We start from the raw sequence: 576,716 nt of genomic DNA, 5'->3' as shown, positions 1-576,716 counted from the left end.
ATTCAGTTTATTAAGCAATGCTCATGTTGTTGTTGTTTTGTTTGTTTGCTTTTTTTCTATGTACACCAAAGGATACGAAGAAAACACAGTCTGAGAAACACTGCCATACTCTTAAAGTTGAACCTATATGTAGGTATTTGAAGGCTTTGTACCTTTCAGTAGAAAGCAATGGAAAATGCAAACAAATCAGAGATACTACATTTGTCAGCTGTTCTCCACAGATGCTAACAGACAATTTGTCCTTTACCCATTCTGAGAACTCCCTTGCCTATTCTTGTATTTTTGTGCAGTGACTTACAACTTCAGTGATTATAGTAATACCTCCAAATCTGATTACATGTATTCACCTAAGACAACAAACATCAGGAACTGGGCTGGAAGACTCTCCCTGTCATCGGGGCAAGCCTACACAGATCAAATAACAGACTTGAGAGTAGGGATGAGCAGCATGGTGCAATGCAGCACAGATCTTTAATCTCTTTGTCACACCAAGAGACTGAATCAAAATCTGGATGTACCTCTTTCTCTACAAGGAAGGAGCCTAATAAATCTGCACACTTAATTGTTAGATAGCTAATGTGAACCTTGTCAGCTATATATGTAATGCATACAAGATTTTCAGCATTTATTCTGCAGAGAGCTATTTGACTCTAAGATGATGGCCACTAAGATGATCAGAGGGCTGGAACACCTCTGCTATGAAGAAAGGTTGACGGAACTGAGCTTGTTTAGCTTGGAGAAGAGAAGGCTCCAGGGAGACTTCATTGTGGCCTTCCAGTACTTGAAGGGAGTGTATAAACAGGAGGGGGAATGGCTGTTTATGAGGGTGGATAGTGATAGGACAAAAGGGAATGGTTTTAAACTGAGACAGGGGAGGTTTAGATTAGATATTAGGAGGAAGTTTTTTCACTCAGAGGGTGGTGATCCAGTGGAACAGGTTACCAAGAGAGGCTGTGTATGCCCCATCCCTGGAGGCTGGATGTGGCTCTGGGCAGCCTAGTCCGGTGGCTGATGACCTTGTACATAGCAGGAGGGTTGAAACTAAATGATATTTGTGGTCCTTTTCAATCCAGGCCATTCTATGATTCTATGTCTCCTTTAGGAAAAGTATGGTTATGTTTAGCCAAAGACATCACTAGCACATTAAATTTCTCAGTACCAGAATTGACCAGAAAAATTTAGATTTCTCAGGAAAATCAGAATAATTCACATAAGCATTAGGAAGATTCTTGACATTATAAGGTTCAGTATGAGAGTGATTGAAGGGTGGTCTCTAGATGTGACTTCATGAAAGAAAATGAAAGAGAAATTTTCATCAGCGGAGCTGAATAAGAAAGGCAAATTTCAGTGAAGACTTCCTGACATTGATTGTCTGCTGCTCATCTCCTGTCATTCTCTTCTTTCCCCACATTTATCCAGGTTCCAGCTCTTTTTCTGTCTCAAAAATTCTTTCTCTCCAAAAACTTCCTTTAGAAAAAATTTGCCTCTTTTTTAAATCACCAGCTTAACCTGCTTTCTTCACAGACTATAGAGAAAAGAAAGACACAGACTCTTGCACAGACTAAGCCTGGAACCTTGGCTAAGAAGGAAAATAAAGGTCCTAGGTAGGTACATGTGTTACACATTTTGGGATGGGTGCATATCCCAGCTTTTTTTATTATTAGTTATCATTATTTAATAATTTGGTAAGAGCAGGGGAAAAAAATGGAGTTGAATGAGAAGGAGAGCTGCTGATAACTTGATATCTACATTTCCATCCTCTTCATCTAACACCGATCTGGCTTCTTTACAATCACCTATGGATATATCAAGTTCAGGTGTAATAGATGCATTTGCATTTCAGATCAACATAAGGGTTGCTGTTAATGTGCTGGTTCTGGACATTGCAACTTTTTTGTTCTTCTTCACATGAAAGATTCGCTTCTTTAGAGAAATGGGGTTTACGAGTGAGGAATTGGATTTATATGTCTTGTTAGTGATATGAATTGATTAAACTGGATCACACTTCAAACAACATTCTGAAATATATCATGGATATTTTTCAGAATTGTCCTCTTCCAGCTTATTTTCAGCTTGCCACTGCCATTTTTCCACTTGCTGTGCCAAGTTATCAGTGAGTTTCCCCTGTGCATAGTTACACAATAGTTACTGCAGGGAGAGTAATAGGACTCTGAATCACCTAAGCACTCAGGTTGCAACGTAAATGTATGCCTGTAAGGTGCACTTTGGTTAGGCATCTCATCATCACATGTCCCAGGAGAGGGATTTTGCTCTCAAGAGAATAGCTGAAACAGAGTTTCATTTAACCTACAAGGGAAACACACGGATCAGGTTCAGACATCATTATTACCACACCACAACAGGATATGAACAAAGCTGTAAATGGGAGAGTCTTGGCATTGCTCTGTGTCAAAGACAAGAGTTCTTCACATGGTTCTGTTTTTAAATCCAGGGCTTGTTAAGCAAGTGAATATAAAACCCAATCATTAATTATATAATTTTAAAGCATTTTATACTTAAATGTCATTTAGAAGATAAATTAAGTAATTTAGGAAATATTCCAAACATACCAAATATAACACATGCCAAGCTTTATTTAAAGACTTAGGGAAGGGGCTGTAGCTTGAAAACCATGCAGAGGTCTAACACAGCATAAAATATCAAGGCTGTGTATTTTAAAGTCTGCAAAATAATACAGTACATCGTAAAGATAAATTTTAAGGTAGTGTGAGCTATCACATTCCTCCTTTACTCCTCATAGTTTACTAAATATTGAGTTTACAATTACAATAGATGTAATTATAGTACAGTGTTTTAAAGCTCTCTGTGCTTATACAGAGGACAGGGAATAAAAGCTAGTGACTTAAAAACTTAGTACACATGTCCCTTGTTACCATAGGGTTAATTCACAGTGGATAGAGGAAGGAATTCTTCACTTATCTCTGTAGAGAACTCAGAGCACTGTACAATTTCATACATCCTGCATCTTCCCTATTTAACAGATGAGCCTACTGTAGTCCATAATATGAAAATATTATAGGTATTTAAATACATACCTATATAGTTTAATTTCAAACATAACTAAATAGTGTAAGGTTATGTTATTTGATTAGAATTATATTGTTTGGATTAATGTGATTCAAAACATAAACATTAGTAGTATAGCCAAGTGTATACATGTTAATAGGCAACTACTGCACAGTGATAATTTTCTTTGTAAAAATTTGTATTCAAAGACCATCTCTTGATGAGACACCAGCCCTGGGAGTACAATGCAAGTTTTCTAATTGTGAATCCTATGCAAAGCGATTGTGCTGCACTGGCTGTAAATTGCAAACCTTTCCCTGTGGAAGTCTTCCTTTAAACATACTGTTCCAGTGGCAGAGAACTGCCGTGCCCATCATATTAATAATATATTTTTTAAAACATACTTTCCCCAAGAAATGTTAAAACTATGTTGGACTGGGAAAGTTTCGGAGTAGCTCTAATTATTAGTTTTAATGTATAGATCTTATACAACCACAGCACAGGGAGAAAAGCAATAACTGGAACTTATTTCCAGGCATGCTGTTCATTAATAATTGAAAATCCTTACAATGTTCTCGAGTCAGATTGCTAGAAAAGGTTTTGAAAAATAGCATTTTGTGATACTTCCCTGCTAACTATCTCTGCACCCGTGGTGAAGTGCCTGACAGTGTCTGGCACTCATGCCATTCAGATGTTGCCCTGAAGTGCATGGTACTTACAGCCCCAAGTTCAGGGAAACGTAAAAGGGATATGCTATTTTATTTCTGTAAAGAAAATGTTTGTATCTTGGGAAACTAAAATAGCTTGATTTGAGGCACCACTCAACAAATATAGATTCCAGAACTTGGTTGGAATCATACAGCTTTGTATGAAAGAAATTTTAAAATATAGTGGAAGTTTGTCTACAGTCTGTTGTTGGTGCTCAGTCGAGTTAGAGAGCTCTTAGTTTCTTGTAGCATCAGAATCGTGTGTCTTCATTGTGTTTCACATATACCATTCACTTACAAGCAAGACATTCCTGTTCCTCAAACAGTTCCTCTAATCAGTTAATTGGTCCCAGCTTCTCTCAGACAACAGTGATAAAGGATGAAAGGTTACCAAATATTTATTTTTTCTTAAGCTGGGTAGAGCTGTTGATGATAATCATAGAAGATGCCATGTTGGATGGGACCTACAAGGATCACTGTGTCCAACTCCTGGCATATGATTGAAAAGATTAAATATTTTCAAAGCCCAATGAAAAGAGATGCTTTGAGGTTTAAGATTAGAACATTTTTGAAGAGAAAAAAAATATATATGGCTACTCTAATGGATTGTGGATGGCACAAACAAATGTCAAAAATCACTTTTATCACCAGCAACATTAAGGAAGACATATTTCCTACAGATTTCCCTCCAGCTCCCTGCTCATGTCAGCGCTGACTCTGCATCGGCACAAAAGTTTCCTGGAACAGGTTGCCCAGCCAAGGAGGTTGTGGATGCCCTGCCCCTGGATGCATTCAAGGCCAGGCTGGATGTGGCACTGAGCAGCCTGGTGGATTGAAACTAGATGATCTTTGAGGTCTTTTCCAGCCCAGACCATTCTACTATTCTATGATTCCTAAGCTGTGGGCTTTTCTGAGCTACCTGGACAACTGCATCAACAACTCCACACATATCTCTCTCTGAGATGTGTGTATCTTATCTTATTACTGTTAGGACATAGGAGAAGTAACAGAGGTACAGGTGCTTGCACTGGGAAAACAAGGACCTTATATTGGAGTGTGATTATGATTTTCAAAGGATCAGAAAAACAATGTTAGAATGGATCTGAGGCTCCTTTGGCACAGTTACAAGCCCAGAGTCTGGCAATAACCAAAAATACCCAGTAATAATAACCTGTTAGTCCAGACAATTGAACCACAGTGGTGATACTCCAACACAAATCAGCATTTCCACATGTACAGACAAACATGTATCCATGCAGGATACTTTCACTTTTACATAATGATTGACTTCCAATTGTTGAACTGCATAGTGTAACACTAAACTGTGTTAAATGTCGTTACAGGAGTTTGGGGAGCAGAAGAATTTTTAGTTTGAAGTCTTTACTTACTTGTGCTTCAACATCTGTTAATTTGCGGGTCTGCTCAGCTGTTTGATTTAGTAAGTTTGTGCCTATTTCAATCATTCAGTCTGGTTCTGCACTGCAGTTTGCTGGATCTCTACCATTTCTTTCTTCATACTGTCTTGGATGTAATTCTCAAGCTACATGGGAAAGGAAAAAAAGAAGATAGTTGCATTCTTTAAATGTTGGAAGGGGGGTTGTAGTACAGTAAGCCTGCTGTCTGCCTTGCTAAACAAATTTGTTTTTTGTCCTTGTCTGTTTTACATTTCTGTGAAGCTTCCCAACATTAAGCTCTGCCAGAGGAAGGGCAAAGATGACAAGGAATGTGTGACCATCTATTTTCTAAAGGCAGGAACACAGATTTGCTGAAGGTACCTGGAACTCAGCGGTGAGAATGCTTGCAGACACTGGGAACTTCTTTTATGGTAGTGCTCCCACCATTGTAACCACCAGAGTAGCTTCACCAGCTTTGGCAGCGATGGGAATTTTTTAGAAGACAGAAGCTTTGCAGTTTAGTCATCTTCCTGTATCCAGACTCAAATATTTTCAAGAGCATTTTTCATCACCCAACTTGATGTCAGAGAAGGGGTCGAATGTCATTTAACACTGATGTGCATATTTTTATCACAGAAACTTTCAAATAAAGACATGAAACAGTAGGAAAACCCATAAATACTTTAAATGCTTATTATTTTGGAATGTAAAAACTGTCTAAAATACTTGATTCCAAAGTTATTTCAATGACTAAACTAATGAGGTTTTTGGTAGTCACTTTATAGAGGAATATGTTGCTTTCAAAGAAAGCAAGGAGGAATTTCAGTTAGCATTTCATGAAATCTTTCTTCCCATATGTCTGGGTTATCCAAAACAATCTCATTTTTCTCCATGCTTCTTTAAAATCATGTTCTTGATAACTCTGCAAATATTTCATAATCCATTAATGAGTCATTTCCTTATCTTTAAACTCTGTTCAAAATACAGGCTATCTAATCTATTTATTTTTTTAATTGCTGTTGACAGGAAATTTCTAGAATTAAGCTTCTACCTGAAATATCAGTGATCCCATATTTCTGCTACTACACATATTCAGAGCTATGAGCCTAAATTACTTCTCTTTGTCAGGAGTTTCATTCAGAGGGGATGGTTTCAAGCTGCAGCAGGGGAGATTCAGGCTGGACATAAGGAAGTATTACTTCTCAGAAAGGGTGGTCAGGCACTGGAATGGACTGCCCAGGGACGTGGTGGAGTCACCAGCCCTGGATGTTGTGTTGAGGGACATGTTTTAGTGGGAGCTATTGGTAATAGGTTGGGCTGGATGATCTTTTAGGTCTTTTCCAAGCTTGGTGATTCTGTGATTCTGTGATTCTGTTTCTTAAGAATAACAGGATTAACAATGCATATCAATGGAACCTCCAGTCCACCCTTAGAAACAAACAGACACTGCTTGCTCTTGTCTCACACTCTGGTCTTCCAGGGTTTCACAGTGATAAGGTCTACCAAAGACTCTGATAAGCTCTTTTGGTGACTTGCTCACAGTTACATCTACCCCCACAGTCTGCCTGTAATCTAATGCTGGAAACTTTATAAAACAATTTTTAGTAAAGAGTATTCACAGTTTGGCTTTGTGATACTCTGAATACTTCCCGGGTGATTTCCTGTATGCTGTGAGACAGTACTCCAGAACTCTGGTTTTCTCTCTCTTGTTTAGTAATGATCATAGAGTCACAGAATACCAACATTGGAAAAGACCTCCAAGATCATCCAGTCCAACCGTCCACCTATCAGCAATATTTCCCACTAAACCATGTCCCTCAACACAGCATCTCCATGTTTCTTGAATACCTCCAGGGACAGTGAATCCATCACCTCCCTGGGTAGCCCATTCCACTGCCTGACTACTCCCTTGGAGAAGTATTTCCTAATATCCAACATAAATCTCCCCTGGCATCAGTACTTTTATCTTAGCAGTATAAATCTTTACTAAGACCCCATGCATAAGCTGAATGGTCTCTCCTGCTTTTATACTGGATGACCCCAGTCTTTATTTTTGTTAACCAAATTTAATAAGACACTTTGTATATGTGACTCAACTGTCTTCCTCAAAACATTGTGTATGTGGTTTGGAGAGTAAAATTGGAACACCACACGTTCCTACAATCTGTTCATCACTGACAGCCTTGTTTCTTTCTTCAGTGGCTGCTCTGGTGCTGATAGAGGTGTCAGAAGAAATTACCAATCATACTTATGGGTTTATAACTCATATGAATCAGTTTTATCACAGCTATAGAATCCCTACAGACTATACTCTTCTTCACTTTTTTAATTACAAAATCATTCTTTGTGTTTCTCAATATGGACAGCTGTTTAGCCATTCATAGAATCACCTTGTTCAAAATGCATGACGTCAAACTTATCTGCTTTTTCCTCTCAATTTAGCTATGAAGTTTTCCCAAGGGCATCAGTTACATTCATCCCAATGTTCCTAAGGTACTGTGTCTAACCCCAAGTCAGTCCATGTTTCACCAAGTCTTGTTACAAGTACCTTCTCTTACCTATGCCTGAAATAAAAAAACAACTGAAAGATTTAAAAAAAAAATTTGGATTAGTGTTAAGGACAGATATATTTTTCAATCTAATCTTAGTTGCATGTCAAATAGAAACAAATGTTAGTTATTTCCTTGGGAACACAAGGCAGTCAGAGAATCTGAACTCAAGCTCCAAAAAACAAACAAACAAGCAAACAAATAAAACCCACACTTTCTTTACATATTAAATGAAATATTCATGAAATTTTAGATTTTTGACATCCTCGGGTAGCCACTATGTGGCTTCTTCTAAACATTTTGGAGGTTAATATGGTGATTTAGTCAGATACTTCTTTCTTACACACCTGTTTATGTCCAAAGAAATTCTAACGTGATTTTGTTTTCTTTGATACAATTAAACAATAAAAGGCTATTTCCTTGCCAAAAGTTTTAACTTCCAGTCTGCACAGAATTCATCCTCTACCTGTCTAATAAAGCATTCTTGTCTCTCCTTGTTGTCTTTTCACTGTGTCTTCTCTGTTTTTGAAGTTTTTTTAGATGATTCTGAAACACATCTGCCAAACAATACCTGGTAAATTCTTAGCACTCATTTCACCCTTGGTCTTCTACTTGTTTTGGGTTGGGGATTCTACTGCTCGAGGTAAGAAAAAAGGCAAATTTTATCCCTCATCTTAAATCCAGTGTGAATACCTATCCCAGCATCCACTAAGTTTCATCTAAGTTTCATCATACATATATTATAAGCTCAATATTATTTGAAATGAAGTAATTGCAATCTTCTTGACACTAACCTGAGGCAACAATCAAAATAAAATTTTCATGCTCTGAATGTTCATTTCATTGTACATTTATGTTACGGGAAATGTATTTGTAGTAGCTGTGATATCTAGGTGGTATGGAATGGCATAGAATCATAGAACGGCTTCATTTGGAAGGTATCTTAAAGACCTTCTTGTTCTTACTCCGTGCCAAGGGCAGGACTGCCAACCACTAGATAATGATGCCCAGGGCCCCATCCAAACCGGCCTTGAATGTCTTCACAGATGGGACATTCACAACTTTTCTGGGAAACCTATTCTGGTAAAGAATTTCCTCCTAATATCAAACTAAATCTCCTCTCTTTTAATTTGAAACTATTTACCCTTGTCCTATCACTATACATCAAGGTTAAAAGTTGATCTCCCTCCTGTCATAAGTTCTCTGCAAGTACTGGAACACTGCAGCAAGGTCTCCTGGGGAGTCTTCTCTTCTCCAAGTTAAACTAGGACAGCTGCCTCACACTTTTTTTGTAAGAGAGGTGCTCTAGCCCTTCTATCTAGGACCACCTCTGGACCCACTCCAGCAGCTTTTCATCCTCTCTGTACTGGGAGCCCCAGGTGTGACCACAGTACCTCAGATGGGGTTTTACAACCACCTCCCTCACTTTGCTGATCACCCCCTCCACACTGCAGGTTCATGTCCAGATTTTTGTTCATTGGGACTCCACATTCTTCTCACCAGGGCTGCCCTCAATTAGTTCTTCTCCCAGTCTGTTTCACATATCTGAGACTGCCTTAACCCAGGTGCAACACATTGCACTTCACCTTGTTGGACCTTATTCATGAATTCATGCAGGGTCACCATTCCAGCCTGTCCAGGTTCCACTGGATGTCATCCCTTCCTTCTATTGTGCCAAATACACCACTCAGCTTGGTGTCACCAGCATACTTGGAGAGGGTATTCGACCACTGTCTGTATCACTAAAGAGTACCTGTCCCAAGAGAGACCCCTAGGACACACCAGTCATAATCAGCCTCCACCTCAACTGGACACAGATCTGTTGACCACAAACCTCTTGCTACAACCAGTTCTTAAACCAGTGAGTATTCCAGCCTTCAGATCATGCCTCTCCAGTTTAGGGAAGCCACTCTGCATAGGTTACACTACATCTAAGTTTGGAAACTAACTTTTTTCCAATTTTAGTGACTTTGTCAATGAGGTGTTCTTAAGTGGAAATCTAAAGTCTTCATTTAGAAGAATGCAGAATAAAGAGAAACTGGTAATTTTGAAGGTCTACAGACTAATGCCTAAAATCCAGGCACTTAAGTATAGGCCCAATGTAAATTTAGGTAACTTACATTTGATCCTATGGCTATGTATGCCCTCTTCATAGCCTGGAGTGGATCAAAAAGCAAAATGGGGCAATAAATATGTTTAAGGGTCATCCTTACTCTTAATTTGATTCATAACAGTACTGACAGTTTTTCTTAGTTGTGACAATGTACAAAACTTATTCCCAAATGACCACAATCTCAAGAATATTTTTAATATATTCCAATACACTCCCTCTAACTGGGGAATATTCTGTAATATTATTCCTTAGTTGCGCTAGCAGCAACTAGCATTAGCATGTGCATCATTCAAATGTAGTTCACACATTTTATAGAATCACAAAATGGCCTGGGTTGAAAAGGACCTCAAAGATCATCTAGTTCTAAACTCCCTGGCATGGGTATGGTCGCCAACCACCAGACCAGGCAGCTCAGGTATTTTCTATGTTTATATAAAACTTTCTTACATTGTATAATCTGATTTTTGTTTCTCTGTAATGTTTGAGCAGAAATACCATAAACACTGTGCATAATAGATAAGAAAAAAAGATATATATGCAAATCTTCGCAGGAATCTTTCATCCATGACTCCTAATATGGTAAACTTTTCTGCTTGTATTCTCTAGTGGTTCTTATTGTCAAGGACAGATACACATCCTCTCTAAAATTAGGCCCATAAATGAAACATATCCACTATAAAATAATCTGTAGGAGCAACACAACAACTACAATCAACCAATAGTCATGAACTGTTATTCTTGGCTAGCACCATTACACCCACATGGCTAATATTTAATGTCATCTATCTCATTCTTGCCCTTTTATTGTCCCCCACCTTTTAAACTCTAGCCAACAACTCCACTAATGTAGCAACAAATTTACTGGCAAGCTCTGGAGCAGCTGAGCCCATCCCAGTTGCTCTGTGCCAGTCAGCCAGCTGGTAAGCTGTGAATGATCTGAGAACTGGCTGTAAGGCAGTTTCACAGAGCAAAAAGAGACCCTGAGGTATTTGCCTCAAAGAGACTGTTTTTCTTTGCTATGGCATTATTTTCTGATCATTGTTGCTGGCATAGAAAAAGTAATATGGAGGACGGGAAAGACAATCATAAAGGCTGTAGTTAGGAAACTGCCCTGGGAAAGTAGGGAAGGATTTCTTGATAGTGTGTGAAGAATTCTGCAAAATACAAAATTAAGGATGAATGAAGGCAGTTGAAATATCCAACTTTCATAGTGATGAAAAAAAGAGGAGGTTATTCACTTTCAACAAATAGCATAAAAATAAATTGCTCAGTCAAGTCTTGCAGTTACTGTGTAGTCTTGCTTTTATTGTTTACATATTCTTTTTTTCTAGTCTCCCACTGCTTGACTTAAAGTCCCTGTTTTCTTATTATTGTGTTGTGTTTCTATGCTGCTACATTCATTATAGTATAGTTTTAGGAAGATGAGTACATAGCAACTTCATTCAGCTGAGGAGCTCTTGCTAGATCCTGAAGTATATCTCTCTCCTCAGGTCTGTTGTCATAGAGCTGGAATGGCATAAAAATGATGTTCTCAGAGTTTTAGTTAACCCAGTGCTTCACATTATATTGTCCTAATACACTGAGTGGTACCCACATCAATAAATTATGAAGTCATTTAAACCTGATCTCCCTCAGCAAGGTGAGTGCCCAGCCATTCAGCTAAAGGCATTCTACTTTAATAAAAGTTTAATTTTTTTCTATATAGACTATAATTGCTTTGTCTGCATTGCATTCTTTTATGATTATTCAGGAGAAATTTGAAGGCAAGCTTTTAAGTACAATACGTTTTTAATGACAAAACTAAATGCAGTGCTAAAGGGAACTCTTTCTGAGGGACAAGGAAAGAGAAGATTATACCTGATGCAAACTGTTAACACTGATCATTAAATGTGTAGTTCCATGTGTAATACTCCAGCATGTTCTCAGTTTCATTCTCAGCCTCTTTGTGGGGTTTTTATATTTACAAACAGAATGTACTGACAGAATATTGTGAAGACTGAGAACGATGTATGGCTTTCTCTGACAAAGAGGAAACACAAACAGGTTGGAGGTCTGAAGTTAACAACAAATCAAAGAAAAATTCTGTGTTTTAAATTCAACAGTGTCACCACTGTGAATATGCAGTTCCTGAGGAAGCTCGCAGTTCTATAAAAATGCCTTCTGATTCTCAATTTCTTTTTATATCCTGGTAGGAAACCTGAGAGTTTCTACAGGTACTTGGTAAAACATATTCAAACACAAAAAGAGAAGTGTTCCAGTATGTCCTGTATAAATATGACATAAGTCATGAAGCAATGCAATCTCCATTAAAACCACAGTGTCCAGCTCTTTGTCTTGCAAGCCATTAAATCACCATGGCAATTCTGAGCATACTCATCAGGCACAGACATAGCCCTGTGCCACAGGTACTACTGTTGTGTACTTACCCAGGGTATAATTAATGTTATAAAATACAAGTGCTCTACAGTCACTAATTGTCTCCAATAAATTAATGAAGTCACTTGAACCTACAATGTCCCCAGTATGATATGCACTGAACTGACTTTCACATAGGTAGTTTACTTGGTGCTTAAACATTTCCTAAGCCCCAGATGAGAAAAGAAAATCACTTTGACCATCAGTTTGCTACTGAAATCAGTATAAAAACATGAGATTCTCTCTAAAAGCAACAAAATCTGTTATCACTTTCTCTGTTTCAAAAGTATGAGAAAACTAGAGCATTTAGAAGGCAGGGATTGTTTAAAACACTGCAATTGCAGTGCAAGTGCCACCACTTTGTCCTGGGATTTCTGCCAAACCAGGAGGCTGTTCAGTTGTAATTAACATTTCTCATCCCAGCATAACTGTAGATGAGTTTCCATGCAGTTTCAAGTACAGCTGCCTGCTACAGCAGTTCATTATAAACACAGGGCCTCTTCTGACTCTCTTTCCTTCTGCTCTACTTACCATGGGCACTTTCCACTTCCTTCTAAAGTAGAAAGAAAAGAAACAGTGAGCAGCTGACATGGCTTGGGCATTGGCTGGGAACGGTGGGAGATTTAAATGGGCACAAATATGGAAGAAGCCCTTGATCGCCGAGGTTCGATGCTTTGGAGCTGCCAGGCCAGACCCGCAGTGATGGACTGTGAGCCTTTCAGTACCTGAAGGGAACTTATTCCCAGGAGGGGAGTAAACTCTTCGAAAGGGCTGATAATAGCAGGACTAGGGGAAATGGTTTTAAGTTGAAGGAGGGAAGATTTAGGTTGGATGTTAGGGGAAAGTTCTTTACTAGAAGGGTGGTTAGGTCCTGGAACAGGCTGCCCAATGAGGTTGTGGAAGCCCCGTCCTTGGAGGTGTTCAAGACCAGGTTGGACAGGGCCCTGGGCAACCTGATCTAGTAAATGTGTATGTTTGGTGGCCCTGCTAGACAGGGGGGTTGGAACTACATGATCCTTGAGGTCCCTTCCAACCCGGGTAATTCTGTGATTCTGTGATTCTGTGAGGTACAGAGGGATCCCGGGCAGATCCTTCGTGCAGGGAAAACAGAGATAACAAAGCAGCCCAGCAGCTCTCCCGAGAGCAGCTGAAGTGGGCATTGCCAGGTCAACGGCTCTGCTTCCACGCCCCCTGCCTTGAATAGGCCTCAGGGAAACTAGAGATAGAGAGGAGGAGTTTGGGTGTGTGAATCATGCTGGCTGTTCAAACATGAAGAAGCTGTAAGCCAACCATTCATGGGATTACACAGCAAGGAGGGTTGTTATCTCTGTGAAGAGAGTGGTAAGTGCGGGGCGAGGGTGGTGCCAGCACCACTGGCAGCAGTGCAGGGCTGATCAATCATACCCCGTTAAGGCTACCCGAATAGTGCTGGTGGGTCTGCTGGTTTGCCATGGCTGTGCCCCGGGGGAAGCTGCTGCCAGGAAAAATGTGGAGACCCAGACAGAGGTCCTGAAACAAAATGCTAGTGTACAGCAGGTGTGTCCTCCCAGAGATTCCCCTGCCTCCCCAGCTGCCTCTGTGGAACAGGTACAGTGCTCTGCAGGGACAACTGGACAATGGTGGTGATGATAGTTCACCCCGCTTGGTAGCATCACCAAAGTCTAAAACCAGGATGGACCCAGACAGCTGGGTGAAGTCTCAAGGTCTCTCCCCCTTGTTCTTGTAGGGGACTTCAACTTCCCAGACATCTGCTGGATTTATAATACAGCAGATAGGGAACAGTCCTAGAGGTTCCTAGGGTGTGTGGGAGACAACTTCTTGATACAGCTGCTGAGGGAGCCAACAAGGGGAAGCAAAATCCTGGACCTGCTGCTTGTTAACGGAGAAGGTCTTGTGGGGGATGTAGAGATTGGAGGCAGAGGGGAGTCAGCAGAACTGCCACCTTGGACTTCTGGAGGACAGACTTTAAGCTCTTCAGGATCATGCTTGAGAGGAACCTTGGGAGGGAGTTTTGGATAGTGTGTGAGCCCAGGAAGGTTGGGAATACTTTAAGGAAGTAATTTTAAAGGTGCAGAAGCTGACCATCCTCTGGTCATAGAAGATGACCTTTATCTTTTGTTTTCTAAAAACAGAGACTTAAGTTATTTTTCTGCATTTGTTAACAGAGAAGTGAAACAATATGCTCAATAAATACCTGTTCCTAAAGAAGTAGATTGCACTATGTTTTATCTGTAGTATATTTCTATAATCAGCAAGTATATAATTGACAAGTATACAGAATGGTGTGGTTAGGAAGGGATAATAACAGAAAGAAATGTAAAATGCTCACCTGCATAGGTTCACAGGGAAAACTCCAAGAGGAGCCATCTCCAGAAAGAGATGCTTCCCCTGGCAGTCAGCCCTTAGAAGGGGTGTAGGAGAGGTGCAGCCAGGCTTCACCCCTTCTGGTCACACAGCTGAGTTGCCGTCACCTGTTCTACAGCTGACTCATTGCTCGCCTCAGGTGGTCAGTCAGAGGTTCAGGCCATGATTCATCAGTTCCCATACATATATTCTTGTAATTTCTACTGGAGTTACTACTAAGTCATGGACCAGAAGCAACAGTGTTTTTTAACAGCTTATCGTTTAAGCATAAATGAAGAAAAACAGCAGAATACAAAATAAATTAAAGGAACCAAAGAAACTAATCAGCAGCTTTACCAATCACCTTCCTAACAAAATAACAGTCTAAGCACTGAGTGTTTAAGTTGTTTTTTGAAAAAGAACAAACAAATATGATTAAGTCCAACAAATCTGACTGACTAACTGAGATAAGTGATCTCAGTAGCAAAGAGAGAAGTGGCAAGATGGGCACAGCTCAATCATGTGTAATCTATCAAATTGAGGAAAATTATTTTATTTTTGATGCAGTAGAAAGCAGGGAGCCACTGAAGCCAGGAAAATGGAGGGATGCCTAATTAGTGACCTAGAAAAATGGTCTCTCCATGACTTTTTTGAATTGAATGGAAAAAGATGCATTATGCCAAAGGGGAGGTTCTGTCTGTCTGTCAATGCTCCTTCATTATCAGGAAACATTACACCCAACAGTAAAGAAAAAAGGAAAGATAGTGCAGAATTGGAAACATCTGAATATTAATCTAAGTTTCAAAGAGACATATTAATAAACATTGTTACTGTGAACAATCCTGAGAAACAGTGGTTTATTTCTTAAACATATGGGAGGTGTGGGGGAGGAACTCTGACTTTAAATAAAAGAAGAAAAATTAATAACGAAATTTTCTTAATATAAATGACAGAAATCCAGATTCTATCCTCAATTGACTTAAACAGACTTGCTCTAAATTAGCATGGGTATAATTAAAAGCAAAAGGCTGTCCAGTAAGGCCACACGCATTTTAAGCAGGCCCAGAGCTTTAGATGTGGGTATATGAATTATTGCCTTAAGCTATAATGGGTTCTACCACAGGATCAATAGCATTTGGAAAATAAAAATAAAAATAAATGTGCACTAATATGTATTAAATATTTATTTGTGGTTTAGAGAAGCATAGCTCTTAAAAAATAACTAAAAAATAACCAAACATGAAGGAAGAAAAAGAAGTATGGCCAAGATCTGGCAACAAAGAGAATTCAATAACTGATTTTATTTACATTGTGTGCTTTTTGAATTATAATTGAAGGGAAGCTCATAAATCTCAGTTATCAAGCATTTGTGATACGATGGCACGTTTTAGTGGTCTATGTTGGTGGTAGGCTGACAGACTAGGTGATCTTTGAGATCTTTTCCAACCTTGGTGGTTCTATGATCTGCTTCTGATGTTGTAAGCCAATAAAATAAAATAGGAAACATTACTTTCAGAGCAGCCTTCATACACATAAGATTTTGAAACAGAATAAGAGCTTTTTTTTACTGTTCCGCTGTGTTGTTCAGTTGTTAAAAGTTTTCAAGACTGAACGGAAATCTTAGAAGTTCTAAGACAAAACATACAAGATGGGATTAATGAGATTCACTTAATTGCAGGAGTAACACTGAATAAATAGATATTTTGTGATAGCATTGATAAACAATATTAACAGTACAAATAAAAAAGTGGAAAACTTATCATCATTGTTTGTCTGTCTGACATATAATGGAAGTACCTTCCAACATATCTTCAAAAGGCCAGAATTAATCCTTTCCCTACACCAAAATCCAGAAATTTCACTTAATATGAAAACTTAACTATATTCTGTTTTAAAGAACATATTGAAGGCCTCTGTTGATCATCCAGCAGTTAACAGCATGCTCATGAAGAACGGTGCTTGTGATACTTCTAATGACACCACACAGAATTCAAGAGTATGCCTTCCAATGGAACATTTCATTCAGTAAATGTCGCCCTGTCCCTGAAAGAATAATGGAGAAACAGGTGGGGCTCAAGGATGACACATTTAAACCAGATGGAAAATGGACTGTTTATAGCACATAATTTGACCAGGAAACTTTCCCCATTAAGAGATAACATGGCCAAAGCACATTGCTGTCATTAAAAGGATCAGATCTTCTATTGCTAATAAGAGCTCTATAATGCATGAAAATTTATAGAAAGGCAAGATTTTGAAAAGAATTAAAATTTCTAATTTTCTGGGCATAAATCAATCTCCACTTATAGCAAGCTCCATAATTTACAGCCATCTATCTTGTACCTTTCTCTGAGTCACGTGGCACAAAGTGCAAAGCATCTTACCTCGTCCTGCACGTCCTAGTTGCCAAATTGGAGAAAAACTGATTTGATGGACAGACCACTCACTGGACAAGGAATTGTCTGGATAGCCACATTCAGAGAGTTGCACTTAGCAGCTCAGTGTTCAAGTGGAGACTGGTGATGAGTGGCGTTCCTCAGGGACTGATGCTAGGACCAGTGCTATTTAACATCTTATTAGACAGCACGGACAGTGGGATCTAATCCATCCTTGGCAAGTTTGCAGATGACACCAAGCCGAGTGGGGCAGTCAAAACACTAGAGATATTAAACAGGATGGGACCCAGTACCAACGCCTGGGGGACACCACTTGTAACAGGTTGTCAGATGGACTTAACTCCATTAACCACATCATGCTGGGCACAGCCCTCTGGCCAGTTCCTTACCCAAAGTATGTTATACCTGTCCTGGCCACGAGCAGCCAGTTTCCCCAGGGGAATACTATGAGAGACCGTGTCAAAGGCTTTGCTGAAGTCTAGGTAGACTACATCAACAGCCTTACCCTCGTCTACCAGCCTCGTCACCCAGTCGTAGAAGGAGATGAGGTTGGTCAAGCATGACCTGCCTTTCATGAACCCATGCTGGCTGGGCCTGATCCCCTGGATGCCACATACGTGCCATTTGATCTTACCCAAAATGATTTGTTCCATAACTTTTCCCAATACCAAGGTCAGGCTGACAGGCCTGTAGTTCCCCTGATCCTCCTCATGGCCCTTCTTGTAGATAGGGGTCACATTGGCAAGCCTCCAATCCTCCAGGACCTCTGCAGTTAATCAGGCATGCTGAAAGATGGAAGAGAGCAGTTCAGCAGTCACTCCTGCCAGCTCCCTCAGCACCCGAGGGTGGAGTCCATCCAGTCAAATGGACTTGTGGCAGTCCAGGTGGAGGATGAGCTCTTTAACTGTCTCCACTTGAATCACTGGGGGTGTATTTTGCATTCCGTCCCAGACTTTCAGATCAGGTCATAAAATGCCCTGAGGATAACCAATCTGCCTATTAAAGGCAGATGTAAAGAAGGCATTGAGCCTTCTCTTTATCCCCAGTGGCCACATTCCCTGGTGCATCAAGTAAGGGGTGGACATTTTCCTTGGTTCTCCTCTTACCACTGATATATTTGTAAAAGGATTTTTTATTCTCTTCTACTGCAGTGGCCACTCTGAGTTCAAGTTGGGCTTTTGCCTTCCTAACTTCCTCCCTGCATACCATAGCAACTTCCCTGTAATCTCCCCAAGTAGCCTGTCCCTGCTTCCAGAGGACACAGTCTCTCTTTTTCTTCAGGAGTCTCAACAGTAGTTTCTGGTTCATTCACACTGGTTTTCTTCCCCTACGACTTGCCTTATGACATTCAGGGACAGCCTGTTCTTGTGTCTTTAAGATTTCCATCTTGAAGAGCATCCAGGCTTCCTGGACCCTTAAGGAACAACTCCCAAGGGACCCATGATACAAGTGTCCCAAACATGTCAAAGTCTGCCCTCTGGAAGTTCAAGATAATAGTTTTGCTAGTCACCCATCTGATATCTCCAAGAATATAGAATTCTACAATTTCACAGTCTCTCTGCCCAAGACAGTGGCCAGCCTTCAACTTTCAACTGTCGTAAGTGCGAGATTCAGGAAAGAAAGACTTTGTGTTGCTTGAGGAGGATCTAGTCAGAGATTTTCTAGGCAAATTCAATGCACAAAAATCCATGGACCCCAAAGGGAGGCATCCATAAGTGCTAAGGGACCTGGCAGAAGTCATCGCCAGGCTTTTCTCTATCATCACTGAATGGTTGTGAAAAACAGGAGAGGTGCCTGAGGACTTGAGGAAAGCAACATCACTCCAGTCTTCAAAAAGGGCAAGGAGGACCCAGGAAATAACAGGTTTGTCAGCCTCACCTCTGTCCATGGGAAGGTAATAGAACAAATTATTCTAGATGCTATTTCCAAGCAAATGAAAGAAAAGGTTATCAGGAGTAGTCAAGATGGTTTCACCAAGAAGCAATTATGCTTGATCAATCTGGTAGCTTTCTATGATTGTCAAGACCAGCTGGGTAGATAACGGGAAAGCAGAGGATGTTGTGCACCTTCACTTCAATATGGCTTTTGAGACTACTTCATAACATCCTTGTAGGCTAGCTTAGGAAGTGTGAGATAGATGAAGGGACAGTGAGATGGACTGAGAACAGGCTGACCTGTAGAGCTCAGAGAATTGTGTTCAACAGTGCAGTCTGGTTGGAGGCTTGTACCTAGTAGTGTTCCCTGGGGGTCAGTACTGTGTCTGATCTTGTTCAATGTCTTCATCAATGACCTGAATGGAGGGATAGAGTTCACCCTTAGCAAATTTACTGGTAATATAAAGCTGATTGGAGTGGCTGACACAACAAAATAAAATACTGTGCTGCCATTCAGTGAGACCTAAGCAGACTAGAGAGTAAGGCAGAGAGGAATCTTACAAGGTTCAACAAGAGCAAGTGTAGAGTCCTGCACTGGGGAGGAACAACTGCATACATCAGCACAGGTTAAAGGCTGGCTTGCTGGAAAGGAGCATTGTGGAGAAGGACCTGCATGTCCTGGTGGATAACAGGTTGGCCATGAGTCAGTAGTGTGCTCTTGTGTCCAAGAGGGCCAAAGATATCCTTGGGAGCAGTAAAAAGAGCTTGGCCAAAAGGTCAAGGGAGATAATCTTCCCTATCTACTCTGCCCTGATGAGGCCACATCACAAATTATGTGTCCAGTTCTGGGCTCCTCAACTCAGGAAAGATCAGGATTTCTAGAGAGAGTCCAGTGGAGGGCCACAAAGATGATGAGGGGCCTGAAGGCCTGGAGCATCTCTCTCATGAGGAAAGACTGAGAGAACTGGGGCTGTTTATCCTGGAGAAGACTGAGGGGGGATCTTATAATGCTTATAAATATCTAAAGGGCAGGTGCCAAAGTGGAATGGGGCAAGCTCTTTTCAGTGGTGCCCAGTGACAGAACAAGGGGCAATGGGAACAAGCTGGAACACAGGAAGTTTAGTGTGGACATGAGGAAAAACTTCATTACTTTGAGGGTGCCAGAGTACTAGAACAGGCTGCCCAGAGATGTTGCTATTCTGGAGATATTCAAAACCCACATGGATGCTTTCCTATGTAACCTGCAGCAGGGAACCTGCTTTAGCAGGAAGCTGGACTTAATGATCTACAGAGGTCCCTTCCAAACCCTGTGATTTTGTCAGGCATTGGAGTAGGCTCCCATCCCAGGAACTGGTCATGGCACCAGGCTTGACAGAGTACACTAAGCATCTGGAATGTGCTTTCTGACATATGTTTTGATTTTTGGGTGCTCCTGTGTAGAGTTAGGAGTTGGACTTGATCATTATGGGTCCCCTCCAACTCAGTATGTTCTATGATTCTATCGTTCTGTGATTACTGATCATTAGTAATTCTTCCATTTTAAAGGAACATGATAGGTTTTCATTGTTAAAAATAAATGCTATCACAGAAAACATTAAATAACATTGTGTTCTACCATATAATAATTTTAATCCCCTTTACTCTGAAATTCCTATCTCATCTTTGACCTGGTGAAGTGAGGTCTGTCTATAGGTAACAGTAAGTCTGGATATTTAGATAAAAGGACTTGAGTCTTGTGATTAAGGGAAAATATTATTTATAGTTTAAAAAACCCACAGCACAAAAAAAGTTTTCTTATTTTATCTGCTTAAATGCTATTTGGTAAAATAATCTAGTAAAGCCACTGGCATTACTTCGGTATTAAATTATACATCAGGCTCATATTACCTAAACTGTTTTTATTTATAATGGAACCGTGTGTCTCACACACACACATACACCCACACAAACACACGCACACACACAAAAGAACATTTATTGTGGATCATTTAACACACCATCTGTACATTTCTTAAGAATGAAACTTTCATCAGAGTGTGACTTTGTTTAGGATACCAGTCTGGGTTTCATGCCATGGTTTAATTCACTCACAATAAAATCACGCTTGCAGTTGGCAGATGAAATATGGAATAATGAGGTACTTACAGAAATTAGATTTCTACATTATAGTATAATCAGATTTTAATGAAACAAGTAACATATACCATTCATATAATTTTGGTTTATGAGAAACTTCATTTGATTAATGCCAGATTTGTTTTGGTTGCCAAAAAGAACTGGGATGATTTATTCTTTGAGGTATAGCATTGTTTTATCTGCTTAAAATCTATAATGACATTATATACAGTTTGTATTAATTCTTTCCTATTGGATAATTGTTGGTCCACAGCATTATTTAAAGTGATGAAGAAGCAACCTTAGCTCATTCTGCACTTTTTAATTTCATGCTTGTATTCTGTAAAATCTTTTCCATAAATTAATTTTCAACAGAATGTGGTTGCAACACAAAGCATAAAACTTAAATATGTATTGATTAAAATTGTTTCCAGAATCAATGAAGCTAGAATTTCTTGTGAATGTGTTATCAGTCAGTGTAAACTTTGCTAATAAGGCATGTATTCTTACAGTAGTGAACTTAGCAAGCCAAGTTAGAAATAGGAAAGTCAGCAATATTAAGATAAGTATCTGAATGTTTGCAACAGTTATTGTGATCTTAATTGCCAACTTCTATTCATCCATGATCAAATCTGTGATGTCTACAAAATATCCTTGGCCTACATCCTCATTTCTTTCATAGAAATACAACAAAGAAAACAAGTTGGTATAAATACTTATGTCTGAGTTTTTGCTGCAGAACTTTAGGAACCTCATTGGATTCTTCATTTAAAGACTAGCTGTTATAGTCTCTTACAAATATTACTCAGAAATACATCCTGAAAAGGGAAAATAAGATCTTATATATGTCTTAAAGGTGTCTTATCTCTTCAATGATATAATATGATGCCTAAGCCTTTAAATAAGGTATGAAAATGGTCCCAACTGTGTATGGTCCAAACATCTCCCCAATACACCTGTATACAAGAAAATAAAGATTAAAACTGTAGTAAACTTCTATGGAAACACACACTTGTCTAACCAAGATACAGTTATGAGGGAAAGTTCCCCATTTTAACCTTTTGTATTATAAGCATAAATTATTTCCTGAGTGATTTGGTTTTTCTTCCATACTTAGGCCTCAGAATCACTTACAGATTTAATTCCACAATATGAGGTTTTGTCATCCTGGTATCTACAGTCCAGTATTTTGTACAATACATAACAGGGTGGATGAACAATTGGGTGTCTTGTAGGCAACTTATGAAGCAATTTATGAACGAACTTGTGAGGATTATAAATAGTGAAGCTGTGCAGGGAGAAAATTAAAAAGGCCAAAGCCAAGCTAGAACTGAACTTGGTCATTAGGGTGAAAGACAACAATAAATATTTCTAGAGATATATCAACAGCATGAGGAGGGCTAGGGAGAATCTCCATCCGTTGCTGGATGCAGAGGGCAACACAGTTGAGTGGGTCCAAAGAAGGGAAACAAGGCTTGTGAAGGGCTTGGAGAATATGCCCTACAAGGAGAGACTGAAGGAACTGGGGTTGTTCAGTCTGGGGAAAAGGAGGCTGAAGGGAGACCTTATTGCTCTCTTCCAATATCCGAAAGGTGCTTACAGCAAGAACAGGGTTGGTCTCTTCTCACTGGTGACAGGACGAGGGGAAATGTCCTTACATTGCACCAGGGTAAGTTTCGATTGGATACGAGGTAAAACGTCTTTATAGAAAGGGTTTTTAAGCACTGGAATAGGCTCCCCAGGGAGGTGGTTGAGAAACAGTTGAGGTTTGTTCAGCCCAAACAGAGGAAGCTGAGGGAAGGCCTTGTGGCTGCTGCAGCTCCTCAGTGGGGGAGCAGAGGGGCAGTGCTGGGCCCTGCTCTCTGGTAACAGTGACAGGAGTGACAGACACTGAGCTGCATCAGGGATGGGTCAGGTTAGGTGTCAGGGAAAGGTTCTGCATCAGAAAGTGGTTGGGCTCTGAACAGGGTCCCCAGGGCAGTGGTCATGGCTCTGAGCTGCCAGAGTTCCAGGAAGCAGGCAGATAGAAGTACACTGTCAAGAATTAGGAAGATTCAAACAAAGATGTTTGAAAAGGACATGGAAAAGTCACAAATGAGAACAGAGATTCAGTAAAGTGCCTCAATAAGAGATAAGAGCTAGGACTGTGTACTTTATAACAAAAAAAACCCCAAAAAACAAAAAACAACACCCACCCTGACAGGTGACTTGTTTATGGCATATAAGAAGCATAAAAGTGAACCCTCATTCCACTAGGCCAAAACTGAGTTACTTTGCAGCACATTAATCTCTCAGAGAAAGAAATAACTGGAGACAAAACCTGGAAATCAAAGCCACTTAAGTGTACAGTGAAAACAGAATTTACTGTAAAAATAGTTAACTTGTGGAAATCTGAAAGGAAGAAATGTCTTCCACAGGTGACATCAGTGGTGATCAAGTGCATAAATGTCCATTACCGCCAGTCTGCTATATAAGTCTTGTCTTTACATAGTTTGGCCCTTTAACTTCCATATTTAAGCAAAACTATCAAATACATGCAAAGTTAAGCAAATATCTCACATTAAAAAAAAAATACATATTTTACACTGTGTTTGGCAGATTGTGGCATATATTAATTTATGCAAATCGATTATTCAGTTATTAGCAGGAAAAGTATATTATCCTTTCGTTTATCAGCTGTTTTAAAAGAATTCTCTGTCTTTACAGACTTACTGTTAGTAATCTTCATATTAAGATTTTACTTTGAAACATTCCTTCCAACATTTTTTATTCTATTAAGTGGAGTCTCCCTCTTGGAGATCTTCAAAAACCCAATGGAGGAATTCAGGGACACACTTTTGCTTCTTTTGCTCTTCAGTGTCAGATGCCATTCTGTCAGACTGCCCCACTGCTTCCATCTGTCACACTGCAACAAAATATGATGGAATAATAGTGGGAAGGTTCAGCCTCTACTACCAAACCACCAACATTCACCTCTGGCATTGTGGTTCATCACCATAAATCAGGAGGCATTGCTTTCAGAGCAGCTCTTGTGTAGCAGAGAATGTGTAGCACAAGAGAATATTTTATAAAGAAGGCATGAACACTTCTTCCATCAGATCACCACCAGAGAAGTAGGAAGAATAAAGTGAACACTGTATAATGTAGATCAAGATTATCTAGATCAAGAGAAATAAGTTACACTCAGGAACAATAACTTCATTTTCCTGTTACACATAGTGCCTGCTCTTGAAGTCAAAGGTGGTAAAGAACTGCATGAGCTAATGCAGATGAGAAATTCAGGAAAATATGTTCTCAGCACAATCTAGTACTCAAGAAACTTCATTAATGGTGACAAGAGAGATCAGCAGTGATCCTTGTAGCCCATGTACCAAATGCAACATTAGTGCGGTACACTATGCAAGTATTTACATTGGTTGGAATTTGGGAGACAGGCTACATTCTAAGACTGCCAGCAAAGGAGCATCTAAGAAGGTGAACAGCTTCATTCATCTCCCTTTGCTGCTTTTACCAGCAAGAACAAACCCTGCAGGTACAAAACAAGCTCTGATACTGGAAACAAACTGAACAGGTTGTGACAGCAACTGTACAAATTCAAGGTATTGCTGCCATGCATGAATGAGAAACTAAGTGCAAAAGCCAGCAGTCAGCATTACAAGGCAATGTACACAGTGCAGTTACATTTTGAAAAGTGAAACAAAGCTGCATCTAAAGCAACACAGCAACTGAAAGGTAATGATTAGGGATGACATGCATATTATCAGAATCTATATTGTTACAGCATCTTCCAAAGACTACCACAAGATCATCTTTTTTTTTTTTTTTTTAATCTTAGTCAAGTAGGACTGAATGATTAGGACAGGAAGTCCATGGTTTTGTTTTTGTTTTTGTTTCTCCTTGTGATTGTTCCAGTAGACATAAAATGAGGATTAGATTATCTGTGAAGGACCTGGCCATGGAACTGAACTAGCTGAGGCAGCAGCTTTTCAGTACAATGTGTTAAAGTTTGGCCTTTGACATGATTTTAAAAACATGTGATAGGGCAGAAGTATTGCATTTCTGACTGAGGTACTCCATAGAAATAATGTCTCCATGAGATATAAGAATGGCCTACGCCATGATCAACCTTATCAGGGATATGTTCCCTGCAAAGGAAATAACAAACTTCTGTGATAGTTACATGACATTGTAGCTGTTGGTCTTTTTAAAGCATATCAAAAATCTAAGCTACTTCAATGACAATTTTTAATATAACTATATTTAGTTCTCTCATAAGATAAATCACATCTTGTATTCTGTGCACTTCAGAATTGACATCCATAGAATATGCTCACAAAGTTAATGTTGTATTAAGAGCACTGGCCTGCAATTGGTCAATGTGTGCCCCGGTGGCGCAGTGGTAGGAATGTCGCTTGCAACACCGGAGGCCCGGGTTCGAATCCCCCCTGTGGTGCAAGTGGTAGAAGTGCCGCTCTGCTACACAGGAGGCTCAAATCCCGGGGGTTGGACTTGATCTCTAAGGTCCCTTCCAACCCGCACGAGACTGTGATACTGTGTGATAATATCAATGGTTTTCATTAAATATGGAGAAACATAAAGGACATGCACAAGAAGCCTGGATGCTCTTTAAGATGGAAATCTTAAATGCACAAGAACAGGCTGTCTGACATTAAAAGTGTCTTACGTTACAAAGGCACCCACATCATTAAGCAGTGAACCCACATTTTCCCTAATCATCCCTTTATTACTGTCATAATTAAAGAAATCTTTCTTGTTGTTCTTAACCTCTGTCACCACATTTAATTCCAAGAGGACCTTAGTCTTCCTTGTCACATCCCTGCACACCTTGACAATGTTCCTATATTCTTGCCAAGGGCCAGACTTCTTATCCACGTTGTTTAGACTTTCTTCTTCCATTTGTGTTTTTCAACTGGCTCATTGGTCATCTTTCTGGGTCTCCTGCCAACTTTGTGTGATTTCATACTCATAGGGATTTACTGATGTTGAGCTTGGAAGAAGTGCTTGAATGTCAACCAACTGTCTATAGACCACACTCTTTTTTCCTACCTCCCATGATGTAGTGGTGATACTGTTTCATAGCATAATTTGTGCAAAGCTGTGCCTCTGCAAAGTTCTGTACTTTGATTCCTAAGAGTCATTTTCAGAGGTAAATATTTTCACCTATGGATGATTAGCTCAGATTGCTCATTGTAATAATTTGTCTTAAGCTTATTTTTTTCACATTCTGTCAAGACTGACCATTTCAAAGAAGAAGAATTACTCATATGCACTGCTGAAACACATCTTTCACTCATATGGTCATTTCATGCAGCCAGGAGATATATTTGAAGGACAAAACCCCCTGGCTATTATATATTTTTACTTATGCATTGCACTCTGTCATACCATTAGACAAATTATATTGCAACACTGATTACTTGGACCAACAACCAGAAAACATCTGCTACAATAAATGTATTCCCATGTCAAATAATAAATGCTTTACTTTAAAACATCTCATGGATTTTGCAAATCCAAAGAAACAAATACAAAAATGACATTTTCAATATATTACTTTCAAAGCTAACTCACTTTGTTTACATTGTTTCCATAGAAAGCATGAGCTTCTTGCCAAATTAGAGGACCTTTAAGAGTACAATAAAACCGTTTGATCTTGTAAAATACTTAAAATGTTAATCAAGAACAAAGCTCTAGTAAAATACAGACAATGGGAAGGGAGTCGGGAGAATAAAGGAGATTAAAATCTTCAGCTGACACACATGGATACTGCTTCATGTACATGTCTTAAGAGGAAACTGACTCCAGCTGAGGTTCTTTCTTAATTTTGTTGTGAAATATAAAGTGATAAGTGAGGATGGACATACATAGTGCTTGTAAAAATTTAAAAGCACCAGAAGAGTCATTGGTTATAATTTTCTTGCTCTGCTGATCTATCTTCTCAGAACATCTGATTGTTATACACTCAGGGAATAGTCCTAGCTGCTTTTGATTAATTTTATGAATCTTTATGCTCATATCTTACTGGTTAAATCAAATTCTTTAGCTCTTACTATGAAATTTCTAACCTATAAAATGCTTCAGGCAGTAATATCAAAAATCCAGTTCAGTAAAACATTATAATACTGCAGCTATCTTTGGTCGTTTTTTACCTGGACTAAAATTCTAAAGTAAAAAAAAAAAGTCAGTGTATACATTCAGCATTTGTGTGTATTTTTTCAGATTTGCACAATATTAATACCAAATATGTGGATAACATACATACATTCTTTCTATACATTACATAATCACAGAATTATCAAGGTTGGAAAAGACCTAGGTCATCCAGTCCAACCATTACCAATACTTCCCGGCTAAATCATATCCCTCAACACAACATCTAAACGTTTCTTGAACACCCCCATGGTCGGTGACTCCACCACCTCCCTGGGCAGTGCATTCCAGTGCCTCACCACCCTTTCCGAAAAGTTATATTTCCTAATGTCCAGCCTGAATCTCCCCGGCGCAGCTTGAAATCATTGCCTCTAGTTCTATCACTGTCTACACGAGAGAAGAGGCCGACCCCCAGCTCACTACAACCTCCCTTCAGGAAGTTATATAGAGCAATAAGGTCTCCCCTGAACCTCCTCTTCTCTAGGCTGAACAATCCCAGCTCCCTCAGCCGCTCCTCATAAGGCCTGTGCTCCAGACCCCTCACCAGCTTCGTAGCCCTCCTCTGAACACGTTCCAGGGCCTCGATGTCTTTCTTGCAGTGAAGGGCCCAAAACTGAACACAGTACTTGAGGTGCGGCCGCACCAGTACTGAGTACAGGGGGACAATTACCTCCCTGTTCCTGCTAGTAACACTGTTTTTGATGCAAGCCAGGATGCTTTTGGCCTTCTTGGCCACCCGGGCACACTGTCAGCTCATGTTCAGATGAGCATCAATCAATGCCCCCAGGTTCATTTCCTCCACACAGTCCTCCAGCCACTCCGCCCCAAGCCTATAGCGCTGCCTGGGGTTGTTGTGGCCAAAGTGCAGGACCCAGTATTTGGTCTTGTTGAACCTCATTCCATTGGCTTCGGCCCAGCTCTCCAGCCTATCCAGATCCCTCTGCAGGGCCTCACTACCCTCAGGCAGATTGACACTCCCCGCCAATTTGGTGTCATTCGTGAACTTACTGAGGGTGCACTCAATGCCCTCATCCAGGTCATCAATAAAGATGTTGAAGAGGACAGGCCCCAGCACCGACCCCTGTGGAACACCACTCGTGACTCGTCTCCAACTGGATTTAACTCCATTTACCACCACTCTCTGGGCCCCGCCCTCCAGACAGCTCCTTACCCAGCCGAGACTGTACCCATCCAAGCCATGGGCTGCCAGCTTTTGCAGGAGAATAGCATGGGAGACAGTGTTGAAGGCTTTGCTGAAGTCTAAGTAGACCACATCAACAGCCTTTCCTTCATCCATCAGACCGGTCACAGGATCGTAGAAGGAGATCAGGTTGGTCAAGCAGGACCTTCCCTTCATGAACCCATGCTGGCTAGGTCTGATCTCTAGGTTATCCCACACCTGCCTCATGATCTCCCTCAAGACAATCCGTTCCATTACCTTCCCCGGCACCGAGGTCAGGCTAACAGGCCTGTAGTTCCCCGGATCCTCCTTACAACCATTCTTGTAAATGGGAGTCAGGTTGGCAAGCCTCCAGTCTTCTGGGACCTCACCCATTAACAAGGAACGCTCAAAGATAGCAGAAAGAGGCTCAGCGATCACCTCCACCAGTTCCTTCAGCACTCTCGGGTGAATCTCATCCGGACCCATGGACTTGTGACAGTCCAGTTGGAGTACTAATTCCCTGACCTCTTCTTCCAGAATCACAGGGGGTTCAGTCTGCTCCCCAGCTGAGACTACCAGGTCAGAGCATGGGGAGCCCTGGGAATAACTGTGATGACTTTTAAAGACAGACGTAAAGTAGGCATTCAGAACCACTGCCTTTTCCTTATCTTCTGTGTTCACATTCCCAGTCTCATCCGGCAAAGAGTGGATATTCTCCTTTGTCCTCCTCTTACTGTTAAGGGATTTGTAAAAGAGTTTCTTGTTTGTTTTTACCCCAGTGGCCAGCTTAGATTCAAGCTTGGCTTTTTCCTCTCTGATTTTCCCTCTACACATCTTAACCTCTTTGTAGTCCTTCCAAGTTGCTCTTCCCTCCTTCCACAGGCGGTAGATTCTCTTTTTTTTCCTGCAACCTTAAGAACAGCTCTGTATTCATCCATGCTGGTCTTCTTCCCTGACAGCTCATTTTGCAGCTCAGGGGGACCGCCCACTCCTGCGCCTTTAAGATTTCCCTCTTTAAGAGCAACCAGCCATCTTGGACCCCTTTCTTCGCTAAGACTGAACGCCAGGGGACTGCCCCTACTAGTCTTCTGAACAAGTCAAAGTCTGCTCTCCGGAAGTCTAAGGTGGCAGTTTTGCTATTCTCCCTCCAGGCTCCACCTAGAATCAAGAACTCTACCATTTCATGCTCACTCTGTCCAAGACAGCCCCCAACCTCCACATCTCCCACCAAGCCTTCACTGTTTGTGAACAGCAGGTCTAGCGGGGCAGCTCCTCTCTTGGGCTCTCTCTCCAGCTGCATTAGGAAGTTATCCTCTATGCATTCCAGGAACCTCCTAGACCGCTTCTTCTCTGCCATGCTGTATTCCCAGCATATGTCAGGGAAGTTAAAGTCACCCATGAGGACAAGGGCCGGTGACCGCGCCTCTCCTGACAGCTGCTTATAGAACAGCTCATCTGCCTCTTCATCCTGGTTTGGTGGTCTATAACAGATGCCCACCAAGATGTCTGCCTTGTTAGCCCTTCCTCTGATCTTTACCCATAAGGATTCAACCACATTGTCCCCAGTTGCAAACTTTGCAGCATGAAAGCATTCCCTGACATAGAGAGCCACGCCGCCACCCCTCCTTCCTCGCCTATCCTTTCTGAAGAGTTTGTAGCCATCCATTGCAGCACTCCAGTCATGGGAGCAATCCCACCATGTTTCCGTTATGGCAACTAGGTCATAGTTTGCCTGCCTCACAATGGCTTCCAACTCTTCTTTGTTGCCCATGCTGCGTGCATTGGTATAGGCACACCTCAGCCAAGCCCCTCTCCTCGCTCCTAATCCCAATGCCACTTACTCAGGCTTATCCCTAGAAGACCTGGTTTTACCCCTTTCCCCCTTCATAGAGTCATCCTCCTCCGTCACGAAGGCACAAGAACATGGGTTCTTACAAGCACGTCCCTCTCCTGCAAGCACTGGGTCGCTACGCACCGACTTTGTGTTAGCGACCCCAGTTACACACCCGTCCCCCTTCATACCTAGTTTAAAGCCCTCTGAATGAATCTGCCCAACTCTCGGCCTAAGATCCTTTTAAATGGTGGGAGAAGCCACTCCTATCAGTTTCTAGCTGGTCCAGTCTACTGCAGACAGAGCCAGTGTCAAAGAACCCATACCCCTGACGGGCACACCAAGCTCGGAGCCAGGTATTAATCTACTGGCCCATTATATTAAGTGCCTGGAAAGAGGAAAGCTGGAGGGAAAGAGGAAAACACAGCTTGTGCTCCCAAACCCTTTACTTGTCTCCCCAGGGCTCTGAAATCTTTTTTCAGAGTCCTAAGGGAAGTTCTGTGTAAATTATCATGACCAACCTGAAACAACAGCAGAGGATAGTAATCAGTGGGCCTGACTAGGGAAGGAAGTTTCTTCTTTACATCCTTTACTCGGGCACCCGGGAGGCAGCAGACCTCCCTGTGCAGAGGGTCTGGTCTACATATTGGCCCTTCTGCTCCCTTCAGCAGAGTCACCAATGACAATAACCTGTCGTGTTTTCCTATTTGATGATGTATTAATTTTAGGTGAAGACTGGTTAGACTTGGGAAGCATCAACTGAGGAGATCCATCATCACCACCATTATCCAGTTGTCCCTGCAGAGCACTGTACCTGTTCCGCAGTTGCAGCTGGGGGGGCCGGGGACTCACCGGGGTGGCACGCCTGCATTGACGAGCAGGGGCCTTATGCCACTGACCTACATCCTCCAATTCTTTGCCCTCGTTCCCAGGGGGGTGAGAGGACAGTGGGTTCACTATAGCAGGAACGCCATCTGCATGTAGGTTTCCCTCTGTTACCTGTTTGCAAGGCAGAAGGGGGTGACATTCTCCATGCAGAGCCTCATCCAGCTGCCAAGATCTAGGAGCTGAGAGGGCTTGGTGCCAGCAGTCAGTCTGCCTCTCAGAGTTCCTAATGCTTCTCAGCCTCTCCACCTCCTCCTTCAGGTCAACTACGAGGCTGAGCAAGTAGTTAACCTGGTCAGAGCATACACAACCACTGCGTCTCTCACCCAGCACTGCAAGGGCCAGGCTCTGGCACTCAGTACACCCAGAGACCTGCACACCAGCATCTCGGGTTGGGGGCTCAGTCTGAGTCTCCTCAGACTTTTTGGTAGCAGCCTTCCGATCAGGCATGTGCAGGACCTCAGTCTGGGTCTCCGCAGTCTTCTTGGTTGCTGCCTCCCTTTTCTGAGAGCATGGGACCCTTGTCTGGGCCTCCTCAGTATTTCTGAGTATTTCAGCCTTCCGCCGGGGCACAACCATGTCTAAGCAGAATAGTTACCAGCACTGAAACAGGAAGTCACGAGGTGCACGGACCCTGACCCCTCCTGTCCGTCTCTGGTGGCAGCGACGCGTCGCTGTCCTCCCTGTGCCTGTTTAAATCTCCCGCAATTGCCTTTTCAGCCCACACACTGCTGCTGATAGGTTGCCTATTTTACAGTGTAGATATTCATATTCTTCTATCATCTGTGTCAGTACCTTCTTCAGCTTTATCAATATAATTCTGATGCTTCTGCTATTGCTTTATTCTCTGGTACCCAAACCTGTATATTTTTTAGTTTCTTTCTCAGAGGTCGTATTATTTTTTGCTTCTCCTCTTGTGAATTTGTTTTGGGAAGAACTGTGAAAGGAACAAAGTTTTAAGGTGCCTACACTGCAAAAAACATGAGTTACCTAGCCACATCAATGGTAGAAACACTAAGGGATGGAACAGGGTGTAGCATCAGAGTATGCAGGAGAGTCATGCTGGGGCTGCTGTCCCTGGTGCCAGAGCCAGGCACACGCTACACGCTCCTAATATGCTCTATTTGATGCTCTGGGTACTTTCACCTGGTGTAAACACCAAAGCCAAGATGAACAACAGCTGCCTCCATAGCATCTTCGGATGTGGTGCTCAGAAATATGATTTAGCAGAGGGTTATTGAGATAGGGTATTATTGTTAGGCTGCGGTTGGACTTGATGATCTTTAAGTTCTTTTCCAAACAGAGTGATTCTATGATTCTATGTGATTATTGTTATATTACTTATACAGATACGTTGGGGAAATGGCCTCAGGTTGTGCCAGGGTAAGTTTAGGCTGGATATCAGGAAGCATTTCTTCACAAAAAGGGTTGTTAAGCACTGGGATAGGCTCCCCAGGTTGGTGGTTCAGTCACCATCTCCAGATGTGTTTAAAAACTGTTTGGATGTGGTGCTCAGGGACATGATTTAGCAGAGGGTTGTTAGAGTTAAGGTAGTATGGTTAGGTTGTGGTTGGACTTGATGATCTTTAAGGTCTTTTCCAACCTGAGCAATTCCATGATTCTATGATTCTAAGTTATATTTTAATCCACAACATTTCTATGTTAATAGTCCAAAATAATTCAATTTCATTTATAAATTTCAGAGAACATGAAATCTCCAACATTTCTGTTCTCAAAAAACAATGTAGGTGTTAAGATAAAATCTCAAAGAATCTGTCTACCTGGGTAGGGTGTTCTGTTTTGTTTTGTTTTTCTTTGGTTTGTTTATTTGTTTGTTTGTGACAAGCTACACATTTTCTTTATTTCGTTTCAATTTAGCCTATTTTATGATGGAGTAAAATAACTTCTAGGTAATAGACAAAAAAATAAAAAAATAAAAAAGTCATTAATTTGTGCCCTGGTGGCGCAGTGGTAGGAATGCCGCGTTGCAACACTGGAGGCCTGGGTTCAAATCCCCTGTGGTGCAAGTGGTAGAAGTGCCGCTCTGCTACACAGGAGAGGAGACTCGAATACCGGGGGTTGGACTTGATGATCTCTAAGGTCCTTTCCAACCCGCAGGAGACTATGATACTATGATAATACTTGTATCTCTCTGCACTATGAGAAAATTAACTTGAAAGTAGTCAGCCAGATCTTCAACTACTATAAAATCTCCCTGTAAAATCATACTGAAGATTTACATTTATTCACTCATGAGAGATTTTTTTTAAAAGAAACCTTTTAAGATGGCATGGCTCTGCTGCACTCGTGCTCTGTCATACCATTTGCAGTGTCCAAATGGTGTGTCCTAGACAATGGACTTTATTGTATTGAACCATTGCTGCTTCACTAATGAATGCCAAGCTCTAATAAAGTTTGTTTAAATATTTATCTCATGGCTTACACTTTGCTCTAGGTCACTAGCTATAGTTTAAATCCTGCTGTGGTCTTTCCTTTCTTCCCATGAGAATGTCCTTGCTTGAGTTGATTGATTGCAGATCTTACTTTACTGAAAGTAATTCTTTCTTATGAATGTCAAGAAACTAATTTCTTCAATTATTTCTTCATCAGTGTCATTCTTTTATTGTATAGCCATCACTAATCACAATAAAATCTATTACTACTACTTATTATTAACACCAAGTGTGGTGAACTTGTCTGTATAACTGAATGAAAATTACACTGGATTGAATTTGACTGACAATTTTTAGCTTTCCATTAAACATTACTTTGGATAGTATCATCTTCCTTTTTTTTTTTTTTTTTTTTTTTAATTTGTTTGTTTTTCCTAGATTTTACATGATAAGTAGATGTGCAATGAGATATATGAAACCCACCAATTTAGACTGTTTAAAATATATTTCTCAGTTTTCTTCTCTGTTTAAACAAAGTGTATTCTTCCTTCAGTTACCCAAGATGATCATATTTATTACAGAATCACAGAATCAAAGAATTATCAAGGTTGGGAAAGACCTAAAAGATCATCCAGTCCAACCATCACCAATACTTCCCAGCTAGATCATATCCCTCAACACAACATCCAAATGTTTCTTGAACACCTGCATGGCCAGCGACTCCACCACCTCCGTGGGCAGTGCATTCCAGTGCCTCACCACCCTTTCTGAGAAGTAAAATATTTATTCTTCATTCAAAATTTTCCTTTTGGGGAAATTAACTCCTTAGTTATGTTTTCATAAGTGCACACAAACTCCAATCTGGAATGATTTAGAAAAAGCTGAAAAAGTAGCATTGTGAGCTGTAGGCAGTCCATGTAGCTCCTGGAATGCATCAGAGATAAATTCTTGAGGGAAGCAGTAGATAGTTGCACAAGGAAGGGTGCAGTGCTAGGCCTATTGCTCACCAGCTCAAGTGAACTGATTCATGACATTAGGATTGGAGGCTGCCTGGTCTGTAGTGACCATGCAGTGGTGAAGTTCCCATTCCTGAGGGATATCAAACAAAGAGTACTTTACTGAGAACTGGGACTGCATTACCTATTTTTCTCAGTTTCTGCAGAAAATATGGTTTTGTCATTCTTTGCCAAGCTCTTTTGGAGCTTCGTAGGAATAACAGATGGGGCACTTTTCAACTTCTGTCTCCTACTTGCCCTGTTTCATTTGATCTGGTTTATTTAATGCCAAATCAAAGAACTCTTATGAAATGTAGGATTTTCTGATTATCTTATAACTACTGCTTCCAAACATCCCTTGCATGTATCAAGGACTTGTCACAAAAAAGGAGGCAGTATCTTACTGTTGTATGTTTCTATGTTGTTTTCATGCATACCTTCTGACAGTCTTACTCTAACTGAGTCTCATATGTGTGTGGGAAGTAATGAATTAACAGTCAGCTGTTCCATAGTAATCCCTTGAAACTGAAAGCAACTTTCCAGCTGCAATCAAAACTAACCAGGTCTTCTATTACAAATTTCATTCATTTTATACCTGCTTCTTTCCTTGATTACTTAATAGATCTCAAGTAATACTGTATTTTAAGGATGTCTTCATTATATGTAACTGCTCAACTAAGAGTTTCTGAAAAGACATTTTAGACAGTAATTTGTTTCTTCTTTCTTCAATATTCCTTGTATGTATGTAGTTTCCAGTCTTGTAATAAGTTCAACTGCTTGAGCTGATGACTGAATTTTTGAACTGGACTACACTGTAAAGCCTTTCTGATGTGACTTTTGAAGCAAATAATCACAACCTACTAAATTAATGAAACTTTGTGAATTTACAAACAGATCTGCAAACAGATATGTCAAGTAGATAGGTTCATGAATGTCTGCTCTGTGATGACAGAAAGTGGTAATATCTTTTATTAACAATTTCATCTAACATCATTATTTGCATCCCTGTGTTGAAAACAAAAAGCATTTATCTTAAATGCTATGTGAATTACAGTCCTTTCTGTCAGAAGATTTTAAAAATATTTTTTCTGTATTTTTCTTTGTACACTGTCTGTAGTCCTGAGGAAATCACTGCGAGTATCTGCAGAGCTTTGTTTTGAGACTCAAAGATCTAGCTTTTGTTGTTGATTTTATGACTTTCTGAAATATCACGTGCTTCAGGATTGCCTTCTTCTCTTTGAGCAACCTGGTCTTTTTGAGCGATGTGGTCTAGAGGGAGGTGGCCCTGCCTATAGCAGGGGGTTGGAACAAGATGATCTTAAAGGTTCCTTCCAACTCAAGCCATTCTATGATTCTATGATTCTCCTCTCCACCCATTCCTGTTCTTCACATCTTATCCAATCATTTATCTCATATAATTTTCCTGTAACCAGAGTTAGGTTTCCCTCTGTAGCAAGGATACTGCCACAAACCTAGATAGAGCAAAACATTTCCCTTGATTTTCTCATCTCCTGCCAAGTGCCTAGTGGAGGGCAAAACTTGCAGAACACTTGCAGATTACAGGAACTATCCTCTGAACAAAACTGTACAGAGAGGATTATACTCCAGAAAAGCCCAGAAAAACAAGAAATACTGAAAATTAATTTGTACTGAAGATATGCATTTTCAGTATCTAAGGTTGATATTTGAAAATGTTTGGTTTTCTTCAGAAACAGCTGATGACCAAGATTTGGTCCTAAGTGGGTGAGGCATTGTACTTTTGTCACTGATTTAAGAGGAAGCAAGGTGAAGTCATCAGCCCAGGGAGTCCTGAGGAGGATAAGAAAAAAATCTTCTCAAGATTGTTTTTGTAGGATTTGAACAAAAATACTGATAAAGAGGTGGAGAGTCTGTGTATTTGTCCATTTTTCCAGAAGGAGGTGGACTGCAACTTAAAATTGTCCATCATTGACATGTATTTCAATTACCAAAAGTTAGTTACACATGAAGAAACAATGAAGAAGGGACAATAAAAACTAATTGTTCTCTTTTCTAAAGAAACATTAATGGCAGCATTATTGGTTTTGCATTTAGTTTTAGTTGTCTAATTTTTTAGAATTCAATTTAGTTGAATTCCTGGTGATAAATAATTTAATCCTATAAAGCTATCATTAGAGTTACTGACACCATAAATCACTGCTTTTACAATGGACATCTAAGCAAGCAATTTTTACTCTCTCAGTATTTTGAATTAACTGAATAAAAGTTAAAAGCATTTCCCCTAGAGATTTACAATAGAATTGGGTTTGGCCTTTGTAAATAAAAACAGATATTGTCATTAAAAAAATGTACTTCCAGCTGCTTTATAGAAATTACCACACATATTAATCTCAGAGGATTTATCTTAAAATGTAAACTTGTGGCCTTAATACCAGAGAAAGAATGAGACAAAGAGAATCAGGGCTGTGGTGCCTTTCTTTTCCCAGGCATAAGAAAGAAAACCTTTGGTGGGGGAGCAGTAGAAAGACATATGAGTGACTAGCAAAGCAAAGATGTATGCTACTTTACTACCTGTACAACAGCTTCTCAACATTTCAAAGAACTAAAGAAGGGAACTGTATTAAATTATGCATATTTTAAGCATACTTACAGTTGTAAAAATAGAAATCGCTGAATTCACCATATACAGGGCCAGAATTTCACACCTAGAACTCTTTAATTATAAAAGCAAACATTTAAGTTCACTATACATTTAGAGCTGTACCTAAGCATGAGCCAAATATTCCTTACTACTCCTGAGAGGTAAGTGGGAGCTGAATTTTAACTTAAATCTCAATTTAAGGGGGAAAAAATCTGAGGTAGACAAGAAAGAACTCTTTTGCCAAAATGCAGTTATGCTTCTGGACTACTATGCTATTAGTGTGTAAGATAGCATCTATTCCAGACTACGAAAGAAGGAAGCAACTTTCAGGTTTTGTATTTGGAAATAAGCAATCCTGTGAAAATATAAGTCTGAAAGCCTCCTCACAGGGACAGACTATGACAGCAGGGTGGTGCATCATGAAGTACCCTTTGGCCTCAGGAAAAATCTAAATAGGAAACTTGGCAAGAGAGCGCATGTATTTTGTACTTCCTAAAGCCTTTTTTTTTTTTCCCTGTCAAAAGAGCTAAATTATTCACACTATGCTAATAAAGTTCATTTGAGTCATCTGAGCAGTCTCCTCAGTTTGTTAATAAATTATTTAATGAAAGAGTGAATTTGGTCAAGCTGTTTCTGAATTAAACTGGCCATCTATATGAGAATAATCAGATAAGAAATAAAGATGAATTACAAGAAAGGGAACAGAAATGGAGTTGTGCTGAGAAATGAGAGCATCAGTACTCCTGCCTGAAAGGCTTTGGGGGTATTCAGCTGGAGAAAACAGGTGTGCTCACCTAAAGGTGCAAAAAGTTGTTTGGACCAAATATGGCAGATAAAGAGCATTCTGACATTAACTTCACTGATGCTCTCAGACCTAAATCTCCCAGGGAATCTACAGACAAGCATTGCAGGGGGCACTGATCCACAACAAAAACAGAAGGAGCCCAATTTAAATTGATATTCTACAAATACATCCATTCTTTTCCCATTTTGAAGTAGATACTTGCTTCCTATTTATTAAAATATGGAGAAGATTGCATAAGCCTTCCATATGTTCAGCCCTCCTCTATCTGTATAATTCCATTAATTCCATCCAACTAATATTTTTAAACAAAATAAGGAAATACAACTTGTTTTCTCTTCAGCCCTTAATTTTTCCATCATTCAGTTGACACAGCTTTTTACAATATCTCAGATGAAGTTGCACTTTTTTCATAAATATTCAAGTGAAAAGTATGTCCAAGACATTTCATAGTTGTACCTAAGGACATATCTGTCCAAAAGGCTGAGTTGCTTGACAGATCATACTAGCATAGAAGCAAAACAGCGAAGCTCCTTGGTTTAAGAATGGTGTTCTCACTACGGAAAGTATTTCCATATTAACCTAGGTCGATGTTTTTGATGGGAGATGAAGGAGTAAGGAATGAAATCTCAGAAGTAACTGCTACATTCTCTGCAAAGGAATTTCATAGTCATTTTCTATTCCTCACGTTAGCAAGCTAACTTGTCCAGTTGTGCCTTCTGTGCCTGCAGAACTTGACTATGCAGGGATGGTATGATCTCTTCCAAAGGTATGAACTTCTAGAAAATTTGATTATGTGCCTGAAGATCACTATGTAGGAAAAAAAATGCACTGTTCTTTGGGGAAGCAGTGTAAGAAGTCTTGAAAAAATATCACTGAATTTGCCTTTAAGTAAGAAAGGCATCAGTCATTCTGCCAACATTTTCTTCTGTATCAAATAGAAGTGCAAGAAAATATTCTGTGTTCAGAGAAATCCTGTGTCTGTGCCAGATGAAGAGAAGGAAGTCCATGTCTTTTATATATGTTGAGAAGACATCTCTTACATATTGGAAAGTGATGCACTGATCCTACAGGTTCTTCAAAATGAGTCATACCATTGTTTATGGGCTGAAGAATAGATATCAAGTACTCAAGTGGACAGAAAACAAATGACTACTAAGACAGCCCTTTAAAAGTTTCTGAGTATTGAAACATAGGTTGGCCAATATTTTCTTGACATATCTATGATATTGATGAGTATTAAAACAAGTTCTTATTTTGCCTCTAACATACAGGCAGATAAAGGGACCTGACATACATATGATGAAATGTAACTTTTGGCAATTTTTGTAACACATCCCAGGGCATTGATTCTGAAGTGTGATATAGCATAAAGACAATGTTCAATCCACTTTTTGTTAGTACCTTTACTTAAATATATCCAAGATAACTGATGACTTTTGAAATTCTTATATTTCTGCAAAGTGCTTTCAATCACTAATGTAAAATATGCTAATAAATTAATTTTGCTGTTATTTCAACATTCCATACTGTAGACCTTGTGGACTGAATATTAAGATTCAAGTAACAAGGAACACAACAACTTGTGGTAATTTCAACTCTTCTTACTACTTATTTTCTATGTTAAAATAATTGCCTAATAGTGTTCCTCATAATTAATTTGTATTAAACTTAATGAACAGAGCAACATCAATTGATTCTTTTAATACTTAGCAAGTAATCTGAATTCTGACTGACAGCTTTCATTTCTCCTATTTTGCTCTTCATTGTGGATGACTGCTAGCATTCACTGCTATCTGTACATCACTATTTATGGTGTGGGATGAGACTTATACAATTTATCACTTCAAAGCTGTTTTACAATGAGGCATAAAAATCTCTTTGACAGAGCAAAAGGAAAATTCTCTAAGTGCAGATAGTTGTGCCAAGTAGAAAGCAGTAAGTGTAGCAGAACCACAGTCCTCATGCACAGCAGTGCTCTGCATCACTTAAGCAAGGAAAGTAACTCAGGAGACAGGAAAAGTACTATGTGGTGATTCTTCACTGTCATATTCTACAGTGCCTCAATTCACAGGCTCCAAATATATTATTTACAGAATCTTGAAAATATCAGATGGCTCCTCTCCAACAGCTCTCTAATCTTACCCAACCAAAGCTCTAAGAACTGGTGGCAACCTTGACTGCAGATTTAGCATTTTCTTCAACATGTATCTCAACATTAACTTACAGTGGGAGGTACCATTCTCAGGCATTGGTTCTCAAATTTGACCACTTTTATTGTTCAGACACATGAGAAGGAGCCTCTACCGTGAGTAGGGAAGCCATGAACTTACATCTTTAATGTGCTATACTCCTCTGTTGCTCCTGACTCTCCATTACCACAACCAGTTATTAAAATATACCTTTATTATATGCAGATACAACCTTCAAACCTCTACCAAGTGTTGAAATATCATACATGGAGAATCTAAAAATTTTCTGAATATTTTATGTGAAGTTTTATAGAAAACATAAACCTTTTCCTCAGTAAATATGCCAAAAATATTTATAGCTAATATTAATCCGACTAAAATATATTTAAATAAAATGCTTATCTTTCTTTCCCTGCTAATCTAGTAGACACATCCCTAGAATCACTCCTCTTAAGGGTTATTACATTATTTGTAGTAATTCACATTAAAAATGTATTATGTCCTCAGGTCTCTTTATTATGATGTATTTTTATACAGTCTAGGTTATCATTAGGATCACAGTATGAAAGTACTTTTGAAGTAGAATTTGTCTGTGGAATTCATAGACTGAAATATGTATATCAATTATACTTATTTAATCAAAGCAAATTGTAGAGATTTCAAACATGATTATTTAAAATCTGTGAAGGCAAACACACATCGTTTCTTCTGGATTTTGATTTTTCTTTGTGAAACTATATATGGTATCATTGACATATACATTTGAAATGAATGAGAGGTAGGAGACTGTTGAACATCCTCTGCCTTCCCTCTAACACACATAATGTCCCTTCTGATCCCCAGACCAAATTGCTTACATTTAATCGTGGTGGACAGTCGTGTCCTTGTTGACACACCACCTACGTGGCACTTAAGGAATAAGATGATAAAAACTAGGTAGTAATGCTGCACAGAGGGAGGCTATAATAGCTTTTATCCACTCACTATGAAGAGAGAACTGTAAAATGCTCTTCACAGCATCTTAAGCAAAAGCTTTTCTCCTCAATAAGCTTCTTTCAGAATTTTTTTCTAAGCTGAGCTCTGTCTGTGGTAACTGCAGAACTTGCTGAAGTCATGAAACCCAAATCAGCCTACTAAAACTTAAAATAAAAATCTATGCTATCTTTCCTCACTAGCTTCACATGCTTTCTTTTTTCTTTTTTTTTTTTTTCTTTTTTTCTTTTTTTCTTTTTGGCATCTTTTTCTACTATTATTTGAATTGGAAATTTGATGTTAAGTGGAATCTCAAATGTATTGGAAAAAGTAGTTATTTCAGGAGGTGTTTACATGAAAGTTTATCAAGGTACTTGAAACCAGATGGTACACAAGACAGTAAGTTTTAGGTGAAAGATATGACAGGGAAGGACTATGCCAAGGTCATACAGAACATCAGATACAGAGCTGAAGCTAGAACCTTTCTCTCCTGATACATACTCATGTATTTCTTGCTTGTAAAATTTGCTAGTAAGATACTGTATTAAAAAAAAAATTTAAAAAATCTGTTTATGTATGGTATCTCCATAGTGAGCAGGGGCAAATAAAAGATCAATTATTTAAGGGCTTGCTTAATAAGGAGAGTGTGTGTCAGTAATTACTGAGGCCAACAATTGGGTTGAAGGTCTTATAAACCGTATGATATTTTCTCATTGTACTGTCAAAGATGTTCTTGATTAGCCCTCTTGTGGTTTGTTTGCAGTGCTTCTCCTATAATGAGAACGGTGAATGCACATGGTACTGATTGACACGTGGTTCTTACATGTAGATCTTTAAGGTTGAATTTCTTTTCTTTTGCATCAAAAGCATTTTATTACTATTGTTTCTGTGAGTCTTAGAGGATGTTATTTTAGAGATTTGCTATTGAAGTGGTGTAAATTCAGCATTGTGAAAAGAAAATTGTGTTTATATTTCAATGACAGTAAAAACACACAAATAAAGGATAAATATTTATGATGATCTACTTTTCCTTCTTGCTTAATTTGGATTTCAGTATTTATAAGCATTATGTGTGCATGCAGCTATATCTTTTTAAAGATAATTTGTATAATTTACACGCAATGATTAAAATTTGAACATGGAAATTAATTGTTCCTCAAAAATACCTGAAGAAAATTTATAGTGTTATTAGCTGAAAGTTGGGGATTTTTTCTTTAAAACTTAATTTTCATATTTTCTAACAAGTCTCTTCCACAAAAAAAAAAGTATCTATCTCATTTTTATAACACCAAAATCAGGATACAAACTTGACCCAAAAGCACAAGTAAGACTTAGACAACATTATTCACCTGATAAGATCTATTTGTAACACTCATGTTCATTTGAGCTCATCTCTGCCATCTCTCCACCACAACCAAGAGCTAGTATCATGCTCAGACGAGATATGCAGACAGGATGTTAAAAAATCTATTTAAAATGTATACTCAGTGAAAAACAATGAAGTTAACTGCCTGAAAGTGGACAGCTCTGAACAATGAAAAGAGTTAGTTTCTAAAGCCATAAATGGTATTAGTAACCACAGATCCATGAAAGAGAAACTCTGATATCAGTGTTGCACTACTGGACAGGAAATCTTAGACACAGCTTGACTTAATCTACAGAACCTAGTGGAAGTGGAGGGAGAAATCCTTGTCCTAAATAAAATGTAATAGGTGAAAAGCAGAACAATGCAACTGCTTTAAGAATAAACCAAATTAAATAAAATAGAAGTTATAATAAAGGTTTAAGATGTCTAGGAGGACAACACGATGACAAGTTTTCAAAGATTCTGCTTTATTTAGTTAAGCTTCCTCATAACAGCAGAGAATGAAAATTTTATCTAAATTCAGCAGAATAATCCCAGCAAATCTCCTCAGATCTACTGTCCATGCAGAACAGATGCTTTCATGAAGGCGATTCATCCCATTTTAACTAAGTCAGCAGGGGCACTCTTTTGAAGATCTTTCTCCTTACTGTAGCAAACACATGGAAGATTTTATATTATATCTGTACAGTCAGTGAATTCTTCTCCAAAGAGAAGACTCCTGCAAAATGCAGAATCTCTGATGTCATCTGAACTTTTTTAGCATACTTTTTGCAGGAAAAGGCTTGCACTAGAAAAAAAGTAGGTAGCAATCTTAAATGTAGCTATTTGCAGTTTCCAAGGTACCTTAGTAAAATAAAGCAATCTCTTATTCTAGATAAATCTGATTTGAAAGTGGGAGATTTACAGCTATGTGAAGGTTGAAGTCTATTACTCAGTGTTAAACTTGGGTCAACTCTTCTACTCTGCCATGGGATTTGAAAAAAGTCTTGGTGGGCTTATTTCCAGTGTATTAAATTACACCACTTTTTTCTGTGTTTCAATTTCCCATACACAAGACACAATATCACATAGGAAATGTCAACAAGAGAAATGACAGAAGGGCACTGTAAGAGACCTGCATTAAATGGATGCAGTTCTTATAACCTGAGTATATCCCCTCTGTCTTTAAAAGAGAAGCCATTAAAATGCAGGGCATTTTCTGGGGATTAATGGTAAGAAGGAAGTGTTGCTGGGCTGCAGCATTGCCAAAGATTACTAGAGTACACTGGTTACCCATTCCTCAGGAAGAGCCCTTTGTAAAGGCAGCATGCATGAACATCAGTGATCGAGAATGACCATAGTTTATACATTTGCAAGGCATGGAAAATAGCATCTCATCTCTTTAAATTTTCTAAAAGACATTGGGAAGGGCTCTTTGCTTTTTTAATTTCAGATTCATATTTCCCACTTCCTTTCTCATTTTACAATGTAGCTTACTATAACCTGGAATTGTCAAACATTTCCACTATTTGAGGAATCAAGGCATCTTAGTATTTTCTTCTCATTGTCTTTTTTATACTTCCGACAACGTGTACCAAAAGCAACCTTCAAAAAATGTTAACATGCTGTTGGTAGCAAACTGCTGATTTTTCACGTGCTATTAGAGTATCACATAGTCTAACAAACTGAATAGTGTTTTGTCTCCCTGTTTTCACAAAAGTTTGTAGCAGCAGCAGCAGCAAATATTCTGATTAGCATTGACTGAATGTGTGGTAAGGCATTAAAGATTTTTAGGATAGTTTGATCTCTTAAATTTATTTTTATATTACTTACATGTATGAAGTCTGAAACTAGAAAAGAAAGAGGGGAGGGAAAGGGAAAGTAGAACAAGAAGGAAAAAGAAGAAAAAAGGTGCTGTTATCTCACATAACTACCTTGCCTAGCTGTCTGCAGTAGAATGCTTCTGAAGATACATACTCCGTTGCCTCAAGGCAGCTACATACTGATTTCTTGACCTGTATTTACTACTTTTTTTTTTCTTATTTTTTTCCAGAAAACTAAAGGAAAGTTGCTTGTCTTGCTGTCATGTGATTTAATTGTGCAACAATCAAAATATTTAAAAAAAAAAACAACATCATTTTTTTCTAAAATCAGTTGATCCAGTCTTTGTAAGACACAGAGATCTGTTGTATCCAAACAGATGTTTACTACAGAATTTGCTAGGTCTTTCTTGACTACTTTAAGTTCTCCTTACTGGTAATAAAGAGGAAAAAAGCATTTTTAGGTTGTCATTTATTTTGCCTTGAATCTACAACTGCTCGCAGTTTTCAATCTCATCTTTCCACTGACAATTAAGTAACTGAGAGTCAGTATTTCAGATGATTTTTGATGCCCATTCTGCAGAAATCCATATTCACTCAAACAAATTCATCTTAGGTAATGGATCAGATTTTGTCCAGCACTTGAGTAAGTCAAGTATTTCTCGAGAAATGAATGAGCTCATAATCCCAACATTTTTTAATGATCCATGTCATAGGCCGTGCCTTATACTCTTTGGCTGAGTCTTATACTCTCTGGCTGAGCCTGCCATAATATGAGCCATCAAGAAAGAAATAGCTTTGGAACATCTGGATTTTATCAACTAGATCTTCTGTTTTTCATAAGTATTAGATGCCCTTGACTCCACACATTACAGCAAGCTAAATTATGTTGTATTTCATACTCAGTTTATCCAGGAATACTCCAGTCTCTTCCTTCTCCTGTATTAGCCCCTCCTCCTGGCTGTCTCATGTACTTTCCAACAAAAGCAGAGAAAATTGACTTTGAAAGACCTTTACTCTGTTGGGTAATTTAATAACATATTTCTTAAACATTTTAATTAGGCTGTTGTTCTGAGACCTGCCTCTCTTATAAGACAAGATAAAGTATAAACTTTTAACTCAGATGCTTAAATCTAAGTCACAAGTGAACAATGTGAGAAAATGCAGTTTACCAAATATTGTTTCTGTTTCCTTGAACAAATTTTCCAAAGATTTCCTCAGCATACATTAACAGTGCCAGGGAAGATCTTAAAGAAACACTTAAAAATAATAAAAAATGGAGGAAAACTTGGAGGAAAGAGAATAGTTTGAGAGTGCTTAGGAGTTTCCTAGGAGAGGAATAGGAATGCAGCTGCAGATAGCTTGATGTCCCATAAGGATCCAAGTTGACCCTCCACAGAGTGTTGGCAGTAAGGAATCAAAGATTCCTCCATATTTCAGTCCTGCATGACAGGGAACAAAGAAAATATCCATATCAGAGTCATAGTTCTGTAGTCTCCAGTACTCAATAGGGTATTTTGACCATGACTCGCTACGTGATTTGCTGACAAAATAAAGCATGTATATTTAGAGGTCTTGATACAGAGGTAACAGTTTATACTGAAAATTGTTCTTCATCCTCTATTTTCAGATTTTGCCCCCCTAATAACTCTGCCTTCAACCTCAGCAGATCCTTAGGCTTCTTTTTTTTTTTTTTTTTTTTTTTTTACAAATACCGAGAATATGCACAGAAATAACAGCCCAAAAGTATGCAGGCTTTGCTATACTTACCAAAATTATTCTGAAAGATTTCTGAGGATTATAGGGGTTAAAGAATCTGGGACTGATTAGAATTCTTGACCCTGAACCGGTACAGGCAATTGTCTGACAGTCTATGTAGTCTTTGGTCATGGGCAGAAGAAGACTAGCAGGGTCTATAACCAGCCTGTGGAGCCTACCAGTGATCTTTTTCCTTTTGCCCTTTCATGGACAAGCTTAAATGAATTGAGAGTTTCATAGAATATTGGATTTTAGGTTTATGTGCCACTGACTAGGTGTCTCACTGGACATAATTTGCATTTCAGTATTTTTGTGTTTTCCTTGGCATTGCCCTAATTAATGCACAAGCTTGATGCACAAGCTCTACAGCCTGTATAAGTTTTCCTTGTTTACTGCTTCCTGTTTTATTCCTCTTTTTTCTTTGCTCACTGGTGCTAGCAGTTACCTAATAGCAATTTCAGAACAATCAATCAGCAGTCTGTGCAAGCAAATAACGTACCAAACACTTGAACCCTATAATTGTGTTCTGACCTTGGTTTTACTGGAGGTTAGAGTGACAGATTCTTTGTAGCAGTACCATACCCTGTTCTGAAACTGCAGTTTGCCTGCAAAGGGTGAACTTTACTGCAAAGAAAAGACTCAACTGTAGCCAAAGAAAGCCTAGCAATACATGATGGAGTAAGTAACAGTGTAGGGAATGTTGGCAGACAAAGCAGCATATATACAAACAAAGAAAACCTCTTTGTGGTATTGTCCTCTAATCTAATGCCCCAGATGTTTTCTTATGTCAGCGACTTGATTTAACATCATTTTTTTTTCCTAGATGAATATGAACTCATATATGATTGTGGGAGTTCAAAAAGCATCTGGACAGTGCTCTCAGATGGAGGGTTTGGATTTTGGGTGGCCCTGTGTGGAACCAGAGGTTGAGTTCAGTGATCTCTGTGGGCCCAACTCAGGATATTCTGTGATTCTGTGCAAAGCAAATGAAGCTGAAGGAGAAAACTGTCTAAGGCAACCAGGACAGGAGAACCCTCAGCCCTCATGCAGACACTGAAAGAACTCAAAACAGTTTAAAACATCTGATTTTCCTAACTCATAACATAAGAAGATTACTAAAAGATTTGCAGTGAGATAGTTTTGCACTCCAAAATCCTTCTTCCACCCAGAACCTATGAATAAATGCTGTTTTCTCTGTAATTAAGTAAATTAGAAGAGCTGTTGATAAAGCAGTATGTGAAGTGTGATTCCTACTAGGCAAACGACAGTCAAAATACACAGATTTCCCTCTACAGTGTTATTAATACCACCACTTACTATGCAGCTTCTTTAAGAAATATGCATATTTCCATGGATTCCAGGAAAAGTATTCTGAGACTGAAGACCAACTGGCTGAAGTACATGAAGGTTCTTCAGAAGTTTAAACAAACTAATTCCCCCTTACAAGAAAAGATGACAGGTTTGAGTTGTTGCCAAAAGCTGTTTTAACAGCCTTAGAAGGCTTTGAATGTGAAGGATGCTTCGGAGGGGAATATTGCAGGCATGGTATGCGTGCCTACATGTGTGTATATGAGCCTGACATGCTCAGAAGAGAAAGTTGATAGTGGGCAGAGAAGCAAATCAAAGCAACAGGACTTTGCACTCTTGTACTTTCCTGACAGAGAATCATAGAGTCATAGAATTGCTCCAAGATCATCAGGTCCAGCTGCAACCTAACCTATGATTACCTAATTCTAACAAACCTCCTCTAAATCACATCCCGGAGCACCACATCCAAATGGTTTTTAATCAGATCCAGGGATGGTGACTCAACCACCTCCCTAGGGAGCCTCTTCCAGTGCTTAACAACCCTTTCTGTAAATGTTTCCTGTATCCAACCTAAACTTACTCTGGCACAACTTAAGGCCATTTCCCCTCATCCTGTAACCTGTCACCAGTGAGAGGAGACCAGCCCCGCTCTCACTGTGAACGCCTTTCAGGTATTGGAAGAGAGCAATAAAATCTCCCCTCAGCCTCCTTTTCCCCAGACTAAACAGCCCCAGGTCCTTCAGTCACTCCTTGTAGGGCATATTCTCCAAGCCCTTCACAAGTCTCGTTGTCCTTCTTTGACTTCCCAAGCTATGCCCTGCCCAGACATAGAAAGACATTGTCTTGCAATGTATATGTCAAAACAGTGGTCACAAGTGAGCACAGGTAATTTTGGGGAGTAGAAGGGAACCACAAATGTAATACTGGTGTCTGTGACCAACAGCAATACTGGAAAAATTATGAATTTTAGTCAAGACATAAAAAGCAAAAGATAGTACTTTCTTGAAATTCATTTGGCATCAGAGGAAACATGACAGAAAGCATGAAGGTGCTTATTTAATAGTATTAGAAAAGAGCAATGAAGTTTGATCAGTGGCACGTCCAATACTGCAAAGCAGCAGCTGTTTGAGAAGATCTGTGAGGTAGAACAAAACTGTGAGGACTTTAAAAGTGAAGACAGAATTCATGTTGCTAAACAGAGGCTATTTCTCTAAATTTGCTGCTTAGAATCTTAAAACCTACTGTGCCTTCTTCATGACATGGTGCACTCCTTACTCACATCAGTACAGGCAGTAAAAACCTTAATTGTTATTCCCCTAAGAGGAGTCCACTCTAGGGTTCATAGTTCTCCAGATTATGGCTTGCTTAACACATGGAGGGTTCGAGTTACGGGATGCCTTCTGTATTTCATCCATCCTCCAGATGCCTTCTCCCTTAAGGCCAATATTGTATCAGCACTGTAAGAATCTCTATGCAGCCTACGAGATCTCTGGTAACCACAGTCATGGACAGTTTGGGAAGAAAACAGACATAGCACTGCAAAGTTGTGACAGCTGTGAGAGGAGCTCCGCAGGGTGATGATAAGAATAATGCACAGTGAAGTGAAAAAGGGTAAAGATGGTCTTTAATGGGTTGTGGAACAAATATATTAGTTAAATTTAAATCAACTGTAAAAGCATGTTCTAACTATGAACCACTAGTTACTGACAGAAAGCAAAGAGTGGGGAGGAAAGGTAGGAACTTCAATTACCAGAATAACAGCCTGATCAGAAAATATGGTTTTTAGCAAAGATGAAGCTCTCTCTCCACAACCCACCCAAAGATCTGGCTCTGAAGATGTAAAGCAGGGTCATAAACATGAAAAGTCAGAAAATGCACATGAATGGCAAAAGGAAAGGAATGGCAAAATAAAGCCATTACAAACATGTTGGGCTTTGATATCAAAATTTTACTTATTTGGAGATATTTTGTGTAGCTACAGACTTGCTAATGAACTGAAAATAAACAAAACATAATGTGAGACTCCATAGCACAAGTTCCCATATACATTCTTTAAGATTTTTTGTTTTTCAAGGGCTGAAGTGGAGGTGGTGATTTTCACCTGATGTGCTTCTTAATTGAGTTGAAAGACATGGACTACAAAATCGATGACAAACTCTTATTTCTCTGACAAAGCTCCACTTCAGACCTTCTCAATTCTAATTGTCAGTGGAGATTTTATTTAATAGAGTACAGCACCAAGTGAGATGAAGCATCTCATTTCCCAGTGCTGCATGCTAGCAAAAAACAGAAGCAAATGAGCACTAAGTTATGTCAGATAATTAGTGTGCGCTAATAGAAGTTAATAAAAATCAATAAGAAAAGTGTATGCAGCACAAATGATCAAATGCAAACAGTTGAATTTTCACAGTAATGTGGCTTAAAAATTATTAAATTCAATCATTAATTCAGCATAATCTGCAGTCATATTCCCCTCTCAGTGTAACATGGTAGATATTTGAGCAAGATTTGATTCACATCTGGGAGCCTTGTTGATGTGAAATATCATACAGTCTTGAAGCCAGATGTGAAATTACCCTTATTAGTTGTTTTTCTTTAACAGTTGGGTTTTACCATGGTGATTAGACCAGACAGAGCATAGATCTTTTCTTCCTTTTCCCATTTTTTTCCTTTTAAACCAGCATCCCTTCAAAATCCAGTTACCATAACAACTTGGTTTCACTGTTTTTTGTTAAATCATCTTCTTTTTATATCGCACCTAGAACTTCTGTCTGGCTGACAAATGAACACAGCTAATTTTTTAGTTAATTATTTGCTGTCAGAAGTCTGTCAACAACTTCCTTTCTTTTCTTTTCCTTTCTTTTCTCTTTTTTTTTCTTTTTTTCTTTTTTTAAACATTTTTCCGTGGGGGAAGGGAGAGAAGGGCTATTGTCTTTTGCTTTGTGTGTTTAGTATCAGCAGTGAGTAGACAGAGTGGCAATATAAAACTTCTACAAAACAATAGAAGAGAACTTCCAGCAGAAAGCTTGAGAATCTCAAACCATACTTACACAGACCTCTAATGATATTTTTCAAGGACATTTATTTCCATGAAAATTAAATACTCTTGGTAATTTCACAACATCAGGGCTTTGTGTATGTTTCCCTCTTTGTTTGAATGGGCCAATTCAACTCTTTTATGATAACAACATAAAACCATATTGCAGTAAAACAACTTCCCTTCTGCCTCCTTTTTTTTTTTTTTTTTTTTTTTTCCTCTCTTTTTTTTCTCTTGCTTAATATCTATTTGACTTTGTCAGAGAGAAAAGAGAAACAGTGGGAGGTGTGATAAGTTAATATCCAGGAATAAAAAGGTGCTACCTAGCAACATTTCTCTGGAAACTAAATCTCATTTGTCAAGCAACTCTAAAACAGGAGCTACATTGCCCATGGGATTGATAATGGCATACAGAGCTTTTCACTGCAAGTCACTAAAATATAAATTCAGCCTAGGTCAGTAGCAACTGAGTGCTGTTACCATCTGACAGCTGTTTAGTGGCCTGTATGAAACGCCTTCTTAGACTTCACTCTATTCCTAGTGGGAACTTGGCTGCATCCCAATTACTGCTAATTGGCTCCCTCGTTGTTAGATACAGCAAGGAACTAAGGATCATGTGGAATCACTGATCAGAGGGTTGGAAGGAGCATGCAGTGATCCACCAGGCTAGTGGTGTCTCTGGTTAAGCCAGCCAGCCACTTTAACTAAAACATTCCTAACAGTCAATAGTATAGCCTTTGTTTAGAAGCCTGGAGTGAAGGAACCTCAACAGAATTCCTTCAGTGTTTCAGATCTCTTGTCCTTACAGCTTTTTTCCCTACTCCTAAATCTTACCATAACCATCTTGTTCAAAAAATTCAGGGATTTCTTTTTGACATTGTAGAGGGAATCAACCCATCTAAGAAAGTTATTGGATTTCATGGCCTTTTATTCTTCTGCATTCTTTATTCTATACTCTTTCCATCTTGCCCTCACACTTTATGAAGTATAATAACCAAAATGAAGCATGATGCTCCTGTTGAGGACTTACCAGTGCTGACTATAGCACTATTATTATTTCCATTGCCATATGTTAGTACTTGTCCAGCATGGCTCAGATCAAGATGTGCTTTTCTGCAGCAGATTCTCATGTTGATTCATTCTTTCAGATCTGTACAACACAATGAGCTTGCACACAAGAGTTTCACGCTCACAGAATCACAGAATGGTTTGTGTTGAAAGAGATCTTAATGATCACCTAATTCCCTTGCGTGGGAGGGGTTACTTTCTACAAGATCAGGTTGCCCAAAGGGCCACCCAGCCTGTCCTTGAGCATTTCCAGAGATGGAGATATCCACAGCTTCTCTGGGCATCTTGGGCAAGATGTACAGAGATGCTTTTTAAAAAACAAGTTTTCTGGTGCTTCTGACTAAAAATTCTTTACTATGAGAGTGCTGAGGTGCTGAAACAGGCTGCCCAGAGAGGTTGTGAGTGCCCCATCCCTGGAGATGTTCAAGGCCAGTTTGGATAGGGCCAGGTGCAGTCTGGTCTAGTATAAAATTTGGAGACTGGTGGTTCTGCCTGTGGCAGGGGTGGGTTGGAGATTCATGATCCTTGAGGTCCCTTCCAATGTATGTCATTCTGTGATTCTATGATTATGTTCAATCATCTGACACTATTTTCCTTGCTCTACTATGTTCTCCTACCTCTCTATTAAAAGACATTTTATTAATTACTACATAACCCTTTTTTGGGGAGGGTATAAATAAGGCAAAAGAATGTTTCTGATTGTCCTGTAATACATTTTCCTCCACTGTTTTGCAACAGACCCTTTCCATGCCTTTATCCTTCTGCTGCATTTATAGAAGTGTTCTTGTGATTTTTTTTCGTGTTCCTACTTCACTTAAGAAATCTCATTCTGTTCACTGTATTTCTATCCACTTGCCTCTGCTATTTTGCTTCTATGTTCCATATCCTATTTCACTTTTCTAAAATTCCTTCTTGAATGTCTTTGAACAGCTTTTTATACAGTCAGGAGTAGGCTAATGGACTATTATTAAACTTCTCATGTCTTTTTTTTTTCCTCAGCAGGAAGATATCTTGCTGTTGCACACGTGATAAAACCCATTTAAATAGCCCCCACCTCTCCCATTCTTCTTTATCTCTTACATTAGAAATAATTAACTGAATATCTTCAATTTAGGTGAGCTAAATGAGGATTAGGATAGGAAAACCAATTCACTCATAAGAATATCTAGTCTACAACCATTTGAAATGCTCTAAGTAACTTCTCCAGTCTCCAGTCACTATTCCAGAAGGGCATTGGACGGCTGTAGATTTTGTGTGGTATCTTCCAGCCCCAAGCAGGTGTTTTTCGAATCCTAGGTAGTCTTGAATACTACAATAAATTTATGTTGAAGTGTCAGCCAAGATGACTTTCTTCCATGGGACTTTTTGCTTTATTCTAATGCACACATCTATAGTTAGCCTCACAGCACATTATCCGTTATTCATTGTTTTGAGCACAAAAGAACTCTTCATTCAGTTATCTGGGTGCTTGTTTCTGGTACTGCTTGAGATCCATAGGCCCTAGCTGTCCTTCAGGAGAGTCACAGATATTCTGCAGGGTCCTATATTGTACCTACCAGCTCTATGCAGGTACCTGAGAATATTTCAGTGATACCACATACCTATGTATGAACCACAGTGAAAAGATGGGCCATGCAGGATCAATCTGAGACCATCCAGTATTTGTTAGCTTCAATTCAATGTGGTCCTGCCAGGTTTGAAATGAAACAGTATTGTCTGAAGATGATAGGAGTCTTGAGAGTTGCATTATGGAAAGGGGAATCAGACACTGCATTTAAAATATATATATATATATATATAAACTTATTGCTTGTATTTCATCTCGTTACATCAGTGTAGCTTAAATTCACGTAATTTCTTTACAGTCTATCATTCTGCAAATTCAGACACAGCACTCCATTCACACTGGTTTCTTTCACTGAAGTGCATGACTAAGTTTTGAGTTGCTCACTGATCCAGCTGTGTTAGGTTGTGTGATAAACCACTCACAAGGGATCTCAGAGAGACCATGGCAGGAGGGACGGGACACATCATGGGATACAGAGGAAGAGCAGTCACATTTTGCACAGAACTTGCGGGAAGAACCAAAGTTGGGAACTGTAAGGGTTTAAAGTAGTTCCTTGAGAAACAAATATGAAAATGTGAAATGGTAAGAGGATAAAAAGGGTCAATTGCTCATAAATAATTGACTGCTTGATATATCTGTCTGGGTGTGCCCTGCACCTGATTGGTGTAGTCTGTTCCGTCTTCCTCTTAATTTCCTTTCTGATACCTCCCTGGGAGAAGCCTTTCTGTTCTGTGTGCGAATGTGTGTATTAGGCTGTGAGTACAGCAGCTGGAGTTGAACCATGAGTTAGGGGCTATATGTGTCTATGGTGCAGCAATTGGAGTAGGTGCAAGTGTGTGAGGGGGTGTGTAATTGTTGGTGAGGTTAAAGCTGGATGAATTCATGAGTAGGTGATGTGGCCTGGAAACTAGGGCATGAGTGGGTACTTAAAGTCCAGATCCTGTGCATTTCTAGGGGTGAAAGCATGGGACAGTCGCATGTGTGGCTATCTGTACCGAAAACTGGAAGAGCAGAGTTGCAGCTTGACAGTTTGTAGGTTCAGATGTCAGAAGCAGGAAGACTGAGATCCAATGGGAAGATACAAAGCAGGCATCTGAGCCCATCTTCTGCATTGACTCACCTTGTACATATATGTACATCACTGTAATCTCAGTGGTGGACTTCCAGCTTGTCCAGGGAGAGAAGGTAATAGGATGAGAATATTGGTGCTGCCTGTGTTCATGTGGATGCTCTGAGTGTCTGTCCAAGACCTGTGTGGCCAGCTATGTATTTGCAGATATATGTGTACTCTGTGTGTGTGCCTACTGGGAAAACATCTTCAACCTTCCTATTGCTTGGACCCAGGAAAACGGAGGAGCAATAACCTCTCTCAGGCAGCTGGATTTGTCATGATATATTTTCATGTAAGAAACAGGTCTTCCTGTGCTGTAATTTTAAGGCAATGGGAAGAATACCAGCATGACAAACTGGTAATCTCTGTTTGCACTCTTAGATGCTCTGTCTTCTTATGTGTTATTGAATGTCCTTAAATGAGAGCTTTAGATTAGCACCAGGTTTTCTGCTTTCCTCCTGTCAAGTGCATTAGAACTCCAGTCACTAATCACCTGATGTAAGGAGGGGCTCACAAAGTGACAGACACCAAAAAACTCATTAAAACAGACTTGTAATCAGAAGGTCTTGCCTGAGGATGAATTATATATAACTCTAAAAATGAGACAAATTTCTAGTTGGTAGTGTTACTGTTCTATCCTCAAAGACTTATTAAAAGCATTGTGTCTCTCTAGATGACAGCTGCAAAGAGCTGATGGAAAATCCAGGCTGTTAAGTGCATTTGTAGATGCTGAGGAAAATACCATACAGTTCAGTGCCAGAGCTTTTAGGGCTGTTATCCCATCAGCAGTGTCTTTTCTAAGACTGTTCTCTTCTAGGTTTGCAGCAAAGATCTGCACAGCTGTACACTACAGCCAATCATATATTTTATGGCCACTATGGATATGATGAAATATTCTTCAAACACAGCACATTTACCTGAAATGAGCTTTTAGCTTGGAAGAATGATACTCTGTCTTCTTACTCTGTGAGATTCTTAAAAGGTTCAGGAAGCTCAAGCAAAGTGGCTTCCAAATCATCAGTCTTCACTCAGCACATGAAGCAGAGATTCATGCTCTACCCTGGAAGCAATCTATTTACTGGACATGGAAAAACTCCAGCATATCCCCCTAGTTCCCAAAAGATTCTTTATAAATGTCGTATCATATTGGTCCAGCAACAAAAAAGTTGCACATGAAGCTGTGGATCTTCAGAGCTGTTCTCTTCATGCAAGCTTTGAGGCAGTTTGAGTGGACGTTTCCTATTGCAGTTTTAACAGAGCTGTCGTTATATTTTACTTCTCCCCAGTCGACATGGGAGCTGCTGTACCTTCCCTGCCATGCCACACAAACTGCAAGAAGGGCCCTCAGCAATGTGTTGAGCACAGGGCAAGTGATGAGCAAAGGCAAGTGCTGTAAGGTCACGGTCTTTGTAATTTTATGTGAGAACATAAGAATTACAGCTTGTTTTTATATGTGCTGATCTTCTTCAAGAAAGTCAAGATGACTGGGTAGTTTCATACTTCAGTTATTTGATTTTAGATAGGAAACAATTTTTCCTTTCTGCTTCTGTCATTGAACTTAAGCTTCTTCAGTATTACATCGGTCTTGGCAGATAAGCCGAGAACAGCATCGAGTTTGCTGTCACTTGTCTCTGGGCTGTGACTGTGGTGTAGCAGGAGTCTCTGTGTCCCCTGAAGACAAGGCTTGGCTCTGGAAAGTATAAATGATAACAGCTTTCTTGACTGTCTGACATTTTATTTCACTCTGTAATTGCATGAAAATTTCATGCTGCTTACTAGATATCACATTGGACAGGTTTCACAAATCCTCTGTATGTGCTAGCAGCACTGGCATTTTTCACAAGTAGAAAAGCTCTTGGCAATATATTCTCCATTGCCCAGTGCTAATGTGTGTGGCTGTCCTAGATGCTGCATACCCAGTGAAACTGGGAGGAAGCATGCACAATTTTTGCAAAACTTGGGTCTTGGAATAAGCCAGGTGCTTTATCTGAAATTAAAGATTCCCAAGCCCTTTGTTAGGAAAGCTGAAAAGCTGGTCTCAAGAAGCCATAAGTTCTCCAAAACCTCCACTTCTACCTTCTGGTCACTACTTCTCCTTTCATCCAACATTTCTCCTGTGACTGAGAGCTCAGTTGGGTCTGTGAGTTGATGCAGTTAGCTCTGGGTTGCTACTGAAGTGCTGGCCAAAGTCAGAGCTCTTCTGCTTATTATTATTACACTAGTAGATGTTTCCGTAGATGCCGTGTTGTTGGCCTTCCATTTCTTATGACAAGTGTTTTATTTCCTGACACAGAGGAAAGTGAAACATTTAGGCCTTGTCAGACATGTTGAAATAATGTATTAAACAATGAAGTAAAAATCATACTGCTAGTCACTAGCAGATATTGCTAGTTTTTACCTAGCAAATGCTCTCAGAAACAGAGACACAGTTATCAGTCACTCATGCAGACACACACTGTACAAAGTGGATTGCCTGCTGTGACTTGGGAGTTAGCCAGAGCACATCTGAGCCCACACTAGTACAGCATATCCAGTGTCACCACAGCCTTGGATGAGTAAATGATACGTTTCACATGCATAATCCCAAGAAAATGCCACTGCAGGGGTGTGGAGAGCTTAAATATCTGCCAAGGTAGTGACAAAAGACGTTTATCCTCCTCACTCTACTGAAACGATTACTTCTAAAATAACTCCATTTGACAGTAATAGATGATTTCCACTTTATTTAACTGGAAAGGTAGCAGTGGATAATTTTTACATGATTCCAACCCCATTCTGTTCCTCAGAATGACTTTAACACAGATATCATATCTTCACCAATTACAGAGAAACTTCCAGTTGTCAAATTTATGTTGGGGGAAGGAGAGCATCAGAAATGAGATGCCACAGTTGGCAAACTTGTGGAAGCATTATTTAATCTGAGGATGACGACCTCTTCTCCTTAAGCTCTCTTGTAGGGTTTTCTCTGGGGCACCCCTCACACTTTTTTTGTTATATTTGCTTTGGCTCTTCCCATTAACGACTGTGATAGAACACTATTTCTTTGCTTCCAGAGACTTCATCAAGAGACAGATTTTGAAGTGGACTATGGAAGATATTTCCAACTACACAGTCACATTCATCTGATTTCTCCCAACTTAGCTGTTTTTTTTGTTTTTTTTTTTTTACTTAATTACATTACCTGAACATCATAGGGAAGGATCTTGCCATGATAGAGACCTTTGCTTCAGGGCTTAGAAGAGCCATCTTCATTCCCCACCTGGTAAAAAACCAGAAAGGTTACCCTTTTTTTCTCCCCTTTCCATCTCCTGTGCTTCAGTAATGCTATTCTGACCATTTTTTTCTAGTATCAGATATAATTTAGACATACTAAACCTGACCTGTCACATCTTCTTAATGTTTTATCTACCTGCTACGCACTTGAACAAATTACTGAAAAGCCAGTCGAGTGACATTTGGAAAAAAAAAAAAAATGCCATTCAGTCATCAGCAGATTCAAATTAAGATGTAATACTTAGTACAGAGACAGCGTTTATTGTTTAAGATTTTGCACATCTTCCTAAGGCCATAAATCATGTCTTGCTTTTAGGGGAAAAAGTCATTTCAAGCACTTAATAAAAATCACATTTAGACATGCAGATCTGAATTACTAATGCCATTAATATTTCAAAAAGTGAATCCTTAGTGGGAAAGTTATCTTCAAAAACAGTTGGAGGAAAAAAAAGTTCCATGTTTGCATATAGACACTGGGATTGTATTAGAAAAATATATGTTTCTTTTACACACTTTCATTTATATTAGCTATTCATACATGTCTGTACCGTGCTGACATCGCAGCTTCCTGCTTCATGGCAGCCTGATATCCTTCTGTTTTGCAAATTTAAAAAATAAAAAAAAAAAAAAAGACTGTTTATTTTACAAAAGCAGGAAATTACTCAGTTATCACAGAATTGGAAGAAAGAAAACATTCAAGGTCAGCTCCCTTAGGAAGAATGTTCTAAAATCTACATGCTATAGCACTTACTAACTTGACATCTTCTGAAATACAACTACCTGAGTTTAAATTAAAACAGAAACTGTTTCATTACAACTGATTAAGGATGATGATGATTTTTGAGGGAGAGTTCACAAATGTGTCCGAGTAACGTTGCAAGATAAGGATGAAATGGTGGAAGTGGGTAAAGCAGACTAGGGACTCAATCTCATTACACTTAAGAATTCTTCTTAATTTTCTGAACTTTACCTTTGACCAAAACCTTCAGTGCAGATTAAATCTTCCATTTTATGGGCAAAAGCACTCAGTGCCAGAGACTGAACAAGACCATTAACATTTGAATAACCTTGTACTGCTAAAAGAGGAGAGACTATCAACAGTTAATAATGCTCTGCCAAAACTCTGTCGGAGGTTGGGGAGGAAAAAAAAATGGAGATGCTTGGAGTATTAGGATCCATTTTTTATTAAGATATGGCCCCTTATATTTTGTTTAATAGCAGAAAGATTTAGCAGGAGACAGAGCTGCAGGCAGTCTGTGCACCTGAAGGTCCTTTTTGTTTCATTAAGTTCAGAAAGGCTGTCAGGGACAGAATGGATATAGAATCAGCAGTGTCCAAATATCTGTAATTTCTAAGGTTTTGCATCCATTAAACATCTAAAGACATAAATTCCATGGGTTTTCCCAGTGCTTTTCCTTCTGTTTGATCCTTGGCTATAAACTAGTAAGTTCCAGAGGTATGCATGAGCTATCAGTGAAAATTTCTAGTGGTTGATTTTGGTCTTGTGACAAACCTCTTTGATACCAAGGACGAAGCCTGACTCCCAGAACCACTCTGAGGAGCTGGACATGGTGATGGTAGCCATTCTTTCCATGTTAGCAACCCATCAACACAGGTGCTAAGTTGCCCTTCAGATGCCTAAGTACCAAATGCAAGTATAACAGAGATCTTCAGATTCACCTCTCAAATACTGACTCATCTAGTAGATCACCATGTTATGCCAATAGACATTTTATAAAATCACATCACTGAGTATCCTTGGGACCCAAATTCCCACTTCAGCATATTACTTCAGCATTACTCTCAAATTCAGAGTCCTGGTTCCTCACTGAGGAAAATGGAAAGAATTCTTCATGCAGCTTGTGATGACTCTCACATGGATTGTAATCTTTATATTACACAAATATTTGTATAAAGAAAATGTTCAACAGAAGGAGCTATAGATAGTTTCACCAAATAGCATCCATAGACCAAATTTAGGACACCCATCTGAAAAACAGGAAAGAAATCTCTAAACACATGGTCTTAATACAGAAATCTAAAATAGAATTTGAAGTCAAGCCTCTAGGCTTCAAGGAGAAACCACTCCTAACCATGACTAAGTTATTACACATATGGAGATGGTACTTCCCTTTTTTCTTTTTTTCTTCTTTTTTCTCCCCCTTTTCCACTCTGTTGTTCAAATTTCACTAGTTTCACAGAAGGAGGGGATGTCCTGCAGCAAGAGGGACCTGGTTAGTCTTGAGCAGTGAGCCCATGACAACTTCATGTAAGGCCAAGCGTAATGTCCTGCGTCTGGGTCAAGGCAATCCCAAGTACATATACAGGTTGGGCAGAGAATGGTTTGAGAGCAGCTCTGAGGAGAAGGATTTGGGAGTGTCATTTGATGAAAGACTCAACATGAGCCTTCAGTGTGCACCTGCAGTCCTGAAGGCCAACCACATCCTGAGTTGCATCAAGAGCAACATGACCATCAGGGAGAGGGAGGTGATTCTGCCCCTCTACTCTGCTCCTGTGTGATCCCACCTGTAATACCATGTCCAGTTCTGTGACCCTCAACACAAGAAGGACATGAAGCTGTTTGAGCAGATCCAGGGCTGGAGCACCTCCTTTATAAAGACAGGATGACAGAGCTGGGTCTCTTCAGCCTGTAGAAGAGAAAGCGCCAGGGGGAGCTTATATTGGCCTTCCAGAACCTGAAGGGGGCCTACAGGAAAGCTGGGGAAGGACTTTTTATAAGCACATGTAGCAACAGGATGAGGCAAAATGACTTTAAACTTGAAGATGGTAGATTTAGAATAGACATCAGGAAGAAATTCTTTACTGTGAGGGTGGTGAGACACAGGAACAGGCTGTCCAGAGAGGTTGTGGATGACCCTTCTCCTCCCTGGAAGAGTTCAAGGCCAGGGTGAATGGGACTTTGAACAACCTGGTATAGTGGGAGGCGTCCCTACCTATAGCACGGGGGTTGGAATTAGATGATCTTAAAGGTCCCTTCCAACCCAAACCATTCCATGATTCAATGATTCTGTGAAGAAGATAAGAAAAAAACAGTGTACTGATTGAAAATATCCCAGGATATGTAGTATTCCTGTAAAAGTAAATAAATAAATAAAAATGAAAGCAGCTACTTCAGATCACAGCAGGAAGATACAGGGCAGTAATTGTTCTGAGAAGGAAACCAAAAAATCAAAATGTTCATTTTCTGGTGTGCAGGAGATTAAAACGTAACTATCAGTGAACATCTTAAATGACATCTTTGCTTCATTTTTAAACAGAAAGCAATAATTTATCATATTGAGTATGGAGTTGTGGTGGTTTTCTGTGTCATTTCTATTACATCTTCCAATGAAAACCTAATCTGAGTACCTGTAAATAACTAGTTTAGGAAATAAAATACACAAGGCAAGGAAGAAAACAAACTGACTTTAATATGAAGAGTTCTAAGTGTCATCTGGCTGTTCAGAGCACTTTTTCATCTTGAAAGTCTACCAGTCCAAGGTCACGATTCTGCAAGTTACAAAGTTTATAAGACTCAATCAGCTATTTCCATTTCTTTCCACCTTTTCATCCCTTCTTGTCTGTACCACCAACTCTTCATCAAGTTCTCTACTGAGTAGGAGAATAAGTAAAAATATGGAAAAGCCCAGGCATTGCTTTTGACCATGCACTACTCAGTACTCCACACAAAGCTCAACAGGGAAATGCAGTTCTTCAGATAATTACTGCCAAGGAAGCAGTGAATTTGAAACATTTTAATTGCTTGCCTGTGTGGATTCTATTAGCGATCAGTAAATGTGGTGTGCTTAACCCACTTTAAAGTACCGTAACTTAAAAAACAAACAAACAACAACAAACAAATAAAACAAAAACAAACAAACAAAAACAAAAAAAAACAAAAAAAAACCAAAAACAAACAAAAAAAAAACATGGGCTGAAATGGGATGGAATAGAAAAGCCTAGATTCAGTTTTGAAGTAGTGTAAGCCAACTGATATAAGATATCCACATGGAGATTAATTATGAAATGTCTAGTGAGCTGGAAACTCACATGCTATCTTACTTTGAGGAATTTCTCTACACAGATCATCCGTTAGGCAGATTCAGTCTCTCCCACATAGCAGGTCTGAACTGCAGCCATTTACAGTATTTACAATTCATATTAGGTAGGCCAGTGCAAATTGTGAAGTACTTCTTGTACAATCAAGCTGTAATCAGAATCCATTTCCACAGACAATCCAAGTATTTCTGATAAGAACACACTTTTTTGAGTGTTCTTAGTAGTAAATTCTAAGCAGCATATTACCATAGCAAGCTTCTATAAAATGATGTTGATTGTATTTGAATCCTAAGTCAATTAATATTCATAGGAAGTGTTTGTCACTATTTGCTCAGCTATGACATATAGTCAATTCACAATTACATACATTTTACAATTTATCTTATAACCTGGAAAGGCTAGTGTGATTAACTAGTCCAGCTAACATACATATAGGTGTTTCCTTTACTTCTCCGATAACATTAAGAAGTACCAATAAAACTGACAAAAACAACAACCACACAAACTTTTGAAGGTAAAACAATGTGAGAAACACTTTTAAAATGGTATAGTTCTGATACTACACTGAGAATAACATATTCTAATTTAGTAAATGACAAGATGCAACCATGCCCCACTGCAAGATCTCACATTGAAATGATTTGTAAACAAAATAAGATTATACACAACTAATTTAATGAATATATTCATTTCAAATATATTTTCTCAGAAAGAAAAAAAACAACAAACAAAACAGAGCGTAAACAACAATAGAACATCAAAATTATTCCTGTAGTAGTTTAGACTCAGTCATGCACTGAAAGTAATAATTTTGTGCCCTTGTAATAAATTGTCAGTCTAACACATTCACCGGGTTCTAACCAGCTTTATTGTGTACTGTAATGTTCAGCACAAGTCATAACAGTTTGATTTGATATTCAATGAGCAGCCACACTTTCCCATTGGGATTACAGTGTTGGTTAATATTAATGTTCCCTTAAAATTGAAATAATACCCAACAGTCTTCACATTTGTTCAATCTGAAAGCCTGGCCTTCCAAAAGATCATGTCAGTGTGATGCTACATATTTTTGTCCTTAGGGTTTGGAGGCTGAGCCTTAGAACTGCCAGATGGATTTGGGAAATTTGATCTTACTGCCTGAGCCTGTGAGCTGTGGGATGCTCACCATCTGAGTGGGCAGGAATTCACCTATACAGGTCAGCTGGTAGGAGACTGTGAGAATGAGAATGCTTATCAACAGCATCATCCCGCAGATGTGAGGGTCTTCCCTGTTGACAGATACAAATTCTAGTCACACCGAGAGCATACTTTATTGGAGGGAGAACTAATTTGTAGCATATTATGGGAGCAGTGGGTCAGGTTTAAAACAAATCCAGTGATGTCTGATTATCTGATAAAATAACTGCTGAAACAAAACACAGAACATTCATGCAATCTGATGATGAAATAAATTTCAAGAAAATCACACTGATTCATGGGTTGCACATACTTAAAATAAAATTTCTTTGTGTAGTTTTTACCTCAAATATCAATTTGTAAAAGTGATAGATGAATGTGTCAAGAGCAAAAGAGATTTTATATCAGATGATCCATTACTTGATTGTATCATGAATAAAGTTCAAAGAATATTTTTTACTGATTGCACCAGGTCATCTATTTACATATCAAAGAAATAGAAAGAGATTGAAATCAGAGGTGACACAAATATACACAACCTTTCTTCTGAAATAATTGTGGTTGTGTTTCCAGGTATGTACTAACACACCTAGAAGGAAAAAGAGATAATAGATTTTCTTTTCTGTTCTGAGATCCACAGTGACAAAAAATTCTCCTATTGGCTACTAGTAATAAATAACTTCAGGTTGACCGAGGACATCATATGACAGATAGATGTCAGCATGCTCTCAGGTAAACATCAGTTTAGCTGAAGAACCAGTACATAAAGCCACCAAGGTTTTGGTGGTACACATTCACAGCCTGAATACTTCTCACATCTTAGGTATCTCTTGGCTAAGAACACATGCACAATGTCATTTTGTACACAAAGAAGTTTATGCCGTTATTATTCCAAGTATTTTTCTAATATAAAAACAATGACTGCAACAAAGTTTAATTTCAGTTCTCCTACAGCTATCAACACAGAGGAATGCCAGTTGATTTCTTCTTAGACTGTTAGGCTTAGCTAAGAAGAACTAAGACTAAAACAAAGACTACACAAATGCAGATATTATAAACTTTGTATATTCCAGTGAGGCACATCCTAAGAGAAAATAAACATATATCAAAAGACTCTGTGAGGCTCACCATTTCAGCCAAACTTTGGCAGGAAGCACTTTGATGTGTCAGTGAACAAAGACATGGTAAACTCAAGTATAAGTAAGAACACAAATATTAAGGACTGCATTCTGCCTTTAACCAAACAAGACAAACATTTTGTCTGCTTTACATAATGTTGTCTCTACAGAATAAGAAAGAATTCCAAAACTTGAAATCTACTGCACCTCCCTCACACCCCCTCCCCCAAACAAGTAGCAATTTTAGTTGTAGATTAGAGATAAAGGCTAAGTTAACCCTTCTGAGATTTTGTGTTCAGAATTTACATCTGAGCGTTCAGTGCGGATCTGTACATTTAATAAAACCATCTTTTCTCACAGAGGTGAGATGCAAATAGAAAACATACAGGCATTAATCCTAAAGCTGGCTATCTTATTAAAAGACTGTTTGTTTGCCATGTGTGTAGAATATAGCTTTATTTAGAATTAACTTTATTCAGTAAGCAGTATCTTACACACCAAGCATCCTCAGTCACACTTTCAACTGAAGTTTCAGTAATAATCATTTTGAAATGGAAATACCTGGTAGCAACATGATTGGGAAAGCAGTTTTTGAAGATGTATGAACAACTTTAAACTACAACTGTTTAGAAAGCTCTAGGCTTTATTGGCCATTTACAGTACTATCTACCATTGTTGGGTATTTTATGGCATCATTTCTTTATCCAAAACTACTTAATCCAATTAAGTGTTGATGTTTGTTTTTAGTTTGTACTTTTTTTTTTTTTTCCCTGGACCTCACTGCTTCTACAATATTATTGTTTTCATAACAGTGGATATAAATTGCGCTGCAGGAATATAAATATAAAAATTGGCCAATAATGACTCTTAACCCAACAGTACGAATATATACAACTGTACCAGATCTTGTCATATTCCCTGTGTAGAAGCAAGGACAAAAAACCATTCATTCCATTTAACTTGTTTACTTGACTTGCCCTGGCTAAAACACCAGTATGAGGGTTTCAAGTTCACCAGCACTTTTACAGCAATCTTTCAAACTCTTTCAAAGCAGCAACATAGATTAATATTCATTATAGAGCAGTCTTACTTTTACTCCAGCATCTCAAAAAATGTTCTGTTCTAAGTTGCCTGGATGACCACACAAAATGGACTTCTTCATTTTTTGCTTCTATTCGGTGGTCTTAAGAGAATAAAATTCATCTCTGTTGCTGAAGGGACATGCACAAACTGTCTGCACTAGAATTTTCTGTGTACAGACAGTACTGAGCTACTAAGGAGTCACCGTGGGAGTTTCATTCAGACAGTAACAGGGTGTTGCTACTTGGAGCTGACAAAGTTTACGCGGTCTGGAGTGGTATTATTTCCTCTAGGAATAGAACAGAAAAACCTCAGCATCCCTATTTCTGGGCAATCTTACATTCACTGGAGCAAAAAAATAAATAAAAAATACTGGTGGATCTTTGTACAGCTATCAGACTGCTCAGACCCTAGAAGAGCACCTGCTTTTGTGCACACATCCAAGAGTGGCAGTCTCTTTTTTATGCCTTTTTGCTTTTTTTCCTGTGTGTGTCTACATATAGTGGCTCTGTCTCACAGATGTCAGCACTCTAAATCAGAGATGGCTTCTCAAAGTCAAGCTCCAGGCTGGTGGCCAGATGTGCCACCTAAATCATACTCAACAGGAATCACACATTGCCTGCTGTTTTCCAGTCACACAGGAAAATGGATGGTATGGCCCAGCCCTTTCCCTAGACTGCATTAAGAATCCCATTTACCTTTCTCATGTAAAGTTTTAACAACAAAAGCAGGGCTGCACAGGGGAAGGAAGTCATCTGAGTGGAGAATTCTTTATGGTTTGGTTAGGAAAGGACTGCAAAATCTAATTTATTTTAATGTGGTTGTGATATTATTGAAACAAAGCATCAGCTTCCCTTTTTCTCATCTTTGTCTTATTTAATGCTCATACAAAAGTAATGCAAAAAACCTCTAGTTATAACCTCTAATTGTCCATCGTTTAATACTGAGCTTGTAAAAAAGAGAACAACTCAGAAGCAATACTGATTTGAGGATTTGAATTAATAACCAAAAAAAAAGCATTTAAGCACTCTAAAAAAAAAGCATCAAGCACTCTACAAAAGTTGTTGCTGAAAGCATCAGCTGGTATAGCACAGCAGTGACCACTAGCTTTTATGCCTGCTTTGCCAAATGGACTTCCTGATTATATAGTTCCTTTCTGCATCATTACTGGAAAAAGAAATAAGTGCTGCCTTTTTGAGACTCAGTTTTCTGAATATTTTTCATAATACTAGCAGCACTCTCAGTATGAAAAATTGTATTTATATTTTGTAGGATGACTGCTTTAGCGTACAAAACTGATTTCTTATGTGAATATTAACCAAAAAAATCCTAAATACAGAAATTATCTCCAAGGCAGATTGCTTCAGGAACCTGAATTGAGTTTCTTCAATTCTCACTGCTGTTACTATGAGCAACACAGCAAACAATTTCAGTGGCATATCGGTATAATCAAAAACAGGCTAGAGGTGTAGGTGTATATTTATCTAGCCTGCTAAGTGCCCATCCAAATGAAAAGGAGAATACGGCTGATAAGCTTTTATTCAGTTTAGTTAAATGAAACACTCTTGTATGATATTTTTAGTATATCTTCCTTCCATTCTTCTCCTCAGCAAGAATATTTAACCTGTAATGAGCTGTATTTTTTTTTTTTTTTTTTTTTTTTTCAATATCCAGTTCATCTACCTCATAGCTCAAAGCATTATTTACAGCTAGGACAGCATTAATGGCACTCATACAATATCCACCCCATCTTGCTAACTATTACTGCTAAATAAAAGAGGATCAGATACCCCTGCTTGTCCACGAGACCTAATTACCAAGTTACTCTTCAGGTTGTTTTTCACTATTCTCCATACAGTGTGATTTTTTTACAGAAGAGGGTGGCATTCAGTGGCATGGTGCAGACTAGCCCATGGCACCTGCATGCTGAGCCTCTGATTAGCTCCTGGACTTCTCATCACTAAGCTACAGTGGCTCAGAATTACTTTCATTTATGTGAAAATGTATTTAACTCCAAAGGGCCTGGGCTTGTAGGGAAAACCAGTATTGCTAAAATAATGCCTGTGTTTTGCCAAAGTCCAAAAGGTAGGTGCTTTTAAGGACTTCCAGGTTTTCAGTAGGATCAGTGACCTCAAGAGATGAACGGAGAGATTACAAAGAGGAGTAGCTTTGCCAAAGTCCTAGGCTGGAAAAATTATCTTAGGAATTTCTTTCTGTATTCCTGCCAAAATAAAGTTTATATTTGAGAGCACTGAGGAAAGTGTCATTACACTGACAAGAGTCAGAGTAAATCTGGATTTTAATATTAACTATGTGAATGAAAGGAACAAGACATTTTACAGCAAGTTTAATCCATACCATAGTTTTGTGGATACAGAAGCAGGCAAGGCAGTGATGTGCACTTGCTATATCCTGCTGTTTCAGCAGTGACATCCTTTCAGTAATAGTCTGAATGCCTTTTTTCATTGTGTTGTGCTTAAGCTGACAGATAGACAAGCACAGGAAGATTCAAGAAAGACATGATAGAATTTGACTTGAAGCAGGGAAAAGAGACCTAAATAGGATAAGATTTGTGAATCACCTTGATCAAAAGAGTTGAATGTGAGTGGATTCTGCTGCTTGAAGAGAAGAGATAAAGGTGAGGAAGCCAGTGAGAAACCCTGAAAAATACCTGCCAGAAGCTGGGGGCAAGGATGTTCAAAAGAGCCAGCCAAAGAACAGAATTTCTTAAGAAACAGTTTGGACCCTGGAAGCCACCCAAGAGAACAAACAGAAGGTGGTTGATGACAACATTCTGAAGGAGCCTTTCCAATCTAGACTGAGATTTAGGGTGGGAATGGAGCATTGCTCCTGTAATTCAGTGGAAAAGCAAGTGTTATGAAAATAATAGTTGTCAGAGTCCTGAGTGCACTAATAAATCCTAATAGTCTTGACAATCTTCATCTGGTCCAAAGGCAATCTCTGGTGATGACCAAACTCTCCCCCAGCTACTGGACCACTTGTGCTACTTGGGCATGTAGACCTGCCCTGAGCTATGCTGTAGGTTTGCCGGATTTTCCAGACTTGTCTTCTACTTTTGTTGACAGTCCTGAGGTCTGATTGTTTATCTTGCCTTGACTAGTGGTCACTGACAGAACCTGCTATGACCACCAGACTGGCCCAGTGCAGGTCCATGGGAGTAAGCTATGATCACCGAGGTCATAGCCTGCCCTGCAGTCACCCTCTTCACTCAGATAACTCTCCTCATTGTCATCCCAACTCTCATTGCTTCCTGATAGTGCTTCCTTCTTAGAATCAAGCTACCAGAGCAAGACTGGAGGAAGAAGTCCTTGAAGAAAAGAAGGTTGATGGACAGGAAATGCATCAGCATGGCCAGCAAGCTTAGCTATGGAAAGAGAGGTAAGTAGGATGAGTGGAGAAAGACATGGACCAAGTCTGGGTATCATTGTGCTACCTCTGTGAGATACATCGCTTCCAAAAATTGTCTTTCAACTCCTACGTCACTTACACAATTCTGAATTGTGAAAAGCAGCCAGCAGATGATCAGATTTTCACCTTGACTCATATACCAGGCCATAGACAGTGACAAATACTTTTCAGAGGATTTGCTTTGCGGATGAAACATTTATACATATGCACACTTCTACATGTATTAAGAATGTGAAGAGAGATGAAGATTTGAGCTTTTCAGCCCAATCACAAAAAGATAGCAGCATTGGCATTTGTGTTCTAAGCTTCTGCTTTACTGGACTAAAGAAAACATACCAAGCACAAAGAATGAACAATGGAACCACTGTATCTCCAGTCTGCACAAAACCTTCTGACTGAAGTACAACTTTTTTTCTTGTTCTCATTTGACTTCTAAATACAGTTAACAAGGAAAGGATAATTCTACATCTCTGTTGCAGGCTGGCACAGGTATCCTGAATCTTCATTACTTCATGTGCAGATTGAACCAAAGTGCATCAGATTAAAGAACTAAATAAATAAATTGCCCCAAACTATTGAAATATTTAACAAACGGTAAATGCACAAAGCCACTGGTTTTTAATACATGTAATGTTCTGCTGGGCTATCAATACAACAGTTTTTGATGTTTCACTAAAAGTTTCTGAAACACTTGAGTTCACATTCATTTATTTTCTTGAAATCACTCTGGCTCTACCATCTTTTTTTTTCAGTAAGGAGTTGAGTACAGTTAACAAGGTTCTGTATAGATTTGAATAATCCCGCCTATGCTGACAAAATCTACTTTGACAGTGTATCATGGTGAAAAAAAAATCTTTACACATTTCAGCAAGTATGTATGCTTATCTCCATTGTTCAATTACTATAAAATAAATGAAGCCTGAAATACTGATAAATGTAAAGTGATCTTACAAAAAAGTCCACCAGAGATGTCACAGAATCATAGAATGACTTGGGTTGGAAGGGACTATAAGGACCATCAAGCTCCAACCACCCCACCACAGGCAGGGCCACTAACCACCACATTAATACTAGACCATAGATATGAAATTGCTGTTTATACATTTAAGATAGAAATAACTCATTTGTAAATTTGATTTTTACATTATAAAATTTAAAAAGCTAGAGAAATACTTTCTAACTATATTTATGGAGAAAAAATTACCAATGAATAAATGAGTGCTTTAAGACAGTGTCTGAGATCCCTAGAAGAGCAAATTTATGTGGCCCATTCTTCTAACATATTTATTACAACCTCGTCTGAATACATTCTGAATATATTATTTCATTCTTATCAGGAAAATCAAATATCACAACTAACATTTCACCTACATTTCACAATCAGTAAAGACTAAATACTTACCAAATGCAAGATTTGAATTTGTATTATTATTATAAAAACTGAATGTTACACCACTAATTTGCAGTTTAACATCAGTGGAACAATATTTTGGAAGCTGGAATGCAGGGTTAGATGCATAAATCTGTACTTGTGTGACTTTCTGGCGCGTTTTTCAAAAAAAAGTCATACCTACCAGACTGTGGCTCGTTATGCAACTACTCGAGGACTCAATCCAGAAGCTAGAAGTAAAATTAAGCTCTTTGTTAACATTTATGTTTCTTGAGGTAGTCATCCAAACTCCCTTTTTAAACATTAGAGACAGATTAATATCTTACACATTTGGGCTCTTACCTTTAGGGGAATGAACCACCTTCTGGCCAAGGCTGTGAGCTATAGAAAAAACATCTGTACAGCTACATCTAAACAATGTGAATCCTACATGTAAGGTTCTCAAGTAAAATAAGGTCATTTTTCTGAGCACAGCTTCTTGTGGGATCCAGTTTAAATTCAAATTTACAGTTTCATAGATCTAATAGAATGTTATAGTTTTACTTTCCAGGAAGTTTTTAGTACAAAAGTGTGTAATGCTGAAAGAGACTGACATCTAGAATTCAAATAGTAGATGCCCAGGCTACCAACTCCACTGAAAAGATTTACCAATGTCATCATCCATTCCAGTGAAACTCATAAAGAAGACATGAAGTATGATGTTACTTTAGTGGATCAAATACAATTACAAATCAAAACAAACAAAGCAAAATGAACAACAAAATTAAGCAACACACAAATGAAAAAACAAATCCACAGAGATCATAGCGTGAATTCTAGAAGAAATGAGTACTCAAAGATGATTATTTCTCAGCAGTGCTGATCTCATGAATGATCATAACCATACAAGTAGGGTAAAGAGAACCCACGAGCCTGCACTGCTGAATAAGAAGGAGCATGTATCTACACTTTGTTATTAAAACACAGGCAGGACACTGTAACAGTCCTTTCAGAGACAGACATAGCTGCGTTTAAGTTATGCTCCTAAAACAAATGCACAGATTTACAGCTCGAATGCGTACAGAAACTGAAGCTGGCTCAAACTCTGTGAAACTAACTGCAGTACTGATCGTCTCACCATAAATACTAACTCAGAGCACTGTACCAGTGAGCTTACAGGTAAAGGTTAAGTTGTTGGTTTTAATGAACAGATCCATAAATTAGTCTAGGACCTCATCGGCTATTTGTTCACCAGCCCAGACAAATAAACTGCCAGCAGACTCTTTGACAGGCATTCCTTTAAATTACCTTTATTTTCAAGCAATCCAAACAAAGAAACCATTAACCCTTGGCTGAGCCATCAAAGAGCTCAGCCTGCAGCTCCTGGTAGTCTTTGTAAGCCTTATTTCTTCACACTCTGGGAAAACCAGAGTACAGCTATTGGGTATGAGTATCTTCCATCTGGGAATAATTGTAGCTTATCCCCAGCACCTTAAAGATTTACGAACACAAGTCTCCCATCCTCTTCACCACTGTTCCCCTTTCCCTGAAACAAAGAACTCTTCTACAGCCACCAGTCTTTACTTCATGAGATAAGACAGAAATTGTGTAGTAAATACGGCACTGCAATCATTTTTAGCATGGCTGTACCACAGCAATTCCCAGCAGATGCTGCTTAAGAGTTTCAATTGTACAGGTAAAAATCTGTCTTTTTCTGGAATAAGTCAATCTCAGACAAGACTAATTTTCATCCTCAAACTCACCTCCTTTGAAAACAGCAGTATGAAAAATTCTTCAGAAAATTCTATGTTTTCAGGGATTAAAATATTAAAAAATACACTCTTACTCCCATCAAATGTATCAGTTTAGTGTTGCTTGCTTTGAAGTGCCTTGCCACAAAGAACTACACATAATATTGCTACGATTACTGCAGAAATTTTGGTCTTGGCATACTCAATTGGTTTTGTAACTGGGGCTTGAAAGAAATCCTCTGTTACAACAAATTTAAGGACAACTGCCAATACACAGATTTTCTTTGAGTTGAGGTGGCATGCTTTACAGTGTCAAGCTCTTTTCAATAGCTTACCTGAATCAAACCTGTTATACTGTGCTACAGATCCCCAAACCAGAATGACTGCAGTACTGAAGCAGTTCATAGTACAAGGAGGTGGTGTAGGCGCTAACACAAAGAAAAGGAGAAGGGAGCAGCAGTCTTGCAGCATGAGCTGAGAAGAAGAATTGTTCTTCAGGCTCAGAAAATATTTCAAGATCTTCCCTGGTTCGTTCCTACTTTAGAGAATTGACAGACCTCTAGGAGGCCCTAAGAGCTGACACCAGCCAACACAGGCCATAGAACAGGATGCTGTCAGCTTCTAGGTCTCCAGGACCAGGGTAATCTGCTTTGACACATCGAAGACAGTTGAATAATCTATTTTTCCCACCCTCCTTCATCATTTTTCAGTCCAACACATGAGCTTCTATGTCAAACTGCTGTCATACTTAGCCCTGTAAATCACTACTATTCAACAACAAGTGTTAATGAAGAAATTTACAGCAGCTTATTTACATACCTGTGTGAAAATAAAATGGAGAGTAAATTTCTGTAGACACTTCTCAGTAAATTCCTATATAGGCTGATAATACTAATTTTGAAATAGATATACATTTGTGTCAGTTAATAGACAAAAAGCCATTATGAATAAAGTCTCATATTTGAATAGTCTTAAACAATAATTTTAAGACTATCTAATTCTACAGCTTTCTTTATAATTCTTCAGCTTTCTTTATAATTCAGAGGGTATCCTGAACTATATCTGTTTAACGTTTCTGCATCTGGAGCAGAGGTTTCCTATTGAGAAAATGAACTGTTTAATGACCCTCTCATCCAGCATATCACGCAAATCTCAAACAAACACCGAAGAAGGCTTCTGGATCTCATCAGCCCAAGTTTTAGCAAAGGCTTCTTTTCTGCTAAGGGAGACCAATCTGCATGCCTGCAGCCCTGCACACCATCCATTAGAGCAAAAATTAGAATTAGCTACTGACAGCAAGCCACTGTGTATCAGCAACAAGCAATCAGCTGATAAAAGCCACAGATAAAAATCAGATCCTGCAAATTAAATGTTTAACATACTTAAATATAGATCATCAAATATAAGGAATAAATGGCATTACTCCAAAAAAAGGCAAGCTGCCAAATAACTGTCATAATTAGGTTAAAAAGCAGAAATGATAAAGAACCTCGTGGTGAAGACCCAAGTAGAAGGACAGATCAAAAGAAGGCAAGAACTACTTGCCTCTAATTCCCTGCATCTATGCAATCAGTTAATTTTGTTTTGATCCTAACATCCAAAGACGTGTTCTTCAGGGTCTGAAGTGTGTGAAGATCTCTTCCATCTCCCTGGGATATAAATCACCTTAACAGAAGTGAAGGAGTAGCAAGGCCTCTGAAGGACAAAAATGGTCATTACAATAGAACAGGCTTCTTAACATGAAGTCTCTGGGTTTCAAGTGAGAACCCATAAGGGACTGCACATTCCTGGCACAACAGACCTGGCATGTAATGCCAGAGAAAATCTCACAAAATAGATCACAAGAGAATTGTTATTGATGGCAGATTCCCTTAGACAACACATCCCAGACCACGTGCGTAGTAATTCAGAGAGCATCCTCAGAAAGACTGAGCTTCATAGAAATAATTCTGACAAACGGGTCATTTTTCAGCTGATTTAAATGAGGGCCTAGCAAGACCCCTACTTACTCCAGTATGGAGAACACACAAACCTCAATTCTGTTTCATATCAGCCAAATGATGGATTCTTCCCAAATGACGATTAACATGGTTTCTATAATTATTTCTGTGTCCCAATAAGATGTTTTCTAGAACACTTATGCATTGTGTTCTTACTCCTGTTCTTTAGTGTTCTTGATGGCTTTTGAACAATTGTTCTCTTTGTGAAAATAATAATAATTTGTCACAAGAGGTACTATGTACTGTGATTGAGAACACGCATCCCAAGAGAGAAAAAGAAAGAAAACAAAGCAACTGTACTGTGTGAAAAAGTCTTAGTTCACAGCACTACACAATGTAGTTTTTATCCCACCCCATAGTCAAGCAACAATGAATTACAAGATTTCTAAGATGTAACATCTGTTTTGTATATATAATCTATAAATGGTTTCCAAGTGCCCTTAAGTGAGTCTTCAGAGTTTTACAAATTTGAATCCTTGATAAATCCTCAATTTCTCAATATACATGCAATCTTCTTGTAATGGATTGAACTAAGAAAGAATTTCCATTCTTCTTAGGTATGAGTCAGGAGGATGAAAAAGAGGAGAGCTAAGAGGGGAATTCGCAGAATAAAAAGAGAGAAAATTAAATTGGGTTTCTATGTTCTGCATGTTATTAATTAAAGAAAGTTTTTTGGATGCATAATTATTTTTAACCCATTTATATGGCTTTCCCAAGAGATTCAAACATTGTCCTACTATTCTGTGCTATAATTTTCCTCCTCACTAGAAGGTACTAACCAAAATGGCAATCCATCCTGTTGGTTCAAAGCAACTAATGGTGGATCCTTATCACCGTTTCTCCTAGTTTTGCAGCCTTATTCTTGCATCACACCTGAATGAGTCATTTTATCCCATGAGAAGCAAATACCAACTAGTACCTCTTCTGGAAGGTGGCATTTCAAAGAAAAATTTAAAATAAAGGTAGAAAGATATAAGAAAATATTTTCTGATCAGAATCTATTTGTCTCCAAACCATGAATGCTTTCAAGCAGGTTATCTTTTCCTCACTGAATACAGCTAAATAATACACTATCATAAGAAACAATGGTGAAACACGTTGCAAAACTCTTGTTATTTGAATTGGACATAAATGAGTTTTCATCAGTTGATTTGTATTAATGATTCCATGGTTGTCCTCACAAGTATATTGCTTACTAAGGGGTTTTCAAATGCCAAACACTACTCAGGTTAGGGAGAAGAGTTCACTCACGCACAGGTCTGCTTTCTGTTTGTCACAAGAATTTGGATAATAAAGCATAGCATATATTTGGGGGAAAAAGTTAGACAGCAAAGAAGAATTAGAAATTTCAAAACTTTTTCAAGAGATAATATTTGATACTGAGAATAGGGTTTTTTTATTTATATGTTTATCCCAAACCTCTTTTTGCTTTTACTTACTGACCAAGTAAACTGCATTACAGGCAGGTATTTGGAGACCAATAGCAAGAACAAAAGCACCAAAAAAGCACTGGCTTGAATCTCAGATTTCATTTTCAACTTCATTTTCCATCATTTCGATGGGAAAAATGACTAATGGATACACGCTGTGGTGGATTCCTCAGTTCCGTCCATTCCAATACTTGATGCACAGCCCAGAAAAAAATCTGTAGATATTGGCACTGTACTGCAGAAAAAAGCTTTCCCTAAGAGGAAGAATTCATCTCTAATAGAAGTCCTCTCTAGGTAAGTTACTAGTGGGATAACAACATTTGCCTTTATGGAAGATGCCTGCAGTGAGAGGCAATTATATATTCCACAACAAGAAACACCATCTTCAAGACTTCGCACTGTCTTCGCAGTTTCAGATACCCATTCAGTACAAAAAGCCTACCTATGAAATAACTAAAACTATTTCTGCTAAAATAACCAGATGGAAAATTCTGAATTTGACCCCAACTCATCTACATTGTTTCACAGTACTAAGGTATAGTTATATGAAATTACAGCGTGGGTATTTCTTAGATTTTCTTTTCATCTTCTGCAATTACACAAACAGAGCCAACACTTTGGAAGGCTTTTTATTTCTTTCATGAGGACATGCTGGTTAGTTTTCTCTAAATGTGTATGTGAATTTCCAGATCTGCTTTTTTTAGCATTGCTTTTCCACACAAACTTTACTGTGATGACTGATTGTCCCTATTCAGAGGCTGCACAGCCAGAGTGTTACACATCTCGCATTCACCTTAGGTTTTTCACCAAATGGTGACCACATAAAAAAGAAATCCATGGGAAGTCCTCAGCATGAGTGTGAATTTTCTCTCCCATTACAGTTTCGCATCTTGATGGAAGACATATGAAGCAATCTTTATTTTCTCTAACATTTTTAGACTCTGTGTGGATTGAAGCCACAAAGTTTTTTGTGAATTTCCAAGTAAGCTTTGAAAAAATGGGTAAAGCTTGCATTTTGGCATCACACCCTACCCACTTCTTTTAGACACACCTTTTTCTCCAGCGTGTTTTTCTACTCCACCCAAACAGTCTACTATTGCTAAGATCATAGGAATTACAGTACAGAAACAGTATATTTCAAGTTGACTGCTCGGAAAATAGGAGCAAATTTTGTGGGTTTGGCAGAAAATGTTCCCTATGAATCTTGAAAGTGTATCCTTATGAAAGCTTGCACAGAAAATCATTCCGGAGTGGTTGAAATTTGCTGTTCACATCTTCTATTCAATAAATAAAAACTATTTCAAGACCAAAGCTTTCTGTGTAAAACCAAGCTAAATCAAAAGATTTTTATGAAGTTTTGTTTGCACTCTTACAGTAACAAAATGAAGTAGCCTAGCAATTTGAAGATAATATTTCTTCGTTAAGAAGTTAACTAGTTCAAATTCACATGCTTAAAACGCTGCAGAGAGTATTTGACTTCACAGTATCACAGTCTTGTGCGGGTTGGAAGGGACCTTAGAGATCATCGGGTCCAACCCCCGGGATTCGAGCCTCCTGTGTAGCAGAGTGGCACTTCTACCACTTGCATCACAGGGGGGATTCAAGCCCGGGCCTCCAGTGTTGCAAAGTGGTGTCCTTAACCATTGCGCCACTGGAGGCACACACTTGATTCTTTATAGTGGCTGCCATTGCTTTTAGGCTAAACGTATCTTATAAACCACTCTAATGTGAATGATAGAGGTCCAATAAACAAGACAGAAGTGAAACTCTGCAAAGTTTACTGACTCAAGACCAGCAGCAGCCTAACTAGTAAGTAGTCGGTGGCTTCCAGTTCAGAGGTGAATTTCCCTGCCTTCGTCTACAAAAATCCATTTTGAGGTGTACTCTATGGAAGTCCTAGTCTCTTAGAAAACATGGGGTGGTGATGAGGGAAATCTCAAATGGTAAAATGAAACCTAGAGAAATGGAAAACATTCTATTTAGCTCCTTTTGTATAGTGTCTCTCATATTAATGCCACCTCAGCCATCTAGTTCTTCCACACAGACCCTCGAGTAGTGTGACAGAGTGGCTGTCATTTATTCACCCACTTGTGTTTCAACATGACTTATTATTCTCCTCGTTATGTAATTTTTAATCTTGGAAAGCCCAATTCCTGTGAACTTGCTCTTCCCACATCAGAGCTCTGGGGCCTTGGGCAACCTGGCAGTCTGTTGTTCACGTGTCAGTGGCTGGGGCTGCCATGCACCAAGCAGCCTGTGAGTGCTCCTGGGATCTGCAGCTCCCTTTCAGACTATTTTCTTGCAGAAAGGGGTGCCAGAAAAAGCAGTTTAGCAAGCAAAAAAATGAAAAAAGGAAAAATTTTCAACTGAAAGATCTGCAAAATCTGAGAGCTTGAAGGCTACCTGATTTATTTTCTGTATCACCACAGATATTTCAGGGTGTTCAAACTGAATCATAGAATGGCCTGGGTTGAAAAGGACTACAACAATCATCTAGTTTCAACCTCCCTGCTATGTGCAGGGTTGCCAACCACCAGACCAGGCTGCCCAGAGCCACATCCAGCCTGGCCTTGAATGCCTCCAGGGACTGGAATCAGAAAAACTGATTGTTTTTCCCCAAAAGAAATCATAGCACATGTCAAGTCCAATAGCCTGGTGAACTTTTCAGTGACTTAATTTTATTTAACTCAGTATGTTAATCAACCTACTCAGCTTGAATCAAAACTCTTATAAAGCAGCCTGAAAGATGGAATAAACCTTGTGCTAATTCTCTGCAAATTTTGTGATTTCTAAAGCAAACCTCCTGCTGTTACTCTCTCTACTCTTGATAGGCAATCCTGCTAACAACTGTGATCTTTGGGCACAGATAGCTGCAAGGAATGCTGCAAAAGCAGACATATGACTTCATCTGGATTTCACCCCACTGGCCGGGAGACATAGGCAGGCTGCCAGAAAAGTGATTCCTTCTGAAAAAACAAGGGCTCCTTATGTCATCTCTTTTGATGTGACTCCATGTTAGACACAGCAAATTTAGGGTCATAATAATAGTAATGGTAGTAATGCTGGTATCTTTTAAAGGGAAAAAAAAAAAAAAAAAAAAAAGAATAAAAGCAATGTTTCATGTGCCCTTTTTTCCATATCTATCTGTATGCTAAAGCCAATTTTCACTAATTCCTGGAATACTGGGAAAGTTCCAGATGGCTGAAAGGAAAAATTATGCTGTGGCCATATCTTAAAAGGATTAATGAGTCCTGGGTTCACAATAAGGCTGTCAGCAGCACTGCAGTCCATGGTAGAATGAAACAGGAAAAGAGAGAGAACTTGATTAATACAGCATTAAAGGAGAATAATGCAATTAATGCCAATCACCCTGGATTTATGGAAAATAGACTTTGTCAGAGAACATTTCCTATCTTTTTTGATGAGGTTACTAAACTGATTGATAAAAGTAATCATGTTAATGTAATATACCTAGATCCCTGTAAGGCATTTGATTTGATACCAGACAATATTTTGATTAGGAAACTCAAATGATGTAAAATCAATATAGCAGACAACACTGAGTGAATTAAAAACTGGCTAACTGATAGGTTTAGAAATGTAATTGTAAACAGGGACTTAATACACTGTGAGAGTGTTGCTGATGGAAGCCTGCACAGATTGTGGCTTGTACTTTTCAAGAATCTGACAGTTAAAAAAAAATAAATTAATTAAAAAAAGAAGAAGAAGAAGAAGAAAAGAAGAAAAAAAACAAAAATCGTTGCTGATCAAATTAGCAGATGACACAAAGATTGGTGAACTGAAAAATAATGAAGAGGAAAGGTCAGAGGCATGGAGCAATCTGAATTTCCTAATAAAATGAATGAAAGCAAATGATATAAGCACTAGTAGAGTATAATCATATTGATCTAGAAACAAAGATAATAAGATTTATAGACAGGATATTTTCACAGGCATGTGTTGTGGAGGCAGCAGTGAACACTAATATTCTTTTCATGATTTAATGTTATTTTAACATAATTTGATCTTTATGTACACTCGTTTAATTTCTAACTGTATGGGGCAATGAAAAATGGAAGAGACAATATCTTTCCCATGTAGAGACCATGTTTGTCCAGAAGCCTTCCAATTAAATTTTGTGATGGAGCTGTCAACTCTGAAACTGTACAGTAAAAGAAAACAGTACCCAATGCAGTCCTTATCTAGCTATGGGTTTTGTTGGAAAATAAAAAAAGAAAGATCTTTTCAGCTAAAAGATTTCCACTAATCCTCCTTAGATTTGCACACCAGGGTAGAAATAACATGCTACTACTAAAACATTGAATAAATGTTCAGAAAACTGGTAGAAAAGGCTTAATCGAGCCAGTTAAGGTTCAACTCTAAGGAAAAAAAAAAAAAAAAAGAAAAAAAAAGGGGGAGGGGGGTCAAGATATACCAGTTAGTAGGAGCGTTAAATTGCTCTCTAGTCCTGTTGCACATGCAGCAAAGGCAGACCATTAACAGTAGTGAATGTCTTTATTTTTATTTTCTCAACTTTGACTGCTGCCAGATGTGCTGGACTAATTACTAGAGGTGATAAGAAAAATCCCTATGGAACTCCTCCTGAGAAGCATTCCCTTCATTCCATGGGTGCTGGCAGAACTGGGAAGGGCTCGATTAGACCTGCCAGACCCATCACATTACTATGGTTTGCAGCCCAGCATCCTGCATGTCCCACTGAGGGAGAGCCAATTGCTGGAAATATGGGCAACAACAGTGCTGAAATTCCTGAATATGTTAAAGCTCACTTGTAGAATATCATTTAGAAATTACCTGTACATTAGCTAGCCAAAGCCCCTTGCCTTTATTCATGTGACTTATCCCATCACCATCACATAGTAGGAGTAAATGCACTAATTACATTATAACTGAAACATTAGCAATCAAGGAGCGTAGAACTGCCTGAGTCGAGCTAGAGTCTTATATGAGCAAAGGGTTAAAACTGAAATGCAACAATCACATTCTTATTTTGTCCTATGCAAGCACAGGTAAGTTTTACAAAAAGAGCAGAATCCCACTTCACTCTGATAATAAATAAACATTTTCAGTTGTATTTTAAAAGTTGGATTTATTCAACTCTTTTAAAATCAGGTCCAGTGGGCTGCTACCAGAACCCATCTAGGTACTTTTTTTGGTAACTATTGGAGTACTTATTTTCAACTGTTATGAAGTTTACCATTTTCTGTGTTTGCAGAATGTGGGACAGGGTGGAGAACAGAATGATGAAGGTCTTGGCAGCTTAGTGCATTCAAGCTGAGATTTGCAGTCACCCAACAAGTCAGATACGTGTTTGTACTATAGGAGACATACAACAGCTATGTATTTCTTCAGGAGTCAGTGTAGTGGTATTTCAGTGGCATTTGGCGTTTCTCAGTCAAGAACTATCTTAACATACAAAACAACATTGTATGAATTTATATTCAGTTCATATTTTTAAAAACTATCCACAAGTGTCAGAAGCATATTATTTTTTAAAAAAGGAGGAAGAGGCTCTTGAATGCAGTTGGACAGTGCAGATTTAATTCTGCGAGTCAAGAATATATAGAGAATTGTTTCGGGTGGACCTGAAAGACAGACCTGCCACACTTTGGAAATATGCCTTTCTGAACATAAACACTGGTGAGTTCTGCATGTTTATCTTTTGAAAGAGTGTTCCATTCAGAATGATTAACAGTCAACACATTGCTGAAACACAAAGGTTCAAACAGGTCTGCTGATTTAATGTCCACTGGGCGTTTTTTGGCAAGTTTGGAAAAGTACTTTGCTTTGAGATCATCTCCGACTATTTCGATTAATAGATACTTCTACACATAACTCAGTACTAACCCCTCCTTGCTCTTAAAATGAATATACTCCTTGTAAATATGCAATTTAAATTGTTTATGAAATGTTCAGCAGCCTCATTACAGATGTTTTATTTGCCTGATGGCACAGTTCAAATTTGCTTTTCTCCTAAAGAAAATATGAATGTAACTATACCCTTGTAAACTACAGAATAATATTTTAAAGAACCTAGAAATACATGCATTTTTAAGCCAGATTCCAGAGGCTTTCAGAGACTCTGACTCAAGATAATTACAAGGAACTTCTCAGTTTCTCCTTTCCATATAAAAAGAAAACAGAAATCAAGCCCAAAAATAATTTAAATGTTGACTGTGTATGGAGTACGTGGAGGCTTTCAGTAGACCAAGCAACAAGACCTCATCATGTAATCAAGCTTCAATCACTTACTGAGAATCTTTGCATGTGTAGCTCTTGCAAGCCTATGGAACCTAAGCTTTGTCTAGAATTGCCTGAATCCCTGTGGCATAGTCCCACAGAGTACTTCCTCTTTCTTCTGAATCATCTGGGAACAAGAAGTCAGAATGTACTTGCACATTTCATGACAAATAACTTTTCAGACTGGGTAGGTCCCTTTGTTGTTTAAGCATCCTGCTGCCTACTGTAATGAATGTAACAGGAGTTAGCTTATTGCTTAGAGCAGTTATGCTTCAGTGATCCACAAATCACATCCATTTCTCTGTTGTCAGTACCACCATGATGTGAACAATCAGGCCAACATGGAAAGACAGTAGAAAGGATGAAAAGCCATCTAACCAAAACAGAGCTGGCAGCCTTCTAGTGACACAGGCATGACATTCAAAAGTTGTCCCCAAATCTCTACAGCCTAAAAAACCCTGAAAAAACAATTTCACAAGCACAATTCATTTGGATTTATCTAGACACATGGAAATCTTGCATTGCAGGTCTGCCTTCTGACTTCTTCTCCACACTCTGTAGATATTTTAAGATTAAAGGCTAATGGCGCTCTAATCCTCCCAAAGAACTCAGGTTCTAGCAGTGGCAGTGCTTCACTGAACTCCATCTCTGCTACCAGTATCCTTCTGGCAAAAGCAAGGGGTGACCAAGGGCCTTTAAAATAGTTCCCCGCAACTTTTTCAGATCTTCTGTTAACTCTTCTGAATGCATCTGGGAAGGTACAAATGAAGAGAGAAAACCTCCACAAGTCTACTGGTAAGACCAAGCTACTTGCTTCCATGACTGCATGTGAATAATTCAGCACTGACCTAACCAGTACATCTTTAATAACACTGTTCTTTACTCTAAAAGAGAAATCAAGTTACGGGGCTAAATATAAATATGTTATAAAAAAGCAGTGTAGTAAATGTACAAGTAAGATCTTATTGAGATACCACCACACTGGCAGGAAAGTCAGAGTACACAGAGAGGGTGACTGGAGTGTTGTTACATAAATGAGTGGTATTTATTCATTTACAAACACAGCCTACTATTTTTTAATTACACTTTTAGCACAATGTCTATGCAGAGGCTTTTGAACACAAAGCTCTTCCAAAGTTATTTTTATAGTCTAGAAATTTCTAAAAAAAGAACATTTCTAATACAAAACCACAGTCTCAATTTTAATAACTGCTGTAGTATGCCAGTATAATTTGACTAAATTACATACTGCTATTACTTAAAAGTGAAAAATAAGAAAGAGGAAAAACAAGAGCCTAGTAGAGTCAAGTGTGATGCAGGTAGGGGTCACAGTTTGACATTCCTCAGAACTGTTTATGTACACAGTGGAATGCTCCAAAGTTTTATTTATCACGACCTTCTGCAGTATCAGCTCTTTTCCTACACAATGCTAATCTGGGCCAGTTAGGGAAAAGTTTGGCTTTAGCTACTCCAATCATAACAAAATCCCTTGCTTTTGTTCACCACAGACAACCATTCAGGAATATAAATAACAGATTACCCTGCAGTCAGAAATAAGAATTCCTCTAACACCTAATGGATCAAAGCTGGGATTGTGCTGTTGTATCTGGTATCTTTCAGAAAAACTGGAAGCTTGATGAGCTGAATCAAATACCCTTTACAGGATTTCTCTTCAACATCAATATTTTTATTTAAAAAAAAAAAAAAGAGAGAGAGAGAGAGAGAGAAATGAGGGGACTGTTGTAATGAAATACACATTTCCCATTTACAGAGTAATAACTGAACATTTTATGACTTACACAGATTCCATCAGCATTTCTTATGGCAGCAGAAATATTTCTGGAGTAAGATAGGTTTCCCAAAGGATTTGCATCATTAGATGACTGACCTTTCCTAATAAAAAGAATTTATTATTTTTTTTTCAGGTTTATTTTTACCATTAGGAAAAATTTGAGGCCAACATTGGAAACTGTTCAATACTAGGTGAACTTCCAAGACCATGTTGCTAACATGAGCATAAATACTTACAAAGACCTTTGTGAAACATAAGGAACAAGTTCCTACAAAGGAACAAGACAAGGATTGCACGTGTGTGAGTTGCTTGTATTTGTTTCATCAAGACTGACATAAGAATTAGTAATGTACAAATAAAACCAGAAACCCAAAGCCTCAAAGATTATTAGAAGGATAAATAATGCTCTGCTTCTAATAAGCTGCTATCATTTTCTGCCTCAGACCACGAATCCAAATTACTTGACTGAAGACATGAAATTATCCCCTTGGTGCTATGGCCAAAACTAAAACACTCTCAGTTCTGTTTTAATTGCTTGTTAAACACTGGTCCTTTAGATGACATTGTCAAAGCTCCTACAAGTGATTATCTTATGAAGACTCCAAGATGTTCTAATCAGGTTTTCAAGTACTTAGTTTTCCATAAGACCAAATAACTTGAGGCAAGTCAGTGAGGATGGTTCTGGGACAGTACAGACACAACAGAACAAAAGAACACTACATCCATAAATTGTGGCATATTCAACAGAGAAAGAATAAAAAAAAATATGGATCTAAGCACATTTCTACTTGCATTAAAAGCAAACAAACAAAACAAAACAAAACAAAAAACCAGGCCATTACCTCAACAGGATAATAAATGAAACAAGTGATTATTTGTTTTTGAAAAGATATTCTACTCTCTTTTCCCCTAATACATTAAGCTTTGAGTTCTGCTTTATTATTCTTCCTTTTCTTTCTCTCCAGAGTTTGCAGAAAAAGGTTGCAAAGTCAAGGTCAGCCTTAGACATGTAAATATCAGAAAAGGAAGAAAACTGACAATAGTTTCACAACTATATAGTATAATACTGAAACTCATGTTCACAAGTAGGACTTAAACATTTTCAATGAGATCTCAAAAAAAGAGAGTAAAACACGGTGACAGAATTGACTGGATGCTACTCCAGTCTAGCACATGCTATAGATGGTGATATGCCCAGGCATGCTGTCAGATTTGACTTCTCATATTTTCCAGGGTGCTTTCTTTTTTGTAACCACATCCTGAGAAATTTAACTGCATAGCTGAAGGCCAAGCAAAATCCCACTCCAACTTTAACACCTTGGATCAGCTGAGGCTGGAGCAGCAAGAGACCAAAGGATGCCCTGCCAAATCGGAAGGAGCTCAGCAGGAGATAGAGTGAGAAAGGAAAGTGGAGGCAAGCCAGAGGAATACAAGAGGATAGACTGCTTGGATATTACACACACACATATTCACAGCCATGACTCCTCACGCACTCAGCAAAAAGGAGCTGATGGAACCAACACTAGCATTAAATCAGTTAAACACAGCAAAGGTGTCAATGGTTTATGGGGTGATTTGGCCCAGTTCTGAGACTAGCGGGGCACAGGAAGGTCCCTGTGGATCCACACCCCAGAATGGGATAAACAAAAAGGGTAGAGAGATGGGCCTAAAAACAAAACAGCAGAAATGATCTGAAGAGAAACAAACTAATTTACTAAATAAGGTATCGGAATGCAAGATAACACACTATAATACAATATAATCAGAATCAGATAATAAATCAAATAAAATGAGTGTGTCCAAAAACCAAAGGCCTTACTCTAATGCTGAGGCAAGGTGTGTGGTTGGAACAAGCAGAAGGGAGAAGAGCCATGTCCTATGACTTTGCCAGGGGCTTTATCTCATCTCTGAACACAAAGTCCTCTGGGGAATGTAGTTCTTCTCTTCTGGGACAGCTACCTGGACCTGAAGCATTAATTCTCTAACTCCCAGTGCACTACATGATGCTATGTTGAGGAATACCAGTAACCAAAAATTATAAAACCATGACAGAAGGGTTTCCACTGAGACTCCCCTTCTTGGTCCCCTGTTCTGAGGAATTCTAAGCAGCATCTGCAGCCTGTCTGCATCTTCCCTACCTTGAACACATCCAGCTTTGAAGAAGGTGAAATGAATTTTATCTTTACATCAGATTTTTTTATATTTGCCCAGAACAAAAAGTTCACTTTGAGAAAAAAGCTATAATCTGGAGTCTTTCTACTCTCTCTACTGCATCCTGTTCTCAATTCCAAACTTGACAGCATGTCTCTGATCACAGATATCATTTTAAAAACACTGTATTTCATGGTAAAACTGATCTAGGCAGGTCGACAATCAAGGTTTTCAGCAAACCAGGCAATGGTCTTACTGCTCTTGGAATTGTGGAGATTAAAGCTTCATATTTAGCATTTGCAAAGTTCTCCATAGTGCTGGATTTTGTTTGAACCTCTTTTGTCCATTCATGGACACTTGGTAATGCTTACTTTTACCTAACATTAAACTGAATGAATGCCTTTGATACTAGCCCAGCCTACAATGCTCAGGCTGTTCAAAGCAGTTTTCAACAGTCAGATCCTGTACTATCACTGACTTTGGAGGAATGAGTGTTTTTAAGATTTTCTCATCCCTTCAGAATTTTTCAGTAAATCTTCTTTTCAAGTTAGGTGTAATAGTAGATTCTTCAGTGAACTAGAACAAGCACTGTGATTTTTTCACAGATCTGCTCTTCCAAGAACAATACTAACCCGGCTGTAGAATCAAACACAGATCCACCCACTTAGTTCCACAGACATCCTTAAGAAAACAAGGCAATAAAGAACTCCTATGTAGGAAGCTTCTTCAAATGATTCAAAATTGTAAAAGATCCCCTTCAAAACAGCTGTTTTGTCATTACTGCTGTCATTTTCTGTTTGTTTTGACCTCAATTTGGATACCCCATGTGTGTGACAGATCTACCTCCACTTGAGCTCCTTGCTGCAGCAGCTGACATCTCCCTGCGCTATACTGAGGCAACAACCATTCACCTTACGGTAGAATCAGTAGAGCTGATTTTGGCTGAGTGAACTGTACTTTTTATGCTCCTTTTGGTGCCTATATTTTATAGCAACAAAATTTTTCCTGCACACCTTAGAATATCCAGAGACTTCCAAATACCCTATGATCATGGTATATCCTCACCAGCTCTTATTCCATCAGATAAGAGACATCCTTCCTCCAAGCAACCCTGCTTTTCTTTAATGTGAAACATATCAGCAATGGGTATTACAGCTTACCACTCCTTCCTCACTTCACTACAAAATACTTTTGCATAGAAGTTGAAAGCACAACAGCTCATCAGATTTAGCACCCCCACGTGAGTCAGATGTAACTGTCTTCCCTAAACCACAGCTATTAAAAAGTTGTAAATAAGCACTGCAAATTAAAAATTATCTTCAAAATTCAGTTATACGTCTCCCGACAAGTAGCCACTGTCAAACACAACAGGTGAATGTATGTAAAAAAAGCATACCTTCACTAAAATTACCGACGTGTTAAAGCAAGAATAATGTAGTAGCCCTAGGCATTTAGTTAAAGTGGTGTGTGTGTGTGTGTGTGTGTGTGTGTCCTTTTAGCTATAACTGAGTAAGGTTTATTGTCTCTAGGTAGGTATACACATCTTGTGGGAGAAGACTCTCATAAAATAGCGAATGGTAAGTTACCAGATCCTCTGTTCACTAGCTGCAGAACTGCCCACATAGTATCCCACACTTTTCTATCGTTCTCTCTTTGTAATTTATTTCCAGGCTTGACTTTTTGTTAATGGTCAAAGAAAGCTAAGAAACTCTAGGCAACTCAAAAAGGCACTCAGAGGAATAGGTGTTTCTAATAGTCTCATCTTTCAAAACTGGTGGAACAATTCTTCCATGGCCTACAGGGTACTGAAACAATTAGATAAATCCCAACAATGCTTTGCAGAAGGGCACTTGGTACAAACCCCAACTACTTCAGCTTCGCATGATATTTAGGTATATAGATTTTAAGTGCCACTCAGGAGGTAATAGAACAGTACACTCAAATGTAAAAGCTCAAGTGGTTTACTGTTGAAATACTGACTATGAACTAGGAGAAATTAACATCCCACTTCATTTCATTCCTTTCCCAGGAGACAAAGTTCTTTTGAATTTTTACCTAGAACATTAAAGAAATACATACACCAAAAAAACAAAAACAAAAACAACAACAACAACAACAAAAAACAACCACAAAACTTGCTTTATTAACTGCAAGTCCATCCACACACTGAAACTTCTGTAGAGCAGTTAAATCAAAGTATCAGATCGAAGTATGAGCCATTAATGTAAATCTTCGCCCATGCTTAGCAAAAAGATTTTATAACACTTCCAGAAGTACTATCTGCTTTTCAGACCAAGTCATTGCTGCAACACAAACAGCAATACTCAGCCAGAAATTAGACACCACTTTTGCTCCAATTCTGTTGTTTGCTTTATGTACTTCCACCTCCTGCCCTCCGAAGCACTTGTATCTTACCCTGTTTTTACCACTGCTTCATCAACAGAAGTAGCAGCTTACAGAAGATATGGATAAAGATGGCAAGAGCAGCAAAAACTTTGAGTTTCAAAGAAAAAATCATAGTCAAAAGAATTATAGAATGGCCTGGATTGAAAAGGACCTCAAAGATTGAGTTTTAACCCCCTGCTATGTGCAGGGTCACCAGCCACCAGACCAGGCTGCCCAGAGCCACATCCAGCCTGGACTTGAGTGCCTCCAGGGATGGGGCATCCACAGCCTCCTTGGGCAATCTGTTCCAGTGTGTCACCACCCTCTGTGTCAAAAACTTTCTCCTAATATCTAACCTAAGCCTCCCCTGTCTCAGTTTAAAACCATTCCCCCCTTGTCCTATCAATGTGTTGATAAAATCAATTCTCTTCTTTGTGAATAACAAAAGCAACCAGTGTGACATCTTCTGAAGGAAGAAGTAAAACTGAGAAGGATGCAATCTTCTGAAAACAGTGCTTTTGTGTATGCATTCATTACTAAGAGAAAATACGTTCCCTTTTTCTTATCATACCAGCAAGGACAAACTCTCCTCAGAAGTAGCTAGATGGTTTTTTTGTTTGTTTGTTTTGTTTGGTTTGGTTTGGTTTTTGTTATTTTCAGTCTTTGAAGGCAAGCTGAAGGAAACAAATACCTGTGGTAGTTCTCTAAAACTTTAAAATAAGTTAACATCTCGGCTTTTATTTTCTTATATCTTAGTTGTCTACAGCGATGTCCCATCCTCCTTGTAAGTAGAGGGAAACAGAAAAAAACAAGTGTTTTATTCAAATCTGCATTGTGACAATGTTAAAGGGATAATATGATGTGGAAGGATAAAGAGGTGCTATAATAATAATACAGATAAAAGGAAAAGTCTATAATTAATAAATAAATGGATAGGGATTTCTACACTTTCTCTTGGTTTTACTAGTAGTCATTAGCAGTGACTACTCACTATTAGTTCTCCTCAGCCCTCATCTTTGCACATAGTTAAACTCCTCACTGATATAAATATATCATTATTAAATTTAATTTTCAGGTTATTGTTTTCTAACAGAAAAAGAAGGACACTGCTGAGAGAAAGCAGCAAACCAAAGTCTTTATGTAAAACAGCTTTAAGACAAAAACTAAGCATTTTTCCAGTTCTTTGTCTTATATCAGGAAATTATGAATGTCTTGAAAAAAAAAGATTAGTAAAACCTAAATTTAATCTTTTTAATTGCCATAAAAAAAAAAAAATACTAGCAAGTTCTTTTTGACCAGTTTCAGCAATATCCTGCTCTTGCAAATGGAAAACTTTATTTCTAGTACCCTTTTATGATTAGGATATAATAGGCTCAAAGAGCAGCGCTGCAAGATAAGAAAGAATCTTAACTTCTGATAATTCACTAATTGTTAAACTCTGCTTAATTTTGTAGCCCTAGAGAGATTAGTGTCTTCAGTAATCAGTCTTACAAAGCATACTTACATATAGTGACCCCACGCTTGATCTCAAAATTGCAATGGTAAATGCAACTACCCCAGTAATTGGACCCTATAGGGACGGGTTCAAAATAAGAGATTTTTCACATGTGTCACACTGGCCCCTCATAATGATGCTCATACCTGGGCTTAGGAATATGTCTCCTCTTAAAGGGCGGCAAGTTGACAGTGTTTGCGTACTGCTGGAAATAACTCATATATATGCAAGCCTGCAATACAGAGTAAGAAAAGAAGCTCTACAATTGTAAGAGGAAGTATCTAGGATTTTTGCTCTTCTAAGAAGGGAAATGAAAAGGTAAAGGAACAAGAATAAAACTATGGGGAGGGGGGGTGGGGGGGGAGAAGAGGGGGGTGTAGAGGGTTAGGAAAATAAAAAAGGAAAAATGAAAAAAAATATTTTTTTAATGAAAGAATTTGAAAAGGGAAAAAAGGAGCAGTAAAAATTCTGGTATAGATGCAGACACGCTTACCCTACTTCAGTGACTAGAGAGATTTTATTTACTCATGACTAGTACAAGTAGAAATAGAAATTCTGGTAAAGCAGTGTTTTTGAAACAAAAGATAACCCAGCTTTTATGGTTCTAAATTTGAAATCTCATTCCCCTACTGGAATCACATCAGCTGACATATTCACATTTGTTTTTGTTAATTAATATAAGTGATTTTCTGTCACTCCCACTATGCATAATATTTAGATTCATAAAGAGAATGAAATAAAAGTGTAGACAAGGAATAGGGAGGGTAAGAGAGAAGATTCTCTCTGGCGTTTTTTTGGTAGCATGAGATGTGCAGCTTTTATAACAGGTCCGACTGTTTCCTGTCCATTCTCTTGGGATTTATGCACTGCTGGACAGAGTATAAGTTTCCCATTGTTACTTGACAGCAGCTGCCCCATACTGTGAGTTTAAAAATTCATGAACCTGTAATGCAAGAAAGGGACACCTTTTCCCTGCTGTATAACTTGAGCACTGCACAAAGGTCACGACACAGAAAGCCTCATGGAATTAAATGGATTTTTTATTTCATTTCAAAATGCGGAAGCTATGTTTTGAGAAACAATTAAAGAGATTATTTCTAACAATGCCAGCAGCACAGTCCACCTGAGATAGATTTGCTTATGAACAGCTCAGCTCACCTCAAGAGCTACACAGAGAGCATGAATCAGGCACGTTTCTGAAAGATTTTCTGCCCTTATGCCTCGAGTTTTAATCTCTCCATTACTCTTCCTTTGAAAAAAACAAAAAACAAACAAACAAACAAAAACAACAAACAAATAAAAACTTCATTATACTCTTTTCCCCCTGAATGTATGATAAATAAGCTTTTGGCCATATTAGATAGATAGTAATTTAATGCTATTTAAGAAGACAACAATGAGTATATACCAGAGCAATGCTGGTTCACAGCTGCCTGCTTCTTAATACTGAACCATGACTCCTTCTCACCACTGGACATTAGCTGAGCAACATGGAAGGCAAGAGACACATCCGGCCTTCCTCACATCCTTCTCTATGGCACTGCAGCCTGTCTTCCAGGAAAAGAAAGGAGAAAGCCAGACAATGGCTACAATTTATTGACCCTTACAATAGACACACTAAGCCAGGAGGCCGTTTATAGTGCTTTCCCTTTAGGGCTGTATGCATTCATTGATGAGAGGACAGTTACCTCCGGTGAACAATTTGGCATATTTAAGTCATAAAGAGTTCTGTATATGTTTTCTGTATTATCTAAAAGAAACAAGGGCAAACTTTCCTATGTTAGACACTTCCCTTCAATGCCAAAAATTAGAAATGACACTAGATTTTCAAGATCTTATTTGACTACCCACCCACACCATAGCAGAACAAAATCTGAACTTATATTTTTTTATTTTTTGCTTTTTTTTTTTTTTTTTTTTTGTCACAATGTTTTATATTTCCTACTTGTCAATGGGATGAGCAGGTGAACTGTGGATCTTGATTCTTAAACACGCAATTCAGTGTGTTTAAGCTGAAGCCTGTTCTGACATGAGGCCATACTGTTATGAGTCCTAGGCTGCAGGAGAAAGTGAATTTGAAAGGAAGCAAATTCAGACATTGGTAGGTCTTCCTAGTTGTAACTGTCCCCATAATCTTGAACTCTAATGATCTCTTGGTTGTCCAAGTGAGGAATACAGCCAGTGCAGTTCATGCTACATCTTTAATGCTAGCAAATAAAAACAGGAACCAAACTTGGCCTTGAGTGCAAGGGGTATCATATGCATCTCATAGAAGCCTGGTTGGGATAGCCTAAGAAAAAAATAGGCTAATAAAAGAAGCAATACAGACAACAAGAGAAACGGTGATGAAGATCACTCACTGCTCTGTTTTAAGCATACTAATCTACACCCAGAGCTTGGCTGCAGCTGGGGGTATGCCTAGATCCATTCAAGGAGTCAATTTTGGCACCCTCAGTTTCACGCCCTGTTCCTATGACCAAGATACACTGCAAGGGCCAAGTTTCCTCTCACCACTTTTCCGCCCCACTTCCTAAATTCCTCATTATTGGCTTTCTGAAGAAAGTATTGCTTGTTTTATGTTCAGGGGAATTCTGTGCAGTCAACAAACTTAGCCACTGTCAAAGCAGTATCAACATATCCTCCTCTGCTTACAAGTGAGACCTCCAGCTAATATGGTCTATTGTACCTCAGAGTGTAATTACTGCAGAGTTAACTCAGGTTATCCATGCTCAGCCCGTCTTAGTAAGAGTTGCCACACTGTGAAATAACATTTAAACTGAAAAGCAGTCATTATGTTACTGTATAGAAGGGTGGCACTAGGGATAATGAATTAGGCTAAGAATTTGACTCCCTGAAGAGCTTGGCAGGAAATGAAAGTTCAGAGTGGGTTCTCCATATTTTAAGTGACTAAATCATCTCATTAATGTAAATGTACATGTTCAAAAACTAGTGCAGCAGCTTAGCCATACAATAATTTAAGTACAGATCTACTTCAAGTGATGTAAGACACATGAGCTATATGCAGTGCTGTGCACACAAAGTCAGGTAAACAACCTACAGTGAGTGATACACACTCTGATTCTAGGTTTGGAATCAACCGCAGCATTCTTGGACATTTTACATTTTTTCCAATATTTTTAACTGAAAGAAAAGCAAAAAGAAATAGGTATTTTCTTTCCTATTTTTTCATTGTTAATCTTCTTTCAGTGAGCCAAAAGGCACAGGGAAAAGTGAGAGGATAATTGTGCCTGTGGCTGGGCAAAGGGCTTTACATTTTCCAAAGTTAGCACGTTCTCTTTCCATTCCTTTTTGTTATAAACTTGAAATATATTTTGAGGTAAATGAGAAATCAAACCAAGAAATTCATTAGGCTCATACTATAAGCAGGGTTCAAAATACCTGATTTGAGCTAGTAAATGAAGATATGATTGCCACTGTAACATGGGTAATGTTAACATACCTTGAGGAGAATTATGCTATAAAGAAAGTTTAACTCTCTTCATTTACTACACAGGAATACAACATACAGTTAGCATACAGTATACATTTAGTCAAATCCTACTGAATACCTCTTACTTGTAAAAAGAGCTTCAGAATCCTCCAGTGCTCCAGAAATCCTGTCCACCCACTTAGGTTTAGGCAACCCAAGTTATGTGGACAGGACTTTCCCCTGAAGGCATCAAAGACACTTGCCTTCCTTTAACTGCCTTCCACTTCAGCTGACTGCATAAGATTTTAGGAGTGCTGGTTAAACAAGTGCCTAAAGTGAAGGCATAACTTAAGGGGAAGTCTGGATCTTACCCTGGTAAGATGTTCAGCAGATGCAGAGCATTGGCTAATGTAGATGCAAGTTCATTCTGTGAAGGACATCAGCTAATTTAAATGCAAAACTATTTGGGTCTTCTTGGACGTTTTTTCTTTGAAAGAATGCATGGAAAAAAATAATCACTGATCTGCACAGCTGCATGAATAATTGAGCTAACAGGTAAATGGGACTGAAAGACAAGCAACTGTATCCAGGGAATATCGTGAGAATATATCACCCAGAGGCTTACTGGTGTCCTAGATCAGGTATGAAAAAAGCATAAACAAAATATGTATTGGAATAAGCACTGAGCATAATGCATACTGTTATAACACTGAAAAAGTAGGCTGCATTAAGCTTCTGAGGCTGGACAGATCACGCTATGTTTGACTTGCTGTGTAGAGGTTTCAGTACAGGTGCTGCTGTTCTTGATGGTCACCCTGTTCTGCTGCAGTACTATCTCACCATTCTCAAGCATCAAATGCCTGGCAGCATTAGCAAAGTGGGCAGTCTTCCGGGCCACCTTCATTTACTAACTTGCTCTGACCTGGCATCTGGACTGCAAGTCTCACCCCAGAAAGGCACATACAGGTTCTTTATAAAAATCTCCAAAGATCAGGAGGATGAAGAAAAAAAACAAAAAAGAAAAAAAAAAAAGGTCCTTCTTTTCCTAGAGCTCTCAGAAACCTCTGTCAGGTAGATCAGCTCTGCCTGTGGTCATACCGCATGATCCCAGTATTTCACAAAGTAACATCCACAGCTCCTAAAACAAAACACAAATGTAAAACCTCCAACATTCTCAAGATATTGAAAATTACACACAAAAGATGTTTTGTGTCATTGCCTTGCACCATCAAATTTCTCTTACAGCTGAGCGTTTCAGTCCCTTTGGCATTTGACACCCTGCATCTTCTGACGGAGAACATTTTTCTCCCCCCCAGGGTTCCCATCATATTTCTGAAGACATTCAGGGTCACTAAAGACACTGGCTGGATGATCTTTTTTTGAATTAGAACACAAGTACACAAACTAAACTTTTCAGGAAAGAGAACTTCTAACATATTATGCCTATACTATACACATTTTGTACTAATTTTATAACAGCCCATAGCCTTGCCACTCTTACACAGCACAGCAAACGTAAGGCATCGACATGAGTTTACTAGATAAATTATGTGGTTAAGAATTCTGTCCTGGGTTGTAGGCCAGGCAAGACGTTTTCTGTGTGAAGAGATATTTTACCCTTTGTGTCACTCTGACACAGACTACACAGTGGCTTTGGTTGTCTGTAGCAAACAAAAGACAGGACATATATTTAAACTATACTAACTCATTCAGCCTGGCTAGTCCTACCCTAGTGCACAAGACACCCAATTATAGACTTGGCAATGTCAGTGGCCTCTTCATCAACTGGAATCCCATGAACTTACACGCTGCTGGCATTTCCAGCAAGGGCTTCTGCTTTCAGTTGAACCATAAATTCCAGCAGACTTCCCTGAAAGTCAGGAGTGACTTTCCGTGGGTCATAACGCAAACTGTATATATGGCAGAGAAGGAAGCAACACTCTGCATTCCCTTCACAGCATATCTCCTAGCACTAATCAAGCAAATATTCAAGATGAGTGAAAGCCCTGTATTTCAGTGCTGTATCTGCTTGTTAACTAGACAACAAAGGAAAGTGGAAGTCCAAGGGCTCTCATGTGGAACATGTACATAAATATCCATAACTCAGTTGGGCTATGTCACTGTAACAGTCTCCTTTTCCATTTAATTCTTTGTGCTGTACAAAATCCTGTGCATGTGGTAGATTAAAAGGAAGAGCATATTTATCATAAAAGTTCATCTGTGATTTTAGAAAAAGCTTGGAATTATGACATAAATGAGGAAAAGAAGTGCTGACAGAAAGAAAAGATTGTAGACTCATAAAAGTAAACAAATATTCTTTATTAACACATTTAATTTCATTGCCCAATAAACTCTGATGAAAAAAAAAAAAAAAAAAACTCTGTCAAAAATTCAACACCTTTCCCCTTTGGGGAATCCCTCATTAAAAGCTTTGCAGTTCCTGAAAGAAAAAAGAGAGAAAGAAAGAGGACCTGCAAGATATATGATAACCTAAATTAACATATCAAGTAGGAAAATACTACAAAACCCCCTCCAGCCACAGAACACATCCCCCAAGATTCAAGATTTGTTATGAATCCTAAAGAAGGTGGGAAATCAAGATGGGTTTCATTGCATAAATACAGATGTCTATTATGTTTGTGAATACTATAAATGGTCCCACTCCTGAAGATCCTAGGTCATGTTAACTACCAACATAGGTGCCTCAGACTCCCTATGGTGACAGTAGCTGCCTATGCATCATCTAAAGATGATCTCTTTATTATCTCTCGTCATAGGGTCTAGAAGGCATAATTACAGAAAAGTAATAGGATGAGTACTACACCTGAAAACTGGTAAATATTTCAGGTACATTAACTTTGACATGTCATGTTATTTGAGATTCAAATACATTTGAGACATATTTGAGTACATTATGTAAGACATCACACTGAAATCCCAGAAGATCTGCATCCACATGGGTAGGCAGGATGTATTTTAATATCTTAAAGACTTACATCTGAAAGTAACTGAAACTCATCCTTCTAATCTGAAGGAAAGTTATTAGCATGTCCTTCACCTCTGTAAAGTTCTGGAGAGAAAGCTTAGCTTCAGGCACACAGATAAACCAGAGTTCTCTTTTTCTGAGCTTTGTTCCTTCCCATCCCCACCACCCCAAACCCTCCCTCCAGTGGTGTTGTGTGTGTGTGTTGTCGGGTTGTGGTTTTTTTTTATTAAATAAAACAAATTTGTCCATATTGGCAATGTCAGTCAATATGAAATAGATGTAGAAACACTTTTCTTATACATTTTTGTGCAAGATACAGAGAAGTGAAAAATAACACTAGAAAGTAGAATAACTTGTTCAAATTGCACCCCTTTGGGAATAAGAAAAAGCCTACTAATAAAATAATGAAAAATTATAATGGAGAAAAAAAAAGAAAAGAAAAAAAAAAGAATATGTGTCTATATATCATGGTCACTATTTGGTGTTTTAATTACCATGAAATAACAATACAAAAGGGGCTAACAAAACTAGTGTGTGCTCTTCAAACTCTACTGATGCTTAGACTTAAGTACCATAATATAGACAGAAAAATGAATTCCTAAGAGGGAAATAAAAATTAGAGGGGAAAAATCTTGCTTCAAACTTCAAACTTACTTAATATGGGATCCTTAACACAAGGCCTAGTAGGTCAAGGAATCTGTACTTCTATTTATATTTGTAGTAGAACCACTGAAATCATAATAGGTTTTTCTGAAAACTCTAGACTAGAATTTGTTATTATCTTTGTTACGTTTGGTCTCAAATACTGTCATGGATGCTTTAGGATAGTTCTGATGCAGAATGTGCCAACTTCTTGTTATTCCCATGGTCAGGAGGAAAGATGTATTTTGATAAGTGCATAAAATAGCTTTTCTCCCCTTTTGCTGATTCTTTCTCTTGGTTGACAGGAGAAACCTCTTCTTAACCAGCCAACAGGGAAAGGAGCAAAATACTATTTCTCAAACAACCAGATGTTCCACAAAGCACTCATAGTTAGGCAGATGTTTGCTACATTAAACAGAGCCTCTAAGAAAACAATGGGAGAATATTTTAAAATCCTTATGCAAATTTCACTCATTCAACTCTTTCTCAGAGGCCTGGGGACAATGAAAAAATAAAAAGGAAGATAATTCACATGCTCATCTCAATATGGTACTCATCAAAATACTTCTTACCTTTCTCCATAGGGATTTTGCAAGCCTGGTTCACACTTAGTTCTCAGTAAATCTCTCTAAGCCTGAAGAAGTTAAAGAAAGCATTAAATCCATGATACTTTAACAAGAGTGAGGTATCCTAACTATTCCAAATGGAAGCATACTTGAACAACATTTACAGAGCTACAATATCTCCTCTTTCCAGTATAACCAAATCAGAGTGTTTGAATTTAACATCGTCATTTTCCTCAGTTCCTAGATGTACTGTGATGGAAAACACAGCAATGACAGCAGAGAAGCAAGGTCCCAGGCTGCAGCAAGTGAAGATTTGCTTAAATACAACAGCTGTAGGCAAAAAGACAAAGAAAAGAAGCTGCTTACCTCTAGAATACACAAAGATCTCCAGCAAAATGCTCTTACCTTTACAGCCAACCCTTAAACAAGGGCTGGGAAGTGGCAGATCCTGGTACCACCTATTCCTGGTCACTCAAGTGCGCTGCATGCACCTGAGCTCCTCTGCATTGGTCCTGCCTTCCCACCAGACACAAAATCATTGCTTCAAGCTGTGACTTAGCATTTCTGCTGTATTAGCAACTTTCACAAAAATATTCCTTTTTCTGTTTCATTTCTCCCCCAAAAAATTCCTTCATGTGTCAGCTAGTCTCTAATTTACTGGTATCTGATGAAATTTTCCTTCCATGTTCAAGTTTTTCTTTTTTCTTCTTTTGTTTCTTTTTACTTGTTTGCTTTGTTTTTATGTTTTGGTTGGGTAGTTGGGTTTTTTGTTTGTTTTTTTTGTTTGTTTGTTTTTTTGTGATGATAACAAATTTTCTGAAAAATTTGCCCTTTCAGAACTGTCTTTCCTGTTATGGAAGATCCATCACATATTTCACTCAGACACACCACTTTCCTTGTACAAGATGCTCCAAGTGGCTCTGAGCCATCCCAGCTACCTTGGCTTCTTGGGAGAAAAATTGGACTTTGTTTCATGCATTAGCACTTGGATAGATGCACTTAAACATTTTGCCAGCTTTTGCAGCAGGATGACATGATTAGCAGAGAGCAAGCAGCATTTTTCATTCTCTTTCCTTAGAAAGCTGATGCCGCTAACAGAAACAAGAGATGGAAGGCAGAGTGCTTGCAAATTAAACATGAATAAGAGATACCTCATCATCAGAGGGCTTTGGGTATCAGTTTATCCTGTGTTGCAAGGCTTCACATTCTTGCAGTTCCTGTCTAGATGCAGAAATAATTTACCTCGTGTTTTACATGTGACCAAAGGAATTCTCCTTGACAACCTGGTGCTTACTTTAAAAGAGTCCACTAAGGTTTTTCATGGCCTGACTGGTCACTCCTACAGGCATCTTCTGGAGGAATCTCCTATTGGAGTAGTGATGGATCTAATGACAATCCCATTTTACTTTTCCCCAGCAGATATATGGAGTTTTTCCATGCTACTAGTCCTGCTTGACAAAAATGCTCAGAGCTTTTATTTTTATTTTTTTTTTTCTCTCCAGATAAAAAAATCAATTCCGTATCTCCAGATCAAGGCTCTGTAAGATCTGTATTGTAACAAGACACTTCACCCTCCCTGCACCCCAGTTACTGGGTCTTAAGAATCTCAAAGATAAACCCCAGAGTCAACTGTTATTTCCAAGTCCCTCATGCAAAATATCTGCCTTTATAACAACGACAACAACAACAACAAAAAAAGGAAAATATATTTGCGGCAGATTTGTTTTTCCAACAGGAGATGAAGAGGCTATTTGACATCTTGACAGAGGTTTGGACTATTAGAAGTAATTCTAGCATAGATTAGTTGGCAAAGTGTGACTAAAGAAGGTGCTCAAGGAGTAGCATGTATGTTTATACATGACTTATTTTATGGTTTCATATTTTGCAGAGTGAGAAAATACAAAGGTATAATGTACTGCTCTGTTTGCAAAGCTCCATCATCAATGAGAAAAAAGCTACTATTTTTTTTTTTAAGGAAACATTTTCCTCTGACATTTTTCCCCATTAAACAAGTTCTTTTCATCTAAGTAGTATTCACCAAATGGAAACTCTTATGCTGGCTTGAGCTACTTCAGTCCATTTGTTTTGCTAGTGCTGTGCTTCCAGAAAGAAGTGTGTGGAAGTTGCTCAGATCCATGTCTGAAGTGAAGGGGTGGGATTTTTTTTTTTTTTTTTTTTAAAGTTGTGTTTTGCAGCAACCCCATCTAGACTCAAACAATGACTTCGTTTTTAGAATAATAACAGCAGAAGGATATCTGTTGCCAGCTGGCTCCTTTCCTCTTCCTGGATTACCACAACTCACTTTAGCCCACATCTTTTCTTCAGCATTGAAATCAATGTTCCCATCTGTGCCTCCCAGTAAAATGGATGCGTGCTTTTAACAGAAGTTGGCACATCTGTCCTACCTTGTTTTCTCTAGAACAGATGAAAGTAACAAGATGCAGCATTGCAGACTTTTATGACTACACTAGAATACAAACTTGACAACATTGTCAATTGTTTTGGCTGTTACTGAAGCTACTGAAATTACATTAGCACAAATTGTCCAGCTTAGACTAAAATCCTACCTCAGTTCTGCTATGTAGATGCACTCTTATCCATACAATGATAGAACTGTGAGAGGTATTTAGATACTCATTCCCATGGCAGATCTCTTAATATCTGTCTATCTTTTAATAGCTTCTGCTAATAGACGGTTTCAGAATATGCACTGTGCTTTGGGGCATTGACCAGCTAATTCTTCTGAAGGATATAGCTGAGATATCCAAATTTTTTAATTAATGAATAGGGAGTTTAATATTGCAACAAGCTTAATTGCGCATCTGGCATGCAATCTAGGTGCCCAGTGATGGTGCCTTTCCCTTCAGCTTTGTCACGATTTCATAGGCAAGTTCTGAACAGGGATGCCAGATGTCTTCAGCAATTGCAACCTTGGAAATTGTCAAGTCCTCAATTGTGCTTTTACTGATAAAAGAGGAACAGAATTTAACCTTTAGCCTAGTCTATAAACATGGAATGAGGAGTTAGATGTTGAGCTCAGATGTACAAAATTACTTAATTCTTTTTTAACAATTATTAATTTACTTCAAGTTATATGTATGGTCTCTGTGTCCCAAATCCTAGCTCTGAAGCGAAATTTATACATCACCATATATAAGTAATTTAAACTTCAAGAAACTGTCTTATCCCTAAGCAAAATTCTGAATCCCACCAAAGTTTTGCAAATAAAAGTACTTAAATGAAACCAGTTAATATAGGTGACTAACTACTTCTGGTGGAAATCCTGTGTACCACTGGGTGCTTCTTAAGTCCACCCCAAGTTACTACAGTTAACTGATCCTATAACTTATTCTGCTTCTGGGCAAAAGGATGCATAGGGACTTTACAGACTCCCTCAGCATTATATTTCAGTGATTGTAAGAACTATTCTGTAGATGAAATAATCAGATTCCTCTTGTGTAGAGAAATCCAGTGCACGTATGAGATACTCTTTGCTGATTAGAGGTATTATTATTGAGCCATTGCCTTTCATCTGTTCATTACTAAAACCATCTCAACTGTGGAGCATTAGTAATTCTTACAGGTGTTAAATGCCATAGCTACAGTTGCCATGACTTCAAATGGAAAGCAGTCTATAGGCGGTATTCAGTGGAAAAGATGCAGCTCCCCAAAATAAGAAATTACATAAATGCAAAAACAAATGGGACATTCATGATTAAATACTACACAGAGCATTACTCTGGGCACAGAGCACATACTGTGGTTCTATCCTTTCTATTCTCCCCTCCTCTTTGACATTTTGTCTGCTCTATTTCATCTAATGGAGTCAATGATGAGACCATGGTGGAATGCAAGGAAATCTGTTAAATTACTGTTTTGTGGTTTTGGGATGTTTTGGGTTTTTTTTCAAACATTCATAAGACTGCTGTGTAGGAGAATCTCAAGATATAGTCTTAAACATCTCTGCAGAAATCACAGAGACTTTTGTCATGCTATTGCACAGGGACAAAGCTATCTGAGCAGATGTCCCACCAGAAGAGGAAAAGATGGCAGTGATTCCAGATGACCTGCAGCACTTCTGTCTTTTCAAATCCCAGTCATCCAGTGGGAAGACCCACTCTGCTGTTAGAAAAAATGCCAGCAGATGATGCTACCTACTTCTGTCCAGCTTCAAGTATGTACAACAGTAGAAAATCCTAAACAGACCCAGAGGAGTAGATAATATACTGTTTTGAGTAGGAGGGAAGGAAGAAATTTGAAATACTGCAGTTTCTATGCAATGTTTTTCTCCCCACTTTGGGCAACACTTCATCCAGAGAAATCTGATCTCATAGTGTCTTAAGCAAAGATTTACCAGCTGATAGCAGAATCTGTGGGTGTGTGAAAAGCCTGACAAAAACCTCAAGAATTTATGGCTACAAATATTACATCCATATGGGAGTCTTGAACTTTTTGCAGACAACGTAGAGACTGTTATTGATTTAAAAGTCTACTAGAATATAAAAAGAAGAGAAGAGAAGAGAAGAGAAGAGAAGAGAAGAGAAGAGAAGAGAAGAGAAGAGAAGAGAAGAGAAGAGAAGAGAAGAGAAGAGAAGAGAAGAGAAGAGAAGAGAAGAGAAGAGAAGAGAAGAGAAGAGAAGAGAATAATGAGAAAAGCTAATTATCATAACAGGAAAAAGACATGTATAATTCCATTTAAAAAATTAGTTACTTCTCTTCCTCTATCTTGATTTTTCCCTAACGACAGTTCTCTGTTCATTAGGAGATAATTACCTTCACAGTGAAACAGACTGTAAATGCACTGTTTACATCAAGAGGAGAAGATTTTAGAGTTACATATCTTGTAAAAACATTATTGCTATCAAGGTAATCATACTGCATTATATCAAATAAGCCACTGGACATACAAGAATGTCCGGGTACATTTGGTAATGGTTCAAAATTGTGTTATTTCTAATAGGCAGATATAACAAGGATGATTTTTCTGATTAGACTTTTCATCCCAGGCCATTTCTATCAACAAACTGAAAGCTACATCAGCAAAAACTCCCTTACTTCTTTCTTTATCCTCCTCTATCTCTTCCACTTTTCAGATTCAAGTAGCTTTTGAACAGTGTGCCTTAATTAAGGCGCAAAATCTACTAGAGTAAAACAGCACTAAGCTTCCTTGCATCTGAATAGTACATTCATTAATTACAAATCACACCACTTATGCAATGCCTCACATAGTTACAGAATCATAAGGGCTGGAAGGGACCATTGGAGATCATCAATTCCAACGTCCTGCTAAAGCAGGTTCCCCACAGCAGGTTACACAGGAAAGCATCTAGACAGGTTTTGAGTATCTCCAGAGAAGGAGACTACACAGACTCCCTGGAGAGCCTGTTCTGGTATTCTATCACCCCCACTGTAAAGAAGTTTTTTTCTCATGTTCATATTGAGCTTCCTGTGTTCCAGTTTGTGCCTGTTACCCCTTGTTCTGTCGCTGGAAACTGCCAAAATGACTCTGGCTCCATCCACTTGTCTCCACCCTCAGTCTTCCGCAGGCTGAACAGCCACAGGTCTCTCAGTCTTTCCTCATAAGGGAGATGCTCCAGGCCCCTCATCATCTTTGTGGCCCTCTGCTGCGCTCTCTTGAAGCTCCCTGTCTTTCTTGAACTGAAGAGCCCAGAACTGGACACATAATGTGATGTGGCCTTACCAGGGCAGAGTAGATAGGGAAGATCATCTCCCTTGACCTGTTGTCCAAGCTCTTTTTAATACACCCCAGGATACTTTTGGCCTTCTTGGCCACAAGAGCACACTGCTGGCTCATGGCCAACCCATTATCCACCAGGACATCCAGGTCCTTCTCCACAGCGTTCTTTCCAACTGGTCAGCCTCTAACCTGTACTGATGAATGCAGTTATTCCTCTCCACATGTAGCAATCTACGCTTGCCTTTGTTGAACTTTGTGAGATTCCTCTCTGCCTAACTCTGCAGACTATCTAGGCTGCATTGAATGGCAGTGAAGCCTTTTGCTGTGTCAGCCACTCCTACCAGCTTTGTATTATCAGTAAATTTTCTGAGGGTGGACTCTATCCCTCCATCCAGGTCATTGACAAAGAGCTGAATAAGATCAGAGCTAGTACTGATCCCTGGGGAACACCACTTGCTACAGGCCTCCAACTGGACTCTGCACCACTAATCAAAAACCCTGAGTTCTGCCAGTCAGCCAGTTCTCAATCCACTTCACTGTTCACTCATCTATCCCACATTTCCTATGCTTAACTACAAGGTGAGAAAGTGTCAAAAGCCTTGCTGAAGTCAAGGTAGATAACTAGTCAATTAGCTATTCAAAATACTCGATTAATTACCATCATCTTTTTAACAGATGAAGAAATGTGAAACATGAAAAGGTGAAGATATGAAGCAAAGCAGAGCTCCAGAATCCCTCTTGTTCACCTCTGCTATTATTCCTCTGCTTCCTGTTGTAATTCTATACCACAGTTATTTGTTGCCTGGTAGCCAGACATACTGCACACAAATGCACAGAAAACTTTGCCTCAGTCCCCCAGCTCCTGTATCCTAGTTCATTAATAAGAACCACCATGACAATAAGAAAGGTCCAAGATGTACAGCAAGGCATGCCTAGCCTTCTTCACTAATTATCTTCTTCCAATCAAGAATACAGATAACAGGCAATTGTCAATGTGATTTGTATTCCATCATCTAAGTATCCCAGTCAGTGCCAGAGTTATTCATTTCCCTCCCTTGAAAGTCAGCAAAAAGAGTTAGATGCATCCAGAAGAGGATTCATCTTGCCTGAGAACAAAGTTGCTATGTGTCAATACAAAAGAAAATTATGTACTCCTGCAGAAAGATCGTCTCCTAGTTAAAAAATAATTGACCCTCATTTCTCCTCTCCGACATATTCCTCCTGCTGCTTGCTGAATATGCTGATTTCACACTGGCATCTGAATTTGCACATAGTAATGCTCATTAAGCAATGGTAATGTGTAATAATCACTTTACTATAGGCTTCATTCCCACAAGTTCCTGGAAGCTCAGTGTTGTAAAGTTAGGACATGTTTCTTACTTGTAGGATTAAAGGATTTGAAACATTAAAAACCGATTCACAGCACACTGCAAAACAGCCTAAAAATGACTGCAAAACTATTTTATTCTGTCTTATACAATAAAACATGACAGAGTGAAGTTCCCAGAAAAAGGAAAAAAAATAAAATGGTATAATGGAGAAGTAATATAATTTGTAGGTTTTGTGCTTTTCATGGGTTATTTTTTAATGGATCAGACCACTTCTGATGAAATGACAGAAATGATTTTACAAAATCAGTGGAACTGTTATTAAACAAGGAAGATTCAGTCATCTACTCCTGTGAAGAAAAGTAGATGTAAAATATATGTCATTCATAAATGTCCACAGCTGTTTTTCTAAGACTGGTAACATTCACCCTGACTTTGGAGAGCAGGAAATGAGGGACAGTTTTCTGTTCTCTCTGTAGACTGTAGGAAGCAGAATAAGTGCCACAAGATTGACTTGTTTCACTCTTCATATTTGGTTTAGCATGTGAGATTAAAGTTAATGAAAGCAAAATGAGTAAAAAAAAAAAAGTCACAAAATTAACAACATAGTGTTTGGATTGAACATTTTCATTTAGTTGGAATTGAATTTTTTTTCCTTTTTATTTCCTGATACTGAAATGTTAAAAAAGAGAGAGAGAGAGAGAGAGAGAGAGAGAGAGGAAAAAGAAAAAGAAAAAAAAAAAAAAGAAAGAAAAGCTAGACCATGGAGCCATTCATGAAACCACAAAAAGGATGTGGCAGCATTTGTCGCCTCTCTCCAGAGTGTACTGATTAAGGGATTCATCTGGGCCCAACTTCCCCTTGCTCAGAAGAAAGAGCTGAGCTAAGTGTCCCTCCCCAAGACTCCCACCCTGTAGAGTTTCTCTCCTTCCCAGAGAATATTTGATTGGAACAATTCCATTTTGAAGTGGAACAAATACAGCAAAGGAAAAAAACAAAACAAAACGGAAGGTGGACTACTTGAGAAATGCCTCTTCAAAGAGGAAAGGAGATATCCAAACGCCCTTTCTGAAACAGATAGAAATGAGCTTGGGGGTTTTCAATACACTGGGCTAGTGCCCCAGTCACCAGTATTATGAGAAATGGAATTCCTTCAGCAGATGCTCTTTTTGAATCTAGCTCAAAAAATGGAAACACTGTGTTTTGGAGAACACTGAAACTAATCTTTTTGACATTGCCAACACTTTTCTTTGCTTGCTTTTCCTCAGTCAGAGCTTTTCTTTCAACTTGACCTGAATTTGCCACTGGTTTTAATTTGTATTTTGAATGCTTTCAAGTCATAAACTGCTAAAAACCACTAAAAACAGAAACTATCTAACTGCAGTCAGCACTGGTCTCAGAGAACCTTTGCCACTCACCCCTCCTAAAAAGTCCTGCTCATTTATGCTCCATGCCAACCTACTATTCTGCTAAATCCAGAGATTTCTATCTGCTTTCAGCGGCTGCCGCTATCAGAAAAATTATTTCAACTTACGGTGAGAGCTTAAGGAGAATTAATTTAGTCTAAACCTACTAATCTTTTGGCAGTTTCCCCATGAAGTTCCATAAAAGCTTGCACATGTATCTTTGAGCCTCTTTTGTACAAAACTCCTCAACCTTGACTTCTCCTGAGCATTGTTCTGATCAGTCTGAAGTCTGGTCCTCAGCACAAACTGACACAGTTGAATTTCATATTTAAGTAACAGTGGTCCATAGCAGCCCTCTGGACAGTGATCCCTGGGGTCCAGCAGAGCCTCATCTGCATCATGTTCCTTTGGCCTACTCCAAGCCAGGGTGGTCATTCTGCTGCCACAGCCCCTGTATGCTCTACAGTATCAGAAGTCTCCATGGGGCTGAGGGAATCCTCAGTTACTGTCCACGACCAGGGAAAGGAACAGCATAACAACCAATCCAACAGAGTAATGCTAAAGGAAAGACCTATCCCTTTAAAATGAAAATAGCGGGAGTAATTTCCGCCCAGCTCATCTTAGCGTTGCTCCCTGATACTTTCTACAATGCTTATTCCTTTGTCCTTTCTGTTTTCTTTCTGGTTTTTAACCTGTAGTAAGAATGTTTAAGTGCATTTCAATGTCAACATCATAGGCATGGATGTGGCCTAGATCTCTGTTTCTCCAGCTGATGGTGGGGCTGTATTTGTGCTGATTCCAAGTCTGCAGTGCTATCTGAGCAAAGCATTTAACCACCTGCAACAGTTTAAAGTCAAGTACAGTTAAAAGGCTTTGACTTCCTGTGGCTCTGGTATAGCTCAGTTCAGACAAATAAATAACAATATATGAGGAAGTGACTTATTTATTGCTATGGGAAGGGGTGGACCTCCTGGAAACTGATTGATGTAACAACCACCCTTCAATGGAGACAACTTAAGAAACTACTATGCTATTTTATGGAAACATTCTACTCAGACATCAGAGACATCCTCAGAAACAGCTCTGACAGGTTGTTAAGATATTTCTCTGTGGAAATAGGCTTTTGGACATGTTTTGGTGGAGGTATCTGTGTCTGAGAATCACTCTAACCATGAGAGATGGTGAGTGATTAATTGCTTTTGAATATTTTTTTGTTTTGACATTTCTTCCACTTCCCTCATTCCCCCTGTGATTTTTCTTGCTTTTACTTCTCCTTTCATCTTGACCCATCCCTCTAGGGTTGAGGTGGCGCATGAGCAATAGGCTGTGTTGCTCTTATTGCTGTCTACTAGAGTTAACTCGCAAGAAGACAAAAAGCAGAGAGGAAGACAAATGACCACACATGTACATCAGTATCAGAAAAAAAAAGGGGCTGTAAACATGGTTGTAGACTCTTGCTAAGAAGATCCATTGAGGCTGTCAGCCAAACCAGAGTACAGAGAGTTGTGCAGTCTATCAAAAGAAAAGGTACACAACCTAAGCCTCAGGCTGTAAGAGACCAGGGAAGGAACAATGAACATCTAATGATTGTTCTACGCTGGAGCAAGCAATACTGGGAAAACAAAACCCAATTAACACTGATGCTTTAGACCAACCTTTCTAAAGGAGCAGTATGCAATAAGATTGAAGAGATACAGAGTCTGATTGCAGTTAAGGGTCTGAAGACATAGGTTTGAGCATCACTTTTGGTCATGCAGGAGTGAATTAATTGATATAGGCAGCCTCACTACTTCCATATTCCCAGAGAAAGTGCTACGAAGGCAGGAGTAACACTAGTGATCCTGGGGGCTTTCAAAATCAATAGCAATGATTTTTCTAGTAGAGCACATTGCATGTGACATTTGTCTTCTTGGTAGCTGTGTAAATGTTCTCATATCTTAAACTTTGCTCACTCTGTACTCAATGGGGAAAAAATGTACCTACTAAGAATGAATTATCTCATGTGTCTCAAGTGCTCATTTCAGGATAGGATGAGTTGCCTTTTTGGAGAGACCAATTTATCAGCTATAGTAAGAACCAAATGGTTTAGATTTAGACAAAAGTTTGTAGTCTGCTAAGCAGAACTGACAAGGATCCTCACACATGGTGTCATCTTTGAGTAAAACTATCTCCAATCAGCAGCTGGGAAATAACTTACTCCAAAAAACATTCCTTTATGGCATGAGAGCTTATTTTCATAAAAAGGAGTTATTACTACTGAGATTATGAATAATTAGGCCAAATAATCTTATTTTCAATAACAGACTTAACATTCCTAGAAGAAAAACTTCATGATCTGCTTGTAATGTGACTTGGCCTGTAGAAATGTTACATGTAAATATTTTTATTTTTGGTGATTAAATTTGAAGGGAAAAAAGAGTCAGACAAACACACTGAAATGTTGAGGATTCGATGTTTGTTTGTTTGTTTTTTGTCATAAAATCTGATATTACACGTGCTAAAAACGTGAAATTTAGGGATTTTTTATGACTGCTACTGTGTATGCTTATGTGTCACATTTCAAGCTCTAGATACGAAAACATTCATAGAGAATGTTAAGGGTTCCACTATTTATTTCATACAAATTCTTGAAAGAAAGATAATTTATGTTGGAGTAATCTGTCATTCTGATGCTTACCATTTGGATATCTGAATCTGATGTACTTACGCTGTATTTCTTTTATGACTGCTAATGATGATCATCTTCCAAGGGCAATTCATTTTATGCTAAGACAAACATTCATACTCGGTCAAAAGAACAACATTCAACTTAATGAACAAAACTCCATTCAGTATCAGTCAAACCTAAGGTAACTGTTCAGACTGAGATGCCTAATTTTTCAATATCTGAAATTAAGGGAGAGAGCCTTACTCTAAATATCCCAGAAAGATCCAGATCTTCCACAGATGCTGTTTCCCTGTGCCATGAATTACCCTCATAGTCCTCTTGAACACAGATGGTACCTTCTGCCATTTTTTGTCCAACCTGCTTCCCATTCAAGGTTAGAAAATGAGGCTGGGGCACAGCTGCAAACTGAATTTGGGCTCTTGTTTCTGAGGCCAGCAAAACTCCTAGTATGCTGTGCTGCCTCCTGTTCCCATGCTTCTGTTTACAACCAACATCAAGATCAAGTCCAATTTATGTAGCTATTTGTATGCAAATTAGGAGATATTTTCAGATGTATTCAGCTTCATGTAGGAGGCAGGCAGCATTTAAAAATATGTTTTTTCCCAGGATGATAGTGGTTTCCAGTTTTCTATTTTGTATATCCTGCATTTTTTGTCAGACTGGTTCCTGACACTGATTTATACATATTTTAAAGTCTAACATGTCATACACTCCATTGCACCCAACAGCGAACTGTCTAAGATTCCTCTCTGTTTCCTCTGCAGTTGAGCCTACTTGCTACTCTCCCCTCTCTCCCTATTTTTTGCATGCTCTGCCTCAGCAGTTGCCTTCTTCTAACCCAACATGACCAGCTTTTGCATATGGTAAAGCTTTCATCAACATCTCTATTTCCCTCATGCTGCAGCTTTTCTGACACTCTTTTCTCTGGTGTAAAGGTTTCCTTCCATTTCCTTTTTGCTTCTAAGTACTCTGACTTCTGTTCTTTATCCAAGTACTGCATCTCAGTGTTTCCATTCTCCCTACTGGATCCAGATTTCTTCTCTTTGCTTCTCTATTCTCAAGAAGTAAATCCATAATTTAAACTCACTTCATTCACTAATTCAACAAGAGTCCCAACTTCTCCCATCACTGTTTCATAGTCTCAATTACCTTATCTCCATATCCACCTATGCTTTTCCATTTCTTCTTTTGGTTTTCTCATAGTAACCTTGAATAACTTCTCTGCTGTCTTTGCTTTCTTTCTGGCCAATCACAACTCATTCATGCATCAGTTATATGGGTCCCAGAGGATCGGGTGGTATTCCACAGTGCATGGAATCATAGAATTATAGAATCTCTAGTGTTGGAAGGGATCTTTAAAGGTCATCTAGTACAGCTCCCCTGAAATGAAGAGGGATATCCACATCTAAATCAGGTTGCCCAGGGACTTATCCAGCCTCACCTTGAAAGTGTCCAGTGACAGAGCATCAACCACATCACTGGGCAACCTGTTTCAGTTCCTCACTACTCTCACTGTAAAAGACTTCTTTATATCTAACCTAAACCTGCCCCCTTTGAGACTGAAGCCATTTCCCCTATTACCACAGACCCTGCTAAAAAGTCTGTCACCTTCTTTCCTGTAGCTCCCCTTTAATTACCAAAAGGCCTGATGTTCACCAAAAAGCCTTCTCTTCTTCAGGCTGAACAGCCCCAGCTCTCTTTGAGGTCCCTTCCAACCCAAACCATTCAATGATTCTGTGGTGGATTTCTACTATCAGTATCACTATTTCCTGTTCTGTATGCTTGTTCTGTTTCCTTTCTTTCCACACATATCTTCTTCACAAGATAGTTTATTCCCCTATTCCTTCTGACATTTACTCTCCAGTACTTATTTTTCACTGATTTCTACATTACGGTTAACAAACATTCTCTGTAACAAACCCATTTTGGGAAGTGTCCAAGCTATAGGTAATTTTCCTTTGTTGGGATTTGTATTACATTTAACAAGCTTACTAGCAAGCTCAGCTTTACCCATGCATGAAATTTTAGAAGACAGAGTTAGAAGCAGAAGAAAGTGAGCATTTCACTCACAAAATCATGTGAGAAAAAAATCCGATCTTGATCACTGGAAGGCCACAATGAGGTCTCCCTGAAGCCTTCTCTTCTCCAAGCTAAACAAGCTCAGTTCCCTCAACATTTCCTCACAGGAGAGGTGCTCCAGCCCTTTGATCATCTTAGTGGCCCTCCTCTGGACCCGCTTCAACAGCTCCACGTTATTCCTGTACTGGGGCCCCCAGGCATGGACTTAGTACTCCAGATCGGGCCTCACAAGAGCTGAGTAGAGGGGGACAATCACCTCCCTCTCCCTGATGGCCACCCCTTTTTAATGCACCCTAGAACACAGTTGGTCTTCCAGGCTGCAAGCACACACTGCTGGCTCATGTCCAGCTTCTCGTCCACCAGAACCCCCAAGTCCTTCTCCACAGGGCTGATCTCAAGGAGATCTTCCCCCAGTCTGTATAAATACCTGGGATTGCCCCAACCCAAGAGCAGCACCTTGCACTTGGCCTTACTGAATCTCATTAGATTTTTATAGGTCCAACATAACAGGACTGGGGAAGGAGTTCCTGTTGCTGAGTCTTGCGCTCTACTACCACTGAGAATTGTACCACCTACTTTGCCTTTTCCCACTCCGTGAGTTTTGAGAGAGGTGATACTTTTTCTGTTCCCTGAGTCACACCTCCCCTTGTCAACAAGGGATCACTACCATGATGGAGTCATCCAAGACTAATTTAATAATTTATATTTAATTATAATAAATTAAATATAGGAAATTAAATTAATTAGGAATAATTTATTGAAAGCTTTAATAACAACTAACAACAACTACTTGAAGGTACAATTGTCTAATTAACTAGGTACAATTAATAAGTGTTACATGTAAGACAATTTTAGGTAATGTCTACTAAAAAGAATAAAAGAATAAAAGAAGATTAAGAGAAAAGATAGAAAACAGGGAGAGAGACAGACATACAGATACACAAACACAGCAAAACAAAGAGGTTCACCACTCCTTGATCCAGTTATGTCTTCGTGTCAGGTGTTGATCTTCAGTACTGGCTTGTCCAAGCTTGTGTTGTTCATCTGATGACAGTACAAACTGTTTGAAGTGGTCAAGCCAGCTCTTTTGGAGTGACAGCTTCTAGCTTCGGAATCTCAGCAGGAACTCCTTTGTTCCCATCTTCCAGTCATTGCAAATTTAAGTCAGCAGATAAAAGGAAACAGATGCCAGCTTGTATCATGTCTTCACAAGATACAATGGTACCATCTTCTAATCTCGTATCAAGCTGATTTCATCTGCTCCCAGACCAAGCCTTCAGCCAATAAACACTCTTGAGCTCTCCCTTTTTAAGGCAAACAACTACGAAGAAATGCTTTCAAATGTAAAATTGTCCACAAAGCGATGCTGATTGCCTCATGCTGATTTGAGACACTCCTTACCAGTTTCAGACATCCTTTCATAAAGTTTTGAAGTTCTCAGCACCATCCTGTACTCTCCTGCAACATAGCTCCCACAACACAGTCAGAGAAGAAGTGCCTTACCAGGTCTCAGCTGTCTAGAGGTATCAACTCCCAGGAACTCAGCACATGAAAAATGTAATGACCCAAAGGCTTAATTTTTTACAACCTGTAAGTACTGACTCTTTTTTACTCATTGTAAACACTTTTATACACTTTTATATATGAGGGCTGTTCCTATTTTATTATGGCCCATGACATCAGAGGCTGGCCTCTGACACAGAAGTGCACATGAAGCAAAGGTGCCATTGAATTCTCCCATGCAGAAGAGTCACACACACTGAATGCATTAACACTTGCTGAACGCTGATGGAGACCAAACAGTGGATGAGCACAGTGATGTGGTGGATGGTACATTTCAGCAGTGGCAACAGTGACAGTGGGTCACCTCCACTTGGTGCAGATATTTATGAGTGTACCATGCAGGCCTTTCTTCATCTCTGGAAAAAACACAGCTAATGGTGGTGATTGTGTTGAAAAACAGTGTTTCGTAGCTTTGAATCCACTCCACCAAACAGTGTTACTTTGCTCTCTGTATCTGTTGTAATTTCAAGGCAAATAAATAGGAAGCATGACTTTCAAAGTGACCTACATAATAGAATGTTGTCTTATGTACCATAATGACCAAAAATGATCTAATTATGTATGTTTCTCTTGGTGCTACAAACTTTCTATTCCAGGTAGACAGAAGGACTTGAAGTTATCTTACACTGGTCGATAACTTACAGTTTCTTATTATATAAGCTAAACTGTACCCTTCTACATTACAATTCTATGTCCTATAACAACAAAAAAAAATATCTCCTACTCCGATAAACCTTTTTGTAGGGGTCAATAAAGCAATAATACTGTACGATGGAAACTGATCATTTACAATAATGACTGATTTATTACTCCATTCATTTACTATACAGAAGGGTGTGGTTTAGCTTATGTTTCTCTTTTTTATAATTTTTAATTTCACCTAGAACTTACAGTTCACAAAGTTGAAAAAGTGGGACCCACAATATGTTTGTGGAGTGGAAGCAGTGCAGTAGGTGTATAAAGGAATGAAGAGATAAGTCTGCAATGCAGTGCTGGGCAGTAAAAGGGGTATTTTGGACATCAAATAGTAACATAGTATTTCTACAAAATCATATATACAGACAGCTTTATATTTATAATATTTTATTGACCTTCATAATAGTCGGAATTCATCTCCACAGTAGTCTTAGCCATAACTGAAACCTATAACAATGTGCTCAACCTTGACATTAAATCATCCTTTTTGATAGCAAAATCTACCCAGCAACTGGAAAAAAAAAAAAAAAAAAAAAAAAAAAAAAAAAAAAAACCAGATGATTTAGCCTGCACTGAATCCCAAGTGTCTTCTACTTTGCTGATAACTTTATCCAAATGAGACATTTAGAGGAATGGCTACATGATCAGCAAGCACAGCAAGAAATGGAGTGAAATACAGTCCCACTCAGCTCCATGCAGAAGAGATTACCCTTTAAAAGACGACATCAGTTCTAACAGATGTTGTCTCTCCATGCACTTCACCTCTGGATTTTACTAATCTAAAGAATTCAGAGCTCCAGATCACAGCCAGGGCCAAAATATAGAAAGATTTCAAATCGTGTTATCACAGCAAGACTTTCAGCTTAATTAACAATTTATGGCAGACAGGAAGACAGATGTTGATTTGGTTAAGTAAGAAAACCAGGAAGACAGACTCCATCTTCTCTCTTTAGTAGTGTACAGTCCTTTAGCATTGCTTTACTACTTTTTTATCTAGTAGAGATTTCCCCTGATCAGAGGGATGAGGAACAAAATGGAAACCTTCCAGAGATTAGAAGACTGCAGTTAATTTTAAAAGAAGAATTATTTTTTGACAGATCTGCTCTTAGCGTTTCTCCTCTCTTCTCTCATTCATTCATCTGACTCAGGTTTTGTGTGGAGCAGAAAAGCTGTGACTATGTGACAACAGTGTAGTATTGTTCTCAGATCAACAGGTGCACCATCACATTATTTTGCTATCTAGTTCTACTAGGTTATGTATTAAATTATTCAAGTCATCTGTTTGGAACAGCTTCAGCTTAATCGATAAGATTTCTAAACCAGTACTAAAACTAGAGCTTATCAATCTGGAGGCACCTTTTGACCATGTCTTTTTACATTATTGTAGCTAAGGTCCTCTAGGAAGCTCTAAAGTGTGTCCATTATTTCCTAGAGCCAAGGAAACTAAAGATCTTTTTTTCTGAAACACTAGAGATGCAGATCTGACATGCAAAAACTATTAAACAGTGGCTGTTGTTCTCCCAGTGAAATTAGATTTACAAGTACATTTTCATTAAAACTCTTTTGGCCTGAATTAACTTTAAAAATACATGAAGAACAGCGACTAGCAGCATGGGGAGAGTTCACTTAGTATCAAGCAAAATGGTCTTAAACCCGTGCAGGAGTAACAGAGAAATCAGGAGAAATGCGGTGATCTCAAAAACTTCTCTAACGCCATCCAGGTGCATGGATAAATTCTGATCAGAAAACTAGACTAGCTGTTAAACTGCTATCATCTTGGTTTTCTGACAAGGCTGGGACTGGTCTCTTACTTCTGGATCCCAAAAATATGCATCCTGAGAGCCTGACATTTGCTTTAAACAAGAAGATCCCAGGATCCATCCATCTGAAACAGCTAAGTCATACACAGTCTCCAAGTTTTCATTCTTGTGACCACCACAATGTGTATTTTCAATCCCCGGTGGCATGGAAAAGGAAAGAACGTATTTCATGAATGTGAGCCTTGTAAGTCTGCAGGTATACACCGTATTATTCACAGGCATGAAGACTGTAACTCCCTGACTTATGGTCCTCACTCCAGCCTGCAGGCAGCAGTGTTCTGTGATGTTGCTCCCAGCAATGAACAACTTAAAAAGTAAAACACTAATGCCTCTGCCCAGACTGACATTCAGGGCAAAATCTAATGTCACTAGCAGTGTGGTTACTTGCTCATGAGCCCAATCAGAGCTAATTGCCTGTTAGCTATAAATGTTCATTATAAATCATTCATGTCACTTGAAAGTGTTCTGTGACATGCATATACGCTCAGGCTCACATGCCGTTAACTCTGCCTATGAAATTAAGGGTACAAAAACAAAAGAGAAAGGGTCTGGAAACTATACCTCATATGTATAGTCATATAAGTACCCTGGAATTGTCCATGAGAAAAACCACAGAGTCTTCTAACAAATGCAATTTATTATTCATATCTGACTACTTTTCTTGAATTCTGGTTGCTAATCCTTCTTCCCTCAGACTACCTCACAATATTTCAAACTCTATCCAGGTTTTAAAAAACGGTCTAACTTTAAATTTTCCATCCCTCTCTTTAAATGTGGGCTTTATTCCATAAAATTACACTTTTTGGACGTCTAGGTTGAGTAATATTTAGTTCTGGAACAGCTTCAGATATCAAATCCAGAGCAGTACAGCTCATCCAGGCTGCAAATACAAGATCTGTCCCATTAGAATATCAGGAAACACAACTGAAAAAGAGCTATGATTTTCTCTCTCTCTCAGTCTCTCTCTCTTTCTCTCTTTTCCTTATCTTTTTTTTTTCTTTCTTTCTTTCTTCCTTTCTTTCTTTCTTTCTTTCTTTCTTCCTTTCTTTCCTTCTTTCTTTCTTTCTTTCTTTCTTTCTTTCTTTCTTTCTTTCTTTCTTTCTTTCTTTCTTTCTTTCTTTCTTTCTTTCTTTCTTTCTTTCTTTCTTTCTTTCTCTTTCTTTCTTCCTTTCTTCCTTTCTTCCTTTCTTCCTTTCTTTCTTCCTTTCTTTCTTCCTTTCTTTCTTCCTTTCTTTCTTCCTTTCCTTCTTCCTTTCCTTCTTCCTTTCCTTCTTCCTTTCCTTCTTCCTTTCCTTCTTCCTTTCCTTCTTCCTTTCCTTCTTCCTTTCCTCCTTCCTTTCCTCCTTCCTTTCCTCCTTCCTTTCCTCCTTCCTTTCCTCCTTCCTTTCCTCCTTCCTTCCTCCCTCCCTTCCTCCCTCCCTTCCTCCCTCCCTTCCTCCCTCCCTTCCTCCCTCCCTTCCTCCCTCCCTTCCTCCCTCCCTTCCTCCCTCCCTTCCTCCTTCCCTTCCTCCCTCCCTCCCTTCCTCCCTCCCTTCCTTCCTCCCTCCCTTCCTCCCTCCCTTCCTTCCTCCCTCCCTTCCTCCCTCCCTTCCTCCCTTCCTTCCTTCCTCCCTTCCTTCCTCCCTTCCTTCCTCCCTTCCTTCCTCCCTTCCTTCCTTCCTCCCTTCCTTCCTTCCTCCCTTCCTTCCTTCCTCCCTTCCTTCCTTCCTCCCTTCCTTCCTTCCTCCTTCCTTCCTTCCTTCCTTCCTTCCTTCCTTCCTTCCTTCCTTCCTTCCTTCCTTCCTTCCTTCCTTCCTTCCTTCCTTCCTTCCTTCCTTCCTTCCTTCCTTCCTTCCTTCCTTCCTTCCTTCCTTCCTTCCTTCCTTCCTTCCTTCCTTCCTTCCTTCCTTCCTTCCTTCCTTCCTTTTTTTTTCTTTTTTTTTTTTTTTTTTTTCCACAGTTCTATATTTTAGGTACAAGCTAAAAAATAAAAAAAAAATCTGATTCTAATCGATTTGGAAAATTCATTATCTTTTAAATAATTACTAGAAAGCAGAACTCTCTGAAAAGTGTTTGTCTGGATACCCAATACAAGGCATGTCTGCTCAGATACACAGTCTGCATAGTAACATTCAGCAGTGGTCAGAAAGAGAAGGGTAGAGCAGAACATCTTTACACCACTGTGACTGCACAGCACAATCACACTCCAGAGACCTCCCGAAGCTCTTGTCATCTCATTTCTAGATATGTTTAAGAGAACCAGGAAAGGCAGTGAGCAGGGAAATAGGGATAAAGAAGATGATTTATCTCCAATATTAAGGATTAACCACATAGGTGACAATTATTTACCCTAGAGTGAAGCATCTGCCAGGATACAGGAGTCTGCAAAACCTACAGTACTGTGAATGAAATGATTTGTGATTCTTATTATTGCTCATAATATCAAAGCTGAAGATTTTCCAGTGAATTTACTGAGAGTGATTTTATAAGCAGGAGGAGGTATTTTATTTAATATTTGGCATAGAGTAATAAGGTATTCACTGAAAGCCTGAGATGAGAGCCATCCACAGGAAAAATAGTTTAGAAAATGTTGGACTGAACGAACAGGGGATAGGTGGCACCTCAGCATGATGGTCTGTATGCATCCTTCATCTCCAAAGGTCCAAAGCATCTGATTTCGAAAAGGGGAGTATGTCAAACTCATGGTCACTGTGTTCACTTCCTTTTTTCTGCCATCCTTTTCCCGAGTATCTCCACAGGTCATGAGTAGAAGCCACACAGTGGCCCGGAGGGATTACTAGATTGACCCAAGCAGTTGCTTTAAGATCCAGAATTCAGAGGCAGATTCAGCCTCAAAAAAAAAAAAAAAATATATATATATATATATATATATATATATTATCTACTTTATCTCCCTTTTCTATGAAAACATATAAATCAGGAAAGGTGTAGGAAGGAATGGAGAGGAAGGGGTAGGGTTTCACCCTGGGCTTAGAATCCAGACAGCCGCTTTCATGTGAACTCTTTAAAGGCAATGCTGCACAGGACCTTACTAGAAAGCTGCAGATTTGCAAATGGTTCTACTTGCTGGCTGAGCTGCCGAAAGAGCATCCACTTCTCCATCTTGAAAGACCCAGCTGTTCTACTCTTTGCCCTGCTCCTCCTTTCTGAAACAATCTAATGGGCCTTTGAGCATGATAAAGTCAGTAAATCCGGCAGGCTGCAAGGTAAGGTGAGCAGACAGAGGTACTGCACACAGACGGAACTGCTGATGGCTCACGTGTTCCTCATTTCCAGCAGTCTGTAGAGGCTGGTTAAAATAAAGCTGACACAATGGTCAAGTTTTGACTACCTTGTTTTCCACCAGCATTCCTGGAAACATAGCTCATAAAACACCTTGAATCATATAAAAGTCTCCAAGAATTCAACAATAGAAAGGAAAATTAATCTCTTCTTTATTGGCATGTTTTTTACTATAATGATGAAACCACACTCAGTTTTTCTCTAAGTTAAAGACTTTAATTCAGAGGACCTGACTCTGCAATCCAGTCATGTTAAATAAAGTTTTGATGCAATTTTGCTGTGACAGCTTGCACAAAAATACATTATTTCCTATAAGTCAGACCTGCAGAAGAGGTCTTTCAGCTTCTGCTGCTGCTTTTGTCATTTTCAAGCTGGCAATCAGAAGCAACATGAAGTGTCAAGCAAAATATTTTCTATCCCTTATACAATAGTCGTCTGTTATAAAATGCATGACATGCCTATTTAAGGGAACTCACTTAATACAGTAAGAAAAAGGTTGTAGTAATACACCCTACCTCCACTAATAATGATAATGACAATGATAATAATAAATACAGCTGCTATGCCATTGAGCAAGTAAAAGCTGAGAGGCTGAACAGCACAAACATGCTAAAATGGTTCTCTTCAAAATCAATCTTCTATTTGTAACATGCACACACATTACATTTTCTCCTCAAAACAAAATGAACCAAAAATAAACGTAATTGTATAAAGGACCCTTCTTTGCAGGTCAAGGGGAGGTTCAACTCAGTGTTCCCCAAGGCTCCATTTAAGAGCACTTTGTCATACATAAGAAATTCTTCTCCTTAGTTCTCTATATGAGAATAAACAGCACTGCACTCTAAAGCAGAAGAAATCCTTGCAATAATGCAGAGGTGTTCTAATTGTGGATTATTTCCCTTAAAAGCATCCCCATAAATTACATCTTCCTGTAGTGCTCCAAGGAAACATCTCAAGGGCCAACTCTGGTGGAAGGGAACCAGGAAAGTTTTGTCTTTAACAAGGTGGTGGCAGTGGCAGCAGGGGTACTGTGGGATGGATTGCAAGGGGGCAGACATAGGGTTCAGAGATAGAGATAGAAAGGGTCACAGCTGCTAATATGGTGCTGGGTGTAGGAGAGAGTGTTGTTTCTCTGCTCAGTCCTACGGGGAGTGCAAGAAGGAGGTCAAATTCATGTCTGCTCAGCTTGGCCCCAAGGGGGATAAGTCAAAAGTTCATAGCGCAGAACAGTAAGAGAGTTCTTCAGAGGATGTATTTCCTTATGCACTCTTGAGCATCTAGTTCTGTCTTCTTTAATGTCGGTAGTGTTTAAGATTATAAACCTCCTCATCATGAGCCCTTTAATGCACGATAGACTTTTCTACAATATCAGTAATAGTGACTCATAAGTACATGAAGCAGACAAAATTTTGTGGTGCCATCCATGCCTCATTGAGCATTAATGCATTCCTTGTAAACACATATTCTTTATTTGCATAGAACAATAACAGTACCACGTGCTAGACTTACCATTAAATCCCAGTTCTGATATTTGTAATGGAATATAACATAAGTTTTATCCTCGAGAAAAATTCCTCATTCCATTTTCTGTGCTAAACACACCCAGAATATGACATTATTGATCTTTACCAGTTTTCCCTCATTGCCTGTCAAATTACCACACAGAAAGCACTTTTGTTGCAGACACATGAGTAGTAGTTGGGGGGTGAGTGATTTATAAGCTGGCATGGAAATGACTGAGAATCACATCAATGATTTCAAATGTAGCTGTTGGAAGAGAAAAAGAAAAAAAAAAAAAAATCAGAAAAACCAATTTCATAAGTATGTCATCAAAAAGTTCCCCCAGACTACAAACACCTTGCACTTCAGCAGCTTGCACCAGGACTATGCTAGTGGGAGATAAAAAGGGCCAGTTCGGGACCATACGGCAGGGCCCCACGGGAATCACCTTGTGCTGTATTTCATCTGGGAACAGCAAAAGCTTTGGGGGAAAAAAAGAAAAAAGAAAAATAAAAGAAAGTGTTTAAGGAAGGGAACTAAGCTCTGAAACAAAATGTAAAAGCAGAGAAGGTGGGTCATGGTAGCAGGAGGAATCTATGCTTCACATGCTGGAACCATAAATAACAAACACATTAAAAAGGTCAACCACAACCTTTATCACAATTTGCTGACAAATTTTAACCAGAAACTGAGGACTGCAGAAAGCCAGAAGAAAAACAATTCAGGCATGGCTAGCCCCATCCTGTCCAGCACTTTCCAGAACCTGTCCAGAATCTTTCCAGAACGCTCTTGGGGTTCACAATTGTTTACGCTGTCTCTACAGCCCCAGCTCTGACTGCTGTTTGGGTTGGCACAGCCCCCACGCGCTCCTGCCAAGCCTAGGCTTAGAGAAGGCTGGGTCTGGGTATGGTTTTAATGGCCATACTTAGTGTCAGTGCCATATTTGCCATGGTTGAGCTTTGAGGATGCTTCAGGGAGACTGCTGGGCTTCAGGAAACTGCTCACCCATCAGCCACTTGGAAACACTTGACTGACAGCCAGAGTGGAGGTCATACCATGAGATGTCATAAGAATAAAAGAAACAAGTCAAGAATGTAAATTAATTGCAAGTTAGCTGTTTTTATTTCATTCCATTCTTTTAAGAATAACTGCATTGTATATTCCAGAAATGTCTGTATTTAGGTCAGTCAGGGGTCTAATAAATATATGTTCTCTTTCAATAGCATATGAATTAGAGGGACAAATCCACTAAAAATGTTAAATCTGGCACAATTTCCTAACCTGTTTGCATGAATACTTTATGTAGCCTGGCTTAGAGCGCAATTTACTTGCAATCTGATTTCTAGACAGCCGGTCACTGCCTGGAATTGAAACTGCAATATTATAAAACCTTGTCTCATACACATAAGCCACCAATCAATCCTAATACACCCCACTGTCTGTACCTGTGTACCTGTGCTACACATCACCATTTGGCTGAGACAAAACTATAATGTACTGCTAGGCAAAGAGAGGTCCTTTTCTGTGCTTCTGTCAGGCTTCATTGAATAAAGCTACAAGTACAGCTGAGAAGCTGGAATTCAAATAAAAATGACTACTATTACAAATCAAGCAAATAGGTATTTTCCCTCACAGTATTAGCAGGATTCCTTTCAGCAGAGCAATCCTGCATCAAAGATACAAAGAGAACACCTATTCATAAGCCACAGTGCCATTTTATTTGAAGCTTTCTTACAAAATTGTGGGTTTCTAACTTCAGAAGTCTGATTAAGGGGTGTATGCATTCACAAACACTACATTTCATGTCTAGACAGCTTTGTGAACATCAGGTGAGATGTTTCTCTTTCATGTGCTTTTATGATTCAGTAAAAACGTCTGATTTTACTCTGTTAGTGCTTTCAGCCAAGATGCTAATTGATTTTCAGTTGTTATTCATTTCATTTTCTGATTGGATGTACAGATCAAAACAACAATATTTGTTCTACTCTGCGTGATTTACAGATAACATTTTTATTGACCTCGTTTGTCAAGCCCATTTTCCTCTGAATATGTCATGCTGATTTTACAACTGAATCACATTAGATGAATTTACATTCAGCATAGAAACCATAGCCTTTTAACCAAATTTCCTTGTTTAGGTGAACTCTTCACTACGCAGGATAACAGCACCCTACATTATATGCAATATTCATATTCCAATATGTAATTACTTGTTGTGATATGAAACTCTTCAGTGAGGTGCTAAATACATAACATAGTGAGACAACTAAAAAAGCAAGTGTTATGGGATAAAATGTTCTCAGTTATAGGATGTGATGGAGGATCTGGAGTGTCATGCTGCAGTTTGATATTCCATATAGGTACAGTGTGCTTTGTTACGTGCTCCTGACTCCATGATGCAACCATCTTCCCTTCATGTTGCTCATCAACCTGTGCCCACCTTCCCTTTCATTATGTGCAAAAATGGCCACTTTTACTCTTCTCCAGAAATCTCATTTTTCTATATTCTCCCTCACTCCAACCATAAATTTCTGTCTTCACACTAACCACAGCATCTCCAGCGTGAGGTCTTCTTGGTAAAACAGCTGAAGATGCTTATGTCTGGTTTTCATAGAGGAAATCAAACCAGCAAAATCTACCACTGAGTTCTGATTTGGAACCAGGTGAGACTCAGCTTGTCCTGATTTGGTTTCAATTCAGGTTCAATGAGCTCAATAAACACTGAAGCTCAGGGTCAGTCTTGATGCCTTAGTCAGCTCACAAGGGTTTTTAGCTTAGTTTCAGCTAAGTTTCTTGATTCTAATCCACTTAGAAATACAGTTCTGTTCCATGATTTCGGGGGTATTAAATTTATTTTCATGATTATGAAATTTCAGGTGCTAATGTATTAAAAGCCTTTTGTACCTTAGTCCTGGTGATTTGAAATAGTATCAGTTTAAACAAATTTTTATTATCATACATCTTATTCTGGCAATCCCTTCAGTTCATTGTTTAACTTACCTAACAATGAAATTGATTATTATGGTGGAAAGTGAAGAAAAACCAGAAGAAGAAGCTACAGCATCTAGTGGGAAAGTTCAGCAATGACCCAAAGAAACAAGGATCAAATCACAGAATCACAGAATCACAGAATCACAAAATCACAGGGGTTGGAAGGGACCTCCAGAAATCATCGAGTCCAACTCCCCTGCCAAAGCAGCTTCCCTTCACCAGGTTGCATAAGTAGGCATCCAGGCAGGTCTTGAATATCTCCAGAGAAGGAGACTCCACAACCCCCCTGGGCAGCCTGTTCCAGTGCTCCATCACCCTCACCACAAAGAAGTTGTTGTGCACATTCATGCGGAACTTCCTATGTTCTAGTTTCCCCTTGTCCTGTCTCCACATACTGCTGAAAAGAGCCTGGCCTTGCCACTTTGCCCTCCACAACTCAGATATTTATGGACCTGGATCAGGTCCCATCTCACTCAGTGAATGAAATTCAGGAAATCAATTGTACCCAGCTGAACCCAATGTTAGGTACCAAACTTAGAGACCTGTTGAAGTCAGTGACTGTTGTGATGTTAACTTGAAGTGAGCTGGGATTTCATCTCCTCGGTGCTGCTGACAGTAATAGAGGAAGGATATAGAATAGATGAATGGTATGGAATAGAGGGAAAGGGTCGGAGGAACACCACTGCAGAAGGAGCTAAGCATAAGCAGAACTGCACCAAGTGATAATTCATAGACCTGATCTACACAGGTTCAGGCTCTGACAGCAGGCACACAAAAGGCATGGAATATAAAGCAAATTTTTGCTCTGAATTTTTCATTGCACCTCAAAAGCACCTAAGTATAGAAAACATCAGCAATGATTTCCTAACTAAAGATCAAACCCCCCTGACTTCCATTAAAATAGGAAAGAATGAGAATTTCACTATTCCCCATTTTTACTCTATTGAGGCTTACAGAAAGGATTACACTTTATGACACAGACCAGCAGTTGGTGCAGAATCATTTGTGTAAATGTGATGTTGGCTCTTATCCTTTTGTTCTTTCAGTGACTTACCAGGGAACCCATCCAAAAATGCTGAGATAAATACCATTATCTTTTACCCATCTGAATGCTGGAAGTTATAATAAATGTTAACAGGTCCTGTTAGGACAAAATATTTTTAGCAGTCATCATAGGCAGAGATAGGGAACACTAAACAACTCATGCCTCAAGTTCTGTGCTCCATGACCCCAAACCACATTTTCTAGTAAATACAAATGGTCTCCAACTACTGGCACATAAATCTCAGATTCATTCAGAAGTTCCTTATAGAAGAGATGTGGAAGAGAAGAGCTCAGTCTGGAAAAGAATCCCTGGAGAGCTCAGCACAACAGCAAAAGCAAAAAAAAACTGTCTGGTATGAGGGCATCTCAGTTACGTATCCAAGGAGCACAGAATGTGCAAAAATGGGAAAAGAAAAGGAAAAAAAAAAAAAAAAAAAAAAAGGAGAAAGAGAAAATGTATTGTTCTAATAGGTGTGGTTTTCCTTTAAATATTAATGCTTCTTAAAAGCAGCATTTCATAAAGTTTCCTCCAGTCGTGAGCGCTGGATGCCAGAAATGCAGATGAGTAGCTGCCCTTCCCAGCCCTTACTTTGGTTTTTACATAGTTGGGAGAATCTTTAGACCTTAGAGCATATTTATTCTTTGATTTCTTTGCTAAAACAGTCTGAAGCTTGAGTAAACATTGAGAATGGCATGCAGCCAAGTGGTTTGTCTACACAGGCAGCTTTTTGTTTCTCCGGTCTTCATTCACATTTACAGCTGAGTAGTCACAAGCAGTGGATGCTCCCTGGAGAATGGCTTTCGACACGCAGAAACAAAGCCAAAACCTGTGAATTTTCCTTCTCATGTACAGATTGGCCCAGTTCATTGTTCTGTATGTATCTCAGAGATGATCCAGGCAACTCACTCCCACAAGGTCCAGATCAGATCTCAGACCAGGTTATGTCAGTACGGATTTTTTAGCTTTAGCTAAGTTTGTGGTTTTTGGTTTTTTGTTTGTTTGCTTGTTTGTTTTTCTGATAATAGAATCATAGAATGCTTTGGGTTGGAAGGGATATTAAAGCCTATTTAGTTACAACACCATGCTGTGAGTAGGGCTGCCCCCCACCAGCTCAGGCTGCCAGGGCCTCATCCAACCTGGCCTTGAGCACCTCCAGGGGTGGCAAATCCACAGCTTCTCTGGGTAGCCTGTGCCCAGAGAACAAGTTGAAACAAGTTGAATCAGACTGATCCAGGCGAAAGTGATGGTACTCAGTCAAAAGCTACCACTTCTCTGCCTTATTGTTTAAATAACTCTCATCAAATTACTTTTAATTTGCCTTCCTGTTAAACATGTTGATTCTTCCCTGTGTAGGACTCAAAGAATATAGATGAATGGTTAATCTAATGGCTAGAACTCTTAATGGAGGATGATGAATCCTTGGTTCAGGGCCCATCTCAGTCTGGTAAATATTTTGTTATGCCATTCCTCACCTGTTACATTAGTTTGAGCTCCTACTGAATCTAAGCTTATTCTCACACTGCTTGGCTATGTGATATCACTTTGTCCCAACTCTGGAAAGAGCTCAGAGGACCCATACTTAAGTACACATAAGCATGTAACCATTATTATATGAATAACCTCCATGTGTGCTATATAATGGAGCATGAACAAACATAGATAAGATAATCTAGGTTTCCCAAAATTTCTGCTCTCAATTTTCGTAATTTTAATCATTTTGGTAAAATTGTATTATTTTTTTAATACATGAGAGTTCTGTACTACTGGAGGTTTCTATTATGCAGCTTTCTGTAGCTCCCTGAAGACCACAGGAGGGCTGAGTAATTACTCTTTCCAGTGGGATAAAGCTCCTGTTTTAGCATCATTGAGATTGCAAATGGAAATCAACTGCTGATCAAAAGCTAAATTTTACCTTGCCTGAACCCTGAGTCAATAGATCTCTATATTTAGATGGATAAATGAAATCTATTTGCAGTAGACCCATTAATTCTGTTTTAGTTGTAATGACAGATTACAGTCTGAAGCCACTCAGGAGAGCAGAGACAGAGCCAGTGGTGAGGAGTTCATGGTATATAGCTGAGATTGGAAAACCTGTAAGTATTTACTACCTCTGCCTGAGTGACACATAGTCTGTGAATTGTGGAAAAAGACATATTGGCACCTTCTATGACAAGATGAAGCAGGGAAGAGTAAAAAAGATTGGTAACTTCAGGTTCTTCATCTGTCTGTTGGTACACATGCCTAAACATATCCCTCTGTTCTTGCACTTTTGGGAAACTAGACTTACAATTATTACACAAAAAAATGTCCAGGCAACAGAGAATACAGGCAAGAGGATAAATTAATATATTCATAAATTCATATATATGTATCGGACATACCACACATACATTGTAAACATAAAAACAATATACTGATTCGTCTTTTAATCCAAATTATCTTAAAATAATAAGACATGAATTTTGAATGTTTTGCACAGAAAACGTTGTATGATGTTATTCAGTTCATTGACTTTGTACACAGGCATAGGTTTTTTGAGATTGACACAGTAAATCTTAAGTATGGTATAATAAAATTACCAAAAGGATGATGTTGGGAAAAAAATCTTACAAATGGGGGAGAACAGTAAGGAAAACTTATCTCAGATATTACTTTTATAGTACATTTTCAGCTGACGTAAACTAACTGAAAGCATCAGCATTATAGTGACTCTGCTTTCCGAAGGACTTTGTTTCTTTGAGTCTCAAAACAAAAGTCTACACCAGCAACATCTTCCTGCTGCCCTGAGTAATGTTAAAACCACAACTGATCTCAGAACCATACAGAACAAAATGGTTGTGTCACATCTTAAATCTGGAATTTGTCTCCATGAGATACATTGTGGAGGGATAACACTCTACATTCTACAGTGTAGCTGAGCTACAAATAAGGAAATATCCAGCGTTTACCATAGATTATAAGCTTCCAAAGTTTAAAAAAACTTTGTAGTAATATTTTTTACTGATTTTGCTCTGGGGAATTGGGTTTTGGTTAGCCTGATGTTGTCTCGGTGTATCTGCAGTGTATTTAAAGTAAGTCTTGGGGTCAGATTTCCCTTGTTTTTACAGTCTGAGTAAAAATTCCTGAGTTGACATGGGAAAACTCAGGCTATACTTTTCTTCTGGCCTCAGATAAGGAGCCACTTGGAGTGGTGTACTGGGTTTATGTGCCAGTGTCTTGGTAGCAGGTTATGCTACAGTTCCAGTGAGTTACAAAGGGACCATACAGATAGTATCTCCATGCACATCCATGGAGGAGCCCATGAGGCAGCAGTGGATGAGGCCTGAAGGAGGCACAGCCCATGGATACACCCAGAGGAGCAGCCCCAGGCCAAAGCAGAAACCTGTGGAGAGCAGCTCATGGTGAGGCAGAAGGACTGGGAGACCAACTGTCTGGGGGGACCCATGTGGAGCAGACCCTGGAGGGTGGGTCCCATGGTATGAAGCCATGTTGGAACAGTGCTTGGAGAGCTGCAGCTTGTGGGAAGCCCACATGGGATCAGTTTGGGAAGGACTGCATGCCATAAGAGGGACCCATGTGGGGCAGGGGCAGGGAATGACCATGGAGGAGCAGCAGAGATCAAGTGTTATGGAGTGACCTCATTCTCCTGCGCCATTCAGAGACAGGAGGTAGAGGAGAGTGGATAAGGAAGAAGGTATTTTTAGTTTGCTTTTAGTCCTCACTGCTCTAGTCTGTTATCATCAGGCAATAAAATATATTAATCTCCTGTGCTGACTCTGTTTTGCACATAACAGTAATTGGTGGCTGACCTCCCTGTCGTTATCTCACCCCTTGAGCTCTTTTCCATCATATTTGCACCCTTTCTTCCCTTAAGGAAAGGGAATATGAGAGCAGCTATGGCAGGGTTTAGCTGCCAATCAGGGTGAAACTACAGCTGGCAATGGGATGACCATAGCATATTTCACCAGACAGCCACATGCTGAATAGCAAGATCACATCCCAGTGAGTTTCTTCCCAGAAAGGCACTTACATCCCCTCCCACAAAGTCATCAGGAATGGCAGAGCATGTCAGAATACCTGATTTAGGCAATGGGATAGGTTTTGGCTCACCACCTGGCTGTGGCACTAAGGGAAATGCTGGGTTATGAGATTCACCTAGAGGTCAACTTTGGTTCAAGGCCTACTGTTCAGGTCTTAGTACTTCAGTACTATTGTAAAAAAAAAGACACAATATTAATAAATCTGCTGACTCCATTGAACCAAGCTTTATTCCTTCTAATAAAAGCTGACATTCTTTCCTTCTGTGCCAAACTCGCCAAAGTGAGAAAGAACTGAAACCAGCATAGATGAGAGAATACCAAGGTAGAATACTGCAAAGATGGTTTTGCCTGCCTCCTCTACTGGTCTGCTGCATGCCTGTGAAACAAATCTCATTGTCTCTTCATTCCTTAGCCTTCTGAGTAGCCTAATTTGTAAAGAGCTTGAAAAAACATTGATGAAATATCTACATTTTATCTTTATTGTGACAATCCAACACAGACAATCACGTTGGGCAAATATTAAAAATGGAAAAATTTCCCCTCTCCCCCACACTTAAAAAAAACACCATAAATCAGTGTTGATATGCAAATAATAATTTAAAAAAATGAGTACAAACTACAAATTGCAGGCTGAGACTGTAATTTAGGCAGCTGGGAAACCCAAGAAAAACACATTTTCCTTGATAACTAATGAAACAAAACCATTGATCAGTCATGTGCTGTTCATAGTACTGCTTCTCATAGCAAGAACATATTTTGAACTGTGAGTCATGATGGATTATCCCTACCTTGTGTTATAATATACAGAAAAAATAAAACATTTGAATAAACAGAATGGTACAAGATGCTATTACACATCTTAGGTCACTAAGCTAAAGAAAGTACTCTCATTCTCCACTGTGTCATTTGTTTCTGATTCTGATTTCTGTCTTCCACAAAGGTGAGAGAAAAATCACTTGAACTGAGGTGAACTGAGGTGCTCAGATATCTTTGTGCAACACTACTGAGTATTTCTAATCAAGGATTTATCTCTGGTGTTGTGTTTTTTCTTTTCCCCTTTGGAAATGTCAGATCATTGAGTGCTGGACTGTTCTCAATATTTTGAAGGCATGAGTTTTTAATTATTAATGTGTCAGTTTGATCTTATCTTTTATTGGACTTACAGTTTATTTCTGGAGATGAAAATAGCTGTTCCTAAAAGACTGTTCATATTAAAAAAACCTAAAAATCTGAACTAAAAATTTCCAAAAGGTGCAGTTTTTTTGTTTATGGTTTTGTTTGTTTGTTTGTTTTAATTTCTTTTAAGTTGTTTGTTGTTTCCCCTCTTCTCTATTCATCCTAATTGAAGCTAAAAGGCCTCACAGGTTCTCTTTCAGACCGAAAAGTTGATTCCTCTCCATCTGTGGCTCTGAAGCAGTGTTCGCATTAGCTAACTAATGTCTCTCTATCCTGCTGACCCACTCTACTGCAGTGTGCTGAAAGCAGTCCCTGCAGAAGCAGTGGAAGGACTGGAATCTACAGCTTGGATACACAGATCTCCTGCAAAATTGCCTTCAACCTTCACCACTTCTTGGGGAATACAAATATTCTGGGAGCTGAATTCCCAGACAAATTTTTCTACGGGCTAGGAGAAATACAAATAAAAGGAAAGTCCATGAGTGAGAAATTAAATAAATGTATTTATCCCTTTTTTTAAAAAGACCAAGTGCTTCAGGGAAGTGTTGGTCTCTAGTGGGTAATTCCAAACTGTGACAGGTTTTCTTCACAACTGAGTAGGTAGCAATGGATTATCTGCTGCTGTAATAATATTACTCTGAAGCACAATCCCTGATTCTGGCTTGGAGTTCATCCTTGTATCCTTGAAAATCCTTGCTTAGTTATTATTTCACTCTCCATATCTCTTAAGCATGAATGAGATCCACCTACCCAAAGAAGGGTCTTCCGCTAAGATGGCAATTCTTGCTTATTCCTTCTGGTCATGAAGATGTGACCTTTTTCATAAAAGCTGGTTGCTGGCAATAATGGTTAGAGTCTTTTTGGTATATTCAAGGCTGTTAGGTAAATCAGTGGGATTTTTAAAACTATTTGACAGTCCTACTGCATAGAAGTATGCAGACAGAAATTCACTGGAAAAATAAATAGATAATATGACAGACTAGATTAGGTAAGAGATACTTTTGTTATCTCTGTCATAAATAATCTTACAGTTCCTTATCCACACATCACCCCTGACAACAAGAATCTTACCACACACCATAAGAAATAACTTCCTTCAAGAGGATGGAGTTAGAGAAAATGCCCCTCTTTGTGGCAGCTGAAGATGAATGAATTACTGAACAAAAAAGATGTGCCAGAAAGCTTGTCAGAGGCACAAATATACACAGTGGAACAAAGTTTAACACATTATTATAGTAAGGAGAGAATGGCTATAAATACTAGGTAATCAGTTTTTTCACTTTTATAACTCTACACTTCTATCTATTCCTTGGACACAGGGCTGCATTATTTAAAGACAAATAGTAGACAATATCGTAAAAATCCAAGTGTTTTTCAATTGCCTCATATTCCCTGACTGATATTAAAAGGAGAAAGAAAAAAACCAACACACAACAAAACAAGCACACTGAAAAAAATGTTGCTGAACATGAAATGAGATCTTAGACAGGATGATCCTCATTGTTATTACTGGAACACCATCATAAATATTTATTTTAATAGGAAATATATGTATGATAAACTAGGCCTTTGTTTGAGAGTGCTAATAAATACCAACAGCCTACATTGTGCAGATGTGTGAGTGGATGTCTTTCCCAGTCAGACTCAAAACCACTCTGGAATACTATACAGAAGGAAATGATGAAATACTTCTGGACAGACAGCTTTCATGGTTTGTTCACTGAATATCAGCATCAGTGTGGCTCACTGTCAGCTCCTGATGTGCTGCATTTGTGACTAAAGAAGAGAATCAAGGATCCAGCAACATTTTGAACCATGAGGAAGCTGACATTAACCAACAGGAAGTGAATTTTCAAATAAGAGCAAACACCTGTACTGCTTTTTAACATCTTATTTGGAAACTAAAGTAAATCTTTACTTGCCTATTCCCACAGTCATCAAAGTAAGTAAAAACTTATGCTATGGTCAAAAATCTCCCCTAGTGTTCCTTGACAGTTTTCCCTGGAGGAAAACTCTCTTGCTGCCCATGTGGGGAATAGCTTCACCTGGGACAAGACACGTGCAGGCACTCAGCAGAAGGTAATCTTAAATCATTTGAAATGTGAAAAGTCTGAACAGGCTTGTTCCAGAAGGCAGCATGTCCCAGAGGGGAGCAAAATGGACCAGGTCAAAGCAGAGAACAGGCTGACTGAAGGTGGCCTGAGGAGCTTTGTGATATGGCCCTACTCTGCCAGGTTTCTGGAAATATGAAAGGCATTTCATATTTCAACATTGTTCAATATTCTGTATTTTTCAATATTGAGGACAATATTGGTGGTAGATTGGATTAGATGATCTTCATGATTCTATAATTCAGCATATCTCAGTAGTGTTATGGACTTCAAGACTGCATTCACATTTAGTGTAACAGTATACAACCACAGTTTGCACTGATATAGAAGGAAATGTGAGCAACTCCCCAACAAGAACAGTACAGAAACATAACTCTGAGTAACATCATATGAACTGGCTTTGGAGTTACTTCATGTGTCTGCATTAAGGATGTTCCACCCGTTCTCTGCAACATTCCTGCATTGGATAGTTTTTTCTCTGAGAAAAGGTACCGGCATAGCACAATGCACACACCCTACTTTCCTTTTGCAGACCTTGCCTTATTCAATAGAAGTATTCACTGTGAGTAGCTGCATTTTGAAGCAAATGCACATCTGATATGAGGATAAAGCCTAAAGACCAGAGAAGTATAGATTTGTTTCCTCAGGGACTCTCACTCATTCCTAATGGTACTGAACACTTCTCATAAAGAAGGATACCCTCCTTCTGAGAAGAGGGTGGTTTTGCCTTTGAAATGCACCATCTGCTGTTGTATGTACATCAGGCATTTACAGACCATTTTCCTTTGGTTATCAGGAGAGGCAGAAGCCCAGACCACCTCCCTCCTTCTCTCTCTTTCCCTCTTTCTTCTGCCACTTCAGTGGCACAAATAGTGCACTGAGCTGCATAATCTTTGCATTCAGCACATGGGTCTTCACCAGTCTTAAGGCTACCATGGGCTGTTTCTTCCAGGACCAAATATTGAAAATATTGAATAGTGTGTAGTAGTGATAGGAAGTTCTTAAAAGCTACCCCATAATGAACTGCAAGTTTGTCTTGTCGAACAGAGGGCTGCTTCACTGCTTATGACAAAGTATTCCCTAAAGTTGGATATATAATGGGTTCCCAGACCCTCCTTCTGCTTCAGTTTCTTAGTATATTCTCTGCAGTCTATAGTATTAAAGCAGTTATGATACAAAGAAAGATTCTTGTTTTGCTCTTTCTTCAGTGGGGGGTGTCAGAGCATACTGAGTGACTCAGCTAATGTAACTTTGAAAACATACTGCCACAGCAAAACACTCGAAGATACAGGCTTTCCTTCATTTCCTTCCCACCCCACCCACTTTCTCATTGTTTGCACTGCATTGTTTTCATCTCTGGCAGATGAGCTGAAAATCAAAATCTTGGTGCTGGAGGGAATGTATCATACATCTGTTTCCAAGTTCAGAAATTATTGAGATCATATTGTTTGTGGATCTACAAAGACATTCCCTTGTTCAAACAAAGACTAATGTCAGTTCTGGCTTGTTCCTGCTGCACATCGTTACATTATTGCTGCTCTATATTTCCCTTATTACTTTTTAAAATCATTACATTTCATCTTGATCATCAGATTGGTACGATACACAACATCACATAGCTGCTTAATTATGCATGTGAGTATTCAGTTTATCAAAGCAATACCTTTCATGTGCTAGTCTTGTAAGGCAGCAACTCCTCTGTAGTTGTCTTGTGATACACATCCCGACATGATTTTATAGCTACCTGCACCTGAGTGTCACAACATTCACAACAGTGTGTGATAGCATGCTGCAATGTAATGAAAGCCTTGAAAAACTAGGAAAAATGCTGCTGTTATACCATGCCGATATTGTTTACTCTGAAATGCCCAGCAGCCACACTTTTCTGGCAAAGAACAGGACTTACCTTCTCAAAACCATACTTGCTGTGGAGAATGGAACTGCCCCTTGATGCACTGGCAACATTTACACAACCCTTGCTGTTTGTTTGCAGTTTTGTTGCCTTTAGTATTACACCTATTCAGAGGCACTAGGATACAGGGAAAATTTTCACCCTTCCTAAGCTCAAGAGTAATTAAGCCTCTTATGCACACAACAGTCTCACCCCAAACCAAAGTGGTCTGGCCTCCATACTAAAAATCACTATTGGTGATACTCCTGGTGGTTTCAGTGAACAGCTAGTAATGAATGCTCCCTTCATGGCCAAAAATATGTTTATGGATATTGCAGGACAGTGCACAGGTACTAACACTGCCAGAGTCTGTTCTCTAAGTGCTCTGGCATCTTTCTTTATAAAGAGAAATGACTCAACCTTTCGTCTTTATCTGGTCAAAGGATATAGCAAGAAACACCTACTTGATTTCAGTGATATATGCTTTGTAAATTGTAGGATTACTTGTCAGCTCTCACTGTCTCCCTTGCTTTCTGTATTAGATAAGTCTGTTCTCTCAGACAAGGAATGTTATGCTTCTTAAACCATGCTTCTGCAATGAAGACCTAAATGATTTGGCTCTTTGCATCATTAGCTTGTCCTTGCTGTTGAGAAAGGACACTACTGCTCATGAGTCAAACATCCACTTCAGCTGATGAAGAATGCCAAAGATATTAGTGTAGCCTCTTCTCCCTTTTGTCCACACTTCATATTGGATCTCCTTGCAGATTAAAAATAATGTAAAATACTTCAATCATTGCAGAACTGTTCTGTGCATGCTAGCCCGTGGTTAATAAGATGTAATACTGCAAGCAGCAAATATGCAGAACAAAGAGCAGGAATATGGAAAAGATAGGCAGGATAGTGTCATAGTGATGAGTAAAACAGCAGAAGAGAAGGCTGTGAGCCAAATTGGACCAATTTGGGAACTATGGGGAGGGAAGTCCTACCACAGTCATGATGAATATGTCATTTTCCAACAGGCCATACAGTATCTAAGGAACTAGTTATGGACAGTTCCCAAAGTAATGATAAATATGTTCTAGTGAAATATAGTGTAAAATAATCAATTTTTCCATGTATGGTGACAGGTAGCGCAATAACATATAGGAGAATCCAGATATTAGTATGTTCCAGTGTTTGGTTGGTCTTAGCTGCAACCATTCCTTTCTTCTCAAAGACAGGATTCTTCTTACCCTGACGTGTTATATGGGGGTTCTTAAAAATGCCTTACTAATATATCTTACCCAGATATATTTCTAATATATAAGATATAATTTCTTACTTTCTAATAGGTGCAGCTATTTATCCCTTTCAAGTAGTGATCAGAATAGCTGTGTATTTATTCCCCTTTTGTCAGATTTTTCTTCAGTAGGGATGTTATTTTTAATAACTTAAACTGCATTCAGTTGAATCAATACAAATATATTAGGTTCCCAATATATATAGTTTCCCACTTTTAACATTCAGCTGAATCAGCTTGTAGCTACTTCTGGGTTTTAATTGTTTTAATTACAGCTTTGGTGTCTTTAGTTTTAGGACATTAGCATATTAGATAGATTATCTCCCTTTTTCTTGGCCTTTGTATGGAGCTCTTTCCTGTTAAATACAGAAAATCATAATTCAGTACTAACCTTATTACTTAGACATGAAGGCAGATTGGAAGCATGATTACTGCTTCCTTTCATTCCTATAAACAAAAAAAATTGTCCAGTTGTTAGAACAGATTTATCATGAATGATAATGGACTAATTGTTCACACAACCCTACCAATTAACAACATTACAGCAGGAATTAATTTGCCTTCTGACATTCAGGACACATGTTGCACTAACCAAGGGTATATGGGGGTACCCATTAATGTAACCTGACAATCATATCTGTGATTAGCTCAAAGTCTTTCACTGAAAATCCACTAGAACTGATAATCACTCCTATAGAAAACAATCATTAAAAATGTACTCTGGGCAGTTGCTTCCCTCAGTATTTTTAACATTAGCTGCAGTGTCATTTTATATCATAAAACATCCATAACCCTAAATTGTTGCCTTTCGCAAGTACTTCTATTCATTACAAACTGAATGTGTGAAGCATTTCTACAAGACTGCATCCTCTAAAGCCCTGATCCTGCAAATGCTTATCTTTGATGACACTTGAATGTGGCTATTACTCACATGCCTAAGGTTAAGCATATTCGTGTCCACTGGATCATGTCTTAGGTCCTAAGCATTCTGGAACAGGAACATTGCCTAGAGATGAGTGTACCTCTGGGAATAAATTTTCATTGACGTGTTTCCATGCACAGTGAATAAAGAGTCAATGATGCATGCATTCCTTTTTCTTTTAATGAAAATAAATCCATCCTATGTCCTCTGTGAGACTGGTTTATCACCAGTACATCATAACCAAATGAGTCACAAGTCACTTAAGGCCAGTCCTGCCTCCTCGGACCTCACCCCCATGTCTCATGCTGGTTTCTACTCATGAAAACACAGCCATTAGCGGTATCTCATCAGGATTTACACAGTGGACAATTTCAAACCTGTTTTCTGTATTTCAAGTCTGCCAGTCAGGTAAATTTCATCCTACATTTATACGGCCATACTGGGATGGAACTCAAATGGACAGGTTTGGGTTTGACTACTACAGCAGCAGATGGCCCAGTGAATACAGGACTTTAATGTTTTTTACAGCCTTGATCCTTTTGTCACAAGTATTCATTAAATATCATTGCAGAAGAGAGTACTTAGAGTTCATTACTGCTACTTCAGCAAAACAGGAGAATAATTGCAGTTTATGTTTCTTCACACAGGCATTCACTGTTTAAGGGAGACAGTAGATTGGAAGAGGATTGAGATCACAGCATGTGAGCAGCAGAGGAAGAAAGACACAAATACAGGTAAGCACAATGCCTTTACTTGTATGAGAATGAGTTGTATCTGTCCTAATGCACTCTGATGAAATCATAAGGAAGGGAATCAAGAACAAAGTTTTACAACAAGGTTCCTTATTAAAGAGAGAGAAATACACCCCAGAATTAGCAGCATGGCACTACACATGTGAATGCAGACTTGCTCTCTTGCCTTCCAATTTCATTGCAAATGTTACCTCTGTATCTGCCTCACAACTGGAGGGCAGATCCAGCAGCTTCAAAGCCCAACCTTGCCAAATTCTGCACTCAGACAGAAAAAAACTAGACATCTCAGTAATATCCTTTTGTACTCCCAGGGAACAGCTAATTCAGACCTAGGCTTGGTAACATGCCAGTCAATGCCACAGCCACAATGCCCACAGTCACAGCCACAAAAAGGATGCCCTGCTTTCAGGAAGGCCTCCTTCAAGTCCCCAAACTGTAACTGACTGCTGCTCTCTCCATTCACAGCATGTCTGCTTCATCCTGCACCCCAGAGAGCCACCGGCCAGCAGCAGCATTGCCCACGCCCCTCCATCAGTGATGGGAGGTGGGGATATCCATGGCAACCAGCCTCCAGCGCTGGGCTAAGAGCCCTCTGCTTCCTCCTGCCTCCACACTGTAAATTGGCAGCATTTCCCAGCTGCCTTATATGGGGATGTGAGCCTCTGTCTTTCTTTGTTCCTCATTTCCTGAGGATGCCCTTGCACTGCTCACTTAGCTCATATATTAAAAAATAAATAAATAAATGAAGATGCTTTCCTCCAGCGGTCCTCCTGCACCCTTCCCAAATCAGTGCTTGGTAGGTGAACCATAGAAATCACTGACAAACATATAAGCTCTAGCCATGCCAAGCCTTCATAAACCAGGCAGCCACATCATGAATGGATTTTTTATACTACAGGTAAACTGTGTAGTGAATACAGATATTTCATCCCAAAGCCAGTGATTATGCCACAGATACCCAGGCAGGTAACAAGTCACTTTGCTCATTGGTGGGGCTGGAGGAGCTGGCCTGTACACTGTGCTCCCATGGAAGGGCAGCTGGGACCGCTGTGGATTTGCAGCAAACCTATTAGCCATGGACCATGGTCCATGGATGATGAGCACACATGAATGTGAGCTTTCAGTTAATTTAGGATATCAGCAGCCCTGGGCCAAGCAGGGCTGCCAAAGATTCTTGAACTCTGTTCAGGGAGTGTTTCCATTCTTGTATGTGAGCTAATATTTTTTTGATATCTAGCTAAATATGACTTTCTGGATTTGTATTCCTTGAATGAAACACTTCTTTTTTCATTCCCTAATTCTTGCCAGATCCTTGGAAGAAAGGAAGCCAGCAGTCTGACAGGAGCATAGCACCAAAGCTGCAGCACATCCAGGGGCTGATGATAAACCTCTGACTGCACCCAGGGTGCCTCTGACTGCTGTATTACCCTAAAAGGAGACTGGAAACCAAGTATCTTACCTCACTTTTGTCCAGGGAGGGACCACTGTCAGATGCCTCTGGGTGTACATTTTCAGGAATCTGCCTTTCCTTTGGCCAAATCACACAAAAAACTACACAGTGCTGCTTTCTTGTAAAGGCCTAGTAGTATTAGTCACTGGATACATATGCTATTAGAATACCTATGATACAATACATCTGTAGTAAATCTAAGTTTTGATTTAAGAAAACTCACATTTGTAACTATTTTAAATAGTAGGGTGTGGTGGGTTGTTTTGCTTTTTTTTTTCCCCAAATACACAAAAAAATCAAAGCATTTGCAATCTGAAGAACCTCTTTATACCCTCTGCTTAAACCTAAATCCCAAATCCCTATAAGTTACTGTGAGGTGTGGGTCAGGGAGGTGCTGCAGGTGACTGATTGATGTAATGGGCTGAGATGGCATCAACATCTTCTTCAGATGTGTTGTGAAATCAGAAAAAAACAGAAACCTGTGTTTTCCCCACACACATGTGGTGGATGGGCCACATATGTAGCCTATTAATACAGAGAGATGATATATACAGGCTTTCTGCCTCATCCTTCTAAAAAGGTTATTAACTGTCTTACTTACATCTAAGGGGAGAGATTGGCCAGAGCTGTCATATGTTCCTGTCAGATTTTTCATACTAGCACGGCAAATTAGGGCTTTGGGGAGTTACTAAAAAATAAAGATAGGTGGTTTGGTGCTGAGAGAAAGGAAATGTCGAATATGATATTTGCATAGGGTTTAGCAAGAAGAGGATCAGAGCAAAATTCATCTCTGTGGGGGGAGGGAGGGCAAGCTTGAGTCTCATGAAACACCCCATTAAACCCTCACAGTTTGTGTTATGCACTCCACAACACCAGCAAGAGTAGATTCTTTGCACAGAAAAAAAATGCTTCCATTAAAAAGAGTAGTCTGGCTTGGCCATCCACAGTATTTCCCACAGGCTCCAAAAAGATTCAATGCTATGTTAGGGTACACTGATGCTATCTTCAAGTACAATGAAGCACATCAGATGCAGCTATCACTAGAACCTGGAAGGAGAGAGAGATAAATAGAGATATCATTGCAATTTTCTCCTACACCAAACAGCCAATACTGGCCAGGAATACAAGAGCCATAGATATAAGAAGTCCAGTTGTAGGAATCCTCCATTTTCATGTGATTTGTATTCTGGGAATGCTTTCTGTATGTTAGTATGTTTACAAAAAAATATGGTATTACTGTTGTCTCCCTGGGCAGACCATTCCAGTGCCTGACCGCTCTTTCAGAGAAGAAATTACTCAGAATATCCAACCTCAACCTTCCCTGGCAAACAGGGATTATATATATACAGCACATACCTTTTACTCCACATACATAGTAGGATGCTAATAATTGTAGCAGCAAAGGACATCTCTGAATAAACAGCAAATAAACCCTAAAAGACTTTCTGGGACTGGTGAATTTCACTATCCAGAATCTGTCTGTTTCTTCTGCTTGATCCTGCAGTGAAGTCATCATAATCATGTTTTATGATGCCACAGTCTGTTGCCATGAAAATAATTGCCATGTCATAAATTTAGCATTATAACTTTACAGTGGGATGAAGAAAGAGAAAACAGACTGAGGAGCTAAGAATACTTGGTGAAGCAATCAAATGCCTTTGAAAACTAACCACAAAGTGGTGGGGGAAAAAGCAGATAAAAACCTGAAAGGTAATCAGATGTAGGTGGTGGCACAAGACAAATTTGCCCCCAGTGTGAAAGCTCTCCAACATGAGACAAAGCAGAGCATTTAGGTCACAGAACAGTCATGCCTGCACGGAAAGAGGAACATATGGAATTTTTTTGCTGTTAATTAGGGTGTGCCTATGGCAAGGCCACTGCAGTTGGATTTGCTTCAATTCAGAAATGCTCAGCTCAGCATAATGTTCTGGTTGGAATTCTAAAGAGAAAATCAATTGGTTTGCGTTTTTTCCCCCATAAATGACAGAACTAACAATGCAGAAATGCAGAGAAATAACAGTGTGAAGAATGGAAGAATCCTCAGAGACTCAGCTGGGGCACTGACAGCCCACGTATAAGGCCCTAGTTTGGGACTGTTCCTTTGTATCAGGGTCAGCTTTTGCCCTCCAAAAATAAAGACAGTGATGTTTAGTGATCTGCATGAAGTTCACTGGGTTGGAATGAAGGAGGTCTGGATTCTGTTCCTGCTACTTCCATCACTGACTGAGTAATGTTGGGCCAGTTACTTTGCTATGCTTCATCTCCCTTGGCTTGAAAAGGACTAACAATATCGACCTCCTCAAGAAAGAGCTTCCTGGTCTGGAAAAATCTGGATGTTGTTATTCTGATTGGCATCACTAGGGTGGGATTAATTTGTTAATATTCAAATGCTTAAAGTATTTTTTAACTCTTTCATACCTAGCCGAGGATTATTTTAATAGTTAGTGGTAAAAGACGGGCACTTCCAGTGGCAATTCAACTCATTCTGGGTTGGAACTGAGTTTCTGAAGGATCCAGATACTTAGTGTTTAGATTAAGCTTTTATATTTGAAAGAAAATTACAGGTACTCTGAACCACACCTAGTCCTTCCCACCTTATTGCTCCCCCTTCCCATTTTAGTCACCTCCATCTTAGTTGCTTTTCTTTAGGAGTCAGTGTTCTCTGTGCACAATATCTGTGGGACTCAGTCAGATCACTGAATGTCAGCACAATCCACAGTGTGAACATTTAGAATCATCTCTTGAAGGAAATGTTGGAATTCTCAGAAACTGATATCCTAAGCTGCAAAGTAGAACACTCTGCTGCCATAAAAAAATAGGGAATGGAGTCAGCCTGTCCAGATTTATTTTCCACATACAAATGACTTAATAGTAATCTTACGTGCAACCCCTAACAAAGTAATGGCAATCATATAGATGTGACTGTAATGCTTATTTCTCCTGTGACATGTTTTGTGGGGATTCTCTGAATTGATCTTTGACAAAAATTCAAAGACCAGCAGTGAGGTGGCATACTGTAGACTTTGGATCAGATCTGTGGTGAACCACATTGCCACAGCCACACTGGACTTTGCACAAGTATGAATACGTCTTTCATATGACTGTCCTTGTCACAGTTACTCAGGGACCTAACAGAATAGGACAATGTGATGCCTGGGGAAAATTTTCCAATAAAGACCCTTGGTGCTCATAAAAAGCCTCAGAGCTCAAGAGGCTTGATGATATCACATCTCATGAAAGCAGCTGTAAACTGTACTTTCTCACCTGAGCATGAATGGGTCAAAATTAACATTTTAAGTAAGATAATTTGCTGCAGATAGAAGTAAGGAATGAATTACACTTTATCTATGTCTTTCTGGTGCAAGAGAGTGTGAATGAAACTGCAGTATTTAAAAGAAAGAACAAAGCACTGGCTATGCTATCTGTTAGCTCCAGAATGAAGAGGAGATTTTAGAGACACCTCACCAAAAGGAGATGCTACCTTTGCGAGCTTGTTTTATTTAATTTAAAACCAATAGCAACAAAAACTCATGGCTTTCATGTTTATAGTAAAATGTGAGATCTGGAGCAAGCAAAAGGTAGTTATGTTTGAGGCATCAATCTTGTGATCTGCTTTCTTTTGACATTTTCTGTTACACATTTGCTATTAACTCAGCGCATGTTTGGTAGTTCATTTAACAACCTATGTTACCCTACATGTAGACTTGCTTATCAGGTTCAGTGAGGTTCAAGAGCAACTCAACTGTGAAAGAGAATTCTCATTTGGTTGGAGAATGTATCTGTACTTTCCAGAAGGGCACACTGACTCCCAGACTACTGTGGGACACCATGATTTCCCATCAGCATTGCAGAGGTTGAGAGCCTGCAAGGTTTTTTTATGTTTTATTTTTTCTCTGCAATGATTTAACAATGGAAATTTACATCACATGAGGTCTTCCAAATATAACCCGCACTGATGAGAAGAGATATATTTATCTCCCTTTCTACTTCTCTAGGACCACCACACATACAAATAGTAGAGGGTTATTAGGAGTGACATCCCAGCTGTTTTAGTGTCTTTGTAGTGCAGATTAATTTATTCACTAGGTATATACTAATGAACAGAGGAACCCAGACAAAGATTCCTTCACTGGGCTGTGGAAAGGGACTGTAACAAGGCAACAGAGATTATGACTTTTATTCAATTTCTAATATTAATAAATAAATCTTTGAAAGTACAAAGAAGCAATAAGATATTTTCCACTGTATGTGTTTTTGCAGTCTAATCTATTAGAAGCTTGTAAAATTATTCATGGTCTTTTCTTTTGAGATAAGTAGAGAAAGAATATCTCTTCCCAACCACTTCCTCCTAGGCTTGGGATAGCTACTGATGATGACTAAGTTACTAAAAGTTCAGCATCATACCTATAAAGAAAGAAACAGAACAAATATTAGAGATGAGTAGGAGATAAAGATTGGATGCTTTATATAGGTAACTACCCGTATTTTTTCTTGTTTATCTGAAATATATAGAATAATATAAGAAAAAGAAATCTGAAACATGCATAAAAATCCCAATTTCAGGATTATTCTTGTTGTCTTCCTTTATATCTCTGGGTTTGCTCATGTCTGGGCAGACTTTCTGTGGTGAGAAGTCCTTACTCCTTATTTATGCCCATTACTACCATTACAGAGCAATTTATTTTTTTTTCAGCAGTCTCTCCAGTTCCAGCTCCAACTGTTAAGTTACTGTTAAGGCAACTAATTTCATATTTTCTGCTATTATCCCTTCAGGGTAGGTGGGGTTTGAATTAGTTGTTAGGATTCTTTTTCACTGATCGCCACATCCAAGAAAGGAAAATATGGATCATTTGAAAGCAATACTTGTTCAGTCAAGTAGTCTACAACTCTGTGTTTGGAGGTTCAGTTGTTTTGCACTTTGCTTAGATGCAAAGTCACTGCCTTTTAGTATGGCCAATAACTTTTCTTAGCCAAATTCCAGAGGGATTTCAATTACAAGTCTAGACAAGACACTTAAATGACTTACTTATTCTAGAGGGAAGATGATTTATTAAATAAAATATTACCTGATTTAATCATGTTGCAGAACTGACTTCTCTACTGATGACCTGGAAAATCCAGAAGGAAATGTAAACTCTCTCAAACTGCTATCAGTGTAAGCAGTAGCCATGCTACCACCTGAGTTATGCCTCCTGAATAGTTTGCCAGTAGATGAAGACTAGGAAGCATTTCTAAAGCTTCAGGTGGTCCTGCACTTTGAGGTGGAAGGATCTTTCTCAGAGATTCAGTGGCAAAGATTCCCAGCTCAATTAAATTCTCACAGACTCACAGAATTGTAGGGATTGGAAGGGACCTCTAGTGATCATTGAGTTCAACCTCTCTTCTAAAGCAGAGTTCCTACAGTATGCTGCACAGGTAGGCATCCAGACAGGTCCTGACTATCTCCAGAGAAGGAGTCTCCACAATCGGTTTAGGCAGTGTGTTCCAGTGCTCTGCCACTCTGCAGATGGGGGAAGAAATACAGACAAGTTTATCTGGAAATGTAGAACTGTTTATTATCTATTGCTATTACTATCTGCTCTGCACAGACATTACAAAAATTGTCAGTACTAATGTGCAGACTACTAAATAGTCCGTCCAGATTGGATTTTTACTCAGAAGCAGGCAGCTGTGGTAAAAAGGTGCTAGAACCAACACTTAGCTTTGAATGGGATTTAAACCAGAAGGTCCCACCACAGCCCCACAGGCATCTATGTACGGAATGTGTTTTTGAAAGAAGATATAAGGATCTGTGGTGATAGAACAAAGAGAAATGTCTTCAAGCTTAAGGAGGATAGATTTAGGTTAGATATAAGGAAAAGTCTTTTACAGTGAGGGCGGTGAGGCACTGGTACAGGTTGCCTGGTGTTGTGGTTGATGCCCCATTCCTGTAGACTTTCAAGGTGAGGCTGGATGAGGTCCTGGCAACCTGATTTAGCTGTGCATGTCCCTGTTCAGGGGAGTTGAACTAGATGTCCCTCAGAGGTCCCTCCCAGCTCTAAGGATTTTATGATTCTATGATATACCAGCATGGCTAGAAACAGAAGGCCTGGACAGTAGATGTGATCCAAACATGGATTACCTCTTCACCAGAAAAAAAGAAATGTACAGAGGCAACACGGTGGAAGCTCACATCCTCTTTCCACAGGCTGCCTACAAGTCTGATATATGTCCAATGCCCACAGATACTCGTTCCTGGGCTTGGAGTTGCCATATCCCTGATCCACATCAGGACTGAGAGGACTTTATCACAAAGGGGTTCTGTTCCAGACTTGCATCCATCCTCCAGACAGAGAAATTAACGTTGAGCTTGCAGGACTTAATCAGTTTGCTGCACTGAAACCAGAAAAGTGAAATACGCATGTTGGAGCCATGGCAGAGATCTCAGTGTGGTGACTAGAAGAGAAAAACATCGAAGTGTGTCAATGGTGAAGGATGAACAGAGGTACAGACAGTTCCCTATCATGTAGCATGGAAGCATGCAGCATGTTGGACAGTGCTCATAGAAGCACAGGAGGTTATTCTGACCTTACTCTATCTTCCAGTGAGTCTGTGTAGACTAATACTCTGTCACCAGCTCTGCCCAGTAAAAGCAGGAAAGCAAAAACCATCATTAAAGACTCCATATCTCATGTCAAAAAACAGCAATACCAGAAACATTATGCATCTACACTGATGCAGAGTAGGAGTGCATGTAGAAAGACAAACATATTTGAAAGACGAACATGGGAAGCCCTGCTAGGTTCTCTTCCCTTCAGAAGATAAGGTCACCCCTGCCCCAACACCAGCGCTGGCAACATCCAGCCAACAGAGTAAAACAGAGACATGCTTGCATGCTGTGCCAGTTTGATTAACTTTGCTAAAGTAATTTATTTAACTAATTTCTGAGATGAAGAACAACAACAACAATGTTCACTGCTCTCTGAAAGAATAAATGCATTAGGGTAGCAATTTTCCCCATGAAATACAAAAGTAATTGAAGAAGGGATCTTAGAGAAGAGACAGGACGAGATGGGTTTTACATAACATATAACGCTGAAGCTCCATGCTCCATGCAGCTCCAAATCCTCCCAAGGAAAGGTGAAATGTCAGATGTGCATTGGTTTATACATTCACAAGTGTCAAAGGTCCAGCACTGTGCCTGTACTTTTTCCCCTTTTGCTTCAATGAGTTCATAAATTCTGAGCATAAACAAACATGCTATTTTCTTAGACATAGACATCAGGCTTCAGTCTGGAGAGGGGGCTCAGGGGAGACCTTATTGCTCTCTATAACAACCTGAAGGGAGGTTGTTGTGAGCTGGGGGTCGGCCTCTTCTCTCACGTAACTGGCGATAGGACTAGAGGGAATGGCTTCAAGCTGCACCAGGGGAGATTCAGGTTAGGATGTTAGGAAATAGTACTTCTCTGAAAGAGTGGTCAGGCAGTGGAATAGGATGCCCAGGGAGGTGGTGGAGTCACCGACCCTGGAGGTGTTCAAGAAACATTTGGCCATTGTGTGGAGGGACATGGTCTAATGAGAACTATTGGTGATGGTGGATGGTTAGACTACGTGATCCTGTGGGTCTTTTCCAACCTTGGTGATTCTATGAAAAATGAGAGGGAAGCTGTGCTTTGCTAGGTCTGCGCTGCTCGCAGGATATGATGGGGGGAGGGGGGGGTGGGAAAAGGGGGGGGGGAAATCAAGACAATTCACTAGCCTCAGAATTATGTTCAAAAATGTAAAATCCCCAAACCTGATGCTTTCCAGTATCCTAACTGATAACTGATGAAACTGTGAGAAGACAAAGGTTACAAGGATACAGGTAGCAGTTCTCCCACACGGAACTAAGTGGCCACGATGCCGTCTTCCGTACAAGAGGTATTTTCCTCATTTTCTCTCTGGTACCAAGAATGAATTTACTGAGAAAGCGGAGCCCTTGTGGAAGGCATGAAATCTTCTGCTTAGTATTTACATCTTCACCGAGCTCGATATGGAAAACAGGTCTGGGGAATGGAGAAGCGAACTGCCTGGGGAATACTGGGCCGGGTTGAGCCTCTGCAGAGGCAGACAGCCACCTACTGCCAAAACGTGAATCAGGAACAGCCAGGAGCTGCACTACAGAAAGCCTCACGTGAAACAGCTTTCCTCAGCACACAGGGCCATCTATACTAGCCAGCATCAGCTGCAAACCTGTCTCAGAAAACAGTATGTTGTCCTCTCACTGACACCTCTGTGCCGCATCCAGGCAAAAAAAAATCAGAAGCAGATGACAGAGTGGAGGCCTTCCTCCTGTAGATATGCTGCAGGTTTTCAGTTTCCAACTGTGGAATATCCCTCTTCTCTCTTCATCCACCCCTCTCAAATACTCAGAGCTGAATACACAGCGAATTCCCACAGACGCAGAGCTCGGAGCTCTGACAAGGATGGGTGGCTAAAGGCAGCCAGCAGAGCAAATCTGAGCTCTGGGAGCTCACCACAGGTAGCTGAGCATCAGGTTATCCGGATGGGATGTGCTCAGCTTCCCCCACCTGGAAGGCTGGGAACAAAAGCCTCCTTGGCAGGCATTAAATGCAGCTCCCCTTGGTGGCAAACCAGGGCTGGGAGTGGGGGGCAGGCAGTGAACTGCAGGCTGTCCCCAGGGAATGGCCTATTTTAAGCCTGCTTGCAAACATCTCTGTATATGTGCTGCGTTTTCATGGAAGAATAATTTAATCTTCATTGCCATCATTAATTTTTGACAGAGAGCACCATACGACATCCTGTTTACAGCCCACTAAATCTCCATTATGAAGCTGTGCTTACAGAAAGAAGAACAATCTGAAGAGCTACGTTAACTTCAATGATTACATTCCAGCCCTGAAATACAGAAAGATGACTGAAGTTACAGAAAGTAAGAAAGTAAGAAAGTAAGAGAAAGAGAGAAAGATAGAAAGAGAGAGAGAAAGAGAGAGAGAAAGAAAAAGAGAGAAAGAAATAGAGAAATAGAGAAATAGAGAAATAGAGAAAGAGAGAGAGAAAGAGAGAAAGAAAGAAAGAAAGAAAGAAAGAAAGAAAGAAAGAAAGAAAGAAAGAAAGAAAGAAAGAAAGAAAGAAAGAAAGAAAGAAAGAAAGAAAGAAAGAAAGAAAGAAAGAAAGAAAGAAAGAAAGAAAGAAAGAAAGAAAGAAAGAAAGGGAGGAAGGGGAAGGGAGGGGAGGGGAGGGAAGGGGAAGGGAGGGGAGACGAGGGGAGGGGAGTCGAGGGAAGGGAAGGGAAGGGAAGGGAAGGGAAGGGAAGGGAAGGGAAGGGAAGGGAAGGGAAGGGAAGGGAAGGGAAGGGAAGGGAAGGGAAGGGAAGGGAAGGGAAGGGAAGGGAAGGGAAGGGAAGGGAAGGGAAGGGAAGGGAAGGGAAGGGAAGGGAAGGGAAGGGAAGGGAAGGGAAGGGAAGGGAAGGGAAGGGAAGGGAAGGGAAGGGAAGGGAAGGGAAGGGAAGGGAAGGGAAGGGAAGGGAAGGGAAGGGAAGGGAAGGGAAGGGAAGGGAAGGGAAGGGAAGGGAAGGGAAGGGAAGGGAAGGGAAGGGAAGGGAAGGGAAGGGAAGGGAAGGGAAGGGAAGGGAAGGGAAGGGAAGGGAAGGGAAGGGAAGGGAAGGGAAGGGAAGGGAAGGGAAGGGAAGGGAAGGGAAGGGAAGGGAAGGGAAGGGAAGGGAAGGGAAGGGAAGGGAAGGGAAGGGAAGGGAAGGGAAGGGAAGGGAAGGGAAGGGAAGGGAAGGGAAGGGAAGGGAAGGGAAGGGAGGGAAGGGAAGGGAAGGGAAGGGGAAGAAGGGAAGGGAAGGGAAGGGAAGGGAAGGGAAGGGAAGGGAAGGGAAGGGAAGGGAAGGGAAGGGAAGGGAAGGGAAGGGAAGGGAAGGGAAGGGAAGGGAAGGGAAGGGAAGGGAAGGGAAGGGGAAGGGAAGGGAAGGGAGAAGAAAAGAAAAGAAAAGAAAAGAAAAGAAAGAAAAGAAAAGAAAAGAAAAGAAAAGAAAAGAAAAGAAAAGAAAAGAAAAGAAAAGAAAAGAAAAGAAAAGAGAAAGAAATTAGCATTTTGCTGTGCTGTTTTTAGACCCTGAAAGTCTTATTTAAGTAATTTGTAGTAATAGAGCAGATACCTGTAAAAATGCATGTGGAACATATCATAATTCATCATTATTGCACTATTTACTCTGTTCTCTCTGGATCCATGCACAGAATGGTAAGTACCATTGTTTAGAACCGTGCAACAGAACAGAAATACCGAGACAGAGTATAAGTGAGAATAGTGAGGTTTCACTGATACTTTTTGCTTCTTCCACTCATGTCCTTTCATTTAGAAACCTAGGAGGTTTGGTGAGAGTTGCTGATTTCCCCTGGTGAAATGCTACATAAAACCAAAACACACTACCAGGAGGGAGAGCTAGCCTAGCATTTCAGAAGGCTATGAATAAGGAGGCAATACAAACAGCCTGGGCTACAAGAGGGACTGGTAAAGCCTCCATTAAATCTGACCCAATGGCATCCAAATGCAGACAGAAATCTTAGAATCATAGCATCCTTAGAGTTGGAAGGGTCCTCTGAAGGCCATCTAGTCCAACTCCCCTACAAGGAACAGGGATACCACAGCTAGATCAGGTTGCCCAAGGCCTGATTCAGCCTTGCCTTAAAAGTCTCCAGGGATAGGGCATCTTCTTCAAGGTAACCACCAGTAACTGGATACAATAGGGCAGATCTCTAGGCTGTCACAGCTGCTGGCACACAGCAAAGAACAAGTGTTTTTACTGCTATTTTCATATCACCAGTCTTAATCCTGGCTGTGCAGGCTTTCACATCTGCGGTACAACTTAACACCAGACCACCAGCAGTGCTCAGGCTGAGCTGGCTGCACCCTGGCCCTACACATCCAGCCATTTTAGTGACAGTACCTTCAACATTCAAGGAAGCTCATTATGCATCTGCTAAAGGAGCAAGAGGTCTCAGTCCTAAATTTTCAACAAAAACTTTGTTCTCCATCAATAGGCGCACATCGCTTGTAACCAGAAACGTCAGCCTTTGGGAAACTAGACACTAGATGCTTTCATTGGACAGGGCCCAGCATGCGCTGGTAGCACCATTTCAATGAAAGAAAAGTTCTGGTTTGATATTAGGAAAAAAAATATTTTCAGAAGAAGTGATGCCCAGAAGAAGAGGCTGCCCAGGGAGGTAGTGGAGTCCCTGGAGGTGTTCAAGAACAGGGTAGACGTGGCACTGATGGACACTGCCAGTAGGCACGGTGGGGATGGGTTGGGGTTGGTGATCTCAGTGGTCTTTTCCAACCTCAATGTTTCTATGAAAACCCCGTCATTTAGGCCCAGACTTGTCCAACTAAGTCAGGTGCACCTAATTAATTTAACATTTCCTCAGAAGTCAGTGAAACAAGAGATCCCCCAGAGAGCAATTCCAGTCTTAGACTAAATTACTTCAAAATTAGCATAAGATCTGGATTATCCTCTGGAGGTCTTTCACTCCTCCCCTCCTGCAGAGAATGCATAGAAACATACTAATTAGTGCTGCATGTTGTGGAATAAATCTGGACAATACCTCTCCTCCAACACATGGCCTTTCCTTAGCACTGAGATTGGATTTTCTCTGTTGTTGTGGTTTAAAGGACATCCAAGACTCAACGAAGGTGTCTAACCCTGCCCAACTCTTCCAGAATATATCTTAATAAATATAAATATATATTCTAAAAATTATTTCATTAGACATTGATGTATATATTTAATGCAGACGTATTAAAACATCTCTTTCATTTCTGCTTCTAACAGCAATCATTTTCATCATGCACCCAACCTCCCTTGTATTTTAAATAGTCTCATGGCTCAACACTGTAAAACAATCCTCAGTGATGTCAGCTCCCAGTCATCTGTTTCTAGTGGATAACTTCAGTAGTACTTCAGCAGTGACATCTCCTGCCTGTGCACAGCAAATTCAGATCTGCCTTAGTATCTTAATTCAGCAGGAATCTCTGGAAAGCATTTCTCTGAAATCAAGAGGAGAAGAATGAGATACAACAGCCAATGTGGTTAAAGGACGTAGCAGCACCTTCATAGAATTAAGAAAAAATAAAAAATCTATAAAATGTTATTGTTGTATATATTTTGTAAATTTACACTAAGCAAAGATTGTTATTATGATTATTATTTTCAGTCTCCAAAAACAGCACTGCAAGCACCCATAATTCTATTAGAGTGATAAAGAAAAGGTTGAATTTTTTTGTGCTATTTTCCTGTTGGGTGATAGAAACAAAATAGAAAATGACTAACAGCATCACTATTTTTACCAAGTTTGCTCAAGGTGAAGTTTTGCCAAAAGGAGAAGGAGATATTTTTATTACCACCTTCAAGTATTCTTATTCATAGTCTGGCACTACTGATGGCTATCAGAAAATGACCATCTTATTCTATAAATACCGATAGAAGAATATTTTTATATAATATATGTAGCAGCATGCTATACCTCAGTCTTGAGCCAGAGCACTGCATAGGCTTCATCTAGGAAGCTCTGACGTTGTCCTGTTTTATACCTCCTCTGCAAAAAACATGCACATTTCCCCAACTCTGCTTTTTGCCTCCTTACCCTTTTTCTTCCAGAGAAGTTGTTCTACTCCTTTCTTGCAGCTTAATTTACCAGCCTTCTCTCATCCTTCCTTGTGAGGTTACAAGGAGGTTGGTGAGAGAGCAGAGGAAGCCAGGAGTGCTCCTCAGCCCCCAAAGAGTCACCCTTGCCTTTGCTGTCCACACTTCTCTGTGGAGTTCTCTGCTTACAGTTTTCTCCACCATCACCCAAAAGTGACCCTTCACTTGAGGTTTCCGGGCAGAAATATAAGGAGCAGGAGTAGGAAACACTGCGAAGGTCTTGATTTCTCTAAAGAGTACATCATTTCTCAATTGGTCAAATCATCACCATCTCAGCTTGGCACCCTGCTTCTCTTTACCCTGCTACACCCACAGTGGTCTTTGCCTTCTTTGAGCTGCCTTGTTTCTCCTTCACCAAATCATAGAACTATTTGAATTGGAAGAGACCCTTGAAGTACACCTAGTCCAACTCCCTTGCAATGACCAGGGACACCTACAGCTAGATCACATTGCTCAGAACCCCATCCAGCCTGACTATGAATGTTGCCAGGGATGGTGCATCCATCGCCTCTCTGGGCAACCTGTTCCAGAGTCTCACCAGCCTTATCATAAAAATCTTCTTCCTTATACCTGGTCTCAATCTCCTGTGCTAGTTTGAAACCACCTCCCCTGTCCTTTCACCACAGACCCGGCTATAGAGTCTGTTCCCTCCCTTCTTACAGTCTCCCTTTAGATACCGAAAGGCTGCTCTCATTTCTCCCCAGAGTCTTCTCTTTTCCCAGCTGAACAACCTCAACTCAACTCAGTCTGTCCTCACAGAGGAGGTGTTCCATCCCTTGGATCATTTTTGTGGCCCTCTTCTGGATGCACTGCAACAGGTCTGTCTCTCCTGTACTGAGAACTCTGCATCTGGATGCAGCAATTTTTGCACTAACTTTCCTTTTCTTCCAGCATGCACAGCAGAGAGCAAATAACACAGACTGTAGAGCAGGCTGCGGTCAGAAAGTGAGCAAGTGAAACACTTGATTCTGCTGACATTTCTTTGTCTCCACAGCTATTAGGGACAAAACCAAAGAAGGAAATAGAATCTGAACCAGCTCTGCGCTGTGGTTAAAGAGTCACAAACTCTGCTGAGAAACTCTGATCATCTTTTTGCCTTTTTTTCTCCTTCTGCCTACATCTAATGGGCTCCTATTTAATTGCTCTGACAAAATTTGCCTTGTGGAGATCAGATAGAGGATTTGGAAGAGAGAGTAATTGTTAACGCCTGTAACAATGAGATTATGTAAATGAGAAGAGTGCTTCAGTACTTAGGTAGTAGACTTTGCAGAAAGCTCAACACCACAAACCTTTGCAAAATCAGTGTTACACTTGAAGTTAATCCTGCATGGTATAATAACCATGACTGTGCAGCTTTTCATGTGGAAGGAAGGACAGTATTAACAGCTTTTGTAAAAAGATGCCCAAAAGAAGCCATTCTCAGCACACAGGTCTTACTGCTCCTGCAAAATCACAGAAATATGCTATATGCTCTTTATGCTCAGCTTTTATGTATCACTTACACAGATGCAACATATCATTTGTCATTTGAAAAGAGAGAGAAGAAACAAACAAACCAGGCAGATGCTGTTGTATCTGTAGGGTTGCAACAAAGCCAGCCCTGAGGAGCTGTGTGCTCTAACAGCCTACCTTGGTATCTGGATTTCTAATGAAACAAAGAGCTGCTCTTCACCTACCGTTCAGAAGCCAAAGCCATGGATGAGGGCTTTCAGTACACCACATCTAAGTTTAAAAGCTCATCTCTTCCTTTCCAAGATTTCAGAAGTTTAAATAATGGTGAACTTGGTGTACTGGAAACAACGGAGTCGTATTCATAGCGCTAAGGGATTTTGTTGTAGGTGCTTCCTCCTCCCTCTTATGCTATAGAAATGGAAGGGGGCAGTTACACCTTGAAACATTTAGAGCTTATGAGAAAGTTGCTGGCAGAGCCCAGAAGTGAGACTGTGGACCTGACTTGTGACTCTGGACTTCATGACAACAGGGACCCAAAGCACACAAAAGAAAACTGGCATCTAGTTCTCTTTGTACGCCCAGTGAAACTCCAATCCTCTTGCAATTTGTGACCCTTCCTTCCTCTCTGTTTTTCCTCCTTCTGAGCATTTGTCCATCGCACTGTGTCTGGAGCTGGCTGCTGTTCCACATGAATCACAGACCAACAGAGTGCACATTTATTTCATGACAGATGTACTGAACTAGGCCCCAAACTCTAGCACCCTCTCTATAAGGCACCTGCAGCAGCTCATCCTTCTTCTGCACCAACCCTGGCACCCCCAGGCAAAGCTTCTCTGCTGTTCATCTTCCTAATACACACAGGATTTATTACAGTGCATTTCCATATCTGGGGGTTTGCACTGAGATGTACTTCAGATTCCAAGTCCCATGGGATGAGGGAAGAAAGGGAAAAGATGAGCAGCCTGACTGGACAAGAGCAGTAACTCAGGTGCCAGCATGGATACTGAGAACATCACTCTCCCCTCCTCCCCCTTTCCTGTCCCTCCCAGCTAGACATGGTGGCTGGAGAGCCCAACCTGGGACTCTAGAAGCTAGGAAGGGCAGAAGGTTCTGCCAGGATCCGGGTTCACTCAGAGAAGAGGGAAAGAGACTTATGCACACACCAAGAAGCAGAAAATCTGCTGTATCCCAGATAGCCTGAGGGTTCATGTTTTGTTTAATAGCGTGTTCATTATAATTTCACTCAAAGTATGCCATAGGAGAGGGAGTCAGTAATTGAGAGCCTTTGAGGGTCTAATCACACTCATTATTTGAATCTCCAAGTATAATAACAAACACACAGACTGTGTGGGCTGTCACTGTTGCATGTTTTCTCTTTACTTATGCTTTTTCTGGGATGCCTTTCCTAGAGAGAGAGGAGAGGAATATGTTAATATTAGGACACACCACAGCCAGAGAGAGGCAGATATCCAAATGAGATGAACTAGATTTCCTCTTTGGAGGTGTCTTTATAAAAGCCAGTGGTGAGCCTAAGGAAGACTGAATCAAGTCTCCCTACATCTGATAGTAAGCACTCACAGTGCAGTTGAGTGTCTCCCCAAGCTGATCCTAATCATCTTGGACCCACTCCGCTCTTCTTAGCAACTTACTCTCACCCTCCTTCTCACCTCATTGATTTAATGGTAAATCTCTTGGCGGGGCTGTATATCTTTTTCAGTCTTACCAGATTTGTGTTGCAGCATCTCTCTAGGCTTTGTTATACCACAAACACTAAGTATTGTTTCCAAAACATAGGTTCATCACTTAGCAAATTCACATCATTCCAGTCCTTTGGCTCTTTTTGTAGGTTTTATCTCGGATGCGATGATCATTTCAGGCAGTGCTAGAAAACAGGCACATTTCTTTTTTATAAAGAGTAAGTAGGAGAAATGTCAAGAAGCCAGAAATCTTCAAAAATTGGCACATTATCGCATGCTTTGGCATAAATAACCTACTAAAAGGAAGAAATGTCTGCCACATCCACTTTATTATTTCCTGTCACAATTCCATTTCTTCCTGCTCTCCCACACACAACCACTTTACACTCCCCCAGCCCTTAATGAAGAAAAGTTTAGTCCTGGTCTTTTTAACTGTGTTTGACAGATAAAAACAACACCTTTATTTACTAGGGGCTTTACAGCCACCCAAATCACAGAATCATAGAATAGCTTGGGTTGGAAGGGACCTCAAGGATCATTATATTCCAAACTCACTACCACAGACAGGGTTGACAACCACCAGATCAAGTACTAGATCATATTGCCCAGGGCCTCATCCAACCTGAGGCCCTGGACCTTTAGCAAGGAGGTAGCCATGTCAGGCACATAAAGCATCTTCTTGCACTGTGCAACCTCCACAGAAGCATGTGTCCTTACCCCAAGGAACTGGCATACAAGGCTCTGCCTTTTCACAAGGTCCATGGAAGTGCATCTTAAGAAACCACAAGGTTTTGACACTGGTTTTCTTCAGCCAGCAAAAGTGAGAAGCACACCATGCACAAACCAAGGAAATGGTCAACTGTCCCACCCTTGGTGAAGAATGCAAGCAGCAGGGGAAAGGCTGCATGCGTGGGAACCAGCTGGCCTGAAAGGACAGCAAGATACACAGCAGGATCCCAGCTTCCTGCAGAAGCAGCAGAATAAGAGAGCATTAAGAACAAATGCTGAGGAGAGGAGGAGTTGGTGGAAAGGCAGGGTGAATGGAAAAAAAGAAAATACAAAGCAACATGGATAAAGTAGGGACAGTTGGGAACAACCTACTGAGTGAAAAAGAAGTTGTGGTGGGGAACTGATGGTCAAGAAGGAAAAAAAAAATAGAAGGAGAAAAATGATCAGTAGAAATAACAATAAATAGATGAGGAAGTAGAGGAAAAAGGACCCCCCTTCTCCAAGCTTTAGTATTAGGTTTTGTGTTTTACTCTGAGGTGAAAATCAGTGCTGATCTGCAGTCAAAATCAGGATGTAAAAAGAGTTGGTACCAAATATCAGAGCTGGGCTACCCTCCGTCACACCATCATGTTTCGCAGAATCACAGAAGGGATGAGGTTTGCAGGGACTTCTGGAGGCCATCTGGTCCAACCCCTGCAGCTCCATCAGGGCTACTTGGAGCAGGGTGTGCAGGCCCAGGCAGGTTTTGAAAATCTCCAAGGAGGAGACTCCAGGCCCTCTCTAGGCAACCTCTGCCTATACACTGTCTCCTATAAAGGACAGAAATGTGTCTCCCATACAGGACAGAAATGCTTCATGATATTCAGAGGGAATCTCCTGTGTTCCAGTTTGTGCCCACTGCCTCTTGTCCTGGCACTGGCTCACTTTTCAGAACCCAGATTTGTCTTCTTTGCATCTTCCCTTTATATACTTCTACAAATTCATAGTGTCTCTTCTGAGCTTTCCTCTTCTCTAAGATGAACAGTCCCAGTTCTCTCAGACATCTTAGCAACAGGACCAGGATACTTTCTGACAGGCTGATTTCCAGCTGGACGGTGCACAGCACATACTGGTGTTTGAGGTTTCTTCTGGTGCAGTTCCTACCAATTCTCATTGAACATCCTGTCAGCCTCCATCTCTCATCTGTTGAAGTCCGTCTAGACAGTAGCATGACTCTGGCATATCTGCCCCACCATCTCTGGATGAATTAATGAATATATTTGTTATTGGTCTCCAATTTGACTTTATTCCATTGATCACCACCCTATAGACTCAGCTGGTAAACCAGTTTTCAATCCACCTCACTGTCTGCTCATCCTGCCCATACTTCATCAGCTTCTTTGCGGTTCTTAAGGAAGAAAGCACTGAATGAATGACTAAAGTCAAGGTGGGAAAAATCCACAGCTCCCTCCCAATACAAAGCTTGTCATTTACTCATAGCAGCTTATAAAGCTGGTTAAGTCTGACTTCCCCTGGAGAACCTGTCCTCCTGGGGATATTCTTGGCTTTTTTGTTCTTGTGCGACTAGGAACAGTTTTCAGATTTAGTTGCTCTATTAGTTTCCCCCAACCACTGACATAACTAAATAACACAACTCTCACCTGAGTGGATAAGTGCATTGTGTGCCTTGCAAAGAAAAAAGGGAACCAAAAATATTTGTGGACTGGATAAATTCTAAGGCAGAAGAAAGAGAGGAACAGGGAATAGAGCAAACCAGGGGCTGTTCTTCTGCAGCTTCCCAACTTCTCTTGCAATCACAAAAGTGTTTTTTCTCCCTCCACAAGAGTAATGAGAAGCTTCATACAAGTATGCTTAAAGCTTTGTATGAAAGCTGTAGGCATGTAGGCCACCTTATCTATTTTTATTTTTAAAACCAAGAAGAGACAAAAAAGATTTATTATTCTTTAATGTGCAAGATGTGTGCAAGAACTTCTTTACAGTGAGGGTGACGGAGCACTGGAACAGGCTGCCCAGGGAGGTGGTGGAGTCTCCTTCTCTGGAGATATTCAAGACCCGCCTGGACGCCTACCTGTGTGACGTGGTGTAGGGAACCTGCTTTGGCAGGGGGGTTGGACTCGATGATCTCTAGAGGTCCCTTCCAACTCCTATGATTCTGTGATTCTGTGATTTTGAGTCAAGAACTGTACTTAATGTTCTCTATTAGAAAACTGTTAGAAGTACCACCTCGTTGATTTATTATGCACAAGTGCATATTGTTACAAAAGCAGTAAAGTCACTGTGAGTGGTTCAGTGGTTCAGCATCCTTCTCTTCCCTTTGCTGTTCTATTTGGAAAGATTGACATTCTTCCAAAAAGACTGCTACCTTTGCTTCTTCCACAACAGGAATACTAAGAGCCAGCAATGAATACTTGTTCAAGCCCATTAAAGCTCTCTCTGGATTTTCAGATTACTGCGATGGCAGAAGACACAAATATCACAGATTTCAGTTGAGATTGTAAGTTGGCAGTGTATCCTGCACCAATGGCCCTGTGACTGCTCAGTGGCCAAAGGGCAGCACGAAGTTACTGCCAGCAGGGCTGCAGGCTGTACAGGAAGGAGATGCGTGTAGCCATCGAGGTCTCAAGACCTTCTCCTACTCTCCAAAACCTTAAGCACTGCTGAATACAATACCTTCTAATGGTTTCTTAAGTAAATATGTGACATCAAGAAATTACTCTGTAGATTCTCCACCATCTATATTTACCCAGGCATAATACCAGCTGCCTACGCAATTTCTGCCTTGTTAATGCACAGCAATAATCATAGATCCACCCACAACCCATCTATTTTGGTAGAACACAGGAATAGACATTAAACCTATAAATGTCAGAGCATGCCTTCATTTTAGATGTTGGTATTATTTAAATTAGCACTTGAATGATGTTTCCACAACGTGATAGCTTTTCAAATGATGGTATATTGCACGTGAAGTGCACCGGCCCTGCTTTAAGCACCTTCAACCCATTAGGCCCATCTATAATTTGGTGCTTTTAGAAATGCAAACACATTTGTAGAAGAGATGTGGTCTCTTTGTTTAAGCCCAGGGGTCCCCAGGGAAATGCTGATGCCATAATCACCTGCATATAGCTCAACATTAGGCTCTGCTCGGTAGGTAAATACACGGTGCATGTGTTGTCCAGACATATTTGGGAACAGCTGTGTCTTGGTGGCTGAATGCGTCCTCTGCATTTCAGAGTGTGACATCTCAAAGCGATACTCTTGGAGGGAAAAATTCAAAGTGTGAAATGGAGTTAGCAAGTAATGTTTTCTCTGCACCTCTGAGAAAAGATAATAGGAAGAAATCCTTCATTTATGTTCCAGTCACTGAAAATACAAGAAGATTAATTAGGGAAGCTTATTGCAAGGAAGTCTTGCTTAGGAAAAAAAATACAGAATCACACTGCAGGTGGAACAGCTCAGGGCTGGTTTCAAGAGACAACAAATAAATCCTGCTCAGCCAGAACAGTTGAAGGGAGACACCCACAATCAGATTTCTGGGGCACAGTGTGCCCACCGTAGGGTGTAAAGGTGGTTCCACAGTTCCACTGCACAACAAAAGAGGCTAAACATTGCAACTGAAGGCATCTGTTTCTGAGAACACTGTACCTGCCATTCAGAAAGCCCTCTTATTACAATATATTATTCAGCAAGGAACATCTCATTTTGTAGCATGCAAACAGAGAGCTTTAAGACAGGCAAATCATTTACTTCTGCTGCCAAAAATTAGAGCCATGGTGTGCTCCTTGCATATGTTGTGTGGCACTGAAGCATGAAACTGTCACACAGAGAGATGTGCATATAGAAGCAACAGTGACATCTCGTGGACAATGCTCAAGTACAAATTTAACAGCTCAGATTTCTCTTGAAGCACTCATTGGGAGCAGACTGATCACTGGAAGATTATGGGAAGCTTGTTTTGCCGCACTGGAAAACCACACTTGACTTGAGTGCTGGGACAAGGTTTGGGAACACGGTATCGACACACAGTCACATGGAGGCATGTGACAACAGGACTTTTGTTAGTACTGGGCCTCTGACGTCCCTACTTACTCTGATCTATTTTGCATCTGTGCTGTTTCAGCATGTAAAATCCAACTGGAAGATGCCTTTCAGGTAGGAGAACGCAGCCTGCAAGTGATAGGACAAGGGGGAATGGTTTTAAATTGAGACAGGGGAGGTTTAGGTTAGATATTAGGAGGAAGTTTTTCACTCAGAGGTTGGTGACGCACTGGAACAGGTTGCCCAAGGAGGCCGTGGATGCCCCATCCCTGAAGGCATTCAAGGATATTTCAAGCTGGATGTGGGGTAGTTGGTGGCCCTGCACATAGCAAGGTCTTGAAACCAGATGATCTTTGTGGTCTTTTTCAATCCAGGCCATTCTATGATTCTGTATGTATACCCAATTCACAGGAGTGGACATGGCCTCACCTGGAGCACGGAGCTCCCAGAAGCAACACAGCAATGTCCAGCCCTCCCAGAGCCACGCAAAGCCTCTGCTTCCTTCCTGGATGCTTAGTAAATTCACACAGCTGTGGAAGAGCTGCTTCCAGGTTCTGGCTAACCTGGATCCCGTCTTCACACTGTGCCTCTGACTATCTGTATTCTCCAGGACTGCCGTTATTTCAGGCAGCCCACTTGACTTCAGTTTTTGGAAAACGATGATAAATTTTGTTCGTTTACAGTCTCTAAAACAACTGAGGAAGGCAAAACATATATCAAATACACTGACTGTAAAAGCTGAACCATGGAAGTACAAAATCAAATGATGAACCTCCAAAGTGATAATGCAGCCTGACAAAATGCTTCACATTCTACAGCTCTAACACATCTGTCAATAACCACCTTTGACAACTGTGTAGATTGCACAGATATTCACTATGACTTGTGCCCTAGCTAAGTTAACTCGAAGCACAAAAGCTATTCACACTAATCTAAACCTAAAGCTACGTAGGTATTAAGTGTCCAAATGTAGACCCACTGGACCACACTAACAATATTAAATTCTTAGAATAAACTGTTCTAATTGCTCTAATTGCAAATTGCTCTGCTTACTTGCAGTAATGTTATTAAGGAAAGTGGTGTCATGCTGAATAGGAGATAATCATCCTACTTCAGATTAGCCGGGCATATCATGTTGTGCTTTCGAGCCAGGTCTTAAACTGGAATGTGGCACTTGTTAGAATAATTTTTCAGTAACGTTTGATCATCTTTCACAGAAAAGTTAATAAAATAGAACTTGAAGGCACCTTATGTAAGGATTGTGCCTCTTAGGAGTGGGGATAAGAATAGCTCTGTGGACAAGTTTTCAATCCTTAAAAGATGTGAATACCAGAGAGTTCCCTATGTTAGCCCATATTACCAGACTGACCTATTTCAACTGTATTCCAAGCAAGTCGTATTCCACATTTACAAGGCAGTTTGCTAGCTCCAGTGAGGGACCACTTCCTAGACCTTTTAAGATTCAAGAAAGCCCTCTGCCAGCAGAAATTCCTGAAAACAGCAGATACTTTTTCCTTTTTTTAAGTTAGTTCTCAGCACACTGACTACAAATACAAAGAGTTCTATTGTGTTTAGCTGAGGCAGAACAACAGCTCTGAAAACCTTTTTTTTTTTTTTTTTTTTTTCCCACAATGGAGAGAAAAAGGAAAATAAAACCAAAACCAAATGGATCAAGCCCATTAACCATGCCTTCTCCCAAGTATAAATGCTTGCTGCTCTGTCTATGACATATTGAACATTAGATTTCCCTCTGTACAGTAACACAGCTGCAACCAGAAAAGAAATAGCCCCTGTAAAACTACCTATACCATAGAAAAGGATAAAAGAATAGATGGAGAGTGACACACACCTTATTCACAGTCTCTGAAATAAATTTTTTAGCTCTTCATCTGAAGGAAGTCTGAAGCATATCTGCATGACTGCAGGTTTCAAGCTAGACATCCCAGAGATACTCTGTTACAAGCCACACTTTGGTCCAGCACACAAAGGATATTAGCAGATGCCTTAATGTCATGAGACACCTCATTGCATTCTCAGTTCTGTAGTTTATTCCTACTTGTTGCTATGGTGCATTTCTCCTCCCAGGTCAGATGTACAGTACAGAGTTCATCAAATCACTGTTCTCAACATATTTACACACCAAACATTCTACAGTGAAAAATACCTTGTAAACCATTAAGAACAATATTTTCCCAGGAAGAATTTATGTACTCCCCACATCCTTCTTTAAATCCTGTTTTGTCACAACCAGAAACTAAACAGCTTCTTTTCGCCTTTCACTTAAGCATCATTACTGACAACAAGATTGGTACCTGAAGTCTAACATAAAATAGAACTTTCCAGAGGCCATAGGAAATGCAGCAATGACATTTATTGGAATTTCTCCAGGCATCACATGAAAAATTTGATAAGTAAAACAGAGGATAAGCATATTCAGCCCATCTTAAAAAAAGATGCATCTGAATAACCTTGATTCTTCCTAATACACACTACTGCAGTTCCTGGGATTGGTTTTGTCTATGTACACCAGCTAAAACTTACTTAGAACAAAACAGCAAAAGAACTGCCTTTCCACTTGGCATTCCCCATCTGGTACAATACAACACACAAAGTGTGTAAATACTTAAGACAGATTCCACATAAATTTATACACAGTGTTAAGACCTCACACCCCAGCTGTGAAAAGATAGACCGTTGAGTAAATCAGTATTTTTAAATCAAGTAAAATAGCATGGAAGTAAAAAATAAAATAAAATAGAATAAAATAAAATAAAATAAAATAAAAACCAAGAGACCCCAAACCCTTCAGTTCCGCAGCAGTGTGCAGCAAATCAGCACTGTTGTTCCTCCCTTTTAATCATGTTAAAGATTACATGGAACTGTAACACTTTCTAAGTACTCGCTTTCTAAATGGGACAATCTGATGCATAAAGACACCGCTGGATTTGGCACTTTGCTTCATTGTTTTTGTTTAAAAAAAACCTGTTTCCTGAAATACAGTATAAATGGTAGGAGATAACGTGAGCCACAGTAACACCCCACTAACAGCTCAGACATGCACTCCAAAATACGTGTCTATACAAATTTATCTAAGATTTCTCCAAAATTCCACCTCAAAACATTTTCAAATCTAAACACATCTTTTTAAACTGTTACAAAGATATTTTCTTCCTTGAAACGACCAGAGCTTACCTCACCTTCTGCTCAGAACACAAATCTGTGACTTTTTTTTTCGCTGTTTTTCAAAGGAGACCATAAAGCAGGATTAAAACATGAAAAACCTGAAAAGCATTATTAAACCACACCTGTACCTTCAGAATCACCTTTGAAATGTATATTCACTGTATGAAAATTGAAAGCTGTATGTCATGTTCGAAACTTGCTCAGTCCTCTCTCAGTGCATATAACACTCTACTTCCTGCAATCCACCTCAATTTTCTCTTCAAATTAAATTTAGGAACAGTTTTCTGGCTCCCATTAAGCTAAGACAAGGCTTCTTGCAGTATTTCTTTGGTTAAACGAGAACCTTTTACATGCCTAGTAAGTATCCTGTGGAATTAACATCAGAATAAATACTGCTCCACAGCTTTACTTCCTTCCCCCCCATCATCACTGACCAGTCCCAGGTAGAAACAAGCAGGCTAGGAAGGAGGCACCACTGCTTTTGTGTACAGATTCTTAAGTCTAAGGCTTGATGATGATGCAATGCTTTTTTTTCAGGTCCAACATGCATGTGGAAGTACACTGCTGACCCATACAGCCCAGGCAGCAAATGGCACTAGAGCTCCTCCTGCATGAACCGGGCCATGATACTTATTCTGCATTACTGGTCTATGCGCGAAACATCAGCAGAATTAGAAGAGAGGCACGCATGAGTTCACACAGATTTTCCTCAGAAGATGTGAAACATGCTGCTCTTTGGAAGGATATTACATTCTTATTTTTTTCTTTTTTTTCTTTTTTCAAGTATTATTCAACATATATATATATACACATATATATAAAGAAATGCTATCTTCATTTCACTACAAGATAAGCACATCAAGAGTGAAATTGTAGTTCACCATTATTTTGGCTGCGAGTACTCAAATTTATCTTTTCCTTTAGGTCAACTTTAAATATACATCTATTCATCATAATTACATTTGAGAATCCTTTATTTCCCCCTTGTGATTTATTTACACAATCATAAAAAAAAAAAAAATAGCTTGAATTTGCATACTGAGATTTGAAGGCCCATCTGTAGCTCTAAGTGTCCCAGCACTAGTTTTGGATAATAACATTGCCTATTGCTATGTCCTTTGAAAGCAGCATACCCATCTTTTCATTCCCTTAATATCTGAAGAAACGCTGCCCTACAATACCCTGGTTTATGGCTTATTCCTTATTTTGTTTTATTATTTGGATTGTAGTTTACTTCTTTCAGGAGCAGTTCACAGTCAGACAATGCTTCTGTAGGCAAATACTTAATTATCTGCTCAAGAGTCTTTTGATATGTTATCTTCTCCTGTTCCAGGGACTGAATTGCAGTCTTCATTTTGTTCTCTCGAGTCAAAATAGTCTCCAGGCTGGATTCCAGACTCTGAATTCTAGCATGAGCAACCTGTAAACAATAACATTATCTTTTTAATAAATCAAGATGTTCTGAATAACATTTATTTTTCTAATGGCATGCTGTTTGGTAACAACATCACATAGCTATATAGATGTTTCTAAAAGACATCCATGTAGGCAGATGATTCATTCCTACTGCATACCATGCATTGAATCTCCTTAGAGATGCCCGATTAATCTGAAGGTCTTCTGAAAGCTTTAAACAGGAAAGAAGATACACAAGCTGCAGCAGGTAAGCAACACTTGGGAGAAACAAAGAACTGAAGTTACAGGGGGAGGAAAGGAAATTGGGAACATGCATGAGCAGCACTGGAGAAGTGCCTACTGACAGTGCGGGAGCAATGAAAACCCTATGAAATAAAATTAGCAGGACAGAGATGAGAGAGGAAGTGAACCTTAAATGGTTCACTGGAAAAGCAGACAGTGTTCCCTCCCCTCCAACAGAAGACCTATGGTTTCTCCTCACAATAGGACACTGAAAAGAAAACAGAAACCCTACACCTGAGCAGAAGCAAATGCCTCTCTTTAAGAAGTGAAGAAATTCTGACTATTCCCAGCTGGGGGACAAAGCAAAGAACAACAATGAAGAAGGTATGCAAACAAGAAGACAAAGAGTCTAAGGAACCTATGAAGACACATTATGATACAGTAGTCTGGAAGAAAAGAAGAACTTATGAGTTACTAATTTGAAAGGCTCCTTATAATTATTCTATGACCTTGCTGTGTTTTCCGAACAGAGACAAAAGGTCAGGCAGTAGACAAAAACAGCAGTAATATAGTAAAAATAATGATAATGAAAAAATAATCCTTAATTTCCACGACAACAGAAGAGCATAGCACAATAACTCAGCCCATAAGTAGAAAAATAACCATGTCCTGATCTCCACTGTTTTTTTTTTCCCCCTGCTTCTTTTCTCAGGTTTCCTGAAGTGAAGGTGCTGTATGAGAACTTCACAATGGTTGTTCAAGTAACAGTTATACCTATAAATGACGAGGTGATGCAAAGACCTTCTCTTTCAAGAAAATGCAGGACAATGCATATAAGGAAACCTGAAACAAGTTTTGGCCACGCTATTGGAGAAAGGCTGAAGGATGAAGGAGCGAAAGAAGCCTTCTTAAAGCATGACTGTATCAAGGGCACACAACTGTACTAAGGTCTGCTAAAAGAGGCCACCTTCCAAAACAAGACTATGCCTTGGAGTTTCATTAGACAGAAACAGAAAGATACTGCCTACAAAGATCCAAAGAGGTCTTTCTAAGCCTACTCAGCTATGGATTATTTCTTAAAACTTCTCAGTACAGAAGCAAGGCAGTGAAGAGACAGAACTGTTTTGACTTTTTTTCCATCAAGATGCATAAAATTTAACCAATAACTTTTACATGAAGTGTAGAAATATTTTGAGAAAAAAGAAGTCTAAAACATGCAGAAAGAATATAAAGAACAACAGACAAGTTAAAAATGCCTAACAGAAGCAAATCACAGTAACCAAGAAGCAAATCACTGTAATGCTTAGCTGTATAAGGTCTTACAATTAGAACGCTTTTTGAAGAGTTATAAAAGAAAAGACACTTTGCTATCGGCTGAGCCATAGGAATGTCTTCTCCACAAGTTTGTGATCTTTAGTAATTTACCTGTAGCTTCTCCAACAAATCCATGTTTTGCCTTTTCAGGTGGTTGTTTGCCCTCTCCAGCTTCTCCAGTGGCTCACCATCATCACAGAGGTTCACATTTTCCTGCAGTTCATCCTGCAGGACATGGTACTCTACTTCATAGGCATGCAGCTGTTTTGAAATATCCATCTCAAATACCTGCCATGAGATAAAAGAGTTTTTAGCTACATCAGAAAGACAGCATGTTTATTCCATTTGAAAGTTTGTCTAAGAGAAAACTTTGATTATTCTGTTTTCTTTCTTATACCTTTCAAAAATAAACTACTTTTAAAGCAAGAATATTTTAGCATATAGACTTCAGAATAAATCTAGTCACTACAGTGTTGCCAAATATCACGTCTTGCTATCAAATCTTATCATCTTTTGTGCAGGAGTGCTAAGTTGAAGACATACATAAATATATATATAATTAAAGACAAAAGGGTGATCCAAGACAACCATCAGGGTCATATTACCCCTTACTGTTTGTATACCTAATCACAGCATCTCAGCTTCTGAAAATTAACAGATACTTTATACTGGGAAGGATGACTACTGTGATATCAATTTTGTTCCTTATTACAGAAGCCACAAACATTTCACAAGCAGAAGAGACAAGAATCCCCCAGCATGTTGTGCTCTACATTCACTACTCTTCAGGTTATTTAAAATGAGACAGAACATAAAAGCATTCATTCTAGGTAAATGCCATTTTCCTCTGCCAACTACTCAGTCAACTCTATCAGTGCATTATAGACCTGCATAACTTTCATTATCCTGCATTTTTCTTTCATTATCTGCAATAACAACGGTCCTGAGAATGACTACATTAAGACAGACAAACGATGTCACCTGCAGCAGCCCAGTAAGAGTGATATGATGCGAGCAGTGGGCACATGAATGCAGATCCAGAAGGCTGACCAGCATGGGACCACACCACAGGCAGGCAAGTGACCTTCATCTCAGAGCTACGTTGACCCATGTATAAACACACCCATTTCCACTCAGGTAACACACACTGATATTTACTTGATCAGATATGGCTCTGCTCTGCACAAAGCCATTTCTACCATTCTCATCATAGCAAGGTTGCTCAGCAAATGCACACAGACAGCAGGACAGATTATTTATTTTCCACAGTATCAAAAAAGATTGAACTACCATCTCTGCCACTGGAAAAATTACTGAGGTGCGAAGATAAGACACTGAAGTGCCTGACATGGGTTCAGCGTTGCTATCACAGTCAATATAAAGAGGAAGTGAAGATTTAAATGGCATTAACAAGTGACTTAACTGACAGCACTTGAATCATTCCAGTGTTACCTGAGCCACAGGAATGTACCAGTATTAACTGAACTCCTGCATGGAGAGATGGTTTTCTAGAGCTCTTCTGTTATCTCTAGTTGCCACAAGAAGATGGAAAACTGCTCACTCATTCCCAGCTCAGGTAGTAGACCGAGATTCACGTTCAACTTCATCATAGTATCATAGTCTCATGCGGGTTGGAAGGGACCTTAGAGATCATCGAGTCCAACCGCCAGGATTCGAGCCTCCTGTGTAGCAGAGCGGCACTTCTACCACTTGCGCCACAGGGGGGATTCGAACCCAGGGCCTCCGGTGTTGCAACACGGCATTCCTACCACCTGCACCACTGGGGCACACAAATTTGCATCTTCATTGCAAAGAAAGAGGATATGGAGAGATGAAGATCCTAAGCACTGACAGTACTTCAAAATAAATTAGGCACTTTCCCCTACACCAGCACCAGTAATTCTTTGTTTATCTTCCATTCACAGCTTTTGCCACCATTTTGCAGTGACGTTGCTTTTGCACAGCTGATGATGAAATGTATAACCAAAGTCATATTTTCTCAATAGCTTGGATAGGAAAACATAAACCTCTTTTGTATTTTTAGTACTAACTATAATGTAGAAACTAAAGTCTTTCTAAAAATCACAGTTTAAAACCCACTGAAAACTACATCACACAATCATAGAAGGGCTGAGGTTAGAAGGTATCTCCTGAGGCTATCTAGCCCAAACCTTGCTTCATCAGGGCCACTTTGAGCAGGGTGCCCAAGTCCACATCCAGGCAGTTTTTGAAGACCTCCAAGGAGATTCCACAGTGTCTAGGGGGCAGTCTGAACCAGTGCTCCATCACACATGTGGTAAAGAATCACTTCCTGATGTCCTATTTCTACACGTTACTAGGAAAATGAATCCATTGCATTTCACACCAAAAGGGACATCCTGAGAATACTTCTACATACTCTGTAGGCCCTCCTTAGGCACAGACTTCTAGAAGGATACTAAATTGAAAAAGAAGTAGAGAGAAAAACAACTTTACCTGGGTAATAATCTTTTCCATTTGAGGTTGAGTCATGTCTGGAATAGTGGTTTTAAGAAAATCAACAATATTCTCAAAACTCTCACATCCCATTATAGCTGTCTCTTGACTGCTAAGTAGACTCAGTGCTACTTTAAATATGACTTCTGTTCCTTGAAGAAAAATAATGTCTAAAAAAGAAAATAATTGAAATACCATGAAAATGAGTGATTCTTTTTGTGATTTATTTTTTAAAGCAACCATTCTGCAGATTTATTCAGTTCAGAAGTGTAACCTGTCTTAATTCAGCATGAGCCTAAAACATACACAAGCATTTCCTATCATCTTGCAAATGACATGCTTTCTATGTCTACAATAGTTGTCTGCAATAAACATTTCATTACTGTCTACTCAGCTACAGGCTGTTAACTAACTGCTAACTGATTTTAAATGCATCTGTGACTGAAAAACAATTGTGAAGTGAATCACATCACAGCATATTGATGTTTTGCTGTTTTCTACATGTAGAAGCTAGTCACACAATTGCTCAAGTTGAAAGGAACCCTTTAAAGGTCATCTAGTCCATCTTCCCTGCAATGAACAGGGACACCTACAGCTACATCGGGTTGATCAGAATCCTGTCCAGCCTGACCTTGAATGCCTCCAGGGATGGGACATCCACCACCTCTCTGGGCAACCTATTCCAGTGCCTCACCACCCTTATAATAAAAAACTTTTTCCTTATATCCAGCCTAAACCTTCCCTGTTCTAGTTTGAAACCATTTCCCCTTGTTCTATTGCAACAGACACCCTCCTCTATAGAGACTGTCCCTTCTTATAGCCCCGCTTTAGAACACTGATAGGCCACTATCAGGTATCCCCAGAGGACCTGACAGTCCTCAAAAATGATCACGAGATTTCCACTACCAACCATAACTTTCTCAAAACCCCTCACAGCCATCACATTAGCTATAATTTATGCTTCAAACCTTTATTTTGAGGTAATTATATAATAATTGCATGGTAATTATATAATAATTGCATGGGTGCGAGGGGAACGTCCAGGCCCTGCACAAGTCAGTCGAGGCAGACTGCACAGAAATTAGAAATCTGATTATTAACTAAAAGCTCAGTATCAGAAGTGGAATAGAGTGTATTGAGATGAACACAACACATGAACAGTTCAGACAAGACTTCTGTGCTCTTGGGCTTCGTTATGCCAGCAAGAGTGGGGCTATGCTGCACATCTCAGCCTCCAACACTGATACAGTGAGGCCATACTTGACCCTAGTCAGACACCACAGGGTAGCATCAGGACACTGAGGCAGTCATCCTTTTCAGACTGAGTTTCTAAAACCTTCCCTTCTCAAGTCTAGGGTACACATTTAACCAGAACAAGCACATTCCATAAGCATATAACTTGTAATTGGTAGACATCAGCCATCTGTAACCAGTATGTGACAACTGCGTGTAAGACACTGAAGAGAATCATAGAATGGCCTGGGTTGAAAAGGACCACAAAGATCTTCTAGTTTCATCCCCCATGCTAAGTGCAGGGTCACTGGACCAGCTGCCCAGAGCCACATCCAGCCTGGCCTTGAATGCCTCCAGACACAAAGAGGCAGGAATCCAAAGCACTAGGAATTAAAACAGCATGTTGGCTTCTCAGTTTTGAAATAAAAACATGCCTTGCTCTGCTCATTTAACAGAGTAATAAACACTGACCTTTCACATCCCCTAAGGAATCAGGTTTCCACATTAGATGCCCACTGAAACTGGGGTTAAAAAAAAAACAACAAAACAATAACACAGCAATCAAAACTACCACAGTTTTGTCTTGAAAAATAGAATAAAAAAAGAAAACACACAAAAATGCTCGAGTGCCCAGGAATTTGATAATCCTACTGGAAAGGACACGAATCAGTAACATGAGTACTACTGAAAACAGATAGAGAAATCAGTTGTTCGCCCAAAGAGTAGTCAGGAACTTTTGCTGCAAAAAGGAAAAAACAAACAAACAAACAAAAACAAAACAAACAAACAAAAACCCAAAAAAAAACAAAAAAACACCACAACTTTGGAATACAGAAATTATCAAAACAAAGTAAGTAGACAAGAAAATCCTTGCAAAATAAGTTAAAAAAAAAAAAAAAAAAAAAAAAAGGGAACTTCTAATAATAAAACGTGAGACAAAAGGTATACATTCCTTAAGAAAATAGAACAATGAAAATCAAATGGAAAGGTGTTTTAAGAGGAAGTATATATTTGTTTCTCCTCAGATCGTTGCCACTGTTTTTAATTATTTTGGGTTCCCTGTTTCCCCTTTCAGGAGGCACAGATTTGTGAATCCCTCGACCCCACTAGTCATGGAACCAGGCCAAACCAGCCCACAAACTGTTAACAATAGGCTTGACTAAACACTTGATGCACAAAATGCATTCACCACAAACTTTCTTCTATTCATGCTTCAGAACTCAAATCCTTACTAATAACAGAAGGCATAGTTGTTCGTGTCTAATGTTTCAAAGAATACATTTGGTTTTCCTCTTTGAAAAGGAGCTGACATCCCAGTATGAGGAGTATTGCTACTCACCACCTACAACAGGTCACCCCAAACGTCACTAGTATTTAGAAGACAATTCCCTTCAAGTTTGAAAACACAACAGACAATGTCATTCTAATTATTTTTCCAAGAGAATAACTTTTCTTACCAAATACTCTGGCTACGAATCCCAAAGGAAACTGAGATGCAAACAGCGTAAGAAACCACGGCGCAGCATAAAGACTGGGGCTGATTTCATTTTCTTCAAGATGATTATAGAGGTCTCTGTGGTAATCGTGAAGAAGCCTTGACAGCTGATACATCTGAATCTACAGCGCATCAGGGGAGCAGGGTAAAGGGAAGTGGAGAAAGACAAGTTCAGCTTTACCATTCATATTTCACTCGAGAGATATTAACTTCAGTACAGATGGCACTGTAAATTGCAGCTTAATTGCTGCCAAGGGCCTCAGGTGATATCTACCCACATATAAACAACCCAGCCCTAATGAATTCAAACTAACGCAGTCATTAATAACAATGAACAGTTAGAACCACGTTATTAATTAAAGAAGTATCATTTCAGTTCAGTTTCAAAGGTTTCAGGTAAGAGGAGAATCATATAATCACAGAATGGCCAAGGTTGGAAAGAACCACAATGATCATTCAAACCCCCTGCTATATGCAGGGTCACCAACCACCAAACCAGGCTGCCCAGAGCCACATCCAGCCTGGAGACATACTGACCTAATTGGAAACATATTGATCTAATTAGATCAACACACCAAAACTTGCCATCTTGGATCAATGAAAGTAAAAGTAATGTAAAGTCAATGATGCACCAAAAGTCTTAGTGTTTTTTGTTGTTGTTGTTTTAAGTTACCTATTTCAGCTTCTATACTATGAACCTTGGCCATATTATTACTGCACTTAAGATTCGTATGCTACAGTCATCACAGTTTGGACAGCTTCCATACTCACACAATATGTTAGATGAGTCCATAGAGATATACCAGGTATAAGTTTCCCAGCACACCTCCCTCATGCCACCAGTACAGAGAAATTTAATATACTGATGCAAGAAAATGCTGCTATGTAACCTCTCAAAGCAAAGCAAAGTTATCAAAAGTTGCTGTTCCATGCTAAAAATAACACAAATTATTTCCTTGCAATTTTGATTTTAAATTATGCATTCAGCATAATGTTGAGGCCTCTCTACCTTTTGGACACTCTCTTCTCATTACATTTGATTTATTAGCTTCAATTCTAATTATGTTATATTATAGTGTGTTATCTTGCATTGCGATACCGTATTTAGTAAATTAAGTTTGTTTCTCCTCAGACTGTTGCCACTGTTCTTAATTATTTTGGGGTCCCCTGTTTCCCCTTTCTGGAGGCATGAATTTGTGAATCAGTAGTCACAGAACTGGGCCAAACCAGCCATTAAGGCACTGACGCTGCCCAGGGAAAAAACAGTTTAGGTAGATCTGAAAGATTTCCTGTTTCATTGCTAAGCAGTCTTAAGTATCTGTCGATAGCTAATAAAGGCTAATACTGAAAAGTCACCTATTTTCATTACTAAGCTACAGGATTCATAATTTGTCAGTTTTTTCTCTGTGCTGGGGTTTGCAGCAGGGAGATGACAATGAGAGAATGGTACCATGTAAGAATGGCCTGTGGCGTACATAGACGGGCCACTGGGTGTCGCTATTGACTTGATTGAGCCTTTTCATTAACTTTACAATTGAAGAAAAATAATATCAAATTTACCTTTAAACTCTGCCTGTAGATACGCGAGCAGAGAAATGCAGACTTTCCAAACAGGAGACCATGAGAACATGTGACAAGAAAAGTCTGCAAGTTCCAGACTTTTTTGTTTGCAAATTCAGAGCCACAAATGGGTTTAACGGTAACATTTTTATGCACCTAACTACCTCCAAAACAGAGTTAAGAGGTTTCATAAGCCCCTGGAGAACACGAGCAACCCACGACAGCTCTAAACTCATTTAAAACTCTGTTTGCTTTATGAGAGGGTCTGACTTACCTGTAGTGACATCATGTCTGGCCTGTACTGTTTACGGAAGCCAAGGTCATACATGAGGAACTTCAGCATTTCAAAAGCCTGTTCCTCACTCATATGTAGAAGCAGCACTCCAGCTACAAAGCTTATACCTTGACAGTAACCCACTTCCTTGTCCAGCAAAGAGTATGCTTTCAGGAGATTAAAGAGCGATAGCTGTCCTGCTCCCAGCTGGGTAGAAAAGTAAGGATGTGTAGGGAATGTCCGTCCTGAGGTAAAGAGAAAGGAATAGTTGATATTCAATTCTTCAGAAAACAAAACAAAACACAACACAACAAAACAAAACAACAAAAACCAAATCCATTAGTTAACAGCCTTCCTCTCTTCCCACAGGACTCTTCTCTCCACTTACATATGCAGGTTGATTTGAGTAAAAGCAATCCATATTTTACCACAGGCTTCAGATTGTATCCACTCAACTTATTTCATACTCTCTTTTCCTGCACATAACTTGCAGAAATGACTGCTCAATTTCTCTTTTCAGACATAGGAGAGTGTAAATAAGAAAAACATAACCGAAGAAATGAACCGCAACAAGGATACTACGTGGCACATGTAGAACATATCTTTACAGTACAGAAAATTGTGTTCATACAACAGCATCCATCTCCAGCAACAGCTTCCTTTAAGACTGGTGTATTTACTCTCAGACACATGGAAAACATCAGAAAAATCTCCCAGCCACCAACAGACATACCTAAATCTACAAGGATGGCATGCTGCTGAGCTGTCAATTGTTTCAGAAGTTCTTTGTAAGAGACATCAGGAGGCTGCTGCTTGTTTGGCAGTCTGTGTCTGACTCTATGTTGCACAGCCAAAAATTGCCAAATTTCTCCTCGACGACTTTTCGGTACACCTGTAGGTCAGAGAACACAAGAGGCTTAAGTCAGGGCATCACTTTTGTGCTGTAACGTGAAAGAATTTGCTTTATGAAGTCTTAGCTTAACCAGCCCAGAGGATCCCTTACACCTTCTGAAGTTGTTCACAACATGCTGCATTCTCTCAGCTCAGTCCCACTGACTAAACATTAACTACAAAGTTATGATAACTGAACTGAGCAACTTCATTAGGCAATCGAGGTACAGACATCCCTTTGTTTGCCACATCCAGGCTGTTAGCCTCCAGCAGGAAGAGATGCAGAACTCCATCCAGGACAAGATAAAGAGCTACTTTTAGGACTTTGACTACATATCCTAGAATCACAAAATAGCTTGGGTTGGAAGGAACCTCAAGGATTATGAAGTTCCTACCTCCCAGCCACAGGCAGAGCTACCAGCTGCTAGATCAAGTACTAGATCAGACTGCTCAGGGCCCCATCCACCTTGGCCTTAAACACTTCCAGGGATGGGGCACCCACAACTTCCCTGGGCAACCTGTTCCAGCAGCTCACCAATCTCTGTAAAAAACTTCCCTCTGACATTGAATCTAAATCTCCCCTCCTTTAGTTTAAAACTATTCCCCCTTGTCCTATCACTGTCTACCCATATGAAAAGTTGATTCCCCCTCCTGTTTATAAATTCCCTTTAAATATTGGAAAGCCACAACAAGGTCTCCATGCAAACTTCTCTTTTCCACACTGAACAAACCCAGTTCCTCCAGCCTATCTTTGTGGCCCCCCTCCAAAAGCTCCACATCGTTCAGACATAACAACACCTACTATCGAAGACTGTAGGATGTGGAGATATATGCAAAAAGAAGGCTGGTTTTTAACAATTTTCTGCTACTGAAACCAGGGTACTGCTGGCAGATTTCCTTTAGTATAAAAAGGTAACAACAAAAAAGATCCTCAGACTTGATAGCTAAAAGCGATCCTATGTAAATACCTTCTTTCAAAATGCCGTGAATATCTTCCATATCACATCGGATTTTGGCTCTGCAGTTAAGTAACTTCTTATCCCAAATGTTTATGGTATCTTTCTGACATGTACCAACTTCACCATAGTCCAGTTTGACTTTTCTTGATTGGAGCTCATCTCTGCTTGCTAGAGCACAGAGAATAAGAAAAGAAAAGAAAAAAAGTAACTTGGAAAAACTGTAATATAATTATACCAGACATCAAAAATCCAGCTGGATACGTCTATCTCACAATCTGACTAGAGATAAATACTCTTATTACAATCCATCAGTTAATTGCTGAGATGGAGCCAATGCTCTGACAAAGTGCTTGCAGGTAGCAATTCAGCTTCTATTACTGGGTCTTGAACATTAGTAATTCATGAAATACATGAAGACATTTTTTAAGGCTTGGGGCAAGAACAAAAACCTGCTCAACACACTGCACTGCAATAACAACTTTCATGATTTTTTCATTTATACCTCATGTCAAATAGGCATTAGTATGGCAAGTCCCAAACATATCAATGTTTATAATAGAGATTTAAGAAACAAATTAGGCACACCAGCCCCAGTTTTTACACATCCCTTAAGAGGGTCATGAAGGTTTCTCGCACTGCTGCCCAGCATCATCAGGCTAACTAGAAGTGAATAAAACAAAGAAAGAATCTAACAAGAACCATATGCAGAAAGATGCATCTGTACTTCGTGCACAGAACATACCTTACTGTAAACTTAACAATTTTACTGCAGAATGCTCCTGTGGGCAAGATATTTTATCCAGAGAATTCCCTATTTGTAATGTAAAACCATGGCATTACTTTGAAATTTCATGGAGGAACAGCTTCCATTTCTATTACTGAGAAATTAACTGTGGTTGTTTTATTATACATGACATGCACACAGTAAAACGCTGACTCCACATTCTACTAGCATCAAACTGAAATCAAGATCTGAATATGTCTTAATTTACAGAGGTAGACTTGATTATCATTCAGCTGAACTGTATATTTCACAATATCATCTCTGAAAGCTGAAATCCAGTTTATCCAAAATTTGCCTTTATCTGTGTGCAATATTCACTCCTTGCAGGAGACTCCCTCCTCTGTACCAACGAACTCCTGCTCCCAGCCATCATCTAAGTTAAAGCAAACTCTCATATCATTACACAACCGGTAAAGCAATGTAATCTGTTCCTTCACATAATCACCCTACTTTGCATACAACCAATGCTGATGATCCTGTAAGCTCACTGCATAGCTGATCAGAAGATTTAGATGATAAATTACTTCCAAAAGCTGTATGTGTCATGGTTTTATGATGTGTGGTATTCCACATCATACCACCATAGGTGTGCTGGGAGCTAATGAGTTAATGCTTCACATCCAGATACCTGTCCCAGAAGAGAACTACATCTCTCAGAGGACTGCTTGCTGTTCTGTTACAGTTTCTGATAAGAGGGAAAGATAAATCTGTTCTCTTATCAGGAGATGCTCTCTTTTCCCATCCACATGGCCCTGCTATATGTCTCACCTCAGCATTAGAGTAAGGCCTTTGGTTTTTCAGACACACTCTTTCATTTGATTTATTAGTTTCAATTCTAATTATATTGTATTATATAGTGTGCTACCTTGCATTTCAATACCTTATTTAGTAAACTAGTTTGTTCTTTCTCAGATCATTGCTACTGTTCTGCTTTTAGGCCCATCTCCCAACCCTCTTCCCTCTCCTGGGGTGTGGGTCCATGGGTTCCCCACCCTGCTAGTCATAGAACCAGGACAAACCAGCCCATAAACATTGACATTGTGTTACAACAATAAGATTCTATTTACTGAAGACTCCTGAGTGCGTGTAGAGACAACTATTCTGCAAGGTACAGTACTCTTCCTCCATAGGAATCAATAACATGGTCTCATTAAAAGAACTCGCAGCCTGACTGGGCCTATTTTAAACACTAACCTATCACTCTATGATTTCATTTGAGAATGCTCATTCTTCCAAGCAGTACACAAGTCTGTGACAGACTACCAGAAAAGTTGTTTTTACCTGCTCAGAAAAAATAAAATAAAACACAAAAACCAACCAAGCTTGTGCAATTTGTAGAACTTACCTTCTGCAAAACAAAGAGCTAATAGTATCCAAGTCTCCTCGACAGCAAAAATTAAAGGAAAAAAGGTTCTATTAACATTTTGTCAATAAAAATAAAAACAAACAAAATCCCCAGAACACTACTCAAAACCATTCTACATCAATTCTAGTTTAAAACCAGTCACATACAGCTGAATAAATTCGCAAGTATTTATTAGTATTATTTATTACTAGTGGCTGCTAGTAGAGAAATGGCTGCATTTTTGTTATCATCTTTTTCATTTCTGAGATCTACTCTTACCTGTAGGTTAAGTCACCAACCACTGCCTGAACCTGTGCACACATCGGTTCTGCATATGTATCACTGTATCACTGTATCAATGTTCTATGTTATAGCAGCCACGAAAAGGAAGCCTAGAAATAGGCATTAAAACAGTTTATTCTCACTCTCTGAAAGTGAGATAAGGAATTTGAGGGCTAGACTTGATCTCTAGAGGTCCCTTCCAACCCCTATAATTCTGCAATTCTGTGAATTCTAGATATGCAAAGCACATCATAAGAGGACCACATTCGCTACCAGTACTAATGATACTGCATACAAAAACAGACCTTGGAGTGCAAACCAAGATGTGGGATAAGTAGATGGGTCCCAGTTTGGAGTCCTCATTGCTGACAATGACAGCATGTACGGACAGGACAAAGGGTAACATTTAAACTAAAAGGGGTGAGATTTAAATTGAATCTAAGGAAGCAATTCTTCACAATGAGGATGGTGAGGCACTGTCACAGACTGTCCAGTGAAACTGTGGATTCCCCATCCCTTGACATGTTCAAGGCCAGATTGGATGGGGCCCTGGACAGCCTGATTTCATGGGTAGCAACCCTGCTCATGGCAGAAGAGTTGGAACTAGGTGATCTTTAAGGTCCCATCCAATCCACACCATTCTATGATTTTATGACATTCCTGTCTTCCCTATTAGCTACTAGGCAGGCATTATTATTAAACCATGACAACTTCTTTCCTGCAGAAGTTACAGAATATAAATAAATTACAGATGAATCTTTAGGGAATCTGACTTATTTTATCTGTTTTCAGCAACTCCAGCTTTGTGGGGAAGGTATGGAAAAGAACCAACCCCCTGAAGCTCATGTTACCAGAGGAATTAAGATGAAATCAGTCACTACATCCAAACTTCTGCACCCCATAACAGTAGAGTGACAATTTGCTAAAACAATGAATAATGAAATGGCTTAAGTTAAAAACAGATATCGCTCTAGATGATCCCTATGAATCTATGAGCTCCCACAGAAGTTTGTGCTAACACAGTGTAACAACAGTAAAGAGAACACACAGTAACAGGCTACTTGTGTAGAAAATACTTTCATATACATATCCTTCCCTGTCTTCTCAGTAAGGACCACTGAAAAAGGAAAAACAATTAACTGGACTTTAAAAGATCATGATGTCTGAAGAATCCAGCTTTCATATTGAGATCATACACCATACAAAAGATGAGGGAAGCAATTGCAGAGAGGACATTTGAAATTTTTAACTTGCATTGAAAGCTATTATTTTCAGGATTTTTTTTTATTCTAGGACAAACATTGAATCTGACTGTTTGCTTGTGCAAGTCTTAACCAATCATAATAAAATATCTTAGTCAGGAACTCTGATCATTAATAACAAGCATGGCCAACTTCAGATCTATTTTTGACATACCTTAAAAGCCAGCTGTTCAAAAATATTTGGGTACAAATACTAATAAATTGGTTAAAGGGGTGACAGAAAACCCGGTCAGAAACATCGCATGCTGCAAAGAACTGAAATGAGTTACAGAGGGCAAAGCTTACTATACTTAACATTCACATAACATCCCTTCTTCTGACTCCACATTAGAATTCCAGGAGAAGTCAGCCAGATTGTGGCAACTACTGTCTAATATGCACTAAAAGGGGAAAAAAAACATCATTTTCTTTGACAAAAGTGACTTGGACTGTTGGAAGGTGGACAGAGATCCCAATAAACTGACACATGACTGAGTCTAGCACTGTTAACCCAGAAGATACAGAAACACAATGTTTGAGGTACCTGACGCTAGTACAACTTCCAGTGCTAGGCAGCAGAATCTGTAATAGCTTTACAGGTATTTTCTAAATAGCTAACCTTCCAGCTTCTGGTTCTCTTTTTCCATTCGAAGCAACAGAATTTGCTGATGGATGGCTTTTCTCCACAGACTTTGTAGTTCTTCCGAGTTTTTCCTCTCTCCTGTTTTATCTGTACCATCCTCATTCTGGAGTACTAAAAGAAGAGGGTCTTCCTCCAAGGGTGGAGCAAGAGGGGATAGCGGTAACAATTCACTTCCATCAAGACTATCTGCAAAGAATCAGAAAACTATTAGAGGGAACTCAGATTGTTTGACCTAACATGAAAATTTATATCACAGCAGAACAAAAATAGCTGAGTTCCACATTCAGCAGTGAGACTGATTCTGAACACGGAAAAAATGCACTTCAGTAATACAGAATTGTTTTTAAATAAAGTGCTAGGGTCACACAGTATGTGAAAGCATAAGCACAACTTCTCCCCAGTGAGGTTTTAGCAACAACACTGCATCAAACTGACCCCCCTTTTCCTTTCATATCTTCACATACTGCAGCTCACTGTAGTACTAACTATCCAGTAACAACTGCTCGAAAGCACGCACAACAAACCTGGATGCTGCATCTTGGAAGCAGATTTGTTCATAGGTGAAGCTACCCGCAAGAATATTCTCTGCCGCCAGGAGATGCGGCGAGGTGTGAGTGTGGCCCCCGCTGCATTTAGAGATTCGTTGCTGCAGATGTTTGATGCTCTTTTCTTTCCCTCCCCATCACTGAAGGAAAAAGAAAGAAAAACAAACAGGTGGCGTGATCAAAGCAAGTCACCTTTGGATTAAAAGAAGAAAAAAGAAATTGAAACAAACAAAAATCTGCCTACTGTACAACAAAAACTACAGAAGCATGTGCTGGAAAGCTTTAGAAGGCAGAGTGCTGTGTGCGTGAGCTTCACCATAAACACAGAAGTATCCAACTTGTAGCAGTGCCGTTAAGTTTGCTCAACAATACCACTGGGAAGAATTCATAATAATCATACAGTGCTCAATTAGAAGAGAAGACTAAAAGCTAAGTTTGTTAAAAGCTAAGAAAACTTCAAGCAAGAGAAAAAAAAAAGTACTAATATTCAGCTGCTAAAACTTGCCTTGCCATACATCAGTCTTACACATTTGACTTGATGTAATACCTGCAAAAGCATAGATTTTCCTTGAACAGAGCACAATGCTCCATTTAGTGCCATTTTAAATGGCAAGATGAGTGCACAGTATTCTACTGGAGGCAATGTTGTGCCTTTCTCTTAACTGTGGATGCTCCACTTGCAGAAAGGGAGTCAAAAGTCCTCATGCTTTACTAACATCTCCAGCTAAAGGAACAACCTTTGCAAGGGGAGGCTCACAGTGAAAAAATATCCTCTCTAATCACCAGGTAGAAACAGACTTACACAGTAATTTCAGCAGTACATTATGCTGCTGGAAGAAGCAAGGAGAGACTACAGGGAAGCTTTGCAAGAAGTTTATTTTAATAGGGCACCAAGCACAACTCTCTGCTATTACCAGAGATAAGGATATTTAGCTTTAACTTTTAGAAGTACTTGAACCATTTTCAGAAATGTTTCACTATTTTGCACTTGCAGTAATGAAGTAGGTGCACAGGTCTAATACAGGAATGGGTACATCAATCCTCTGTCACATATCCTTCCATGCATTAACAATGTGACACACTGATAACTCAAACTCCTCTTACACACTCGTCAGCTGCTTTTTTTTCCCACTGAATATTCAATGAATACAGAAGTGACCCATAAGAGCAGCTTTGTGGGACAGATAGGACTTACCAACCTCTTACAAAATAATAACAAGCTGAGAAACAGAAGTACTTACCTACCACAGACTAAACACAGTAGAGAGAACAAACATATATTATATGGAATATTATTTCCTAAAGGTAAATCACTCTACATGAAGGTGCCTACATTTGACAGGTAAGTCCTACAGACCGCAGTTGCATTGATGAATAGGTATGGTATCTCAGGAAAATCCACCATCCCTGAAGGGAAAAACAGCTGTACCAACACACCAGCAGCTGTACCCAGACCTTCATCCTGTGAAGAACTAACATGTTACAAAACAACGTCCATAAAAATAATTAGATTAAAGGAAAGCCCAGCAAATTGGGTGTTTGCTATGCTTTTAGTGGTAAGTCAGTTGAAGACTACCACAGTTTCCCAGCTGCAGCCACGTTCTCCACGTTTGGCTTGCACAAAAAGACACCTGCAAGGGAGGCAAGACCACATCTTCTTGAAGTTTCAGTTATACCAGTCTACCACCTACACCATACTGAGTGGCGCATCTCATACTGAACACACTGCACTGAGTGATTATCCACACAACTAGATCAGACCCGTTAAGTGATCAGTGCCATCCCTATGCTAGTGATCTACAGCAGCTCCTTGACGTCCCTAAGCCTCAGCAAGCAAACTGCGCTCACTATTACACACAGGCATTGGACCCAGCTTTCACATCATCGGTGGAGAAATAACTGTATTTTCAAGTTCACTTGCTCATACTCAGTCAACTACCTCTGCTTTCCCCTAAAAACACCACTATGGGCAATCAGTCCTGGATAACAGATAGCCCAAATTATTTGCTATTTTTAATACTTTCTACAGCACTTCAGTTCCCTGTGTTTAACTCTGCTGATGGATTACTCTCTCTTGCTGGATTAATTCTTACATAACCTAGGAGGAACTATTCTTTGTGCTAGATAAATACAGACTACAAAATTAATTTTGAAACTGATGTCTTCAAAAGGTATCTCAACCCAATGACTCCTTGAAATATACTGAGTTTGGGTATATTAATCGTAAGAATTCATGTTTCTATAAATAACAAACAAAACTGCTACTCACCACTTCAAGTCTTACATATCACATATCAGAACACAAAAATTAAGTTATTCCAGGGCAGAAGGTGTATTCCTAAGCAGAAGCTATGCAAGAAGTAAAAGAAAACTCAATTTCTACTGTCATGTACAAAAACCTACATTTGACTGGTACACTCCTAGATGGGCAGTCTTGGGAACAGTGTTCAATTTACAGTAGTAAAATTTACAGGAAAGTCAGAATAAATCATTGCCTATTTTAGGCTATGGAACTAAGTTGTTCAAAGCTGTTTAAGACATTCAAATCCCAGAATTCACAGTAGGATGCATCACTTATATGTGCTACCTCATGAAATGTGTAAATCCCACAATTCTTAGGCCTTTCATTTCCTGTTAGATCATACCTACCAACATTCCTGGGGCATTTCAAGCAACTGCTACTGACCACTTCCTCCTTCTCTGATGAGTGATCAGAGAAACCACCTAGTATTCAATACAAGGCAAGGGCACCAGAGAAAAAGAAATTTAAGAGACAGGAGACAGAAAGCAAAATTTCCTTATTTCTATTTAGAAAGAAAGAAAAACAAAAGATCTGAAGGTGTGAACCAGTACAGAGTGAAAGCAGGAAGAAACTGGAACAATTTTGGTAATATAACCTATAGTGATCAAATGGTTCAGAAGGTTGGTGCAAGAAATTAACACGTTAACTCAATTACGTATTTCCCGCCTTGAAAACATGAGTTGTACAATGCTTATCCATAGATTTTCCTATCTCCCATGTCTAAATGTCATTGCCTGGCTTTGCTCTTGACCAAACTTGGAAGAAACAACATTACTTCTGGATTTTAAGATAAATGGAATTTAAGAGTCAGGCAGGCATGTAGATGCTCTGCTCAGACAGGCCAGCACACCTCTGAAAGTTCTTCTAAACAAGGGCGCTCTACTTGAGCATTCTTTATCTGCTCCCTGCTAAAAGCAGAGATTTATTCATGTCAGTGGGAAGACTAAAAGTAAGAGCAGCTGCAAAGCAATGACAACTGCAACAAGAACATAAATCCAGTTCAGCCACAGCTTTTCACTGCCTCCCAACACGGGGAAAAGAAAACTTTCACAACTTTCTTGTCAGGGCACGGATATCAAACATTGAACACTCAGAGGGTAAACTCTTAAGAAAAGACCATAAACACTCTGTTTTGACAACACACAGGCTTAAACATCAACATGGGACATGTTCTGTGAGGTTATCTAGCAGGAATAGTCAAGCATTAATTCCAGTTTTCAATGATATCTTCCAGTTTAAGAGAAATTGCTACCTAGAACTCAAGAAATCCCGTAACTGCTGCAAAACTATGGGTTATAGAGTCTAGACACTGTGGCAAGGCAGAAGATGGATATTTCTTAACAAAAACAATAAGAAAAAAACAAACAAATACACACATACCACACAATTCAACTGCATTCTGCACATTACTGTCCTAGTGCAACCTACACAGAAGATCAAGAAAAGCTGCCAGTGACAGCACGTGCAGTCTCAAAGCCATGATCAGACTATGATCAATACAGGAGATCAGACTGTCAAGATTTTTTCTCCAATGCAATATGGCTGGACACACTTCTGAACACGGAGTTACCGTAACTATACTTAGCAAGGAAAACACAGTTAGGTTTTAATTAGTGTTCCTAACAGCTGACCAGCTTGCCATTCTTTGTCTTGTAAAGTGCTGTCACACTTCACACTATTCCATCATTAACTTACATGCTCAGTAAAACACTAAAAAAAACCCTCAAGCTGGGCCTGGTACATGTTGAGGCTTGTTCTCTATCAGGATAGAGGCAGCTCTCTCAGCAGAACAGCATTGAAAAACCATAAAACATTTGAACTTTCTCTCACGCACAAACTTTCATTGACACATCTGCAAGCTAAATGAGGGAAAGTCTGATGAGTTTAATGATCATGGGTTGGAAAATACATTTCATTCTCCATTAGTCAAATAAAATGAGAGTTGGATTACCTCAGTCACTTACAAAATGGGGGTTACTTGTTAAGCATATATTTTTGACTATATTTCTAATATTCACTTCACTAAAATAAACCCTACTAGCTGACAACACTGAATTCACCCTCAACTTCTATAATTTCCGTATCACAGCAAGTTACGCATAGCTGTTCCCAGAAGAGCCATAACTAATGAGATGTCATTTTCACAAGAGGTTTTACACAAATTCAAACTTAAATGTCATCAGAAACCCACATACAATAAAACCTAAGCAGAAGGAGGGTTTTCTTATGGAGATTGCTCTTAATTTGAAGATCTCCTCAACTCACAATTCGAAACACCATTACTGTGAAACCCAGTACCTTTAGTTGCACGTACAGCCAAAATGAAAAGGAGTAGTGCCGCAGGTATTTCATCTTGGCATTACCTGGTATTGAGTATGGTTTTTATCAACAACTACATTCCACAAATTCAAAACACTGTTTTTAATATATCCGGCTGCCCACAAAAACTGATCCAGGAGTTGGTTCAGCTTGAACGAAGTCTGCTAACTGAAGGGAGCAGAGGAACAAAGCTGGACTGGAACTCAAAGAAAAGTAATGTCAAGGTAGTCTGTAAGAGGTTGTTTTTTTCACCATTTCTAGCACACCTCCATTAGCAGTCTTTATTTTCTGTTACTTCTACTAACCCACTTAGTCTAGTATTACTTCAGTCCAATAGGGACTGGAAAATCTAGGTATTTGGTTTGCTTATATATTGACTGTTATTGGACACAAGGTGTACAACAGGTGATATTAAAAGCCTACTTGTACAAGGATATGTTGACAATTTCTCCTCTAATTTCAAAAGCATACACTGCTTACCTATTCATTTGTGCTTGAATGGAAAGGTAGAGTCACTTAATAAGTTATTCCATATTCAAAGATGTGACACATTACTAAGACCGGTTTTGGAAAAACTTCCCAAGTAATGACTGGCTTATACCCCCATATGAAGATAAGGAATCTGGATAATTTACTGCTTCTTTTTTAAAAGCTGTGGACTTAAGTTGGTAAAGAGAATGGGCACTGGTTCTGCAATTGAGGCACCACAACCTTCCTGTCAAGACATCTCACCTTATTGTACTCACACACTAGTTTACTCTTCTGGGAAGACTTGTACTGTAGAATTCTCCTACTACATGTTTCACAATTGTCTCTATGTTATAAGTTTCTGGCTGTATGCTGTTCATGCAGTTACAGATAGGAGATGAAGAAGAGACATTATAAATGTCAGAAAAATAAGGCAGGATACAGTGTGCTTAAAGAAAAGATATTTTGTTATATATATATATATATATATATATATATATAAAAAGGCAGGATACAGTGTGCTTAAAGAAAAGATATATATATTGATATTATGACCTGTGAATTGTTAGAGACGATCAACTTAAACCATACCTTAAGCCCACATTTTGGTCAACTACCTCCTATTAACTAGTGTATTTAATTCCACTAAAGAACAAACAAAAGCTTATGTAGGGTATGCTTGGTGCTCCTCAAACACTTGCTGTGCAAGGCCACTGCCATGACAACCAGTCAGAAGCCATTATCAGCAAGGTACGAGATACCATGGTCTACCTTCTCTGCCAGAAAGTTTTGGCTACAAACTTATTTTTGATAAACTTGTTATTGCAAACTCAGTTGTTCATGACCTTGGGACGTTACACCAGGCATAAAAGGGATGCCTGAGAGGGGATCCAGGTCATCATTTCTGTTTGCTAGTTTGAGACTGTCACCCCTGGATAAACACATTCACCCTCCACCATCTTATCTCCAGCACTGTGAGCTACTACTGGAACTGCCTGATTCAGATCAGCGATCTCTTTTCTGTCCATCTCTCTGCCTCTCTTGCACTTTCTCCAATTCTCTCTTCGCTCCTATTCTGTCTTAAAAGTTGTTAAGTAATTGCAAGACCTATTTCAGTCTTCTAAATGCCATATCTTGTAAAGCTGTTAAGTTCTCAAGTTGATAACTGCAAGACGTTTTGGTTCCTTAAGGTTGCATAGTTCATCTACACAGCATAAGACTGATTTTAAGTGATGCCATCTTATAAAGTTGTTTCGTTTAGCCATAGAGCTAAGATAGATCTAATTGTTATAGTGCCAGTATTTTGGGAATAACTGCTTATCAATATTTTGTGATAACTGCAGTATATAGATTCTCATTGAAATTGATGATTGTGTGTGGATTGTGTGTATACAGTTTTACCTTAATCAGACCAGGGGTATTTGTGAATCTGGCAACACTTTCCCACCCCTAATGGGCACGGTTTTACAATTCCTTATAGCCTCTCCTAAAGTGGAGATGAAAAATTAACATGAGGAAGTTTAATGAAACTGCATTCCACAAAGTATAAAAAAAAATTCATTAGACACCCCTGAAAACTTCCATGCCCATCTCATAACTGAAACCCCCACATAACAGAGTCCTGATGCATCCAAAAATAAGGTCTCATCAACATTTGCTAATGTTAAAAGTGCAATCTACTGTTACTTTTTCAGGGAGAAACAGTCATGTGAACATATTCTACAACCCCAGAAGTCCATGCTGGAAATAGACAAGAGGACAAAAACATAGAGATGAGGAGTAGCAGAAACCTGCAAACAGTTCAGTGTACATAAATGAACAGTAGCTATCAGTGTACAGACTGAAGTAGTCACTGACAGAAGAGAAATACAAAGGACAGCTACTGTCAAAAAACCACAATGAAATATAAAACTACAGTTCCACCTTATTCACTGTGGGCATACTTCAGAAGAATAATCCACAAGCAGTTTCCTTAAGCACCATCCTGAAGGAGTGCCTATTCTTTATACTAAAAAGTTTGACTTCCATCCAGATTCACACCAATGTCTGAAAGTCCTTCTTGTATCTTGGCTTCTTCCCCACTCACCTTGAATTGGAAGTCACTTGGCAATTCTCCCTAGAAATATCACAGCTAGTATAACTCAGCTAACTTGACCTTACCCCTTCCCCATATACATCCCACATTAGTACTGTACTCATCTCCCTTTGCTCTCTTCTCATTTTCATATGCCAACAATTACAGCCACACATGCTGGTTTGCATTCAGCAGAGAAAGCATCGAATTGGCTAACACCCCTAAAAAACACTGCATTTTAAGCGACAAACCAATGCAGCTGATTTGCAACACAATAAAAGAAACAAGATGCATGTCCTAGATGTCAGAAGACAAGCTTCAATTCTTAACAGGCTTTTTTGGCCAAAAGTCATCGGTGCAAATCAGTGTTAAGTACTTAGGAAGTGTGTTAGAAACACAGGAGCGCAAGGCAGAGTAGGAGGGATCCCACAGGTTGCATTGCACTGGGAATCCTGTTGTTAAGCCATTGGCAGTGAGAAACTAGGCAGGAGACAATGCTCTCACCTCTTGGAGAGGTCACTTTCTGAGTGCTGGAGCAACCTTCCTGAGCCCTGGTAAAAGGTTTTCAGGAAAGAAGGGGCAGAGATAGAGGAAGGGAGACCAGGTGATGCTGATTCACTCTCACTGTGAAAGCGATGAATCCCAACAATAGGACTGTGCAGGCAATAAGAGAACATAGTAGACATGTCAGCACAGAATCAGATACAACAGAATATCCAAATTAAAAACACTGGGCAGGTACCTCCTTTTGACTTACTTTGTTTCCTGGAAAATGAAGCGTATCAGCTGTGCTACAGCAGCTTTCACACTGACACTGATTTTATTGTTACATTTGATTTATTTCAAGAAACATTTTTATAGCAACACACAGCAGGTAGAAAACCTTATTTTTTCAGTCTTATTATTCTCAAAGGGAAATTCAGTAAGATAGTCTCTGAAACACTCACAATAGCCTTAGAAAATTGCCTCCAATAACATGAATCACACTGTGGGTTCTGTCCTCCCCCATTTCCTGCTTTCAGAAGTAATTTTAGTGGACTGCTAGAACACACTACAAAGCAGATATTATTTAAATGCAATATTTTGGAATGATTGGATGACAGTCCTCCCATACAGTTAAACACTACTTAAAAAAGAGGAAAAACTTACTGGGGAGACATTAAAATCAATTCCGTTTCTCCTACTTAACATTTTGATTAAACCTGAATTGGAAAAGGGAGACCGAAAAACCCAACCTAGAGCAATGCTGTTACAAAGCAGTTTGGACTGAAAATCTGCTGACAGTTAAATTAATCAGCGACTTCTTGAAAGTTATTACAAAGAAGCAAAGTCAGCAAGTCCTTCGGGGTTTCCTGTTTGCATACAACATGGACAATGAAAAAAAACCCACCAAAGTTTATCTCAGTAAAACCAACAAACAAAAACCTTCTCATTAGAGACAAAGCATAACATGGCTATTTAAAGTCTTCTTTCAAGCCTTGCTTGAAAGTGTCTTACACTTCACCTCTTCCATTCTCTTAAAGGGAATAAAATTATTTGCTTTTCGCTACAAGCTGATGTGGCATTCTCACTGAAATTTTAATCTAGATAACAAGTAAGCAATAAGTGATTATTTAATGTCATTTTCATAAAGAGCCTTTGAAAAGCTTAAGTTGCAGCCGTGCACTGCAACAGATGAGCAGTCAGGAGAGAGTGCTTTTCCAGCATAGAAAATTCAGCCTGAATTGTAGAACGGCTTTGGTTGGAAGAGGTCATTACCACCTAGTTCCAACCCCCTGCTACAGGCAGGGCTGCCACCCACCAGATCGGACTGCCCAGCGCCGAATCCAGCCTGGCCTTGAACACCTCCAGAGATGGGACAGTCACAGCTTCTTGTAAAGAGTCTATATTAGAATGGTTTTAGAGTTTGCCTGCTGACTTACTGATGAAGGTAAGCACAATGTAGTCAGAGAAGGTTGAGCAAATCTGAGTTGGTCCACAGTGAACTATGGGGACCTCTCCTGACCAAGCAGAAGAATTCTGCCTGGCTCCTGAAGCAGAAGGATCCCACATGACATTAGCTGGAGAGCTTCCAAACAGGAAGGGGAAAGAAGTTACAGAGGGAAACTCCTGCAGAAGGCAAACAGCAAAACTGCATGCCTCACAGTTCAGAGGAGGCATTTAATCCTTAAGTCCTTTAGTGGGATTCTTCAGTAGTTTTAATTCTGGACATATTTTCCAGGAGTTTGGCTAATACAGCAACCAGCTGTCAAAGCTGCCAGCACTTATCCCAGCATAAATCCTCAAGCTACAGCCTCTGCAGTTAGAAGTGCTGAGGATCTCTTCTCTGTAAGGCTTGCCTGTGGCACAGCCAAAGGGCTCAAGCTCAGAACTGGCAATAAGCAAACACACAGACTGGCAGCCAGCTGGCTATCTATCCACTGGCTTGCTGCTTCTCCTGAGTCACTAATTTAGGGATCAGCCAGCTGCTGCACCAGGCTATTCTGAGGCAAAGAAGACAAGCTGAAAGTAAAGCAATAAACCCAGAGCAGCACAGAAGCAGCTCACATCAGAAGCTGGTGTGCTGACACTGCAGATGGGACTTACCTTGTTGGCTCAATGGTGCTCTGCCGCAGCAGCGGGGAGCGGGCGCTCAGGGAACGGCCATTCTGGAAGGTTATCCGCCGCCGAGAGCTGGAGGGAGGGTGGCTGAAGGTGTGCGCGCGTCTCCTGAACTGGGGGGAGTCTGAGTCCTCCTCGGGAAATGGCTGCCAGGCTGAGGACACCGGGGATGCCGGAGGAGTGGTCGGTGGAGAGTCGCCCGGAGAAGCGTCCTGGAAGGAAGTGCTGGAGGAGTGAGGCCTGCAGGAGCTTGCCTAGCTCCACCAGCCACGTGCAGCATTGGGGCACCGGAGCCTCTCCACCCTCTTGGTCATGGCCTATTGTATGCTAATTATCACCCAAAGCAGACATCCTTTGGTAAGTAACGCTGAGGCTTCAGCGTCCTTCTTGGCGGGGAAAAGAAAAAAAAACCAACAACAAAACAACCAACCAAAAATGGAAAGAGAAAGGAGGAATAACAATTCATATATTATGCAAAATCATACTGTTTATTCTAGACCTCTTCTTAGAGGATCAGCATCCCAGCTACTGGACTTGGAGCTCTTTCAGGAGAAAACAGGGACTGAAAAGACCGGGGAAACGGCTGTGAGCTATAGTTTCCTTGACATATCATGAGCATGTTTCCTGTACCGTCACAACGATATCCTGGAAGAGAGCCTGTTATTACACAGCCAGTTTGTGAGTAACTGTGGCAGGAAAACCATAACAGAATCTCCATCTCCTGGGAAAAACTGCAACCAATCCCCGCATGAGGTCAGAGGAAGAAGATTGAAAACAGGAAATAAAATGAAAGTGAACAGCGTTTCTCCCCAAGGCCCCTATAGAACATCCCCAACAGATGTTTTTAGGTCAGCATTTTAACCTCCCTAAAGCAACTGTTACTTACAGAAAGGAGTCCTCACCTTCAGAGCATTTCCTTACATTGAGCTACTTACAATTGGTTCAGCAAAGCTGACCAAAAATTCCACGCTTTTTGTAAAAGCAAAGGAAACATCAGAAAATAGCCCAAACACCACCAGTCTGCCAATCAAACAACAGATTAAAGCCAAAGCTCCAAAACAACATATATGCCAGCTTTCCTACAACCTCCACCCCACAGTGGAAACTCTTATTTGAGTTTAGTAAATTGATTTGCTTTGTGCTACTTTGTTCAAACTGAAGAAAAGAGGCATGCTCATGCTTCATTATCACCCATGCATGAAAGTGTGCCCATTTGAACTAAGCTCCTTACGCACTTTGTCAGAAGCAAGGCTGTTACAGCGCTCAAAGCTGTCCATGCTTCCCAAGCGGCCTCGCATTCTGTTGGCTCCCTGCAAGAAAAAAAAAAAAAAAAAGTGAATAATTTAGTCTAGGCTTTTTGCTTTTCCCAAAGATTAAGCAAAAATGGCAGCAGCTGCACAGGTGAGTACAGGACAGCCCTGGCATGTGATGTGTTTGATAGAAGACATCAGATAATGGGGCAAGTACTGGATTTTGCCAGCAGTTCTTTTCTTCCCTGAAGAGTTTTAACCAGATAGCTCTTGTCTGAAGCACTAAATATTCATTCATGTGAGATGGAACATCTGAGCTGGCTTGAACACCAGGCTGAGAAAACCTGCAGTCTTTTATACTGCACCCTGTATGGCAGCTATCAGATGCACTTGCTATGACCTCAGAGAACTTATTCCACATCTAGAGATCTCAGACAAATTAAGTCTACCTGGGAAAAAGGAGAGAATGTCCCACAGCTGAGTAAGTGCTCTTTGGCAGCAACTCCAACCAAACAAGGTTGGATATGAGCAAACCTTTTCAATGGCAGTGAGGTTAGCACTGAGGCAAAGTTGACAGAAATTGGCATTAACAGATTTTGGCTGAACCTGTTCAGAGTCATCTGGTTTCACAGAAAGACATTACAAATCAGCAGTGCTTTCTACTTCCTTCTGCCTGTCTTCAAGACCCACAAAATACAGGCAACATTTACAGTTGGACATTACTGACTGTGGAAATAAGTTGTTTTCACCACCTTAATGGGAAAAAGAAGTCTGAGCTTTAAGAAAAGCATAGACAGACACAGGACACAGTAGCTCTTCTTGATGTTTCTGCAACTTAGTGGGGAAGTTTTGTCAACATTAGCAATGTTTATTTAGCCAGCTTTTCCCTGGTATGGTTTATTTTCATTTTCAAGACTTACAGTGCCTCTTAAGTACATTATCCTATTGAAGCTCACTACCAATGAATGCTCTGTCCAAAGGGGATGTCTTCACTGACCCTCATAACATAGGAGCAAAGAATAACTTGGAAGCTTCTTACTTGATTTAAAAACATGCTTCTGGCACTCTAAGAAAGGCTTTTTGATTCAGAAGAAACAACAACAAAGGTTAGCACAGCATGGGCTAGTAGAAATGTGTTCAGAAGGTCAAGAAGAGGTTATATTTATTTTTTCCGAGATAACATGTTAGGAAACCACAGCCTGTTTTCAGTTCAAACTTGACAAAAACAAGATAATTCCAGCAAAACAAACAAGTGAAAAAGTGGAATTCCTATGGGAGAAAGAGATGCCAGAGCACAATACCCAGCATGTTTCTCTGCGGTGAGTGGTGAACAGCTACTCATTCAAGTAACTTAAAATGTCACTTGATGATATTTATCCTAGCTATAAAGCTATTCCCTTCAGAAGTCTGCTTAGGTATCTGGCAACCATATAATTATTTCTAATTTGCTAAGATAGAGGCTGCTTAAGTCTCACCTCTTATTTACTGACTTACATATATATACACATACACACATATAAATGTATACACACACACAAATATATTTAAATATGCAATAAGATGCTGAATGTCAGTTTTATAAGAACTGACTTTCTTTCCTACTCTTTTTGTTAATAATTACACTTTAAAATAAAGATGGTAAGTCATATACAATTAGGATTCCATAACATTAATACCATATTACTGGAAGCTGGCTTAAGGGAAAACAACCAACCAAAACAAAAATCCACTACACTAATGGGTATTTGGTACCTAAATACCTTTTGGAATTAACTGTGATCAATTAGACTTGTTATAATAGTCTGATGAAGAGTAAGAACTATAAAACAGCCATTATACAACATATGTACACATGTATCAGACACAGAATGCACACACATACTGTACAGAAACAATCATATAGACTCATCAAATGTCTCCAGTTGGAAGGGACTCACAAGGATCATCGAGTCCAACCCCTGGTTTCACACAGGACAACCCAAAAATCAGACCATAAGTCTAACAGCACTGTCCAAACACTCCTTGAACTCTGGCAGCTTGGGGCCATGACCACTGCCCTAGGGGCCTGTTCTAGTGCCTCACCACCCATTGATTTCTTGATTTAACCAAATTAATAGTGGCTGATCTGCACTGTAAATCATTTTTCTAGTTCTTGCACTGTGTGACCTTTAAATAGATGTGCAATGATGAACCCCTCCATGCACCACGATTCACTGCAACACAATGCTGCTCCTGACCTCTAGCAGTTACAAGCAAAAGATGAGACAACAATTCTCCTAACAGCAAGTCTTCTTCACAAATAAGCAAACTTAAAATGGCCCAACATGGATTTAGATGTCCACTGCTGTTAAACTAAATCACAGACTGAAAATGGATCCTTGAGCTATAGAGTACAGCATGGTACAGTGGCCCTGGTGAGAAAGGAACATAATGTATCAGAAACAGCAATTGATGAGTTCTAAGATATTTCAACTTCTAAGATATTTCAACTCAGCAGTGCATTTCTCATAGAAGATTTCTCCTTCACATAATACAAATACTGTGTCCGCACGTGGCCAAGCTGCTTTTCTGGGTTATTCCCAATGATGTACACCATTTCCACAACCACTGCAGAGTTCATATCCCACTGTCAGAGTCAGATCACATTCCAGTCACACATCCTTCAGACATGAGAAAGAAATCAGACTCAACACAGGCATGACTGTAGCTGTCATCAACTGATAGTATTTCATACTGATGAAATTATCCAGATCTTATGAACATCATCACTCTTTTGCTCTTTCTATATTCAGACCAAATTCCAAACATGTAAAATTTGCTATAAAACATAATCCAGATTTGACCAGGTGAGTATTAATCCTACAGTCAATCCAAGGTCAAATTCACTCTTCACCTAAGTAGAAGCCATACTAAAGCTTCACCATTGCAAATAACATTTTTATTTCTTAATACAGAATATCTGTGATATCACAGGTTTGCATGTTACTTTATGGCATGCTCATAAAGCTGCAGGACAACTGCAATTTAGGCCTTAGTGGCATAGTATTAAAACACTTTTTAAACTATTAGTAGATGGAGCTCATCTTCACTGCTTGAATTATATTTGGACCTCATCGTTTGTATCACAGCTCACTGCCCCTTCTGTCTAGTGACACACAAGACACATTCACATTGTTCTGTTACTTCTCTATACATTCCTCCTCTGCATGTAGACAAGGGGCAAAACCTGCAATTCAGACATTTTCTTTAAAAAGCTAATTAAAGCAAGAGATTTCTAGTAATTATCCACATTGTGCCTGATTAGCAACACTGATATGAGGAGCAATAATTTTTTCCCTCCACTTTTTTTTTTTCCATTTCTTAAACAAATTGATTTTATTTTTCCTATAAAAAGAACCCCTTAGCTACTACTTTCCAAGATGGTTAATGACCAACATGAGCTTTAGTTATGAGAAACAAGGTGTTAACTCTCAGTTTAAAGAACTCTAGTTTATTTAGGTGCATTTAATCACTTAAAAACAACAACAAACAAACCAATGTACCCCTTTGTAGGATAAAACCATTCAGCCCTTTCTTTCTGTTTCCGTGGCCTTACCATAAGCTTTCTAGCCTAGTTTAGACACCGTCAGCACAGCCAGAACCTTCAGATTTCAAAACGGTGATCTAACTTCATCACGTAAATTGAGGCCATAAAACGAACAAACAAACATCCGATAGGACTTTATTGTCAAGGATATCTGGGAGAACTGCTGACAACATTTTGTTAATCTTACCCTTGAGAAGATATTTTCCAGAGAGCTAGTCAAGGATTTCTTGGCCTTGTTTTTCAGAACGTCAAGTTTAAACCTGCCGCCACTGGTGGTGTTTTCTGGAATCACACTGTTAGACGCAGTCTGTTAATATAAGCAAGGACACAATTCAGCTTTGGCAATTGTTTTCACAACTGCAGACCTCCAAAGACTAGAACTAAACCAAGTTACATAATAGGCAATATATCCCTATTCTTCATTTTAAATATAAATTTAAAAACAAGTTAAAGAGCATTATATCCCTAAAGACTATTCTGTAAAAGCATATACATTGAGATCCATTTCCTTTGCCAGATAAAACAGTAGCTCAGACTGACATCAATGCCCTCTTCTTTCTTATTTTGTTCTCCCTAGAAATGACTTTTTGAGACTGGGGATCAGGAAGGACAAGAAGGACAGAAGTGGTATCCTTGCACTGGTAAGAAACAAACCTACAAATAATTGCTTGTCTTCCTCCCTCTCTTCCTAGGCATGTCACAGTAAATTAAATCAAATTACTTCTTTTTCCATCATCTTCTCTCAATTACAATACTCAGTTTCAGCTATCCTTGATGAACTTTAGCAGCAACCTTTCTGGTATTCAAGGTTACATTTGAATATGAAGGGGAGGAGGGAGAGAAACTGCATGAAGTCAAGCTTTACCGATGGAGCTTCACCAATGTGAACGTGCGTTTTCTGCTTAGCTTCACAGAGTTGGCGGAGATGTAGGATCACAAGCTCATTTTCTTCCTGGTCATTCTCAGGCTTCATTTTCTGTTAGTAACAGAACAAAGAAAAGAAAAAATTGGTCTTTCAAGTCATTATTTACTTATTTTCACTTCCATGAGTATACATTCTTTGAATGTAATACACTGACAATCCAGATGCCAAAGTGCACAATTAATGAGTCACATCACACCATCATTTGTCTGCCTTTCTACTCACAAGTAAAATAGACCAAAAAATTCCATATGGAGAATGTTGCAGGAGGAAAGAGGGACCTTAACACTACATTTTTTTCAAAGGTTGTCTGCTTTTGTCTAAGCTTATAAATGGGAAAAAAAGAACCCATATAAATCAAACAGGCATTCCCTTCTTGAGGCTGCTAGAAAGCAGAGTAGACTTTGAAAGCATGAATTACTATATAGGTCATTCACTCGAGTACATTTGCTTGCACCAGAATTTTGCCTCAGAATTTAGGTCAAAAGAGAACTTCTGAAAATGCCAACCAGTTGCCTGGTAGCCACATATCTCACCCACTTTCAATTCATTCTCACATCACTTTCGGGTAGAGAAAAATGTTTACAGATGAATAATTAATTTTAGACATAAAATATCCTCTGGGTGAGAACAGAAGAAGTTTAAGCAGACATGGGAACCAGAACTTCTCTGATAGCAGTGTATCATCATTTAACCTCATCATGAGGTGAAGTTAAAGCATACTATTTCAGAATGATGGTTGATGGAACAACAGTAAATTCTAATCTAATTCTACCAGTGACATAACAAAACAAAACAAAAATAACACATAATCAAAAGAAAAACACATTCAGTCCATTTTGGCATGGGCTTTTTCAAATCTGAGACAACGGCTTCTAGCTTATTACCTGAACACGTTCAAAAATGTCTGCTTGCTCATTATCAGTTAGTGATGACAGATGCCTCTGAATTACGAGCTTGGCTCTTGGTGGGTAAAGTCCTGACATGAGAAAAGAGTATTAAAGCTTCAGGATTCCCAAACAACCTTTTGAAACAGTTTTGATAAAAACAAACAAACAAACAAAAACATCACAATGGTACGAAACACATATAAACTTGTATTTAGTTCATAAAAGTTCAATGTGTGATATTTGTATATCCGCAGCATACTTGATAGGACATGCTTTAGGTCTTTCTGAACCACAAGGTTTTATCTCATTTTGATAGCAGTAAAAACACAACTAACAGCCGCTAAGCGGCTGGTTCCTCTTAGTACAAGGTTGTGATCCTCCACTGACATCTGCCTTCCTGGTATCAAGATCACTGAGATGGAAGCCTGATATCTGTACAGGAGGGGAGGAAGAGAGGAACAGACCATGGATAAGATCTGAAAGATACTCAATGCACAAGAGAAGCTACCAGAGGCTTTTCATTGAAAAGTTTAGATGAATTTCTGAACAAGGAAATGAAAGGGTAGAGGCCATACAGAGAACATCACCTTTAAAAACAAGAGCAACATAAAAGCTATAAGAAATTAAGAAAAATTTCTGATCTTCAGAAAGGCCCACATTTGCTCAGACCTTATTCTAGGAACCTACAAAAATCCATGGAGAAAAGAACTGCCCTAGATCAGATAAAAATACATTCTCTTCCACCCAAGACAGACTATCATCCTAACAGAACTGCAGTCAGAGCAGATAAAAAATTTCAAATGTCATGAAGTCCTGGGTTTGATTACGGTAGAATTCTAGATTCAAAAAGAATAAGAAAGCAAAACAGACACTCGAGTCTTTAAGTCACTAAGCAGAAGTCTAAAAAAATTCTACCACAGTATTTAATTTGTTGCCATAGGAAAGATTTAACCCAGTCTTGCAAGTATACACATTGAAGATAATTATGCTGCCTCAGATGGAAGCCTCTATAGTTTTCTATTCAGGGAAGACTTTCCCAGGTAAATCTGCACTTCTGAATATCTACTGCTGAATCCAGAAAATAAAATGTCAACAGAATGTCAGTCCTCTAAGATCTCATACTTCACTTTTCAACCACCAGAGGGAGATAACTAGCAATTATCATCACCAGACCGGGAGATAAAAGACTATTATAACATACTTCTTTTTTTGGCTAAGACACTTTGCAAAGAGATGTATCAGAGTGACAACAAAAATAGGATGCTGCTATCCATATTTTTAATTCAATCTTGCAAGATATTTTGCACGGGTTTTGTAATACCTCACTTCCACAGAAACCAGAAAGAGTTGTGCATTCATATTTGAAGTCAAGTAGTTGTCTTGACTTATTTTAATAGATGTTAATTTCCTATCATTTGTTTACTATGATAGAAAGGAAACCAGATTTCTGAGTATCTAAGTATCTAAGAGAACAAACACAAAACTTAAAATGAAAAAAATATGACTAAAAATGCCTCCCACAAGAATAAACACATGAGAAATTAAGATCCTTTCTTGATCACTAGTGTCTCTATGATTCATTTTGAAAGAGTGTATCTTCAGGAAAGGGAGAACTGTTGGCTTTTTTTGTCTCTCTTGACATAAGATAAACATGACAATAAAGGAGTGAGTATGTACTTATAACACAATCTATATTATACTCAGTTGCTCATTACTGCAGATACCTCCATTCAGCTGCACAGAGTGGAAAGCAACGGAAAGACCTGCTTACTGGGATACTTTTCTCTCCCTTCTCACATCAGTTAAACTGAAAGTGCAATGTTGACACAAATTTTACGTGTACAGTATGGTATTTCTAGAATAATTAGGCAAAAAAAATGTAATACAAATTCGGCTGTTACCTTCAATTCTTTCACAGAGTTTGTGCAATGAATGCATAGGACAGGCCTCACACAGCTTAACCTGTGTCTTGGCACTTTGAAGAGCTGCAGCAGTGCTAAAGGCTTGCTTCAAGGTAAGCATTACCTCATCAACCTGAAGGGGAAAGAGCGAAAAGACAACATGTAAACAACAGTGCATGCCATATACATCAAATAAGATTCACAGCTTATATCAGAGCTAAACCTGTCTGCTGTCTTCTAGAGTTCAAGGTTGTATCCCCTGCTTTTTGTCCATTCTTCAAAGACAAAAGGCAATGCGTTTGCTACCTGGACTTCAACACTCGTGTTTTCTGAAACCTCCAACCACCTTGCTGACACAGAGGATTTAGTGATGGTAAATGGACACGTAAGGGTGGAAGACAGAAGTCTGTATTTAGAATGGCCTCCACATCTAGATTGTGTTGTGTCTAGGACGTATCTGCATGCACGGGCACCTAAATACTTCCAGAGATTCACCTGCCAGTGCATTTAAAAAGAGCTTCGGAAACATATCCCTCTCAAAATACCAATATATGGTTGTTAAGAGCAAGCCAACAAAGATACCTCAAAAGAAAAATAAACAAAACAATGTTAAGCATACAGATTCTGACCACACCAAAATCATGAGAACTGTAACTAGGTTTAGAGCCAACGAACAAAAGCCTACTAACACAGCCTGCCTGACAGCACCTATCTGGAAAACACCAGGCTTTTACAGCCCTACACTCCCACAGTCAAACCTCTGTTGATGATCAAGGTGTCGCATTTGAAGGTAGATCAGTAACAAATGCTTTGTACTGCAATGTGGACATTCACATGCAAAACAGTACCTGACCACATAGAAGGATTCACAGATATTTTGTTTCTTCAGAGACCACAGTTTAAGTGCCTCTGAAGCAAATTATGAATGATCAGATTTATCAATAAGTCAGGTGCAGCATTTCATGTCAGTACAAAGATTACACTGAACTAGTAAGACTCACATCAAGCAGTTACCTCTGTCAGTTAAATCACTGGCACCAGGTACCTCAGCTGAAGCATACATACTTTATGAAACTTTTATTGGATTTTTTAGTTGCACACATATCACGTGTGAACTCAGGTTTTCTGAATCTTTGATCAGATGCTGTTATTTTCCTCTCCTGAGGAACAAAACAGATTACGGCAAAAACGAAGAAGCCTCCGGTGGCGCAGTGGTTAAGGACGCCACTTTGCAACACCAGAGGCCTGGGTTCAAATCCCCCCTGTGGCGCAAGTGGTAGAAGTGCCGCTCTGCTACACAGGAGGCTCGAATCCAGGGGGTTGGACTTGATGATCTCTAAGGTCCCTTCCAACCCGCACAGGACTGTGATACTGTGATACTGTGATGTGCAGGATCAGGCAGGTTGTAGGAATCCTATCTTGAAAAATCTGTTTGGGTTCTATCAGCAGCTTTGTTACTGATTAAATACAAGTAATTGCATGATTAATAGGGAACCAAGCACCTCAGCAATAAGAAATGAGAGTTACAATCAAATACAGAGTCCAAACATGCTTGCAGCTTGAATATATGAACCCATCCACCTGGACTTTTTCTATTTGTTATTGACATCCTCATCAGCAGAGCACTAGCATAAGTCTATAGAAGAACAGAACACGTGTGTTTCCTATATCTTCATTTCAAATTCACAACTGAGGTTCAGAGGTGTGAGACATGACCATTGAGACTCAGCTTATAGAGCAGAACAAATTCCCAGGGTGTTGGAAATGCTTTAGACACAATCCAATGGAAATGATGGGATCATTTATAAATACTCACCAGAGACTCACTTGCACACTGGAACACATAGCAAACATACTGGCTTAATGCAGGTTCAACAGATTCCCGGCAAATGAAGCCAAAGTGATCAACATGTTTTATACCCTAAAAAAGAGTTTTGTATTAAAAATAGAGAGTTTAAAGTAGTTTAAAAACCAGCATCATTGGGCTATTTTACAAACATGTTTCATTTCTGAAGTGAAACCAAAACTAGTCACCAGACTCCAACACTTCTCAACACGAAAATTTGAGAAACTATAAATACATGCTTCTAATAATCTATTATACAACCTCCGTAGTTAATTTTTAAATGCTTTTTGTTTGGTTGTTTTTTATTTGCACTAAGAAATTACATGAAGCTGTAGTTCCACAGCAATAGATCTGGACCTGAATGTCTTCCACGAGGAAAACAGATAATCAGGGCAGACGACAAAGCAGTTTGAAGCTGTAGACAGCAGCAGGTCAAGGGGAAACTGTTCTAAGCTGGGGTCGGGGGAGGCGGGAGGCGGGAAGATTTAGGTTGAATATCAGGGGGAAGTTCTTTACAGAAAAAATGGTTAAGTGCTGGAACAGAGAGGTTTTGGATGCCCTTTCCCTGGAGGTGTTCAAGGCCAGGTTGAATGGGGTCCTGGGCAGCCTGGTCTAGTATTAAATCTGGAGGTTGGTGGCCCTTCCTGCAGCAGGAGGGTTGGAGATTTGTGATCCTTGAGGTCCCTTCCAACCCAGGCCATTCTGTGATTTTGTGTGATTCTGTGTTTGAAACAGTCCTTGTAGGGAAGGCTGCATGCACTGAGCCCACACTAGAACATGGGACTGAAGTAACATCAAAGTAGCAACAGATCCTCTCTTTCCTGTAAATAAAGTCTGAAAAACACCAAAAGGAGCAGGGAATAAGCAAAGGCATTTAGAACTCCAACTGGATTCTTAAATAAATTCTGTTTTTAGACTGAGTTACATATGAGAAGTTTCATGAATTCCTACACATTACTACTGATGTTTTATTTCAAGATACTATTCTAACTGCTGGAGAGGGAACACTGCCTTGCTAAAAACAGCATGGAGGAGATCAAAGACAGCTGCTTCCCAAGAAGCACGATATTCCCAGTCTCAATTCAAGGAACATGACTCACTATTGTTAAAGCTCTTGCCAATGTTTTTATCATCTAAGTATGGTAATAGCAGATTCTCTCCAGAAGAAAGCCTAATCCCACAAGTTCAAATACATCAGGAAACAGAACTTGGTTGCTTGGATCCATCTCCAAAGAAAACACCTATATCATAGAAGAGGGGAGGAGGCCAAACAACTTGTCTGTGTCTACAGAGGACACTCCAGACAAAACTAGTAACACACTACGTGACACACTGAACATGTTGTCGCTACTCCCAGCAGATTTTAAAACTACAAACAAAATTCCAGAGGATAGATTTGTGCCACCTAAGGGAAATTTAAGTGCAGAGACATTCTAAGAGGTTACAGCTTCCATCATTTTAGCACAGTCCACACCAATTCTGACTTAAATGAATCCTTTTTCACGTAACATGCAAAGTCTTCAAAAGAACAGTAATAAAAACCAAACAAACAAACAGACGGATACACACATTTTAATCAATATTACTGTGAAAGATTGCCCTTGTTTTGCAAGGGAATTGTGTTTACTTAAGGTGGATCAGAGAGATGCCAGTTCCCTCATTGCTGACCATGCCTGGACAAGCCTACTGCTGTCAGATTTGTCAGTCTCCGCAGGAGAACATGCATAGGGGAGAAGGACGTGACACTTGCACCACCAAAGCGTAAGCAGTACGGTATGTTCCTCCACCACTTTTCTTCAAGAGCGGTCTGACTCAGAATGCCAAATCACACAAATCTTTCTCGTTTTTCTCAGTTCCCCAAGGTCAGCAAGGCTGAAACAAGGAAACTTCTTCAGCTGCCTGATGGTGCACGTACAGGGGTCTGCTGTCCATTGTATCTGCTGCTTTGACAATTACATAAAGCGTGGATAATAAACTAAACATAGCTAATCAACCACATTCACAGAATAAAAACACCTTTACTAGACCAGACTAAGAGAATCCAGAATGCAAGCTGAAAAGAACATATTTTTCATAGTTTTCAAAGCTCAGGAGAACAAACATTAATAAGCTGCAGTTTCACAACACACAGTAAATCACTTCCCTACAAATCCACAACAGAGAAGCCCTGTGACTAGCAGGGTTCTTGAAAGAAATACTGATGAGCTTTATGTAAGCAAACCCTTACTTGGGCAAATTACATATTTCATTTCTACTGAACATAGGGGGAAAAAAAAACCAAAACTGACTTCTCTAAAGCATTTTTATGCATTAAATAAGAAACCCATAGCATTATCAGTGTGTGAGTTATTCAGGCATGCAAAATGACCAAAACAAAACAAAAAAAACCAAAACTGCTCCAAATGACAGTAACGTCTCCCACTTCCAAAGCACAATGTGCAGCATCACCTGACATTATTGACCACATACAATTATTTTACTGAAGGAAAAGCAAAGTGTCAAAGGTCTGCAGTGGTCTTGCTGTTCTCCGTCATAGAACCATTAAGGTTGGAAAAGACCGCTAAGACCATCTAGTCCAACCATCAACCCATCACACTGCCATCCCCAGTAACCATGCCCCTCAGTGTGAAATATGATGCTATGAAGTCAGCAGAACAAAGGTTGTCTACATCTATGACAGTTTTGTTTGCCCATTTTAAGTATGTACAAACAACACCAGAATCCAGTAGGTAATAACCGTCACTTTTATTCAGCTCAGTACACCACTCAGTTCAGGGGGCAGATGGAAGGAAGAGTCAAACCATCTAGCAATTTTGCTTTCTGTAATGCTGCTTTAAGAATCTTTTTTATCTATAGTTCGTATACAGTTATTGATAAATAACTGCTTGATTATATTGTTCCACAACATATTTGCATATGCCTTTTTCCACTAGTAGCTGTAGACAGACTTCACCTAAGGGCCTGGACCTACAGCTGGGCTTTTTAAGGCCCCTTTGATTCTCAAGAAGTGAACAGTTCTTAATTCATATTAACACTAGTAGTACAGCCATATAAGAGCAGATTTCTAATTAGCATTAAAATGAGGGGTGAAATGCAGGTTTAGAGTATACCAGGAAGCATACTCCAAACTAGAATAATAACGCTTAAGGTGGCCTGAAATAACTCATGTGCATGGGCAATGGGAGAAGGTAATTTAAAAAAGACCTCAAAACACAAAGCGTCACAAGTAACAGCTGTTGAACAATAGCAAGATAGGACAACAAATCCCTCAGCCTTGACTTTTCATAAGGCACAGTTACAAGCTGGAGAAAGCTAGCTTTACCTATTACCATATTCTCTAGAAGAAATGATGCAGGTAAACTGTTTTAATGGAAGGCTGATCTGATGCGCTTCTCCCTTCACTCCAGAGGCTTCCAGGAGATCAGCTACTCAGAAGCAGCACTCTCAGAACATCCTGAATGGATGTTAAGCTGCTTCCAAAATTAAATCCAATGCTCTTCCAAAGAAGAACTGTTTCTACTTGGTTTTCTGACCAGCGATGAAAGCTATCACTACTGCAGCTCATGCTGATAATTTTGTGCTCATTTCTGTATTTAAGCTCTTTGGGAATAACACTTAGTGTTGCTTTTATTTTTTGCAGTATCTCCTCGTAACTGCTACCAGACGAGCGTAATCCCTGATCTGAATAACAGCTCTCACTATTGTAAAGTCAAATCACTACTTCGTCTGCTGCAACTTCTTATGAAGCAATCATAATTTAATATTCAACTATTTCAGCTGTACTCCCCAAAGAAGTCAATGACATTTTCCTCTCAAACTTTGTGCGGAGTTAATATACACATTTGTCACTCTCTCTCAAAATCTTCCCTATTTTTAAATAGGGGATCAAATGGGATAAAGCAGCAATCTACTATTTATCATAATTTAGACAGATAGGATAAACTGTTTAAAAGTGGCCTTTGAGACCGAACAGAGAAGAATAGCACTGAATGCTGGAAAAAAAACACCTTATTTTTTCAATTTTTTGTACACTAGTATGGCAACCAAGCTAAGAACAAATCTATTCATTTTTATAGAATGGCCTGGGTTGAAAAGGACCACAATGATCATGTAGTTTCAATCCCCTGGTATATGCAGGGTCACCGAACACCAGACCAGGCTGCCCAGAGCCACATCCTGCCTGGTCTGGGTAGATCAGCCCTCCAGGGATGGGGCATCCACAACCTCCTTTGGCAACCTGTTCCAGCGTATCACCACCCTCTGTGTGAAAAACTTCTTCCTAATATCTAACCTAAACCTCCCATCTCAGTTTAAAACCATTCCCCCTTTTCTTCTGGTAACCTATACATTGTTTCCCATTAACGCTTACCTGAGAACATGAAGAGATATCTTTAAAATTCTTTTCAAGCACGACTGATTTGGTGTCTGGACTGATGAGGTTAACTTCAAATCTTCCAACCTTGAGGAAAGAAAAAAAAAAAAAAAAAAAGAACAAGAAAGTCTAGTTTATGACTGCCTTGGAGGCACAGTGCTAATGGCAACAAAAATGTCAAAATCTACCTCTTTCCATTTCACACAGAGTACCTTCAGCATACTGGTTTACTCAGTAGGAGTAAGGGTGCCATAATTAAGCCAACACTGAGTAATAGTGTTCAGCAAGAACAATACATACCATTCAACAGGAAAAAGATTTGGAAAGAAGACAGCTGTGAGGGGTGAACCTTTTCATTTTGAGTTATTTTGGTCAAAGGATCACATATTTGGCACATTATTAAAATCATTGATACAATATGGCTAAACGATAAGATCCAGTAAAGAAAACAGCAGAACTACACAATCATTGGGTGGATTGACTTAAAAAGGAAAACGAAAGCAAAAAACAAAAGCTAAAACCTCAAAACCACCGGCACCACAAAAGTTCCACAGATCAACCAAGAAACTGTGCTAATCTTAAGGTGACTCTTTTAGCTTATACACCAATTATGAATGAAAAAGTAGAGGTTCTGCAGCAAGTTATCCTTCAGTTTTCCCAAACCACTTCTCAAGTGTACAGAACTTTCTCCACAGAGACTGGGGAGTTCTGCAGCTAAATCCTTTTCATTACTAGTGATAGTCATGGCCCAAAGGGCAATGCATTCTCACTTCAGTTAGCACTTCCCCAAGAAAATAAAAGGCAAGAATGATCTTAAATGCAAATGGAAAGACAAAAACTCAAGCATATAGCTCCTTATTATTTTAGGGTTCAAAACTCATTTACTTGTATTTTATGGGTTGCCTCCTTTAAATGTTTTCTCAATATAAGCTCTGAAGATATCAATGTGCTTCAGGCAAGAGAAGTAAGAACTGTAAGGCTGGAAACAAGAAGGCCTGAGCGCAAGCAGAGATACTACTTATCTGGGAAAGAGATGTTTAACATCAGCACAATTTATCATTAAGGAGCTGGCTCAAACATAAGGCTGCAAACACAGAAGCTTCTTTTAAATTGAACAACTAAAAAAGGATATATTCATAACAAAATTGTCATGGATTATCTTTCTGAATAAAATACTTTTTTTCAGCTGAGCCCCGGATCTCATCAGCATTTCACCAGATCTCAATCTCAACTCTTAGGACACACCTGAAACAACATCGTCCTGTTCTTCTCAGAATCGGAGGGCTGAACATGACTGGGTGCACTTGCATGTCTTCTACGTGGCTGTATTTTCAGGTTTGCATCATGAACCCTTCTTTGCATAACTGCAGTGACGCTGCTGCATCGGGAACGAAATTCCTGCTGCTCATCAAAGCCAGAGTCCTCCAAAATTCTCTCTGGAAAGAAGCTACGGGTGCTGGCCAGGTTGGTCAAGTTGTTCTGGCTGCCAATTGTAAACATCACAGCATGCCCTGTGGTGGTATTTGGACTTTCCAATTCCTCAAATGGACTATCCAATGGAGAAGTTGGTGCATTTCCTTCATTCAGAGGTAAGTCCAAACTTGACTCATTATTCCGCTGTTCATTGAGTAGTTTCAGGCGCTGACGCTCATGAAGGCTGAATTTCTCAATGCAATCATCAATTAATGATGAGGGAGCTTTCTTGTGAGCCACTGTAACCTTTCCACAGTACAAGACCTCAAATTTTTGAGAGTTATAGAAGGCATCTTCACTATCCTTACTTGGTTTGGTATCTTCTTTCAGTGCTGCTTTGGAGACTTGTCTTATGCTGCTGATGACGTCAGGAACCTAAGGGACAGTTTAAAAAGTCTCTTTAGAAGGCACAAATATGAGCACAGATGGAGAAAAAACAATTGTTACTGTAAATATTCCCACCAGTTATTCAGTAGAATACCACTACTTCTTGGCTGTCAAAATAAAAGCAAACTCTAAATTTAATATAATTTAATATTCTGTGCAGACTATTTCTGAAGTGACAGCAAAGCAAAACATTTCTGATATTTTTCACAGGAACTGTTGCAGAATATAACGTTTTAAACTACCAAATCAATGAGCTTAATATCTACTGACCGATATCTGCATCTACTTTTTTTTTTTTTTTTTTTTCCCCATTTACTGATAGTGCCTTCTCTTTTCTGCAGCCCTATGACAAAACATTAAGGTTTCATTTTCCTGCTTTCTCAGTCATCATAGAACACCTACATCTCTCTATTCTCCTCCACTGTTTTTGCCTACAGGTTCCTACTATACTCCTATAAGGTCAAACTGCACATCACTGGAGTCAATATTAGCCCTGTATCACTTGGTCTTTTAAGGCCACGTGGTCTACCTCCATTATCCCAATCACCCAGAGAATGTGTGCCTTCAGTATCAACACACTATGTATGCAAGATTCCCTCCCCCCCCCCTTTTTTTTTCCTTCTCTGAAAAACAAACAAACAAGCATCATGCAAGTCTACCAACAGTTGATCAGAGTGGTTTTACTTCTTTTAACACTATCCGTCTCTGAATAAACCCAGCCTCTTTGTCACCAGCTCTCATCTTTTCCAGTAGGATAACAAATAGCATCATGGCACATTCATTTGGAAGGATGCAAGCTACAATGAGATGCAGGGAAGCTATCCATGCTACTTTCCTTGCAAAAGATATCAGTTCTCTGTGCTCACCTATCCAATGCAATCAATCAGTAGTGAATGTTGTATTTCATATAGCGTCTCACCACTTGTATAACACTTTTTTTTTTCCAACCGAATATAAGAAAATTAAAAAGAGAAAAAGTAATTCTGAAACCACAACTTAGAAAATAAACTTTACTTACTACAGTGTTGCTTTATCCCAGTCATGATACCATCTGAAACATGCTAATAAGGCAGTGAACTTGTATGCCAACACTTTTGCAACTCATGGTGGAAAATTACTTGGTCTCAACCACCATCTCCCATTACACACCCCTCCTCCACTGGCATTCAATGTGAGTCTGCTTCCACTTCATTTGTTGCAAAATTAATCCACTTACTCCATGATCTACTGACCTTTGGCTTTTGTCCCTATAGACATCATCATCATCTTGATTTTCAACAAGGCCAAAAGTTAGTCTTGACACAGTGCAGCCTGTAGACTGTATTTAATCTTTATTTGTTTCCACTGGCAGGCTGCTTTACCATTGCTCATTCTGCACTTCCCCCCTAGTCTTTGACACCTCAGCTGGAGGCAGACATCTCTTAAAGTATCCATGCTGATTCATCAAGCAACCATTTTTCTCACTGACCAGTTTTCTTCTTACTCTTTCTATGACGTGTCCAAAATCTTTTAGTGTTTTAGCAAAGTTCACAAGCTAGCTCTCTTGTAATTGAATTTCCCTTTTGAAAATCCAGACCATGTTGCAGGTCAATTTACTTATATTTACACTCCAAGTATAGTTGATAATCATACTCAAAACATAGATATTCAACATGCAATCAATTGGATTAAGCAATGCCAGCTCTTTATCCAGCTGCACATATTTATTTATTTATTGTTAAAACATGCTGTAACTTCCACTCCAAGAACTGGGCTTTATCACTTGTTCCTAACTTCCACAATAGAAACCAAATAAGAAATTCTTAAGTCTTTCAAAAAAAGCCTAAGAGCCTCCTAACGCAACCTTCTGCCAACAAATGTCTGAACTGTGTGCATCATTTCAGTATCACTGTAAGGCCTATGGCTTTCAGATACTTTCTCATTGTATTTGATTTATCAGCTTTGATTCTAATTACTTTGTATTATAGTGTGTTATCTTGCATTCCAATACTATATTTAATAAATTAGTTTGTTTCTCCTCAGATCGTTGCCACTGCTTTTGATTATTTTGGGGTCTGTCGTTTCCCTTTTCCAGAGGTGCAGATTTTGCGAAATCCCTCTGGCCCAATGGTCATGGAACTGGGCCAAACCAGCCTGTAAACCACTGACATTTTTGGTGGAGAAGGCAGGCAATGGTTTGCATCTATGCTTTTCTGAAATGTAAGACACAGGAAAAGATATAAAAATGCTAATTGTGGCAACCACACCAACATGGTTTTTTACACATTTATTTAGCATAGATCATTGTGGGTTGTTTTCTTTCAATTATACTTCGCTCTTCTTTATATTAAGCCCTAGTCACCACTGAAGTTACACCATCCATGTTGTGTAACTTTCTTTGGATTTGAATATTAGCTTATTAGTTGTTAATGTTGAAATTGCAGGGCAAAGTTAGACAAAATGGTAAGCAGAATGGAGATTAACAATAGTGAATTAATAGGACAAATCTGCTTGAATATTTTTAGAAATCAGTTTAATAGCATTAAGAAGACAAGCTAGGGAAACATACAAAACTTATTAAAGTGTTTCAAAGTTCTAGTATTTTCCTACAGTAGCCTCAATAAACTAAGCAGCTAATGGGATGCTTATTCTTTAAACCCATATGTACACTTTGAATCTTCCTGGACCTAAACCACTGGCGGTCAGTTACAGTAAAGCAAAAAAGTTAAGCAATTTATATATATATATATTTATATATATATATATTTCCATTCACCTATACAGAAAGGAAATAAATGCCTAGAGTAAACAAGCCACTAATCTAGTGTATTCAGAATTTTTGTCTTGAAAATTGAAGGAGATTACTTCAAGCAAGGAGACTGGTAGAGGAAGATAGGCAGTGTATTTGCAGAGGCATACTTTCAGCCCTAACAAATGCAATGGAGAGAGTGCTGGAATTCTGCATGGAGAATTAATTCTCTCAGGTCTCATCACTCAATACTGCTAAGCAGAAAAGCAGAAGATGACTATGTTCCAAAGGGAGTCACAGAGGGCTTCTCAGGTGAAAAAGTATGAGCTGATAGTCTGGTGGCACTTTTCTGGGACAGCTGTTCTCAAACCAGGAGGAATGAGAAGTGTAATACAGAATACAGAACATGCCTATATTTATCACTTATTAAGTTTCCCTAGATTTTGAGGGGCAGCACGCTGTAACATGAATACCCACTGTAACACACATCTTTACAAAAGGTAGAAAGGACAAACCAGGGAACTACCAACCTGTCAGCCTCTCCTCATAGCCAGGGAAGATCATAGAACAGATCCTCCTGGAACCTATGCTAGATTTAGATTAGACATAAGGAAAAACTTTGTCTCTCGGAGAGTGGTCAGGCACTGGAATGGCTGCCCAGGGAGGTGATAGGGTTGCCCTCCCTAGCAGCATTCAAGAGGCATCAGGATGAGGAGCTACAAGATATGGGTTAGTGGTTTGTGGTAGCAATGGTGATGGAAGGACAGTCGGACTAGATGATTTTGTAGGTACTTTCCAACCTTACGATTCTATGATTCTACATGGGACATCCAACATTGTTTCACCAAGGGCAAGTCCTGCCTGACCAACGTAGTGGCTTTCTATGTTGATGTTAACTACATCAGTGGAGTAGGGAAAAGCCAGTGATGGGAGCTCTGGGTGTCCCTGTTCCTTTTTGGGGGGGGGGTTGGATCCAATGGCCTTTAAATGTCCCTTCCAATTCAAGCTATTCCATGATTCTGGACTTCAATAAGGCTTTTGACACAGTCCTCTATGACAAGCAATATCCCTGAGGGGTCACTGCTGAGATTAATACTCATTAGTGACATCAACAGTGGGATCGAGTGCACCCTCATCAAGCTGCATGGTGCAGTCAACATTCCCGAAGGACAGGATGCCATTCAGAGACACATACATAGGCTTGGGCAGTGTGCCCAGGAGAATCTCTTGAGGCTCAACAAAATCAAGTGCAAAGTCTTACACATGAGTTGTGTCAACTTCCACTACTAATACAAGGTGGGGGACAAAATGATTGAGCACAGCCATGCAAAAAGAATGTGTGGGCATCAGATGAGCTTTGCTCCCTTCCAGGATGCTGAGAGATATACCTATTTACTAGAGACAAAAACGGTACTTCAACTTGAACACTCTTCAAATAGTGTTCATAGCTACTCCTTCTAAATCTCAGTAAATTAGTGGAATTGCTGAGATGTTATCAAAGCACTGAGATGTTATCCAAGGCTAACAGATGAGAGCAATTGTTCAGCAATGTTTAAGAGCCAAGAGAACTCAAAAGAGCACAGGTCCTTCTTCAGGGCCCATACCAAAAATCCTCAGTGTGAAGAGAACTGCCTCCATAACTCGGTTTCACAAAAATAAAACGTCCAAAAGTGAGAGGCAAGTAAGAATAGCTTTATAGCAACATTAAGAAGGCAATATTTCACTCTAGGGAAACATGATATATCTGGTAAGTCCAATTAAGGAAAAAGCCACTTGGGGATCTAAATTAAATCAGTTATGCATATTTCAGTAGCCTAGCATTATATGAATCTCTCTTTACCTAGTTAAATCTGATTCAATATGTGTTGATTCAATAAGGGACATCAGCTATGCTCAAATCAGAATGGATATCACTAGTTGAGTTCTGCACCATCTACAGTAAGATTCAGCTCTGAGCACAAGAAATAAAATGTGATAGGCATTACACTCTTTCTGGTGGACTGTAGGGCTTCGGTAAGCTGAAACTAAAAAACGCAGCAATTTTAGCCTCATGGCCCTCCAAGCTATTCCATTTGCACTTGGCAACCCACAATTTTGGTCATACAGACATTATGAACTACTGTGGTACGTAAGCTATTTGTCCAGTTAGTTTAGATGAACACTGCAGCACTTAATGCTGGAAAAACAAAAGAAAGGAAAGTATACTAACAACCCTCCACTAAATCATGTCCCTGGATGTGGTGCTCAGAGACATGACTTAGAAGTGGATTGCTAGTTAGGGTAGCATGTTTAGGTCATGGTTACAATGGATGATCTTAAGGTCTTTTCCTACCTGAGTGATTCTATGATCCTATATTAATATATCCCAGATCTGCTAATTTCAGCTCTGCAGTTCAGAGTCTCCATCCAATCCTGTCCTTTGTGATTACATATCCTAGTTTCGGCTGAGATAGTTTACTTTCTTCCTAGTAGCTGATAACAGCACTGTTTATTCATTTTAAGATGAAAATAACATTGATAACACACCAGCATTTTTGATTGTTGCTAAGCAGTGATTACGCTAAGTCAAGAGCTTTTCAGGTCCTCAAAAGGAAATGGGGAAAAAGAACCAGGACAGCAGACCCAAACTGGCCAAAGGATTATCTTATACCATATACTGTGCTGAACAATAAAACTAGGAGAGCTGGCTCAGGGGGTTGCTACTGCTCAGAAAATGGCTGGGAATTGGTTGGCAGGTGACGAGCAATTGCACTGTGCATCATTTGGTTTGCATATTCTTTTATCATTACAATTTTATTGTCATCATTACTATTATTCTCCCTCCCTTTTCTGTCCAAAAACTGTCTTCATTATCAACCTATCAGTTTTATCTAATTCTCTCCCCTATCCCAATGGTCGGGAGTGAGCATACAGCTGCATGAAGATGAGCTGCTGCCAGGTTAAACCACACCAGACCTGCAAGAGGGTCACATAAGGAGAACAAACACCTTCCTCATGTATAAACTGTACAAAGTACATACAAATACAGTATGAGCGAGAACCACTGTACTATACATCAGGAAGCATAACTGTTCAATACAGAAGTGTACTTTCATTATGGGAACATCAGTTAAACTGACAGATCTAAGGCAAGTTCTTTCATCTAACTTAATTAAAACAAAGTCAGCAAGAGAAGACTACATGAAAATATTTAATATCAAACTGAAACATTCTCAGAAATTCTCATGTCATGCAACAAGATTTTTGCTATAACGACATCCGGTTTTGTCAGCCTTGCTTTAAAAAGAACAAGGAAGTTAACTATTAGGTGCTTGCCACTTATAGCTACAAGTTGTAAAGTAGAGAGTATATCAAGCCTACTAAGCTGTGCATGCTGCAGTTCTCCTCCATGCTTTTCTTTGTCATAACTCCAGGTGGAGTATCTCCATGGAGATACTGTATGCAGTGACAGAAATCAGAGTGCTAAAAAAAATAAACATTCTTTGAATTTACAGCAGCCTTCACCAAACGAAGGTGGAGCTCCCCTTTTTGCTGGAGAGTCAACATTCAAAGCTCCCAGCGGTAGTAAACACTTTCCATTTTAAGCAAAAAAAACCAACAACCCCAACATTTTGACGCTATGAATATTGAAAACAAGAGCAAAATTCACTTGCTGGGTAGTTTCACATCCAGAGCTACACAGGATTTCATTATGCTGCAAATTTCAGACTGCAATTCAGTAACAAAGCAGGGATCCTTTTCGTAGCATAAGGCTTAAAGCTATCAGCATGAAGGACTAATCCTACAAAGAAGCCTAATAACTCTGGCTGCCTAATGACAGCAGTTCTAGTAAGGAGATTACACGCAGAGCACCAGAGCCACTCTGCTCTTCTCTCTGCGCCACCCAGTTCCCATTAGCATCAGATCTTCACAGCACACAGTGAAAGGAGAGAGAAGCAAATGTCCCGCATGCAAGTCAGTACCTTACGGCACGGGCTCCAGCTCAGGAGCAGAGGCATGTTCAGGCAAAGCTGTCAGCAAACCTTGGTGCAGAGAGCACAAATGCTCGGCAGTAGACGCCTGCTATCAGTGAGAGTTGGGACGATCCCCTCTTGGGAGAGGCTGGCGGTATCTGTCAGTGCTGAGCACATCTACTGCTCAGCTCGCAGCCTGGCAGCATAGCAGACGTTACGCTTCGGGGGCCAAACATTTCCTGGCCTGGGACTGGGAGCTGCCTGTATTTGAATAGCTGCAGTCCCACTGGTGATCTAACCGCGTGTATTTGAAAACAAACAGAAAGCAGAGAGAGAACAAAGAGAAGCAAGATGCTGTCCCAGAATTCCATACTCCTTGTTTCGCTCATTATTGGAAGTTCAACATCTATTGACTAGAAACCACAAAAATGAGCAACTTTTGAACAGGAATCAAACCAACACGTCTCCCTTTTCAGCCAGAGTTAAGCTGCACAGCCATAAGATGGGAGAGGAGAAGCCAGCCGCTGCAGCAAAGCACAAGCAGAGACAAACCGCGTATCATATCCTGTTGCATATCAGGCATTCAACACTGAAGTAAGGTTCTTATCTCACATAAAAAACACATCCAGATGCCAGCTGAAGCCCATATATCAATAACTTTACTCAACCCAGAAAGACGGAAAACAAACCGCTGTAACTGCTAGATTCTATGATACAAATGCTTTTATACGCATCCAAGCAGTACAGCACTGATCACACACAGCCCTTCTGCGCGCCTACCTCTGCTGCATCACACACTCAGGACAAAGCTCCTCAGCTGCTGGGCATCTTTCTCATAAAGAGAGAAAAAGACCAACTCAGAGTGATTCACTGTAGGCAGTCACACAATTTATTTGTTGGCTTTGTTTATGTCTGATAATAACTGGAACAGAAGAATTTGCATCACTCAGCTGACTTAGTGCTGGAAGTATATCAATATCTTTAGTTTTACTGAAATAAGGATTTGCAGCCAACAGAAATGCTACTGCAAAGGAAAAGAATAACAGAACTACTCAGCACTTCTGCAACCCATCTGCATTTAGTGTGTGTACTTAAAAAAAAATACAACTTAAGAACACTGAGTCAGGCTCTCAGCAGGCAGTAATAAACTCCCATCAACTCTGAAGCATTCTGCTGCAAGTGTGTGCTAACATAAAACAAAGCCAGTAGCAAGGAGGACAGAACACAGGCTCTGGCAAGGAAGGATCCAGCAGAAGCAGCTTCTGAAGCTTCCAGCTGACAGTTTCTTCCAGCAGCTGGTGCTTCCATGCTTCTGCTGTTTGTGACTACAGCCAAAGCCTACAGCAAAATACAAAGAATTAGCCAAAAAATCTTTTCAGGATTGCGCTCAAAAAAGTTATGTTTACAAGAGACACAGCTCACCTCCTATTTGCTTGGCCTATTCTGTTTTCTAGGTCTCCGTTTAGAACCCAGTTAGGTTTGCTTCTATGCACTGGAACAGGTTGCCCAAGGAGGTTGTGGATGCCCCATCCCTGGAGGCATTTAAGGCCAGGCTGGATATGGCTCTGGGCAGCCTGGTCTGGTGGTTGGTGACCCTGCACGTAGCAGGGGGTTGAAACTGGATGATCATCATGGTCCTTTTCAACCCAGGCCATTCTATGATTCCATGATGCTAAAGGATTACTATAACTATAAAGCAATGCACTTGTTTTACTCTGCTATTTGAATTCACGACACATTTCTGGGACATCACACATCCTCGCTGAAGACAGATCTGAAGATCATTATATCAGCCTAAAAGGAGAGAGATTTTTAGATAGGCAAGATAATTATTAAATAGTTAAAAAAAAATAAAATCATTTGTAAAAATAAATCTTACTTGAGATCAACTCAATAATTACTTGCACTGTTTGGTCTCAATGTAGTCACCAGACAGAAAAGCCTACAAAAATTGCCCAACTTCCACTTGAAGAATATGCCATGCTACCTACTGTGCTGCTGGAAACTCGTGGATCACCTATCGCATTCTGTGCACCACATGCACACAAGATGCTCTGTGCCAAGTACCCAAATTTAAATAAGCAGCATAATGATAAAAGGTGGATCAAGTTACTTAACAGGAAAGAATGTGTAAGAGGTACAAGATTGTCTGGATGCCTGAGCAGACAATGGATGCCTTTTTTTATGCTTGCATGCTAGCACTCCTCCAGGGTATATCAAAGAACTGAATGAATGGCAGTGTAACAGAAACATTGTTTTCTGTGAGGAAGGCACATATGGTATTTGTTCCTATGTATAGACCAGCCAAACTTCAGCTTTTCCAGCTTTCAGAGACAGCTTGTACACACACTGCTCGAATACTCTGCAATCCACAGAAGTCTCAGTACAGATGAACACAACTGTCAGAAGATTTGTATGTTCTTCCTTAGAACATGTAGAATAGTAAACCTCAATTCATCTACCAGTTACATACTGTGAGCATATGCAAGTATTCTCAGGTTTGTTTCCAAGCTCAGGATGTAGTCATAGAATCACAGAATGGCCTGGGTTGAAAAGGACCACAAAGATCACCCAGTTTCAAGCTCCCTGCTATGTGCAGGGTCACCAAAAACCAGACCAGGCTGCCCAGAGCCACATCCAGCTTGGCCCTGAATGCTTCTTACCGCTTGCTTGCAACATCCATTCATTGTAAACTTTCCCACTGCTTCATCCCATGTGTTCCTCAAGTATGAAAGCACAAATTCAGAATGAAATATGAATTTACTCCTGAAAACTGTGTTGTGAACTTAGCTTGGCACTTCAAGTTTTAGAAGGATTTACTAAAGACAACGTCGCTCTTTGGATCTCCAAAATTTTTTAACACACACCCTATTTTTAAAGGAGCTTGCTGTATAAGATGGCCACATGGATTTCCCAAGCAATTAATGCATTCCCTACATTCATTTCCTTTAAAAATAGAAGAAAAAAAAGTGCTACCGTTGGACAGCTCACTAAAACATTTTGTCTATTTATGGCAAGTCCTCAAATGCAGATCAGAAGATAAGGAATTTCTTTCTAGCTTTAAGCTGTGAGTGCTAAAACAAGTGCTCTATATATGATGTTTTAGCAGAATAGTTTTTAATTCAGTAATTTTAGACAAAAATTCTCAAGATTTTAACTTAAAAATGATTAACTACCATACTGATAGACTGAAATTAGCATACCCTGATAAGGTTTCAGTGCTCCTCAACCACAGTGAGCCCACATTTCATTGAAGACCACACGCATCTGACTTCCATGGACCCAAAATGACATATACAACTCATTTGTTACAATAGCTGCTGCCTTCTGTCCCTGAAGAAGATGGTACGTGCTTATTAACTCACCATGAGCTCTGGGAGATGGGTGTAAGGGAAATGGTTGGTCACAACCATGAACCTTCAATTAACCATCTGAGGCAAGCGATAAGTCAGCTGCAGGAGCACAGGTGAAGGTAATTCAGCTGTGCTCCTGGAAGGGATGGAGCTTGACTCCACCTCTCCCAGATCCCATTGAAGGGCTGACCACCACTCTTTCTGGAGATTGCTCCTTTGTGGAGTTCTTGCAGTGAGCCTTGACATTGGTGAGCGCCTATCTTGAAGGCCTCAGAGCTGGTGAGCGCTTTTCCTTAGTTACCCTCTAGTTATTTGTTTCCATCTATATTTGTACTACTCCAACTGTACAAATACCATACTTGTATTATTTCCACTGTACAATGGGGGACATGAGACTCCATTCTGCCTAAGAGAACTGGCTCTCACCCAGGGCATGGTCAGATACTGCAGTAACTGGAACAAAACCCATTAACAATGTTGGAAATTCCTTAATGACATAAAATCATAGAATCATTAAGGCTGAAAAAGACTTTGAAGACCATCTAGCCCAACCGTAAAGAACCAAAGAGTTAGATCTTTCCCCACTTGATGTTATCCCAGAAAGTCTTAACTGCAATAATAAGAGTACAATAAGACTACAAATTTTAATAGGTTTTCTTGAAATTTCTCCTGAAGACTATTTTGCTAGAAAGGGCATACACTAAAAAACTGTGAAGACAGACCTGAATTTATCAGCCAGTGTGCATATGGGAGAAAAAACGTGGACTGCAACAGCTTTTCAGCAGTTTCTTTACTCTTGTCAAGTAACGTTCATTAGATTTCTAGTAGTTTAGAAGCATCCACTTGTGCAAGTTCCAGCCGGTATGAAAATCTCACACCTTACAAGAGGAACTGCTTTATCTTACAAGACTATAAAACACCCAAGCAAACATTTTCCAGAAATGGTTTCCAGAAACCAACAAATCATTTTCCCAGATAATGACCAGCAAATGACCCTACAATAAATACAAGGAATAAAAAAAGCCTCAGGAAGCCCTATTGACCCAGATGCTGAATTCTCAGCTGCCTGGAGCCCAAGATGTGTGGTGGACCAGGAAGCATTCACCTAACCTGGCTTCTTCCAGCACCACTCCTTGAATCCAGTTCTTGAATCACTGCTTTGCCTGACTGGTGGGGGCAGAAAAAGCACTAACACCATGCCCAAAGGCATAGCTAGCACGCCACAAAACACCAAGACCTGCTCTCGCTGGGAGTCATGAGTCTAATCTTGTCAATCTCTAGCTGTTATAATAGTACAATTTCATCAGCAGCTTATATTAGCTGTGAAAAGAATACAGCTAGATAAGGCATTCAAAATTAAATCCAGACAGCTGAATGTACGAGAGTATCTCAGACTTCATAGCTGGAAGCATTTGTTTTAATTTTTTATGCAAAGGAATTCCAAAATAGCTACAGAGTTGCCATCAATTGTAAAAATAAATAAATAAATTCTAAAAAGCACAGCTCATAGGACTCTGGGGTAAAGGAATGGAGATGATTTCCCAGAAAGCTCTGACACCAGTCAAAGAAGTACAAAAACAGTAAAGCAAGATTGCTGCACCAACACTGATATACAAGATAAGCAATCTAAGGGGAAAAAGACCCAGGAGACTATTTGCATTTACTTCCAAAACGCTTACAAGAAAGTTGTTTTGGTTTGGTTTTCATACTGAGCTCTGTAAAAACTGTAGGCAAAGGGCATGAAGGCAGGCAGTTACCATATAAGGCAGAGAACACAGTATGCAGTCAATACAGGGAACCAAGGCAGATGGAAGGGAGTTGACAGCATGCGGTAGGTCACGAGGCTTTGTTTTTAAGCAAATATTTTCCTTTACCTCAGGTAAAATAACGTTTGCAATGCATCACTAATTGCTAATGATAGACACCCCTTGTCTCAGTGCTCCCAACTGATCTTTGTTTTCTCACTTCAGTAGGCATGGTAGTTATTTCTAAGCTAGCAATTGCCTGACAGCATAAACTGTAAGGTAGTCCATCCGGCAGCTCCTGCTAAGTGAAGGATTCAGGGAACCAGCTGCTGGGGTTGGCTCCAGTCTGTGCAGGTCAAACAAGGAAGTCAGCTGGAACTAAACAATCTTAAATTAAAACAGTGAAAATTTAGCTTAGATGTTAGGAGTAAAATTTTGACTCAGAGGGTGGTAAGGTCCTGGCACAGCTGCCCAGAGAAGCTGTGGGTGCTCCATCCCTGGAAGTGCTCAAGGCCAGGTTGGATAGGGCCCTGGGCAGCCTGAGCTGGCAGGTGTCAGCCTGGCCCATGGCAGGGGTGTTGGAACTGTGTGGGTTTTGAGGTCCCTTCCAACTGCCCAAGCTACTCTATGATTCTGTGAACTTAAAGAGCTAATACTGCTAACAGTGTTCACAGCAAGAAGGGTGGCATAGGCTTTATCCCATTCATAAATACTCTTACGATTTCTAGAATCTGGAAGCCCACTCTGCTTCACCACTTTTGCCAGCATCTCCATCTTCCTAGTATTATTTGCACATCTTACTTACGTGCCTGTATATAAAGGTATATTCCTTGCATGTACTGGAGAAGGGCAGCAGGGACCCAGTGTCCAGGGTTTGGTGAAAATGCATTTAGACATAACAGCAATTTCTGTGACATGGCTGTTTCTAACCAATAATCTAAATGCTCACTTCAGGACTCACATAGGGATGAACGAGAAGGGAAAAGTGCTTTTGCCACTGACCAAACAGAATTCTTCTGACAACAAGTTATTTTAAAGGATAATGGAAATCCCATTTGCTTCAGAACACCACAGGAGTTCCTTAAATTATTTCAGCTAGGACATTACTTCTCATGCTCAGCTGTACTCAAGAGTGGGCTTTAAGTAACTTCAAGTTTAAGAAGTAGGTGCGAGAGTTACTCTTTCTTAAAAAGACAGTTTCCTCTTAGGACTGATGACTTTAAAACCCATTTTATCCAGTTACACCATTCTGCAGCTGAAACTAATTTATTGCTTGTTTTGTTTGTTTGACTGTTTTTTGGTTTGTTTGTTTGTTTAAACTTAAAGACAGTTCAGATTATGAAATACTTCCTTCTGCAACTGCAACTCAGTTTGCTGAGGAGAGTTAGCAGTAAACATGAATGAGGCTACCAATGGGATAGGAAAATAAGCTCCCTGAAGGAGTGAACTTCATTCCTCCCCCTTCTCCTCATCTACCCCCTTTCTCCCAAGGGAGTTTCCCCTATCTGGGAATTATCTACATTGGAATTTATTCTTGGTCGTGACTGGATGTCCTGTTCTCCCTGAAGTCAAGGCTGAAACTTGTTTTGCAAATCCAGCAAGGACACATGCCACTTGTCTCAACAAGAGTAAGCACATTTCATTATGTATCTGCTCATGATATCTAGGAAGGCAAGATAAACGTTACTCCCTGAGCTTCCATCTCTTGTGTGGGGGCATTAGCATGTAAACCTTCCTTCGCATTCTGTGTCACCTTGTAAGGGCTTCCAAAACAATTCCATACTTTCCTATACAGTAGACATTGATGAACTTTAGAGAGACACAATAACAATCTCCACTTTGAAGCTCATCCCAGACATGACAGAAAAATGCAACACTGGTCAGATTTACTCTGTCAGGACATTTTTCAGTCATACGTAGCACAGTCTCAGGTGCTTCAAAACTGAGTTTTACAATGAAGCAGGAGTAAAAGACTCAGAGGTTTATCAACTGAGCAGTATTAAAACTATGAATGTTCAGAAACTCATGAAGCCAGCTACTTAGCAAAATGTGAAAAATACCCAATTTATTTAAGAAACTCAAGTAACTAAGATGGAATTTAGTTTGTGTGGATTTGTAGCTGTTGCATGAACAGAAGTGAGTAAAACTCAATATATTAACACCTTGATATCTTTAGATAAAGAGGAGTCAAGCTGACACAAGTAGAATTACGATTTTTGTGTGCGTGAGGAGGCCACTATAAAAGGATTATGATGTTTGTTAATGCAATGACAAACTGTCAGTAAGAGCAATACAAAAACATAAACAAACACGTCTGTTCTTCCAAATAAGGCGCTTGGTATGTAAAACATTTTTAAGTGGTATACAAGAGCAGTCACAGTTGACGCTGGCCCGGCTGAGGCTGCCCTGCTCAGACAGTTTAATTCTTGTAACATGATTTTTACATCTTGTTCCCCTTCATGGGCACAACTAGCTTAGTCCTGGATGTTCAATTTTATATCACAGTAGAACTACTACAACCCTTTTGAAGAGTATATGAGGTGATGGAAAGTGAGCTTCTACTGACTCAACTACATGAGACAACTACATGCTGTGCAGAACTGAGATTTCATTTCTCTGTGTTTGATCTATAATCTCAAATTTTACACACACTTACTCTTCCCACGTCGTGAATAGGTAGGAAAAGACCTATTCTATGCCAAGATCCTTCTGTGTACCTCAGTCTTTGCTCAGCTGATGTGACTGCTTCACAGATGCATTACATATGATGAGCTATTAAAATCACTCACCAGCATGCAATAATTGAGACAGAATCACTTTCCATTAGTAGCAGCCTCATAGTGAGTCTAATTGAAATGATGCCTGAGGCTGACCATAGCAGATAGGGAATCCAGAACACAGACTTGCTGCAAGGAAATCATGAGTCTCTACAGCATTTTCACATGTATTTTAAAAAATACTAACCACCAGCAAATCCAAACCTGTACCCTTTTTTTTAATTAACTTCACAGAATCACAGAATTATCAAGGTTGGAAAAGACCTAGAAGATCATCCAGTCCAACCATTGCCAATAATTCCCAGCTAAATCATATCCCTCAGCACAGTATCCAAACGTTTCTTGAACACCCCCACGGTCGGCGACTCCACCACCTCCCTGGGCAGTGCATTCCAGTGCCTCAACACCCTTTCCGAAAAGTATTATTTCCTAACGTCCAGCCTGAATCTCCCCTAGCGCAGCTTGAAACTATTGCCTCTAGTTCTGTCACTGTCTACACGAGAGAAGAGGCCGACCCCCAGCTCATACAACCTCCCTTCAGGAAGTTACATAGAGCAATAAGGTCTCCCCTGAGCCTCGTCTTCTCCAGGCTGAACAATCCCAGCTCCTTCAGCCGCTCCTCATAAGGCCTGTGCTCCAGACCCCTCACCAGCTTCGTAGCCCTCCTCTGAACACGTTCCAGGGCCTCAATGTCTTTCTTGCAGTGAGGGGGCCAAAACTGAACACAGTACTCAAGATGCGGCATCACCAGTGACGAGTACAGGGGGACAATTACCTCCCTGTTCTTGCTAGTAACACTATTTTTGATGCAAGCAAGGATGCTTTTGGCCTTCTTGGCCACCCGGGCACACTGTCGGCTCATGTTCAGCCGAGCATCAATCAGTACCCCCAGGTTCATTTCCTCCACACAGTCCTCCAGCCACTCCGCCCCAAGCCTATAGCGCTGCCAGGCTGTTGTGGCCAAAGGACAGGACCCAGCATTTGGTCTTGTTGAACCTCATTCCATTGGCTTCGGCCCAGCTCTCCAGCCTATCCAGATCCCTCTGTAAGGCCTCACTACCCTCAGGCAGATTGACACTCCCCACCAATTTGGTGTCATCCACGAACTTACTGAGGGCGTAATCAATGCCCTCATCCAGGTCATCAATAAAGACGTTGAAGAGGAAAGCCCCAGCACTGACCCCTGGGGAACACCACTCGTGACTGGTCTCCAACTGGATTTAACTCCATTTACCACCACTCTCTGGGCCCAGCCCTCCAGCCAGCTCCTTACCCAGCCAAGAGTGTACTCATCCAACCCACGGGCTGCCAGCTTGTGTAGGAGAATAGCATGGGAGACAGTGTCGAAGGCTTTGCTGAAGTCTACGTAGACCACATCAACAGCCTTTCCTTCATCCATCAGATGGGTCATAGGATCGTAGAAGGAGATCAGGTTGGTCAAGCAGGACCTGCCCTTCACGAACCTATGCTGGCTAGGTCTGATCTCTTGGTCATCCCACATCTGCCATGTGATCTCCCTCAAGACAATCCGTTCCATAACCTTCCCTGGCACCGAGGTCAGGCTAACAGGCCTGTAGTTCCCCGGATCCTCCTTACAAACTTTCTTGTAAATGGGAGTCATGTTGGCAAGTCTCCAGTCTTCTGGGACCTCACCTGTTAACAAGGAGCACTGAAAGATAACAGAAAGCAGCTCAGTGATCACCACCACCACTTCCTCAGGCTTATCCCTAGAAGACCTGGCTTTACCCCGTTCTCCCTTCATAGAGTCATCCTCCTCCGTCATGAAGGCACAAGAACATGGGTTCTTACAAGCACGTCCCTCTCCTGCAAGCACTGGGTTGCTATGCATCGACTTTGTGTTAGCGACCCCAGTTACACACCCATCCCCCTTCATACCTACTTTAAAGCCCTCTGAATGAATCTGCCCAAATCTCGGCCTAAGATCCTTTTGAACGGTGCGAGAAACCACTCCTATCGGTCTCTAGCCAGTCCAGTCTCCAGCAGACAGAGCCAAGGTCAAAGAACCCAAACCGCTGACAAGCACACCAACCTTGGAGCCAGGTATTAATCTGCTGACCCATTATATTAAGTCCCTCATTATTCCCTATAGCTGGAGGGATAGAGGAGAACACAACTTGTGCTCCCAAACCCTTTACCTGTCTCCCCAGGGTTCTGAAATCCTTTTTCAGAGTCCTTAGGGAAGTTCTGTGTAAATTATCACTACCAACCTGAAACAACAACAGAGGATAGTCATCAGTGGGTCGGACTAGGGAAGGAAGTTTCTTCTTTACATCCTTTACTCAGGCACCCGGGAGGCAGCAGACCTCCCTATTCAGAGGGTCTGGTCTACATACTGGCCCTCCTACTCCCTTCAGCAGAGTCACCAATGACAATGACCCGTCGTGTTTTCCTATTTGATGATGTATTAATTTTAGGCGAAGACTGGTTAGACTTGGGAAGCACCAACTGAGGAGATCCATCATCACCACCATTATCCAGTTGTCTCTGCAGAGCACTGTACCTGTTCCGCAGGGGCAGCTGGGGGGCCAGGGACTCACCGGGGTGGCACGCCTGCATCGATGAGCAGGGGCCTTATGCCACTGACCTACATCCTCCAATTCTTTGCCCTTGTTCCCAGGGGGGTGAGAGGACAGTGGGTTCACTATAGCAGGAACGCCATCTGCATATAGGTTCCCCTCTGTTACCTGTTTGCTATGCAGCAGGGGCTGACATTCTCCATGCATAGCCTCATCCAGCTGCCAAGATCTAGGAGCTGATAGGGCTTGGTGCCAGCAGTCAATCTCCCCCTCAGAATCCCTAATGCTTCTCAGCCTCTCCACCTCCTCCTTCAGGTCAACTATGAGGCTGAGCAAGTAGTTAACCTGGTCACAGCGTACACAATCACTGCCTCCCTCACCCAGCACTGCAGGGGCCAGGCTCTGGCACTCAGTACAGCCAGAGACCTGCACACCAGCATCTCAGGTTGGGGGCTCCGTCTGGGTCTCCTCAGACTTTTTGGTAGCAGCCTCCCTTTTCTGAGAGCATGGGACCCTTGTTTGGGCCTCCTCAGTATTTCTGGCAGCAGCCTTTCACCGAGGCACGACCATGTCTAAGCAGAATACTTACCAGCACTGAAACAGGAAGTCACGAGGTGCATGGACCCTGACCCCTCCTGTCTGTCTCTGGTGGGCAGTGATGTGTGGCTGTCCTCCCTCTGCCCATTTAAATCTCCCGCTATTGCCAGGCAACGCCCATGCGCTGCGTCAGCGGCTCCTGCGAGAGCTGCCAGGCTGCTCCTTTAGCTTCTTCCTCTAACTTCACAAAAGGAAAGTACTTCAAGCACCCATTAGAAGTCAGTTCATGTTAAGAACATACTAAAAGAAGAGCTCACAAAAGAGTGTTACCTACAAGCTCAGCTAATTACAGGAACAGAACAAATTCTGCTATAACTTGTTAGGTTGTCAGGTCTGAAGTTTTAGGCACCAGCGCAGATCAAAGAACAACAGTCTTGCAAAGAGCTCCCTAAAGCATCAAGACTGAGCGCTCATCACTTCAGGAAATCAGTCATGCTCAGGTGGATAACCATGTAATCAGGAGGCTAATTTCAAGGCAGAATTTCCAAGAGACACATTAGACAATAACAAATGTGTCATATAATGACATCCTGGTGTAACACATGAAAGCACAATACAAAATTTAAGAGTTACAAGACTTATTTCCAATGAGAAATATTTGATGACTCTACAGTTCAGATACAAGTAAAGAACAATAGTAAAAGCATTTCGGTGTGTTGTTTTTCTGGACCTATCAATATAGGCAGGAAACAAAGATGAAAGGAAGGTAATGTTGCTGTAATATAAACTGACTGTAAAAATTATTTTACCAAAAATAGTAATCTTGTAGGCATTTCCCCCCTCCCAGGAGCCTTGTATTGTTAGCATACATATAGCTACACCAATAACCAGCTGTGGGTTCCCAAGCAGTTAAGAACTGCTCATAATACACATGCTTCACAAACAGCCACACCTCAATAAAACCTAAGGGATGTACACCTTCCTCTCAAAAATCAGGATTCTTCCCCCCCACAGTCTTTAAGTGACCACAGTTTGTAATCTGGAAACCTACAGTAATAAAGCTGTCAGTCTTCTAAGAAAGAAATAAATCCTTGCATAATTTTTACCCAGTTAATGGAATACTGTAGCGTTCAATCCAGCAAACAAAAAGCCATACAAATATTTAGAAGACTTATGTACTACACAAGGATTTAAAAAGAACACCCCTTATTTCACCATTATTAACACCCCCTGCTTCTATTTCATGTTCTTTGATTTCGTTTTCAGGGTTTAATTTACCATGGTTTTTATGGGAGAAAAGAGGACATGTGGCTATCAAAGCGGTCAAATCCCAAGACTTTTTAGTTTCACAAGAATGAAGTATGTGGTAGTTGAGCTTTTACAAATCCCTTATTATGTTAAAAACGTGGAAGAATACAACACTTTGTGCTTGGCAGTTCTCAGAAGGAACCTGACAGGAAGCTGACATGCAGCTAACAGCTCAGTAATACTGCTGTAAGAAGAAGCAGGTAATCACTGACACAGCACCAATCCTCTCAAAACAGGCAGAGTTCTGCCTTCAGAGCAAGACCTGGTATTTTAAGGGCTGAAATTAGTTCAGGGAGGAGATGAAAGAGCAAAAAGCAACTCCAGCTGCTAAAAGCACACACAGGTGCTTCAGGTATTTATCAAAATGTTAATGGACAAAAAGCAAAACTGGATGTCTCACCCTGACTGCAGTGAGCACAAGTGGAAAGCCTGAAATTGGCATAAAGATTTGTATGAGTAAGAGGAAAGGTGGAACCCCTGCCAGGTGGGAACCCTCCTAAACAGTTGGTGCTAAACACGCAGCCAACAAGGAAGAGACGCACCTGGAAGCTGTGATGCTGAAGATCTCCCCTGGTATTTTCTCAGGGTATCACACCAATAATGTTTGTTGCTATATTTGTCCTTCCTAGAATCACAGAATCGTTTGAGTTGGAAAAGACCCTTAGAGGTCATCTAGTCCAAGTCCCATGCAATGAACAGGGACACCTACAGCTCTATCAGGTTAATCAGAGCTCCATCCAGCCAGACCTTGGATATCTCCAGGGACAGGCCATCAAACACCTCTCTGGGCAACATGTTCCAGTGCTCCACCACCCTAATTATAAAAAAAACTTTTTCCTTATATCAACCCTAAATTGCCCATTTTACTTGTAAACTCTTTCACCATGTTCTGTCACAGAAGACCCTAACACAGGGTTTGTCCCCTTCTTTCTTATAGCCCCCCTTTAGATACTGAAAGGCTGCTATCAGGTCTCTCTTCAGCCTTACAGCTGTAAATAAATAAGATTGCAACATCACAGAGGGGTATTTTTTGTGTGAATGTTTTTTTTCCTTTTTTTTCCCCAGGGTCTACTTAGAAGTTCATGCCCATAAAAGGTGAAAGAATCCCAAATGCTCATTTACAAGTATCAAGAAATTTCCCACAATGACACTACCCAGCACCTTCACAGGCTCTGTGAGCAAGTTTTCTCCCAATACATGTAAAAACCTATGGCTATGAGACTCTTTCTAGCAGCTGCTGTTAAAACTGGCAAGAAAATGGAGCTTCAAAGCTCTGAAGTCCATACGTCATTTAAAATATCTACAAGATTAGGTAGGAGGAAGAGCTGCCCTTTCTAACAGAAGATGTCCCTTAATCACTTTAAGAACAAAGCTGTATTTATATTATTTCACTGTGTATCTGAACGCTGTTCTCCATTATCTAACAAAACATACATTGTCCTAAGATAAAATACTCTGCACTGAGGCACTCTTACATTTCCACAGGCCTGAAGCACATGTGCCCCAATACAGTCACTGCAGGTAGTGCAGTGATGGTCAAAGGAGGACAAAACAGATGTGATGACAGCGGAGATGGCCCTAAAACAAATGAGGTATCCAATGCTCGGTGTAATTTGATCTTTTCCTTTACAGAGTACAAATTAAGGGCATGGCTGAACCCAGCAACCACGGTGATGCCCCAGGGAATTTGTATGTAAAAGACAAAATATCACACAGGTAGTAATGTAAAAAGTTCAAGAAGCAACCCTGCAAACACCAAGGAAGCAGAGAAAAGAGGGGAGTTGGTCTATGCGCGACTCTTCACAGTGTCATTACTATCAACATATTGTAAAATAGACTTTCCTTCTAACAGCCTATTTTAACACCTGGACTTAATCACACTGTTCCATCACAATAGCAGTCCCTGAACTGAAAGGACAGCACAGGTCCTATTGCATGCCTTTGCTACTGGTGACCAACTGATAGATGCACTGATAGGGGAGACTTCTAACTTTAATGCAGAAAATGATCACATGGCAACCACTAACTGCTGCACTGGAGCAGAAGCTTAATTGTAGGGCTGTTCTCATGCCTCAATGCACCACCAGTGCTTTACTCTAACAGAAAGGAGCCTTTTACATTTCAACCTTCATGTTTTTACACAGTGGCCATTCAGCTGTGTGTTACTGGCTACCAGCTTTCCACACAGGCAGCCAAGAACTGGACAGCAGGCTTTCATTTTGAGGTCAGCAAGGAAGCGAGCAAGAAACACCCACTCACATGCAAAGGTGCAGTAAATAAACCTCGCAGCACGCACAGTGGGCTTCACAGCACTTGGCAAAGGAACAGAAGTGTGGCTGAGCAGTGGCAATGCCCGGCCTCACTCCTATTGTTCTGCCGCTTTCTCAGAGTTCATTGAGGGCCCTGTGCAAGTGTGTTTAATTTTCACAGAGGAAACTGAGAAAGTATTCCTCATCGTATTATGAAGGGCAAAAAGAGAACTTGTTTACTACTGTGTTCATTATGCTCACAAGCACAAGTTCTTTTATTTAGCAGATCTGCTTAGCAAGTTGGCCTACAGAAGGTGAAGGTTACACTATTGAACTAATTGGTCTATCTCCTTGGAGGAAAAATAACTCACTTTTCAGAGGCATTCAAGGAGATGAAAAATGGAAACCTCTGCTCATTCCGGCAGTAAACCACTACCCCCCTGTCCCAACAGTGTTTCTGTATTGTGAAGATGCAGGCTGTCTCCTTTCACATCCACATCCAGCAGAGTCCAGATCACCTGCTTTCTAGAATGGTTCATAATAAGCAGGTCTCTATGAAAAAGACCTTTCAAATTCAGCCACAAAATCAGCATTTTATACACCTTACATGCAATGCTTTTGGTCTGATACACATCAGTGTACAGCAGCAAGAAATCCATACAATAACTGCAAACCCCATGCAATAGGAAAAGAAAAAAAAAAAAAAAAAAGGTAAAAGAATTACTACAACTTGTGCTACAATCTTCCTCATCAAAGTTTTTAAGCAAAAGTAGCCCAGCTACGTAGTCCAAAGGCATTTGGGTGGGTGATGGATGATTTTTTGATGTTTTCTAGCTGAACCACCTTACCTAATCCCTAACAGTGGACACAGCTTTTTTGTTTTCTGGAAGAAAGAGGTCTCTCTGTTCTGCTGCTGCACTTGTTTGACCAGGAAGCTAGACAGGAATTGTTCTTCGTTGTATTTGCTAACAGTGGAGAGAAGGAGCAAACAAACTGTTTGCTCAAATGCTGCCCTTCCGCTACTTCATAATTTAAACAACAAAAAAAAAATGTTGCCATAATGTGAAACAAAAAAAGAATGTAAGTGCTTCTTAGTTTATTACAGTCTAAGTAAAAAGGATTCTCTACTTAGATCTGATTCCCCAACCCCCTTCTGTAAAGCCCAAGAATCATAGAATGGCTTGGGTTGGAAGGGACCACAAGGATCATTAAGCTCCATCCCCCCTACCGCATGCAAGGCTGCCAACCTCCAGATCTCATGCAGGGCCAGGCCGCCCAGGGCCTCATCCAACCTGGCCTTGAACACCTCCAGGGACGGAGCATCCGCAGATTACCTCTTTATTATCTTTTTAAAACACATAGAAGTGGATCAAAACAAGAAAGTCCATAACTCACAAAATGGCAGAAGTATTTGTTTCACACCAGGGCAGACTTTTCTTTTATCCAATGAAAAGCTGGGCAATGAGTTTCACATGAACACTGACACGGTAACTGACAGTCATCAGTTGGCTTCTCAAGTGCAAGCCTTCCCTTCCTACTCCTCCTTAGGCCAGTGGTAGCACCGCCATGTTTGGCTAGTAAGAGATCTTCAAATCCAAGGTAGCCACATAACATTTTAAAACTTGATCTGAGTCTCCGATGAAGTGAGCTAAAGCAATTCACAGATGCAACAGTTCTGAGACTGTCAATCAAAACATGACTTCTCATACTTTAGGCACGACTGTTTATTATGAGTAATACCCAGTAGTAATGAGACTGGATTAATAATTTAGTGGCTAGTAAATAAAAGATGGTGAGGAATATTATTATCGTAACTTATTCGTGTGCACTAATCATCTGATGAATAAAATGAAACTGGAATCTGCAGCTGATTCCACCCTGTCATGCCTTCCCTTCCCCCACATCTTTTTCCTGCAGCGAGTCTTTATGATTGAAGAATCTGAATTCCCAGTACAGGCAATCAAAATGCAGTTGAGATATCAGAACACCTTTCATCGTGCCAGAGTTTGGTCAGGGACAACCATTCCACAGACCTAATTTGCTAGGCTGCCACCAAAGTATATCGGCAAGTTGAATAAGCACAGTTTGGGGTACCTACAGGTAAGTAAATTCAGGACTGTGAAACATCTATACAGCAAAAATTCATATATAACCAACCCTAAGGTTAACGTCCTCAAGTGAAGCAAGAGTCCTTTTGAAGATAAAAGCATTAATCTCATCTTCTATTGCCTATGGTAGTCAGCTTATTAATAAAAAAAAAATTAAAAACCAACAATGTAGGTTCCACTGAGGTCACTGGAAAGAATTATTTTTAAATGAGTAGAGCACCACACCACAAGTTTACTGAATGCGATTTTTCATCTCAAGGGATGTCAAAAAGACAATAGCTTTTTGATCTTCATCTTGATAATTAAAATTCTTTCCTAGTTATTTTCTATTACCTTTGCCTCTCTGCCTCATGTAAGTTTGGAGTTGACTGCTATGTTTAAGAAACTCATTTCCTTTTAAAGCAAATTCTTCATAAAACCCATTAGTTATACCATTAAAACAAAAATGCCTTAAGGGAACAGGCATTTCCTACCATCCTCCTACTTAATTATGAGAATTCATTCACTTCCGTTTTGGTTTGTATCCTGAATTTAGCATTATGCTCCAGGAAAGATGAAAGTTAGCATGTATATACATACATATAATTTATTTATATTATTATATTATAATTTAATATATTTATATATATATATAATCATAATAAAATTTTATATGTGCATGTACATGTATATATAAAGGAAAAAATAAGAATAAAAGCCTTCACACCTTTCTCTTACATGGCACTACTATCCAGAAGGTGCTTAACCCTCTAGTGTAGCTAAATGATCAACTGCCATTTGAGCTGCTAACAAAGCAGCAGTAGTACTTGTTATCAGCCAGAGGCCAAGCATCAAAGAAGGCACAGCTCTTCCTGTTGCATTCCGCGCACCTGACAGCGGCATTTCAAAGGCTTCCAACTTCAGATTCTGATAATAAGCACACTCATAGAAAGAAGGTCATGCATCTATACGACAGCAGGTGTAACAACATTCTGCCCTACTAGTGCAACCATTCCCTCATGAAGTTATTGTCAGCTACTTCCCCCCTTCTTAACAAGGAAGCTGATTTAAAAGAAAAAAAGAAAAGTAGCCATTTCCAAAGGAGCAGTCCTCTTGCTGTCATCTCTGGCTCTCTCTCAATCAGAATTTATGTTTAGTAGAATAAATCCTAGGGAGGTTTGAGCTAAGCTGGGTCTACCAAACTTGGGATCCTCAGAGAATTGCACAATAAAGCTCTAGTGAGTTTCTCTAATTCATGGAATCATAAGGTTGGAAAGGACCTACAAGATCATCTCATCCAACTATTCTCCCATTACCATAGCTACAAGAAACAAACTAAACCGTATTTTGTAGCTCCTCATCCAGATGCCTCCTGAACACTGCCAGAGATGGCGACTCAACCACCTGGAGTTGCTACAGGATCACCTCATACACATTTATGGAACAACTCATCGTACTTGGACAGGTCTAGGAAAAATCCCTTCCCCTGCATCAGGGAGTGCATAGCTTCCAAGAAATCCTTGCTCAAGTTTTCAACATTAGGCAATGCATGTTTGATGACACTTGTTCACAGAAAGCAACTAAACTTGATCATAATCATATGCTCCATCTTGTGTGGAAGGGGGTCCCGCTATCAACCAAAGTTTACCATTTGGACATAATACTAATTATGAAAGAAAAATGAAAGACCATGCTAAAGAGTGTACATGACAGATATTTTTTAGCAGACCAGCTGTACCTTGCATTGATGGTTTTCAAGAATAGCACAGTATCTTCTGAAAGTTCATACAGGTTACTATACAAGTAACTGGGTTCAAAGTTGGGGAAGTGGAAAAAGAAAATAAAAACAAAACCAAGAAGAAAAAATTCCCCCTACACAAATGTCAGTTGTACAAGGAACTCCTTTCCTTTGTGACACCTTTAGCCTACATCTACCATCCTATGAATTTGAAGCAAGAACTAATTCACTTATTATGCCATTAACTATTCCGAAAGATGCCATGATTTGTTCCCATCCAATAGCTCTGCTAGATTAGCACTGCTGCTATTGGTACAGCAGCAGCTATGACACTACCTGGCAGCACAGAACTACGTACTTGGACTTTGTTCTTGAAAATAGCAACAAGTCAAGGAAATAACTATCTCACAGTGTTATAAAATATTACTGCTACATCAGCAATTTGGTCTTGTAGACTCTCCAAAACCATCAGTATAAACACAAGAGCTCTTCTACACCAAGTAGACATGGTGATAAAGGTATTCAACACAGCGTCTCCAATTATAAAACATTAATTAGTTGAGTGCACCCAAAAAAGGAAGGTTTTCAGATAGATTGAGAGAAGACAAGTTATTCTTGCAGGTGCAGCACCTATATTCATTGATAACACTAAATTTAACAGCTTGCCTAAATCTTAGTAGGTGGAACGATGAACTCAGAGTAATATGTCACCATTCAGTGGATCCTTTTAAAATCCTTTGGTACATCCTACAGATGAATCTAAGCACCTGAAGGGAAGCATGCAACCAATTTAATGGAAGGGAAATAACTTACGCAATAAATGACTAAGTTGAGGTTACTCACAAGATCATATTATTAAGTTTCCACGTATACTGGACATGAGGTTTCATCGTACATAAATTCCTAATAAAGAACTTCATATCTAATTCTGCCTCTTTGAGTCAAACTATATTACCAAAGAGGCTTAATGGAAGAGAGGCTTAAAATATTTAAGTGTCTTAATGATCAAACAGAAATCAGCCCACATATCTTCAATGCACAGTTTTCCTGCAACTGACATTTTGTAGCTGACGATAAGCCATGTTAGTCTATCTGAAGCAAAGCCCAGAAGATATTTCTCGGTAACTACAGAGCAGCCAGCACCTGAGCACTTTTCTCCGTACCTCTGTTGCAAAGCAGACAGGTTTGAACAAGAGATGGAATACGTCTTGTGCCCTGACCTATACCCATCTAAGGACTGAAGGCTTTCCAAATAGGTGGTGCTGTCTAATGGACAAGAGATTGGGTTTAAGAGGAGATGCACTCAACAGTGGTGTTGAACTAATCTGTTAGTTTAGTTAGTGTCTGAGGATCCTAGTCATCCACCTATGCACATCCAACAACAGGGCTGCCACCTGGCATGTCTCCTCCATATTAGAAAAGCTTCATGTGACCGTGAAGTAGAAATTAATCACACAAGGTGTCACTGCCAGTCATTCAAAGGGGGAATTCAAATGCAATGCATCAGGACTTATTAGTTATTTGTTCCCCACAAGTGATTACTCTTGGGGTGAAGAGAAGCAAAAATACAGCTTCTAAAGATCACATTCTACAATTGCAGTGCAACACAGTACCACACACAGAGTGAAAAGAACACCATGCACCATTCTGAAACCACAGCTAACGTTTACCAACAAAAAAATCCCTTCCGGGGCCAAAAGACTGCCAACATTTTGGGGTTTTGTTGCACAGCTCCAAGAGCTGTCTCAGCTCCCAGTGTTTGCAGATTTTCTCTGCTAACAATTATTCACGACTGTTTTTCCTGCTGCGCTGTAGAACAATGGGAATGATAAATGTACCCAAGAGCAATACTTGAATCAAAGATTATTGATATCAAGTGTTGGTATTTGGCAGGAGATGAACTAAGTTCTGCTCCATTATGAACCACTCCCCTCGACCAAAATCCACCCTCATTTTCCAGAGGAGGAAGAAAAACCTCAGCCTAAGTAAAAACAGTTAAGAAGGTTACCCACTTTAGAAGCTTCAGCTAGTCCCGCTATTTCTTAGGCAATGACAACAAAATCCATACAAGACAACCCAGGCATATTTGAACTGATGTTCATCACAGGGCACTGAGAAGACCTGGGCTTCGCAGTATACTCATCTCCTTCAGAACTGGGCAGTAACACCAACAGCCACTAGTGTGCTTTTGCCCACTTTGTTTTTAATCAGGGCTGTTTGTTTATTCAGCCATTATGATCTGGGAAAAAGTACAGTTTTGCTTTGGTAAACTTCGATCACTGTCAGCTTTCCCCTGGGAATCATTGTTCACAAGGGCAAAATTTGCTTATCTTAGTATTTCAGTATTTTCTCCTATTTGTATCAAACATCCTTTGTATCAAAAGGTACACATACCACTGTGTTATTTGAAGCACTTCAAAGCTTTGCTTTTTAAAAACAGCTACTAAGCAGATACTCAGCTGCAGCTTACATCTGTGAACAGCAGCTTGAGGGCCTCTTTTACACAGTGCTAGAAGCATTTTGCGTGCTACACAACTGCAAATGTGGACAGATTAGATGTATTGGATGCACTATACAGGAGCAGTGGCATGAGGACGCTGCAGCAGGGGAGGGTGCAGGATTGAAGGTTTGTTATCCTCAACAGAGAAGTGGGAGAGGGAAAAGGCGAGAATGAACTAATATTTCTCAACATAAGAGATGTATATCTACCTAACTGCTTGCTGCATTAACAATAAATGCAAGTACCTGAGGAGTGAATTACTAAATACAAGCAGCTTCTCAAAAGCCAATATAGACCATGAGATGAAGCACGAGTGAAAAGAGTGTTACAGCTAAGGTAACCAAGGGTTCATCATTTTTTGTAAATGAAGCAGCATAATCAGAGACTGAATCTCTTCACTTTAAGCCATTCGGTAAAACTTAAGTATTACAAGAGCCAAGTTACATTTCAAGCATTTATTTGTGACTACATACAGTTCCTCTTGGTTCTAAAGTTAAAAAAAAGAAGCACTGGAACATGTGGAAGTTTGGCACCATATGCACGTTGCTTAAGGCACTCTGAACAACACAAAGAAACAGACACAGAACTGTTTGAAATTGAAATACTACAACAAACAAACAAGAAAACCCCATCCCCTGCCTCACTAGAGATGCAATCCTTACAATCAATGGAAATATACAGTGAGTTTATACAAAACTATGAAAAAGGAGGGAATATGACTGACTCTTGGTAAATATATTAACTGACATAAAAGAATGCAAAGATCACCCTTCAAACACAATGATGCTGAGACATATAGAGCGGGGGTTTTTAATAGACTCTTTCAGCTCTTTCTGCAATAATAATCCTCCTCTCCCACTCATTACTTCCAGCATTTTTCTAGTGCACAAAGTACAAGTATCTTATCATGAATTTTGCTGCAGAACCAGTGAAACCTTAAGTCAATGAATACTTCTATTCATATTTCTTTAAGTGGAAATTGATGGAATAGTGAAGTTTGTTTATCAGTGCAGTCAATGGAGCAGACACAGACTAGTTTAAAATCCTCACTCTGCAAAAAGTTGGTGACTATAACTGTAATGTGTCCAATTGGGCATAGCTGAAGCACATGTCAAGCAATGTTGTCTGTGCAAATATTACATGGACTCTTAACCACTCGAGTGGCATGAACCACTTTTGCTGTCCAGTGAGATCAAGTGAAGAAACAAGCAATGGGAAAACTCATGTCATTTATAAGTGTTGATAAAGGAGACGAGTATTTTGTAAATGATATAAGTGCACATTTTGTTGGATTTTTCTCTTCCATCTCCATTCCCACCTAATTTTCCTAATACATCTGTAGTTCATAACCAAGTGTACTTCACACTAGTATTTCCATAGCAGACTCCCTAAGCCTCAGTGTGAATTCAATATTTGACCTTATAACTCCTGCAGCACACTGAGCCTCACTTCCACACATGTTCTGACAAACCAGGCAAATCATGACACCATGACACTGTAGCAGAAAAGTTCCAAAATTATTAGACAGCAATTTATTTTGAAAGATCTGAAAATCTCCTCAATATTTTGCGTTTGTTGTACCACCAGGATTAGCGATGCACGTATTTCCTCTCACAGGCTACGAAAAACAAGCATTGGGGAACCAACAATGAACAAGAGAACATCAGCACTCACAGCAGGCGTATCTCACAGCTGTACTCAAAGAAAGTTTGCAACTCCACTGTTGGAGGCTTATTTTTCACTCTGGCAGAAAAGTGATTTAATTACTAATATTAAACTGCAGTATGAAACCTCACACATAGTGGCAGAAAAATATTACTCTAAATAAAAAAAAAAAAAAAATAAAAAACATAACGCTTGAAATCAGTAGGCAGTTTGACAGCCCTATTGTGAAAATATTTCCTGACACTATTAGCAAAATACTTCTGGCTCTGAAATTCAGACTCTTGATTTTTCTCGTTAAATGAATGCAAAAGCTATGAAACCCAAGCCTCATACAGGCATTCAAGAGGAGGGCCACTAAGATGATCAGAGGTCTGGAGCACCTCACCTATGAAGAAAGGCTGAGGGAACTATGCTCGTTTAACTTGGCAAAGGCTCTGGGGAGACCTCATTGTGGCCTCCCAATACTTGAAGGGAGCATATAAACAGGAGGGGGAATGGCTGTTTACAAGGCTGGATAATAATATGACAAGGGGGAATGGTTTCAAACTGAGACAGGGGAGGTTTAGGTTAGATATTAGGAGGAAGTTTTTCACACAGAGGGTGGTGATGCACTTGAACCCAGAGAAGTTGTGGATGTTCCATCCCTGGAGGCATTCAAGGCCAGGCTGGATGTGGCTCTGGGCAGCCTGGTCTGGTGGTTGGTGACCCTGCACATAGCAGGGGGGCTGAAACCAGATGGTCTTTGTGGTCCTTCTCACCCCAGGCCATTCTATGATTATATGAAATAAGTTCTAACTAGTCAAAATGAGTACAAACACTAAGTAAAATGGATTGACTATTTCTAAATAAGTGTTTTGCTAGCCAAATACAGATTCACAAATGTTGTTCTATTTTGCATTAATAAAATGAGCAATTTCTTAACATCCTACTTCATGCATAAAATGAAAAAAGTGATCCACAGAAATGGATACCAAAACACATTTATCACATACTGAGGAAGATGGATCAGTATTGCCTATTTATTCCCTATAGGAGCTCTCCCTTCACTGAGAAAGTAGCTGCCTCTTCACCATTAAAACTATTTTGTTTACAGTGGTGTGGGGGACTCAATTACAGTTAAATGTTTTATTAGTTCCAACAGTCAGCTTCACCTAAAGCTCACTTCAAGCACCCAGAAACTTTTCTATCACTAATCCGATCCTGGATGGGTACAGCTGCATCTAGTTCATTCAGTAACCTGAACTGAGCCTCCGACGAGACGACCCTTGGGAGAAAAGTCTTGTATAGGAAAACCATAGGATATCCTGAGCTGGAAGGGATCCACAAGGATACCAGAGTCCAGCTCTTGGCTCAACATAGCACCACCCAAAATCCAAACCCTATGCCTGAGAGCACTGTCCAAATGCTCCTTCAGTTCCAGTAGCTTGGTGGCATGAACACTGCCCTGAGGAGCCTGTTCAGTGCCTGACCACCCTCTGGTGCAGACCCTGTTCCTCACCCCCAGCTGCCCCTCACCTGGCACAGCTCCATGCCGTTCCCTCGGGCCCTGTCGCTGTCACACAGAGCAGAGCTCAGTGCTGCCCCTCTTCTCCCTGTGAGGAGCTGCAGCCGCCATCAGGCCTCCCCTCAGCTCCTCTGCTCTGCATTGAGCAGACCTCAGCTGCTCCTCATAGATCTTGCCATTTGGAGCCTCACCATCTTCCCAGCCTTCCTTTATTTTCTCTCTAGTACTTTTAATACCCTTCTGTGTGCACCCAAGCCTGCACACAGTACTGGAGGTGAGGCCGCAACATTTCAGTGGCCTTCAAAATCTCTTGGAAATGCTGACTGATGCCTTTCCATTTGTCACTTGCTTCCAGTTCCAGTCTCAGTCTTCATCTTTGCTCAGCCATGCAGTGCATTCAAACTCACTCTCAGTATCTCTGTTGGCTCTCATAGCTGTACCAAGTTGTCTTTCTCAAATATAAGGCATTAAGGGAGCAATAATTTCCTGCTGCAGAGCCCCTTTACAAGAAGGGATAACAGTAAGACAAAAGAAGACTTTATATTTTTTCCTTAGTATCACAATACTAACCCTCAACTGCTACTCTTCACCCTTAACCACTCATTATCCTCCCTTCAGCCCATTTTCAGTACATGATATAATCCCTTCAGCACTATACCATCATAGCACTTATGCTTTCCAACCCAGAACACTTCACACCAGAAGCACTCTGAGCCTCACAGAGTACCTACCTACCCTAGGAGGCCCTGTGCCTACTCTACAAGAAACCCAAGCCAAACCACAAGCAGATGCATAGCAGTGTGGGCACTGTCCATACCCTCTCAAGGGAGCTAGCCAGGCAAGCTTGAATACAGGCCTCTGACCTGTTTAGTGCTGGACTCAAGAACAACTGTCCAGAATAGATGGCATCAGCAGGAAGTACATCAATTCAAAGATGCTGTCCGAGGACAATATCATGTCATTATTTATCCTTGCACATCACCCTCTGCAATGCAGCATTGACTCTATCTGTTCTGCTGTGCAAGAAAGTCCTCAACTGCTAATGCTATCAGCTTTGTTGTAATAAGATTAAATCTATCACTCAAGACTGTACTTCACACAAAACACCACCATATCTAACAAGGCACATGCTGTTCATAATAACACTATCCTCCCAGAATGTTAAAATGAGTGATAAATTCACATGCTTTTCAGTATCAATACAGAGGGGAGAACAAAAATGCATTACGTGTGACACACTGAGTTAAACAACACAACATGTCATAGTTCTGCACCTATGTGAACACCAGAACACCTGTCTGATGAACTGATGCACCCCAGGACACTGATGAAGTTGTTACTGTATAAAGGTAGCACTTGGTGAAATACAGTGCACAACAATAGGATTTTTAACTAATTTTTCTCCATATGCCTCAATGTGAGATACAAGCTAGAATAACTAAGAGTACCATCTTTTTGGATCCAAAAAGGTAACAGACTAATCAATAACTCAGGACATTAAAGCCTATGTCTGCATTACAGCTGATTTTTTTCTTGGCTTCAGCTTTTGTCCTCTCCCAGGACTACAAGAACATCCAAACTAAAGGACCCTAGTTTTATTCCCCAGACTGCTGACTGGGTTGGTGGTCAGCAGTAACCTTTAACAACTTAATTACACATACAGAGCATTACAGCATCAACAATTACTGCAACGTTAAGCCTTCTGGACAAGGTTCAACTTTTGTGAACCTCTGAATTGAGGGAAGGATTTCTACTTTTTATTTTTACTTTACAGCATGGGCAATCTTAAAATACAAACTCAGATGCCTCCTAAACACATTTGGGATACACACCACAGTACACAAAGTGACCCTATTTTTATTTCCCCCTATCTTCATAGGACTTTGAAGAACTAGTTCCACTGCATCAGTGTCTCAGCTCTGCCAGCTATATCCACACCACACTAAGTTACCTACCAACCTCCATATTTAGGTAACTTGTAAATATGTACAAATAAAGAAATACAACAACTTCTTTCTTCTTCATCATCCCATACAAGCTTTTATTCGATACAAAATCCATGCAGAAATAACCAGCATCCCAACAACATAGCTATTCTAATCAAAATTTCCTACTGAAGGCTGTTGTTTTAGGATTGCTTTCCAAAGAGTCTAATCTGGAACACGCTGCAAGTACAACCCATATGGCTGAAGAACCTGCTCTGTCATTATTATCCTAAATATTCTTGTTACGTGGGCAATATAATGGAAATTCAGCAACAGTATGAGCAGAAAAACAAAGGCAAATAGAGAAAAACAATGAATATTAATTTTATGACTAGAGAACAGAGTTCATGTGAGAAAATAAGAGCTCCAGCATAGCAGACCATCTGTTACAGACCACTTCTGTGACTTGCAGTTTTATTTTTGTTTGGTTTTTTTTTTGGTAGCTTCATCCATACTGTAACAATAATGATTTAGATAGAAAATCTTATGTATAACAGCAATAATTTTATGGGCTTCTTTTTCACAATGGCTTTTACAACTAGTAAAATGTAAAGAGCAGAATTTAGCTTTATACTCACAAGGGAAATAAATCAATTTACATAAAGAACAATAGTAAGAATTAAATTATCTGTTACACTGATGCACTGTTAGTGGTGAAGAACACAGAGTGGAAGGACAGGAGCAAAGAGTAAGATTTCCTACAAGTCAGCTCTGGGTACACTCTAATAGAAAGAAAGAAACTTTAAAATACAGAAACCAGAAGAGGACATTTATATAAATAACTACTAATTTACTAAACAACTTCATTACCTTTCACAGGTTTATAAAGCATACACTAAACTACAATAACAACAACAAGATTTACAAAATAAAGCATTTCACCTTTAGAAAAAACTGTTTTTTTCTATCTGCCAGCATCCCAAAGGGCATTGCATATTTCCATTTGAAACATATATAAGCAATTATCAGGTGAAAACCCTTTCCTAGACGTATACTTGCATTAAGTCTAACACATGTCCCAGATCTCCTCAGAGATGGTAGCAACTGAAGGCCATTCAGGTGGGGGGGGGGGCAGGATTTTACACAGAAAACACCTGATGCCACATTCAAAGGCTTACTTAAAGGATTTACCACAGGCGGTGTCTGCTTGAGATGGTACTTTGAAAACTGTACTATAGTTGCCAAGTGTGTCTTGCTAGTACAGTGACAATGAAAAAACTTTTGCACCTCAGTTGCTTGGAGCAATGCTAACGATCCTCAGTTTTTTTCCAAGTTGGTTAAGTTTGTTTAACTGATCTTATACTTTTAGATTATATTTTAAGGGTGTGTTTTACTTCATCTCCTTTACTTCATTTGGGCTTTTGAGCTTCTAAGTATGTCTAAACAATGTGATATACATTTCTGAAAAGAGCCTGAGGAATTTCTTCCTAGAAGTACTCTTAGTGTTTCTTCCCTAAATGCCTTACCACTATTTTTACAGCCCTTTTTGACATGCTGACACTCACTTAATGTACTACAAGAACTCATGAATTACAATGACCAAATTTCAATGCCTGCTAAAAATCTGCCCATCAAGCTAGAATGTTTCTATTTAATTATTCACCCAAGCTGCTGTACCACTTTTACTAGGCAGACTTGCTTAATTTCTCAACTCTCATAAACTCAATATGGGCAGTTAAAATTTTCTCTCTAAGTAATATACAGTTTCTTATTCCATCCTTTGTTTCTTGACTTAGCGACCTATACTACAGAATAGATATCGTATTATCCCAGTTTAGGTATGCCAGACCCACTTAAGGCTGAGTAACTACATATTTGATTGTAACTTCCCAGATACGCTGTGAAGTCCTGTAGCTCAGATAAAAAATCATTTATTTTAAAACACAACTAATATATTTCTATTTGCTGGATGATATACATGAACTAACAAATAGCAGTTTCTATTTCTGCAGGAAGAAAGACTAAGTATAAACCTCTAAAAAGCATAAACTATGGCAAAGTATGAGTTACAACTGAGAAGATGTATTGCTATACTAAGCCTTTGCAACTCCAGGCCTAAAAAATAAAATAATAATCTTTGCAATCATGGGATGCTTTGTCTTGAAAACCGTTTGAACAGCTGTCTCAAATATACTCTGGACTTGCAATGATTAAGTATGAATATTCAGCTTATAGTTACCTTCTTTGCAAGGATTTCATTGCTTTGCAGCTATGGCAGCAACCATGTGCAGGATTGCTATATATTTATTACAACTGTTCCTTCTTCATGTCAGTAGGAGTCTGTCTGTACAGACAGACTATACCTGAGGTCTCAGCTGATTTTCCTTAAAATGCACACTTTTCTGTTAGCAATAAGAAAATACCCTGATAATCCAAAAGCCTGGAGAAAAATTGCAGTTTCCTTTTGTGTACTTCATTGGCTGGCTGCCTTTTCAGATCAGATATCAGGAAGAATTTCTTCTCAGAAGGAGTGATGTAGCATTGGCAAAGGCTGCCCAGGGAGGCAGTGGAGTCACCGTCCCTGGAGGTGGTCAAGAAATATGAAGATGTACTGAGGAGCATGGTCAGTGGGCATGGTGGCAATGGGTTGGCGGTTGAACTAGATGATCTCAGTGGTCTTTTCAAACCTCTACAATTCTATGATTTAATCCAACTCACTGCAGAGATCCTCTATTAGCATTTTCTCAGCTTTTCAGATCATGGAGACTGAGAACGCAGTTGCAGGCACAGCAAAGGGAGAAGTTTTCAACTTGTCAATTTGCAAGTCCTAACACATGCAATAATCTGCAAATCCATATTCTTCAGCAAATGTGCACATCTGCTAGAGTTCTTTCTAGCTACACAGCTTTAAAACCTACGGTCAAAATTAATACCGCCTGTCAACTATGGCATATTTTATATGATATTATATTTTTTCCAGGAAAGCACAGCACCATGTTATTGCTTAAAAGCATCATATGTCAGCTTGTAACTGTATTCCAACTGGAACTTAAATAGCAGCATAATTAAATATAGAAGCAGATGAAGTATAAATAACTTCAACTCAATTACTATAGCAGAAGCATCTTCACAGTTTATCCCCATTTCATACGACTTTGGTTTTAAAAATGTCAAGTTACCTTCCAGTGTATTTACCTGATGTGCTGCCTTTGGCCAGTATGGGAAGCCACCTGACTGCCCTCAAGCAAATAAGTTAGACAACTGAGAGCAACAGTAAAATAAATATATCCAAAACAGCTACCTAAGGCTTTTGCCTAAATGCAAATATTTATCAGGGTAACTAATGTCACTGTTAAAGCAGTTTTGATTTCTGAAAAACTTCTGAGAAAGTCTTAAATAACTGTCATCCTTCCCCTTCAATCAAAATACGGGAGCTTGAATTGCACACAAACTGAAACAACACAGCTAGCAGCCTGCTGACTGTTAGAAATACTAGGAACTCGGCAGATAGTCTTGCAGATTGCCTTGCAGTAGAAGAGAGCCTGAAGGGAAGTGAGTCCAGTGATGTTCATCTGACCTTTTTCTTTTCTCATGGTGAAGACACCCCATGTCCAAAGGCATCTTCCTTGTCAAATCCTGACCAGTGCTTCCAGGTTTTCCAATGGAGAAGCAGCATATGGGCTGTGATAGGGAAATATTTAAACAAAGGTGGCAGCAAAAAGCAGCACAATACATGCTTTTCTCCTGCTGGACAGGGAAAATGCTCCAAGATCCACTACCTCCAAGTACCTCCTACTCTCACATGTTTTTTGTGTGCTGTCATACACGTAAGCGGTGAGTGACAAGGTTGCCCTGGAAAGTGTCCATATCCAGGATTAAAAAATCATCCAAACATGCCTTTCTGGATTTCAAGACTGTTGTATGTGAGAATAAGCAAATCTTACCATTCTGGGCTAACGCTAATATCCCCCTTTATGTGAATGAGATGGTTTACTTTCAACTGCTTCACAGAAACCTTGGGAGTACAACTGACCAGCTTCAATCACCCTACTGGAACAGGCTGCCCAGGGAGGTGGTGGAGTCTCCTTCTCTGGAGATATTCAAGACCCAACTGGATGCCTACCTGTGTGACGTGTTGTAGGGAACCTGCTTTGGCAGGGGGGTTGGACTTGATGATCTCTAGAGGTCCCTTCCAACTCCTACAATTCTGTAATTCTGTGATACTGAAAGCCAAAAGCTTATTTTGACTGTGAAAGAGCCTGCAAACTCTACTAGCTACTCATGAACAAAGATACTGAAAGCTTAAGTAAATTCAGGAACTTCTGTGTTGTCACATACTTGAACTGGACAAGGAAAAGTTCAGCAGACTTAAGCACTCCTACACCATACCTTTCCTAATTATATTTGATCTTTTCATTTTGGTTAAAAATTTATTGGAATCTTGGAGCACTGACACTTGCAAAAATATTAATAATCTTATGATCAGACTCTCAAGTTGTATTGAAAGAAAAACCTTCAGAATGACTCACTGGCGTTCTTACTCATGGCACTGCTTCCTGATAGGTTAACATTATAATACTGTTTTTCTATGCAAACTTTGGGAACCCTAATTCATGGGGATCTATGAAATGCAAACTAATATTACACAATGAAAAATAACTTTGTTTCTCAGGCTGCACCACGCTGCAGATGTCAAAGAAAATTCATCACAGTCAATTTGGATTTCAGGGTGTTTTTTCCCCCTTAAAAACTAGATGTCTGAATTCACTCATATGGATTTATTATTTCCTTCTTTCCTTGCTGTATTTTTTCCTGTTCAATATTTTTAATTTTTAAAAAACATTCTAAGCAGCAACATCATCCTTTTTGACACAGCATGGCTGGAGCAAACTTCATGGTGGTGGGTGTTGTTCTTTCCTTTATCCTAGACCACCATCACTACAGCTACTCCTACACTGTGAGTAATTTGTGTTTGTACTGAAATTCACTGACTAAACCTATGTTTGGCCTTAAAATAAATAGCCTAAAATGAAGTGTGCTACGTGCACTGAGAAACAGGAGTGCACAGTTCACACCTTAAGGCATCGACATCAAAACCAAAGCATAGCTAAGTATATTTTTCCTTCTAGTAGCTCTGGGGCAAACTTATGGTTTCTTCAACAAATACTTGCAGGTCCAATTATGCTAATATTTCTGACATTAATCAGTTCTTTCATCAGCCTGAATAATTAATCGTCTTTACCACTGAAAGTACAACAGAAAAGCAAATGAACAGATTTCCTTGATGAAAATTCGAAGGAAATGGACATGATTTAGAAAAGTATCATATTCTTCTCTGACTACTCCATGGGACAATGTCCAGCTAAATACCAAATTTTAGAGCTATTTGGGGAACACATAAAAATACAAGTGATTATTATTAAACGAAGATTTTTTTTACCTTAGCACCACAGGATGTTTATTCTGGATTACATGTGTATAGACATTAATCTTTAATACATTAGGAACAGTTCTCGCATAAAAAAACAACAAACTTGATCAGGATGCTTGGAGGTTATGTTCCACAGAAGTATTTTGTTGTTCTGAGGGCTTTCTTTTGATCAGTCACAACATATGAGTGATGGCCTAAGGTTATTCACGTGAGAAGTTCTACACTGACTCATTGCTCTGAAGATCAGACTGGAGCTTGGGAGATCAGCATCACATGGGATGTGGCTTGATCTTCCCACACTGGGAATCTGGAAGCAGCTGGTTGCCAAAAAGCTGCTTCCAAAAACAGGCAGCGTAGATGAAAAATACTCTGGATCAGAAAACAAGCCCAATTACTAAGGAAGAGGGATTTATCTTGGTATGCCTGGTTTCTGAAGGAAGGTTCTGATTATTTTCTGTAATACATGACACATCATGACAACACAGAAGTAATACACCTGCCACGCGGGTTCAACACGCAACACTCTCTGAATGCTCAGTGGACTTGGGCTTCAGGCCAGGCTGCACTGAGCAGCTAAAATAGACTGATAATGTAAGGCAATCTCATAGAATCATAGAACAGCCTGGGTTGAAAAGGACCACAAAGATCATCTAGTTTAAATCCCCCTGCTATGTCAGAGTCACCAACCACCAGACCAGGCTGCCCAAAGCCACATCCAGCCTGGCCTTGAATGCCTCCAGGGATGGTGCATCCACAACATCCTCCCATGAAAAAAAAAACAAAAACAAAAAAAAACCAAAACTGCTTCTTGTTGCATTCCTAATTGAAATGATGACTTGGTAGGTAACTACTGAACATTCAACTGCTCCTACCACATAGTCTGAACCAAAGATTTCTAAACTTCATTGGCTCATTAACTTAAAACAAACAAACAAAACAACTGTGAAGGAATCTTAATGGCCTCCTCTCTTCATACATCAGTCTGGGTGTATGTACACATATTTATTTTTTTCATATATATAAATACACATACAAAAATTCAGAAATCATAACTCATGAGAGTTTTTGTTCCTTGTCAATGGAAAGACTGTGAAGATATGGTGCTCTGCAGTGTAAACTGTTGGCTGGATATAAGGCTGTAACATCTTGATGTGTCCAGTAGCACAATCCAGACCCTCAAAAGTTTGGAAAAATAAAAAATGCCCTCCATTGTGCTTTTATTACATATATCCATACATGAAATGAATAGAGCAATCAATATCAATAAATATAGAAGGAATCTTCGAAGAGATATGAAGCTTGTGCAGACAGGTACCTCTATAATTACAGACATAATCTAGATGTGTTACAATCTAGATGTGAAAATCTCTGAAATAAATGATAGAAATCTGTCTCAAAAACTCAACAGCTGTCTCAAAAGAATATAGCTGGCAGTCCCTTTCTCTTAAAGAGAACTACATTTGCTGTTAATATACATTAGCAGATTTAAAAGTAGCTATCGTATATTTAGGCCAACTACTAAACTGCGCTATTAAAAGGTGTCCTTTATAGTTAAACTCAGTAAATTATGGATCATTTTTGAAATCATATTTGATAAACGTATATTTATTAGGAACCCTATTCTCAAAAATGAGACCGGTTACTTTCAGCTAGGCCTGTATCTCAAATCCAAATGCAGCTAAGAGAATTACAGACTATAATAGCTCTTTACTAACATAAGCATGACTGAAGTCATTTAAAATAGACATGAAAATAATTTCACAATGCCATCGGAATACTTTTTTCTTTAAAACAAAATTACATTTACTGGATTGAATAGGGATTCAACAACTCCAGTATCTCCCAGCACCTCTAATTTAGCAGTTTTGCTGTTTTGAAATATAATGGAAATAAATGGGATATTCTTCTTTTCCACAAATCAAGAGAATTTGTGCCATGCTCCAAATATGCAATTTGTATTCACCTCATGGCTAAAGCCATGCAGTTACCTCCTAGTTTTCCTCTGACCTAAAAAGCAGATCTTTAGAAGAACTCTAGTTTCAATCAGAGGCTCAGCTTCAGACTTCACATATACAGGCTTCACTAGCTCACCAGGCTGCATACAATATACAGTTCCAATACTGTCTTCCATGTCTAGTTCAAAAACAAGAGGGATGAGCTTACTTCTCTGTAGTCCTAACAGTGCCACACCAGGAAGATGCTCTACTACTTGGCACTAGTTCAGAAAAGAGTTTAGGAGACAGCCAGCGAAAGGATCAGCATCTGCATCACCATCTTCTGTCCCTCCTGAAGGTGATCTCACAGAGGAACATTTCTAGACCCTTATGTACCAACGAAAATTCTGGCTCCTTCCTAGACTTAGCTGGTCTGCTAGTCCAACTGAAGGGAACCTATGGCACTCCAGTGTTTAAAACACCACATGCAATTATTGCTCAGAACACATCAGAAGGCACAACGTTATTCTTGTAAAATATGAAGGGAGATGATACCTCTAAATCAGTAAATTTCTGCAGCACTAGAAATCTCAGCATTTGCTAAGCCAAGCACTAAGACCCACATAACAATGCCAATCATCCACCAGATCTGCGGGTGTTACATGATGGTGCAGAGCTCCGGTGAGCTCAAAGAACACCACTGTATTTAAGAATAACTTATGTTTTCAACCTGTTAGTTTCCAAACACTAATGGCATCTGTGGATTTCAGCACTGTCTTCTAAGTAAAAAAACAAGGTGCTTTTTTGGCATTTCACTCTCCCCATCTCTTTTCTTATTTTCACACTTAAGGAGCAACCCTGCCATATCTAACAATGGTCATTCAAGTGGGTACATACCTCCTCTCCACATCTGAGAAAATACATCTAACCCCTGTAAACTGCTACTCTCCTTTCCTCTGATGAGAAATCTGGACTCCCGACAAAGAGACCAGAGAGATAAGATGCTTATCTTCTGATTTATTCAACTCTTCATATAGACCCATTCAACCCCATCTCCAGAGGCGTTCAAGAAACATGTAGATATGACACTTATGGATATGGTTTAGTGAGCATGGTTGTGATGGGTTGATGGTTGGATTACATGACACAAGAAATCTTCTCCAACCTTTAAAATTCTATGACTCTAAGACACTTAGCATCCAGATGTTAGAATATGCTGAAATTCTAACTCTGTTTAACCTGTGTCCATAGGATGGAAAGTTTTTGTTAAAAGAGTAGAGCTTGTAATTGATTTTACTTGTCAGCAGGATTCCAAATACTGTCTTATCATTCTGTATTATGGACTTGTAAGCATCACTCAGGTAAAATTAAGGTCTTTTGGTAACGAGCATTTTGGTATTAGAGATGGAAATGTTTAGATAAACAGTAAAACTTCATTTCCTCCTAATCTCTTTTGTTACCTCAAGCACAAAATGGAAACATCCACTATATTAATACAAGTATGAGCATGCTTGCTCACTTCCACATACTCATGTCTGATATTAAATTAATTCATAACACATTTACCTTTAATATTCCCCCCCCCACACACACATGCATTTTTAGTAAAATTCTCATCACTTCTGAGATGAAAATATCTTAGAGGAAGAGACAGCGTCCACATCCCAGAGAATCCACATGAAGAACTAAATGACATCTTCAGCAAACTTAAAAAAAAAAAAAAAAAAAAAAAAAGGACATTTCTCTAAAAAAAATAAAAAAATTAAAAAAAAAAAAAAAATAGCACATCATTTTAGATTTATTTCATTTTTTTTCCCAATCCACAGTTTTAAAATCAGGATTGCGTACATCTCCAGGAATGAAAGGATGCTCAGGTGAGCCAACAGTACATCCTGCAAGGCATTGGATTTAGACCCACAGTTTTATCCAGCTTTCAGGACTGACATCTTCAAAATAGTTCAATCACTGCTTAGAAAGAATTACATTTTTCCTTTGGTTTGTGTTAATGTTAAAAACTCACTCCAAGTAATTCCTCCAAGGCATCTGGATACTCAGTCTCTTCAGTTTGGCAAGACGTTAGCTAACAGATGTTTGATAATAAATAAATATATGTAAGTGGGCAGATTCCCTGGATGCTCACCAGACCCTGAAAGTACTTTCAGCCAACTTTTAGCAGTGCTACTTCTGTAAGAATACATTTGATTTGAGTGCTGCAGAGATAGGATTTTAACCAAATATATAGAGATATGGGGGAAAAAAAAGACGTGGCTAAGAAGAGGAAAAAAGAAAACTTGCAAGAGAAGGATGAAGAGACAAGGGAGAGTGAAATTAACTACAGAGCAATACTTAAAGTCCACAGATTTGGGAGTGGGAAGGGAAAGAGGACTGAGAAAAAAAACTGAATTGCAGGTGAAGCTGAAAAATAGTAGAGGCTGGCTAAAGACCGCAGAAGGAATAAGAAAATAAGCCTGAGAGATTGATGAGGACCTGTGACAGACGAAGGACTGCCAATACAAAAACACAGAGGTCAGAAAAAGATCTAGGACATTTGAGTCATTCGGTGTGCAAACATGCTTAGCAGCAGCAGCCTGCAAACAGAGAAGGAGGCTTGATGACAAAGGAACAAAATTAGGCAAAGCTAAGCTGGAAGCAGAATGTATTACATGAGAACGAGGAGAACCCAGCGCACACTGAAATCCTCACTCCAGGATCTGAAATGCTACTTCTCATCAAACATCTGGAAAATATTAATGTCTCCTCCTCCACCCCCCATTAGTTCTGGAGGATGAGAGTCCTCTTCTACAATCAGTTATCCAATTACTTCAGAAGGGACATAGATGTGCAGTGAGGTTGTTGACAGTTCTTTGGGGCATCAGCTTTTTCTGTCATGAAGGTTTGTTGGTTTGATGGGTTTTAGTTTGCTTTTATTGAGTTGCTTTTTTTTTCTAACCAATTTCTTTTTCTGAAAGCTAGGTGAATAGATAATGGAAGTTGGCGGCCCTGCCTGCAACAGGGGAGTAGGAGCTTGATGATCCTTGAGGTCCCTTCCAACCCAAGCTGTTCTACAATTCTATGATCAAGCTAGAGGTTGCATAAGCTCTTGACTTCATGTGCAGTGACTGGTGGCTAAAAGAGCCACCACAAAAACCCTGGTTCAACCCTATCAACATCTGTGGCAGAACTCTGATAAAAGAACTTAGTCTGCAGACACCCCCAAAGTTATGAGAATGTCACCAGACTACAGTCTTAAAAATGAAAATAAATAATACAAACACACTATTTGGAAGAAAGAGCCAATAGCATGTCCAAGAGTACCCAACTTCGTGCTAAATCACATAATAGTGTCTTTTCGGAACATTTTTGTACTTTCTTTAAGTTAGTACTCCACAGGCCCTGGAATATGTCCAGAGAAGGGCAGCAAAACTGGTGAGGGGTCTGGTTCACAAGTCTTATGAGGAACAGCTGAGGGAGCTGGGATTGCTCAGCTTGGAGAAGAGGAGGCTCAGGGGAGACCTCATTGCACTCTACAACTTCCTGAAGGGAGGTTGCGATGAGGAGGGGTTTGGCCTCTTCTCCCAGGCAACAAACAGGACCTGAGGAAATGGCCACAAGTTGTGCCAGAGGAGATTTAGATTAGACGTAACGAAAAGCTTCTTCTCTCAGAGAGTGGTCAAGCACCAGAATGGCTGCCCAGGGAGGTGGTGGAGTGGCAGTGTTCAAGAGGCATCTGGATGAGGAGCTATGAGATATGGTTTAGTAGCTTGTGGTAGCAATGGTAACAGGAGGAGAGTTGGATGAGATGATCTTGTAGATCCTTTCCAACCTTGTGATTCTCTGATAGTAAAGTGAAGTATGTCTGCTGGACGAATTCTAGATACATTCTTATTAAAGCATATTTCAAAGCAGCTGAAGAATAAATCAGTGTTTAAAAGCCTCTGTAAAAATTTAATACAATCTTTTATAAACCTACTGGACTTGATTTAAAAAAGAGCCCATAACTACACAGTTCTTCAGATTAACCCTCCAAGTTGAATCTTAGGCTTCCAGCCAATTTCTGGAAAATTTATACCCATGAGCAAATTCCCTGAAGTCAAACAGACTTGCACAAAAACACCTGAAGGTCAGCACACTTAGAAATAAGCTTTGGAAGAATCATCACTTTTAAGTATTTAAATGTATTAAACATTGCCAAAATAGGAGAGCTCTACACAATAGCTGTATCTGTAGAGTCAGCCCAGCTGTAACACAGGGTAACTGCATATCACGTCAAAACAGGAACTGCAGCTCTGAACAAGGCAGCATGACTGCAAGGTCACGGAGAAGGTTGTTACTAAACTGGGAAATAACCTGAAGTAAAATACTTTATTAGAAACCACAAATACGATTCCTGCCGCATGTTCTAGACTTCTGGCTTACAGAAAAGGAATTATTTACATGACATACAGGGAGCTGGACATTTTAAGATCTGTTCTACAAGCAGGAGATCTACATTCATTCAAAGCAAGCATATGCACTGCGTTTTGCAGATTCTTTTATGTTAAACTACAGAACTAGGTCGAACAACCCTGTGCACTAAGTTATGCTTGACAGCATTCAAATTACTTTACAAAGTCTAGATGTTCCTGCGTATTTGTTTTTGCAAGGCGTGGACGTTTCTGTTTTACACTGTTCTGTCAGAGAGTGCATGGGAAGGTGCAGGTTCAGGTAAAGTTCTATGTTCAGAATCAGAAAGTTAAAATTATTTATGAAAACTTAAAAACATAAAGAACATATAAAAACATTTATGAAAACTGCTCTTCTTGAAGAGCAGTGAAAGAACAGAGGGCCCATGAAAAACTCTACCCGCTCTCCTGCTGCCACAGTGCTCTGGGGCAGAGGGTTATGAGATATTCTTCCCATTCAATTTTGAGCCCATCTGCTTGGGGAAAAAAACATGTTCAAAGACCATTAATTGAATATAAACTTTTGGAAGGATTAATTTTAACTCAGCTGCAAGGAAAGCATTTTCTGAGATTCACATTACAAACATTCAAACCTCATTAGCTATTCAAAACATGAGGACAGTGATCTACAATAGCAGTCCTGTATGACATTAAGATGCACAGAAGTAATTGTTAAGATACTTCCAAGGACTATACAAGTTGATACATGAACTGTAATCGCATTAACAGCAAAGAAAATAAAGAGTACTCTTACTACTACTTGTGGGTTCATACTGAAAAATAAATGAGAAATCCGTGATTATCTCAACGTCATGAATATTTGCACATTTTAAAAGCTCAGCCATTAGAGAATGTTGCTGAACCAATTAAATGCTCCAGAGATTAGACTCCACTTATCTGCAGTTTACTTTTTCCACAGCAGTTCCTACCATGCTCAAGTTTACTCTGCTCTCAGCCAGGCCACCTACCAGCTGCAGGGGCAGCCGAGCAGCAAGAAGCATCCTTCAGCAGCAATTTGTCTCAGTACCAGCAGCAAATGACTCAGCTGTTCATGTCATGCTCCAGGAGTTACTCTGCAAACACAACAGCTTTTTACCACACAGCGTATCATTCTCTTCCTCCAAAGCTGGCTGTTGTGTTTGTTTCCTATTTTTTTGTTTTTGTTACACATATCTTCTTTCTAAAACATTATATGACTGACATGGTCAAAAAAGAAGCAAACTTTTGATACTTATCGGCCATGTGGTATTGATGTAAAAAATAATCATATACCAGGTAGTGGGCTTTTTTCTTGTTGTTTTTTGTTTAAAGGGTGTGAAGGTGAAAATATAAACTTCTAACAAAAAGGAGCCTTAAGGCAGTAAAACATTAGAACTCCCCTATTCAAACTGAAATTGCCTTCATGCATGCAACATGAATTATATCTGAAAAGTTCAAGTCTCAGCAATATACAAAAGAATGAATAACTTTTTTTTCCTTTCAAGTTTTAATTTGAATCCTGAAGGGTTGTGGTCCTATGATTCTTGGTCAGAATCATATCACAGAATCATAGAATGGCCTAGGTTGAAAAGGACCATAATGATCATACGGTTTCAACCCCCCTGCTATGTGCAGGGTCAGCAACCACCAGACCTGGCTGCCCAGAGCCACATCCAGCCTGGCCTTGAATGCCTCCAGAGATGGGGCATCCACAACCTCTTTGGGCAACCTGTTCCAGTGCATCAACACCCTCTGTGTGAAAAACTTCCCTGTCTCAGTTTGAAACCATTCCCCCTTGTCCTATCACTATCCACCCATGTAAACAGCCATTCCCCCTACTGTTTATACACTCTCTTCAAGTACTGGAAAACTGCAATGCAGTCTCCCTGGAGCCTTCTCCAAGCAAAACAAGCCCAGTTCCCTCAACCTTTCCTCACAGGAGAGCTACTCCAGCCCTCTAATCATCTTTGTGGCCCTCCTCCGGACCAACCCCAAGAGCTCCACATCCTTACTGTACTGGGGGCCCCAGGCCTGGACAGAGCACTGCAGATGGGGCCTCAAAAGAGCTGTCTTGAATCACCTCTTTGTCTCATATGTGCCTTAACATAGCTTCTAGGAGGATCTTGTCCATGCTCTTCCCAGGCACAGAGGTGAGTGTTCATAGCTAACAGTACTATGTGGAGTACTGAAAACCCTTGCAACAAATAGACTACAATCTCGGATTGGGATAATTTCAAGGATTTGGGAAAACAGAAGAACATAACACAATAAAATACCTAACGGTAGCCTTGTATTCCCATATAGTAGCAAGACTGAAGACAACTACAAATTTGAAATGTTTCCACATGCAGCTCTTATTTCTGCAGCAGATTCCCCCATCTTTATGCTGAAGTTCCTACTCCTGACTTCACTGTAGCCATTCAAGTCTTTCAGCTAGAGAAAACAACCCTTCAGCAGGCACGTTCCTCTTGAGGAATGCTCCCGGTACCTGCAAACAAGGCCAGGTAATCCATGTGACAACTGAAATTTTCACGTTCCGCCCTGTCTTCACGGGGCTCCAAATGACACTAACACCACGCACTGAATCTGAGCTAGAAACATGTCACATTCACCTGCTTATCAAATAGAACTGAAAGGTATTTTGACATTTTAATAGCAACAGCACCAGAAGGAACAAGAAACTTCAAGACTATAATTTTTATGACAGAGTAGCATCAAGAGACTGCCGTATTTGAAAGCAGGGTAATATTTAAAGCAGTACAAAAGCCCTGAGACATGCTACAGACCTGTAAAACAATATCACCTTCCAGCAGCTGGTAACCTTTATTGGGAAACAGTGCACAGTTCTGGCAGAATGACTACTGGAAATGGTTCCTGACTTAAGAGAAGGGTCCTCAGGACAGAGGCACAAGCTGCTGACTGAGTGGTGTTGTGAAACCAATCTAATGTAACTGTTCCTGGGATAAAAGCATGAAGCAGATCCTGCACAGCTTAGTGCAGATTCTTGTTGCCACACAACAGCAGCCCTTGAGGAGCAAGGATGCATTGAATTTATGCAAGCTGCTCTCTGTAACACAGCTGGAGGGCCCACATGGCAACAGAATGCTCAAGTGCATTAAGATACTTCAGTAGCAGGACACTGTGGAGCTTGTCCTTAATTCCCACAGAACTGGCCAGCAGAGGGTTAAAACAAAGTAGCTTCATTAAAACAAAGCAGACTTGAATACCTTAAAAATGATGGAAAGAAGAACTTTCGGTCAAGTCGGATGACCCCAAGTTTAAACCTTACACTTGATATGCTTGCAGTCAGTAATTTAAGCCAAATGAGAGCCATTATATGGATGTGAGCACACTTCAAAACGTTACCTAAAAAGACTGAAATACGTGGCATAGCAATAAGCATTACACCGGTGCATTTTAACCTTATTAGGTATACGAGGCTGTGTGGGCACACACAAGCTGTCTTATGACTATCACTTTCAAATTCCCATACAGCAACATCAAAAATTAGCAAGGGTATGACATGAAATAAAACAACTGAAATGCGGAACAGTGGATGAACACACAGAAACAAAATACTTGGTTACATAGAGAAGCACCGTGTATTAATTCAGCACTTTGGGTTGGTCTCCACATTTCTCACACCCCAACTGTGTTAATGTGTATTTTAAGGACAACTGCAGATTAAGCAGAAGAGAAAAAGAAATATAAGCAACAAAATTCATATAGATGGACTGATATGCTCTTTGTTGTTGGATTTTTTTTCCCTACATCTTCTGTGGTGATTTTTAAGAGAGAAGGTCACTGTGGAGGAAATGTATTCATTTTGCAAACTTCATGCCACCACACTGAACTGCAGGTATTATTTTTAGTTCTTCCTTGCACTATACAGAGATGGAATCTGAGACGCGAGGAGGCATCATGCCAGGATGTAAACCCTCTCCTTCTGAGCTGGCTTTAGTCATGTTGCCTTGCACCCACTCGGCTCTCTGCCTCAGGTCAGCATATTTCCCTAGTGCTCACTCTCCTCAGTGCTAAATCTGAGCACATGCACACATTCGCCACGCACCAGCCGCGTGTGCTTCATAGAGTGATGATATGGTTTAGGTTGGAAGGGATATCAAAGATCATTGAGCTCCAACCCCCTGCCACGAACAGGGCTGCCAACCACTAAATCAGGCTGCTCACGGCCCCATCAAACCTGCAGATGGTTTACAAAAAAAGAAGATCCTATTTACAAACTGCTCGGCAGTCCTGCTGCACAGAAAATTAAGCGACTCCCATTGAGTATAAGCACAATGTTAGACCTGAAGTATTTTCTACAGAAGACACATTGTTAAGACATCTTCTCTACAAAACCCAAAATCCTGTACATGAGCCTAAATCAAATGCTACAGAAAGAGCAGCATATTTCCTGAAAGCTCAACTAAAGATCCTAAAGAATTTGCAAACTAAAGACAGCAACATCTGAAATTACTTTCTTCTGCTGCTTATTTCAGTTTTGTTTTTGCTTGTTTTTCTTAGTGCAACTCCAAAGGCTTGCAACCTGTGTCCCAAACTGCCTAAATTGCCACGGAAGTACCATAATATTGACTGCAGTCCGATAATTATTTCCACTGCCAAGTGCAGAAGCGCTCTGCACTCGCAGCACTATCTCTTTCTAATCTGTGTGCTATCAAGAATTAATTTCTCTATCTTACATTACCATGTCCATAATTTTTTATGCTATGACAGAGCAGAGCAAACAGGAATCACTGAGCTTTTGGGGCAATGCAGTCCCCCCAGTACACATCAACTTCATATACCAAACTTCAGCACAGAGCACAGCCAGAACTTGTGTGCTTCTTTGTTTCTACACTTCCAGAAGAGTGGTCCTAAAGAAAGCAACTTTTTTCTCTCTGGCAAACACAGCCCTATTAGTATGTGCTACTCTACTTCTATTTTTCTTTGCAAGTTCCAGCATAATTTGATTTCCAGTTTTAAGAATAATTCAGGCAAAGCAAGAAACAAGCCATGAGAAGGCATATCTAAATGTTTCAATGAGTTACAACATCATGCATCCCAGTCTTTCACTGCTCTGTGTCTGAATATTTACTCTGGTTTAGGAATACCCAAGAACCCACAGACCACTGGCTGCTCACAACATTCACCGGACACTGCTTTTCCTATTTAAAATGAATACAACAGGAAACCCATATAAAAGTCACAGAGTACACGAAGTATATTTAACATCAGCATCCTAAAAAAATAAATATTTATTAGTCTCGCTAGAGAAAACAAAACTGTGAGCAGTCTGGAAGCCAGTCATTGCTATGCCCCAGAGGATAATATTCTTACTTACCACAACATGTTTTTAGATACATCACAGATCTCTAAACAGCACTGAGCAGATCTACACGTTCTTGCCAAGAGTATTAATGAATTAAAACATAACCCTGGTCATTTTAACTGAGCAGATAAGCTGTTATGGCTTATCGGTGTGCAAAAATGAACTACGTGACTGATACTCACTGTAACTAAAAGGGGCAACAGCAGAGGGAAAACCATGATGACAAGAATGGGAGTAGGGAAAAATACAAGCTTGTATGGTACTAGACGATATATTTTGCCTGCCTTATTCAAGCTGGAGAGAACTGCAATGCATCCAGGTAACTGCTTATTAATGGGACACCTTTCAGGGGCTCTGAACAGAAAAACACAATTTAAGCTGAATTTTACATGTACTTACTATACATAATCTGCACTGTCTGAACAGTCTTCATGGTATGAAAGCTTTTGAAGCAAACCTCAGGTTTTTATTTGGTTGACTTAAGGAACTAAAGACAAGTATAAGAACAGAAGAGACATGTTATGTACTGCAGCTGAAGTCAACACACAATACCGCACTTCAGGAGGGACAGAAGACCCCAGAGCACTACTCTGCTGCATGATTCTTCTCTGTGCAGGGAGAACCCTCAGAGAACAGAGGAATCCCACCAGCACCACCATTCCAGAGAACAGAGCAGTTAACAGGAGCCTTAAATCCTTGCAGCCGTTTCACTCCTAAGAGAGATGGCTTTAAGTAGGCCTCACTTCAAACAGCAGGACATCAGCTTCACTTCAGGCAAAGCAGTAGAGGGGAGGGAGCACAGCTTCAGATGCCAGTAGATGGTAAAGCACAACTGTGCTCTAAAGGTAGACTAACAGGGTTTTTCAAGCCCTGAAAGCATGTGAAGACTAAAAAGCTTAGACTATGATTTGGGCTAAAACGAGCCCTTGGGGATGTCTGCAAGTGTTTTTGTTTGTTTGGTGCCTTGTTTGTTTGTTTAACATTGTTTTCTCTGTAGCCCTAAATATACTACTAGAACTAATCCCTGATGGTACAAACAGGCTTACCTCTGACAAATGCTGAGAGGAAGATTGAATTACCAGACTACTCTCAGACTGACAGGACAACCATGTATGTTTGTTTGCCCGCCTCACTGATCTACCAGTTGTCACCTAATTAAAACACCTGGAAAGGGGAAACAAGTTCACCAATTAACATTCATACGCAAAAGCAATGTACATTCCCTGGTAACCACAACAAGTCACATCCTTTGTGCAGCCTCTATGCAACCACCTCTGCATTTCAAACTTTCCTTCATAACACTCCTTACTGTCTTCCTACACTTCCAAGACTTCCTCAGAGCAGATACAGTTGTTTATTACCTGATCATATGGTTTCTTACTGACACTCTGATTTATTTGGAAGGCACATTATTATATTCAGTCTGGATGCATCCATTTGTGCCCCAAAAATAAAGCATGGTATTACAGCCTTTACAGAACAGAGTATCACAGAACCTGTTTAAGATTTATGTTACATCACTTTACTGCCTTCATTTTGTTGTCCAGCTGCTCACAATCACTGTATTATTTATGACTTCTACAAGAGATCCAACAGGTCTGGTCCTTGTACCCAGTGATCTCCTTGTGGTCTCTAAGAATGCCCCAGAACACTGCAGTGTTCTGCCAGTGGAGGTAGACAATGCCATAATTTATAGAAGAGACAGACGATACGAGTCATTAAACAGACAAACTCTTCTTTCTCCCCCCATCCCCTTCTCTGAATTTGAAAGAATATGGTAAAACCACAAAACCAGAACCAGGTGGCAAAGGACAGACAGCTGGCGCCATGAGGAGCCTAAACCAGCACTGCTGAAAGTCCTACGACCCAAAGCCTAGACAGCATAGACAGCAGCCTCCATGCCTGGCCTCTGAAATTCATCTGAGCTCACCTCACTGCCTCAGAGACACTCATGATGCTCAGAGAGATCTGAGTTAACTGGGAAAATGAGTGGAAGAGATGCAAAGTAGGGTAGACTGTACACATCAAAAGCAATACCAACCTCTAAGAAAAAGCAGAGATGGGAAGCACTCAGTCATGCTACCATTATGCAATGGCTGATGGAAATCAAGACTTTTTTTCTTCAGTATTCACTTTCATAAGCACTAACTTTGGTCTGAGAAACCAGCCTAGAAATCAGATTCTCCCTATTATCAACATACACATAATCTAGCCAAACTTTCTAGCAACTAGGTCCCTTCCAACCCGCATGAAACTATGAAACTATGAAACTATTTTTCTATTTAATTATTTTTGAAATTTGAGAAACAGAATTGAAAAACACGGAAGCGACCTGAGAAAAGAAAGTTTGATCTGGTGTACACAGAAGCTGCTTTCCTTAAAACAGCCTTGCTTTCTGATCAGTATGTTGCCTGCAGCCACTCTCAGTGAGCTTACATCATTTCATATATTTATCATTCTAGATTTTATTTTTTCCCCATCTGAAAATGCAGTCCCCGGTAATATTCCTTCTGTTCCCAAATAATTGGGTGGTTTTCAGGAAGTGCAAAAAGAAAAATAAATGAATTAGATATATGAATTCAGTAGGTAAAAGAGCTCTCAAAATCATTCCTTTTTGATAAACATTAATTGGAGATAAATGGCTACACAGCAACACACAGAAACAGTGAACAAATTCGGATTTATTATTCCTTCAATTTATGATTTGGCTGAAAATTATCACAGACGAGTTTTTTTTTCCCCCCCAGAACTGGAAATTACAGATAACTGTGTGAGCCTAAAATGAAACGTACTCATTAAGAAAAAAAAAAAAAAATGCAGATTCTGATGTTCAGGAAAACAAAAATGAAACCTTAAGCTCTCAACTTTCAGTTCCATTTCCTAAACCCTGTCAGATATTTTTAAACCAAAGCAATGACAGTAAGACTTTGCATCTGAGCCTTTGTAACCCATGTAGGCCAGAGATAATAAGGCTGCTAGTAGAACAATTCTGCATTCATTGCAAGTCTTCAGCATCCATTTTGTTTTGAGCCACAGCTTGTCAGTTTCTCCACTGATGGATGAAATTCTAACCCACACAATCTTAGAAAACATTTTGTTTTGATCTCTCCAAATCTTGTTTTCACGATAAGACTGGGAAATCAAGACTTAGCTCTTTCTTTTGCAGTCCAAATATGCTCAAGTCTATCTAACCAAGCCATGCATCTCTCTCATTTCCTTCAAAGCCCATTTTTTTCCTCACCATGTTTGTTATTCCTATTCTAAACAACTGATCCGATGACTTAACCTGTGCAACATTCATTAATATTAATTGAAACAATGCTCTACATATGTACTTGAATATTCCAAGAAGGAGCATGGGATGAATCCATGCAAACAAGTCACATGAAAATTAATGCACAGATCAAATCTGAATAGGAAGTTCACTAACTTTCTTAAAATGTTTCTAACTTACACTTTCTAATCACGAGCCTTACGGGCTGAGATTTTATTATAGCATAGAAGCCTCCTTCAGATGATGAAAACTAAAGGTTTTGTCCTGATGTCTTGTTTTTCACAACAAGCTGCCCTACGGCCTTGCGTTGCTGAAATGTATCTTACAGACAATTCATGCTCACTTGTGATAGACAAACCATTCTGACTGACCCCGTGCAGTGACTACACAGCATGGATCTGGGCTACAAGCAGACTGCCTTCTGCTCTTATCTCTAGCCCTCTGCCTCTCCAGCTCCTACCACAGCTTTACTTGGTCAGCAAAATGCTCCACTACTTCTGCTTTGGCTTGAGACAGCCTTGTCCCACTAACTCATGGCTACAGCAGAACACCACAGCCATGTTCAAGACTCTCAAAAGCCCAACTATACCGTGGTTCAAGCAATAGAGCAGTATTCTTTCAAGGCCAGCTCAGACAGGTCCTGAAACCCCACAGCAGTATACACAGATCACTGTTTATAAAGTTTCTACAAGAAACACAAAATGTACCAAAGAAGTTTTTGCTTAAATGGAGGAAGCACAGTTATGCATCCTCACCGATAAGGATCAGTTACAGTATTATTAAATATGAGATGCAAGTTGAAGTTAAAAAATAAAAGAACAACAGCTCATTAGAAGGGCTCATGTATTAAGAAGAAACGGTAACAACTGGAAAAGTAAAGGGAAAAAAGGGTAAAGGCAGATCAGTCCCTTGCCTCCTCCCAGAGATCGGGGAACTGAAGGCAACTGTCAAACCATATCAGTCTGTTTTATGTAAGAAATTTGGTGGTCCATGGTAAAAAATCATTGTGTGATTGGTAGAGAATGCTACTCAGAAAGGCTTTTCTTGGTGGCTGACAGTAGGGTCTGCCTGCTCTACTTAGAAACTAACTTCTGCTTTACAACAACAACCAAAAAAACCCAATCTGTTCCTGTGGTTGTGAAGAAAATCTGCCAGATTTAAAAAGAGACAATGCTGTCATCTAAGTCTACAGACAGACTCTGTACATCCTACGTAATTCTCAAATGACAGCAGCGCAGAACAAACATCTCTGGCTGCTGCTCAGAAGCTGCTTGCCAGCACTAAGCCAGACAGCCACCCTCATCCACTTCAGCTGGCTGCTACTTTCAGAAGTTATCAGGAGCAGCAAACACTGCAGTAATTCCAGAGGAAAAGAATAAAAAACTTTTGTTCCCACTCCAGCCAGTCAAAGAGCTCCAGGAGCTTTCCCTCCCCTTGGAGTCAAAGGATAAAAGAAAGGGACCCTCTACCAAAAGTATCACAGCATTTACCCCCCCCCCCCCTCTCCCCAGCAAAAGAATCTTAGCATTCACCTCCATACAGACAGCTGAGCTCTGGTCTGATGCCAAGGTACTGCTCCAAAACAGGAACCCATCTACTGACTCCTGCTTTTCTGCTCTACCCACAAGTTGCTGGTTTTCAAACAAGAACACAAGCATGTAACCACCTCATGGCAATATTTTCTGCAGTCAAGGCAAATAACATTAAAACATGCTGTCTTCCTACCTGATGTTATCAAAGCACATACTTCATTGGCTTTTGATTGATCATCTACTTTGGAAACGTGCAGGAATTGGAAAGATGTATTGGCTTCCTTTGTGAATAACAGCTCATTTCACAGTAACAGTGAATGCACACGCACCTTAGACATGGTGGAACATATCTGGTGGGCAAAGCAATGGGCTCAAAGCCAAAATTTCCACCACGCTGCATCCTGAATTACTTTACTAGCGTTATTATGTTGGAAGCCAGTTGTTACCATCTTACTTCGATGGCTTCATCCACCAATGAAAATGATGGGTAGCCATCTTCTAACTGAAGACCTCAGTGTGCTCCCAAACCACCACACCATGGTTCAAGGGATGTGTTCAGAAGCCAAACCAGCAAATCCCCTGTTTACTGTGCTGGCACAAGGACAAAGCCAGAAGGAAGGGATGAGCAGATGAGGGGAGGAGGGCAAGACCCCTTCTCTTGGCAGCAGTGCCAGCTTGTGCTGACTGAAAGAAACCATGGCACGAGATCGAAAACAAAGTCACCTTATAATAACAGATATGAAAAGTAATTTCTAAACTAATATGCACCATGAAGCTCATAACCACAATGGATCAGAAGCACGCACTTCTGAGAAAGTTCATACACATATAAAGATATTGAAAACATGCAAAAACAACACCAGTTTTATAATAAATGAGCTCCACAAGATCTTCGGAGCCAGCAACTTGCAACCTGGCTTCATCCACTCAGAACTGAGGATGTGCAGAAACCCAGAGCAGAGGACTGCACAGACTGAGCCAACCAAGCCTTTCCAGCTGGTAACATAACTTAGCAAGGAAATACATTTCTGTATTATTTCCTTTTTGGTACCTGAAAAAAAAAGTCTAATAGAAACCCATGACTTGCATTGCTGGCTGTGCACCTACTACCCTTGTTGGGGCTTGTCTATCTAGGAGCCTGTGCCAAGAAACCCTTGTGTGAGGGCCACCTATTCTTTATTAATGGTTAAAAGGTTAAAAAAAAAACATATTGCAGATAAGACTATGCAGTCAGAACAAGAGAGGAACTTACGAAAGGAAATGGATTCAGAATAATACCTTCCTTCAGTAGGAAGTTTTTACCTATAGTATCAATTTGCATTAATACTATGCACATAGGGACATTCTCCTCACGGAACAAAGACATACAGATAAATGGTTTAATCAAAAAGAGCATCTCAAGTGTAAACGCAACCGTGAGAAATACTACATGCAAGAGTAATTTACAGCCAGCACCTCACAGCACAAGGTTGTCCCACGTCACGGCACCAGACCAGAGCTATCCAGTAAATAACGCTCAATCCAACGCATCCTGCCAGCAGGTCTTGGTTTCTTCAGTCCGTATGGTCACCCTCATACAGTGACATCTTGGCTGCACACTTGCCAGCCATCATGCCTCTGTTCCACGCTCCTTCTGCGTGCTCCCTCCTGATCCCTTCTCCTGGCAGAGCTCAGCAGGGCTGCAGCTGCCAACAAGCCTCTGCTTGGGATGCCTTCTGTCCTGCCCCAGAGGACAGCTCAACCCACAGCTACATACACAATCTAAATCCCTCCAACGTAACAAGCTCTGGCAGTTGTCATTGCTCAAGTCAAAATTAATACAATAAAAACTTTTGGCAAGTCCTCTACGTGGTTTTGGTAAACTGCAGTATTTCTAATTGCATGTGTTTTTCATAGAATGGTTTGGATTGGAGAGGCCTTCATCTAGTTCCAACCCCTTCCATGGGCAGGGCTGCCACTCAGCAGGTGAGGCCGCAGGGCCCCATCCGATCTGACACAGGGCACCTCCAGAAATGGGGCACACACAGCTTCTCTGGGCAGCCTGTGCCACTGCCTCACCACCTTCATAACGAAGAACTTCTTCCTTACACCTAATCTAAATCTGCTCTCTGTTAGTTTAAGGTCATTACCATTGTCCTAGCTCTATACACCATCCATATCATCCTCGTTTTCCTCCACTTTTTAAGTTTGTTTTTTTTTTTTCTTGTCACATACTTCTTCGTCTCTGAAAAAACAGGGGAAGGTGTCTCGCCTTACTCAGACCAAATACTCTTGTCCTAAGGCCTTTGCTGTCACCATACTAAACCAATGGCTGAACCTGCCTGTCACACCTCCAGACGGAGCGGTGAGGAGCTGTTCCTGCACATGTGATGCGTGAGCCAAAGCCCGTTCAAGAGGCAGAAAAAGAGCCCTACTGTTCGTTTTTTTTTCCCAGCTGGCACTTTCCCAGCACTGCCTCCACCCATACCCAGGGCTGCCGGAGTGTGCCTGAGCACGGCCAGGTGTCCTTAGCATGACCCTCCGGGCCCCGAAAGAACAAGCTTCCGCACCACCGGAGCTCAGCACCAGCCGACTGCCCAGCTCCCGTGCCACGCTGCGGTGGGGAAAACACGAACTGCCCACCAAGGGTCGGGCTGAACCCCGTGCACGGGACGGGGGTCTCTCGTCACCCCGCGGCCCCAGGCACTGCCCCCGCCCCGCAGCCCCACTCGCCTGGTTGGGGTCGGTGGCCCGGAAGACGTGGCAGGCCATGGGGGAGTCGGGGTTGTCGGGCTGCGCCTTGATCAGGTAGGCGAAGTAGGTGAGGTCGTGGCTGTTGTGGATGAAGCGGGCGATGTGCTGCGCCTTGTGCTCGAAGATGAAGACGGCGGGCGCGGGGCTGGCGGGCCGCCCGGGGCCGGGGCTGGCGGGGCCGGCGGGCACGCAGCGCAGCGTGGGCGATCCGAGCAGCAGCAGCACCTCGCGGGCCGGCACGCCGCCGCCCAGCGCCCCGCCGGGCTCCTGCCGCTGTCCGCGCCGCCGGATCTCGGCCATCAGCCAGGGCAGCATGGGCAGCGTGGTGCGCCGGTCCAGGCACGCCGAGCCCACGTACCACAGCCTGAAGCGCTTCTCCCCAGGCGGCGGCGGCGCTTCGGGCTGCTGCTCCAGCGGATGGGAGAGCGGCTCTCCCTCCACCGGCTTCTCCATGGCGGACACCGCGGTGGAGGCGCGGCCACGGGGCCTGCGCTCAGCCGGGCGGCGGAGCCAGGACTGCCGCTAAGGGCGCATTCAGCAGCACTCCACTCCAGTTCAACCCCACTGCAGCTCTGCACCGCACCGCCTTCTCCAGCGGGGTCAGCCCGCGGGGCGGGGAAGGACGGCGGAGTCGCCCGCCCACTCCGAGCCGCCCCGGGGAGGAGCGCCGAAGCTACGCCCTGAGCGGGCAGCGGGGCACGGCAGGGGGCGAAGCGGGCGAATGCTCCCGGTCCAGCAGGTGCGGCCCGGTCTGAGCGTTCGCCTCGTCCGCAGCGCTGGAGAGGGGAGAAGGAACGCCTCGGGAGGAAGGGCACGGGGAGGGGGAAGAAGGTGGGGAGGCTGCAGGGGTTGTGTCCGGTGCCGCTTGCAAAAGCTCTGCACTTCTGTATAATTATATTTTATATTACATTTTCAAGGCCAGGTTGGATGAGATTCTGGGCAGCCTGATGCAGTGAGTGGCAGCTCTGTCTATGGCAACTCCTGAAGTGGGCTCTGGGGAATCAGAGCTTGTTGGGCCCTGGGTGCTAGGCAGGGGGGTTGGAACTACATGATCCTTGAGGTCCATTCCAACCCAGGTCATTCTGTGATTCTGTGTGTGATTCTGTGCCTTCTTTCTGCTTCTAAGAGGCCCTAGGGCATCTGGAGCTGCATCCCAGGGTCTCTGAGCTTCACTGGCTTCTAGAATCTGAATCGTAGTGTCAGGAGGGATCCTTAGCCGCCTTTCCCACACCTCTGTATGAAACACTGCTCATCACACCAGGGCTCTGTGTTCACTTCACTTACTGATGAGTTACAGGGATGTAGTTTAGGAGCATGGTGGCGATGGGTTGATGGTTGGACTAGATAATCTTAGAGATCCTTTCCAACTTAAGGGATCCTATGATTCTTTGTTGGCCCACAACGTCAGAGGTGGACGTTGATGGTATGTCAGTAGTGGCTGAGCCTAACCACCAATATTCTATTACATGTTGTTGCTATGCAATAGACGGCAGCAGAGGAGCAGTCTGACAGAATGGTTTCTGACATGGGAGTGCGTATGGAGCAAAGGTGCGTCACTGAATTCTTTCATGTGGAAAAAATGGCACCCACTGACATCCACTGATGCTTACTGAATGCTTATGGAGACCAGACAGTGGATGTGAGCACTGTGAGACAGTGGGTGGTGTGGGTCAGCTGTGGCAGCAGTGACAGTGGGTCACCTCCAGTGGTTCATATTTTTACAGGACTGGTGAAAATGGTAGTGACTTTTTGAAAAATAGTGTTTGTAGCTGGGAATTTGCTTTATCAAATAGTGTTATTGCGCTCATTGTATTTGTTGTAGTTTGCATGGAAATAAATAGGGGGCATTACTTTCAGAGTGGCCTAAATAGTAACTGGACTCCCACTGGGCAGAGCTTTTCCAGATGGACAGCATCCAAACCCAACATGTAGTCACCTGGTTTATTGCTTATCCTTGTGCTCACATGGGCAACAACAGCTGCAGTAGCTCCCAGCAGTGTGGTGCCATGGCAAGCCTTAAGTTTGTCTGGCTGCTCTCTGAAACAAGCCTGGAGCTGGGGCTCATGTGTGCAGTCAGAGCCTGCATGCTGGGCATGGGGGCAGAGGAGCTGGGATTGTTCAGTCTGGAGAAGGCTCAGGGGAGACCTTATTGCTTTCTACAACTACTTGAAGGGAGGTTGTTGTGAGATGGGGGTCAACCTCTTCTCTCATGTAACAGCGATAGGACTAGAGGGAATGGCTTCAAGCTGTGCCAGGGGAGATTCAGGCTGGACATTAGGAAACACTACTTCTCTGAAAGAGTGGTCAGGCACTGGAATGGGCTGCCCAGGGAGGTGGTGGAGTCACTGACCCTGGAGGTGTTCAAGGAACGTTTGGACGTTGTGTTGAGGGACATGGTTTAGTGAGACCTATTGGTGATGGGGTAATGGTTGGACTGGATGAACTTGTCTTTTCCAACTTTGGTGATTCTGTGATTCTGGGACACATCAATTCCAATTCCCCACCATGGGCAGGGCTGCCACCCACCAGCTCAGGCTGCCCAGGTCCCCATCCAACCTGGCCTTGAACATGTCCAGGGCTGGGGCACCCACAGCTTCTCTAGGCAGAAACATACGCTTGTTTTAGAACAGGGCAGCTAAAAGCAAATGAGGGTAGACTAAGCATCACCCGTAACATTTTCTTAGAAGGGTACAAAATAAAGTAATTGCTTTATTGTTATTTTCATGCACATTTTCTGTTTTGCAGTAGATACTATAACTGGGGTATTCAGAACAGATACCCCCTATTTTTTTGTATCACAGACCTACCTGTTTTTAAAATATGTTCTCCATCACACCTGTAATTATCATTCAGCCATTAATTTAGAATGTGCAGGAGGCTCTGTGCTTCCCATGAGGCAGTTGCAGAGCAGTTACTACAGCCCCAGCATTAAGGTGTTTAGGAGCACACACCATGCTCCAGTGGCACATCTGGAGAAGACCCATTTACTCACTGGTACATGTTTAATCCAGCAACAAACAGCTCGCTTCCTGCTTGCTCAGCTCCATGAGCTGCCCCAAATGCAAGTGACAGTGCTTGCACTGCCACCGCTGCCGGCACTAAAGAAACAGAGAGAGAAGCATGGGGTGAGGAGGGCAGTAGGACTGCTGCTCCTTTGGGGAGCAGTGGGTCAGTGAGTCAGCCCAAGCGTGAGCCTGCAATGCAGGCAGGTGCTTGAGCACAGTGACAAATCTAAACTACCAGAGATGTGAACCTAACACTGGATTTGCGCTAAAGCTGCAGAGAAACCCCCTCAGGCATTGTAGTGCAAGGATTTTACATGGCATTTCTATCTTTTGTAAAACACTGAAAGTATTTTATGATTTCTGTTTTAAGAAGGAAAACTGTGAGGAACCAAATGTGGCAAATAAAGTTCTTAAATTGTCACCAATATGCCAGTTATGTTGAGCTCTTTGGTTTCCCCTTCACTTGGGCGATTTGATATCTGGGTATTTTGATCTATCTAATTTACTTTCATTAACAAATCCTTTATACAAATTCCTTTGAAGACTAAAAGAATCCCTATAAACTCGATCTCTCATACTTTTAACTACCTTCAAAACACAATTCTCAGATGTTATTCCAAACAGTTGTCATACTTTCTTCTTGTTTCAATGTTTGTATCTTTTTCTGAACTAATTCTTCATAGTAATCCCATTAGCCATCCATTATCCACTTACTCTGTCGTTTCTTTCTTACCCTTCAGTCTGGCCATGTCTTTATCCTCCATCTTGCCAATAGTGTTTCATGGGAAACTCTGTCCTCTGGTTACATAACTTTGGTTCTTAAAGCTATTCCCTTTTTCTCACTTCAGTCATAAGATTTCATGCACCATGAAATAAAGCTCTGTAATTAATGTTATGTTTATCACAGCATTCCTTTGCATATCAGCAAGGCTTTTCACCTTTTATGCTCATCATGTAATTTCTCCCTTAGTGTTTAAAATCATAATGGTAACAAAAACACCATCCTCTAGTTCTTTGAACATTATCAGCTGAACTGCCTAATTCTGCTAGCTTAGTCAATGGGAACCAGAAACTTTGGGATTGAGAAGAAAGCAGCTTTCCATAGTTCTTATCAACACTTAAGAAAATGTATAGAATCACAGAACTCTGGGGGTTGGAAGGACCTCTGGAGATCATTGAGTCCATCCATCTGCTAAAGCAGGTTCCCTCTGGGCAGCCTGTTCCAATGCTCTGTTGCTCTCAAAGTAGAGTTCTTTCCTATATCCAGATGGAACTTCCTGTATTCATGTTTGTTCTTGTTGTCCCTTTTCCTGTCAGTGAGTATCACTGAAAAGAGCCTGGCATCATTCACTTGACATCTGCCCTTTAGATATTCATAAGCATTGGTAAGATCCCCAATTCAGCCTTCTCCACGCTGAACAGTCGCAGGTCTCTCAGCCTTCCCTCCTTAGGGAGATGATTCAGGCCCCTCATCATCTTTGTTGCCCCCTGCTGGACTCTCTCTAGAACTTCCCCGTCTTTTCTGAACTCGGGAGCCTGGAGCTGGACATAGAACTCCAGATGTGACCTCACCAGGGCAGAGTAGAGGGGGAGAATCACCTCCTTCGACCTGCTGGCCACTCTCTTTTTAATACACACAGGATACCATTGGCCTTCTTGGCCACAAGAACACACTGAAGGCTCACAGCCAACCTGTTATCCACCAGGACACCCAGGTCGTTCTCTGCAGAGCTCCCTTCCAGCAGATCAGCCCCTAACCTGCACTGATGCATGCAGTTATTCCCCCCTAGGTGCAGGACTCTACACATGCCATTGCTGAACCTCATAAGGTTCCTCCCCACCCAACTCTTCAGCCTGCCCAGTGCACATTTGTTCTTGACTAAAGAGCAGCTTCTCTCCATGCCATCCCAAAAAGAAGAAAGTGTAAATGCAGTACCTGTGCAGACACACAACATGTAAAGCTGCTGATGAGACACCATAAGGATTTTCATTTTCTGTTTGATTACTAGCCAAGCTTCTGGAACCTAATCATAAAATTCAAAGTAAAATTTCTGCTATAAGATCTAAAGTAGACAAATCACTATGCTCAACAGTTGCCAAACAGTGTGCTGTAAATACATGTTCTTCTGGTCAGATCACAGACTATATCACCGATCAGCTTTCTGAATTATTGATAATCTGCCATTGACTTTGGTGGCTTATTCAGTCAACATTATATATCTCAAAATATTGTACATTATTGAAGTGAACAAGTGTGGACACAGTTAACTGTGCTTGTGAGCATTCTGGAATTGCTGTGGAGCCCAGCTTCAGGGCAGGTAAGACTGCACTGGATAAGGGACCTAAAGCAAAAAAAGCTGACTAAAAAGCTCTTTTTAGGGTTTTTTTTTTGAAGCCAGCAAAAGCACTGTGCTGGTGCTAGGGGACTGGCAGCTTGTGGGTGTGCTGCTGAGCCAGCAGGGGATAAAGCTGGCACTGCCCACTCTTATCTCTCAAGCTTGACCTTTGTGGAGATGTTTTGGATGGAGCGGGGCCATGATCTGCTGCAGCTGGCGTTAAGCAACCCAGTATACCAAGAGGCTACTTGAACTGACTGATGGGAGTTAGTAAGGAAGTCTGGCAACAACCAATCCAAACCAGGACACAATGCTGAGGGGAGCCAATCAGGCTCAGTTGCATTTGTTTAGCACTATAAGAATGTTCACCTTGCTTTAGGGGTGTGAGGTTTACTTTTGTTCAGCATAATGAAACTGGAAGATGGATATCGCAATATTAGTGCCAGTCCGCTATTCTGTCTGCCTAGCCGTAGGTGCTTTGGGAGCTGTCTCCTCGTCCATTCACCCTAGTTGTCATCGCTGGTGGCAACAAGTGGCACCTGAACGTGGAGTGAGCAGACAGGGGGAGGAGGCAAACCTGGAAGAGTGTGCTGATTTCGACGTGTCAGGAGCTTAACGGCAAGCGGCAGTGGGGATTTCAAACTGAGGCACCATGTGTGACGGTAAGCTGGATCAAAGGCTGATCACCTTTGCAGTCAGGAGATAGACTAAACTAGTTAGAACATGGACACAGAAGCAGCATTGCAGTTGCTTTGTGGCATACTCTAAAAGAGAGGGGTCTCGCAGGTGACTTTGGAACAGTTATGAGACTTGTTTAAGTAGGCTAAGACCTGAGAGAATTTCCCAGAGACGTCGATGATTTTCAGTCCCAGTGAGTGGTGTGAGGTTGGTGACACCCTCTGGCAAGAGACTCTCAGCTCAGAGCTTCAAAGGAAAGTGGCGTGGGCTTTGGGGACCACATGGAGAGTTGTTAATACTTTGCATGATATGCAAACTGAGAGACAAGTAGCTGCAGCTGTGCAAGCTTTGTCCAGCGGTCTGTTTCCCTCATACTCGGGGTTTGCATTGCTGCTGGATACCCCAGTAACTGGGCAGTCAGCACCCATCGCTGTGCAGCCATTGGATGTAACCCTTCCAGCAACTGACAACAGCTGACAGTGGGAGCGAGCTGGAGCTGCCATGAGAGTCTGACAATGAAGTGCACTGTGAGCTTCAATGGGTGCAGCGGCAGTTAGAGGAGGCTCAGCACAAACTGGGATCTCTCTGGTTGGTTAGTCCTGGGCAGGCCCTGTCACCTCCAGAAAACCCCACAGTGCCAGAATGGGGGGCAATGCAGTGGCCTGGGTGGGACCATTGGAGAGGGATTGTTTGGGAGGTGTTGTTGGCAGGAGATTGGGATGCAGCAGCTGCGGTCACCTGCCCCGTGTTGGACCAGTAGAGTACTTGGGGGGCAGTTTTCCAGTTATCCAGGTTCAGGGTTTTCATGTTTTGGCCCTGCAGCAGCCCCAGCAGAGCACCTTCCAGCAGTATTGGGTGTTCCCACGGATATAGCCTTGTAGTAGTGTGCAAACCCAAATGGAGGTATTAGGACAGTGGGTATGTAAAGGCTGGACCAGAATGGTGGATGTTAGTGGCAGGGAGCCCAATTCCATTAGTATACCAGTAGCAGAAGGACTTTTGAGTGCTGCCTTCAAAATTCCATCCCTTTGCAGATGAGCTTATTAGGTTATTCAGGACAAGTGAACTCACAGCAGGTGAAGGGTGCACTGTGGCAGGTTTTCTCATGACTTATGTGGGCAGCCAGGCTGAAGGTCTGGTTGAAACCAGAAACAGGGATCACGGTGTTCACGGATGCAAGCAGACAGTCTCATAGGGCCTCTTGCAGCTGGCAGGAAGGAGGTTGCTGGCACTTGCATGTGAGTGGGGGGCAGCAGGGAGACTCACTGCAGGTACTGGAATTGGCTGCTGATCATTGAGCGTTGCTAACTTTGCTTGAATGCCCAGTCAGTATAGTCACACATTCACTGTATGTGGCTGGGATTGTACAACGAATCGAAAACACCCTCCTTAGGCAGGTGAAAAACATGTGGCTTCAAAAGTTGTTTTGTGCTGTTCACTCAGCGATTTACTGTCATACAATGGAGAGCTGCATTATACATTGTCAGATATGGGAGCTGCACCATCCCTGACTCCAGTACTGACTTAATTTCTCAGGATCCCACAGGTGTTCAAGAGTGAAATCCCATGACATTGCAGGCCCCCATGCTTCTAAGATTTTTCCTAAACTTCTCCATATTCCCTGCCAGTCAGCATTCTCTGGTTTTGGAGAAGACTTCTTCCACATAAAACAAATGGAGAAAAGTACATACAGGGAGACTGACATGAGTGTGATCACTAATTCAGCTTTTGAAAATCACACGGCAAACTGAGAAGAAAGCCTGGAAACTGGATTGAACATCGTGTTGTTTGTAAAATTGGCTATTCCAGCTGGGATATAATCGTTTGTAAAGTCAGTTATTTCTCAAATTATACAACAATGACAAATTTATTTATTTATTTTAAGATTTATGTCCCCTTCAAAATAACAGATCAGCTTGCTTATTTTGCTTTTTATGTAAGGATATGTTTACTTTCCTACTATTTTATGACCAACACTTACACATCTATATGTTTGCATAAAGAGGAAATACACCTAAAGAGGGGGAAAAAAGAGGATGAAGACAGCATTGCCACTGTTGGTGCAGCTGACGTTTCCTGACTAATCCCACCTCTTTTTGTTGGTTGGAAGTGATCCTCATTATTTTCAGCTCCCCAGAGATAGAAAGTAAGACTTACTGTTATTTTTTTGTCTTGAGATTATTCCACAAATATAATGAAGGATAACTCACAGGACAGAGAGGTTAACAAATCAGTGATGGAGTACAGAAACAATAAGGAAGAGATGCTCTGGAAGGCAAGAGCAATTCAACTTCATATGTCACAAATTTGATTTATTCAAGAGGAAAATGCAAACGCCCTTATTACTTCAACACTGTACCAGCACTAAAATACTAAAATCTTACTTCAAAACTCAACTGCATGTCTGCTGAGCTTACCAAGAAACAAAGGACTCCTGCAGTCTCAACACAATGCCAAGAATAGCGCCAATGTAGCTGCCAGAAGGAAAAAAAGGGGGTCGGGGAGGGAACAGATGGGAACCTCTTAAGCCTCTTTTTAGTCTTCCTTGACTCCCCTGTAGGTAAATTGACATCTGTTGTCCTGACTCTGTCAGCTGCTGAGCATCTCCCCTCTTCCCACATGCTCAAATGTGAGAACAGTACTGCACACCAGTGATGTACTGCACACCAGTGATCCAGGTGAGACAAACAATTCCACTCCTCATTCTAAATGTAAACTTTTAACACCTCTCTCAAGCTTCATGCATGGCTACAGCATGTTGTACTTGCCGGTTCACAAGGGAGCAGCTCACTTTGCTTTAATCTGGCCTAGCTCTCAAGAGAATTTTTTTCTTTAAAAACATAACCATAACCCACCTAAGATACCAGGAATGATGATATTTTGGGGAAAAAAAAAAAAAAAGGAAAGTATAATAGATGCCAGTAAAAATGTAACATGATGCTTTCTCAACAGCAAGGCATAATGTAGAAGTATAATGCAGAATTAAAAACTACTGTCCTGAGCTACTGAAAATACAGAATGTATGGTATGTAATTCTGTTATTATTATTAAGAAGATGAATTTTCTTTGCATTGCTGGAAATCTTTTGACTTTTGTTTCGTTAATTAACACAAAAGTTACAGTATTTCCATAAAATGTAAAAAGTAGCATGGAAGTTACAATGAAATGAGTATGCAATTAACACAAGCAGAGAACAAGAAATCCTTATCCCTTTGTCAATTTCACTCCCAAAGCATTACAGTCTAGCAAGACTGTATGTAGCAGTGCCACCTTGTGACCAATGCTATGACAAAGTCATCTTAAAAAACAATACTGTGTAACAGACAGGCATTACATCAAATAATAGAATTCTCCCTTTGTTTTACATACATATTAAGCTTACTGTTGCAAATCTAAGTATGTGAAGTACAAAACTGAAACAGAAATGCCCAACTTATAAACATATTTTGTAATGTAAATGCTAACAATATTTGGAAGCTGGCACTTACACACAATGGACAGATAAGTCAGATGAAATGTAATCTGTCACTGGAGAAAACTGGAGGCAAAGAAGAAGAAACATAATCAATCAGCCATCTTCGAGAAGATCAGCAGCCTCAGGTTTATTACTTTCTCAGTAACACAAGGTTGTAAGTAAAGACACGTCCCAGAAACTCAGTTCAAATGGCAGGTCACTTCTCCACCTTCCTCCAGGAAAGTCTCTACAACAGTCAAAAGTCTTTCCAAGAATCCAGAACTGGGTACACCAAAGCATCACCACACTAGTGCCATGGACAACTCCAGTGCTATGAGAAAAGGTGGATCAGTATGTATTGACAGTGCTGTGTAGTACAAATAAACGTCTGAACAGAAGTCCACAGAGACAAATAAATTCAGTCTTATATGAGGTGATTGAGCCTCCTATGGGCATTAGGAAGGGAGCAATGAAGCAATATACCATGAACACTAAACCCAGATCTAAGCACTTTGAACATCATGTGCATAGACCCAAATTTCTAAACCAAGTGAAGGCCCATTAAGCTAGCAGTCCCACCAAGAGCTATATGATTTTTGTGAAATTAGTGCCACTACAGAAGGAAAAGGGAAAAAGTCAAAAGATGGGGCATTTTTCCTCTAGGTAGATTAAATGACTCAAACAACTTTTTATGATGTCCTGGTACTCACAAAGGCTAAGCAGAATAAACCCATAGCAAAGGGCTAGAAACTGCCCTCTCGTTGTAGTCACAGTAAGTGGGTAATAAAGCACCTGTATGCTAAGGAAGAAAGCAAATAGAAAGAAGAAACAGTTCTTTCTCTCCACAGAGCATCTCTCTCTCTACTTTTATTTTTAGTAGGTCAAAGCTAGCATAACACCAAGAATACAAATACTGTGGGGAAAAAACTGAAAACAGAAAAGTAAAAAAATAAAAACCAAAATACTAGTAATAAGGGGCGGATGGGTAAGGTAAATAACCTTGATCACTATGAACCTACTTCTGAAACACGGTTAAAGAAAGGCAACACAATTCACTGGAAGCAAAAACCAAATAACTTAGACACAGTTTTTCCACTGGCCGTGACCTGCAGCTAAATATATACACCGGCAGTGCACAGAAATGACTGGAGTCATTTATATATTCTTTCTGGGAGCCTTTTTTCATTTGTATACAAAATACCAAGGGGGCTGGTATGTTTGGAAATAATGCACACACAAAAAAAGTGCCACACACTGAAGACACAGAGCTCTTGCCAGGAGATTCCTTCAGTAGTCCCTCCCTTGGTTTTGTTTACAGCATAATACCCTTTCTTCTCTTCATTTTCCTTCCTCTTACCCTATTCTGGGCAATCACTGAAAAGAAAAATTGCATGTTTGTGTCCTAAATACACATAAGGAAAGAAATGCACTTGCATGCAATCAATATAGCACTTGTCCAGCTGTAATTGATACAAATATTCCTTACAGCCTGCAGATATCCCTCAGCAACTTTACCACTTTCTGACAGAATGACTGCCATTGTCTGAACCTTATCCTAATTTAATAAGGAAAGAAACTTAGGCATAGTCCGGTCCTTAATTTTACCCACTGCAGTATCACAGAATGGCCTGGGTTGAAAAGGACCAAAATGATCATCTATATTCAACCCCCCTGCTATGTGCAGGGTCACCAAACAACAGACCAGGCTGCCCAGAGCCATATCCAGGCTTGCCTTGAATGCTTCCAGGGATGGGGCATCCAGAACCTCCTTGGGCAACCTGTTCCAGTGTGTCACCATCCTCTGGTGTGAAAAACTTCCTCCTAGCATTTAACTTAAACCTCCCCTGTTTTAGTTTGAAACTATTTCCCCCTTCTATCACTGTCCGCCCGTGTAAACAGCCACTCCCCTTCCTGTTTATACACTCCACTGAAGTACAGGGAAGGCCACGAGGTTCCCCCGAGCCTTCTCTTCTCCAAGCTAAACAAGCCTAGTTCCCTCAACCTTTCTTCATATATTCCGACTTTCTTCAGTATTTAAGAGACAGACTTCCGCACAGCAAGCTTCTAACAAAAAAACAGACCATCTTTGGTATTTGTTACTTCCATGTTTAATGAATGTTTTTGAACTTAAAAACATTTGTGTTACATAATTTTATATCAATCAACAAGTAGGATTAGGAATGCATCAGGAACATCCGATTCTCATTGAAAATGTCTGGCTCCTTCACGTATCAGCAAACAATTCAAGAGCTTGTTTGAACACATTCATATTGCTACCCTGCAGTGTTCTTTTTTTTTTTTTTTTTAAATAAAATACGTAATTCTTCCATTACTCAGTATAGGAATTGCTACTGATACTGATCAGGACAAACCTCAAAGTTTGAGTAGAGAGCCAGCTTTTTATCAAATCTCCTAGGTGTCCACAAAAACCTCAAAATTCTCAGACAGTTGTGCTGGTGTGCCACACATGCCTAGACAACCTCCACCCAGCTTGATAAGAGCGCAGCGATGCTTCAAAAACATTCATTAGTACTTCTGGAACAGATTACCTTTTCAGAATGTACTAAATTGCTGTTTCTAAAAGCTAAGACATTATTAACTAAATCTTCCATCCAGTTCTAAAGAAGGCACAAATATTCCTAGCTGCAGGAAGAACTTAAGTGCACTGAACAAATGGAAGTATTAGAAACGCTCCAGCTTTACAAAATAAACAAAACAACAAAAAGTTCTGGAACTCTTACAGTGATCAAAACCAATTAATTCACTAGGTCATGGCATAGTAACATTTTCTGCTTACAGAAGTCCTACATTTCAACTTCAAAAAAAGTAAACAATGAAAAACATTAGCTGTTCACATCACTTTTTCTTACACAGAGATGATTCTTTGCACCACATTCAAACCTTATTATAAGGGAAGATGTCTCAGGAAAAGACTTCCAGTTTGCCATCCTGTGGCACTCTACTGACAGGGTCAATAGAACAACACTCTGCTTTCCTCAGCTATGAGGCAAACAGTTTTGATTTCTGCAGCACAAAGGAAGGACTGATGGCCAAAATTTCTACTGCCTTTTGTTAAAGACAACAACAACTCATTTAATTGAGATCTAAGTAACTCCAAGCACTGTTGTTATGTACTATGCATAATGCTTGTACAGTGGGGGTGTATCTCTATAGGAAGGACTGTAGTCTGCTCTGTGTTGCAGTCTATATTCATGAGACACAGGCAAGCAAAACTTGCAACACCAATACTCAGCCAGCTTCTAAGAAAAGCTAATAAACTACGTGCATTAGAAAGGCAGACATTCTTACTTAAGGATCCGTCCCACCAACACTTCTTAGTCTGAAGCCACAGCATAAATTCCAGCAGCTTATCCATGTGAAGTGCCTCCCTTCAGATTTATCTGCCTTACTACATCACCAACCAGTCTTGAAATGCAACAGTAACGTTTTTTAAAGACCCTGCTATATTTCTAGTTTTAAAGGTTAAACACAAGATAAAATAAAATGCAAATGCACTACATTTATCACTCTCCCTTTGAAAACATCCCTATTCGCCTTCAGAATCAAAGCCAAAATTTTACTGGTTAGTACATTTTCTGAGAGTGAGAAAGCAACACAGTCTACCAGACTCCTGCCAAACACCACCACAAGCAAAGAGATCTTGCTGACTTTCAGCACAGCCACTTCTCTGATGTGTATGACTAATGCACTAGCTTGAACTTTTAAGCCTCTTCGCAGTTTTTCTGGTTCAGAGCACAGAGTGAGGCAGCCACATCAATATTTTAATTTAATCAGAAAGCAGACTGCTAAGAAAAACATCAAGCAGAATGCCACAGATTAGAGCTGGATTAAATACAAAGCAAAAACACATTAAAAATGCTCCGGAATTAAATTCAACTTTCTTCCTATATTTAAAACTAACCTCCAGGCTTCATTTCAGAGGAAAAAAAAAATAGGCTTCCAGGGAAATTTAATTTTCAGAAATCTTGGTGATGAGAAATAAGTATTCAAAACAACAAGGCCATTAGTACAAGTGTATGTTCCATTTAAAAGTAAACTGAAAGCCTGGTCTGCAAACGCCTGCAACTGACTACTTGACATTGCTGTTCTTCAAGAATAATCCTACACTTGCCATATGTAATTTCATATACTACATACAGTTAATATTACTGTTGGCTCCAATCACATCTCAGTTTTACAGACCAAACTGCTAAGGTGGGATTTACACTTCTCTTAGCATCTCCTCAGTCAAATTAACATTTTCACATCTTTCTGTATTCCAGAGCTAAATGTGTAGTTTCTTAAATATAGTTTTTCCACTCTCAGAGCGTATAAAGTCTACACTGACACTTTTCTGTGCAGAGCCTGATCTTTTGCTTATCAGGATGAACCAAGTTGACCACTTTCACAAACAGAATTGGCTTCAAATATTCAAAAGGAAAGAAATCTTTACAGCTATGTAAGAATGACCATGACAAATATCTGTCAACAGGCTAAGGATACATACCTTGCTGAACAATGGCACTATGTGCCCTCTTCAGAACAGCAAGTTTACCAGATACAAGTCTGTTAGAAATTTCAGTATAAATAACAATTCTGCTCAAACTGTTTCAAGAACAGCTGCCATTTCCTTGAACTGTCTGAAGAAGTTCTGAAAAGCAAGAGTTAATACAAATTTTAGTTGCACAACAAAAAGCCTGAATTTAAGTCCAAGCTATCACATTAGGCAAAAATCGCTTCATGTTTCTCACACACATTCTTTCTTCCAGTTACAATTTGCACGTTGAGCTGGAAGCCTGTACTTTTTCTGCATCTTCTTGTGAGATGGTTGCACTCTGAATGCATTAACTATTCAGTCGTATATATGATGAAATATTTGTATGGCTTTGCTTATTAATAGGAGAAGATGCTATGGGAAAACACTCAAAATGAAATGAAAACCTAAAAACTTCTCAAACACTTCTATTCCCAGTTGAAATAATCCTTATTTCTCACACAGAGCATGCATCCCTTCCTCATATTTGCTGAACAGCAAACTATGAAATAGGTTTCATACGGATGGAATATGAGATTTCAGAACACTCAAGAATTCATAATACCTACCTTAAATTCCCTTCTGTCCAACTGCCAGGACTTAGCTGAGGTTAGCAATATCACAGAATCAGAATGCTCACAGTTTTTGATAAAGCAGAGAGAAGGAATTGAGGACACAAGAACTTTTAGATCTGCCTTTTCTTCTAAGCCAAATTGTAAAAGAACAACTTGCTGCTAAATTAGCATTTTAGGCTAATTGGTGCAGAATTAAATGCTACAAAGCAGGTACTTATCTTCAGTATTTTAAGCACTTATTTAGAGTTTAGTCTTTTAATTACCGTATTAGGAAGCATCACAAATGTATGTAAAGTACACATTTGCTTTTCCCAATTATGTCACCAAAGAGACTGAATCAAATGGCAAGGGATAACATGGGATTACAGACCTTGAACTGTGGGACTGTCATTTCAAAGCATTTGTTGGTTATTTGTCCTGAGGGGTCTGCTACTTTTAGTGTCACCATAACATATGGATACTTCAGAGACCTGCAGGTGTCAGAGCTCATTGCAACTCCCAGTTTCCATTTAATATCTACAAACTGCAGAGAAAAAAAAATTATTGGAAAGAGTACTAAAGAAAGAAATCTAGCCTGCTGTTGCTAGAGTTCTGGACAGATGCTTTGATAGACAATACAGGACATTCAGAGCTCATATCCAAATAGGAAACAAGCATACACAGTCAAACATTATTCTGATCTGCTGTTCACTTTAGTAGTGAAAAGAAAAATGGTAATTTATTTCACTATATCTATTTCACTTTGTACAATACTAACAATATTCAAGAAGTTCTAGGAATAGGAGCTAAAGCCACAGAGTTCACATGGCTCGTATATATATATTTTTTATATGTTCTCTTTAGAAGCTTCTAAATCAAATGGAAATATGAGAAAAACCTCAGAGAACACAAAAATTTTACAGAAGAAATAACTGAAAAATAAAGAAACTATCAGCAACTGTTTTATATAAAGAACACTGTAAACACATTTCAGACTGAATCAGTTATCATTTTCATCCTTTCACGACAGGTAGAAATGTTTAACAAAGAAGTAAGGTGAGCATTCTGAAGCTTGCTATCCAGCTTCAAACAAAGACTTCTTTTTCCCCATTATTTCCTAATTCTGTACTACTGTTGGCATTAAGAAAAATGTCAAAATGCAGATGAACTCTTACTTGTTCAACTAATAAAAGAAATGCTGGAAATTGACAGAAGGTATCTTTAAAATAAAGCTTAAACTTAAGGGAGACAAAGAATAACAAATTCAAGTGCCGATACTACCAACTCTATAGAACAATACAAATAACAATGAAAACCTGTTTACATAAATAACTAATTCTATTGTCTGTCATATGAACTCCCACTCGTCTTCCCTAACAGCACTATGAAATGTTCAAAAAAACAACCCATGGAATGTTTATTTATCTTCCAAGCAAAAATACAAGAAAGGGTTTCAGTGTCCTTTACTGTATATACTGGTCTGTGTGGTCAGAAATCTGCCAAAAGACAGACAGCAAATCTCTGGGCAATCACGATACCCTTTCAGGCTGGACATTAGGAAGTATTACTTCTCGGAAAGGGTAGTCAGGCATTGGAATGCTCTGCCCAGGGAGGTGGTGGAGTCACCGACCGTGGGAGTGTTCAAGAAACGTTTGGATGTTGCGTTGAGGAATATGATTTAGCCGAGAAGTATTGGTAATGGTTGGACTAGATGATCTTCTAGGTCTTTTCCAACCTTGATAATTCTGTGATTCTGTGATCCTTTGTACTTGACAGTACAACAGGCACAATGAAGCACAGCCAACTCGGAAAAAACATCAGTTCATATGCACTGCATTGTATAGTTACCTGGCCCACCGTGGTCATATTTCCTTTATCTTCTGACACACTAACAGATTTGCCCTGCTCATTCCATACATGCCGAATAACCTGGATTGCATGCTTAGGCAGTGTGTTGACTGTGCTGCCCAAGGCAGTGATGAGCTCCTCTGTAGAGAGATTGTTCCTGGCTGCTGTGCTATAGGAGAAATCCAAACACCATACCTATTTAATTCTCCAAGAAATGAAGATCATTAAACAGTATTATTAACTATGAAATGTGGCAGCTTAATTAAACATTTAGGAGAAGTAATTTAAGAAACACCAAGAGGTATTTAAGGACCTCCAGGCAATGGTATAATTTGCACTAACAGGAGTCAAATGATGCAGTAAATTCCCAAATGAAAAGGCAGTGAGTCTAAAGGAAGAGCCGCAAAAAAGCACTACTCAATTTACGAAAACATCAAACAAAAAGAAAAAAGAAAAAAAAAAGCCCACTGATTCCAAAGCCTGAAGATAGGTACTAAGAACAATTTCCTCCCTATATTTTTAGTTACTGAATCTACATATGTAGGTATTATATTTTTTTAACCTTATGAATAGAAACTAAGCCCTTTTCCCCAAACCATTTTATTTCATACATGCTTTGGATGTTACTTTGTAATAATGCTATTACGTTAGTATGGAGGAAAAAAAAAAAGAAATAGAAAGAGATGAGGAAAATATAAATTATTGTGTGCTTACCTAAACAAAAAGGACACAGTGTTAGTTATTTTTGCCAGGTCACCAACATTAACCTCAATCCCAGATGTTCGCAGCCTCTAAAGATGGGATGATCAAATAATTAAGTGATAACAAGTTTTGAGTTTAAAGAGTTTCTTATAAATGCATACATATGCACACACAAATAATTTGACCTGCTGAATGTATACTTTACAATGCATACTGCTATTATGCTTGCTTTTAAGTGCTAATATCCAAACTTACCTGACACAGTTCAACTGTATTTACACCTGGGATCTTATGGTTCAGATGTTGCATTATCTGCTCACACTGCAAAGAAAATAAATTTGAAAATATTTTCAAAGCATGTTTTAATAAATTAGATGAGCAAGTTTGAATAGAATCATGGAATGGCCTGGGTTGAAAAGGACCACAAAGATCATCTGGTTTCAACCCCCCTGCTACACACAGGGTCACCAACTACCAGACCAGGCTGCCCAGAGCCACATCCAGCCTGGCCTTGAATGCCTCCAGGGATGGGGCATCCATAGCCAACTTGGGCAACCTGTTCCAGTGCATCACCACACTCTCGGTGAAAACCTTCCTTCTAATACCCAACCTAAATCTCCCCTTTCTCAGTTTAAAACCATTTTCCCTTGTCCTATCACTGTAAACAGCTGTTTTAATACTTTGAGATTACAACAGCACTGAAAACTAGTAGACATAAAAATGGACAACAGGATGAGGTTTTGAATGGAAAAGGAAGAATAAAATCAAATAAGCAAGTGAAATAAAAACCAAACGCAAGAAAAATCAACTACTTCAAAACTTTTCGGTATTTCCTCACATTTTGTTTCTTAACACACCATTTTCAAGCTGACGAACAGCCACCTTGTTCAAGTGCACAACGCTTTATGACACAGAGAACCTGACCTTTTCTTCAGGACTATCTCGCTTTAAATCTCAGTGACAACAAACAAAAACAAAACCTTAAAAGTCTTCAGTAATGAAAACAAACTTTAAGCCATCCCTCTGTTTCATTGCATGTAAACCTATGGCATATATATATATATATATATATATATAACTTCCACTCTGCAACACGCAGAAAGCATTGAGCAGAAAGAGGTTTGCTGGGATCTGTGTGCCTGTAGCCCTTCCATACCCCATTTACCGCTCTACTTACTAATTCTGCAAAGAAGTCTTGAGGTATCAAATTAATCTTATCTGCTGCACCACCAACATCTGAAAAACATAAACAGCAGTGATCAGAAGCAAGTTCATTAAGCTCTACTGGTAATAAACCATCTTTGTAGAAGTCACAGGCTAGCATGGTTTTATCTACCTCAAGAACAGAGCCTATGCAATTACCGTTTGTCAGTCCTACTGTCAAACATAAAGTCCACTTCTGCAAAACTTCCCAGAAAGCCGGGCAGGTGCAGAGCTGCCCTCCTACACTGAGGCCTAGCCAGAAGTGGCTGCTGCCCCCGAGCTCAGTTCGCCGCGGCCGAGAGAGGGACCCCCCCGTCAGCCGCTGGAGAAGCACCAAGCTCCCCTGGGCCCCTCGGGAACAGGCCGCACGGCTACGTGAGGAACAGGAGCAAGAGGCTCTCATCGGCGCAACCCACCGACAACTAGGAACCTCCAAGCCCTTCTTCCCGCTAACCCGCAGACCCGAATCTGAACTCTCTCTCGCTTCCCCTCAGCCCCCGTCCTCTCACCCAACGTCTCCAAGGCCCGCGCCAGCAACATCACAGAGCCAGCAGCCATTGCACCGCGATCCAGACAAGAACCCACTTCCGCCACACAGAGCTCGGCGCTCTGATTGGCTCCGGGCGAGAGGGGGGCGGAACAGGGCAGGCGGCTGAACAGGGCGCATGCGCTGTCGTCTAGGCTTCGGGCTCGGAGGCCGGTTCAGCCCTTCACCCCCTCCACTTGTCTTTCTGAGCAGGGCTATTCTCAATGTATTTTTCTCCCAGTCTGTATAAATAGCACGGATTGCCACAGCCGAAGTGCAAAACTTTGCACTTCGCTTTGTTGAACTTCATTAGGTTCACAGAGAATCATAGAATCATAGAATTACCCGGGTTGGAAAAAACCTTGAAGATCATCAAGTCCAACCACAGCCTAACCATAGTACCCTAACTGTAACAACCCTCTGCTAAATCATATATACCTGAGCACCACATCCAAATGGCTCTTAAACACATCCAGGGATGGCGATTCAACCACCACCTTGGGGAGCCTATTCCAGTACTTAACTACCCCTTCTGTAAAGAAGTGTTTCCTAACATCCAACCTAAACTTACCCTGGCACAATTTGAGGCCATTTCCCCTTGTCCTGTCACTTGTCACCAGGGAGAAGAGACCTGCCGCGCTCTCACTGTAAGAACCTTTCAGGTACTGGATGAGGGCGATAAGGTCTCCCCTCAGCCTCCTTTTCCCCAGACTAAACAGCCCCAGCTTCCTCAGCCTCTCCTTGTAGGGTTGATTCTCCAAGCCCTTCACAAGCCTTGTTGCCCTTCTCTGGACCTGCTCCAGTACCTCCATGTCTTTCCTGTGCTGAGGTGCCCAAAACTGAACACAGTACTCGAGGTGAGGCCTCACCAATGCTGAGTACAGGGGCAGGATGACTTCCCTTGTCCTGCTCACCACACCATTCTTGATACAAGCCAGGATGCCATTGACCCTCTTGGCCGCCTGGGCACACTGCTGGCTCACATTCAGCGGACTGTCCATCAGCACACCAAGGTTCCTTTCTGTCTGGGAGCTTTCCAGCCACAACCCCCCAAGCCTGTAGGGTTGCCTGGGGTTCTTGTGACCAAAATGCAGGACCCGACACTTGGCCCTATTGAAATTCATGCCGTTAACCCTGGCCCATTGATCAAGTCTATCCAGGTCCCTCTGTTGTGTCCTTCTCCCCTCAGGCAGATCAACACTCCCTCCCAACTTAGTGTCATCTGCGAACTTACTGAGGGTGCATTCAATGGGTCATTGAGTGGACCCTCAGTAAGTGGGTCAGTACATGGGTCCACTTTTCAAGCCAGTCGAAGTCCTTCTGGATGGCAGCCTTTCCTTTTGTTGGGTCAATTGCATCACACAGCTTGGTATCATCAGCAAACTTGCTGGACGACACGCACTCAATCTATCATCTGTGTCATTGATAAAGATCCCTAGGGGTCCCAAGACAGACCCCTGGGGGACATCACTCATCAACCAGCCTCTACCTGGACACAGAACAATTTGCCACAACCTCTGACTGCTACCTTCCAACCAATTTCTTATCCACTGAGTAGCCTACTCTTTGAATCTGTATCTTTCCACTTTAGAGATAAGAACATGGTGCAAAACCACTTCAAAAACCTTGCACAAATCCAGGTTAAATAGCATCAGTTGTCCTTCCACAGTCCACTGATCACTCATCACTTCATCATAGAAGATGACCAGATTGGTGATTGACCACCTGAGGTGAGCAATGAGTTAGCCGTGGGAGAACAGGTGAATGCAATTCAGCTGTGTGACTGGAAGGGGGTGGAGCCTGGCTCCACCTCTCCTAGACCCCATTTAAGGGCTGACTGCGAATGGGGAATGATCTCTTTCTGGAGATTGCTCTTTTTGGAGGTTTCTTTGGAGGCTTACACAGGTGAGTATGTTTTTTGTGTATTTTTGATTTCTCCTTTCTAGCCACGCACATTAGCAGTAGGCTGTTAATTCCATTTAGCTTGTTGTAAACCTGCACTGGGTGTTGTTGGTGTTCTCTGATGAATAACAGTATTGGGTATATTAATCATGTGCTATTAAGTTTGTATGCAGAACATATGGTGTATTGGGCTTGTTATGGATACACTGAGCAACTATGCTTTTATGCAGGTGGATCATTGGATGTGTTCATCTGTGAGTGAGCTGTAGTCCATGAGTGATTTGTGTAAGTCAACTGGGTTTTCAGTTCAGTGGTGAAGTAGATACTATGAAACTGCAGCTAGAACCATCTCTAGTGATGTTTCCCCACTGAATGCAGTAAGTTTAGAGTGTATCTGGAACCCTAAAACAATGCTAATTCTTCAACAGTGTCAGCTTTTAGCAATAGTAAATACACTTAGATTTTTTTCTTTTCCTAGTGATCAGTTCTGCTTTTTAGCTTGCTTTTCCTATGGTGTAATGCTATGTTTTTGTTAATCAATGTAAGTCTGTGATTGATGAGTAAAATGTAACTCGTTGCACAGTATTGCTGCCTAGTTCAAAGTTATCTATTACCAGTAAATTTAAACTAAATAATCAAGAATATATTCCAGGTAACAGGAAATTATTGTGCAACATGATATGTGTGTTTATGAACTGCATATGTTATGGCACATAGCCTCTCCCTTTTAAAGTATCTAATTTAAATGTCCAAATATTTTTGAGAAATGTGTTTTTATTACCTCATGACTGTTAAAACACTTGCAATGTACATGCAGGTAAGATCTGCCTGTGATAACAGGGGTGTGACTTTAACAGTCTTTTTGTTCTTAACTTAGATAACTATTAAATACTCTTCTATGTTATCTACTGAAGTTTATGCACTATTTACATTAGAATTTCATCAAGTCTCTCACTAGTGCCTTTAGCTATATGAGTAATACTTGTTATTTTTCATTCATTTTCCAAGATGCGGAGATAATATGAAGTTGAATGTGCTGGTGGTTTGTTAACTATAGAATCATTCTGAATCCTTATTTGGAAAGGACCCACAAGGATCACCAAGACCAACTCCTGGCTCTACAGAGGCTCACCTAAAATCCAAACCCTGTGTGAGAGCCTTGTCCAAACACTCCTTGAACTCTGGCAGCTAGGTGCCATGACCACTGCCCAAGGGAGCCTGTTTAGTGCCTGAGCACCCTCCGGTGCAGAACTTTTTCCTGATGCAGCTTCATGCCATTCTGTAGTCTGCCATGAGGTCTCCCCTCAGCCTCCTCTGCTTTGGCCTGAACAGACCTCAGTTGCTCCTCACACATCTTGCCGTTTGGACCCTTCACCATCTTTGTAACCTTCCTTTGGATGCTTTATAATAGCTTTATTTCCTTCTTATATTGTAAGGCGCAAACCTGAGCTTTACTACAGAGCCTCGCCTGTGAGGTGAGGCCACATCAGCACAGAGCAGAGTAGCACAACCCCTATCCTTGCTTAGTAGTAATGCTGCACCTGATGCATCCTGGAGTATGGCTGGCCCTTTTGCCTGCCAGGGCACATTGCTGATTTATATTCAAATTGCTGTCAACCAGCACCCCCTGGATCCCTTTCTGCGTGGCTGCTCTCTAGCTCCTTGTCCCCCAGCCTGTACGTATATTCTGGCACAAAATCCAGCACTTGGTGTTGCTGAACTACTTACACTTGGTGACTGCCCAGCCCTCCAATTTGCCAAGATCTCTGCAAGGCCTTTCTGCCCTTCAGGGAGTCAGCAGCTGCTCTAATTCAGTTTTGTCGGCAAACACGTATAGTTCTTTGAATCTGGAGAAGCAGGTGGTTAATAACTTGTGTTTGTATACTTCTCCTTTCTGTAAGTATAACTTCCGCCGCGCTCTCCACCTGCTGGCTCCCTGCTTTTATATTCTCTTAGTCCCTCTGATTGGCTGCCGTGTCAGAGCTCTGCGACTGCGCTCACCTGTTGCCAGGCGCCACCGCTCTCTATTGCTGGGTGCCATCGCTTCCTGCGCCGGGCGCCTCCGCTCCCCGCCCCGAACCCGCCCGATCTGGGTCGGGTGACGAAGCGCTCACACGTGCTCGCGTCCCCGCAGGGGTGCTTACAAAGCCTGGAAGCCCGCTCGACCCTGCTCCCGTACAGCCCTTTAGCAACATCCCCCTCCCCAATACAATGAACGCACATTCATAAACTTTTTACACACTGAAGAGGCATTGGTGTGGTTGCTTCTGTTTCTTACTGCCTCTTGCCTCTCACTGGCTGCGAGCACTCCATCTATCTGTATTATGCTTTGCTTGATCTTAGCCAAAAGGGGCAAGAAGTGACCGTATATCACAGAATCGTAGGGGTTGGAAGGGACCTCTAGAGATCAAAGAGTCCAACCTCCCTGCCAAAGCAGGTACCCTACACCACGTCGCACAGGTAATACACGCTTCTGAGGTAAGAAGATCTGAGGGGATTCAGAGTTTTAGAAGGGAAAACAGCTTGCTACTTAAGTGAAGCAACTCTGCCACTACTGTGAGTGCACCATAAAACTTTTTGAACCCTTTAGACCCATCATCCTCTGTAATTACCACAGTGTTTTCTTAAGCGCTGTTAATTTTAACTTCACATCCCTATTCTCGCGGCTTCACCCTGCTGATGAACACGGAACTGTGGAATCACAGAATTATCAAGGTTGGAAAAGACCTAGAAGATCATCTAGTCCAACCATTACCAATAATTCCCGGCTAAATCATATTCCTCAACACAACATCCAAACGTTTCTTGAACACCCCCATGGTCGGCGACTCCACCACCTCCCTGGGCAGTGCATTCCAATGCCCGACTACCCTTTCCGAGAAGTAATACTTCCTAATGTCCGGCCTGAATCTCCCCTGGCGCAGCTTAAAACCATTCCCTCTAGTTCTATCACTGATTACACGAGAGAAGAGGCCAACCCCCAGCTCACTACAACCTCCCTTCAGGAAGTAATAGAGAGCAATAAGGTCTCCCCCTGAGCCTCGTCTTCTCCAGGCTGAACAATCCCAGCTCCCTCAGCCGCTCCTCGTAAGGCCTGTGCTCCAGGCCCCTCACCAGCTTCGTAGCCCTCCCCTGAACACGTTCAGAGACCTTAAAGACTCATCCCTTTCCAACGGCAAGCGCTGCCACCGAGCGCCCTCGGGGCTGGGGGCGGTTGCGGGGCGGGACGTGACTGTGGGACGCCGCGCCGTTACGGGAGCCGTTACGGCGCCCCCCCGTGGCTGCCGCTGGCTGCGCAGGCTCCAGCAGGAGGGAGCGCGGGGCGGGTCGGGGCGGCTGAGGCACCACCCTGTGTTCCGCTGGGAGAATCCATTGCCGGGGGGAGCCGAGGGGCGGCTAAGGAGAAATGGAACGTTTGTCGTCGTGCGGGAGTATCCGCGGGGAAGGGCGTTCAGCGGGTTGCGGGACGCCTCGCTCCGTTGTTTATCAGGGAGGGTGAGCTGTGCGTGGTGGTGCGACAGGGTTGCTTTCCTTTGCGGCTCCCCCCGGTTTCTCTGGGCTCGGTGGCGCGGCCCCGGGTCAGCGGTGAGGCGAGGCGGTGCCGGGCGCTGTCAGCATCGTGCTGCCCTCCGCCATGGAGCCGCATCGCTGGCTGCCGCTGGAAGCCAACCCCGACGTGAGTGGTGCGGGGTGAAGGGCGCTGCCTGGGGGAGAGGGCACGGCGTGGGGGTGCTGGTGGCTGGGGGTGGGTGCCGGCTCTCAGGCTCCACCGTGCTCGTAACCCTTCTCCGTTTCTTTTATTTTCAGGTCACCAACCAGGTAAGCGCCTTCTGTCGGAGGTAGCGCGGTTCCCCTGCGGCTCAGGCACGTTGCCTTTCATTTTCTTGAGGCAGAGGCTCCTGCCTCTCCAGCGAGAGGAGGGCTGCCGCCTTCTGATGCCGGGCCTTCGGGAACCTCCTTGGGAAGCCCCCAAGCGTGTGAGGTGCGGTGTAAGGACCCTTGGTAAAGGAGCAGAGAACACATGTGTTGTGCAGCAGGGAGGTGGTCGGGATGTTAACGTAAGGTAATCCCTGATGGGTAGATGTGTTGAGGGTGGGTTTTGCCTTATTTTTTTCTTATTATAACTTTATGGATTTATATAGCAATTTGGGGTATGCACGTGATGGTTTTGTGGACTAGTATGGATCTGCTTATGTAGCCATGTTGAAGTCTTCTTTAACTGATAATAAGAAATGATATATATATACAATATTTACTCTTACTCATGACTATATTGGTGTAATTACACTTGGTTTTGCCGCACTTAAGAAAGGAAACCTGGTTTATCCAGCACTTACAGTCTTTTGTGAAGACTGAATCATAGAATCATGGAATCACAAGGTTGGAAAGGACCTATAAGATCATCTAGTCCAACCATCTTCCCTTTACCATGCCTACAGAAAACCCCTAAACCATATCTCCTAGCTCTCCTAATGTGTTCCTGCAATTGTGCTCAGCCATCATTCTGAATATCTTTATCAAGCACAGGAGGTCAGATGTTGATCCTGGCAGGCTTATTGATTTTGCTGTGGATGAGTTTGAGTCAAAAGATTATGAAGCTTCCAGCAGCAAGGTGACGTTCTTAGAACTGATTTTATGATTCTTATATTGTTACTGCTGTGGAACAACTCAAGAAGCTTTTAATCCCAGCCTTGAGTTAAAATTAGCAACCCTTGCTGTGATCTTTAATTTCTTTGCTTCAGATTTTAAAAAAAATATTGAAATTCAGAGGTTAAATTCCAGTTTGGAGGAAAATAATTATAAGAGCCAGAGAAATTGCCGTTCTGCTGTTCTTTTTTCTCACCTTCCAGATTCTGCGGTGAGTTAATCATGGTATGAATAAAGTCTTATCAGCTGTGTATTAGGAATCAAGGAGGAAGAGCGAGTAACTTCTGTCCAAATCCTGTATACTGTATAGTTGTCTTGTTGCTATATGGAACAAAATCCTACGAGAATATTATAGAGATTGTTCTTTTTCTCAAAGCCTCCTTTGCTCATAGGCTTTGCATCCATGACAGATGATATCAGTTCACTGTGGAGGATCATGAATATATGAAGTTCGCTTCACAAGGATTCTCTTGCTAGTATTTATCTTTAGATAAGTTAGATTTTCTCTCTTAATGTGTTTTTCCAGCCTTAATTGAACAGCAGTTGTAGTTTCTTAGAATTTTAGACTGAGGTGTATCTTTTACTGGGGAAAAAAGAAGAAAAAAGGTCTCTATTAAAGAGTATACACTAAGCACCATTAGCCATGGGTTTTCTTTTATTTAATCTTATTTTTATATTGGTAAACTGTATAACAACAGGACTGTTAGTCACCAGTTATTCACTTCCTGCCTGTGTTTAAAACAATAATAGTAATAACTTGCTTAAATGAGGTTACGAACATGACTTGAAATAATCCTGTTAATTGCAAGGACAGATTCTGTCTGTTTGGGTTTTTTGGATGTGTGTCACTTTGCAATGTATTATAGAATTCTGAAGGATGAAAATAATATGGTATATTTCTTACGGCTGTTGTTTGTGTCTCGAGAAATAAGTTAATACACACATCTTCTGTACACCTTCAGCCATCTGCTTCTTTGTGGGTTTTTTTTCCTGCTTGTGTTTACTTGCGTGTTTTGGGTTTTTAATGTCATTTTATTTATTTTACTTGAGTATTAGATTGTTCTTAGAACATACTGCTCATGATACAGTTGTTAGGTGTGTTAATGAACTTTTAAACAAAATTCCACAACTTTTAACGTGCGTAGATTCTTAACTGTTGCATCGTGATCAGAACTTCTTCATTTGTAAGCCCTTCTTTACGCAAATACATTGGAATTATGTAAAGATCTGGAAACTGGCTCGTAAAGATAAATATAAATAATCTTTCTTAGCTTTAAAAATTTCCAACAGCAGTGACTAATTCATAGTATACTGCCATCTATCTTACAGAATTGCTTGGTATAGTAGAGACCTTAAAGAATACTCTGCTTTCGACCTCCTTGCCATGGGCAGGGCTGTCACTCACCAGCTCAGGCTGACCAGGGCCCCAGCCAACCTGGCCTTGAGCACCTCCAGGGGTTGGGCATCCACAGCTTCTCTGGGCAGCTGTGCCAGTACCTCACTACCCTCTGAGTAAGAGTTTCTGCCCAATATTGAGCCCAAATCTTCTTCATTTAGTTTGGAACCTTTCCCCCTTGTCTTACTGCTATCAGAACTTGAAAGAAGTTGAACCCCCTCCTGTGTTGGGGGCCCTAGACTTGGATGCAGTAATCTAGATGGGGTCTCGCAAGATCAGAGTAGAGGAGGACAATCCTGTCTCACTCTGCTGGCCACCAAAAACCCTACGTTCTTTTCCTTGGGGTTGCTTTCAATAAGTTCTTCTCCCAGTCTGTGCACGTATCTGGGACTATTGCTTCTTGGCCATCTGGGTAAGGTTGAGTGTGTTGTAGTAAATACATACTGCAGTGCTGATTTGTCACAATATTCTCTTTTTCCTCCACTTCAGCAGTCTGATGGAATAGATTACAAAATCAGTCCAACTTCAATGTAGAAAGAGTTGATCATTCAGCGTTTGCAAAGCTCCAGTTTGTGAACAGCGACGTTAGGAAAACTCAGGGCTGCAAGTGACTTGTGCTGCCTTTGTTCACCGAAACTTCTGCTGAAGGGAATGAAAGAAAGTGGCTTTGTTTGCCCACTAGTTATTAAACAGTATCTGTATGTCTCTGTCATATCATCTTTTCAGTTTCTTCTACCACCAAAACCAAGCTAGACTGCTTATAAACATTGGGAGTGAAAAGATCAGATGTAAGCTCATTTCTCCAATTCAGTCAGGCCTGCAGTGCACGATCACTTTCATAAGTGTAGATAAACAGATAAGTAATATTGGTTGATTAATTTGTCTTTCTTGTTCTCCCATGTTCTGAGAAGCATTCTTGCTTCCTAGGCAAGGTACAGTGCCACCAACTCATGCCTTTGTTACAGGTAGATACTGCTGATTGACTGCAGCTGATCATGAAGCTCAAGCAGCAGCTTCAGGTAGTGCAATTAAGGTATGCAAGTTTGACTACAGAGCAAATAGGGCTTATTTTCCATGTTTTAATTACCTTTCAGTGTAGTTGTCAGGCCTTTGGTCCTATTTTTAATCCTTTAATGCAGTGAGAGTAAGCTACAAGAAGAAATCTAGCCTGTGGACTTTCTTGATGCCTGTGACTTCTTGTGGGAGTTAAAGATCACAAAACACAGAATGAGTGACAGAAACTGGATGCAGCTCTGTCCAGTCAGGGACAACGTTTCTCAAGGGCACAAATACACAAAGGCACAAACACAGAGATTAGTTAATTATCTTAGGAAATGAGCTTTACTTTTCCTACAGGGTCTTCTCTTTTATGAAGTGTGTTTGTAACTCTATCATGCAAGCTTTTCCAAATGAAAACCATGCTGACTGAAATCTCTGGAAGAGCAGCACCTGCAGTTCCTGAAGTGCATTGATGGTGGAGGTCCTCACAAGTGAGCTACAGTGTTGGAATGAAGGTGCTTGTGATGTGCAGAAACTTTCTATGTGTTTTTCCCAGCAAAATGTGATTCTTGTGATTCACTGACCTGATAGCTCCGCCTCAGGACTCAGCCTCAGAGCCTTCTGAAGCTTTTGGTCGCTAAGAATGGTTTCAGAAGAAAACCCAGTCAGCTACCTAGTTCGGATTACTGTGTTACACGTTGAATTGCTGTCTATATGTTGATCTGGTCCTGGTTCAAAGGCACAGCGATGCCTGGTCATAATGAGTACAAAGATTCAAAACTGCTTGGTGGATTGCATTGGAAATAGGTAACTTTTATTGTGAAGACAAGGAGCTCTAACTGTGAGCACAGCTTTTTTAAAACATACTGAAGAAACAGAACTGTGAGAAGAGTTTTCTGGGTATATCAGATTTTAAATCAAATTGATCTTTTTTCATGACAAGATTCAAATAATAAAATTTTAAAATGTTATTATAATTGAGCCATATTCCTTGAGTTTAATTGTGAAGTCCTGAAATAATGTTTGAGGATAGTAAAGAACTTGCAGTAGATGGTGAACTTCCCAAGTAAGCATATTATAGTGGGCATCTGTTGTTTCAGTAAGACTGTATTGTGGCAGCTCTAAATGGGGAGTTGTTGGTTAAAGAAGAATAAAGCACTTCAGAGGTTGATTGGGCACTCAGAGGGTGGTGACACACTGGAACAGGTTGCCCAAGGAGGTTGTGAATGCCCCAGCCATGTAGGCATTCAAAGCCAGGGTGGATGTGGCTCTGGGCAGCCTGGTCTGGTGGCTGGTGACCCTGCACATAGCAGGGGGTTGAAACTGAATGATCATTGTGGTCCTTTTCAACCCAGGCCATTGTATGGTTGTATGACTTGGATTTGCTCCTCTCAGGCTTCTTAAACATCTTCTCTACAGGTGTGTTGACAAACAGATTTCCTCAAGTAGTGTTTGGTGGGAAGTACGATTAAGTTTTTAAAGGAATCGTTCCCTTCATGAGCTGGAGCATGAGGGTTTCCTTTTGAACACCTGGAAGTACTTCCATGCTGTGTGGGTGATGGAGCACTGGCTCGGGCTGCCCAGAGCAGCTATGGGGTCTCTACCTTTGAAGTTCTTCAAAAGCTGCAAGAATGTGGTGCAGAGCAACCTGCTTTCCCTGTCCCTGCTGAAACAGGGGAGTTGGACCAGATGGCCTCCTGAACATTTGTGGTTCTACACAAAGCTTTCCTTAATAAATAGAGAATATCTGTTAAAAAATTCAAGCGCTTGGGTTTTAGGTTATAGTTGTCCAAGTTTAATAGATGTTATAGTTGTTCTTTCCTTCTTCAGTAGCAGTGTGTTAGGTAACAGATCCAGAATCACTTCTTGTGTTTTGGTACCTAGCTGTAGCATAGGAGAGATGACAGAAAAGCTTTTGACTTAAACTCCTTTCAGAAGTTCTAAAGAAGCAACAGAGAATTACTTGAAGAGCTGTGATTATTACTTTATATATTTTGAAGTATTACCGTATCACAGTCTCGTGCAATTTGGACGGGACCTTAGAGGTCATCGAGTCCAACCCCCAGGATTCGAGCCTCCTGTGAAGCAGAGCGGCACTTCTACCACTTGCGCCACAGGGGGGATTCAAACCCGGAATGAAAAAAGGTGTTTGGAAATGTACACCTAGGAAAAAGTGTGTACTTTTCTCTGTTCATAAGACCATCAACAATCCCAATTTCAAATTACTGAAGCCCAACACCTTCAATATAGGGAACTGGCATCAGATATTCTGAAGTATTCATGGTGTGAAGTAACATCATGAGTTTCTTTGTTTATGCTCTGACCTATGGTTTCCAGTTAAAGTGAATAAAGTGACCAAAAAAAAATCCCAAAACCAAAAAACAACTTTCAGAATGGGTTTAATGCCTTAGTAAAATAGTACTTGCTGCTTCCGTTTCATAAAGCTTTTTAAGCTTTATAAATGACATGTAAAACATGGGGATTTTGTGTGTCTTTATCAGCACTATTCAGCCTGATTTAGCATGATTTAATTTTTTTTTTAATTCTAAGATTTTGGAAAGTTCATGGTGATGCATTGTATTTTGCATTGTAAATGCTTAATTATGCTTATGTATGTTCGACTAGTCACTTAGTATTACTCTGTGTCTTCTTTTCCAGTTTCTCAAACAGTTAGGTATACATCCTGACTGGCAATTTGTAGATGTCTATGGTATGGAACCAGAACTGCTTAGCATGGTGCCAAGACCTGTATGTGCAGTGCTTCTTCTCTTTCCAATAACAGAGAAGGTAAATGTTTATTTAATAATGAGATGATCACTTTTGTTGTAAGCGAAATGGGAATGATCTGTTGGATTGGGGTTTGAGCAACCTGATTTAGCGGAGGATAGCCCTGGCCATGGCAGGGAGGCTGGATCTAGAAGATTTTTAAGTTTCCTTCTAGCCCAGACTGTTATGTGAACCGTGTGCCTTGGTGTCAGAATCAAAATGAGCCTGAAACGTTATTCAGAGACTTCTTGATTAGAAACAAACAACAGGATGCTTCTTTCATAACTTTCTTTTGATAGCCTTATGTGCATGTTTCTAGTTTATTTTCAAGTGTTTTATATGAAGTGGGGAAAGAGAGAAACTTTATGTAGTTTTCTCTCGCAGAAAATTCAGAATTTGAAAGTACACTCTGAAAAGGCACAGTTCTGCTACTTTTAGCAGAAAGACTCAATAGAAGGAGCAAAGTAAGAGGTGACGTGTGGAACATTATCGGTTGCAAGTATTCCTTGAGTTTTTGTTTTCTTCACTGACATAACTTCAGTCATCTTCAGTTCAGTCATCAGTTCCAGTATGGCTTTTATTTCTTGGACAGTTGGGGTCTATTTTAAGGTCGAAGAGTATAGATATATTTGCTGCTTACTCCCACCCATCCTTTTCCCCTCAGTATATATCAGTTTGCTTTTAGGGCTGGATACCATTGTCAGCATACAGATAATCTTAGGGTTATTGTCTAGGTTAAAGATTAACATCTTGCTTAGTCTGCATTGTAGGTTGTAGACAGTGTGAATTAGTGTGAGCGTTGGGCATTTAGAGCCTGTTCCAGTGAATGTGTATCAAGGGATAGCCCATGCTGGAAGCAAACTCTTGAGACGATCTGGGTCAATCCTTGCTTAAAACTTTTGTATTTTTAGTATTCCCAGCATATTCTGAATGCACTTTCTATTACTTAGAGCATTCAGAACATTGAGATAAGCTGCAGTGTGCAATCCTAATGCTGGAAAAATTTGTCTGTTACTGACTGAGAAAATTTTCATACGTTCCTCACTCTGTTCAACATTCAAACTTCACAGACATCGTAATTACATAAAAAGTCCATCGATGATGAGCTTTACAGTAGTATTTGAGATTGTCGAATCAAACTAAATTGTCTTTATTACTACAGAAAAATAAATGTTTACCTTATGATCATGGCTTTTAAAGAGCCGTTTTAAAGTTCTGAGCATTATATGAATCTTACTTAACATTCCTGGAAAAAAAAAATGCAATATATAAAGATGGAATTTATAAGAATGCATCATACTGGTTAAACATCTGAAGTATTACAGTTTGCTTGATGATGCTTTTGAGACCTCTATCCTTAAGAACATGTTGTTGGTATAAAAGAGATGATGGCAGGTGCTCGGATCAGGAAAATACTTTGAACATTCTTGAAATGCTGTTAGACAACACGCATTTCAAAGTGGTCATTTAACTGTTACTTCTTTATTTCTTTTCCTGATATAGATGTGATGCTGAGCTTTTCAGTTGAGCAAGTCTATGTAAGCTGGTTTTACCACCTCTGTTAAGAGTTGCAAGATGGGTTTTGGTTTTATGAGGCATCTGTTACTTATGCAAAGTCGTTTTGCTTGGATAATATAACCAGTATCTATATGGTTTGTGAAAATTCTAAAACTTTCATCCTAGTATGAGACCTTCAGAACAGAAGAAGAAGAGAGGATAAAAGCTAAGGGGCAAGATGTCAAATCATCAGTGTATTTCATGAAGCAAACCATCAGCAATGCTTGTGGGACAATTGGGCTAATTCATGCTATTGCCAACAACAGAGAGAAAATGAACTTTGGTAAGCATTACTTGGTTACTTGCTTGTTTTTGTAATATTACTGTTTGTTTTTTCTTTCTTTTACTACTGGCGAAGGTATTGAGGGACTGATGGGTTGTGTACTATTTTCTCTGTGCATCTCTGCTGAAAGGGCGCTTTTGCCTATAATTATAAAACCAGTTTTTCACGCTAATTCAAGTGTAGAGCACTCAAAACATTTCAATCTGCAGCAGGTAGCAATTCCTCTTGCAGTAGGCGTTTGTGTTGTAAGTGTAATTGTATCTTTAAATCTTTTGTTGCATTTAAGCAATATGTAAGATTTGATGATGTAGGAGCTAAAGCATGATACAAAGTATGTTAATGTACGTCTTTTTTTATATTTAAGAAACCAATTCATCACTGAAGAAGTTCCTAGAAGATTCTTTATCTATGACTCCTGAAGAAAGGGCCAAATATCTAGAAACTTACGAAGTTAGTATCTTTCTTTTTTTTTTTTTTTTCTTTTTAAGCAATTTAAGAATTATTTGCATGTGCAAGTACTGTCCCTGGTGCTTGATCCAGTGAATTGCTTAAACAGTCAGAGTTTGTGTGAGCTTGTGATCAGATAGTTGCTGCAAAAATACCTGCTTTGGTAGTTTGAAGTATTTCTACCTGCCAGCGGAGTAGACTGAAAGGACAGTCCTGCCTCCTACTTCCTTTTATGCCTTTAGCTGTTGCACCCAAGGAACCAGTTCAACTGAAATGTAATCTCTCTTCCCTCATCATTCCTGACAATTAGATGAGTGAGCTGATAGTGTGGTTAGTTTGATCATTATTAGTGCTGATTCAGAGGATGTGATGGAAGATCTGTCTGCTGATGGAAAGTCAGAACAGTGCTGTTGCTCGTGATGGTAATGATTGTCTGTCAAAATGAATAACCTAACGATTTCCAAATCATGAGTTCAATTCAACCTTATTGAGATGCTCTTGGGAACAAGGATGTTAAATATGACTGAGGGAAGTACTAACAAGCAGGAATGGTAGAGATTTGATGGAATGTTCCGCAGAAGTGCTGGACACAAGATGTCCAATTTCAGCTTCTACCTGAGCCATGTGCTTACTTAAGCCAGGAACTGATTCTTAACCACTCTTTTCTGTGTGTTAAAGGGTAATTACAAACTGTCAGGTATTTGAGTTGAATTGAATCTGATGAAATTTCTCCTTGGAAGTGGAGATCGTCTGTTGTCCAATTTCTTTACCTGCCTGTTATAAGCACTGAACAAACGAACTTAAAGCTGTGGCATTTGATTAAAAAGAAGAGTATACATTGATTCTTGAAGTAATTTAAGCACTTTATTTAAAATCTGATTGAAATGTACTTTAATTTTAGGCAATTCGTGTCACTCATGAATCCAGTGCCCATGAAGGTCAGACTGAGGTATTCATTTCATCTTGTTTTCTTTTTTTAACGCATTTGTTAATAACTACTTTGAGTGGAATATGATAGAGTTTAAAACAAGATTTATTGGGAAACTGAGATTATTGCTTAGTTTGCAGAATTGCATCAGTCAACAATTAGGGCATGAAATGAAATACTGTTGTGGAGAAAACAAATGCACATGAAGCTTTACAGGCTTTGTAAGGCCTTTCTATAATACAGATGATGTCTTCAATGTTTATTTCACTGTAAAAGAAAAAAGAAATTGTGCTTTAATGAAAGCTGGGATTAGGACATTGTGATGTATAATCCACAGTAGCCATACAAATTAAATGAACGTTGTGTAAGAGTTTGAAATGTTTTAGTTCAGTAAAAGAAATACTACAGAACTCACATTGTTTGTGAACAGATATTACTTCAGATGAATTTTCACTAATAGATACATATACTGATTTTCACCAATAGATACATACACTAATAGATTCATAAACTTTTTATTCCAAAAGATCGAGCCATAAAATAAACCAACAAAGAAATAACAATCTGTGTTTTGGAACAAAGATATTTACTTTGCTGCTTGATCAGTTCTGATCAATGCTCCTTTATGTATGATTAAAACCATTCTGATTTTAGCTGTCAGGGAGCTGTATATGCTCCATGTTATACTTTGCCGTACTTCATCAAATATAGGAACAGAGCCTCAAAAATTAAGTCAGTTTTGGAAGGATCTGTGTAACACATTTATTTTCACTGAGCTGTGAGATTGATACTGAGTAAAAAAACTGACCTTGATGAAGTTTTGTGAAGGAGTGTATGTGGTGTTTTCTGTTTGGCTTTTTGTTTGTTTTTGATTCTTTTTTGGGGAGAGAGGGAAGAGTTTATTGAAGTTCTCGCAGCAGTTGGTTTGTTTTCAGGCTCAAAAGCAGAACATCTCTGTCAGACAGAGAAGGCATATGCTGGTTTAACATTCAGCATTCTCTGTCTGTTCATACTAAGGCAGTTCTCCATCTTTCTAATTCAGATTTCAGTATCTGTTATACAGCAGAAAAATTGATTAGGTTGTTGGTAGCACTGCTTTGTATGTTTGTGGCTTCAGTGGCTCATCTGCTTCCTTTTTTCATTTCTTGAAGTGCAGTGGGTGAAGCTTTGTTTCTTCTTATGGCTTGTGGTCTATCTCCTACACACTGCAGTAAAAAGCAAAGCAGACCTTTCTGCTTCCCCTCATCATCTTTTTTTTTTTTTTTTTAAACTCTTCTGAACTTTCTCTACATTAGTCAGGGAGGGTTCTGCAATACAATAAGATGTTTGTACAACTTCAGATTTCTCTTCGTCTTCTAAATGAGAGACTTTGAATAATCTGGTCTCTTCAAGTAGTCCTTTTGCAGGTATTCTTGGTGGTCTCAGTAAGGGGGGGAGTTACGGAGGTTATTCTACACATTGCTAAAGACTGATTTTTTTACTTAGACACTTGTGAAACTAAATCATATTTAGTTGCTTTGGTGTATTGTAATATTGATCCAGGGAATACTTTGTGTACTTTTACAGAAACTATGGAGTGAGTGGAAAAGAGGATGAAAGGGCTATATAATTCCTGAGTGTCTTTATAAGGATTCAAGAAGCTTCTAAGTAATAATAGAATCCACTAATAAGGGACAGTTAATTTCTTAGCCTTCCACAAATTAATTGGTTTCCTGGTTGAAGTCACACAAGTGAAGGAATTGCTTTGCTTTCAAGTACAGTTCTTTGTAAGCAAAGCAAAATATGTGAAATGTGAATATACTGACAGATGTAATGTAAGGTTGAGCATGAGTTAATCTTATAGTCTGTTCCCTTCAATGGAATGCTTTAACTGTTGCTGTTTCGTGTAATGATGTAGGGATTGATGAACAGCATGTGATGTATCCGCCAATTAACCTGACTTGTCCCGGGACCTCGACTGTCCGGGGGAGAGACACAAGCATGGATGCCATGATGTCTTCTCTCAGTTTTATTGCTATGTCACACTCCTTATATACCATCCTAAATCCCATGCAGATGCGTACACCCGCTATGCAAAACCCGATGCACGCGAGAGAACCTGTACGCACACCTACCTAAACCCCCTGCCCACTAACTCGTTACCTACAGGCCTAACTCAGCTATTCTAGAACACTCCATCTATTCAGAACTACTGTATGCACTCATAAATCCTTGCAAAGACAACTTTGAACCCCAACACAGCATGCTATTGTAGATACTGAGGTTAACGTCTGCAGGTCATGAAAGTATGTTGACCTGTCATGCAGGGTAAGTTTCTCACACTCTTGGATGAAGAAAGAAGAGAATCTCATTCCTCCTTCGTATCTGTTATTACTAGGATTATTTTCCTGGGAATTTAAACCTCCTTACAGAGCACTGGAAAAGAATATGTTTTCCTTCCTAAATATCTTGGGTTCTGTTCCACACTTCCCACTACTTAATAGCAAAGATGTTTTTCATGCAAATCTCTCCTTGAATAAAATGGCTTATGTAGTTGCTTAACAGTCATTGCACACAAAAAGTCCTTTCCAGGTGTCATAAAGAATTAAGAGAGTGAGATGGCTTACTATTTCAACATGAATAACTTAATCGAATAACTTGGCTTGTGTAGTTCTTAAGAGCAACCTGCTCTGCAAGTAGTTCTGTGCTTCAGATAGGTGTTGCATTCTGCTGTCAACTCAAATTCTTCTGTGGACCTTGCTTAAACTCAGCAGTGAATAGAATCACTTCCCAAAATGTGAAGTACGGCAGTCAGATTTGCTGATTTGGTTAAAAGACTGCTACTGCTTTCAAGGTGCTGTTCTTCTCTCTCCTGCAAAACAGACTGCCACACCACTGGTCATTATCTTGAGGAGAAAAAAAAAAAAAAAGAAAACAGGAAATTTTCTGTAATCTTCAGTTGTAGAAGAGACAAAAATAGCATATTGTTGGGTTCTCCTGTGATGATATTCTTTTCTGATTTCTGAGGTGTTTGGAATTCTGCCTTTAATGCTGCGCAATGAAGTCTCTAATTGTTGATTTCTCTTGACAGTCTTGCTAAATAAGGAATGAGTTTGTTGCTTTTTTTTCTTAATCTCAGTGACTTTTTATTTTTTACACTTTGCTATCAAATATTCTGCTCTTGTTTCAGTTCCATGTATGTGGGTATTTCATACCTGCAAAGAAGGCAGGTCAACTTAGAAATAAAAGAAGTAGTATGAGCAAAGCAATTCTACCTTTCCAGTGTCTACATATTTCATTTGTTCATTTTTCTTGTCTGTAGGTTGTAGGATTTATTTCTGGTCTCGAACAGCTGGCAATCAGACTTACATTATAGTTTCTGTGTTTTAAAGAAAAGTTCTGTGTGAGGGAAATGAAAGAGGAGAGAAGAAAAATAGGTATTTGATAGGGTAATAACTGTGTAATTTTGATGTTAGTGAACTGCTGGGTTCAACAAGTGGTTGCTGTAAGACAGAGAAGAGATGTTCCTTTCACTTCTGGCATTTGTCACTAGCGTGTGATCTATTTAGATGAATTATTGCTAAGCAAATGGCCATGTTTGGACCAGATTTGATTCAAGTTTTGTGTTAATGCTATTGGATTTTTTGACTCCATAATTTTACTTCTTTTCTACGCTGGAAGAAATGAATAGATAAAACAGTGATACAGATATTTCTCTGATTAAATTAGATAGGGCTGTTTAAAATGATTTGAGAGTTGCAAACAGGAAAATCTGTGAATAATTCTGCTGGAGAAGCATGGTGTTGATCCTAGGGATTTTAAGGGTGATTTGATTCTTGTCATGTGTTCCATTGATGATCTGAAATAGGTCAATTAATGTAAAACTGTTATAACGTTCTTTCTCTTGGCATTTCTGCTGCTGGAACTTAGTCCTTCTCAAGTGTCTGCTGTTTCATATCTGAAGGTGCCTAAAAAGGGTCTAAATGCTTTGGATAAAGCTGGACAGATCCAGTGGCCTATGGCGGGTTTCCAGGTTCAGCTTTAAGCAGAAGTTGTAGGTGTTTTTTTATCTGTTTCTTTTGTTGATTCTTTTGCCAGAGATGACAACCGTGCTCTTGGGAACAAAAAAGAAAACTTTCATTATTTTCCAGTTTGCTATTTTTTATAAATCCTTTGCCTCTCTCTCTCTCTCTCCTAAAAGGCAGCTGTTGATGACACCAATACAGCTGTCAACTATTCAAGACCTTTTTGTTGATGTGTAGTCTTTGCTTATTCTTAACGTTTTGGTTTGGGCACATACTTCTGTTTACAGTACCTCGAATGTCTGAAGATGATGGAAAAGATCATAGAATCATAGAATGGTTTGGGTTGAAAATTACCACAGTGATCATTTGCTCTTGCAGTGCCCTCTTCAGCAGTTCAGAAACTGCTGACATGCTGAGCTACCACAAATCTTAACACTTCCAATACCCTCTTATAACAGTTTTTCAAAAACAATAGAAAGAATACAACCCGTGGATGCCAGGGCATCCATGTGAGCCATCTGATCGACAGTGATCATTAATGAAGAAGTTACAGCATAATCTAAGGGAAAAAGTAACAATATACACAGATCAGGATCATTTGCTATGATAACTTTTGTAAAGCTGTTCTAGCTAGAAAATAATGTCTGTAGTGATACTTTAAATAAATTACCTTCTTAATATTTGTCTGTAATACTGTGGGTAAAAGAACAAAACGTTCTACTTGTGTTACTGACATCTATATCAACTACTTTGCAATCAACTGTGGTGCAGTTCTACAGTGCAGAAAAAGGCAAGCTATAGTATATGAAATACTTTTAAAGGAAGTCTGACTGGCCTCTGGCCAATGAATAAAATTTAGAGTGTGGTCTGTATTTATCTTCTGCTTTTCTGAATGTTTTGACATGCTTAAGTCTTGTTCAAATCCCAAATAGGTAATAGTATATGAAGTTTTGGCCAGCTGTGTGTCCTTGGCAGTTTGAAATCATTCTGGATTATCAGGTTACCTTCAGAAAACAAAAACAAAATGCAACTGTCTTCCGTCAGCTTCATGAAACGGCTTGTTCTATGGTCTTGTAGGAGCTAATGGTGTCAGAGAAGTGCTAGAAGCAAACTCATGGGGCCTAGCAAGCTGGACTTGCATCAGCTTTTGCTGACATAGGCAGCAAATACTGAAATAGCTGTAGTGTTACGTAACTGATGACCTGTCTGAGCAAAATCAAGGTATTGCTGAATGCTCACATGTGGCTTCCCTTATCCCTTTTTGTTTTAAAATTCAAATGATAGAGCAAACATCTTTGTGTGTACTATGCTATTTGTGGCATATAGAAACACTTCCTGTGTTTAAGAATGAATGTTTTTTTGGACAGGGAAGATTTTAGCATGGTCAGTGCATTAGTACTTAGCAGCATGTGATTTGTAGCCTTTAGAAAGTTTACTTCTTTAAATGTTATTCCAGCGTAGCCTAGAATAATATTTTGAGCAAACAAATAAATGCAAGTTGATATGTTTAATGGCCACTTGAAATGCCGATGTATTTGATACTGGTTGGAGAATAAGCCTCTGGTTTCAGTGGTCTAAATTCTTAGGAGAAAATTAGGAGCCCCTAGGACTGCTGTTGTTTTTTCTTCTTCGTTAGAGGATATTGAAGCTGTCCAAGTAAATGAAGTTTTATGTATGGTGTTTCAGTTACTAGTTATTATGTAAGAGAGAAGAAAACAGAATTGGAACCAACTATCCCTAGGAGCAGAGAACACACTGCCTTTGATTCTGTAACGTCTCCTGTTTGTTATTTTTCATATGCTGTGTACATATATTTATCAACTGACAGCTATGGCTACCAGAACTGTCTATGTGGCTACATGAGGCTCTGAAATGAGAAGGCTGAGGTGGTGCGTGTGAGCTGCCACCTCCAATGAAAGCAGCATTTTCGTACCTCATTGGACTGCTATGAAAAAAGCCCTTAACTTTTGAAAAACAATATTGGTGTCTGGCTGTCAGAATTAAGAACTGGACTCAGATGTTCACCAAGAACTGAAATAGTTCTGCCCACCAGCATTCATAAGTATGATCAAGAATGTTTTTCACATGAATTGAAACTGGCAGCCTCTCAAAAAGCTACCCCAGCTTGACTTCTTCCTTAACTTGAACCATAACTGCCAACTGTAGTCTGTAAACTTGTTTAGTGTGTCCTGAAAACTATAATCTTGCTTGGAATGCTCTAAGTTAGACTTTGATCACAGTTAACAGTCGTTAATGTTGGCAAGAGCTAAGTGGAGTCAAGGCACTCTGTTCTCAACTGCTGTAAAACTTGAACTTTCAGAGATCCCTGGCTCCCTGTGGGATTAGAATTTATTGATAGAGCAGAAATGTAAAGGAGCTTCCTTTTCACTGCTGCCAAGAACATGTGGGACTGATTTTTTTTATTATTATTATTTTTATTTTTAAATAGTCCATATTCCTCAGTGTTTCTTCTGAATCATCCATAAAGTCTTGTAAAGAAACACTTGCATCTCTGGAGAATGTAAAAACAATTATACAGCTACTTCTAAGATGACTTTTTGTCTATCCTAGCATTTCAGAACAAGGACGTAATCCTTCTGTAAAGGCAATGATGCTGCCTGCAGCTTTTTCTGTTTTCAGCTTACACAGCAAGAAGTGTAAAAATAAGCATCCTAAAGTGGAGTGATAAGATTTTGGCAATTATATTTGGTTAGTCTTTGACTCATGGCATTACTCTGTATGACTTGTGTGTCTGTGTTGGAGACTTGCATCAATCTGATTCCTGTACTCTTCTGAGCAAATAGCTAATAAGTTATTAATACGGTATTGTTCTGAAATGTTATTCAGAGTCTTATGCTTAACTGTGAAATTTGCACAGAGGAACTCTGCTTCTTAGGATTAAGTAAAACTATAGAGGATATTCGCACCCATAAATTAGCTTGTGGATTCAAATAGCAAGTATATGAGAAACAAGTGAAAGTAACAGAGTGTTTCTACTGTTTTACATCTCACATCTCTCCAATCCATAACATTCTGGTGCTGTTCCTGCACTATGTGTGTCAGAGGGAGTAAGTAGCAAGTTCTTGGCTTGCTTGCTCACTAGCACTTTGCAAGCTCCTTATGACAGGTGGTGGTTGAGTTCACACTTGAGCTTTTTTCTCAGGCAGCAGAGAAACTGCTTTGGCTCTCTTTATCCAATCACTAAACCAGGGGGAAAAAAAAGCAGAATGAACTTACCATCTTTCAGACAGTTACCACTTCACTCATACATCTGGAGTTAGTTGGTAGGCTAAAATTACTCAGGCAAATTATGTGGCATCAAGCTCCTTTCCTCAAGGAAGGACACTAAAAATACTTACTTGTGTGTAACAGCGCCATTCAGTTGATTTAAAAAAAAAAAATCTTCAGAGTAAAAGCTGTTTAAAAAAGGTAGTTAATCAGGATTTTGCAGAGCTCCCCAAAATTTGGATTTTTTTTAAACTAATTTTTGATCACAGAAGTCACCATTGTGATAATCTAGCTTGACTTTTGCCTAACATAGGCCATAGAATTTAAACGTAGATATTGAGACTCAGATAAATTATAACTAATTTTGGAAAGGCTTTTTGGGTGCTCTGATCTCAGCATTTTTGCTTGTATTTAAGCTATGTCATTATCCGTATGTATAGATAAGTAGTACTCTTGGAATACTGTCCGTCTTAAACCCTTATTGAATTGACATAAAGGATACTGTGAAGATTTTCTCCTTGTTAGTTGCAGAAACACTCATTAAACGTACTGGTGCAGAAGCTGTTGAGCTGGCAAGTATAGTCCAATTTAGTTTGAAAACTAGTCACACTTTGAATACATAAAAATGCCGATAATAGATCCATGAACGTTGAGCATCATCAACCTTGATTTCCAGGCAGTTTGTATGTTGTGCAGGACTGTGTTGTATATAATGAAGTTTCAGTTAGGAAAAAAGGCTTTTCCTGCTTTTGAGGTTTTCAAAATGTCTCCTGCTTGTGTGAATTCTGCTGGTGTGCTGTTGGACATGAGCTCACGATCCACTCAGGGGTAGATGAGCGCCTACCTCTGGAATACTTTTGACTGGCTTGTTTTCAGTGTTCTGGATGTGGTTTTTAAAAAAGCTGGAAGGAAATCAATCACCTTCAGGAGTACAACCAAAACAGGCTTAATGAAGCTGTAAAGAAGTGAAGGAAGAAAGAGAAGGAGGATTTTTTCAGATTGTGTAATGTGTAGATTTAATTTGGATATGAAAAAATAGAGACCCATGACTTCTAAAGAAGAAAAATGTGCATCGCACATCGTTCTGCAATACAGACTCTTTCATATATCGTGTTTAATCAAATCGTGAGTAATTACTTTAGCAAAGCAAAGAAGGCCTCTAAAGATGGTGGAAAAGTGATAGATATGAAATATAATTTCTGAATATAATCTTAAAGCTAAGATAACTCTTATATTGCCCTTTTGGCTGGGAAAGTTGCTTTTTTTTTTTTTTTTTAGTGTCTTCTCAACATTCCTCCATCTCTACTACAGGACTTACTGTGCGTGTACCATGTAATATGGCTACAAGCAGTTGGGCAGAATTGTTGTGTGCTTATAGATCAACACAACTGAGCGTATGCAGAACATGTAACAGGGCTTCTGATCCCAGGGCTGTGCATATGACTAATTCTGGAAACAAAGACCAGAACTAACAGTATTTTATCTCCTCCTATTTCCAAAGTTTCCAGTGATGATTATATATGGTCAGACCTCCTTTGATCTCTGTCCCAGCTCAACTAGCATTTTCTTCCACACAGTGGTGGTACCTCAGAATGAAGGAAAGAAGAAAACCCTGGTCCCAGCATAGTTTATCAGTTGACAGACAAGGATCCCTCCTTAGAGGCTGAGAGAGGAAGGGGCATAGGCTAAAGGACTAAGTGTACACTAAAGGAGTACACTTAACTTGAACTTCTAGATGGACAAATTTTTGCATCTGAAATTCATCAGTAATAAATATTTCTGCTTGGAAAGAAATGGTTGCAATGGCAAATGCCACTCAGTCCTGTCAGACCTTCAGTGCATTACACATGAACTGAGATACTTGTCTGCACTGAGCAGACAGATCTTGTCTTTCTAAAGCCTGATAGATCTGGCCATGAGCTGGGACCTGAGCTACTCAGCATTATTAAACATATGCACTTTTAAACCTGCACAGTTCTTGGGACCCGTGGAAACTTTACAGAGTGTTTTTTTCCTTAAGATCTTAGATTTAAGTGGCTCTAGGCTTTATTATCAGCTACACATAGAAATAGGTCTTGAAGTGGAACAGAAATGGATTTCCTGAACCTTCTTTTTGGATCTATTCCTTGAAAACTTTTAATTTCCTAGTAATGTATTTTTGCATTATGGACTATTAATATGCTTACTGGTTTATCTGACAATAACGCTGAATTCTATTTCAGGCTTTTTCTTTTACCACTTCAAATATCTGAAATGTTATAATTTTTAGCACTAAAGCATGCTCCTGTGATTTTTATTTATTTTTTTTTTCATCTTGTGAAGTTAGTTTCTTTTCCCTGCAGTTTTCTAGCTGTTAATGAGTCTTGTCTGAATAGAATGTTCAAGGTTCTCATTTGTCTTCCACATTTTAAATTAAATGTGACATATACTGCTGCGTGTCCTTTATTTGATGATGTATGTTAGCCTTAATTTCATACTAATACTGACATGATGTTCTGTTCTAATATAGTTATTTTTAATATTCAGTTGCAGACAACTTCAGCTGACTACAGCTTAATTTATGCTTATTATTAAATCAGTGAATGGAATTTTATGGCCATTACAGCCTTGTTAATTAGATGGAATCCAGTATTAACTTTGCTTTGGCAGAATTCCTATTTGCTGTCTGTTGAAATTTCAGTCTTGCAATGCAGAAGTACATTTTCAGTGGAGACAGTGTTTCTCTTTGTCTGATTGATCTCACAAGGGTATTAACCACTTCAGTAAGTAAAAGTTAAAAAGGTTCCATGAATGTAATGTTAAAATGAGGAAGAATACTTGATGTATCTGCCAATTAACCCGACTTATCCTGGGATCTCGAATGTCCGGGGGAGAGACACAAACATGGATGCCATGATGTCTTCTCTCAGTTTATTGCTACATCACACTCTTTATATACCATCCTAAATCCCACACAGATGCATACACCCACTACATAAAACCCGATGCATGCGAGAGAGCCTGTACACACACCTACCTAAACCCCCCGCCCACTAACTCTTAACCTACAGGCCTAACTCAGCTATTCTAGAACACTCCATCTATTCAGAACTACTGTATGCACTCATAAATCCTTACAAAGACAGCTTAGTACCCCAACAGTGCTCATCTGGAGATGAAAAGCCATTGGTAATAGTTGTCTTATATTATAATGTAAATTATATTTTATGTAATTTGTATAATGTATATGCTGATTTGGTTTTTGTTGTTGTTGTTGTTTTTAAGTACCTCAACTCTTTTTGGGTCTGTTTAGGCAAGGGATGTTTTAATATGTTCTCATTATTTTAACATTATTAACTACAGGAGAAAAATTAAGCATTATCATTGAGAATAATAGAAATGTGGAATTACAGTAAATTTGTTGACAAGATCAAAAAGCTCTATTAAAAAGTATTTTATAATTTTGGTCATCTCTGGGCTATTAAATATAAAGATTTGGTGGTGTTCAAACTGTTCCTGATGGTTTCTAAGCAATTAAACTAAGAGTACTAAAATTTTTTCATAGGAAAAAAAAAAATTAGCGTCAGTGGAATGCATCAAAGCCATGGTAAATTCCTTCTCTCAACAGTTCTGCAATTTTATTTCTTTCACTGCTTCCAAGTAAGCAGTTGTTATATTGCAGTTCCCATGAAGTCTGACAACCTTGTCTATTCTGATAGGAGAAGACAGTCCAGATGGAGGAGGAGCTCTCTAAATGTCTCCACCTGAATCACTGGGGGTGTATTCTGCATAGCATCCCTGACTTCCAGATCAGGGCATGAATTACCCTGAGGATAACTGATCTGCCTATTACAGGCAGGTGTAAAGAAGGTGTTGAGGACCTCAGCCTTCTTCTTATCCTTAGTGGTCACATTCCTCGCTGCATCAAGTAAAGGATGGAAATTCTCCTTGGTTCTTCTCTTACCACTGATAAATTTCACAGAATCACAGGGGTTGGAAGGGACCTCCAGAGATCACCAAGTCCAACCCCCCTGCCAAAGCAGGTTCCCTACACCAGGTCTCACAGGTAGACGTCCAGGCGGGTCTTGATATCTCTAGAGAAGGAGACTCCACAAACCCCCTGAGCAGCCTGTTCCAGTGCTCCATCGCTCTCACTGTGAAGAAAGTTCTTGTGCACATTAGTGCAGAACTTCCTGTGCTCCATTTTCTGCCTGTTTTCCCTTTTCCTGTCTCCACACACTGCTGAAAAGAGTCTGGCCTTGCCACTTTGCCCTCCACACCTCAGATATTTATAGACCTGGATCAGGTCCCCTCTGTCTTTTCTCAAGGCTAAACAGACCCAATTCACTTAGCCAAAAGGATTTCTTATTCTCTTTTACTGTGGTGGCCAATCTGAGTTCAAGTTGGGCTTTTGCCTTCCTGTCTTCCTTCCCACTTAATTCCTTGTAATCTCCCCAAGTAGCCTGTCCCTGCTTCCAGAGGACATAGACTATCTTTTTCTTCTGGAGTCTCAACAGTAGTTCCTGGTTCATTCACACCAGTCTTCTTCCCTTATGACTCGCCTTACGGCATTCAGGAACACCCTGTTCTTGTGTCTTTAAGATTTCCATCTTGAGGAGTATCCAGGCTTCCTGGACCCCTTTACCCTTAGGGAGTGATTCTCAAGGGACCCCTGCAACAGGCATCCTGAACAGGTCAGAGTCTGCCTTCTGGAAGTTCAAGATATCATTTTTGCTGGTCACCCTTCCACAGTCTCCAAGAATAGAGAATTCTACAATTTCACGGTTACTCTGCCCAAGACAGTCCCCAACCTTCACATCTCCCACCAGTCCTCTGTTAGTGAAGAGCAGGTCTAGCAGGGCACCACCCCTGCTAGGCTCTTGTAGCACCTGTGTAAGGAAGCAATCTTCCATGCATTCTAGAAACCTCCTGGACTGCTTCCTCTGTGCCGTATTATATTTCCAACACATACCAGGGAAGTTGAAGTCTCCCATTAGGATGAATGCTGGCTATTGTGCAACTTCCTCAAGCTGCTCATAGAGTGCCTCATCCATCTCTTCATCCTGATTAGGCAGTCTTTAACAGACCCCCCACCAAGATGTTGCCCCTACAGGCCTTCCCCCCCAGTCCTTACGCATAGGCACTCAACTTCATAATTCCCAACCCTAAGCTCTTCAACATCAAAACAGTCTATAATTTAAAGGGCCACACCACCACCCTTCCTTCCTTGTCTATCCCTTCTGAAGAGTTTGTAGCCATCCATCACAGCACTTCAGTCATGAGAGCGGTCCCACCATGCTTTGGTAATAGCAACTAGGTCATAGTACACCTGATGCACAGTCGCTTCCAACTCCTGCTTGTTGCCCATGCTACATACCTTGGTGTAGACACACTTCAGCTGAGTCATCTGCCTCACCCCAGCTCAAGCACTGTTCCCCTAGGCTCTTCACAGGTGAGTCCTGTTTTGTCCCCTTCTCCTGTAATAGCCAGTTTAAAGCTCTTTCGCTAAGCCCTGCTAGGTCCTGCTCTAGGATTTGTTGCCCCCTTTGAGATAGGTGGGTTCCATTCATAGACAGCAGGCCAGGGGCTGAGTTCCATGATCAAAAAACCTGCCAATTATTCATTACCTGTGCTTTCCAAGCCTGTGTCCCTCACTGCCACTGAAGGTACAGAACAAAATATCACTTGCGCTTCCACTCCTTGAACTAAGCTCCTTAAACCCCTGAAATCTCTTTTCATAGTTTGTGGGCTTCCCTGAGAAATTTCATCACTACCCACCTGAACTGTGAGTAATGGAAAGTAATCAGTGGACCTAACCAGCTTTGGGAGTTTCCTGATTATGTCCCTGACCCAGGCCCCAGGAAGGCAACACACTTCCCAATGGCTTGGGTCCTGTCTGTATATGGGGCCTTCCTTCAGTTCCTCTGAGAAGGGAGTCACGCACCTCAACCACCCTTCTTTCTTTCCTGACATAGGCAGACTCAAGGTGTGGGGATGACCACCTTGCCCTAGGCTCCCTTCTAGGCAGATCCTCCATCACCTCACCACTCACCTTCCCTTCAATTTCCAGCATCTCAAACCTGTTGCTTGGTGAGAGCTGGTGAAGCAGGGTAGGCAGGTTGGGGACTCCTGTGATGCCGAGTCAGGATTCTCTTCCAACCCTCCTAATCTGTCAGGTTTGTGACAGGACAGGGGATCAACTGCTTTTCTGGGGCTATCTCCCTGGCACCCTTCTATCTGGCACGCCAGCAAGTCACTCCACCAGTCAGTCTCCCACTCACTCTTCTTTATGGTCCTTAGTTTCCCCACCCCTCCTTGAGCTCCACCACCAGGCTGAGCAGCTCACCCACCTGCTCACACCTAATGCAGATGGAATCCCTACCACCCTCCCTGGCAGCAGCAGGCTCAGGCACTCCCTGGAGCCAGAGACCTGAATAGCCATATTTCTGGGCAGGGCCTCTATCTGGGTTGCCATAGTCCATTTGGAATAAGCCCTCTGTCTGATGGAGGCCATGTTTAGGTCTGCAAACTCAGAGACTGCCAAGAGGAAAGCTGGTCTCCTGAGCAAGGAGGAACAGTGCTTACACTCCTCAGCACTTGACCCACCTCCCATACCCACAGCTGCAGCACCGTATGGGCAGTGTAGGCTTTGCTCACTCACTGAACCTCCCCATTCTTCATGGGTAGCAACAACAGTTACTCACCTACTGTGCTTCCCAAGACTTTTAAAAGCTTATCAACAGGTGCCAAGGGCAGGTGATGATGTGTTCATAGGCTTTTATAACTATGCCACTAATGTGCCAGCTCCACCCCTGCTCACTCAGCAGCCCACCCCCAAGCTGCTAGCCCCCAGCACAAGTGCAGCACTGTTGCTTGCTTCAAAAAAAAAGCTTTAAAAAGAGCTTTTTTGTTGGCCTTTTTCACTCCAGATCCCTTGGCCAGTGCAGTCTTACTTGCTCTGAAGCTAGTCTCCACAGCAAAATGAAGATGGAGAGGTTTTTTTCTTATGAGTGGAGAGGATGAAGCAGTGTTGAGTGATAAGCTAGAGGTTTATCATCAGCTAGATGTAAGCCCTTGATTTGACATCACAACCAGCAGGACTAACTTAATCCACTGTTCAATGTTCACAGCATCATTAAGCAGGAGTAGAAAAGAAGCCTTTATCATTTAAGATGAACGTATTTACTAAATCATATGAAAACATTAATGTTTCTCTAGCTGTGTAGGCCTGATTGTTTGAAATTTTGACTTTCTCAGATTTATTTTGGTAGTCAATAAATTAAGTTTGAATGTATGAATTTGTTTGGTGAACATGTTCTAATCCAAACAAAACTTCGTTGGTTCTTTGGCCTGTGTGGGACAGAAGATCAAAACTAAATCATCACAATGGTCCTTTCTGATCTTAATATAATTTCTGTAACTTTGTCAGTTGCAGCTGAGAGTCATTTTTTAATACTTCTGTGGTCTTTCTTCTAATAGTAACAATTTGAATGGTTTAACATAGTCCTACTGCTTCCACGGATACTAAAGGGATCCTGAGTGTTAATGGCAATACTGCCACTGGCCTGCTATTTTAGAAGAATAGGTGAAAAACTTAGGAAGTTGCATACCTCACTACGGTAAGATTCCCTTTTTCTTTGCTTTCCTTTTATGTTAGACATGGAACAGTAAAGAAACTCTGGGCTCTATCCACACGAGTTACACAATTCATTTTAAATCTCTGAGTAGCGCAGCATAGCTTTCCCAAATTACTAAAGAATTGTTAATTTTTTGAAACTATAGAAAAGATTGCTAACTCCTGCTGCTCTGCGCTATTCCTTCCATGATAAGTTACTTTGGTCCCCTCTCTCCTAACTTTCCAACAGTCTGTCTTAAGAATGAGTCAGTTAACTTATGTTCTTATTACAAAGTTCATTGGGTGTGAATAACCTCTATCTTATTAGGTGATAGACTTCAGTTTTGGACCGAGTCCTTGCTTAGTTTCAATGTTCTTTTGTCATCTCAAATAAATGCAACATAGTCTTGATTATTATCTATGTAGAATTGTTCAACTAAAGGACAGTATAAAAAATAGTGGACATCTTTGCGGTTGCCTTTTTAGATGTGTTACTTCAAGTTTAAGTGAGCTAAGTATGTTCTTTTCTAATGTTTATGTAGTCGTCATCGTCTTCGCTGTCTTCACCACCATCCTCATCGCAGCCTCAGGTTAGCCACAGCAGAACGAAGGCTTCGCAATTGTGTCAGTCTGCATCCCTCTCCTGGGCTAAACGTAATCATGTAGGTCCTGCAAAAGCTACCAGTCCGTCAATCCGTCTTCGTCGTTGGCGGCCCTTGATACGCCTTCCATCTGTTGGGCTTCATTCTGTTGTAAGTGTAGTCCATCTTCAGTCTTTTCTTACTCTGACACAGATGGCGTTCTGCCAAATACTTCAGTCTTCAAGGCATCATATTATAATTTTTGTTGGGATCCTTTCTCAGCCATTCTTAGGATTTTGTTCTTCCTTATTTTTTTTTCTTTCCTCCATGTTGGACAGCAAGAGTACATCACTCCATGCTTTGCTGTCCAAGTATTTTTGATTCAGGACATGTGCCAAATCATTTTCAAAGAGTAGATGAAGCTTGCCCTTCATGAAGTGGCTTTCCTTTTTTGTTGTTGTTGTCCACAGGCTCCAAATCTAGCCTCTTCTTTTTACATCATCTTCATGATCTTTCATTTGGATTTGCTAAACCAAGGGGCTTCTCATTTCTTGTTGAATGACATTATTTCTTCTGTGTTTGAGATCTGCCTTATGTTCTCATATCCCAAACCTGGTCTCCTTTTCTTTTATTCTAAGTCTTGCTTAATGGTCTTTGGGTATTTCAATATGATGAAGTGTTTCTTATAATTCCAAGGGGCTCGTGCACTTTCTCACTTGACATCTGTTTCTTTATCCAGTTTCTAGGCAGACCCTTCTAGTTGAAGGTCAAAATATTCTAATAAATAAAAACTTGTTATCGAATGTGCTAAAGCATTTTTTCTTTAAAAAGAGACAGCATTTCTATACTGTGCTATGACCACAGTTCATTTCCATGCTAAATTAACTATGGTTTAACCAAAGATGGAGGTTATAGCATATTGTGATTATGCTAGAAAACCACTGCTGAGTACTGCAGTCTTAGTTTGCTTGTGGAGATTTCTGAAAGCAACTCCTCATCCATTAGCAGTGAGCATTTGTTCTGATAATTTACAAACTGTAATTTCATTCTAAAAGTAGGTGCCCTTCAAAAGAACTGTATCTGGCAAATCAGAAGCCGCTAAAATAGCATTAAAATATTACTCATTTACTCCACTTAGATCCTTCACTCTCCAATTTGGCAGATTAAAATTCTAAGCCCTACGTGCAAAAATTTATCACTGAATATAGTGATAATATACAGTGTGATATGTGTTGGTAACTTAAAGGTTCTTCTTGGGTTTACATTTCTGTGTAACATATCTTTGGAAAGGTATGAACCCTATATAAATAAACATAACTTGCAAAAAGCAGGCAGCCCTCTCTCTGGGCATTTTAAGAGCTTATAAGAAAATGTTTGAATTGCTTTTATTAAAAAATGACTTGAATTTAAGGGGTGGTGGGGACATCTTGTATACTGCTTTTAAAGTAAACTTAAGTACATTTCTAGTCCTAAACACTGATAGAAAATAATTGTTTCAAAATTGAGATTGAAAGTCCATGGTAAGAGCCTGTCTTTCTGCTTTTTAAATTAAACAACTTTCCATAGTTGTAATGTTTAGGTCTCCGGATAACTGCAGAACATACAATAGCAAAAAATATTGAAAACACTATCCCAAAATGTTCTGTGCAAACCTGATAAATTTTCAGTAAACATGGTGAATTTTTAATCTATAGGTCACAACATTCTTTATTACTCATATTGAGTTTTTCTCCACCACTCTAATGATCTCTTGCTGTTCCAGTTCATCCGTTCTTGAAAATTAGTGCCTCTGCTTGCCTTGGGATAGTTTTGCTCCTTTTTATACTTCACACTAATCTCTCCATATTCTCTTTTCTTACACTTCTCAAATGAGAAAACATGAGCTGTTCTTTTTTCTCCCCGAGCGCTCAACCTTTTGATTTTTATCAGACTAATGTTCTTATTTCTTCAGAATATAAGAAAAACCTCTTGAGAACTGTATACTGTTGAATAATCCCTCACTTACATATTTACAGGCAGATTTCTGTTTGTGTAAGCATTCTATATCCAGATCCTCTGGACACTGACAGAGCCTGTCTCTGAATTTCACTTTCTTGCTTGTCATCTTCCTGTTCAGAATCATTTGCTGCTGTCCTGCAGCTAACCTGCCACTTGCATGTTCTTGATACAGCCAGAGAAATAAGTTTCATAGTTTCATAGTTTCATAGTCTCGTGCGGGTTGGAAGGGACTAAGTTCATAAGCTTTAGAGAGTTAGCATGCTAGAAAACACATTAGACAATGTTTAGTAAAGGAACTTCTTACTCATTCTTGAGACAGTTGCTCTGCACCTGTCTTTTATCTGGACAGTGGATCTTTATCTGCAGTAAGCTGTGCATGTTTGGTTTTGAAGCTCTGGAGCATCTCAAATACAGTGAGCTCCCTGTGGTACACTGATCATGAATAGAGATGTGGGAATGAATCAGAAATCGTCTTTCTGAAATTCGTGGTCATTATTCCAATGGTCATTGTTTTAACTGCGTTCTTTTAACAAGGATTCAAATGCCTATCACATGCACACACAGTAAATATGCCTAAAGATAGCACAGGTGTGCTCTGTGCCACAAAATGGAAATTACAGATGCCTGATCTCTCTCTTGCATAACTTTTTCCCCTTCAGAGCTTACTGAATCAAAACCATGCTAACGTTCTGTGCAAACATCAGTTAGAATAAGTTCTTTGTCTTCTCATAATTCATTGTGAGTGAAGTCATACGTATAAACTCCTAACAGTTTTTCTTCTGTTAGACTTTTTCTTACTTTTAGCATAATCTTTCAGTTTGATACAGCTGAAACTTTGTTCCTCAAGATTCTGCATAATTATTTGCCTTATCAGTCTTTACTTCTTTTAGAACTTGATAGACTTTCAATGTCATTTTCTTGACTGAGCGCAAAGAGAGGGTTTTGTTGGTGTAATTGTGTTGGGTTTTTGTTTGCTTTTTATTTTTTAAATCTGTTTTTCTGTTCACTACCTGTAACACAAAGTATGGTACTAAATTGGTTTGTGAGGCCTCTTGCCTTGCTCCATTTTCTTAACTAGAAAGCAGAAGTAATAAAAATACAAGATTCCATTGGAAGAATCTGTCGTGTAACATTGAATCTGTCCTTATATGGTGGTCTTTTATAAATAAATTTTAAGCAGAATGAGGTGAGGAGTTTCTCAATATGTTCATGAGAGCAAGACGGATTTTTTGTTTCATTTTTTTCCCGCTAGTAGTGTGTTTGCCCCAGAAATGCATAGGAGAGAAGCATTATTAGACAAGCTGGTACGATGGGGCTTTGTTGACTTAGGAGTGTGCCATTGAGTTTCTAAAGGTTTGTGCAACAGAATCATAGAATAACCCAGGTTGGAAAAGACCTCAAATATCATCAAGTCCAACCACAGCCTAACCATAGTACCCTAACTCTAAAAACCCTCTGCTAAATCATATACCTGAGCACCACATCCAAACGGCTCTTAAACACATCCAGGGATGGCGATTCAACCACCTCCCTGGGGAGCCTATTCCAGAACTACCCTTTCTGTAAAGAAGTGTTTCGTAACATCCAACCTAAACTTACCTTGGTGCAACTTGAGGCCATTTCCCCTCGTCCTGTCACTTGTCACCAGGGAGAAGAGACTTGACCTGCTTTCACTGTAAGCACCTTTCAGATACTGGAAGAGGGCGATAAGGGCTCACCTCAGCCTCGTTTTCCCCAAACTAAACAGCCCCAACTTCCTTAGCCTCTCCTCATAGGGTTGGAAGAATGAAGAATGTTTGTGAACAAAGTAATGAGAATGTAATGATGAAAGGTGAACTCAGAGAGCTTCTTAGTACTATGGAAGCTAGGAAAGGTTGACAAAGTAGGAAAGTGTAAGAAGTGCTATTTTAGAAATTACAGATTGGAAATCTTCATTAAAAAATAGAGGTACTATTTTGATTATATGAAGTACTGCCTGAGATGTGTAAATAATTGCTGTGTGCTCTGAGAATTTGATTTTACTGTTGAATTGCAACGTTCAGGCTAGTAGAGAAGGCAGTTAAATCCTGTGAGAGATCAGAAATTGGTCATTTAGTCACAGAGTCACACAATTGTAAGGGCTGGAAGGGAGCTCCAGAGATGTCCAAAACCCTGACTGTCCACTCTGTGGACATTGGAACGCTTTTAGTAGTGAAAAGGCTGTTTTGTTATATAGAAAATGAGAGAGGTTTGAAAGTAAAAGAGAAAATGGCTGCTCATGATGTGATAAGAATGAGGAGTACAAAAGATTGGAAAGTTGTCCAGTGAGCATCTGTGCTAAAATAGGCCAAGTATGAGAGACTGGGTATCCATGAAGTCACAGTGTATTATTATCAAGAGTTACCTCAACACACTGAGAACAAATTGTGATTGTTGTGTAATTAGAACCATCACTTTTAAGTGCTAAACCTTTTTCATTTTTTTTTAAATATTCAAATCTGCAGGGCATTATTTTTGAGGGGTTTTTTTTGTTTGTTTGGTTTTTGTTTGGTTGTTTTTTTTTCCCAGAGAAGTAGATTGGAAAAGTGGTTATATGGGTCAGTGGACATCACAACTTTTCTTAGGTTGCAACCTAAGGCTGCAATCATAACATAAGTTTCTGTAAGCTACTCAAGATGCTGATATCTGTCCTCTATCTTTTCTGGATGGGAAATAAATGTAATCTTTTTTTTTTTATTCACTGAGTGCTACAGTGGTTCAGAAGACTTGAAAAATGAGTCTTGGGTCTGAGAAGTCAGTTCTGAATCCTAGTTAGACACTGATCTTATTTATACTTTTATTTTTTCTTCTTCAATGTGATAATGCAAAGCTGCTGTTTCCTAGACATTGAGTGAGCTTCTGTGTGAAAAGCCAAAGGAACAGGTGCTGTCAGCACTTAACTGATGCTGGTATTAGTAGTCTTTGAGAAGAGTAAATGAGAGAAAATCCTTAGTAATTTCTATTACATTCTTACCTAGTGATGAGCATTCAAACTGAATTTTTAGAGCTATGTTCACTTCTTCTGAGCTTTCACACAGACATTATTAAAAGCTAAAAACTTGTCCAGAGGTGTTGAAGCCACAGTAGACATCATGCCAAGCTGATGTTCCCTCTGCTTTCCCTAGCTTTGAAATTTAAAATCATCTGGTTCAGGTGTTAGCATTGATGAGCTTCACAGTGAAGTAGAAATTGGCCTGAGAAGTTGTCTTTTCCAGGAGAGATGGGAGGAATTCTGAATCAGATCAGTCATATTGGGAAATCTTAATGCAGGTACTCATCCACCTGTCATGAGCAACACAGACGGTTTTAGATTGTCTTGACTCTTCAGACACCACTGTTCTGTGCTTATGGTTATACAAATAGTTGTCTGTCAGAAATGATGAAAATAGTAACTTTTCAAGAAATGTTACTACATTCCCTTTTATAATAGATTTATTAGAATCTGGATTAAATGAAATAAAATCACAAGGAACGGAAGCTCTCTTCATTAAAGCAGGTTGTAGAAACTGTAGTAACAGCATGGCAATTTTCCATGAGGCTGCTTATTTCTTCTGTGGCAAATGGGAGTTCAAAATGGAAAAGCACATTTCCAATGTGCTATGACAATAGTGTTTAATGTAAGTATGGTGTTTAGGTTAGGCATATGCCAAGTCCTAGCAGTGTTCTACAGCTGTCTTCAAATAAATTCTAGGAAAAGTTAATTATGCATTTTTGATGGCTTCCCTATCAGACTTCTAGCTATATGTAGACTTAATATTCTAAGTTAAGTTTATATGCATGTCACATCTCTCTCTATAAATCATAGAATCATAGAATTACCCAGGTTGGAAAAGACCTTGAAGATCATAAAGTCCAACTGCAGCCTAACCAGTACCCTAACTCTAACAACCCTACACTAAATCATATCCCTGAGCACCACATCCAAACAGCTCTTAAGCACAACCAGGGATGGCGATTCAACCACCTCCCTGGGGAGCCTATTCCAGTACCTAACTACCCTTTCTGTAAAGAAGTTCTTCCTAATATCCAACCTTAACTTACCCTGGCGCAAATATCCTTACTGTAAGCTGGAAAAGAACACAAGCCTCAAAATAGTTAAAGGGACAACTGTATTTGGTTCTAAATTTGAGCAAAACCAAATGTTGCAATTCTCAAAATGGATTTGTGATACTTTGAGTTCTTCTAGCTAATGCCCATTTGAGCCAAGGTAGTCCTGATGCGAGCTTTTCAGTGCTGTTTCCTTCATAAAATGAGACTGATGGTAGTATTTCCTCTCACCGTGAAATTCCTTAAACTTGGATTTTACAGTTGGTAGCTTTAATTGATAAGTCAAAAGCTGTGAAGTCATATTCCTGCCCAGGGATTAGGTGGCAATAGCTGCTGCCTTCAGTCTTTTGTAGCACCATGGTTTAGATACCTCTAAACAGTTAATCTGAGGCACCTTGTTGTTAATGACATTGATTGTCAGCTGCTGTCCTGTGCTGTTTTGAGGAAATCATTGAAGCCTGTGGGAAGTTTACAGCTGAGGTAGGCAGACTCTAGGACTGCTTGTTTTTCTAAGTCCTGGCACTGTTTAGTCTTAATTAAAACAAAATTCTTGAGGCAATTCACATATGCAATACTCCTGGGAGTTCTGGTATAAGATCCTCTTGTCTCTTTCAGCTGCAGGAATGCTCTTTCTACATTCTCTGCCCTCTGAAACAGAGGTGAAACAGGGTACTTTTATCTTCCATACATTAACTGGACATGGAGGATAGATAACATCAGTGAGGATGAGAGGAGGTTGTGTGTGGGTGGGTTCCCCCCCTTTTTTTTTCGTCCTTTTTGAACTTTCTACATAGAGTTTCTATAAGCTGTTGATAGTTCCTCTGTAATGCTGTCTTCTTTGGTATTCTTGTTCTGTTGAAAGACTTATGGTGCCTTCTTGTCCTTTGCACTGTTGTTTTGATTATTTGCCACTTTTATCAGCTTGGATCATCTTTTCAAGTCTTTCTTCATGACCGTAAAGGAAAAAGGAAAGTTTTAATGCAGTCTTAACATCATGATGTAAACGTAAGATTTTGAGCAGCTCATTTTACACAGTGATATGTTTCTGCCAGATTGAGATTTTTGAGATGCTTTATGAAATTCACAGAAGTTTCAGAGTAAAGATGGAAGAGAAAATGGATGAAATACAAGTCCCATCCTTGATAGTTTCTTTAAAAGTAACTGGAGTACTTGTATCCATTCCCTCAAACAGTATCTTCTTAATTGTGATTCAGAGCTCAGTAGCAGACTGGATAAATTCACAAGGGAATAAGATCATTAGCTGCTATTGAACATAAAGGTGGTGCAGCTTATGGCTCAGAAGTTCCAAAAACATTTCTTAGCAAACCTGACACTGGGAATGTGCTGCCAGAGTAGAGCATGCCCTGTTTACTTCTGAAAAATCTTTTGTGTTCTGCAACTGGCAACACTGGGCTGGATAGATCTTTACCAACTAACCATGTTTATTTCGTGTCACTGGTGCTGTCATTGCACTTCAGTCCATTCTCAATATGTAGCGATGATTCCCATGATGCTGCTTTGAAATTCCAGAAGCCTGTGAGTCAAGCACTGCTCTGTACACCTCTCAGTTTTTCATCCTTTCTTTCTGCATAAGGGATGTGTAAACAGTACCCTGAGAGTTTCATCTCTTTCTGCTGCCTGCGAGGGAAGGACAGGCTGACTGTCCTACAAGTGACTTGTATTCACTTTGACTAAGTGAGGAAGTTTTAAAATACTGTGGATTCAGAATTCAGTATATATTCCTATATTGCTTTGTGATGAGGGGTGTGTTACTGAAGGAGTTGCTATTTATATGGATATCTATTTTTAGTGCTAATGTATTTGAGTTAACGCTACTTCTATTTCAGTAATGGCAAAATAAAGCTTTTATATAAAACTAACTGAAAATACTTCTATTTACTTACTTCAGATGATTCTTACTAATATGTGAATTTGCAGGAAGCTTCCTTATATTTTATAATGTTTTGCAATGTGATGTCTTCCATTCTGCCCAAATCCAGAATGTGCTTTTCACTTGCCATCTCACAGGCAGGTGTTTTTCATATTATGATACATTCTTGTTCATCATATTGGGATGAGTTTTAGTGAATGCAATATGGTTTCTGTTTGTTTTGCAGGCACCAAGTATAGATGAAAAAGTAGATCTTCACTTTATTGCATTAGTTAACGTAGGTGGTCATCTCTATGAATTGGGTAAGAACATTTTATATCTGCTCTACTTTTGTTTATAAGCAGTAATCTTGTCAACTGTCAGTTTGAAATGAGATTATTTGATTTAATGGAGGGCTTTGGTTCTTTTGCATTGTAGGGCGTGGGGGTGGAGGGGAGGATTTCTGTCAGATGACTGCAGCTGTTTTCCCACTGCTTTCTTTGTGGATTCTTCTTCCCATGACTCTTCTGTTAAGATAAAACGACACACGATATTAGACTGACTCTGACCTTCTTTTACTATTTGCAAAGACAGGAAGCAAGAAAGAATTGATGAACACGTATTTCTGAAAGTACTGTTATGTCCTTAAATTGTGTAATAAATGAACTGTATGCAACTTCGCAAGCATTAGCTGTTTTATTAAACAGCATGATACAGTTAAAATTGAAATTGTATAGAATACTGGAAGATAATAATCTGCGTTTGTTATAGGCTGGTTATTTTTTAATCTGTTTTAATTTAGTGGTCAATAGACAGTTAACTTCAAAACAGTATTCTCTGTTTTCTGAATTGGTTAAAGCTATTTTTTCTCTCTTCAGATTGTTTAGCAGCAGGTTTTGCTCAGATATTCTCTAATGACTCCAATCTAAAACATGTTGCTGGGCAACCAAGCTTTGCTGCAGCCACTTCAGAAAACTATCAAGCAGATATGAATTTAAAAACTGCAAGTCACTGGCCTTTCTTAACATATTTTTTCCTTTGTTTTATAGTGGGAAGGTTTGCTATGTTTTTTCTTGATCAACACGTAATTAAGCAGTGCCCTTGGCAGGTGACAGTTATCATAACCTTGGACAGAAGCAGTCTATTAGAAACAGAAAGAAAGCAGTCTATTAGAAACGTTTATATTAATTATATAGTTATAAACGTTTATATTAATTATTATATAATATGTTTATATTAATTATATTAGTCTATTAGAAAGAAGCAGTCTATTAGAAACGTTTATATTAATCTTAAGGTGAATTTCAATGATCAGTCGTGAGCAGTAGGCACACACCTCTGTTTTACTGATGCCTCTCAGTGTACTACAAATCCAATAGTGAGGCAACAACTACCGTAGGATTTAATCTCAAGATGTTCTGACTCTAAATTTCAAAGCATGACGAATGGGCTTTCTCTCTGTATAGCTGGGTGCAGCTACTTCCATATTACTTTTTCATTGTGCACAAATTTACTCAAAGAGCAGACTATAGTTTTTATCATATTTTGCTGTATTCCATAAGGGTGATGCAAGATAAAAGCCACTCCAATTTTTCGCTTCAATGAAAACATTAAAAAAACAACAGACAAGCAACAAACCCTCCAAATGGGCATTTGGTTTAGTTCAACTGTGTAGTAGAATCCTAGTACTGTTTCCCTTGTTCTTAAAGTAACATCTCTCTGAGCTAGCAGAAGAAAGAAAAAATAGTTAAGTAGGAAAATGAAAGTTTTATAGATTCATTCACTGGCTTCAACCACTGTGGCTGGCATGTGGGCTTTGGCAGGCAGAAAATGCTGGGGAACCACATGAATGCTAAATGCTTCTGATGTTTTAGCCATAGAAGACATGTTATTTATAGGCAGATGAAATTAAAATGTTATTCTGCCAAGTCGTATGTAAAAAACGTAATTAAATTTAGCTTGCAACCATACTGGGCATTCAGTTTATTTCCTTGGCATGTTCCGAGGAATCTGTATTGTTATATCTTCAGTTCTGGATTTTATATGAACAAGAGGGTGTTGGTGATTCTAAATATAAAAGTGAATTAACATCAAATCTATTTTCAGTTATGAAAAATGTCGTTTGGATGTACTGTTGATTTCAGTGGAATCTGTAAGGAGGGAGGGGAAATCTTTAAAAAGGAGGGCAGAACCAAAAAGGAATTTGGTCTAGTGAACACTAGATATCCTGACAAATGTTCTCATAGCATTAGCTCTTCATTTGTAACTTCAGACATATTTCTATGAATAGAATTGTTTTAAATACACTGAGAACTGTAGTGTTGTTATATTGCAAATGGAGAAAAAAAATGCAGTTATAGGGATCTTTTTTTTAATGTTGTGAAAATACTTAATGCCTCAGTTATTGGAGTTAAATATTTAAAATTATTTTAAAATATTTAAATAAGAAGAATGTTTCGGTTATGCTCTTTGAAGTAGTGAGTTTGGTGTTCTCATGTGTCATGCAGTCCCTGATGATGGTCCTCAAAGACCACAGACACACAGTGGTCTGTCTGGGTAAATCCACTGTCATTGAAATTGTTCTTTTCCACTTGAAAAGCCTAAGTGTATCCCAGCAGTAAAGAGGTAGCAATTCATAGCCTCATGCTTTCAGATAAAGCATTAGAGGTATCACTTCAGGCATTTTTATTATAACAATGCACATAATGATGACGGTTAAACAGTAATAATTGGAGGAGAAATTAGGGAGTAACTAACTGCCTGCCATAGTTTGTGTGAGACTTTTAAGGAAAAAAAAAAAAAAAGTAGCATTTGGGAAGTGAAGAGCAAAAAAAAGTTCCATTTCTTTATTGGCAAAAAAAACAGAACTTCTCTATTTTAACTTTATACATTTATTCATCAGTGCTGTTTTATGTTTCCACAGACGGACGCAAGCCATTTCCAATAAACCATGGGGAAACTAGTGATGATTCTTTTTTAGAGGTAGGAACAGAAATTGCTCATAAATGGTATATAAAATCCAGTCTTGTTACATTTATGCTTGGACTGTGATTCTGGTTGAAAGAGTATCGTAACATGAGAACAGGAAGTGTAAGAGGAGCCGAGCGTAGCAGAAGATCAAACTGGCTTTTCTTCTCTGCTGAGATTTTCATGTACCCGATTTCAAATTGTATATGAGGGAAGTGATTAAATTGAAAATATAATTTCTCATTTTTCTTTTAGTTGACTTAGCTATAGTACAATACATGCTAAAGTAGAAAGAAGTTGGTTTGCTTTCCAACACTTAGTCCTTCTGTCCCTTACTCTTTTCTAAAAATCATTGTTATAGAATCACAGAATAACTTGAGTTGGAAGGAACCTTAAGGATCATCTAGTTCAAACCCCCTGCCATGGGCTGGGCTGCCACCCACCAGCTCAGGCTGCCCAGGGCCCCATCGAACCTGGCCTTGAGCACCTCCAGGGATGGGGCACCCACAGCTTCTCTGGGCAGCTGTGCCAGGGCCTCACAGCCCTCTGAGTAATTAATCTCTTCTGAACACCTAACCTGAATCTCCCCTCTTTTAGTTTAAAGCCGTTACCTCTTGTCTTAACACTATCAGACCATGTGAAAATTGTCTAGTTGTCTTCTTCTATAGTTAATTTTGGGTGCTTGTGTCGGGAGCTGTTTCATTGAGAAACTAATCTCAAAGGAATACATTTAATCGAGGGGGTAAACTGCTGTCCTGACAAAATGATCAGAAGTTGAGCTGAGAGAAGAGGAAGAAACCAGAAAAACTGAAAAAACAAAAACCAAAGACCCCAAACCTTTTATAGTTTAGTAATGTTTACTTGTATCTGTAAAATGTGTATACAGTTTGCATTTGTTTGGGCAAGGGAAGAAGTTCAGTAGAGTTCTTTTTTTCTGTCTTACTGATAACATGTGTTCTCCATATTGCACCCTAACGATAGATAGAGGAATTATTTATAATCAAGCACTTTACCCCACACATCTTTTGTTCACCAAACTTCAGAGATACATATGGAAAGTTAGGCAAGCAACACATCTGTTGCATGAATAGTCGGTCACAAAAATCACTGTTCTGGTTCTGCACAAAACATTTGTTCTCTTATGCTAGAAATAATCCCGAATAGCAGTGACTTGGATCAGAAATGCAGTGTATGTAAGTCTGTGATACCATTTAGTAGTCCTTTCTTGAAAAGTACATCTTGGCCATAATTTGTGTGAAGCGTATCTTTGCGTTTCAGTCGCATTTTTGAATAAGAATGATTTTAGAGCTGTGGCTGTTCTGTTGTTTATTTAATTATTTATGTATTTCCCCATAGGATGCAATAGAAGTTTGCAAGAAGTTCATGGAACGTGACCCGGAAGAATTAAGATTTAATGCAATTGCACTGTCTGCAGCTTAAAAACTTTTCCACTTGGGCTAACCTATTGCAATGTATTGTAACAAGATAACCGTTGCCATATGTTAATAGTACAAGTTTTGATACTTCCCTAATACGTCAATTAATTGTAGCACACGTGGAATAAACTTTGCATTTGTCCTTGATAGAATTTGCTGCTTGTTCCTGAAGCAAATTTATGTATTTCTGTACACACGTGCATTTTGTGCAAGACTTCTGTGTGGTGGGCTTTTCTCCTTCTAGCCCCTTAATAGTTTTGGAAATCAGTGCCTGTGATATTTCATCATAATAATGATGAGCAAGTTCAGAGTGGGACTCTTCACTCATACCATATTTAGAGTGGAATATGGGATACTGGGCAAAAACTTGAAATACGAAGTTACTTGCATCTTCAAATTAAAATGATAGAAGAATAACGTAAGAACTTTTGCAGGTAGATCAGAAATTATATATAAATACTGGAAGAAAAAAAAAAGCCAGGACTGTTTCTTCTAACTGGTGCTCAGGAATAATATTCTAAATATTCTTATATTTACATTTTGGAGAATGTTCATTTTGTTTTTCAAGCCTAATAATGTTAAAGCTTTTTAATAATTTATTAGTTATACCAGCGTATGCGATTTGTATTTGTGGAAAAACAACATGAATTTTTATCACAGAAAAAGCAGGTAGTGATTAATGTGGTTTATAATGGTAGGACTGCAGAGGGAACGCGCAAATGAATACAACAAAATGAAGCATCTCACCTAACTGTAATAAATGCTAGAAAAAGTCACGACTGATTCAATGTAGTTTTTTAGAACAAGGCCACATTCTGTAAATTTTCATATGGACATGATGGCTGTATACTCCTATTCCATGTAGGAATATCTACTGTGAACGTGTCAGGTGGCACTACTGACTGCTGTGTGATACCATCCCCTGGATCTTAAGGTACTGTTGGCCAATTTCTACACTTGAAGATAGAACCCTTTTTTGTTTGATTCTTCTTTTTTTTTTTTTTTTTTTTTTTTTTTGCTAAGCAATCTTGTGGTTTAGGATTCTTGTGCAAGTAGGTTTTGTTTATTGTGCATATTTCAGATAAGTATTTGCTGTTGCTTTGCAGTAAAATGATTGAGATTTGCTTCCTGTCAAGACCACTGCCAAAGGAAACTGAACTCTCAGTGTCCCATAGGTGCTTTCATTCTCTATTAATTGTCATTGCAGGAGAAACAAATGGAATTATGCCAGAAGCAGCTTGGCAGGATTTTCCTTCTTTACAGAAAAGAGGCCTGGGAGTCTGTCTTATCACTTAAGAGCATCTCTTGCTTTTCTAAAGAAGAAGTCAGATTGTCTGTCTAAAAATCTCACCTGGAGAGCACACTAACAACAAGAGTCTGTTTCCTATGAGTGAGCTGGCGGGAAAAGTGAGGGGGAAGAACAATACTAATGAGCTTCCATGTGGAGCATTTTCTTCAGCCCAATAAAACATACTATCATTAATATGTGCATTTATCTTGTTGCAGTCGTTAGTAAAGTCCTGAAACATGCTTTTGAATAAAAATCAAAGGCCTTTTTATATAAATAGAACAACTGTGTTGCCTTCCTGCCAATAATAGCAAAATCCACTAAAAATTGATCACAGTATAATGTGGATAAAGCACGTTTTATGTTATAAATGTGATTCGGAGAATTACAGTTAAGAAACTGTAGGTAGTACAGATAAGGTACTTCCACTGCAGGGAGGGAGTGAGGAGGAGAGAGGGAGAGGAATTATAGTTCAAGGCTGCATCATTTGTCTACATGAGGGAAATAGTCACATGTGCTTTTCAGTGTTGGTATTTTTAGGTAATGTGGAGAATACATCTTTGTGCAATTACTTAATGGATAATCACTTCAAAACTGGTTTTAATTGAGTATGAGGGCTGATTATGTGAATTTATGACAAAGGAAAATTGGGGTTAGAAAACTAAAATTGCAGTGGGACTTTTCATGATCACACTGGGAATATACATCTTGAATATTAAGGAGGAACTTATTTGTAAGAATTCTTGGTATACTGGCAATACGGTTTGTAATCACCAGATCAGTTCTCCTGCATGAGAAGTTTCCCTTCTGTTTTGCTTTACTTTCATTGAATTTTATCTGTTTTCTGCACAGTGCCTTGTTAGATTGAAATGTTGCAAAACCACGCTGCAGCAATTCCATCCCACCTTTCATGGACAGCATAGTGGCCTTCCTGTGCTGGTAGGACTGTGCTTTGGCACACATCCTGACCAGAGAAGCAGTGGAGTCACCATCTCTGTAAGTGTTCGAGAAACAAGTAAATATGGCACTGAGTTATAGGGGTTAGTAGCATGGTGATGATGGGCTGACAATTGGACTAGATGGTCTTAGTGGTCTTTTCCAACATGAGGTGTTGGCATCTACCTGGAGAAATGCAGGCAGGAAGGGGATCTGCAAAATGTTGGAATACCCACGGAATGTGACTGAGCCAGGTGTCAGAAACATGTAGCTGCCATGTATCCTTCTCAGGTCTTGGTCAAGGGCTCTAAAGGCTTATAATTGCCATACCTGTATGATCCATGTGTATTAGCTCAGGCTCTGTGGGAAAATCCTCCTGTTATTTGCAAAGTTGTGCAGCTCTGCCAGGCCTCGCCAGCTTTGTGTGTAGCATTGTTTGGCTGCAGGCATTCAATGCTGGCGACTGCCAGAAAATGCCTCCTCGACTTCTGCAGCTGGGGCTGCCTGTATGTAACTTCATATGGAAATCGTGCATTTAGGAGCCAGGAGGTGAAGCACACTCAGCACTTCTGTAATTCTGGCTGAGGAAAGCTGTGTTGCTGTTATGCATTCTGGATTGCTCAGTCTCTTTTAAGTATATTGGCATAAATTTTCCCATGATACCATGTTTTGTTGAAACTGAGAAGGTAAGAACCGGAATAATATGTTTTTTCCCTTCAGCCATGGCTGCATCATTAAGATTTTAAACTAGGCAAAGAGGAGGTGTTCCAAGTCACCAAAATGCTAAGACACAGAAAAAAAGGGAACACACAGCTCACATTTAGAAAACAAACATGGGCTTCCCTTAAGAGGGGAAGAAATCCCACCTTAATGGAAAATATTATTATACCAAATATTTGTAGAATACCCTATGAAAAGAACGTGGCAGACTCTAGCTTGCATTATCCATGGGAGCACACACAGGGGAAAGCTTTGTTTGGCAGCTCAGACCAATGCTATGTTTGCTGCTCTTGTTGCTAATAATTAGCAGTGGTGCCTGGTGTCTGTAAGTTTTTTCTGACTTAGGCCTCCAGTGACTTGTTAGTGAGAGCATTGAGCTGCTTCACTTGTTTGTGCTCACACAGAAAGATTGCATCTGTGACAATTTAAAGTTCGTTTTGAAAAGGAAATGGTGCGTGTTGGAACTTCTGTTTCTTAGTGAGTAGCTTCTGCTTGAGGATTTCAAACATTAATCATGATTAAGTGATTTGATAAGCTATTAATTGCATAAAACAACCAGAAAACAGAAATGCAGGTTCTCGCTTTACATTTTATCTTGTGGCTGATGTGGCTTGGGGCAGGAAAGAGGAGAAGGAAAAATTACAACTTTTGTCATTATTTCGTTCATTTCTGCCTCCATATCATATACCATAGAATCACAGAATCATAGAATGGCTTGGGTTAGAAAGGATCTCAAGGATCACCAAGCTCCAACCCTCCTGCCATGTGCAGGACCGCCAACCTCCACATCTTAATACTAGACCAGGCTGCCCAGGGCCCCATCCAACCTGGCCTTGAACACCTCCAGGGATGGGGCATCCACAGCCTCTCTGGGCAGCCTGTTCCAGCACCTCACCACTCTCATAGTAAAGAGCTTCCCCCTGACATCCCACCTAAATCTTCCTTCAACTTAGAACCATTTCCCCTTGTCCTGCTATTATCTACTCTTCCAAAGAGTTGACTCCTATCCTTTTTGTAGGCGCCCTTTAGGTACTGAAAGGCTGCAATGAGTTCACCCCACAGCCTTCTTTTCTCCAGCTCTCTCTGCCAGTATTCACAGGGAAGGTTCTCCAGCCCTCTGGTCATCTTTGTGACCCTCCTCTGGACCCTCTCCAACAGCTCCCTGACTTTTTTGTATTGAGGTCCCCAGACCTGGATGCAGTACACCAGATGGGGCCTCACAAGGGCAGACAGGGACAATCACCTCCCTGTCCCTGCTGATCACCCCTCTTCTGATGGAGCCCAGGATACCATTTGCTTTCCAAGCTGCAAGAGCACACTGCTGGCTCATGTTCAGTTTTGCATCCACCAGGACCCCCCAAGTCATTCTCTGCAGGGCTACTCTCACGGATTGCTCTTCCCAGTCGGTATAAATGACTGGGATTCCTCCGGCCCAAGTGCCAAACCTTCCCCTTTGCTGTGTTAAACCTCATTAGGTTCACCCAGGCCTACCTTTCGAGTCTGTTGAGGTCCCTCTGAATGGCATCCCTCCGTTCCACTGTGTCAGCCACACCACTTGGCTTGGTATCATCAGCAAACTTCCCAGGGTGCACTCAATTCCATCACTGATGCCGTTGCTAAAGATGTTAAAGAGCCCAGTCCCAAAACAGTCACCTAGGGAACACCACTTTTTACCAGCCTCCACCTGGACGTAGAACCATTTATCACCACCCTCTCTCTATGGCCTTTCAATCAGTTCCTTATCCAGCGGGTGGTCCACCTATTGAATCCACATCTCTCCAATTTGGAGATAAGGATGTGGTAGGGGACTCAAAGGCCTTGCACAAATCCAGGTAAATGACATCAGCTGCCTTCCATGTCCAGCAGTGTCATAATCTGTCACGAGCTCGTTGTATAATTAATGTAATCCACTTACTCCAAGTGGCATCAGTAGCATGATGGGTGGAGGGAACCTGTCCTTTAAACATCCAGTTTATTACTGGCAAGTGAAGTGCTAGAAGGAGCTGTACTTCTGTCCCAACTACTTCAGAAGTGCAGCTCCTTCTAGCACCTCGCTTGCCAGGAGAACCACAGAAGGCCACCAGATTGGTTAAGCATGACCTCCCCCTGGTGACACTGTGCTGCCTGTCTCGGATCACACATTCATTTCTCATGTGATCTAGCACATCATCCAGGAGGATCTGCTCCATGATTTTCCCAGGCACAGAGGTGAGACTCACAGGCCTGTAGTTCCCTGGGTCCTCCTAGATCCCTTTCTTAAAAATGGGAGTGACATTTCCCTTTTTCCAGTCACCCAGGATCCCAGATGCCTTAACTCTTCTCAATGGTATGATTTAATGATTTAATTTCATTGTATTCATAACTTCAGTAGATGTGAGATGTCTGCTGTGGAACTTCAGACAGAATCATTGGGTTTCTATGTCTTTGTGTACTGCTCAATCCCAATCCCCGTGTGCTGCATCATGATGGCTGCCACCTCCTTGGTGTGGGTGAGTCATCTCTGAAGATCTTCACCCCTGCTCTGAGGATGCTGTCTGCAAAGCAGCAGTGAGATGTGCTCCCAGGTATGCAGCTGAGGAGAAGCTCTGAGTGGAAGAAGCTTTGAAGAAGTGCAATTCCAGCTCCCCAATGGCTGTGATTGCTGTAGGGCCCAGCCTTGCGCTGACAGGCTGAGAAAGCTGGGCTTGTTCAGCCTGAAGAGAAGGCTCCAGGGAAACCTCATTGAGATGATCTGATACTTACAGAGAGTTTTTAAACAGGAGGAAAACCAACTTCTTACACAAGTAGATAGTGATAGAATGGGGGGGATGGTTTTAAATTAAAAGAGGGGAGATTTAGATTAGAGGTTGGGGATATTTTTCAGTGAGAGGTGAGGGAGTGGCACAGGCTGCCCAGAGGGGCTGTGGGTGCCCCATTCCTGGAGGTGCTCAAGGCCAGGTTGCATGGGGCCCTGGGCAGCCTGAGCTGGTAGGTGGCAGCCCTGCCCATGGCAGGAGGTTTGGAACTAGGCGATCTTTAAGGTCCCTTACAACCCAACCCCTTCCATGGCTGAGCTGGGAGGAGAGAGGCCTGACACCAGGCCTCAAGTGTTCAGCTCTGGGATCACAGTTGGAGGGAAGTTCTGAAGAAACAGTAATGCACAGGAGAGCAGACAGAACTAAAGCAGTGGTTTCTGTGCTTTAGAAGTGGTACTGAAGGCAAGACCAGAGCTGGGTAAATAGCCTTCAGGTGCAGCAGGAGGCACCGGGGCTGAGCTGTACTTCAGCTCTGCCGCACACCTGAGCTTCACCACTTAGTGCAGAGCAGGAGAGCTCGCAACGTGGCTTTCACATCCCGTTTCCCACGCGAGGTGTCGGCCCTGCGCTATCACCGGGAGTCGAGCTCTGACAGACGCAGGTCGAGGCCGAGGCCCAGGCCCGGGGAGGGCAGCGGGAGCTCCGGGCCGGGCAGGTGGCGGGGCCCCAGCGGCGCTGAAAGGTGCGATTGTGCCCAACAATTCCCGGTATGCGCCGGGGCCGCCCCCGCCCGGTGGGCAGACGGGGGGCGCCGGGGGCACGGGGGCGGGCGGGGATCGCGGCCCCGCAGCCCCTCCCGGACGGGCGCGGTGTTGTTTTACAGCGAGCGGCTTCCTGGCATTCCTGCGGCCGCCGAGCGCTAGCGAGCTCCCTGCCGGGAGCGGGGGGAGGAGGAGGAGAAGGAAGGGGAGGAGGAGGAGGAGACGGCGACGGGAGCGTTAAAAGGCGGCGGCTGAATGACAGCGGCTGTTCCCCGCGCCTGTCCCGGCGGAGAGCCAAGCGCCCGCCACCCGCTCTTTCTCCCGGCCATGGACGGCAGAGAGGATGCCGAGTGCGGCTGCGAGGCGGCGTTCGCAGAGGCGCGGAGATGGGTGGAGGTGAGGCACTGCCCGGCTTCGTGTCCCCCGCCCCGCCCCGGGGCTGTGCCCCCTCTGCCTACCCCGGGGCTCGCTGTCTCCCCGCCCGTAGCGCTGCACCCGCCGACCGTGGGGAGAGCTCCCCGAGTTTGTTTCTTTGCCAGCGGCTGCCTCTCAAGCAGGCGGGTGGGTCTCGGCCCGCTCCCCTCCCCAAAGTCCTTTAGAGGCCGTCGGGGCTGCGCGCCTGTAACTGAAGCTCGTGATTTCGGATTGCTTGTCTTTCTCTTAAGTTACTTCTTCGCCGCTCTCAGGCGGCTGAGATTAAAGGCGCTCCTCTTTCTGCCGGCGAACACTTTAGGAAGCACCAGCCTGCAATCAGAGTCACCTACTTCTCTCTCTATCCCTCTTTTTCTTCTCTTTTCCTTTCAAACGCTGCTGTCTGACCGCGCACAGCCTGTCAGAAGCCCTCTCTTTCCTGCGTTCACTGCGCAGCGGGGAAAGGCTGCGAGCGGCCGCACCTGAGCGCGGTGTGGGCACAGGCGGGGCCGTGCGGGACGGGGCACGCCGGGACAGCTTATGCTGTCAGTACGATGTTGCCTATAACTTTCTAGAGAGCGAACGTTCAAAGCAGGGTGTTACTCGTTACTTTTCAGCTATGTCTTAGCGAGTTTTCCAAAACCTGAGTTCGGGCTGCTTGGTTTTCTCTGTAAAACAATGACATCTAGTGCTTAAAGTCTATTGAGGACCGGCAGAGAGCTGTGAGCCCGGAGGACGGCAGGTACGGGTGTCATAGAAGAGCTTCAGGTGCCTGTTCTGTGCTTGTCGTTTGTGGGACCCGTTTGTCCGAGCTCTATTCACGAGCCTAAGTCACTAAAAGCACTCCTCTCTCATGTGTATGATCAACAAAGCATCTTCCCACCAAACGGCAGCACATGGGAGCCATAGCCATGCTTTGGAAGTGTAAAGTCTGTGCTCTTGATTCTGTAGTGGAAAGTCAGCATGCTCTCAGCTCCCTTCCCTCCCCATCAAATGTGCGCCTTTATACTTTGTTTCTGTGATGTGAAAGCTTTGCTCGTTTTAAAGTAACCCCTAAGCTTCCCCCCGGGTAAACTTTTACTTTAAACAGAGTGACTTGTAAACCTGGAGCTATCGATAAACAGGATGTTAAAAATTCTGTAGTGTTGAAGGGAAATGTAAATATTTATTTCAGTCTGAAGTGAGGTTTCCATTTCAGAAGGTCTGTTGCATGGCCCCCGCTCTTTAAATCCAGACGGACTGAAAACACGCAGCCAACCATTTCCGTTCTATAGGAAGAATAAAGATATTTTTAGAGTAATGAGACGTCCCGAGGTTTTGTGAGCCTTGGTGCAAGCAGTGGTACGTGTGTGATTGAGAGTGAAACCTGAAGCAACCCGCAATCCTAATGATTCAGCAATTAGTTCTGAAGGTTGGGCAGATTCCCAAATATTTATAGGTTTTTGAATGTTTCAGTAAGGTTTTGTGTGCCAGTTTCCCCTAAGTTTAGAGGAAGATGAAAGCATGCAAACGCTACCTCATATATTTTTAAGACAATGAGAAAAACAAGCTGTCTGTGAACTGTTCATGCTTTGCTAATAGAATCAATGTCAGCATACTTCTGTATTTCAGTTAAAAACTTCTTATTTTCTCAGATTTGAAGAGAAATAAATTGGTTAGCCCGAGCTCCAGCACCAAAGCTGAGGGTGATGTGTGATTCTCTTATATGAATGAGTGCTTGCCAGGTCCAGGGGGAGGGAGGGAAATGAAACAAAAAGGGGAGAAAGAAACCCTGTACCTAGAAACACTGGAAACCATTGTCTTTTTTTAAATCATTTTGTTGTTGTTCAGGTGTGTTTTATGATAATACAGACCAAGTCTGTAGTCTTTACGAGGCCATGTCCCCAAGCCTCTTGTAAAAGAGGGCTTGTGTACTGTGGAGAGCTGGTGGGGAATGCTGCTGCTTGTCTCTGTATACAGGCTACTAATTGAGGCGATTAGTCACTCTTGCAGGGTTGATGGCCTCGCGAATGAGCTTCAGTGAGAGAGTAGTGTTATTCTCTGTGCAAGACTGACTCTTGTCAGGTGCTCCCGTGCTGATGGCTTTTGAGGATCCCAGCCTTGGTGCTGTTGGCTTTTTGCATCTGAGTTTTGGGGTCTTCTGAGCTATGCACATAAAACTGCTGTTGCTCAGAATCACACACAGCTCGACCTTTTTTGGAGCACCTTGTGTGGGCACGTGGTGTGTCCAGTCATTACCTGAACAGAGAACTGAAATAACACAGCTTAGGAGCAGGCTCTGTAAGGTAGAAGTGTGTTTGCCAAAGCTAGAAATAGTCGGGCTTTACAATACTTTTACTAGGTTCTGTTCTGTATTATCCTAAACTTTAGAGAGCCAAAGCTATTCCTCAAAACCCAGACTTCTCCTCCAGATATGAACTGGCCCACTTTGCCAAGGCTGTTTCCCTGCACTCAGCCCAAGCTGTGGAAGGGCAATCCCCAACCTCTTCTTTTCCGCAGACCCCCACCAAGTTCATGTGTGCACTGATTGCTGGAACGAGGGCCCTCTCCCCAAAACACCCTATGCTGTGTTAGAGGAGCTCAAGTGGGCTGTTTTCTTGTAAAACCACCCCGCTTTACACTCGTGCTCTGTCTTTTAAATGAACTCTACTCTTCAGGTGAATGTCTATGGTTTGAAACTGTTTGCTGAAGTAACTTGAAACCTGACCCACAGTCTGTAAATCTTTACTTAGAGTGCCCTGGAGCAAATATCGTTTGGATTATTTTTTTTTTCTTTTTATTTTCCCCCCCCCCTTTTTTTTTTTTTTTTTTTTTTTCCCCCCTTCCCCTGCAGCAGCCAAATGCATGCCATGTACAAATCCTGTCTGAGAGAGAGTGGGAAGTGTGCGTGTGCCTGAATGAGTTGCTAGAGTGAACTAAAGCAGCTCCAGGAAAACCAAACAGAGAGACTTCGACAAAACCATTGAACTGAGAACAAGGTGTTGGGCCAAGCAACTTTTAGTGTTGCAAACTGTTAGACAGCCTCTCTCCATCTGATATTCTTCCCCTCATGGCTGAGCTGAGATTATTGAAGTTGGCTGTCCTGAAGGCTACTGATTTCATTTCAGGCTACCTTTGAAAGCGTCAGGCTTGGGACTGCAAGTGGAATCCATTAGTCTGGGGTCTGTTCTTCACACCATGTAACAGGAGAGGCCTTTCTGTCACTAAACCTGCCAAGTGCTGATGGAGAGGGACGTTTTGCTGCTGAGATTTCTGAAGATAATGTTTGGAAAAAGACCTCAGCGTGTGTAGAGTGCAACTAAGACAGCTCTGCTGTTCCAGTCTTGCCCGTGGCCATTACCTATGCAGTGAAATAGTCCAGCGCCACATGAATGCTCTTGTGTGTGTGAGCAACTTTATTACTTCATTACAGTGTGCATTTTCAGCGTAAAAAATGATCTTCCTTTGTAACTCAAAAATATTTTGTCATGTTTTGGATGTTGCTTCTTGCCTTTTACCAGGGAAGAGAAGTCTATGCATGCACATGCCCTTGCCCAGAAAAGTTGAAAAGCAAATTTAAGGAGCTGCTTGGAGACAAAGGTCAGCTTCAGGATAAAACCAAAAATCTTTTGGTTTGGACTGGCATTATAGCAATCAAATCCAATGAATGGTTTCTGACATGTGGTCACCAAATGCTTCTATTTGTTGAAACCATTCGGAGCCTGCCTTTCTACTGTATATTTTTATGCCTTCTGCAAATGCAGCACTAGGTCTAGCAGCAATGTTTTTCCTTTATTTGCATAGAGATCTTACTATAGTGGTTGTTTGGTTTTGTTTTTCCCCCAAGCATGAATCTAATGCATACAGTCTGGGATGGCAGATGGGAGAAGTAACTGTAAAGATAGAAGCTGGTCCAGACGCATCTTACTGTTCAAATCCTGTTCTCATAGTATGTTTATTTCAGTGGTATTAATTCCTTATGAAAAAGGCTTTTCTTGGTTTTGAATAAGGTATTTTCAGGTGGTGTGCAGTGAGCTTGTCAACATCTCAGATGGTGTGAGAGTAAAAAATATATGTATATTTGTAAGAAAAGGCAAATTCTGTATATTGTGTTGTCTAAGCCATGTCTAATAGCGGCTAATTCCGTCAAGTCATAAAACCTGGGTGGGCTGGGTTCTGCTGAACTTCTTGCAGCACTCCAGCCAAAGTTCTGGCTCACTTCTGCATAAGGGATGTATTTAAGACTCCATTAGGTATCTGCGTCAGTACTTCATTATTGTGTGTAAGTTATTGGCAGGGAGCCCTTGCATGGACTGTGTTTAAGTGTATCCAATTAATATACAAAAGTGAATTGATACAGAAGTATACATGCTGTTAAGTACATTCTATAGGAATGTAAATTCTAGAAATAATGTTTTCATTGGCTGCAAACTATGAAAGCACTTTGACAAAATGTCATATTGCTGGCATAGCAGTATGATGATTTGGATGGAGAGGGGACAGCATTGTTTTATCTGGTGAGTATTGCTCTCTATTACCTTGTCCCATCCTCCTGGTTCTTGGGAAGGATATCTGTGGAATATAGGGAGGTATGTTTGAGAGAAAAAACAGGGCCTTTTTCTTTTTGTTTGTTTGTTAGAGTTTACTTGTTTTCCAGAAAAACAATTTCCAAGTGTCTACTAGGTGAGTTTTATGTGTATTTATATATATATTTCAAGCTAACTGTACATTCACATTTCTTAGATGCCTGAAGTTAGTCTTCGCGCAACTGAGTGATGGGCACGCATAGCTTTTGGCTGAGCTGTTTCCTTTGTGGACAGTTGCCTCTTTGTAGTTTTCAGCGTTGTTTTAAAATTTTATATGGAATCAGCATCTGCAGGCACTTTACAGAGAATGATTAACTGGCTGAATATAGAAATGTCTATGTCATATACATATGGAAAATGCAGTGCTATTTAAGGAGTTCTACAGCAAACTTCGACTGGAGTTTTCTTTTGTTCTGTATTATGTGGTTACCAACTTGAGTCTGTTGTGGAGTCACTTTTGTTCTCTTCCTCCTGGCTTTTTTGTTTTGTTTTGGAACTGTGAGCTGCTTTTCCTTTAGTTTCCTTTAGTTTCATGAGGTCAAGTGTGTTTTCCTTTTGTAGTTTGGGGGAGGAGGTGAGATGATGATTTCCATGTTCGGCTTGTTTGGATTACAGTGGGCTTCTTTTAGCACCTTTTCTCTGTTAAACACTTATCTTGGTCCAAATACTGAAAGTTTTTAAAGAGCATGTGGGTATATTGCATTAGACTGTCTTTGCTGCGCTTTGGAAAGCACTTGGGTTTTGTTCTAAGAACCAGATACATTCCAGCTGTTCCTTGTACCTACCACTCCCTGTCTTTTAAGTTATTTTCACTCCTGGAGGAGGGAATTTTCTTTCTTTTTTATTTATTTATTTTTTTTTTCATTAGGAAGAAAACCAAACAAAAGAATTTTGTTTGTTCTAAATGAGACTGACCTAAATTTAACTATCAGTTATAAAATGGATTTTCCATCTTGAGCAGTTTAATGCAAGTTTATGTGTGTCCTGAGACTCAGTGTGCTAGAAATGTTTCTGCTAATCTATGATGTGTGCTTGACACACCTTTCATATTACATGAATTAGCTTAGAAGGAGTGTTTTGTTTTTGCTGTTTTTCACATATCTGAATGCTGTCAGTCCAGGGGAAAATCTAACTTGAAATGAATGTAGTGAGTAAGTATTCTTAAATTAAGTTCTTTGGTTGCTTGTACTATGAGCTTCTGTAAGAAATTGCAAATCTAACCTCTAATGAAGAGTGCAAGATTATTTTTTTTCCCCCCCGATGAAAAGGAAGATATATGGATGTGTCTTATGGTTTATTACTTTCCAGTTATATAGTTGTGAAGCCTTCATTTGTGTTACATTTTGAGAAGAAATGTAATTTCAGCAGTGTCTTGTATTTGTGCTACAGAGCATCTGGGATTATCTTAGGAGGGCATGAGGCTTATGAGATGTTCTTTATTGTTTTTCAGTGCAGGATGTGTTGGCACTTCTTTTTTTTTTTCCCCACCAGCTAATGTGGAACTCATATTCAGCTCTGAGTCGTTACTATTTGCTTTCTGCAACCTGAAAAGATGTTGTACTGAATTGAGGGTCAGCCTCCTCTCCCAGGTAATAGCGACAGGATGAGAGGCAATGGACTCAAGCTGCACCCAGTTTTCAGTCTGGATGTTAGGAAAACATCTTCTTGGAAGGAGTGCTGAGGTGTTGGAGCAGGCTGCTCAGGGAGGTGGCAGAGTCAACATCCCTGGAGGTGTTCAAGAAACATGTAGGTGTGGCACTGAGGGACATGGGTCAGTGAAGCTGGTGGTGATGGGCTGATGGTTGAACTAGATGGTTTTAGTGGTCTTTTCCAGCCTTTATGATTCTATTAGAAAATTAACTCAGTGTGCTAATTTTAAGAAACAGTTACTAATATGTTGGCTAAAAAAGCCAAAATTGTTCTCATATAACACATGTTTAAATGAATATCTGACTTGAAATAAATTCTAATAACTTAAAGAAAATTTTAAGCACTGGATCAGCCTGTCTTCCAAGAGCAAGCTCCATAGTTGTGTGTTTTTCATGGTACTGCGAGGTGTTGGTGAAACTCTAGTGTTCGGCCTATGCTGCTTCTGCTTCTTTTTGTGGTGACAGTGGCTCTGGTGATTTGGTTCAGGAAGTCCATCTGATGATAGAGACCTTCTTGATTGTGATTTAGGTTAGAGCATGTGCAAAATCAAGAAGAAAATGGGTTGCGAGGGGAAGCAATTGATTGGCTTTGTAGCATTTGGCTCCCGGGAGATGATAGACAACCATGCTCACACCAGGAAGGTAATGGGAACGGCTGAGCTTGCATTTTGGTAACAGCTCTTTAGTTGCATCCAAGTTGATGCAAGTGATGCAAGTCTTCATGCAGGAGATGAAGAAGGAGACACCTGAATTTAGAGAAGCCTGGAGGCCTCTTGAATCACCTGCTTCTGCTCATTACCTGCCTCTCTTCATTGCATGACTTGGGAGTCATCCACTCAGATGCACTGAGTGCCTGGGGTTGAAGTATAAGCTAGACACCTGAATTAGGGAGGCTTAGATCCATAAAGAACTTCTTCAGGATTTATTTCGTAAGACTTATAAATACAGTTGAAACTGTTTTAAATAGAAACTCTGCCAGGAGTTTCTGGGCTGAGGCATTTGAAAGAATTTGATATGCTTATAAACCAGCTTCCACTACGGCAGAAGCAGCACTAGCAGCTTGTTGGAGTTTCATTGTTTGGGAGCTGATCCCTTTGCTGGTTTTGGGCTGTCTGGCCCAGCAGTTCTGAAGCAATCACCTGCCATTCATAGCCACAATTGAACCCCAGATCTAATCTCCAGCCTTATGTGCAAATTCTTTCCTGGAAGTGCTTTACTGGCCCCGCTATTTCTCGTTTATTTATTTCCTTCAGGAAGGAATTTGAAAAATCCAGCTTGTGAAGTTGGTTCTGAGACTTTCTCCATGCTCAAATGACTATCAGTTAGTAAATCATGATGCAATAAAGAATGCAAGCAAATGAAGCCAGATGTCAAAGTGACTGTGGAGAATACGAAGAAAACTTAAGATCAGGGTTTAACGTTGCTATTGTGTGGTTTTTGTAGCAACAGCTGTTGTGCTACCTTGAAGAGCTTCTTTGGATGCTATTTCAGGTTAGGTGAAGCTGCATTTCCACTCCCGGAAAAAATTCTCTACCTGCTTGTGTTGTGCTGTCTTTGTGTAAATGCCACCACTGACAAAATATACGTTCTCGATGCACCTGAAAACACGATTCTGAGGAAAAATGGGCTAGACATCTGATTTTTAGATTATTTTACAAAAAGGATCATAAAATCATGGAGTGTTAGAGTTGGAAGGGACCTGTAAAGGTCATTTAGTCTAGCCCCCTCCTTCCCTTCCCCTCCCCCCCCCCCAGCGATGAACAGGAGCATCTTACAGCTAAATAGAGTAGAGCAGAAATAGAAAAGGGTTCTAACAATGATATTATTTCTCATAGCTGGCTAAAAGCCTTTCTGTAATTTATTGAAAGGCCAGCTGGGAATCTTCACTATGAGTTTTATGCGTTTGATCAAAAGATTATATAGAGTTGCTCTTATTTGGGCTGGATAAAAATGGGGTGAGGAAGAAGGTGTGTACAGATGGATATCTGTCACAGACATTTGCCTGATGCTCTGAAGGGGAAAAAAAAAAAAAAAAGCCTGATATAATAAACATTGACTTGATGTTTATTCAGGAAGGTATTGCTTCACTACTGTAAGCCTTGTATGTGGACAAATTTTTTTCAAAGTCCCCATTAAGATGCACAGACTAGGTTGCTCACTAATGACCTGGCTTCCATGCATCTGATAAAATCAAAAAGTCCTCTGTGACTTTGGGATAGGGCTTGCAGACGTGGGCTGTAATCTCATTTGGGAGCATCGCTGAAGACTCCAGGAAGTTCTGCATGTCAAGTATTGGTGTATACATTTGGGAACCCTGCACTGTGGAGGGATGATAGAGGAGAGAGATTGGTAATGTGAGGATGAGAAATGTGCTTCTAAGATTCTTTGGAAATAGCTGCTTTTTTTTCTTACAGGAGTGAATTTCTTGCTTTGTGAGTATTTCAGTTATTATTTTTTCTACAAGGTATTGGCTTAAATGCCCTGTTTTGCATTTGGGGTGTTTACGAGATGGGAGGAAAGGGAATGCTCTCTTGGTCTATTCTAAATTTATGAATTTATTCTAATTCTCACTTAATCTACTTTCAAATTTTGTGTTTGTGAAATTAGTATCTATTTTACCAACCACTGGGCATGAAAGCCTATTGTGAGATCTGGCTGAAAATGTGTGCACACATGATTCTTTCTTTCCTTTTCTTTCTTTCATACCTTCCCAGCTTGTGACATTCCATTTTCCATTGCTATCTTTGATCTTTTCTTGAGTAAATTGGTTTTCCTTGAAATTTATAGTGAGCAGGTTCTTTTCCTAAACTTAGGATATATTCTACTGAAAAGCAGTACTATTAATCGTCTGGTTCTCAATATGATGATTAATTTTGTCAGATTGAAAAATAGTCAGTATGCATGTTTCAGCAGCAAGATTTGGTCTTCATATGTGGGCAAGTCTTTTGAAAGAACCATATCTATTAATCATGGCAACAAAATGTAAGTTCGGAGCAGTGTCTTTCTGCAGAGGCACTGGTGCTGGTAGGCTGACATTAATTTTGTTCCCTATGTCTGGTGAGTAGATGTTTGATGTGTGCAAATTTCCAGGGGTGACTCACAGGATTGCTCCCTTTCCTCTACCTCCAGCCCAGGAGTCAGGATAGGGGAGGGTGTGCTTGGTGATAGAGTGACAGATCTTCTACCTTTCAGATAGAGGGGAATGAAACAAAGGATGTTGGTGTCTATCAGCTGTTTTTAGAGATCTGCCCGCCTTTCTCACCACAGTCTTTATTTTCTAATTTCCTTAGGGCATTATCTCTAACCAATCTGTTCTAGAGCTGTGTTATGAATATGTTATCTTTACTCCTACCTTGTCACTACTGTGTGGAGTCTGGGAACCAATTAATTTGATGAAGGCTCTGTTTAACAGATGTTATTACTGGGGAGGGTATGAAGAGGAGATCTGGATCTTGAGACCCTTATGCCAATCAATGTATACACTCCTTCACTCAGGTGAAAAAGTGCGTCTTCATTTCTTCTTGAGGCAAGCAGTAGTACTGTTTGGAAAAGAGCACTTTGTAGACTGCTCGTCAAGATAGATGTGACATGTGCCAATTCTTAGCCAACTAACCAATGTTTTGATCTACAGATGTGTATAACGTTGCTTAGACTGCATTTAATTTTTGTCAGAGGTGCAGGTTTAAGACCTTTGTTTCTATCTGCCCAACCTTGGTTATCTATGTGAAGAAATGTGGCCACAGTAATGCAGAAAATTATGCTAGCTAATGTACATCTAGCATGAATACCCATGTATTCCACAGCCTTGTTCACTGTAACTGTCTTCTGAGCCTAGGATACTGCAAGTTAATTTCACTGGACACAACTAATCCTTTTCATCAAATAATGAGTCCAAATAGCACTCAACTTCTGTTTTCTGGGAAAGAAAGTACAGAACATGCTTCTATGTAGTTTCTTCTGTCTGTCAGAAAATTTGTTTCCCAGAGTACTAATAATACATAGGTTCTTCAGCTTTTATAAAAACACAGTTGCTGTTCATCTCAAAGAGCTTGATAACCTTAGTTGTGGGATGTAATACCCTTACCGTGAGAAATACGTGTCAGAAATTTCATCAGATTGTTTTAAATCCTCTACATGTTTTTCTTAGAATCACAAAATGGCTTGTGTTGGAAAGGAACTTAAAAAAATCACCTATCTCCAACCCACTAACATGGACAGAGCTGCCCCCAACAGATGAGACTGCCCACAGCCCCATCTAACCAGGTCTTTAGGGATAGGGCATCTACAACTTCTCTGGGTAGCCTGTGCCAGTGCCCCACCACCTTCTGTGTAAAGAACTTCTTCCTAACATCTAACCTGAATCCACCCTCTTTTAGTTTAGAGCCATTCCTCCTTGTCCTGCTGCTATCAATCTGTGTAAAAAGTCAGTCTTCCTACTGTTTATAAGATCCCTTCAAGTACTGGAAGGTATGTATGCCCTTTCCTTTAGTATATTGGATGTGTAGTACCACACTATTAAAAAGTACATCTTATTATGAATGTTATCCTCTCCTGACTGCTTTTAACATGGTTTTAGTCCTGTAATTCAGAAAGAAAATGAGAAGTGTGAGGGAGGTGCAGATTAAAAATATATAAATCCATCCTGTGGTTGTCACTAGTCTGATGAGCGGTACTAAGGATTTTGAGGATTTAATAGTTCCCCAGAGCTTTTCTTACTGCATGATAACATTAATCAGGAACTGATTACTGCTGTACTTGTGATGTCACGCTTCTTGACTTAATAAAAGAAATTTTTTGCACTCTCTTCAAGTTCTGTGAGTGACTTCTGTTTTCTGACCTGGCTTTAATGGTATTCTCTTGATTTAAGAGTAGGTTTTACATTGGTAATGCTTTTTAGGTTACTGCTTGGAAAATCTGGTTTTAATCTTGAATTCCTAGTCACGTTTTTTCAGAGGCCCTCAATGGTAACCATGAATCTTCAGCGTGAACTAAACATTTGATTGTTTCCTGGATATCAGTGCCAGCACACTTTCTACTTTACACTGAATTTGACCAGAGTCTGTTGTAGAAACTTCCAGTGGTCATTAAAATATCAGTTTTGTTGATTATAGTTTTTTGGTTTTTTTTTCTTATCTTTACACTGACTCGTTGGAATATCTACATAGTGCACTTCTTGCTATTAAACTTCTGGCATAATTGGTTAAGAGTGCTGCCAGATAGCAACAAAACAGTTTTGTTTCAGTAATACAGTGACCAGCAGTAAAGTCTTTATTGACCTCTGGAACATTGAAGTGAGCTGTCAAGCCATAGCTGTCAGCCTGAAGTTGTGAAAAATCTCTGAAGCAGTGCCTGTTTCCAGGGAGGGAGGTCTCCAGCAGCCAGAACCTTCGTGCAATGCTGATTTAGAGCCTGAAGCCTCTTGCTTCTATTTATATAGTGTCAAACAGCGCTTGCTGATTTGCAGACGCCACTTGTTACAGACTCAGACAATGGGGAAACTGCTGCACAGAGCAAACCAGCAGCTTGTGTTCTCCCTCTGCATAGGTTCATTATTCTAACCAAGTTACTCCCATATACACAGTCTGGAAATGCTTGAGGTCTTTGATCTTGAAAACTTAATGTTTGAAGAATGTAAATGATGCACTTCTTTGATCTGCTTCTTAAATTAAATGGTAATTGTCAAAATTACATTAGGCAGCTTTCCACTTGAAGGTTTGTGCTTCTTATTTCACACTACTCTAATTTTAAGCCATGTGTTGTTGCTGTTTTTTTTCATCAGTGAATTCTGGTAAGGGGGAAATCCTTGCATTTCCATATGGTCTAATTATCAGCAGTGTAGTTAGTAGTAGACCTTGACATGCAATTCCTCTAACGCCAGCCATAAGGGCCATAAGTTTGTCTGTGTATGCTGGGTGTATTCATAACTGGGGAAGTGGGAATCTTTAAGGGTGAGCAGAAACAAACTAAGAGATTTCAGGCTGTGTGTGCCCAGAATGGGAGGACCTGATGCATTCTTTGTAAGTTGGCAGGAAATGCTTGGGCATATGTTCTGCTAGGATCTGAGGATGTGTTCTCTCAAGCATCTGTTGACAGCCAAATAGCAGAAACTTGATCTGAATTCTTCTGTTACTGAACTATTTGCTGTTTACATTCCAAATTACTCATCTTATATTCAAAAACCTACGAGATAATTCAAGGTTTCTAAAATGTTGATGAAGCTCATGCAAAGTTCAGTCTGTTCTAATACGCTTTCATCAGCTTTCTAATTTGTTTTCATCAGAAAACATCAACTTGCTAGTACCTAGAAATGTATCTATCATATTTACCATAAGCAATGTTAAAGACTTCTCTGACTTTGTCCTATTTTCGTATAAAAGGGCTCTTTGAAGTCTGAAGGCCATATCAAGCTGCCACTAATAACTCAGAAAATTATTCAGAACTGTATTCTTGTGTAATAGTTTCTTTCAAGCTCCTCTTGGTCTAAGGCCAACTAAAAATCAGCTGCTAAACTGAAATCTTAATTACGTCCTTAATTGAAAACCACACATTTATTTTATTATTAATATTTGTTTAGGAATGTAGAGATTAAGCTTGTGGGGGAGAAAGTTCAGAATGGTTTGTGCTGAGTGTCTGCCACCATGGCATGGCTGGAGGATGGGCTTTGGGGGTGGGGTAGGGGGGCTTAGATCAAATAAAGATTGTTTAAGTTCCAGTTCAAAAACAGTCTGTGGGGAGTAGGGTTTTCTCTGTTCTGAATATCTTCACGTGGACCTTCTGCTGTAACTCATGCTATGCAGTCCTGAAAACAGTCTTGTTTCCTATCTCCTCCAGATTTCCTTTAGTGATGTTTGAATTAAACTCAACATTGTGGTGAATTAACATGTTGCTACTTACTTCCAACTTCTATTTGTGTGTGTGCTGGCAGATGTGAACATTTGTTGCTAGTAATTTGCTTAGGATGTTAAGCGACCTGATGGCTTTGGTGTCTTCCATCAGAAGTGGGAAATGGTCCTACTGTGGTGAATGGGAAAATCTCCTTTCAAGAGCTATGTGTAGGATGCCTACACATGTGAACTTTAAACACAAAAGAGAGAGTATTTACAGCAGGGGAGATAAACAGTTGCTATGGAAGAGACTAAAAACTTGATATCAGTATTCTGGGATTATGAAAATGATTTAGGATAGGGTTCTGTGCTTTAGCATGATACCATCCTTGCTAAAATACCTTCTAGATGGATAAATATTGAAATAATAATAATAATTCCAGATAACGGTTCTGAATAAATAAAAAATTGGCTTTTTCTTATAATAAACAATCAAAAACAACACCTGGGATTTAGATGGTTTTCATTTCTCTTGACCTAGAATGCTTCTCTCTAGATAGTCTCTTTCAGATTTGTTTTCCCCTGTGAGCTCCTTTGTCTCTGACATACTTTTGAAGAAGCAAGACCTGTAGAATCATTAAAAAATGAATCCTCAGGTAGATGTGTAATAAAAATATCCAGCTAAAATGCTTGTTGCTCTTTGAAAGTTGGCTGGGACACAGAAAGGTACAGGAGCCCCACTTTTTTTCTGTATTTTTTTTCCCTGTTTTTTTCACAGTGGTTAACCTCCTTTAAATTCTAGTTAGAGCAAGTCATTCATTACAGCAGAAAACTTTTGAAGTTCAACTTTATATATATAGTTTTTTACCTTCAGACTTGAAGAACTTGAAATAAATTCATTCTCAAGGTGCCCAAGAACTGGGTAACTTGTATTTCTTGCTGAATGGTGTTACCAATTCACTGCTCCTTTAAGGCTAGCCTAAAACAAAGCAAAAAAATAGAGTGCCTTAAACTTCAGACCAAAGCTTTGATGTTGAATGAATGAATTGTCGGGGGATAGAAAAAAAGAAGCCCTAGGTGTGTTCTGTTTCACAGATCTAAACAAACAAACACAAAATAGTGTCTGCTGCCACTTTCAAAGCTGATGTGGTGAGTGTCTCAGAGGCAAACTCTCACAAACTTTCTGGAGCTTCCCGTTTCTTCCCTAAAATATATCCTTTTTCGCTTTTTTTGTGTTGCTTTTGTCACCTTGTGCAGGGATCTAAATAGGTATTTAGATAGCATAGTGCTTAACTGTTTTCCTATTTAGCTTCTCACATTGGCAGAAAAAGGTTTGATGGGGACATCTCAAGCTATACTTGCTCCTTGGAGATTTTCTTACCAGCAGGAACATGATGCTTCTCTGAAATGGCAGGAATTAAAAAGGACCAAGTTTTAAACTTGTTCTTGTCTTCCTGTAAATGTATGTTGTGTTGAGGGATGTGATTTAACTGGGAAGCATTGGTGATGGTTGGACTGGATGATCTTCCAGGTCTTTTCCAACCTTGATAATTCTGTGATTCTGTATATATGTGTGTCTATATACAAATTTGTGTATAATCGTGCATCAGGGTTCCTTTTCTATTTTATAATAAGTAGTATGTGCTGATTTTTGGCATTGTGTCTTGAAATCATGTTTAAATTAAACACTAGTAGCTGGATAAAATGGGCTTAGACAGGCTTTACTTTGTTTGGGTGCTTTAGAGCTAATCGTTTACAAATTGCTGAGCTTAGGGGCACAAATTAATGACATTCCAGCATCTTAAAATAACCCTCGCTATGTCATACTGAAAAAATGTGTATTTGAAGCTCAGATGCTGTGAATTGAACAAATGTTTCATTTATGTAGGGGGCAAAAAATAGCATTGAGGAGTTTAGCTGGTATTTTGTATCAGTTACTTTCTGTTAATCTGACCAATGTTGCACATTTTCAAGTAGCATGACATGATCTGTAATGTTAGCAAAAATTATTAGCTATGAAGAATTTTCAACTATAGTGTTTTTCACATTATTATTTTTCTTTTTTAGCTGGTATACTGGTATCAACAATTGCTAACAAAACATTTTGCTGGTTAACGAAAGGTCTATTGCTTCTTCTGGCTTCACTTTGTACAAAGCTTTCAGATTTGCTGAAAAGAACATCTTCCATTGCAGTGTGCTGTGACTTGCTCTAATCCAAGGGTTCAGAAGGTAGTTTGCAAAGATTCTTAGCTTGCCAATTAAAGTGTTTATAAGGGAGATGTTTCACTCTGGAGTAAGTAATCTTAAAATAAATACAGAGTGAATTTTCCAGAATTGTTTCATAATACTTTTCTTTCATGTGGAGGTGCTATACTGTAGACATATTCTTATCTATGTGGAGAAAAACATAATAACCTCTTTTGTTAGTGTTTTTGTTGTTGTTGTTGGGTTTTTTTTGGTATTTTTTTAATATTCTTATATATATATATATATATATATATATATATATATATATATTTGGCTTTGAATGAAAGCCATTAAATGAAAGATGAGCCATCCCCTTAGGTTGTCTTTACTGACCCCATATCTCCAGTCATCAGTCTCCACTGACAGATTTGTAAAGGCCTGATAGTCTCTTTTCACAGGCATACTTTTGACAGGGACACGAGTCTGAATTTGGCACATATTCAGGCATACGTAGCCTTTATTGCACCCTGCTTTCTGACTGGGTGGGTTTTTTATTTGAGTTTTGTTGGGTTTTTAGTTTGTGGGTTGTTTTGTTGTTTGTTTGTTTTGGGAGAGCCACCATATAGAAGTTTTATCCTAATGAAATCTTGGAGAGCTACTTGTGATCTACCAGCTTTTAATTCCCACGTTTGGGAATTTTTGAGGTTGGTACTGTTACTGTGATGTGTTTGCTCACCAAGCCAGAGAGTCATCTCAGCTGTTCAGGGTACTGTGAATTCTGCCTAAAATCAGTGTTAATGTGGTGCAGGACTGAAATGGCAGTGGAACTGGATTTATCTGAAGACTTCTCCTGTGTCCAGCACTAAATGTAGGCAAGGGGAGGAGAGGCGACACTGGCAAACCAGAGTGTAGCAAAACTTTGTCCTCACTGCTAACTGAAGGCAGGGTTATATGGCCACTGTTCTAGCTCACTGGTAACAGAGCAGGCAACAACTGTCTGTTCTCACTTTTCTGACCCAGTTTCTCTAGTGGAACTATGAACAGCAGATATTCCTGAAATTCCCATTTTCAGAGAACCATATAATCATAGAATCACAAGGTTCAAAAGGACCTGCAAGATCATCTAGTCCAACCATCCTTCCTTTACCTTAGCTAGCACAAGCTACTACACCATTTCGTAGTTCCTCATCCAGACACCTCTTGAACACTGTCAGGTATGGTGACTCCACCACCTTCCTAGCAGCCATTCCAGTATCTGTCCACTCTCTGAGAGAAAAAGTTTTTCCTTGTATCTAGTCTAAATCTCCTCTGGCACAACTTGTGGCCATTTCCTCAAGTCCTGTTTGTTGCCTAGGAGAAGAGGCCAAACCCTCCTCATCACAACCTCCCTTCAGGAAGTTGTAGAGTGCAATGAGGTCTCCCCTGAACCTCTTGTTCTCCAGACTGAACAATCCCAGCTCCCTCAGCTGCTCCTCATAAATCCTGTGCTCCAGACCCTTCACCAGTTTCATCGCCCTTCTCTGGATGTGTTCCAGAGCCTCAATGTCTTCCTTGTAGCAAGGGGCCCAAAACTATACACAGTCCCTGAGGTGCAGCCTCACCAGTGCTGAGTACAGGGGGATGGTTACTTCCCTGCTCCTGCTGACCACGCTATTTCTAATGCAGGCTAGGATGCTGTTGGCCGTTTTTATCCCCTGTTCCTTCAGTTCTTTCCTCTGGCAGAAAGATTGTGTGGATTCTTGCATTGTCTGCCTTGAGGCGGAAGAAAATTGATGTTCTTTGTGTGCCTGAACTGATAGGCCTTGAGCAGGTGGATTCTTGTAGCACCTGTAACCAAAACTTGTGTAATGAAGTCCAAACCTGTTCTTATTTTGAATGTTCCTTTCCAAAAAATAAATACAAGTTTGTTATTTTTCTAATGTGGTTTCTGGAGGTTCTTCAAAGAACACACAGGAGTAGCTGTAGCAACCCTTTCCCCTGCTACCTACCCTACTCTCATATAATTCTCTAGTTGGAGGTGTCCAGGAACACTCTCGTCCATCAGAGCATTTAAGTCTGTTTTTAACACTTTGTTGTGTTTAGATCAAGACAAAACTATATTGTGGAAAAGAAATTTAAAATTATTGTTGTCTGATATGATCATATAATCTCTGTGGAGGTGTAGGAAGCACCAGCAGTGTATAAGCAACCTTGGCCGCCAGTCCTTCTATGGCATCTCCGGCAGTCTCAGGGCAGCAGCTGGAGGTCCGCAGTTGGACTGCCAACACTTTCCTTCAGCTATGCAGAATCAATTACCTTGTGTGCAAGGAGTAGTCAGTTTCTTCTGCACCCATTCCCAGCCAGTGATGGGAATTAGCAGTCTGAATAGAATGATCTATTTTGTAAGCAGAATTTTTCACTGTGTGTATACTACACATATATTATGCTGGATGCAGCCAGCAGCTTAGTTTCTAAATTCTAGTAAAACTTATTTTCCTATGCATTTTTTTTTTTTTTAAATATCATTACCCTAGTAATAAAAGGCCTTGTTTGGGTTATATATGATAGTGTAAGAGGCATTTAAAATGTGCATCTTCAGACATAATAATTATTCCGATCTGTATAATTATGGGTACTTTGTCTTAGTGGAGATGAGAAGTGCTTGTTCACCCCATCCGTGGATATACAGATTTTATGTTTTCGCTTTAACAATGTTAGATCACAAGAAGCATTTTATTATTTGTTTAAATTTCTGACTTGATGTTTAGTGTGTGCATTCTGAGGTAAATTGGTTTGCTGGGAGTTGTTTTTGTACTTCCAGCTTATTGTGTTTTCTGAACAGTTGCTGTTATGCACCTAATTTCCAAAACAACACAAAAAAAATCCACAAACTCTCTTTGTTCTGTCTTATGCCCTAAGTCCCACAAATGCTTACATGCTTAACAAAGAGTTTTCTCTTGGTTTGATATTCAGATAATGAGACTGAGTAGTAAAGTCTTTCATATCGAAACTCTGCGGAGCTCAGAGGTCATATAGTTCGTGACTACTCTCGTGCAAGACCGGATAGTTTTATATCTAGACCATTCCTGGTGTCTATTTATTTATTTATTTATTTAAACCTCGTAAAAATGTGCAAACTGGTCGATAGTACTTAAATTATATGGTTGCTTTTCTATCCAAATATGTGATGATCTTCTTTTCTGCAAATTAAATTAATTAATACTATTTCTGCTTTGATAAACTCTGCAACCTAATGTTCCTTCTGTTTCTCAGCTCTTTATAATAATAACAGTTTGCTTCCTTCATTTTAAGCCTCTTCTCTGTTTTGTCTTCAACTGCAATGCCAGCAACAGTGTATGCTCCACCTGGGGCCAAACTATGGGCAGGACAACTGCAGCACCAATGAAGAGTGGTGAGCACCCACTTGGTGCAGCAGAACTGCACAGAGCTCACTGTAAATGGAGACCAAGTCTATTGAAGAAAAAAGTTAACGTTGCTTTGGGAGGTACACAAACATCCCACTTTTATTGTCCAGTGCTTCTGTTTATAAGATTTTGTAACTGAATGTTTTCTTGGATCATTAGTCTGAATATCTGCAATTAATGAGGAGAATGTAGAGTTCATGTTTTCTCCAGTAATGCTTGTATGACTTCTCTTAAGTATGTAATCTTCTCTTCCTACTGGCCACAACATGGCCTTTAAATCTTTTTGCCTAGACTGGATTTCTAATGTCTGTCTTTACACAGTCATGCAAGTCTGTACCAGTTGCATTATTTCAGTCCATCTATAACTCATTTATTGTTTTTGTTCTTGTGTTTTATACCAGTTATTGTAGTAAAGAAAGACAAAAGAAATTAGTTTTGTGCCATGCTTCAAACTTAAGTGTCGTCCCCCCCCCCCCCCCCCGAAAAGGCTACAGATTGGTGTGGGAAAGATCAGCAGATGTGTATAGCTTTCTAGAAACTAAATTTGGGGGAATCATACTAAAGAATTTCCGGTTTCCATTCTGTTTTCTTCTCTTACCTCACACCACTAAAGGATCTTAATTTTTTTAGTCAGCTAGACCTTTGCAGCTGATTGCTAATGGCAGAGCATGCTCCAGAGCATAGAAGGACCTAATTAAGTTTCCCCAGGCTTGGACATCTTGTACGCTTCTCTTATGCTCTCAGTGGTTGTTTTCCCCATCTCATCCTTCTCCGAGGAATCTGACAAGTAGCTCTCTGAACATTGTAGCCAACTTCTCATTAACTATTTATTCAGCTTGCTCATACCTGATTCATCCTCTCCTTACTCTCCTTTTTTTCTTTTCCTTTTAGCGTGGCTATAAAATTTCTTCTGATCCTTTGTCTCTGGTAGTTGTTATTCTCCCTTAAACTTCCTTTACTTCTTTATTAAGCCTGTTATAGGACTTTTGTTCACTTTAACTTTGCTAATTTGTTTCTTAAAATGTTCCTGCTTAGCCAGACCACTCTCTATTTTAGACTGTTCAGTTTCTTACTGCATTTTTGCTCAAATACTCTCGTACACAAAACAGAACTAATTGTAGCACATTGCTGATTTGTCTGAACACTTAACAGACTTGTAATAGCCTTGAAAAGAGTAAGTAATGCTTTGAGCCAAGTTGCGGTGCTGGATTTATACAGTGTTGCCTTTAAATACTGAGGCTTCAGTCTTAAACGCTGAAAAACTGTTGTCTTAATAAAAATCAGTGTGTGAGCTTTGGCTGCCTTCTTAAAGTTTTCCCCTGTTTTAATAGTAACATTAAAACATTCGGAGCATCTTCAGTGTAACCCGTTACCTGGAATCCTTGTTGGTAGTAGGCATAAGTAAGTATTTGTTAATGAAGCTGTAGCAACATTTTTGAGGCCCTTGCTGCTGTAGTTTCCTATAGATGGTGTCTGTAACTAAAGGCAAAAGAAACCATGTGAGGTAGATTGCTGGAATGGTTTATGTAAGCCCATGAGGCTGTCCCCTGGACATCTGTGTGATGGAATGTGGTGCTATGCTGAATTCCAGTGGTGGCTTCTTTTGTCAATTTGGTTGAGGATCTCTTAAGATTTAGTATCTTATTCATATTGGACTGTTACATTTCTTTTTTTACTTTAGTAAAGGTGCTAAAAATTTTCATGGTTGTCCAAGCTAAAAACATTGTTTAACCTGTGTGTGTATATACAAGCAGCAGAAAAATAATAAAAAAACATTAATTTTAGTGTGGTTATTGACAAAAATAGATGTTTTTGGAAGGAACTGCTGCCAAAGAAATGAACAAATCTTTCGTTTTTATGCTCATAACATAAAGCTGTCATGAAGTAAGTGGTTTGTTTTTTGTTTTTTTTGGGGGGGAGTTTTTTATTGGCTTTGGGGTAAACTTGATGACTTGAGGTTGGTGTTGCTTTCCTGGTTAAATATGGATTAAAAAGGCTACTTGGTAGTAAAATACTTCCTGGGTGCTGTGCTGTGGTCTGTCTGTTCCTTAGTCAAAAATATTACCTAGCTGGGAGATACAGTCTCAGGCTTCTTCTAATTATGAATGTTTGATCAAATACTTGACCATCTTGAAGCCAAGGGAGATCAGGAAGTCTGATGGAAGTCATGCAACTTATAGAAGTGAGTTTATTTTGAAGTGTCAGGTGCTGCAATGGGGGAGGAAGGGCAAGTGTGCTTTGAGCATTAGTGATGAGTACAGTAAAGATCTGTGCCTTAATCTTTCAAGATCAAGCTCTGGAAGGAGGGTTTTTCCATGAGGGAATGAGTGGGTTTCCAAATGACACTGTCAGAATTCAATATGGATGTCTTAGATGTGTATGTAAAAGAGCTTGCTAGTCTACTGTAGAACAGTGAAAATGCGGCTCAGATGGAAAATAAGTGCCTAGAACCAGATGTTTTAATGGGCTTTTGTTAGTGGTAGAACTTGTACTTTGGTGTCGTAGGTGATATTGTTAGTATCTGTCATAATAGTGTCAAATACATTACTATAGTACTTGCACCTGGAACAGTGCATTTTCAGAGAAAAAAAAGTTGCTGGGTGTATTTAGTAGTGCATGTCAAATCTAGATGCTAAAATAATAGACTATGTGCCTTTACGTAAGAACCAAGCATGCATTTTATAATAAATGACAGGATAATAAAAATGTGAGGGGAAAATAAAAGCTTGGTTGGTTTTTTTTGTTTGGTTGGTTTTTTTGTTTTTTTGTTTGTTTTTTTAAATGCTTCGTGGTGTAAAATATATTTTTCCCATCGTTTCTTCATCCTGGATAATTACAGATACTGAAAAACTCTTCTTCATCTCAGTGTGGCATTTTGAAGGAAAAATGAGTCCAAATAAATTCCACTTTACGACAGCAGAGGTCAGAACATGTCAGAAGATATGTGAGATCAGTGTTCCAACTACACGCAGATTTGGTGTGGATTTATACCCAATATAAATGCAGACCCTCAAACTGATATAGCAATCATGGAGAAAGTTGGCTAGCCTAGAATACGTGAGTTTTTAGTAATATATTAATGGTTGCATACTTTAGTTAAGAAAAGACATTGTATAGGTTCAACATTCCAACTAGTTCCATTTTTCTTTTGGCACAAGTTCCCCTACCCAATTCTATGCCACAAACCTTTCTTTTTCTCTTTCTTCCTTTACCCCCACCCCCGCCTGAGATCTACTTGCTTAAAGATTTATTTGCAGTATGTCCAGAGTGGGTTGGAAATGTTGTGGGTGATGTTTTCCCACACTGTAGTGATTTCTGATGCAAGAGAACTGTTTGTGAGAAGTTTCGCTGCACTTCCAATCTGTTTTTTACCACTTAATTATAGAGAAGGCAAGGATTTCTGTTCTTTAAATATGAAAGGACTGGTATCCTCCCTCTGTTTTCTCTCTCCACCCTGTGAACGTGCTGACATACCTGGTGCAGGTCAGTACAGGATGCTGGGCAGGATGGACAACTAGTTTAATTCAGCAGGGATAATTTATGTGTTACTCTGTGCTTGTGCAAGCAGCATGTGGATGCTTCAAGCTGAAGCTGAATCCAACTTTTTTTTTTTTTTCGATTAGAAAATATTTAAGTGGATGTGTCTGGAAAAAAAAAAAGAAAGAAAGAAAGAAAAGAAAAAAGAAAGAAAAGCTTAATTTTGTGATGCCCTCAAAGAAAATCCTATCTTACACAGGAAATAGCATTGATGGTACAAAGAGCCATTCCTTTCTGTCTGGAGTTCCTAATAAAAGAGTGAAGGCATCACTCAGCTTTGATAAAGCAGTGACCTAATGTTAAAAATATTTCCCGTTTTTGTTATGATAGCAGACGTGACTTCGGCTACTCTACTGAACTGCAAGTAAAATTGTGTAAATCTTCATTTAGACATGATAATCATTTACCAGATCAAGCAGCAAAAATTGTCATAATTTAATGGAATACACAAAGAGAAGAATGTTTAAATTGTGGGCATTCTGCTTTGTGTTGCTAGGCACAATTTCAGACATTCTTGGTATCTGTGCACCCTGGAAGGCAGCAGATCATAGGAAACAGCAGGGGCCCCAATGTGAAATGTTTGAGGCATCTTGCCTACAGTGGAAGAAAATCTCAGTCTTTCATGAGAAGGATACTCTTCTATTTATGAAAAACTGTATGGAGTATTGATAACATTCCATCATTTTGTGCATTATTATTTTAAAGACAAAAGGAAGTTGAGCTATAGATTAACAAATGCATGTACTTGGGCCATTTTTCATCAACCAGAAGCTGTGTCTTTTCTGATGTTTAAATATATAGCTAATATATATTTATATATATAATTTTTATATATTGTGCTAAGTTGAATGGAACCAAGTAGTTACCAAATAATTCTATAGCTCTATATAATATATTTGTGTATGTGTGTGCATTTTGCATTTTTATGGGATTTAAAAAAATGATTATGACCTTATTATTGGAGGTTATGTGAATATACGTGAAGCATCACACTAGAAGTTGGAACCTGCCTATTTCTTTGATATACTAGTCTAAGTCAGTGACCTTTTTTGAGATAGGATATGTCAGCAACATGCAGTTAAATTATTTGCTATACTGTGGATACACTACTCCATCAAGAGAAAAATAAATGAAAGTTTTCAGCAACATGAAATTTTCTAATAATATTCAAAAAGTTGATTTCAGTGATATTGGGGATTTCCATTCCAGGTGCTTAATGGGGCCACTGTGAAAACTGTGGAAAATTTCTGCCTCACCCTTGCAGGGAATGGGATTTTTTGCAAAGAGAAGTTATCATTTCTGTGGGGAGGTTGTAACAAATTGTAGTTGTCTTTTGAAATGGGGGGGAGGTTGACTGCCATAGAATTAGCAATTACATCCTACCTCTGGGCAGTAAACGTAGCAACCATGCATAACTGCTATGACAGTCAATCTTATCTTTGGTTCTTCTAAACACACCCTGGTGAGGAGGGAAGTGCTCTGTCAAACCAGTTTGGTTCCTTTAAAAAATAATAATAATAAAGCTGCATTTGCAGTTAAGCAATAAAATGGCTGAAGGAAATGTCATGCTGGAGGTGGAAGAATAACACTTGGGCTCTATCAGTTCTCAGCCTGAATCTGAAGATGAAAGGTGAGCAACAGTTTAAGATATTTCTCTGTATGGCCAAAACAGTACTTGTCACTCCCTGCTTCCCTTCTGAGTTAGCTGACTCTATGCCTCTGGTCTCTACTCAAGGCCACCTACAACTATAATGGCTACAGACATTTCCACCGTGTTGCAAATGGAAGTACCAAGCAGAAGAGTTCCCTGCAGAGCCAGAGTTTGCCAGTGGGGTAATTATCTTAAAGACTCAAAAGCTGACTGGACTAAAGATCTCTGATAGGAGACAGATGTCAGGGCAGTGACATGCACAGATGACAACAGTGTGTACTTGGAATCCTAAAGGCCAACTGTATTCTGGGCTGCATCAAAAAAGGGGTGGCTAGCAGGGAAGAAGTGATTGTCCCTTTCTGCTCTGCCTTTGTTGGGTCCCATCTGCAGTATTGTGTGCTCTGCCTCCTCCAGTTCTGCTCCTCTTGTCTCTTGAGATACACACCATCATTCTGTAACTCCCTTGGACTTCAATTTCCTCTGTAGCCATCAGTCCCCTGACAGTGATTATTTAATTTCTTTGCCAAAGGCAATTTCTTTCATCTTCTGCCTAAGTGAGAGACACCTTGTAAGCACAGTTTCTGGTTGTGCTGTACCTGGCGTCTCTCATTAGGTGGTGCTGTGTGGCAGCAGCAATGGTCTCTGCCATCAAATACTGTAATATTATGAGCTTGTTATCTGTAATGCAATACAGTGCTGTGAGTGGTGGGGAATGGAGCCTTCCTAAGCCTCCCTCCCATTTTAGTGACTCAGTGCATGTACAGTGTATTTCAAATAACCCAACATAATTACTTCTGTTTGTTTATATTCCTTTAAATTTTAAGCTTTTATTGAAATCCTTGAAAAGCATTTTTTTCCTTACGTTACAGTTCTTTATAGCTTCTGCTTTCCCACTCTCACACAATTTTTTTTGTAGATTTTTTCTTTTTCTTTTTCTTTTTTTTTTTTTCCTGAAAAATTAGCATAGTTCTCAGGAGTTTTGTGGTCTTGCTTTTATTTTGACTTAAATGTGTGCAGTCAGTGCTGTCAAAGAACCACCCTTGAGCTGGTTCTTCCCCTTGAAAATTATTCCAATTTGAAAGAAGAGCATAATATTTCTACAGCTGACGTCAGTGATCTTAGCATTAATTTATGCAATTTTCACTTGGTGTTATCTAGCAACAGTTATATAAAGCAGTGGAATTTCAAAATACTGCAATTCACCTTAAGTGCCATTGCTTGTAGGGAGCTGGTGTCATGGCTATTTTTTCCATACTCTTTGTGTGACACTAATTGCTTCTGTGGTGTCTTTTGACACTGTGGAATATTTTTCTGCACAATTTCTTTTGCTCGTTGCCCATCTGTTGACTTGTTAACAAGTTAAATAAGCCAGCGTAAATGGGTTGGAAAACTAGGGCTATGTAAGGAGATGTAGTAGAGGTTGAGGAATGTGAAGACAGGAGAGAAGATGCATTTAGAAAGCTGTTGCTTCCCCAAACTGTATGTGTGTATGTGGGTTCATGCTTGAGATGGCCTGGGATTTGGTGAATATTTTTGACCACAGCTTGCTCAGAGAATGTCTTGGTGTGCTGCTGGAAGTACTGCTTCCAGTAAAGATTGAAAAATTGAGAAGATTAAAAAAGCTTCTCAAAATTCTTTCCTGAAGGGGACCTATAAGAAAGCTGGGAAGGAACTTTTTATAAGGGCAGGTAGTGACAGAACAAGGGGAAATAGCTTTAAACTGGAAAAGGGTAGATTTAGACTATCAAGGAGAAATTCTTTACATTGAGGGTGGTGAGACACTGGAACAGGTTGTCCAGAGAGGCTATGGATAACCCTCCCTGGAAGCATTCCAGGCCAGGCTGAATGGGGCTGTGAGCAACCTGGTCTAGTGGGAGGTGTCCCTGCCTGTAGCAGGGGGTTGGAACGAGATGATCTTAAAGGTCCCCTCCAACCCAAACCATTCTATGAGTCTATTTCCAGTAATAGCATAAAATGACTTCCATGCATGAATAACCTCTCTAAACACATGAAAGCAATGATATCTAAAGCATTTGCCTGTAGCATGCATATTCTTTTTACTATGTGCCTTTTTTCCTTCTGCTGGATATAGTTATAAACCTTGCAGTTAAATCTCTGATTTGCTCGTGGCACTGACCATCTACTCTGCAGAACTGTAGGTATTTACTCTCTGACTGGCTATTACAGGTAGTTAAACTGGGTAATGAACTTGGGAAATGCAACCATTGAGCTTGCATTTATCTTTGATTTTAAACGAGTGAGAACAAGATATTTAAAGATTCAGATATTGTAATGACATTAGTTTAAAAACAAGAAGAGATTAAAGCAACAGTGAAATACGATTTGCTTCACTTTCTTTCTTTACATTTGCCCTAAACAAATGTGATCTTAGTATCTGTTAATGTATCTTCATCTGTTAATACTCCAAGTAACACCCCTATTTGAGTGGAAATGTGTGAAACCAAAAAAATATGGGTTTTTTTGTGGTTTTTTTTCCTACTTCATCTGAAACACAAGCACTACTGTTGTCGTGAACTCTGTTTTCCTTCTTTAGCAAAAATGGTGGTATGGACAGACTTCAGAGATTTTCAATTTTTCTCCTGTTTTTACTGTCTGAACTTGAAGTTCTGGGCGATGACGTGTGGCCAGCCAATTCTTCAGTCACGTTCTGCCTGCCTCATTTGGGCACTGAATCACTGTATTTTGGGGTATGTTAAACCTCAAGAATCTGAGCAGAGTCCAGATGTTATCCTTATCTCATTTCCAGTATCCTGTGGCCATGGACCTGTGGGTGTTGGGAACCCATGGGTCAGTTGCTGTGGTTTTTAGTGCTGGAGAGAAGCGGTTTGGTGGGTGGGTAGGGGTAAGAAGTCTATGTGATCTGAAGATGGGGTGCTTTCTAAATGTAACCCCTTCACTTGGTACAAAGTGGGAAAGGAGGCTTTAGTGCAATTTCAGGGTGACAGGAAGCTCGTGGTTTTCTTTTCTGATTGATCTGCTCAGCCAGCTCTGCAAAACCTTCTGTTTGTGTGCTGTATGCATGCTGCTGTAGTGTTCCCACCAGTCCTCTTCACCGAGCTGCTTTGTTGCTTATATTTTTTTCTAGTCTTTTTATTTCAGCCTCCTAAGGGCATTTTTCAGAACTTATTGATTTTCTGTCCAGAGCAGCCTCTCTGTTTCCTTCTCTGTGTTACTCAGGCTGACACTATACAGAAGTCCAGCTGAGACACAGCTGTACATGGATTCATTTATCTCTTGATCACTTTATTCCTCAGCTTGAAGAGGTATTATGAACTTCAGGTCAGGTAACAGTGCAGTAAGCCATGTAAGTGGGATCACAATGAAAATGGAATCTATATCCTCTACTTTTCATGTTAATTCATTGCCTTTCTGAAAACCTTTTCTTTATAAGCTTTGTTCCCTGTTTGTTTCTTTCTCCTATGGCAGAAACAAACATTCAGTTCTAAAGCTCCATTTTGATATGTGAATTAGAGTGTTGAGTTTAGAAATAACGCGCATTAAAACTGTTTGCAGAATTAATAGGCCCATCTGATTTGTTTGGATATTACATCCATATGGTAAATGTTCAGTGTTTTCTTTTTCTTTTTGACCCCTCAGAGATTAGTAGTCTTTCAATTTACGTTTGCAAGTTTTATCTCCTGCTGGAACACCTGTTTCCATTCAGTTTACCCTGCCAATCTGCTTATACAATGAGAACTTATCACACAACTGAAGTAATGTGAGTTGTTTTTTCTTAGTTTGACACCTGTCAATACTGTCATCAGTATAAGCAACAGTGTAAAATTATTCATCTTGCTGTCACTTCTGGGATGTTCATGTTTGTGATTGAATTGCTTGATGTTGAATGTTTATGGAAAATATCCTTGCTCTTTCTGTAGCATTTGTTCTCCAAGTCAGGGATTCTCCTAAACACTCAAAGGAAGACTTCAGTTCCATCCTTCAGAATTTGACAGAAGAGCTGAAAAGGCGTATAAAATCCCAGAGCATAAGCAAATGATGTGAAGAGATGTGTAATTCTCATACTTACAGTATCATGTATCCTTGCTTTTCTCTCATAAACTGTTTTTCTTCATCTTTTGTATTTAAAAAAAGAAGAAAAAAAAAGCTATATGGTATTTTGTGAGTCTTGGCATGCCTCTTTCAGAAAGCATACCACAATAAGACCCCATCATTATGATGATGATAGAAAATTACTGTAAGTCGTCTTCAATAATCAGTCCTTTCCTTTCATAAATGTCTGTTCAGATTTATTATCAAAGGCATTTTTGGCTGAAGACTGAAAAATTTCCACATCCTCTAAAATGAAACTATGTCTAGGGATTTGGGGTATGGGTTCAAATAGGTCTGTATAACTGTGCATTGAGCAATAGAACAGGAATCATTCGAAATGGAAAACTGTTATGGATACAAAGAGGACCATTCACATGGAGCAATGTAAATGATCAATGTGAAGAACCTTCGTCTCTTCTAGCCTTTTTATTTTTGTTGTTATTCCCAACCACTCAGTCTGTTTTCCTCAGTGGAGTCGTGCTTGTCATGGATTTTAGCAGTGAGTTATGAGGACTTTAAAAGAAGAGCTTCGTTCTGTAGTCTCAGAAATCCAGACATTGCTCTTGACTCATATAAAGTTGTTAAGGTAGTCAATGTCTCAAGTTAATTGCTGGACAGTTTCCAGTGAAAACCTCTGTGGGTACCAGCTTTTGAGCATGTCTCAAGGATTGTTGGACCATAAATTAAATAGTGATAGAGATTCCTTTTAGACCTTGGCTGTTTTGAATCAGGCATCCTTTCTGCTGCATGGGGTGTAATGCCAGCAGGATTCTACCATAGCTGGATGATATAGATGCTTACACTGTACGAAAAAGCATGAAGGTTGGGGTTGATCTCCAGAGGTCCCTTCCAACCCATATGACTCTGTGATTCTCCTCTCAGGGCCCTAAATTCAGGGGTCTTGAGCAGGTCCTGCTTGCTTCAGAAATGAACCGTTCTTTTCCAATTCTTGACTTTCAGGAAACTAGTAATCTCATTTGTTTGGCTGTTTGCTGCAAAGCCAAAGCCTGGCTACCCAAATGGTGTCCACCATCATTTTGCTACTTGCTCTGAATACTGTTCCTATAATCTGCCCTTGGGGAGAGATTTGAGAAAATTAATCAACTTCTGCAGTAAACCATGGCAATGTTAAACTTCTTATGAAATTCACTGAGGAATAGCATTGAGAGTTTCTTGAAATCTTGCTTGTTGGCTGTAGGTGTAGCCTACATATCTCTAGTGCATGTTACTGTACACAGTAAGAGTACAGTTTGGAAATTATGTTTTGGGTGGTTAGAGCCAAGTGAGTGTTGTAAGTGGAGATATATAACACAGAGATTATGTAATGATGGAGTCACATGTCCTGTAACCTGATCCAGATTTTTGGTACTAGAGGAAAAAGAGGGGAAAAAAGGCCTTTAACAAGGTAATAATTCAGACATTTACACATATGTGATGTGATTTCTCCTTTCCTTAGTTTTGGCACAGGCCCAGCTCTGCTGAGGCAGGCAGTGTGGTGGAACCCAGGGAACCTGGCAGGCATAGCTGAAATCCTGCAGCAGGGGCTATACCATGACACTGCATTTGTATAATTGCTCCAGTTCTGTACCACTTGTTAGTTATCCTCTCTGCAGCACAACATTAAGCTTGGCTTTTGTTGCTGCAGACTGTTTGAGAAATGAAGTTCATAAATCAGTTTGTTGTACTTGAGATCACTGATAAATTGGTTGCTTACTGAGATCTTTGTATGATTTGCGCACTTCACACTGATGCAATTAGTGTTTCTTTAAAATCAGTGTGTGAGGTCCTTAATCAACTTGAGGTTGTGTGGTCTAAAAGTGGCTGTGTCAGAGGAGCTGTGAAGGAGACCAAGAGAGTAAGACTTAGGAAATGTGAGTTTTGAAGTAGACAAATGACTGGCGAGTACCTAGGTGTTCTGTGGTAATGCTTCACTCAGGCTCTGGTTTAGGTATGATAAAATACCTTCCTCTTAGGTTTGAGCAGTTAACTTCTTTTTTCTTTATGGATTATCAGTTAACCAGTGTGCCCAGGTATGTTATGAAAGGTGTTTTTGAGGGGAGAGTCTGGCTGTAGTGTTCGCACCACAACAAAATTAAGGTAAGAATGCTGCTGGTCCTTCACATTCTATGAGTTATTTGTGGCTGTGTGTGTATATATAGGAAGCCAACCAATTTGAAACCTACAGCCCTGTAGGACAGCAGCCTCTCTTGGGACGCCATTCAAATTGGTGTAAACAGTAGAAGTGATTTGATGCGAACTCAGTGTTTCCTATTAACACTGAAAGAGATTTCTGTTTTTAATGGCTTTTAGGGCAAAGACAACCTATGACCAGCTATATTTGGCCTCTAGTAGGACAGGCCAGAGAAATGTACTCAGTTTTCATTTTGGTACCATGGCACATAATTAAGATATTTTTCTGCGCCATGTTCTTTTTGTTCAGTCATGCCATCTTGTGAATGGTTTGACTTTGGTTATATTTTCTTGAATTGCCACCTCCTATAGAAATCATTGCAAACCTGAAGTTAAATTAGCCCTATGTTTGTGTGTGTAAGTACTTAATTTACACGCTGTTTGAAGTAAATTGCATGGACTTGGCAATTGCAAGTTACCTAAGTATTAGGGGACGCTTTCCTACAAAACTGAAATCAAACTGCTTTATAGCAGCAATTAAAAGTGATTTATGGTCTGGTCTTTAATTATATTTTTGACTCCATTATATTAAAAAACAAAACAAAGAACAACAAGAACACAGAGAAGGAAGCTGAATGAGGGAGAGAAGAGAGGGAGTATTTTAGGAGATTGTGTTCAGACATGGATCAAAACCACTTTTGGGAGATATTCTTTATTGTTTGAATCACATGGCCTAAATGGTTGAAAAATTATCCAAAATCAATTCTGACAATTACATAAGAGTACCACGCCCAGTATAACCAGTTTTAATGAATAAACAGTGAGTCACAAATAGCAGACATTCTTTGAAGATGTAGTATCTTGAGGTGGGATTTGTTTCGTCTTACTTGTGTTCTTAAAGGTTGGGTGAATCTGAGCCAGTCCTCAGCTTTCCAGTTTTTAACAATACCTTGTTGCTATGTGGAATGCAATAGTTACAGCTGTGATTGGTTGGCCTTGCAATGGGCATAAGCTGGATAGAAGTTTTTTTTTCCTGGGAAAATTGCTCTGTCTCCATGTGAAAGCTTGGTTTAAAATGGAGCACAGGTTTGTTTGTTTGTTTTTCTGGCATCAACAAATTCAAGGTGCTGTGCAACTGGGAAAATATTTCACTTTCAAGCCATCTGTATTAAATTGCTTATTGAAAATACTTCTTAAGTCCTTAATTATTAGTTGTCCTTTTATAAGTTGATATTGATGAAACCTAACTTGGCAGTCCTGATACCTTTTATTTTTATATCAACAAACCACAGTCTTCAAAATCTATGAGTCGCAATGTCAGTCTGACTGCTCCATCCCATACAGCAAATCAACACTGACTTCCCCAATGACAGCATGAATAACTTAGTCAGAATGCTTTCAGTGTAATGACTCCCTGTGTTAATGTAATTTTAAGAGTGTGTACAGCTAACACTAGCATTTGCAATCTTGTGCTGAAACTGGACTCTCTTGTAGTTGAAGAATGGCTTCTAGCTAGCTGGGGTTATGACAGAAAACTTTGTGGTAGTCAAAATTATGCCATGTCTCTCTTTTTTTTTTTTTTTTTTAATTGCTTAGAAATTACCTCAGTATGTGCTGTAGAAATATCATTATACCTTGAAGTGTGGCACTCTTGGTGTCCAAAAGATCTGTGCTGAGTTTCAGCATCTCTTCAGTGATATTTCCACCCTGACTTCTTAATAATAGTGTCTTAGTGATCTCCTTAGCTATGTATAGTTCCAATTCTTTTTCAAGGAATTTCAGCATGAGATCTAAGTCATGGCAGTTTTGAGATGGGCCTGACTCTGGACAGTGACATTAGGTGAAGGAAAAACCTCACTGCCTACTGCATGTATGATTTAGCAATGAACTGTTTGCATTAAACCAAATAAATGTACTGCGTAGACCCACAGGTGTCAGAGAACTCTAAAATGAGAATAAAGTTTGGCCTCTTAAGAGTTGTTTGGAGTCCTATGAGTAAAAACTTACCTTAAAATCAGAACGCTGTTTTTGTAACATCAGTTTCTATAGAGGAAACAGATTAGAAGTTAAAGTTGTGAATTTAAAAAAAAAAAAAAAAGCTATTATTATTATTATTTTTACATAGGTTAAGTTCTAGCATTTCTGGAGATAATTGCAAGAGGAACATACACTAAGGAAAAATAAGAGGGTGATAATTCAACAGGTCCTTAAAGCACTGTGTCCTCTCCTTTGTTCTTTCACCAAGCATCACTCATCTGTTTTACCGCTAATTTTGTTAATTACTGTGGCAAGTACTAACTGTTGGTCTGGATGCACACAGATTCCACATGACTTCTAATTGTGTACCTGAAGTCCTGTGCTGTATTGGAGATGGTTAGGATCCTTGAGTGGAATTTTATGACAACTTAGTGCCTGAACCTGGACATCCCTAAGCTAACACCAATAAATGCCCTTCCTTGTGTTTGGTTTCTGTATCTAGCTGGCATAAATCTCTTTTTGGACTGTTCTAGAGATTTTTCTTCCTTCCTGATTTGTGTGCAGGATACCAGTCTGGGTGTTGATAAAGGAAACTTTGTAGGGGGAATCTAGTAAGAAGAATCCAAATAAATTTAAGGGTAAGAGATCATAAATGCATCACTCTTCTCTTGAGATGGAGTGAATTAATTCCAGGAGCAAATAAATCTCTTTTGTTGAAAACAGCTTTGTTGAAAACCTGTAGGCAATGGTTTTGGCTTTGGGTACCTTACGTTCTTGTTTGACATTGTTCTTTTTCATTGCTTTTCACCTTGTATATGAAAAGTAGCCCCACTAGTATAGTCTTTCAGTTGTCCAGCTAATGGGTATTGATATACATGTGGTAACAAAGACTTGCCAGAGGTTCTTTAGTCACACTGCCTTAGGTGTATGTAAGTTGCAGGGAAAAAGAAGTAATATATTTCATGCTGGATATCATTAGTGTTCAAGATGTAAAATGAAGAAGATTTAAATGAGAAAAGACTCCACACTTTTTTTTCTTTGTGCCTCTGTTTCAGATTTCTTTTATGCTTTCCAGAGTAGCTGGCACCGCTTCAGAAAATAACAATAAGTATTCCCACAGAATTTAGCTGAAGATTGATTTGCACCAGCAGAAACTATTTGAAGATGTTAAATCTGACTTCTTTTGAGGCACAGCTGTTTTAGAAAACTTTTTATTTAAAAATTAATAAAAGAAAATAGAGGATACTGTGAACTGTATGTTGAACTGAAAATTTGTTTATTTTTTCTCAGTTTTTCTTTCTAGACCTGCTTTTGTATGTGTGTCTCAAATTAACTTCTTATTTTTCCAGACAGTTACTGGGAAAAGCTTTGGAACCAAAGATTTTCGAGCAGCTCTAGAGAATGGAGTCCTGTTGTGCGAGTGAGTATTGACTTACTATGTAAAAATGCTTCAGTTTTTCATCAGCCTCTTTCCTTCTTGGCTTGTTGTTTGAATTAAGTGCCAACAATGGATATTTTTTTATACTTGTTTGAAAGCTGTTCTTCCTTCCCATGGCAAACATCCACTTTCTAGATCTACGTATTCCATGTGTTGTCCAGCACACTTGTCTTAGCTGGAGCATTAATGCTCACCTTCTGGCCTTTTATTAGTTTTATTGAGTAATGCTCTTAGTGTTAGTGAAGTTTCTCTTCATCTCATGCAAGGCAGTGTGGCCCATGACTGTGATGGAGGCACTCAGTTACTTACATGCTCACTGTTGTTTTGCCTGCATCAAGTTAAGAAATAATTGCAAACCCTTGTTTTCTAAATCCTGAAAGACAGTTATTCTTCCCAGAAAACCTGTCACAAAAACAAAAAAAAAATAGTTCATTTCAGTAGTGAATGTGATTAAATCATAAATTAAAAAGAAGTTGCAGGCCTCTGATTTTTTAAATAATATTAGTTCCTAAAATTTCTCTTCAGTATAAAATGTAACAGGAGCTATTTGGCCATCTTACAGTTACATCCAAGTACGTCAGTAATATTATCTGTAGGATGTCACTTGACATACAAAGGGCAATTCAGGATCATAAAAGTAAATGTTACAGCCCAGGTTTCAGTAGCATATGGACTGAATTAGTTACTACTTTCAACAGCAAACAATACTCTGACCTCAGCTTTTTCTAAAATGCTTTCTCAAAAAAGCTTTCTTTTGTTTATATATCTTATAGACTTGGCAATAATCAGACTTGTCTGGTTTCGCTGGTAGAATGAATCAGAGTTATAAAACATCCATTCATCAGGTCTATCTATAATTGGTTTGATACTTACTAGAATACGTTTCCAGGGTTGAAAGCACTGTTAACCACCTTATATTTTAAGTTGTAAGTTTCCCATTCAGAGACTGCATAGGATGCTTAAAAATGCCTTGTATCTTGGGGAGATATCCACAGATCAGTTCAGCTATTTCAGAAAATATTTATAAAAGGTATACTGGTCTGTTTTTTTCTTTTTTTATTTGTTTGTTTCATTGTATATCACAAATAACCAATGTAAATGCAAAACAGGCAACATTTCCACATCTATCCTTACGTGAATGTTGTTTCATTTTCTGTTTGTTCTCTCCTTTATTTTTTATTTCATTTGGGTACCTTGCCTTTTAGATTATCTTGCTAGTTGCTTCTGTAATTATCTGGTGTGAGGGAGGAGGGTTTTTTTTGTGTTTTTTGTTGTTGTTGTTGTTGTTTGTTTGTTTGTTTTCTGTCTTTAATACTAAACAGTTTTGTAGGGATGGAATTTTTATTTTTTGTTGCTTATATAATCAAATGTGAACTGACTGGTAATAAAATAGTTTCTTATTAAAGTAATGACTATTTCTTAGTGTATCTGCATAGTAGGATATGTGTATTATATTCAGCTGTAACTTTTAAATCAAGTCTAAGAATTGGCAATGAACTGATATACTCTAACTCTTTGATATCTTCATTGTTGACACCTATTTGGCAAAAGAACATGAGCATCCATCTGCCAAATGCAGATCACTTAAATTTATCTGTAATTAAGAGCTACATGTAAGAAAAACATCCAGTAATTTCTTCATCCAAGCAGTTTTCCTGGGGAGTCATGCAGCAATCTTTAAAGGAAAAGACATTTAATTATACTGCACTAAATCATACAGAGGTTCTCTTGTATCATAACTTTTAAATTTGACATACCTTGAAGTACAGTTTTAAGTGATTTCCGTAAGAGTTCACTGGAAATGGAAAAGAACAAAGTAAGGAAGGCTTTCAAATGTCCAGTTTTCAGCAAAGCAAACAAAACACAAGATCTTAAGTAATGGAAATAAACTAGCCATAGCATTGCATGTTGCCTTGGTTGCCCCTGACATGACTTGTTTAATTTACACAGATTAGCACTGGAGGTGATATATTTGGTTTATACTGCAGCAGATCAGATCTGTACTTTCACCACTTATTCCAGTGGCAGCTCAGTTGGCTTGTTTGACTTACTGACCATGTATGTGTGTCAACTGACCGATCAGTTGACAAAATAAATCCTTCTACATTATACTAGATCTTCTGTTTACACCTTATAGGAGGAAGAAAGTTTTCTGTTACATGCTACTTTGTGTTCTTAAGCACAATAAAGCAAATAAGTGATGCATTTGGAACATATAAGAAAATAATAGCTTTTCTATATGTATTTTAATTTCTTTTCTTCCTCTTTTCTCTTGATGGAAAAGTCATCAAGTGTATTTTGTTTGGTAAATTACAATGCAGCTGAAAGATCTCAGGATCTGTTACCTTATTTCTTTTTCTGCAGGCGTTTAAAAATCTCTTCCACTTCATTATGTATACGTAAACTCTGTTCTTTTTATTTATTTTCTAAATATATTTGCTGTTCAAGCAAAGAAAAAAAAAAAAAAGCCATTTCGCCTGTATAATTTTAAACTCCTGGTCCTGACTCTACATTGATGTGGGTAGATCACCAAACCCAGTTGATGTTTTGTGTGGTTAAGGGGTCTGACCAAACAAGCAGCAACAAGAAGAAGGAGCAAGTCCAAATTCCTCAGGTATTGGTGGATGAAGTCTGCAGGGTGTCCTGAGGTCCCAGTTCTTTGTTGGTCTGGTGTGTATTTCAGTGAATCATGGTATTTCCCTAACAGTATGACTGAGAATCTAGGAATGAAAGTGCAAGGAATACTTTGCCTCGTCCTCAGTGCATGACAAGATGTGCATCTGTTCTTTTTTTTCAGTTTTATTGTGAATTCTATATAAAGTATGAGTGATATTGTGAGGCTTGGTCCTTTTTGTCCAACTGGACAAAAATTAAACCAAAACAACCTGCATGTGTAAAATGTTTACAAAACAAAATATTGTATGCATCACACTGAGGCTAGTAGCATATGAAATCTGAGCTGGTTTCCTATATTTACAGGAATGTCAGAACTCTTACAAAGAACACACAAAATTAATATTTTGATATGTATTCTTCTGATAAAAGGCCTGACATAGAAGATGTAAAAGAAACTTTAAATGTGAAATTTCAGTCTAGTTAACATCAGCAACAATTTGATTCAAGTCATTTGCATACATATTCCTATGTATGCAAAGTTTTTCTTAATAAGTGATGATACTCAGACTTATATGAACTTATTTTACATAATTTTATTTTATTTCATTCTAGCTTGATTAACAAGATCAAACCTGGCATTGTTAGGAAGATCAATCGTCTGTCAACTCCAATAGCTGGCTTGGTAAGTAATGACAGCAAATCTAATATCTGTGGTATGACTTCATTATCTGTTTCATTTCGCTTAATAAGCACTCTCTTGTCTGTTGGTTTCACCACGGACTCATTACAAAAACCTACCAATTGTACAGTATTATACCTCTAATTCCATTTTTTATCAACATTTTACTATTTATACATTAACTTAAAAAGCAGAGATTAACCATGCAATGATCTGAATCTGTAACTTTAATCAACTTGCCACTCCATGGAGTAAGATATCAAGCACTCATGGCTCCTGTGCACAAAACGATACGGCATTACCTTTCTTTATTCAAAGGCTGTTGTATTATATTTGCAGACTGCTTCAGAATGCCCACTGCTAGGGAAAGAACAAGCTAAGAAATGTTTCTTGTAACCTGATTATGTTTAGAAGCTATTTCTCCTCACCTACAGTTAAAGCCTAGGTTGCATTAAAATAACCCTGATGCAGAAATGTCTCTTAAGGCTTCAGCTAAGAGATTTAGCTGAAGATATTTTGGCAGAAAATCATATTGTCTGAGGGGGAGAAAAGTAATGGATGGAATCATTTACATGGGAAACTTAAGATTTCCTGTATGCTCTTTGGCAAACATGCTGGTCAGAGACCATACACTAATTTTTTATTTTTTTTTTTGGCCATTTAGGATCAGGAAACATTTAAGAGGGAAAGAAAATTGAATTCTTTTTAGGCAGTTTTTTTTCCAGAGAAAGTAGCCTTGTAAATTATTCCCAATTTACGGGATAACTGTAATAATCTTAATCCTGTGGCCAAAACTTCTCTTTAAGAAAGACACGAAAGAAACAGATATAAGTGTGATTTCTACAAGGAGATTCCCACCTTATGGTAAATGTGCAGGGAAAGTTACCTGATTTTGTAATAGAAGTAGAAGACAAAACATCTCTAGAACTTCAGTTGAGGGCATGAGACAGCAAAACATCTGTTTTTGCTAGTTAACTATGCAACTCTAGAGGGAAAAGTGTATTTAACTTGGCTGGAGGTCGTAAGATTGTACAGTAATATATGGCAAGTTAACCCAAGCTCAGAAAGTGCATTTCCACATCAAATGAATGTGCAAAGCATTAGTTGCCTTTGTCCCAGAAAGCTTAGGGTATTAGGATTGTGAATGAGTGCTGTACATTCTTTTCCCATGAAGCATCCAAAAAAAGAGCTTAAAATGATTCTGGGGAAGATAGTACTGTTATTCTATTAATCGTTTGATTGCCTGAATGGCCTCTAAAGTAGCCATTAGTCCAGACCAGAAAATCATAGGATAGATTTTGTTTTTTGCGGCAACTTTGTGTTGTCTTGAACTATGAAATGAAATACTTTTTCACTTTTACGTGGTTCTTTTGTTGTTTACAGGCACACAAATTTGGCATAGTTATTAGGTGTTTAGCTTTTCTTAGTTGGGGTGTATCATTGTTACTAGTTCCTACAAGTATTCAAAAAGAAAAGGGAGGAAGGGTAAATGAGTCTCAGAAACCATGACCATCTACTGGTATTGTTATTATTATTGGAGTATCTCTTAAAAGTGGTCCTTGAGACAACTGATGTTTTGTGTTAACCTGTGGGAAAAGTTTTATAGAAATACTTTTCTATTTTAGAAAAGTATTTTCTAAGGTTTTAGAACGTTGTGATTATGGTGGCAATAATGGGTGTGCGTATATCTCCCAACCTGAGAGTGACATGCTAATTTAAACAGCTTTGGAGAGCCCAGCTTCCATCTCTGAATGTGTAACTCATACTAAAACCAACTGTTCTGTGCATTTATAGAAACACAAGCATTAGGACCTTCCAGTTTCAGAATACTGTGGCTGATGAACTACAGGATTTACAGATGGAAAGGATTCATGTTCAACCACTTCTGTTGAAAACTTCTTTACTTTCCAGTATAGAAAAGCAAAGTTTACTGTGCTTCTAGGTATAGAGCTTGCCAGGAATTATCTGGTTTAAGCTTGCTTGCCATGTTCTGGAAATACTTTAACTGCTTGTTAGTTGATTCTCCCACAAGTCAGCTTCTAGACTGTGTTTTCCATGGCTTCATATACACTTCTACAGCTCTCACTTCTGCTGTATTCATTGTCTTTCAGTCTTACAGTAATTGCTCCCCACCAGGCCTTTACAAGATTTAGAAACCTTGTTGGTAGGGGGACTTTTAATGAATAAATAAATTTTTTTAAAAAAAATAATAAAATAAATAAAAATGGAAATTTTAGCTTCAAGAGGAAGAATTTATTTCTAAAGGATAAACAGATGCCACAACTTGAATTTGAGTCTTTTCTCATTTGATCATGTTCTCTTTACAGCTTCTTCACAGTCCTTTTGGGCCTTGGAATTTCTTCAGATTTTCTTTCCTTCTCTAGGGAGTAAATGTGTTTGACTGTTTTCTTCCCTCTCTTCCATGAAAAGTTTTGTTTGCTTCATATGCTTGACAGTTTTCTCAGTAGTACAGAAGTACAATGCTCAACATAAGTATTTGTTTGAATCTCCAGAAGGGGTTCATTGTATTGCTTGTCTTTGTAGTTATTCTGAGAACAAACTTCATTGCCTATTTTATTCAAGAAAGCCTATGTGAATAATGAAAGACTCTGGGTTTTATGTAATATTATGTGCTATACTTTTTTAAATTGAGATAAGTAACTGCGACATGTTTTTGTTGGCTTTGTTTTATAAATTAAGTGCATTATTTAATTCTCAAAAACCTAGTAGAAATTTTACATTGGAAGTATCACCTAAATTCCAAGCTCATTTTAGGCAAATGAAAGTAAGCTTCAGCTGTCTGCATCACTAGTTTGATTATTCTGATAGCTAGTTTGATTATACTGCGGTGTAATAACTATGGGTGTGGACTTCAGCGGTTCAGGTATAATCGTGATGGAAAGGATAAATACATGTCTTTATGATTAAACACTGAAATGAAACTTGGCATTCACTTAACAAAAGTGCTGGTACTGGACAAACTTAAAAATTCTTTGAGTTGGTGCTACAACGCTGATGTTCCATTTCTTCTTGGAGGCATGTGCCTCCCATGGCTTGCGTGACAGATAATAGTTGTCTATACCATTGAAGAAAAATATTTTTGTATCTTTGATTCATATGTGTTTATTTGGAAAACTGAACCTAGCTGTGGAGGGAAGAGACCCCAACCAAAACTCTTGAAGGCAAGTGGAGGTAGCAGGAGATAGTGGGCTGAACAGATCCGTCTTCTGATGGTGATAAGAAGCACATGGGCCAGCCCTCAAGTATAACTCATATTCCAGCAGCAATTAACAGGGTTTGGCTGCTGGAGACACCTGCTCTGGCAGCTGCACATTTTACAGAGCAGGGTGCCCATTTGGGTTAGTCCTGGATCAATGCCAGCATGTGCAGTTGAGTGATGTGTGGTCTTAGGGCTGCCGCAGAGCTGCAGGGGCAGGAATCAGTTCCTGTGTAGCCATATCTGATTCCCTTGCCATTCTTGGTCAGTGATGAGTGACCAAGGAAAATGTCAGTCACTCGGGGTGGGGGTTTTTGTGCTACAGGATGTGCAGCCACAAAGGTACAAAGGACTAATTCCATCGGTAGCTGCAGAAGGCTGTGGCTTGTTGCAGGTTGATTTTTAACAGCATACAGCGGGTTTCAGAAAGAGTGATGTGCTTTTGCAGGATTTCTGAGGGGAATTCCCTTGTGCTTGACTGCTTTGATTTCCTTTAAAAGGATAGTGAAGGCAATAAACACCACTACGCTGCAAGAATGCCATTTGTTATAAACTTTGTTCTGAAATATTATATGGAGAGAGAAGAAAAAGTTTTGGTGTATCTTTCCAATTGTATAAGACAGTTTAAAGAGCAGTCCATGTATTTTTCCCTAGTACAGCAGAGTAGGCAAGCAAACCAGTACTGAGTAGCTATTTTTGAACCAATTTGCCATTTCTGGGGCATGTGATACAGGCAACTGAAGGGTCAGATTTGTGGAAGATGAATTGCACTGTGCAAGATAATAAAAGTGCAGCCTGCCTTAAATCTACTTCTTGTGGTCCATATTTATATGAAATAAGTCTATGTCAGGGAGATGTGATTTAAAGAAAACGACTTGCATTGATGAATCTTGCTGGGTTGATCTTATTCCCTCTGCTTTGCTCCTGTTATAGAGAAAACCCTGTTTATATTGATTTTTATAACAGCCCGAGTTATATATAGACAAAGAATTACAAATTTATGACTTGCTCCATCTGCCAGTAAGATGCAGCTGTGCTTTGAATGTGGAAAACGAATAGCAGACCATTTACTTCATCTTCGGAAGAACTGCCTTATGCTAAAGAGCACTCCTTACTTCTCCTACCAGTGGGCAATGTAATGACAACTTGGTTAGTGGATGCTTCATTCCTGTTTCTCTTTCCTCAGCCTGGTGTTACTCCAACGTTTCTGAGAAAGGGAAAATAAATCCTCCAATATATTTTTTCATTCAAAGTGATTTTTTTTCCTAACACCCACCCCCCCCCAAAAAAAAAATACACCAAAAGACCCTAATTATTAGTATTATGCCTAATAACAAACATCTTGTTTTTCTTGCTGTATGCTATTTTGGAGCCTTTTTAAAATGTTAATGCCTTCTTTTTTTTTCTTTTCTTTTCTTTTTTTTTTTCCCTGATCATTATTTTTTTTACCTCCTTTAGTAGTGATATGGGCAAGAGGAAAGAGTGAAACAAATTTTGCAGCCTCAGGAAGTTATTTAATAAAGTTTGCAAAACGATTTGGCTTAGTATTCTCAGGGAGAAATAAAATTAATGCTTTGCAGAAGTATCACCACCAACACCCACAAAAAAAAAAAAAAAAAAGATAATAAATATACATTCTCTGCTTTTCAGCTTCAACCCCAACATGTGAAGTGGTTTGCATATGATCATACCAGGAAGAGCAGTTTGTGGTCTGAACACATTTTCCATCAAGGCTTTGCTGAGCATTTTGAAACTCATCTTTGTCTGCAGTGCTTTTGTTCCTCAGAATACTCACTTTTCCAACTCAGCTGGCTGAACAATGAATTTGAACTGGGATTGAAGCAGAAGAAATCATGAGATAGTGGAAAGATGAGGCTAGCTTTTTTGCCTGCCCTGCTATGTCCAAATCTGGTTAATGCCATCTACTTTTCCCTGCAGCTCCTGTTAGTAAGGTGGAAGTGCAACACTTTGCTCCACTCTGTGGTTGGGAAGTGCATCATCACATCATGATACGCTGTGGTCAGACCACAGGGCAGAGTGGAGAGCTGTTGGTTTTTAGGAATTGCACATGCAGTGCAATTGACTTTTATTTTTCTAAGCTGGTTCCTCATCTCAAATGAGTAGACGTGCTGCTGAATAACTGTGTGAGAGCTGGATGAATGAGCATCAAACACCGTTTTCATGCAGTTCTTTATTTTAGCTTTGGCAAAGATGGCTTTGGCTGTCTGGTTGGGTTTTCTTTTTGAGTATGTGTGTTTTTACTGATTTATTGCGAGCTTTTGTTTCCTTTTCACACAAGAGAATGAAATTGTTCATCTATAAGCAGTCCTGGGTTTAAAGACATGCATCAGAAATACTGGAGAATGGAATTTTATTTTTGTTGTTGTTCTAGCATGGAACCAGGGTTACTTTAGGGTAAAGAGTGCTTTTGTTTCTGGTTCACATAGGCCAAGAAACTCTTCTGACCAGTGCTACACAAACATCATTCCTTCTCTTCTTTAATGCAGTCCAATATAACAGTGCTATGTTGCATAATGAATTTACTTAATGTATCAGAAGGTATTAATTCCTCTTGCACACCAAGACAACTACCTGAAAAGGCAAGGGAGAGCTACTTTGTTATGGACATCAGCAGGTAACTCCTAAACCAGTAAAGTATGGAATAATAAGGGTAGGAAGAGAGAAAGGTGAAAGAAAATTATAACAGAATGAAAGGGAGATAAAGATGGGGTGGAGAAGGTAAAACATTACGATGAAAAAATATTTTTCTGAGTCTTTGTATCTAACACTTGGCAAACCTTGGAGCCGCCCTGGTATTTCCTTATCTGTTGTCATCGGGTAGAGCTGGCCAAAATTTTCTTTTCTGTGGGAATGTTTTCCTGACAAAGCTTTTAATTGCTGCAGGGGAATGGCAAGTAAATGAAAATTTCCCTTTGCTGTAGAATGCTTTTAAACTCTTTTTTTTATTATTTTTTTTTATTTTTTTTATTTTCCCAGATAAAATCCAAACGATCTTCATTGTTTCTTATAGGATTTAGCTATGAAGTTTTCACTAAATTACTTAATCTCAAATCAGTCATGTATTTCACTTAAAAATATATATATATTAAAAATTGTTGGTAATATTAATGTTCTTTATAAGAGAGATCTTTAAAAGCAGCTCTAATTCTCAAGTTCTTTGTGCTGAAAGTTCTGATTGTATTTGCTTTTTCTTGCTGTTCAACTCCTTGTTTTTTAGTAAAGCCTTTACGTAGCTCTGTGCTTCTTGTCTTCCTGTATTTTGCTTATTTTTTTAATAAGTTTCTACTTGCTTGTTCAATTTCTGTTCTGGAAATCAGGTAGTGGGGATTACATGAGTAATATGAGCAGTAGCTTTTGTGGTATGAGAGAATGAATATACATGAACCTCTTTGTATGCACGAATGCTTAGAACAAGTTGAGTAAAAGCATTTGTTGGTATTTGATAAGAAAAAAAAAAAATCTCCCTCCCCCCCCCCCCCCCCCAAAAAAAAACCCAAACAAAAAAACCCAAAACCACAACAGCAAAAACAAAAAAGCAACAACAAAAAAGTAAAATTTTAAACCTGGATGGAGTTGTTGGTAGTGCTGCGACTAACAGTATCCAAAATCTCTCATAAGAAATAGCCTCATAATAAAATTTGGTTGAGAGCCATCTAATGACTTAATAACCACTTAACTTGCTCTGTTTGCTCGTCTAATGTTTCTTTTTGCAGTGACGAGAGGGTTGGCCATTCTGAGGGAGAGTTGTACTGAGGGATGTGGAATGTTGCTCTTTCTCTGGAAGGTTTGATGTAGCCTTCCTGACAAGGACCAGGGCCATCATAGCTAATGCAGCTGTGAGCTCTGCCTCAAAGCCTGCTTCCATTACACCACCTTTTCCTCATGGCTGATCTGTCTTGTGAATTGTATTCCTCTTTGGACTGTCAATTCAGAGGTAGAAGGTGAGTGTGTGAGCAGCAATTTACAGAGTGAAGTTGCATAAGCGCTTAATGTGTTCTGCTTGCAAGCCAATTAGACTGATGTTGCTTTGCATAAGGCAAAGCACAAGATGATGCATGTTTTTTCTGAGGGAAAAAAAGTATACATAATGTGCAAACAAAAGGCCAAATGTGTAATCGCAGCTTCTTAAAGAAATCTTTACTTACATGGAAGGAGATTATTATTTGCTTTACAATGGCAATTAGTATTTATTTTGGTTTTTATTTATGAATTTGTTATGTCTAAAAGCTGAGCAGAACAGGGAGAAAGCGAAGTGAACGTGGGTCTAAAGAACTTGTGTTCTTCATCCACCTCCTATCACATCTGCTTTCCCTCATGAGGCACTCCATGAGATTTTAGGCAGGCTCAGTAACATTTCAGATGACAGAAAAGTGATCAGTTTCCTCCTTACTGTAGTAGTTATCTATCTCTTTTCATTCAATTTCCTTTTTATGCTGCAGGTTAACAAACTACTTTGAAAAAGTGTTACTTTCCCTTTTAATGTGGGATGTAAGACAATTTCAGTGAAGAAATTTAATTCTAAGCAATCAAGTTTTACTATATTATTAAACTTGAGGCAATTTGAGGGGCTGTGTTCTCCATGCTTTTCATGCTTTTTACTTTTCTTTCTTTCTTCTTTCTTCTTTCTTTTTTCTTTTTTTTTCTTTTTCTTTTTCTTTTTCTTTTTCTTTCTTTTTTTTTTTTCCCCTCCATATATTTCAGCCTCAACTGTAGCTTGAAACCTGTCTGCCTACTCTGGCAGATACCATTAAATACTAAAGAACATTTTAATGTGTGATGGTATTTGGTGGCATTGTTTGCATTAGCATCTCATCTCCAGACTTCACAAAGGCTTAAGCTAGGTGAGGACTTCTAGATGACTGTTACCAAGTAGGTAACTGGGATGCACATTAAGTATCTAGTTTTGTTCTGACAAGTCCAATTACATGGGAGGGGAAACTTTTTTTCTTTGATCAGTGGTCCAGCTCTAGTGCTCAAACAAGTTTCCCGGACATAAAAGAATTTATGTTAGCCTAAGAAAATATCTCTTTACCTGAGAGGTGATACAGGAATGGTATTTCAGACAGATAGCAGTGTCAAACAATTTTTCTTTTTTTACTTTAGGAATTGAAGTTATATTTTGTCAGTGGTGTAAAGAAAAAAAAAAAAAAGACAATTGGAAATTAGCTTGTACATCTCCTTTGTAGAATTCAGGCACTACAGTTATCATTACTTTAAACTCCTGAACAGGCATTACTTAAAATCTGGGAGATTCATGGACAACGCAGCCTATAGGGTAAAAATTCTATCTGGAAAAAAAAACAAACAGAAAAAGTAAAAAAGTAGATTTATAAATTACAAAGCATTTTAGAAACCTGATCACTATGATTAAGAATTTAAAGAAGTTGTTGTATTTTAACATAAAAATCTTTTGAAATGTTACATCTCAAAATGCTTCACCTCAAGCAAGCAGGGCATGGGCAGTGTGAAATAAACCAGGAAAACCCGGACAGGGATAGAATTTTAACTTTCAGTTCTCTCATAGCCTTTACAGCTAAACAAAACATGTTTGGAACGAGCTCAGAGAACATAAAACTACAAATTAATTAATGTCAGGAGCGATGCAGGAATTGATAAGTATGTTCATAAATCATTTTTTGTGTGCTGCTTCTGCTGTCTTATGGGAAAGAAGAATATGGCTTTTATGAAAATGCCCTTGTTAAACAATTAAGAAAAGAGAGCTGTATACTAGAAAGGAAGTATGGTTATTAATAGTTGGAGATGACATTGTTCTGTAGTTTTTCAGTCCCTGATAGTGGGAGTATGTAATCACTGCAGTGGTTTACTGATGTTTTGTGCCCTTTTTCTTGAAAACATATGTCATGTTTCAGCCTTAGCTATGAATTTCCTTTAATTGTTTTTTTGTTGTTGCTTAAACACTTTGAAATTTAGGGTGTGGGGAAAGGGGAGGTTGATGCAAACTCTTTGTGACATTTTTAGTAGCTGCTTAAAGCTTCAATGAAACCCATATGTTCTATTAAACTGACAGTGCTCTGGGAGGTGATGACAAAATGAAATATATAGAGAGGATGTAAGTGGGGAGAAGTTGTATAGCAAGGACCCCAAAGCACACACCCTGAGAAAAGATGGTTCAGCTGTTAGGCCTGGTCTCTGGTCAAGGGATAGCAAATACTGTGAATATTGGTTCCTTACTGTGAATTGCAAGTAGTAGTTGGGAAATGTTTTAAATAAGAACAGCTGTTTCAGACTGACACTTTGAATGGGTTGCTGGGAAGAGATGTTATAGAATGTCTTAGGTTTGAGGGGAAAGTAAGATCATCTAGTTCTAACTCATTTGCCATGGGCAGGGCTGCCACTCACTAGATCATGCTGCCCAGGGCCCCATCCAACCTGGCCTTGAACACTTACAGGGATGGGACATCCACAAGTTCTCTAGATGACTATTCCAGTACCTCACCACTGGGGTAAATTTTTTTCCCCTAAGATTTAGCCTAAATCTCCCCTTTTGAATTGAAACCACTACCTCTTGACTGATCACTATCAGATATTTTACAAAATATGTCTCTCTCCTGCTTATAACTTCCTTTCAAGTACTGGAAGGCTGCATTGATATCTCCCCAGGTTTTTCTTTTCTCCTGGCTGAACAAGCTCAGCTCCCTCAACCTTTCTTGATAGGAGAGGTGCTCCAGCCCTCTGATCATATTAGTGGCCCTCCTCTGGGCCTGCTTCAACACCTCCATATCTTCCTTGTGCTCAGGGTCCCAGGCCTGGATGCAGTACTCCAGATGGGGTTTTTAGAAGGGCGGAACAGAAAGGGACAATCACAGCGTGCTAATTAAATATTTTTGTAAAATAGCTGTAAAATATTAGGACTGACTTTAAGAATCTTCTAATATGGAAATTTTTAATCCTTTCTCCAGCTCTAAACTAACGTGCCAAAAAAAAAAAAACCCAAAAAAAAAAGGTATGACTTCCCCCCATCTTGCCAACAGTTAACAGCATACATAAATATGGTTGCCAAATAACCTGCAAAAAAACTCTATTTTTCAACTCAATTAACAGTAGTCTGTAGTGTACCCTGTTTACTCTGTCAGTTGCATGCCATTTTTATTTCCTCAAATATCTGGTGACTCTCCGTGTTTCTTTACAAACATTCCTTCGTAACGGAAAAAAAATGTCAACCATGTAGAAAAGGTACACACCTTAAATTATACTGGTGATATTTATAATCTCATTTCTTCCGCCTTCGTCAGGGAAGTGAAGATTTGAGACTTACAGCAGAGTGTTTCGTTGTGTTTTTTGTGTGTGTGAAATCTTCAAAGGGCAGCCACTGCAGAGCGTTTCTTGCTGGCATGTCAGATATTTATTGATGTGTGGCGTTTGAAATTCCTGGCAATTTCCAAAGAAACTAGATGTTAATTTCAGCAGTGACACTTGCTCTTTGTGGTATAGCTGGAGTTATATGGCTATGCTACTCACCTTTTTGTTTGGTACGCAGTTCACATACCACATCTTTCAACACTTGTCTGAACACCTCCGTGCCCATGCTGAATCACTCTCCTCCGGTGCTGTATGTAAAAGAATAAATACGGTGCCAACACCTAATTCATGGAGTTGCTGCTGCAACTGTGGTGGCCAAGCTTTCTTTCTGCAGGGCATGAGAGCAGGGAGGGACAGGAGGAAGCTGGGTGCTGGTGCTGGAGTTAGGATGGGGCTGAAAAGCAGATGATCTCCAAATCTGGGATATCTTACTCTATGGAATAAACTCCGACAGGGCAACAGGGTTCAAAAAAAAGGTGGTGGGATGTTACTCCTCTCAGGAAACAAAAGGCATTTGTCAGTGGCTGCTGAAGAAGTCAAAGGTAGAGGGAACTTTCAAATTTTTGTTTAAGAAGGACCAGGTACCAAATCTTAGTTGAAAATCAATCACTATGTGAATTGAGGATCTGAGAGATTTTCTGCGTCAAGTTCTGTGTACAAGTGAAGGGCTGAATTTAATCTGTATCAAATGGTTAGGCTGTGTGAGCAAAACCAGGAAAAAACATACGTATTAAAGAAAAAGGGTGGGAGGGGGGGAGATGGAGAAGGGAGGAGGAGGAAAGAGTAGGGGTGGCAAAAAGGAAAAGCAAGCTCTGCCAAAACTTTTAATGTTTCAAGAACAAGAGTTCTTATTTTATTACTCATTAGGCTTCAGGGGAGTTTCACCTTTAAGTGGATTACTGTCATTCCAACTCTGTCTAGTAGGATAACTTGGCATTGGAGTACTTTAAACACTTAGTTTGTCAACTCTGTTGTTTTTTATAAGCAGTTCAGGGTGAAAAGCACATCACTTGATTTTCTTGGCTTTGGCTCAGATGTCTGAAAGTTGGTAGGAAAGCTAAGGCTTTTCTAAACAAGGATGCTATTCTGTAACACAGCATTTTGATCCTATACTTGCTTTATAGTCAGCATGCCTGTGGGTGTTCCCTCAGTTCCCTTTATAACTGTCCAAAGTGGGGTTAAAGCTGAGAACTGTACAGAACGCTCTTGACTGAAAGTCCTATAGCTGAGGTTGTCAGAGTGCTGTACTTTTGCCCTTTTTCTCTATGGTTTGCCTTATTTGGTAACAGTCACATCCCTGAAACACACCTGTAGTTTACAACTTGTTAATTGCTCTTATCGCTGAAGTATTCATTTAGGTTATATATTGTTGCTGGATTACTGTAGTGAAGTTTACACAGCAGCACAATAGAGAAGCAAGGTAGGCCTGAAAAAGATATCAAATCCTTGAAGACAGTTGGTCCCTTCCTACAGCAATTACCTTGAACACCAGAAACATGAAGCCCCACAAAAACAAACAAACAAAAAAAAAACCCATGGTGCTCAGTGCATCAAGAGGATGGAGGAAATGAGGTGAACTGGGCAGGTCTTCTGCTGGCCGCTAACTGCAGTGGTGGGGAATGCCAGGGGCTGGGAATGTCACAGCTGGGAATGAGGATGGTCCTTGTCTGAAATCAAAATGGTTCTTATCTAAGGCTGTTTCAGAAGTTGATTTCCATAATGGTTCAACTCTAGTGAGACCAATTGCAATGTCAATTGGTAAGTGACCATGCACAGCAAAAAGGAATGTTGCTTATCAAGGCTCTTATTTAAAATTATTGATACTTGGAGCAGGCAGCTCACAGAGGAGCAGTTTGTGCCTTGTATCTGTAATCATGCACAGAACGTGCTGTGGGGAAGACTTGCCTGTCAAGCATTATAATATCATTCACAATTTGTTTTTCTGCACTGTATGGAAAAATAGTGGAGGGTACACACAGGGGAGTGGTAAAGCAATTAGCATTATTTCTGATCTTTGACCAATGTAGTGCTCCACGATGTTGCTGATTTACAGAACAGAAGCCCTGAGGTCATTAGAAGTTAAATTATCTTGCAGGGCTTTTAAAAATTATTTGTATTCTTAATTTTTGAACTAAGAAAAAAAAGGGGTGGGGGATGGGAGGGTGGAGGAAGTCGTTCAACTATTAAATCCACTTTTCCTATCTCCAGTTCAATATTGAATCCATTGGCCATCTTTTACAGAAATAACAAGAGCTGTAAGAGCATAGGTAGTTGCGTTTTATGGATGGGACAAATGTGAAGCAGTCTGTCATGCAAGGCCAAGGTGGTAATTGCAGTTCCTGGCTCCCAGGCCTGTGGTCAGACCATAATGTTCAACACTGTTCTTGGCTCTTCCCCCCCTTGGCCCCCTCCCCCCTTGCACCTAAAACTGCTAATAATTGAAATGTACCTCCGAGGAAGAGCAGGTCACCCAACTTGTCAAACGAGATCATTTGCAAGTTTCTTCCCTTACCCCGCCTTTGAACATAAACAGCGTGTAGCTCTTCTGTGATGCTGTTGCAAAACACAGCTCTAAATTCTGTATTCAACTATTTTGACCTAGCTTTAGTGGCTAGTATAATGTTGTGTAAATGAGAAGTAATTAATGCCTTAAAAACAAACAAGTTCCTATTTTTCTCTTAAAATGTACACTTTCTTGGAGGAATGCAGATGTCAAGAAGCTTTGTCATGAAGACATGGAGTTATCTTGCAAGATTACACTAAATGTCTTCGTAAGTGCAATACTAAGAAATGCCTGTTAAATTTGGGTTAAGATGTTTTTCAGAATTCAGTAGCCAAAAGAAATACATCACTCTCTTCCTAAAATGTCAATTTTGTTGCTAGGCACTGTAGATGCTGGGTGTTTGTTTTTAGGGAGAGGGTGGAGGCGGTGGTGGGAAGCCTGAGAATTGAATTGATTCTGGCACCATGTAGCAGTTTGGGTGATGCTTTAGCACTTTGGTGCAAATCTGTTTCATGGTCCTGGGAGCACAGGTTGCCAGTATGAAATTATGTTCCCTCCTTCACATTCTGCAAAAGGTAGGGTGGTGGGTGGGATAAAAATAAAGTTTAGAAACCACAACAACAACAAAAACTTGAATGGCAGAAGAATAGCTTCAACTGAGTTGGGGGCTATTTTGCATAAGAGTAGGACATTATATGGAGGACTGTCTATGTTTATTGGCTTACCCAGCCAGGAAAAACAGAAAAACACCATGTTAATTAAATTGTTTTTCTCACAGATGCCAACTGAATTGAAAGATGTGCTGTAACTTGTATGGTTTCAAGATCTCACTGTGTTTAAGTGCAGAATTTCAGAGAAACAGTTAACTTGGAAGAACGCAGGCTTACCACACAATGTGGCTGCACCCTAAAGAAAGCAAATGTATTTACAGACTTATTTAAATTAATATTCCTGCCTCACCCAGATAATCATGATAATGAGGGATTTATTTTGTTAATTAAATTGGAACTCACATTTGCAAGACGAATTCAGTGTGATCTTGTGTTGCACGTGTATATAAAATAAGATGTTGGTTACGCATCCTTATATGGAGACCTCTCCAAATCCCTTTCATGCTTTTTGATTTTTACATCACTGAGATTTTTTAAAATTATTTTTTATATTTTACCTACAGTTTCACATTTCAGTTTTGTCTACTGGAATTCTTGAGCATTTTTCCATCTGTAATTTTCTCACCCTGTTATTCATGCTATTTTTCCTTCATTTTAGGAGCAGCAACCATAGCACCATTGCCACTTGTGATTCTCTCCATATTTTTAATTACTTTATCAAATTAACATTATTTTTAGAAGAAAGTGGGCAGGTTCATGTATTTCCCACACAGAGGCTGCCTTCTTTACAGTCTGGAGGATGGTGATGCATTGACAGTAGGACACCATGGCAGCCCTGCCTTTCCAACCCTATCCACCTGCTGCAGCTACCATGCTCTGGCCCAGCCCCACTGCCCTTTGTTGGGGAGAAGATGAGTGCTGAGGTCAAGCAAGGACCAACAGGGAAGTGCCGTACCACTATGGAAAAGATCCATCTCTTTCCACTTCTCCTATCTGTGACTTTGCAGGAGTGAGGAACGCAGCCATGCTTGTGATGTTGGAGGGGAGGGCATAGACCACAGACTTACTAATATTGTTTCTGCCTGAAGGTGAGGTATGGAAAGACAAAGGCTGTTCCTTGTGTTGACATGCCACCTTGTCTTGCTTTAAATATTGGTTAGAGGGGAATGCCGTAGCAACAGGCCTAGGGGAAGGCTCTGTGATGCCCTGTGGGGACCAGAAAGGCAGGTGCATGCCTGAAAGTGTGTGGTATCAGTTGTCATTCCCCAAACTGCAATATTTAAGTGCCAGCTGCTTGACCTGCTTCTCACTGGGAGCTCAGCCTCTCTTGTGTTAAAACTTCACAGAGGGTTTGGGTGTGGTTTACTTTGAAGTCTGTGGGCAAAAATGAAATGTTGGATGGTAAAAGCTATACCTAGTCAGCGTTCTGCGGTGTGCTTTTAATGTAAGTCTCTACAGCCTGTGGGAAACAGCAGCTGTGCTTGGAGCATCTAAAATGCCCTACTGTTTCTCTGTGTACATAGTCTAGGGAAAATCATACAATCTCTCCTCTCTGTGTCTTTTCAGCCTCCCAGAACAAATTTACAAACAGGATAAATGCAACAAAAATGGACTGCACTTGAATTTTGTGGTTAACACGTCAGGCTTTATTTTTGTTATGATTTAAAAAAAAAAAAAAAAAGTGTAACGGCATCATTTTAATTCCAGCTGAAGATGCTCACGGATGTGCATTGAGCAAACTCTATTCTGAAAACATCTAGTTGCTTTTTGTCATTGTTATCACTGTTATAAATGGCCAATTATTCATTTCCCTTTGCTGTCAGTCCTCTTGCGGGCTTAGAACAGTATTAACAGTATTGTCTCTCACGGTTCATGCAGCCCAGGGACTATAGGTCAGTCTCACCTCTGTGCCCGACAAGACTTGTGCAAACCATGTTCTGCATGACATCCTTGTCGGTAAACTGGAGACTGATGGGTTTGAAGGGTGGACCACTCAGTGGTAGGTAACTGTCTGGGTAGTTGCACTCAAAGATTTGTGGTCAAGAGCTCGATGTCCAGGTAAAGACCAAATAATGAGTGAGGTTCCTCAGGTGTCAGGATTGGGACTAGTGTTATTTAACATCATTGTCAGTGACACGGGCAGCGTGACCAAACGTGCCCTCAGCAAGTTTGTAGATGACACCAGGCTAAGTGGTGTAGTCAACATGCTGGAGGGAAGGTATGACATCCAGATCAGCCTTGACAGGCTTGGGAGGTCGGTGTGTGTGAATTTCATGTAGTTCAGTAAGGCTAGATGTAAGGTGTCCTGCACATAGGTCAGGGTAATCTCAAGAACAAATACAGGCTGGGTGGAGAATGGATTCAGTGCAGTTCTGCAGTTAACAACTTTTGGGGGGGTGTTGGCTGATGGGAAAACTGAACATGAGGCAGCAGTACATGTGTGTAATGCAGAAAGCCTGTATCCCGGGCTGCATTAAAAGAGGTGTGGCCAGCAGGGATAGGGAGGTGGTTGTCCCCCTAATTCTCACGAAGCCTCACCTGGAGTACTGCATTCAGCTCTGGATTCCCAAACATAGGAAGTACATGGACTTGCTGGAGCAGGTCCAGAGGAGGGCCATGAAGATGATTAGAGTGCCTCTCCTCTGAAGAGAGGCCGAGTTATTCAGTCTTAAGAAGAGATGGCTCTAAAGGAACTTCTAGTGGCCTTCCAGTAGCTAATGGAGGCCTGCAGGGAAGATGGGGAGGGGCTCATTATCTCAGGGATTACAGTGATGGGTCAAAGAGTAATGACTAAACTAGAGGAAGGCTGATTTTATATTAGGGAAAAAGAGGAAAGTCTTCACTATAAGAGTGGTGAGGCACTAACACAAGTTGCTGAGAGATGCTGTGATGTCCCATCTTGTCAAGAAATGTCCAAGGCCAGGCTTTGAGCAAGCTGATCTAGTGAAAGGTGTCCTTGCCCACAGCAGCAGAGTTGGGGCTAGATGAAATTTAAAATTCCTTCCAACCAAAACCATAGTATGATTTTCTTGGCATAAACAAACCAAATTCTCATGTTCTCTGCTTATTATTTAGGTTCCTTGTCTTTTTCTCAACACATGACATCTTTCTGTTCAATTCTGTTGATTTGAATCTTTCTTAAAATTAGACGCTCAGCCATGGTTTACAGAGATTGTGAGCATCTTGTTTGCAGAAGGCATGTAGGAACACATGTGTTAAACTTGTTTTTCTCATATACATTGCTTGTGTGCCTTGTGGTCACAAGGAAATAGAGCTGTCATTTTCCAGATGTTTGAGGTCTGATATATTTTTTTCTTTTTTCTATGTACTATGATGAAATTAAGATTCCAATGCAGCGTTTGAAATGGAAAGGGTGGCAGCCATTAGTCTTATGAAAGTATAGCTATATTTCATGACTTGGTAAAAGGAATAGCAAGATGGTTACTATATTTGAGCACTTTAATCACTGAACAATGTTCCCGTTTCACATTTCTAATGGTGAATCTAATTGCAAGCTTGACAGCTTGTCATTTTTTTCTGCTTATTTCTGTGGTACTACTCAAAATTCATTTACAGGTTTTTATTCTGTAAGACTTTAAAATGGCTGCCAGCAATTTTGGGACTTGTAGCTTCAGTGATTTACTGTGATGATTAGAAATGCTCAAGAGAACTTTACAAGTACAGTATCCAGAAGAGCTAATTTGTTGATGCTACACCTTTTCATGTCAATATTCAAACTTTGTGCAATAACTTTCTTGATGATTTTGTTGCTGAGATGTGAATCCCAGCCCCCAGCTTTAGGAAGGTTTGGAGTTACCTAGACAATGACAAGCATGATCAAACTACTGGCTTGGCAGCTGGGAAGAGGAAGATTTACGGTTGTTCCTTTCTACTTGCCAGTGAGTGCCTTGCCTAGCTGAGTTTTGTGTCACATTTTTTTTTCCCCCTTTGACCTGTTTCTGAAGGTGTTAACTCATGCATTGTAGGTGCCATATGTGTTGTTTATCACGACGTTGATTCTTAGTTCAGTTGTTACAACACATCAAATTCTGTCATATGCCAACAATTTTGTTGTTGTACAGCTGAGCCACCACTGATGAGCAAGTACTTGTGTTTTCATTACACTCAGGGTGTGGGCAACATCAGTTTTTCTAAGTCTCTGACTCTTCCTTGTTTATCTGCACAGTGCAGGCGTTCTCTGCAGTTCAGTTGATGCAACCCATGTATTTACTAGGTTACTATGACTTTTGGCAACTGGTAAACCCATCAGAGCACGCTGCCTTGGAAGTGGGACTATAAATTGTGTCCTCTCCTATATAAAAGGAAACTGCCTTTTTCAAGTTCTTGAGCCTTGGTACTAAGGTGACACTTCCAATAAAAATGCCATTTCTAAGCCGGTGTTACTTGAAGGTGCAAAGAGGATGGGAAGGAGAAGTGTACGGGGGTACACGGGCAGAAAGCTCTAGCTTGACTGCTTGTGCAAGCAGCCCTTTGGGTGCTGCAGCAGCTTGTGCAGAGGTGAGGTTACCGTCCTTTATTGTTCCTGGCTGCTCATGCAGCACCATTTTATGTCCGACATTGTCACTGCCATGGCATATCTCTCCTCCCCTTCCATCCCCAGTAGAACAGTCCCCACTACAGCACACCATGTGTCAGACCTTGAGGCATAACACTGATGGTTTGAGAGTCAGCTGAGACCTTATGGATGTAGTAACACAGAGACATAACTTGCACAAAGAATACCGTGTTCAAATATTTTCCTTGAATAATATCATGTTTACAGACTGATAAGAATTAAGGGGAATCCTGGGGACCTTCAAAACAGAAGGTTGAGGGGATTCTTGGATTTACTTTCTTTTTCTTTAAGTATTTGTTTTACTTCTTGATGCGTTTGAAGCAGCTGCTACTTTTTGTGTACTTCCTTTTAGTGAGTTATTTTCAGTGATTACATGTAATTATAAAAAAAAAAAAAGTAAGGGATTAAAGTGTATTAAATTGCTGAAGTGTAGCTTTTTCATACTGTGAAATTCTGATATAAGTATCTTGACTTTACAGACCCACAGCATAACATGTCTGTGTGCAGTTTATGAGCTAAGTAACCCTGTGTACCTTTTCCTGTGGCTTTCAACCAAACTGAGAAGTGCGCAAGAGGGCAAATTCTTTTGTTGTTGATAGCATTCCACGTTAACGAGAAGGAATTTCTTGCCTATTGCCTATTGTTTATGAAGTGGAAAGAGATCACAAGTTGTATAATCTCTCACTATATCCTGTGAGGTTCCCCCCCCCTCACCTCCCCCCTCCGTTTAACCTTGCCCTTGCCAGACTGTTGATCTGTAGCAGGTGCAGCAGGTGGGTGCTGCAATACACTATTGCACCTATGTTTTGCTATACGTTGGTGTTTTGGGGGGGGAGAGGGGGGTGGAGAGGAAAGGAAGGGAGGACCAACAAGGAGAGCAATCCCCACAACTGAGGAAGCAGCAGGGTTTGAATACTGTTTGGTTTCTGTCTTTCAGGAGCTTGCTCAGCAACCAAACCCAGATTCTAGGTGCAGTATTCCGTAATTGGTCTGTAATCATAGAAACTGCATGTTCTTCCTCTTCCTCTCCTGCCAAGAGTTTCTGGGTGGTGAATGTCAGTAGCTGGAGTTATTTTTAAAGGCAAGAGGTGAGGCTTGTCGTGCAAAGCTAGAAAGAGGGCGTTTGTTTGCTGAACAGAGCTGACATCAAAGTGGAGATTGCTGCCTACTGGCTAGCTGCTGCTTTATGCCAGGTAATCTTTAACGTATCAGTCAGTCACCAAGATCACCGGCTGCATGTGTATATGAGAAACGACCTGTATTTATGATCCAGAAGATTTGCTTTTTTTATTTTTATTTCCATGAGCTGGACTTTGACATTTAGAGGCTCACACTAATCATCTTGCAAAACCTGCTTAGTGCCTAGTGCTTCTAACTCTGCAACTGCTTTCTACTTCTCTCTGCAGGATAATATAAACGTTTTTCTGAAAGCTTGTGAAAATATTGGATTGAAAGAAGCTCAACTTTTTCATCCAGGAGACCTTCAGGATTTGTCCAATCGAGTTACAGTCAAGTGAGTTCTGCGGTTTTGTTTTTTCCCCTCCCTTCTCCCTCTAAGCTTAGCTGAATAAGTTTCTCAGGCTTGTTTTTTGTTTTTTAATGTTTGCCTATGGAAAATTCTTCTTTTAATCTGGTAAGAGCAGTTCTGAATACTGTGGTGAAGGTTTATGTGTTCTTGAAACTAGTCAATAATGTTTGTGCAAATTTAATTTCAGAAACTAATTATTATTAAACCTCATATAAGCAAAGTAATTGTTAATGAATATTTACAACATTTTGTATATTAAATGGAATGTGCTTAGGTTATTTTAGGCTTAGAGAAAAATTAACTGCTGAGCGATACAACAAGCATTGCTTTCCTTTATGTTTTGAGATGATTTATGTGAAATCTGAAAGGCTGAGGTGGTTTTTCTGATGCTTGTCTGAAGTGCAGTGGAGCTTGGGTATGGTATTCCTGAAGGACTTCTATTTCCTCCACTCCAAATGTTAGCCAAGTGTATGTCACTGAGTGTTACACCTTTTCTCAAAATATGTGAGTAGAAACCAAGGACAGAATTGCACAGAATAATTGTCTTGTTTACAGAGGAGGAAGTTTTTTTTTCTTTGAAACAGAAATAATTTGGATCTGAGATGTAATTACTCTAATTTCTGGGCTACTGTGTCTTCTAATACAAGTTTCATTGCTAGTTTCTGAGATTAATGTGGAACTCTCATATGTAGGCACTTAACAGGTGTTTTAAGATAAACACGTCACCAAAAGATGTCTTAATGGGGCTTCTTGCTTCGTTACAGTATTAGCTTCTTTTATTGTGTTGGTACAAAGGATGAATTTATTGTTAAGTCTCCAAACAGGAAGAGGTTTTTCTGTGGGCTGTTCTGAAAACCTGTCAAGTGAAATGTTAAGAACTGATTCATGTCTTAATCTATGGCTTTATCAAAGAGGAACAGGCAGTAATCCTTCTGTACATAGCAGGAAAAAGCAGGGTAAAATGACTTCTTGATTTAATTAAAGAGAAATCTCTTATAGGTGGACTGGATGGTACTGTGCTGATATATTTATTAGGTTTCAAAATGAAAGTTCGTACCATTTTAATGTTAGTTACTTGAGATGGAAATGCTTCTCCCCCTCTTCCCAATCTTTGACTCATATCTGAAAAATAATTTCTTTGTAATGTGCTTGGGATTTGGCACCCTTTCATAATGCTGGTATCCTCTATGCTGGCTCATATGTCACGCTGAAAGCTGGAGGCTTGGTAAGCTCTGCCAAGCTTTCATTATCCACAAAAACCCTTGCTAAAGTTATTTTGGTTGAGACTTGCTCTAAGGGTATAGATGAGTTGGTTGGGCGCTGTCAGGAGCTCGTCCTCAGCGTTGTAAATGGCAAACTGAAACCCAGGGGAGGTTAGGCAGGTAGAGTTAGCAAACTGTTGTGCAAACTGTGTTGTCCAACTTGTCCCTACCTTAACCACAGTGCCCAAGTGAGGTCAGCCATGAAATTACTCTAGTTGGATCTGTAACTGTGGAGTGTTTTGTTTTGTTTCTTTGGATCCTTGCAGCGCTACCAGTTCTGCTTCTAGGAGTAAAGAGCAAGGCTGGAATGTGAATTTGTCATAAGGCAGTTGGCATATTACATCATACCTGCTTGGCAATAGATTAATTAGTGTTTGTCAGAAAATCAGATTTGATCATTTCTTATGGAAAACAAAGCAGGAAGTGTAGAGTCAAGAGAACTGGCAGCAGTATAGGTATGCTCTTCAATTTACTTCAATGTAAGTTTGACTTTCCACACATTTTTGTATCATAACAGCTCCACAGTATGTTTAAAGGGTTTACAGAGTAATTTAAAACTTCTGTATCTGACCACATTGTGAAGTCTTAACTGAGCTATGATAACAGGTTTTGATATATTTAGAAGTTTGGAGGGGAATATGAGTTTTGTTCTAAGAAGTGAAGGAAATAAGTTATACCAAGATAATTCTCATTTGAAAAGTTAATTGTACATTATTTGATCACCCAGATGGCAAGCAAGTCTTTAAAAGATTTCAAGAGAAAGCTGTATGTGTCAGGAGAGAAATGCTGTCTGATCAAGAAGTTTCTCATCTGATTTTTTAATGTAATAGAAATAAATAATTTCAGACATTCAAGCAGAATAAGCTTGAATTCAAAATTTGTAGGATGCCACTCATCAGAAAAGGAGGGATACTGTTTCATGCATTGCTTTTGTGTTGTCCTCTGTTAACCTTGGTTTCAGCGTTGAAAGTAAATCACTCTTGTCATGAAGCAGGAAAACTTTTTATAAAAGTCAGCATGTGAGAAAAAGATTACATTTCATTTTTGGCTATCTGGCATTCCTAAGCAAATTTCTCTTGCCATCATCACCTGAAGCTAATTGCCCTCATTTTGAATTAGCTGTGATAGGTTATGCAGGATAATATTAAAGTGTGCCTGGAGCAGCGTGTATTTTGACACCTCTGTAGTATTCCAGTTTTCTATGGTTGCACCACTGTTAAGTGTGTGCATTTTATCTACCCAAAGTAGATCAGACAAACTGTTGCTTAAACAGTTAGCTTTTGAGGCTGGGATTGCTGTAAGCAGTATATAGTATTCTGGTCAGCTACTACTATGTACTACCAGATAGAAAATATATAGCTTCTGTTGTATGCGAAGAGTGTGTAAGGAGGAGGGTGCCACTGAAAGAGTGGATTCGCCCTTTAGCACTAAGGAGGACAGCAGAGTTGTCATGATATGTCATAGTAAAGCCAGCAGATGACTCTGACTGGTAGGCTGCATTTCTGTCTGAGCCATGGTTGCCCAGTGTGAATTTGTCTCGTTGCTATTTGACCCCCATAATAGCTCTGATACTGGACATCTGCAGTGGGAATGTTTCCAGTGTAATGATGCGTTATATGCAGAAGCATTTCCTCCCAACACTTACTTTCGGGGCCTCTTGTGTTGTAGGCTCTTCGGCACCTTACCAGGCCTTTGTTGTGTTCCATGTAGCTAGGCTTCCTTCCCAGCAGGAAGAGTTATTTTCTCCTTGTACTTTATTTATTTCCTCCTCATACCCTGTTTCTGAGGTGCTTTCTCCTTTTCACTTTAATTGATACCACTATATCTTTGTGTCATCAATTATATATGATAATGTTGAGCCATAAGAGATACCAAGCTCTTGTTTGTTTGTTGTGAGTATATTTTGAGTCATAGGAGCATAAGGTAAGACCCTCTGTTACCTGTGGCTTGCCAAAAGCTTTAATTACAAATAATATTCCTATCTGGTAAAGAAGTTGCCACTTCCAGATATACTTTGTTTTATATATATATATTTTAATGGTGACTGAGATGGCGTATAGGCACAATCTGAAACTCTTCTCTGTAATTACTACTTATATCTAGGACAAGAATCCTCTTACATCTCCAGTATGTTAGAGACTCTGAGTTCCAAGTGATTATGCGATTATCCTTTTTGCAAAGAGAAAGCTGCTTAAAATTTTATTGTTTAGAAGTTTGTGTGAAGAGGGGTGGTTTAAATGACTGGCTGCTGTTCAAAGGATTGCAAGCTTTATGCTTTGCAAGATCAGTGATGAGATTAGTTGTTGTGATGTGGAAAAATATACCAGCATGGATGGCGTCTCTTCTGCCAGTGAGCATGAGAGTATAGATCAACATCTGAGATTTATATTTTGGTATTTCTTTAGATCTGCAGAAGTTATTGCTCAGTGGTGGAATACAGCAATGTATCATGTTTTCCAATAAAAGTTACATCTTCCAATAAAAGTGTACATCTTCTCAATTATTTGCATAAGTGCATGTGACTCTCCTAAATTCTCATTTAAAATTTCTTAAAATCATTTCCAATCAGAAATATTATTTTAAAACACAGCAGCTTTATTATTATTATTATTATTTTCCCATAAGGCAGGGCTGTCAATAATTCTTTTGATCCTTTTTTCAGTTCTATCACAGTAGGAATGTCACACGAGCCTAGGGACTTGCAGTTGACAGAACAGTTTCTATTTAAAAATGCTAAGCACTTCCTTACCCAGCTCTTTAAAAGTGGCACACCCAGTTGTTCCCAGCTGTGGAAGGGTTTTTAGCAACATAAAGCCAAGAAATGAGAATTTCCCTAGACAGATAGAAAACTTTGGTTCTGATTGAATTTGCTATCCCAGTGATCAGTTTTAAAGGAGGCAGCCTGAACAGTTGGATCAATAACTGAACTAAAATTAATCTTTTTTTTTTTTTTTTTCCTGAGCAAATTAATAACACTATCTGAAAAGAATTAAAGAACTACTTAGTTTCATGGAATACTAATGATAAACACTAACTATTATGGGATCATATATGAAAATATTTAATGCACTAAACTGAATTTTGGGAAAAAGAATCCACTGCATTTATCATAAATGGCAAACTTTGCTTAAAACTACCACAACTCCTAATGCTAATTTTATTACTTTAATTTCATTCTTCAATAAATATCAAAATACTTTACTTCTATTAATATTATTAGGATGGGGTTGTATTTAGAATAGGTTTTGAGTGAAACTGAATTCTGATAAGGTAGCTGGACGTGTCTCAGAACCTACTGTTTCTGAATATGATATTTGGATAAGGCCTTTAACTTTTTTGCTTCTGTGTTCTTCTTTACTTATTCAGCATCAAACTTGTTAGCTAAATTAAGAGAAAAATGTATAAAACAAGCGGAAAATCCTGACTGAGAAATCTGGCTGAAATGGAATTAAGTGCATAAATCAGGTGAATTAACAGAACTCTGATTTCTACCCTTGGCATTTCTAACTTTGCGATAGTTTTAACTATCAATTTATAGTTCCTTCTGAACTATAGACTATAGTTTTCTAAAGCAAAGAAATACACCTGGGGGTAAAAAGAAAATGGATGCAGTGCTTTCTCTTGGACAAAGGTCTACGTATCTAAAGCCATGCAGGGAGGAGTAACAACTGTTTACGCTTGCCCTTGTGTTCATGAATTTCAGATGCTAAACTTTTGAGACAGGCTTTCTTACAGTTCAGAGGTGATACTTTATGAATTGAAGGTACGAAAAAAAATATGTTTGGAAGACAGATGTTTAAAATAACAAGCCTTTCATTTTCAAGCTTTAAGTGATGTGGTTAAAAAGCCTGCATTCTGTTTCTCCCTGCCTATCTGGAGCAGAAACAATTTTATATAGTTTTCTTATGATTAAACGTTAAAAAGAATGAATAATTATATAGAGTTATGCAGACAAACTTTTTAAAACAGATGTATGGAATCTCTACAAGCTGTATCACAAGTGTTGTCCCCTTATTAAGCCACCCTTTCCTCTTATGGGCTGTCAGAAAGTAAGCAGTGTTAGCATTGGGTTAAGCCAAACACAAAGCATCCTCTAGTACCTGCTTTCTTTATCCCATAAGTCAGATTACAGTAACACCAATGCCACCTTTCAGTGGTGAAATTTTCTCACTTGTCTTTTCTGGTGCAACTGCTAAATGCATGGATATTGTTTGGTGGTAAAAATACCACTGAAGCATTTGCAAAAAGGGGAAGAATATGGATGTAGTATCTGCTGGTTTATGTTCTTTGTATCTTAAGAAAATAGCTACGCACTATTAAATAGATTCTAGGTTTTTATATGGAAACAAATTTTACTTTTATTTTTTGCTATATAAATTGATATTCCTCATAAATTCATGTTCTTCATGACTGGTCTTAAGGAACAAGTTGTGTTTCCTGATTCCACTTGTGTTGCTCTTTCATAGAAGCATAAAATGTTTTAGGTTGGAAGGGACGTTTAAGATTATCTAGTTCCAAACCACCAGCTACAGGCAGGGATGCCTCCCTTTATACCAGGTTACTCACAGCCCCATCCAGCCTGGTCTTTAGTGCTTCCAGGGAGGGGGCATCCCTCCCTGTGTAGGAAGCCCTGAAAAGATGATCTTTTGAGTGTGTGATTATTGTTAACAATTTTAGGTATTTCTTTTGCAAACCAATATCACCTGTAGTCATGTTGATGCCTACTCATGAATCTCAGCTGTCATTTAGAGAGGTCAGTTCTGTTCTTCCTAATGCTGCAATAGGAATGAAAGCTTTTACCAAAATGTGCTGTGAAAAGCTAGTTGAGAAATAGAGAGCACTATTTAAAAGAAACAGTGATTTGGTAGGAAGAAAGAGAGGGTCTCTGACTCTTTGAATGCTTGTAATTCAATCATGAACACTGGACAACCAAGCAAAAAAGAGAATGGAAAAGTGGGGGGTGGAGGAAGAAGATGTATTTATATATATGCATACATGCATATGAAGGAAAGTTTCAGTTGTGAAAGCAGTGTCACATCTCAACCTTTGGAGGATTTCTTTAAGCTTGCTTTGCCAGTAGCACTCAGCAATTTGAACTGTCTGGTGACTGACTTACCTAAAGGCTTGAGAGGTAATGAGAAACTCTTTTGGGAGTTGTATCCTATTCTGTGCTTCACAAAGAATTGCTCTATTTTAAATTTTGATGGAGGTAGTCTAACCAAAAAATAGCAATTAAAAAGAAAAAAAAAGGAAAAAAATGCAAGTAAATTTGTAGTCAGGTAGGTCAGAGTTCAGTTTTGTTGTCGATAGTATTGAATTTATATTTGAGTCTTGCATAGCTAATATTCTTGTAGACCTGCTATAGTTTCTTGATTTTTTTTTTTTTAAACCCAAGAACTTCAGGTTTATAATGAGAGTACATGTTGGCTCTGAGCCCAAGTCTGCTGTACTGATTTAATTTTTCTAAAAAACACACAGTATGAGTGTAAAAAGCTAGTTATTATTTCCCTTTAAAATAAAAACAAAACAAAAATACAAAACAACAAAACAAAAATACCTACCCGAAACACACAAAGGGGAACCACCCTTTCCTGCTTTTTTTATTTTGTGTAGAACAGAAAGTTGTGGACTGGATGAAAGCCAGTGATAGTACATGTGTAAGGTCTCCAGATTCTAACAGAATGACTAAAAAGTCAATCAACCCAAAGGCACAAAGAGACTATCTATGAATTCAAGTTGAGGGGAAAGGAATAGAAGACAGGAGTTTCTGGAACAAAAGCCTTTTAAACAAAATTCAATTAGAATAATGAATGCTGTTTTAAAAAATCATTTTCTGACTTCTAGGGAAATTATATTTCTTGCACATGTGGTTGTAATAAGTTTTTATTGTGGTAACTAAGTTTCCTAGTGATACTTCCCTTGAAATGGAAAAGTGCAGCACCCTCACTTCAAAATGACTTCAGAAATGTTTCTATGACTCTGTATTCGTGGAAATTTCCTCTTAGCTGTGGGCATTTTCATATACATGAGTTATACTCTCATATCCTATTTTAAACATTAAAATTACTGTATTTATATTACTTGTGAAAACTTCGAGATCATGCATTTCCCTTTTAACTTTTGTCAGCTCTAATAATTGTTAGGCAGAGATAACAATGACTGAAATATACTCATCTTCACATCCAACTATTGTGCTCAGTGTACAGTACTTACACATGTCACAAAGCATTAGCTTTAAGTAATTACAGTAAAACCGTTGGAGGTAATCAAATATGTCCCTGACTTTGGACTGTACCTGCCAGGGTTAACCTCCAGCTTTTTGGTGTAAAGTCTATAAAATGTTGGGTGTGGTATTGTTTAATCTTTGTACTTTCTCTGAAGTTTCTAATCATGAAGAGAGATGTCTAAGGTGGTTCACTTTTTCTGTTGAGTGATTTAACGGGTAATCTACCTTTTTATGAGTCTGTAATCTTGATAGTGTTTGATTACTGAAGGAATGAAAAACTTCTAGGCTTCTATATTTGTACCTAGAAGTGTACAGAAAATTGTCTTAATGCATTTGGAAAAATGACATTAATGTGTGTTAGTATCTTTACTGACATGCATTCCTAACCTTGCACTGGAATTTAAATATCTATGCTATAAAACTGAATGATTTACTAAACGAAGTTGCTATAACTTTTTTGCTGAAAGACTACATTTTAAAAGTATCTCTGAAAAATATGGTTTTGTACACTCAAAAAACTTACTGCTAGAAGCCTTTACAATGTTTTTAATGCTCTTTTCAGTGCTTTTTTTCCTTGTATTAAAAGAAGAATCTCCCAACCTTTTAGTATCCCTTGAGCACCTGCATTCATTTGTAATCATGCAAATCAGGTTCTTAGGACAGAATTCAGTTTACAAAACAAGGTGATTATGTTGGATGAGAAGTAGTGAGTTATGAAGGAAGACACAGATAAAACCTGCCTTTTTGCTCTTCTTTGCTGTAGGCTTGCTTGTTTGTTTAGATAGAAAACTGCAGTTGTGTCTGAGTTTGGGCTAATGGACTTCTAAAAAGAATAAGCTTGCATCACGTAATTTTCATGTCACTTATTATATCTTCAGTTTCATTTTAATACTAAATTGCTAAAGCTAGAATGAAAAGATAAAGCTCTTATTTTATATATTAAGGGAAGCTGACTTAAACCTTTTCATGAATACAAGAGTTTGTCAATTAACTGTACTCTGTGGGTAGACAAAGTAAGGCTGAACAGTGCATTGACAACTTAGATTGTACTTGATATCAAGTCCTGCTTAGGGCCATTCTTATTCCTATATTATGGTTAATATTATTGTTACAGCACTTTGAGAGGTTTTAACCCATTATTATTGCTTAACTGAAGCACTCAAATAGTGTTCTTCAAGGTGCTATTAACGGTTGGTTTTTTTTTTTGTTTTTTTTTGTTTTTTTTTTTTTACTCTGAGTATTCCAGTGCAATAACAAATGCAAATATCTTTACAGAGCACATGTTGAGATGGCTGCAGGCTTTTTTTTTTCCATGCTGTCAATGAGACCAACTAAATGATATTATGTCCTGTCACATAGTTAATAAGAGAGCACTTTGTGGGGAGAAGACTGCTAAATAACAGCATGCTTAGCCACATAAAGGCACGTGTTTTGTTTTTTTTTTTCTTTGTTTGTTTTTTGTTTTTAATGATAAAGATCTTTAATGTCTTTAAAAAACAAAAAGAAATGTTTTAAAAGAAAAGGAAAAAAAAAAAAAAAAGCCAAAACCCACAACTAAAGAACTCTTCTCAAGGCTGAAAAAGCTGGACTACGAAGCTCAGGATTTCCAGCTCCAGCCATCCTACTGTCCTCTCCACTCAACTTGCTTCATTTCAGTAATGTCTTGCTGGGCACTGAACTGAAAGCATCATTCTATATGTAGAGTAACTAGCACTGAGGAAAGTGAGGATGATCATGATGATTGGTGTTGACCCATGTTTCCTTTCCTACCATCCTTTAGGCCCTGCTCCTCAATCCACTATGCCATTGCAGGGGCTAATTTGTCCCAGCTCAAGACTGGGACTTTGTCCTCCTTGAAAATCACAAGGTTTCTACTACTGCCTCTAAGTATTGGCTGTGCCCTCCTGGTGCTCCTGTCAGCTCAGTGCTGGGGCGTATCAGAAACTGACTCAGAAGGAAATATGTGAAAGTCACTGTAGCATGTTACTCGGACTGAAGAGGTTGAGTAATATGTATTATATTTCCTCTTTCCCTTCTAGAAAAGATGTCCAGTGATTGTAAACATATACACACCTTTGAACCCAGTGCGTAAAGATACTCATCAACTGACGTGGATTCCAATGCGTTACATGATAAAATAGTCAACTGGGGTGGGGAAAGGGAGGCTAAGTTCAAAATGCTTTTACTTTTGTAAATGATATTAAATTACAGACAGCCACTTGTGCCCTGTGAATAAGTGCTCAAATATGCTTGTCAGATTTATGATGCAATAATTCATGCTTTTTAACCCTGTGACCTGATGTCTATGAGATGTTCTCAGCCATGATCCTTTTCTGGGAATGAGGGATATGCTTGGTAAAACGTTAGCTAAAAATGCTCAAGTTAACAGAGGGCAGATTTAATTAAATTTTTTTCTATTTTTTTAAGAAATATTGTTCCATGTGTAAAATATGAGGAAAACTTGGATTACTAAGTGAGAACAGGAAAGTCAGAACAATTCCTATTTCATATAGAAATGATGAACTATGGAAGAGGTCATGCTATTCAGGACTGAAATGACAGGGTTAATAGTTCAGAGAGTTTTGTGAAAGTATCTGTTCAATAGCATTCCAAAAAACAAACAAACACCCAAAAAAGAAACAAACTACCCAAAAAAACCCCAAAAAGCCCCACCCAGAAATAAAACCCAAGCATTGCTAAGAATTACTAGGACTAGAAGAAATAACAGCACATTATTGTGCTGCTGTGGCTAATCTGTAGTTTCCCGTTGTCATACTGCGTGAAGCTTTGGAGCTTGATCATTTACCTGTTTCTCTCACTTGCCAATATACCCCCAAAACCAAAACAGTGGCACTGAAAAATCTTCAACCTTGTGACACTTGAACCAAAAATGGGAATTAGCTCCTGCTGGTTGTTTAAATGTGAAAGAACTCCTTAGCCAGGAAGACGTAGAATGAATCCCTCTTTAAGCCAAGGGAAGGTGAACAAAGTGATGAATATTATACTATTCATATTAATAACAATACATATGAAAACCTCACTAGGAAATGGTATGGCAGGGTAGTTGAGCTAGTTGCTGCATCTCATTCTTAAAAGAGAAGTCATCCGAATGTGAGGGCTGTAGGTCTCCTTGTCAAATGATGCTGCCTAAGATAAAAGTTTACTTCACCTCAGGTAGTAGTGGAGAAGTTCATGGAAGAGAAATCTCTGAAGAATTACTTAATAAAGGGAAACAACATCTAGCTTGGGAAGTCCCTGAGGGAGAAGCATTTTGCTTGCTCTATTTTCACTCCTCCTTAGGCAGCCACTTAGAGCTGCATAGGAGGATGAGATCGTGGTTCAGCAGGGTTTTGATATGGCCCTGTGTGGATGTTCCCATCTGAGCTTCTGCAAAGGTCGCATCCACTAAAAGCTGGTTTGAACTTCTGTAAATTTATGATATCTTCCTTCAAGAAGCATGACTAAGGAAGGAAATCAGGCCAACTTCTATGGAAGCAATTAATTTGCTTTGCTAAATCAGACAAACAATCTACCGTTGTTAAGCTTTAGTAGGAATAGAATGTTGCGTACAGAGGTAGCTGAGAAGGTGATTAACACTGTAGTAGGGAAGGATGGGAAATCTCTTAATCTAGACTAATATTTGACTACCTCTACATGAAGCCAGGTTTTGCAGTCATGGAGGTAGAAAAAATATTGTATATTTCATATTATTTCATACTCATAAATTCATATTATTATGAATTTTTATTATTTTTAACAATAATTGTCCTTATCAAACAATCTGCCATTTTAGTAAAAGCTTTGTAGGAATAGGTGATTTTTTCTGCAGATAAGCTGGCATATATATTTGCATGAACTATATTCAGAATCATTGGTTAAAACCTTCTTCTCTAAAAATATCAGTTAATTTAAGATGGTTTGTTACTGATTTTGTCATGGGTAATGTAACTAAGATCACGCATCAGATGGTTATGCAGAAGGCACGCCCACCCAGCTTGAATGAGCACAGAATAAGATGCATCAGTAATGAGATTCCTCTGCTGTGCTTATCCTGCAGAACACTCTTGCTGTGCAGTACATTCTATTCTTTGAAACCTGAGCTCATCTCTTGTATTTAATATTGACTGCTGTTGAGAAATCACACAAGTCACTTACTGTTGGTTATTTATTAAATATAAAGTTTTTTTCTTTTTTCCTTGAAGAGGAAAATAATTGTCTTAAAAAAGAATAGATTTTGTTTCTATAAACAACATTTTGTCATTCTGAGACATTCTCCTCTCTTAGTTGTGACCTAATTCCTTTTCTAATACTATTTGAATAAACTGTGAATACATTTAACAAGCTACTTGGTTTAAGACATGTCTGTGCAGAAATGCCTAGTTTTTTGGCTGGTCAGTCTAGGGTGGTGATTGTCACAAAAATAATGCAACTGCACTTGTGAACATTTTATTCTATTAAATATTCTTTTTTTGTTGTTCAGGTAAGATAGTAAGCCTATGAATCCATGGGCTGATGGCAGCCAACAAGCCTGCATTCCTGAGCTTTGTTAGCCTGGGTTCATGTGGGCAATGGCTGCGCAGTAGCTGTACTCAGCTGTGCATGCAGGACAAATTCAGCTCATTGTCTGACTTCCTGCTGCCAATGCAGGATAACTGTGCAATGTTGGCTTCAATACTCAGAGTAATTTAGACAGGTACTCCATGTTTATACTGTGTTAGGTATCTGCCAAAGTTGCCTGATAAAAGTCACTTGATATATTTCCTTCTTTTAATGGACAGTGTAAGTTTTACCAGGAAAAAAGCTGGAGGGAAGTGCTGGGGCTTCTTAATCAGAAAGCATATTTACACAATGGGGTCCTATGGTGAAAGGGCAGAGAAGTGTGTGGCCCCTGGAGAAGGTAAACTTGAGATGAATTTGAATACAAGCGTTGTTGGATTCCAATTTCTGAAAATCAGTTTAAGTGCCAGTTGTGAAATCTTCACTGAACTGAAACATCAACTGAAATGGGGCTGAGAAAAGGAATCTTAGTACATCAAATAACCTTTCTCCATAGGCCATTTTTAGCTTTTAATTTATACTTTTTCACAAAACATGAGTTTTGCAGTGAACAGCTGTGATGGCTTGAAAAGCTGCCTAAATAAAAATATACACTGAGCATGAATATATGTGAGAAGATAAAAATTCAAGGCCTGTTTTCTTCAGCTCAAATATGAGCACATGACTGAAAATGATAAGGTATAAGTAGGTCAAAAACCAGTCTGCTTCCAATGTAGCGTGGTCTGTGAAGAATACAGGAATGTGCTGGTTCCTTTGCTTTGCTTGAACAGAGGTAGATCTGTATGATCAAGTGCGTTGGGTTGACTTGACTCCTAGGCCATGGGAACAGCAATATTTTCACTACTGTAGCCAGCACCAAATCACCATGGTGCCTCTGGAGCACATTGGCAACACAGGCAACTGCATACCACTGAAGCAGCATCACACCATGGCTTTCTTCTCATCCACCTTTCCATTTCCACAAACTATGTGGTATTTCCCTGCTGTGCTGCATGGTGTAAATACATAACTTGAGCTCTACCTAAATTGCTGTGTTGTGCTATGGGTACTGTTAGAAGACAGTCTAGTCAGGACAAAAAGGAATTATGGTAAAATGTGATTCAAAGCTAGTATAAATGAATCCAGTTTGTCTCCTTTTATTAATGGTGATGTATGGAGAAATCAATCTCATCTGTTCCCAGAAGCATTGCAAGAAAACCATTTTCCCATTGTCAACTACAGCACCTTTTGAAGGTGAATGGTTTGCATTTGCATACTAGTAGGTATTTTCTCATTTTCATAGGTGAACCTGAACTGAAAGGCTCTTTATAAGATTAATTCCAGTTCAGGGGAGGTGGGGAAGCAGTGAACACATTGACTTTCTCTCCTGTTGTCCAGGAATGTATTTATGTGGTTTCTATCATGTAAAAGTGGCATGTTGCTGTCTAATCAGTCAAACAAGAAAGAAGCTAGCTTTTATTTCCTGGGGTAGGAATCTTTTTTGATGGAAACATACCAGAGGCACCAGCAGTTATGTAAGGAGCTTTTGTGTGCAGAATTTTTGTCAGGAAAGCAAATATCTTCAAGCTCCTAGGAACTGTTTGGTCAGGCTTAATTGCATGTAGGCTTTGGCATACAAGGCTTAATGGAACATGTTCCTGTTATTTGCGCATCTGTAGACACAGGAGAGACAGAGTTCCTTACAAGCAGAATTAAATAGTAGTGAGAGTGGTGGAGGAGCACTCCTAAACAGTGTTTTTTTCCTACCTCAAGCTACAAGATGATTCTCCAGCTAATTATTTGAGGTTATTTCAGCTGTGAACTGTGACTTCTTTGTTCATGTTATCTATTTTTAATTTTGAGGGCTGCCTTCAGTTTCAAAACTGGTGTATTAAGTTCAACATTTATTTGTACAGTATCCTAGTCTGTGTTTTCCTGTAAAAGCAAAGAGAGTAGCATCTCCTCAGTTTTATTTCCCTTTGCCGTAGGTGATCCACATGCCACTGCTTCTATGGTTTGGAATAGTTTTTTGATTGCTCTCCAGCTAATCTGGAATGGGATACCTGATGAAGATGGCTTCTTTCTGTTTTTGTTCTTCATTTCTCAGGCTTCTCTGCCAGGCAACTTGGAAAACAAACAGCAACGCAGGGTCAGCCTCCAAAGAGAACATGCTTTGAAGTAGAGGACAGGTGGCGGTTACTCTTTAATGGTATTACAAAAGGCAGCTGTAGAGGTTTTCATGTATTTCCTTATTAAGGCGTGTAACATCCCAACCCTTATACTGAAAAAAATTAGTGGGTACTTATCAGGAAATCAGGTTGTACTTCCCTTGATGGTAGAGGATATAACTGCAATTCATTTGTTGACAGGATTTGAAAGTATCTAGTTCTTTGAAATGATAGCTTGTAAGTGATGATTCACACAGAAGTGTATAGAACCAAAGATAAGTGTTATACAAACTGGATGTAGATGGTCATCTTAAAGGCTCTGTAGAAGAGAGAGGGCAGAAAATGTTGGTTCATTAACCAAAGAAAATTGCAGCTCACTCTAAAATTTCTCAAATAATAATAATAATTTTAAAAAGTACATTGTATGATATTGTGTTCATGGGATAGAATTGCTTTTTGGTTTGAATCTGGCAATGACTCTACTGGAGCTGTCTTATCACTGGTGGTACTCTCTGGTCACTTTTCATTTTGTGGAAGCACTTCAGTAAGGCTTGATTGTACACGTGAAATACAGAATCTACTCTGCAAACTGAAATAAGCAAAAATAAACTTTTTTTTTTTTTTTTAAAAATATATAAAGAGATCATTATTTAATAGCATTTTCCTCTGCATATAATGCTCTGAGATAAGGAGCATGTTAGTGAACATATGGGGCGGTAGTTTGTTAAACACTCAAAATGAGTGCATTTGAGACTTTACACAGTGCAACTGAGTTCAGAGTATATTTAAATATATATGCATTCATATATGTTAGAAGTCTTACTTATTTCACATGTAGCCTGGATCCTCATGCTTGTATCAGCCTTCATCAGTGCTAACATTCCAGTGTCACTGCTTGAAAAAAAGAAGGGATTAGGGAATGTTCTTGTGATGGGAATTTTTCTCTCTGTAGAGAGAGATACCTCAGGTCTTTAATCTGTTGTTCTTTTTCTGGTAGCTTTTCTTCATGAAACACTGCTTGGCTTTTTTGGTAACTTTATTAGACAGAAAACTCAAATATATGCACCCACATACCTGTCCTGTGTGTGTTAGTGCTTGTTCTTTTTTCCTTGCCTCTTAAGAAGCGTAGGTAACTGTGTAATTAAATGAACTATCATTAGAAGTTACATACCTGACATTCTGTCTAGAGTTCCTGGTACATTTCTGGATTTCTTTCCCTGGGGAAAGCTTCTATAGATTCTTTCCTATCTGCAAAAAATTTGAGATGCATACTTCTACAAGTACTCAATATGCTATTGTCTAAGTGAAGTGTGATAGAGGACTTAACATTTATAATCTTTTTTTTTTTTTTTTTTCTTTTTGACTGAGCAGTAGTTATCTGATTGCCAAAGTAGTTCTGAATCAGTGTCTTCCAATAAATTAACAACCAACAGATGGCTGGTTTGTTGTAGCATAAGATGTTTCTGATGGAACTGGTTTATGTTATTAAAAATGAGTCTTGCATAACTTACACTGCAGTATAAGCTATTTCTGAGTATATTAAAAGACTTGTGTTCTGCCATAAATATACTGCCTTGATGATGATGACTGTTGTATCTTCATATCTTCACTTGTTAAAAACCATTGAGAATACTTACTAAGATACAGATTTCAGAAGATAAATTGGATCACAAATTGCATCTGTACTCATGTAGAGAGAATAATATGTAAATAGCACTCTAGCCATATTTTTCATAGCAGCCTTCCCTACCTGTGTATTGCTATGTAGAAAGAAAGGGGAAGTATGTTGCAAAAACATGTAGTGCAGATCTTAACAGTCAGCATTGTGTGGATAACATGGCTCAACGGTTTGCTACCTGGCAACATTTAGTATTATCTTCGTATTTGCTTATTTCTCATGTGTATTATCTTTGGGTCAACATCCTCCCTCTAAACCATCAGCAGAGACTTATTTGTTCTCCTCATTTGAGGATGTTACTGGCTATTCCTTCATTGTTCTGGATAACTAAATTTTGTAGTTTTGTTAGTTTGGAGTTGAAAATAATTGGAGACTTTACAGTTATTTTGAGTATTATTGCATTGTGCAGCCCGGTAATGAGACTTCTGAGATAACTTTTTGTGTGATTCTTCTGCAGTCATAACCTGCGTGATTCTTGTTGCAAGTAGGTTAGCAACTCTAGAATTAAGCATAATCAAGAAGTAAAACATGCAATTAGTTTTACTGGACTACCTTTGTGTTTCTCATTTTTTCTATATTTTACATCTCAGTGGGGAATGATTAGGACTTGGCTTTTCATTGAACTGGAAAATAGTTAATGTTGTCACAGTAGTGTTACTGTTGGGACTTCTAAACTCAAAGAGGACTAAAAACATAAGATGAAAATGGCTGCTTCTGCAGACATTTCCAAAGTAGCAGGTGTGGATTAGCAGTTGCTACGCAATGCAGACTTTGCTAAGAAGCTGAGCCTTGTAGCTTGCTGTTGCCACTGACATACTTTGCAGCTTAATCATTAGTCTGATACAATCATTGCAGTGATTAAACACAATAATGATTGCAATTCATAGCTCATATAGAGATACTTCTGCAGAAGCCATTGTTTCCAAGATGAGAATTCTCAAATTTTTCTAACCTTTTCTGGATCAAAATGTCTGCCCAGTTGTTGTGTGGAAATTGAGGATTTATGGTTGAAGGATTTCTACGGTAACCTCTTCCAGAGCCTAAAGGATGTTTTCATTATTCAAGCTCTGCAGTTTGAGTGACTTCTGGGAAGGATAGCTTACAACCACCACGTGTGTTTTAAGGATCCTACTTCTGGCCAGACAGTTAGTGAAATTCTACAGACAGTGAACTGTAGTTTCCAAGAGTTAATACGTTAGTATCTCTTTTCTCATGAGAGGGAAGACTCCTAATTTAGGATTTACTCATGCGCTCATTAAAGAGTTGGGATTATTGCCATGACCTCACTTGGAGCAGAATTGGATCTTTTTGTTCCACTCCCTCCCTGCCACCAGATTGAGTTGTAATAGCTTGTTGGAGCGCTTTGGTGGTGTCTTAATTGGTGTATCAAGCTTTTTCCTCAATCATCAGTTTCATGATGCAAATTACATACTTTATGGGTACCAGTGAAAGAGATGGTGTGAGATCATCTACTGTTCTGTGGCTAGGATTATTTTCCCATATCAATAACTTTGTTCAAGTTTTTATTTTCAAACTCCTCTGACTTTACTACAGAAACTTCAGCACATTTGGTTTCAGTAGGCTGCATTTTAGAAATTCTCCAGCCTCAGAGTTATGTGGTCAGACTAGCTTTTTTTTTTTTTTTTGCCGCCCCCTTTTGCCTCCCACACAGACCTTTAACATTCTGGCAAAGCAAGTATTTGGACATCTACCCATTCTCTCACTTTGCAGCATTCATTTTTCCAACATTAAAAACTTGGCCAGAAAACCTGGCCGAAAAGTTTAATGTTTTGAGCAAATGTTTAAGAATACCCTCTATCTGACTTGACTGCTTAAGTAGCTTTAAAGCACTTCTGTCCACTAGGGTGGACAGACTCTTTATCCTTCAGAAAGCAAACACTTATTCAGTGATATTGATGGCAACACACTGAATTAGTCATTTCATATATCACAGAATGACCTGGGTTGGAAGGGACCTCAAGGATCATGAAGCTCCAACCCCCCTGCATGGCAGGGCCATCAAACTTCCATGTTTACTAGATCAGGTTGCCCAGGGCCCTATCCAACCTGGCTTTGAACACCTCCAGGGACAGGGCATCCACAACGTCCTTGGACAGTCTATTCCAGTACCTCACCACTCTCCTAGTAAAGAACTTCCCCCTAACATCCAACCTAAATCTTCCCTCTTTCAATTCAAAACCATTTCACCTTGTCCTACTATTATTGGCCCTTTAAAAGAGTTTACTCCCCTCCTGTTTATAGGTACCCTTCAGATACTGGAAGACTGCAATGAGGTCACCCCACAGCCTTCTTTTCTCCAGGCTGAACAAGCCCAGCTCCCTCAGCCTGTCCTCATAGGGCAGGTATTCCAGTCCCCTGACCACCCTAGTGGCCCTCCTCTTATATTTCTACATATATTACAGAAATAAATCCAAAGCTGTAACTAACAATGAATAAATAACGAATAAACTGTAATTATCAAAGAATAGTTAACATCCACATTTTTAAGTAGCTCCATTATATGGATATGTTACAGGAACTGAGGACAGAAGGTAGGAAATGTGGTGAATAGGGATAAAAGTATTTGCTCACCTTAGGTCTTGTCTGCTCCCTGAAACAACAGGGCATGTTTTTGCTGAGAGTAGTGCACTTTGAAACTTGATTCTTGTGTTTTGTTTTTTGATGGCTTCCGGGAGAGCTGATTCATGGAATTATATTCTCTTCCATCATTATTTCTGATAAGATTGAATAACTTTACATTTGACTGTATTGATTTAAGTGTTCTTTCCTGGATCCAAGTTTGCCTTCCCATGTGAAAGCAAATTAAAAAAAAAAAAAAAAAAAAAGAAAAAAAAGATAGGAAATGTTAAGGACCACTAATATTTTTCTGTGATCTGCGTACCACGCTTCTTTAGGTTCATGTTCTTCAACTCAAGTTAATGGGGATCTGGCTTTCACAGAGAAAAGTCAGGTTCGGCCCGTGTATCATGTTTTTATGTGATGTTGTGATCCCTGTTGCTAGGGTAACTCAAACATAAAATCTAGAAAAACCTCAAAAAGGAAGCATTGTAATTTCTTCAGTGCTGCTTGGTTGTGAGATAATTTGCCAAAATACTATACTGAAAGCCCACTACTCTTTTAAAGGTCTTATCTGAAATGTGGACAGTAAACTAAATGATGCAGTCATGCAGTAGTGATTTATTTCTAATTAAGGACATATTCCAAAATAGCTTTGACTTGTTACCAAATTCTTTATCATGGAATAAATTGCACTTACCTTGTATCTCTATTTTCTCAACTTCACTCTCTGTCCCTCTCTACATATAATAAGATGAATTCTATCCAAAATATCAGCTCTAGCATATTTTCCCCAAAACTGTGCTTTAATAATCCCCCTTTAAAATGCCAAAGTATTTCTTCTTTAACAATGTGGCTGGAACTTAAAAAGAGGGGCTGGGCTTGACAGTAACCCAGTTCTTGTTTCAGATTTTGTCCTCAGCTAGCAGTAATGGATCAGCAGTATTTGTGTCAATATTGAGACAGTTCAAGCTAGTGGATATTTCATCATTTGAGGTTTTTTATTTATTTATTTTATTATTATTATTTTTTTTTTATTTTGTGGTGCAAAGAAATGGGAAACTCCAGCTCTTACAGCTGAGTTGGCTGCATCTTTTCACCTAGTAGCTGGCAAAAGACATGTCTTTTCCTGTGTAGCTTAACCAAAACATAATGCGGACAACCAAAATAAGATAACCAGTCCATCAATCTGAACACAAAGTTAATCCAGAGATTTTCCAGATAATACTTAGTTTAGAATGATAAGTAAATTTTGCTCTTGTATATAATACTTTTGCCAATGTTACATTTGCGTTGCTGAAGAGGAAAACATTAGCCATCAAAAATATGTTAAAGTTACTCTCAGGTCCTGCATTTCCCACATACCCCAAAAAGTAGGGGCCCTGACTGCAGTCCACATTTGCCTGTCTCCTCTCAGGAAGATGAATTCATCTTTGTATTTTACCTGTTATTATTAGTCTTGGTTTCCCTGGAGAGGTGGTGACTGGAGTATAGTAAGTTTTGACCAGCTCTGAATCACAAGCCATGGATGGGGAATCTGTAGTTCTTGCTTTTAGCAACTCACTTCTATGCACTTAATTGTATTCTCTGTATGTATTAGAACAACAGCAAAACAAGTAAATACCTCCTTGCAGTGGTGAAACTCAATATAAATGCAGGCATGAGCTTAGCAATACTCAGTATAAATTACTGCCAGGCGTAGGTTTTTTTTGTCAGCTGAAACGTTCTTTGCTGAATATAATGTATAAGTTACATACTGTAGCACATACATAGCATGAGGTTTTCAGGCACCCCTCTAAATTAATGAAAACTCCTGAAGCTGGGCGTTAAAAAATGATAAATTGTTTTGCTTATGCACGTTTGTACATCGTGACCTGTTTGTTTGATGCAAAAATAAAGTTTACCAGATTTTTCTCTGAGCATAAAGCAAGGCAGAAGATTGATGGTAGTCATTTTTTTTTTTTTTTTTCCCCCTCTGATTATATATGTTATAAAAATGGAGAGGAATGGTTTTAAACTAAGACAGGGGAGGTTTAGGTTAGATAATAGGAAGAAGTTTTCACTCAGGAGGTGGTGACACACTGGAACAATTTGCCCAAGGAGATTGTGGATGCCCCATCAATGGAGGTGTTCAAGGCCAGGCTGGATGTGGTTCTGGGCAAACTGGTCTGGTGGTTGGTGACCCTGCATGCAGCAGGAGGGTTGAAACTGGATGATCATCGTGGTCCTTTACAACCCAGGCCGTTCTATGAAAAATCTCTGTCTCTCTTAGTGAGCAAAGATATATCTGCCAATTCCTAGCTATTCCTCAGGGACCACCACTGAATGCTTCTTCCTAACTGAACAATTGTATTAATCCAGGGTAAGAATGTGCACAGGCAGTTGCTATGGTGCGGTAGGTACATGGAAAATATTTACCCTAATTTACCTTGCAATGAGATGTTTATCCGTACCCTGAGTGGGTGCAGCAGTATCTGAGCAGTACTCAGAGGGAATAAGTGAGTCAGCGCTGAGGACAATTCTGTAAAATTGCCACTAGTAGCTCTGTGGGAAGAGGGGATATAGGAATCAAAGTAAAAAGGACAGTAAATGTGGAACTATTTAATTAAGTAATGGCAAAGTTACATCAGGCAGTAAAGAAGGTGAATATTGGTTTTGTCTTGAAAAAATACTGAGTTGCCATGGTTGCTGCAGTTCAGCTAATGCAAATAATATGCTTCATACAGGATATTACTCTCCAACTTTAAGTACTATTTCTGTGCTAGTTAACAACTGTACATTTGTGTATTGTATGTATTTTAAAAAAAACTCACAGGATCTCACTGAATTGCCTACTTTGTTATTCAGAGAGACCCTACAGAAACACCATCTAACCCTTTTGGAAAAAAAGCTAACACAAGCATGAGTCCCCATATGGATTTCTTTTCAAATTCATCTTCAAAATTCACACAAAATTATCTAGTGCAGAACGGGAGAGCCAAGGGAGAGATCTTCAAAACAGTGCAAGCGAAGTTAACGTAGATAAACTATGCAAAAAGTCAACAAGGTAACACCAACTATTCCATATGATCTAAAATTCTGTAATATACCTCAAAATGTGAGCAGGAAGCTCATATTCTCTGCCTCTTCTTTCTCCTGGAGGTGTTACTGCGGTGATGCTCCCTCCCTTTCTCCCTGCCAGCCCCTGACCTGAGGAGCACGCAGGTTATCAGCCAGGCTCCTCCGCACAGGCTTGTTCCTTTGGCAATTTATTTTTTTGTGGGCTTATTGTTTTGGATTGTTTTGGTTTTATTTGACAGATATCTCATCTTCACTGCAATATCCTGAGTATTAGTTTCCTCTTGGAGGGAGCTCGTGGCTTAGGTTGAGGTATGAGGAAGCTGGCAGAGGTGGACCACCCAGGGAGGGGTAGGAAAAAGAGCGTGAGGAAATGGATAATGTGAGTGTCCTGTAACTTGCTGGGGCTGATGCACATTTCTAGAAGTGCCTGTTTTTGTTTTGATAAGAGGTTTAAGAATAGCTTGGCATAATGGGTGAGATCAGCTAGGAAGCACTGCTCTCTGAGGTGATGTGATGGGCCGGGCTCTGAGGCAGTGAACCAGGCCATGTTCCCACGGAGGGTGTTGTCCTGCCCAATTCCTTCTCTGCCCTTCCCCTCTTGGGCATCTCCCCTTCTCCTCACCCTTCTGCCCCTTCTTTAGCAGGTGAGGTTGTGGTTTGGGGACAGACTGCTTGATCAGCAGGGCCCACAGAGCTCCCTGCTGCATGTCGCTGGTTTCATAGGGGCATGGAGAAACGCTTTCTGCTGTCGTTTTGCACCTGACACTGTATACGGTTACAATGTAAGTTGCATGGGGATGCGGTCGATACGTTGCTATGGAAAGTACATGTGCTTTTTGTATTTATAGAGCAGTCAAGTAGGAAGGTGTGTTTTCCAAAGCTGTTCTCGAGTGCTTCTGCAGTACCAGACCATTTTGTTTCCAGCAATCTCAGCAGTGAGCTGTGGCTCTCAGGGTTGAATATCAGTTTGCCGAGAATACAAGCGCTGGCTGGAGGAATGTCCTCGTGTCTCTGTGCCCATGCCGCAGTCCTGTCGTCCATTGAAGCCTTTCTATTCTGAGCAGCATGTGGGAATCCAGTGAAATCTGATAACGGCAATATTAATAGCAATTGAGTAGGTGTCCAAAGAGGTTAAAATTTAGCATGAGCCTGCTGCTAGTTGGACAGACGGCGCTGGTCTCCTGCGTGACATACCTTGGTAGTAGTGGGTGGAGAATCCTTCGAACCCTTCAAAGTCTTCCACAGACACGTAAGTTAAGGTGCTGGTGTCGGGCTGCAGTGCCTAGAGCTTGGCAAAGAGCTTGGCAGAGGGCCTTGGCTGCCCCTGGGCTGGGTCAGGGCTTGGCTAAGTCCTTCCGAGGGCATCTGGGTGGTGGAAGCTCAGCCTTGGTGGTTAGAAGGTCAGAAGGAGAACACTGATACTTCTGTTGACACAGAAATCTGTGTTCTGTTTGTGAAGTCCTGTATTAGTAAGATATGTAGCATGGAAGAAGGGATGAGAAACAGATAGCATTGGCAGCTGTTGGGGTTTCTGGGCTATTCGTCACCAAGGGAAGGGTTTGGCACTGGGCACAGTGCATTTGTCACAGGCACATTCCTTTCTATCAGTGGGAGTGTCTCTGTCCCTTCTTCCTCCCCGTAAATGGATGCAGAACGTTCTTATCTATAATGACCCATTACTGCTTCTCAGCAGATTACTCATTTAGGGGAAGGGGAGACTCTGATCTGGATTTTTTTTTTTAAAATCCATATCTGCATTTCCAGAATTTTTCTGCACTAAAAACAGATACTCAGAAATCCATGGATTCTTAAAGGGATGCTGCAAAATAATCTTCCAGAATTTTTTACTGATATTTTGTATCTTGGTTTTGGTCTTGAGCCCCACATTGATATTCTCTCTGGAAAATAAGTCAAGTGTGGGAGTGATCTGCTGCCATGAATTGATAGTTCCCGGAATTTAACATGTGTTAGGATCTTGGGGAACCAAACCAAATAACATGTTTAGAAAACAAAATCCAAACTGTTGGTTTATATATTAAAAGCTTTAAATAAGTCAACCTAAACACAGCTATTTTAAATGCACTGCTCTACTGCAAGGAAATGCTGAAAATATAAGTATACAGGGGCTAGCATTTCTGGTGGATGTTTTTTGTAAGTAGTCACAGTCCAGTTGATTTCTTAAAGGTATTATGGTCTGCTTGCTACTGTTAGTTGTATGACTGTCTTGTACAATTTTTATTTTTAAGACTACCTCTAAGTAATTAAAATAATAGGAAGCTGTCCTCATGTCTCAAACCTAAACCTCAGCAGAAGACCAGGAAGCAGGCTGAGCCTCTGTCTGGGTTCCCATCACTGGGGTCTCTTTGCTTGTTGGCACAGTGAGCTCCCCTTCCACCAGGCCCTGCTCTGCGCCTGTGTGGCAATGTGCTAGATTTGCAGCTGTATACTGACACGCTCACTTGTGCAAGCATGCTGTAAATCAGATGAGTGAGTTAATTTGGGCATTAAAAATGCATATTAGAAAAACCCAAACAGAGAAACTGGCTCGACCCTTTTGGTCCTGATTCACAGCATGAATCAGAGTTGTGTTGGCGTAACCACAGGGCAGCAAACAGAGACGGCTGGAAAGGAAAGAGTGATCAGGAAATCCTTAAGGTAGAGCTGCTGCCAAAGCCTTTGTATTGTCAGGCAGGGGCCTTAGTGACTAATTTTGCTATTTAACCTTGAGCAAACAGTGGAGCTGGGAATAAATTCCTTGGGCTGCAGCTCGATCTGTTGTTGCCACGTCCCCTTCTTTTATTACATAGTGGTCCTTATTAGAGAAGCATTCATCCTCTAATGCTGACCAAGCGTAAACTGTTCTGGTGAATGTGCATTTTGTTCAAATGTAACTAAGGTACTTGGTATCTAAGCATATAATCTACTAACAAGTGCATGTTATTTTTGTCCCATTTGTCTTTTTTTTTTTTTTTTTTCCCCCTGTTTGCTAAACGATTGACGTACTTCAGGTGATTTACACAGAAGGTATTACTTCTCCATGGGTGGTTATTTCACATCTTTTGTAGTGGTGTTCAACCTAGAATTGTTCAGTTATGCTTCATAATTATTACAGTATCCCCCACACATTGTTATCTCATGGCCTTTAGACATTTATGCTGCATTTGATATATATTTTCCAGGATGGTTAATCTTGAAGTTGTTCATAAACCTTTATTGAAACCATCGCCAATACTTCAGGTTCACACTTCATGAATGAGAAACTGTAGGTTTTGAACTTGAGAATTCTGTGCTAGTTGGAGTTTGACACTCAAGTTAGTTTAGGTAACCCAGTCTTTTAAACTCCGGAATACGTGCTAGAATGTTAAGACTAGTGGGAGAGCGAATGAAGCACGCAGTAAAATTATTTCTGTAGTGTGTTGACTGTTCTCTTTAGCAGCTTCTGTTGCTTAGTTCAGACATCTTAAGTGAAGTTGCATAATTAGTGAAAAGACAAAACCTTTGGGAAGACAGAGAGATTAATTTTTGAAATTTAATGAATTGATTTGGTAAGCTGTGTGGAAATGTAATTTGGACAGGAACATGTTTCTTTCAGCAGATTGTTTTTAAGGTGCTTCTTTGAGCAAAGCAGCAGCCTGCTTATGTTACAGCACAATGTATTCATTTATTCAAGCCAGAAATTGTATTACACAGAATAATAATTTCATTAAGACTGCTGTTTCCACCAGCTGGGTTCTATCATCATTCTGAATTAAAACATTGATTTTATTTTTGGAATTGTCCAATGTATAATTGGTGTTTATTTGCACTGATGAAGGTATACCAGCAAGTTGGTTACTCCTTCAGTTGCTAGAACAGCTTTCATATGACAAATGTCTGTGTAATCAATGCTGCATGTATGCTTTAGTGCTTTTGTTCAGAGACTTATGTTCAAAATAAACTTCTAGCTGTCCGTTAGTGTTTAAAAAACTTAAAAGCTGCCTTACTAAAGTTCCTGCATTCCACATCTTCTAGCCTATTTCATGAAATACAGTGTGAGAAATGGATGGTTTTGGCCACATTTTTAGAACCAGAGAGCCATATGTGTGAGAAAGGAAGCAGAGATGTGAGCAGGAGCTCACTGTTGGGTACTAAGATAGTAGCAAGTTGTCAAAGAAGTTGAGTTGGCCTTCTCTGGAAGCTGCAAATGGTTTTGCTATGTTGCAGAAGAAATTTCTGTTGGTTATGACTTCTCCTAGCTTAGTGCTGCTGATATGACCTGTAGTTCAAACCTACACATCAGATCATGCATAATACTGTGTAATATTTACATTTGATGATAGCAGTTTATGAAGCAGAAAGTCTATTTAGAGTTACTCTTTCATACTGTATCATCACAACATTCTATCAACTTGCTATTTTAAGCAAGGTGGGGAGGACAACTAAGCAATGGATTGTGCATGCATAGCTCAGACATGGTTTGTGAGCTTGGCCATGATGTAGATGTGAGAGGCTTTTATTTCACACAGAGGAAGAGGGAAAATGGATCCAAACAGCATCTTCTGACAGCTGCATGCCTCACAGAGGAGAAGCAGCTGTGAAAACTAAAGGTGCCAACACCTCTTTTTTTTTTTTTTTAAAGGCATTCCAGAAAGATAGCAGTGTTGGATTTCTTCTTTGAGATTATTTATTTATTTATTTTTTGTGGAAACAATTCTATAGACTTTGGATTTGTACACATTCTGGGATTATGCATTATTCATCCGGAATCTCTCCTCTTTTCCCCTTATGTAAGGGCTACAGAAGAATTAATATATACCTATGTAAATAAGCAATTGATTGCTCTAGATTAGCAGGAGGTTTCTTGATTTATATGTTCTTGTGCTTGGACTTATCTATCAAAACAAATTGCTTAAAGGATCAGAAGCCAACGGACATAGCTCAAAGAAGGAAAGTAGTAATGCATGTAAACTGGAAAACTGGAAGAGCTTTGCTATGGGTAAACAACTTGACAGCTTGCTTCTGTTGTTAGCTTAGCAAACAAGCAAATGGAGTATTGCCTCCTGTTCGTGTGTGCGGTATGTTTCTCTGCCTGCGTTTGGGGTTCATTGCTTACTAGTTAAGTTTTGCAGTGTTTGTAGCCCAAGTATGCAGGCCTTTTATGTTCATGATTATTTGAATGTAGATGATTTAAAAAAATACAAATGCAAATGGGTGTTCCTCATATTGTAAATGACCAATAAACTCATGAAGAGGAGAAGTGGGCACTGTGTTCAATCACAGCGCTTCCTTCTGAAAGCTGGTGTGAAATCTGGGTACAGCCTGTAATGATTAAAGGCAGACTTTTTCACTGTTTACCAGACTGCTAAAGGTTGGAAGCAAACTTAAAGTCATCCTCAGCAAAGGTGTATGCATGGACTCTGCTTTTATTATTGCAAATAATGAAGGAAATTCTGCCCTAATGACCTTAAATTTTTAGTCCAAAGAGTGTAAACCTTGAAAATACTATATCAGATATAAAAAGTGTAATACCTATACACTGTGGTGCTTTTATATACAGCCTTATGAGAACAATTTTCTGTGCTCTGCTTAGTAACCAGCCAATCTGTTGTCAACGCATGAGGTAACAGCCATAGCATGTACACATGAAAAGAAATCCATATGCTCATGAAAAAGACAAAACATTTCTCCAATAAATGCCCAGTATTAAAAACCAAACAACAAACAAACAAGCAAAAAATCCAGCAACATATTTTGGGAGGGTTTTTAAAATATACATGTAGATATTTGACATTAAGAGATGTCATTGTGCGTCTCATGATTCTGTGCTCATGGCTGCCTGATTTCTTCATGGTGGGCATGACAACCCCATCTGTACTGAGCATGAAAGTGGCTGTGTGAGCTGTGTTGTGTTTAGTGTTTCTCTGAAGAGTGCTGTCCATGCTGACCAGACCCTGTCATGATTTTGCTCCCTCACAACTGCCCTCTGTACAGCTTACTTTACCTTTTCCTTGTAACCTTTTGACTAACTTGTTCCCAAGTGCCTGGTAGTAAAATACGTTACTTGACGCATCGCAGGTCTGAATCTTGGACTCTGTGTAAATCTTTCTGCCACTGTATATGAATTCTACACCTTTTTGTTCAAATCCTCTCACCCTAATTACTGTTAGTGGTGGGTTGTTTGTTTGTTTTTGTCTGATGTGTTCTATCCAGCATATATTTTGGAAAATGTAATACAATGGGAGGGAAAGTAATTTGCTTTTGTATGGAATGAAAACTCTTCCTGGACAGAAACTATGTTACCCAGACATTTGCTTGTTTTCCATGTTGTTGTTGGTAACTAAAATCCTAAGCTAATTGAAAGAGTCTGGGACCTTTCTCAAATCAAAATCTTTAATGGTTTCTTACTTTGCCTGTAATGCTTAAAATATTATAGTTATGCCTCATAATTCAAAGCGTGTTGCTATTTTATTTCTTTTGGAAGAGTCATAGTTTCATGTTTTATATAGCTTCTAATTGGGCTGCAAACCTTTTAAACTGTGAATAATAATCAAACTCAATGAGATTATAAAACTGTTTTGTTTTCTTTTTCCTCCTTCAGACCAGAGGAGACCAATAGAAGAGTGAAAAACGTAAGACACTTTTACTTCGGTGCTTTCTGAAACAATCTCTCAATAATTTTGATTATATATCCTTTTAAAACATTTTTAATGTTTCTGCTTATGGCATTATTGTGCTTATTTTATTCTTTAGCTGTTCATTCAAATTAGTGCCACATTAAGGTCATCTCTATGGGTGTTAGTTTTTCAAATAAGTATAATAATTAAACAGCACTTACACCTGATTACTTGAGTTATGCTGTATTTAATACAACACTTTAAATGGTTTTGATGGAAGTTCTAGCTAACACTGTAGACAAGATTTTTATATTTCAGTGGGGAAAATCTCTCTTAGCAACATGAAGGGATGCTTTAATGCTGGTTGAGAGGGAAGCAGTGAACTTAATATTTCGTTTTGTTTTCTGCTCCTAGGTTTTGATTACATTATATTGGCTGGGGAGAAAAGCACAAAGTAACCCTCACTATAATGGTCCATATCTCAATCTTAAAGCATTTGAGAAATTATTAGGGCAAGCACTGACCAAGGTAAGGAATCTATTAGAAATAGTACATAAATACCCTGATTTCATACTTTGCAACTCTTTACAACGCAATATAATCCCTTGGTGGGTTTAATTTTAGTCTTAAATTGGGGAATACTGTCACAATGTTTTCTTGTTTTTTGCTCGCTGTAGAAGGTTGTGTGGAAAGAATGAACTTTAGCTTGCCCTGGTTCTTCTGATACCAATGTAATAAAGAAATTTGGAGTCCATCCCCTGTGATAGGTTGGTAGATTGTGAACAAGCCTTGTCTTGATTCTGTTTGGCTGAAATGAGAGAAATTTAAGAATTTGTTTTTACTCTCCTATTCAAGCTTTTATATTTTTCAGGGTTTGACATTAGTCTTTGTTAAAGTTTGTTAGTGCAGTCAAAACACATTTTAAAAAATTTTGAGTGAAAATTCATTAGGAATATTCTGCATTAAACCATTCTGAAAGACCTTTCAAAATTTATTCCCATAGGCACTTGAAGAGTCCAGCCAGCTAAACAGAAGTGGTAGGGATAGTGGATACGGTGATATTTGGTACGTGGACCGAGGAGAACCCTTTCCATCTTCAGCAAGCCATAAAAGAGACGATTCTTTTGATAGCTTGGACTCTCTTGGCTCAAGATCCTCTACAAGCTTTTCATCAGACATAACCTTGAAAGGTGGCAGTGAAGGTATGTTTTTCTCTTTTAAATCTTTTATTAACACATCTCATGAGAGTGGTAGAAGACAATGTGTGGACTTAGTACTTCAGGTGCCCAGTACTTAAAGTGACTGGGAGGTAACTGATTTTGCAACTGCCACGGGCTGTTTTTTCCTAAAGCAAATATTGACCTTTAACAGTTGATAGAAGCAAAGCAGTGCCCACAGGAATGTTACTAGAGGGCTAGTAACAACTTCCACTGTCACATCAGGATGTGTGTCTTTATGGGGTATTTTCCTATAGTTCAAGGAGGGCAGTTGCAAGAATTCAGATCCTGATGGGTTTGCCTAAAACTGCAACAGTTTCAAAAATTTCTTGCCTTGTTCCTATCACAGTTATATCATATATCTACATTTTCACTTGATTTGTGAACATTCATTGTAAGCAGTGTTTTTCTCACCTGTGTCATAAACTGAATAGCAGTTCTTATTTTTGATATTTTGTCATGGAAAAGAAGGTAACAAGATGATCTGTGACACTCGTTCCCTATAGCTCTACTCTAGGCTGTGGTTTTTTTTTTTTTCTCTCTTGTTTAAAATGCAGAATGAACTTGTTGTCTTAACAATATAAAAACTGAGATTTTTTATTTTGTTCCATTTGTGTAAAATAAAACATTTGGACCAGACACATTACATAGAGCATGTCTGATCTGAGCAAAGCAACGTATACAGCCATTTTACATATGTGACAAGTACCCAGGGCTTCTAATGGATTTTAATATGCTGAGATAAGAATATTTTTATGCTCTTTGCTAGTAAGTAGGCTTGGTTAGTAAATATGAGTTGCAAATGTGTTTTTAATTGAAAACAAACAAACACCTTTTCTGCTGTTTTATCTTTTCAGTTTAGAGGTTATTGCTTTGTTTCCTGCAGGCAGCAGTGATAGTGAAAGAATGGAATGAATGTAGCATGAGCATGCAAACCAAATTCAACTTAGACCTTATCACAGCCTCAGAAGGAATTTCTAAAAATATCTTTCTTACAGTCCGAAATGTAGTTCAGCAACTTTGCAGGCAAAATGTCTCGAACGTGGAGTTACATTGAAATATCCTAAAATCAGTTTAACTTTTAGATAGAAACTCTTACCTGGAGAATAATGTTCGTGCCGTCTCTTTTCTCCTCTGTCCTCTTAGGTTGTGATAGTGACACAGACTCAGAACTGCCTTTCAAGATGCGTGACTCCCATAAAGATGACAGGTCCTATAGGAGGATTTCTGTCATTGAACCAAAACCTGCTACTGACTTCAATCGCTTCTTGCCTACCAAAAACAAGCAGCCAACATATATGCCAGCACCGCTAAGAAAGAAAAGAACAGAGAAGAATGAGGACAACAGGAGGAGTTGGGCAAGCCCTGTCTACACCGAGTCAGATGGAACATTTTCAAGGTACTGGTGTGTGCAGCCTTTGTAAAGCAGAATTTCATTTATATTTTTTAACAAATGCTTTCTTTATTAATTAATGAAAAAAAAAGCTGCTGTTGCTACAATTGAAAGTAAAATACTATGTTTTAAGTGAAGGGAGGGCCAGATGTGGTTGTCTAGTTTTGTTGATTTTTTTTTTTTTTCTTAATTTTTTTTCCCTCTTATTTTCTTTGTCTGCTTGACTTTCTTCTACTTTACTCAAAAAACAGAAGACTAGTTGTGTTGATTTTGGTCAGACTTGACTCGAAGGATATGAATGATCTTAAGTCCTGAATGAGCTAGATGTACAGCTTTAATTTCTCATCGAAGCTTTCCAAACCGTGGCGATGAATTTCTCTTGTCTAACTTCTTAGCGTGCACACTTGAGATTAATGGGCAGTTCTTGGTTTTCATCATAACTGTCGTGACTTCACTATCTTCATTTTGTTCCTGTTTTGGTCAACCTCAGTGGACGTGAAAGGAATCCTGTAGCTTCCTGCCAAAATAGCAGAGCAGAATGTGGGCTTACAAATCCAGCTTCCCTGCAGATGATCTATGAGTATGACAGTGGCTCTGATTCAGAAGATGAAAGAAGGATGCCCGACGTGGTTATGGATGACTTAGCAAAACGTAGATTTCTAGTCCAAAAGAGCCCTGTAAGCTCTGCTGCAACTGGACATCATTTCGTGTTGCGCAATGACTCTCCTAAATCTTGCTCACAAGAAAATTATTCGGCTGGTCCGCTAGCTGCAATGCTTGAACCACTGAGGTCAGAGATACTAATCCAAGATCGAGTAACTGTTTTATTGCAGTCCATCAATAACTCAATAAAGTTAGCCTTCTAATCAGCATTTTAACAGAGGTGATAAATTATTGTGCCTTTTCTGTCAAATTTTTGTCAGGTGTGGTAGGATGTCAATATAACAATTTAACGTTTTTTTGTTTCTGGTACTGCAGTGATGGAGTTGAGAACTAATTTGCTTCATTCACAAGGTTGAACTCCTAAGCCAAAAAGCATGTTTTTTTGTTTTTGCCTTTTTTTACATTCTTTTTGTGAAGTTGCTCCTAAAATATCTTAACTGATTGGGTATTTTGAACAGTAACCAGAAGAGACAGAGGCAGTTGGATGCTAAAGTGGAAAACAAACCAGGAGTTAACATTTCTCCAGAATTATCTGGGTATTTTGATGAGGATGAGGAAGAAGAAATAGTCATCCCAAACATTGAAAAAGATGATCTCTATTTTCGCAAGCTAAGTTCTTCAGCATCAAATACAGTGGTTCCTTTTGACAAATTTCTTCCTAAGCTTTGGACTCCAGAAGAAGAATTGCTATGGAAAAAAATCAGGAAATCCTCTTTCAAACCCTGGTATAAAGAGATTCAAGGGTTCAGGTGCGTTTTTATGCATGCCCCTGTTTCTCTGTTGTGTGCAAAACTTTTTTTTTTTTTTTTTTTTTAAGGAAAATAATTGAAATATTATTCAATATTGCACTGTTGCACTGTTGCACTGTTGATGCTATGCATTTTACTAAATGCATACACTTTTTGTTGTTTTTTTGTTTTGTTTTGTTTTTTCTTTCCCTCTGCTTATTTTTGTGCTGCGGTACAGTATAAAGAAATCAGATTCTGAGGATATGGATTTTGCTTACAAACAAAGCTCTGCCATTGTTGCTAACCAGCCGAGACCAAGTTTTGAGTGGAGTGGCAGTAGCAGAAGGGATCAAAACTACAAGCCAACTGCTGAATATATGGGAAGCTCACTGTCACAGATTACAGAAGGAAAAATCTTGGAGGCTTCTGACCAGCCCAGGTTCATACAACTGCATGAGCTTTACTCTTGTTGCATCAAAAAAAAGTGTCTGGATATGCAGCAGCTAGATGAAATGCATCCTGTGCTGTTGTGCTTCTTTTTTAAATTATTATTACATTTGTTGTTGTGGTTTTGTTTTGTTATTTACTATAGCCATAGGTTGCTGGTCATCTTCTGAAGACTGCAAATGTGAAAGGATAACATGATGTATAGGGTTTCTGGCTTTATGTGTGAGCATGCAAGTGTGCTGTTTATTGGAAAGTCGGTATGTCTTGTTACCCTTTACACTGGTTGATGTGCACTGTGCTCTGGTTACTGGTGGTGAATGCCAAGTGGTATAATTTTACTGCTCAGGATACTGCAAGTCTAAAACAAATGTATATCTCAATACATTGTGATCTGCTTGTCTTTTGCTAGTTAATGATATTTTACTTCCTTCCTTTTGTTTTATATGCTTCAGCCAGTTTTTGTTACTTCAGGCCCTGCAAAAATACTCTGACTACTTGTCTTCTGAAACGAAGACCAAAATTGATCCTACTTCTGGCCCTAGGCTCATAAAATGTAGAAAAAATATTTCATTTATACCAGGATGTGATGATGAAGGAGAGACTGAAAATGGATATCCATACCCAGATCTAGAAAACGATGACTTGTTTGTTCGCAAAACTGGGGCTTCCCATATGAATCATGTTGTTCTCCAGGACCCCAAGTATTTCAAAAAATTCTCTGAGCAGGAGCCTCCTCTAGAGGGTGAAATAATTCTGCAACCTCGGGAAGGCCAACCTGTGATACCAGATTTGGAAAAAGATGACATGATATTTCGTAAGATTCTTTCTCAGAAAAAAGAGGTGCCTTTATCAGGTGCTCCAGACAAATACCACCCTGCGCTCTTTCCTGACCCTTGGAGTCTTCCAGAAGAAATCCGGTCCAAATTTCTGTGTTTACTTGAAAAAAATGCAACACCTGAGGAAAGAAAAAGCAGCGGTAGAGTGTTGTCGCCGTCTTCCCACCACAAGAGGGACGATATGCTGACACGCAAGATTGAGTCTTGGAAAGTGGGAAGCAACATGCAGCCAGTAAACTTTATCCCAGGTCCATGCAGTGAAGAAGACTGGAAGAAGTGGGAAGCAATCAGGGAGGCCAGCAAAGTTAGACACAAGAAACGTCAGATGGTGGAGAGGTCAGGTTGTGTCCTGCACGGATTTGCTTGAGTTAATTGAACTGTTACCATTCAGAAAAGCATCATCTTGTGCTAAGCCATTCATAGAGTATGAATCTGCAGTTTGTTTGTGTCATCCCGGACAAGCTTTGTATTTGCTTTCAATAGAAGCTTATGACTGCAATACCATATTTTCAACAAAAAATATGATGGTTTTTATAGTTTCATGCTGCAGTTTCAGAGAAAATACACACTAATTCTTTTATACACAGCTTTATATAGATTTCTTTCCATGCTTGAACAGGAATACTGATTACTCAAAAAGCTATTGAGGGTAGATTTTTTTTTTTTTTCTTCCAATATTATTGGGGAAATCACTTCTGAAACACATGAATACTTTCATGACAAACTCTGAAGATTAACATAATGATATTATTGCTTGCACCTGAGTTTAAAAATGCTTATCAAATGCTTTACTACAGTATGGAGATGATTCCATAGGTGGAAAAGTACTAGTATTCCTTTGCCCATCCAAAGTCACGGTGCATGCAAGGTGTGCATCCATATAATTTTTAATTCTATGATTGCATATTTATTCTATCAATATTTTCCTCTGCTTTCATATCTTATATAGTCCTAATTAGTACTTTCACCTTATCATTTCTTGGTATATCCCCATTTTTCTTCTCTGACTGAAGTCTTTTTTTAAACTCCTACCTAACTTCAGTTTTGTATTTTGGGAGACTGAAGGGGTTTGAATGTCTCCTTAGCTCTGAAAATACGGCATTGCAAGTTGCAGTTCCACCAGCTGCGCCTCCTTTGTGGCTAAGACACTTCTGTGTTGCAAGTGGTATTTTGATGTTATCGTACTTAATTTTTAAGCTTTATGCTGTTAACAAAGTGCTGGCTTCAATGAGAAATATTTTTGAAACACTTGAAATAATTTCACATTCTAAGCATTAATTCAGTAGAATACTCACATTCAAGAATACTAAAAATCCTTGAATCACACCATATGTGTTTGATTCTCCACTTAATGTATGAAAGTATATATAGGACATTTTATCCATTGCATATATAACTTGTATTTAGCATCAGAGATGGCTGAAAAAGCAAGGAAACAGCTTTTGTGAGCCAGGCTTCTTGTTAGGACTCAAGTTGACTTTAATTTTCATTTCTTAAAATATCTTCCATGCTGTTTAGCAGCACTGGAATAAGTGATGCAGAATTAAAACAAGGCTCTATTCATGCTGCATTTCTAAATTGGAAGCATTGGAAACTTGCAGCCTTGTTTTGTCAGTTTTCTGCCTGATTTACACATCATGTGAGTCCTGATGTGCTTCTGACTTGTGTGAGATCGCTAATGTGCTACTCCATGCTGGCTGATCCTCAGGCTTTCACGGTTTCCCCTTCACTTAGTGAGGGTGCTGGTTTGCTGATCGTATGAATGTTGTTATGAATATCAAACAAAACACTGAATCTTTTCTTTCTTTTTTTTTGATTTCTAATTTCTCAGACTGTTTCAAAAGCTTTCTGATGAGCAAGGGTAAGTTCATAAAAGCTTGAAGATCATGACACTATTTTTGCCTCTTGTTTAAATTTGCATGCATGCACAGTAGCTAAAAACTTGTGCTCAAAGCATCTTGTGCATGCTGCTTTGTTCTGTGCTTGAGCAATTTACATAACAAATATAAGACTAAAAGCTATGCATCTGGTAAAAGTCCTCAGACATCTAGGATTAGATTAGTTATCGTTATCAGGCATTTGGAAAATAGCTCTGATATTTTATTCCATTTAAAGTACATGCTGTTCTATATTTAAATTGGGCCCTAAAGCATTCAGGTAATGCAAAGCAATATTAGTAAATATTTCATTTCAAAGACTGAACAGTTAGAATCCCGAAAGTAGCTAATGACCCACACATGTATCATGGGAATGACTGAAAAATCTCTCGTTTTGAAATAGGTTGCAATATAACATCAAATGATTCCCAGAATAAAAGTTACAAGTTAATACATTTGATTGATAGTCTAAATGAGCATTGAAATCATTTGACCTGCTGTTTATTACTTCGTATTGCGCATTTTGGCTGTGATGGTAATACCAGCTCTAATAAGACTTGAGAATTATTTTACCTAAATAATTTGCTCTGGCAATGTAGCAGTTGAACCAAAGAAAATAAACAGATAAATAATGTGAAAAGAGTATTCTCAGGGTTATCTGTTTGAATTTTTTAATAACAGTGGTGGGCTTTCTGAATATTTTATGGTTATTTTTTAGACTTGAAATTAGTGGTGAACTGATTGGTTAATGGCATGTTAAGTTATGATAACTTATGTAACCATGTTTATAGCTTACTGTGGCTACCGTTTACATGTGCGGTGGCATGTGAAGTATTTACTTAAGTGTGGTGTTCAGTGTTTTCTGAAAAGAAAAGAAAAAGTAAGTTTGTGTGTTTATTCATCTGTACTTTTTTTTTTTTTGTTTTTTTTTGTTTTTTCCTCCACCCAAAGGTGAAACCTGGTAATGACTACATGCTGCCAGGAGAAACAAAATGTGAAGAAGTTAGATGTCAGTGAAGGGAGACCCAGTTACTAGTTAAATCTTTGAACTAGAAACAAACGTACATTAGTTCATAAGTATAAATATATGAATATACCCTTCGGTTGTATTTTATTTTGCTCTAGATTTTCCTAATTTACTCCATGCGGGTATGGAAACTCAAGTGCAGGTATAGAAACTTGAGTTAAAAATAAAAGGAAATCCTTGTCATGTAAATTTTCTTTAGTGAATTTGGGATGGTGTAAATGCTTACACCAAACCATTTCTATATGTGATGTAACTTAACTGTGAAAGAGAACTGCAAAATAAAGTTTCTTCAAAAATGACCTTAGGATTTTTGCTGAATTTGGCACTCTTCTCATTCAGAAAATAAACAAACAAATGGGGATAGTGAATTAATACCCTAGACTTTTTTTCCAGGGACGAAGTCTGAAGTCTTATGTTATGAATATAAGTAAGTTGGGTCTCCTGGGAGGAAGTGAAAGAGACTGGTTTGTTAGTTCAGAGCACTCTTGGTATGTAGGACACTGGAGTAAGGCCCTGTTCTGAGTCACTTTGTTTTAACTTGCTTTTCTGTCATGATAAAGAAGTGCTGCAGTTTTGAATTGTATTAGAACTTATTCTAATATTTTTCCATCACTTCATTTTTGTCCAGATAAATACAAATGAACATGTTTTGCGGAAAAATAATAATAATAATAATAATCAGAAGCCTAGCTTTCCTTTTGTATTATAGCACAGAACCTTGTGACAAAGCATGTACATGTTAATTTATGTCTCACAGATTTGAGGTCAAACATGAGTAGGAGTCTTGTCTTACACTTAAACAAAAAGATCTGTTATTCTTAAATAAATGAACAAGAGAGAAAACAGCAAAGGCTGGAAGTCAGGTGTATTGGGGAGGACGTGAGTTTTGAGAAATTGAGGTTACAGTGAACCTAGTAAGTAGGAGTTTGTGGGGGAAAATTCTTACGCGTGTCAAGAAATTATTGAGGTGATGACTGCAGATTTTCCTGACTTAGACTGGAAGTACCAAAGAGTTTTGAGAAGAAGTGATACATGCTAGTGGGGCCTGTAACATGATTGATATGAATGCTTAACAGTAAATCACTTTTCTCTTTTAGCCATGTGCATCAATAACTGACCTGATTTTGCAATTATTCTAAGAAATGAAAGAATGGGAGAAGATTGAGAGGCTGTTGTTGTAGAAGAAAAGTGAAATAATGGGAGTTTGGCTTTGGGGAGTTGGGAAAGCATTTAGGCAAAAGAGACTAGCAAGGTCAGCAGAGTAACAAGTTTAAGAATTAGTAGTAGGTATGAGGATTATTCCCTTAATCTGAATTTATTTGCTCAAATACGCAATTACTGACCTCAGTGCTGGTGTTAGGTCCCAACCCAGTCTTGCTCATTCAGCTGTCTGTTTATTTCCTGCTCTCTTTAAAATAACACTTAGGAATGCTCTGTTGTACTAACATAAATCTCCCTCTCTTGAAGGTTTCACTTGCATAAACTGTAGCTCAGATGTTATGAAGTTGAATATTCTTTTTACTTTTTGATTTCTAGGAGTAAATCTTTGAATGATGTCAGTGCAGAGGAGCAGCAGTCATTGCGCAAAATTCGTTATGAAGAGCTACAAAAGATAAAAGAACAGCTGCAAGAACAAGATCTAAAGTGGCAAGAAGTAAATATTAGTTTTCACTCTTCCTGATGTGTCCTGCCAAGGGGCTGGGTGCTGTCAATGTTCAGTACCCCCACAAAACTGGTTGTGGCATGTATGGTAACTCATGTGGTTGTGCGTTTCATGCAACAATCTGATCTGATTTGTATATACTGTGATATCACAGTAAAGCCTTTGGGCTTGATTCCTGCTGACATAAAATTTAGGACATGGTTTCATGTGCTGTATGCCTTTTTTTTTTTTTTTTTTCCTTTGTGAAATGCTTGGAATGTCTGAGTATTTGATCCTTAGGGAAAGGAAGGAAATAGTATTTCCTTGAGCAAATTCTTGAGGCTCCTATCCCTCAATAATTCTGTCTTAAATTTAGCTTATAAACTGGCATGATTACGTTACACAGCATCGTAAGGTAATATGAAGACCTTTTTATTTTTAATTGAGACCTGTGATTGCTAGTGATTACCAATTAGAGGTTGAAATCAAAAACAGAACATCAAGAAAGCATTTCATAGCAGTTTGTTTAGTGCATCTCAGTTCCAGAATTCAGTACTTCCTTAACCAGCTCTGGTATTTCATGGGAAAGATTGCCAGTTCACATTGTGGTTTCACAGACATAGTATATCTAAATCTATGGATTTTTTTGTTTGTTTGTTTTCAATTTGGAATTTAAGATGTGTTTATTCTCAAGCTAATGTATCAGGGTAACATACTAGCAATTTGAAAACTAAGTAATAAAAAAAAATAATAAAATCCCCTTATCCAAAGACTACAAATAAATTCACATGCTATCATATTTGTTTTCAATTATGTGTAATTGTGCAAAGTATTTTAGAGCAAAACTGAAAATGTCAAGGGGAAAAAAGTACGCTTTTCAATTAGGGGGGAAGCACATGAAAAAAAATGGCCTTGATACAGACGTGCAAGTAAAATTGGGGCACCAGATAGCATGTCATAGGATGTTTCTGTAGACTTGCAAGATCTTGAGAAAATCTGATTCTATACTCTTGTGTGACTCCTGTAGGATTTAGCAAAATGGAAGAATCGTAGAAAGAGCTTCACTTCAGAATTGCAAAAGAAAAAGGAAGAAAGAGAAGAAATAGAAAGGAGAGCCTCTGAAGTTTCTGATAGGAGTAGCAAGCCACTGAAAGAAATGCAGCAGGAAAGGTAATGACACTAATGGGAGTACTAAATTGTAGAACTTAAATCTTTTATTTTCCTTTTAATTCTTGAATGGTTTTTACTTGCAAGTTGCAATCGATGCTTCAGAAATCTCAACAATTTTAGTTCCAAATTATAGTGTAAAAATCTAAGCAATTGAACAGGAAAATATGGTCTCCTAACACATTATTTTCATAGAATGTTAAACATTTCTACTCTATAACTGATTCTTTATTCCAGCTAAGAATGAATGTGCAGTCGAGTCAGTATTTATCTCCGCTTTAAGGAGCTTAAAACAATAGAAAAATAAACTAGTTAATTGCCTTTTTATTTTTGGGTTAGCTTATTTCTCTTTCCTCTAACATTCTATTTGCCATTCTCTTTGTAACAGCAGATAAACATAGTCAGAGCTGTTATGAATTTCACAGAACTGCGAACTTCTTTACTCAATTTCCTCTTTGTTCCCAATTGTTCCTCTACGTTTTTACAGAACAAGACTCTCTGAAGAGAGAAAAGTGCAGATTGAGTGTTAGAGTACTAAATCTGAGGTTTTGTTTTGTTTTTAAGTGAATGAATAGCTGAGGTGAAGGAAATATGCACATGGTGTACGTTTATAAAGAAAGCTTAAGTAAATAGTAAAATAATATTTGGATTTATTTATGAGGACAGCAACTATAGTCTCTTGAAGGAAAATATGGGTTCAAATTGTATTGAATGTCCAATATTGCCAGCATCTTGAAATTGAAAATTGCATGGTAAAGATTATTCTTTTTATTGTTCTTTATTGACAAGAGAACGAACAGCAAAGACATACATAAATAAAAACACCCTGTAATTTGTTATCTGAAAGACAGTATAGCATTTTCAGAGAGTAGACACACCAACAGAAGTATGTATGCGGTTCAGGGTGGACTTCTCTATGTTCTTTTCTCAGTAAAATCAGAATTTCTGAGGATATGCAAAATGAATAGCTTTATTTATTTATTTATTTATTTATTGCAAAGATATTGCTGTCTTGGTGACAACCTTCTGGTCTGACAGTAATATGCCTGAGTATTATGGAAGTGTTGAAAAATATGTGGGTGTAGGTGAAGAAATGAATTCAAAGCATTTTAAGGAATTAATATTTTAAAATAATGCTATTCATTTCAATTTATCAGAGATGTGTTTTTCAGTTTATAGAATTATAGAATCACAAGATTGGAAAGAACCTACAAGATCATCTAGTCCAACCATCCTCCCTTTACCATACCTACAGAAAACCACTAAACCATATCTCCTAGCTCCCTGTCCAGATGCCTCTTGAACACTGCCAGGGATGGCGACTCCACCACCTCCCTAGGCAGCCATTCCTGTGCCTGACCACTGTCTGAGAGAAAAAGTTCCTTCTTATGTTCAGTCTAAACCTCATCTGATACAACTTGTGGCCATTTCCTCAGGTGCTGTTGCTCCTGTCCTATGCTCTAGTAGTAGTCTAGATGTCAGCCTTAGGTCCTACCTGTCTATCAGTTTGCTTTGGTATTTTAATGAGCTCTGTCTTGCAGGGAACAAAAATATGATGGCAGATGGGCATATTCTCTGACTGATGATGTGTTTACTGAAGAAAAAGCACCTACCACACGATCAACAGTGAAAGATTACTCGTTTGAGGAAGAAACCTCCTACAGCACTAAGGATAGCAAAAGCCAGTATGCTGCTCAGAGGAGCAAGGAGAATCTACCCAAGCCAGAGATCTCTGCCACACGTGAAGCTCCTGCTGTCTCAAAGAGCCTGGCAGAAGAGCAGACCTTGCCTCTTTTGTCTACACGCTACTCAGTGAATGCTCAAACTGGGTCAGCTCAGGTTTCAGCTTCTCTCCCTAGAAGTTACCAGAAAACTGACACCTCCAGATTAACATCTGTGGTTACACCAAGACCTTTTGGTGTCCACTCCAGAGGAATCTCCTCACTTCCACGGTCGCTCACGGTAAAATTCTCTTTAGTTCCTGAAATTTGTGAATGTTGAGTGTCTTAGATAGCTGACTGAACAGTAGAATGTAATGATCTCCTTAAAAACATGACAAAAAGCACTACTGCTTGTTGTCAAAGGCTGTATTAACAGAGCAGGAAATTCTGTCCTTGTGTTAGATGTTTACTTGTTTTTCTGTATTTAAAGTTTTCTAGATGTCTAAAAATATATTTGCTAGAATAGTCTTTTAGTTACTTTTAACAAATCTGCTTATTGTTCCTTATCAGAAAACCATTGTCTGATGTAATTGTGTGAAATGTCTTTAACAGTTACGTTAAATTAAAATTTTCATGTGAACCAAATTTCTTCTGCTCTACTGACTTTGAAAACTGAAGCTTTACTACAGCCTAGAATTTGCCTGCTCAGTAAAGTACTGAGACACAGAAATTGTTCTGATGTTATTAAGTTATTACTTAAAATGTGGGTAATTAGTAGTGGGTACATTACTGCGTGTAGTGACTAGAAGCTGCATGAAGGGGAGAAGAGCATTTTGTTAAATACTGACTGCTGAACTGTTAAGGACTTTCAAAAACTGTTTTTACCATTTTACTATTTTTGTTCTAGATGGATGATGCTCAGAAATACAATGGAGAAGTGGATAAAGCTAAAGGAACTCAAAATTTAAGCAGCAGCATGTTTTCACTACCAGACTCTACATACTCTCTCTCCACCAGTGTACTCAGAAGGAGAGGTGAGGAGGAAGAAGAGGAAAAAGAAAGTGTTAAGTCAGCACCTACTCCTAGTTTGTCATTACCTGTAAAATCACAAGACCAAGATGCTGGAGATAGTATTCTTAAACCAGAATATTGTTCTCCTCCTGATTCTTTTTCACTTGCATCTTCTGCAGAAAATGCGAGTCTGTCAGAACACGACGATTCAAAATCCTTGGTAAGTGTGGAAATCATTTAATCAGTCACTTGTGTAACTGAATGCTGCAGCAGAGTTTAAATAAATAAATGATATCTCATGCAAATATTCCTTAGTGGGAAGAAAATATTCCATTTGATTTCTCTCATGGGAAAGAGAATTTAGGAAGAACACGTAATTGGTTCTTCTCTTGAGCTCTTTTCCTACTTTTTACCTGTCCTATACTTTTATTTAGAAATAAAATTAGTAGTAAAAATAGTTATTCTAAACATTTGGTTTGATAACTGTAAGATTTCTGGCACTTTCCCAATTAGATAATTGTGCTCACAATGAGGTATGTCAATTAGGTGAATGGTCTAAGCTGCTATAGCATTCATTTGCACTTTTAAGCAAACTGGTGGTGGAAAAATAAAGATCAGCTTTTCAAAGGCTTGCCTGAAACATGAATATCACAATGTTATTATTTTTTTTTTTTTTATTTTCAGTTGTGACTTGAGCCTTTTTTTGTTTTTGCAGTCGTATACTTAAAATTATTCTAATTGGTATTCACACTGAATTTAAACAGAAATCACCACCTTTTGTACACGCTTATCCAGGAGCTGGTTCTTTCAGTGCTTTGGTGTATATATATCAATGCTACTTCTAGTGATCTCATATTTCACACTGGAAAATAAACAGGAATAGCTTTAATTGTCACCACCTTTCTGCAATCTGTATTGATGTAATTTACACCCAATGACAAATGAAAGATGAGTTCTTTATATTCCTGATGTTGCTGTACAAGTGAATTGTCAGTAGCTTTAGTGGAGATGATAAAACTTTGGATGCTGATCACTGAAATTACTTCCCACACCATCTTGTACATTCAGTCATTTTGAATCATCTTTTTCAATCACCTGTGGAAAAAGGAATGCTTTAATAGCACAATGAAGTTATACTTTTCTGAAACTGTGATTTACGAATGAGGAAAGAGTTTGTGATTGTTTTTTGTTTGGTTGGTTTTTAATTGCAGTAAAAACAGGTAGAGAAAATTCAATTCTAATCAGTGAAAGCGTAGCTTAGATGTAGATTCTTTTAATCACTTCAGATGAGAGCAAATTGTACTACATTATTTTTATATTCCTCTGCAATTGATCACAAAGATATTAAATGTCCTGTCTGTAAATGAGGAATGTGTTTAACAAAAAAAAAAAAAAAAAAAAAGCTGCTTGTGTTGTGCTTCAAACAAGCTGTAACTTAAGGAATGCAAGCTTGCAAGCTTTGTTTGGCGTGTTTGTAAATCATTGCAAGAGCTGAGAAACTGATGTAGTTCACTAGGCATCAGGGCAGTAACACCGGGTTTGTAGAGTGCTAAGTGTTTTGGAGATGACCTGTCCAAATTATGAAGCTCAGTATACAAAGTCGCGTTAGTCCTCTGACAAGGTAGGTTTGAAAAGGCTTTATTGGGGTGCTGGAAATAAAAAGAACAGTCATTGTTATTTCTAGGAACACACTCAAATTCAGAAGCTTTCTACATGCTCCAGCCCAATGTGCCCTATTTGTAGCATACCTGTGAATGTGTTGTGATACTTGCTTAAGAAGTTGATATGAATAGATAAAACACAATGTCTATTTCTGTGTGAAAGCTTTTGCAAGCTAGGATCTGTTTGTGATAGGACAAGAGGGAATGGTTTTAAACTAAGACAGGGGAGGTTTAGGTTAGATATTAGGAGGAAGTTTTTCTCTCAGAGGGTGGTTACACATTGCAACAGGTTGCCCAGGGAAGTTGTTGATGCCTCATCCCTAGAGGCAGTCAAGGCAAGGCTGGATGTGCCTCTGGGCTGCCTGGTTTGGTGACTGGGGACCCTGCACATAGCAGGCATGTTGAAACATGATGGTTTTTGTGGTCTTTTTCAACCCAAGCCATTCTGTAATTCGATGACTTGATAGTTTCAACCCTGGGTTGTGATGAGGGGTGTTTGGCATGAATTTACCTGTAATGCATGGATAAACCTCAGGTTTACTGCCTTCAAATACTGCTGTCTTCTGCTTGAGCACTTCAGCAGCCTCCCCTGGCTGCTTCCTCTCCTGTGACTCCAGCTGGCCTCTTTGTCCTTTGACCGATGGAGAAGCCTTGGGTAATGGAGTAGGAACTTAGACTTATAAATATTTGCAGTTGGAGAAAATGAATCCCATCCTTTCAGGGGGTTAGTTCACTATGCGACTAAAATGTAGATGTTCATGTATAAGCATGTAGGGGGTCTCCTTAGTGTATGTGTTACTTGAATATATCTATTGTGTTTGACAGAAGTCTAAAATATTTTTTCCTTTTATAGCAGTATCTATTTCATTTTAATGAAGTGAATAGCATGCATTTGGGTACTTTTAATCGTTTTTTAATGAATTCACATTAAAATGTTAATGTATGCACCGCATGTTCATAATACATTGTGAGACTGCAAGCAAGTATTCCAAAATATATTCCAAGTTAAACATTTCTGTAGTTCAAAACGTAATTGTCAGGTTTCATTCTGGTTTTGAAAGCATCTTGAAATTCCACTAAATTGGGAACAACTGGATTTTAGCTAACTTTGGGATTACTAAGTCCTCCATGACAAAGTCTATGGGTAACAAGTAGCATTTGGAACAAAATTAAAAAGTAGATTGTTCATCCAAGTAAATTGAGCCTAGAGGAAACTGATGATGGTTTCTGTAGCATATGCAATAAGAAATAAGAAGAGTTTGTTTGTTTTTCCGCACTCCTATTTTACTGGTGGTCTGTCAGGGAGCACTGAATTTTGCAAATTTACAATGTGGTTCATAGAGACCCATTTAAATGTTTTTGCTCAAATTTTGAAATGTTTTGTAGCACCATTTTATGGAGCATTTGAAATGAGAAGTGCATGGCAAGTTTATAATAAGTGTACACATAATATAAAGGAAAACTGAAAAGACTTATTTAAATAAAAACAAACTAGTTGTTTAACAGAGTTCAATGCTGTTTCCTTTGTCAGTGATGCTAATAATAGATGATTAAAGTGCACATTGTGAGTCGCCTTGCTTATTTGGTGGATAAACTTTCCCTCATTTAGATTCCTGTGATACCAGATACTGTAGTGTCATGTTTTATTTTTCAGGAACAGTACAGTGAATTGAGAATCAGTATGAACCAGAGACCTGGCTACAGTCACAACTTTGGGTTCACAACAAATTGGACTTCCTCAGGGGCCTTAGTACAGACAGTTGAAGAAGGTAAATGTCTATTTAACTGTACAAACTTCATTCTTGTATTTAGTTTGTAAAGGCTTCTAAACTATGTACTTACTGTATGCTACAACTGTTTCAGAAACCTCAGGTAGACAATTGGAAAGTTAGTATTTTGTTTACTAATTTTTTTTGGTTAGCCCTCATCTCTTGAAATAGATTTAAGTCATAATAATAAAAGGCATTTTCCCAATCAAGAATGTTTTCATGATATAGAAAAGGTATAAATGGCTCCTCTCACCTTAATTTTAAGTTTTCCTCTGTGTGTATTTGTAAAACAATTGAATTGTAACTTGACTGGAAGTTAATATTTTTATTTTAATTTTACCTCTCTTAGTCACATTGGATTTTGGAGACAGCTAATATTTTAGGGTTGTTGCAACTTCTAAATTTATTTTCAGTGTAGGTGTTTGTGTGTGTGTGTGTGCGTGCACGTGTGAATGTACTAATATTGACAGAATGGAGTTGTTTGGGGTTTTTTTTGTCTGTGTGTGTGTGAAGTGAAGCATATGTAACAATTTATTATTATTTTTAAGGTTCCTGCTAAGGAAGAGTTTGGTTTTCTTAAGAATAAAACAAACAAAACTACCACAACAAAATTACATTGTTGGGTTTGGGGTTTTTTTTTTGTATTTTTTTTCTTTCTGAACAGTGATCTTGAACATTGTTAGTAATGCTTAGGCAATAATTAATTGTACCCTTCTTTACGATAAACGTTCATCTTGAGAAAAGAGAAATAACTGGCAGTTTCCCATTCAGTTAACCCTTGTTATGTTTTCCATGAAAGAAAATATATAATTTAACTGTATTTACTAAACACCCTTGATTTTCATTCAAAAGTCAACTTACTGACCTCTCCTCGTTAGAGCTGGGCACTTGTGAAGATTTTATCTGTTAATAATTGCTTTGTAGGAAGAATAATTCTCCATTTGCTTTTCCTGCTGCTAGGATTTTGTTTTAGTTTTGTTGCTGGGAGGAAAGGACTGTTTATATTCACAGCAAGCTGTAAATGAGAAACCTGGTGGTACTGAATGTTCCTGCTTGTCATTCACAAAGCTCTATTGCTTGGATCTGTAGGCAAGGGGAAGATGAGGGCCTTGACACTGTTACCTGGCTTATGCTGTATTACCTTTCTTACAAGTAAGGTTGAAAACTATATAGATTAAAATAAGGAAATTTTAGTGGACTGCATTTTTTAAAATCTCAATAACTGACTAACATTGTATCCTTAAGCAGTACAACAGTGTGAGTCTTTGCCTAAAGGAAAGATGAAAGAGATGGACAGATCATTGAGGAGTAAGATGTACTTCATCTGAGGGCTCCTGACCATTGTGTTTCCTGTTTCTAAGGATAAGTTCTAGACGTAGGCTGTAAGTGGTCTCCCAAGGTGTCCCTTCCAACCAGAATTATTCTCATTCAAAAAAGTATGAAGATTGAATTTAGATCATGGTCCAGGGCCTTACCCAATTGGGTTTGAAACTCTTGAAGGATGAAAACTGCTTAGGTTCTCTGTACCGTCACTCATCTGGTTGTTCAGTCCCATACACTGTAATGTCCCAACTTTGTTACCAGGATACCATGTCTCATGTTACAAACTGTATTAAAGTCAAGGTGGATAACATTTACCATTATGTTGTCACTCACAGATCTGGTTATTTTGCTGTTAAAGACACCCAGATTCAGCAAGTGTGATTTAGACCTGCAAGTGCTTGCCAGCTGCTCTTGGTCACCTTTTTTATAAGCAGAGAAATAACTTCAGGGAAAACTTCCTCTTTTTATTTTAATGTACTTGTTATCCTAACTAGCCAAATTATTTTCTTTTGGTGATAAACTACACTTATCTTATTGCTTATAATGACTCTGCATTCAACATAAGCTTTTCCTTCAAGTAATTGTTAAGAAAACTACTTGGCATGTGAAATTAACTTCCTATATGTTTTCTCAGAAAGCTTATTAAGAGTTAAATTTGTAACATGTTCCAGTTAGACACATTTACTTACATATAAAAAATTGGTTGTCTTTTACAGAGATTTTCAGCCTTTATCCTAAAGATTACACAAACAGGAAACCCTAGAAAGTCATTAAATCTTGATGTTCTGCTAGCTTGCCCTCTGCCATGTAATCTTTATTATTCCAGGTCTTTCACTTTTACACACCCTATTTCCTATTGTTTTTTGAGATTGCATTAAACACTGGCACGTAAGATGAAGTAAATTTGCTCTGCTTCCTATGTATTCTTGCATATATGAGAATATGAGTTGGCATTTATCTGTAGTAGTAACAACAGCCAGGAATAAGTTACAGACAAATAAGTATGTGTGGAAAATGGTGTGTATTTAGTATTTGTGGATATTATTATTATTATTATTACCATGAGTAAGGCTAGTAAGAAAAATCTGCTTTCAGGGAAATTGATTTAAAGCTGCTGTACAGTTCTGGTATTACTATTATTACTATTGTAATCTAAACTAAATTATTTACCCTTATAAGAAAAGAAATTATCAATAAATTTTATAGTTTTAGAGGAGTTGGACAGAGGGAGGAAGTTGTTATCATACAGCTTTAGGCACCTGAATAGCCAGCTAGTATCTGTAGGCTTCTCTGGATGGCAAATCAGAGCAGGAGCCCGGTATGGGTGCTTTGGTTTTGCACTCCTGAAGAAGCCCTTTCATTCACAGATCATAAAGGCAGTGTGGGAATCTAAGTTTGGATATACTTTTTCTGGTGGCATGGGAGGAAATGTGAAATCTTTAACTTGCATATTTTATGAAAGCCTCAATTTATAGCCTAGAGATACTTTTCTCAGCTTTGAGGGTCTCATCACAGCTGACCTATTTGAGTTAAATGGTCACCTTTTTTTGGCTCCAAGCACTTATTCTGCCACAAAACAATTCTGAGCCTGAAGCATTCCATATACTTTGAGCATGAAATTTCATCTACATGTTCAAACTGTATGGTACTACCTGTCTTAAGTTGCGACACGAGTTGCATTTCCAAATGTTTAGTAAGCATCACTGAAAGTGGCAGTATCTACAGAAGTGTCTTTAAAATCTCCTTCACTTGGACCTTTAAAGCTATTAATCTGTAAACATCTTGACTCTAAAGGGATGTGATTTATTTTTTGGTCCCCCGAACTACTCCCCGTGTTTTCTTTCTTCAAAAGAAAACTACTTTTTCTCCTAGAATGCTTAAAATAATTAGTGTGTTTTGAGCATTTTGCTGATAACGGCTAATGGAGTATCAGTCCACACTTGAAGAATATCAAATATAGAATACGGAGCTGTGTTATTCCAACACAGTAGTTAATGCCATTATTTTTTTTTGTGTGTGTACTACGAAGGATCACTGCTTAGTTTACTATTATGAAATGAAGGAAAGCTATGTTTCCTAATTTACTTGGGTGGTAGGAAAATTAAAGCTATCTGGATCCACAGTGGATGATCCCAGACTTCGAACAGCATTTTCCTAGTGAGTCAGAAGAAGGTTAGAATGAAGAATGTGGTGTTTAAATTTTTGTCATGTTTGCCCACCTTTCTTTCTGGTAACATAATATAGCATTGTTCTTAGTATATATTGAATAGTATGTGTGCATTTCTCTACTTAATCTGGAAAATGCTTTAGTTGTGTAATCCACATTTCTTCTGCTAGGGGAATTATTCTCAGTGGAAGAACCATTCACTGTTCAGTATAATTCATAAATTTGTACTTCAGGAAGGCTGTTTCTCAACTTGCCTGTTTTTTGAATTATTAAAAGAAAACAACAACAACAACAAAAAAAAAAAAAAAAAATGAGAAGGCTTATTAACTGCACTGTGTCCTTAAGCTAGATTACGTCAACACATAGTAATAGATGAAAAAGAGTATAAAGTGCACCCTGTCTTGCAAAATATCAGTAAAATTCAAAGTCCAAGTTGCAATAAAATTTGTAATTGGCTTGTACACACTGGCAAAAAAAATACAATCCAGAGAATTCTAATTGGACAGCACCCAGCAATATCTTGAGTGAGTCTCATTGTCAGTTAATTCAGAGCTAAAAAGCTATTTTAGCACAGCAGTATAGTAGCATATTCTTGTCAATCAAGCCCAGAAAATGTAAGTAAAAAAATAAGAAAGCTAACAGAGTGGAGTCTGTTTTTTGGGGGGCAAATAAGAGGATTATCCAAACATAAGCTGAATTTCAGCAAATTTCTGCTATGGACACTGTAGTGCTGCCTGCTCCCTCTCTCTGTATTAATCCCGGGTTATAAAGGTTGAGACAGGAGTGGGCTAATGAGATAGCCAGAACATGAATGCTTGCAGACCCAGAAAGTTCTTCATATGTATGTATCAGATTTCAACACTACATTAATATCAGCTGATTTTACTGACCTTATACTCACAGTGAGATCAGTTTTTCCTTAGACTTTCCGAATACCTGCTGATAAGCATTTCTTTTACTGAGTTACTTTTTTTTCTTCCCATCATAACTGTGTTTAAAAAATAACTGTGATTGGAAATGATTTTTTTTTTCTTCTGTTTTCATTAGATAGCCCTGCAGCACTTTGTCAGCTGCAGGTAGATGATGAGATCATTGCTATCAACGGCACAAAGGTTTCACAAATGGACAGTAGTCAGTGGGAAGAAGCCATCACCAGAGCACTAGAAACTGGAAACCTGGTCATGGATGTTAGACGATATGGAAAGAATGGTGAGTTGTTTCATAGGGCAGGTACAGTATGCTCTGTAAGGCAAATAAGCTTTGTCTCTGCTGTACCTGACAGCTGAGTCTCCTTATTACCCTTACAGTGGTAATAGCTATCTGAGCTAAGTAGTTTGCTGGTGTGTCTGTTGCATTTTAACACAACTTCGCTTTTTTTTTTAACTGCTTGTGCATTGGAAATGTTTTGGCAAGCAAATCTACTAAACAATGAATTTACTGACCTCTGTCTGGTGCTCTGACCTGTTTCTAAGAGGAGGTGCAGTTAATGGATAAATAAAATGTGCCACCAACACACAAGAGAATATGCTATTTTATTTTTTTTTTCCTGCCATACTACAAAAATGATGAGGGGATTAGTCTCTAAAAGATAATTTTTAAAGCCTTTGTCCCTCAGTCTTCAGTTCCTCTTTTCTTCAGTGAAGGAGGATCTTTCCTGTTTTCTTCAGGGAGGAATTTTGCTGATATATGACACTGTAGTTGATACAGCTCTTCTGGGCTGTTGTTTTGATAGTTGACCCAAACACTGTGATGCTGTAATCTCTCCAAAGTGGTAGTACCCATTCAGTCTTCCATCCTGGCTGAAACTTATTCAGCTCTTCAAGCATGCTGTAGATTTGATCAAGAGTTGGAAATGTGACCAGCTGAAAGTATAATGTCAAAACATTACTTCAGTGGGAAGTCAAGTAGAATAATTTACCAACAAGTAAGGGGGGAAAAAAAACAACAGTGAGGCACAGAAAAGATGAGTACTGCCTAATAGCATAAATTAAGAGTGAAATTTTTGCAGAAAATAAAATTTAGGGGATGGGGAGAGGACTGGGGGGAGGTGGTGTAATGGACACTAAATGAAGATGGTGGTTTTTGGTTTTTTTGTTCCTTACATTCATCAGTTTTTCTAGTTTAGACTACCTTTTTATTTTTTTGCCCTGTGTGTTTCCTGAGTAGCTTGGACATGAAAATGACACTTCACTGGATAGTGTATGATTGAAACTGTACCTTGTGTGAGTAAAGTTGGAAGAACTTTCTTGGTCCTTACTAATGCTGATGAAATAGTTTTCAATGAATACTAATTACTCTCTAATGTTGAGCTGCTGTAGTCTGTTGAGTCTGCTATAGTTAGCAGAATATTTGGTGAACTCTTACATGGCTTCTGACTAATAAATGTATTTTTGGGGAAGGCGGTCTTCTGATAAATGCCCATTGTCCTGTCTCCACAAATTCCACCTGATTTGTGTCTCTCCCTCTTTTTTTATGTGTTTCCTGTGTTATTTTATTGTGTTTTCGCTAACTCTTGTTCTGTTCTTTGACATTACTGTCTGTGTTAATTTCTTGATCTCCACATACCAAAAGACTGGGGCAAAGACCAGCCTTCCCTGCCACATGTAAGGCATAAAATCCTCAATCTCACCAGTATGGGTACCAACATTATAGGTACATCCGATAATAAATGGATTGATGCAACTTCTGGAGAACGCGTTTCAAGTGTCTCATCCGTATCAACAAAAAGAGAATTCTCCAGCAGTCTCCAAAGTTCTGTGAGTGTGTTTTTTAACAGTTTGGGGATTTGGTGGGAAGAAGTAAGTGAAAACTGATTGTCTTGAGGAAAAGGAGAACAGAAAAGAAGAAAAGAACTTAGTAATCTTATTCTTAATGTGCATTGCTATTCTAAGGAACATGCAGGTTTTCGCAAATACAATATTAAGATGCTCTGAGAATTCTACTTTGTTCATGAATTTATGAAAAGCATTACAATATTTGAAGAGTATATACTTCAAATAAAAGATATAGACTATTTATTCTTTAGAAAATCATATTACCTCAGTTGTTGGTGTAAATGAATATTGCAGTTCAGAGGAACAGTGAGTATCTGCTTTCACATTACTGGGAAATAACTCCCAGCTTGCCTATGGATCAGCTGAAATGGAAGATTTTGGCTTCTGGCACTTTTTTGCAGTGTCATCTACCAGTTCACAGCTGGCCATCGATTCCTGCAAAAGCTTGGAATCATTTTATCATATAATCTACTCAGGAATTTTCAGTTTTGTATTCTTCTGTTGAAGTTTTTATATTCTGAAGTGTTTCAAGATACACAGCTTCTATCGAGGCACTGTTTAATTGAATCAACTTCCACAAATATAATAAACTAGAGCTCTGGTTTTTGTTTTTTCAGAGTACAGAAACAAAATTGATAAACGGCATGCAAGGAGATCTTGGATCTAATGAACAAAGAGGTAAACTATCATTGCTTTTCATCTTCTAATTGTATGGGTCTGGAGCAAGCACAGATAGTAAACCTGTAATCATCACAAGCTTTGGTGACTTAAGTGAGACCTTAATGAACTGAACGTATCACAGAAATCTAATTGCACCCAGACTGAGTGTAACTTGCTGAGCAGTTGAAGATCTGACAAAAAGGAAGTGACAGATCCTCTGTCTCAGAATTAGTTGTAAACTTGCTGTAGGGGGGTAGGGAGGAACAAGCAAGAGAAGATTCAGAATTTGTTATAATAGATACTGCATCATGTGAAGCCTATTTCAGTGTAAGTATCAATTTATTTCACTGCTCTGGAATAGAGTGAAATGAGTATTGTGTTTTTTTTTTCTGTTTCATTTATGAGGATTTTGGGTGGGTGAGGGTGTTGGCAGTGGTAATTTTTATTGTTGTTTTGTTGTTGTTATTTAATTTTATTCCTTACGAATGATATTGATAGTCCTGGTATGAATAATAATTAGTTATGATGCTACAAACAATTATACTGCCTGATGACAGTGAGAGAAACCAGGTGGGTAAACTTCCTAATGGAAAAGAAATTAGTATTTCATTTTATCTTGCATGTGCATGGTAATTTACAGGAGTCCCCCCCAAAAGGTCGCTTGCCCTCTGGAGATGCCTTTCAGATGACAGTGAAATGTATTATTGCTGTAGTTGGACAATGTTAGATATTAAAATGAAATACTAATCAGCGTATGATGTAACCAACTAAACACTGTATTTATTGCCATGAAAGATTAGATTTTCTTTATTTCAGGGGCTTGTTTTTCTTTTTTAAATGACGTGGCTGTAGACTGGAGGTGTAATAACAGTTTGTTATCCAGTGGTGATGGTCATTTGAAAGAAAAACAAAACCTCATTGATTTGTTTGTATTCTCTATATTTTTCAAATAGCATCTGAACCTATTTCTTTGAAAAACTTAAAAAGGCGGTCACAATTTTTTGAACAAGGTAAATCAAAGAGCTGACACTTCATGTACTTTCCTGAAATTGTTCCTGCTGCACATTCTTCCTAACCATTCTGGTGCCGGGTACTCTGCCTCTTCAGCATTGTTTGCTGCAGTTATCTTGAAGCAACATAATTCATTTCCCTTCTTTCCCCAGGGTCATCAGGTTATTCTTACAATTCATGGGTCTACCTTTGTGGTAATGGGTCTTTGTGTGTTCTCTTATATTTATAGCTTTTTTTAATCTCTTATATGTTGTTCATATTTCTTTGATACGCTGGGTTAAGAGCAAGAGGGATAGCACTCTGTTCAGGTTTGTTACTACCTACAAAACAGAATAGTATTGAACATTTCAGCAGAGGCTTTGTGCAGAATTCAAACAGCTGATAACCAAATACTTAACTCTGAATTTGAGTTTATTTGGAATCATAGCTGTGCACATCCTTCAAAATTGGTGGAAAACAGCAGTAAGCGACTTGCCACTCACTATGTGGTGAAGTCACTAGATCTTGAAAAGACCAGTATGAATTTTGAAATGAATCTTCTGGCTTTTGAAGATAAAATAAATTAAAAAAAAAGGAGGCACTCAATTATAGTTTTGTAGGTTGCATTTTGGTGTTCTGCATGTCACAACTCACATACTTCCATTAATGTATGCCTAATGCTGTCTTCAGACTATGTATGCCTTGCTGTTTTATTGTAGCCTGAAAGTGAAATTCTGGCCCACTGGAAGTTCAGTATGAATTTTGTCAAAGATTTAAGTGGAGCCAGGACTTTGCCTCAGTGATAATGGCTTTCATTTTTTGAGAAGTGATATGTGAAGTGCTGCAGCATATACCTGTGTTTGTGATTGTGTGATTCCGTTTGTTCTACTGTATCTTAGATACGGTGATATTCTGTTGTTGGTCATTTGTGGCTTTTTTTTAGGCTGGCTATGAAAATTGTGTTTGAATGTTCTAGCAATACTTGCAGTATTTCGCTTCTGACTGAGGGGGATGAAAAGTGTCTAGAGTATGTACTCAGTGCAGTTTTGCTTATTTTTGTATTTCTCTGACATTATACTGATATGAAAGAATTATCTTTTTAAGCCCATACTGGCTAGCATAGTCTGACAGGGGTAAGATGAGAGGAGATGTCCTTTGTATCCTAAATTAAGAATTTTGCAGCTTGTTGCATTTATGCTTTTTTTTTTTTTCTAAGTGAAATTTGAATAGCTAAGTAACAAGGATAATAACAACAAATAAAAATAATTATGTAAAATGATACTTGGAGAAGAATTTGCTCTTAAATTAGTGCTTCTCCGCATTTTTCTCAACTTTTAATATATAAGTACGTTTTAAAAATTTATTCTTTTTTTTTTTTTTTTTTTTTTTCTTGGTAATCATTTTGACACAAGCCAAGACCAAGCATCATATCCTCAAGTACTGTAAGGTTTGAGGTGAACGGTGAAAAGTTCAGTAAATTCGCATTGCTTTAGAGAGTAGAAAAGAAGGACAGTTGGGAAGGGAAAATACAGTTTTGTGGCATAGAAGATGCTTGTAAGTCATGCCAAAGGTATTAGGCAAATAACTGCTATACCCAGGCATGCTGAACAGTAGGATTTTACAATAATACTAGAAAAGCTGTAGCAAGGAACTTCTGTATTACCACAGTAGGAGAGGTACTGCTAATCCAAACAATTGCAAGTGGCACCTTGTAAGCATGTAAAGCCTTTGAATGCTCACCTACATTAGCTGAAAGCACCTGATGTATTCTGAGCTCTAATAAGTCTGATGTAGGGTCAAATGCAAGCATGTCTTACTATAGAAGCAAAAACTTCTAAAGTTCTGACTTCCTACACTAGGATAAATATTAAAGTAGTTAGTATTGTTCTAATAATTCCTGTTTTTTTTGTTTTTTTTTCTGTTTTGCTTTTTACTCCCAAATCCCACAGGAGGCCCAGAGCCTGCAATGCCTGATGTAAGTAACGTTTACAAACTAGTAATTAGCTGCATAATCCTTGTATTTCAAGAAGCCCACTGTTTTCTATTGTATTTTCCACACTTAAAAATTCCAGTCAAATCAGAGAGTACCAAGACTTTTAACGTATAAGGGAATGGTTACCTACTGTCTCTTTGAGGAGGCTGAATTAGGTTCTTGCCACTCTGAAGCTGTATTTCTTGTAGTGGCTTTTATTTCTCATTTTAAACTGTAATGCAGAGTCGATGACATGTAGTAAGGTGGCATTTATTTCCATGCTATATTAGCTCCCAGTACCATCCATTAGTGCTCCAAGTCGTCGGGTTTGGGATCAAGAAGAAGAACGAAAACGACAGGAGAAATGGCAAAAGGAGCAGGATCGTTTACTGCAGGTAATGTTAATCTTTGTGACTTTGTGTGTGGTAACTATTACAAAAGAAAACTTCTCTTGACTTCTATGACTCTTACTGATGGCAGAAGAGGACCTCGAGCTATACTTTCTGGGCTGCAGAGTCACATACGTAACTTTTCAGAAAGAAAAAAGAGGGAAATGCATTAGGAAGTTTCACAAAATCAAACCTAGACTGTATATTCACTACAGCCAGAAGTGCTCAGTCATCAGAAGACTGATTTGCTCTCACTGGTAAAATAATTTACAATGAGCAAAGACCTAAGTCATCACTGAATGTATGTTGGTTGTTTTTTTTTTCTTGCAAGAAAATTCTCTAGGATGAGTTTTGCCATCCATTCGAGACGTTGGCTGCCTTCATCTCTGAATATAAAGCAGTGCTATGATTAAATGCCTGCTAGCATCCTATTGTTAAGCAGTCACTCAGTTGGAATCATCTTGGTTCCCAGGACCTCAGGAAGCTGAACCAATTGACTAGTGCAAATCCACCGTGATAATCAGATACCAGAGATGGAGGAAAGTGTTGCAAAAGGAAAGGGCAATGATTGCTATCTCAAGATGATACACAAAAAACATTCCAGGATTAAGTAGGCTTATGCTTCACTGAGCTGAGGTCTTTATTGAAAGATGCATCTCTGGAAATTAATTTAAGTATGTAAGGTCTGTTGGCTAGCAGAAGCATCAGTGAATCTCATTTACTCTGTGCAAGCCATCTTAAATAGCATTTAGGCATTCAGCAGTAAATCATGATGACAAAACACAGTTTAACTATTCTCTTGCTTTTTGGATGTTTCAGCTGTTGTCATGCCTTTCCGCTTTCCAACTCCGCAAGGCAGGGGTCATGATTTTTTAAACATGTTATAATATCTGTTATGGCTTGGGTGCACAATTTGACACCTGGAGAGATGCCTCTGAGGAGTATAAACCTTGGCTTCTCTTTTACTGAGAACAGTTTAATTCCTCTGCCTTCTCCTCGTTTCCTTTTTTTTCCGCAATTGAAAAGCTAAATTTAGCCAGAGTAATAATGCTATTTCTCTGTTCCATGTCTTTATTTAAAGACTAGAGAAGGGAAGTCTTTCTTTGCTAATTTCCAGCATCTTAGAAGGAATGTCTGCAATCACTGCATATTTTACTTTTCCCAAGATTGAAGTGGTGGTTGACAAAAGCAACACAATGTTTATTGTGAACCTTGAGTAATGCCTTAAGACATTGCATTGATTTCATATTAAAACCAGTCATAGGCAAAATGGGAGGTCCCAGAGTAGGCTTTTGTTCAGATGAGTTTTCTTGAAGGGCAAATGTTCTTGCTGAAACCAAATTACTGCCTCATATTTCCCTTAGTCATTGCTTTATATTTATCATATTACTCTGTCTAGTTCCAAGTTAAATATAATTACTCTGTAATCAAGAAATACTTTAGATAACTTAGTTCCCAACTGAACGAAAATCAGCTGTAACGACGGAATACAGCAGATGTGAGGTCAGTTGTTATGAGACTTGTCATGTAAGAAGCCTAGATTCTCTGAAGTTGATGGCTGAACTCTTTGTGATTGTATTTGAGCCAAAATGTCCATTTGTGGCTCACCTAATGTCCCAGAGGAGCTCAAGCAAGTGTTTATACCACACTCATGAAATAAAGAGTAGAATATTTTAATGCAATTAAACCAAATTCCTTATTTATGTGTTTAACTTCATCTAACCTAATAGGAGAAGTATAAACGGGAACAAGAAAAACTGAGGGAAGAATGGCTACGAGCTAAGCAAGAAGCAGAAAAAGAAAACTCCAAATATTTAGATGAGGTAAGATGTTGAGTATGGCTTCACTTTTGATTGTTTGGTTTCACTGTGGCTTTTTAACATACTAGTGGTGAGATGTAAACATATGCATAATAATTTTGTTATTTCATTTATTGCCTTGTTTTGGAACATAATTGCTCCTAAACCAAAATGATTGCCTATGACTTTATAGAAAGCGATTAGTAAAATGGAAAGAGGAAATTAATTAGTTTAATTTTACTTTTTTCATCATGGATTGGTTAACTAACTAACACTGGCATTCAGCTTGTTCTATCTCTGGAAAATTTACATATCAAATCAACTTCAGCTTGGCTATCATATATTTTAAAACTTTGAACGTGTGTTGTTTCTATTGCTAGCTACTTTCTGGCTGCTTATGAGACCATGCACAGGTTTTTTGCTGAGCACACAGGAAGTACCTGTGATACCTCTTCTCTTCTGCTACGTAAACACTGGCTACATCAGTTGTGTTCATGTTGTCATGAGCATCAAGACTTTAAATTAAGGTTTACGGTTTCAATATTGAAGAAACTTGTTTGTGCTGTTCAAAGTCTTTGCTGTACAAGAATATAAAACATTTCATTTTAAAAAATCATTAAAAATTTGGATGAGCCAATCCTTAATTGGCAAAAAGAATTTGTCTTCTACAGTTAAAACTTATTTTGACCATTGAAAGACCTTTTTCATGTTTGACACGAAGGTTAGCGGTAAGTCAGATACTTAACTTTCTAATGGCAGGAGAATAGCAGGCTGGAGCTTTCCTCCACATGATGATTCCTGTGAAGTACATTGGTCAGCCAAGTGGCTGTCTTGGGTGGGTCTCAAGTTTTGAAATCATAAAAAAAAAAAATTGGTTATAAAGAAAAGTTTGTTTTTGGTGAGGATTTAAGTGGAGATGGAATGGCATGGAATGTAAGAAGTGTTTTAGAAAGCAGGATGTTTCACATACTTGTGGACACACTGCCCACCATGCTTGCTAAGGCTGCTGTACGGAATGAAGCTCTTGCATTAGGAGAATAAGCCAGCAGGCACACATTCAAAAAGAAACCAAAGTACACCCTGTCTCTTACATTTGAGAGTATTTGGGATGCTTTTTACACCAGCCTTCCGATGTTGAATAAATAATCTCTTCTGATTCAGCAATCTGCTTTTTTTTAAAAAAAAAAAAAAAAAAAAAGAAAAAAAGGAAAAAAGAAAACAAAACAAAAAAGAAGACCAAACCACAGAGCTTCATCCCCTAAAAATGTTATTTCTTTTATTTGTCACAGGAACAAACTGTTATAACCTCAAACACAATCTCAGTCTCTACACGAGCTCCATCTGCCTCCAGCTGGAGGGCAAGCCCTGAAGTGAGTACTCCTGAGGAGCCAGAAGGAGATGGAGGAAGTGAGCTGGCAGCACACTTGCTGGCCAAGGAAGAAGAAAGGAGGCTTCAGGAGGAAGAAGCAGCCCTGCGTTTTGAGCGAGAAAGGGAACTCCAAGAACTAGAGCTTGAGAGACAACGTAAAGAGAGGGAACAGCAGTATGCTGAGGAGCAGAGACGGCGAGCGGAGATGGAGGAGCAGAGGCGGCGGGCAGAGATGGAGGAGCAGCGGCGGCGGGCAGAGATGGAGGAGCAGAGGCAGAAAGCAGAAAGGCAGAAGGAAATGTCAGTGGAGACGTCTCATTACCAAAGGTCTGCAATTGGGATGAACTCTCCTTTCTGCATAAAAGTTGAAATACCTTTCTAAATGGAGTACATCTTGAATATGTGCATTCATTTCAGGTTCATATTGTAGGTTTATCAGTGCAAGATACTACACAATAACCTAACCATCTTGTAGTTCAGCAGCGAAATAGTAAAGCTATCCCAGTTTTGTCATCTTGTGCTAATTCTGTAAGCACGATCATAATTATGGGTGACTGAGTTGGCATAATTTGAGCCCTGCCATTCCGTAGTTCCTTTTGTTGAAAACCACTTCTTCACCTTGTGCAGGCCAGTTTTCTTTTGTGCTCTCATAGTATAGAAATAATTGCACATTCATTTTTGTGTTTCAGCTGAGGGAAGAGATTTGGAATCTAATGGATGATAACTTAAAATTCTTCAGCCTGACTGCCAGTGCTCATTGCTATAAATGATACTGCATTACATAAAGTATCCTGCTGAGGCTGAATAAAATGCTGTTCTTTCTTTCTGATGGTAGAAGAATCAGGTGTGAGATGAAGTCATCCCTCTTGAATGGAGTGCTCTATTAACCCATTTCTGCTCATTTTCAAATAGATACAGATAGAGTAATTGTCACCAAATCAAAGATGACCTGAAGCACTTAATATGAAGATTTGTAAGATCTTCAGTGTAGGACTGCAAATTGAGAGCGCGTGGCTCAACAGGGCTTTCAGGAGAAATATAAACTTAACTCTTTTCTAACAAAGGCATGACTGATCTTTACAGATTCCTCTTTCGTTTTAGTTTGACAGTGCGACAGTAAAGTTTAGATGTGCCAGCATGCTAATTTCTCAATGAGAAGCACCATCATGTATGAGTTAGCAAATACTGGCTTAGGTATTGTATTGTGTTGGGCATATTTATCTTTGAGTGTTAAAGTGTTTCTTCCATCACCACATTCATCAGTTTGAACTATTTTATTTATTAATTGTATAAATGCAAATTCTTGCATAGAAGTTTTCCAACTACTGCTTCAGGCATCACAGGAGATTAATATATCCGAAAGATTAAAGGAGTTACTTTTCCCTGTTTCTTGTGCACTTAGCTTACTGCCTTGCATACAGCAATCTTGACTGTTTCCCTTGAGGATTTCCCTCCCTTTTTTTTTTGTACATACCAGAATATGCATCTAATTCTTGGAGAACTTCTGTGTTTGGACAAAGCTTATCTTCTGTCTTTGAAATAGATGAGATAATTACTGTCATATAGTGATATTTTTTCAGTGTCTTATTCTATTTATAATCTTCTCCCTCATGTTTTCACATTTGATTAATATCTGAACTTTGTATTTTCTGTATGTATACTATTAGTTCAATTTTGAAGTTTTTTTAAATATATATTTTCTTTTTTCTGCATGTTACTTCTAGACGTTACGAACGCTATGAAGTATCTAAAACAACAGAGAACCGACCTGGCCAACCTCTCATTGACAGGTGAGAAGAAATGCAATCAATGTATAGGTTGAAATATCTTCAGCAATAAGTCTTAAGTTCTTAGGCATGTAGAAGTTTCTACTCCTCGCTTACAAAAAGGCAATTTCTGGCTGTTTTTTAACTTTTTTCTTTTTCTGGCTTCTTTTGTTTGTTGTATTTCTGACTGATGAAATTAAGGCTCCTTAGATCTTTGTCTTTGTGGGAGCTTTTGTTTGTTTTCCTAAGTATCTGTTAGAAATATTTTTGTCAGGAAATATTTATAGTTCTGTGTATATCTTTTGCTGTACATAAAGATAGTGCATCTTTTTTTATAGGCATTATGAACGCTATGAATCTTCCAAAACCATTGAGGAGCGACCTGGTCAGTCATTTTCTGACAGGTATGTGTAATACTGAAGTTCAGCATATATGGTAATACAGGATCACAGAATATCCTGAGTTGACGGGACTCAGAAAGATCACTCTTCACTGTCTTCATAGACTCTCTTTGGACACTCTCTGATAGTTCTGTATCTTTCTTACGTGTGGTACCCAAACCTGCCCCCAGTGCAGGAGGTGAAGCTGCATAGCACAGGGCAGAGTGAGGCTCTCTGTGTCAGAAATCCTTGTAACTTCCAATCAACTTTGGCTAATGGCAGCTACTGCAGTTTTTATGGTCTGTTTTTGTACTGAGGAAACAAGTAACCAAACTCTTGGCAAATTACATGCTGTGCTGTAAACAAGAGTTAGTCAGTCAAGATTTTAATGGGAGAAGCTGAACTATAAGGAAGTAAATATGTGGGTGGTATTAGATTTACCTGGCTGGAAAACAACTTCTTGGCTGTGTCATACTGTGCTATACAAATTAAGGTGCAGTCATCCCAATGAAGATTGTGAAACTTAGAGACAGCAAACAGGGAGGGATGTGACAGATAGCAGCAGCATATTTATTAGGATGGCAGTAATGTGCCACCTGCTAAATGTACCTTGTTTGTTTTTTTTCTTCTACTCGTTTCCATTGAATGTACTAACTGGTGCAGGTTTCCCGGACTTGTTGAATAGACAGTTTTCCTTCTATCTTTCAAGTTTGGGGCTGTTATTTAGAAAATGCTGAAGTAGCTTAAGAAAGAATATTTTGTGCCAAGCCTTTGCTGTTGATAACATCTCAAAATACTGAACGATCATCTCTGCTGTGCATTTAGTTAATTCTTACTGTTGGAGTAAGAATGCCTTTTTACATAAAAAGCAGCCCCAGATTTTACAGGGAATCTATGATGAATTTATCTGTAAACCTGATTTCAGAAGTTGCATCCACTAGATAGTTATCCCTTGCGTATATTACGAGGAAGACACTCAAGTGCTTAAAATCAGCCCAGGCAAGGTCAACCTACTCTTTGGATCTCCTGCTCAATATGCATTCATTACATTGGTCCCCAAGATAGAACAGTCAAAACCTTGGGAAGCAAAATGTTTGATGTTCGGTATATTTTTACACATCCAGTGCTGTACTCATAAGCGCACTGCAGTAGCAGCTTTCAGCTATGTACCAAGAAATGACTTCTGTTCCTTTCTGAAGTGTTTTAAACAAGAAATCTGGATGTATTACTTGAGATTAATACAGCACAGAGATGTTGCTGAAGATACTGTGTAGAGATGGAGACCCAGCTTTTTGCTCTTTGCCTTCCTATATGGAAAATGGCATCTTTTGGCTAAAACTCATTAAAATATTATCCTGCTGGGCATAATCAGTGAGTAATAAGTTTCCTGAGAACAATCTGAGTGCAGTGTTTGAGGAGGTATTTAGCTTACAGTCTAGTGATGTGTGCTGAAGTGTGATTTAAGTTACTCATGAAGTTGAATCATTTATGAACCTGCTTTTAAAGTTATTGCTTCTTGACTGTAGTCTTTGGAGAGCTTCCACAAGGAAAGGACTCTTTGCTTTGTTTAAGCAAAAACAATGACCAGACCCTTTCAGCTGAAGAATGGGAATGTTCCATACTTGATTTCAACTTTCAGGATGTGGTTACCTATGTTGTGCATTACTGACACCTTTTTTGACACTTGAATCTCCTATTAGTCTTTGTTTTTTGTTTGTTTACCTGTTTGGTTTTTATTGCAAGCATTTGATGGAAAGGACATTGAAAGAAAGGGGCCATTTATCTGCAGTCTGCACTATGATCGTTATCCTTCTTGTCTGAGTGAATATTTTCTATATCTTTAGGAATAAATCCAAGTCAACTTCAGAGCTGAATGAATTCAATGCAAACAGAAATAGTAAGTACTTAATTTCTATTATTTTTAAAACCTATTTTTAAAACCAGTATATCAGGAGCAGTTACCCTAAGAAAATTAATTAGCAAAGTACTTTTTCATAGCTGAATTATTTATAATCAAATTTATGCTATGGCACAACTTAGTGAAGCTCTAAAAACAGGAGGAAATTCATACCATCAACAGGATGAATGTGATTAACTCCTGTCTTGAAGTAGTGCTGATTGCAAAAAGATGAAGTTTTAGATGACTGAATGTGCAGAAGATGAACTAAACGTTCCTATATATAACTGAAAAATGCTTGTGCTCCTTATATGTTGACTTAGCTTGGTATGTGCAGGTTTTTTTTTTATTGACTGTTTTCAACATGTGTTTGCCATTTTTAACTTTTGTTATCCTAGAAATAACCCAGGTGAAAATCAGCTCTTGATACTGTCATAGTGGCTCTGCAGTTTCTTGGTCTGCAGTTTATTGTGACCTTTCTTGAGCTGTCTGTCAGTTGTTACTGCTGTTCTAGAGGAAAGAGTGAAGACTTATATTAAAAAGCAGGAATTTTCTGAAAGCTACGTTTATGTCTAAAACATGGTTAGTAAAAGTAATCATAAAGTAAATGGTGCCATGGAGAGAGTACTATAAATGGACAGCATTGCTTTCGCACGTTAAAGCTCAATCATTGAAATCAATGAGAGAATTCACTTCCACAGTATTTTATGATGGTAATGGATAGCAGTAAAATTAAGATCATATCTCTAATCAGAGTAGTATTGAAATTTAAATTGAAGTGACTTACTGTTGAGTAATTTTCTTAATTAAGTGATCTTACTATAAGGGATAATTACTGGGTTTAGAAAATAAAGAAAAAAATGTTGTCCTCCAACTGTCAACAGAGATTAGAGAGAGGGCTGGTTGCTTTCCTCATTCAAAAATTCAGTCAGGTACTGAAAGGTCTTCTACTGCACAATCTTATTTCCACGGTTAGTTACCACAACACCCAAGTAAAAGAGAGAGATTCTGTATTAATTTTCCTTATAGGCATATACATAAGTGTAGAAAGAAGCTTGTGAATGTGATGATGAATGGTGTTATACTTGGAGTAATAGATGACTGACAACTGCTTTTGAGCCTGTGTCTTGTCCTAATAGGTATTCAGAGCAAGCAGTCAGAGAGGTCTTGGAACACAAGTGAGTCACAGAAGGGGACTCAGAAGGAGCACAACCTGTCTGCAGCAGAGTTAGAAAGACAACAAATTCTTCAGGAAATGAGGAAGAAAACATCTCTACACACGGACAGCAGCTGGATTAGGCAACGCAGTTCCAGTGTGCATAAGGAGCCAATCAGTCTGTACAGCAGTAGTATGAGGAGGTAGGAATCATGTTAAAAATTAACTTTGTCTCTCATCAGATATTTTTGTTTGGTTATTCTAAACTTCAGCTCCTATTACAGAGTCCTGAAACAAATCCAGCGTGTAAAAAGCTTTAAGGTAAACTGAATAGCGGTGTAGGTAGAGGAAGGTAATAGTATTCCAGCTGGGATTAAAGGTTTTTTTTGTAAGTAAAGTGTGTGTGTGGCCTGCAAATAACTGTTGCTTTCTCGGCTGATATAACAGCACTGGAAATTAATAGTACTGACAAACATGGTTAAGAATTTCAGTAAGATAATTTATTGTGGAAATTACTGTAGCTGAAGAGTATAAGTAACACAGAAATATTGGATCAGAAAGTCTCGAGTTCATTTCTTTCTGTAAGTAATGTATGAATGTTGGGTTTGTCACTTAGGAAACACCTGAGTTATCAGTAAGGAGAATGTTTGGCTATTGGGCCAGCATCTTGTTCATAGATGATGTGGAGGTCCAGCCTATGTAAATTGTTATTTTCAGTCTGGTACCCCTTAGAGACTACAAAAACAAACCCACTATTTGAGGTCTGTTGCTGTACAATGGATTCTGGCATAGTTCACCCTGATAAGGCTGCAGCAAAGAGCATTCTACTGTTACTCTGCAGACATTAAGTGCTACCTCTCCTTCACCTCTAATTTTTTATTTCCTTGAGACTAGGACTGAACACAAAGGATAATTTTCAATTCAAACATTTAAGTCGGTGTGTTTAGAATACCTTCAAGATGATTAGACAAATATATTCATTCTAGAAAATCTTAAAAATGATGGTTTCTTTTTTTACCTTTTGAAATCAGAATATAGCTCTTCTGCTTCAGCTGTACTGCCATTTACATTTGTATATGTGTCTGTGTTACAGAGGGGAGTCTTTGGACAATCTTGATTCTTCAAGAACAAGCTCATGGAGGCACCACTCAAGGTTGAACCAGTTTTCCTCCACTTCATCTCTGTCCTCTAATCAGGATCACAGCCGCCCAGTGTCCACTTCAAACCGGGCCTACATGTGCACTCCTTCTTCTGCCAAAGCACCTCCTGTGACCACCTCTGTGAGAGCCCCACCTGCGTCCCAGACAGCCCCCCGGGTGCAGTCTCCTGTCTCTGCTTCCCAGCCAGGGTCGCAGATGCGCAGCAGGTGAGTAGGTGCCCTTCAGCTGGGAAGACACACATGTTAGGCTGTGCTGAAGAGTGAACTCTGTAGATGCAGCAGGGCTTAGGTAATGTTAATTAACAAGTCTGGAAAGTACCTGTAGTTTTCTGGCTGAATGGGACAGTGAAAATGTAGACTGGTATGACTTCCCTGCTCCAGACATACATAAAATTCCCCAGGTTTGTCATCAGCGCTTCACATAGGTTAAGACAAATGAACTTGGATAATAAATCTCCAGTCTCAGAGCTGTATGCTGCTTACTAAAATACTTAGTAAAAGCCTAATCCAGTTGGCTTTTCTGGTATTTATTTCCTGAGGTGTGTTTTAAGAGCAGAGTCCTCAAACCCATGCTTTATGGCTGTCATTTACATCTCTCCTGCCCTCTTCCTGGCATGTGATCCATCTCATCTCAGTGAGCACTCAGGAATGCTCATAATCTGTGCAATCATATTTTGAAACAAAGTGTAGTTCAGTTGTGATACTCTTTCTTTTCTGTAAGTAATGAAGATGCTCTGCTCTTTTATATACTTGAAACATTTTAAAAACACCTTGAGATAAGATCATTTACACACAATTACATGTATTATATTTAACAGCACTGTAAACTAAAATGTAGCCTTCAGGATAATTTCCTGCAAATAAGAAATGAGGTAGGAACACAAAAGCAGTGTGCTTTTACTCTAAACGTAATGTAGTTTCAAGTTTATTTGTAGAAGGTATTTTATATGATGAAATGTCTCCCAAGAATGTGGCAAATTTGTCTGTTTCTATGTAACTTGGATCTTAATTATAACACTTCAGCTTTCCCTAGCTTTCAGATCTACAAATAATATTCCTCTTCAGTGTATTTTCCTTGAGTAGCTTAGTAGTCTACTTTTTACCGGCATGTTTTTGTTTTTAATCTCAAGAATTCTTTAACTTTTCTCTTTTAATCTTTTTCAAGCTGGTTTTAAGGATTTTTGTTCTGTATCTAGGTCAGTCAGTGGGAAGAAAATCTGTTCATACTGTAATAACATTCTGGGCAAAGGAGCAGCCATGATCATTGAGTCTCTTGGTCTTTGTTATCATTTACATTGTTTTAAGGTGAGAGCTGGGAGTAACACTGTGAAGAAACAGGAACTAATCAGAAGCACGCATGGCTACTCAATGTTATGCTCACAGGGGCTCTACTAAAATCACCTGCTTTGCCTTCTAATCTGACAGTGTGGTACCTGCATATTTCCATGAGGCAGTCCTATCTGCAGGCATTTAGCATTCAGTGTTAATGAGAAGGAATTTGGCAAGTATGTGGCCATGTTGTAAGACCGCAGGATTTTTTGCTGTCAATTCTAACAAAGAAATAAGTTTCTGAGTCCTTGTCTCCTAGAGAAATCAGCCTGGGCAAACAGAAGAATAAATGCCTTCTGCAAATGTTGAAAAGGCACTTATAGTTCCCATCTCTGAGGACTGAATGAGGAATTACTCTGCTTTGGAGATGCTACTTTACCTTGCATCTTCCATGGCTTTAATAAGACCCCTCTGTGCCTCACTCAGTTATCAGGAGTATTAAAAGAAGTTGACTCAAAGATCTTCCTAGTGCTGCCCAGCTTGGATAGTAGTCAGTAGAGGCTGCTCTTCACTCTGTGCCTCCAGGACATGTATTCTGGGACAAGGGAGTCTACTTGGAAGTCCTTACTTATATAAGGCAATCAGAAATTTCTTCTAAAATGTCTTAAGATAAAGTGAACAATTAACCATCCACAAAATTCATTTATATTTAAGCAGAAAAGTTATCTGTAGACAAACAGTTATTTTCAAAAATTCAGTAAGGATAGTGTTAGTCTTTCCAGAGGCGGTCCATAGACATAGCAAAGGTTTATTCAACCACTATAGGTAAATTCATTAGTGTTAGCCTGAAAGCTATCTAGCCTCTTATTAGTGTGTTAAATAAAAATGAAATTGTCCCTTCTTTTCACATAAGAACTTGCTTCTGTGATGCAAAATCAGGATCCCAACACAGGTACTGCCATATGGAAGTCTGTGAGAAGCACACTCAGGTGTTCTGTGTCAAAATCATTGTTTGCAGCTAGGCAACAAATTCTTCCTTGTTGAGCTAGTTTTTGGAGAAACTGAAGTTCAAATTCAATTTAATCAACTAATCTCTAAATGGCATCTGGTTTTTCTCTGCTCAGTTGGTGTATCGCTGCTATCTGTTGTCCAGTCATCACCTTAAACTACTTCCTGAGTTGATTGCATTTCAGTCCACTAACCATTACACGTTTGCTTCTAGTGATTGTGGGTCTATGGTTCAAGCTTTGCTGGATTTAATCCAAGCTCCTTTTGAAGAACATTTTGTTTCTTCAGTATTTCTTAAGGAGTTGCTAATTACTCATCTGTCATGCAGTGCGTCGCCTGTGAATGCGACCTTGGGGGATCCCGCTCTGGAGCTGAAGTTAGGATCCGAAACAACAAACTCTTCTGCAACGACTGCTATCTCAGATTTAAAAGTAAGGCACCTTGACTGCAGCATGCATGAATATGGTGGTTCTTGGTGCTGTGAAACTTCAAGTGTTTGTGTAGCTGAGCCAGTTGATAGCTTTTGTGTTTTACTTTACACTGCTGTGTTAATGAATAGGTTCAGAAAGTTTTGATTGCCAAGTTTCTGTCTTTTGTATGGTAGTCATTCTAAACTTCTAACATCCTGGTAGCTGTTTTTACCACCTTGTTCTTGAGCAGTTTCAAACACAGTAGTCATCTTGCTTTCTTCATAGAAAATTCTGAGAAAATGGTATGAAGGAGTTGTCAGCTGCTGAACAGGCCTTCTCTTGATAGCAGAGGAGTCCTTTTGAAAAATTGTCTACATTGATTTAAAAAAAAAAAAAAAAAAAAAAAAGTAATTTGAGTATGTATTTAGTTCAATCCTGGCACGTAATTGGAAAGGTATTAATTTATCCTGTGCAGATGGCACAAATACTGCTTTCTTTTTGCGATGCTATTATTATTTGAATTATACGTCTGTGATTGGTTATTCATTTAGGTACAAGTTCAGCAGGAATTGGTTTACTTACAGATCTTAATTAAAAGGTGCAGTATATATTTTTTCCTTTATTATAGTTTGCAGAATTCTGATTTACTGGAGCATGATGTTAAGGCTTTGAATACTAGTGGTGGTGTTTTTTGTTTTTTTTTTCTGCTGTCATATATGATGGTAGACAACCTCCTAGTTTTAAGAAGCCTTTGGAATTTTATATAACTCTACTTCTGGAGTTATATACTCAGAAAATAAGGAATTCTTTAAAGTGATTAAATTCAGCTAACAGAAAGGGCTTCTGAATGACTTCCTGGGAAACATGTGCATGTTTCTACATGAGCTGGCACATTTTTCTCACTGTGGTCCAGAAGGCAGTGGAGGGAGCAGATACTCATGCTACAACACATGAGCAGGACTTGGGCATCTGCGGGCTGAGAACCCAGCTCAGAAAAAGAGAAACGTTGCATCTGATGCTTTTGCTGTTTTCAGGTTCTTCTTGGATTGCAGGAGAAGGAAAAATTGCCTGCACCACAGAAATGATTGTGTGGTGCCAAAAAGAAAAAACCCACTTGATGCTAGTGGTGCATTCACAAAGGCTAACATTAGGGGTGCAGGGAGACCTCTGTGATCAGTGGAAGGAAGAAAGTCATCACCTTCGCTCTGAAGGTGGTCAGATCTATCCAAATTGCTGTTCAGAGAATGTCTTTTTGTTGAGAACAAAAGCATGCCAAAGTGACCATGTTCCTCTCTAAGGCACCCAAATGTGTGAGCAATTCAGTCTGGAGCCTGCTCATGTCATTTTAGCTTTCCCTATCTTTTCTTTTGTATGCAAAATTGCTGGATGAGTTTGATAAGTTTGAAACTGAAAGGAGTCTCTTTATTTAGTCCTTAACATGGTAGTATTTTGTGATGGCAGTAACAAAAATTTTTATCATAGATGAAGTGCAATTTAGTCTCTGTCTGACATTATAGCTTTTAAACTCATGATGTTGAGTAGCCTTTCAGGAGCAAAGTTAATCTGGGAGAAGTGGTTGTATACCCTTCCCGTCAGACTGCATCTTCCTGGGTGAGTGGGCACCTCAAAAAATAAGTTAGCCAATGGGAACTTGTTGGTGGAGAATGAAAGAGCAAAATCAGTAATTTGAACAATACAAAAGCCAACTGTGTGAGTACTGCCATGAGAATATGTACTGGCAATGCAGCACTGGTGTGTAATGCGGATAACTTTGCAGTTAACGTTTTGTGATACCTTTTCTGACAATTCATTATTTTGAAATATGAATGTACTGGCTAAAAGGTTTGAAAAACTACAAGATTAGTAATATTTGCAGTGTAATTTTATGGTTTGTTTGCAGAAATTTATGTTGATTTTATGTTTTAAACTTGTAAAATTGCAGTGAAACACTGGTGTGTTGGCAGATGCCCTTCAATATGTGCAGAGAGACAGGATGAGAAACTTTTAAAAACATACATATTGCTATAGTAGGAAATCTTAACTGGATTATTGAAGGGTAAACTTAGAAAAGAAAAAGTGAACCTGTCTTTGTGTTAATATGAAAGTCAATTCCTTAAAACCTGGGTAAGGTGCATGTTCTGTGGAAAGTGATTTGGCCTGAAATATTTGCAGTGCTATAGTTGGATGAAAACCAAATTTGTATTGTTTATGACATTTGGCTTGCTTAGACTGAGAATGTATGCTTTACTATGTGTTACCGCTTCTAATAGATATGGTAATACAACTATCTGACATCTTTTAAGCAGAAACTGGATTTTTGTCACTATGATTCTTAAGTAGCTAAAATTTAATTACGGTTCCTTGTGTCTGTCTCTTAACAGCTGGACAACCAACCTCCATGTGAAGTAAACGTAGATATGAAACCACTGTTGCAGATAGAAGAAGAGGTGATTGCTGCTGATGTAGATCTATAAATATATATATTGTGTGTGTGTGTTTTCCAAAAGTAAGTCTTTTGCTTGTCTAGTCTTCATAGCAATGCATTATATTCTTCATATAACTGTATTTTTATTTATGATAAAGTAATTGCAGTAAGGAAGTATCTGGGGAAAATGCTTTCAGTTTTTCAGCTTCAAGTACTGAAAGCACAAGGGAGAATAAGTATATTTTCGGTAATAACTTCAAAATATTTTTGAGGCTTATAATCAACTAGTAGACTTTCCAATGGTATATGAAGAGGGTATTTTGTTTCTAAGCTCTTGAAATGAGCATTAGAGAATACTTAATATAAATATATATTTGCAATTGCTGTCTTTATTTTTGACATATACTGAAAGTGAATTCTCTAGGTTAATATGAAGCTGCGTTTAAGTGCACACAAATGTGTTTGCTTTCTGTACGCTGGTTTCTAAAATTGTGCTTTTTTGAAACTTAAATACAAAGAATTACCTGTTTGCTCAGTGGTGAAGGCATAATATTCCATGGAATCCATTTAAGGGGAAAGAATTCTCTTTTCCATTTTGAAAATGTAACTATCACTTTTTCCCTCCACAAACTAAGTGGAGAATGGTTGTTGAATTACAGTATATTTGTAAATAAAATTTCTGATATTGCATTTATTAGAAGCTTATTTTCTTTCTTTCTAGCAAAATGTATTGATAATGTGTTAAGCTGAAATATAGTTTGTTTGAATTTTGTCCTGGGACATCATTTTAAATGCCATTTAGGCTTAAAATGTGACCCTAAATATGTGTAAGAACAGTAGTTACTGCTTTTCTCTCTTCACTCCTGGTTGTAAACTTCTAATTTTACATGCACTTCTCCTCAAACCTCTTGTGCTCTTCAGCTTTTAATGTCAGTGGTGACACTGGTTCTTTGTTCTGTGTCCCTAAACTGGGATGTTCATAAGAGAGTGGAATTTACCTGGAGAATCTTGCTGTGGTTAGAAAAGAGGCACTGAAAATATTCTGGATTAGATTCTACAGCTTCTGAAAACACACCTGAAAAGAGCCCTAGGGGTTTTCATCAGTGGCTTAGAGATTTAATTCATCAGTTTCCTTCCCAAATGCTTAACAGAATCATGGAATGATTTGGTCCCTTAAGATCACCTAGTTCCAATGCCCTAATATAGGTAGGGACATCCCCCTGGAGAGGGCAATCACAACCTTGCTGGGCAACCTGTTCCAGTGTCTCACCATCCTGACAGTAAAGAATTTCTTCCTAATATCTAGTCTAAATCTACCTTATTCAAGTTTAAAACCATTTTGCCTTGTCACTGTATGCTTTCCCTCCACGGTTTTTCTGTAGGCCCCCTACGTTTACTGGAAGGCTGCTATAAGGTCTCCTTGCAGCCTTCTCTTCTCCAGGCTGAAGAGCCCCAGCTCTTTCAGCCTGTTCTCATAGGGAAGGTGCTCCACCCCCCTGTTCATCTTCGTGGCCCTCCTCTGGACCTGCTCCAACAACTCCATGTCCCTCTTGTGCTGGGAGCTTCATACACAATTCGTACACATACACTATTCATACACAGGTATGTAGCATTCTGTATCCCTGTCATTGTAAGCTGCAAAGAAGACATGAAAAGTGGATCTGAAGAATTTGAGGGGCATGTTTTGGAGGAAACCAACAAAGATGATGGCTGGAATGTGTGGGAGGAGCACCACAAATTGTTGCCAGGAGCGGCACCAAAGCAGTTTGTAGGGCCTTCATATCAGTGGCTTCATATCAGTGATTTGGTCTTGGTTTTTGGTGTTCAGTAACTGTCTCATATGAAGTGCACCAGTAAAGATACTTTGATTTCTACTACTGTGGTAAGTAATAGTAGATCACATGAGAATGTAGTGATATTAAGATCCTAGACTTGGAATACATACAGTTGAGGGATAGTCACACGACTTCCTCACACAGCTGACTGAAATCTTGAGCCCTCTTTGCTGTTGGTGGAAGAAGATTGGTTCCCTGAGAACCACCCGGAGTAGGAACCCGTATTGGATGCTGACCCATTTTGGATCTTAGGCTGGTCACATGCAATTACATCCTCAACAGAGATGATACAGGCGCCCCTTTACACAGTCTGGGCAGCCTGGGGCTATGAATAACTACTTTTAGGATTTAGGACCTTTGCAAAAGAAAGATAGTTATTTCATCATCTTGTTCCAACTTGTTTACCTGTGACCCAAGAGCAAGTGGAACGTCAGGTTTAGTGAAGTTCAGAGAGCTGAAGTTGAAACTCAATTTGAAGCTGCTTCTTATTTTAAAGGCCTGGTTAGCAGAGACCTTTCAAATCTGCATTTTGTAAATTGGGTTAACAAATGCAAGCACAGAAAACTCACGTGAAGTAGAGGAGGCCTAAAAACACATGTTATGGATGTTGTATTTGTGTCTTTTGACACTCACTAAACTACTTGAAGTGCTGAAGTTCAGCAAAACCAGTTATGCACTAGCAACACAAGGTGGCAGTGTGTAAATGCAGCTTGCACAATAGAGAGTCCTGTCTGTGGTTTTAAACTTGCCGATGCTCCTCTTTCTGAAATGCTGTACCTGGAATTATCTCTGCGTTAGTGCTTGACATATGGAGAAGTGCTCAGCCAACAAGAGGCTGTCGCAAAGACCAAGGAAGCCAAGTTATCAAAACATGAGTGAGAGCACATCGAGACTATTGATCAAAATGTTTGGAGGATGGGACTCTCGCTACAAGAGAACACGTATTGCAGTTGCCAAAAGGAAATGAGTTCAATTTTGTTTAAGGAGAATCACATTTATTAGGTGATACCAAACTGAGAGTTTTAAGGAGAATTTTATTGAGAATTCTAAAAAGAACAATCTCTTATGCTTCACATTGTGGAAGTATGATGTACAGCTGAACCAGAGCGGTCTGATTTGACTTTGTCTGCCAATTAGTTAATTAGCTGCTAGTTCAACCAGGAGTAAATAGGAAGAAGAGCAAAGAGAACATTAGAAAATTAATCTAAGTGATTCCTTCAGGAGCATTTTGGTGTATTTTGTTGGATTCTTTTTACTTTTTTTTTTTTTTTTTTTTTTTTTTCCCCCTAAGATGCTTTTCAAGGAAGAAGAAGAATCAGTTCCTCTCTTTCTTTCTTTCTCTCTTTCTTTCATTAGCTTCAGTTGTTCTGTTTAAGGTTAAAACCATTAATTTCAAGTTTGCAAGTGTAGGTGTCTATGGGTGAGGTAGACTTCTGTATTCCCATTAAAATTGGGGATTTAGGGTTCAGTTCACTTATTTACTATTAGTGGCCTGTTGGTACATGGAATGTTGTTAGGTGTCCAGAATATCAGGTAGGGTCTCAGGATACAGTGCTAGAATTTAGGAGATAATTGAGCAACTGCTGCTGCAGGTCTTGTGGGATGCTTTAAAGCATCTGAAAGGGCAGCAGAGCTTCATAAGCAAGCAACTGAATCAAGGTTACCAATGGTAGAGGAAAGATGTGATTACATGGATCAATGGATAGATGGTCCACTAAAGGGTGATCATCAACTGGGTTTCACTGACTTCAGTGTGAGCGTGGATCCTAGCTCATATACAGACACTTGCATTTTTGCCTGCCTTAATGCTGACTGGATTCTGAGAGACTATGTCTCAGCTAAATCCTGAATTTATACTACTGCACAGGCTAAACCTAATTAATTGCAACGTATCTTTCAGTTTCCTTTGGGAATGAGTGGTTTACTGATAGTGGCTCTGGCATAGGACAGTGGTTAATAATATGGCACTTGGAAAAAAATTGAAATGTTTTTTGTAACCTCCAATGTGAAGTTACTGTGGCATTTCTCCAGTATGTAAGAAGAACAAACGAATCAGTCACCTCTGAATGAAATTGAAGGTGTTGCAGATGCCCTTAGTTTTACTGAGATGCCTTTAAGGGTTTGTTTGAAAGAAGATTCCTGCCATAAATTTCCAAGTTTGATTCCCTAAGCCTTCAGCTCTTCAGACAAGTTGGAGCACAGCAAGGAATGCTGGTTAGCATCTGGATTTATGTAGTGAGCTGTTTGGAGCTCACACTGATACCAGCAGCATTGGGCAGAGTAGTCTTATTATTTCAGGACAGCACCTCCTACGTGAGTCCCACAGAAGATTTTCATAGTTTCTAGTGATAAGTTCAGTGCTTCCCTTCACTAATAGCTGTTACGACATTACCGACCTTGTCATTTACAGAGGGTAAAGTGGTTTGAAGTCTGGCAATTTGAACTCAGCATGAAAACTGGTGTGCTTCTAGTGGTATCTTAAATTTCCACCATTAGCAAAACCTGTGCTGTGGCTTTAATAGAAGGCTATTAGCAGCAGGCATAATTACATGAAGCTTGTTGCTGAGGACTCTTCAACTTTTTCATTTTAGCACCATGCTTCTGGGGTGCTCAGAGCACCTACATGAAACAACAGAGGATAATCTAGAGCGCTCATTCACAAGAGGAATATTCTCAGATGGCAGCAGACTCTAAGTTCATTAAAGCTGAGGAGTTTTCATATTTGACCTACTGCAAACAGTTGCGTCAATTAAGCAGCTGCTAGAGGCAATAAACAATCAAGAGAGGTACACTGTTCTTGTTGGCTTCTGTAGGTTTGCCTTAACAGAAAGAGTTGCAGAAAGAGTTGAAGCACTTATTTAAGTGCGCAAGACCATGTATGCAGATTCTTTTCTTAATTATAAAAGAAGCGGAAATAGCTAGGGCTGTTGAGTGGTTTGTTCGTAGTTGAGTTCAATGATATGTAAACATGATCAGCTCAGAGCAGACCTGTGGTCAGCGCAGCACACTGTTTCAAATGGCCTTCTGCTAGCAGTTGTGCCAGGGCAACTTTGCCTGAACAGTAGTTTTCCGTTGCTTCTAGGCAGTCAACCAGATGTGCTGTTTCTTGATCCTACAACTGCACACATCTCTTCTGGGATGAAAACTGACCCATTTCGGTGTCAGATGAGGATGCTGCAGTTGTTACAGCTGACTATATCACTACAAAGACCAGAACCCCTCACCCAATAATTCCTACAATGAACACAACTTCCATTCTTTATTGGAAAGAAGCCCTGTGTAGTTCTAAGGAATGCAAATGATGGAAAATCTTCCACGTGTCAAACTAAATTGTTCCAGTGGTTAATTAGCGCTGTCAAAAATTGTTTGTTTGTTTTTTAGCTATTTCATTTTAATAAGCTAGAAAGCTTATTATCATTTTGTTTTTATTCATTTAGTCGATTAGGCTCCTGGTACTCGATTGACATTTTGTTCCGTCATTTTCTCTCCTACTTTGTACACTGTGACTTTGACATATTCCCCATTTTTTCCCCCAGTTTTATTTTTATTCTTGCACATAAATATATATCTTTTTGGTGGCATCAGTAAAAAAAACGGAAGAATACTTCCATAGGAGGATGCTATGGCTATTTTAGATCTCACTCAGTGAATTGCAACATAAAATTTTCCCAGAAAAATATGTAACACAGAGTGGAAATAATTTTTAAGAGCATTAAAAAAAAATAAAAATATAAAAATCTGAAGCTCTAAAAGAATTTCTTTGCACAATGCATAGATTTGAAATAAAAGCTTTCAGAAGGGAATTATGCTGCATAAATCTCTTGGTATGATAAGTAAGGCACTGGATTGCCTTTGTGGGAAACACTATGCCAGAATTCCTTTGTAGTTCTGCTAATTTTCCTGTCTTGGGAAGAGATTCCCTTGCTAATATGTTTCAGTTGACAAGGCAGTAAGATCACATTGCGTTTTTATTTCTCAGCATGAAGTGTCAGATGCACAAATATAATTTGTTCCTCTTGTGTGTGACAGGCATTGATAGAAGGGGTTTGGTTTGCAACCTTCCATCAAAAGCTAGCCCTGCAAAGAAAACAATTATCGTCTTTTGGTACTTGTGTAAGCAATAGAGAAATGTTAGTTGATCTTGTGCGTGATACCTCTTTTTAAGCAGCCTTCATTCCTATTGAGGTAACCTATTGCCTTTATGAGCCAAGTGTTCTATGTGTGGCACCTCATTACTACTGCCAGCAGTTGTACCAGCGTACTGCTGTCTGTACAAATCAGAGTAGTTTGCAAAACAGTTTAGGATAAGCCCCAGTGACTGCAATGGAGAAAGTCAGTAAATAAGCATCCTTCAGCTGGCTGCAGTTATCACCTCTTAATGATCCACAGTCATCCAACCCAGTGTAATACAGAATAGCAGTCAGGAGATATGCTAGCCAGAATGTTTCATGCTACAGCTGAGTATGCAATCCTCTCAGTAATCTGAATGCTGCAAGTACTTTTGGACCACAGCAAGTAAAGACTGAGAACTTCTCTGCCCTTTGCTATTGGGATAGTGAGATGTTTCCTGCTTTTGACTGTTGGATTCAAGTGTTCTTTGAAGCTATCTGTTGCCTGTGGTGGTTAGTACTGCCTCTGACATTCATAAGCCTCAGGATTTCATGTTTCCTCTCCCTCAGACCTATGTCAGTTCTATGTTAAAAGATGATTCTGGGCTGAAGGTCAGCCCTGTCAATCTACCAAGTTTTTAGACTGCCCAGGAGACTGTGTTACACCAGCTATCTTGCTTTCACGTATCCTTTTAATTTCATCTGCTTCTTCCAGTGACATAGTGCTAAATGTGAGGGAAGAAATGATCAGACAAATACCAGCTTGCTATTGCAATAATAGGTACTAAAGAAGAAGGGATGTCCATAACACATTTATCCTTATCATACCAACTCTCTCTTTGATTATTCTCTGTAACACTGTGAACATATATAGTGTTACCACATAGCATGTTCTTGGTATCATATGTCCTCATGTTCTATTAAATCCACTTTCTCTGTAATACCTTGGACTCAAAGCCATGAAATCTGATGTACAATGTAGAAACTGTTCTCATAAGCTTTAGCACTAGCCCGGCACTCCTTGATAGATCATGCTTGTCTGAAAGATACTAAATGAAAGTGCTAACTTCACTGACCTTGTAAAACCAAAGCATCCCTTTGCTCTTCTTCCATTCATTGTCTTGAGGCGATGACCTTTGAAGTCAATGAAAGTTTCAATAAACTGGAAGTTTTATTCCTGGGTCATTCCCCTAAGCAGCAGATATGTGTACTGAAAGTACTTACTCGAAATATTTTTTTTTTCAAAGTCATGCTTTGTGTTTGGATTATTTATTTTCTTTTTACTAGCATAACAACAATGATTATATTGTTTTATATTGTTCAGCAAATATATTTATCTCCTTACTGAGCTTCATGTGGAGACAGCAAATCAGATGCATTTATAATACTGTTCTCAAGCATGTTGACTTACTGCAACTCTCTAATTCCCACAGTGCCTGGTTGGTTTTAAGTAGAAGAGAGCCTGGGAGTCATGTCTCCATCTGTTGCCTCTTAGGACAGAACAAGCTCTTTGCAATAGGAATGCTGTTCCTTAGCTGGTGAAAGCAATTTCTCCATACAATCCAGTGTTGTTATTTGGTTCAATAAACACTAATGATTTATGTGAAAGAGGGTTCTGCATCACTGAAGGTTTGCTTCATTACTGGCCACCTAGAACAGAAATACGATTTGGATCATCAAGGCTTATTAGTGAGACTGTGAAGTGGTAACTTTGAGCTAAACTCTAAGTGCTGTATTGCTAATCAGTCTTCAAAAGATTATCACTATTGATATGAGCAGAACTGTGCTGGTTTGCCTCAGCTGGAAAAGCAGAAGCCATGCAGGTGAAATTAAAACTGCTTTGCTAGTCTCATCTCTTTTAAAATTTAAACAGGTGCTGTAGAGTTCTTGTACAGGTGTATTTCATGGATATATCAACATTATTTTTTTCTGGAAGATTGACAGAATAGCTGGAAATTTAAGAGTGATGAAATAAATATGGTGACTCTTTGAGGGTGTTGAATTCTCACCTATTGTGTCAGATTGTAAATGTTTGTTATATTCTTGAAATCTCTGATTTCAAGGTAATTCAGAGATAATTTTTACAAACCAAGTGACTTTTTTTTTCTTTTTTTTCTTTTTCCCCTTAAAGTAAGGAAACAAATAAAACAAAGCAGGTAGATAGACAGTTCCATAGCAAAATCAACTTCTTATGGCATTTCTTCCAGCAATAGTGTGTGAGGAGCCCCTGGTAGATGATTGCTTCACTGAAAGAAACGTCAAGGTTCAACTGTTTCTTACAGCATGAAATGAATCTCAGACAGTTCACTGGGCCTGTCGTGATGGGTTTGTGATTCCCCACTACTTTCCAAAGGAATGTGTGAGCAGTATTATCTGACACTTCTAGGCAGACATTTGTAACACAGGTAAGTATAGCTGTACTCATCATTTTCTATGCGAGGATTGAAGTTTAAACATTTTCAGCCATTTTTGTAGCGCCCATTAGCTGTTTGTAAGCTTCAGTATTCAAATAACCAACTAGTGATGAGGATGCTTAGGATGATAAATGGTTTCATTTAATCATAGGTCTAAGTTCAGCCAGTATCAAGCTTTTTTCCTCTTTGATATGCTCTGTGAGAACATTTGCTGTAGAGAGAGGGAAATGGCACTGTGAATTTCACATACAGCATCTGAATAAGGTTTCTGCACTCAAATCTCTCGCCTTCGTTACCAAGCCAGATTAGAAATACTCTTCCATTTCTCTGCCTGGATATAAAAGCCTGAACCTCTGAGACCTGATTTAACTTTTACAAGCCATAATAGACAAAACCAACTTTCATCTGCTAACTTTTCAACACAAGACTGGGCAGATAAGCGTTAGGATGGTGAGTTTTGCTGTCCTGTCCATTGGAGTGTGGGCTCTTCTTTCTGGCAGCAGAGGATTTGCCCTGTGGGTTGCATTGGACAGCATGTGGTGCATTTGCCAAACCTCACTTTCCTGAGCAGAACTTCACTCTCCAGTGCTTTTTATTCACTGATAGTTCTGGCCAAAAGCACTGGGTGCATGCCCATGCTGTAGCCAGTAGTTTTATTTTTTCAGTGCTCACATTCCAGCACTGAGGTCAGATTTTGTATTCCTGACAAGTGAAACAGGAGGAAAGCTGATGCTCAGCCTCTCCTTGTAATGTCAGTAATTAACTGTAGCATTTAACTTGGCAAGCAGTGGGACTTGGGGTTCTCACAGCTGTGCTGGAAAGCAAAATGTGGCAGTCTTCTTGCTTCCCCACCGCACTGTCAGGTTGGCTCAGGGATTTTCTTCTGACAGTTGTGCTGCTGGCAAAAGATGTGATGTCCCTCTGGCAGCTAACCCATGTGTGACTTGGAACTTAATTATTTCTTTCCTTCAGCTTTGCGCATTACAGATTTACCTAGGGATCAGGTTAGTTTTTGCATTCAGGATGTTAAAGGAGCTGTTCTCTGCTGACCTTGTGATTATGTCAAGTTGAAGGCTTCATAAATCGTTTTGGAGTTTCTCAATTTGCATCAGAGCCCATATGTATGTGTGTCTGCTCCCATGAAATGGCAGTTGTGTGTTTTCAGCAGAAGCCATCACTGGTGTTGGAGCACTGTTTTTTTAACTCTTGACTGTGTAAAACTGGAGAAAAAGCATAAATTTAACATATGGAAGTACAACAGCTTAGCAGGGGAGCTTTTTGCCCTTTGTATTCTATCCTCAAGAAGAGCAGATACATAGAACTTCCCATATATCTCCTATTTTTTTGCTGATAAGTCTGTTAAGCCTTATAGCTAACTGCAGGAGTTTGAATGAAGGCACCTTGTAGCAGTAAAGGAGTCTACCCAGAAGGTAAAAAGGCAGCCTTCATCTTCACAGTTCACAGTTACTGTTCTCCTTATCATACCTTGAGCAGTGTCTTTGATGTTTAAAGTTTAAAAATAAATAAATAAATAAAGGCAACTTAAAGAATAATGACATGATGCAGTCTATTTTTTTTTTTCTTCCATGTTTTAGTAGATGAATATTGTCCTTCTTTCTAAGAAATTAGAACCTCTTTAGTAAAAACCTCACACTACTGAAGGATCACATGCTGGAAATAGGACGCATAACATGGTAGACAACAATTTGAAAAGTGATTTGCATGAAAAGAGGTTCATCATGGGATTGATGTATTACTTTTTAAAGCTGACATGACTCCCCTTCCCCCCCAATTCCTCTTTTATTTTATTTCAACTGGAGACCATTTCTAGAGGCCTCTCCCTTAAGAGTTTAATTGGGACTGATTCAGAAACAGTAGTTGACTCCAACAGTAGTTTTGAGAATTTTTCTGAAAAAAATCTGAGTAATTTTTCCATACTTCTTGAAAATGATGCTGGCTTTAGACTATCTGTAATTGACACTTTCTTCTCTACGGGGAGATTTTCTCTGAGGCCTCATATCTAAACTCTTTATTGGTTTGAATGTGCTTTGGTTGTGGCATTTGAAGCAATGCTTTTGGCTCTGCAGACTTATTAAAGAGTTGTATATACTTTTAATTTAGTACTTAATTAAAATTGAGGAAATTGAGAAGAAAAGGAGAAAGTACTAAAAAGCTGAAGCCTCTGTTCAGCTTTGAGTTGGCTGCAACTGTCTTTAAGTTTTAGAACAGCAGTTGATTAAGACTTTGTAGTTTAGTTAAGAACTGGATGAAGTAGATGGGCATTTTCTTGCAAAAGAAAATCACAAGAGGCCCAAAGAGGCTCACAGGGTGTACTGGTTCTTTAAAGGAATCAGAATCATAGAATGGTTTGGGTTGGAAGAACCTTTAAGATGATAGTCTAATTCCAGCTGCCTGCTATAGGCAGGCACACCTTCCTCAGGATCAGGTTGTTCAAAGTCCTATCCATCCTGGCCTTGAAGACCTCCAGGAAGGGGGCATTCACAACCTCACTGGGCAATCTATTCCACTGTCTCACCACCCTCAGTAAATAATTTCTTCCTGATATCTAATCAAAATCTATCCTCTTCCAGTTTAATATTTAATATTAAAATGATTTTACAAGACTGTATTCACTAACATGAACTGCTATATATTTTTTGCAGTACCATAATTACCATTTTTCCTTCTTCCCCCCCCAAAATCTCAGCCAACGCAAACCTTATGTACTCAGGCTATAAACACATTAAGATCAGTTAATAAAAGGCCAGACTCTTTCCACAAATTACATTTAAGATGAAAGAATTTAAAGTTTATTATTTAAAATGAAACTACTGTTAGTTGCCTTTTTATGATGAGGAACCTTGCTGGAGTGAATGCACTTCTCTGATAACTCTATATGGTATTCTGTTAGGTAAAAATACTAGTCAAAATACTAGTTTCTATTTTATTTGCTAAAAACAGTCCAATTTGTTAAGATTGAATTTTATTTTGAGTTAAGTTTGAATTCAGACCCTCATTAAGTGTACTTCTTTTGTGTTCATTTGGAACCCTAATAATCGGAAGAAGAGACTCATATTCAAAATGCAATTAGTTGATAGGTCTTATGTGATTGTTACAGTATATGGGGATTCCATATAGGGCAACTGGTATGAGTCTCACATTATTTTTTAAAACATCTAAAACTCTCAGTGCTTGACTTTGACACAAAATGTGGCCTAACAAAAGGCTGAGAGAAAAAATTATTCTTGTGTAAATTTAATTAAGAAAGGGGAGAGATGAACATCAGGAAAGATAAGATCTGTTTAAATTAAGAGGAAGATAAGATATAAGAATAATGCGTTAGAATCATAGAGTCATATAATTGTGTTGGAAGGGACTAAAAATAAATTTATACTGGAAATAAAACAGAATTTCTGATCAGTTTGAAGAGAATTAGTCTTGCAGACACGTTAGTGGAGACGAGATGGACTTCCAAGGGTATATGGAGGACAATGTATGACAGAAAAAAAGAGTGGTTCCCGGGAGAAGAAAAGATAATCTTGTGGTCCAGATCCCTTTGTGTCTGAAGTATTGGCATCTTGCAGAAGGGTTGAAAGGAATGTTATTTTGAATAGTATTTATTTTAATCTGATTGCAGGATGTGCATGAGAGTAGTCATCTGTTTGGTACAATTGGAATTAATTCATTCCCTCTCAATTTTTTCTAAGGCATGGTAGTTTGGCTACAGCTACCAATACGAGTAGAGTGCATAGGTTCTTTGAATTGCATTTGAATATTTTTCAGGTCCCTGATTTGTGTGTTTTGATCCCTCTCAGGAGTAACTGGATTGCCACATTTTGGACTGGAATAGAGCCTTTCCTGAGGATTCAGCTGGCCCACACAATTGCGGTTTTGCAAATGTATGGGATATGCTAGGAGGAAAGGATGGCTTTAAAAGGCAAATGCTCTGTTGCTGGCAGGATTAAGGATACTGGCCATGATTGTGATCTTTTCTGATTTATTTCTATGGCACGTTGTTGTTGTGATATTTAGCTCAACTGGAATGTTAAGTACTTATGAATTAGGTTTTTCTGCTTTGTACAGATACAGCTAGGTGCTTGCCATGTCTCTGTCTAGTGGTGATATACCATAATTTGTTCAGTTTTCTTGCAGCTCTCCCATCCCCCCACAGTTTTTTGGCCTCTGTAATGCAGTTGCATCCTGTGCTGATCTTTCTAAAGTCAGTAATTATTCCCCATCATTACCTGTGGTCAGAAGAATGCCACTCCAAAGTATGTATAATTGTGCTCAGATCGAATATATTCTGTTTTCCAGGTCATTTAAGATCTTTTCCCAAAATAGCCTGAAAATGATTTTCTGAGCCATCCTCGATTACAGTTCCTCGATTAAAGTTCTATAATCCTTGATTAAAGTTCTTACAGTCTTTCAGCTCATAGTGCATACAATACAAATTAATTTTTCATACGTGATAGTGAGATACATTATTTAATGTTTTACTAAAGCATGATATTTCATGAGGTCAGTATTCTTCTACCCACCAACAATCACCTCTATCTCTGTGTACACTAAACTTCACATTTTCTTCTCACAGTACAGTCGTGTCAAGTTACATCTGTTGCTTCTGAATATGTGTATAAAAATAATCTTTTATCTTTTTTTCTTTGCTAAGTTAGCGAAAAGCTGAGACCGTATCCTCAGCTTCCATTTTGACATCTCTGAAAATGAAAGGAAACTACTTCTCAACAGTTCACAATTTCATCATGGGAAATTAACCCGGTAATTCAAATGCATTCCTATTCTGTATAAGGGACTATTGACTGTGAATGGTTCAAAATAAAATACTTGTTCTCTGATTTTATTGCTTTTTCCTATAGTGGGCAATGAAAATAGTGAATACATCTTTTAGTCAGTTTGTGAGACATTATTCTTCAAGTGTAATATCCTTGAAACAATTTCAGATAATGTTTGAATGCTGCTTCCTAAAAAGTAGTCCATGTGGAAATTTTAAGTAAAATCATAAAACCATGTAGAATCATCAAATGATTAAGGTTGGAAAAGACCTCCAAAATCATCCAGTCCAACCATCCAACTACTACTATTGCCAACTAAACTGTGTCCCTTAATACTACATCTACATGATTCTTGAACACCTCCAGGGACAGTGACTCAATCACCTCCTTAGGCAGCCTGTTCCAATGTCTGACCTCTCTTTCAGAGAATAACTTTTTCCCAGTATTCAACTTGAGCCCCCTCCTGGTGCAACTTGAGGTCATTCCCACTGGTCTTATCACTAGTCACTTGGGAGAAAAGGCCAACACCCACGTCAGCACAGCCCCCTCTCAGGTCATTATAAAGAGTAATAAAGTCTCCTCTAAGCCTCTTCTTCTCCAGACTGAACAATTCCAATTCCCTCAGACATTTCTCATGAGAAATATGTCCCATACTCCTCAATAACTTAAGCCTTGCTATCTTGCAATGAGGGACCCAGAACTGAGCACAGTTCTTGAGACGCATCTTCATCAGTGCTGAGAACAGAGGGACAATCACCTCTCTGCTTCTGCTGGCTATGCTATTTACGATGCAAGTCAGAATTCCATTGGCCTTCTTGGACACTTAGGTGCACTGCTGGCTCATATTCAGTGGAGTATCAACTGACACCTCCAGATTCCCTTATAATAATTAATTACAGAATCACAGAATTGTAGGGGTTGGAAGGGCCCTCTACAGATCATCGAGTCCAACCCCCCTGCCAAGGCAGGATCCCTATACCAGGTCACGCTGGTAGGCGTCCAAGCAGGACTTGAATATCTCCAGAGAAGGAGACTCCACCACCTCCCTGGGCAGCCTGTTCCAGTGCTCCGTCACCCTCACCGTAAAGAAGTTCTTGCGCGCATTCGTGCGGAACTTCCTATGCTCCAGCTTATGCCCATTTTCCCTTGTCCTGTCACCATGTACTACTGAAAAGAGACTGGCCTCGCCACTATGGCCCCCACACCTCAGATATTTATAAACATGGATCAAATCCCCTCTCAGCCTTCTTTTCTCAAGGCTAAACAGATCCAGTTCACTTAGTCCCTCCTCATAGGGGAGATGCTCCAGGCCCTTCACCATCTTAGTGGCCCTCCGCTGGACTCTTTCCAAGAGATCCCTGTCTTTTTAGGACTGAGGAGCCCAGAACTGGACACAATATTCCAGATGAGGCCTTACCAGGGCAGAGTAGAGGGAGAGGATCACCTCCCTCGACCTGCTGGACACACTCTTTTTAATGCACCCCAGTATGCCATTGGCCTTTTTGGCCACCGGGGCACACTGCTGGCTCATGGCCAACCTGTCGTCCACCAGGATGCCCAGGTCCCTCTCAGCAGAGCTCCCCTCCAGCAGGTCATCCCCCAGCCTGTACTGGTGCATGCAATTCTTCCTCCCTAGATGTAAGACTCTACACTTGCTTTTGTTAAACCTCATCTTAAGTTTCTTACTGTCCAGCTCTCCAGCCTGTCCAGGTCTCGCTGAATGGCAGCACAGCCTTCAGGCGTGTCAGCCAATCCTCCCAACTTTGTATCATCAGAAAACATGCTGAGGGTGGCCACTATCCCCTCATCAAGGTCACTGATGAAGATGATGAATAAGACCGGACTCAGCAGAGACCCCTGGGGGACGCTGCTGGTTACAGGTCTCCAGCCAGATTCTGCACCACCACCACCAACCCTAATAGTTTATCTTCCTTTTTTTTTGTTTTCCCAACTCCTTGTTATTTTCTTCCTAACATAAAATGAGTTACGAACTGAAAAAAATATATAGGATATGTTTATTTGCATTTGCTTTTTCCAGATATTAATTGCAGAGTAGGATGGCTACCTAAAATGCTTTTTTTCTTTCATTTTCAGTAAGTTAGTAACTGCTAAGTTTAACAATAGGCAGTGATTTTTATTAGTTACCGTGGCAACCTAATTAAAAAAAAATTCCTTCAAGAAATACTTTTTCATTTGCCATGTCCTAAATGGAATGTTAAGCATTTTACTGTGTTTTAATAAAGTAAATGCTGCATATTTCCTTGTGATTAGCATATCTGTGAGCTTTGAGTCTCATTTAACTATTCAGTTGAGTAGAGAGAAGCCCTTAAGTCATTAAAATATATACAGATGTTATTGTTATCATTGTAATTATTCTATTAAGCTGTTGAAGTTTAATTTTCCACATTTCATATTATATTTTCCCTACTTTTTGATAATGGATGTCTATCAGGTTCGTCTGAAGTAGTTGAACCACTGTTTCTTCTGCATCCTCTCCACACTATGCAGTACTTCCACTGAGATATCTGCAGTAAAATAGCTCAGTGAAGTTTCAGTGATTAAGTGATGCACATATTTTCAGAGTGATATGAAATAGTAATGTGTGGCAAGATTTAAGTACTGTATTTCTACTATACTTAAATTTACAGTACTTAAAGTGTTTCTACTGCATTTCTCTGAAGTGCAGAGTCTACAAAATAAGAAAAGCCAAAGATATTCAAAATGATTTGGTATGATTATAGTGTGATGAAAAATATTTTCTAGAAGTAGTTTCCCTTCACGTATGTTCATAAAATTATTTTAGCATCTAGAGATTTGTAGAGGTTTTTTATTCCGAGCTACACTTACTGTGTAGGAAAGCATGAAAATCACACTGCTGAATTGTGGTGGCCAATGTGCTCCATAATAACTCAAGATGAAGATTTGAAATCGTCAGTTAGAACAGTGGAAAAAGACATATGACTATACTGGCTCTTTTTATTGAATCAGATGCATAGAATACTATAGTAGTATATATAGTTTATAATATTTTAGAAATTAGGTTAAAGTTTTGGTACTTGTAATATTAAACAAGCAAACTTAGTTTTAATTCTTAAAACCCCTCAGGCTTATTCTCTATGGATCAGACACAGTGATAACACTGAGCTGGAGTCTTTCTTTTTCTCTTGTGGAGTCCCTAAGGTGGTGTGTTTCTTTTATTCTCTCTGAAATCATCAGTGTTAGCATCCATTCAAATGTATGTTTGTATTGCTATGAATGCCTCATTGGACCACAGTATTTCAGCTGAGAGAATTTTTACACATTTCTCATCACAGAGATGCAGTGATATTTTGTTTTGTCCCAGGGACTTCCCTGTTCTTTCTGTCTCCCTTGAGGTGTTGCAGTTGTTTCTTTCCTTCAAACAGTGTTTTTCTGTTGATTGAGATGGGAATTCTTTGTTTTTATTGAAAATAAAGTGATGACAATTCATGGCTATTTAAGGCCATTGTGTCTTACAGGTTCTCCACTGCTATGTTTTCTTTATACTGGGAACCTCTCTCAAGGTGAAGAAGACAGCTGTAATAAAAATGACTATTGGGCAAAGAGACAGGCCTGACAATTGTTTATTTGTCTAGTTTGGCTTCAGGCAAAGTAAACTTCTATACTGCCCAAACATACAGTCTCCTTCAGTCTTGTAGAGGAGTTGCAGATGTGATGAAATGATCTCTTTACAATATGTAACCAATATTCAGATATGAGTTAATACCATCAGATGTTATCTGACTTTCTGTTATCCTTGTTTGTAGTAAAAGATGATAATAACACTTAGATATGGACTCTCTGTTATTGAGGCTATGTCACTGATGCCCATGATCTATGTACTGTGGTGGTATCAAAATACTTATTGCTTAAATTGTTTGATATTACTGTATACAGAGTAGCAGAGACTAAAAAACATTTGACAGCCTTTCTGTAGGAGAAATGCCTAACTTCAGAAGATCATTTATTGAGTACTGAAAGAATACTACAATGAATTTTAGCCTAAATCCCCAGCTCAGCTGAAATCTTTTGCCAGCTGTTTCAAAAGTCTGCTGCTGAAGACATTCCAGTCTTAAGACATAGGTAGGTTGCAGCTGCTGTGCACAAGTTCACATACATTGTGCTGAACAGAAATTTAGAAATGAGGAGTTGCAGTGTCTTAGTAGGTGTAAGAGAAAACTTGTCTGAGGGACTAGAATGGAGAAATCTCTAATTTCTTCATCACTGGAAAAAAAAGACATTGTTAGTCTGCCATCTATCTTTACACAACTGATCTACTCACTAAATACAACTGCACTTTCTCATAACTTTTTATCCGTCTGCAGTACAGACCCTGATGCTTCTTTCTTTCCTGTTCAAGTCCAGATGTTCTGGGATACAGCTCTGCAAGCACACAATTTATTTGGGTAACCTGTGTCACGTTCACCTAATGCTACTTAGTTCTCATTGTATAAATATGAGTTCCAACAACAACTTGAAGGAAACTTATCCTCTAAAGGCTGATATTTTCCAGCTCACTCATCAAAGTAATTGCAAAGCCATTAATGATTGGTAAGTCAAGCTTACCATGTGTTGGCTGATAGCTTCCTTGAAATGGAGACTGTATTTTCCAAGGGAAAATGAAAGTAAAATGTGTTTGTAACTGCAAAATCTCTTTGTTGTTCAATTTTGTTTTGTAGAAGTCTTGTTTTAGCTTTACTTTAAACCCCAAACAAGCAAAGTATGATGTGTTCATACAAAGAGTAAGTACAGTGCAGAAATATATTCTAGGTTAGTATTTGAGAAGACCAAAATAGAAAAAAAGTACTAGAAATTTTCAAATATTGGAAGGTGTACTAAAGTTCAGTCAAAGAGCAGTATTAAAAGTGGTTGGTCTTTCTGAGGGCAAGTTCCATCCCTTAGTTCAGATAAAGAGATGCTAAAACCTCAACATACTAAAAAGTTATGAGAAGAATTTTCCCTCCTTTTCTATGGCAAGAAGAACAAAATGGGAAAAGAAAAAACAACAACAACAAAACAACTGAAAACCTCTTGGATGAATAAAAATTGCTGCTAGTATAAAAATAACTACAATTCTATGTAAAAAAAAATAATAAAAAATTTAATAATAATAAAAAAGACTGGTTATGATGTTTGCTTTGTGATCTCTAACTGAACTGGTGAGTAACATCTACTTCTCCCTGTTTCTTGATCCATTTCCATCCCATATCGTCAGTGTCTACCTGCTGCCACATCTGCCTAGGTGTTCAGGCACGTAATATGCTAAGGTTCTGTTTGGTGTTATTAAGTTGTGAATGTTTCCAAAACCAGGAGAAATAAAACTAGATCCAGGGGCAGAGATGTAGTTCTCATAAATACCCAGAGAAAGTTTCTCTGGGTGAAGAAAGAGAGTTAAAGCTGTAGTTAGAGAAACTTTGCATTTTAAAAAATGTAAATAAAACAGAGGAAAAACTAAGAAATAGAAAACTGCTAATTATTTAGAGAAAATTTCCAAAGGGCTTTCAGTGAAACTTCAAACAGGAACTTTTTATGTCTACATCAATGGGCAAAAATGCAGAAAGATGCATCTCAGAAGAGTTAGTAGACTCAGAGGTGCAGTATGAGATAGTCCAAAGAGAGTTACCAACCTCTGAATTATCTTCACCCAGCACAAGTGCTATAACCCCAGTGCCATTGAATATTCATGGCAGTAACTGGGTCTTGCAATTTTTTTAGAGGTCAAGGCATTATTTTCCCTTAGAAATGAAAAAAACTGCTGAAAAAACAAACTTACCCATGATCTGGAACTGCTTTCCAATGAGCCAAGCTCCCTCTCATTGCTATCTGAATGTATTCAGGGAAACTGCCATTTCTCTTTTTCTTTGTTAATAGACAAACAGTACAGAAATATTGGATGTCAACACTGAATTATCCAAAGTGACTCTGCTTATTGAATTTTAACTTCCTGCATTCAAAACAGAAGAACTAGTTTCTTCTCAGTTCTCCATATCTATGACTTTTACTGTCTGCTTTCTGACTTTGCTACCCTTTTTCTTTTTGATTCCATGGCCAGATATAGTAAGTCTGTGTTTCTTACCTTTCCCTATGGAAAAATTTAGACACTCCTGGATAAAACGTGTGGGTTTACTTTTTTGTTCAATGTCTAGGAGAGAAAAAAATAGCAAACTCAATATTTGTGTTGTGGCAATTTATTTTAACATGGCTCTCACTGTTCCTCTGAGACCTCAATGCATCATTAAACACAATTTTTTGCTTCAGACTGAGTACAGAGTAAGCATTTTCATTGGAAAAAGGCTTACTGCATTCATTTTTCACTTAGCGAATTAGGAAGTGTTCCCCATTGACTCTGGGAATACCTTGGAAACATGTTTTTGTCTGATTTCTTAAGAATAAAAGGCCTCTGTGATTGTGCTGTCTGTCAAGCTGTTGTTCGCTAATGGTCTAACATACACATAATCTGACAGAGATGTGGAAATCTCAAAATAATCACATTCCTGGAAGTGTTCTGAAAAACTCAGGTAGAGGAAGAAAGCTTGAATTGATGCCTGCATCAAAAGAAAGCTGGCTATCAATAGATGCAGACTGGTCTAACCTCAGTTATGGCATGCCCTGACCATCATGTGTCAACAGGCTAACTGGGTAGACTGGGTTTTAGATGGAGATATCACAATGTGAAAAGAGATTCTGGGGAAAGAAGCCACAAATCCATAGGAAGACAGTGATGTGACTGTTATGCTGCTTACAGAAAAGATTGTTTTTGAACATACACCAAAATAGCTTTGCTGTTTATTGAAAAGTGTTGTCACATTCTTTATGCTTTACTGCATGCTTGGGTTCTTTTTTTGTCCAGCTTTTCCTGCTCTTCCTGCAAGTTCGTGTTCAGAGTTGAGGACATTTTATCTGGATTCTTCACCTTAAACAGTCCTGAAGCAAGATGAGATGATGTGGGAAGCAAATTAAAGAGTTTTCAAATAGTCTGTCAGTGGGTGTCTGGGAAGTATCAGTGACTGTCAGGTTAATGTCACAGCACAGCTGATCCTGGCGAGAGAGGACAGAAACTACCTTTAGCCATAGATGTGAATATTTATTTAGATGAGTGTGTATGACATTCAAATTCTAAGATACCTTTAACATTTTTGTAAAAGAATATATGTATGTATTTTTATGTCTCTGTTAACAAGGCAGGCACAGAACTACGTGTAATCCAACATGGTCGAAAAGCAGAGAAAAATGGAAAATAGACATGATTTTAAAGAATGTTCCCTGACTACAAACACTACCTTTTTGTCTTCCTCACTAAGGTAATGAGTGGGTGACTATCATAAACACCAGCATTTGGTGCAAATAAATTCAGGAAAGGATCTTGGAAATACACAGGTTTAGTTCACTTGAAGTCATTTCTGAATTTGGAAACTTCTCTTTCTCAAACAGAGAGGTTTGATTCATGCAAGCACTGCACTGAAGTGGAATTCATCTCCAGATTTACATCTTTGATGTATAGTTGTGTGTGTAGTTGTTATCCTGAAGGTGTACTGCTAATATAGCAACCTCCAGTCATTTCAGATGAGATTAACATGCTTTTCTATGGCAACCTGTATCAGAGTGAGGACAAGGAGAAAGATCTTTTAAAGACAAGGTGGGGAACAGAACGAAAGAGCCATATAAGAATGTACAAGACTCTCACTGGGAAATGAAGGTGCATTGAAGTGTAGAAGCTAGTTTTAGGCTTTTAAATATTCCTAAAATCTTTCTGAGTGTGAATGAAACTGAGATCCCAGCAGCAATCAAACCTGGACTTAGTGCACATGCTATGAAATCCTTTCACCAGCAAAGTCAGTGGACATCTTGCCATTGATTTTTAAAGAAAGCATGGTAGCACTTTGCTGCCACAACTTTTATGTATTTCCCAGGAGGATTTGTGCTTTCTAATGCATGAACCACAACAACAGCATGAACAGCAACACCAGCAAAGCAGAGAGCTGACTTACAAGGAAATCCAAATACTGGGGGGAGTCTCCAAGCATCTGGGACTAAATTAGATTAGCAAATGTCAGATGGCAATTCTCAGAAGGTTGAGCAGGTGAGATGTTAAAGTGACTCAAGATTTATTTGTTCATTATTTTCTCTCTTTTCCTTTTAGCTTTTCCTTTTAGCTCTGACACTCTTCTTTAATACGTGGGCAAAGGGAAAGAATAGCTGACTCATGTCCATATGAGCAAAACCCTTGCAAGTAAGCTGGACAAAGAACAAGATTCCAAATATAACAAGTTACTTTTGAAAATGTAGACCTCTTGATTTTTAAAATTTGCTTAGAAATAGCTTGTATGAGTGAGGATCCTGCCACTTGGTAGGAGTGGGGGCTTCCTATAGCTCCAAATGGGGTCACTAAAGAAGCAATAGGAAGAAGGAGCCTGCTGCTATTTTTTCCTCCAGTAAAAATTGCCCCTTCTCTGTCCAGATCTGTATGAGGGTTGAGGCTGCTGCTAATCTAAGGGCAAACACTCCCTCTTCAGGAAAAAGGCAGGAGGGATTCCCTCCTCAGGTTGGGTGAGAAAGCAATGCAGTGTATACAAAGTAGAAAAGGTGAGGAGGGGAAGAAAATGATATTTTGCATACACATAAGCTTGAAACCCATCTGAAAATTGAATCCGTCCAAAGGGGAGGGATGGAGAGACATGTTTGCTGTATCCAAAACAAACAGTAATAAGGGAATCTGATTTGGAAAACTCTACTCTGCTGTCTTCTGTTTAGCTGAACTACACAGAGCTCTAAAGGCTGGCGTATCAACAAACCAAGTTTTAAGAAATCCCTAAATACCTATTTGGCTCATTTCCTATTTAAACACAAAGCATAAAAAAACTTCCACAATAGACCAAGATAGATTTGCACTCAGGGTGCAGATTTGCCTCCAGCCTTCTAGTCCTTTCTGAAATTACTGATTTTCTGTATGATCCTCTGCATAGTAGCCATGTCATCAGTTACACAGGAGGATGGAATGATGCCTCTTGGCCTGAACCATACAAATCAGTTTTTTTGAAAAAATGCCCTAAGAGACTTCAGAACTAACTCAGATTTATTGAATTATTATACACATTAACTCACGTATCAGTATTCTGCGGAATGTTGGATTTTGGAGGAAAACTTGAAGTAAGTTAACCAGCTTATCTGATCTTCTCCATAAACAGGAAAAAGAGTTGGAGGCTACGGTCTCAGATCTTGTGAAGGTATTCCCAGTGGTAACAGTGAGAGCATTTTAGATTAGGAGTTGAAGTTCCTTGTGCAACCAGTGGAAGTATTAACTCTGGAGAATAATTTGAACCAGTGAGACTTACATATGCTTTTGTGGCCCTATTCAAATGTCTTCCAGATGCCTTTCTTTCTTCACTGACTGCATTAGGAGTCAAGACTTAGGCCTTTAAGGTTAGATGGAATATAGCCAGAAGCCATATATAAGTGACAGTAGGCTTAGATTTGGTATTACCATGCTTGTGAATCAGAGATTCGGGCTGCTGCTGATCCCTTTTCTGTCTGAAAAAAATAAAATAGTTTGGGTGGGGAGTACAAATATAGAAAAATGTGTTTAAAGTCTTCTAACTGACAAAATATTTTGTATATATGAATGTCAGTGTGTGTATGTGTGGAAATAATCCAGCAGAAATATTAGACTGAAGGGAAAACATAAGTTCTGAGATTTTCAAGTAATCCACAACACAGAATTCATCTCATAAAATAATTGGACTCCATCTCACAGCAAATATGGGAAAATATGCCTTTTTTTCTGCAAAAATTTCTGTTAATGCATAAAGGAAATAAGAATTTAAGCTGTTACATCACTTTTTCATTTCTCCCCTTTGTATGGAGCACTTAAAAAGGCCTCAAGCAATCACTTTAGCAAAGCCCAGAAGTAAAGTGAAGGATGTCACTAAAAGTTACTGGTTTTATGTTAGGAATCTTGAAAATGGATGAAAGACACTAAAGGATTTATTGTTTTAGTTTGGTTTTGTGAGAGTGCAGAGGACATTGAACACAGCAGTAGGTTGGATCACACTTACTGTGCTTTTATCTTCCTTCTTTAAGGTGTTCATCACAGTGTTGGCTGCATGCTTTTAATTTCTGCTTTATCTGTACACTCCTGGTTGTCTTGTTTGCCTCCTTCCCTGTCCTTTCCTTACTTCCCCTGTCATGAGTTCAAGTGCTGACTTTTGAAACACAACAAATGTATGGAAGTTACAGGGTCTGTGTACGTTACTTTGACAATGAGTTTTAGAGCAGGAACTAGCTAATTTCTCTGGGCTGTGTTAAAAGATATTTTCAAGTTATTTGAGGTGACATTTGTTAGACAAAATCCAGATGACTCAGTAGTAATCTTGTAATATTATTCAGAAACCTTCCTGTTTGGAAGAAGCAATTCAAATTGGTATTAAATATGGTTTATATTTAAATTCTCTAATGCATTGTCAGCAGACAAAAAAGACAAGAAAACTTTGGCAAAGCCAGCTGGTTAACATGAAGCTTTTAGAAGGATGTGAGAAGTTAACTTCTTTAAAAAAAATGTGGATATATCCTAGAGAATTTGACAATTAACATATAAACTACTAATTGCTAAATGCACATTACATGATGCAATGTAATAATGAAAAGTTTAACGCGCAGCTCTGTAGAATTCACTGCAAATCTTTGTAGTCATTCATATGGACAGAAATCTGCCTCATGCCTGCAGTAAGACTGCAGAATTAAACAACTCTCCACTGTCCAGGCTGCAGACGGCTTGTTTTGTGCCTTTCCTTCATTTTGCGTGGTTTCTGTGTTGAGGTTAGCTTCATTTTTGTTTAATACTGGTTTTGCTTTCAGTCTGGTGTCTGAGGAACCTTAGGCTGACAGCAGTGCTGGGGAATATGTTATTTGTTTAAAACCAGTCTATTTCTGTGTACATTTTAAAGCCAAGCCAGCTAGATTTTGTAAAAACCTTTTGTAAAAACCTAAATTCCAAGGGAGAAAACTGGAGCTAAAACTTTAAACCTCTGCCATAACCCAGCAATGTGCCTTTTTAAACAAATATGATTTTTATTGACTGTGTTTAGAAAATGGTTGTCTGTGTGTGAGATTTCTGAATGCTGCAGGGACATAATGAGCTATCTCTCTGCTTCCTGGTGCTGAGCTGTTTTCAGAAAGACTTGTACGAAAGCCCCCAGCATAAGAAGGATGTTGAGCTGTTGGAGTTGATCCGCAGGAAGGCCACCAATATGATCAGAGGACTGGAGTACCTCCCTTATGAGGGCAGACTGAGATAGCTAGGGCTCTTCAGCCTGGAGAAGAAAAGGCTCCATTATAGTGGCCTTCCAGTACCTGAAGGAGGCCTGCAAGAAAGCTGGGAGGGACTTTTTATAAGGGCATGTAAAGACAGGGTGAGGGGAAACGTCTTTAAAATGTAAGAGGTAGATTTAGACTGGATGTAATGAAGAAATTCTTTACTGTGAGGGTGGTGAGACACTGGGACAGTTTTCCCATAAAAGCTGGGGTGCCCACTCCACGGAAGCATTCAAGGCCAGGCTGGATGAGGCTTTGAGCAACCTGGTCTAGAGGGAGGTGTCTGTGTCCATGGCAGGAGAGAATGGGACAGGATGATCTCTATGGTCCTTTCCAATCCAAATCATTCTGTGATTCTATGACCGTTTCAGGCTGATTTTGGAGTTGCTTTGTTGCTCCCTGGTTATGTTGTCTTTATTCTCTCTAGTCTGTTTTCTTAATTTACAACAGCGGGATTTAATTTCTGGCTTAGGGTTCAGTGAGAGAAAGGGAACTAAGAAAAACAGTGAGTTTAAACTTTTCACAATCTGAATAAGATTCCAAACCTTTGCTCACTAAGATACTCATCTTACATCCATGGTTTTTTTTTTTGGTTTTTTTTTTTTTTTTGGACATGGATAGAGGTGACATAAAAATGTTCCTTATGTTCTGAATTTCCCTGTGTAAAGCTAGACTTCAATCCTACACTGCTGTATGGACCAACAGGAATTCTCAACTGCCAAGCATCAATTCCATGTAATGGCCTTGGGACTCATCTGCATTCTGGAGAAAATAGGTGGCACATAAACACAGAAAACAGCTACCCTGATACACGATCTTGTAGAGTATTTGTTGGCTTCTTTAATCAGTGTTTATTATTTAGTTTGTACTGCTACTTTTTTTTCCCGAGTATTAAATGTCAATTGCTCTGCATTCAATAAAATAAATGGAACGTTGTTGCAATAACTCTGAGAATGATTCAAGAGCCTCTTCATTTCATCATGTAATAAAACTCATGCTACTTATAACTTTCCCATAAGTTATACCTTTTAAATGGTTTCGACAATTTGGTTTCTGATTACTGAAATTTATACACATGATGCTTTAAACTGCTCTTGTAATGGATATGCCATAATTTTGGAGTTGCTGTTCAAGCTGCTGAGCATTCTTGCCACAAGTCAAAGCATAAAAATAATGCAGAGGATGAGAGTTCAGAACTGATACCACAGGGAGCTGAAGGTGTGGGAGAAGGTGTCTTTGCAGGCTGCCAACTAACATAGTCTGGTGTTGAAAATCTGATAGCCTGCTGCATTGGCTTGCCTACTGCTTTGCTTCTAATGTAACACATTGGGGATGTTTTCCTTTGGCTCTGCAGGACCCAACTCCTGCATGCTGTCCAAAGAAGGGCTGGAAAAGCAAAATCCTCATAGAGTACTTTTTATTTCTAGACAGCTCAAAGCACATAGAAAAGCCACTGACTGCCATCTTAACTACTGCAAATATTAGTGCTATGGCTTTGAGGTGACAAGCAAGAAAAAACTGAATGATAAATGGTATTTTATATTGATTTAAATGATACTGATATAAAATGATTTCTTTTCACTAAGCTGAATACATCTCATAATTTTTTAGAAATTTAGAGTGAGCTGTAGCGCTTCTTAGAATAAGCTAGAATTTTCATTCTCCAAATGAAAATAAGGCTTTTAACTTTTTAACCTTTCTACTGTTGTACTGCTAAACTTTTACTGAAAAATATTAACTGTTTTTAATATATTTTGCTCAGAATATAATCATTTCATCTATTTATTTTCTTATGGTTATCAGTATGACATACGAATCAATCCACTGGAGATGTAATGAATTAGATGCTATGGCTTTATTGATATTTAAGAAGAAACTTAATAGTACTTCCTGTAATACTGTGACATAGGAACCTGAATAAATTCTGGAAGGGAGAGTGTTAAGGAGAGATCTGACATGCTTCAAAAATTTTCTTCATTCATTTTAATTCTAAACTTACATTAATCCATCTAAATATATATATATATATATATTTATTTTTTTTTTCTTTGTATTCTGTCCAGACATGGTGTAATAATAGGGGAATATTCAAAGTCTAATGAGATTTCAGAACTGTTATTCAAGAAAATATTTTTCGTTCAGTATTGTGAAACACCACCATCTCCTGCAATTCAAAAAGAGGAGCATGGGTACTCAGTTACATATTCTTATGTCTTTTCATCTAATCTGCCTTTATAGTTTTCAAACTGCTCTGAGACTGGGATCTCAGTTATCCTCATGTTTGAAACAACTTTTCTCCATTTAAGTCATTAGTATGTGTAGACATTGCAAAACAGAGTTTAGTCCTTTAAATATCTATTTTGTTTTGCTTTGAAATAGAGAAATAACATGATGAGTGCCTACATTGTTTCACTGAAAAAAATAAATAAAAATCTAGGTCATGAGATGATCAAGAACAAAGAAAGTTTGGAGGGGAAAGCAATTCTGACCAAATGGGAGTGGAAAGGGAGCTGCCACAAGATGATAGTGTTTTCTTCAATACAAAAACAAAATAACCCACAAAGCTAACATTTTGATATTTCCTCCCTCCCTCCCTTCCTTCCCTCCTCCTCTCCTCCCTTCCTCTCCTTCTCCCTCCTTTCCTTCCCTTCTTCCTTCCCTTCTTCCTTCCTTTCCTTCTTCTTTACTTTCTGCTTAAGCCTGACAGCATATTTTATTTAGAAATGGAATCAGCTGCTTTGGGGGAATTACTGACAAAAGATAGAAAAGATGAACAATTTACTGACTTGCTAGTTTGAGCAGTTTTCTCAGAGGGAATCTGGGAATGACCTTGGATCCAGGTGTCTCTCTTTCATCTCTCTCATGAAAATCATTAGTAAGAATGACAGTACTGTATCCTCCAGTCCAATCTTGTGTGACATCATCTGAAATAGGATATGTCCAACAATTTCTAGTGAAGATATTAACATTAGAGGGAGTGGTTTTATGCCTCCTTCTTACTCAGTGGGGAGGAAGAGGGTTATCAAAAATAGACAAATGGATCGTTTCAAAAAAATGCCAGCCTCCCTACATCACCTACCCAGAGAGTTTATGATGATTTGGGTATCCAAAGGAAGCTGAGATGAATCTGCCTTTAAGAACCATGTCTGCCTAAGACTCTATATTGAAAAGGCTCTGACCTCCACCTTACTCTGACTCTGATGTGCATCTTGGCACCAGGAGAGGAGTTCAAGACAGAGATCTTGGTTCAGCTGAATTATTTCTTAATCATCTAGCCTCCCTAGAGTGCTACATGAAGAAGGATAAACACTTCAGGCACAGTTCAGCTCACTGTGAAGTAATTAGGCTTGTGCCATGAATTTCCTTCGGGGTTCACCTCTCTGTTTCTTAACTATTAGAGGAGTCTATGTGAACAGCTTAGATTAAATGCCTTTCTGTAAGATTTATCTTACTGAACTTTAGCTAAGTGTACTGCCTTTCAGGTCCAAATGACTTGGCATTTAAACTGGTACTTGAAATACTAGTTTCAAATGAGATTGGTGTGAATTGTCCTGAATTGGGGCCACAGCAGTATGTTCTTATTTCTTTCTTTCTTTTTTTTTTTTTTTAAGACTTTCTCTTCTTAAAGCATAACACCTAATTGTGTCAGTAGCATACGTCTTTCTGTCTGAAAGTCATTTCTGGGTAAGTTACAGAGAAGTAGACTTCTATCTTCAGAAAGTACATTTAAATATATATATATATATATATATATAAATAAATAAAATATATGAAGCTTTGCTTTTCCTTATTTTAATCCTTGAAGCAACCTTGAAGTTATGATGGATATGACTAATAATTTACTTTATCTGGGAAATGCCATGACAGAAGCTTGCATTTGCCTCTGGAAATTCCCATGTAAATTATCCCTAAAGCACTCTTCTGCTAACACTAATTAGCCTCTCAATTCTTGTTCTTTGAACACATCTACTTTTTTGTCTTCTCATTACTGCTATTCCTCCAGGTAAAATAACTTAATAATGTTAACCGACAGCTTAGTTATGGAAACACAAAGGATCATTCTTTATTAACTTCTCAAATTTTCATATAAAATCAGAAATTTAAAAGTGGATACATGTATACATGTATTTTAGTACTGTGCCCTTCTAAAGCTATCAGGGCAGCACTAGACAGCAAACTAGGAAAACACACCTATAAACTCACAGACATGACTGTAGGGAGTATAGTGTTACCTGGTTCAGGGAACCTGCTTTGGCAGGGGGGGTTGGACTCGATCTCTAGAGGTCCTTTCAAACCCCTACAACCCTGTGATTTTGTGACATAATTCAACTTATTTTACAGGGAAAATCCACTGGAACACGACTAGTGACTTTATCATAATTATATAGAACAGATGAATGTTTCCCTTATTTATTTCTTTGTTTTTAAAAGAGCATTTTAGAAATTTTAAACTGGACTGTCTTTCAAAGAGCTGTTTTTAGTAGTCTTAATGACACTGTATGACATTGAACATTGAAGTGAATACTTTTTTGTTGTTTGTTTTCTGTTTTTGTTTTTGCATACCAAATACTTTGTTTTCAATAGCGGTGTTAGAGATTACTGTAGTTTGTGATGTTTGATTCCTTCTCCCCCCAAAGTTTCAAATGGAACATATTGTTTTTATTATCTACAAAAGTACCAGAGTGAAAGTGGTGAAAAAAATAAAAATAAAAATAAAAATAAAAATAAAAATAAAGTTGTTTTCATACTCTTGATCATTATGATAACCTATGGTTAACTAAAACCACTTGTAGAATCTCCAACATTTGATTTTTTTTTTTATTTGGCAGTGAGTGGAAGAAGAAAACCATTGAATCAGAGATAGACAGTGTGCTGTGGCAGCCCAAAAAGCCAACCATACCCTAGGGTACATCAGGCCAAGCACTACCACAGGGGAGAGGAGGAGCTGTCCCCTTTTGGAAAGCCTCACCTCAAGAGAAAAAGTGAGGCTGCAGAGGCTGTTTTGATTTTATTTCTCACCATCTAACATTTATTTTATTTGGTAAAAAATGAAACTGATTTTTCCCAGGTTGAGTCTCTTTCACCCATTACAGTAACTGGCAATTAACCTACATTTCTTTATCTCAAATCATGAGCTAATTTCATCTAATTTTCTGCACCTGCTCTCTTTTCCTGTTGAGGAGGGGGGGAGATGAGAGCAGCTGGGTAGGTGTTTGGCAGCTGGTCAAGGTTAATGCCCTACAACTACATAGACTGAAAAGAAGTCATGATGTGTATTGAAAGAAGACACTTGGATGGTTCTTTGGCTGATGAGACTTTGCAAAGATTGGCTAATTTCAGCAAAGTTATTGTGCTGAAATAACTATTAACATGATTTTTTTTATTTTTTATTTTTTATTTTTTTGATGTCACATGTTGTGTAAACTGCGGTGCTTAATTGCATTTGGAATAAACTATGTGTGTAACTGCTGAAACTGTATTAGTTCAGGAGCTGCAAATTTGGGGGTTGTGATTTTTTCTTAGTTTGCAGCAGTAGTTTAGCAGTGAAAGACTGATTTTTGTCTGCATAGCAATCAGCTCTGGCCTGTGGCCTGATAGTTATTAAATTACCTGAACCGTTTTTCTCACTAAAACTTAATATTATACTGGAATTTGCTTTTTCCTAATTGATCTAAGAGTCAATATAGTAGGAGTCTAGTCTTCAAAATGAAGTGCAAACATACAAGTGAGGAGAAATATTGAATATTTCATCATTCAGAATGAACATCTCTTCCTCCCAGCTGTCTTCTTTCAGCTCCTCCATGTGCTCTTTTCCCACAGTCATATAAGACACCACTAACTGTAACATTTTGAACTCTGGCTCTATCACTTTGTGATTGGTATATTTCCTTTTTTGCTGGATTTCTGTATGTGATGGACAACTGATGGTTATTTTTTTTCAATAGGGGACTTTCTGAAAAGAAATGAATAAGAAACAGCTTGAAAAAAGACACACGATAGGAAGAGGAATAGAAAGCAGGCCAGAACAGAAAATGCCTGCTATTGTTGAATCTTTTAGGAAACTACTGCAGAGAGAACAACAGTAGTAACTTAAAACAGTCCACAACTTGTTCTTTGTAATCACTGACCATATATGTTGTTTTAAATGTTATGCAGGTTCAGGAATGAGCTGAATAAGGATGGGAGCAGCAATTTCACTTAGAATGGGGAAAGCTGCATTTTATTTTTTTTTTCACCTCTGGAAGCTGCACCACCACAAACTGTGATCTCCAGTCACCAGTTAGCTTCTGAAACTTCCTACTATTGCCATTAATATCTTCTTGGGTGCACTCAGCCCAGTGTCATGAGAACAGCAGATTTGCTAAGTGAGATTCTTTTTGATACTGAGGAGTAAATGGAAAAGCAGTGGCTAGATTATGATCAGAGCTGCACATCATACATCAGTGATAAGAGATATATTCAAATCTTGACCATGTTCTCAATTTAATAAGAACCATAGGAAGACCTGCAGTAGACTTCATCATGCAAGTGATAGAAATTTACCTGATTTATTGAATAGAACACAGAGTATGTGCTTTTAGCTTTGGAGGGTCATGTGTTTGAAAGGCCCTGGCAGCCTTTTAACTTTTCCACATGTTAAGGCTGTCTCCAAGATTGCATATGTTACTGGCAGTTGGTTTCACTGTCAGAGAGTTTCATGACATACTTGTACCTCACTAAGTAATAGTGGTCTGAAACAGGGTTTGACTTAGTTACAATTTGTACATTAGGGGTCTAACCAGAGGAAATCATCTCAGTCTAATGAGGTGAAAATATCTTAATTTAGAAATGTAGCCTGGCAGTAGTATAGATCATAAATTTTGAAGTACCTATTTCTGGAGTAGCCCAGCAGAATCACTAACAAAATGATTTAGTTTATGGAAATAGCTTTGAGAAGGTATAATTAATGCAGGTCTATGTGAACAAGGGTGAAAACTTAGCACAAGGAGTAGGAATTCCTTTATATCCTTTTGGTTAATTAATCTGACAATCCTCTGTTACACTGTAGTGACTCAGGTTTCCCTTCAGTAACTTAAAGTAGGAGTATTTCTCCAGTGTGGGTGGAGCTCCTGTCTGAATAGCAATACATTTAGGCCCTACTTCTACTAATCGTCTCAGAGCACAACTCCAGTTTACCACAAAGCAAAACCAAATATCCCAGAGATTAAGTCAACATGATGCTTTTGTAACTGCTTGTACATTTGCTGTTGTTAAAGAGACAAAAGTGTTTCATGAGTTTCTTTAATGAACAAGAGTATTGTTTTAATAAATGCAAGCCCTGAGAAACTGAATGCAAGCAGGATTCTATTATAGTAGATTTTTCCTATAATTATACAGTCCTTGTACAGTATACTCAAGAATGGTTAGTTCAGAGAGAGTCTTAAAATTATGCTTCAGCATTAAAAGACAGAAGCACGCTTTTCAGAAAGGAGCTCAAAGGACTGAAATACTAATTAAAAACTCTAAGAAAACAGAATGCTTTTTATTTTATTCACTGTGTGTGATTACTTGACTGTTACTAAAAGTAAACTTGAATAAATTTGCATGTTTAAGGTTTAGAAGCTCAACCCAATGCTGCGCTTCTGTAAAAGAAATTTTAGCTGATGGAGTTTATTGATATTCAGGTGGTAAAATACAGCAGGATGGGATTCATGTAGGAGTAGCTCTTTCCAGAAGATTTTATGCAGATTTTCAAGCCTAGCAACAAAGTTGTTGCCACCAGCACAATGTTAATATCAGTGTTGTGGTTGTCACACAACTTACTGTACTTGTTTCAAGGTGATGAAAGACTTCTGTCATTACAGTTCTAATCTGGCTATTCTTATGTATAGGAGAGGTATATTTTCATTTAATGGAATCTGAAGTCATTTTACACCTATTTCTTCAAAATATATTATGTGTCAAAAGGAAGATTACTCCCAGCAGAACTTTTTTTCACTGTCTTAAAAAGAAAAAATCTTAAAAAATTAGATAATTTTAATGGTTGGAAAAGAATGATGTAGAGTAAGATGGGAAGAATGAAAAGAATTCAGTCCTCTGGAAAATTTTTTCTTCCATAGATACATATCTATATGTTTTTTGCAAATAAATATTATCATTAGAATTATTACTGCTCTATACTGATTTTACAAGAAAGACTGATGGATTTGTGCCTGACTCTTCTAGCTACTAGTCTTCCAGTTTAGGAAGACTAAGTGAACAATTTAGGTGAGTTATTCCACTGTGTATGCTTCAGTGTTGTCTTGTCTTGTGCAAATACATAGTGAAAAATAGTTTCTCTTAAGTCAGAAAATGTGTGGATAAGACTCCAGATCCAAAGACTGTACATGGCCTTGTTCCTGTGTGTACTTCGTTTGCTTCAAAAGTAATGCTTATTGCATTATGTTGGCCCACAATGTCAGAGGCAGACATTGGTGGTATGGTGGTGGATGCTGAACCTTCCCACTAGTATTCTATTACATTTTGTTGCCATGTGACAGATGGCAGCAGAGAGAGCAACTGACAAAATGGCATCCGACGTGGAAGTGTATATTTGGCAAAGGTATGTCACTGAATTCCTCCACATGGTAAAAAATGGCACTCATTGACATTCACATACAGTTACTGAATGTTTATGGAGACCAAAGAGTGGATTAGAGCTCAGTGCAATAGTGATTGTTGTGTTTCAGCAATGGTGACAGCTGAAATGGTGAAAGACAAGCCATGTCTTTGATGGCCATACACAACTGTCCAACCACAAAATAAAGAATGTATGAATAGTAAGTAGCTGAGAATTTGCTCTATCGATTAGTTTTATCGGGCTCTGTATCTGTTGTAGTTTCCATGGAAATAAACAAAAAGGCATTACTTTCAGAGCAACCTATCTATTTTACTTGCAGGATCATCATCAGATTTATAATGCAGATTTTATGAAGTAGAACTATACAAAGAAGTTGGAAGTGAACAGTGCTCAGAAAATGCACTAGAAATTACTCTGTCCGGGGGACTGTGTCTATATTGCTACAAAAAGAAAGATAGGGCCTCAGGACTTCAGGGTACATAAACTTAATTGTAGCTATTTCTGCATTGGAAGAAGCTAGCTGCTATATCTGAAAAAAAAGCAGGAGTGCCCTAATGATAAGCAATGTGCATGATCAAGTGTTAGTTTCTGTGTTCACTGTCAGAATCTTTTCTGATGAGCCGGACGTGTCTCTCTTGGCTGCCATTGCTTTTGTTAAGACATCAGCACGCATAGAGAGTAAATCCCCTTTGCCTAATGGAGAGAGTGGTGTAAACTAAGAAATTCAAACTTTTCAGATATTCATTTGTTGCACCATTTTTTAAATATAATCTTTTTCATTATTTCATTTCGTGCTGTCACTGGAACACCAATATTTTTAGCAATATAAAACCAGAAATGGGTAGATGATGGTTGCATTCTTCTGACAAGTTGCTGGTCACCCAATTCTGCTACAGAGTAAGTTCAGAGAAGATGCAAATGTTGAAATATGTATTTCCACTATTGTGTTGGAACTATCAGACAAAACCTCCAGGGAGTCCTTTGTTACAGTTCTTCTAACTGACTGAAGAAATTAATTTCCCTGCATCTGGTAAAACCCTGCATTCTTTTCAAGACAGATATGTTCTGACTATTATTCATAAAAACTATTTTGAAGAACAGCTTTTCTTTGGGATTAAATCTCTTTGTCACACAAACAAAAGGAATTCCTAGCACTGCATATGCATTAACTGTTACCACATGGCTCTGTCCATAAAAGATAATTAACATTGTACCATACAATCAAATATTGTTAATATGTCTCATTAGTCATGTAGCTGTAGTGGATTTTCCTTCACTGCTGAGTGACTATAAGAATGTGCTGCATTATCTAGAAAAGATGTTGACAGCTGTAGGATCTGTGGAAGAATACAAATATGCATCATTCAAATTTAGATGCATGGAGTTAAGCATGCAAAACAAAATCTGTGCTGAGAAATTAAAATGAGATTGAATGAAATTCTAAAGTCAGAGTTGAGATTACCAAATGCTCTTCCTTTTCTTTATCTTGAAAACACAATTTACAACTAGCTGTGTTCCCACTATATTGCACATGGCCTTCAATCTCTTCCACACATTCAATCCCCCATAGCTTTATAATCTGTTGTGATTTCATCAAATTGCTGTGAGAAGGGTCTGTATCCTCCAGGGTCTTCCCTGATGTTAGGTGTGTTCAGGAGGTTCAGCAATTACAGAAGAGTTTGTTTCTTTTATCTAGCAAAGTTGTAGATCTTGGAAGAGGTCTGCATGGGCATATCACTGAGGCTTCATCAAAGCCAGTTGCTTTAGGTTATCTGATGCACTACAAACCCTACAGTTCTGAAAGCCGATGTCTTTGTAATTGCTAGGAAGTAGGTCCCTACTCCCTCAGGAAAGGCAAAATGCTATATTTGATTTTCTTTCAGGTTTGTCTTTTACCTGGATTATTCTCTTTTAGATTGCTGTCTGAGCGGCAGGACAAAAACTTTCAGTGGTCTGTATGAGTATCTGTATCTATGCCGATCTTCATTTTTTTGGTTTTGTTCTATGTCACTTTGTATCACATACTATTACAGAATCACAGAATCACAGGATTGTAGGGGTTGGAAGGCCTTTGACATGGTCCCCCATCAGATCCTCATTTCCAAATTGGAGGGAGGTGGATTTGATGGGTGGACAACTAGATGGATAAGCAATTGGTTGAAAGGCCGCAGACAGAGGGTGGTGGTCAATGGCTCTATGTCCAGGTGGAGGCCGGTAACGAGCGGTGTCCCTCAAGGGTCTGTCTTGGGACCGGTCCTCTTTAACATCTTTATTAATGACATCGATGAGGGAATGGAGTGCACCCTCAGCAAGTTTGCTGATGACACCAAGCTGAGTGGTGCAGTCGATACGGTGGAGGGAACGGATGCCATTCAGAGGGACCTTGACAGGCTGGAAAGCTGGGCTCAGGTGAACCTAATGAGGTTCAACACGGCAAAGTGCAAGGTTTTGCACTTGGGCCGGAAAAACCCCAGGCACCTGTACAGGCTGGGAGGAGTTGTCCTTGAGAGCAGCTCGGCAGAAAAAGACCTAGGGGTCCTGATAGATGAGAAACTTAACATGAGCCAGGAGTGCGCTCTGGCAGCCCGGAAAGCAAATGGGATCCTGGGCTCCATCAGGAGAGGGGTGGTCAGCAGGGATAGGGAGGTGATCGTCCCTCTCTACTCTGCTCTTGTGAGGCCCCATGTGGAGTACTATGTCCAGGTGTGGAGCCCTCAGTACAAAAAAGATATGGAGATTTTGGAAAGGGTCCAGAGGAGGGCCACGAAGATGATCAGGGGGCTGGAGCACCTCCCCTATGAGGACAGGCTGAGGGAGTTGGGTTTGTTCAGCCTGGAGAAGAGAAGGTTGCGGGGTGACCTCATTGCAGCCTTTCAGTACCTGAAGGGAACTTACTCCCAGGAGGGGAGTAAACTCTTCGAAAGGGCTGATAATAGCAGGACTAGGGGAAATGGTTTTAAGTTGAAGGAGGGAAGATTTAGGTTGGATGTTAGGGGAAAGTTCTTTACTAGAAGAGTGGTTAGGTCCTGGAACAGGCTGCCCAGTGAGGTTGTGGATGCCCCGTCCTTGGAGATGTTCAAGATCAGGTTGGACGGGGCCCTGGGCAACCTGATCTAGTAAATGTGTATGTTTGGTGGCCCTGCTAGGCAGGGGGGTTGGAACTACATGATCCTTGAGGTCCCTTCCAGCCCGGGTAATTCTGTGATTCTGTGATTCTGTGGAAGGGACCTCTAGAGATCATCGAGTCCAAGCCCCCTGCCAAAGCAGGCTCCCTACACCATGTCACACAGGTAGGCATCCAGGCAGGTCTTAAATATCTCCAGAGAAGGAGACTCCACCACCTCCCTGGGCAGCCTGTTCCAGTGCTCCGTCACCCTCACTGTAAAGAAGTTCTTCCGCACATTCGTGCGGAACTTCCTATACTGTACTTTCATCCCATTACCCTTAGTCCTATCCCCACGCACTACTGAAAAGAGACCAGACTCACAGAATCACAGAATCACAGAATTACCCGGGCTGGAAGGGTACTGCTGGCTCATGTTAAGTTTCTCATCTATCAGGACCCCTAGGTCTTTTTCTGCCGAGCTGCTCTCAAGGACAACTCCTCCCAGCCTGTACAGGTGCCTGGGGTTTTTCCGGCCCAAGTGCAAAACCTTGCACTTTGCCGTGTTGAACCTCATTAGGTTCACCCGAGCCACTATGGCTCCCACACCTCAGGTATGTATAAACCTGGATCAAGTCCCCTCTCAGCCTTCTTTTCTCAAGGCTAAATAGACCCAGTTCCCTACGTCTCTCCTCATAGGGGAGATGCTCCAGGCCCTTCACCATCTGTGTGGCCCTCTGCTGGACTCTTTCCAAGAGATCTCTGTCTTTTTTGTACTGGGGAGCCCAGAACTCGACACAATATTCCAGATGAGGCCTCACCAGGGCAGAGTAGAGGGGGAGGATCACCTCCTTCGACCTGCTGGACACACTCTTTTTAATACACCCCAGTATGCCATTGTCTTTTTTGGCTACAAGGGCACACTGCTGGCTCGCGGTTAATCTGTTGTCCACCAGGACGGCCAGGTCCCTCTCAGCAGAGCTCCTCTCCAGCAGGTCTTCCCCCAGCCTGTACTGGTGCATGCAATTATTTCTACTCAGGTGCAAGACTCTACACTTGCTTTCGTTAAACCTCATCCGGTTTCTTACTGTCCAGCTCTCCAGCCTGTCCAGGTCTTGCTGAATGTCAGCACAGCCTTCAGGCATGTCAGCCAATCCTCCCAACTTCGTGTCATCAGCAAACTTGCTGAGGGTGGTCACTATCCCCTCATCAAGGTCGTTGATGAAGATGTTGAACAAGACCGGACCCAGTACAGACCCCTGGGGGACACCGCTAGTTTCAGGCTTCCAGCCGGAGACCGCACCGCCAATGATGATCCTCTGCACTCTGCCAGTCAGCCAATTCCCAACCCACTTCATCATCCACTCACCTAACCCATACTTTCTCAGCTTTGTTATAAGGATGTCATGGGAGACAATATCAAAAGCCTTACTGAAATCAAGGTAGACTACATCTACTGCCTTCCCCCTGTCCACCCAGCTAGTGACATCTTCATAAAAGGCCACCAGGTTGGTCGAGCACGACCTCCCCTTGGTGAACCCGTGCTAGGTACTCCTGATAACCTCCTTATCACCCAGTTGTCTGGAGATGGCATCCAGCACAAGCTGTTCCATCACCTTCCCTGGGACGGAGGTGAGGCTGACTGGCCTATAGTTACCCGGGTCTTCCTTCTTGCCCTTTTTGAAGACTGGAGTGACATTAGCCATCCTCCAGTCTTCAGGCACCTCCCCAGTTCTCCAAGACCTCTGAAAGATTACAGAGAGCGGCTCAGCAATGACCTCCGCCAGCTCTCTCAGCACCCGTGGATTTATGGACCTTAATGTTTCCTAGGCACTCACGGACCACCTCTTCCCTGACTAAAGGGAAATCTCCCATTCCCCGGACTCTCTCATCAACCTCCAGGGTCCGGGATTCCTGAGGGAGAGCCCTTTCACTAAAGACAGAAGCGAAGAAGGCGTTCAGTATTTCCGCCTTCTCAGCATCCCCTGTTACCAGAGCGCCCCCCTCACTTAGTATGGGGCCCACATTCTCCCTAGCCTTCCTTTTGCTGTTAACGTATTTAAAAAAGCCTTTTATATTATTCTTTATCTCCTTAGCTAGATTCAACTCCAGGTGGGCTTTGGCCTTCCTGGTCGCATCTCTGCAGTCCCTGACTACATTCTTGTATTGTTCCCAAGTGGTCAGACCCTTCTTCCACATATCATATACTTTCTTCTTTCCGCGGAGCTTGCACATGAGCTCCTTACTCATCCACGCAGGTCTCCTTGCACCTTTTCCCGATTTCTTAGTCACAGGGATGCACCGATCCTGAGCTTGGAAGAAGAGGTCCAGTGCAAAATTTGAGAGGCCAGTCTTAATAGCAGCCGGTCTTCTTTTCCTGGCTGCATTGCCTGGTCCCCTCTTTGGGGACGTCCATTTTTGAGAATTCATGGATAGAGCTCAAACTCATCAGCAAAATTTAATTTCTATTTCTATATTCGACAATGAATGCATAATAATGATACAAAGGTCATTACCACTTATACAAATTTACAGTTCAATATCTCTTAACTTTTACTAACGGTGTTACTGCAATGTGAAAAGGTTAAATACAGGCTCTACAGTGCATAAGCTTTCTTCAGATAGATGAAGTTGTTTTGTTTAAAAAGGAAATTCTTATACTTCTGTAGTCTGTAATTGTAATCAAACTATGCAGATGTGGTTACATGAGATAAACAGGAAATTAACTTATTGTGAGACCATGTAGAAGAACAAGGAGATATTTTTTCTAAACAATACATTCAGATATTCATGGTCAGTCCCACACAGACTTCACTCGCTCTCTGACTACCCAGCAAGTACAGAGACACATTGAGTAACCTACCCTTGTGTAACAGGGCAAAGGAAGTACTAATCATGTCACCTTATCATTTGGCAATGATAAATTACCCTTTTCCCTTCCCTTCCCTTCCCTTTCCCTTCCCTTTCCCTTCCCTTTCCCTTCCCTTCCCTTCCCTTCCCTTCCCTTCCCTTCCCTTCCCTTCCCTTCCCTTCCCTTCCCTTCCCTTCCCTTCCCTTCCCTTCCCTTCCCTTCCCTTCCCTTCCCTTCCCTTCCCTTCCCTTCCCTTCCCTTCCCTTCCCTTCCCTTCCCTTCCCTTCCCTTCCCTTCCCTTCCCTTCCCTTCCCTTCCCTTCCCTTCCCTTCCCTTCCCTTCCCTTCCCTTCCCTTCCCTTTCCCTTCCCTTTCCCTTCCCTTTCCCTTCCCTTTCCCTTCCCTTTCCCTTCCCTTTCCCTTCCCTTTCCCTTCCCTTTCCCTTCCCTTCCCTTCCCTTCCCTTCCCTTCCCTTCCCTTCCCTTCCCTTCCCTTCCCTTCCCTTCCCTTCCCTTCCCTTCCCTTTCCCTTCCCTTTCCCTTCCCTTTCCCTTCCCTTTCCCTTCCCTTTCCCTTCCCTTTCCCTTCCCTTTCCCTTCCCTTTCCCTTCCCTTTCCCTTCCCTTTCCCTTCCCTTTCCCTTCCCTTTCCCTTCCCTTTCCCTTCCCTTTCCCTTCCCTTTCCCTTCCCTTTCCCTTCCCTTTCCCTTCCCTTTCCCTTCCCTTTCCCTTCCCTTTTCCTTTTCTTCTCTTTTCTTCTCTTTTCTTCTCTTTTATTTTTATTTTTATTTTTATTTTTTTTAACAGCTTTTTAGAACTCAGATATGATCCACTTTGTCATTCTTTGTTCTACCTAAAACATAGCAAGATTTGTTCAGTGCTTCCTCATTTCGTGTTCAAGAGGCATCTGGATAGGGAGCTAGGAGATATGATTTAGTGGTTTTCTGTAGGACAGTTGGAATAGATGATCTTGTAGGTCTGTTCCAACCTTGTGATTCTATGATTCTATGATCCTCTTTTGATGAGAATAATGTCAGATTTCTAGGTTTTAACTGGTCTATAGCTGTCTGTCACATTATTAGCTATTAATACATGCTATTACTTGGACACTTGTTCTACAGTTAGTTCGTTGACAGTTTTACACACAGATATGTCCATTAGTTCTTCATTCAGAAAGGACCAGAAAGACTCTGGTCATTTATATGAAATTACTTCCTGTCAGACTTCACAGAAAATGAGTCTCTGAAATCCCTTTATTTGGATACATAATTTTTCAGTCTAGTCCAATACATAAAAATACATGAGTGAGTAAAAAATGGTATGAAAAACTATAAAAGGGTGGATGATTACAATGTTAAAAAACCGCTTAATCATGTCTTGGAGAGTTCCACCTGTAGATGCCTTTGGTACTTACATTATTTTTTCCTCTTCTTTGATGTTTCTCATCCCAATGATGATGATAAACAAGATGTGATAAACATCTTACAATCTATGTAATTTAACTTCAGGAGGTCATATAATATCTTCTATTTAGTGGATAAATTAGCATCTAGATCAGCCTCTACTATTTCAAAGCAGTTACCACCAGAAATTATAGGTCCATAATAAAATGCTGAAGCAGAAAACAATAGTAAGATCTGCCAAAGCAATTATATTTTTAGCAAAATAATTTTAAAAGTAGACAAATAGAATACATTGACAAGTATTTCATTGCTCATTTCAGATTCCTTTGAAATGCTTAATAAATCAACATTTTTAAATAAAATAGCTGTTTGGCAGATGTTCTTGTGTGACCAATGTAAGCTCTCTTTTAGCTGCTTGTGTAATTGTGCCTGCTGGAGCTTCACTGTTCTGGATCATTAGACAGGAACAAGAATGTCTGATTTGATGTATGGGATTGTATCACCACATGGTGTGATAATCATGTTCTATCAAGTAGCTACTGTAACATAGGACATAATGTGAACTATGCCCTATATATTGTGCATCATTCTGGGTTTATATTTGCAATTAGCATTCTGACAAAAACATTCCAAGTCAGTATCTTCAGAAAACTGCTGTGAATTCACTGTTTCTTTCATGAACCCTAAGAAACACTCTGTCAGTGTAAATTGGCTTACCTCTGTGTTCATTTCTGTTGTGGGTCATTTCAAAGCTTGTGTGCTAAATATATTGTGGAAAAAAATGAAAGCAGAAAAGAAGAAGAGAAAGCTAATATAACTAAAAGTCTTAAAGGACTTTGATCATCATTAGTCTTGCTATGCATGCCACTGGTAGTTCTATATGCAGTTCTACTCAACTGCACAATAAAATTATTCAAATAACTGAAAACAAGGGAAGAAAATTAGAAACATTCATTGAAACCACATTGAGTTATACCAGCTGTGTCTATGTCCTTTTTGGCTTAATTTATATGCAAAACACTGGGAAGGCATAAAGTCACAGAACTACATGGCAAATGAAGGCTATTATATTACCAAAGAAAGCTGTATGCAACATTTTTGATGAATGCAACTCTTTGTTATAAAGCTGTTGTTTCAGCAAAACAAAAATAGTTACTGGAGATGCATGAATTTTGCCAAGATGTTCACGAAAAAGTATCCAATAGAGAGTGAAAAGAAAACTGAATAGTTAGATGGTGTATGAAACTTCTATTTTTGGCAGAAAAACATTGAATATGTATGCAAATGGATGAGTGGCAAAAAAAAAAATAAAAATGGCAACAACAAAATTCAGTGTAGTCAAATATAAAGAAATACACATGAAGAAAACAGTAACAACAACTAAAACAAATCCTATCATTTCATAAAATGATGGGCTCTGAAGTAGTCATTACTACTGCAGAGAAAAATCTTGGGTTTATGATAGATAGTAGAAAACTTCAGCTCAGCAGCAGTCAAAAATGAGACCAAGTGCTAGGAAATAAATAACAAGAGGTAAACTTCATCTTGCTGCTGTGCAAAACCCATTTTTCCATGGCTTGTACACTGAATAGAATTCTGATCCATCCATCTTTTAAAAGATAGGTTGCCATTGGAGAAGTTTGAGAGGAGGGTGAGAATGAGTAAAGGGACAAAGAGTATCTGTGCAGTTTGGTAGAAATCTGCAGACTTGAGAGAGGCACAGGAAGGCTGAAAGACTGTCATCTCTTCTAGAATGAGAATAAAGCACCATGAAATGCAACTAGTGGTAGCCAGGTTCCATCTAACTGTAAACAACCAGTTCTTCATGAAACAATAACAGATTTAAGAAAGCCTTTGTCGGAGAATGCAGCACTTCACAGGTGCACATCAACTGACCATTACACAGACAAATGTAGTTGGAGCCATGTTTTGGGATAGCAGCAGTGACTATCCATATTACTGCAAATCCATCTGGCTTTGTTGGATCACATCCTTTATTTTGTTGGCCTTAAATTGCATTTATAATTAACTACCTATATATTTATATTTTTTTAATGACGATTGAATAATTTGAATTTGCTCATATTTGATATGTTTGCTTTTCACATGAAGATGTCACCTGCTCCACTTGAATATTACAGTCTGTCTGGATTGTACTTAACTGTATAACAATAGAGCCAGGAGGTCAGAATGTGGCTAAGTCAGTAAGGTAGGTAAATTATTCTCTCATCTGCACTTACAGTTTGCCTCCTTGTAGATGAGTATAAGAACATTACTCAACATGGTGGAATAGAGGTATTCTGTGCCTTTGTAGTGAGCTATGCTCACTACTTACAGAGGAAGAGAATTTAATTCAAAGCACCTGCAGAAGCTATGTGGAAAACCTTGAGAGTCCAGCTGTAGCCATGAGATGCTGTGACCTGCTGCCTGAGGAAGGTGGCATGTTCCCAGAGTTGGGCAACCAGCACCCTTGGGCAGTGGGAGGGTGTGACATGGCTCTGCTGAGCACTGCCTGTACATCCCAGGATCCTTGTGTCCACCAGGCAACCCTCAGCAGTACCCTCCTGTGATGAAAGCTGTGGATCCTGGGTGGTTGCGTGACTTTCAGGGACCTGGGTGTCTTTCTGCCTCTTACACTGTCAGCTCCTGTGAATGAGAGCCTTTTCCAGCACAGAGCTTCAACCTTTTTTCCTCCCCCTGAAACAGTACTGAAATAGCTGCCTCTCACACATTACAGAAGCAGTAATGAGTCTCCTACATAAAAGCTTAGAACTCTACTGTAATAATTTGAAATATGAAAGGTGGATTTGATCCAGCGATCCAAAAAAGAATCAGCTAAATGGGAAGCCCTCTTAAAGTTATCAGGGCTCCAGGGGTACAATTGACACATTTCTGTTTTCCTTTCTTTCTTCTTCTGTCTTTGGCAGTAAGCTATAAACTGCTTGCTGAGCAGGTAAGAAAATCAGCAAAGGCTGAAATGGAATAGGTATTGAATCTATAAAGCAATTTCAGAAGTGCCCTTGCTTTCAACAGCCAAGTATAATACAAATTCTCTTCCTTTTTTTTTTTTTTTTTTTTTTCCCCCCCCTTGGAAAACTGCACAGAACATCTACAACAAACTCAAAAAATAAGTTATCACTAATTGTTAGACTTTAATATAGTGAATCTTCCTAGCTAAGTGAGTCTGATAGCTCCCTGACCTTGGGTCTGAAAGGAGAACTACAGCTGATTCAATAAGATGGTTGATATTTAAGTTACAAGGGCATGAGAGAAGCATTGCTCTAAAGAAAATAGTAGTAGGATTCATGGTGTGTAGGCCACCCTAGCTGAACGTGGGCTGAGGCAGTAGTCCAAAACAGAGCTGTGTTCTGCATCCCAGATCACTTAAATGATCACTTTAATGTTTCTTCCCAGTGTGCCTCCAGATTACATAGGGAGGTATGAATTCTGTTCAGGTAGAGCATTCAACATACCATAAACTTTGTTTCCTTTTCTGCATTTTTTTATAATTATTAACATTTTCTTGTGTTTCATGTATTTTTATCCTATGTTGAGAAGTCTTGTACAATCTACACTGACTGTCTGAAACTCTGTGAGGTGTATTAGATATTTGCAGTATCACAGGATATTGGTCACACACCTATTATCACAGCTTAACTGTCTCAAGTCTGGTAAAGGTGAAAATCTGGTGAAAAGCATTTCAGAAAAACAATAACGACAAATCAAAACCAAAAACCCCTCAAAACCTTTTGGAATTTCTTTATAGAATCTTTGAATCATTAAGATTGGAAAAGACCACTAAGATCATCTAGTCCCATCACCATCAGATGGAAGAGTTTGATACATATACAAATCTTCAAACAGTCATTAAGTCTGATTTATGCTGCTCACAACAGCATCTCACACCCAATTTCCCAAACATGTATGCTACTCATTTTAAACAGAAAACCTAATGAATCTTGTGATATATCAAGTATTATCTCAGCTGTGAGCAAAACATTCAGAATTACATGCAAGTGGTGACAAAGGAGTCTGAATTGATTACATTCAATGAGTTTGAAGGTGTTTGGTGAACACAGAGAAATCATATGTTCTGTAGTCTTTAAGCAATTTGATTTTGCTGTTAGTAGATATAATTTTTCGTATTATTGTAGTTTAATGATGTTCAGTGTTTTTTGTGAGCCAAAGGAGGCTCTTAAGAGGCTTGTTAAAACTCTTCTACTAGATAAAAAAGAAAGATAGAATGATGACCTTGTTTCTGATCTTGCAGCTCATTTCCAGGCCGATACTTAATCACGTTTCCACGACACATAAATACATCACTGCGAAGTGAAGAGTATCTGAAATGAATCAAACTGAAATTCAATAACCATGAGTCTTCAGAAAAATTCTCAGCAGAACAACTATGAGCAGTCCTTTATAAAATCTTTTTTTACATAGACTTATATTAGCATAGATGAAAAGTGAGTTACATTCTTGTTCCGAAGAGGACGTTTACATCCAGAAGTCCTTTCTGACACTATTATTATACTGGAAGGGTCTGATGATTCAGAAAAGGAAACAAAGTGAGATTGTTATGTAGATGACCACTTGAAGGGTCAGATGAGGAAAACAAAACGAGAAACAAGTTGGGAGTTTGTGTCTTCATCTGTGATGTCTTCACACACACATAGACCTCATTCTTTCAAAACCAGTGTTGAAGTCAGTAATTAAACAGACCACGAGGTCAGGGACATAGAATAGTCGCCACTCTGTGCTTCTGATCTGATACAATGAATACTGAAATTGCACACAAAGCTCAAAGCAACAATGCCTGATTTTAGAATAGGAATAAACACTAACATATATCAGCAAGGTCTCTTCCTCTGTATGCACACTTTACTCTTAAGAAGGCTCTGCTTAATCTGATCTCTAGACAATATGGAAAGTAGGTCTCAGTCTTCCTTGTCTTGGACAAATGACTCAACTGCTGAGCTGTCTGTAGAGACTTGGAAGGAGGCTGAGGAGAAGAGGTAAAAAGAGTGAAGTTTTAAAAGAAAATTATTGCCACTGTGTAACGTCTGTGGATTTCTGATAGCTGTTTTCACTGTACATATACTGAATTGAAATGATTATTAGATACCAATGGGGGAACAATCAATTTCTAGACTGTGTGATTCTGGCATAATTCTGACAAACCTTACAAGTATGATGCATGGGCTAACTGCTGGTCAACTCACATGGAAACCAGTGAGGCTTTCAAGACTAGGTAGCAGTTGAACAGAGACTTGAGAACTCCAAATCTGAATATAGAAAGCCTAAATTCTGTTGCCTTCAATTTTCAAAATAACTTCAAACCAAATGTTGGGGCTTTGCGCCCCCTGTGAGATGACTACTGTCCTCTGCAGCACTGTTGAATTGAACCAAAAATCTTCAAAATTAGGAGAATGACTGCTTGTAACTTTCCAGTATGAACTTGTACTGACCTCCATATTCTGTGTACCTGGTATCAGAAGCCTGTGATATGACTTACTCATACATTACCCTGTTTATATAATGGCTTACCATTCTTGTTATTGCCCACAAGAGAATTTCTTGGACTTTCTACCAATTTATTTTTTCACGACATAAAATGACCACATTTCAAATGGCTCTTCCATTGTCTTGTAATCCCTTCTTTCCTGTAAATCTGAGCAAAAATTTTTTTTTTACTTTAAAGGAAAATGATTTTTACAACCTTATAGATGTGAAGCACACAGTCTGTGAAACTTAGCGTGAGAAAAAAAAGGGACTTTTTATTAGATATGTTTGTTAAAATTGTGCCAGCACTCTACCAGACAGCATGCATCTTTCCTTGATCTTTGCAGAATACTTCAAAAAATATGAAAGGTTTATTATACTTACACTGATCGGTAGGTCAAATTTATTTTGTGTTTAACTGCTAATAATTTCTTACAGAGTAAATCAGAAGAACAAGTTAAAATGCGTTATTTCTAAGCACTTAGTTACTCAGAAACTTAGCCAATTGTTATTATTGTTTGTATGTAGAATTGATTTATATATTCTTCCTGAATGTTTGAGAAACTCACAAGCAACATGTTCTGCCTCCAAAGGAACTATTTATTAATTTAAATTTTATTGGGAGACTTCAATTCTAAAGGATGAATCATTGCGGCTCATAAGAGGACACTGTGATATACAGATCAAAGGGAATCAATCTATTTGAAAAAAAATGAAAAGAAAAAGCATTTGGTTTCTTTGACTGTGGGAACAGTAACAGCTCACTTAGGAGCACTGTTACTGCAATAGCAGTCCAGTTTATTCCAGGCTGACTAGAATTGTTTCAAAGGCTCAGAATTTCTTTTCCTCATTATTTTTGCATAGATTCAGTTCATACTTGGGTGGATGCTTTTGCTTTTGCTTCTGCTTCATGGTTATTCCAGATGCTGCCCCACTTTCTTGTTTTGCTGAAATAGTATTTGTATTTCCCATCAAAGCCTGCCCCCTCCCACCCCCCTTTTATTTTATCTGGCAAATGGAATACCCCAGCTAGTTTTCTGACAGTGACAAGAAACAAAATTCTCCAGCTGATGCACGTTCATACAGCTTCTGCCTTAATGTAATGAGTAAGGTCATGATAACAGCAGGGCTGGAAGGTTAACCTAGTATTTCCATACTGGTGCAATTATATTGCTTACTACAGAAAACTAACTTCAGTGGGTTGGTGCATGTGGAGACAAAATAGGCATATTTTATTAGCATTTAAGAGGTTAAATTCTACTGGTCGACTTGCATTGTTCTCTGTTCTTTATGTCACTGTTTGAGCAATGTCACTGTTACAGAGTAAGCTAGAAGAGAAAATCCCTTTTTCCAATTACAGCTCTGTAAATAAATCAAAGAAATAGTTTTCAGATATATGCTTAATGGCAAAAAACAAACAAACACAAAAAAACCACCAAAAAAGAAAACAAAGCCAAAACAAAACAACTCTGCCATCAAAGTGACAACTGCCTGAAAACAGTTTGCTACACCTATAGCAAAAAAAGCCTGAAAGGTTTTTACTTAGGCAAGAAAGAATTAGGAAGAATGCAATGAAATAAATCATCTAAAATTTACAGCTTCTTATCTTCTCTTCCATACTAAATTTACTTAATTTTATCTTCAAGATATCAATGCGTAGAGGATCCTCGTTACAAAGATTTGACTGATAGATCACCTCTGAGGGGTCATCCCTGATAGAGAAGATAGAGAAAGAAGAAAGGTTTTATCATTACACATGAGAGCAGGAAGCAAGGCAAGCAACTTGACCTGTAAGTGCCAGATCACAGCAGGAGAATTCTTACGGGAGGAAGAAAAGATCAGCCTAAAGGGCAAGGATGTTGACTCAGGGTGTATATATTTGTGTATATGAACCTACGGATAGACAGATAGATGCGTTTTGCATGAAGTGCGATTGCTGAAAGAAGCCAAAGAGTAGTAGGTTACAGTGGTATCAAAATGGCAGAAACTAAGTGCTTGACCAAGAATTTACTGTAGGGACAAGAAGAAAAGGTCAGCTTTGAAAGCCAATTTTCCTAAAAGCACTGCATATTTTTTTTTTTCATCTTGCCTTTAAATGAGCTGTCTGACTTTCTTTTTTTTGAATTGTGTGTCTGTTTGCCTTACATTAATAGCTATATCTTGTTCTTCTGCATTACTTTCTCTTTGACGTAGCCAAGCATTTGTGCTTCTCCTAGGAAAGATGAATACCAGGAAATACTGGTATTAGAAACCCTTGAGAAACTGCCAGTTCTCTTATTTACCACTCTGCTTTTGACAAAATATCATGGCAGCAATGTTGGAGCTCCAGTTCTCCTTGTACTTTGCTCTTCCCTTTTTTTTTTTTTTAAATGTTCTTTTTTATTCTCCTCAGTTAAATGTCAAGTTATTTGTTTCTGTCCTAGAATAAAATGAATTTTATTTTTCACCAGCTGTGTTCCAGCTCCACGGCCTTTAGGTAGTGAGACAGATGATCCCAGGGTCATATATCTGTCACACACCTCCTGATCTGTCCCTTTTCTCTACGGTTTCTGAAGTAACAGCTTCACCTTATTCACTGAACGGTGAATGTACACAGAATGTTGTCTTGGCTCCTCATGATCAGGAGAAACAAACCTGCCTCTGCCCTGGCAACAAATTTGCTATGGAGATGCCAACAGATTGTTTTCTTCCAGAAGCTGTACAGCACTAAAGATGTAAACTGCGGATGAAAGCAACACCTACATCCATGACAGTGCATCAGACATGTAAGGAACAGGATAAACATACAGCCATTCAAAGTGTTGAAATCAAACAGGATCCCATCCCTTAAAGCAGGCAAGTTACTGTATCACAGGTACAAAAACAGCACATTAACACAGTGACATTCAACTGTGCTCCAAATCCAAAAGCTGGGAAGCTGCATCTCGATGTGTTTGGAGATGACTGCTTTTATAAATGCCCAGACCAGCAGCTGAGCATGGCAAGGCATCAAAGAAAAGCACTGCTTTCCTTTTATACTTGCCAGCTTGATTTACGGAGAGAGCCGTCTCCCTCAGGAGATCAAAGTTGTTATGTTTGCTACAAACACCTTGCTCACAGAGAAGGCGGCAATGGGAGAGCTTGAAGCAGTTTTCTCATGTGCTGCCTAATGTTTCCCTCTCGGTGCTTATTAATTTCTGTTTTAATTCAAGACCAACAATTGGTGACTTTAAAAGATAAGAGATCTGTTGAATGCCGGAGACATTTTTACCGAACTTAAAAGTGAATGAAATCAGAAAGGCTTGCAATGAATTAAAAATAATGGTTCTGGATGTCATCTATTTCCTCTCCACATACATACAGAAACCAAATATTTCTTAGATACAGTTAAGAAAATAGTCAACAATGAAAACAGAATTGATTAGAAGGGTGTCTTAATAAGTATGCCAGAAATAAATACCTGTCTTTACTATTCTATTTCTTCAATGCAGGATGCTCCGAGTGTAAATCCCCAGTTCTGTATTTTTTACTGGAGGAATTAACATTTCTTTCATAGATAACAACTGGTGGAACACACTCTTAGTACTCCTTTAAAGTTTTTATATATATAAAGAAACTGTTATATGTCATGCTCTATAAACTTTACTGTTTTCCTCCAATTTCAAACCAAATTAAGTCAGAGCTACATTTACAGGGCTCCAAATGTGATTAGCAATTATTGTTGCTCATACATTGTTTATAGTGCTGTCATCTTATATTCCAATTACAAGGATTGATACATTGTTTCATATATTCTTCTGAACTGGCAACAGATTTTAAATTATATGCCTTAATTTTGTATTTTTTGGGGGAAAAAAAACCTCTGTTGCTAATTTAACTGTGAAGAATGTAGTGCTTCTGTTGGAAATCAATTCCCCATAACCTATGAATCAACAGAGCTCATCATACAATCTACTTTAACTGATTCAGTGAAGAATTTTCTGTAACAAATACAAATATCCTAAGACTAAACAGATAAATCTATCAACTGTCAGTTAAGATGCTCAGTTTATCAGTCCAGGTCATTCAAAACAGCGCTAGGATTTGATTTATCATGAACACAAACATGTCACTTAGCATTTTCTTAGCTTTCTTAAAATATTTTCATTAATAAACTTAAATACAAATATACTCATTTGCATTTAGAAATTACTTAGTAAAAATATTTGGTCTTATATTACTACATCTTTGTATACGAAGCTGCTGTGTTGCTGGAGATTACTTATAGTTTATCCAGATGGCAGTATAAATACAAGATTTGAGGGCTGAGATTTGATGCTGAAAACTATCATTTTCAAGCTTCTATTTCTAAAATAAAAAAAAAAACCCTCAAACTGCACCTCAAAGTCTTGTCTCCCGCAGACTGAAAGGACATAACTCAATAGGCTGTCAAAACTCGCTTCCTAACAACTTTGTGGTCAGGAGAAGGAAAAGGCACTTCGACCAAAATTATTTCAGAGGATGGCTTTTGTTAATGGCCATGTTCTGCTCACGGATAACATCCAAACCCTCACAGGGTCAGGATGTGGTAGCTCCCTATCCCAGTGCTCACCTCACTTCCACCATTCGGGACACATCCCAACCCAGCCCACCTCTGCTGCCATGCATGCGCTCTGTGGGGCCCTGGCTGCCTGAGCCAGGCAGGCCTAACTCGGACTGACGGGACCGACGGGACCGACGTGCCGTGGGCGTTGCCTGGCAACGGCGGGAGATTGAAACGGGCACAGGGAGGACAGCGACGCATCGCTGCCACCAGAGACGGACAGGAGGGGTCAGGGTCCGTGCACCTCGTGACTTCCTGTTTCAGTGCTGGTAACTATTCTGCTTAGACATGGTCGTGCCCCGGCGGAAGGCTGAAATACTCAGAAATACTGAGGAGGCCCAGACAAGGGTCCCGTGCTCTCAGAAAAGGGAGGCAGCAACCAAGAAGACTGCGAAGACCCAGACTGAGGTCCTGCACATGCCTGATCGGAAGGCTGCTACCAAAAAGTCTGAGGAGACTCAGACTGAGCCCCCAACCTGAGATGCTGGTGTGCAGGTCTCTGGCTGTACTGAGTGCCAGAGCCTGGCCCTTGCAGTGCTGGGTGAGGGAGGCAGTGATTGTGTACGCTGTGACCAGGTTAACTACTTGCTCAGCCTCATAGTTGACCTGAAGGAGGAGGTGGAGAGGCTGAGAAGCATTAGGGATTCTGAGGGGGAAATTGACTGCTGGCACCAAGCCCTTTCAGCTCCTAGATCTTGGCAGCCGGATGAGGCTCTGCATGGAGAATGTCACCCCCTGCTGCCTTGCAAACAGGTAACAGAGGGGAACCTACATGCAGAACAGGTACAGTGCTCTGCAGGGACAACTGGATAATGGTGGTGATGATGGATCTCCTCAGTTGGTGCTTCCCAAGTCTAACCAGTTTTTGCCTAAAATTAATACATCATCAAATAGGAAAACACGACGGGTCATTGTCATTGGTGACTCTCTGCTGAAGGGAGCAGAAGGGCCAATATGTAGACCAGACCCTCTGCATAGGGAGGTCTGCTGCCTCCCGGGTGTCTGAGTAAAGGATGTAAAGAAGAAACTTCCGTCCTTAGTCCAGCCCACTGATTACTATCCTCTGTTGTTGTTGCAGGCTGGTAGTGATAATTTACACAGAACTTCCCTAAGGACTCTGAAAAAGGATTTCGGAGCCCTGGATAGACAGGTAAAGGGTTCGGGAGCACAAGTTGTGTTCTCCTCTATCCCTTCAGCTATAGGGAATAATGAGAAACTTTATATAATGGGCCAGTGGATTAATACCTGGGTCCGAGCTTGGTGTGCTCGGCAGGGTTTTGGATTCTTTGACATTGGCTCTGTCTGGAGTAGACTGGACCGTCTAGGGACCAATAGGAGTGGCTTCTCCCACCGTTCAAAAAGGATCTTAGGCTGAGAGTTGGGCAGATTAATTCAGAGGGCTTTAAACTAGGTATGAAGGGGGATGGGTGTTTAACTGGGGTCGCTAACACAAAGCCGGTGCGTAGTGACCCAGTGCTTGCAGGAGAGGGATGTGCTTGTAAGAACCCATGGTCTTGTGCCTTCGTGACAGAGGAGGATGACTCTATGAAGGGGGAAGGGGGTAAAGCCAGGTCTTCTAGGGATAAGCCTGAGGAAGTGGTATATTGGGATTAGGAGCAAGGCGAGGGGCTTGGCTGAGGTGCGCCTATACCAATGCACGCAGCATGGGCAACAAACAAGAAGAGTTGGAAGCCATTGTGAGGCAAACTATGAGCTAGTTGCCATAACGGAAACATGGTGGGATTGCTCCCATGACTGGAGTGCTGCAGTGGATGGCTACAAACTCTTCAGGAAGGATAGGCAAGGAAGGAGGGGTGGCGGCGTGGCTCTCTACGTCAGGGAATGCTTTCATGCTGCAGAGCTTGCGACTGGAGACGATGTGGTTGAATCCCTGTGGGTAAAGATCAGAGGAAGGGCTGACAAGGCAGACATCCTGGTGGGTGTCTGTTATAGACCGCCAAACCAGGATGAAGAGGCAGATGAGCTGTTCTATAAGCAGCTGGCAGGAGCTGCATGGTCACTGGCCCTAGTCCTCATGGGTGACTTCAACTACCCTGAGATATGCTGGGAGTACGGCATGGGGGAGAAGAAGCAGTCTAGGAGGTTCCTGGAATGCATAGAGGATAACTTCCTAATGCAGCTTGTGAGAGAGCCCATGAGAGGAGCTGCCCCACTAGACCTGCTCTTCACAAACAGGGAAGGTCTGGTGGGAGATGGGTTTTACCCACTGGGGTAAAAACAAAGAAGAAACTCTTTTACAAAAACATTAACAGTAAGAAGAGAACAAAGGAGAATATCCACTCGAGGTTGGGAATGTGATCACAGAGGATAAGGAAAAGGCAGAGGTTCTGAATGCCTTCTTTACGTCTGTCTTTAAAAGTCATCTTGGTTATTCCCAGGGCTCCGCATGCTCTGACCTGGTAGTCTCAGCTGGGGAACAGACTGAACCCCCTGTGATTCTGGAAGAAGAGGTCGGGGAATTACTACTCCAGCTGGACTGTCACAAGTCCATGGGTCCAAATGAGATTCACCCGAGAGTGCTGAAGGAACTGTCAGAGGTGATCGCTGAGCCGCTTTCCGTTATCTTTCAGCACTCCTTGTTAACAGGTGAGGTCCCAGAAGACTGGAGGCTTGCCAACATGACTCCCATTTACAAGAAAGGTTGTAAGGAGGATCCGGGGAACTACAGGCCTGTTAGCCTGACCTTGGTGCCAGGGAAGGTAATGGAACGGATTGTCTTGAGGGAGATCACACGGCAGGTGTGGGATAACCAAGAGATCAAACCTAGCCAGCAAGGGTTCGTGAAGGGCAGGTCCTGCTTGACCAACTTGATCTCCTTCTACGATCCTGTGACCCGTCTGATGGATGAAGGAAAGGCTGTTGATGTTGTCTACTTAGACTTCAGCAAAGCCTTCGACACGGTCTCCCATGCTATTCTCCTGCAAAAGCTGGCAGCCCGTGGCTTGGATGAGTACACTCTCAGCTGGGTAAGGAGCTGGCTGGAGGGCCAGGCCCAGAGAGTGGTGGTAAATGGAGTTAAATCCAGTTGGATTCCAGTCATGAGTGGTGTTCCCCAGGGGTCAGTGCTGGGGCCTGTCCTCGTCAACATCTTTATTGATGACCTGGATGAGGGCATTGAGTGCGCCCTCAGTAAGTTCGCGGATGACACCAAATTGGCAGGGAGTGTCAATCTGCCGGAGGGTAGTGAGGCCCTGCAGAGAGATCTGGACAGGCTGGAGAGCTGGGCCGAAGCCAATGGAATGAGGTTCAGCAAGACCAAATGCCAGGTCCTGCACTTTGGCCGCAACAACCCCAGGCAGCGCCATAGGCTTGGGGCGGAGTGGCTGGAGAACTGTGTGGAGGAAACAGATCTGGGGGTACTGATTGATGCTCGTCTGAACATGAGCTGACAGTGTGCTCGGGTGGCCAAGAAGGCCAACGGCATCCTGGCTTGCATCAAAAACAGTGTTACTAGCAGGAACAGGGAGGTAATTGTCCCCCTGTATTCGGCATTGGTGCAGCTGCACCTTGAGTTCTGTGTTCAGTTTTGGGGCCCTCACTGCAAGAAAGACATTGAGGCCCTGGAATGTGTTCTGAGGAGGGCTACAAAGCTGGTGAGGGGTCTGGAGCACAGACCTTACGAGGAGCGGCTGAGGGAACTAGGATTGTTCAGCCTGGAGAAGAGGAGGCTCAGGGGAGACCTTATTGCTCTCTATAACTTCCTGAAGGGAGGTTGTAGTGAGCTGGGGGTCAGCCTCTTCTATCGTGTAGGCAAGTGACAGAACTAGAGGCAATGGTTTGAAGCTGCACCAGGGGAGATTCAGGCTGGATATTAGGAAATATTACTTTTCAGAAAGGGTGTCGAGGCATTGGAATGCACTGCCCAGGAAGGTGGTGGAGTCACTGACCATGGGGGTGTTCAAGAAACGTTTGGATGTTGTGTTGAGGGTATGATTTAGCTGGGAAGTATTGGTAATGGTTGGACTAGATGATCTTCTAGTTCTTTTCCAACCTTGATAATTCTGTGATTCTGTGATTTTTAAAGGTCCTTTCCAACCAAACAATTCTGTGATTGATTCTGATTGACTCTGAAGGTTCTTAATTGCTTTCCACTAACTGTAAAATTCTAACAGTGTATGTTGCCTGCTAACATGACAGCACATATTGTTGTACTGTTGGGATGGCAAAGCTATTTAAAGAGCATCCAAGATCATTTAAATAACAGAAAGGTAGCTGTTCCACCAGTACACAGAAGAGAAGCACACATATTATAAAGGTACAACTAGTAGGAGTTGTCTCACTGCATGCACTCAGGAATGACAGATTTGACAGCTCCAAGCAGATATTCTGTTCCAGTGTCATGTGCTGTTTCCTCCTTAGCTGCTGAAGTGTCTAAGTGAGAGCCATTGGAGAATTTCTGTATCATGTTGTAACAGCTGTGCGAACAACAAACGTCTTCAGAAAGTAAAGGAGAAAGGTGGGTAAGCCAGAAGGCACCTCTGGAGGTCTGTCATCCAGCTCCCCTGATAAAAGAAGGACCTGCTACAGCAGGTAGCTTAGGGCTGTGCCCAGTTGGCTTGTGTATATTTCTAATAGTGGTGATCCCACAGCCTTTTGGTACAGACTGTTTCAGTGTTTGGCTACCCTCATGTTAAAAACATTTTCATTATGGTTGTTCTAGTTTTTTAAAGTTCTCAAATTTGTGCTTGTTGCCTCCTGTTCTGTAACTGCACACCTTCAAGAAAATTCTGGCTCTGCTTTCTCTACAGCTTCCTACCTGTTAGCTGTTCAGAGCCTTAAGATCACCCCACCAACAGCCTTCGCTCTCCACACTGAGTAATTGCAAATGCTGCATCATCTTCATGTGCAACATGTTCTTCAGACCCCAAACAACTTGGTAGTCTTTTATCTGCTTGTTCCTGGATATCAACATCTACTTTGTCCTGTGGAGCATGAAACTGGAAAGTGAATTCTAGATATAGTCTAACAAGCTCTGAATATAACTTCTTCTCTTGATCTATTAGTTTAACTTCCACTAATACAGTCCAGGGAAGCTTCGTTATTCCGTGCTGCAAAGTTTCATTGGTGATTCATGTTCAAGTTGCCCACCAGAATTTGTGGGTCCATTCCTTGTCCCAGACTGCCCTCCTACATGGGGTTACCCCATCTCGGGTGCAGGGCTCTGAATGTGCCTTTGCTGAACTTTCTGTCAGATCAAGTGATTGAGAAAGGTCATGTTACATTTTACGTGGTTCATTGTTTTTGGGAAGAGACCATAAAGTGAAGAAGATGGCTCCAAGAAACTTTATGTTGTCAAGGAAACTAGCACGTGAAACAGTAAGCCTCAGGAAATTTCATAATGCACTTAGCTGATAGAATCAAATAATTGTTTGAGTTGGAAGGGACCCTTAAAGATCATGTAGTCCAATACCTTTTCAATGGACAGGGACATATCTATATCCACCACCTCTCTGGGAAATCTGTTCCAGTGCTTTATCATCTTTACTGTAAAAAAAAAAAAAAAAAAAAAAAAAAAAATTCTTAATAAAATATCCAATCTAAATCTCCCCTCTTGCAGTTTGAAACCATTTCCTCTTGCCCTATCACAACAGACCCTTCTAAAGAGTCTGTTCCCTTCTTTCTTGTAGTCACCCCTTAGACACTGAAAGGCCACTATCATATTTTCCCAGAGCCTTCTCTTCTCCAGAATGAACAGCCCCAGCTCTCTCAGCCTGCCCTCATAGAAGAGGTGTTCCATCACTTGCATCATTTTTGTGTCCCAAAACCTTAGTCTGGAATCCCTATTTTCTTTTGTTCGGGAACTGCCAAATATGTGCATTCAAATACAACCATAGACTTTTGAATGCAAATACATTCGCATCACCATGGATTTCTATACATTCCAGTGAGATCCATTAAAACGTGGAATCAACAATAAATAGAGATCCTTCGGCACTATGATACCCAGAAAAGACCTGAAAAGAACATAAAAGTAAATTAGTGTAAGATCTGTTACTCATGACAGTATTGTTTTGATCACAGCATCATGAATATTATGCCCAGATGTTGAAATGTTCAACTGTGGTCTTGGCCATTAAGTTATTCTGCTGACTATTTTTGGAACAAAGTCTGACGCTGCTTGTAACAGGGCCTCAAGACATTTTAAAAACTAGCAAATGACTCAGATGAAGAGGTGAAGTATTAACAGCACTGTTTCTGAAACAGTAACTACTACAAGATGGAGGCGCATGCCGCATACTGAAGTGATCACTGGAAACATTTTTTGAGAATGTGGCCCATGTGGAAAGTGTTTTACGTCCCCTTCCCTTGCAAAACTAACAGCACTATTTGCAGTCTGAGAGTCTGTACATTCTGAGCTTGTTTCAGGCTTGGGGATAAAGGTATGTGCTAAGATCAAGATGTATCACATATATCCAGTGGAATCCTTAACTTATGGAAATCTGTGGCAAAAATCCTACTGATACACAAAAGCTTGTCTTATATCTCTAGAGCTTTGTGGGTTTGGTTTTCTTTGTTTTTGGGTTTTTTTTGTTTGTTTTTTTGTTTTTGGGGTTTTTTTGGTTTTTTTTTTTTGTTGTTGTTGTTGTTGTTTTGTGAGCATGTGTTGTACATGTTAACGTAAATGTCAGCTAAATAAGAGAACTGATATCTCCTCATCAGCACGGGTTCATTTACTCTACATGCCTCACTTGAACCCAATAAACTGTTAGTGTTCTGAGCTGTAATAAGTCATTAAAGAATTTTAAGAGCCCAGGAAAACAGATGGAGAACCTTCAGGGCATATCATCTGATGAATTTAAAGCTATAATCATACTGCATGAAAACAGTGTGCAGTTATATACACATGACATAAAATTCCACAAAAATTAGGCTTTGCCTATTAGCGTGGCTTATGCGAGGATTGCACATGCCTGTATTTGTAAGGCTGAAAGATTCATAACCTGACAGCAAGCAGTGAAGTATATTCTTTTTCAATTACAATTAATTAGCAACACCTTTATCTGAGCAAAGTTGTGATTTTTGAAGGGGTTTTGAGGAATTATAAGCCAGATTTGGAAAACCCATGGCTACCAAAAGCTTCATCAAATGCCACTGATGGGAACACAATGCCCCCAGCCTGCCACAGGCAAGGATTTGCCATTCTGCTTACAGCGCCAATGCACTGTGAATAAAATCTGCTCACAAGTGTCCTTTCATTACATAAAACGGCAGATGGCAGCCTACAGCCAATATTTTTTTCTGTGCTGTTTGGTATGGTAATTAATAAACAGAATCACACTAAGAGAGATTTTTGTAGGAAATCTATGGTATATCTAGGTGCCCAGAAATATGAAAAAGGAATGCTTGTGGTTCTGCCTTCTCTCCATGTCACAGCTGTGCTCATTTTGGGAGGGCAAGATTCTCCATTTTCCCCCCATTCTGTTGGTGAAATTTATTGCTGCAGTATAGTCAGCTCCTGAAAGAAATTGGGCAGCAGAAGCTGATTTGCAGCCAGCATAAAGGAAGTTTTAAGTTGCTGAATGTCTCTGACTGTAGCATTTGGTGAACAAAAGATCACCAAAGCGATCCTTGTTGCTTTTAGTGTTTGGCCAAAAAGGCCTTCATAACATTTTTCACTTCCCACTGAGCTTTTGTAAGCCTGCTTTAAATAAAATAACTGAAGTTAAAGAGCATCTCCCATTTCCCTGTCTGCCTGCTGCAGTGCAAGGGCTGCTCCTAAAGTAATGCTCCTTATTTTATCATGTTGTCCCACAGTGTCGTAGATTGGTATTGGTGTTATGGCAATAGAGGTAGAATCTTCCCACCAACATGTTTTGTTGCTGTGTGACATATGGCAGCAGAGGGGCAGTCTGACAAAATGGCATCCAACAAAAAGTACACAGGAGCAAAGGGATGTCATTAAATTCCTCCATGTGAAAAAAATGGTGCCCATTGATATTCATTGATGCTTGCTGAACATATCTGGAGACAAAACAGTGGATGTGAGCATAGTGAGACTGTGGGTGGTGCATTTCAGCAGTGACAACAGCGATGTGAAAGACAGCCGTCACACCACGGAATGAAGAAAATCTCAATCAGCTTATCCATGCAAATCAGCAGATTATGAGAAGGGAACTGTATCCAGAGCTGAACACTGGCTTAAATGTGTTGGAAATTATAGTGGCAGTGCTGGAATATTGAAAAGGTGGGTCCCACAAATGCTCACACAGGAACAGAAAGAGCGCTGCATGAAAGTCTGTCCAGATGTAGTGAACCAATATGAAGCTGAAGGTAACAGTTTCCTAGATAGCATCATAACCGGTGACAAGACACGGAGTCACCATTACAAGCCAGAGGCAAGATGGCAGTCAATGGACCAATGATGTGAATTCCCCGCCAAAGAAAATGTTCAAGGTTCAGCCCTCAGCAGGTAAATAGATGTGCACTGTCCTTGTGAGTACATTCATAACATGACAAAGTACAGCTTCCATGTGACACTGCTCTTATGACTGGTCAACAAAACAAAGCACTCTATTCAGAGGGAAGCCACATATAAATGCTGAATTATGGACTTGATAATAGACTTACCATTTTGATCCCTATTTGCCCAAACAAATACATAGTACAAGGGGCCCTACTGAAATCAGTGAAAACTTTGTTTCTTATTTCAATATGATCAGCATTTTAATTACCCATTTTAAGCATGGTTTTTAAAGAGTTGGCACTGTGGGTTTCAAATGTCTTTTGTGCAGAATATTTTACACAAGCAGCTAATATACTGGTTGTTCCTTTGACACTAAAATGGCCACAATTACATGTTACAAGCGAAGAATAGTAGAATGGCAGTCCATTTGCAAAGAATTTTCTTTGTATCAAACATGAGAAAAAACAATTTTTTAAAAATGTGATCTTTCAGCACAATTTGCTTTTAGAGACACAGAGGGAAATTTTATGTATATTCATTAGGTGAACTATGAGTCTATTTCTTTCATTTGCTGAAAAAAAAATCTAATCACAAAAAGATTTTATAGCATTAAAGGAAAGCCATTAGGAACACTGCCAAAAGGATATTATATCAATAATTCAGGATATCTTTTGCAAAACATGGAAATATTTTTGGGACATTTAAGATGGAAAATCATAAAGTTCCTAATGCCATCTTTCACTGGAGATTTGTCTCATCTCATCTGTTACCCTGCCTTAGAAAAATCTGTGGGAAGTCACCTTAAATGTTACTCATGGCACAGGGCCTGATCTTCTTGTGAGCTACCACCTGCTTTTTCCAGCCTTGAGATTTGCCTCCTTGGATCAGTAAGAACAAAAACAAAATCACAGAACCTCATTTTTGTCACCCTCTTCTGTGTTCTTGTGGTGGTTTGACCCTGGCCAGCAGCTAAGCCCCCACTCAGTCACTCACTCCCTGCCAGGGAGTAGGGAAAAAAGTCGGGAGAGCAAAAGCATGAAGACTGTCTGCTCAAGATAAAGACAATTTAATAAGTAAAGGAAAAGCTGCTCAAGCAATTAAAGAAAAATAAGGAATTAATTCTCTGCTTCCTGTCAGCAGGTAGATAGCCATTCTTTTCATGGAAAGCTGGGCCCCAGCATGTCTGATAGTAACTTCGGAGGACAAATACCACAACCATGAACATCCCCGCATCCTCTTTCCCATGCTTTTATCTCTGATCTGTAATGAACTGCCCTGGCTGTACCTCTCCTGGCTGCTTGCACAGCCTCAGCCTCCTCATTGGCAGAACAGAGTAGGAAGAAGAAATCTTCAGTGCTCTTCAAGTACTGTTCAGCAATAGTGAAAACACTGCTGTGTTATCAACACTTTTAGCCACAAGTCCAAAATATAGCACCATACAAGCTGCCATGAAGAAAATTAATGCCATCCTAGCCAGGCCCAGTATAACTCTTCAACTAACCTTTTCTCCTTTGGACAAGCTTAAGAACAAAGGAAGACCAAGATACTCAGACTTAACAGTCTTTCTAGCTATGTAGACTTTTTGGACTCATTCAACATAATCAAAATGAGTGATGATAAGGTGTAAGACATTTTTTATGAAAGCCTTCTGCTAAGAGAACTTAATGGGGGCTTCTTTGAAAGAGAAATAAAGAAGTAACTCTTTGTGTTGCATTTAGAGCACTTCTTCATTTATCTATTAAATACCATATGAAGTTGTAATTATACAATGTCAGCATTGTAGGAGAAATTGGACTTCGTTTTCCTGACATGCCTGAGTGAAAGACACCTGCCACGATGCCCATTGTTACAGTCTGGGAACCATCTCTTGCAAGGAGATGTCTCCAGGGAAGGTGCTCTGCAGTTTCCTGGACATCAAGAGCATCTGCATGTAGGATAACTGGCACACAAACCAAAATGCAGGAGCTGAAAAGACTTGCCAGATGGTCTGAGGAGCCTTTTCTCTGGTGTGAATATTCTTTAGGATTATGGAAGGATTTGTAGAACCTCACTGAAAATAACCAACAGAAATTCACCTTCTCTTATTGCATGTTATGTTTCCTGTGCATTGAGTGCTATTTACAGTATTTCTTTTCAGCTACTTGATGGTATCACTGATTCTGTAAAACTGTCATCAGGAATAAAAGAATTAGGCTGGCTTTTGCAGATTTCTTTTGTTTCCTCTTTGCCTGCAGACAACACCGGTTGTCATATTTCAGTGGTATAATGGAAAATGAGATTATAACTATCAGCATTTCTGAAGAGTAATTTTCCTTTAATTGCTCTAATAACACTCTAATAACAGAATCAGAAATAGGGAATATTAACATATTACTGTTACCTTCTGCTACTGGAAGGTGGCTGAACTGCAACTGCAAGACAGAAACAAATGTTTCCCAAATTCTACTATACATACTAATTGGCCAGTTCTGCAAATGCAGCAACTGAAATCCAAGTCCTCTTCTCGAGTATCCTGAAAAAACTGTCAATCAGCTCCATAGACCTCTCCTGTTTGTAATACATGTTCTGTGCTCCAAAACCCCATCTTTGTATCTCACTGTTTCACTAGCATGTATAATACTGTCTTCGTATAACTGCTGTGCAGTTGTCAGTTTGTGAAGGTTTATGTAAATACCAAAGTTATTAGACTGCATCCTCCCTTTTTCTTCACTCCCTCTCTATAGTTCTGATATTTACACTTCACATTGCAGTAATAAAAATTAGCTAGTAGGACACTGTGTTTCCTAATTGACAACATATGTGATAATGAAGAACTTATTTCCTTGCAAATATATTTAGAATGACTGAACTGGAAATATTTGCTTGAGAATTTTAAATTCATACCTCTCCCTTTTCAATGCAGAAGAAGCTGCATGAGAGGGATACTGGGAGGAAAAAAGAGAAAGAGAAGGAAGAACGTGGGCCAAGTAAGCAGAGAATGGCTTGCATGGGATCACAGAGTTAAAAGGAACAGCTTTCTGTGTTTGTAAGTTTGTTGAAGATTCAGACTAGGGATTGAATCTGGCGTGTGCTGATACTAAATTTGTTCTTGTGTATAAAAAAGAAAACACAAGTACACATAATCCTGCCTCACTGCACAGATATTCCCACTGGCTGCTCATGGTTTTCACCTGTTGGACAGTGGGAGTAGTGGCTGAGGTTTGCCAGTGTGGTCAGGCAGAGTGGAGGCATTTTCCTAGCTGCTGTCAAAGCTAGATAGAAAGATAGATAGGGAAGACAAAGGCCAACTCCTTGTTTACCTCAGGGAAAAGCCTGTAAGAACAGAAAGGTATTTAACCTTAAAACTCAGAAAATTGAAGTGCTAGAAAAACAGAATTTTAAGTTACAAATTCTCTATCAGTGCCGTAGTAGCTGCTGTGGTTTTGTTAAATGTTACTCTTTAGGGAGAACTATTTGCTTGTTAAAGACAGCTTGTGTAACATGAAGGAATGCTAAATAGATAGGAGCACATTCTTAAAACTTCTCTTTCCCTGACTAATTTTGTATCAGAATGGCCACCAGGTGCAGTTTGTCTTTTAGATTTGCACCATCGTTAAAGTTAGGGTTTGTACCCTAGAGACAGTGGTGTGTCAATCACATTGGTCCTCTAGTGTAATACATGAGGCTATGTTTCCAATGCCTGTATTCACTTATTTCAGGTTTCATGATTTAGTGACAATGCCTTATTCATTACCTGTGTTTCCATGGTAACCAAATATCCCATAATGGCTCTGTTACAATGCCAAAAAAATGTTTCAATTTAAGCTAATCTGTTCAATTTTAGGTCATTATTCTGCAGCACTTGCAAGGATGATGTTGTAGTTTTTTGTCATTTTTAGGCTTATTTTGTTGTTGAGAAAATAAAAAAATAAAAAAAAAGAAAGAAAGAAAAAAAGATAGAAAGAAAGAAAGAAAGAAAGAAAGAAAGAAAGAAAGAAAGAAAGAAAGAAAGAAAGAAAGAAAGAAAGAAAGAAAGAAAAATAGACACTAAAAAGATGTTGAGAATAAGAAACCATGGGAAGTCCACACATTCAAAAAAATCCTTTATAGATGTCTGGCATCTAAATCAAATGCAACTTGTGATCATGTGGCCCTTACAGCTGTGCACTACAGTTGATTTTCACTTTGAAAAATAACAGTAAAGTCCTGCTTTGATTTCTGTGGTCTTGATTTTCCTTGTTTGGATCTGGATGCCTTATGTTTTCCTTATTAAAAAGAAATATTCAATATTTTTTTAGTGTACGGGTACTCATGCTTCAAAAATAATGGGGCTTATGCTTTTTGATTAAATACTATAAGACTGATGTTACCACTTTGATCATAAATATCTCATGAAGGCTCTGACCTAGTGACACATTCCAGGATGGTACCATTACACACCTGCATCCTTAACATTGCAACTACTGAATACACATTTGACCTGAGGCTGGTGAAACTCTTGCAAACAACTGAAAATGATCAGCTGCAGAAGAGTTTGAAGACTGGGGAACACAGTGTATTGTTTTTTTTGTTCTGTTCTTTTTTGTTTGTCTCCCTATTTTGTTGGTTTTTATCAGTGGGTATAGCAGTGGCCATGTAAAGGTGTTTCTCAGCACAGTTCCCTTAGGCGCAAAGTGAAGCAACTAGAATTTTGGCAATGGGCTTCAGCATCAGTAAGTGATACTGCTCTTTTCTCCACCTTATCTGCTCAGTGTTCCTCCTGATTTCCTCTGAGATTCTCTCAGACTAAAGATTTTTGCCCTAATACCAACAAATTGTTGCAGGAGTCATTTCAGTGTTGCGTCACTACAGGGTTCTGCTGCTATGGTAGTATCAAGCTTCCCACTTCGATGAACTGAAGCAAAGCAAGAAACCTGTTTACAGTTCCTTTGACTGCAGCTAGTAAATGTATTTTGTTACTTGAGCTTGACAAGATGAATACCAGCATCAGAAATTAAGCCGAAGAGTGGAGAGAAATTGAACAATTTTGCCTATATTGAACTTGGTGCATACATACTTTTTGTAGGAATCTGGATGAATATATAAAACACTCAGTACTTTAAATGTGTGATAATGACACACACGTGCCTGGCAGACTGACTGTAAGTGGGTGTGCCATTAAGACAGAGTGACAGTGCTCCACTTGCATTGGCAGCATCCCTTGCTGGTGATAAGGAGACAGACAGTACAGCTGTATTTGCTCAGGCTCCTGAGCAAATACTGCAGGCTATGTGCTGCCTAGCTGGAGTCTTTGGCCTGACAGCTGAGTACATACAAATAGGGACAAATGAAGACTGAGTTTTCCTAGAGAGGAAGAGAAGGAGGAAGCTTTCTGCACATGGTCCTTACAGCAGAGAGATTCCTAGATTGAGTGTCTGAAAAATATACATAATCTTTCCACTGCTCCATCCAAACTGGCCCTTCTGTCACTCCTACTTTGCTCTTCTGCAGCCTGGGATGGCCGAGCTGGTTCAAAAGTCACTGTTACTAATGATATTGTCCAGCCACCTCTCCAAGTGACACCATAAGAAATGATAAGCTCTTGGCAATTGGTTACATCCACCCACAGTCAGCATGGATGGCCACCAGACAGTACCTGGTGAGTCTTCAGAAAGCAAAACACTCATTGTTCCCCTCCTTAGTTAGTTACACATTGGAAGGAAATGTACTGATAAAAACATCTACCTCAAATACCCTCTATTCATTCGATCATCCTACAGATTTTAACTTACAGAGAACTGGTCCATAAAGGATCCATAAAAGATAAAGCGCTGATATCAAATTTTACAACCCATTGTTATTTTTTTATATATGCAAAAGAGTGGTACCATAATCTTTCAAGACAGCAATATCATATGCCACATGCATAGTCAGCTCTTCTTCAAATTTCAGTGGCAAAGGAAACAAAGGACTTATGAAGAGTTGTGTAATGTTGACCATGCTGCCCAGATTTTATCACTCTGGTACCTATAAATCTTTGGATCAAGTAATGCTTAGCTGCTTACTAGCAGATGCCCAGAAAAGGGGCTTAAGTCTGTGATGAATTATTAAAGAATGTCATCATGGATCAAATTTTGCATTCCTTTAAACTTTGTTCTGTCCAAGCTTTGCTGAGTGGAACAGTAATGGTTTCTAGAATCTAGCTCAAAGCATTCACATAGTGCATCAGTATTGCACCCTTTCCTACCTTTTATATGAGCATTTTTCCAAAACAGAACATTGCAATGCTTGCTTTCAGCATTTACTGTGTCTGGGTTTAATGTTACTTTGTACCAGAACATCACTGATAATGTGCTATTTCAGAGAAAAACTGCAGAAAACTCACCCATTCACAATCCCCTTAATTTGTTCAAGTGCAAGTGCCACACTTCACTGGGATGTGCAGAAAAGAATAATACATTAATGTGAAATTTATATTCTTTGTGATCATTGAAAATGATATTTCTAACTGTTTATTGAGAGAAAAATGCTGCTAGTAGAACAGAAGGATACTCTTTCCTAGCAGACAATACTTCCTTTTGGCCACCATGCCCTTGTACATCAGGCTGTGCAGCCACCTTGCGTTTGGGTCCCCAGCCTTCATTAAGCCACAACATTTAAAACTGCCACTGTTCACTGCTTTGTTTTCAGAAGTCACAACAAGTGAAAACATGCAGTTTTAAAATCTGGAGATTTATACACAGCCAAAGATCAAGCAGGCAAGGGCTGTGCTCACTTAATGATATAAACATGTAAAAAGTGGGTGTAAAGAAGTACTCATCTCCCTGTTGTTAGTAGCATATAGCCTGCTTTTTTTGTTGTTGTTGTTCTGTTTTTGTTTTTGTTCTTGTTGTTGTTGTTTTAAAGAATGGCTTTGTGACAGCTATATTTCCCCCAAGACTTTCTGTCTTCCTTATGCACAACTGTGTTGTATAATGACATTTTAAAGTAAAGTAAATGGGTAATTTCAATCATTAGAGTAGTATGTTCATGATAGTGTAGAAATAACACTTCTTCTACTATGTGTGGAGCTGCCTTAATACAGAAATGAATGCAAAAATCTGAGTCTACTAAAACCATTGAAAAGCTGCTTCAGATATTTAAAAGAATTTGTGGTGGTTTTTTTTTGGTTTTTTGGTGTTTTTTTTTTTGTTTTTTTTTTTAAATCCAGGTTAGACAAAGAAAAGTTGAGATGATTCCTGTTCTGCAAGTGAAGATCTGTAGTAAAAGAAAATATACAGAGGGGCACCAAAACGCCGTGCATTTAAGCACACATAGGCATAAGCATGCTATTGCCCAATCCACACACTTTCTGTCTGCCTTGTGTGAGCTACTGTCACAACTGCAGCTCAGGCTCAAAGTACAGAAAAACCTTAGAATAAGCAAATTTAAGATGATGGTGGATTTAGCTGTAGCTTCTTAATCTCACCATGCCTAATCATTTTTAGCTGTATGAGGAAGAACTTTGGCTTTCCCTCAGAAATATCCCAGAATATAATGCAAGTCTTTGACTGAACTTGGTTAACCAGCCAATATGAGCTGAGAATGGGATCAAACCGCTGCGTAACTGACACACTGCAAATACATATAGGATCACACAGAAAGCCTATGGCTGAGTTGGGATCTGAGAAAGGAGCTCCTGTGTTCCAGCTTAAAGGTGAAATAGGTTGACAGAAGGAGCATTTGTTTTTCTTTAGCTGTTCCCATCTGGAATATAATACAGGGTTTGCAATGACTCATGCAAGTTGACTCACAAATCTAAGGAGTACCCAGTGGTACAACAGTAGCTGTACATTTTGCTCCTGCAGCTTAATAAAATTTCTCCCACATATGCAGTATTGCCTTATTACTGCAGAAGATAATGAGGAAATAGAATTATGTATTAAAAAAAAAAAAAATCATTGAAAAATCATTCAGGGCATCATTGCATTACTGGGAAGTTCCTGGCTAGGTATTATGGTGGCTGTCAATTTGATTCAGTTATTCCAGGAAGGTTAGGGTGGCTGGTTTAGGTAAAAGACATTTTATAACAAGATTTTCAAGTGGGCAAGGTGGAAAGCCTTAGAAGACCTTGGAAAAATATCTGCACTGAAGTAAGTAGAAAAGCATGGCTATTAAAAAGAACAGAGAAGTGAGCAGTGAGACATTATCAATTATTGTATTTATTGTATAGAAAGAATGCAGATTTTCTTCTATTGGCATGCAATACTGTCATGAAAAGTGTTGCATCATTCCAGAAGTGTACATTTTCTGCTTAAAATCTTGTAATCTTTCATTTGACAACATTAGCCAATATATTTCCAACAGCTTTTCTTAATATATGTCTTTGATCCATTCACAGTATCAGTTTCCATTACCGATGTGGTAAAGTCTTGAAGAGCATGTTGGTACTTTCTTCCAGGCAATGAGATTCCATCAATGATATCACCTATGTGCAAATATGCACAAAACCAGTCCTTTGCTCTCCTTTATACAACTGGGTCTTAGATTTGTTATTCACAGAGAAAGCTGACAATAATTTGCTATTCTGATTCTTTGAGATTCAGTTCCTCTAATTTTGGATGCATGTGAAGTAGATGTCTGAATCAGAAATCTCCGTATCCCTTTTATAATCTATAGAAAGAAGAGGAAATGTTGGGGGCTTTGTCTACTGCACTTTAGAGTGGATGTATATTTTTAGGATGAGTATTTTTCTGTACATTGTTCTGTCTGGCATAATTTTTGCACTGCCTTCTATCTCTGTAATCTCATGTTGAGATCATGCACTCCTATGGACAGAGGACACCTTTTGTTTCATATGGGAAAAGGCTGGATGGGATCAGAACTGAAGTTTTATTTGTTTTATAAGAACAGTAGAAACACAAAGCACTGAGTGTACCCCCGGATGATTATTTGTCTCTTATAGTATGTCCCTGAGTAGTTCAAGAACATTTGGATTTTCAGTTGTAAGGTGTATATGTGGTTTTAAAAGACTCAGGATTTAACAAGCTGATGCTCTCTGGCCTTCATTCTTGTGACACAGCAACCAGATAGCAAATCTGTAAGCAGGAAGAGGAGCCTTGTTTATTGCCTTTTCTGCTGTGGCTGATGAAAATAGCTGTATGATGGAAAAACTTTAAATTGAGAAGAAAAATAGTGACACAAAAATATGTATTTTTCTCCTGGTTAGACTGTAACATCTGGTCATACGTCACTCTGGCTAAATAATGAAGAAAGTTTCTTCTGCTCCAGGAAATTTGAATTTTAAGCCTGTCCAACAAAAGTTTTATGAACACACTTTAAATACATTAAAATGCACTTCAGCAGTCCCTATCCGATATTACATTCAGTCACTCATTTTATTTTTATAGCATTCTCCAAGTGCCACAGAGAGTTCAACTGCAAAGCACACTTAATTAAAAACACAGCTAAGTAAATAGGATTGGGTTTTATAAACCACAAGACACCTATCATTTTAATCACACATGGAAATGTAGTCCATACACCAGAGGCATAGGTAGCTATCTAGAAAACCTGCAAAAACAATCCCATTTTTGTTTTATTGTGCTTCAGTAGAGATTAAAAAAAGAAATCTATATATGATATAGAATTCTGAACATCTGGTGGTTCATATACAAATAACTAAATACTGAAAATTGAATTGATGTTGTCCTAAAGCAGGCTATACAAATGAAAGCTTAAAGTTGGACCTCTTTCAGACAAAAAGAAAAAAAAAAATTCTTTTCAAAAAAGATGAGCTTTTCAGCTTGGAATCTTCATCAGTGCTGTAATATTGCCATCTATTTTTTTAATAGTTGTATGAATTATGTTTGTGTTTTTATCATTTCACTATATCTCTGGTTATTACATTTATGTATTCAATATGATGTACAAGAAATGAGCCAGATAATCATGAGTAAGATGAGCCAGCTGCAAATTCAGATACTGTACATTCATTACACTCTAATAAGAAGACTCTGTGTGTGTAAAGATTTGTATACTGAAGCTGTGTCTGTTTTTCAGTTCTCATGGCTGCACTGTGAGATGCTTACCAAGGTTTTTCAGGTTTGTGTAGACTGTCTCTGCTGCTTCTGTGAACCAACATGAACAGAGCGCTGCAAGCCAGTGGGCTTTATGGCAGGAATTTTTCTTCAGCTCTGTCTGTATGGAGTAGTGGGTAGCTTACAGCAAGATCGTGAGTGCTTTGACACAATAGCCCTGGTCCTAAGAAGAACCGGCATGCTAGGAATAAATAATAAACAGAATTATAACAATGGTGACACTTATTAAACAAATATTTCATGATAAGACTGACATTTTATTTTAAATGACAACTCCTGTAAGCATAATAGAGATTTCTTGCATATAAAAGGAAAAATATTAGAATTACTTATTAAATTGCTATTTTAAAGGTGAATGGAAAGCTCAGCGCATTTGCACTTGACAGCTACTGTTGTCACAAAATGAGTTTGACATATAAATGTCAAAATTATTTATATGGTTATGCTATTCTTACAAGATTTACATTGTCTTTGATCATTCTGGTATTTTTGTTCCTTTTATTTTGCTTTTCAGTGTTTTGGTTTCATGGTGGATTTATGCCCAAGTGTTGCATGATACTTTTAACCCCCTATAACTTCACAATGTGTTGTGGAACACACAACATTTTTCCTGGCATATACTTGTTTTCTTCCTTCTCCATCTTCCCTCCCAACACATCTCCTGCTTTTTTCTCTGTTTACGTAAGCTTAGTCTCCTACATGAACACTGAGAACTGTGAACTGTCTCAGATGGCTGCTGTCATCACATCCTCACATTGTATCATTGCTCTTATATTATGTCATTTCCTAAACTTTTTTGCCTTGCTTAATTAGTGTGAATACTTTAAGCAAGGATTGCATGTTACCCTGTCTTGCACAATGTCTTGCCCTGTTTAGGCTTCGGATTTTATTGCAATAGCCATGATTATGAATGTTAATTAGTAGTCTTGAGAGAGAATCATGGAATTGTAGAATCATTAAGGTTGGAAGAGACCAGTAAAGTCATCTATCCAACAATCAACCCATTCCTACCATGCCCCCTTCAGGGGTGGTGACTCTATGGTGATTTATCACTTTCTAACTTCATAAAATCATAGAATCACCAAGGTTGGAAAAGACTTCTAAGATCATCCAGTCCAACCATCCACCTACCACTAATATTTCCCTACCAAACCATGTCTCTTAGTACAACATCTAAACATTTCTTGGATTTTGGGCTTCCGACTTCTGTATGTGAGAAAAGGTCTGACTTCATTTATCTATTTCACTAGCAGTTTAGGTGAAGGTGAGCAAAATCTTTCTTCCACATACATAACTTCAGGTGTTTGGAAGCTAGGCCTTTTTTCCAGAGGACAGATATCTTCATAGCAAGACCCCCCCTCTTCTCTTCTACATGTGCATTTACACATTCAAAACAGCCAGACTTGGGAATCTATTGCACGTTCAGGAGGATGCTTAGACCCTTAATTCAATGGCCTACAGGGAGAAATGGTCTTCTCCAATGCATTCTCTCATTAGTGCTGTGCATGTAGCTTTTAATAGCATTTCATTCCACTTCATTTAAATAAAATATGGCCTTTGTAACCGAAAAGATAATTAGTAGCTGGTGGAAGCTCATCTGTAATTACGTTGAGTTGAAACTGGTAATTATTACATTGCTTTATATGTACAATGTTTTTCCTCCCAAATCCCCTCTGATTCCCTCATACATGCCTACATACTCTGCAACAATTTTGCAGTCATATTTGTGGGAAACAGAGGAGATCCCAGCAGCTCCTTGTTACCTCTCTTTCACTACACAAAAAGGAAATCATTCCTCAGCTCATGAGAAAGTCACGCATCTATACATTATGTTATTTAATCAGGGACAACCTGTTGTGGACTCCATTGAGAAACACCTTGCTCTGACTGTTCCACATCCCTCTCAAGTGTTACAGGTTTGTCTTTAATTTTTTAGTCATGGAATGCTTCCTGACATATCCTCTAGAAAATCTCCAGTCTTGCCCTTGAGATAAACACTGTATTGTGATATTAGTCATACTTTTTACATGGCTTCCGGGGCTAAGGGCAAGTTGAATATTCTGTGAATGATCAAAGGAAAAGCAAGCACTGTCACCACAATGCACTCTGGTGTTTCTCTGCTAATTTGAATGGTCTGCCCTCCCCTAAAAGGGAGTATTAGCCTCTTCTCACCCCTCTCTTAGTGCATTCCCCAAGGTCTGTGAGGTTGCACGCAGAGCCCGGAGACTGTTCTGAGGGTTACTCCTTGATGTAAACACCACTAAGTAGTGTCATAAGTTTCACAGTTGCAGGGGGCTTTTTTTGTTCTCCTTCTCTGACCTCCTGTAGAACACTGCTGGTTCAGCAGCAGTTTAAACTATCCTAGAGCATTGCTGTGTAAAAGCTATGCAAAAGCAAGTTCAGAGTTCCTTGCCTCTGTGTACTGTTAGCCTTTCTCCTATTTAGGGATAAGATGTCTGAATTTATCAGCTCTCAGTTTTCAAACAAAGCATCTCTCAATATTTTCCTGATAGTTTACTGAATTTCATAGGTGTGAATACTGAAAATTCTGCACTATAATATATCCTGTCCCTCTTATTCAGTGATTATTTTTTGTAGACCATGGCCAGATTCTATATAGTTTCCTGTGAAATGCTTTATTATCTTTCAGCCTCTTTCTTAAGTCAACAACAGAATTGCAAGAGATACTGCAGATGAGATGCATGGAGGTAACGCCACCTTCCTCTTCCTGTTTAACGTCATTTGCCCTGCCACTATAATGCCTCTACAATGAAGAAGAAAATTGACACCATGTAACTGTGGCATCTGTTTTCCTCGAATGGTTCTGAGAGAAAGGAATCATTTTAAGAATTAAGAAAGATAATTTTAGGCTGATAAATTTGATGCCTGGTGGTATCTGTAAAGGAGATTTCCTAGCTGGTGGAGCTTTGAGGAATGAGTCAGCTGATCACCATGAGGAGTGTGATTCATTCACTCCACAGAGGCATATATGCCACTTCTTATGTCCTTGGTAATCTTGTCTGGCTTTCAGCTGCTCATCCAGAAGAGCAAGAGTCTCCCACAGGTCTATATGACATCATACATACCTTGAGATGTATCAAGTGCACTGGAAACCAGTGTGTAGGCAGCTGAGTCATCTTCTACATGTCTATATTATAAGCTGAAATGCTCTGTAGGTTCTGTTGGCTGTAATAGGATTTTAGACATCTACAGACACCTACATGGAAACATTTTAAGTTTCCTAATCTAAGACTGATTTGGGCCCAAAGGCAGAGTTTAATTTTCTGAAAGCAGATGTTTACCACGTCTTTAACCTCAAGTTAGCTTACCTGAATTTCTGAAAATTGCTTTCAGGGCTGTATGATGGTACTCTTGGCTGGGAAAGGGGTTTCCAACCAACAGGTTTGATACCCCTAGATACTACTGTCTGTATCTCTCCAGCTTTAAGAGCTTCTAGCTTTAAGAGTTACAAAGTTTAAATGCTACAAAATTGTCAAGGAAATAGAAGCTATTCTATGACTTCTGAAAAATTTAAGTGCCTTTTTCAGATTTCTCCCCAGATAAAGACGACGTATACCTATAGAATGCATCTGCCTTCAGATCTTCATTGGTAGTTGCGTCAGTGCAGTGTAGTGTGAGGGCACTTCTGGGATTTCACTTGCACACTGTATGCTGTATAAATAATATGTCTTGGGTATTTTAGCATTCCAAGCATGTGACACTGAGTTTCAGAATTGCCAGCATTATCATTTTCTTTCCCCAAAAATGAACAACTCCTGTTCCTTTTGTTTATAACTCATGCCTCTAGCACTGATACATAACACAGAAATTAAATATTGGTCTTTATAACAAATGTTGTTGCAATCTTCAATCCTTCTAGTCAAACTAAACAGTGTGCAGGAACATTCTACCTCTTTCCTGCTATTCCTTTCAAAATTATAGCAGTGAGACTGTTAGGATTAATACTAGAAAACATAACAACATTCTCTTTTTCTTTTGCTTGGACTTTGAAAGATTAGATTTAGATTTAGACTTAGACTTAGATTTAGATTGAATATCCAGCAGAATTGTTTTGCACTTCTGAGCCAGGGGCTGCACTATAACTCTGTTTGCAAGGTTTGGATGTAATGTTCCACAGTGTTTTACAGACAATTTAATTTATTACTTGCTTTCCTTTATTATTTTTTTTTCCTCTGATATTTATTTGTAAGTGTCTAAAATCAAGATGCTCTATAGTAGGAGAGATAAAAGCCAGTCATCAACATTTCCACACAATCTTTTCCACATTGTGTCATAGGCTTTTTATGGCTTAATAGCATGCTAAAAAGTATTGTAAAGATGTCATATCTGATGCTTATGACATTTCACATAAAAGATTATGAGCTGTATAGCTCAGCTGGTGGTACCAGGTGTGTATGAACTTCATTTCAGCAGATATCACTAAGAAATATTTATGACGGGTAGGGAAATGAGTGAGAGAAAAGCATTGCTGTAATGGGATCTACAGTATAGTTTAACTTCTGTCAAATTCTTTTTATTCAAGTTGCTGTCTTAATAGTGCTTGTCACAGATGCCTTACATTTGCATATTCATGGTGGGATTCATCTGCCAAAATTTAAGTCTAAAAATTTGACATACAATTCTAAGTTATTCATCCTGTGCTGTATTGTCATTTGAGAGATAGACACCTTCAGAGGAACAGTTGCCTTATTTTATGATGAGCTGAATTACCTTTGAAAGGTAGCTATCTCTCACTGACTATAAAGTGAATCTAGAGTTACAAACTCATATTCAGGAGAGAAATTTTAGGTCATCTGAATTATTGAATCTGGACAGTTCAGTATTTGAGTGACTACAAAAATTGCTTGTTTTCCTTAAAAACTTCCCCAAATAACTTATTTTTAATTCTATATCATAACAGTTATCATATTTTTAATATTTACTCAAGCAAAAGTGACAAACTGTAATAACACATACCCAAGGTCTGAGAATTTTATAGTATGGCTGCACAGTGCAAATGACCCAATCTCAGAGATTTTTGTCTTGGGCAATGTTGGATGAAAACAGAAAGGAGTAAGGTATCCCATTTTCAAACAGATTTGGAAATGGCTGTGCTCCTTCCTAGAGTGATGGCTTAGTCAGGAAGCCCAGCCCAGAGCTGCTTGCTTGGCTTCATGCTTCTGCTGGGATGCATGGTGAGCTGACGATACTAAATGACATTTTCTGTCCTATAACTGTTCTCACATTTCTGTAGCATTTATAACAAGGCACACAGATTGATTTCAAGAACATAAAGCCCAGAAGCACATGCTGCTGTGCGCAGACACACAGCATAATAAACATCAGGAGCCATTCCTTAACTGATGGTGGGAGACAAGAAATTCTGATAAGTTCTCTCTTTCCCTGCTAGCAGTGGTGGAGAAAGAGTATCTCTCACCCCCCCTCAAAACTCCTTCCACGTGATGCCATGTGGTATGGAATATTCTTTTTCCCAGTATAAGTCAGCTGTCCTAATTCTGTTCCCTCCCAGCTCCTTGGGTCATTTGCTGCAAATGGCCTTGGCTCTGTACAACACTGCTAAGCCGCAACTATAAATGTCAGTGTGTTATTAATACAGTTTTTCTCCTAGAACCAAAACCATAGCAAGATATCAGACACTCTAAAGAAAACAATTCCATCCCAGAAGAAACTAAGACACTTTTATTTAATGAGACAACAGATCTTGGTTTAGTCCTTTGTACTGTCATCTAGAGCCAGCAAACCTGGTCAATATTACATTATTTTGTTTTCATGAAAATAGATAAAAACATATTCCATTCTAATAAGCAGAAATGAGTATACATTAGAAGAATAATGAATGCTGTAAATTGCATTTTCATGTGTTTGTTAGCTTCAGATCACAAGCAAACTAGAGATGTTCTGTACTGCTTCTGAGACCAGCTGTCCGGACCACAGCAGGTGGGAGCACAGAGTAGATATAGACAGCCATGGGGAGAGATCTGAAAGCAGGGACAGCTCTGTCTTAGTGAGCCAGCCTCAGGCCTGCTGAGCTGTGATGTCTGCTGGGAAAAGCCTGAATTCTGCCCCTCTTGCTTTGAAGTCGTTTATAGGAATATTGGTTTATTTTCAGATGTTTGAAGTGTGCTGTCATAGTTAAGCAATGAGTCATGCTGCCTAAAAATACATCCTCTGGTTTAATTAATGATAGTCTTAATCTTAAATAATCATATACAGTGTAGTTACATCAGCACATCTGTGTAGTCTTCAGCTCATTATAGCTAAGCCATTCGGAGAGTTACCTTTTGGATATACACATATATTTTTGAACAAAAATATTAGGATGGGGTGCTTTTATGCTTCTGCCTGAAGAGATCTGTACTATGCTCTGCTTTTGGCAACACTCTATCCCTTTTTGGTGGCAAAACTCAAATCAAATATTCTCTTGGCTCAGTGAACATAGAACATATCCAAATGCCCGTAATGTTGTGTAACATTAAATCTATATGAAATGTTTATGATAGTATTCAAGGTTCAGTCCCTCTATTTTTGTCATCATCATGTCCCTTGTGGAAGACAGAAGGGCTTTAATTACCATTTTAGTTGTAAAGATTCTTGACACTTACTCCATGTCACACAGGAAGTGCAAACAAAACATAAATCAAGCCATATCTTTGATAATGCAGCTGTGCCAGCCTGAGCTTCTCAAAGACAGCGACTTTTTGTGATTCCCGTAAAATCCTTAGAAGCAATTGGAATCAAATACTGTAGATATGTCTTTAAATAAGCCTTCATCTGCTTTACAGCAATACAAAGAATGATGAAGACTTTGTGTTAGTGTAAGATGTTGTATTTGCATCAGAGTGGAAACTCAGGTATATTTTATGGTATATTTGCCTTTAGAGGAAATATTTTCACTCAAGTGAAAACACTGAGAGTCAGGAGGTATCAGTTCTTGCATCCTACATTAGGGACAAACCTTAGAACTAGTGATAAAAAGTAGCTGTTTAAGTGGATGTCCCTTACTTTAGTGGCTTGCCAGGGTTGTTTCCTGGGAGAACTGTTATTTGTCACCTCACTGACATGTTTTTATTTCTTCTTTTGGAAATACACAGATGACCCTGCCCAGTCTGGGATATCCTTTCCAAAGGGAATTGTCTCATCTGTCTGGTTTGCCTTTTGAATATAATAATAGAATCATAGAATCACAGAATCCTGAAATCCTGGAATCATAGAATCATTAAAATTGGAAGACTTCTAAGAAGACCATCTAGTCCTGCTGTCAACTCATCCCCACCATGCCCACTAACTCATGGCCCTCAGTGCCACATCTACACATTTCTTGAACACTTCCAGGGATGGTGACTCCACCACGTCCCTGGTAGCTTGATCCAGTGCATTACCATTCAACACTACTTATTCTACCTGAATGCTACAGTCTCCCTTGAATGACCTCCCCAAGACTTAAGGCCAGATCTACAAGGAAGAGACTTCCTAGAATGTTACACCATGTCTGATTCTTTCTTCCTCTTTTCTTCCTGGAAGAGGGAACAATTTGCTTTAGGACACAAATTGAGTGAAATTTGAGAGAGAGAATAAAAGATAAAAAATTCTAGCTGGAGGAAGAAGATAAAAGCATTAGCATATAAGGCCACAATCTGTCCTTGTGCATTGACTTTCATAGCTGCAAGCCCAGCTTCCTTGAAATCTTGCAAGTTTCAGCATGTCGTATTCCCTGCTCAAATGTAATGATTGCAGAATCTAAGCTCTTTGCTTGTAGAAACCAATGTCATTTGTCCCAAATGTTTCATTAGATATTGAAGCAGGCAGAGGATGCTTTAACATCTTACCCATCATGACTCCTTATTGCAGAACGTGTGCTGGATACAGCAGTGCAGTGATCCGCTGCTTCCCCCAGATATTTGCAGGGCTTTAATAGCTCACACTATCTGAGCTCAGTTGTCATGAGCCCAATGAATCTGGCTGCCGAGAGACACATTAAGGCAATCAGAGCAGCTTTCTAGAAATTTTTACAGCATAGTAACATTTTTTTTATTATTTTTTAAGAAAAAAAAAAAGACATAGAATGCATTGCCTTACTTAATGAGACAAGAATTAGCTTTGCTTTCATTACAGAAAAAGCCCAGAACATCCTTGTAAATGCTATTGCAAGTGTCATCTTCCTAGTCAGTACAGAAGGACTGGTGTTAGAATTTTTCTAATCTGAAGAAGTGCACTGTGCTTTTTCAAACCAAAATGATTTAACTGGCTGAAAGGAAAAAAAGACAATATTAAAAAGTAAATGTGGGAGAAAGCAAGGCATCTTAACAGATTTATTTTTAATTACCTTTGCTTTTGGGTTCAAATGGAGACATTTTTGTTGCCCACTGGTGGATCTCACTGGTCTCCTCCCAGAATAACAGTTATATATATGATAATGTAAACCAAGAAATTCCAGCAACTTAGCATCACAAGTACCCCACAGAAAATACCAGAAACTACTATCCTATTTATTTGGCAGACAAAATGTCATTAAAAATTCAAGAAATTGCCAAAGGACTTAGATTATCTTAAGTTTTTTTTTCAACAAAGGGAGTCTGAAAACTTGCCAGTTGTTATATTAAGGAGACTGTTAGTATGTGTTGCAGCTACTTATTATGGTTTCTTTGAGAAATATCTTTGCTTAAGGCCATGGGAAATCCAAGCTACTTCTATTCATGTACTGAGCTCTGATTATCTGTGTGTACTTGCTGTATATTGGAATTTCTTCCTATACTGGCTGATGGATTTGGGAATATGGAGGAATGTGATAGAAGCTCCTAACCCACCTGGATTGTTTTGTCTCTAATGAATGTATGATAGCAATAGATGAGATTATGTTTACAGTTGTTACAGAATTAAGTGTGAATTTAAATGTAAATCTCTGCTTTTGCTTGTTTGGGGGTCATGCAGTCACATTTTCTTGGTTTGGGTCAATCACTAAGGCCTCCTGACTTCTTACAAACAACTAGGGAGCTGATGGTTGACCATCAGTCTCCAAGGGGCATGACAGCAAAAGAAAGAAAGCTGAGCACCCTCTGACCCCTTCAGCCCCTTTCTTTCTAGGGGATCCTGCTTGTCAGAAGTAAGCTATTAAATAATTCAGCCATTTCATGAAATATCATCCAGAAACCCTGAGACTTCATACAGCCATTTCAGAACCACATCCCAAAAATATTCATTCTGTTGGACTTTTTTGTAAGAGCCTCTAACAAAATTTATTCATTACAGTCTCTGGTTCCCATGCCTTTCCTTCCAATTTCTGAGATGACATCAATGTATATTTTCTGTCTGAAACAACTTCTGTAAGCTCAAGTGTATATTGCTGGGTGAGTTTGATCTTTCAGATCTCAAAATGCCTTGCAAGAAAAAACAAGTTACTTCTGTGTTGTTTTCTTTTATTCTTGTCCGTATGCTTCTTCAAACCAGAGGCATGGTTTGCATCTCTGATCCTTCTTGTAACGAATTTTCAAGCTCAGTATTCTGGAAAATGTATGAGAAAAGGGAGCAAGAGAAGAACCTCTTATGAAGTTCTTTTATAATAATGTTTTCTATAGTTTAAAACAAATTCTTCCTGAGATTGAATGGCACATGACAGCAGAACATTTTGGGGAGATGGTTTGAAATCCACTATTTCTTAACCTGCTATTTATAGTGTTATTTTCTTCACTGACTGATCTGAACATCAGAAGAAACAGTGGATAAATAGGTGTGTTGTTTTTTGTTTTTTTTTTTTTTATCCTGTGGCAAAGAATGGAGTTCCATAAAAGTTCACAAAGAAAACTTTTAAAAGTCAGATGACAAACATGAGTGAATAATATGTACAGTCAATCTGCAAAATTTGTCACAGCAATCAGCTTGACTGACTAAATTACATTCTTGTTGCCTGACAAATTAGCAAGCATCAGCTCCCCGTACTGTGGAAAAATCAAGAAGATTCTTTATAAGTTCCTGGTGTGATTCTAATCCAACTGATGGTCTCAAATTTGCTTCCCTGCCCTTTCCAAAGCTGCACTTTTGTCTCTGAGTGGTCTTTGTATTTTCACAGCAAGAGTATATGCTGTTGTTACACATCTTACAATGGCATCACAGGGAAAAAAAATCTTAAGATTCTGAATACAAGTCATGTAGTCATCTAAACATAACAAGAATTGAAAGGTGAGTTAAAGAAACATTAATTTTCTCATCTTTTTTTTTATTATTATTATACATGTATTATATGTATGATATGTATTATATGTATTATTATTACGTTTTCTCCTCTATTCAGTGGTCTCCTGTCATGGGGTTACTCTTAGATATAAGTCCGTGGCAGGATGCACAGACCCCGGGGAAAAAAAAAAAAAAAAAAAAAAAAAAAAAAAAAAAAATTAAAAAAAGTAGAGATGAGTCAAACCACAACAGTGAGAGGGAACCACGTGCTTTTCTCCACAGAGAGCTGAGGCGACCAGAGGCAGACAACGGCTGGGGTCCGGTCCAGAGTCCCACCCTGCTTCCTCTTTGTGCCAAGTCTGCCAGAGATGCTGCCCCTCCCTGCTGTAAATTTCAATGGCACCAATGCTGTTGCAGTCTTAGATCTCTCTGACACATCCCCCTGTGCAGCTCTTTCTGAATCTTGTCCAATTGATATATGCAAGACGTGATACCCATCTCACTTCAGTGAGCTCAACGCCACAAATAAGTAGAAAAAGATCATTGCCAATGTGTATCTTCTGCTCTGGGTAGCACTATCTGGGGTATTTGCTATGGCCCTAGCATTGCTGCATGATCAACAGAACATCTGACAGAGCAAGTTGCCTTACAGCTTACTTAAGCTATTGCTTTCTCTCCAGAGGGATTATTTTCACATTATGAATAATTAACATGTGCAATTAATTGTCGCAGGATATTGTGGAGGCCAAAATGTGTTCACATCCTTCAGCACCTGATAATCATTTGAATGCAATCTCTGGTATATGAAGCATATTGTCAGAGCTGCATGGAAAGTATCAGGCCTGATTTCCAAAGCATCCATTACATGACACTTTTCAAGACAGGATATTGAGACGAATGAATTTCTGGTATTAGTCAATTTGGTTAATGTTATATTTTTATCGTTGCAGAATGAAGCTCAACTTCGACAGCACACATCCCCCTAAACAGACTTGCAGGCATCAGGTAAAGTTTGCATTTCATAGCAATTGCATTTTATTGGTTCCATGGCCTATGTACAGTGAACAGGATTAGAGCTTAGATCAGCTTGAGAGAATTTCTTGGCATAAATCAATATATTTTAAACACAGACTTTGAACAAATTTTTGTTTCTAAGTTCCTAGTTCCCTCTCCCAGATTATTACTAGTTGCTACTTTTCCTAATCATATTTCCTAGACTACAGTCATGATTTATCAGACCCTGGTACACTGGTGTAAGCAGAAAAGGTGATAGTGTATCTGATCACATATAGGCAGACTCTCACCATGCACTGATGAGGCAGGGAACAAATATAACGTGTTAGTAGTCATAGGAATTGTTCATTATTCTAAAGAACAAATTTGCTGCTCATTATTTCACCCAGATGAATTGTGCCTGAGAGGAAGTTAGAGCAGACCGAGGAGTGTAAGATAGAAAGAGGAAAAGTGAAGAAGAAATATAATAATCCTGGAGAATATATTTGCTTTTCTACTTAGTTATTATGTATGCATTATTCTAAATTTTAAATGCTACAATATTTAATAGACTATTTAAAATTCCTGCAGCCTATTACTATCCTCCAAGTTCAGGATATATAACTAACTCATCCACCAGCATGAAATGCTCTGAGGGAGTCTCTTCCTGTCTGGTATATAGGTCAACAGGACAAAAGCAACACAGGAATACGAGAAACTCTTCTATTAGACAATGAAGTAAAAGTAAAGAAACAATAATGATAAAAAAACACATAAATGGTTTTCTTCTATTTGTTCTTCACCATGGGAATGTAACTAAGTTAGTACTAGTGCCTTTCCTTTTGTCATTTTTGCTCACATTCTTCACAGAAGCATCTGATCCTCCTTTGATCTTCTCAATATTTGTTACAAGTCATCCACAGAGCTCTGTGATTTACAGCCCAAGATTGTAGGGTTTATTTTCTACAATAGGCCCTCTCCAAGGCTATGGGTAGAAAACCTCTTTCAGAAATGAGAAAGAATGCAATTCTGATGCAGACCCTATTCTGAAAACTGAGGAAGAGAGAAGAAAATGTTTCCCCACTTTCAACAAGGTGACAAGGTTCTTTAGTTTCCCAGCCTTTTCTTATACAAAAGTGGCAGATGAAGGATCTGAAGTATCTGTAACAATGATGTATTATTCTTATATATTATCCTCAAGCAACTAGGAGGCAAAAGAGAACTTATGGGCAACTTCTTTCAAGAAAACTGTAATGAAAACATGCAGATAAGCAAGCTTCAAAACTAACTTTGTTGCCCTGTGCCACTCTGTGATGGAAACACTGAGAAGGTTTTTATTGTTTCACCTTTCTAGAAAATCTTCGCTGCATTTGCAGGTGCCAAGCCCTAACATTTTTAATCAAAGCAGGTGATGTGACAGATTGATAGGTCCTACTCCTGCAGTTTCAAGCCTCTATCTGCATAGTGCCAGCCAGATGACTGTGCTTTCAGGCTATGACAGCATCAGTCTTACCTGACAATCACTCTGTTAACTTCACTACCAAATAACATTTCAAGTAATAATAACTTGATGAAAATATATTCTCTGAATGGTCACCTCAGAATGTACTTAAAGAACTTGTGACTTGGCCAAGAATGCCATTTGGATTCTGGACATTTTCATTATAAGGACAGGGACTGACAGTAGAGAATCTGACAATACTATTTACTTAGAAGTGTGTTGCAATTTTATTGTTATAATTCAGGTAGATATATTGCTATGGTATCTGAAAAGGCACGATTTCCATATTTAAGAGCTAGAATTTGCATGTTTATGAGGAGGTTTCTTGTTGTAATGACAAGGATAATGGCTTAACTCTTTGGATTATCAAAAATAGAAAGTGTCACAAGAGTATCCTGAGCAAGAAGAAAAATTTTTTTAACAGAAAATAACATTGAGAGTCATATAGCATCACATACACAATCTGCTGATCAAATTCTAATGCTCTAGTTCACCTGACTTTGTAAAAAAATAAAATAAAATATATTGAGCAGAAAAAAATGCCTGCCGCAAATAAAATGAAGGAATTAGATGGCTACAAGCAAGTATAACTATAGCATTTATTTGAGCCCGTATTTAACATATTAAGATATGGATAGAATATGCCCTGTGCCCTGCAGTTTCATGCTTTCCATCTCAGTAGCTTATCTGGGCTAACTAATTAACATAAAGGTCATTATTATTTATCTGATATGAACAGTTAAAGTAGCATATCTCTGATTTTTCTTGGAAGATGAGAAATTCTGCAGTTGAGATGAAATTTCAGTTTTACATGGGCTGCAACTGAAGTCTGTGAATTTAGCAAGTATCTAATTCAGGTAAATTTTAATCAGTATCTAACAAGATTCTTCTTTGAAAGGAGAAAAACATAGCCATCATGAAAACACACAAACAAGAAGAAATAGAAACAGGGATGACCTTAGTGTTTTCATTATAGCTGCATCTGCAGAACTCCATAGTTTCATGGTATGAATCAAAATGCCAAATGCTGAAACAATAAATGCCACTGGATGTAAATTGGTAGTACAAATAAGTGTGTTGTGGCAGGGTCTATATGGCTGCTTTAGCCAACTTGCTTAACTGAAAAAGTGTCACAGTGGGTAACACTAGTGGGAGGACTATGTTCCCTTACATTCTGCTTCCTTTGTATTTATAATACTGTTAGAACAAGTACTCAAGAGTGCAGAACGTTGAGTAAGAACACTTGTGAGTCTTTTTGTGAGGTTTCTGCTGACTCTTCATTTGCACTAGAAATACATGAGACAATAATAATATTTTTCCTTAAAGATTGTTAGCTTTTCTTTATATTTTGTTAAGAATAAAGCAGTTCTGATAATAAAGAAAAGAAACAGAAGCATTTTTATGTTAATTGAATTTTTTCTTGAATACTGCTGGAAGGCTAATATCATTCTTATTTTAATTAAATAATTTCTCCATGTCCTCTAATTGAGGCTGCAAGGGATCGTTCTATTCACCTCATTTGTTTTCCCATTAACACCATATAATGCAGACTTTGAGTTTCAGGGTTGAGCTGAAGCATGCCTTCCAAACTGTCATTACACGTAAATATGCCAGCGAAACAGTTTTGATGAGGAAAGCTCATCCTTCATATCAGATTCTGTTACACCAAATGACTAAAGGCATTTCAGATTTGATTGAATTTGATAAAACAGAGGTGAACAAAGTAGTGTGACCCTATTCCTTTTGAATTCTGTTGTTGGGAGGAGGGATGAATGTCAGAAATAAGAAAGTTCTGGAGATAGTTTGGTAACAGAGGTACAGGATATACTGACAGAGAAAGCTGCACTTCCAGGTCTGTTTCTCATGAATAAGAAAGATCTGCTTTAGGATGTAATACCCAGTGGTAGCCTTGGCTGCAGGGACTATAAGATAAAGAAGCTGAAGAACCTGAAGAGCAGCTATCAAATTAATAACCACAGGCTACGAGAGTAGACTTCGGTTTGTTCAGAAAACCAATAGCTATGACAGGCTGCCATGAAGTTTGAAGTTGAAGATGTCACTAGCTGGGTGGACAGGGGGAAAGTGGTAGATGTAGTTTACCTTGATTTCAGTAAGGCTTTTGATACTGTCCCCCATGACATCCTTATAGCAAAGCTGAGGAAGTATGGGATAGATGAGTGGACAGTGAAATGGGTCAAAAATTGGCTGACTGGCAGAGTGCAGAGGGTTATCGTTGGCGGTGCGGTCTCCGGCTGGAGGCCTGAAACTAGCGGCATCCCCCAGGGGTCTGTGCTGGGTCCGGTCTTGTTCAACATCTTCATCAACGACCTTGATGAGGGGATAGTGACCACCCTCAGCAAGTTTGCTGATGACACGAAGTTGGGAGGATTGGCTGACACGTCTGAATGCTGTGCTGCTATTCAGTGAGACCTGGACAGGCTGGAGAGCTGAGCAGTAAGAAACTGGATGAGGTTTAACAAAAGCAAGTGTAGAGTCTTGCACCTGGGTAGAAATAATTGCATGCACCAGTACAGGTTGGGGGAAGACCTGCTGGAGAGGAGCTCTGCTGAGAGGGACCTGGGCGTCCTGGTGGATGACAGATCAACCGTGAGCCAGCAGTGTGCCCTTGTAGCCAAAAAGGCCAATGGCATACTGGGGTGTATTAAAAAGAGCGTGTCCAGCAGGTCAAAGGAGGTGATCCTCCCCCTCTACTCTGCCCTGGTGAGGCCTCATCTGGAGTACTGTGTCCAGTTCTGGTCTCCTCAGTCCAAAAAAGACAGGGATCTCTTGGAAAGAGTCCAGCAGAGGGCCACTAAGATGGTGAAGGGCCTGGAGCATCTCCCCTATGAGGAGGGACTAAGTGAACTGGATCTGTTTAGCCTTGAGAAAAGAAGGCTGAGAGGGGATTTGATCCAGGTTTATAAATACCTGAGGTGTGGGGGCCATAGTGGCGAGGCTGGACTCTTTTCAGTAGTGTGTGAGGGCAGGACTTGGGGTAATGGGATGAAACTTCAGCATAGGAATTTCTGCACGAATGTGTGGAAGAACTTTTTTTTTTTTTGCTAATAAGCAATCTTATATCCTTAAGGCAGTAACTTTAAAATGAAACCCTCTTAAATTTGCTGAGATATTTAGGAAAAAGTCTTTATTTTGCTATTGTGGAGTGTTCAGAGAAGAGGATCTGCATGTCATAGAATCATAGAACCACAAGGTTGGTAAGGACCTATAAGATCATCTAGTCCAACCGTCCTCCCTTTACCATACCTACAGGAAATCCCTAAACCATGTCTCCTAGCTCCCTATTCAGGCGCATCGGATGGTTGGACTAGATGATATTATAGGTCCTTTCCAACCTTGTGGTTCTATGATTCTATATCTTAACCGAAAGCATGAACAGCATCGGATTATGAATTATTTTGGAATGAAAATGAATGTGGAATTAGTGCACAGAAACACGGAGACTTTCATAGCTGATGTCAGTGTGATTGCATTGTCAGATATTACAGCAAAATGAAACTTCTGTGTTCAAGTACATTGTCTTGTTTTCTTTCATTTTTTATTGATTCAGCACATTAATTTTCTGTCTGACTCTATCGCGAAAACTTTTTTTTCTTTTCTTTTTCGTTTTGCTACTAATAGGGAATAAAATACAGAAAACAGTTGAGGTGACATTCTCAAAGAGTTTTTGCTGAAACATGCAGTTGTTTGTGAAAGGATCTGATTATAACAACATGCTAGGTGTACTGAGGTATTGCATAGCAGGTAGTAAAGTACTACAGGATAGCCTTTTTAAGAACTCTATATACAGTTTCAAGAAAATGAGCTCCATCATTTTGAAATTAAATTAGATCTTTCTCAAATTAAAAAATTAAGAGGGGAAAAAAAAAAAAAAGGCCAATAAAGGTCCATGACCAGTACTTCTCCAGCGCATCTCAAATCACAGACTTCTTTGGTTGCCATGATTTATTTTAGACCTGACGTGCTCAAGTTGTTCAAAACACTTTGTTGTCTCATTCTATAGATTTTATCATATCTCCTGACCTTTCCTCCTGTTGAACTGCATTGCTAAGTTGCAAGTTGATCTCTAATGTAACCTTTCAACTAAGTGTTTACACTCTATTGTTTGGCTGCAATTTGAACAAAAGAATTTTTAAAATTCACATTGAACATGGGTTCTAAATTAAAGAGGCTTGACTTACACAAGGTTCTACATACATTCATCTGGTAATTATGGTGTGTGCACACATAACTGTTAAAAACTGTTCAGGATGGAAAAGAGTTTCAAGTATATTTTTGTAAGTCTTTGCTGGTCATGGCCAAAGGGTGTAAGTATGTCTGCCCTTTGAATCACTTTAACTTCCTCAGGATCTAATGGCACCTCTCCAGAGGAATGGGTATGTATCTAGAAGACAAATCAGCTTCTTCCAAATTGTTCTGAAGTGCAATAAAAACAACCCAGTAATGGCTCATATGTGAAAGCCATTAGACAGAAGGAAGAACATCCATTTTCCAGTTTCTACTCTTTCACAGAAGGAAAAAAAGTACACAGAAATTATCTTTGATGACATAATCAATGGGTGAAGGAAAATATAACAACTGAGGCTCTTTCCTTCTTTCTACTTCATATTTATGTACCGCTTCATTAAATTCTCATTTTTAAATTTTGATTTCTTTTTGCAATAGATTCATCAAAATGCTCCTTTGACTGGCAAATTTCAAGCAATAAAAAAGCAAATGGATAAAATAAAGAATCATTGTCAAGAACTGTCAGAAAATCATAGAATCATAGAATTGCTCAGGCTGGAAAAGACCCTAAAGATCAAGTCCATCAGCAACCTAACCATACTACCCTAACAACCCTAAATCATGTCCCTGAGCAAAATGGTTTTTAAACACATCCAAGGATGGTGACTCAACCACCTCCCTGGGGAGCCTATTCCAGTGCTTAACAACCCTTTCTGTAACGATTTTTTTCTGGATATCCAACCTAAGCTTACCCTGGCACAACCTGAGGCCATTTCCCCTCATCCTGTCACCTGTTGCCAGTGAGAAGAGACCAACCCCACTCTTGCTGTAAGCACCTTTCAGATATTGGAAGAGAGCAATAAGGTCCTTTTCCCCAGACTGAACAGCCCCAGTTTCTTCAGTTTCTCCTTGTAGGGCATATTTTCCAAGCCCTTCACAAGCCTTGTTGCCCTTCTCTGGACCTGCTCCAGTACCTCAGAGTCCTTTCTGTACTGAGTTGCCCAAAACTGAACACAGTACTCGAGGAAAGGCATCACCAGTTCTGAGTACAGGGGCAGGATTACTTTCCTAGTCCTGCTCACCACACCATTCTTGATACAAGCCAGGATGCCATTGGCCTTCTTGGCCAACTGGGCACACTGCTGGTTCATATTCAGCTGAGTGTCCATCAGTACACCAAGGTCCCTTTCCGTCAGGCAGCTTTCCAGACACACCTCCCCAAGCCTGTAGGGTTGCCAGGGGTTGTTGTGACTAAAATGCAGGATCTGATACTTGGCACTACTGAAACTCATACAGTTTACCTTGACCCATCAATCCAGCCTATCCAGGTCCCTCTGTAGTGCCTTTCTCCCCTCTGGAAGATCAACACTCTCTCCCTGATAGATGTTGTCTGAAAACTTACTGTGGATGCACTCAATTCCCTTGTCAAGATCACTAATAAAGATGTTAAATAGAAGCAGCTCCAGTACTGAGCCCTGTGGGACACCAGTCATGACTCGTGATCGTCCAAAAGACTTACTCGTTGTTTGCTTGGAAGGACATCTTATTTTAAAATTTAATTTTGCCTATATTTTATTGTTGTTTTTCATTCTGAAATTAGTAAGAAACCCCAAACCTACTACCAACAATCTGCTAATTTTATAGAACCTTCTCTTTCTAACTAATTCTTTTCTATTTAAGTTAATATTCTTTTTAAATCCTCGTTTTTATATAGCCTGCAGATGTTAAACTTGCATAATCCATTCAAAGATCTAACTACTCTGTAGGTGTTTCTGTATGCATGTATATAAAGCATGGAAATGTAGACAAGTAGAATGGTTCCATGCTAAAAAAAACCAAAACCAACCAACCAAACAAACAAAAAAAACCCCAAACAACACAGACACAAAAAAGTTGGTTTTAGTAGAACATTCCAGCCTCAAAATTGCAAAGGAAATAAGCTCCTTGGTCAGCTGGAAATACCAAACAACCAGATGATACGCTGTAATCTGTGGTTCTGCTGACAATGGCAGATGGTGATTTCATCAGTTGAAATTGACAGTGCTGCTCAATTTAAGGCCATTTGACATCAGTACTTTCTAAAAATTTTGATTTTATATGTTAAGCTTACTATGAAATTCTGAAACATGGAGAAAACATGAACTGTGAAAAAAAAACAATGCGACAGCACATAAAGCTTTGAACAACTTTTGATTGTTAGAGCAGAAATAGCAGTAAGATATCTTTTATTGTTATTAAAGAGTTAAAAATTTAGCAAGGAATAAAATCCATCACATCTATCTCCTTTATTCTCTTGATCTTGATATAATTATTCAGTAACAGAACTAAGGTCTGAATTTTTAATATGACACTAAATATAAATTATAGAAATTCTACCACTGCCAAATCAGTGGAGAGAACAACTGGTCTATCCCAGTTACCGAAAATTAAAAATGTAGATCAGATGAGAGCCATAATCATCTGGGAAAATTCACACAGAACAGTCAGCAAGCTCCTTTGTGCACATTATAGCTTACTTCAGACTGGAGAACTTCCAGTGACAGGTCAGGTCCAAAATTTTGAATTTAAATTACCTTCTTTTATCCCTTCCAGAAAGTCCCCAAAATATTAAAGTCTGATGTGATTTCTAGTAGAGGGATTAGAGTCTATGATTCAGACTTTAACAGCAGAAGAGACTCTCACTCGATCTCTCCCTTCTTTGAAAATCCTGTGAGAGCTGCTAGAAGGCTGCTGCTAATAAAAAGACATTTTGAATTACCATTAAGCTCTCAGTTTCACCTAATGTCTGAATTCCAATGGGGTACTGAAATTTTACACGTGGATGCTGTCCACTAACAGAAGGACTGCCAACAACTTTCACTCTGACTTGGTCTCTAAGCACTACTACCTTAAATTGCAGTCAGGCTCAGTTTGGCATCAAGAAGCATTCAGTTTGAAGGGCTTACAACATATGCAAAGGTGAGCAATGCAGGGTTGCTGAATGCAATTCTAAATACATGCAGATCTCTCTCTGCTGTATAAGATGATTTTCAGTAAAAGCCTTTCAGTAAATGTGTTCAGTTAATCTATAGAATTAATAAACTCTTTAAAAGTTATATTTTCAAGAGGTAGGATCAGTATATATGTACAGCACAGACTATACCTCTTTCTATACTATATACATATATAAAAAAGTGGTTATACAATGAATTGTCAAGCGAAGCAAAACTTCACAAATGATTTTTTGAGAAAAAAAATTGGTTCTTCAATAATTTTTAGCTCTGGAGGGAAAGGATACTTCCCCAGAATCAACTTAAGTGTTAAATATCCCTTTCAACAATCTCTTAATTTGAAGACAATATTCTTGGGAATGAGCTGTCTGAGATGGTTAGCAGGGCGTTAAACTAGATATGATGGAGAAAGGGGGTTTACTGGCTGACAGAGAAACTTGTAGGTGTGCTGTCACCCTGGGAGGTGGTAAGGGAAAACCCCAGATTTGTCCTGGAGGTATTAGGGTGGGTTCTTCCAAGAAGGCAATGAGGCCAATAGGTAAGCTGAAGTACCTCTATACTAATGCGTGCAGCATGAGAAATAAACAGAAGTAGCTAGAAACCATAGCACAATTGGGAAAGTATGAGCTAATTGCTATCACAGAAACATGGAAAGATTGTGGGAAGTGGACTTGTTTAGCTTGGAGAAGAGAAGGCTCCAGGGAGACCTCACTGCAGCCTTCCAGTACTTGAAGGGAGCATATAAACAGGAGGGGGAAAGGTTGTTTACAAGGGTGGATTAGGATAGGATAATGGGGAATAATTTTAAACTGAGACAGGGGAGCTTTAGGTTAGATATTAGGAGGAAGTTTTTCACACAGAGGGTGGTGATGCACTGGAACAGGTTGCCCTGGGAGGTTGTGGATGACCCATCCCTGGAGGCATTCAAGGCCAGGCTAAATGTGGCTCTGGGCAGCCTGGTCTAGTGGCTGGCAGCCCTGCACATAGCAGGGGGGTTGAAATTAGATGAACTTTGTGGTCCTTATCAACCCAGGCCATTCTGTGATTCCATGACAAAACCAGTTGGTCAGAAAACTACCAGTTTCTTATTATAAATGCATTACTTCAACCTCCTTTGTGCTTCCAGGGTCTGGCTTTAATTTCATGTGAGAACACTACATTTTCAAATGTATATAGAAATAACACATGGTATTTTGTTGCTATGGCAATATAGATCCCTATTTCTTCATTTATGAATAATAATGAAAATCTAATTGAATCAAGTTATATTTTTGTTCCACCATTTCCTGAAGCTAGCCTTTCATGAAGTCTTTATGTACTCTCAATTTTAAATAGTTTATTGCCCTCTCTTACAGGATTTTATGTTCTGCTTGGGTTTCTTTGCTGAAGTTTCAGGCATTGATTTTAGCTTATGCTACCTCACTGGCAAACGTTAGTGCATAAATACAAAGTGTGTCTTTTTTCATTAGGAAAGTCAAACAGTAAAACATATTTTCTAGGCTGTGTAGTCTCCATCCTTGGAGATTATAGTAGATCAATAAAACTTTAAGCAATGTGGTCTCATCTCAGAGCAGACTGCTTGGGGCAAGAGGTTGGACCAGAGACTGGCATTCTGTGACTCTTTTATTGGAGTCCATCTTATTTAAGAATCCTGAGTATCCAGTTTGTCTATTACTGGAGCTTTGCATGTTAAAATGAGAGTATGTGAAGGTTTTTTCCAAAATCTCCTGCACCTGGTTTAGGTGCTGCTGAAAGACTCTGTTGTCAGACTTCATTCCAGTGCCTCATCTTACCCTAATGTAGTTGCCTTTCCTTTTATATTTTGTGTCACTCAAAGTCACGTGTTTTGCTGAAGGATATTTTTCATGAATTGCTCTAAGAAATTCTTAGACATTAAAGATACCACTTCTACTGTTAGTAAGCAGGTTTTGCATACGGATAATTCCATATTATGTTAATCTTTCTTTATTAAAGGCATCAAGCTCCAGGGTGTAGGCCATCTGAAAGACTGTCTTGGAATGCACACTCAGACAAAAAGAAACAGTGAAGTCAGCTCCTCGGAATTCAAATTTAATCTATAGAAAATCCGAGGGCTATTATTTTATATATACTTATATATGTGTGTGTATGTATACATAATCATATGTATATATTTACACTATTATTGAAGGTCTCACAAGAGTTTGATAAAGGCACTGTACTATAAGCTACTATTGTACTGTCTCTTAAATTCAGTAATTCAGTGTTGATACATACCATTCCTACATGTAAGTGCCCAGCTTGGTCAACTAACAAGAAAATTTCTCTAAATTTTATTCTCTTTACCAAGATGGATGTTCCAGGTTTAAAAACACTATTCCTTGTGATCCATTTTTCTGTCTTACTGTGATACATACATACATACATAAATAAATTTATATTTATCACATGCAAAATAGAAAGAAAACTGTTATATGTTTTAGGAACACATGTATAATTATGCATATATATTTAGATATGCATACATGCAACAATACAGAGAGCAAGCTATAGGACCTTTTTGTACTATTTTCTGTATTTCCAGGATTCCAGGCAACTATTAGAGATTTTCAATTCAGAATGATCTGTTAAAGGGGAGTTTGCCTTTATTATTCTGATCTGTCATTTCTTTTATGTAACAAGCCAGCTGTTATTTGAACAGCATCATTCATTTCCTCAATGAAATGGTGACACTACAATCAGCCTTCATTATCTTCCCATGCTCTTGTATGAGAACTAAGTGCAGAGGAAATACTTTGTAATTACTCTAGGCAGATTTCCCACATGTTAGAGATGCCATAGATGGGATTAATGAATATCACTTGAAAAGGTTGAAGTAGACAAAAACAAAATTAGGCTTTAGTAATCGCAACATGCAGATGGGTTGAAATGCTAGTGGGAAAAAATCCCATCAGCAATTAAACTTGCTTCTTGTAACAGCAGATGTGCATAGTCTTTTACTGAATACCGAGTACACTTGAAACGAATATGTAGAGGAAGAATGCTGAAATACATACAGCTCTGCTTAAGCAGTGTTGGGATGTGTGACAGGGTTGTTGTTATTTTACTTAGCAAGCTTCAGAATCCCTCATTTCTGCTCAAAAGAATGCCAAACTTCTGTTAGCTGATGAGTGCTCCTCTTATCACTTCTCCATTCTGCTGCTTTCTGCCATAAAAAGCTCTTCTACCTGTATTGGGACAGCAACCATGTGGCACAAAATGACCCTTTAATCTCTCAAGGGCACTGTTGTTTCTCAAAAGGAGACATTCCTCAAGCCCTATTTTGCATCTGGTCATAATACAAGAACAAACCCTATTAGGTACCACCCCAGCTAATACTAAAAGATCTTACTGATAAGAAAAACCATGCAACTAAAAACCACCAACAAAACCAACTTATCCACCTAGAGGACTTGTTTGGATGTCACCAAAGAGGAGACTGTGATCTAGAGGGGGTAAATGTGTCACTGTACCACACATAGGTACTAAACCTATTGTTTCAGTTTGTAGTGCTAGCATCTTCAAATAGCAGGCTCGAAGCCCATTTTGACCCACAAGGTCCAAAAAAAGTGTCCAGTCTCCTCCAAAGCAGCCATACGTGGATAAAGGGGAAGTTCAAATCAGCAAGCATCACAAGGTAGAGAATGTCTAGGCATTACTTGGGGTTTCTTCTTGTGCTGATTTTTATTGATAGATTTTGTTCTCACATATGTAGAGAAACACTGGAACATTTTGGAGAATGTATTTTGTCACTTAGTGAAAATTTGATTTCAGTATCTTTTGGTTATAGCAGGTGAAATGGATTCTAATATTGCAGATAAATGGTCATGTTCTTTCCTTACACAAAAGACTTGCCATGATCTGCCCCAACAGCTCTTCATTAACAGAGAAGGACTGGTGGGAGATATGAAGGTTGGGGACGTTCTTGGGCAGAGCGACCATGAAATTGTAGAATTCTCTATTCTTGGAGATGTCAGAGGGGTGACCAGCAAAGCTGCTATCTTAAACTTTCAGAAGGTGGACTCTGACCTGTTCAGGATGCTTGTTGCAGGGATCCCTTGGGAGATGCTCCTAAAAGGGTAAAGGGGTCCAGGAAGTCTGGACACTCCTCAAGATGGAAATCTTAAAGGCACAAGAACAGTCTGTCCCTGAATGCCCTAAGGCAAGCTGTAGAGGAAGAAGACCAATGTGGATGAACTAGGAACTACTGTTGAGATTCTGGAAGAAAAAGAGTCTGTGTCCTCTAGAAGAAGGGACAGGCTACTTGGGGAGATTACAAGGAAACTGCTAAACAAATATATCAGTGGTAAGAGAAGAACCAGGGAAAATGTTCATCCTTTACTAGATGCAGCAGGGAATGTGACCACTAAGGAAAAGAAGGCTGAGGTTATCAATGCCTTCTTTACATCTGCCTTTAATAGGCAGATCAGTTATCCTCAGGGCACTTTATGCCTTGATCTGGAAGTCTGGGATGCTATGCAGAATACACTCCCAGTGATTCACAGAATCACAGAATCATAAGGGTTGGAAGGGACCTTCAGAGATCACTGAGTCCAAACCCCCTGCCCAACAGGTTACCTACACCAGGTTGCACATGTAGGGTCTTGAATATCTCCAGAGAAAGAGATTCCACAACCCCCCTGGGTAGCCTGTTCCAGTGCTCTGTCACCCTTACCATAAAGAAGTTCTTCTGCACATTTGTGTGGAACTTCCTATGCTCCAGTTTCTGCTCATTTCCCCTTGTCCTGTCTCCACACACTGCTGAAAAGAGTCTGGCCTCACCACTTTGCCCCCCACACCTCAGATATTTATAGACCTGGATCAGGTCCCCTCACAATCTTCTTTTCTCAAGGCTAAACAAACCCAGTTCACTTAGCCTTTCTTCATAGGGAAGATGCTCCAGGCCCTTCACCATCTTTGTGGCCCTCCACTGGACTCTTTCCAAGAGATCCCTGTGTTTTTTGTACTGGGGAGCCCAGAACTGGACACAGTCCTGCAGATGAGGCCTTACCAGGGCAGAGTAGAGACAGGTGGAGACAGTTAGAGAGCTCCTCCTCCATCTGGACTGTCACAAGTACATGGGACCAGACAGGCTCATCCTCAGGTGCTGAGGGAGCTGGCAGGGGTGAGTGCCTAGATGCTCTCTGCCATCAACCAGCGGCCTTGGTTATCTGGAAAGGTCCAGGAGGATTGGAGGCTTGCTGATTTGATACTCATCTACAAGAAGGGCTGTAAGGAGGATCCAGGGAACTACAGGCCTGTCAGCCTGACCTCTGTACCAGGAAAAGTTATGGAACAAATCATCTTGGGTGAGATCACACAGCACGTGCATGGCGTTCAGGGGATCAGGCCAAGCCAGCATGGATTCATGAAACCTGAGGTTGTGACCAGACTGGTAGGTGAGGGTAAGGCTGTTGATGTAAGTCTACCGAGCAAAGCCTTTGACATGGTCTCTCACAGTATTCTCCTGGGGAAACTGGCTGCCTGTGGCCGGGACAGGTGTACCCTTCTTTGGGTAAGGAACTGGCTAGAGGGCTGTGCCCAACAGGCAGTGGTGAATGGAGTTAAGTAGAGCTGGTGTGCTGCTATAAGTGGTGTGTTGTAATAGACGTTCTGGAACATTCGGGCTGTGACGTATGCGCCCCCCCCCCCCCCCCCCCCGCTCTGTGATAGGCTGTTAGCAGTGAATATATAAGGAGAGGTAAGACACATTAAAGAAGCCATTTTTGCAGCACTTCACTTTGAGACTGGTGTTGTATTTGGTCCTGGGTGAGCGTGCGACAATATTCACCAAGACGAGCTCACAATACCAGTAATCAGTGAACAAATGGTGCCCCGTGTGAGGCCGGGGATCGAGCTCTGACGATGTGCCCGCGACGGTAGTGCCTGCGACGAGGGGGCAGGTCGTTTGTGGAGGAGAGCGCAAAGGCGACAGGGGAGGCGGCAGATCGCTGACGTTAGCTATAGAGCAAGTGATCAAGGTAATGTTTAATATCCCCTCCAAGAAGGAGAAAGACAGGGAGCTGGCCTCCCCATTGCATGCTTTAGATTAGAAACGGCGGGATTTTATCACGTGGTTGCTCAGCCGGCATGCAGTGAACAGTCAGAAGGCTGCAGAATTAATGACCTGGGGACTAATGCTCGGCGCACTTAAAGCCACCAAAGAAGGGAAACGTGCGGAGCAGATTCGGGCATTGCTTGGGGCAGCTCCCGATCCAGGCGGGTCTCCGCGGTCCGGGGCGAGTTCTTTTCACAGGTTTCGAGACGCGCACGAAATGGCGCCGAGTGACTCCAGCGCCCCCCGCGGAAAGGAGGAACAACCACAAGATGGCGGAATTCCCCCAGCAACAGCGCCCTGCGCTGTCAACCAATAACAGACGGGGGAAGAGAGAGAGCAGACTTCGCTTCATCCTCGCCAGCCGCTATATCCTTTTTCGAACGATTTGGCGCGAGAGGCGGGGTTTGGGGTGGGGAGTACTCTCCAACCAGGTTCGGCCCTGTCCACCCCTCCAGGGCCAGGGGCCGTGTCGCAGGAGGGAATACGGGACGCGGATTGGTTGAGGGTGTGGCCAAGAGGCGGGCCGATGTCTGATTGGTAGGCTATCAGGGAGGCCCTAGAAGATCGTGGTTTTCCAGATGTTTCTGCATTTCTTGTGGTTGTAGAGGAAAGAGGTCCTCAGTGGGTGCCTCTCGACCCAAAAGGTGTTACACGATTCGTAGAGTCCATCGAAAAGAAGGGGTTACGCTCTCCAATGACACTGAATGCATTGGAGATCCTGACAGCCCCAGGTCCTTTGTTACCCTATGATATAGAGAGTTTAATGCACATTGCTTTAAAACCTGTGCAGTTTGCAGTATGGAGAGAGGAATGGGTTAGCGAATTAAAGAAGGTAACTGCAAAAGTTCAGGGGGACCCGTGGCACCCTGCTCATGGTACTACCTTGCCACAATTGATGGGTACAGACCCAGGTATGTTTACCCCTCAAGGACGGTTTTCGCAATTAGGTCCTGGGGAATTAATAGCCACCTCAGACGCTGCGGTCATTGCATTCAGGAGATTTGTTAGGAGTGCCGAGCCCTCCACGCCTTGCACTGATATAGTACAGAAGCCATCTGAATCCTTCCAGGAATTTTCTGATAGGCTCATTAAAGCAGTGGAGGATTCTGACTTACCCAAAGCTGTGCACAATCCGGTTCTGTTAAGGACAGCTCCTGAAGGCTTGAATACCCCGGGTGAGGTTATTAAGTATGTCCTTGATAAGAAAAAAGCTGCTCCACCCAGCAGTGAAGCTATTGCTTCTGCCGTTAGCTTGGCGAGGGGGTAGCAGTTGATAGAATGGGGACAATGGTTGTGCAGGCAATGACAGCTGGAGGGATGCAATGTCCTGCAGGTTTAGGACCTTGTTTTTGATGTGGACAGCATGGCCCCTAGGAAACAAGGTGAACCCATCTGCAAAAGAGGTGTGTGTTAACCCTTATTCTTCTTCAACAAAGGGGGTTGTGTGCTGCACTTCAAGAGGAGTGCTGTGTATATGCTGCCATATTTAACTATTCCCTATGGTTGACCACTTTACTGTCTACTCTCGCAGGGTGACCTATGACATTGATAGGAACGGTTACCATTGTATTTCATCTTGTTCTGATTGTTTTAATAGTTGTAAGTTTAAAGTTGGTGCTGCTGTTGTGTGTAAGGATCTAGCAAATGTCTAAACCCGAAAAGGAGGGGTACATAACCCTATGTATGTAAGGTTAGTTAGGTTTTGGGTAAACTGCGGAAACTCATGATGGTGTCACCCAGGGGCCAGTACTTGGGCCCATCTTGCTTAATATTTTCACTGATTACCTAGACGAGGAGCTTGATTGTACCCTCAGTATGTTTGCAGATGAGGTTCAACAAGAACAAGGGCCGGGTCCTGCACTTTGCAGTGCTATAGGCTTGGAGTTGAGTGGCTGGAGGACTGTGAAAAGGAAAGGGACTTGGAGGTGTTGGTTGATGCTTGGCTGAACATGAGCTGGCAGTGCCCAGGTGCCCAGGTGGCTAAGAAGGCCAGTGGCATCTTGGCCTGCTTTGGAAATAGCGTGGCCAGCAGGAGCAGGGAGTTAATCATCCCCCTGCACTCAGCGCTGGTGAGGCTGTGCCTTGAGTATTGTATTCAGTTTTGGGCTCCTCACTACAAGAAAGATATTGAGGCTCTGGAACATGTCCAGAGAAAGGCAACAAAACTAGTGAGCGTTCTGGAGCACAAAACTTAGGAGGAGTGGCTGAGGGAGCTGGGATTGTCCAGCATGGAAAAGAGGAGGCTTCACATTGCACTCTCCAACTTCCTGAATGGAGGTTGTGATGGGGTTTGGCCTCTTCTTCCAGGCAACAAACAGGACCTGAGGAAACAGCCACAAGTTGCACCAGAGGAGATTTAGATTAGATGTAAGAATTTTTTCTCTCAGAATGTGGTCAAACACTGGAATGGCCTGCCCAAGTAGGTGGTGGAGTTGCTGTCTCTGGCAGGGTTTAAGAGGTGTCTGGATGAGGAGCTACAAGATATGGTTTAGTATCTTGTGGAAGCAACGGTAATGGGAGGATGGTTGGACAAGATGATCTTGTAGGTCGTTTCCAACCTTGGGAGTCTATGATTCTAAATTTCACCATCCAAGACAACTTCATGGAATCACAGAGACACATAATTAAAGAACGGTAAAGTTTGGAAGGAATTTCATGAAGATGTTGAACTGGACATGACCCATCCTGGTGTTTCTGACTGTTTTTCTCTGATCCAGTGTCATGGATTTGTGGTGTTGCTGTCAATATTCAACATAATAACATCATGTGCAGTATGGGTCATTGGAAGGTTCATGCTCCAGTTCTGTGGAATGGCAGCATCCTGAGTACTCGGCTCTCAGAGGAGAACTACATATCCCAGAGGACTTCGCAGAGGATGGTTCCCAGACCGGGAATTGAACCCGGGTCGGAGCAGTGAGAGCGCTGAATCCTAACCACTAGACCACCAGGGATATGTAGTTCTCCAAGAGCTGATACTCGGGGCGCCGCCATTCCATGGAATGATTACTGAATGTGTGTATTTATACACAGGAGTTGTACAAAGACTACCTCTGTTTTAGGAGAAGAAATATTCCCACCCTAATTCTTTTCCCTTTGGGGAAGCACCCCCTCTCTGGTCTGCCTGTATAGTCAGGTCTTCTTGCATGTGAATGTGAAAAGACTTCCAAAATATATTCTAATATGCTGAAACTTCATGAAAAATACTTAGGAATCAAAACTGCTGTGAGCATGCTGTAGCCAGGCTGAGGCACTGAATGAAGTCAGGAATTTATTGAACTTTAAACACGAGGAAAAAAACTTTAGCATATCTTCTATCAGTTTTCTACTTATTCATCAATTTGTACTCAGACCACTAGATATTCAATTATTATTGCAAGGTCCCTTGCTCATTTCAGAATTTCTCTTTTACTTTTGACCACTGGTTGATTAATTAAACCCCAAGATTTGGAAATGCCTTGTTAGCTTTGATGATAACATCTTCACAAGAAGTTGACCTTCAGTCCTTGGAGAGATCTGAACAATGTCGTAACTGGATTCCTGTGTGTGGAGCCCTCTGAGTATCACCTTGCTTTGTCTATAGTCTCACACAGTGCTTCCATTTCTGTACAAGACTTTCAAGTAAAAAAAAAAATAACTCATTGCAGAGATCAGCAGATGGTTTTCATTGTTATTCCTATTGGCACCAATAAACGCTTAAATTGGTAAGCAGGCTTAGGAACACTATTTCTTCCTCTATTTGTTTTGACAGTCATTTGAGCATCTCCTGATTCCAGATTCGACTCAGTACATGATTTATCTGTTTCATCAATATTCTTAGGGAGAAAAGCTTATCTCTGTATCAACCAGTTCCCCTCTGTCATTTCTGAAAGCCTAGCAGTTATGATGTTTATTAAGTGTGCTTCTCACACCCTCTTGTTATTTCAGGTTGTTGTCTGCATTTAGTGTCAAGTAATATTAAAAAAAAAAATCAGAAAAGTAGTGGATGTGGGGTTGTTAACAATCAATATGCCTTATGTTTGCCTACAGAAGACTAAATTTTTTCAACTTCTTATTATCTTCCTATGATTTAGTTGTTTTGAACTCAAATTTTCCTTGCCGAATGTCTGTTTCTGTCCAGTAGACATATTTGTTTAGTTTATAAATCAACTTGTAAGTAGTTTGGTAGCAGTAATGGAATAGAAAAATACATTTATTTTGTTCATTTAAAAAAAAAAATGTAACTTTTTTTCAAAAGTTCCTTTATGTATGAAACCACTCGTGTTTTGGCAGGCATGCGCCTTTTCTCTCTCTGAAAAAATCTGCTCAGATTTGGCCTTTGAAAAGCCACAGTTGGCTTTATCCTATAGATACCCTCTTACATGGCTTTCCAGGCAATCATCTCCTGAGATCTCAGCTGTGACAAGTCCAGCATGCGGTTATATGAGCTGCATAAAACCATGCTTAAAATAGCAGTAGGAGTAATTGTGTGAAGTCCAGACCTTATGGACCTTTTCTCTATGGTGTAGTTGGTAACAACTTTCTTGCTGGGTCCAAGAGATCTGGAAGAGGAAACTGATTTATTCATACTCCAGTGGGTTAAAATCTGGGCTGGATAATAAGAGAAAATAGCAGAGACTGTGGAGAAACAAACAGAGAACATGGGCTAGGAAATTAAATGACATCTGAAGTTGTAGGTAGTAGATAGATGAATTTCACATTGTGAGGAAAGTGGAGCTGGAAGTAAGGAGGGGAATACTGTGAATTGCTGGGAAAAAGTTTCAGTGTGAAAGTAGAGGAGAACCAAAGGCTGTGAACTTCCGAAAAGCCTTGAATGAAAGACTAGTTTGCAGAATGTTTTACTGTTTTAATAAAAAGTCTGGCTTCTCAAGATTCAGTCTTGCTAAAAGGGAAGTATGTGACACTTAGTAAAAAGTTAAAACACGATTGTGCATTCAGAAGGTGGTCCCTGCCATTTACATGATGTGAAAAGAGCTGTTCAGATGAGGAGCCTTTCCCTATTATTAAAAATGAACTGGAACTGGAGGAATTGGACTGTCTACACGGGACTGTGATGAGGCTTCAGTGGCGGAGTAGGGAAAGAACCGCAATGAAGAGACTCTTAAAATGGGCAAGATAAAATCAAGCTTAAAGAGAATAGGAAGAACACTGTATGCAAGCAGAAAACTCTTGCCAGAGTCTGAACTTGATAGAAAGTTGATCCCAACTGCACAATTAATGACACTGTTGATATTCTATTCTTGCATCAGTTATAACTGTAAAAGCACAAAGATGTTTGGACAGACTTATTTCATTCATACTTGCTATCAGTAAAAATTAGCCCAGGAAGAATACCACACTATTGGAATCAAGATTCAATTTTCTTGTACCATTGATAGCTCAAGTATTTCCAATTAATGCTCAGTGCACAGTGCTCAGTATAATCCATTTTTCTTGAGTTCCTTATTTTTTTTACTGTTGTCAAGCCTACATGAATCGCTGCTATTGCTAAGTGCTCATTACCTTGAGTGACAGAACTGGTAAACTTCTGATTGTTACAGTTTACTTTCTTAAAAACCTAGATACTTCACACAAAAACACACTCAGCAAACAAATATATTGAAAGAACATTTCTCAAGACTGAAACACAAGTGTACCTGAAAAGATTGCTAAAATCAGAGTAAAAACTGCCTACACTGTAGTGAGCAAACAGTATGAGTGATTTTTTGCTGAAATATGTCAATAGAAATTTGATCTGTGGAAGAATAGGATTTCAGCCTAACAAGGTACATGACCATAAAACGTGCAGCAATGATACATGCTACCAAGTTCCACTTAGAAAAAAAAAAAAAACAACAAAAAAAAAAAAACAAGAAACATTTATAGTTTTATTTTCTATCCACAGATTATCCCTCTAGTCTGTGCTCCACAACCAAAAGACTTTGTACAAGCACAGTAAACCCATTGTGGTCCAAACTGATAATTAGATGTTGAATAAAGCGTGGATGATTTCATTTGTTTGTTATGTTCTTACTGTAGTTTTTTGTTTTTGAAGAGTACTGAAAAGTAATTGGCAAGGTGACAGCACATAGATGTGTCAGCATGGATGTGGTAATGCAGCTGCTCCCTGCCTTTGAGAAAGGTCAGAAAAACATGCAGAGGGCTTGCACAGCACGTAGGCACAGCTGAGGATTAGGGGCTGCTTATGTAGGAGTGTAAGTACAGTGCAGAGGAAAACTGAACATGTGAACATGCAAGCACTAAATGCATGAAGAGAAATACCTTCTATCTCCAACAAATGATGTGAGCTGTAACTCACATCTACGTCAGATGGGCAGTAAAACCTCACTGTGTTCATGAACACTGAAGAAAAAAGTGAAAAGTGCTGACTCACCTGAATATTCCACAGGGAAGCAGAGGCAGGGCTCTGAAGGCCTCACCTAAACCTCACCAAGTTCAATCAAGGCTTGTTTATTTTTGTGTGCTTTGAATTGGATCTTAACACAACATGTGTCTCTTGTCTTGTGTGATCTGTGTTGTCCAGCAGGCTTGACTGGGAAATCGATGGTGATGTTACTTATTTTCTGTGTTTTTACATAGTGTCATGTGTATTTTAAGTCTTTTTTTTTTTTTTTCTTTTTTTTTTTTTCCCATGGAATCATAGGATCTTCAAGTTTGGAAAAGACCTCAAAGATCATCTAGTTCAACCATCCGCCTATCACCAGTATTTCTCCGCGAGACCATGTCCCTCACTAAACATTTCTTGAACACGTCCAGGGATGGTCAGCCCATTCCAGCACCTGACCATTCTTTCTGAGAAGAAATAATTCCTAGTGTCCAACCTGAACCTCCACTGATGTAACTGGAGGCCATACCCTTTAGTTCCATTGCTGGTTATCTGGGATAACCCCCACCTCACCACAGTCTCCCTACAGGTAGTTGTAGAGAGCTATAAGGTCTCCCCTGAACTTCTTCTCCAGACTAAAAAATCCCAGCTCCCTCAGACCTGGGCTCTGGACCCTTCACCAGCTTCACTACCCTTCTCTGGACACTCTTCAGGACCTCAGTGCCTTTCTTATAGTGAGGGGCTCCAAAATGAACACAGTATTTGAGGTGCAGCCTCACCAGTGCTGAGTACAGAGGGAGGATCATCTCTCTTCTGTTGGCAATATTATTTCAGATACAAGCGAGGGTGCCACTGGCCTTTTTGCTTGGGCATACTGCTTGTCTAATTCATCCTAATTTTAAGCAAAGAGGGTCTTAAATTAGGAACGTAGCTTCCTATATTATCTCACATAGATATCCTAAAAGAAATCTAACCTATTTAAGGTCTGAGTCACCTTTTTAATATTTATACTTCTGGGCTGCAACAGAAAACAAGGGCAAAATAGTTCCTCATTTTGATGCCTTGATTGGGCCTCTGGCTTCGAGCAAAACAGGAGGCTCAAAAGTGTTTAGTCAATGCACATATACTGAAGCTCGAGAGATTAAGGCAGCAATGAAATCCTCTGGTTATGATCTGAACTAAATAGCTCAAGAAAGGAGAATGGTGATTTGAAAACTCATTGACTCTTAGGGGAAAGGAATGGATAAAATTAGAGTCCCTGAGTGCTTTTTGTCCCTTGACATCCACAGATGAAATACAAAATTATAGCCTGTGGATATATAATCTTTTTTTTTCTTTTTTTTTTCTTTTTCTTTTCTTCTTTTTTCTTTCCTGTATTAATGAAGGTTTGCCCTCTATAAAGATCTTTTTCTTTTACATTTCAGCAAGCATTGCATTATTTTATTATTTTCAGCTGCTGACATGGCAGTCTCATCCTGTTAGCCTTCTGGATATATTAGCAGCCTTACAATGCCATTTCCTTCTTGTGAGAAAATTGCCAAGAAAAAATAACTCCTTTAACTCTTGTGGTACTGACCAAAATGTATAGTTCTTGTCATATGCATTAACTTTCCATCTGTTTTAAATGACTTTCCCCTACAGTCTGGATCAAAGACATCAGCCCATTTCATGGAGGTAAAAAAAGCCATCCAGCAATGCAGCAATACAGCCAGTGGTACCCTGGGAAGAGTAATAACTACAGTTTTGATTTAATTCCTGTTTTGGTTTACTTGTTTGTTTGTTTATTTATTTGATTGTTTGCTTGTTTTCCTGAATGTAAAGACCATCCCTGGGTGAGTAAGACTGATCTGTTTGATTATAAGCACATACAAACTTAGAGTTCCTTCCCTCCTCCATAATATCATACTTGTTTTCATTCCTTTTTTTTTTTTTTTAATTCTTTTTCTTATTTTTTCAAATGAGTGCATTTTTATACTGCCAGTATAATCTGTTTCAAATAATGATTATCTTATAAATTTTTCTCAAGTACTTATGGAGCAAAATCAAATTACATCATATTTATCATTACATTAAATTTCATTATTTGTCTTCCATTTACTCATTTAGCAGAAATGGAAAATGCTAAGCTTCTAGCACCGCTTACAGCTTTGTAGCCAAAGCAGAGCTATCCACACAATTATTTCTGTAAACAGAACCATCTTATTCAAAGCAGGAACCAGCATGCTAGCCCATTACCCTGCTCTGTCCCTGCTCCTTCAAGGAGTGCAGATGAGTAGTCTGCAGGGCTTGGCATACAGAGAGAGATCAGCAAGGGGGAGAAATGAAGCGGGTTGTTGGAATGTCAGAGTAGACATTCATAAAAAAAACAAGGGAGGTGAGAAGGTAGAGAAAAGGACAGAAATAACCAAGAGATAACTAACGAAGTTCCAGAAAGAACAAAGTCGAAAGGAGAAAATCGAGGAGGGTGATAAACAGATATGTGAGGGAGAAGAGAAAAAGAAAAGAAGATAAAGTGACTGATGTAAGCAACAAGGAGAAAAGTAATCGACATATTAATCATGATATGCCTTACTTATTGAATTCTAAGGAGCGCACTCTGTTCTCTGTCATACGAACACCCTAGAGTCCACTTGAATTGTAAAGGGAATAGGATAGAATATCAATCAAATCCACAACAACAGAGTATCTGAGACCATGGTTTTATGATGTAGGAAAGTCTATCTTCCTGTTGCCAGAACCTGATCAAACTGTTGAAGCTGCAAGAAGTAAGTGTAAGCTTTCTTTGCTGTTTCACCTGAGTGCAAAACTTCCTTGTGTGTTAACTTTCTGGCAATAAAAGGCTTTATTGTGTGTCATCAGTACTCCCACAACTAACATAGAGTTTGTACTGCATGCTTTGGCTAATTCAATGGAATTACGTTCATGTGTTTAAAATCAAATTTATAGTGCTGGTTCAGCACTATAGAGGGCACAGATTTGATAGTAAATGGTCTCAATACGTTGCACATGCTGTCATAAGCAGAAAGGAGGTGCCGTTTACCTAGAGCTAAGTATTCACTGTTAATCCACTTAATATACAGTCAAAATTATTATCCCAGTTAAAAAATCTATATTCTTTGCTCAAAATAACAGAGATTTCTAATCAATAATACTCTTAAAATAGTTACATAGGAAAAAAACCTTTACAGTATATACTACATTTGCCTGGAATAATGTTTGTCTTTTCAGTGTCACCTGCACCCTACTGTTGAACGACGTCTTCCCTCAGCAGTGAAGAATGATACAGACATTGCTACGATTTACCAAGAGAAATACAAGGGATCATCTTCCCTCACTTTGCCACAGGGAACACAGCACTGATATCAAGACTTTGTTCCTTGGGTTATGTCAAAGAATCATAAAATGGCCTGGGTTGAGAAGGACTTCAAAGATCATCTAATTTCAATCCTACTGTTATGTGCAGGGTTGCCAACCACCAGACCAGGCTGCCCAGAGCCACAACCAGCCTGGCCTTGAATGCCTCCAGGGATGGGACATCCACAGCCTCCTTGGGCAACCTGTTCCAGTGTGTTTCACTGGAAAAGCTTCCTCCTAATATCTAACCTAAATCTACCCTGTTTCAGTTTAAAATTATTCCTCATAGTCCTACCACTGTCTGCCCTTGTAAACAGCTGTACCCCCTCCTGCTTATATGCTTCCTTCAAGTATTGGAAGGCCACAACGAGATCTCCCCAGCGCCATCTCCAAGCCCAGTTCCCACAACTGTTCTTCATAGGAGAGGTACTCCAGCCCTCTGATTATCCTAGTGGCCCTTCTCTGAACCCACTCCAGGAGCTCTGTGTCTTTATTTTTCTGGGGGCCCCAGGCCTGGACGCAGTACTCCAGATGAGGCCTCACAAGATCTGAGTAGAAGGGGACAGTCACCTCCCTCTCCCTGCTGGCTGTTCCTCTTTTAATGCAGCCCAGAACATAGTTGGCATTCCAGGCTGCAATTTGCTTGGTGTAAATTCACATGTTTTGCTAACAAGATCTGTCTGCATCTCCTTTGTTCCCAGGTGAAATATGAAAGATGTATAGCAGCCTTCCCCTGTCCCCTTCATGCAAAGGATTGGTGCTTGGCTCAAGAGAATCATTTAGGTTTGGCAGGTTTACATGTGGTAGCTCCAGAGATGAATTTATAAGAAGTAACTTAAACACATTTATCAAAGCAAGCTGAGACCAGATAGAGACAAGAAAACTGGAAAAAATCCTGAAACTCTGAGCTGACAGGTCAGCACAAAGCCTTGCAGACAGTTGCTAATACTTGCAGAAGTTATATCTAGTGGGGCACAGCTTCAGACTTAAGAATTCATTTGAATCTATCTGCAAAACTGTATGATGTTCTGTAAATTTACTTATAGTATTGGTTATTTAAAATGTGTTCAATAGGAGCTTCTTTTCACTTTTTACTGGACGAATCAACTGTGCTTTGTACTTATGGACTGAGACATCTGGCTTACAGTGACTGATGTTTACAATGGTGGAGATCTGAACTTAGATGCTATTATATGAGGAAATGTCCCTGATGTATCTTTTTTTTTCTCTGTAAAGCATTTAGTTTAGCCTATCCTGCAGAAATCACAAATGGTATTAGTTCCATCTCAGTTACTGCAGTTGGGTTCTGTTAGGATCTAAATTTATTTCACCCCAGCATGTATTTATGCATTGTTAACACCTGATTGCTGAAAGTACCAGGCTTAGGAAAGCATCACTGGCAATTTCAGTGGGTGCCCTGAATAATGGTTTCAGTATCTGCAAAAAAATAGTGGATGGGCAAACAAAACCCTGTGAGGGAAGCGCTAAAAGCATCTGCTATGCTTACCTTTGTCTAGCTGTAAATTTTGGCTAAAAATCCCCCAAACCCTTTCCTTCCCTCCTTTTATAGATTTTATTTTTTTTTTTAATTTTAATTATTTTTTTGCAGGTCTGCCAGGCATGAATAAAGAGCTTATTTCAGAGCTCAGCAGATGGTGTTCCTCATTGTTATTCCTGTTGGTACCCAGGGATGCCTGAGTCCATGGGCACAAGAACATTTTCGCCCACTGCTTTGTAGTTTCACTTTGATTTCAACATCTACATTTCCATATTGTCAACATAAGTTGTGATACATCTTAATTAATATTACTTGACATCAAGTATTCTCCTTGAAAGCTTTAAAGTTGTAATATGTATCTATATGTTAACAGAGTACTCATGCAACATTCTGTTTGCCTGCAGAAAGCAGAGTTTTCAGGTGATCCTTGTAATCTAGTGAAGAAGGCTGAATCACTCTATAAGGTTTAAATAGCAAGGTTTTTGTAGATGAAAGGGTACACCTCTACAAGCAGACCTCAGTCCTTGTTCCCTTGCATCGCTCAATGGGAAGAGGTAGAAAAGTGTCGATGTGGGGAGGTATTTTTAGATTTCTTTTAGTTTCTCACTACCTTAGTTTATTAGTAAGCAAGAAATCACATTAATCTCCCTATGCTGAATCTGTTTTGCCTGTGATGGCAACGAGTGGACAATCTCACCTCCATTTTAGAGAAATCTGTTTTTTTTCCTATGTGACTTGCACAAGAGAATTTAAACAAATCTGAGATCAAAGTAAATCTTTTGGCTTCCTTACTTAATCTATGCCCTCTCTCAGTTTTGAGAAAGCATATTTAAATTTTGGAGTCTCCTGATTACTTATTGGCTTCATTTTGGAGTCTTCATCGCAGTAGTTGTAATATTTCCACCAGTGAAATGTGTCTTTCTCTCCCACATAGGAATAAGCCTGAGTACGCCAGGATGCTGCATAGGTTTATAGACACTCAAAGTAGCTGCTAAAAGAAATTGCTGCTAATAGAAAATGATGCCATTACTTCACAGAATTCTTCAAAACAGAAGGATGCCACAAATCCTGCCCATTTTTGGAGGAAGGTTATGCTTTCTGCCTAGACTTTCAGGGTTATTAAAGAGAATCGAGTCTGCCTATCTAGCCTTCAATACATAAGAGAATTGCTCACTGGCTGGAGGCAGGCAGCAGTACATGTCTTCAATAGATTTCAGATTATATGTATGAATGTTTAAGTACATGTTTGTATGTGTGCCATCTAAATTCCCAGTATAGTCAATGGACATATAGATTCAAATTGTTACACAAAAAAGCCTAACTAATACCATATGGAATATTCCTAAAGATATCCACAACATCCATATTAACAGCTGTATTGCTCTGCTTAAGTTGTCTGTAAGACAGAGATGATAATAGTAGGACTTAAAATCATTCTGCTGATGTTTTGGAGACCTCCAATAGCTAGGATACCAGGGAGAAAAATCTCTTCCTCTCTCATCATGTGGCAGTGTGTGATGTATGGGAAGCAACAGACACACACATTAATCAATAGTGGAAACTACTGAACAGATACACTGATGACTTCGTCCACTGAATGAGGAAGAATTTGTTTCTTAAAAGTATTAAGAGATTCAATGTTGGATTGTAATACTTGTGTAGAAAGATGTTGCACTAAATGGAACAAAATCTTCACCCAGGATTTTCTTTATATTTTTCCAATTTGAGTTTGTATTTTCGTGTTTGCAGTTTAGCTTTACAGCTCTGCAAGTAATTTTTTTGTGAATGATACACAAGCTTCAAATTCTTGTCCATGGGCATATTTTGCTGATAGAGTCTAAGAAAAATGAGCAAATGAGTTATATTTTGGACCTGATTTATTTATCATACATCTTCTATTTAATAAAACTTTAAACTAACTTTACTGTCTGCAGGGCAATAGCTGTGAGAGGGAAGGAGCAATCGTAGTAAATTGGGAATTAAATCTCAGATGTGGTCAAAGAAAAATTTGCCACTGGGGTGAGCTGGGTTGGGATTTCACACATGGACTGATAAACTACAATAAAAGTAGCAGACAGAGTCCAAGTGCACTGTCATACTTCATTAAAGGGACAAAATTGAATTTTCTCTGCCTCTTCAATTTTTTAAATGATTTAGAAGTAATTTTTCAGAAGGTTTAGATTGCTGAACTCCCCATCCATTTTCCTGTCAGCAGACTTCTAGTTGTGTTTTTGCATTAAATGATAAAAGAGAGTCCTAGAAGTCAGGAATGAAAGTACTAGGTTGCCTGTAATAATTATACACAGAGAAAGTAACAAAGGAAGAGAAGATAATAATTCTTGGGATTGTTTCCTTTAGGAAATGAGTGATCAGAAGAGATTGTAAAAGTCTAATCATCTTAACTCATGCAAATGAACTCCACTATTCCTCACTATTTCATTTTTATTGAGAATATCATATCTCCTTGTTTTTAAAGGTGATGATTTTAATAATTTAAGGAACATGGAGATATTATATATATATGTACAGTAACCAGTTTCCTTCTCTGTTTTAATTCAGATGTTACTCAGTGTTGTAACTAACCATATGCAACTGTGAAAAGGGATTTTGATTATCACATATGTTCTGTAAATAGTGTGGCATTGCAGACTGATTCAAATGCAATAGCAGTGGTGGTCTACAAGTCCTGATCATTATAATGCAATTCAGTATTCATAATTGAAAAGAGTGCCCATGTGGCTGAAACATCTACCACCTGGGGTTCATTTCTATTCTATAAGTAAGTGGAAAAAAAATTCAAATCTATGCATTTGGAAATGACAGCTGCAACTCTACACTATTATTTGCCTTCAAGCTTTGTTTCATTACCCACTCAAACCTTTGTTCCAGGTTCTGTCACATTTTCAGCAATACAAAGTGCTTGTTTTAAAAATGCCAGACTGGATACAGGCAGTTATAAGTCATGATACTGAATAGGGTAAAGGCAAAATGTGTTGTTTTTTTTTTGGTTGTTTTGTTTTGTTTTGTTTTTTTAATAACTAGGTTGGAATAGACAAATGGAAGCCAAATTTTCTAAAAACTAAGAACAAATTTTGAAATACTTCACCGTAACAAATATTTATGCATAGGTATGTATGTATGCAAGTACGCATGTATATATATTCATGTATTTCCTTGAAAAATTTGTGTCTGTTCAGCCTTCATTTGGGCCTGTTTAGTCATGAGAAAAGAAGACAGAGAGATGGTCCTATTAATTTTTATAAATATCTTAAGTGTGAGAGTCAAAGGAACATGGCCAACCTTTTTTAGTGGTCCGTGGGGACAGGACAAGAGGAAATGGCCACAAACTTGAGCATAGGAGGTTCTGTACCAATATGTGAAGGAACTTCTTCACAGTACAGATGATGGAGCACTGGAACAGGCTGCCCAAGGAGGTTGTGGAGTCTCCTTCTCTGGAGATATTCAAGACCTACCTGGACCCCTACCTGTACAGCCTGCTGTAGGGAGCCTGCTTTGCAGGGGGGTTGGACTCAATGATCTCTAGGAGTCCCTTCCAACCCCTACAGTTCTGTGATTTGGTGAATGCAATTGCTGGTTTTAAGATGATATTATTTTCAAGAACTTCAGAGAATTTTTATTTTTCAGACTTGGGAATGTTTAGGTATTTATCCCCAGTGTTTGCACTGTGTGCAGCAGAGCTCCCTACAGACTCTGAATTACTGAGTGTTAAATAGAACAATACTTTCATTCCTTCTGCCTGCAGAGAGTCATTTATGAGCAAGGAATTAAAAGTCCGGGTTCTCATATAACAGCTGGCAATTCAACACTGTGTTTCATTCATTCAATTAAACCACACAGTACGATTTTGGATTTGGTCCAAGTTCTATCCTGAAAGAATATGAGGCTTTCACTGAGAGTTTGATGTAGTTCTCAGTGACTTGCAGCTATCAAATCAATTGCAGCTACTACAGCCCTAGAAGATTTATGACCTTCACTATAAACTTGACTACAGCTGTTAAGTCCAGAGTTTTAGAGGACTGAAGCTTTGACACTCACTAGGATGATGGGCTGTATTTGTCAAGCTGACTAATCTCATATAGGATTGATGTGAATCATTCTTCAAAGGACTGTTAGAAAGACGCTGGATGCCAGATGTGAAACAGATCTTTCATCACTGCAGATAACCAGACCAGTGTCAGACACACAGTAGTAAAATACTCTGACTTAACAACTTAAAAAATTGGCAGGTACAAGAGCAACAAAATCTATTTTTTCTTCCACCATACAAACTGAGATGATGTACATCAGAATGCAGTGCAAAGTCTTTCTTTAAGTTGTGGGTCAGTAAATGAATTTAGGTAAAATTCATCTCTTTCTGTTCCAATTGGTCTTCATGACTTTGTCCAAGGTCCACTTATCTGTATGGACTCCATATTAATCAGTCCAAGGAATTACTTTCCTTATTTTTACCTGAAACAAATAAGCAAAATTCATCAACTAATATCACTATCACATATTGTTTTTCTAGATGATTCTTCTTTTACTTGTTTTTGCCTCATTTCCTTCTGATCTGCATTGAGACATTCAAAAGCATAAGTCTAAACTGACTACATGTACATTCCGTTTCTTTTTCTAACATGTTTTCATAAATATATTGAGATAAGACCCAGGAACTCAACTGCAAGATAATCTCTCTTTTTTTCTTCTTCTTCTTCTTTTTCTTCTTTTTTTTTTTCCTTTTTTTTTTTTTTTTTTCCCAACACATTTCAAATTAAAACTCTTCTCCACAAAAGTACTGTATTCTGTTACTTATCTATACATAACTTTGTGGGTTTCTTATATGCTTCATTATCCATATCCTATAGTTACCTACTTCATTTAAATCTGTCTTTTTTTTCAGCTACATATGTTTTTTCTTTTGACATACGAAATTTTTACTAGACGGGCACTTTTAATGTTAGCATTGCCGCTAACGTTTACTTATTGAAATGAAAAATCAAACATGCCATCAAAGAAGTTAATGAAAGTACATAAAAAACAAACAAAAACAAACAAACAAAAAAACACCACAGATAAGATTATTTAGTCTGCACTATCTAGAAGTCCCAGTTTGTGGCAAGACCACATTTAAATAACACTATCAGAAACAGTCATTAATTTATACTTTTTGCCTTTACGATAGTTTCAGACTGCACATAGACATTATGGTTTCCATGAGATTAGGACAAATAAGGATGTTACCATTCCTATCAGAGAAGCACAGTGCACCCTTAGCTTATGTCACCTACTATTTTAATTTAACAAATTTGTTTTTCACACAACATTCACCCAGAGGAAGAAGATACATCCAGAATATGGTTGGAATATGACAAGACGCCTCTGTTCTGCGTGTTCCTCTTTGAGCAGGAGCTGAACAAGATGACCTCTGGAGGTCCCTGCCAACCTCAGCCATTCATTGCTTAATCGCTGAGATTCGCTGCTTTGGAGCTGTCCCAGACCAAACAGCAGCGACTGACCGCAAGCTACAGGGGGATTTTGGTTGGTTCCTTCCTCCAGAGAACCCTGAGGTAACAGAGAAGCCCAGCAGCTCTCACAAGAGTGGCTGATGTGGCAAGGGCATTGCCTGGGCAACAGCTCTGCATTCACTCCCCCTTCCCTTGAAAAAGCCTCAGAGAAACCAGAGCTGGAGAGGAGGAATTGGGGTGTGTGAATCACACGGGTTGTTCAAACATGGAGAAACTGTAAGCCACCCATTCATGGAACTACACAGCAAGGAGAGTTGCTATCACTGAAGGGAGTGTACAGAGAAAATCAGACAGGAAAAAGCCCAGCTTGAACTCAATCTGGACACTGGGGTAGAAAGGAACAAGAAACTCTTTCACAGACACATCAACAGTAAGAGGATGACTAAGGAGAATCTCAATTCTTTACTGGATGAGGCTGGGAATGTGATCACTGAGGATAAGGAAAAGGCAGAGGTTCTGAATGCCCCTTTTTACATTTGTCTTTAAAGGTGATGTGCCAATGTGACACCCATCTACAAGAATGGCGGTAAGGAGGATCTGGGGAACTACAGGCCAGTCAGCCTGACCTCGATTCCAGGGAAAGTTATGGACAAGATTGTCTTGAGGGAGAACATGTGGCATGTGCTGGACAACTAGGGGATCAGGCCTATCCAGTATGGGTTCACAAAGGGCAGGTCCTGCTTGACCAACCTGATCTCCTTGTATGATCTAGTGACCTGTCTGGTGGATGAGGAAAAGGCTGTTGATGTGGTCTACCTAGGCTTCAGCAAAGCCTTTGACACTGTGTCCCACAGTATTCTCCTGCAGAAGCTGGCACCTGGTGGCTTGGACAATTACACTCTTGGCTAGGTAAGGAACTGGCTGGAGAGCCAGGCACAGAGAGTGGTGGTGAATGGAGCTAAATTCAACTAGTGACCAGTCACAGGTAGTGTCCCTCAGGGGTCAGTGCTGGGGCCTGTCCTCTTCAATATCTTTATTGATGACCCGGATAATGGCATTGAGTGTACCCTCAGTAAGTTTGCAGATGACACTAAGTTGGCTGGAAGTGTCAATCTGCCTGGGGGTAGCAAGGCCCTCCAGAGGGTTCTGGATAGTCTGGATAGCTGGGCTGAAGCCAATGAGGTGAAGTTCAACAAGACCAAGTGCCAGGTCCTGCACTTCGGCCACAACAGCCCCAGGCAGCACTACAGGCTTGGGGCAGAGTGGCTGGAAGACTGTGTGGAGGAAACAGATGTGGAAGTATTGGTTGATGCATGGCCCCATCCAGCCTGACCATGAATGCTTCCAGGGAGGGGAGGCATCCACAGCCTCTCTGGGCAACCTGTTCCAGTCCCTCACCACCTTCACAGTAAAGAATTTCTTCCTGGTATCTAGTCTACATCTACCCTCTTTCTGTTTAAAGCCATTTATCTTGGTCCTGTTGCTACCTGCCCTTACAAAAAGTCCCTCCCCAGATTTTCTGTAGGCCCCTATCAGGTACTGGAAGGCTACTATAAGGTCTCCTCACAGCCTTCTCTTTACCAGGTTGAAGAGCCCCAGCTCCCTCAGTCTGCCATCCCTAGGAGAGGTGCTCCAGCCCTCTGTTCATTTTTGTGGCGCTCTTTGGACCGGCTCCAACAGTCTGATGTCATTCTTGTGTTGGGGCCCCCAGAACTGGATGCAGTACTCCAGGGTGTATCTCAGGAGAGCAGAGTAGATAGGCAGAATCACCTCCCCCAACCTGCTGGTCACGCTTCTCCTGATATCCCCAGGATATTATGGTCCTTCTGGGCTGCAAGCGCACATTGCCAGCTCATGCTGAATCTTTGTCACGGTTTTATGATTTTTTGTTATCAGTATTCCACATCATAAAATCATGTAGTGCACTGGAAGTTAAAGAGTTAATGCTGCAGTTCCATGGATTGTGGATAGTGCCAAGTACCTGTCCCAGAACAGAAGAACTACACCTCCCAGAGGACTGTTTGCTGTTCTGTTACTGTTTTCCACTCAGAGGGAAAGATAAAAACTATTAGCAGATCACGAGACAACTTTCTTTTGATCTTCCAGCTTGTCTCTGTTCTGGGTGCTGTATGGCCTTAGCTTGCTTAAAGAAAGTCCTTCAGTTTTCAGACACTGTCTCGTTTTATATGCTTTATTAGCTTCAATTCTATTATACTGTATTATGTTGTGTTATCTTGCATTCTGGTATTTTCTTAGTAAAGTAGTTTGTTTCTCCTCAGATTGTTGCCACTGTTTTGTTTTTAGGCCCATCTCTCAATTCTTTTCCCTTTCTTCTTTTTTCCCTTTCCCAGGACATGGGTCCATGGGTCCCCTCACCCCATTCATCACAGAACTGGGCTGAACCAGCCCATAAACCATTGACATCAACTGTTGATCAACAGCTGCTCCCAAACAATTCTCTGCCCAACCTGTATCTGTGCTTGGGATTACCCCAGCCCAGGTGCGAGACCTCACAAAACACTCCTCCTGATGAATTACTTCCATGAGAAAGTGGACTGAGGAACAGAAATGCTTCTAAACCCAAATTTCCTTTCTTCATGATGGATTTAATGGCAATGATGGGACTTTTCATGCTCCAAACATCTGCAAAAGGAAGGAAGGCAGTTGAGAACCGGAAAATGAGAACACCTTCCCTTTTGGTGGACAGGAAACAGTGAAAAAAACAGCAAGCATATCTTGTGATCTCTTATTTCCTATAGGAATCAATCTGTCAAATGATCCTCTCTTCCTTTGGTACTTTCCTCATATATGATTAGTGCAGGCAATGCAGTTAGTACATTCATTCATGACTATTAGGGCTGCTTTTCTTCAAAGAAATTTGTGAATAAAATAGCAGTTTAAAATCATTGTGTCCTTGTGGAGTTTCCTGACATTTTTGGTGTACATTTTTGTGCCTTAAGTTATCCTGTGTATGTGACCTGTCAAATTAGACATGAGCTCTAAAGCTGCTCTCACCTTCACCACCTTATACTATGTTTGTGTGGAAATGCAAGTAGATAGTTTTCTTCATATATCTACAGATACCTTGTTCAACTGATGATATTCCAATTGAAGCATCATGAATTTGTACCATCTGAAGACAGTATGCTGTAAAAGTTTGTGATTGTGTTTGGTTTTAAATGGTATTTTGACCTTTTCTTGGAAAGGAAAGAGAATATTTTAGCCTGGATTATAGCAATGCACATGGCAAGTGCCACGCTTTTATCTGCAGTCTGTATCCTCACTGAGTTGCAGGCAGGCAGTCCAAGCATTGAATGGAACAAGTCTTTCAACTAATACTTGTTACCTGGTTAGGGACAGTTCAGTCTCAGATGAAAACATAGATGTGCAAGTGTGGGTAGAGAAAATCAGATCCCCAAGATTTGCTTCATGCGTAAGCACCGTAGAACGTTTTCTGCAGCTACAACAATGAAATGAAGCAAGAAGCCAGAGTAATGGTCTCTTGAGGTGGTATTGCGCTACTAAGAAATCTCAGTCGAAGGCAGTTGCTTACCTGTCATTGGTATTTTACATTAAATTGGAAATCATGGAGTAAATCAGAACTTGAGAAGTTCTGAGTTGACAGAAATCTCTTAATTTCTTTCAGAACTTTAAAGATTTCCTAAATAATTAATGACACTTGAGCAATTAATATGTGGCACCATGGTTTTAGAAAATACGGAACTGTGAGGGATCTTTCTGGATTTTTTGCAAGGAGAAAAAAAAGAATATGAAAAAAAAAAAATAGATCTTCTGTTTGTGTAAGCCAGTGAGCTTTTAGTATTGAAGGAGTGATATGTATTTTAGTACACTTGTCTGTTAGAATATTTTCTTGCAAACTTGTGTAATCACTTGCCTATTGTGAAGTGGAGAGAAATCAAAGGACAGCACAGAGACACCAGAGACAGCAGGAGGTATGTAAGGGTTCAGTACTGGGAAAATGAAAGGCAAGCGAATACGCAAGAATGGAGGAACTTCAGGGAGAGAAGCAAAAGGGAGAAGTAGAGAGAAGATCAAAAACAACACAGAAGAGAAAAGAAGTGCCATAAAAGCAAATGAGGAAAGGCACAGGGGAAGAGGAAGGAAAATGGCGTTAGCTGGTTGAAACAGCAGAAAGTGTTTGGAAAGATGTGGGTTTTCTTATTAAGGGAAACTTTGAATGGACACAAAGTTTACTAAATGGCTCTGCCTCCTATTTTCCAGGCAGATCTATGGGAAGGAAGGATCAAAAGGAGAGAGCAAGACAGAACTAATGCTCCTCTTTCAGATATTTGTCTATCAGAGCTGTAGGCTGTAGGCAAAATGATTTAAATCATCTCATGATCGACTCAAAACTCAGCCCTAGCAGGAGACTCAGCTACCACAGTATCCAGGAGGGAAATGCAGAAGTGAAGTTAGAGCCAGGGTCCTCCTTGTTCCAACTCTTGGGGTCTTCTTTCTGAGCAGACAATAGCTGTGATTGTGTTGTTCATAATTTCTCTCTAAAACACATTCTGTTCTTTCAACTTCAGTGGCATAAACAACTCTTCTGTGCATCTGTGACAGATTTTATCAAAAAAAGAAAACATGTCAAGAGCATCTACAAAATAAAAGCCAGGACACAGAAGTAATTTTCAACATCCTTGAACCCGTTGGTTCTTTGGCATTCTGGTTACCTATAAGAATAAATATAGTTATGATTAATAGCCTTGTCAAACACTGTATATTTACTACAGCATGACAGCTGTTGTGAATACCAGTTTTGTGAGTGGAAAATTCCTGTCTAAAATGTGCATGTATACTCTAGGCACTCTGATAGAATTTTGCACAGCAGTAAGGATTACATTTCAGAGAATAAAAATCATGGATCATAGCCCTGTTAATTGCCTACATAGTGGTTTTCTCTGTAGATGTCTAAGTCAGTGAAAAAACACACTGGGTGTTACCATACCTACCATGCTTACTATGACAACTAGATGTAGGTGCTCAGATTCTCTATTAGTGTAACTCCAGGAAGGTCAGGGGAGGAGAGGTAGGCTGAGAACTTTAAAAGATATGTTGGACCAGATCTCTCATTCAGTTCAAATGTTATGTTATATCGGCAAGAAAATTTTATTTGACTAGTTCCTAGACAATTTTGCCTTTGCCAGCTTTCCAAGTAAGGTGTGTGGTGTATATATTTTTTATATAATGATTTGCATAACAGCTCTGAAAAGAACTGTGTTTGTGAAGGAGAGCTCTCAGAAGCTGGATAGGTCCTTATTCTGCCCATACAAGTCTTGAACTTCCACAAATGTAAAGCAAAACTCATATTTACAGGTGTTTTTCTACTTTACAGAACACCTTCTGACTGAGTAAGAATCACAGCGTATTCAATTTGCAGCTGATAACTTCCTGGCTAATCACCATTTGTGTCAATTTAACTATTTTTTCAAAGACTAGAGGGTTGATGAGCCAATGCTCTAAACTGAGATGAGAAATAGTTCTCTTGTGCTTCACTGAGGCAACTCTGCCCATGGCAGAGTAGTTTGGAACAAGATGATCTTTGAAGTCTTTTCCAACCTAAGCCATTCTGTGAGTCTATGATTATTAAACCTGTAGGATTAAAAACAGCGTCAGTGTGAGTAGTCTGATTCAACATAACACCAGCATTTTAGTCCACCCTGTGAAGGCATAGTCCCACTGTTAGTATTTGTTATAGCCACTTAAGGAAACTTGATTTAATACTTAATGACCATATTCAGAGATGTAGACAGGTAAACAAGCGCTATTTTCATCAGATCCAAGATAACTTAATATGGGCTGAGTAATACTGTAGAAGCTCACTATCTATAAATTTTACCACAAGGTACCATAGCCTTAGTAAATCTGAGTTTCTTGTTATTAATAACATGTTCATGATGAAGAAAGGATGGATATAAATTCATTATCTACACTCCTTACTCAGTGCTTCTCTGTGGTGGTCTAATACTGATAGGTAGCTAAGCACTACCATACTGTTTTGTTACTCCCATGTCTCAGAATGACAAGCAGACAAACTTCATAATGCTTTGTCTCTGCTGCTCCAGTATGGTCACTACCTGCCCCTGCTTTGCATGGAGTCCTTCTCAAATTGATCCTGTGGGCTTCCTACAGTCTGCAGGTCACCAAACACCACTCCAACATGGCTCTGTACCACAGGGCCCAAGCCTTAGGCACTGCCTTACACAGGTCTGCATGGATGATAAGTCCCCCAGCCCTCCTGCCCCACTGTAGGTTGCTCTCCACAGGCTGCAGCTCCATCCTGGGACTGCTCCTGCAGGGGTATCCATGGGCTGTGCCTTCTTCAGGCCACCCACTGCTGCCTCATGGGTTCCTCCATGGCTGCACAAAGAGATCTGCTCCATGTGGTGCCCATTGGCTGCAGGGGAACAGCCTGCTCCTCCACGGGCTGTTTCTGGGCCACACTTTCTTGCTCCTCTCTCACAGCTGATGTTGCACAGCAGTTTTTCCCCTTTCTTAGATCTACTTTCACAAAGCACAACCTGTGTCGCTCAAGGCTCACCTCTGCCCAGTGGCAGGTCCCACTGGTGCAGCTGGAGCTGGCTCAGATCTGACATAGGGCAGCTGCTGGGTTCTTCTTACAGGGACCGTTCCTGCAGCCATGCTTTCTGCCACCAAAACTTTGCTATTTATAACCAACACATTCTCTCACATGAGAGGCTTTTGACATTAGACAGTTCTACCTAAAAGAACATGGTACACGCATGGATTGGAATTCCATAGGATCTAATCTGTTACTGAGGCAGTATCAGGAGATGAAGAAAGGCATGGCCAATAGGGTTTCTTAATGTTAATTGAAGGGAAAGTATTCTGTTCAAGGATGTTAAAAAGAAAAAAAAAAAGAAAAAAAAAAGAAAAAAAAAAAAAAAGAAAGAAAAAATGTTTAACAATCAAGTTTACGTTGTTCTCCTGTAATGGATGAATCTCGGAGCCATAAAGGCAGCACTTCTATGGAGTTTATAGTCTTCTTAGATCAAAGGGTTTAGCTGGATAAAATGAACAGAAGGCTGTCTTGAAATTCTGGCAGAAAGCCCCAGGGACACTCTGAGCAGTCAAAGAAAAGAAGAAGCCATGGACTCTTCATTATTCTTCATTGATTTGTATGAGGTGTAGTGCTCAGTAAGAGTGAATTTGATCTTCTGCAAATCTTGTAAACTCTATTATAGAGACTTACAAGAGATGGCAAAGAAAAATGAAGACAGAGGACCCTTTTCCTATTCCTTTCCCTAAAGGATGGTAAAAATGACCATGTCATTTTGTCTTATAATACTTTCCTGAATACATGACTTTACCAACAGTTTCATTTCCTGTAAATCTCCAGCAACTCTGTACTGCTCCCTGATTTGTGTGAACAAAGGCACTCACTGCAGTTCATGCTGTTTGTGTCGCCTTCACTAATGAGTTCTCAGAGGCCTATTAACCTAAATAGCTTTATAGAAGTAAAGTGTTAAAGGAGGTCTCAAAGCTAGTGCACAAACCTTGGGAGGATGCATAAGAGGTCAACTTTTTCTTTATTCTCTCTCTTCTTTCTGCATGGAATTTTCAATACTAGCACTTTTCCAGGGAAAAAGAGCTTGGAGGCTTTAGCCTAGTAATCAGACTATGTTATCTTTCCTTGCTCAGAAGTAGAATATTCTAAAATGTCATATATTTCCGTAAAGAATAAACATCTTCACGTTTTCCTTTCTCAGATCATGGGTGTTCGGGAACCTTGTGCTACTCAAACAGAAAAAAATGAGCATTAGTGAGAATTATAAGGGCTACCAGCAGACATCTCAACAGAAATAATGAATCAGGTACCTCTAGGAGTTTCATGCTTTCTTTCTCATAAATACTTTTTAGTCCCAATGAGATATTGTCATGATTTTATACATATATGTTATATGCAAGTTGCTGTGCTAAGGCGGAGACATAATTCAACCAGGGTGTGTTGTGCAGTGAGTACTCTGAGATTTACACTCCTCACTAATTTCTGACTACTTCAAAGCATGGAAGTGAGAGCGGGTGCTTCAGTCAAGAAAAGGATGCATTGGTAGCAAAAATGGCTTCCTGTTATTTTTCTTTCTAGTTGCAAGAAGAGGGAGAGAATACAACTGTTTTCAGTGTGGCAACTATGCATCATGTTTTTATGGTCATAATTGAGAGGGGGAACAAAAATGCTTAATATACTTCAAATACCATCATTGGATAAGGGGTAATATTAAAGCGAATGCAAGTGTGGACTAATTGCTCAGCCCTTTCCTCCATGAAGCAAATCTTTGACCAAGCGCTGGAAAACCATTAATGTTGTGGGATGACCTTTTATGTTCATTTTGTTTGGTAGTAATGATTTAAAAATTACTGCCACTCTACAGATAAAACCTGCTATTACAAAATACTACCCCCATCCTTCTCCCATTGTGGCTACTAGAAAAGCTCTTATTGGTTTAACATGAACTGTATAAAGCTCTATTAATGTAGTGGGGAGTCAGGAATAATTTATGCCACCTACTGATCAGCAGCTAGTCTCTGATTGTTTTTCTTTGTGTTTGGAATATAGGAAGACTTTCTATTTAAGGGAATGTGACTGTAAGACTGAAATTAAGGTTGGATTTTTTTTTATTTTTTATTTATTTATTTTTTTGTGTGTGGTGTCCTTGTTTAATAGTAGATTATACTAAAAATAGGACTTGTACTTTCTGTATCTAGTAGGGTTTTTGAAGAAGGATGGAAAATGAGTTACCTATTTATGATTTTGTTGAGAAAGCTTATTGAAATATTTATTAATAATACCAGATTTTGAAGATAAATTCTGACAGGTTATTTAAGAGAAAAATTAAGTTTTTCATTAAAATTACTTCTTTTTTCAATTTCTGAATTTACTCTATGGAACCTTTTTAAAAAAATTAGATATATAAAAAACCATCTTAATTCAGTAGTTTCCTGCATTACATACTTCCTTCCCAAAACACATTATTGACTCATAAAACTCATATTACAGGAATAATAGTCTTCTGAAAGAAGCTTGAAGAGTGTGGGCTGTCCACTGTCTTCAAGTCTAATAGTGTTATGCATTTCAGAACAATAAACCCACTAAAAGGTCACAGTCTTTTGTATGTTGAGTCAGCTCCTGGAGCCTTCCGTGATTCTCCTGGAATTAGCAATGCTGCTTTTAATTAAATAGGGTTTATATTCCATTCTCAAGTGTGTTGTGTTTGTAGTGAAATACTGTCCAAGGTCTTTATGCTGAATAAGCTGGTTAGGCAATAAGTGTCTATTTCTGTGAATTATTTAGTAAAGATACTATTTCTTGACTCAGAAGTTGGAAGCTCATGTCATCACGAACTGGATGTCATGTATTTTAGAAAAAGAGTTGACTGACCTTGAAATGTTAGTCAAAGCAGTTCTCAAACTCCAGTTAGACTCTCAGAGCAAAAATTAGCTAGATTCAACTTTCAAAGACACAATTGTTTGCAATCTTTTCTGTAACTAAACTGAAATTTTCTGCCTCACACCATCAGAACACCTAGAAAATACAAACAATATAAAGCAAACCTTACCATGGATCTTATTTGGCAGAGAAAATAGTGGGTTTTGCATCACTATCAGTGAAACTGCATTTACAAGTGATGGAAAACCCTAAAATGCTTTGTCTTAGAAAAGTAAATGGAAACCCATTAGAAACATAGTCATATGTTTTATATTATCAGTTGATTTTTGGATTTTCAGGGGAAGGGAAAGGAAGGGAAGGGAAACAAGGGGACTGAATTCCCATTTTTACCTTCATGGAGAAATCACACAATCATAGAATCACAGAATCACAGGGGTTGGAAAGGACCTCAAGAGATCATTGAGTCCAACCCCCCTGATAAAACAGGTGCCCTAGGCCACACAAGTAGGTGTCCAGCTGCATCCTGAATATCTCCATAGAAGGAGACTCCACAACCTCTCT

The 576,716-nt window shown here is 39.5% G+C and overlaps 4 protein-coding genes and 1 long non-coding RNA gene across 59 annotated transcripts; 3 read left to right on the top strand and 2 right to left on the bottom strand.

Moving 5' to 3' along the window:
- Nucleotides 1-134,104: 134,104 nt before the first annotated feature.
- LOC146762763 (uncharacterized) lies at nt 134,105-138,541 on the top strand. Of its 2 annotated transcripts, none has more exons than XR_014942065.1 (3): nt 134,105-134,266; nt 134,506-134,592; nt 135,919-138,541. It is a non-coding gene; the product is annotated as an uncharacterized LOC146762763 (long non-coding RNA). The 2 variants fall into 2 exon arrangements; XR_014942064.1 differs by lacking the exon at nt 135,919-138,541 and adding an exon at nt 135,076-135,371 and having other exon boundaries at nt 134,107-134,266.
- A 20,473-nt stretch (nt 138,542-159,014) lies between these two features.
- Nucleotides 159,015-260,761, bottom strand: TBC1D4 (TBC1 domain family member 4). 5 transcript variants are annotated; one of them, XR_014942062.1, is made up of 21 exons: nt 260,151-260,761; nt 202,297-202,899; nt 201,049-201,138; nt 196,650-196,754; nt 194,834-194,966; nt 192,930-193,021; nt 191,986-192,096; nt 191,308-191,427; nt 187,520-187,594; nt 186,270-186,496; nt 184,188-184,337; nt 176,500-176,660; nt 175,952-176,161; nt 173,810-173,843; nt 171,690-171,848; nt 170,564-170,722; nt 169,831-170,075; nt 167,959-168,118; nt 165,269-165,438; nt 162,905-163,081; nt 159,015-161,261 (listed from the first exon to the last, which is right to left on the bottom strand). XR_014942062.1 is itself a non-coding variant. In XM_015851632.3 (20 exons), exons 1-20 carry the CDS (start codon nt 260,622-260,624, stop codon nt 161,043-161,045), a joined length of 3,840 nt encoding a protein of 1,279 aa, XP_015707118.2. In that variant the 5' UTR covers nt 260,625-260,761; the 3' UTR covers nt 159,015-161,042. The 5 variants fall into 5 exon arrangements, 3 of the variants coding, with proteins under 3 accessions (XP_015707118.2, XP_015707120.2, XP_085392197.1); XR_014942063.1 differs by lacking the exon at nt 184,188-184,337; XM_015851632.3 differs by lacking the exon at nt 173,810-173,843.
- An 8,845-nt stretch (nt 260,762-269,606) lies between these two features.
- On the bottom strand, nt 269,607-279,079 carry COMMD6 (COMM domain containing 6). 14 transcript variants are annotated; one of them, XR_014942056.1, is made up of 9 exons: nt 278,645-279,079; nt 278,460-278,518; nt 277,538-277,603; nt 277,295-277,371; nt 276,581-276,749; nt 275,124-275,276; nt 274,152-274,295; nt 270,228-270,257; nt 269,768-269,888 (listed from the first exon to the last, which is right to left on the bottom strand). XR_014942056.1 is itself a non-coding variant. In XM_085536065.1 (7 exons), exons 1-7 carry the CDS (start codon nt 278,886-278,888, stop codon nt 274,245-274,247), a joined length of 819 nt encoding a protein of 272 aa, XP_085392191.1. In that variant the 5' UTR covers nt 278,889-279,079; the 3' UTR covers nt 271,730-274,244. The 14 variants fall into 14 exon arrangements, 6 of the variants coding, with proteins under 6 accessions (XP_085392191.1, XP_015707116.1, XP_085392192.1 ...); XR_001552607.3 differs by having other exon boundaries at nt 278,995-279,079; XR_014942058.1 differs by lacking the exons at nt 269,768-269,888; nt 270,228-270,257 and adding an exon at nt 269,607-269,728.
- A 5,174-nt stretch (nt 279,080-284,253) lies between these two features.
- Nucleotides 284,254-321,831, top strand: UCHL3 (ubiquitin C-terminal hydrolase L3). 4 transcript variants are annotated; one of them, XM_085536062.1, is made up of 10 exons: nt 284,501-284,589; nt 284,721-284,732; nt 287,922-287,989; nt 290,614-290,742; nt 292,405-292,561; nt 292,926-293,011; nt 293,910-293,957; nt 317,524-317,599; nt 320,200-320,258; nt 321,600-321,831. In XM_085536062.1, exons 4-10 carry the CDS (start codon nt 290,668-290,670, stop codon nt 321,681-321,683), a joined length of 585 nt encoding a protein of 194 aa, XP_085392188.1. In that variant the 5' UTR covers nt 284,501-284,589; nt 284,721-284,732; nt 287,922-287,989; nt 290,614-290,667; the 3' UTR covers nt 321,684-321,831. The 4 variants fall into 4 exon arrangements, with proteins under 4 accessions (XP_085392190.1, XP_085392188.1, XP_015707114.1 ...); XM_085536064.1 differs by lacking the exons at nt 284,501-284,589; nt 287,922-287,989 and adding an exon at nt 284,254-284,408 and having other exon boundaries at nt 284,721-284,976; XM_015851628.3 differs by lacking the exon at nt 287,922-287,989.
- A 4,870-nt stretch (nt 321,832-326,701) lies between these two features.
- LMO7 (LIM domain 7) lies at nt 326,702-455,840 on the top strand. 34 transcript variants are annotated; one of them, XM_085536039.1, is made up of 35 exons: nt 328,335-328,515; nt 361,875-361,945; nt 365,192-365,261; nt 384,913-385,019; nt 413,119-413,149; nt 413,549-413,662; nt 414,138-414,336; nt 415,498-415,750; nt 416,235-416,534; nt 416,866-417,156; nt 417,374-417,574; nt 418,035-418,754; nt 420,250-420,279; nt 422,859-422,976; nt 423,992-424,134; nt 425,673-426,093; nt 426,700-426,826; nt 426,983-427,023; nt 430,119-430,233; nt 434,771-434,932; nt 436,376-436,479; nt 437,115-437,175; nt 438,111-438,167; nt 440,097-440,122; nt 440,410-440,514; nt 442,239-442,331; nt 443,597-444,003; nt 445,401-445,466; nt 445,781-445,846; nt 447,667-447,719; nt 448,859-449,078; nt 449,969-450,241; nt 451,231-451,339; nt 452,640-452,742; nt 455,103-455,840. In XM_085536039.1, the coding sequence occupies exons 1-35, from the start codon at nt 328,375-328,377 to the stop codon at nt 455,123-455,125; spliced, it is 5,421 nt and encodes a 1,806-aa protein (XP_085392165.1). In that variant the 5' UTR covers nt 328,335-328,374; the 3' UTR covers nt 455,126-455,840. The 34 variants fall into 34 exon arrangements, with proteins under 34 accessions (XP_085392159.1, XP_085392165.1, XP_085392163.1 ...); XM_085536037.1 differs by having other exon boundaries at nt 436,295-436,479; XM_085536061.1 differs by adding an exon at nt 438,321-438,362 and having other exon boundaries at nt 426,700-427,023; nt 436,295-436,479.
- The last annotated feature ends 120,876 nt before the right edge of the window (nt 455,841-576,716 follow it).

Source organism: Coturnix japonica, chromosome 1 (assembly GCF_054131305.1).
Source record: "Coturnix japonica strain WE chromosome 1, WE-NBRP24, whole genome shotgun sequence".
Classification (NCBI taxonomy): domain Eukaryota; kingdom Metazoa; phylum Chordata; class Aves; order Galliformes; family Phasianidae; genus Coturnix; species Coturnix japonica.
This window is presented reverse-complemented; position numbering and strand designations above follow the sequence as displayed.

Bases quoted from the DNA above. Each gene is read 5' to 3' on its own strand.
- TBC1D4 (XM_015851632.3), bottom strand. From the start codon at position 260,624: ATGGAGAAGCCGGTGGAGGGAGAGCCGCTCTCCCATCCGCTGGAGCAG. The intron at 170,723-171,689 runs GTATTTACATAG...TCTGACCTACAG, and splicing joins TCACGGCATTTTGAAAGAAG to GTGTACCGAAAAGTCGTCGA. The intron at 170,076-170,563 runs GTATGTCTGTTG...TCTTTACCTCAG, and splicing joins TGCCATCCTTGTAGATTTAG to GACGGACATTCCCTACACAT.
- COMMD6 (XM_085536065.1), bottom strand. From the start codon at position 278,888: ATGAGAGCCTCTTGCTCCTGTTCCTCACGTAGCCGTGCGGCCTGTTCC. The intron at 278,519-278,644 runs GTAATTGCATAG...TATGTTTTTCAG, and splicing joins GACAGTAGGACTGACAAACG to ATGTTGGTGGTGCAGCAGAT. The intron at 277,372-277,537 runs GTAAGTTTGGAT...TCCCATCTTTAG, and splicing joins ATACAGTTGAACTGTGTCAG to AGGCTGCGAACATCTGGGAT.
- UCHL3 (XM_015851628.3), top strand. From the start codon at position 284,548: ATGGAGCCGCATCGCTGGCTGCCGCTGGAAGCCAACCCCGAC. The intron at 293,012-293,909 runs GTTAGTATCTTT...CTTTAATTTTAG, and splicing joins AATATCTAGAAACTTACGAA to GCAATTCGTGTCACTCATGA. The intron at 293,958-317,523 runs GTATTCATTTCA...TTTGTTTTGCAG, and splicing joins CCCATGAAGGTCAGACTGAG to GCACCAAGTATAGATGAAAA.
- LMO7 (XM_085536061.1), top strand. From the start codon at position 328,375: ATGACAGCGGCTGTTCCCCGCGCCTGTCCCGGCGGAGAGCCAAGCGCC. The intron at 420,280-422,858 runs GTAAGTTCATAA...TTTGATTTCTAG, and splicing joins AAGCTTTCTGATGAGCAAGG to GAGTAAATCTTTGAATGATG. The intron at 438,363-440,096 runs GTAATGGGTCTT...CAAATCCCACAG, and splicing joins TTCATGGGTCTACCTTTGTG to GAGGCCCAGAGCCTGCAATG.